At 41.5% G+C, this 520,850-nt stretch overlaps 5 protein-coding genes and 3 long non-coding RNA genes across 14 annotated transcripts; 2 read left to right on the forward strand and 6 right to left on the reverse strand.

The window, feature by feature from the left end:
* Positions 1–357: 357 nt before the first annotated feature.
* LCT (lactase) lies at positions 358–59,864 on the reverse strand. 2 transcript variants are annotated; one of them, XM_082465768.1, is made up of 18 exons: positions 51,769–59,864; positions 49,974–50,522; positions 41,029–41,108; positions 38,274–38,357; positions 36,465–36,567; positions 34,964–35,042; positions 31,625–32,351; positions 20,916–21,561; positions 17,095–18,645; positions 16,175–16,443; positions 13,132–13,422; positions 10,649–10,847; positions 9,009–9,211; positions 6,980–7,089; positions 4,248–4,382; positions 2,481–2,704; positions 1,369–1,593; positions 358–736 (listed from the first exon to the last, which is right to left on the reverse strand). In XM_082465768.1, exons 1-18 carry the CDS (start codon positions 51,845–51,847, stop codon positions 516–518), a joined length of 5,775 nt encoding a protein of 1,924 aa, XP_082321894.1. In that variant the 5' UTR covers positions 51,848–59,864; the 3' UTR covers positions 358–515. The 2 variants fall into 2 exon arrangements, with proteins under 2 accessions (XP_082321894.1, XP_082321893.1); XM_082465767.1 differs by having other exon boundaries at positions 49,974–59,864.
* Positions 59,865–59,991: 127 nt separating this feature from the next.
* On the reverse strand, positions 59,992–103,115 carry MCM6 (minichromosome maintenance complex component 6). Of its 2 annotated transcripts, XM_082465823.1 has the most exons (17): positions 102,900–103,114; positions 92,416–92,562; positions 90,973–91,083; positions 89,848–90,097; positions 88,349–88,514; positions 87,917–88,062; positions 87,019–87,169; positions 83,301–83,442; positions 80,851–80,992; positions 80,037–80,144; positions 79,012–79,167; positions 76,501–76,629; positions 74,567–74,728; positions 66,670–66,805; positions 66,031–66,186; positions 63,670–63,809; positions 59,992–60,530 (listed from the first exon to the last, which is right to left on the reverse strand). In XM_082465823.1, the coding sequence occupies exons 1-17, from the start codon at positions 103,004–103,006 to the stop codon at positions 60,414–60,416; spliced, it is 2,466 nt and encodes an 821-aa protein (XP_082321949.1). In that variant the 5' UTR covers positions 103,007–103,114; the 3' UTR covers positions 59,992–60,413. The 2 variants fall into 2 exon arrangements, with proteins under 2 accessions (XP_082321949.1, XP_082321950.1); XM_082465824.1 differs by lacking the exon at positions 63,670–63,809 and having other exon boundaries at positions 102,900–103,115.
* Positions 103,116–103,225: 110 nt separating this feature from the next.
* LOC309662774 lies at positions 103,226–132,614 on the forward strand. Its single transcript, XR_014264949.1, has 2 exons — positions 103,226–107,082; positions 123,706–132,614. It is a non-coding gene; the product is annotated as an uncharacterized lncRNA (long non-coding RNA).
* A 3,105-nt stretch (positions 132,615–135,719) lies between these two features.
* On the reverse strand, positions 135,720–208,659 carry DARS1 (aspartyl-tRNA synthetase 1). Of its 2 annotated transcripts, none has more exons than XM_082465908.1 (16): positions 208,360–208,659; positions 206,298–206,355; positions 202,422–202,514; positions 190,684–190,786; positions 172,185–172,287; positions 169,174–169,254; positions 168,114–168,173; positions 165,193–165,304; positions 164,192–164,326; positions 161,924–162,071; positions 142,902–143,048; positions 141,531–141,573; positions 140,071–140,151; positions 138,565–138,676; positions 138,306–138,377; positions 135,720–136,395 (listed from the first exon to the last, which is right to left on the reverse strand). In XM_082465908.1, exons 1-16 carry the CDS (start codon positions 208,423–208,425, stop codon positions 136,304–136,306), a joined length of 1,506 nt encoding a protein of 501 aa, XP_082322034.1. In that variant the 5' UTR covers positions 208,426–208,659; the 3' UTR covers positions 135,720–136,303. The 2 variants fall into 2 exon arrangements, with proteins under 2 accessions (XP_082322034.1, XP_082322035.1); XM_082465909.1 differs by having other exon boundaries at positions 208,289–208,415.
* Positions 208,660–208,739: 80 nt separating this feature from the next.
* On the forward strand, positions 208,740–463,728 carry LOC309662762 (uncharacterized protein). Of its 3 annotated transcripts, none has more exons than XR_014264930.1 (4): positions 208,740–209,039; positions 230,455–230,629; positions 343,788–343,960; positions 348,558–352,901. XR_014264930.1 is itself a non-coding variant. In XM_082465952.1 (4 exons), exons 1-3 carry the CDS (start codon positions 343,730–343,732, stop codon positions 448,531–448,533), a joined length of 360 nt encoding a protein of 119 aa, XP_082322078.1. In that variant the 5' UTR covers positions 343,611–343,729; the 3' UTR covers positions 448,534–454,037; positions 455,578–463,728. The 3 variants fall into 3 exon arrangements, 1 of the variants encoding a protein (XP_082322078.1); XM_082465952.1 differs by lacking the exons at positions 208,740–209,039; positions 230,455–230,629; positions 348,558–352,901 and adding exons at positions 400,961–401,078; positions 448,523–454,037; positions 455,578–463,728 and having other exon boundaries at positions 343,611–343,960; XR_014264931.1 differs by lacking the exon at positions 208,740–209,039 and having other exon boundaries at positions 221,510–230,629.
* LOC309662787 lies at positions 289,061–334,860 on the reverse strand. Its single transcript, XR_014264962.1, has 2 exons — positions 317,273–334,860; positions 289,061–316,896 (listed from the first exon to the last, which is right to left on the reverse strand). It is a non-coding gene; the product is annotated as an uncharacterized lncRNA (long non-coding RNA).
* On the reverse strand, positions 339,073–342,821 carry CXCR4 (C-X-C motif chemokine receptor 4). Its single transcript, XM_082465244.1, has 2 exons — positions 342,701–342,821; positions 339,073–340,653 (listed from the first exon to the last, which is right to left on the reverse strand). The coding sequence occupies exons 1-2, from the start codon at positions 342,713–342,715 to the stop codon at positions 339,607–339,609; spliced, it is 1,062 nt and encodes a 353-aa protein (XP_082321370.1). The 5' UTR covers positions 342,716–342,821; the 3' UTR covers positions 339,073–339,606.
* On the reverse strand, positions 360,799–436,675 carry LOC309662764. 2 transcript variants are annotated; one of them, XR_014264932.1, is made up of 5 exons: positions 435,047–436,675; positions 434,371–434,437; positions 419,422–419,566; positions 392,943–393,065; positions 360,799–373,140 (listed from the first exon to the last, which is right to left on the reverse strand). It is a non-coding gene; the product is annotated as an uncharacterized lncRNA (long non-coding RNA). The 2 variants fall into 2 exon arrangements; XR_014264933.1 differs by lacking the exon at positions 360,799–373,140 and having other exon boundaries at positions 392,919–393,065.
* Positions 463,729–520,850: the final 57,122 nt, after the last annotated feature.

A 520,850-nucleotide genomic window follows, 5' to 3' on the forward strand; every position in this document is an offset into this window, starting at 1 on the left:
GGAACCTGCCTTCTCAAGGAGAAGCACCCACAGAAGATAGATAGGACACAGTTAGTTAATAGCACCTTTTTTAGTTTCTGAGAAACACAAGGTAAGAGTCGGAGGGAGCTTGAAGAGAGAGGGCAGGAGATGACATTGCAGTTGATTTTTTATGAAAAGGATTGCTGTGGTTCTTACTAATGTTTTCACCTTTAAAATCTCTGAAAATTAAAACAGCCCAGTTCAGTGGCTCACAGAACCAGTAGACGCGTTCAGTATCTACTTATTTTCACAAGAGCCACTCGCAGGGTCATCTAATGCCCAAGTGAATTCCTGATCCTGTGGCAAGGTGGAGATATTTCCATTTTAATCAGGGACTTGAAATCCTTCAAGTTTAATTAGTATCTAATAGTGCAGAGACTTTTACAAACTCTGTTATGGGTAAAGTATAAGATCCTCAGTGGTCCTGGAGGTGGCAAAGGCTTCAAAGAAACTAGGCCTATTTTGCAGAACTGGAGGAGGTGGTAACTTGTAGGTCAGAATGAAGAACTATGGCTCAATTCCTGTTCGCCTGGTTGTGTTTGCTTTTGCTTGGAGCGCTTACAGTACTTGTAGGACAGAAACGCCACACCACAGACTCCAAGCAGCATTAGAGCAAAGAGTACATACAGTGCTGTCTGGGCCTCTGCTGTACCCAGCCTGAGCCCCAGGAACTGAACGTCCTCTTCTCTCATGGGGCTGGTGGTGGGCTCAGCATCTAGGAGAAGACAACAAAGGTAGTGTGTGCACCGGTACAGACAGAGTTATCAGATGTATGTTAACCTAGATTAAGCCCGAGCCAGATCCTTGCAATAGAGAAGCTGCAGGGTGAGCGCGTTGTGGAGGTGACTGTACGAATCCTTTTCACTGAGTTATGAGCCTCTGAAGGAAGTCACGTAGTTTTAGTTTTTAAGCATCCCTCTCAGTGATTAGAGTATAATCTCTACTGGATAATTATCTCTTAATTTGTATAGTAATTTATACTTTTTCAGTCACTCAGCAAACATTGGCCACCTTAACATTGTGCCAGGCACTGTGTTTGATCCTTGCATCGGCCCAGCGCTCGCCTAGTTTCTTGCCTAAGGTTGCACGGCAAGTTAGTGGTAGGGCTGGGACAAGAATCTAGACCTGCTGTTCCCAGACCAGGGCCTAGTTTCTCGATGTAACTTTAACCCTAATTTCTTTGTTCCATCCTAAGAATGTCCGGAGCATTCAAAGTACAGAAATGTTGGTTGAATGAATGAAGGGGATGGAGAGGCAGAGAGGAGGGTAGTAAACTAGAAGAAAATAGAAACAGGCCCCCTTGCCCCTCACCCTCTGGCTTTTGTCCCTCCCAGAGGCACGTCTCACCTTGCTGCAGACAATGGTGTGGCCCTGCAGCGGGGTCAGGGAAGCCGTTGCACCGGACTATGGAGGCATAGAACTTGGCCGACGCTTTGGGGATCCTTGGCAGAGAAGTGTCAGTATAGTTCACGAAATGCACACCGAACTTCTCTGCGAAGCCTGTGGCCCACTCAAAGTTGTCCATCAGGGTCCAAACCGTGTATCCTCGAAGGTCCACCTTATCCTGCACAGCTGCCCAAAGACAGAGGCCCCGGCCTGAGCTTCCCTGGTCTTCCAAGACACCTTTCCACCAGGCCTACCGAGGCCGTGCCTGCCCGCAGCTCTCCTACACTCCCTGCGTGCAGGTCAAGGTGAGCTTTTTTCAGCTCTTTAAGAGAGCTGCCCACCCTTTGCGTGCAGGCATCGTTAGCTGGTCCTCCATGGGTGCTACTGCAGAGCCATCTGCATTTTCTAGAAAGGCTTAGCCCTGAATGGGAGTCAGGAACATGGGTAGACTAAATTAATCCTGTTGGGTCATCTATAATCCTCCTTGTCTTCACATGGTGGGTTATTGGTCTTGGACAGGGCCTTAGAGTGTTAATGCTCTTCCCTATAGAAAAGTGGCCCTTGGAAAAGATTTTATCTGGAATAAGATTTTCTGATCGTTTCTTTTTGCTGCTGCATCGCTCATTTTCTTTTACTCAGCATTACTTACCGTTTCCGTGTCATAGTCCCATCCCAAGTTGTTCTGCTGAGCTAAGGGCCTCAGACTTTTGCTTGGGAAACGAAAGATCATACAGACAACCCCTCCAGCCCATTCCACCTGGCCCCTGCCCAGACTGTCCTCAGGAGGGCACTGCTGTTCAGGGACATTGACACCAGAGGATCAAGCAGAGCGAATGACAGGCCAAGAACTCGGGTCTAGCTGTATCAGGCAGCGGGGTTTGCTTGCTGAGCTTAAATCTAGGAAGGAAGAATCTTATTAGTGTGCAGCCCCAAAGGCTTAAACTCAAAGGGAGCTAGAAGCCTCGTCTTTCTCATCTGGGGCTTGTGGATGCAGTACTGCCCTGACTGCAGACGTTAGCATATGTTTCCAGCAGTGAAAGGTGCACGTGGAAGAAGGGCGGGGCCTGGCATACCTTTGAGCGCCTCGTTGATGTAACTGCGGAGGTAGTAGATCCTAGCAGTGTCGTTGAGGTCTGATTCTTCCCGCTGGGACACTCCATTTTCTGTTACGTAGATCGGGGGGTTGTTGTACTCCTCCTTTAACCAGTTCAGGATCCTCCTGAAGCCGAAAGGTGTCATCTTCAGCCAGAAGGAGCCAGAGTCTGGCCAAGAGCGATCTGTGATGGAGGCAACTCCCCTACGAGTTCAAACGCTAAGGATTAGGTCTCGATTTGTAAATCCCAAGAGGCCCTCTGCACAAAACGTAAAACAGGACTTACACTAGAAAAAAAACCTAGATTTTTGTCTAGACTTGAGAGTCTTAGCTACACCTAGAAGAGTCAAATGGCCTCAGATTCTCTTTTCACTAGTTGTAGTGGCATCAGTCAGTGCTGGTGTAACTTTGGACAGGCCACCTAAGCTCTCTGTTCTGCTTTCTACCTGTACAGAGGAATGGTCTTACTCATGGATCTAACCCTCCACGGCTCTGTTAACAGGCCACACCTCACACTAGATGTGAAAGGGCTCTGAGTTTCCCATACCGTAATCTCCCATGGGATGCGAGTGCTATGTCTTCAGAGAAGAGGCTCCCTTGAGTCACCTACGTCTGGTTGACGCCACCCGCAGGCCACAGGCACAGCCACAGGCACCAGTATTTGGGCCCCCATTCGTGTGATGATGGGGTAGATATGCTGGGACCTGCCTCAAGTGCCCAAGACCCTTCCTCTCTCTCCAGCGATGGGCAAGGAGAGGGCGTCAGGTTGTGCCAGAGGGAGCTCTGCCGGTGGGGGGGGGTGGGCACAGAAGCTCATGCATTTCATTATGAGGAACAGCCATTTAGATATTTCTTAACGTCCAAATCCTTCAGGAAAAAAAACTGTTGCGTTTTATCAGGAGCTGGATTTATTGTTCACCTGAACTGCAGGTGGGGCATTTCATAAGCTTGAGCACAGGTGCCTGGGGAGACAGTCCCAGGACCCATGAGGCAGCAAGAGTCGAGTGGGTGTGTGAATAGGGACCAGCAGGGAGGCCTCTCAGCCCTGCTCAGCAAGCCTGACTCTGGTGGTTGCAGGATGCAGTGGGGATGTCAGTGATTGTTTCCAAAGAAAGAACCCGGACAGAGTCACAGCTACTGATGGGGAAAGATGCTTGTCAGAAAAGGGACAAAACAGTGTGCACACATAATAATCCTGGTTTTCTTGTGATAAACGTTTCTGTATAACTATATACTATATAAACTATATAATATAAATATATATAGAGAGAGGTAGTACACCCATACACACACACATATACTTCTGAAATGACACTCAAGAATTTCCTATTCTTGCTTTCCAGTGTTTCTACTGTGAACATATATTATTTGTAATACAGAAATAATAGTTTAACCTTTACCCTCAAAAGGAAAAAAGAAGCTTGTTATTTTGACTGAAATAACATCTGGTAAGTGAAACAAATCTGATGAAAAAAGAAAACAGAAAGAAAAAAAATTTTTTTTTAATGTTTTTAAAAACTCTAAGCCTGTCTGCTTTAAATGGAAAGCATCTTGGAAACCCTAGCCTGAATTACTATCCGACTGATAGAGGTTCTTTTAGGTATCTCAGGAGATGGGGCTCATCTTGCAAAAACCCCAGAATACACAGCATCAGGAGGCAGTTTCAGAGGCTGTACAGGCCTCTAAGTGAGAGAAGAGGGGCACTTTGCTGTCTTTTCCAAAGATTGTTCCAGGCACCCTTCCTTACCTGTCTGCATCGAAGGAAGAGATCCAAGAGGCATAGTTGAAATCGTAGGCCAGGACAGTGGTGTAGTGATTGAACCCAAAAAAGTCATAGGTGCCGTTGATCCTCCTCTTCTCACTCTCTGTGAACTCAGGGAGCCTGGACGGAAAGGGCCGTTACGGACGTGGGGTTTGGGAAGAGAATGTGCTGTGGGGTGTTGGTGGAGGGCTCTAAACTCAGGTACCTGGAGGTGGCTATGGGCAGCTGGCCGGGAGCGAGGGGAGACCCTCCCAGCTGCTGCTGAAAGCACCTGAGCCTTCTTCTACCAGACCACAGACCTCGCCTCCCTCTGTCGTTGCAAGACCCTCTCTCTTCCTGTTGGAAGTTTTTACTGTGGTTTGTTTAGGCGTGCTACTTTTCTCCAAAGTTTATCCTCATTAGTGGGGGAAATACTTTTACAAATTGAATTGATTGAACTTTTGAGATTTGGACTTTTCTGCTCACATGATTTCACTGCACTTTTTAAAACATTATTAATTAGTTTATTTTTGACTGCGTTGGGTCTTCGTTAATGCAAGCGGGCTTTCTCTGGTTGCGGTCAGTGGGGGCTACTCTTCGTTGTGGTGTGTGGGCTTCTCATTGCAGTGGCTTCTCTTGTTGCAGAGCACGGGCTTTGGGCACGCGGGCTTCAGTAGTTGTGGTTCGCGGGCTCAGTAGTTGTGGCTCGTGGGCTCAGTAGTTGTGGCTCACGGGCTCTAGAGCGCGGGCTTTGGTAGTTGTGGCACACGGGCTTAGTTCCTCCGTGGCATGTGGGATCTTCCCAGACCAGGGCTCGAACTCGTGTCCCCTGCATTGGCAGGTGGATTCTTCACAACTGCACCACCAGGGAAGCCTGCACTTTTCTTTTTAAACATCTGGTGGAACATTTTCCTTGTATTCTTTTTTTTTTAATTGAAGTATAGTTGATGTACAGTGTAGTGCCAATTTCTGCCGTACAGCAAAGTGACTCAGTTATACACATGTAGACATTCTTTCCATGTATTCTTAGTGAGACTTTTCTATACTATTCGATCAGCATGCACTTGTGTGCAACACTTAGAGGTTCGTCTCAGCCAAATCCTGACTACATGCTGCAGGTTTAGGGTTGCCTAGAGAATGCCCTGCTTAGGTGCCTGACGCCTCACCTTGACCTTTCTGCTACCATTAACCTGAGGAAGAACCTTCCCTCCCTGGGGTTTCTGAAATAACTGGGGCAAAACTAAGCCCCCGCGCCCACGCTTTTACTTCCCCGCTCAGGAGCCAGCAGGGGCTCCTCAAGTCCCGTGGCATCAAGGCTGAGCCCCTGTGCTTGGCCTCCAGGCCCGCCACCATGTGGTCTCGGCCCTCCCACCGCTACTGGGCCAAGTCTCCCGAATTCCAGCTGCAGGTGTCCCACTCATTCAGACCTCTAGGCCGGTGCTCACAGCCCTCCCCATTGGATGGAAGGGCCTCTGCTCTCCCAAACGCTGTTCCTTGTCAAGGCCCAGGCTCAGCTGATGTCCTGTCTTGTCCGTGAAGTCTCCTGGGTCTACCCAGCCTGCCCTGATCTCATCTGAGTTTTCCTTGCATGAAGAAATTGGGGAATAGAATTCCTTGGATTGATCTTCCCAGCCAGTGTGTCAGCACTTGAGGAACCATATTTGGAACCCCCTCTTTGTGTGGACCGTGCCGGGCCTGGCCCTGGCCTGGGTACACAGTAGGTGCTCAGCAAGGTTGTGTTAATGGACTGGAGCACTCGCTTATTTGTTGGAGACCAGGGTTGACAGATCAGACCTTTTGGCTCAGCAGGACTTGCCCTAACCAGGCCAGCACAGGCGTGCATTGTAAGGGCCACCAGGATGGATTATTTCATCCTCACAGGTGGGCTGCATAAGACTCAAAGGCTGTGTTAGGAATGCCTGACTTTTGAATTCTTTTACCCTCTCCCCCTCTTCCTATGGTCACATGAGCTACCTTGGAGCTTGTGGGTGTGTTCCCAGAAGGCCAGGGCACTGCGTCCCCTTCCCCACACCACACCTCTAATCCCCAGCTGGACGACTCTTAAACTGAGCATGGGCCCTGCAGTCAGACAGCCTGCTTTCAAATCCCAGCTCCATCACTGAACAGCTGGGCGATCTTGCCATAATCTTTGTGCTTCAGCTTACTCATCTTTAAATAGGAGTGAAAGTGCCGACAGAAGATGGATACGTGTTAGCTGTTGCTGATGTTGCTGTTACTTCCTTGACGGAAGTAGGACTGCCTCGGTGCAAACCACTGCCACCCACTGGCCAAAGGACAAAAAGCACTCTGCTAAGAGTCACCCATTGCTACTCAGATTCACTCCTAAGGTGATGAGCTTAGGATAGGATGAGCTGGGGAATTTGTCCTTGGAGTGAGGTGGTGGGTCGCTAAGAAGTAGGTGCCCTGGGGACGGATTTCCTGGCTATTCTGAAGAAGAATAATAAGGGCAACTGCCTTTTGTCTCAACTGCCTGTCACAGCCATGTCAGGTCCTGGGCTAAGCGCTTCACCTAACACACTCACGTGTAATCTTCCCGGCAAGCAAGGAAGCGCAGATAGACACGCCTAAGACACGCCTCTCTGACCCTAAGACACGCCTCTCTGACCCCAACAGCCATGCTCTCATCCCTGTGCCGTCCCCCCCGGAGCCTCAGTTGGGCACCACAGAGCAGACTTCCTTCCAGCTCTCATGGCTGAGAGCGTGGCGCCAGGACCTACCGAGACTTGTTGAGGCCTGCTGCCAAGCTCCTGTCACGAACCCGTGTCTTCATCACCTCGGGGTAATCCCCATTCTTGAAAATCGGATGTGCGAACCAGCCTCCCATGAACTGCGGGTGGGGTTAGGGGGAGACAGTCAGTGTCGGCATTAGCAGGCGGGCCCACAGGAGACCGCAGCTCCCTGCTCAGGCGTCGCTGACCCCAGGGCCCTTTCTCCCCGACCCAGTCTGAAGCGTGCCTCTCTTCTGCGGCTGTTCCCATATTGCAGCTCAAATGCCCACAGGTCTTGTCACCCCACTGGGAGCTCACTGTGGGCAGGGCGATGTTCTCACCCACTGTAGCTTGAGGGATGTGAACCGATTTGAGCATGGGCCCTGGACTTGACAGATGCGGCTGGCTGCCCTTAGGAGGGTCCTGCAGAAGAGGGGGAGAGACCCCAAGCCTCCAGGCCCTGATTCCCTCTCTCACCACAGAGCAGGTCCTTCCCCGACCTCATGCCTAAGGACCCACCAGAACCTTCTGGGAGGAACCAGGTGCAAGGCTGGTTGCCCAGGCTAAGGATGATTCTTCATGGGCTTTGGACTCGCAAAGTGAGGAACTTTTCAGTCTGTTTTCTTGAATGAGGTCCAGGCCATCCTTACCCTTAGGGGGTGTACATGGCAACCAAGTGCTATGACGCTGTGGGTCCTGAGAGGCTTCTTCTATCTTGACGTGCTCCCCTCACCTGCTGGCTACTCCCTGAAACGGGGGTTGAGGACAGCCTTCCACTCCCGGTCAGAGATGAGGCTTGGAACACACTCGCTCTGGTAAAAGAAGCTTCAGTTCACTCTGAGGTGAGAAATTGTTTCCGTGGAAGCTGATTTTATTAGGGGACGTGCGTATCATAGTCCTGAGCTGCAGGATCACAGTTCACGGGTGAGCTGTGATAATGAGACTACAGCCTAACATTTCCTGAGGTTTGTCTTGATTTCAGAAAACAAATTATTGCTCTAATTCACCAGTTCTGTGAGTCTGAATGAGGGAATGAATGAATTTTGTTCCAAGGCTTTCCCCCAGCTGGCTAGCAAATGGGACATTAAGTTCTTGTTTGCACTTTTTAATTTGACCACCTTTGTCAAGTTTGCTTGTGAAGAATTTGGCAAACCAAGGCCGTTGGTGTCCTTTCAGAAATGCCACAGTCTGCGGACTCCTCCTCAGAGCCTTTAAAAGCAGGGAGCAATCTGGAGAGAGAGAGAAGCTTGCTTTTCTTTCCTGACGCTGAAACATGGGAGAGGGTGCCTTCAGACCTCTTCAGAGACAGTAGCAGGAGCCAGGGAAAAGCTATGGCATGAAGAGCACCATTCTCTCTCTCTCTCTCTCTCTCTCTCTCTCTCTCTCTCTCTCTCTCTCTCTCTCTCTCTCTCTCTCTCTCGTCTTTCAGGGGCCCAGGCTGAAATAAGGGTGGGCCATGTTGTTGGGACCTGCTTACTTGTGCCTCCACTTCCCAGGAGCAAAATTCCATGACCAAAAGATGCATGTCCTTATGTGAAGCTCATGGAAAATTAGGGGCGCTAATGAGTTTCACGTAATCTAAAGCCCCCAACTTAAGGTAATTCTTAGGCAGAGTAAGTAAAATCAGATGGTGACACCTAGAGGCGAATTGTGACATTGCAGCCCAGTTCTAGTAGCTCCTATAGTCAAACCACAGATGGAAGAGGCAGAATTTCTTTGTTATTTAGCTTCAAGCCAGTGTTGCATCCAGTAAGAGCTATATGTATAAATGATTTTTTTAAGACTTGAAAGAAAACTCAACCCCAAAGAACTTTCATCACAGCAAACCTTTGAGGTAGTTAGGTCACCTCCATTTCAAAGATGAGAAGACTACAGTACAAAAAATGTAGATGATTTTCCCAAGGGCACAAAATAAGGTAATAGCAACGCAGGGCCTAGATCCTAAATCTTTGTTTCGCAATCTAATTCTGTTTCCATTAGATCATGACAGAAGGGGAAAAGAGCAAGAGTAAGAACAATGCCCAGAGGAAGAACAGACCTGAACGTATCTCCTGGCGGCCTCCACCTCCGCCTGGTTGGAGGGGTCTCTAGGCTCAGCCCAGTCACTGCTGATGGTGATGGAAATCATGCCACCTTGACGGGCGCGGTACACATCGTTGTACAGATGCCAGGCCTCAGCGTGAGCCTTTATTAGGTTGTGGCCAACAATGTAGGGACCAGTGCCAGGCCTGGAGGAGATTCCTGGAAATATACACATAGATGTCAGTGAAGAATAAATGTGGCCAAGAATATCACTTTCTGCCTATAGATGGCCTCTTCGTGTTTGGGAGAAAGGCTGAAGATTTTGGCTTGAGGAAGAATGGAATTCAAATCCTGGCTCCACTTCTTAAAGCTGGCCAGGTAACTTTGGGTAAGTAATTCAATCTTTCGGTTCCTTCCTCTGCAAAATGAGCAATAGAGAGTTCTTAGGAGAAGGAAATGAAACTGTGTGTGCAGAGCACCCAGAAGTACTGTGTCTGGCAAAGAGAAGGCACTTGATAGGTGTTGGTTTCTGTACCCCTCGCCCAAAGAGTGGCTCATATGTCACAGGCAAAGTACCCAGAAGAGTGTGTGCCTCAGGAGGTGACATCCTGGCACTCTGTGGGGACCCACAGTGAAAGTAAGAGTTGGAGAGTATAGCTGATGGAAGCAGCTGACACAGAGATTCCTTGAGAGCAAATGTTATGAGAGAGGCTGCCTTATAATGTTGAAGGAACGATAAACCAAAGCGTCAACCAAGGACCAATGGGAGATACATCTGGTAATGGGTCGAAGCAGATCTCCCCGTGGCTCTTTCCAGCTTTTACGTGTAATCCCAAGGAATCACATAAATGAACACAAATTTACTCTCTAAGGCTCAGCACTCAAGAAAAGGAAAATTGGAGGGTTCTCAAGGGACAAGGACAGGTCCACAATTCCTTATTAAAAACTCTTAGGAACACAGCACTGTAAATCAACTATATACTTCAATTAAAAAAAAACAAAAAACCCAGGGTTTGATGTATTTTGGAATTAAAAGGTTTCTGTGTCTTGGAAAAGTAATAAGCTGCATATAACATAGTTACATATGACCCCGGCAGGGCCCAGGACAGCTCTCCATGATTAAGGGCATTAATACGTCTGCTGCTGAACTTTACCAATTTTAGTATATGTGCTGCCGAAACGAGCACTGCTTGTGCAGAACTTTTGAATGTTCACTCTAAGTGGGATGTCACCTCACATTGGTTCAAGTCAGGTTAAGCCCAGGTCAGCCAAATCATATATTGGAAACTTCTGCATTTTGGGAGTTGCAAAAAACACTGTGGATCTGTACAGTCTGATGTATTGTCCTTTCCTATATCGATTAGTCCACACCCTTGATCTCAGGCAGCTTCCTATCTGAGGCAGATCAGACGTACAGAGAGAGCAATGAAGCCATTTGGAGGTATTGAGACGTGAAGTTCATGTTCAGCAAAAGTGGTGTCAGAAGGGGGAAGCTCTGCTGCCTGCCAGACAGCCCTGAGCAGAAGGCGGGGATTCTGAAGCACTGCCTTCGGGCTTTCGTAGCCTCCTCCTCCAGGGCCACCTGGATTTCATGTCTTTGTGGTGCTGAGAATGCCACACTCCAAAGAGCTGACAAGGGGGGTCTGGGACCTTTACCTGGAGCTGCTGTCCCATAGCCATAGCCCAGGTTAGCAATGACATAGGGCTCGTTCAGTGTGATCCAAAACTTCACCTTGTCCCCCAGCCTCTGGAAGAGCACATCTGCATACTCCTTAAACCGCTGTACAACCGTCTCATTCTCCCAGCCTCCGACATCCTGGAGTGCCTGCGGCAAGTCCCAGTGGTAAATGGTCACCTGTGAAAAAGCAAGATCAGCATTTCCATCAACCTGCTTTTCATGGGAAGCCAGCGATGCTGTGTGCACCAGCGTAAATGTCTACTGCTAAAGCTGAGGATGAATGATGAGACAAATAAGCCTCCAAGGTTCTCTGGCAGGAAGGGTAGCACAGCAGTGTTGAAGCATGAGAAATTCATACATCTGGATCAGAGAAGCCTGGGTTTGAGTCTCAGCTCTGCCACCTACCAGCTGCATGACCCCGGGCTCAGGCACTGAGACCTCCATGTCCCGGAATCATTGTGAGGCCTAAATCACATGGCAGAGGACATGAAAAGTGGCTGACATCCTGCCAGCTCTTCAGCAAATGTTAGCTATGGTTGTAGTCAAGGATCAGAAATGCTAGAGCTTCAGAACCTCTGGGATAGATTGCACTGAGAGTCTGAGGCTCTGAGGCATTTTGCTTGTAAAGGGGCATCCCCGTGGACATCTAATATGTCTGGAGGTTCTTTCTAAGGACCTGGGAACCCTTTGCTGGAGAGGGGCCCCTATGGCCATGTCCATGTGGTAGCCTTTCCTCTCTCCAGGTCTTCCCTTGATGCTCCTGACACACCCCATCTTGGCCACGCCGGGGGTCTCCACTGTCCTCAGTCTCCACTGGGCTGCCAACCATCTTCAGCTCAGACCCAGTCTCTCCCTTTGCCTGAAATGCCCTTCCCCTGCCCACCCACCCACCCAGACTGTCCTCTTTCTTCAAGACCCACACCTCCTTGAAGCTTTTTCTGGCCACAGCACTTTTCTTTTCTGCGGTGTCTCAGTGCCCTTAAGAACTACAGGGAATTCCCTGGAGGTCCAGTGGTTAGGACTCCATGCTCTTGCTGCCAAGACACTGGGTTCGATCCCTGGTCAGGAAACTAAGATCCTGCATGACACGTGGCACGGCCAAAAATAAATAAATAAAAAATTTAAAATCTATTTAAAAAAATAAAAACTACAAAATCATTTAGCCCTGAGTTGTGTTCTTTCTGATGTTCTGAATTGTTATGTGTAATGGAGCTCGTTTCCCCCCAGATCTTGGGCTCGTGCAGGGCAGCCACTGGTCCTCCCCTCTCCATCACAGCTAGTGCTCACACGCACTGTAATAAACGCTGCATGGATGATTTGTTCCTGAAGTGTTAGCAGTGTGAGAAGTCCAGGTAGCACTTCTATTTGTAAAAATCTCTGCTTTGGGGGCGGGGAGTGGGGGGGTTTTAGTGCGGAGAATATGCTCTGGCTGCAGTTCATAATCTCCAGTCAATACAGCAGAGGAAACACACAGTATCATAGAACTAGTGCCCTCCAGCCCTTTATCGTAAATGGCCCAGGGGAAAAGGAGTATTCTTAGGCTCCCAAGTAAAATGTAAAAGATTTGGTGACAGCAAAGAAGCCCACAAGTGAGCTTCTGTATTCTGTATTCTGTATTCATAATAACTCATGGCTTAAAAACATGTGCACTTTTGCCTTCGCAGTTCTGCTCCTAGAACCACATCCTACAGATAAACTTCCACCCTAGTGTAATTATGTATCTATGGTTACTCATTGTAGTGTTGGTTATAATGGCAAAAGAGGGGAAACATCACAGGGAAGAGTGTCCATTAATAGGGAAGTGATTAGAGAAGTAAGGTACAATTACCACATAACTGAAACAAAAAACAAAAAAACAACAAATGAGGAAACTATGTACGGATATGGAAATATCTGTATTGTAAGAACTATTGTTAAACAAAAGCAAGTACTGGGACTTCCCTGGTGGCACAGCGGTTAAGACTTCGCGCTCCCAATGCAGGGGGCCAGGGTTCAATCCCTGGTCAGGGAACTAGATCCCACATGCGTGCCACAACTAAGGAGCCCACCGGCCACAACTAAAGAGCCTGTGAGCTGCAACTAAGAAGCCCACTGCCACAACTAAGGAGCCCGCCTGCCGCAACTAAGACCTGGCACAACCAAATAAATAAAATAAAAAATTAAAAAAAAAGCAAGTATCAAACTGTATGTATCATACCATTAGGAAAAAGGGGAAAAGGCATATACATACACATATACACATGCCTACTGGTCACATACACAAAAGGACATGAGAACCCAGCAAACTTGGTCACCTGTAAGGAGGGAAACAGATGGCTAGAGGTCAGGGGCAGAAGGAAAATCTTTACTGATCATTCAAAAATTAAATTTGAAAACAGCATTTTTTCCACAAGAAATGTGCTCTCCAGCCCAGCTGGCTCCCAGGGGACTTGGCCAAGGCCCAGTCAGGGCCCCATCTCACCTGGGGCTGGATGCTGGCAGCCTGCAGCGTGTCGATGAGCCGCATGTAGTAGTTCAGGCCCGCTTCATTGATGTATTTGGTAGTTCCGTCAGGGAGGATGCGAGTCCAAGAGATGGAAAAGCGATAGTGGGTCACGCCCAGGTTCTGCAGGGCGACCACATCCTCGGCAATCTTGTGATAACTGTCACAGGCCACGTCTCCAGTGTCATCATTCCCAACCTTCAGTGGTGTGTGAGAAAACGTGTCCCAAATACTGAGCCCTTTGCCATCCGCTCTCCACGCACCTTCAATCTCAAGATGACAAGACATGGTCTAAGCAAGTCATGTAGTCAAGCCCTTCCCAGTCAGTGGGTGAGTCCTGAGTCAGGACATAAGTTGGCATCACCTTCTCTGCCACCCCCCGATTTCTGAACTCCTACAGCTTCCTGTACATACTTTCTGAACGTCACGGCGCTGTCATGCTGCACTGCACAACTATGCGCTTGCTAACTGGCTTTCTTCCTACACGACTGAGGTCTAGGCACTGCCACTGCATCTTTCATCTTGGTGGCCCAGCAGTCAATGCAGCAGTGTCTGGAGTATGGTGGGTGTTCACTAAAAGTTTGAATGAACAATTCCACATGCCTCAACCCCAATCACAGCCAAACAAATCCCAGTGATGCCAGATGTAGAGGCAGAGTTTCTAATCAGGATGTGTATCACTGTTTCTGTGCCTCCTTTCCCTCCTCCCACCTAACCTATAAACTGACCACAAGCCACTGGGCAAACGCCTACCTATGGGCTTAGGTAGTCTGAAAGGTGTAATTTCTATAATTTACTTTAAAACACTTCAGCATATATAGTGTGATACTCTGTGATTGGCTGCAGCTAAGGTAGTGCTGGCATTCTCAGCAAGAATACATGTCCAGGCTTGGCCTGCACAGCCCCTCTGAGAGTGGCAGGCCCTAAGTCAGCGGGAATGCACCCCGTGTGGTCCATCTGGGTAGAGGAGATGGCTTGGTGGTTGGGAGACTAGTTAATGCAGGGGGACTAAGAAAATTAGTGACTATGTTGAAGATATTAGGAACTAGATTTCTCATCATTGGAGAAAAGAGATACAAATATGAAAAGTGGGAAGGCCAGCATTAACCCTGTAGAGTTGGATTGCAAGTGGAGGTATCAGTGTGTTTTTTAACATACTTAAAGATTTTGGTGGATGTAGAACTAGATATATATGCACATGTGTGTGTGTGTGTGTGTGTGTGTACACACACATGCATTTCCTAGCTCTGTCCACTGAGAGGGCCTAGAAGTAATGACAGCCCAGTAGCAGTGAGCACACCTAGCACCCAGATCTTGGTTTCTAAATGCCCTTATCCCATAAAAGGAACCAGGCCTCATTAGAGAAATGGCTGATTACAGGGCTGGGGCAGAAAAGATACAAGATGAGCCTGGAACACCTTGCTGCACCAGAAAGAATTAAGAGAGTGCTCAAAGAGTGATGGGCCATGTCAAAAGGACACAGGATCCAGCTAAAGGGCAATCCACCAGGCAAAAAATGGACGATTTACGCATCTGCATACATAATAGCAGCAAAAGTATAACCCACTAGAAAAAAAACAGGACTTCACGAGGCCATACTGATGATATATATCAACATATATTTACATATAAGTAAAATGTAAATAAGTAGGAGAAAAGACAAAGCTTGACCTTTCTTTTGAATGCCACCTAATAAATATAAAAGCAATGATGAACTCAGAAAATCACCATTTGTCAACTATCATAGTAATAACTGATTCAGGCCTGCAACCTGTGCCCTAGAATAAGTCCCTAACCCTAGCCCTAGAATAAATAAGTCCAGCTATAAACCTGTGGGGCAGTGGTTCTCACCCAGGGACTATTTTGTCTCTGAGGAGACACTTAGCAATGTCTGGAGACATTTTTAGTTGTTACAGCTGGGGGAGGAGTCTACTGGCATCTAGTGGGTAAAGGCCAGGTTTGCTGCTAAACATCCTACATGTGCACAGGACAGGCCCACAACAAAGAACTATCCAGCCCCAAATGTCAATCAGACCCAGCTGGAGAAACCCTGCTACAGAAGATTCTGTCTCCCTGGAGCAACAGGATCCTGTCTCTGAAATCTTGGCATTTCCTCAAGTGAACCTTTCATGTACAGTGTTGACCAGAGCACCGAAGAGGACCAAGAGCTGAGGTTTTCTCCAGGCCATGGAATAGGATACATGAATAGTTTCTGTGTTTGTGTGCTTAGTTAACATATGTCTGGATATGGCAGAATTTGGTCTGAGACTTCATTATACCTTGGTAGTCTGGTAGTCTGGGGGTAGCTACCCTCACCTTCCTCAGAAACATTTTCAGCAGCTATGGTCACCTAGAAAACATCCAAGGGCTGAGCAACCCAGAGTCAAGTCAGCTCAGACCACTGACCCCACCCAGGTTCCACACTGAGAATACAAACCCCTACTCCTGTATCAAAGAAAATAAATGGAGGCAGAAGATGTAAAGCAGGGTCACACCCCTAACTGCCCGGGCAAGTCACTCTTTGTTTTTTATCTTTCTTTTTTTTCTGATGAAAAGTAAATCCTCATATTTTCTGTATTAGTGAGCTTCATTTAGCATGAATAAGGTAGAGGTATGATGTTACTAGGACATCAGAAAACGCCCAGGCCCATGTGATAGCCATTTTGATCGAACTGTCTGCTGGGAAGAAACTAGGTGAGAAATAAAGGCGTCCAGCTGCGAATCTTCATATTTGCATTTCTTTGCCTAAGTATTTCTTCCAGGCTCCACCTGCTCCATCTGGCCTGCTAACACCCATCTCAGCACAGCCCTTGTAACTGTGATGGCCCGCCTGAATTTGGGGATGTGAAGAAGCCAAGCTTTCTGGGAAAAGGGCCTCCCAGACTCCCCCGCAAGGTACCCGTACTTCCCTCCCACAGGTCTATAAAAATCCACTGCTCCCACCTGCCCTCTCCAGCCCTGACCCCAGAGCCTGGCACATAGTAGGTTTGCTGTAGATGGTGAATTGCCCTGAACTCCTCACCTGATATGAAGCGGTAGCCACACTCCAGCTGAAGCCCTTGGGAAACTGTCCATATAGAAACTCGTCTTCCTTGGGCAGTGGCATGCCGTTACTGATGATGACCTCCGTGTAGTACCTGGCAGAGGCTCTTGCTGTGCGAGGCCTGTTCACGTTGTTGAAATCAACACGGTACAGTCCGAACTTGACCGTGTAGCCATTTAGCCACTCAAAGCTGTCCATCAGGGACCATGCAGCATATCCTCGAAGGTCGACACCATCGAGCCTGTAAGCTGGGAACGTTCCACAGACAGCAGAGGAGAGCTTTACACCAGGAGGACTCCTCACTGCAGGCAGTCCTAAACCACCAACTTGTGCACACAAGTAATGTGTGCCCTGCCCTGATAGATCATCTTGTCTCCTTCTTTTTGTCAACACTGATGCCCCCATAGCAAGTATTAATGACTGACCTTTGCAAAATCAAATTCTTTTGTTGGGGTAAAGGGACATGTCTGAAATTCAAGAGTCTCAGCCTACTTTAGAAGTTAAATACAGAAATGTGAATTAGAGAAGAGTTGATTGCTCTAGGGTGCATGGAACCCACCAGAATATAAGCTCCATGTCAGCAGAAAGTTGTTTATTTTGTTCACTGCTGTGTCCCCAGCACTTAGAATAGAACTTGTCACATAGTAGTTGCTCAATAATGAATGAATGGACCCATGACAATACTCCTGTGGGACCCTGTGTGTACATTTGGGGAGAAGACCATTGCTTTTTTCAGATTCCCAAAGGGATATGTAACCCCAGACCGGGAAAGAATTATGGAATTAGGGTATAAAAGAGAGACCTGTTGATGGTGTGTAATCCACTCTGCCAAACCATTTCAGGCACATGACATGTGGATGTTGGGAGATTTTGTAAGGGGGACATGAACACTCACGTACCTTTCAAAGCTTCATTGATATAGGTTTTGTGGTAAAATATCCTATTGGTATCTTCCACTTTCGGATCTTTCAGCCCTGCTCCGTTTTCAGTGATGTAAATGGGGACGCCCCCATACTCCTCCTTGATCCAGTTGAGCAGTCTTCGCATCCCCCAGGACGCAGCTCTGTTCGTTGCTGTGGAGGGCCAGGAAGAGTCCTCCCTCTCGGTCAGCTCCCGGTCATCTTTATAGGAGGGCGGGTTTAACCTCGGTGTTGCATGCCGCACGATTCTGGAGGAGTAGGTGTTGAGGCAGAACACGTCGGCTGTAGCTGAGATGTACCTCTTCTCTTCCTCAGTGAAGCTGGGCAGGCGGGAGGTGGCTAAGTGCTGCAGTTCACTCCTGTTCCCCACTTTCCACTTCATGGCATCAGGATAGTCTCCGTTTCGGAAGATGGGGTGGGCGAACCAGCCCAGTGAGAACTGCAGCATTCGGTCAGCTGCCTCCACATCCCTGGGGACCCCAGGCGACTGGGGCTCTGCCCAGTGTGCACCAAGGCTCAAAGAGATGACCCCCTTCTGCTCTTGCCTGTACTTCTCATCGTAAGTGTGATAGACTCTGGCATGAGCTTTGATGATTGCATGGCCAATCCTGTAAGGTCCCCAGCCTGGGTCGTTCACGTTTGGGGGAAATTCCCCTGAGCCATACCCCAACCATGCCTGGTATGTGGGGTCGTTAAAAGTCATCCAGAACTTGACTCTGTCACCAAAGGTCTGGAAACAAAAGTCTGCATAGCTGTTAAACAACTCAATCAAGGAAGGATTCTCCCAGCCTCCAATATCCTGGAGGGCCTGGGGCAGGTCCCAGTGGAACAGTGTCACCATGGGAGAGATGCTGCTTGCCACCAAGCCATCAATCAGCCTGTTGTAATAATCAACACCACGTGTGTTGACAGAAGTGTTTCTTCCAGTCGGGAAAATCCGAGACCAGGAGATGGAGAAGCGATAGGCCTTCACCTTCAAAGCTCGAAGCATATTCAGATCAGCATCCAGATGGTTATAGCTGTCACAGGCTATGTCTCCAGTGGCACTGTCTTTCACGTTGCTCCCTGGTGTGTGGGTAAAATTATCCCAGATGCTGGGGCCTTTGCCATCAGCATCCCAAGCTCCTTCAATCTGATAGGCTGACGAGGACACGCCCCACAGGAAGTCATCCCGGAATGTGCCGTGGTAGAACAAATCTCTTTCAAACTTGGGTTGGTTGGAGAACTTTTCCCAGACTACTTTAGCCTTGGAGGGCACCTCGGATGGAAATGTGAAGGCTCTGATTTTCCGGGGGACGTTTGCTTTACTGGCTGGTGGCAGTCTTTTTACTACCTTGGTGAGGAAACCGTTCTTTTCAATCATGCTGGTGAAAAAGTAGGCAGATTTCCTGGGAGTCCTTGGCCTGCTGCTGTCGTTGAAGTTGACATGGTACAGCCCAAACCTCTGGCTGTACCCAGAGGGGCCTTCGAAGCCGTCGATGAGAGAACGAGCAATGTAAGATTGAACATCCACTGAGTCCTCCTTGACAGCTGTGGAGAAAACCGAAATTGGGATTGTTTTAAAGTCTGTTACTGATGTTGCTTTTTATTTTTATTATTTTTAAAATAGAGGTGTCTATTTGGGGTTTGTTAGCACTGCAGCCCAGGAGACACAGAGTCAAGAAGCACTTGAATTGTGTTCTGCTATAAAATGGGGGAGGCTTATAAAGACAAAAACTGCAAGGTTACATAAATTGTTTGTCGAGAATTAGGATTGGAGCTGGCAAGAAGTAAGGGTGTTTGTTAAGCAAGGATCGGTTGGGGTCTGAAATGATGACAGAGTTGCAAAGGGCTGATGTTACTTTTTAAAGGTTTTCCTTTCAACGTGAAAGTTCGGGAGGTGACCTGGGTTACCCCCAAAATTTTAACCCTTTTTCCTCCTCATAACAAGTAAAAGGAAAATCCATAAGACCCACACAAAACATCAGGCCACATCTATGGCCATAAGTCTCAATCCAAAGGTGTGTCCCTACCTTAAAATGAATAATAAAGAAAAAGTGCCCCATCTGCTAGTGTCAGGACTCCTTGGTTTAATACAGAATACATAAATCATTTAATCTTTAAAAAATGTGCTTTTGTTTTTTCTTCTTTATGTTTAGTAATATTGACATGAAATAATCACGCATTCCGTTTTTAAAGGGAGAAATAAAGCCTAAAAAAATGTATTCTCTGATTCAGTGGCTTGAATGGTGGTCCCCAAAAAGGTATATCCAAGTGCTGACTCCTGGTACTACTGATGTAACCTTATTTGGCAAAAGGGGTTTTGCAAATATAATTCACTAAGTTAAGGATCTCAAAATGAGACCATCCTGGATTAATCAAGGGGGGGCCTAAATTCAATGACAAGCATCATCATAAGTGACGTAAGGGAGAAGGCCATGTGAAGATGAAGGCAGAGATTGGAGTCATGCAGCCACAGCCAAGGAAGGCCTAGAGCCACCAGAAGCTGGAAGAGGCAAGGAAGGATTCTCCCTTGGAGCCTTTGGATGGAAAGTGTTCCTAGTGACGTCTTGATTTTGGACTTCTGACCTCTATAACTGTGAAAGAATTAAAAATGTTCTAGTGAGTCAACCAGGAATCAGAGCAATAGCTGTGGATGATTGTGCAAGAGGTAGGTAACGTTGCTCATTCACTCAATAATTTAGTAAGCACCTACTTTATCCCAGGCTGTGCTAGGCTCTGGGAACATAAAGATTAATAAAAGCCTCATCAGTTAGTGGGCAGAAGGAAGAGCTGAGCCAGAAACAGAAGGGCCTATGGCTCCACGCACTGGATGTCTGGGCATATCATTTAATCTCTCAGAGCATCGGTTTTCACAGTTGTCCCATGAAGATAATATCTGCCCCTATTTACTGAACAAGGCTGTTTCAAGGATCACTTGAGATAATGTCTTAAAGGGATTCCTTGATACTGAGGAGAGTACAGGTGAAGTGAGGGTGTCTGACTTCACCAACAGTGGGATGTCGGTCTCCATTCCTTACTGCAGTGCCCAGGGCAGGGATCACTTTTTAACTCTTTCTCTTTGATTCTAGACAAGGCCTCAAAATCTTCTCAACACAGCCCTCGAGGCAGACAACTAGCCACTATCAGTTGATTAGGACTGACGTACGAGATGAAACCTATTTGCCGCTCCTTTTTACTTGAAATAAAAAGACATACAAGGTAAAAATGAGACTGTAGATATAGGTTAAGTGGACCAAAGTGAATGATGTGGAATGTAGATTTTATACCCCATTAAAGGAAATGAAGATCAGGCAAGACTGGAGCGATGAGGGAAGATTTAATGGGCTGGAGTCCCACCCTGAGTGTCCTCATGCCACCCTGTAATGCCATCATCACCATATATTGCACTTTTCTGTCTGCGCCCCTCTGTAGACTCTGAGTCCCCTCTGGGAAAAGATGGCGTTGGTTCAGTATTGTACCCCTACTGTCTTGCACAATGTCTGACATGTAATGGGCACTCAATAAATATTTGTTACCTAAATGCGTTAAAAGATGATGAGGCTTGATGGATGGATAGGACTCAGACAGGCAGAGGGTAGAAGGGAGCACTGTAGGGACTAGGAATATGAAAGTAAAGGCTTGAGGCCTTTGAGGGAGAGAGTTAGGAGGCTGATATGAAGCACTCACACTATTACTACAAATACTACTTTTTGGCTTCATTTCCTTGGGAGAATGAATGTCTTTGTCATGTCACAAAACTCTGAAGACTTGATGAAATACCACCCATGTTCCAATCACCAGCATATCCACGTTCTTACCCTTGAGCACCTCATTGATATATTGATTGAAGTAGTCAATTCTCAAGGAATCATTGATGAGATCTTCACTTTCCCCTATGGGCATGCCATTCCCAGCCAGGTAGATTGGAACTTTGCCTCTTGTGTATTCCAAGGATACAAACTGCAACAGCCTCCTTATACCCCAGGGTACCACACGAATCCAAGGGGATTCGGTCTGGGGCCATGCAGGGTCCACATGTTGGGAGAAGCCTCCAATGGTATCATAGCTGGGGATGCAGGTATCTCCTTGGGCCTTGCTGATGAGGCGGGAAGTGTAATGGGACAGACCCAGAAAGTCAGCGGAGCCCTTCAGGAGCTGCTTCTCTGCCTCGGTGAACTTAGGGAGCTGGGCCACAGGAGTGGGGCACTGTTTGTTCATCTGTTGGATCTGGGCTCTCAGGGCAGCCGGGTAGTCTCCATCCACAAAGATGGGGTGTGCAAACCAGCCCAGCATGAAGTGCAGGAAGCGTTCAGAGGCTCTCCGGTCCTCAGGCCTCTCTGGGGACAGGGGCTCTGCCCAGTCTGAGTTCAGCACAATGCCCACCCGCCCCTGCTGCTGTGGGCGATGTTGGCTGTTGTAGTGGTGCCAAGCCCTGGCATGAGCCTTGAGGACCACATGAGCCACCTTGTGAGGAAGAAAGAAGGAAATACAGGTCTTAGTGACAACAACAGCACCCACAAGCCAATAACAAGTCAACAACAACGTCAGCAAGTCGACACCAAAGTCAGTAATGGTAGCAAGTTAATAAAGTCAACAGCAACAATGTCAACAACATCCACAACTGTGTCAACACGTCAATACCACCATTACCACCATCACGAGGTCGATAGCGACAGCACCACAACCACATTAACAATAACAGGTGTCAGTGACTTCTCTTGTGTGATCCTCACTTATGTGGCAAGTACAAATACTATTACTGTGATAGAGGTAAGGAACACAGGATCCAGAGAAGGGGAGAGCACAGGCAGTCTGACCTCAGGCCTGGTTCATCACCCACAGTTCCTCTGCCTCTGTCCTCAGTAAGTGCTTTTTTTTTTTTTTTTTTTAATTTTTAAAATTTTTGGTTGCATTGGGTCTTCATTGCTGCATGTGGGTTTTCTCTAGTTGCGTCGAGCAGGGGCTACTCTTCGTTGCAGTACGTGGGCTTCTCATTGTGGTGGCTTCTCTTGTTGCAAAGCATGGGCTCTAGGCGTGCAGGCTTCAGTAGTTGTGGCACGTGGGCTTAGTTGCTCTGCGGCATGTGGGATCTTCCTGGACCAGGGCTCGAACCCGTGTCCCCTGCATTGGCAGGCGGACTCTTAACCACTGTGCCACCAGGGAAGTCCCAGTAAGTGCTTATTGACTAGTCCACAACTAATTGGCAGGGGCGATCATTTTAGTTAACATACAAAAGAGGGGAAAATTATTTCTAGCCTTCCTGTTCTCCTTTCTACTTAATGAAATCTAGTAAGAGAAACCACAACTAGGATCTGCTGTAGACTTAACTCACGGTCTTACAAATGTCAACATATTTCCTTGGTGGAGCACCAGGAGAAACGGCAAAGGTGGGGTATCTGGAGTATAACAAGCCTACATTTAAATATTGACTCTATCACTAACACGCTCAGTAAACTCAAACCATCTTCTCTCTTGACTTCAGCTTCCTTGTCTGCAGGAAGTGGGTAATTATGGATCCATCCAGGAGGATTCAATGCAACTGTGTACACAGAGCACAGAGCAGAAACTTGGAGTGCAGGAGGAGGTTTGCTACTGCTTAGCGCCTTTTTCTTTTCCTTTTTATCATGTGAAGATGATGACACCTATGTCTGAAGAATTTTACACCCAAAACATGCTCTAGGAAGAGAAGCTCCTGACTGCTTCTAACGTCCCAAATGTTAATTCTTAACTGGGTGGGTCCTAATCTCCAACAGCAAACTGTGCTCCTTTCCAAAAGGCAGGAAGGCTTCCCTTCTAAGCTTGCTGGTGTCGGGGCAGGGTGCTCAGTGGAATACTAGGCAACCATCAGAAACAATCACTGTGATCATGTAATGACATGGAAAAGGTTTAATGACATTTCAAGTAAAAAATGGGCACTAGCGTGATAATGTGTCAGTGTATAGGTCATTGTATATGTCCTTGATTGTAACAAATCTGCCACGCAGGTGGGGGATGTCGATAACAGGGGAGGCTATGCATGTGTGGGGGCAGGGAGTAAATGGGAAATCTCTGTGTCTTCCACTCAGTTTTGCTGTGAACCTGAAACTACTCTAAAAATAAAAAAACACATGCACCCCTATGTTCACAGCAGCACAATTCACAATAGCCAAGACATGGAAGCAACCTAAATGCCCATCAACAGATGAATGGATAAAGAAGATGTGGTACCTATATACCATGGAATACTACTCAGCCATAAAAAATAACAAAATAATGCCATTTGCAGCAGCATGGATGCAACTAGAGATGATCATACTAAGTGAAATAAGTCAGAAAGAGAAAGACAAATACCATATGATATTATATGTGGAATCTAAAATATGGCACAAATGAACCTATCTACAAAACAGAAACAGACCCACAGACATAGAGATCAGACTTGTGGTTGCCAAGCGGGAGGTGGGGAGGGAGAGGGATGGACAGGGAGTTTGGGGTTGGTAGATGCAAATTATTACATTTAGAATGGATAAACAACAAGGTCCTACTGTATAGCACAGGGAACTATATCCAATCTCTTGGGATAAATCATAATGAAAAAGAAAGTGAAAAAAGAATGTCCAGGGAGCCTGAACCAAGATGGCGGAGTAGAAGGACGTGCTCTCACTCCCTCTTGTGAGAACACCAGAATCACAACTAGCTGCTGGACAGTCATTGACAGGAAGACACTGGAACTCACCAAAAAAGATATCCCACATCCAAAGACAAAGGAGAAGCCACAATGAGACGGTAGGAAGGGCGCAATCACAGTAAAATCAAATCCCATAACTGCTGGGTGAGTGACTCACAGACTGGAGAACACTTATACCACAGAAGTCCACTCACTGGAATGAAGGTTCTGAGCCCCACGTCAGGCTTCCCAACCTGGGCGTCCGGCAACAGGAGGAGGAATTCCTAGAGAATCAGACTTTGAAGCCTAGTGGGATTTGATTGCAGGACTTCGACAGGACTGGGGGAAACAGAGACTCCACTCTTGGAGGGCACACACAAAGTAGTGTGTGCATCGGGACCCAGGGGAAGGAGCAGTGACCCCGGGGGAGACTGAACCAGACCTGCCTGCTAGTGTTGGAGGGTCTCCTGCAGAGGCGGGGGGTGGCTGTGGCTCACCATGAGGAAAAGGACACTGGCAGCAGAAGTTCTGGGAAGTACTCCTTGGCGTGAGCCCTCCCAGAGTCTGCCATTAGCCTCACCAAAGAGCCCAGGTAGGCTCCAGTGTTGGGTTGCCTCAGGCCAAACACCAACAGGGAGGGAACCCAGCCCCACCCATCAGCATTCAATCGGATTAAAGTTTTACTAAGCTCTGCCCACCAGAGCAACAGTCAGCTCTACCCACCACCAGTCTCTCCCATCACGAAACGTGCACAACCCTCTTAGACAGACTCATCCACCAGAGGGCAGACAGCAGAAACAAGAAGAACTACAATCCTGCAGCCTGGGGAACAAGAACCACATTCACAGAAAGATAGACAAGATGAAAAGGCAGAGGGCTATGTACCAGATGAAGGAACAAGATAAAACCCCAGAAAAACAACTAAATGAAGTGGAGATAGGCAACCTTCCAGAAAAAGAATTCAGAATAATGATAGTGAAGATGATCCAGAACCTCGGAAAAAGAATGGAGGCAAAGATCGAGAAGATGCAAGAAATGTTTAACAAACACCTAGAAGAATTAAAGAACAAACAAACAGAGATGAACAATATGATAACTGAAATGAAAACTACACTAGAAGGAATCAATAGCAGAATAACTGAGGCAGAAGAACGGATAAGTGACCTGGAAGACAGAATGGTGGAATTCACTGCTGCGGAACAGAATAAAGAAAAAAGAATAAAAAGAAATGAAGACAGCCTAAGAGACCTCTGGGACAACATTAAACACAACAACATTCACATTATAGAGGTCCCAGAAGGAGAAGAGAGAGAGAAAGGACCAGAGAAAATATTTGAAGAGATTATAGTCGAAAACTTCCCTAACATGGGAAAGGAAATAGCCACCCAAGTCCAGGAAGCGCAGAGAGTCCCATACAGGATAAACCCAAGGAGAAACACACCAAGACACATAGTAATCAAATTGGCAAAAATTAAAGACAAAGAAAAACTATTGAAAGCAGCAAGGGAAAAATGACAAATAACATACAAGGGAACTCCCATAAGGTTAACAGCTGATTTCTCAGCAGAAACTCTACAAGCCAGAAGGGAGTGGCATGATATACTTAAAGTGATGAAAGGGAAGAACCTACAACCAAGATTACTCTACCCGGCAAGGATCTCATTCAGATTCGATGAAGAAATCAAAAGCTTTACAGACAAGCAAAAGCTAAGAGAATTCAGCACCACCAAACCAGCTCTACAACAAATGCTAAAGGAACATCTCTAAGTGGGAAACACAAGAGAAGAAAAAGATCGACAAAAACAAACCCAAAATAATTAAGAAAATGGTCATAGGAACATACATATCGATAATTACCTTAAACGTGAATGGATTAAATGCTCCAACCAAAAAGACACAGGCTTGCTGAATGGATACAAAAACAAGACCCATCTATATGCTGTCTACAAGAGACCCACTTCAGACCTAGGGACACATACAGACTGAAAGTGAGGGGATGGAAAAAGATATTCCATGCAAATGGAAATCAAAAGAAAGCTGGAGTAGCTATACTCATATCAGATAAAATAGACTTTAAAATAAAGAATGTTACAAGAGACAAGGAAGGACACTACATAATGATCCAGGGATCAATCCAAGAAGAAGATATAACAATTATAAATATATATGCACCCAACATAGGAGCACCTCAATACACAAGGCAACTGCTAACAGCTATAAAAGAGGAAATCGACAGTAACACGATAATAGTGGGGGACTTCAACACCTCACTTACACCAATGGACAGATCATCCAAAATGAAAATAAATAAGGAAACAGAAGCTTTAAATGACACCAGATAGATTTAATTGATATTTATAGGACATTCCATCCAAAAACAGCAGATTACACTTTCTTCTCAAGTGCACATGGAATATTCTCCAGAATAGATCACATCTTGGGTCACACATCAAGCCTCAGTAAATTTAAGAAAACTGAAATCATATCAAGCATCTTTTCTGACCACAACACTATGAGATTAGAAATGAATTACAGGGGAAAAAAACGTAAAAACCACAAACACATGGAGGCTAAACAATACGTTACTAAATAACTAAGAGATCACTAAAGAAATCAAAGAGGAAATCAAAAAATACCTAGAGACAAATGACAATGAAAACATGACGATCCAAAACCTATGGGATGCAGCAAAAGCAGTTCTGAGAGGGAAGTTTATAGCTATACAAGCCTACCTCAAGAAACAAGAAAAATCTCAAATAAACAATCTAACCTTACATCTAAAGGAACTAGAGAAAAAAGAACAAACAAAACCCAAAGTTAGCAGAAGGAAAGAAATCATAAAGATCAGAGCAGAAATAAATGAAATAGAAACAAAGAAAACAATAACAATGATCAATAAAACTAAAAGCTGGCTCTTTGAGAATATAAACAAAATTGATAAACCATTAGCCAGACTCATCAAGAAAAAGAGGGAGAGGACTCAAATCAATAAAATTAGAAATGAAAAAGGAGAAGTTACAACAGACACCACAGAAATACAAAGCATCCTAAGAGACTACTACAAGGAACTCTATGCCAATAAAATGGACAACCTGGAAGAAATGGACAAATTCTTAGAAAGGTATAACCTTCCAAGACTGAACCAGGAAGAAATAGAAAATATGAACAGAGCAATCACAAGTAATGGAATTGAAACTGTGATTAATCTTCCAACAAACAAAAGTCCAGGACCAGATGGCTTCACAGGTGAATTCTATCAAACATTTAGAGAAGAGCTAACACCCATCCTTCTCAAACTCTTCCAAAAAATTGGGGAGGAAGGAACACTCCCAAACTCATTCTATAAGGCCACCATCACCCTGATACCAAAAACAGACAAAGACACTACAAAAAAAGAAAATTACAGACTAATATCACTGATGAATATACATGCAAAAATCCTCAACAAAATACTAGCAAACAGAATCCAACAACACATTAAAAGGATCATACACCATGATCAAGTGGGGTTTATCCTAGGAATGCAAGGATTCTTCAATATATGCAAACCAATCAATGTGGTACACCATATTACCAAACTGAAGAATAAAAACCATATGATCATCTCCATAGATGCAGAAAAAGCTTTTGATGAAATTCAACACCGATTTCTGATAAAAACTCTCCAGAAAGTGGGCATAGAGGGAACCTACCTCAACATAATAAAGGCCATATACGACAAACCCACAGCAAATAGCATTCTCAATGGTGAAAAACTGAAAGCATTTCCTCCAAGATCAGGAACGAGACAAGGATGTCCACTCTCACCACTATGATTCAACATAGTTTTGGAAGTCCTAGCCACAGCAATCAGAGAAGAAAAAGAAATTAAAGGCATACAAATTGGAAAAGAAGAAGTAAAACTGTCACTGTTTGCAGATGACATGATACTATACATAGAGAACCCTAAAGATGCCACCAGAAGACTACTAGAGCTAATCAATGAATTTGGTGAAGTTTCAGGATACAAAATTAATGCACAGAAATCTCTTGCATTCCTATACACTAATGATGAAAAATCTGAAAGAGAAATTATGGAAACACTCCCATTTGCCACTGCAACAAAAAGAATAAAATACCCAGGAATAAACCTACCTAGAGAGACAAAAGACCTGTATGCAGAAAACTATAATACACTGATGAAAGAAATTAAAGATGATACCAACAGATGGAGAGATATACCATGTTTTGGATTGGAAGAATCAATATTGTGAAAATGACTATACTACCCAAAGCAATCTACAGATTCAGTGCAATCCCTATCAAATTACCAATGGCATTTTTTACGGAACTAGAACAAAAAATCTTAAAATTTGTATGGAGACACAAAAGACCCCGAATAGCCAAAGCAGTCTTGAGGGAAAAAAACAGAGCTGGAGGAATCAGACTCCCTGACTTCAGACTATACTACAAAGCTACAGTAATCAAGGCAATATGGTACTGGCAGGAAAACAGAAACATAGATCAATGGAACAAGATAGAAAGCCCAGAGATAAACCCACACACGTATGGTCAACTAATCTATGACAAAGGAGGCAAGGATATACAATGGAGAAAAGACAGTCTCTTCAATAAATGGTGCTGCAAAAACTGGACAGCTACATGTAAAAGAATGAAATTAGAACACTCCCTAACACCATACACAAAAATAAACTCAAAATGGATTAGAGACCTAAATGTACGACCAGACACTATAAAACTCTTAGAGGAAAACATAGGAAGAACACTCTTTGACATAAATCACAGCAAGATCTTTTTTGATTCACCTCCTAGAGTAATGGAAATAAAAATTAAAATAAACAAATGGGACCTAATGAAACTTCAAAGCTTTTGCACAGCAAAGGAAACCATAAACAAGACGAAAAGATAACCCTCAGAATGGGAGAAAATATTTGCAAATGAATCAATGGACAAAAGATTAATCTCCAAAATATATAAACAGCTCATGCAGCTCAATATTAAGAAAAGAAACAACCCAATCCAAAAATGCGTAGAAGACCTAAATAGACATTTCTCCAAAGAAGACATACAGATGGCCAAGAAGCACATGAAAAGCTGCTCAACATCACTAATTATTAGAGAAATGAAAATCAAAATTACAATGAGGTATCATTTCACACCAGTTAGAATGGGCATCATCAGAAAATCTACAAACAACAAATGCTGGAGAGGGTGTGGAGAAAAGGGAACCCTCTAGCACTGTTGGTGGGAATGTAAATTGTTACAGCCACTATGGAGAACAGTATGGAGGTTCCTTAAAAAACTAAAAACAGAATTACCATATGATCCAGCAATCCCACTACTGGGCATATACCCAGAGAAAACCATAATTCAAAAAGACACATGCACCCCAATGTTCATTGCAGCACTATTTACAATAGCCAGGTCATGGAAGCAACCTAAATGCCCATTGACAGACAAATGGATAAACAAGATGTAGTACACATATACAATGGAATATTACTCAGCCATAAAAAGGAACGAAATTGGGTCATTTGTTGAGACGTGGATGGATCTAGAGACAGTCACACAGACTGAAGTAAGTCAGAATGGGAAAAACAAATATCGTATATTAACGCATATACGTGGAACCTAGAAAAATGGTACAGATGAACCGGTTTGCAGGGCAGAAATAGAGACACAGATGTAGAGAACAAACGTATGGACACCAAGGGGGGAAAGCCACGGGGTGGTGGTGGTGGTGGTGTGATGAACTGGGAGATTGGGATTGACATGTATACACTGATGTGTATAAAATGGATGACTAATAAGAACCTGCTGTATAAAAAAATAAATAAAATTTAAAAATTAAAAAAAAAAAACTGTTGTCTATCAGCTTCAGAATAAAGACTAAATACCTAAAAAAAAATGTCTATATGTGTATAACTGAGTCACTTTGCTGTACAGCAGAGATTGACACAACATTGTAAATCAACTATACTTCAATAAAAACAACAAAACAAGGGCACTAAGCTGAGTGCACACTGTGACTACACTATGAATGTAAGGAAGCCATGACTGGAAGGAAATACTGGTAGAACTATGAGAAAGATGTTTTCTTGGAAATCTTTCCTTAATGGTGTCATAATGTTTTGTAAATAAAAGGAAGAATTGAAAGAGAAAAGTGAGGTGGGGCTTCCCTGGTGGCGCAGTGGTTAAGAATCCGCCTGCCAGTGCAAGGGACATGGGTTAGTGCCCTGGCCCGGAAAGATCCCACATGCCGCAGAGCAACTAAGCCCGTGCGCCACAACTACTGAGCCTGCGCTCTACAGCCCGCGAGCCACAACTACTGAGCACAACTATTGAAGCCCGTGCGCCTAGAGCCTGTGCTCCGCAACAAGAGAAGCCACCGCAATGAGAAGCCCACGCACCGCAACGAGGAGTAGCCCCTGCTCGCTGCAAGTAGAGAAAGCCTGCGCATAGCAATGAAGACCCAACGCAGCCACAAAAAAAAAAAAAAAAGGTGAGGTGGACTTTCTTATAAAAGTCTCTGTAGAAAAGTCTCAGGAGCCACGGCTGTAGGGATAAGAAGCCTAAGGTGAAAAGGCTGGTATGAGTTTTACAACAAAGAGACAAACAGAAAGGTTCAAGCTTTCCCCTTTCAGAAGTGTTCTCTCTCTCCGTGGGTACGGTCACTTGCTGAACAAAAGCAGAATGGAAGCCTTGACTTAAGTGCTATATTTTGGCATTTCATTGAGTCATTTACTCACAGTATTCCAGCTCACTCTCATTGTGGGTATTTTGAATTGTTCTCTAATTTTCTAATGGGCAGTTAAGTGTCTTGATGGCACTTAATATCTAGCTTGGGGCCCAGTGAATGTTCCTCTTTCAGAAGAGAACAGAACCCAGAAGGTGCTGGGGGAAAGCTAGACTAATTGTCTGTCCTGAAGAATGCAGCCAGGGAAGCTGGTAGGTTTCCTGGGAGATTTTGAAGAAAAAGGGAAATGATGGATGGGACCCATGTTAAGCCATTTTAAATTTTGTCTCCAGGATATACATACCCTTCTGGTTGAAATGATACCCTGATTGCCCTCTGGAAAGACCACCCTCTCCCCTCCCCATCTCCCTGTCTCTCAACCAGTGTGTTGAGGGGTAGAGCTGGGACCTGGGTCAAAACCAATCAGTGCCACACAGTCCCCTAGCCTAGACCCAGTGACTGGTTCAGGGATGGGCACGTGACCCATGCAGAGACCATGAGCATGGGGAGAACTTTCCTGGGAACGCCAGAACAGAGGCAAGCTGTCTTTTCTGTTTTCTGCTGATCTTGAAATATGAGAGAAGGATTGCGGCCATCTGGCTACCAGGCAGCCCAAGAATAAAGCCAGTAAGGGGAGCAAGAGAAGAAGAAAAATCGAGTCCTGGTAACATCATCTGTGGTCTAATCAAGCTCCACTCTGATCAGCTAAAACGAAGACTTTTCAGTTTCCAGAACTCAGAAACTCCCTCCTTGTTTAAGTCAGTTTGGGTTGGGTTTTCTGTCACTTGCAATTAAGAGTCCTGGCTGACATGGAAAACTTGCTTTGGAGTCAAGGGACTTGGGCTCAAATGTTGGCTTCACACTGCTAACCCACTAGCAATGTCATCACCACCAATTGCTTCTCATCCTAAGCCCCGATTCCCTCATCCATCAGAGCCGTTCTGAGGAGGTGGCAACAATTTTTAAAGTGCCAGAATAGTGTTTGGACAAATAAGGTGATTAACAATTTATGGTTCCTTCCCTCCCTCTGATTTCCTTTAAAGGAAAAAAAAAGGGAAGACTTGCTGATGGGAAGGTAAAATAACATTTTTCCAACCCAATGTCCTTTCTCTTCCAACAAGTAGAGATGCAAGGATGGGAAGTACCTTAAAAGAGGCCACCCCTGGGCTGGAGATGCCCGGTGCGTGTTGGCCGGTGCCGTAGCCCGCGTAGCTCATCACCCACGGCTCGTGGAAGGTCACCCACAGCTTCACACGGTCCCCAAATGTGGAGAAGCAGAAGGCCGCATAGTCCAGGAAGGCATCCACCATGCTCTCATTCTGCCACCCGCCGCGATCCTGCAGGGCCTGAGGCAGGTCCCAGTGGGACAGCGTGGCCATGGGCTCGATGTGCGAGTCCAGCAGCCTGTCGATCAGCATGTTGTAGTAGGCGACGCCCCGGAGGTTGGGGCTCTGCCCCTGCCCAGTGGGGAAGATGCGGGACCAGGAGATGGAGAACTTGTAGACCTGGGCCCGGAGGCCACGAAGCAGGGCAACGTCAGTGTCCACCTTGTGGTAACTGTCACTGGCCACCTCTGGCGTTGCTTGGCCCTTGGCGGTGTTCTGGTGTCCAACTCTGTCCCAGATGCTCGCCCCTCTTCCGTCCTCGGCCCAGCCTCCTTCCACATTAAAAGCCCCTGTGGAGACGCCCCAGAGGAAACCCTCAGGAAAAACATCCTGCAGGAAAGCATCCCTTTCTGCCCTGGACTGGTTGGCAAACATTTCCCAGACTCTCTGATAGGCCGAGTGGGGCAGCGAGGAGTCTACTGCTGTCTCCGGGTCCAGCTGCAGGGCAGTCTGGAGGGTCAGGTTGTCAGTCAGAGAACAAGACCTGCTGCAGGAGTGAAGTGACATGAAGGGACATAGTAAGTAATGACTCTGTAAGTTACAAATGCACAAATGTAAGGTACAGCACAGAGTCTGTGCTTTTAACCACATATCACTATGTATGTGTGTAGATGTGTAGACATTTATGTGCATGTTATATTTTATTTCAGAAATAAATGTATCTGAAATAAACATCAGAAATAAACATAGCTGAAATAAAGCATAACATAAAAATGCGATTCTCATATGCAATGAAGTCTGATATATTCTATTTACTTCTAATCTGTTTTCCTTCTCTCTCCTTCCTTCCTTCCTTCCTCCTTCCCTCCGTCCCTTCTTTCTTTATTGTTTTCTCTATCTGAGTCCTGTCCTGCAGGCTGGAAAGCAGTGCGTGATAACATGCAGCAGTTACAACAGCAGAGGGCAACCTTGAGGAAGGGTTGGTGGAGGTGGGTGTGTTTGACCTGGAGAAGAGAACACACATGAGGAGAGGGAGTGGAGTACAAGAGCACCTCCCTGTCCTTGGGCCATCGAGGGGCTAACACTTATACAAGGTTGGCCCAGAGCACAGAACCGGTAGAAGTGACGGGGACACTGCAGAAAGACCTCCCTCCCGTGGAGTGGAGCCTGGACATTCCAAACTTAAGCTCCTCCTATTTCGTGAAGCATCAACTCATCTGCATTTGGTAGAAAAGTGGTGAGGGGAAATGATAGCCTATAGTTGTGGATTACCCAGAACAGATGAATGACTCTGGAGCACACCAGGGACATGGAGGGGTGCCCACTCAGCTGTTCTGACCCAACCCTTCTGACTATGACCATCCTTCTGGCTTGGGTGAGAAGAGGTCTTGAAGAAACAAACTGCCCCTGGATAACACAGAACTTGCCATACAGGCCTTGGAGCTGGGAGTCCTGGGTTTGCCTAACTTGGGAAGAGATTTAGCACAGAAATTCTCTATGCCCAGCCCTCCAGGTGCCCCTCCTTCAGCCACCCCTCACCCCCCACTCTAAGCCTCCTCAGAGCATCCCAGGTAATGCTCTTTTTCCCTCCTCCGGGAAGCAGTGCTATATCTCCTGCCATACTCTGTGCTAGAATCACTGGCGGGCCTCTCTGTCTCACTTCTGAGGTCTAAAACACTCCGACGAGAAAATGATGTCCATCCTCTCAGAACTCCCTTCCACCTGCCCCTGCAGGTTCTCCATCAACATCCACCTGAGTGAGAACCCCCCGCCCCCACTCTTGGTTTAACGTTAGCCAATGTTGGATCTTCCCTGCAGGCAAGGTACTGAGAGATCAAGGTGTTAGAGAATCCTGGAGCCGGTGTCTCATGTCATCTTGTGGTTTTGCAATCATTGTGATCTCAGGGTGCCCCCTTTCTTTTTCTTTGGCCATGTCATGCATGACATGTGGGATCTTAGTTCCCCAAGCCGAGATGGAACCCATGCCCCCTGCAGTGGAAGCACAGAGTCCTAACCACGGGTCCGCCAGGGAGGTCCCCAGGGTACCATGTTTATTATGACCTCTTGAGTTTTATTTTTCTGAAAAGATAGCCCAGCACTCCTCAGCTGACTCCAAGTGTGAACAGAGAGCAGTTCTGATCTACTTGCTCATCATACTGTTCATACTCCCAGCACAAAGCCTGACATGCGCAGCTGCTTAGGGTCTGGTGATCTGAACTGCTGATTTGAAGTGAGTTGAGAGGATTGAACAATGGAAGGAGACACAGCTGAGGACAGCCAAATGTTGGGAGAGAAAAAGTACAAAGAGGTGGTGGCAACTGAAGTTTATGATCTTGGACAGAGCTGTGCTAGAAATGTCTGAGGTGAGCTCTAGCTAAAGGTCTGGGAAGCCAATGATTGCCTCCGGGCCTTGGTCCTTCCTTGACGCACGGTACATGATGTTCAGGTGTGTAACATACCCCCACGGAGAGCTGAGGGTTCTGGGAAACTCCCTGCACTGGCTTCCACATCAAACTTTTCTCGAGAAGCGCATTGGAATATAAGTTCATGAGAATGATATAATTACGGAGATAACCTCAAATCTACTCTAATTTTTTTTTCAGTATGTCACTTACAAATTTTGGTACTTTAGTCATGTGCTAAGAAATTATTTGCAATCCCACAATAATTTAAAACCTTTGTCCTGAGAAACTGCTGAGTTAGGCTTCTGTCCCACTGCACAGCTGGCTTTCCTATCTATGCCATCTCCTCACGGGTAAGATGTTTCACATTTTGTGTGAGGAATTGGTGCAGAGAACTCACCTTACTTACTCAGATCACATAACTTCAGGGATGGGCAGATCTATCATTAACCCAGCCTGCTCGTCCACAACCTCACAATGCCTCCAACAAGATCTAAACTAGAAGGCAGGGGTTTAAACACCAGCTCTGCTAGTTGTGTGCACCTGGGTGAACTAGAGGAGAACCGTGTGGTGGCCAGAGACACTGCTCCCTGCTTTCCCCTCTGAGGCTTCATCTCTTGTCTCTAGAATGGCCACGAAGGACTCACTGGTCCAAGAGGCAGATGACAACAGTCCCCCGAGTTTACACATGTGAAAGAACAACAGAGTATTCTGCAAATATCAGTTATTGATAGTCCAATGGGAAATCTAACATTACCTTTTCTTGGAACTTGATGAACAGCTCAGGAATGTACTAAGATCAAACCCAATGGTGAGCATCTGTTCTTCACTTAAGGCTGTAAGAGAAGACGTTTAATTCACTCCACCTGAAGCCCAACCAACAATATGCATGACTACTATCAACAGTTTTCCTCATTTATACACCACACCCAAGCCCCAAGCAATGGCTCCAAGCCCCTCTGGAAAATTCCACAGGCTAAAGATTTATAGAAGTCAAAAGTGATAGCACAGTGGTTCTCAAACTTCCATGTGCATCAGCATCACCTGCAGAGCTTGTTCAACACAGATTGCTGGGCCCACTCCAAAGTTTCTGATCTGTTTCTGATCACAGTTTCTGATCTGAGGTGGGCTCTAGAATGTGAATGTCTAACAAGTTCCCAAGTGATGCTAATGCTGCTTGTCTGGAGACCAAACACGGAGAACAACTGACTCAAAACTCAAATATCAGAAGGGGGCGGAATTTTTTTTTTTGGTAAGAAACTATACATAAACATAAAATTGACCATTTTAACCATTTAGAAAGTGATGGGATTTAAGAACGGAAATCATTATACCATCAAAGATGAGTTAGGGCAAGAGTTATTAGGTGGTATCCATGGATGCAGTTCAAGAGGTCTGTGAAGCCAGCTCAGCACTGGTTACAGGTGGTAGAAAGGGCACTACCAACTTCTCCCATATTCTGACCTTACAGGGAGACTGAACTGGATATCCAGGCATGCAGGAGCGTGCCCCTTGGCCCTTCCTGCAGAGTGTCTAGTGGTCCTCAGCCCCTGAGGCCTTAGTGGACCTCCTACTTTCCCTTGGCCGGACTGGACCAGGAGCAATCTTCTTCTTCTTCTTCTTTTTTTAGTCGCACCATGTGGCATGTGGGATCTTAGTTCCCCAGCGAGGGATGGAACCCGTGCCCCCTGCAGTGGTAGCACAGAGACTTAACCACTTGACCACCAGGGAAGTCCCAGGAGCAATCTTCTGATGCATGGCCTACCCATCAGATTCACTCTCAAGAATTTGAACTAAGAGACACCAAGGAGATGCTCCATGAGCTGTGGGTCCTATATCTGAAGATTTTGATTAGGTAATGGGGAAATGAACAAAAGTAAGGTGGCTGAGGCAGCCCTGCCAAGGGGGGCAGAGATGAGAGACGTTAGAGGGAGGGGTAATGGAAGTGGACAGATGGGCACAGGGCAGTTGCCATGCTTACACCTGACATCTGAGGCCTGATGGTCTTTATTTCCATGAGACCAAGGCATCCTTACCATCCTCATACAGAACCTCTCTTCTTTCTTGGGTCAGTGGGAGCTAAGGGATCAAGACCAACAACAAGAAGACAAGGGACACTAAACCCATCTGGGGTGGGCTCTGAGACCACCCCTCCTCTGGTCGCTCCTCCCATTGGAACCCCAGACTTTTAAAATAGCTACCCCACAAGCCAGTGCACCAAATATCACTCCAAACCTCTCCAGTGATGGTCCACTCACCTGTGAGAAGGCTGAAGAACAGATCAGATGGGTTCTTCTTGGTGGAGAGGCAGTCCTGAAGTTTCAGATTGAAGATGAAAACTTTCACTTTTGGCTCAATAGTCTGAAATGATATAGGCCAGCAAGTGAACTGAAGCTGCCTAGAGTAAGTTTTTTGTTAACAGGGACAGATTTTAAAGATGAGAAGTCACGACACTCAATTTGGTTTTGGAAATGACCACTAGCCATCTCAGTTAATAAAGAGAGCCGACTCTAGACTTGAGGGAGAAAAATCTACACTTTTCAATAACATAGACCATTCTCTACACTGACCCCCACCAAAGAGACAGGTTAATTTCTGCCATCACCTCAGGCTACAAGGTACCTCCTAGAACCAGTCACTGTGTTAGGACCAGGAACAAGGCAGTCTGCTCATGTCAGGGGCCTGTGCTGCTACAAGAAGCTCAATCAGGTGCCACCGTCACAATGTTTATGGATGTCTAGGGCTTGCTTCAAAACAATCTGGTTTGAGAGGGGGAAGGTAGGGTATAGATGAAACAAGATCAGCCACGAGTTGAGAGCTTTTGAAGCTGGGGATGGCTTCATTTTACTTTTCTTTCTACCTTTGGACATATCTGACATATTCCATAAAGAAATTTAAATGAAGCTATCTTCATTAAAATTGGAGCAGGTGTAATTTTTCTCCCATTTCTAGCCATTTCAGTGTCAAAAGAAACATCTTTAGGCTGACATGTCGTTTGACCTCACTTTAGGTTACCTTTTTTGAGGGAGGTTGGGTTTGGTCATTTTTCCCACACTAAGTTTTCCTCCTCTGAGTAGTTAACAGCCACTGAGAAATACCAATAGCAACTACTTAAAAAGAAGCCAGGCGGGTTCTTTAATTTCTCAGAGCAGCCAGTAACTATGAGCCTCAAGCCTTAATCTCTGAGAAACCAAGTAAGTCGCTCAGAACCAGTTGGAGCTGTGACCCACGTAGCCTTGTTCTTTCCCTGGGCCAGGTCAATGCAGTAAAGCCAAACTCCTAAGGGAACTGAGGGTTTTCCCCTTCCTGAAAGATCCATATGCAGTGAGGCAGCCTGTGGTATCACAGGACTGGAGAGCTGGAGGAGCCCTCTGCTGAGTGGGGAAGCCTCTGGTGAGCAAAGCCTCTTCTGAGAAGGGAACGTGGGACCCCTACATGTACCTCCCGCAGAATTCAGAACCTGTGGATGTGCTGTGGGTCCTCAGGCCCTAAGACACCTGCGTGCCAGTGGGGAGCAGCAGCTGAGGCTCGGAGAGGGGGTGCAGGTGCTCTGAGGAGAGTGGAGGGATAGTGAGGGCTGGCTTGTCAGGGTAAATATTTACATGACCACATCCATGAAATGTCTGTTTTAATCTCAGAATGAACACTGGAACTTGGATTCTCAGTAGCTTTCTACACAAGAGAGCAGAGGATCCATGTAAATATTTACCTTAACAAGCCAACCCTCATGGTCCTTTCCAGGGAAGACTGTCTAACCTCCAGATGTTCTCTATAGGAATCTCCCCAGGTGCAACTCTGCAAGTATGTGGACTCTTTTCTTTGTTTACTTACTTTTGGCCACACCGAGAAGCTTGTGGGATCTTAGTTCCCTGACCAGGGATTGAACTCGGGCCCTTGGCAGTGATGAAAGCACAGAGTCCCAACCACTGGACCACTGGGGAATTCCCTGCAAGTATATGGACTCTTGGAGGAAGTTCAGTTTACACATCAGCTGAAGCATTAAATGTCTAATATGCTCTCAGGAAACTTTGCCATTCATCATCAATATGGAAAATAGCTCAAATTACCTCCAATTTACTCAGCTTCTGCCGGAAATCTGCCTCACTTTGGCATTCATAAGATAAATCAAGAGAGAGGAAGTCAACTGCATCCTGGAAATAAGTAAATAGGATCATCAGAGCACAAGGAATTTCAAGACAAAGAACTGCTCAGAAGTATTCTTTTTTTGTTTCTCCCCTTATTACTAAAAGGAATACTCCAAAATGGGATTTTCCAAGGGAGAAGCAGGATGAGGAAAAGCTGGGGACAAAGTGAGAATGTGTGTGGGGTGTGCCTACGTGTTGTGGGGAATACATCACGTGTGCCCTCAGCAAAGTGCCTGGCACACAGGAAGCTCTCAATAAATGCACACAATTGAATGAGTGAATGAAAGAAGCACCATATGCCAGAAGGGGTGGGTTTCCACCAAGTGGATGAGCACGAAGGAAGGGAGTCAGAGGCCAGAGCTGCCCTGAGCAGCACCTCCTCACGGCCTTCCACTTTGCAGGACGGAGGCAGTGGGGCCCTCACCCACCCACAGGCCCCTTAGTAACTTCAGCAGACCCTACTGGGGTTTGGGGTTTTGTTTTAATTGTAGGCTATAGTCACTGGCTACGTTCAGGCCACAGTTTAAAGTCCACCCCAGTTGGCCCTAGCCTGGTCCACATTATTATTGGAGAACAGAACTCTCATGGTCCATGGACACCCCTGTCTGTGCTCCAGTTAAGGACATACCCCTCTGCCCTGTCTCTGGCCTGCATATACTTTAAGAACTACAGATTCAGAGTCTAAACACATGCAGATACCACGGTGATTCCCTCCCTACCCTCTTCAGTGAGCCATTTCTATCCTGGCCATGACCAGATCATTGCCTGTCTTCTCCCCTTCTCTTCTCTTGGGACAAAGACCGTCACTAATGGCATCTGCTGACAACCCAGTGCACTGTGACATTTGATAACTGACTCTCCTCTGGCTCCCTATGGCTTTCCCAGTCAAGTTATCATCGGTGTTTACTCAACATTCCACAGGCTTGCTCCCCGCTGGTGAGCTCCACTCGAACCTTCCCCTCTGCCCTATCAGCGCTTGCTTTGTTTGTCAATTCCATACAGCACATGATCATTGAGTTCATACTCTTGAAAGTCACTGTGCTGGGTTTAAAGAAGAGTAAGATCCACAGAAGCTTACAACTTGATACAGAGTGTTAATAGATGCACTGACTACATGAAGAACAGGCAGAAAGTTCTAAGTGCTATATGAAAAATCCACATCAGTGCTCCTCAAATCTTGGTGGGGATTAGACTCACCTGGGAACTTGGGAAGCCTATGAAGGCCCAGGGCATCCCTCCACATTAAGCCTTGGCCTCTGTGTTCTTTACTAGCTCTCCAGGTGATTCTGGTATACACCAAAGCTTGGGAGCCGCTGATCTAAACAAATGGCTAAGGGTTCCAAGCGGGGAGAGACAACATCAGGTTGAGTGAGGGAGTATTATTAACAGAGGCCTCCTGATGGAGGGCACATTCACACAGATGTTAAAAATAGATAGAATTTTGTTGGAAGAGATTTGAGGAAGGCCAGGAGGATAGGACTTGAGGTAGGGAATGCAGGAGAGCCGCCAGGAAGCATAGCATACACGCTGGGACAAAAAGGTGAGGCCAGAGAGAGAGCAAGAGGGCCTGAGTGAGCCATATTCTGGAAGGCCCTGAGGAATTTCACCAGTTCAGGGGAGTGTAGCTTCTCAGTAGGGAATGAACAAAATTGTGCTTTCGGAAGGTGGCCCAGACGCGTGGCAGGAGTGGGGGCAGAGAGACCAGTTCAAAGACTGCTGCTTGACAAACACTTTCCAATCAGCACTTTGGTCTCCTGAGCTCATAACTGATAGCAATTATCGCCCCTTGTAAAAGAATTTATGGTAATCTGGCCATACAATCAGTCTTGGACCTGGTCATTTCAGAACCTTATCATGTCTGGTTTTTAAATCCCTGAGCTGGTAAATCTGAAATTGGACCTTGGCATATGGGGCCTCCGTCATAGCACAGACACCAGTGCTGCACAACTACAGAAATCAGTTGTTTTCTCTGAGGGCATTCCATACCGCCCAGCAGCCAACATTACAAGGGCCAAAGCTCTTAAATTCTCAGATGTTTTAACTTTTCCTATTAAAATTATATTTAAAAGTTGTATTTAGAGGAGGTAAAAACCAGGATGGGCACTCTAGGGAGCACATTATTTAAAAAAAAAACCCAAAAAACCTTTACCCTAGTATCTGTTTTGCTAAAAAAACTGACCTCTCTTCTAAGAAGCTCTTTTAATAAAAAGTCAGAGCAAGAGCAGAGGCATTTGACTTCTTTGTGCAGGCAAAAGCTGACACTTGACCAAGTGAGAGCTGGGGCTACAACAAATAAAGATTTTGTTTTAAAGTAATTATGAATCTAGAGAATGCATAACACTCATAAGAGGCATTTGTAAGAATGTCAAGCAAACTATTATACAGAGGATGGATAAACAACAAGGTCCTACTGTATAGCACAGGGAACTATATTCAATATCCTGTGATAAACCATAATGGAAAAGAATATGAAAAAGAATATATATATATGTATAACTGAATAACTTTGCTGTACTGCAGAAATTAACACAACATTGTAAATCAACTATACTTCAATAAAATAGATTTTAAAAAAAGAATGTCAAGCCAACAGACAAAAATTTCTCTTGGTTTTTTAAAATTAAAATAGCAACTTTCCTGAGAAGTTACAGATGCTATTTCTTTGGGCTGTCATTACCTTGGCAAGTGCAGACGTAGATGGCTCTAGCAGGAGCTCGGAGACCGCCTCAGCTCGCAGGACCACAGAGAGCTTTCCGCCTGAAACCAACCAGAGGAAGGGCTGAAGGTGAGAGAGGAAGGAGCCTGTGACCCCAGAAGCCCCTGGCGAACTCATTTCCTATCGACCTTTCTATTCCATGTTCACTGACTTTAAAAAGGATTTCTTAAGAAATCACTCACATGATTTTACCCTAGCTGAAAGATTTTAGAAAACAAGGTAGCTTTTTAAAAAATGTCCCTTTAAAGAGTGTTTCACAGGATGGTGAAGTGCAGGACCCTTGTAAAGTCTTTTGTAAGAATAAAAGCAGTTCCTTCCCCCAACTCTGAGCAATGTAAAAGGCGGAAAGGCGAGAACTGCGTCCTACGTTCCTAATAAGCCTTGGCCTCTGCGTGCTTTACAAGCTCTACAGGTGATTCTGATACACACTAAGCTTGGGAACCATTGGTCCCAAACAGCTAAGGGTTCCAAGTGGGGAGAGACTTTTGAAAGACAGGTCGTTCTCAGGGGACTGCTGTTACCTGTCCTTTTTTGTTGTGCAAATGTCCATTCGACACTTACTGCACATGAAGGAAATATAAACCTGTGCAGCTTGTACCCACTTGCTTTGACATTTGCTCACCTAACAGTGGTGCTTAAGCTTATGTGCATCAGAATCACCTGTCCTTCTCGTCAGCCAACTGGGGTGGGCCCAGGAGCGAGTGCCTTTTAACAAGCTTCCTGGGTGTTTCTGAGGCAGTGATGCTCAGACCACAACTCGAGACACGCTGCTGTGGACTTGGGATTCCTCAGTTGTTAGCAGTGTCATCTAACTCTTTGATGTGCGTAAGTCTTTATCTCCTGCTGGATTGTGTGCTCCTTGAGGAGCAAACTTAAACATTTCTCTAGGCCCTCCAAACAGCAAGCCTAGGACTGGGTGCATAGGCAAGTGCTCAGACCTGTGCTTTGGAAACAGTGAACAAAAATTGAATGAAACCAGAGTTTGAGACTTAAACTATAAGACTATATGCCTGACTGCTCTCCTGCATCCAAATTCTATACAGGAGAAAGATCTCCCCAGTCAATGAAACCACCATTAACAACCGCTGCCAACTACCAAAGTGCTTATTTTGATAAACATAATGGAACTTTGAAATCCCCTGAGCAGGGAATATCACTCAGAGACATTTAGTCCTCATTCTGATAAGATAACGATATTTTCCAGTTATTCAGTGATTGTGCCCGATGGAGCCATTTCATCTTCCACAGATTTCCATGCTTCAGTCTATCATCACATCAGCTCACATAGAACACATGTTCTCAGACTGTGCTCAACACTTTAAAATGTACAATTTAGTATTATCTCTGGATCAAGGACATGACACAAGAGTACAGTTAATCCCTAAGCACAATTGACCCACAAATCACTTCTATTTGACTTTACAAGCTGTTTTTAGCATGAGAGTGAACAAATGTACCTGAAGTCCCAGAAATTCTCATATCATACAAACTAAACTTTCCGATATGGTTCCCAACCTGTTTCCAGTGCAAGCACAAACTACTTCTTAAAATAATGTAAAATGCAGATTACTCAAAACTAGATTCTCATTCTAAGCTTGCAGTTTCATGTTTTCTTGGGAATGAAATGGGGGGTAATTGCTCTGGCTTAAGATAATTTATCTTGTAATTTTTGCTGGATATGGTTAAAAGTCAGTATTCTTGTCTACAGAACTCAAAATCAGTATTTGCTGTGGGTTGAGAATTAACTGTTTCAAGGCCATGTAGAAAATCACTGCATGGCACTGTGTAAGTTCATGTCCCTCACAGGCATTACTAGATTTCACTAAGGATAAGCTCAATTCTGTTTCCCCCACAAAGGGAAGTTGTTCCTCCAAAAACCATTGCCGTTGTCCATTAAAAAATAGTCCCTTTCCGTTTGCTCCTTTCTTTTGCCCCAAATGCTTCAATAAAAGTAATACGGCCAGTATTGAACTGCCAGTATCAGTGCTTCAAGAGGTGGGTGGGGACTACAAGTGTTGCTGTAGATTGTGTCCCAGTGTTGTACAAGAGGAGGGTGCTGTGTGCAACTCTACTCTTATGTGAGAGGGATGTTCACTCTCCTGCCCTCCCTCTGACTCTCTGCTAAGAATCTTCTTTTGTATCCTTCCCATGGTAGCACATTGAAAACATCAATAGGAGGTTTATAATAACACATATAGAAAGATTAGAAAAGAACTTTTCAGAATTGTGGTAAAAATATGTGACATAAAATTTACCATTAAAAATTTTTTTAAGTGGCTTTCAGTACATCCACATTGTTGTGCAACTGTCACCACCAACTACCTCCCAAACTTCTCCATCATCTCAAGCTGAAACTCTGCGTTCATGATCAGTATCTCCCCATTTCCCCCACCTCCCAGCCTCTGGTAATCATTATTCTACTTTCTGTCTCTGTGAATTTGATCATTCTAGGTCCCTCATATAGGTGGAATCATACGATATTTGTCCTTTTGTGTCTGGCTTATTTCACTTAGCATAATGTCTTCAAGGTTCATCCATGTTGTAGCATGTGTCAGAATTTCATTTCTTTTTAACGCTGAATAATACTCAATTGTATGTATCTAGCATATCTTCTTTATCCATTCATCCTTGTCTGGGCATTTGGATTATTTCCATCTTTTGGCTATTGTGAATAATGTTGCTATGAAAATGGGTGTGCAAATATCTGTTCAAGTCCCTGCTTTCAATTCTTTTGGGTATATACCCACAAGTGCTAGATCATATGGTAATTTTATGTTTAATTTCTTGAGGAAGTGCCACACACTTTTCCATAGTGGCTACACCATTTACATCCTGGCCAGCAATGCACAGGGTTATAACTTCTCTCTATCCTCACCAACACTTGGGATCTTCTGCTTTTTAAAAATAGTAGCCATTCTGGTGGCTGATGCACATAAGCAGGAGAATTAATTAATAAAATGTGGCTTAGTCCCACAATGGAATATCAGATAGCAGTGAAAAGAAGATACTATAGCTATATTCAACAATATGAATAAGCTTTTGAAACAGTTTTGTTTGAGAAAAAAGAAGTCCTAAGGACTACAAAAAGTATAATATTCTTTCATGATGCTCAAAACCAAACCAAGCAAAATTGAATACTGTATTGTTTAAGCACACATGCAGTTGGGATAGAAACTATATTTTAAAAAAAGTAATGGAATCTCAATGAGATACCATCAGAATGGCTAAAATAGAAAGGATGAAAATGCCAAACGGTGAGGATGTGAGGCCACTGAAATTCTCACACACGGCTAGTGGGAGTATAAAATGGAACAATTGCTTTGGGAAACTGGCAGTTTCTTAGAAAGTCAAATACATCTCTCCCCTGTAATCCAGCAATTCCACTCCTAGGTATTTATCCAAGAGAAATGAAAACATATGTCCATGCAAAAACTTGTACAAGAAGGTTGATAGCAACTTATTTATAGGAGATAAAAACTGGAAATTGCCCAAATGCCCCTCAATTGTGATACATCCATGATAGAACACCACTTAGAAGAAACAAGGAGCAAATTACTAATACAGCAACAAAATGAATGAATCTCACAAACATGCTGAATGAAAAAAGACAGAAACAAAAAAGTACACACTGTATGATTCCATTCATAACTATGCTGATAGAAGTCAGATCAGTGGTTGTTCCTTGGGTAGGGATTGATTAGGAAGGGATAAAATTGATCAGGAATGGGATTTTTGGAGGTGTTGGTTAATGTCTTATATCTTGATAAAGGTATGGGTTACATGGATGTATGTGTTTGTCAAAACTAATCAAACTGTAAAATTAAGATCTATGCACTTCACTGTATGTAAATAATACCCTGATAAAAAAATTCTTAGGAAAAATTCAGAACTGCATTTCACATTGTTTATTTTCTAATCAGCAGTAAATGGGAATTTAATTTTTGAACATATTTTTTAAACATGGTGAATTTTGGGGGGCTATAATATATTTAGTAAAATCCCACTTTTTCTGTAATTAAATATTTTTATTTAAAATGTTTGACCTTGTACCTCCATTATGGACACCAAATGGGGAAGAGGGGAAAGTCATAGACTAATAAAAGATGGATGGAACATTTAGCACAGTGGTAACCTGGGATGGGGTGGGGGAGAATGGGAGATGAGATAGGGAAGAATATACAAGTAGACATAAATTGTGGTATGGTTTGTTTTGTTTTGTTTTATAAATCCTCAACCTTCCAATTAATTTTTTAACATTAAAAAATTGAGATATAATTCATATACCATAAAATTCATCACTTTAAAGTATAAAATTCAGTGGTCTTTAGTACATTTACAAAGCTGTGCAACCATCTCCACTAATTCCAGAACATTTTAGTAACCCAAGAAGAAATTACATAACCATTAGCAGTCACTTCCCATTCTCTCTTCTAGCCCCAGATATAGCTGCTCTACTTTAGTGTCTCTATAGATTTGTCTACTCTGGATATTTAATATAAATGAAATCATATAATATGTGGTCTTTTGAGACTGGCTGCTTTCACTTAGCATACTGTCTTCAAGGATTATCATGTTGTAGCACGAATCAGTACATCATTCCTTTCAAGGGCTGAGTAATACTCCATTGTACTGATATGCCACTTTTTGTTTATTAGTCAATTGATGGACATTAGGGTTGTTTCCACTTTTGGTTATTATGAATAATACTGCTATGAATATTTGTGATGCATTTTTGTCTGGACATTTGCTTTTATTTCTCTTGGATATATAACTAGGAGAAGAATTGTTGAGTCATATGGTAACTCTAAAATTTAACTTGAGGAACTGCCAAACTGATTTCCAGAGTGGCTGCACCATAATTCATTCCCACCAGCAAAGTATGAGTGTTCCAATTTCTCAGCATCATTGCCAACACTCGTTATTGTGTCTTTTTTTTTTAAATAAATTTATTTACTTATTTATTTTTGGCTGCATTGGGTCTTTGTTGCTGCGCACGGGCTTTCTCTAGTTGTAGCAAGTGGGGGCTACTCTTCGTTGTGGTGCGTGGGCTTCTCATTGTGGTGGCTTCTCTTGTTGCGGAGCACAGGCTCTAGGCACGTGGGTTTCAGTAGTTGTGGCACGTAGGCTCAGTACTTGTGGCTCTTGAGCTCTAGAGCACAGGCTCAGTAGTTGTGGCACACAGGCTTAGTTGCTCTCCAGCATGTGGAATCTTCCCGGGCCAGGGCTCGAACTCGTGTCCCCTGCATTGGCAGGTGGATTCTGAACCACTGCGCCACCAGGGAAGTCCCTGTCTGTCCTTTTTACTACAGCCATCCTAGTTGATGTGAAGTGGTATAATATATATATATTATATATATGTATTATATATTATATATAATTTTTTGCTGTTTTCTTGTTCTTTAAAAAATTGAAGCATAATTGACCTACAATACTATGTTAGTTCCATGTGCACAACATAGTGATTCAATATTTCTGTGTTACAAAATCACCACAGTATTCTGTTATATTTTAATTGTTGGACTGAGTGGTCACTCCATGGGTATTAGTTGTTGTGTGGCTGAACCACACTGACTCTATTTTGTCAGCTCCATCTTAGGCCCACAGTCCTACCCCCTCCCCTTCCTGTGTGACTGAGCTTTAGCCTACTCACGAGTAATGCACCCAAGCCAGATAAGTTTCCTATCAACTTTTACCCTTGTCTTCATCTGATATAAGAACTGGAAGAATGCTCTTTAGCTGACACAGATGGTTAATGGTCCACAAGGAATAATGGTCATGAGACCCCCGAGGGGACGGAAAAACTCCCAGTCCCACTGGTGCAGATGTGCTTCTCCCTTAATAGTCAGATTGCATTTTTAGCTTTGGCCCCTTTAAATTCCCTTGTGCCCCTTTTGGCAGTGAGGAATGCAGCTGCAAATGCTTCCAGGTCGCTGTTCACCGGATCCTACCCATATGTAAGTTACCCACAATAAACTCCATAATTGCATTTTATGGAGTTGCCTGCTTCACTTTTTGGTCTCAAAGTTCCTCTTCAGTTTGGGGGATATTATTCAATATCCCCACCTTCGAAAAGTTATTTTGCTTTGAACCAACATATGTTATATAACTTTTTTTGTGTATATTAAAAATATATTTTACAAAGAACAAAAAAGCTATTTAATTGGACTAAAAAGGGAGGGGAGAATGAGAGAGAGAAAGGAAGAAAGAAAACCACCTTTTGGAATAGTAAAGAGACTGAGAAGAGAATTTATTTTGTGTCCTGCATTATATCAGGGGCAGATAATGTAGCGATGTTGATGAAACATGAAATGAAGGCTGGGAGGAATGAGCAGAAGAAGAAAAGAAGGAAAATATGAATTTAAGAAAGAAATAGTCTTTAGTAACCTGACGGAGATTAAAAATGAAATATATAAAGCATTTTAATAAACGTGTCTAGTTTTATAATTTAAATTACTCTATTATTTAGAATTTTCTAAAAACGAGACAGATTTTCCTTAATTTCAGATGATCCAGTTCAGCCTTGCCTTCTTTCAAAGTTCATTTTACTCAAAGCTTCTTCAGTAGAATCACAGCCAACAAACATTTATTTATTTATTTTCTCACTCACCCCATGATAGGCTTTCCAAAGAATCCAGTTTCAAATCTGGCATCTCCTTCTTCTCCCTCCCTCTACAGTTCATGAAATGGATAGCTGGGCTTCTTGCTGTTCCCTCGCCAGGGGCTTTGCATTCACCCCATGGCCAGTAATCCTCCAGATCCCATGGTTGCTCGCTCCCTCCCTCATTCCAGCTGGCTCAAAAGGTGGTCTGAGGACAGCTTTTTTGACAGTCATATATAAAATAGCTCCATCCACACTCACACTCTTTCTGCCCTTGTCCTGCTTTTATTTTAAACGTGGAGAAAATGTTTAACCTCTCTATGAGCACATACATGCAAATAAAGAATATAAGAAGATAGTAGTTTTCAGCTGTCAAATTACCAATGACGGAAGAAATTTTTCACATACTGGGAAGTCATTCTGACTTATACATGATTTAACATAAACTTTATGCTAACTAGAACATCCTGTTTTGTAGCCTATTAAACATACATTGTACATTTGCTTTAACCATTAAAGAAGAGGATGCATTGTTCAGAAGTAAAGAATGTCTGTTTCAAAGATAGACATAAATGCCTCTTTTCCTGGGACATCAGTGCTAGTACTCCTTTGATAATAAGGCTCCCTTCCCAGGTGCCAAGCCATACAGACTCGCTGTGTACATGCTAATCTGTCTTTTTTCAAAACTTTGAAGGAATATACCCCAGTCATGGTTGATGTTCTTTGTTCTGACAAAATATAAAATTGCTGAAAACCATGCTTCCCTGGCGGAGTTCCTCAGAGCTATCTGAGAGGCTGTCTCTGAGGATAGAGTCCTCAGCTTGGCTTGAATAAAAGTCTCTTCTACTCTTACAATAGATCGGTTATTGACTATTTCTGTCTATACCAATGATAAAAATAATTACGTCATTGAAAACAGGCTGAGTGGGGTCAGAAGAACAATTTTATAACTGTTAGTTAAAGTTACAACTTCTCTGGAAAATAATTTAGCAACATCCTTTAAAGTCTTAAAGAATGCACATCTTTTGACCCAGTCATTTCAGTTTTAAGAATCTATCAGAAAGAATTTATCTGAAGGCAAGCATTTATTTATATGAATGTTCAATGCAACACAATTTTTAATAGTGAAAATTAAACTTATATACAAAAATGAAAGAATATTTTAAACTCTATGATCCATTAATATAATGGGAACCTGTAACACCACTGAAAATCATGCTTTCAAAGAGTTTTTAATAAAATGAGAATATATTCATTAAATATGTTAAGTTTCAAAGGTAGAGTATACAAGTATGCAGATGTATTATATACTATGTATAAAAATATACATACAGTATATAATAAAAACCAGAAAGCATATATAACCCAAAATTGGTTCTCAAAATTGGTGTACCAATTTTTTGGTGTACCTAGCCTAGATTCACCTAGGGAATTTATTAAAATCAATGTCTTGATTCTGTCCAGGCCTACTGAATTGGAACCTTAAACTAGCCATGAAGCAGGAATACGGACAATTGTAAGCATGCTCTTCTCACTATCTGTCAGCATATTATTATTTTATCTTTGTATTTGTCTCCCCTGCTGGAATGTAGGCTTCAACTAGAACATGTAACTTGCTTTGCATAAGAAAAAGGGGAGGCTCAGGAATTCCCTGGAGGTCCAGTGGTTAGGACTCTGGGCTTCCACTGCAGGGGGCATGGGTTTGATTACTGGTCGGGGAACTGAGGCCCCCCAAGCTGAGGGGCATGACCGAAACACACACACACACACACACACACACACACATATATATAAAGTAAAAATAAATAAATAAATAAAAGAAAACGGGGTGGATGAGAGGATGGGCAATCTTGAAATCTTAGGAAGAGTCAGGGAGGCAGGACTGGAGAAAGAAGGACAGAAAGATAATCGGTGAAAGTGCAGACTCAAGATTGGGCAAGGGGGCTTAAAAGATATTTTTCAAAGGGAATGCTGGGCACCGTACAATGTAAACCACCCCTACCTACCTCCACTGGGAAATCTTCAGTACAGTATTAATTTCTCACTAATAAATAGATATGAGGGGACTTTTTTTTTTTTTGGCTGTGCTTTGTGGCATGCGGAATCTTACTTCCCCGACCAGGGATGATCGAACCCATACCCCCTGCAGTGGAAGCTCGGAGTCTTAACCACTGGACTGCCAGGGAAGTCCCAAGGGGACTAGTGGAGGTAAGTGGAAAGAAATGCTGAGTCCTGCTTTAAGGAGGGTGGAGGAAGGTGGGTAATGAAGGCTGCCGGTGGGTCAGCCACCTGGGTCATGTGTACTCACCTTGAGAAGCATACTTTTCATGGTAAATCTCATAGGCTTTTCTGTGGGCGTCAGTGAGGATCTGGAGACGTGAAGATCTTGATTCCTGGTGCGGAAGCTCCATTATCACTTCCTCCAAGTCACTAAAAGTGAACCAGATCTCAACTAGGTCCCCAAAGGAGTGGAAGATGAAGGAGGCATAGTCAGCAAAGAGATCAGCAAAGGCCTCAGTTCTCTGGATGGTGCTGGCAGGGAGGGTCTGGTGGTGCAGGACCACCAGGGGCTGAAGCTGAGCAGTCTTGAGGGCCTCAAGGAGTTGCCGGTAGCACTGCACTGTTTCCTTGTCTGGGTTCTTGGAGCTTCCTTCTGGGAGTAGTTGTGCCCACGGCAGAAATACTTTGTAATGAGTGATCATAACGGCACGAACACTGCTAAAGTACTCTGGCAGGAAAGAGGGCAGTGGCTGGCGACAAACATAAATTTCTTTGTCTCCTGTTACAAAGGGAGATTCCTGGTTTCCCAGTGGACCCCTCAGGTTGTGTAGCAAGTCAGTGGTTAGAGGACCAGCAGCTGAAATGAAGTTTCTATCAGATTTCCAGTCTAACCCCCAACAAGAAAAACTTAGGAGGACAATAAGGACTAAATGCCAGACTAGCTCCATCTTCAAGGAACTGTTAGGAAGTATGTGGAATACTTACTTTATAACTACAGTTGAGGTTGTAAAATACTAAGTGACTGTAAACACTTAATATGTAACTGGGTTATCTACGATAATAAAATCAGTATGTGATTCACCTATGTAATATCAAAAAATTTTAAAACCGTAAGAGACAACACAAAAACCTTAAACTTCTCACACAATTTATGCCAAGGAACCTGGGAAGTGTCTGAAGAAAAAAAGTTCTCCACATTTTTTCTTACTTACAAATTATTTTAAAACTTATTTACATAGCAGAACAAAAGTGAGTTCCTCGCCAAACTTTTTTTCTCCTTTAAAAACATGTAGGGGGACTTCCCTGGTGGTGCAGTGGTTAAGAATCCGCCTGCCAATGCAGGGGACATGGGTGCGAGCCCTGGTCCGGGAAGATCCCACACGCAGTGGAGCAACTGAGCCTGTGCGCCACAACTACTGAGCCTGCGCTCTAGAGCCCGCGAGCCACAACTACTGAGCCTGTGTGACACAACTACTGGAGTCCGCGCCTGGAGCCCTTGCTCCGCAAAAGAGAAGCCACTGCAATGAGAAGCCCGCACACCGCAATGAACAGTAGCCCCCACTCACTGCAAGTAGATAAAGCCTGCGCACAGCAACAAAGACCCAACGCAGCCAATAAAAAAAAAAAAAAAGGAGGGACTTCCTGTTGGTCCAGTGGTAAAGAATCCATTTTACAAGGCAGGGGACACGGGTTCGATCCTTGGTCAGGGAACTATGATCCCACATGCCACGGAGCAACTAAGCCCGCATGCCACAACTACTGAGCTCTTGTGCCTCGTCTAGAGCCCGTGTACCACAAACTACAGAGCCCACGTGCTGTGGAGCCTGTGCACCACAACTAGAGAAGAGAAAAAACCTGCATGACACAACTAGAGAGAAGCCTGGGAGCCACAATGAAGACACCACGTGCCACAACGGAAGATCCCGCATGCCTCAGTGAAGATCCCAAGTGCTGCAACTAAGACCGCACGCAGCCAAAAATAAATAAATAAATCTTAAAAATAAATAAATAAAATTAAAAAATAAAAATAAAAATATGTAAGTAAATGATGAACACATTTTGTAAAAGATTCAAACAATATAGAAATATGTATGAAAACTTACTAATTCTCCTCTTCCTTTCCCTTTGTAGGGTAATCACTTTCAACACTGTGCTTCCTTCCAGTTTCCTCTCTCTGTACATATTAATGGCTGTTCAGGAGTCGGAATGCCAGTGTTTAAATCTCATCTGGCAAAAGTTACTAAATTTCTCTGTGCCTCAGTTTCCTCATCTGTATAATGGTGATAGATAGGTTGTGAGAATTAAATGAGGTCATTCATTAGCATATTTAGAACAATGCAACTCAATGATAGCTATTATTACATATATACAATGCAAACATACATGTGTATAACATTTAAAATATATAATTTAACATATATGGAATTATGTCTTATGTAGCGTTCCTCAGTTTTTTTTTTCCTTCACTTAATAGTGCTTGGAGCTCTGTTTATACCAGAATATGTAGACCCACTTCTTTTTAACAGATGCATAGCATTCCACAGTAAGGTTGTACCACAGTTTAACCTCTTGCATATTGAACACTGGTTGGTTCTTAATTTTAATATGTTGCAAATTAATATCTGTATCTTTAGTTATACATCTTTGTCCACATTTCTTTTCTTTAAGATAGATTCTTAGAAATTAAGTTGCTGACTCAATGGCATGCCCATTTAGAATTTTTATTGTAATCCAAAGTCTTCCAAAACAGGCTTCTTCAAATTTAAATCCTACCTACAGTTAGAAGTGTGTCTAAATCTCTCTGGTTTGCTCACACCTGTTATAAAACTTCATATTTTGGACACTTGTTTCTGTTTAGAGGGGTAGCTTTTCGTGTTAATTGGCTACTTGTTTTTCTCCTGAGATTTATGTTTATATCCTTTGTACATTTTTATTATTTAACTTATTATTGATATAAGAACTCTTAATAGAGTTTGGATATCATGTATTAAAATGTGATAGAAAAAACATTTCCCCCTAGTGTTAGTTTTAAAATTTGTTTTATAGTGTCCTTCAAAATACATTACTTGGTACCATATTTTTGAAAGCTCGTGTCAAATGTATTATTTAATATTCTTGTTTCTAATCTTTAGATCTTTAGCCCATCTTGAATTTTAACTTTGTTTGTGCTGTGTGGTAGGGTTTATCAATTTCTAATGGGTTACTGAATAGGCCATTCTCTCCCCACTATTTGAAATGACAACTATCAGAAATGAAATATCTATCTAGACATATGTTTCTAGACTTTCTACTCCTTGTCTATCTATTCCTGTGCCAGTACCACAGTATTTTAATTTTTATACCTGTGTAGTACTTTTCACTTTATGATAGGACATGGCCTCTCCTATCATTCTTTTTCCTAGAATTGTCTTAGAAATATTGTATATATATATTCATTTTAATAGAAACAGTTTTATTTCGCTTAGCGGAATTTTCAAGGTGGCCCTGACAGCTTCATATAAATGTATCATTTTTCAGATTCTTGTGTTTATAATCATTGTTATCTCTCTAAAAGTATATATATATATTAATTATAGAAATATTAAATAAATGCATTCTCATAAATATCCCCCAAATTTAGATAATAGTTCCATTTGCCTTATACCTAATCCCAGCTACTTCCTAAAAAGTATTCACCATTTATTACATGTGTATGTACATAAAGAATATACTTTTACCTAACAAGTTTACAAAATAAGAGGTACTATAATGTGAGTATTGATCTACAACTGGTATTTTTACCATATAGCACAACCTGGAGATCTTCACATTGTGCAAATATTGATATATCTTATTCTTTTTGAGAGCTGCATTGTGTGACCTTGCATAATCATTATTTTGTTGATTGGGTTTTAGGTTATTTTCCATTTTCAGTGTCACAATGTCACAATGAATGTCATTGTATATGCCTTTTTCTATACATATATAGGTTATTTCTTCAGGGAAAATATTGAAGAGTACAATTGCTGGGTAATAGAGTAGTCAGTTATATTTTAACTTCTAATGGTACTGACAAATTTTTCCCTAAAAGGAGTGTCCTGATTTACACTCCTACTAGTAGTGCATTACAACATCAAATTCCAGACAAACCCACCAATGCTATTATAATATTATCAAATTATTAGTGTTTATAATTTTGAATGATTTTTAAAATTGATTTGTATCAGCTCTGTATCCATTTTGGGAAATAATCTTTTTCCCATTATAAACTGAGAAAATATATAGCTATTGAAACATATATATAGTGTATTCTTCTCATCTGCAGCTTATTTATCCTGGACATTAATCCTTTCTCTCGTATATAGGTTGAGAAAACATTTTCCCAATCTGTAGCTTTGGTTTTTAATTTTAAAATTTTTAAATTTTGGTGTAGTCAAATTTATTAATTTTTTTTCCTTATGGCATCTCTGCTTAGTTTTAAAAAGCCTCTTCTACAAAGTTGTAAGAAAAGCACATATTTTTCCTTTTTAAAATTAATTTTTAAAAATTGATACAATTGACATATAACATTATATTTGTTCCAGGTGTACAACATGATTGTATACATTGCACAAAGATCACCACAATAAATCTAGTTAACATATCCATCACCACACATAGATACAAATTTTTTTCTTGTGTGTGGTGAGAACGTTTAAGATCTACTCTCTTAGCAACTTTCAAATAGAGTGTTATTAACTATAGTCACCATGGTGTACATTACATCCCCATAACATTTATTTTGTAACTGGAAGTTTGTACCTTTTGACCACCTTCACGCATTTCACCCACCTACCACCTCCACCTCTGGCAACCACCAATCTATCCTTTGTACCTATGAGTTCATTTTTTATTTTATTAAAAATATTTTTTTAGGGACTTCCCTGGTAGTCCAGTGGTAAAGAATACACCTTCCAATGAAGGGGATGCGGGTTCGATCCCTGGTCCGGGAACTAAGATCTCACATGCTGCAGGGGAACTAAGTCCACATGCCACAACTACTGAGCTCGCGCACCTCAACAAGAGAGCCTGCATGCCACAAACTACACAGCCCATGCACCCTGGAGCCTTCGTGCCACAATTAGACAGAGAAAACCCGCACACCACAACTAGAGAGAAGCCTGTGCACTACAACTAGAGAAGCCCACGTGCCACAATGAAAAGATCCTGCATGCTGCAACTAAGACCCGACGTAGCCAAAAAAACAAAACGAATAAATTTAAAAATTTTAAAATTACTCTAAAAATATTTGTTTTAGATTCCACACAGATTATACACTATTTGTCTCTTTCTCTTATTTCATTTAGCATAATGCCCTCCAGTTTCATCCATGTTGTCACAAATGACAAGATTTCCTTCTTCTTAGGGCTGAATAATATTTGATTGTACATATATATACACTTTCTTTATCCATTCTTCCATCAGTGAACACTTAGGTTGCTTCCATGTCTTGGCTATTGTAAATAATGTGGCAATGAACATGAGGGTGCATATATCTTTTTGAATTAGTTTTTTCATTTTCTTCAGATAAATACCTAGAAGTGGAATTGCTGGATTATATGGTAGTTTTATTTTTAGTTTTTTGGGAAACCTCTATATGTTTTCCAAAGAGGTTCTCACCAATATTACACAAGTGTTCTCTTTTCTCCACATCCTTGCCAACACTTGTTATTTTTTGTCTTTTTCATAATAGCCTTTCTCATGGGTGTAATGTGATAGCTCATTGTGGTTTTGACTTTCATTTCCCTGATGATTAGTTATGTTGAGCACCTTTTCATGTATATGTTGGCAATCCGAATATCTTCTTTGGAAAAATGCTTATTCAGATCATCTGCCCATTTTAGATTGTTATCTTGTATAAGTTCTTTATATATTTTGGATATTAAGCCCTTATCAGATACATTATTTGCAAATATCTTCTCCCATTCTTTTTCATTTGACTGATGGTTTTCTTTGCTGTGCAGAAGCTTTTTAGTTTGATGTAGTCCTATTTATTTATTTTTGCTTTTGCTGCCTTTGCTTTAGTGTCAAATCCAAAAAATCATTGCGAAGATTGATGTCAAGGAAGCCAGCACCTGTGTTTTCTTCTAGGAAGTTTATGATTTCAGGTTTAATCTTCAACTCTTTAATCCATATTAACTTTTGTGTATGGTGTAAGGTAGTGATCTAGTTTTCCCAACACCATTTATTTAAGAGACTGTCTTTCCCTATTGTATATTTTTGGCTCCTTTGTTGTAAATTAATTGACTATATATACATGGGTTTATTTCTAGGTTCTCTATTCTGTCCTACTGATCTATATGTATGTTTTTATGCCAATACCATAATGTTTTAATTACTATACCTTTGTAATACAGCTTGAAATCAGGAAGCATGATACCTCTAGCTTTATTCTTTCTCAACACTGCTTTGGCTATTCAGGGTCTTTTGTGGCTCCATAGAAATCTTAGGATTGTCTGTTCTATTTCTGTGGAAAATGCCGTGGGAATTTTGATAGAGATTGCATTGAATGTGTAGATTCCTCTGGATAGTATGGGCATTTTAACAATATTAATTCTTCCAATCTGTAAGCATGGAATATCTTTCCATTTATCTGTGTCTTCTTCAATTTCTTTCACCACTCTTATAGTTTTCAGTGTACAGGTCTTTTACCTCCTTGGTTAAATTTATCCCTAGGTATTTTTTTTCTTACTACGCAACTGTAAATGGGATTATTTCCTTAATTTCTTTTTCTGGTAGTTTTTATTAGTGTATAGAAATGAAGATTTTTGCATATTTAGTATGCTGCAATTTTGCTGAATTCGTTGATCAATTCTAACAGTTTTTTTGCTGAAGTCTTTAGGGTTTTCTATATGCAACATCATGTCATCTGCAAATAGTGACAATTTTACTTCTCCTTAATTTGGATGCCTTTCTTTCCTAGCTCTGGCTAGGATTCCAATACTATATTGAGTAAGAGGTGAGAGTGGGCACCCTTGTCTCATTCCCAAGAGTATGATTAGCTGTGGGCTTGCCATTTATGGTCTTTATTTTCATTTTTAATATTTGGCCGTGCCGGGTCTTAGTTGTGGCACATGGGATCTTTGTTGCCGTGTGCAGGATCCTTAGTTGTGGCATGCAGGATCTTTTTTTAGTTGCAGCATTTGGGATCTAGTTCCCTGACCAGGGATCAAACCCAGGCCTCCTGCATTGAGAGCACAGAGTCTTAACCAGGGGACCACCAGGGAAGTCTCTATGGCCTTTATTATGTTGAGGTACTTTCCCTCTATATTCAATTTGTTGACAGTTTTTAAAAATCATAAATGGATGTTGAATTTTACCACATGCTTTTTTCTCCATCTACGGAGATGACCATGATTTTCATCCTTTTTTGTTAACCTGGTGTAATACATTAATTGATTTTCGGATGTTGAATCTTCCTTGCATCCTGGAATAATCCCACTTGATCATGCTGTATGATCATTTTAACATACTGTTGAATTAACTTTGCTAAAGTTTTGTTAAGGATTTTTGCATCTATTTTGTACATCAGGGATATTGGCCTATAATTTTCTTTTCTTTAGGTGTCCTTGTCTGGCTTTGCTATCAGGGTAATGCTGGTTTCATAAAATGAGTTTGGAAGTGGTACCTCCTCTTTGATTTTTTGGAAGTGTTTGAGAAGGACTGGTATTAATTCTTCTTTAAATGTTTGGTAGAAGTCATCAGTGAAGCCATATGGTCCTGGACTTTTGTTTGTTGGGAGGTTTTTGATTACTGATTCAATCTCCTCACTACTAACCAGACTACTCAGATTTCACATTTCATCATGATTCAATCTTGGTAGGTGTGTTTCTAGCAGTCCACTTCTAGGCTGTCCCATTTGTTGGCCAACAATCATTCACAGTAACATCTGATTCTTTGTATTTCCATGGTACAACTTGTAACACCTCCTCTTTCCTTTCTGATTTTGAGGGCTTTTTTTGTGAGTCTAGCTAAAGTTTTATCAATTTTATCTTAAAAAGAAAAAACCCAGCTCTTAGTTTCATTGCTCTTTCCTTTCTTCTACTAACTTTGGGCTTCATTTTTTTTTCCCCCTGAGATATCAAGTTAGGTTGCAATCTTTGTTTCTTGATGTAGGCTTTTATCCCTATATACTTCCCTCTTAGACTGTTTTTGCTGTATCCGGTAAGTTTTGGTATGTTGTTTCCATTTTCATTTCTCATTATTTTTAAATTTCTCTTTTGATTTCTTCTTTGACCCACTGGTTGTTCAGTAGGTTGCTTAATTTCCACATATTTGTGAAATTTTCAGGCTTCTTGTAGTTGATTTCTAGTTTTATACCATTATGGTCAGAAAAGATGCCTGATATTGATTTCAGTCTTCTTAAACTTATTAAGACTTGTTTTGTGTCCTAACATATGATCTATCCTGAAGAATCTTCCATGTGTGCTTGAAAAGAGTCTGTATTCTGTTGCTTTTGGATGGAATGTTCTGCATGTCTGTTACATCCATCTGGTCTAAACATGTTATTTAAGGTCAATGCTTCCTTATTGATAATCTGACTGGATGATCTATCCTTTTGATGAAAGTGGGGTACTAAAGTCCCCTGCTATTATTGTTTTGCTGTCTATCCTGTTAATATTTGCTGTGTCTGTTAATACTTGCTTTATATATTTAGGTGCTCCACTGCTTTATTTGCATTTTCTTTCCCACGTGTCCTAGAGATATTTCCATTTCAAACATCTTCATTTCCCTCATTTTAGTTTGCATAACTCAGAGCATTGCTATATCACAATTTATGTAGTCATTTCCTTATTGATGGACATCTGTTGGCATTTGGTTGAAAATACATTAAATTTATGGATCAGTTGACAACTTACAGTATTCAAGATGTCCTATTCAGAAAGAAGTTACATCTGCTTACTAAATACTCGTCTAATTTTCTTCATAAAGATCTTGTACATGCTCCATCATCCATTAGCCACTTCATTTCCCTGACAAGTAACATGTAGAGAAAGGGGGTGTGTGAAAATGTAAACACACTTATTCAGATGGGTAAAAACTGATTTTAGTTGTATTAATGGCCTCACTTTGCTTTAGAGCTCCTACTTTCACTAATGACACAATTGGGGAGGAGAAGACAGATTCACCATAAAGGAACTCATCTTCCCTTGGCTTCACACTTTGCTTTGGTTCAGTATTTGATCAAATTGAAGTTCAAATTTCTGTCAGGCTGTTTCTCTTTTCAGAATGTCCTCACCCCATTTTCTTTATCAAGTTGGGAATCAGTGCATGGAAGGAACTCTTTCTTGCTGTCTTCTGAGTTTTTACTCATTGTTCTTCCTGTCACCTGTTACTGAACGTCCTGCCTTAGTCCATGCCTTATCCTAGACTCTCCTGTCTCAACAGGTAGTCTGAGATCCTGTACACTGAAGTTTCCTTGTCCCAACAGGCTCTCCTACCTCCATTAATTAGGAACATAGTTTTCACAGGAGCTTATACCCTGCATCTGCTAACTGTGCAACTTCTCTATCCATTTCCAGTCTCCCTTACCCTACTGTACGCAAACCAGTGGAGAGAGGTTTCTATTAGTGAACTCAAATACCACATATAAACATTCCCCAACTGGCCCTGCAGGCCCCAGAATGCCATCTGTTGACAAAAGCTGCAGCAAAAGGAACTGCTACATGATGATACTGATCAAAGCTAAGCCTCAGGGACTATTAATGTCATAAACAGCAATAAGTCTTTTCCTGGAAAAATGTCATAAAATTTAAGGGTGGTCTGTAATATAGAAAATGACATATTGGGGACTTCCCTGGCAGCCCAGTGGTTAAGACTTCGCCTTCCAATGCGGGGGGGTGTGGGTTTGATCCCTGGTTGGGGAGCTAGGACCCCACATGCCTCGTGGCCAAAAAACCAAAGGAAAAAACAGAAGTAATACCGTAACAAATTCAATAAAGACTTTAAAAATCGTCCACATCAAAAGAAATCTTAAAAAAACAAAACAAAACAAAATGATGTATTTCCCTTAAAAAAGCAGTTAGAAAATAATTCTGAGACCTTACTCTTAGGATATATAAGTTTAAAAAGTTATTAAAGAGCAATGAAAAAAGTATAATAAACTTTTTATTTTCATAAACTCTCTTTAAAAAAAACCAAAGAGAACTGGAATTAACCTTGGAAAGTCATCTCCAAGGCCTCTTAGCTTTCACACTAACAAATTCTTATAAGGACTCTCCTCACAGGAACCTACACCTAAATGTTTACCATAATGCCATATTTCCACCCCTTGCCCCAGGAATCAAGCAAAAAGGGAAAGATTCATATTCATGAATAAATGGAAGCAATAATTTATAATAGAAATAAATCCAATAGACAAGTGCAGAAAAAGTTATTTTGGTGAAAAAAAGTAGTTGGCAATTGAAAAAAGTTATTTCTCCAGTAAGACACCACATAACATAAAAACAACAGACCTTTTCCTACACATGAAAACAAAGGTCTTAGTTATAGAAATGACATACTATTGCAATCCAACTTTTTTTAGGCAAGAAGCACACTAAACAAAGGGATAAAACCTGTGTTGGTATAAAAGGAATGTGACATATAAGACAATCAACTTGATTCTTCTTCCTCAGAGTAAATCTTCCTGAATCATCACTCCCAGAAGCACTTCTCTGGCTAGTAGAGCTCCACCCAGACTCCACGCCAGAGGTGGAGGGCCACAGTTTCTCTGGTTACTTTCAATAGCTCAATCTTCAAGCAAGTAGTTAGGGTTAACTACTAAGTAGGGATCTTCTTCATAGCTCTCACTTCCTTCTGTGGAGCCTTTCAATCCAGCTTGGGTGAGCTCAATTAGAACATGATCCTATGAAACACAAACGTTTGTCCTCAGTTCTCCAGCAGTATTATAAGAATGCTAAGATACACAGGACTTGACCTTTCTTCTGAATGTTTGTGACTAACATTTTCTTTCATTTCCCCCCAGAAACTCTCTCAGAAAAAGGACTATATCTTAAAGTCAATATCAAGTTTCTGCTAAGTCACCTTCCCATTAGGATATAGACTTTTTCATACCATAAACTTCTTTTGAAAAATTAAGAAATATATCAGTAAGATTGACATTGTGATTTTAATCAGGTTCCCTAGCATATTACATCAACTACTTATAAATATAACTTCAAAAAAGAACATATGAATTTTACAATCATGCAATTATATAAAATCCTCTGATAAGTATGTTTATGATTCTGTTTATCACTCTGATAAAAGTGTTTAATTTTGCTTAATATTATGTTAATTTTTAATTATTGGCCACTGAACTCTTTTATGTACCATCCATTCATAATTCAGTTAGAAGTAGAATCTAAAGATAATTAACATGAAAAAATTTTCACTCTGACCTATTAACTAATCAAAAAAAAGCAGAACATGCCATGTGGCTTAATAAACTTGATGACAGATTTGAAGCCATGATGTAACTATAAGTCAGTCTAACATGTCCACAAATGAGAAGGACTCCTACCGAAGGCCCATACAGAGGAACTCAGGAAACAGTGATTTGATGCTAAGAAGGTGGAAAAGTCCCACAGTATAAGCACTAATTCCACAAAGAGGGACTGGACACTTTCAAGCACTCACTCTATGTACCAACACACCTTCATAGGAAGCACATTTGATTAGCACAGTATAAGTTCCTTAGTCTTCTGTATTGAGTTGGCTCAGGCGGTGAGTCAAACTTAAAAAGGTAAGTCCAATTTAGATCAGTTAATTTCACAATGTGTCCGAATGTGGATTTCTTGTGTGGACCATTTTATCTTACACTGATCTCAGGGCCACAAGGGAGGGAATGGCTGGCCTGATGCAAACACATTGCCCACCACTAACTAGATAGATAACTCTGAGCACAACGCCAGCCCAGTTCAGCTTTATTTTTATACATATTTTTCATTAAATTTTGAATGGAATAGTTCTTCCCACACCCCCATACCTGTAACCATAGACTCATCTAGTTCTATAGGGAAACAGTTTTTCAGATGACAAACCCTGATATGTGACAACTATAATATTTATATAGTGAGCAATGTGAAGTCAACTGCAATCTCTGCCATTTGAACAGAAAAATTCAATCATTTAACAAGTATTTGAGGCCTCTATGACTTAGGCACCACTGTAGATTCTGGGGACACAGTGGCTAAAGAAACAAAGTCCCTGTCCTCATGGTGCTTGCATGTTAATAAGAGAGACAAAATAAACACCCAAATAAAGACTATACTGCCAGGCAATGAGAAGCACTATGAAGAAACAAAGCAGGGTAAGGGGGTGACAGCAAGGAGGAGGCTATTTTGACTGGCCAGGCAAGAAGAACTTCTCTGAGAAGGTAACATCTGAGCAGACATCAGAATGGAGGACGGAATATGGGCAAAGAAACAAAGGGCATGTACAAAGGCCTTCATGCTTGGTGTGTCTAAGGAACAGTGACAAGGCCAGTGTCACTGAGCAGAATGGGCAAGGGGAAGAGGCTATGAAATGAGGTGAATGAGGTGGGCAGGGGCTTGCTTGTGCAGAGTTCTGCAGGCCGTGGTATGGAGACTGGATTTTATTCTAAATGTGAGGGAAGGACTAGAAGGAAGGGCACTAAAACAATTTGATTTGTTAAAAGATCTGTCTGGCTGCTGGGCAGAGAGCCACTGCAAGGGAGGACAGTTAGGAGGCACCCATGGAGGTCCAGGCATGGTGGCTTGGGTAGATGTGACGGTGGTGAGAAGAAAACAGAGAATACTGATACTGAAGGCAGGGCACACAGGATTTGCTTATAAAAGGAGAAGTTGTGAGGGGAAAGAGAAATCAAGGAATCAAGGATAATTCTAAGGTGCCTGGCTTAAAGCAACTGAGTAAGTGAAACACTGCAAGGAAAAACTGTTTTGAACACATTAAGTGTGAGACACCTATTAATTTGCAAGTAGGCAGTTAGCTACATACATGAGCAATTTAGAGGACAGGTGAGAGCTGGAGATATAAATATGGGAGTCATCACAAATGGTTTTCAATTCATAGAACCAAATGAGATCACTGAGGCAAGGAATATAAATAGAAAAGAGGTCTGAGGACTAAGCATAATACTTCATTTAAAAAGTGACAAGAGAAAGACTCAGGAAAAGAGAATAAGAGGAAATAACCAGTGAGAAGGAGAAGACCCAGGAGAACATGGTGACCCAGAAGCCAAGTGAACAAAGTATTTCTAGAAGGAGTGATCAACTTTGACAGATGCTGCTGACAAGTTGAATACTGAAAATAATCAACTGATTGGAGTAGTGAGAAGGTATGTATAATGGTCCTTTAAGAGAGTGGGAGAATGAACTGCCTAGGGAAAAGTAATAGCATCAGGCAGTGCTACTGTGAGGTCAGTGCTACTGTGAGGTCAGTGCTACTGTGACGTCGATAAGACAGAAGTAAAGAATTGTCCATTTGAGATTTGTGGTCATGAATTTAAAATAAGAGTTGGCACATGGTTGTATGCTTTTCTCCAGATACTTTTAACTGCTTAGATATAGGTATAGAAAACGAATTAGACTGAACCAAATCTGGAGTTTTGCCAAGCAAGTAATATAAAAAGAGAATGAAGTTGAAAGTATAAGAAAAAAGTGATCATGGGATAGATTTTAAGCTGGGTAATGGGGGAGATAAGAACATGAGGAAGGATAAAATGCAGAAAACAGGTGACAGTGGGCAGGACGCTCAAAGGTTTATGGTAAAGAGAGTGGAAAACAAAGGTTAAAAACACACAAATAATAAGACCCTAAATTCACTTTACCAGCTTTAAGTTCTGCTTATTTTAGCAGAAGAAATAAGTCAATTAATTGTTAATAATTCTCTCTTGTTTTATACAACTCCTAATTCTGACTAGATCCTAATGATTCAAAATAAATGAACATCTAATGAACCTACACAGATATGAGGCATGAACTCCCTCCGTAATACCTCAGCAAGCTTAATTCTATACGTACATAGTGGGTGAGTCGATAAATGACTTTCTCTATGATTCTCTTTTTATTTATCAGCTCCTCTTCAGAATCTATTTCTGATTCGATTTCCTTCAAGTACCAATTAACAAGCTCACTCCTCTTTAATGCCGACTCATCCTCTTCTGCAACAACAAAAAATACATTTAAAAAGGATTAAATTATCCTTGTAGCAAACTGTATTGCCAATTCTTGGAGTCTGCATGCACAAGATAATGTACAGAATAGATAACCTTCAATCTGTCAGAAAACATATCTGCTGAAATAAGATTTGCAATCTTCCAGCATAAGCCTGAAATAACGTGTTACATTACTTGAATTAAAGTATGCCTTACTTTATCCTGAAAACAAAAACCTAAAAAAATAGAGATTATAAGAAACAAGTTTCTTAAAGCTATAACGATTTTAAAGTATGAAGGTGTTTCCTTCACCTTCTCATGCTTCACCACCTATGACAATCTTTCAACAGCAGTTGAAAGCATAAATTAGGAATGAAGTCACAGCAAGCAAAACTGCTTAAATACAACTATTCCTCTTTGGAAAGGGGAACACTTTAGGGAATTGAGGTCAACCAAGGAGTGAAATCCATAGACGTTCACTCAAAAATAAAAAATTACCAATTTATTCCAGCAAGGTCTATCTTTATTGACTGAACTACCTGCCCTTTAGAGCCCAGAACTCTAAATTCACAAGAAAAGTTGGAACCTGGCAATATTTTAAACTATCACAGATATAAAGCATAATAAAAGAAAACTTCGTCTTGATTTTAGAAATTGCTAATAAAATACAAAATCAAAATAGGAAAATTTTAGCTTTACTGATGATGCCTCTGAAAAGTTTTATTATGGTTGTACTCAAATTTCAGTGGTTTGTCCAAATACTTTTGAGTAAGTAACCTCCTTGGTTTACAGTTTAAAGTTTTGCTAGGGGACTTCCCTGGTGGTCCAGTGGTTAAGACTCTGCACTCCCAATGCAGGGGGCCTGGGTTCGATCCCTGGTTGGGGAACAAAGATCCCACATACCGCAACGAACCCACGTGCCCTAGAGCCCACATGCAGCAACCAGAGAAGCCTGCGCGTGGCAACAAAGACCCAGAGCAGCCTAAATAAATAAATGAATTAAAAAAAGAAAACAGTTTTGCTAGAAAACAGCTGTCTATCTGAAGACTGTGAATTAATAACTTACCGGGCTGGGTGAATAGTGTCTTTTTTCTTTTTTTAGGGAAAGGAGGAAGACCTAGAATTTATCTGTGGAATGCACTGTGTGGGTGCTAATCATATCTTTGCTCCACTGATGGCTGGCCATGTTTAAAACTTAGTTGCATGAGAGAGAGAAAGAATAATGAAGTACAATGTGAACACAGGAATGTTTGCTCCCAAATCTTTTTATGTGAGAAGGGACTGGAACTAAAACCTGTCTGTCCTAGTGGCCTCTATACTGCCTTCTTTCCTCCTTCCCACTGGTCCACAGTTCCCAGGGGAATGAGGGCAGAAACTAAAGGGCTTAAATCTTTTAGTAAGCTAAGAAAATCTCTGGTGTTCTCTTCCTCCATCGCAGTTAGGACACTGTGATGAGAATATGTCCGGAAGCCAGCATACTGACAGTCAAATAAGAATTTTCTGATGGTTAATCACCAAATTGAAGTTTAAGTTCAACCTCTTGATTTAATCACTTTTCCTCTGCCTTGTGGCTAATTATAGGTTGAGAAAACTTGGATAGCATGGTAAAGCAGTTAAGAACAGGAAGGGTACTAATGTTCAGATATCACACTTTACCTACAGAGAAAAGAGGATTTTACTTCATTTCTAGTCTGGAATGTACTTGTGCTAATAGTCTTTTGAGTTCAATTACTTGTCTATGAAATATAAATACCCTAAGAGTCCATCCATTTTAAACAAACCCATTGTAAGGAAAAGTGACTTTGCATCTGTAAAAACATTTGTTAAGTGCATCTTTATATATTATCAGATCCCAAATTCGGCTTCACAAATATTAAAATAGGCCAAGGACATTAATGAGTCATAAACCTTTGACAATGAACTTGTGGGGAAATGTCTAGGCTGGTAGATATGCTGACATTCCCTAGTAGATTTTGTTTGCCAAAGTGAGCTTGTCTAACAGATTCTCATCTCTTCTGACAAAATAACACAATCTTTAGGAATCAGAAGTTGTTAGCTGATTCACTTTGTTATAAAGCAGAAACTAACACACCATTGTAAAGCAATTATACTCCAATAAAGATGTTAAAAAAAAAAAGATACGTTAGACAAAAAAAAAAAAGTTGTTTATGTGAATACAGCTTATGTAAATGACTCAGCATGTGAGCAGCACTAAGTATGGCCTCACCTTCTTCCATCTTTCTGAGGTGAAGCACAATAAGGTTAGAGATTCGGCAGTATTCGGAGAAGCCCAGCCTTAAGGAGGCTTTCGGAACAGAATCTTGGTTCATGTCTTCACTGTGGCCGTTAATTCCATTCACAGGAGCAGGGCTATCAGCACGACCTAAGTGAAATATTAACTGTTTGAATCTTGTTTCTGTGCCTCCAATACTCCCCTATTAAATGTTTATAAATATACTACTTATACTTTAATACTAATTTTAAAACAACCATATAGTTATACTCAGTATTTAGTAATTGTACAAATAAATTAGAAACTTTATAAATGCTACCAGTGAAGACAAAAACCCATTTGGAAGGGATGGGAAGATTGGGAGATAAAAGGATTTCATGATCTGAAAGTGCATTTGCAATATTAAGTCCACTATCTCCATTTTGGTGTTTTTTCTCTGTCTTTCAAGCATATATATTTTATATCAACTATTTAATTATATTTTAACTTAGAAACAGTTAATAAAATTCAATATCCATTTTTTCCCCTTTTGCTACATAGACTTCACAACCATCAGTAAGTGCACTTTTACCATGACATCTCAGAGAACATTTTGGTCCCTAACTCTAGAACAGTCATGAACAGACACCTCACCATGGATGCCATCTGGGCCCTCATCTACCTCCATCTGGGCATCTTCGTCTTGATCTAGATTGACATCAGGTGTTTCTACACGGATGATTGATTTATTCAGTAACCTGAAAGCTTCCTTCACATGTTTAGGCTGGACCTAAGCCAATCAAGATTAAGTAAATCAGTAAGCCAGTCTTTTTGACATACCAAACAGACTTTCTCCATATGAAATTACAGTGGCATTTTGGTTTTCTCACACTCTCCCTCTACACAACATAAAATATGAGAGAAGACCATAAATTCACCAGAATGGTTAAAAGGACCGACAATATTGAGAATGTAGACAACTTTAATTCACTGCTGTTGGGAATATAAATTGTTACAACCATTATGGAAAACTGATTTTCAGGCTTTACTAAACTGCACACACCTACAATCTATGACCCAATGATTCCACTCCTAGGTAAACACCAAACAGAAATGTACATACAAATACACCAGATGAACTAAAAGACCTGCACATCCCATAAGAACCCAAATTGGAAACTATCCAAATGTCCATTAATAGAAGAATGAGCCAATCACTGTGATACATTCACTGACAGTTATGTGTGTTTAACCACAACTGGGAGGGGGAAAAAAGGTTGAAAACAACCTAACTAACCATCAGGAAAAGTATGGTTAGACTACTATATAACCATAAAGAAAAAAAAAAAGGTTATCCTCAGAGAATGGTAGCAGTGACTGTAAACAAACTGAAAGGGTAGCTCTTAGAGAGCTTCCTGATCTGGGTATAGATTACATAGATATGTTCACTGAAAGTTAACAGAACTGTACACTTGTGATTTGTACACTCTGTACGTATGTTTTGCCTCAAAAAAAAGCTTACTTAGAAGAAAAATTACAAGTCTATTTGGGGGCGGGGGGAGATTGCTTTAAGTCCTTGTATAAATAACCAACAGTCTCTCTAAATCTACTCCCTTCCTAACAAGCTGAGCCCCTAACAACAGATAAACCTAGCAGAGCAGCCTTTTTTTTTTTTCTTTAAATACATTACCACCTGCAATGAAACTTTAAGTCATTTGAGAACAGTCAATATCAAGACATATCCTAGTAAGCTTACTGGTCTATAAAAATAAGAAAGAATACTTTGGAAAGAGAAAAATATCAAACTACTTATGGAGGAAAAATTAATAATCAAGGGCTGGCCTCAGATTTTCCCAAAGAACAAGTGATGTCAGGATACAGTAGAAAAATTTATAAGAAAAGAAAATATGAGCCAGAGGTTGGATGTCATTCAGGTAAAGAATACAAATAACCCTGTTGAACATAACACTCAGGGAATATTATTCCCATGAACTCATCTTTTTCATCAAACCCTTGAAAAAAGGCCAAATTTCAATCAGCAAAGTGATAAGTTAGAAATCATAACAAATTTATCTCCAATGATCATGCCTTGCACATATTTAGCTACAAAACTAAGACTTAAACAAACGTGGGAATTAAGAGTGACAGAGCAAAATGTAAATGGTATATGTCCTGAAGATAGAGGGGTACAGGGAGACCCGAGAGATGGGAGTAAATTTGCTGATAGCCCAAAAAATGAGAGGAAGATGTAAATAAACATTTCTCCAAAGACATACAGATGGCCAAGACGCATATGAAAAGATGCTCAACATCACTAACTACTAGAGAAATGCAAATCAAAACTACAATGAGGTATCACTTCACACCAGTCAGAATGGCCATCATCAAAAAATCTACAAACAATTAATGCTGGATAGGACATGGAGAAAAGGGAACCCTCTTGCACTGTTGGTGGGAATGTAAATTGATACAGCCACTGTGGAGAACAGAATGGAGGTTCCTTAAAAAACTAAAAATAGAATTACCATATGACCCACCAATTCCACTACTGGGCATATACCCAGAGAAAACCATTAATTCAAAAAGACATATGCACCCTAATATTCATTGCAGCACTATTTACAATAGCCAGGTCACGGAAGCAACCTAAATGCCTATCGACAGATGAATGGTTAAAGAAGATGCGGTACATATATACAATGGACTATTACTCAGCCATAAAAAGGACCGAAATTGGGTCATTTGTAGAGGCGTGGATGGACCTAGAGACTGTCATACAAAATGAAGTAAGTCAGAAAGAGAAAAACAAATATCATATATCAACACATATATGTGGAATCTAGAAAAATGGCACAGATCAATCTTTTTGCAAGGCAGAAAGACATAGAGAACAAACGTATGGACACCAAGGAGGGAAAGCGGGGGTGGAATGAATTGGGAGATTGGGATTGACAAATATATACACTAACTAATAGGTATAAAATAGATAACTAATGAGAACCTGCTGTATAGCACAGGGAACTCCACTTTGCTGTACAGTAGAAACTAACACAACACTGTAAAACAACTATATCCCAATTAAAAAAAAAAATTTTGCTGATTGCCTCTCACCTGTAACAGATGATAAATCAAGCCATGGATAAGCATATCTGACTGTGCAAAGGTAAACAGTAAAATATTATTTACTAAAATCAGGTGGTTGGGAGGGAAGGGAAGAAGAAAGAAGATGAAACATGCTAATTTTATCACTTCATAGTAGAGAACCAACAGAGAACTAAGGGTACAATATAAAGTTATAATAATAAAAGTAACCACTAAAATAAAATAACTTTCTGAGTCTCAGAACTACACACACAAGCAAAAGCAAAGTGACCACAAAATGAAAAATCATGTCAACTATAAAAAGAAACAAAAACAAAAACAAAAACCCAAATAAACCTATCTCTCATACCAATAAATGTAAATGGGTTTAACTTACATACTAAAAAAAATTTTGTTTGCATCACAAAACAAAATCCGACTCTATGCTGTATATGTATATAAGACACACTTAAACTTACTCAGAAATGCCGAAAAATAGTAAAAAGTTAGGCAAAGGGATACCAAACAAAGAAAGCAAGGTGGAGTTCAGGCCAAAAAGCATAAATGAGACAAAGTTAGAAGGTACAAATCTCAATGAAAATATATGTATCAGTTAAGAGAACAACAATATCAGTAAAATAGAAATTACAGGAGAAAAAAGGATAAATACAAAGAGACAATAACTATGTTGGTAGAGAAATAAAAACTATTCATAGGAGACTTTTCTTTTAATTAATTAATTAATTTTTGGCTGCATTGGGTCTTTGTTGCTGTGCGCAGGCTCTGGTTGCAGCGAGTGGGGGCTACTCTTCATTGCGGTGCCCGGGCTTCTCCTTGTGGTGGCTTCTCTTGTTGCGGAGCACGGTCTCTAGGCACGCGGGCTTCAGTAGTTGTGGCTCACGGGCTCCAGAGCGCAGGCTCAGTAGCTGTAGCTCACGGGCTTAGTTGTTCCGCAGCATGTGGGATCTTCCCAGACCAGGGCTCGAACCCGTGTCCCCTGCGCATTGGCAGGCAGATTCTCAACCACTGCACCACCAGTGAAGTCCCCATAGGAGACTTTTAACTTTCAATCTAGAGAAGATACAGTAGACCAAAAAACCCCACAAAAAAATAGAAAACCTATGTAACATAATAAGGTAACCTCTCCCTTCACAGATATATATAAAATTATATACACTGTAAACAGAGACTAGGCTTTCCATTGAAGTGCTCATGGAACACTTATGGAAATGGGCTCTGGGCTACAAAGCATCCAAAAAACCAAATTCCAAAAAACCAAAAAACTAAATGAAAAACATAGACATCATTTTCTAATCACAATGCAGTAAAATTAAAACAAGCAACCAAAAAAACACATTCTAACTGGATATTATTAAACTCTGAAACAACTCTTGGTAGTGGATACTTTTCTAGGAAAATGTAGCTTACCAAAACTGACCCAAGAAGAGATAGAAAATCTAAACAAGACTGACTTCCATGGCAGAAATTAAGAACCATGCACCCAAATTGTACACACTAGACCCGGAGAGTTTTACTTGAGAATTCATATCAGTAAAACAGCAGATAACTTTAATGCAATAGAAAACCATTCTAGAATAGAGAAAAAAGGGGAAAACTTTCAAAAATTTAAATGAAATAACCACGATAATAAAACAGACTGCAAAAACAAACGGAAAGCAATGTTTTTTATGAGTACTGCTTTAAAAATTCTAAATAACAGCAAACAGAAGCCAAATGCATTAAAAAAGTGGGATTTATTCCAGGAAGGCTTGACATTAGAAAGTCTATTAAATTATTTTTCATTTTAATAGATCCAGGAGAAAAAAAAAATCATGATTAACTCTATACACACTAAAAAGACAACTGGCCAAAAAAGAAAAAAATCAATCTTCTTGATAAAAATATTCAAGATATAATAATAAATGTATAGTTCCTATTGATAAAAACACATCGTAACAAAAAAAAAAAAAAAAAAAAAACACATCGTATCTCAGCCACAGAGCCAATTAGGAACAAGAAAAAAATGTCCAATGTCGTAATTATTAGACATTGTATTGCAACAGCAAAAGTAAATTAGTGGAGAATATGGGAAAAGATTAAGTTTACTTTTCAATAAGAATAGAAAGAAAAACATACACCATTTATCATTTGCAAATAAGAACAAAAATCTGGAAAATCAACAGACTCAACTGAAACACTACTACAAACAAAAGGTATCAGTATGGTACAAAACTAGCATACAGAAATCAATAGTTCATATATACAAGCAACAACCAGTTAAAATATAAAATGAAAAAAAGTCTACCTTCAATACCCACAAAAATAACAAAATATCAAGAAATAAATTCAACAAGAAACATGCAAAAATCATACGAACTTTAAAACCTATTGAGTGAAACAAAAGACATAAGTGGAAAGATAATGAGGTCTCTGGTACTCAGAACTGTTAACGAATATTTGCTTTTCTCATTCTAGACACCTGAAAGGAAGGCACTGCTTTAACCTCTTGAACTTAGGTATGGCCATGTTAATCCCTCTGACCAATGAAATGTGACCAGCAGTGTCATGTCATTTCTAGACAGAAGGTTAAGAAATGGCATATGATTCACCTTGTCTTTTCTCTGTCTTCTGTGATCATAGAAGTGTATGTCAAGAAAGCCTTTACATCAGCCTGAATTTCTGAGCGATGTGAAGCAGAGAGCCTCTGGCTAATAACATAAATGAACATGAAGCACGAGCAAAAAAATATAATTGTTTCTGTTTTAAACAGCTGAGATTTTTATAGTGGCATAATCTAGATTCTAACCGCTATTATGTTTTCTTAGACAGGAAAAATCATCATAAAGAAGTCAATTCTCCATATTAACATATAAATTTAACATACTCTCAATATCAATAATTTTTTTGGGGGTGTACTATTTTTATTTTATTCATATTTAAATTTCACCTCAAATACTGAGCTCAAGTATATGCTGGCTCTATGTTCAGATTTTTGAAATAAAGATAAATGGACAGATAGCTTTAAGGGTGAATGTATTTCACATTTCACAATATATTCAACAATCAGGGAAAATCTAGGGGGTGGTATAATTATATACCTTTATACATTTAGTAGCACAAGTATAGGGACAAGCCATGCAATTGGAGGAAAAACCCATTTCAGGGCTGAACAGAGAGGTCCTTGAATGTCAACAGAATCTGCCCTTGACTTCAGACAAACCAAGGAGTCTGTCAGTATGCAAAAACCACTGAATTCAGGAGCAATAGGATAGGTATTAAGGAATTGGTTCTTGCCAATCAGGATTATGTGGGCCAGTCTGAAGTGAGCAGAGGTGGCTGGAGGCTGGAAATGTTGTAGCTCAAGTTCAGAATCTGTAGATTAGAACAACAGTCTAGAGACAGAATGGTTAGTGCTTTGTTCAAAAATTCCTGGGTTTTCCAAACAAGTTCCTAGGATGCTTTCCTCAAACAGTGAATATCAATAATCAATAAAAACCAAAACAAAATAAAGCCAGCTGGCTATTAAGTTCACAACAGCCAAAAGAGAACAATGCAGTGGAACATGCATTGGAACAAAAGTGCAACAGTGCAGTGGAACAAAAGAGAACATTTAAAATATTGTGGTACTAATGCAAGAGGAGGCTGAGACAGCACAGGAACAGAATTCAGAAAAAGATCCTAACAAGCACAAGAATTTAATATATAATAAAAGTGTACCAAACCAGTATGGAAAAGATGGATTGTTCAGTAAGTGGTGTTGGAACAACTAGGAAACTAGCTGAAAAAGAATCAACTGATTTACACCTCACATCTTACAGCAGGATAAATACCAAATGTTTGAATGATTTAAATACAAACAATGAAACCATCTAAATGCCTGAGGAAATCCTGAGAAAATTCTTTTATAATCTTAGAGTGGGGGGAGGCCTTTCTAATAAAACAATAAGTAAAAAATGAACAAAGAATATGATCATAAAAGGAAGTAGAAATGGCTCTTAAATATATGCAAAACACTCGATTTTATTCAGGAACTGTATCTGTGTATATATATATGCATATATATGTATATTTATTTCATATCATGTGAATTTGCTACCTACTGAAAAACCAAAAAAAGGAAAGAAAAATCTGTTAGAAATTCTCCAAGACAGGTCAGTTCTGTGAAACTCATTTTAAGAAACATTACAATGAAGAAAAAAAAAAAGGTACAAATGTTAGCATGGTTTTTAAGAATTCCCCTCCATCATGGCCTATTCTTTCTCTAGATTCCACTACATTCCTCCCAATACCCTACACTCTTGCTAAACTTTCCACCTTCACTCTAAAAATGCCTACCAAAATTCTATACACCCTTCAGTGATTCAGTTTAAATGTTGGCATCTCCCCAAACCCTCCACCTTTGTTATGAAAGAATTCATTGATCTCTGTACTCTTTGCTGATGACACTCTATCATAATATCCTCTCTCATATTTCACATGCTTAATTAAACATATGTCTTGCTCCCACCAAACTATCAGCAATGGAAGACAGGGGCTCTTTTATTCATCTCCTAACTTACAAAGATGTCCATTAAATGTCAGGAGAATCAAAGAATAACAAGTAAGACAGTGTGAAAGTATTTTGTAAACAGTAAAGCACCACATCAGAGAATTTGAAAAATTAGACAAAAGGAAAAAAGCCAAAAAATGAAATCTATGGGATAGAAATGGTGAATGAAGTAAGAACAGTGGTTACTTCTGGGGAAGGAAGGGTGCAAGGGAACTTTCTAGGATGATGTAAACCTTCTATGTTATGAGCTGAGTGGCCACAAGGGTGTATGTAAAAAGTCAAAGTTGTACATTTTCCTCTATGTGAATTATACCTCAATCATACTATTAAGAAAAATAGCCAAACTCCTTCCTCAAACAAAATCTTACACTGTCTAAAATATAAAGCTAGATAAAAGCAGGGCTTATTTGCCTGAAGCAGAGATGACGGCGTCCTTCCATTCTGCTCCCCATTTACTCCCTAAATACCCACTGACATGTACCTGTAGAACCCAGGGCTCAAAGAACAATTTAATATCCACATGTTATACAAAGGAGGAGAATTCCCTTCTTAGGACTGGAGGCTACATCATCATATCTGTATCCCCTGCCCACAGGCCTAGCACATTGTAGGGTTTAAACAAATTTTCCTTGAATGAATGGCATTAATCTTGAACTCACTTCTATATGTATGTACTCTATAATCTATGTCATGATTATCTCATTATCATTAATCTAACTAGTACATTCAATAAATGGTTGACAGCAACATTCTTCAAGGGAAAAACCCCAGGGTCAGGGGTCATGTATCCTATGAGCACTCAACAGTTATATAAAAATAAATCTGCAGCGAATGCTAGTATGTCCTATACCAAACATAAAAACAGCTTGTAAGCCAACAAATCAATTTCTCTTTCCCATTATGTTAGAGTGACTTTGATACCTCATCACAGCAGTGCATCCGAGCCATTGCTTCAGAGAGACGGATCATGCTCTCAAGCTGTCGCACTGTAATCCTCCATGAAGACTTGGTTACTCCAGAACCATCCCTCTGGCGGAGGCGTTTATACTGTTCCACAATGAAGTCCTCTGACTCTTTAGAAATCTGTTTCAGAATATCAGTGAAGTCAGAGCATTTCTCTACTTAATGGGAGTGGCTTTAAACATTAAGTTTAAGAGCCTCCCAGGTGAAGATACTCTGGGGGAACTGAGAAGGTCCAAACTTTGAAACCAATGACAAGAAATTAATACTGAAATGCCTTTCAAAAGAAACTAATACAAAGGAGGACTATGAATTCCATGTACTAATTTTATGAATAGGAAGACAGCAGAGTTAGTATTTAAGCAAATGACCATTTCTAAACAATGTATACTTTTATACCCAAGATGCCAAAGCTCATTAAACAAATTACTACTCAGGCTATTCTTGAGGCTCAGTTAATTAACTTATGCAGTCTTTGAGAAAAAGATAAGTCAATATATATAATACTGCCCCCTATCAGTGGCTTCACGTTCTGTGGTTTCAGTTACCTGCGGTCACCTGAAGTCTGAAAATATTAAATAGGAAATCTCAGAGATAAACAATTTCATAAGTTTTAAATTGTGCACCATTCTGAGAAGTGTGATGAAATTTTATGCTGTCCAATGTCCCACCTGGGACGAGAATCATCCCTTTATCCAGCGTATCCACACTGTATATGTTACCTGCTTATTAGTCACTTAGTAGCCATTTTGGTTATCAGATCAATTGTTAGGGTAACATAGTGCTTGTGTTCAAGTAACCCTTATTTTACTTAATAATGGCCTCAAAGTGCAATAGTAGTAATGCTGGCAATTCAGATATTCTCTTATTGTGCCTAACTTATAAACTGAACTTTATCACAGGTATGTACGTATAGGAAAAAACATCGTACATATAGGGCTTGGTACTATCTGTGGTTTCTGGCATCCACTGGGGGTCTTGGAACATATCCCCTACTGTATATATACCTTATTATTAGTTAAATAATAACAACCTTATTATTAGTTAAATAATAACAACAAAATGAGGCATACTAAAGAATACTGTTTTTCAGAGCAAGGAACTAAGCATATTAAGGAAGCATGCCAAGGTCAAGAGGGACCAGCACAGTCATGGAGAACAAATGCCTCTGCAAACAAAAGCACTTTACCCTTCCCTTGGGACAGTGAGAGTCAATCCCAATATTATGGATAATCAAGTGAAGGTGACAGATAATTAAAATCTAAGCATAACTCCCAAAAGTCAAGCCAGAAAGAGTGTAAAAACCTCAACAAGAATCAAACAAATTTTTTTTTTGTACTCTACTTTAGGAAAATGTCAAAAAAAATATGCATTTTGGAGGTTTATCTTAAAAATAAATGTCCAAGTGAGCACCCTGGATCTTGTACTGTTAAAGAGTTACTCATGTTCATTACAGTAACCTAGAGGAATCCAAGCTTTCCTCAGAGACAGATTCGAGAGCATTCAGTAGACTACTGATTTAAGCACATGCAGTTTTAAGATTCTTAGGAATAATGGTTGAAATAAAAGGGTATCCTACTTTACTTGGTTATTCAAAACTGTTCACCCATAAAAATCTTTTTATTAGTACCTAAAAAGTAAAAGAAATGGAATTTTTCAGACTTTTAAAAAATTCCCTTTTCTCAAGTCTCTCTGAGGAAACAAACTGTTCTCAAAAAAACCAAAAAGAAACCAAAAAACCCAAACCGAAATCAAACCAACCAACCAACCAACCAAACGACCTTAAAGAAACACCCAAACAAGTCAGGTTCAGTTAATTTCCATACAACGCTTTTGTTTAAATGCCACTTTCATATACTCATTATGCCCAATTACAGTACAAAAGGGCAGGTTACCTTGGGTTTAAACTGTCTCGCAAAAAGAAGATATCTCCTGATATCATCAACGGAATACACACGATCAATTGAATCTTCAATTCTTGAATGCAAGTCTACTATTCGCCTGGCAATAGCATAATCTGTAACCTAATTCAAAATAAGAAAATCATTTTAATCAGTTATAGTAATATCCACTCCAGACTATCCCAGGCATTAAGAAATTTTTTATAGCTAACAACAAGCTCTAATATGCCACTGTAAGATGTATTAATGGGTTCAAGTTTCTGACGAAAATTTAGTACCACATCCAAAATCAAAAGTTTAAATATATACCTTTGCCTTATTCTAAGACTATTCCTGAAGGAATTTACTGACTTTAATATGGCAGAAATAAGATTTCTAGGGCCCTAAGTGTGTCTAGAAGCATTAATTCATGCAACCCTCACAAAAAAATTTATTAGGTAGATAATATTACCCCCATTTTACAGATGAATAAATTGAGGCCTGGAAAGATTAAGTAACTTGTCCACACAGTTAGTAATAGAGCAAGGATTTGAAGAGTCTAGTTTCAGAGTCCAACCTCCTAGCCACTACATTACATTGCCGCTTATGAACATACGAATGATGATCATCATAGAACCGTTAACATTGAAAAAAATAAAATCATACTAAAAATATGCAATTTACTCTCAAATAGTACAGAAAAATAAAGTAGAGATACAGAGCAAATGGTAAAGCAAACGGGGCAAAAAGTTAATATGTGAACTGAATAAAGGGTATATGAGTATTATATGCACTATTGTGTTTCCTGCAACTTTTCTGTAAGTTTGAAATTATTTCTAACTAAAAAGCTAAAAAACTAATTTAGTAAATTATGTATAGACAGAAATATATGAAAATCAGACAATGCCCAACAATGGGGGGGAGGGGACTAGGTTAAACATTTATATAGATTTGTGAAGGAAAAGAACAAAACCCAAACATAAAAAACGAAAACCCTCTAAACATTCACATTAATGGAAGGCAAATTTTATCTAGATAAATTTAAAATTTTGCTGTAAGCAAGAGGGTATGCATTGTACCTAATGTAACATAGGACCTCCATGCTCAGCAGTTAAAAGTACAGTACAACATGACCTTCTACAGAAGGTCATTTTGTACTTCTGTGCACATCTGAGATGTGCAATGTTGTTAAATATTTAAGTCTAAGTATAAATAACTCTAATACTAACATGTTAGAATGTAAGTAAATCTGCAGTTTAAAAAAATTTTTTTTCTTTTATTTACTTATTTATTTATGGCTGCATTGGGTCTTTTTTGCTGCGCGCGGGCTTTCTCTAGATGAAGCGAGAGGGGGCTACTCTTCATTGCGGTGCACGGGCGTCTCATTGTGGTGGCTTCTCTTGTTGTGGAGCATGGGCTCTAGGTGTGCGGGCCTCAGTAGTTGTGGCACACGGGCTCACTAGTTGTGGCTCGCGGGCTCTAGAGCACAGGCTCAGTAGTTACGGCGCACGGGCTTAGTTGCTCCGCGGGATGTGGGATCTTCCCGGACCAGGGCTCGAACCTGTGTTCCCTGAGTTAGCAGGCAGATTCTTAACAACTGCGCCACCAGGGAAGTCCCTAAATCTGCAATTTTATATTCAATCTTAACACTCTTACATAATTAGGAAAAAAAAAAGTGACACATGCCATAATTTGATAGGAAGACAGAGGAAGACAAATGACTCAATTTGAAAAAAAAAAAAAAAAAAGAAATTTGTTTGGTACCCCAGTTCTTTTCAACCTTAATGAAAGAACAAAAACAAAAACAAAAATCTAATAAAAATCTTAAAGAGTATGGTTGGGAATTAACTGAAATACTTTTTATTTGAGAATTAAAAAAACAGTAACAAGGGGACTTCCCTGGTGGTCCAGTGGTTAAGAATCTGCCTTCCAATGCAGGAGACACAGGTTCGATCCCTGGTCAGGGAACTAAGATCCCACATGCCATGGAGCAACTAAGCCCGCGCGCCACAACTATTGAGCTCGCACGCCACAACTACTGAGCTTGTGCACCTCAATTAGAGATCCTGAGTGCCACAAACTACAGAGCCCACGTGCCCTGGAGCCTGTGCACCAAAACTAGGGAAGAGAAAACCTGCATGCCACAACTAGAAAGAAGCCTGCGCAACACAACAAAAGATCCCGCATGCTGCAACTAAGACCCAGTGCAGCCATAAATAAATAAGTAAATAAGTAAGTAATAAATCTTTAAAAAAAACACACAAAAAAACCCAAAAACAAAACAAAAACAGCAACAAAACCAAAAAACTTGATATTCCTCAAAACAATTAAGCAGAACCAGCAATTCAAGTGATTTTCAGTTGCTTAATAAACCTCTGTCCAATCCTGTGCCACTCTGACAGAAATGAAAGGTCAGTGCCAACACATGCACCAGTTCTTCAGGAGTACATCCTCCAGGCTTGTCTCACTCAATTACTCCAACTGGAAATAATAAAGGAAGCTCAGAGCGATAGCTCATGTAGTTACCTCATTACATTCATCCACAAGTATAAAGAAGAGATCAAATCGGGACATGATAGGAGCTGACAAGTTTATATTCTGTTTCAATGATTTTGATCTGTCATAGTGTCCACCGATTGGGTTTGCTGCTGCCAAAATGGATGTCCTGGCATTTAGAGTAGCCTGACCACAAAAGGAAAAATTGTGACAGGTTTAAAAAGACAACTGTAATGGCATATGACAAAATGCTCAACCTCATTCATAATTAACTAAATGCAAACCAAAAGAGTAAGATATCATCTTTCACCCAGTGAATCATCAAAATTAAAGTCTGATAATATATAGCAACAGGTACTCCCATATGATGTTGATGGTATGATGTTCACACCCTTTAAGCCAGCAATTTCTTACTAAGAACTTACCTTGCAGCTAGGTACAGGAAGATGTGTACAAGGATGTTTACAATATTGTTTTTAATACTAAAGGCTGGAAATGACCTGAATGTCACTCTTCCTTATAAGAGTCTAATGAGCCAAACGGGGGTATGTACAATTGAAAATCATGGAGTAATAAAAAGACAAGTGGATCTAATATATACTGGTATAGAAAGATTACCAAAATAAAATTATGAAGTTAAATGAACAAGGAACAAAACTGTATGTGTATTATGCTTATTTATGATAAAATATTCCTAAAAGGGACATAAACTCAGCAGATACTTCTGAGTATCTATTGGTGCTAGGAGTTGGAGGGGAAGATTTCTCTTTTTAACTTATGTTTTAATGTATTGCTTACATTTTTCTTAACTATTTGAATGTATTACTTTTATTTTTAAAGTTTGATTTCTCTCTAATGCTAGTTACAACATTGTACTTATTATTTTCGTTTAAATAATCCGTCAACTTGATTAATAATCCTCAAGGCTGTGTTTTCCGTTTCAGTAAACTGCATTTCATGTTGAAGTAATGCATTTTATCCAAGTGATCATCTAGAGCTACATTAATCTACAAGGCTAAGGCATGATGCAATGGAACAGAAGTGGACACACATACCTTCACTCCTGCTTTAGTGATGGAGATGGTCTGCTGTTCCATAGCTTCGTGAATAGCAACTTGATCCCGCACCTCCATCTTATCAAATTCATCAATACAACATACACCCTGTAACCAAACAAACCTAGCATAAGAAACTGCCTTTCAGATGTCAAACTGCAAGGAAACTCAAAGTTTGCTACCACAGAGACCTTTCAGTTCTTTTAAACAACTAAGATAGGTAAGTAAGCAATCCTAACTCCCTCTACTAAAGATAGTACAATAGTTCCCAGAGCTCGAGGGAACCATACTCTTTTGACTCATTTTAAACCAAGAGTGAAACTAAAAACATGCAGTTACTTACTGCACTTTTATTCAACATAAAAACCTAGTGTAAATCTCAGGGTCAAAATATTCTGGGTTACCTCAGTGTTGACTTTAGACTGGGAAAGTGAAGGATGGAGTTGGAACATAATGTTTATAAGTATATATAGCTACAATTTACACACATTCACAGAGCTAATTGATCTGTGACAAATACATGCGAAATGCAATAGATATACTCATAGATGTGTCACAGTCTAGAAAGGAAAACTGCTCAGAAGTACTAGTCACAGCAAACACAAGCTCAGGGCACGTAATATGTTCTAGAGAAGTTCAGAAAGTGCTGATTAATGATGACAATCCCAATTTCTAAATTAATAAAACCATGAATTATTTACTAAAAGTACTTATTAAAAAGAGGACATCTCCTTAATGGGAACTTATAGGCCTTTACTGATAGGGTAGGGGATATTCTGATTTCTTTATACCCAAGAGGGTAAAATGTTCTTACATTATCAGCCAGCATCAAAGCTCCAGCCTCAATGACAAACTCATGAGATTCTTCATCTCTCACAACAGCTGCTGTTAAGCCAGCAGCACTGGATGCTTTGCCACTGGTGTAGACAGCTCTGGGACTGAATTCCTCCACGTGCCTGTTCAAGGTTATCATATTCATTAACATATGACTACAAAGCATCCTTTTCAGGATTATCAGCTGGTTATGGCTTATGTCAGGTAAGAATTTAAATTTCTAAAAGAACATTTGAAAGCGGCATTAAGAAAAAAAAGCAATTCATAAAGACACATGCCATAGACCAAATAGAAAGCCTTTTCTCCTTTGGTCTTTTAAATAGGTCAAATCCATTCCTGTTAAAGGAAGATGAAGTCCATACATGGCAAAAACAATCGATAATAAAGAGTTCAGCAAAAATGATCTATTAGAAGGCCTTGCACTTAAAATGAAAACAAACAAAAACAAAACAAAGCAAACAAACAACAACAACTACAACAAAAAAATGAAAACAAAACTAGATGGGAGATTTATTCCAAAAAGGCAAGGCTGGTTTAACATCTAAGATTCAATAACGTGCCATATTAAAAAATGATAAGAACCACCTAACAGATGCAGAAAAAGCATGTCAAAAAATCTAACACCCATCATGATAAAAACTCAACTAACTAGAAGAGACTTTCCCTCAATCTGGTAAAGGGCATCTATGAAAACCCACAGCTAACATCGTACTTAAGGTAAAAGGCTGAATGATTTCCCCCTAAGAGCAGGAACAAGACTTAGGGGTCTGCTCTTGCCACTTCTATTCAACATTATACTGAAAGGTTCAGCCAGGGCAACTAAGCAAGAAAAAGTCACCCAGATTTGAAAGAAACAACAACTATCACCATTCGCAGTTAACATGATCTTGTCAACAGAAAATCCTATGGAATCCACTAAAACAGTTAGAACTAATAAGTCAGTTCTTGCAATGCTGCAAGATAAAAGATCAATAATTGTATTTCTACACACTTGTAATAAACAACCCAAAAATGAAACTACAAAAACTGTTCCATTTACAATAGCATCAAAAAGAATAAAATGCTTAGGAATAAATTTAATAAAAGAAGAGCAAGCTTATACCCTGAAAACTACAAAACATTATTGAAAGAAATTAAAGACCTAAATAAATGGAAAGATATCCCATGTTCATGGATCAAAAGACTTAATATTGTTAAAAAGCAAACATAATCGTGTATAATACCGCTCAGAGGCAACAATGCAGTACATCTTTCTGTGGTGGTGGTGGGAGAGGTGGGAGGCAGGGGCAGAGGAAATGAGGAGAAAAAAAAGAGAATTCTCTTAACACAGGACTGTTACCTTCAAATCTAGAACTCAGTCCCTGATATACTTGAAGGAAATAGTATTTAGTTACAAAACTTCAACTAAAAATGTTTCAGGTTCTAGAACATTGCCATGTTAAAAATTTCCCAAACAAATAAAGGAAAGGCAGCTTGATATAATATGAAGAGCACATGCTTTGCAGTCAAAATGCTGAGTTCTAATATTCATGGCTTAAGAGTCACTTGTCAGCTCTATGAAGTTAGGGAAATTACTGAGGCTCAGAGAAGTTTTGATTGCCTCCCTAAAAAAAGAGAATAATATTACATGCCTGTCTGGATGCTGGTAGGATAAGACATAACACACACACACACAGCACCAAGAACACAGCAAGTGCTCAAAAACTGGTTGCTATTATCTTGACCTCTAAGTTTCTTAAAAGTTTGAAAGTAAGCAAGTATTTTATTATAGCTTTTAAAAATAAGCAAAAATTGCTAAAGTAGTACTCATACTGATAAGTTTAGCATAAAATGTCTCATCTTTATCACACTGTTTTTGGAAAGAGTGTCCTATTTAAGAACCTTAAGGATGTTTGTATTCTTAATCTCAGCAATCCTATGCCTAGGAATTTACCCAAAGGAAAATAATAAAATAAAAACTTATACACATTATGATGTCCACTGTATTTGACCATTAAAATAAATTACTGTTAAATTGTCTAATATCAGGCTAGGGGAATGATTTTGTAAGTTATACCAACAAAAAACAACAATCGTGAAAATAAAGAAACATGGAAAAATATTTAGGGTAAATTAAAATTAAAAATATGCATGCTGTGACTTATAACCATCAAAATATATATTCATATATTCAAAGACTTTTACACAGATTAAAAGAATTCTATGTGGGATTGGAATTACAATTTTTCCCTAATCCAAAAAATTGTAAAATGTTGTTACATTCTACTTAACAAATTAAGGTGTACTTAACCTAAGAGAGTTATATATTCAACAGTCATAATTTATACTCCTGCTCTGGTAAGGGCACACTGACTGCATTCTTGGTAGCACAGAAAGCCTGGAACTACGCATATTGTTTTCTCTGCTGTACTATCTCAGGCAAACACTTACTTGAGAAACTGGCTCTTAGCTGTACTTGGGTCACCAACAATGCAAACATTTATGTCCCCTCGAAGAGAGGTTCCTTCCCCTGTTGTCTTTGGAACACCACCAAAGAGCATCAGCAAGACACCCCGTTTTACTTCGTCATTGCCTGAAATGAAAACCCAAGGTATTTTTCAACATGAGGTTAAACAATTTCACAGGAAACTACAAAGGCATATTTACCAACCAAAAGAGCAGAGACAGCTGAAGCAAAGCTAAGACTAGAGTGAAAATATCTGGTTCTTGTCCTGTGAACGTAAAGTCACCCAGTCACTGTCCTAATGTCTTCACCTTATCATAGATGCCAATGCTCACCATTCTAAGAGCCTCTCCTTGTCCGTAAGTCCTACTTCCTAAACAAAGCCTTTCCCTATGTCACAGTCCTCAAACATCTCTCCCCATAAATAAACTATGTCCACTACAGCCTACCACATTTACTAGTTCTTTCTAAAGGCAAGTCTTACAGCTCTACCAAGAGTTTGAGGAAATGGTCCATGACTTACTTCTTTTGTATCAGGTACAGTGACCCGTGCTGAATATAAATACAAGCTAATTGAACTGATATGGATTAGATAAGATGCTGAATGTGATTTACAGCTGCTTCTAAGAACTGTTTATAAATGCAATATAAGAAGGAAATGCACAATTTAAAAAAAAGACAACACCAGATTTTTAGAAATGTGACATGGGAAGAAACGTTTTTCCGTTTTAATTATTATGACTTTCTGTGAATTCCATCAACAAAGTGCTAGGTACATTTATACAAAACACTCCTTAAAAGCAAAAAATTAAAAATCCATTCCATAAACAAAATTTCTCTGACTCATAACCTATATGAAACAAATGTGTTGGAGGTGTGGTAGTTTTAAAATGGTCCACAAATTATTTGATAATCCTCTTTTCTAGATGGGGCTTAATTCTCCTCTCCTTAAGTGTGGCTGGGCTTAGCAACTTGCTTCCCACAGATAGACTATGGTAGAAGTGAAGGTGTGTAACTTCTGACACTAGGTCCTGAGAAGCACTTTGCTTCCTCCTTGATCTGCTCTCTTGGATTGCAGGCTCTGGGGGAAGCCAGCTGCTGTGTTGTGAGGACACTGAACCAGCCCAATGGAAGAGACTCATGTGGCAAGGAACTGAGGCTTCCAGTTGACAACTAGCACTAACATAAGCAGTGAGTGAGCTCCCTTGTCAGTGGATTCTCCAGCCCAAGTCAAGCCTTCAGATGACTGCAGCCCCAGATGACGTCTTGGCTACAAACTCATTAGAGACTGAGCCAGAACCACCTAGCTAAGTCTCTCTCAAATTTCTGACCTATATTCTGTATGAGATAATGTTTGTTGCTTCAAGCCATGAAGTTTTGGGATAATTTGTTATGTAGCAACAGATTAATTTACGGGGGAATGGAGCAACATAAAATTTGACACCTACTCATTATAAGGGAGGACACTCTAAAATCCACAAAGGATGATTAACATAAAGAATTTCAGTTCAATTTCATTGACCAAATATTTAAGTAGAAAAAAAGGTTACCTTTCAATGATTAAAAGTATATACCTAGGGACTTCCCTGGTAGTCCAGTGCTTAAGAGTCTGCCATCCAATGCAGGGCACGCGGGTTCAATCCCTGGTCAGGGAACTAAGATCCCACGTGCCGCGGTGCAACTAAGCCCGTGTACCACAACTAGAGAGCCTGCATACCACAACTACTGAGCCCGCATGCTCTAGAGCCCGTGTGCCACAACTAGAGAGAAGCCCGTGCACTGCAGTGAAGAGCCCGCACACCACAATGAAAGATCCCACGTGCCGCAACGAAGACCCGATACAGGCAAATAAATAAATAAATAAATAAATACTTGTAAAAATCCCAATAGCTTAAAAATATATGTATATACCTAAGAGAAATACCCATAATCTTATGAATTCTTGCCATAACTCCAACTGAAAATGGAAGATAAGGATGGAAAAAACAAGGGTAAAGCATGAGATCTGAAAATTTAGTCAAATCCTCAACACACAAGGGGATTTAATGACAGTGAGCAGCTAGTAACCAAGAGCTAAGAAAATATGAAAGAAACCACAAGGTATAGGCATAGTACATATAACCAAAAAACATCAAGAAATCTCTCTCCACCATGAAAACTAAAAAGAAAAACAAGATCAGGATATTAATCTGGCATATTAGAATATACTTAAGTGCAGTTCTATCCTAAAGCCAGAAAAAAAGAAGACTAAATGACCTTTTTTTTTTCTTTTTAAAAAACATTGTGGTAGAGTGACGGGGGCTCGGTGATGGCTGCCCTGCAGGCGCACAAACGGCTGTTGGGAGGCTGCTGTGTGGCGGCCGCCCAGACCTTCTCTGTCTGAGCCGTGGTTCCTGAGTCCGGGGTCCCATTTCCTGGAACCTTCATATTTAAAGTACTACATGAAAACGAAAAGAAAGGTGATGAATGCCGCCGGCAAGCTGAGATTGAGTCCTAATGAGGAAGCCTTCATTTTAAAGGAAGATTATGAAAGAAGACGAAAACTAAGATTGCTACAGGTTCGAGAACAAGAAAGAGATATTGCTTTACAAATAAGAGAAGATATAAAACAGGAGAAATCAGCAACTCACTCGTTTGGCAGAAGAACTAAGGACAGAATGGGAGGAATCACCAACTCAGAAAATAAAGAACTTGGAAAAACTACATTTGGCAAGTTTAAGAAATATGGGAGAGGGGCATCAACAAGCCAAAGAAAATGTAAGTGAGCACTTATTTGACTACCTGCCTGTGGTAGTGATACTTGTTAAAAGTAGATTACAGTTGTTAGACACTTATAAAAATGTTTTCATGTATAGAATTTGCTGTGGGCAGCCCGAACTTTTTTGTAAATTTAATATAATTTAAGAATTCTGCTAGGTTCATTTCCTAGTAAGAGTCATGTCAAGAATAATCTATTTCCAATGATGTTTAAGTTAACATTATTCTCTAACAAATTTATGGTTACCAAAGGGGGAAGGTGGGGAGGATAAATTAGGAAGTTGGGATTAATATATACACAGTACTATATATAAAATAGATAACCAACAATGACCTAGTGGATGGCACAGGAAACTATACTCAATATTTTGTAATAACCTATAAAGGAAAAGAATCTGAACAAGAATATATATATGTATATAACTGAATCACTGTGCTGTATACCTGAAACTAACACAACATTGTAAATCAACTATACTTCAATTAAAAAAAAACAAACATTATTCTCTTCCAGTCCTTAACTATCTGTGTAAATAAAATAGTAACCTTCAGAAAAAAAAAAAATTGTGGTAAAATATACACAACTTTTAAGTGGTTCAGTGGAATTAAGTACATTCACCATCTTTTATAACCATCACCCCTATCCATTTCTAGAACTTTTCATCATCCCAAACAGAAACTCTATCCATTAAACAACAATTCCCTATTTCCCTCCCCACCAGGTAACCTCTTTCTACTTTGTTTCTGTGAATTTACCTGTTCTAAGTACCTCATTTTAAGTGGAATTGTATAATATCTGTCCTTTTACAAATGACTTTTTAAAACCCCTTCTAAACCCACTAAAAAACTTTCATAATCTGATTTGTGTGTTTTAAGAAGTCACATGTTGCTGTTTTATAATCATTATTTTGATTTCAAGTTTATGCCACAAATGGATAGAACTCTTACCATGTATAGTAGGGAACAGGCTTGTACAAAGATTGTGGTATAGATTTTTATCTTGACTCATTTCAAACACTTTCTCCCATTCCTTCACAGTCATTTGGTTCTTAATGCTCTCAGCTGTCTGTTCCTCATCTCGGAGCTCTTTTCCTCCGAACTGAAGGGTGGAGAAGAAAGGAAAAAAATAGTAGTATAGAAATAGTCAAAATAATGTGAAAGAGAAGAAACATCACCACAAACGAAATATAGCCTGGGAGGTCAACTTCAGAATCTGCTAACTGTAAAGGTTTTTTAAAAAAATCTCCTAACCAGTACGGCCTAAGTTAAGACACTGAAGAGCCTGTCATTTGTCCAGTGATTTAAAAATAACAAAAAAAGCTACCACCATTGTTTTGTATTGCTATCTAAATGAATCTAGATGCTCATGAGATGAGCCATAATAAAATGTTAATCACTGATATGAAGATGAAAATGAAGAAACAGAATATTATGTTCACCACTCATTTTCCAAACTGTTCCTCACTGCTTTCCCCACCTGGAACAAAATCAAGCTCTGAACAACTACAGTACCAGGGGTCAATCACTCTCAGAAAGAGCAATATACTGTACTTCCCAGATTACTAAATTTTTCTACTTGTACTATCTCGAGGAGCGTGACAGAGGAACTTTAACAATTAAAAACAGAAAAACCGCCGTGAATAATAATAGTACCAATGCTCTTAAAGCATTGAGCTCTTATGTATAAAAATAAGACTTTTCCTTAAGATCGGGAAGACAGATGTGAAAAAATCTGGTTTTAAAACTAAAGAACAAATCTCAACCCAACCCCATCTTTAACACTGAGTTTGCGGCAGCCTCAGGGGATGCCTTTCTTAAGCTTTGCCATTCTACTAAGAAGACTCACCCTCGGGTTGGTTGGTGCAACACAGCAGGCAAGAAAGACCAGCCTGTATGAAAGATCCCTAACACCAAGTGCCCGGAGCCCGCGAATGCCTTCTGTCTCATATCCATCAACACCACTAACACGGTAATTAGTTTCTGCACGTGCTCCTGAAACATTGAATGATAGATTGTTTCACAGCTCAAATACTGAAGGTGCTGAGAATCAAAACTGCTCAGATAAACGAAACCTATAAATGCAAAAATTTCATTTAGGCTTTGAAATTTTTCAAAACAGTAGCTTTTATAGCAAACCAATTTGTTTTTATTCTCATCATAGTTCCTCGCTCACCCTCTGATTGGTAGCCAAAAATAAGACAAGGAAGATGCAAGAAGCTAGATACTCTGCAGTTCAGGTAACTGAGAATTTGTTAAATTTGAGCCACAGATTACCGACCTGGTATGCTAAGCTTAGACACGTCAGGCACAACAATCAGCGTCCCTGTAAAGTCACACTTGTCACCAGCTTGAGCTGACTCCACAGCTTCAGCCCTCAAGATCACTTCTAAACTGCGGGGGATACTCCCTCGAGGAAGCTCAGCTTGAGTCTCTTGAATACGAACCTATAACAAAGACAAATAAATGTGTTCCATCTTCCTCTAAATTGTCAGGGAAATTTTATGAAAAATTTCACATCTCTTATACCCTCCACCTCAACACAACTGTTAACATTACTTAAGACACACATATTTTTACTGTATTATTTGAAAGAAGTTGCAAAAATCAAGATACTTCACCCCCAAATATTTTAGCACTCACCTCCTAAGAATAAAGACAATCTCCTATGTAACCACAATACCATCAATCACACCAAGAAATTTAAATATTTAATTCCATAATGACTTCTTTATCTAGTCCGTCTTCAAATTTCCCCAGTTGTCAAGAATGTCCTTTATTACAGCTGGGTTTTTTTCCCCCCAAACCAAGACCCAACCTGAATTCATATTTTGTATTTGGTTGTTATATCATGTTCTTTATCAAATATAAAGCATCTTTTACCCAAAGTTGTTGGTAAGAACACATGTTTCCTATAAACCAAGTATCAGAATAAAACAAGAAAACTAAGTAAGGACTAAAAACTGAATCTAATATAAATTATTTATTTTAGTCCGGTACTCATTCTCCAGTGCTTGAGCTTCTGCAACTTTTCTCTTTGCATATACCAGAGTTACTAAGCCCTGAAGAGCTTTAGCCCCTTCATTCTTACTGCTACCATGCAACTCTTGCCCAGTTAACTACAACTACCTATTAGTCTCTTGTTAAATACCACACACAGTTGTCTCATCAGTCTTCCTTTAACAAAGAAAAATTCACATCATCTGAAAACGTATTCCCCTTGCTTATCAAGATAGGTCCAAGCTTCTCAATCTGAGGTTTAAGGCTCCAAGTACTTCCATGCCTCATACCAAATCATCTCTCAGATGATCTCCAATTTGGTTACTCTACTTTAATCATGATAATCCTCACTGCTATTGACAAGCATGTTCATTTTCATCTGTTCTTTTATTTATGCCTTCCTCCCTCCTAACCACCAACTCCAAGTCTTACACCAACAAGTCTCTACTTCTTCAAAAATCTTCCTAACTCTAGCTTGTAATAATAATAATAACAGTAATAATAATAATGGTTACTGTTTATTCTTTGACAAATACATTTTATTTGCCTGAAGGAGTTTCCAAGCCAAGTTATTAAAGGTTAGAACACATTTATATACTGATAATTGAAATTTGCATTACAAATTTTTAGCTTAAATCTGTAGTCACACTTGACGAACCTTGACTTACATAAAAACTGAGTTTAACATTGCCTAAGTAAGCTTATAATAATAATTACAAGTGCCTAGAAGTGAATTATTAGCATAGGCTGAATCTGACCTAAAGAGAAATTAATAAGCACCTTTTGAAAATCAACAAATCTTGATTTATTTGTATCCAGCAGGAATCTCCTTCTGTTGGCACAAACTGGATTCCGGCAGATGTTTGGCTGGGTGTATCTGAATTGCTGTTCTACATCCTTGATCACTGTCTGACAGTCCAAGCACAGGAAAGTTCCGCTCACAAGCTCTGGATGAACTGGGTGAGTCCGTACCACCTGCCCACTGATGCGAGTGAGCAAACCAATTCTGGATGAGTTGAGTTCTCGAATTCTGTTTAAAGACAGATATTGCATTAGTAAGTATTCATTTTCAAACTAAAAATTTTCACTTTCAATGAGAGGATATTCAATGATAATTTATGCTTAAAATAACAGCAACAACAAAATAAGAGACAAGGTATTCTTTGGACTCTCCTACAAGAATAATTTAATCAACATGCCCATTCCTGAAGTATAACGTACATGCATCCACAACAAAATACATAAATGAATAAATAAGAAAAACTAAGTAAAGGACATGAAAGAAATGCAACTACAATTATAAAACAGAATGATTCCATTTTTGTTTTATATGCAAATATATTTTTTTCTTACCTACATTTCTAAATAAGCATTTTCACAGTAAAGTTATCCTTGGGAAAAATTATCGGGACAAATTTTTTTCTGAACTTGAAGGTTTAGAAAACACTGTATTTCACAAACCCATTTTATATTAAATAACTTGTAATTTTATAAGTAATTTTAGTAGTTTAAGTTTTCAAAATATCACTTCAATTTCCTCCAACAAATTTATTCTTTAAATAACTGCTAAAGAGGAAAACAGTTTAAAAGCTATGCTATTTAAGCTCTTGACAATTCATTAATTTTTGTGACTGTTCTCAGTTTTCATATTTTCTCACTGAACTAATTTTTCACTTCAACATCCCTTAAAAGGTGTCCTAAAATACTATAATCCCCAGAAATTGCTTCACTTAACATACTTCCCATCCCGTTTTCCTGGAAATACATATTTTCCAAAACTAAATCTTCTGGATAACTGGATATAACTCTTTATAGACCTAAGACTACAACCTTCTGAGCTTTCTGCCAATTAAGTGATGCCTATACTATTTGGGGAATTTTTTTTTTCCAAGAAGGGTTTCTTACTTGTGTCTGGTAGGAAGATCTTGGAATGCAACATAAAAATCCTTGGCAAGAGGGATCTCTTTACGGTCTTTGACAAAGGTTTTCAAGGCCCGACATAGGTAAGGGTAAACTCTGAAAAACAAAAAGTAAATCAACTGACAACTTCAAGAGGCTTACCAAGGGCTCCTTCCCCTTATGCTTCCCAAAAGCTGAAACTAAGGAATTTCATCTGGTTACAACCAAGCTTTAGAATTTAACTCTGCAGGACACTTCTATCATCTGGTCTAGGTTTAGAGCATCTTCAATCCTCTCCTATTCCACCATAAATACATCTAAGACAACAGAAACACCAAAGATAAAATGCTGTTCCTGAATACCTATTATTTTTAAATAATCATTTAGCATGCACACGGCAGGTCACTCCTCTGTCCAAGGTGACTCTGCCTGAACCACCTGGGCAGTATACTACCTAGCAAGGCAGCCTCCCATTTGGTGTCAAGGCCTCCTATTTTCTTCCAGGTTTAATTCTTGATTGATAGGAAGTAGATAAGGGCAGGGAAGGAATTTGTGTACTGATTTGAGAGCAAGTTGGCAGAAACGTTTCACTTGACTGGTTAGATGGAAGTGTGCACGTTCTCTTAAGTTTTAAATAGCTGAGGCAGCTTGGTTTAAGTGGTAGGATCTGGAAGTCCTCTGAAAAATCAGCTACTTTCAGGACACAGAACTGCGGCACGGTCTGTGCATGAGGTACAGGCATAGGTGTTTCCACCAACAGCCCTGACTTTCTACCTCCCTCTCACTTGTCAGTACAACTTTTCCTGCTACATACTATCACAATAAACTCTGCTGCTTATCCCTCCAACCATTCTTGATAGCTTGATAGCCATATATGACTAGAAACACCGAGACAAATCCTCCATCTCCCAGTATACCAGGTAAAAGAACAAGACTGTGACTGCTTACTCCTGGGTCTTCATTTCTCTTTCGTAACAGTCCACAGTGTTTATTTTAACCTGATTTTATTTAAACTAAGTTTTGTGTAGAAAGATATTTCTGGCTTTATATAGCAATTGAAAGCAAAACAAAAGCCTAATGTCTAATTTCTGCCAAAAAAATACCATTCAGCTTTTAAAATGTTTCAAGGGATTTTATATGATATGGGGAGGGGGAGTGGATTAAATGAATGACATAGCAATAGCACTGAAGCCTGACACAAAGTAAGCAATCCTCTTAACACCTGGAAAAACTACATAGAAAACAAAAGTTTTCAACATTCGCATGAGAAAAATAGTCAACTCCACAAAGGCCTAAATTAGTTCAGAGCAGCAATAAAATGACCACTGGCTGTATCAAAGGGCCTCTGTGACAGCTGCCTTTTTGCCTCACAAATGAACACTCCCGTTCTAAGAAGAGCTGGCTTCCCGGGGTCCATGTCTATTTAAAGTAAAGATTAATACACCAAACCTATAGAACTCCTCTTGAATGGTGGTGGAAAGTTGCTGGTTAAATTGCTCCAGGTCCAAAAAACTCACAACCAATGTGTTTCTCTCGGGACGAATTAACTCCTCAGCTAACTGCAAGTACTTAATTTCTCCATCGCTGTTCTGGAACCTGTAGATACATGCGAGTCAGATTAAACCGAAGCATTAGGCAGCAAAAAGAAGAATGTGAATGCCTGATAATTCAGCATATTGGTTAAAGACCATCAGCTTTAGGGTCAGACAGGCCCATTTTAGTAGTTGTATAACTTGGGGCAAGTTACTTACCTATTCTAAACCTGTCCCTCTTCTGTTTGAAAATAATAATAAAAAAGATTAGAACATCATCTTATCTCCTAAGATAACTGTGAAGATTAAATGAGAGAATGCCTTTAAAATGTTTTGTACAAAGCTGGGAACATAGGAAAACCACGTCTTAAGATTTAAATCTGAATTTCTTGATTTAACACTTTCCAATCTGAACTGTACATACCAACAATAAAAGAATAGTTAGTATTTGTTGATTAGAAAATATTAAATCAAGAAATCCAGGTTAGGAGATTGTTTCAAGATGGCGGCGTAGAAGGACGTGTGCTCACTCCCTCTTGCGAGAGCACCGGAATCACAACTGCTGAACAACCATCGACAGGAAGACACTGGAACTCACCAAAAAATATACCCCACATCCAAACACAAAGGAGAAGCTGCAATGAGACGGTAGGAGGGGTGCAATCACAATAAAATCAAATCCCATAACCGCTGGGTGGGTGACTCACAAACTGGAGAACAATTTTACCATGGAAATCCACCCACTGGAGTGAAGGTTCTGAGCCCCACGTCAGGCTTCCCAACCTGGGGGTCTGGCAATGGGAGGAGGAATTTCCAGAGAATCAGACTTTAAAGGCTACGGGGATTTGATTGCAGGACTTCCACAGGACTCGGGGAAACAGAGACTCCACTCTTGGAGGGCACACACAAAGTAGTGTGCGCATCGGGACCCAGGGGAAGGAGCAGTGACCCGGGGGGAGACTGAACCAGACCTACCTGCTAGTGTTGGAGGGTCTCCTGCAGAGGCGGGGGGTGGCTGTGGCACACCGTGGGGACAAGGACACTGGCAGCAGAAGTTCTGGGAAGTATTCCTTGGCGTGAGCCCTCCTGGTGTTGCCCACCAAAGAGCCTGTAGGCTCCAATGCTGGGTCGCCTCAGGCCAAACAACCAACAGGGAGGGAACTCAGCTCCACCCATCAGCAGACAAGTGGATTAAAGTTTTACTGAGCTCTGCCCACCAGAGCAACACCCAGCTCTACCCACCACCAGTCCCTCCCATCAGGAAGCTTGCACAAGCCTCTTAGATAGCCTCATCCACCAGAGGACAGACAGCAGAAGCAAGAAGAGCTACAATCCTGCAGCCTGTGGAACGAAAACCACATTCACAGAGAGACAGACAAAATAAAAAGGCAGAGGACTATGTACCAGGTGAAGGAACAAGATAAGACCCCAGGTAAACAATTAAATGAAGTGGAGATAGGTAACCTTCCAGAAAAAGAATTCAGAATAATGATAGTGAAGACGATCCAGGACCTCGGAAAAAGAATGGAGGCAAAGATCAAGAAAATGTAAGAAATGTTTAACAAAGACCTAGAAGAAGTAAAAAACAAACAAAGATGAATAATACAATAACTGAAATGAAAAATACACTAGAAGGAATCAGCAGAATAACTGAGACAGAAGAATCGATAAGTGACCTGGAAAACAGAATGGTGGAATTCACTGCCGCAGAACAGAGTAAAGAAAAAAAAAGAAAAGAAATGAAGACAGCCTAAGAGACCTCTGGGACAACATTAAACGCAACAACATTTGCATTATAGGGGTCCCAGATGGAGAAGAGAGAGAGAAAAGACCAGAGAAAATATTTGAAGAGATTATAGTCGAAAACTTCCCTAACATGGGAAAGGAAATAGCCACCCAAGTCCAGGAAGCGCAGAGAGTCCCATACAGGATAAACACAAAAGAAACACGCCAAGACACACAGTAATCAAACTGACAAAAATTAAAGACAAAGAAAAATTATTAAAGGCAACAAGGGAAAAACGACAAATAACACACAAGGGAACTCCCATAAGGTTAACAGCTGATTTCGCAGCAGAAACTCTACAAGCCAGAAGGGAGTGGCAGGATATATTTAAAGTGATGAAAGGGAAGAACCTACAACCAAGATTACTCTACCCAGCAAGGATCTCATTCAGATTCGAAGGCGAAATCAAAAGCTTTACAAACAAAAGCTAAGAGAATTCAGCACCACCAAACCAGCTCTACAACAAATGCTAAAGGAACTTCTCTAAGTGGGAAACACAAGAGAAGAAAAGAACCTACAAAAACAAACCCAAAACAATTAAGAAAATGGTAATAGGAAAACACATATCGATAATTACCTTGAATGTGATTGAATTAAATGCTCCAACCAAAAGACACAGGCTTGCTGGATGGATACAAAAACAAGACCCATATATATGCTGTCTATAAGAGACCCATTTAAGACCTAGGCATACATACAGACTGAAAGTGAGGGGATGGAAAAAGTTATTCCATGCAAATGGACATCAAAAGAAAGCTGGAGTAGCAATACTTCTATCAGATAAAATAGACTTTAAAATAAAGAATATTACAAGAGACAAGGACACTACATAATGATCAAGGGATCAATCCAAGAAGAAGATATAACAATTATAAACTTATAGGCACCCAAAATAGGAACACCTCAATACACTAGGCAAATGCTAACAGCTATAAAAGAGGATATCGATAGTAACACAATAAGAGTGGGGGACTTTATAACGCCTCACTTACACCAATGGACAGATCATCCAGACAGAAAATTAATAAGGAAACACAAGCTTTAAATGACACAGTAGACCAGATAGATTTAATTGATATTTATAGGACATTCCATCCGAAAACAGCAGATTACACTTTCTTCTCAAGTGCACACGGAACATTCTCCAGGATAGATCACATCTTGGGTCACAAAACAAACCTTGGTAAATTTAAGAAAACTGAAATCATATCAAGCACCTCTTCCAACCACAACGGTATGAGATTAGAAATCAATTACAGGGAAAAAACCGTAAAAAACACAAACACGTGGAGGCTAAACAATACGTTACTAAATAACCAAGAGATCACTGAAAAAATCAAAGAGGAAATCAAAAAATATCTAGAGACAAATGACAATGAAAACATGACAATCCAAAACCTATGGGATGCAGCAAAAGCAGTTCTAAGAGGGAAGTTTATAGCAATACAATCCTACCTCAAGAAACAAGAAAAACCTCAAATAAACAATCTAACCTTACACCTAAAGGAACTAGAGAAAGAAGAACAAACAAAACCCAAAGTTAGTAGAAGGAAAGAAATCATAAGGCTCAGAGCAAAAATAAATGAAATAAAAACAAAGAAAACAATAGAAAAGATCAATAAAACTAAAAGCTGGTTCTTTGAGAAGATAAACAAAACCGATAAACCTTTAGCCAGACTCATCAAGAAAAAGAGGGAGAGAACTCAAATCAATAAAATTAGAAATGAAAAAGGAGACGTGGGGTTCCCTGGTGGCGCAGTGGTTGAGAGTCTGCCTGCCAATGCAGGGGACACGGGTTCGAGCCCTGGTCTGGGAGGATCCCGCATGCTGCGGAGCAACTAGGCCCGTGAGCCACGGCTACTGAGCCTGCGCGTCTGGAGCCTGTGCTCCGCAACAAGAGAGGCCGCGATAATGAGAGGCTGGCGCACCACGATGAGGAGTGGCCCCCGCTTGCCGCAACTGGAGAAAGCCCTCGCACAGTAACGAAGACCCAACACAGCCAAAAATAAATAAATAAATAATAAAAATAAAGAAATTCCTTAAAAAAAAAAAAAAGGAGACGTTACAACGGACACTGCAGAAATACAAAGCATCATAAGAGACTACTACAAACAACTCTATGCCAATAAAATGGACAACCTGGAAGAAATGGACAAATTCTTAGAAAGGTATAACCTTCCAAGACTGAACAGGGAAGAGGCAGAAAATATGAACAGACCAATCACAAGTAATGAAATTGAAACTGTACTTAAAAATCTTCCAACAAACCGAAGTCCAGGACCAGATAGCTTCACAGGTGAATTCTATCAAAGATTTAGAGAAGAGCTAACACCCACCCTTCTCAAACTCTTCCAAAAAATTGCAGAGGAAGGAACACTCCCAAACTCTTTCTATGAGGACATCACCCTGATATCAAAACGAGACAAAGATACTACAAAAGAAGAAAATTACAGACCAATATCACTGATGAATATAGATGCAAAAATCGTCAGCAAAATACTAGCAAACAGAATCCAACGACACATTAAAAGGATTATACACCATGATCAAGTGGGATTTATCCCAGGGATGCAAGGATTCTTCAATATATGCGAATCAACCAATGTGATACACCATATTAACAAACTGAAGGATAAAAACCATATGATAATCTCAAAAGATGCATAAAAAGCTTTTGACAAAATTCAACACCCACTTATGATAAAAAAATCTCCAGAAACTGGGCATAGAGGGAAACTACCTCAACATAATAAAGGCCATATATGACAAACCCACAGCAAACATCATTCTCAATGGTGAAAAACTGAAACCATTTCCTCTAAGATCAGGAACAAGACAAGGATGTCCACTCTTGCCACTCTTATTCAACAGTATTGGAAGTCCTAGCCATGGCAATTACAGAAGAAAAATAAAAGGAATCCAAATTGGAAAAGAAGAAGTAAAACTGTCACCATTTGCAGATGACATGATACTATACATAGATAATCATAAAGATGCCAGCAGAAAACTACTAGAGCTAATCAATGAATCTGGTAAACTTGCAGGATACAAAATTAATGCAAAGAAATCGCTTGCATTCCTACACAGTAATGATGAAAAATCTGAAAGAGAAATTAAGGAAACACTCCCATTTACCACTGCAACAAAAAGAATAAAATACCTAGGAATAAACCTACCTAGGGAGACAAAAGACCTGTATGCAGAAAACTATAAGACACTGATGAAAGAAATTAAAGATGATACCAACAGATGGAGAGATATACCATGTTCTTGGATTGGAAGAATCAACATTGTGAAAATGACTATACCACCCAAAGCAACCTACAGATTCAATGCAATCCCTATCAAATTACCAATGGCATTTTTTCCAGAACTAAAACAAAAAATCTTAAAATTTGTATGGAGACACAAAAGACCCCGAATAGCCAAAGCAATCTTGAGGGGAAAAAACAGAGCTGGAGGGGCTTCCCTGGTGGCGCAGTGGTTGAGAATCTGCCTGCTAATGCAGGGGACACGGGTTCAAGCCCTGGTCTGGGAAGATCCCACATGCCGCAGAGCAACTAGGCCCGTGAGCCACAACTACTGAGCCTGCGCGTCTGGAGCCTGTGCCCCGTAACGAAAGGCCACGATAGTGAGGCCCGCGCACCACGATGAAGAGTGGCCCCCACTTGCCGCAGCTAGAGGAAGCCCTCGCACAGAAACTAAGACCCAACACAGCCAAAAATAAATAAATAAATAAATTAATTAATTAAAAAAAAAACCCAGAGCTGGAGGAACCATACTCCCTGACTTCAGACTATACTACAGAGCTACAGTAATAAAGGCAACATGGTACTGGCATAAAAACAGAAATATAGATCAATGGAACAGGATAGAAAGCCCAGAGATAAACCCACGCACCTATGGTCAACTAATCTATGACAAAGATAAACCCACGCACCTATGGTCAACTAATCTACGACAAAGGAGGCAAGGATATACAATGGAGAAAAGACAATCTCTTCAATAAATGGTGCTGGGAAAACTGGACAGCTACACGTAAAAGAATGAAATTAGAACATTCCCTAACACCATACACAAAAATAAACTCAAAATGGATTAAAGGCTTAAATGTAAGGCCAGACACTATAAAACTCTTAGAGGAAAACATAGGCAGAACACTCTATGACATACATCACAGCAAGATCCTTTTTGACCCACCTCCTGAAGTAATGGAAATAAAAACAAAAATAAACAAATGGGACCTAATGAAACTTAAAAGCTTCTGCACAGCAAAGGAAAGGATAAACAAGACAACCCTCAAAATAGGAGAAAATATTTGCAAATGAATCAACAGACAAAGGATTAATCTCCAAAATATATAAACAGCTCATGCAGCTCAATATTAAAAAAACAAACAAGCCACTCAAGAAATGGGCAGAAGACCTAAATAGACATTTCTCCAAAGAAGACATACAGATGGCCAAGAGGCACATGAAAAGATGCTCAACATCACTAATTATTAGAGAAATGCAAATCAAAACTATAATGAGGTTTCACCTCACACTGGTCAGAATGGGCATCATCAGAAAATCTACAAATAACAAATACTGGAGAGGGTGTGGACATAAAGGAACCCTCTTGCACTGTTGGTGGGAATGTAAACTGATACAGCCACTATGGAGAACAGTATGGAGGTTCCTTAAAACACTAAAAATAGAATTACTATATGACCCAACAATCCCACCACTGGGCATATACCCAGAGAAAGCCATAATTCAAAAAGACACATGCATCGCAATGTTCACTGCAGCACTGTTTGTGACAGCCAGGTCATGGAAGCAACCTAAATGCCCATCGACAGACGAATGGATAAAGAAGATGTGGTACATATATACAATGCAATATTACTCAGCCATAAAAAGGAATGAAACTGGGTCATTTGTAGAGACGTGGATGGACCTAGAGACTGTCATACAGAGGGAAGTAAGTCAGAAAGAGAAAAACAAATATTGTATATTAACATATATATGTGGAATCTAGAAAAATGGTACAGATGAACCATTTGCAAGGCAGAAATAGAGACACAGATGTAGAGAACAAACGTATGGACACCAAGGGGGGAAAGCAGGGGGTTGTTGGTGGTGGTGGTGGTGGTGGGATGAATTGGGAGATTGGGATTGACATATATACACTAATATGTGTAAAATAGATAACTAATAAGAACCTGCTGTATATTAAAAAAAGTGATAAGTAAAAAAAAAAAAAACTCAAAAAACCCAACTCTATTAATGATATATAAAAAAAAAAAAGAAAGAAATTCAGGTTAAAATCCAAAGATTTAATTTCTAAAGGGAAAACTGACAGATTAGCTGCTGATTTAAGAACCAGAATACAAACAAATACACAGAAATGAGGTGCTTCAGCGCCTAAGACCTCAGGAAAATGGAAACATACACACAGACAAAGTAAAGCTGGTGTGTTTTTTCCAAAAGCGTATCATATGAACAATATTTGATTTTTGTTCTTCTAACATAACCATGCAGATTAGTTTTGAGAAAAAATCAATTTCTCCTTCAAATACAGCATGTTCTAACTGTTAAATACCTAACGAACAATATCTATCTGCAAAGCACTATGCCAGAGGTACCACAGGCTGGAAATGACAGCATTGTTCCTCTGCTAGGGTTGACAATCTCATAGGAGACATTTCTACTAAAGAGAGGGACAAGACATCTAAATGTCCATGACGAAGGAACGAACAAAATGTAGTATACACATACAACAGAATATTATTCAACCTTAAAACAGGATATTCTGCAATGTCTCAATATGGATGAATCTTGAGGACATGGTGCTAAGTGAAATAAGCCAACTACAGAAAGACAAATATTGCATGATTCTACTTATATGAGGTATCTAAAATAGTCAAATTCAGGAATTCCCTGGCGGTCCAGTGGTTAGGACTCCACGCTTTCACTGCCATGGGCCCGGGGTTCGATCCCTAGTCAGGGAACTAAGATCTCACAAGCCATTGGGAGCGGCCAAAAAAAACCCCCCAAAAGTCAAATTCATAGAATCAAAGAATGGAATGGTGGTTGGAGGAAGAGGAGAATGTGGAGGTACTACAGGCATAAAGTTTCAGTCAAGCAAGATGAATAAGCTCTAACAGATCTATTGTATAACAATAACACGGTACAGTTAAAATTTTGTTAAGAAGGTAGATTTCATGTTGTGTTCTTTCCACAATAAAATAAAAAGGAAAAAGAAAAAAAAGGAGGTAAAAGAAATGTGACAGGGGAATATAAACTAATTTTGCCTAACAGGAACATCTAGAAAGGCTTCATGCATATAAAAGGTAGTACTGGAATTCGGCGTTGAAAGAGTTTTAAAATTTGAAAGAAAAAAAATGAGTGGTGGATAGATTGGCTACAGATGTTCGAAAGTATGTGGCAAAGTCAGGAAGGTATGCGAGGAGTGTGGATAATGACAGAATGGCTGTGGAAGATCAAACTGGAAAGAGCAGCTGTGAAGAATTTGGATCTTATTCCATAAGCAATGGCAAATCAAAGTTGGTATTTTGAGAGGGAGTTAACATTTTTTCCCAACAAATACAGGGATTATTTGCCTTGTTCATCATTGTGCCCAGGAGTTAGCTGCATGGCAAACTGCAAGGAAGCAAAGGCAATTACATTATTTGTTAAAATCAAACATAATTGAGGACCTGTGTAATGTGGTGTGGTGGCTAGGTGGGATTAAGGATGGGATTTACATTCAGATGAAACGGCTGACAGGTAGATATATTACCAGACATGACAGAAAATGGCAGGTTGGGCACATACGGGAAGAAAGGATTGGTGCTGCCTGAAAGGTTTATAAGGTTTAACAAATGAGGTATGAATCTTTAGCTAGGCTTTGAAGGATGAAGAGCTGTCAGGCAGAGAGTAACATTGCCAAAAGTAGGGAAATATAAAGTAAACTATGGTTTTAACTCTATCAGAATTTCGTAAGACAGCAGAATTATTCACAGTAGTAAAAGCGTGAAAACAACCTACATATCCACGGATGGATGAAGAGACAAACGAAATGTGGTATAGACATACAATGAAATACTATTCACCCTTAAAAAGGAAATTCCGGCACATGCTACAGCATGGAAAACTTCAAAGACACTATGCTAAGTGAAGTAAGCTGGTCACAAAAGGACAAATATTATATGACTCCAAGTCTGAGGTACCTAGAGTAGTCAAGTTCATAGACAGAAAATAGAATGGTGGTTGTCAGGGGCAGGAGGGTGGGGGGAATGGTTTATCATTGTTTAGTGGGTGCAGAGTTTCAGTTTGGGAAGAAAAAAAGTGGTCTGGAGATGGATGTTGGTGATGGCTGTATAACAAGGTAAATGTACTTAACGCCAGTGAACTCTGCGTTTAAAAAGTTAAAATGGGGACTTCCCTGGTGGTCCCGTGGTTGAGACTCTCTTCCCAATACAGGGGGCATGGGTTCGATCCCTGGTTGGGGAACTAAGATCCCACGTGCCACAGGGCACGACCAAGAAAAAAAAAAGGTTAAAATGGTAAAGGTTTTACCACAATATAAAAAAAAAAATTTCCTGCCATGTTATGAGCCTTAAAGACGTGGAAGTCATTAAGGCCCCTGAGAATAGCTAAAAGGAATTTTAAGGATGGGAAGCATTTTCGTTAAGACATGTGCTAATTTTTTAAAGCTTCACTATAACTAGTGCTAACAACTTAGTGGAGTTTCTAAATATTAGTAAAACCGCATAAGATTTTTTTTTTTTTTAGGACTATGACAAAGAGTCTCAGGCCAAGATGTCATCGAGGAGAACTTCAAATGCAAGAAATGATCAAATTTAAAAACTGAGCTCTTAAAAAAAAAAAAATTTCCTAAGACATTCCGCAGTGCTTCCACTTCTTCCTGGAGGCGGTAGAGTCCATACTCAGGGAAAGCAGAGCTATATCTGCACGATCTAAGAAAAGTAACTGGTGGCAGTGGCTGAAAGCCAGGGAAAGGGGGTTTGAGATGGCTGCAGCCTAAAAAAGGCAACAGAAAAAAAGAAAAGTGGGGTTTGGAGGGTTGGAAGGATAGGAAGAGACGGAGGGAGTGCGTTCAGCGCCATAAGCAGGTCGGCCCCTCGCCCGAGCATCTGTCAACCAGGGGGTTCACTCCGGCCCTTTCAACTCCACGGGCCCCAGGGCTGCCAGGCCCTCGGTGGACCCCAGTCAGACCCCCGCCAGGATTCATACGCCAGTTCGGCCTCCCCCGCGACCCCGCGGCCTAACTGGACGAGTTACTCATCCCCACCCAGCCTCAGGGTCCGAACAGGGAACCGGGGGCTACGCGACCACCAGCCTTACAGGCTGTGAGAACTGAACGACGGGCCTAAATCGCTCGGCCCAGGGCACTGCGCACGGCAGGAGTTTGCGGAAGGGCTCCAGATGGATTTCACCCCCGGAAACCAGCCCAGCCCGGCCCAGCCTCCTCCCCGCGGCCCGCTCTCCGAGGCGCGCGACCCCTCAGTTCCCGAACACGCGCGGGGCCCACGGCGCCCCCGGGCTCCGGAAGCCGCGAGGGGCGGGAGGGGAAGTTCCGCGGGTAAGGGGCGCCCTCTGACTCACTCCTCCAAGAAGTCCAGGAACAGTTTCTGGCACTTCTCGGCCACCTCGTCGCGGACTTCCAGGTGCTGGCTGCCGGCGCCCGGCTCCGCTGCCGCCGCGAGGTCCATCGCTGCCTAATGCTGAGGGGCCGCCTGCGCCACGCTGGAAGCAAGCAGAGCGTTGCTTCTCCCCGGACGCTGCCGCTCGGCGCGCACCTCCTCTGCCCCGCCCCTTCGCCGGAAGGCCGGAGCCAATCGTGGCGCAGGAGCTCGGGGATTTCGCGCCAAACCTGTCTAATGAGCGCGGTCTCTCCCTCAGCCCCGCCCACGGAGCGGAGATTTCGCGCCAAATGCAAAGACCCGAGAAAGCCGGGTGATCGGCCTCTGCGCCTGCGCAGTTGGTCGTGTCCGGGGGAATTTTGCTGCTGGAGCGAGTTAAAAGATAAGATCTTTGCCCGGGGGTGGTTTTTCTAATATTCTTCAAATCGTTTCACTTATATTAATTGAGCAAGAGGCGTAATGCCTTATGGAAGAGGAAAGTGAGTAAGATTCCGACCTCCTGCTTGAACCATCTAATTGGAGGACATAAACTGTAAACCACCGGCTGAAACCCTGTAAGAGTCAAAAGTGACGTAGTAACAGTACTAGGGGGAAGGGAGAGAGGGGAGTTGGCAGAATTATTATGGTTGGTGCTGACCGGGAAAAATCAGCGAATATTTGACGCCGTTGATTACTTCCTCTCTCAAACGCACTCTTGGCTTGCGTCCTCTTGACTTCCCCTCTCTTTGGCCATATTTTCCCGGCTTCGTTTCACTTGATTTTTCTCCTATCTCTTTGGTCATTCCTGGTTAGCCTCCTTTGTAGGCGCCTCTTTAGGGAGTCCCTTAAATGTTCTGGTCCCAGAGCCCTCTTTTCCCATAAAGGAGCTCTCTTGGGCGATCCCCTTCACTCACTTGTTTTCAATTCACCAAGGCCTTGGTGCTGATGACTTCTGAATCTGTATCACCAACCAGTTCTGTTTCCTGGGGCTCCAAGAAATTACAAGAAGCCTGGATCAATTCCATTTTTTGAGGCTTCCAAGCACATTAAAAAAAAAAATTTTTTTTTTAAATGCCGAACAGGATGACAGAAGCTACAGTAATTCTTTTAACACACACACATAGAGAAAGACACTATTCACAAAATATTTACAAGGTTTAACCAAAAACTCATTGCTTGTGTGCTGTAGTGTATTAGTGTGTGTATTGCCTCATTTGAAGGGGATGGGAACCCTTGCAGGCCTGTACCCCTCAGCCCTTCACCAGCTCCAGATCTGCCTGCCTACAGGACATCACCACTTGTATATACTTTAGGAACCTCACCTGTTTGATGATATTCACAGCCCTTCTGCACTGGCACAAGAATGGATCCAGGAGCTATCTAGGAGCAGTTTGCTGACCAGATTCTGTCTCATTCTCTCAAAAGGCCTCCTTCTTTTCTTTCCCATTTTTCTTTTTCCCCCTTCTCTTTCTCTTCTATCCTCAAGGTAGATTTCCCAGAACTAAAGCACCGTGTACAGAAGGAAGAAAGCAAAGAACAGGAGTGCAGAGTTCCAGGCTAATTTACGGCTGTGCCCACTGAGAAACTTGGAACTTGCTCTTCTCGGCTGTCTACACCTCACAGGCCCTCCCTTCCCCCTTCAGACATGCACCTCTGGACCAGAATAGGAGATGAGGTCTCCTAGTGAGGGTAGTGGAGGTACCTTCCATAGAAGAGGAGGATGTGAGGTATGAAACATATCTGAGCTGTATCCCAGAGAGTAGTATGCCTCTGTGTGTGTGTAAGCCTGAGACTGCTATCCTTAGAAAAGCCTGCTTGCAAGGTTGGCCTTTGGCTGGCATTTGGGAACTTGACTGGTAAACAGTTCCCTACACTGATATTACACTTTCCCTAAATGGTAAGGATGGCTCACTGTGCCTGAAATGTTTTTACAAACAACGTGGTTGATACTGAATATCTTCTGAGAGTCTGGAATCTTGACATGTGCTCAGTAGACGGTGCTTATGTGACCAGCCCCCAGTGACAACACAGGCTTCTCTAATGAGCTTCCCTGGTAGACACGTGTGTGTTATTACAGTTTAATGCTGGGAAGGAATTAAGTGCATTCTGTATGACTCCAGAGGGGAAGGACTCTAGGAAGCTTGTGCTTGGTCTCCTCTGGATTTTGCCTCCTGTGCCTTTTCCCTTTGCTGATTTTACTTTCTATCCTTTCACTGTAATAAATCATAACCATGAGTATGATTATATGCTGAGTCCTGGAGTCCTCCTAGCAAATCATTGAACCTGAGGATGGCTTTGAGGAACCCCCAACACAATGTATGTATTTTTTAACCTTATAATAGAGAATTTCAAACACGTAAATGTAGACAGAATAGTATAATGAACTTTCATTATGTAACCCCGATAAGCACTAAAATGTGGCCAGTCCTGTCCCAACCACACACCCCATCTGCTTTTCCCTCTCCATAATGATTATCTTAAACTTTTTATTTTAGAATCGTCTTTTAAAATGTCTTGCAAAAGGTAGGATAGAGTTGTCATATACTCTATGCCCATTTTTCCCTATTGTTAACATCTTACGTTACCACAGTACATTTGTCACAATTAAAGAAGGAACTTCAGTACAGTATTATTAACTAAACTCCATACTTTATTTCGATTTCAGCAGTTTTCCCCTAATGTCCCTTTTCTCTTCCAGGATCCCACCCAGGATACCATGTTACATTGAGTTGTCCTATCTCTTTAGTCTCCTCTGGTCTGCAGTTTCTCAGAATTTTATTGGTTTTGATGACATTGATAGTTTTCAGGTATACAGCTCAGGTATTTTGCAAAATATTGCTCAGTTGGGATTTGTCTGATATTTTTTCTCATGTTTAGACTGTAGTTAGGGGGTTTGGGAGGAAGACCATAGAGGTAAAGTACAGTTCTCTTCACTCCCTTATGATTTTGAAGCACATCCTAGATATCATATCATTTCATCTGTAGATATGTCAGAAGGCATCTCTAAAAGATAAGGGCTCTTTTTCCTGAGACATATCTTTGGCTGGGCTGTAGCAGTACAGGTTGATGATACTGATTCTTTTAAAGCTAATTGTAATATTTTCCTGGATTACCAACACTTCAATATATTTTGAATAAAACCAGCAGATTAAATTTTTACATGGTTTAGGTGGTGTACAATATTCAATAATATATTTATCACATCAGCTTATGAAATATTTTCTTCCAAATAAAGTCAATCCTCTTCTTATAAAATATGTAATATATATTACCTCTTATTAACAAAACAAGAGAATTAGATGTTAGCTGCTGATCAATTCATTTTTAGCAGTACATGATTAAATGCCTTTTTAGTCATTTGCCTTCCACTTTAGTTACTTACATATGAGAAGTTTGGTCATGATGTGTAGCAAAAGTAGTGGAGAGGGCAGTGGTAATGATGGCAGTTTTTACCTGTTTTTATATAATACTTATTTAATTTTTTCCAAAGGTGAATGCCATAATTACACACACACACAGAGTTACTGCAAAAATATTTAAAACTTTCATTATATTTCTCAATTTATTATAACATCATTTTGACTATACTTACATTACATTATTATACTTCAAGAAAAGAGGAACGGCATATAAATTTATTCTTGTTTTTATAGCTATTATGAAAATGGGTAATTTAATTATATTGGTATTATTTTAATATCAATTTGACTGCTTTTAATCATTAATTTTACAAAATGTCTTCCGGATTTTCTCTCCCAGTGGTTTTTAAGACTATTTCTTGAAACAATATTAACATTTTTGTTTGAATTGAAAAACGAAGTTGGATTTTTTCTAACAAAACAGTAAGTGTGATTTAGCTGATTCATTTACAATGAGGACAGGCTTCGCTAAGTGTTATGGGGTGGATATTTCTGGACATTGAATGACCTAAATCTTGAGCTCTGAGGTTTTGGCCAACATGTATCTAAAGAACATTATAAAATGAAAGCAGTTTATTTTAAAAAATTGTATAAGCAAAGGTTTGTTGAAATTAACTTTTTTTTTCTTCTCAAGTTTAGGAAAGATTTGGACAGCAGAAACAGAGTGAGGAATCCTCAGAAGAGATGGTAGGGAAGCCTTAGGAATAGATGTGATCACCCAGAGAGCATCTGAAGAAAGAGAAGAAGGTAGGTCCAAGCATGAGACCCTGGGGAATATCAGCATTTAAAAGGAGGCTGAGGGGCATCCTAGGACTTCCCTGGTGGTCCAGTGGTTAAGACTTCGCACTTCCAATGCAGGTGGCCTGGGTTCAATCCGTGGTCAGGGAACTAGGATCCCACATACCGCAGGCCATGGCCAAAAAAAAAAAAAAAGGAGGTTGAAGAGGAAAATGCCATGGGAGAGACTGGGAAAGAACAGCCAAAGAAATAGGAGGAGAATCTGAAAAGCCAGAAGAGAAGACTCTGGAACTAGTCATTGTCAGTGGTGAAGGCTGCAGAGTGGTCAAGGACAGAGACTAAACATGGCGGAAGGAGTTTCAGTGATGTGGAGGGGTGGAAGTTAGATTGCAGGGGAGTGAAGAGAGCAGAGGAAGCAGAGTGAGTGGCGACCACTCCTTACTAAGTTGGGCTACAAAGACAGAGTGGATTGTAAGGGACGTGCTCTGCTCTGTCTGGGTTGAGAGGCCCTTGACACAAGCTTTGGTGCTTTTGAAACAGTTGGCTGTTGGAGCAAAGGTGCAGGGAGAGAGAGCCAGTCAGCAGTTACTCTCTCCCTCTGGCAAGTGAGGAGAAGAGGGGAGACTACGTGGCCCCCAACATTTGCGATGGAAGGGGTTATCTCACTCCACAGAGGCCTCCTGTTACACCCTCTTGCGCTCGTACGGCCAGGGTTACCACCTATGGTAGCAAGGCTGCAGAAACCCAGTCAAACTCAACCAGCCCAGCCAATGGCCCTGGTAGAGAGCTTTGTTCCAGATTGCACAGTTACTAGATGGGCTAGCAGTTTCCCTGCATATAGCCATTCTCCAAGAAAATTGGCCTTAGCTAATCCTACTTGTCCTCCCCGAAAGGCAAATATGGGGAAGTCTTTTGCTCTACAACAGTGTGTACAATAAAGGAGTACTCACTCAGAACCTTGCACCAGAATCCAGTTGTACCTGGAAGGACGTTTTGTATGCCGAGTAATTGGCATAGCTTCAACAGTTAAGCACATGGGCTCTGGATTTGAGTCCTGGCTCCACTACTTAAGTGATCTTGGGTAAGTTACTTAACCTCTCTGTGCAATAGGTTTTTTATCTGTGGGACAATAATAGAACCTGTTCACAGCACTATCGTTATAAAGAGTAAATAAGTTAATATGTATAATGAGTTTTTAGCTGAGGGGTAATAATAGAACCTACTAATAGGGCTGTCATTGTAAGGATTAAAAGAGAAAACATGTATAAAGTGCTTCATAATATGTGCAAATATGCCTGGCACATATTAGATATCATACTCATATTCTATTTAGCCTTCCTCAGTACTGATTCATTATAACGCTATTTATCTCTGAAATATTTTCCATAAAAATATATTTGTAGGGGAATTCCCTGGTGGTCCAGTGGTTAAGATTCCGTGCTTGCACTGCAGGGGGCACGGGTTCGATCCCTAGTTGGGGAACTAAGATCCCGCATGCCACGTGGTGTGGCCAGACCAAAAAAAAAAAAAAAAAAAAAAAAAAAATATATATATATATATATACATGATGACATAAATACACTACGGTATAACATATGTGTGTGCTTGTGTGTGTGTGTGTGTGTGTGTGTGTGTGTGTGGTGTGTGTGACCTTCCTTTGAGTGCTCTTACGAGTGCTCAGCCAAAGAGAACCACTGTAGCCCGCTGTACTGTGTACTCTGTACCAGTAAAGGTTGGTTAGCCCACCACACCGCAGAACTGCACATCGCTATCTGCCGAAGTGAGTGTGCTCTGCAACTTACCGTATTAGGACTACCAGCTGGAGATGGGTGGAAGATGGATGTTATGAAGGGCTTCATAAACATCACTGCCACTTGGGAGGAAAGACCAAGAATGGTATGACATATGCCTGGGAGAAACTTTGGCCCAAGGCAGGTCTTAACTTCAGAGTTATTGAGGAGATCCAAGAGCAAATGCCAGTGTTCCAGGAATGCATTTCCCTAAGGACTGTGCTATGAGGACCCAAGTAGGGCTGATGTGGCTGGCATTCCCATTTGCAGGGACCCAGAGACCTCTTGGCGACATGGGATATGTGTCCATTATGATTAGACCTGTCTCCTTACTGTCCCATCTCCGCCGTGAGACTTTCTGGCCTCCCAGCCTACAGTTCTCTCTCCTTTCTCTGAACTCTGAAAACATTCCATCTCCCAGTTGGCACACGTAGTTTTCTGCGTGATTAGGTTGGTTTTCTTTTCAGGCTGTTATCTTTTGGCTTGGTATCAAACATTTTTATTTACTGATTAAAACTGGGAACTTGGGAAGACTTAACATCTCTAAGAAACCAAAGGGCACATTTTCTTAAGAAAAATTTTTATTATAGAAAATTTCAAATATATTAAAAAGTAGAATAGAATTATGCACCCCTATGTATCCATCACCTAGTTCAATCTTATTGGATCTATAACCCCACCATCTTCTCCTGACACTAAATAATTTGGGAAATTTCTGACATTGTATAATTTCTTTTGTAAATAGTCCAGTATGAATCTCTAAAAGACAAGCACTCTTGTAAAAAAACATACAGCCACTATATCAGATGCTCTTATGTATCCCTTCAGGTCCTCACCTGTCTCTTGTTCCAGTTCCATGAGGGCTCTGAGCCACTTGATGGTATCTGCTGCCCTCTGTGCCTCTCAGGTTTCCCTATTGTCACCACAGAGGAACTGGCTCATGCGTCTTAGAAGCACCCTGGAGGAGAGAGGGAGGCAAGGTCACAGAGAATCTTTGATCAATGGGAGAGGAGAATCAGTGGTTAAATTGGTTTCCCCTAACCAATCCCCTACATATGGGTATGTAGGTTAGGTTAGGGTTTTTCCCCCTCCCTTCTTCCCCTTGCCCCCCATTAGAAACAACAGTGCAATAAACCTCTTTGTATATGTGTATTTCTGGAGGATAAATTTCTGGAAGGGCTGGTCCTGGGTGAAAGTGAATGAATATTTTCAATTTGCCTAAACTGCCAAATTGGTTTTCAATAAGGTTGTACCAATTTATTCTCTTACCAATGCACAGGGCATTTTCATTTTAAGTGAAATAAGAACCTTAAGCCAAATGGTTAAATTCTGAGCTTAGAGTTACAGGTTGCGGTCTGTCAGTGAGAAATGATTATTTGGGTAATAGAAGCTACCTGGTACCCCAAAGTCTCAGCAATCCAGAACTTTGCTCCATTCATTCATTTATTCAATCATGCAACAAATATTTAATGAGTACCTACTATGCATCAATACTAAGGTACTACTGATACTGCAGTGCCTGTCTGTTGTGTAGCTTACATTCTAGGGGGCCAGGCTGAAGTGGAGCACACTGAAGACTTGGATAGAGTTCATTCCTTCTTGCTATTGAGCCTCAACCAGGTAAACTGTTTCTGTTACAGTTAGCCCAATAATTACCCAGTGTTTTATAAAGAGATAAAACCCATCTTCTTGGCTTGAAATTGAAAAAGGAAATTTTACAACCCATTCTTCAAGACAAAAAGAGATTCGCACTTTTCACGTGCAGTTGTGGCAGGCTGTGCCGGCATCAGGGGCTAATCATCCATCTTTTATCAGCCCCAGGAGACTCATCCTGGGCCTATAAGACTGGTGGGTTGACAGGCAGCTCAGAAAAAGAGGCACTTACAAGCAGCTCAGATGCAACCAAATGAAACATTTTTCTGATCTGAATGCAAGTCCACCAGGTTATTGTGAATAATTAAATGAAACAAAACAAAAAAGAAACACAAAACCAAAAAGAGCCCATGCTCCTTTCAGCGGTTATAGAGGACTGTATGACTGATAGCGATGTTTAGAAAGCATTGCATTGCACAGTTATGTGGGAGGCAATAAGGACAGCTAGTGTGATTCCTAGCATGGCTTCAACTAGAATATCTGAGAGTGTGTGGCATGTGTGGGTTTTGTTGTTGTTATATTATTAATTAACAGGAACAAAGGGCTGTAGTGCTTCGTGCTGCTACTGGTTCTTTCTGTGCTACAGCTCAGTGTATGAATCCTGTCCTTCAGTCATCAGTGTGTTGGGGTATCCTTCAATGGGCAGACATTTCTGTAGATAGGGCTCTTAGAAACTTACAACCTAATGATGGAGGCAGGATATGAATACAACTACAAATTGCAGAAAAATGCAAGTATACCAAAATACATAAAATATAAAGTGATATGAAAGTAGAAAGTTGAAATGGAGGATTCTAATTAGGATATTTTCTGTAAATTGAGATAACCTATGGGGAGGCAAAAAAAATCTTTCATTCCTTATTTTATAGTAAATTATAATTTTAACAATTGCAAGTAATACATATTCAGAAGGATACAGATACATAAAGGCAGAGGGATACAGATAAATGAAAAGATAATAAAAACCACCCCAAATTGTATCACACAGAAATATTATTGGTTAATATTTTGATAAATATTGGGTGGGCCAAAAGGTTCATTCGGTTTTTTCCGTGAGATGGCTCTAGTAGCACTTAGGTGTCTTTAACTTCATTCGAAACAATTTTGTTAGATTGTATGTGACAGCTGTCATATCAGCGTGCATGTAAAAAAAGACTTATCAGAATTGGTGAATTTTTTTTTTTTTTTTTTTGGCTATGTTGGGTCTTCGTTGCTGCGCACGGGCTTTCTCTAGTTTCAGCGAGCGGGGGCTACTCTTCGTTGCGGTACGCGGGCTTCTCATTGTGGTGGCTTCTCTTGTTGCGGAGCACGGGCTCTAGAGCACAGGCTCAGTAGTTGTGGTGCATGGGCTTAGTTGCTCCGCGGCATGTGGGATCCTCCTGGACCAGGGCTCAAACCCGTGTCCTCTGCATTGGCAGGCGGATTCTTAACCACTGCACTACCAGAGAAGTCCTCACAATTGGTGAATTTTTGTGTAGCCATTTTAATATTGAAGATGGAAGAAAAAAAGCAACATTTTTGGCATATTATGCTTTATTATTTCAAGAAAGGTAAAAACGCAACTGAAACGCAAAAAAAAGTTTGTACAGTATATGGAGAAGGTGTTGTGACTGATCGAACATGTCAAAAGTGGTTTGTGAAGTTTCTTGCTGGAGATTTCTCGCTGGACGATGCGCCATGGTCGGGTAGACCAGTTGAAGTTGATAGCACTCAAATCGAGACATTAATTGAGAACAATCAATGTTATACCACTCGGAAGATAGCTGACATACTCAGAATATGCAAATCAAGTGTTGAAAATCATTTGCACCAGCTTGGTTATGTGAATCGCTTTGATGTTTGGGTTCCATTCAAGTTAAGCGAAAAAAACCTTCTTGACTGTATTTCTGCATGCGATTCTCTACTTAAATGTAATGAAAATGTTCCTTTTTTTTTTTTTTTAAAGATTGATTGATTGATTGCTATGTTGGGTCTTCGTTTCTGTGCTAGGGCCTTCTCTAGTTGCGGCAAGCGGGGGCCACTCTTCATCGCGGTGCGCGGGCCTCTCACTATCATGGCCTCTCTTGTTGCGGAGCACAGGCTCCATACGCGCAGGCTCAGTAGTTGTGGCTCACGGGCCTAGTTGCTCCGCGGCATGTGGGATCTTCCCAGATCAGGGCTCGAACCCGTGTCCCCTGCATTGGCAGGCAGATCCTCAACCACTGCGCCACCAGCGAAACCCTGTTCCGTTTTTAAAATAAATTGTGACAGGCTATGAAAAGCGGATACTGTACAACTATGTGGAACGGAAGAGATCGTGGGGCAAGTGAAATGAACCACCACCAACCACACCAAAGGCCGGTCTTCATCCAAAGAAGGTGATGTTGTGTATATGATGGGATTGGAAGGGAGTCCTCTATTATGAGCTCCTTCTGGAAAACCAAACGATTAATTCCAACAAGTTCTGCTTCCAGTTAGACCAACTGAAAGCAGCAGTCGACTAAAAACATCCAGAATTAGTTAACAGAAAACGCATAATCTTCCATCAGGATGACGCAAGACCGCACGTTTCTTTGATGACCAGGCAAAAACTGTTACAGCTTAGCTGGGAAATTCTGATTCATCCACCGTATTCACCAGACATTGCACCTTCAGATTTCCATTTATTTAGGTCTTTACAAAATTCTATTAATGGAAAAAATTTCAATTCCGTAGAAGACTGTAAAAGGCACCTGGAACAGTTCTTTGCCCAAAAAGATAAAAAGTTTTGGGAAGATGGAATTATGAAGTTGCCTGAAAAATGGCAGAAGGTAGTGGAACAAAAGGGTGAATACGTTGTTCAATAAAGTTCTTGGTGAAAATGAAAAATGTGTCTTTTATTTTTACTTAAAAACCGAAGGCACTTTTTGGCCAACCCAATATATTTCAGTATTATTTTAATGGCTATCTAGATTACTATAAAGTCCACCCATGTAGTATATTTTTACAAATTTAATTTAAATCTTTAGATAATGTTTTTGAGGAATTAATGAGTCAAAGGGGAAAGCATTTTAATACTCTTGATATGTGTTTTCAAGCTGTCCTCCAGAAAAATGATACACTCTCTCCAGCATAGTGGTAGTACTATTGCCATTTTTTCCCTCCTTGCCAATTTAAAAAGAAAAAATGAGACCACATTTAGTTTTTACATGTATTCTAACGATTTCCTGGGGCACCTCACCAGCTTTCAATAAATACAGTTCAATGGATTGCACTAAATCTGGATTTCTTTGATTGTTCCATTGTGGCTTATACAAAGGTATGCTCTCCTGTTGCATTTCACACAGAGGGTGAAACTCTGAGACTACATCTTCCTCGTTGTCTTAGTCCTCAGAAATGGATTCTGAGACAGAGATTTCTGTGCAGGAGATTTATGGGGGAGTGCTCTTGGGATCAATACCTAGTGGAGTTACGGAAAGCACAACCGGGTAGAGGGAGAAATTGAACTGCGATGCAGTTGCAACAGAGACCTCATCTGATCCCACAGATAGCCCTGGAGGTCAGATGGCCCCTCAGAGTTGTCCCATATCGAGGCAGGGGACTGGGCCTTTGACCCCAGCATCAAGCAGTCATTGAATGCAGGCTGCCCTTGGGGAGAAAGTGTAACTTTAGGTGGAGCACCTTCCTTCGGTCAAGGGCAATTCCTAGAAAGGGATATGGCTGTGAGTTTTCAACAGCCAGCACTTCTGTGGCTGGTGGTGAATGAGGTCCTGAAGAGGGTGTCTGGATGGCACATCACAGCATCCCCTACAGCCCACGCTTGCACCTCTCAGATCCACTTGCTTCGTATGGTAAGTAACTCTGCATCTGGGAACAGCATCTCCAGGATCCTGGTTGGCTCTTTTCCTGGAGAAACTTACAAGAGGAAGGTTAGTAGGATGAAAGACAGCCCTTGCAGCTGAAGCTGATCTTGAGGCTACAACTGATACTCATTATGACTCCTCCTCTACCACTCATTCTTGATTCCCCTCTCTCTCAGCCAGCACCTTTGCTGTAGGTGGCTTACCTGGTGCGGTGACAGAGAACTTTGTACTTGAGGGGCCTAAGCTTTTGGTCACCATACCTTTCTCAGGTCATGGCTAAAACTGGTTAGCAGATGTATGAGGAGAAGCCCTACTGGATTATCTGATGTCAAACATTTTCTTCAGTCCCAGCTGCCCTTCTTCTTCCTGCCAATCAGATCAAATAATCCTGCCACTATTGTGTCTCTTCCTTGTCTCCTGCTTTCTGGCGTGAGGAACCTGAAATGGCAAAACAGCAGTTACAGTTTCTAGTTTATGGGGCTCTATTGTGTCTCCTGGTGGAAGTGCTAACTCTCTGGAATCCAGGATCTCTAGATCCACACAGTCTCATTCTGTGGGGAAGAGAGCATGAATTTCCCAGGTGGACCACTGGAAGAGATGGTGAGCAGGGCCACTGCTTACACCTCTTGTATCCCGGACCCTTGTATTCTACCTAATGGGCACCGTGCATCTGGCAGTGGTTGTTGACTTAAGGTGTATAACATGTGCTGGAGGTGGTACCCCTTCCTTGTACAATATCTCCACACTGGCACCTTGGTCGAGCATTCAAAAGGTCCCTCTATCCTTCTGTAAGACTTGACGCTTCTGGGGGTGTGCAGTATGTAATAGATCAGTGTCAGGAGCTCAGCTGAGTTGGGAAAGAGCTAAACTGTCAAGTGTCTGAGTAGCTGATTAATGAAATAAGCCAAAAATGAAAGAGCTAAACTTTTAAGTGCTTATTGCAATGGTGTAAGCAAGAGGCTAAACCCAGAGAAAGCAAACTCCTCTGCTCCTTTTCCCCCATGGAATGATGAGTGGTGGATCCGTGCAGATGTGGGGGTCATCTCATTGTTGAGGGAGCCTTGAACAAAAGGCTATGATAGTTTTAGGATCCTGAGGTGGAGGGTGGGGTCAGAGGGAAGGGCTCGGAGGGAAAAAGTCCTGGGTACTGAGTTGGAATGGGAAAAGGCATCTTCAAGGTCCACCCTCCTTCCCCCAAGCCTGCCACTTCCTCCCCAACCCATCTTCTATTAGGAGGTCTCAGCAAAGCCGCCTAAAGAAGACTTCTGCCCAAGGCCTCAGATAAAGAGACTTAGGAATGAAGGTGCCTGGGCTAGGGATGTAAATATGTGGAGTATGACCAGCCAAAGGGGTCCGCGTCCTTGACTGCATCTCGCTTCAGAGACGGCAATGCATTCACCGTGCACCAACTCTGGTGCGGGGAGGGCAGCTTTCTCTGTCAGGTAAAGCTTTTGTAACTGGGTCTGAAAAATCACCCATAGATTTTTAACCAGAAGCCAGACTCCTCAATCAGTAGATCCCATGGTGTAGTGCCTAATGCTTTGTTATAAAGTGGGACTCTTAGTATGAGTTTTAGTGTGGGATTCCATGTTGGTGGATCAAACTTGGTAAGCCCCTGGGCTGCTACTAGATGCCATGTGGGCAGGAAAGGAAAACCCATAACCTGATGTATGCATTGAGTCAACTTAAGGTGAATTGCTGTTCTTTCCAGGGTGGAAAGGTCCAAATGTATTCAACTTGCTAAAAGTAAAAGGTTGGTTTCCTCAAGATATGGTGCCATACTGTAGCTCACCATTGATTTCTGTGCTGGCCTAAAGGACATTTAGCAGTGGGAGTAATTAGATCAGCCTTGGTGAGTGGAAATTAATGCTGGGCTCAAAGCCTCTCTCTGCCACCTGGCTACTCTTTCTCGAGGCTATTGTGCCAGGCTTGCAATGGCTGACAACAGAGGCTGGCTGAAATCAACTGGCCAAGACATTCTGTCTACTAGTGCCTCTTGTGTGGCGGATATTCTCTGGTGGGCATTAACATGTGTTACTAAGATCTTTACATTTTGTGCCTATGCCCATAGATCTATCCATATGCTTTTTCTATAAGCCTCCTTATTGTCAAATTTCCAATCTTTTTCCTGGCCTCTGACTAATCAGCCTAGCCATTCGCTGATGCCCACAAAGGTTATATATGGTCTTACATTGGACCACTTCTCTTTCCATACAATATAGACAGCCAGAGGCAGTGTATTGGGCGGGTTTCAAGCCTTTCAAGGCCACCCTTGAGTGGTGGTAGTGCAGCAGCAGCAGATACTTGCCGAGTCAGCCCAGCCATGAGCCAAACATGGCCCCTTTCCTCCTCTGCCAGCGGGTCTTAAGGAAGTCTCCTTGTCCCCCATACACGGCCATAAGTTTCAGCAAGGAGAAGCACTGAAGCAACAGTGGTGATGACAAGGGACTCTGGGAGTCCTGCCTATCTGGCTTACTTGGGCCCTTTTCTATTCATGCCCAGTCTCAGACATACCAACCACTATCTTATGATGGATTGCCTTGACCCTTATAATTTGGTGGATCTGGTAGAACACATAATGGGAAGGTCCGGCTGCATGATCACTTGATGTCCTAGAGTCACATGCTCTATCTCCACCAGGGCCCTGTAGCAAGCCAGGGGCTCTTTACTGAATGGTGTATAGTTCTCTGCTGAAGGTGGCATAGCCTTGCTTCAAAAGCTAACGGCTCTATGTTGTGATTCTCCTATTCAGGCCTCCTATAAACTCCACATGGTACCTTTTCTCACCACTGATACTATTACAACCGCAGGTTCTACTTGAACCACAGCCTGGACCTGCTTAAGAGCCCTCTCCTGTTCTAGGCACCACTCAAACCTGATAACATTCCATATAGATAGGTCAGAGCGAAGTGTGAAGTATTCTGTTCAACAGTTATTAGTTCCATGTATACTAGACTTAGAAAGTAAAAATAAATTAGGATATTATTGTTATTATTACACTTTTTGAATGTCTTATAAAAAGTGGGGCAAACATAAAAATGTTATGGAGGAAATATCTCTTTAATCCACAATCATAAAACCAGCACGGTGCATTCTGCAAGTACTGCTGTGTGAACTGTCAGGGCAAAGGGAAGGAATTCCAGGGAACACATCTTCTTTTAGGATGCTCTTCTATGATAGGTTTCTTTCTTTCTCTCTCTTTTTTTTTTTTTTTTTTGCTGCACTGGGTCTTCATTGCTGCGCGTGGACTTTCTCTAGTTGTGGTGAGCGGAGGCTACTCGCCGTTGCGGTGCGCGGGCTTCTCATTGTGGTGGCTTCTCTTGTTGTGGAGCGTGGGCTCTAGGCGCGTGGGCTTCAGTAGTTGTGGCACGTGGGCTCAGTAGTTGCGGCTCACGGGCTTAGTTGCTGCATGGCATGTGGGATCTTCCCGGATCAGGGATCGAACCTGTGTCCCCTGCACTGGCAGGCGGATTCTTAACCACTGGACCACCAGGGAAGTCCCTGTGAAAGGTTTATTTAAAAACATTCAAGAAATGTTTTACTTTCTCATCACCTAAAATAAAAATTAAAAAAAGACCCAAACACACAGAACCTTCAGCATTTCGAATGATAAAGTCACACAGGCATTTTCAAAATCCATTTTGTGTATATGTTTAACCCCAGCATGTCTGCTTTGCCTTTTTTCTTCTTTTTTCTTTTTTTTTTTTTTTTTTGGCCATGCCCCGCGGCATGTGGGATCTTAGTTCCCCAACCAGGGATCGAACTCCTGCTCCCTGCATTGGAAGCGTGGAGTCCCAACCACTGGACCACCAGGGAAGTCCCTGCTTTGCCTTTTTAAATATTCGAGTGGGGGCTTCCCTGGTGGCGCAGTGGTTGAGAATCTGCCTGCCAATGCAGGAGACACGGGTTCGAGCCCTGGTCTGGGAAGATCCCACATGCCGCGGAGCAGCTAAGCCCGTGAGACACAATTACTGAGCTTGCGCGTCTGGAGCCTGTGCTCCGCAACAAGAGAGGCCGCGATAGTGAGAGGCCCGCACACCGTGATGAAGAGTGGCCCCCGCTTGCCACAACTAGAGAAAGCCCTCGCACAGAAACGAAGACCCAACACAGCCATAAATAATAAATAAATAAATAAATAAATAAATAAATAAATATTCGAGTGACAGTAATAAGAAAACAAAAGAACTTTGGAATTAGCATTTTAATGCTTCTCACAGGTGGAAAATTCAATTACGTCTGGTTCTGAAGGAAATATTAAGTTGGATATATGGAGGCTGTGGCTAATAACCAGTCAGAGCAGCAATAAAGCTATGTGTGCATGTCTACGGTTTTCCTGCAAATTGGAACATGTTAACTATACCAAATTAGATCCAGTCACAGCCCAGGTGCAGGAGTCTGTAAGGGCATAAAGCATGTTCTGAGTTATGGTATTTAAGAAAACCAACAACTAATCTCATTTAATTCCTAAAACTTGTCTCTGTTCAGCAATTTCTTAATATGAATTGCTGCATGATCAGCTCTTCTTTGTTAGAACAGCTTTAAAGAACACTCATACAAAGATATGTCTGGCTGAGTATGTTAAAAAAGTAGAGTGGTTAATTTGGAAACTTGTTTAAAGATTTGACTAAATTAGAGAAATGAATAACTATTTTGAAGCTCAAATAATCCAGTAATACATGTAATCCACTTATTTTTAAAAGCAGATAGGAAAAAGGCAAAGGGCTAAAGACAATGTTATGTTTATATCCTTTCAGACCTCTCTCGGAGTGCATATACATATTTGGATATGTACATACAGTTTTCCATAAACAGTGTGACGTGGTGTCTAGGTTAGGGTCCTGGTGGGAAACATGGCACACTCAGCAGGAGTATGCTTGAAGAGAGTTTTGTGAAGAGGCCATAAACAAAAGTTTGGGAAGCTTTAAATGAAACCAGGAAGGGATAGTGAAGCACCCAAGAGCCAGCAACCGTAGGAAGCTATTACCCACTTTAGGCCTGAAGGGGCAAAGAGAGGGAGCAGCAGTGGGACCTGAGAAGAAGCTGTGGTTGAAGGGAGGAAGCTGTGACCTTCTGCTCCATGGAAGCTGTAGCCTTCAGGAGAGGAGAACAGCCAAGGCCAAAATGTGGCCCAGCAGAGAAGGAAAATAAATATCCTGATCTTTCTCTTCTCCCTCCACCTGATCTCCTGTTGGTGCCTTCCAATGACCAAACCCAATTAGAAGACATTGGGAAGGTTACCTGGTTGATGTAGTCCATAGAAGTGGTTTCCCTGGGCACACAGCAGAGAGGAGAAGGGGCAAATAATGTCCAGCTCACAAGAAGAGTTTTCAATGACAATGAATACACATATATATGTAGTCCTAGCTTTGCATGGTTCTGATAAGTACGATTTTCAGTTTCAACTGTCTAGTTAAATCACACCAGTCCCCTAACAACATGGTTCAAATTTCAGTTACCTTAAAATACAAACATGATTATTAGCTCTTTAGTCCACATATCACTCCGTAAATAACAGATGTTTGTCATGATCTGTGACCAATCATGTCACTTCTTTCAAAGTTTGTCAGTGACTGATCACTGCACATGTTATTCCGTTCATACAGAGGGCAAAGCACGGTAGTTATGTTGTCTCCTACTGATGAACCCATGCGATATTTCACAAAAATAGATAATTGAAAGTGGGAATTGTCCAACAAAAATAAAAGTGTAGCAAAGAAACAGAGTAAAATTTGAATCAAACATAAATGGCTTTATAGAGGAAATAAGAACATGGGAGTGTTGACACTGCCACCATTTGAGAAACTCCGGATATGCAGCTAGATTAACTTCTTTTTTTTTTTTTAATTATTTATTTATTTATTTTTGGCTGCATTGGGTCTTCGTTGCTGCTTGCGGTGTTTCTCTAGTTGCAGAGAGCGGGGGCTACTCTTCGTTGTGGTTCGCGGGCTTCTCACTGTGGTGGCTTCTCTTGTTGCAGAGCATGGGCTCTAGTTGCGTAGGCTCTAGTAGTTGTGGCCCACGGGCTTAGTTGCTCCGCGGCAGTGGGATCTTCCCGGACCAGGGAACGAACCTGTGTCCCCTGCATTGGCAGGCGGATTCTTAACCACTGCGCCACCAGGGAAGCCCTAGATGAACTTCTTGACATAAACAAAGAAAGTGCCTATGATGGCGAGGATGAAGATATTTCAGATGAAGTGACAACAGCAAAAAACTTCACAGTAAAACAACTCTTGGAGATATTTCATGACATTGAAAGTACAAAGGGTAAAGTGTCAGAAGCTTATCTGAATTTAAGAAGTAGTATGACAATTCACCAAAACATAGGAGAGATGGCCACTCCATACTAAACAAGAAGAAGGGAAACACTGTCCAAATTACTCTTAATAAATTTTCTTTACAAAGGACTAAAATTTTAATTCTTAATGTTTCTAATATTTTAAATTATAATGTACAATTAAGTAAATATTAATTTTACTATTTTTAATTTCCCTATACACTTGTAACTAACACTAAAAGAATTTTTAACACTTGACAAATTTTTAAGGTCACAGAACAATCATATTTTCCCCCTTTGATTTTTGACATTGCTTTGCACAGTTTGGGTTTGTATGGTCATTTTTAGGGTCCTGCACAACTATGCAAAGCAAGGACTGCCTGTATTGTGCTTTTCAATGACTGATTAACATTCTATAATATGGATAAAACATTATTTAATGACCTATTAATGGAAATTTAGGTTGATAACAATTTTCTTCCCACTGGTATAAACAATGCTGCAGTAAATATTCTTATAACATCTTTTTTGAGTACCTGTACTCTTAGGATAAATTCTAAGAGTGAAGGTTTACAGGGTCAAAGGCAGTGCACATTCACATTTTGATACATACGGCTGAACTGCCTTCCGGAAAGGCAGGCTGAGGGCCAGTTTACACTCCACCAACAATGCCTCAAAGCTCCCAATTCTCCATCCTGGTGCAAACAATAAGCGTGTCTTATCATCACTGCCAGTTTGATATCTCACTGGTGTTTCAATTTGATTGCCAGGGAAGTTGAACATTTTTAAGAGATAAGGTTTTAAAAAGTTATCTGGAAAAAGAGTTCCCTAAAGACTACATTGAAAGTAGACAGAGCATTTACTTGCTCTAGGGACATAATGACATCTTAATCCATGAAAAACAGCGGCAGCCACTAGTCCAACTTTCCAGGCAGCAATTAAGAGTCTGGCTCATTTTAATTAAGCAAGGTACAAACAATGATTTGAAGAGAGAGTATATTAAAAAAATGGCAAGACTTCGCAAACTGGTGGCTACCACTCTTAGCTAGATGGCTTGTTTTAATTTTTTTAAATTTATTTTTTATTAAAATTTTTTTTCTTAGAAAAGGTTTCCTTTTATTTGCTTAAGGAATACTACCCATTCCAGTTCTTATGAGCGCTGGCCTGAACCTCAGATGCGTTTTGAAATTCAGTAGTCTTTGGGCAACAGAAATTTTTAAAATTAAGCCATTACAAACTGGAAGAAAATAAAGGCAATGTAACTGGTCTCTAGATGGAAAAATGCATTCTAGCTATAAAGTAATAGGAGATTGTGTAATATATATGTACATATGTATACATATTCCTTACACACATATATATATAAGAAAATATATATCTATATATTAGACTACATAAAAATTTAAAACTCCTGTCAAAATATAAACAAAATTAAATAAATACATTTGTGATATTAACTCTTCAGTGTTTTTGTTGCAATATGATAGACAGCAAATATGACAAAATGCTATTCTTATCGTATAAGAAACCCATAAAAATCATGAAGAAAAATACTAAAATTTGAATTTAAAATATGCAAAAGACACACACACAAAAAAACATCAAGAAGGAACTATAAATGTCTGTGGTGTATTTTCCAAGAAATCTTTCCCAATATGATGTGGTGCCTGGTTTGTAAGGATCCACATGAGGACTCTCTCCCAGGTCTCTGCTTTTTCTGAGCAAATTTCTCTGTGAATTGTATACTGTCCTTGTGTCCTTGTTTTCAGTGATTACTGGGAAGGTCAAAAACCATCCTTAGCGTGGGTAAAAGATCTTAATACCACACAGTTTGTATATCCCCGGTTTTCCTTTCTTTTCTTTTCACCAATTTTCTCACTTATTATTATTTTGATATATGGTTTTATTTTGTAAACTACCTCAAATACATTTGGAATGACATAGGTTTTAAGTAAATCATTACATTTTACAACTTCTGCACATATTGCGTAGCTTCTCTCTGCAGTTTACCTTTGTAATTCTCTTGATTCTGTACACCTGAGTTGTAAACAGTCATAGGTATAAAGAGCCAGCCTCACTCCCATTGTCCCCTCCACTGCTTCCCTTTCCTAGTCTAGCTTGGGGTTCAGAATGAAAACTCAGCTGCTCCTGTTTGGTGGCACCACCTGGTGGCCAGTTTGGGGGACTCTTTCGGCTATTCTGATTCTTCCTCACAAGCAGCAGATGTCAGCTTCTAGGTGCCAGCACGAGTGCAGCTAATCCAGTCCTCCCACCAACTTTCTGGGCTGTGCATTATTATCTCCATTTACAGATGGGAAAACAAAGAGATAAAGTAACTTGTCCACAATCACAAATTGAAGAAAGGACAAAGCTAAGATCTGAATCCAAGTCAGCTAGTGTATTAGTTTTCTTCTATTACATAACAAATTATGACAAATTTAGGGACTTAAAACAGCATCCACTTGTTAGCTCACCATTCTGTAGATCATAAATCTACAGAATGGATGGATGCTCTGCTTAGGGTCTCATAAGGCTGAAATCAAGATACCAACCAAGCTGGCCTCTTCTCTGAAAACCCTTGGAGAGGAATCTACCTTGAAGCTTCCCCAGGTTTTTGGAAGAAATCACTTCCTTGTGGTTATAGGAGTAAGGTCCCCATTTTCTTGCTCCCTGTCATAGATGGCTTATTTTTAAAGAAGGCCTTTGGGTCACACTTTGGTGTTTTAACTAAATATATATATATATATACATTTTCACATTTAAATGAACAAAATACACTGTCAGAGGTGAATATAAAAGTAAAACTCCTGTGTAAAACTCCTCTTTATCCTGGGTTAATTATTAACATCTTCCCTGAACTGTCAAAATTAACCAGCCAATTTATAACTAATATCAGGCACATGTCATTTTGGGGGGCAGGGGTAGGGCAAGGAATAGTGACTTTATTTGGAAAGTCTTCTCAGCAGACTGAGAAGATGGTGGACTAGTGTCCCAGAGAACCATCTCCCCTGAGTTAGAATTCAGGCTTCTTTTATACTAAAAGGGGAGGTGGTAAAGTCCTGGAGGGGATGTGCTAATTTCTTCCTTCCTGCAGCCATTCACAGGCGAGCCTGGTCAGGATGTTTCCTGTGAGCCCGGCTAACGTGACAGATGAGTGCATGGTAAGTAACAATATGTGTCCCTCTTGCAGTCAGCTGAAGTTCAGGCCCTTGTTCTCTCCTGGTTTTAAGGAGGACTTGGTCTCTGGGTTGGAAAGGATGTAAGGCTACTTCAATTGGATAGGCAGACCGTACTGTAATGAGCCTGTTGGTCTATTCCTTGCTCCAACTGCTAAACACTGGGGCAACTGGTGTCACTTTGGGGGATTTTGAAGGAAAGATCCTCAGGACAAGTGGTCCTGGCAGCTGCTAGCACCTTACCCCCAAAGTTCCCCAACCAGGGGTGGCTGGCTACGAGCAGCAAGCCTCCTGGCTGACCTGGGAGCTGAGTCCAAGCTTGCACTGCTCACTGCATGACAGGCCAATAAATCGAGAGACAAGTTGTTCTAGCAAGGAATAGCGATTTTATTTGGAAAGCCAGCAGACAGAGAAGATGGTGGACTAGTGTCCCAAAGAACCAAGCTCTGAATATGGAGCTACAAAAAGGTTAAGACCAGGTGCCTGCCCTTAGCATTAACAACAATACCTGTTTAGTGAATACAGTTTATATCTTGGACCTGTAGAAGACCTTTTACATATGTGTCTCATTTAATCCTCACAATTCTGCAAGGTAGGCATTAACTCCACTGTTCAGATGAGGAGATCTGAGACTCAGAATGATTGTCCGGCCATTTTTTGACTCCACATTGCTACACCAAATTGTTTAAAAAATCCAGTTGAAGAAACAGCAGGAATGAAGAGTAACAGGAATTTTAGAGAAAAATTAAGTGCAAATCCATGTGGTCTTGATAGTAAGAAAATATAGTTTTCTTTGGGTTGAATACCCTGCAATATACTCAATTGGCTAGATCAATATTTATTTATTTATTTAGATATTTATTTATTTATGTATCTACCTATTTATTTATTTATTTATTGGCCGAAACATCTATCTATCTATCTATTTATTTATTGGCCGAACCACACAGCATGCTGGATCTTAGTTCCCTGACCAGGGATTGAACCCGTGACCCCTGCAGTGGAAGAGTAGAGTCCTAACCACTGGACCACCAGGGAATTCCTGATAGATCAATGTTTATTATTATTATTATTTTTTATTGGGGTATAGTTGCTTTACAATGTTGTATTAGTTTCTGCTGTACAATGTAGTGAATCAGCTATATGTATACATATATCCCTTCTTTTTTGGATTTCCTTCCTATTTAGGTCACCACAGAGCACTGAGTAGAGTTCCCTGTGCTATACAGCAGATTCTCATTAGTTATCTATTTTATACATAGTAGTGTATATATGTCAATCCCAATCTCCCAATTCATCCCACCCCCCTTTCCCCCCTTGGTGTCCATATGTTTGTTCTCTATGTCTGTCTCTATTTCTGCTTTGCAAATAGGTTCATCTCTACCATTTTCCTACATTCCACATATATGTGTTAATATACGATATTTGTTTTTCTCTTTCTGACTTACTTCACTCTGTATGACAGTCTCTAGATCCATCCACATCTCTACAAATGACCCAATTTCGTTCCTTTTTACGGCTGAGTAATATTCCATTGTATATATGTACCACACCTTCTTTATCCATTCATCTGTTGATGGACATTTAGGTTGTTTCCATTACCTGGCTATGGCAAATAGTGCTGCAATGAAAATTGGGATACATGTGTCTTTTTGAATTATGGTTTTCTCAGGTTCTTTGCCCAGTAGTGAGATTGCTGGGTCATATGGTAGTTCTATTTTTAGTTTTTTAAGGAACCTCCATACTGTTCTCCATAGTGGCTGTATCAATCCCACCAACAGTGCAAGAGGGTTCCCTTTTCTCCACACCATCTCCACCATTTATTGTTTGTAGATTTTTTGTTGATGGTCACTCTGACCAGTGTGAGGTGATACCTCATTGTAGTTTTGATTTGCATTTGCTAATAATTAGTGATGTTGAGCATCTTTTCATGTGCCTCTTGGCCATCTGTATGTCTTCTTTGGAAAAATATCTACTTAGGTCTTCTGCCCATTTTTTGATTGGGTGGTTGGCTTTTTGATATTGAGCTACATGAGATATTTGTATATTTTGGAGATTAATCCTTTGTCAGTTGCTTCATTTGCAAATATTTTCTTTCATTCTGAGGGTTGTCTTTTCCTCTTGTTCATGGTTTCCTTTGCTGTGCAGAAGCTTTTAGGTTTAATTAGGTCCCATTTGTTTATTTTTGTTTTTATTTTCATTACTCCAGGAGGTGGATCAAAAAAGAACTTGCTGTGATTTATTCCAAAGAGTGTTCTTCCTATGTTTTCCTCTAAGAGTTTTATAGTGTCTGGTCTTACATTTTAGGTCTTTCATCCATTTTGAGTTTATTTCTGTGTATGAGGTTAGGGAGTGTTCTAATTTCATTCTTTTACATGTAGCTGTCCAGTTTTTCCAGTACCATTTATCGAAGAAGCTGTCTTTTCTCCATTGTATATTCTTGCCTCCTTTGTCATAGATTAGGTGACCATAGGTGAATGGGTTTATCTCTGGGCTTTCTATCCTGTACCATTGATCTATATTTCTGTCTTTGTGCCAGTACCATACTGTCTTGATTACTGTAGCTTTGTAGTATAATCTGAAGTCAGGGAGCCTGATTCCTCCAGCTCCATTTTTCTTTCTCAAGATTGCTTTGGCTATTCAGGGTCTTTTGTGTTTCCATACAAATTGTGAAATTTTTTGTTCTAATTCTTTGAAAAATGCCATTGGTAGTTTGATAGGGATTGCATTGAATTTGTAGATTGCTTTGGGTAGTATAGTCATTTTCACAATATTGATTCTTCCAATCCAAAAACATGGTATATCTCTCCATCTGTTTGTGTCATCTTTGATTTCTTTCATCAGTATCTTATAGTTTTCTGAGTACAGGTCTTTTGCCTCCTTAGGTAGGTTTATTCCTAGGTATTTTATTCATTTTGTTGGAATGGTAATTGGGATTGTTTCCTTAATTTCTCTTTCTGATCTTTTGTTGTTAGTGTATAGAAATACAAGAGATTTCTGTGCATTAATTTTGTATCCTGCAAGTTTACCAAATTCATTGATTAGCTCCAGTAGTTTTCTGGTGGCATCTTTAGGATTTTCTATGTATAGTATCATGTCATCTGCAAACAGTGACAGTTTTACTTCTTCTTTTCCAATTTGTATTCCTTTTATTTCTTTTTCTTCTCTGATTGCCGTGGCTAGGACTTCCAAAACTATGTTGAATAATAGTGGTGAGAGTGGACATCCTTGTCTTGTTCCTGATCTTAGAGGAAATGCTTTCAGTTTTTCACTACTGAGAATGATATTTGCTGTGGGTCTGTCGTATATGGCCTTTATTATGTTGAGGTAGTTTCCCTCTATGCCCACTGTCTGGAGACTTTTTAAATCATAAATGGGTGTTGAATTTTGTCAAAAGCCTTTTCTGCCTCTATTGAGGTGATCATGTGGTTTATTCTTCATCTTGTTAATATGGTGTATCACACAGATTGATTTGCATATATTGAAGAATCCTTGCATCCCTGGGGTAAATCCCACTTGATCATGGTGTGTGATCCTTTTAATGTGCTGTTGGGTACTGTTTGCTAGTATTTTATTGAGGATTTTTGCATCTATGTTCATCAGTGATATTGGGCTGTAATTTTCTTTTTTGTGTGATATCTTTGCCAGGTTTTGGTATCAGGGTGATGGTGGTCTTGTAGAGCGAGTTTGGGAGTGTTCCTTCCTCTGCAATTTTTTGGACGAGTTTGAGAAGGATAGGTGTTTGCTCTTCGCTAAATGTTTGATAGAATTCACCTGTGAAGCCATCTGGTCCTGGACTTTTGTTTGTTGGAAGGTTTTTAATTACAGTTTCAATTTCATTACTTGTGATTGATTTGTTTACATTTTCTATTTCCTTCCTGCTTCAGTCTTGGAAGGTTGTACCTTTACAAGAATTTGTTCATTTCTTCCAGGTGTCCATTTTATTGGCATATAGTTGCTTGTAGTAGTCTCTTATCATCCTCTGTAATTCTGTGGTGTCAATTGTAATTTCTCCTTTTTCATTTCTAATTGTATTGATTTGAGTTCTTTCCCTTTTTTTCTTGATGAGTCTGGCTAAAGGTTTATCAATTTTGTTTATGTTCTCAAAGAACCAACTTTTAGTTTTATTGATCTTTGCTATTGTTTCTTTCATTTCTTTTTCATTTATTTCTGCTCTGATATTTATGATTTCTTTCCTTCTACTAACTTTGGGTTTTCTTTATTCTTCTTTCTCTAGTTGCTTTAGGTGTAAGGTTAGATTATTTGAGATTTTTCTTGTTTCTTGAGGTGAGAGTGAATTGCTATAAACTTCCCTCTTAGAACTGCTTTTGCTGTGTCCCATAGATTTTGGGTCATCATGATTTCATTGTCACTTGTTTCTATGTATTTTTTTATTTCCTCTTTGATTTCTTCAGTGATCTCTTGGTTATTTAGCAGTGCACTGCTTAGCCTCCATGTATTTGTGTTTTTTAGTTTTTTTTCCTGTAACTGATTTCTAATCTCATAGCATTGTGGTCGGAAAAGATGCTTGATGAGATTTCAAGCTTTCTCACACCATATGCAAAAATAAACTCAAAATGGATTAAAGACTTAAATGCAAGACCTGAATTCATAACTCCTAGAAGAAAACAGAGGCAGTCTGCTCTTTTACATTGACCTTAGCAATATTTTTTTGATATGTCTCCTCAGGCAAGGGAAAGAAAAACAAATGGGACTACATCAAACTAAAAAGCATTGCACAGAATAGGAAACTATTAACAAAATGGAAATGCCATCTACTGAATGGGAGAAGATATTTGCAAACAATTTATCTGATAAGGGGTTAATATCCAAAATATACAAAGAACTCATACAACTCAATATCAAAAAAACAAACCCAATTAAAAAATAGGCAGAGGATCTGAATAGACATTTTTCTAAGAAAGATATACAGATGGCCAACAGACACATGGAAAGATGCTCAACATTGCTAATCATCAGGGAAATACAAATCGAAACCACAATGAGATATCACCTCATACCTGTCAGATGACTATTAAAAAGACAACAAATAACAAGTGTTGGCGAGGATGTGGAGGAAAGGGCACCCTTGTGTACTGTTGGTAGGAATGTAAACTACTATAGCCACTATGGAAAGTATGGAGGTTCCTCAAAAAATTAAAAATAGAACTACCACATGATCCAGCAATTCTACTCTTATTTTTCCAAAGAAAATAAAAACACCAATTTGAAGAGATATATGCACCTCTTTGTTCACTGCAGCATTATTTATAATAAGGAAGATACGGAAGCAACCTGCATCCATCAATAGATGAATGGATAAAGAGGATTTGGTATATATACAAAATGGAATATTACTCAGCCAGAAAAAGGAATAAAATCTTGCCCTTTATGATGGGTACCTAGAAGATATTACGCTAAGTGAAATAAGTGAAAGAGAGAAAGACAAATACCATATGATTTCACTTATATGTGGAATCTAAAAAGCAAAACAAATGAACAAACAGAAACAGACTCAGATAGAACAAACTGGTGGTTGCCAGAGGGGAGAGGGTGGGGAGATGAGTGAAACAGGTGAGGGAGATTAAGAGGTACAAACTTCCAGTTGTAAAGTAAGTCATGGGGATGAAATGTACAGCATTGGGGTATAGTCAATAATATTATAATAACTTTTTATGGTGACAGACGGTAACTAGACTTATCTTGGTGATCATTTTGTAATGTATAAAAATATCAAGTCAGTATACTGTACATCTGAATCTAGTATTATAAGTCAATTATTAATTAAAAAGTTTAAAATTAAAATTTTAATTATAAAAGAAGGCTGACCCTTGGGCAAGACACCTGTAATGGTCTAAATACTTCCAGATATATCAATTATATCTCAATAAAGCTGGTAAAAAATGAAAACAAACAAAAAACCCCAAACCTTCCAGAGCTTACAGGAGCTTCTGTGCTGAAAAATATATTCCTATCTGATCCATCTATACAGTAACATACTGTATATAACAGTCACTTAAAGGAAAAATATTTTTTAAAAGTCTTAAACATGTTTCAGCTTGAGTTAACAAAGTTTGACTTCAGAAAGTACTGTTACTATAAATAAGTTAAAGAGAAAAAGAAAAAAATCTGAAATGCAGGAAGTCATGCAATACAAGAGATGGGTCTATGACAAAGCCTCATTACAAAGTTGACTCTACTCTAGCAGAACCCTTTGTGCTCCATGCAACAGCTAGACAGAACTTCCTGTGGAGCCTGCTACACTCAGCCACTGCAAATATCAACTGGTAACAACTTAGTACAAAAACTACTGTGCTAGGAGATAGCATCTACTCATTGTTTAAGCATTATTTTCTTCTTTCATATTATAGTCATCTTCCTCAAGATGGTCCAATGAGTTTACATGTGATACCCCTTCTATGTGAACACATGTCAAGAAGAGACAAAAACAAAATTAGACATAGGCAAAAATATTTTGTAGTACAATGTAATAAAAAACTGAAAGACACAAATGGTGGCATAATTGTCACCAAAGAATGTATGAACAAAAATAGACATAAATGAGATAAAAACTAATTAGAAACTTTAGATGTGAAAGTATAGTCACTGAAATAAAAAAATACAACAAATGAGGTTAATTTTAGACAAGGCATATTTGAAGAATAATTAAATACATCAGAAGACAGGACCAAGGAATTCATCCATACACAGATTAGAGACAAAGATGAAAAATATGAGACAATAGAATGGTTAGAGGCCCAAATTTAGCTATTTAGAGTTTCAAAAAAAAAAAAAAAATGGAGAAAATGGTAAAGAAGCAGTATTTGAAGAGAGACTTGCTGAGAATTTTCCATAATGGAAAACAGATATGGGTCCTAGACAAAAGGCACACTGAATACTGAACATGATGAATAACTGTCAAACAGATCATAAGGAATTAGTAGAATATCAAAGATAAAGAGGCAACTTAGATGCTACCAAGGAAAGAGGCCAGATTATCTACAAAGGAAAAACAACTATACGGTACTGAGAGCAAACTGTTTGCAGGCAACAAGAGGATTTAATGGTGTAAAAAAAAAAAACTTAAAGCAGAAAGAAGAAAAATGATACAAGAGCAGAAATTAATGAACTAAAATACAAAAAATAGAGAGGATCAATAGAATCAAAAGTTCAAAATGTCAGCTGAAGAGATTTTAAAAATAGATAAATGTCTAATAATAATTTTAAAAAGTTAGAAAAGGCACAAAAAGATGAGATTAATTTTTTTAAAAACCTTGAGAATACTATGAACATTTATTAAATATAAAACTCTCTCTTGGGAATTCCCTGGCAGTCAAGTGGTTAGGGCTCCGTGCTTCCACTGCAGGGGGCCCGGGTTTGATTCCTGGTTGGGGGAACTAAGATCCCGCAAGCCGTGTGGCCTGGCCAAAAAACAAAACAAAAACAACTCTCTCTTAAACAAACTATTTCAAAAATCAGAGACTGATACGCCATAGATATCCAAACTGAAAGAGAACATGAAAAAGAACACAGATATAAACATAGATATAAAATCTTTAAATATAAAATTAGCAACTATTAAGTGGACTGTAAATGTTAAGAATGTGTATTATAATTATTAGAGCAGTCACTAAAAAAAAAAAAAGAAATGTTTACTTAAAATGCCAACAGGAAAACTAAAGTGAAATTCTAAAAACTATTGAAATAGTCATTAAAAAAAAGACAGGAAAGGAAAAATAGATTAAAAAAAACAGAAGAGGCAAGGAGGAAACAAAATATGGTAGATACAAATCTAACCATATAAATAACTACATTAAAACTTTTGGGATAAACTCTCCAATTAAAATGTAGATTGTTAGAATGGATAAACAAGATCCAACTATATGCTGTCTATAAGAAACTCATTAAAGACAGAGGTGGGCTGAAGGTAAATTATGGAAAAAGATGTACCATGTAAACAATAACCACAGGAAGATGAGAATGGCTATATTAATATCAGATAACACAGATTTCAGGAGAGAGCATTACTGGAGTTATAAAGTGGCATTTCATTAGATAAAAGGGCCACTTAATCAGGAAGACACAACAATCATATAAGTGTATATTCCTAATAACAAAGCTTCAAAATACATGAATCAAACATTTACAGAGTTACAGGGAGAAATAAGACAATTCCAAAATCATGTCTGATTTCAGCAATTGAAAGAACTAGACAAAAAACCCAGTAATACTTTTTATAAACACTCTATCACTACACTCAACAAGGACAGAATACACATTCTTTCTAAAAGCACATGGTTAGATTTACAAAGAGGTATGATGAACTAGTACACAGAACTAGTACACTGGAAACTAAAAAAAAAAGTATTACAAAAGGAAATTAAAGAAGACCTAAAAAAAAAATGGGATGTTTTATATTCATGGATTGGAAGAGTCAATACTGTTAAGATGGCAATTTTCCCCAAACTGATCTATAGAGTCAGTGCCATCCAAATCAAAACCTCAGCAGGCTTTTCTGAAGAAATTGATGATATAAAAATTTAGGGCTTCCTTGGTGGCGCAGTGGTTGAGAATCTGCCTGCCAATGCAGGGGACACGGGTTCGTGCCCTGGTCTGGGAAGATCCCACATGCCGCGGAGCAACTAGGCCCGTGAGCCACAATTACTGAGCCAGTGCGTCTGGAGCCTGTGCTCTCCAACAAGAGAGGCCGCGATAATGAGAGGCCCGTGCACCACGATGAAGAGTGGCCCCCACTTGCCACAACTAGAGAAAGCCCTTGCACAAAAACGAAGACCCAACACAGCCATAAATAAATAAATTAAATAAACCCAAAGTTTAAAAAAAAAAAAAGACTTCCTTTAAAAATTTAAATGGAAAGGCACAGGACTTAGAATAGTTAAAATAATCCTGAAAAAGAGAAACAAGGCTGGTGGACTTAAACTCTCATTCACTGCTGGCAGAAATGCAAGATGCTACAGCTACTTTGGAAAATGTATGGCAGTATCTTATAAAGCTAAATATACCTTCTTATAGTTCGCAGAAATTTCACTCCTAGGTATGTACTTAATAGAAATGAAAACAGGCCTGCACAAAGACTTGCAAGCAAATGTTCATAGCACCATTATTCACTACAGATTAAAAACTGGATGCTACTTATATGTATATCAACTGGTAAACAGATAAGCAAATTATGGCATATCCATCCTATGGAATACTACTGATCAATAAAGAGAAGTACACTATTAATATATGCAACAACATGGATGAATCTCAAAAACATCATGCTTAAAGAATGAAGTCAAACACAAGACTATATATTGTTCCATTTATATGAAACTCTAGAAAAGATCTTTGTTGCCAGAGGCGGCAACTATAAAGATGCACTGTGGAGCTTTCTAGGGCAATGGAAATATTCTGTAGTTTGATTAAGGTGGAGGTTACCTGACTATATAAAATTACCAAAATACATCAAACTACACACTTAAGATGAATGAATTTTGTTGTATATATTAGCAAGTCGAATTCAGTAGTACATACACAAAATAAGACATCATAATCAAGTAGTATTTATTCCAGAAAAATATCAGGCATTTGTATTACTATCATCTGTCATATTCAAAACTAAAGGAAAAAAAATTGCAGCAAATACAGAAAAAGTATTTGACAAATTCAAGACTCATTCTTAACAGAAACTCATTAACCTGATAAAGGGCACCATGCACTGCAATGAAGAGTAGCTCCCCGCTCGCTGCAACTAGAGAAAGCCCACGTGCAGCAAAGAAGACCCAACACAGCCAAAGGAAAAAAAAATAAATAAAAGAACATGGATCCCAGCTTCAACTTAAAAAAAAAAAATTAATTCAGAAACAAGAAAAGCACACCCACATCACTGCTTTTATTCAACATTCTACTGAAGGGCTTAACTAATACAATAAGTAAATACGACACAAGAATTAGACAGGAAGGGTTAAAACTCTCTTTATTTGCCAGACACTATTCTATGCGCCAGGTGTTGTTCTAAGAGTTTCATGCTTTTTAATTCCCACAGTAGTCCCATGAGATAGGATTATGAAAATAAGGAAAGTTGAGGATAAGCAAGTTACCCAAGGTTACATAGCTAGTAAACAGCAAAATCAGGATCTTAACCCTAACCCTAATCCAAGTAGTACAGCCACAGAATCCATACTTTGTACTACTATGCTATCCTTCCTTGCATCTGGTTGTCTCCTTTGAACATACAAGACACTCAATAGAAACTATAGAACTAATAAGAGTTCAGGAATGTTGCTGCATAAAAAAAGTAACAAAGAAAAACTGATAACCGATAGTGTTCTTATGCCTAACAATTTAAAAATGAAAGAGAAAAAAAAGGTCCCATTTCCAATAGAAAAAAAATGGTAAGGTTTCCTAGCATAAACGAAAAATTAAAAAGTAATTTATTTAATTTAATTAAGTAATTTATTTTTGGCTGTGCCGTGCAGCTTGTGGGATTTTAGTTCCCTGACCAGGGATTGAATCCGGGCCCTGGGCAGTGAGAGCATGGAGTCCTAACCACTGGACCGCCAGGGAATTCCCAATTAAAAAGTAATTTTGAAAGATATTAAAGAACATCACAATTAAAGAAAAAATACCAAAAAAGGAAGGGATATACCATGTTCACTCATTGGCAGACTGAATAGATGAAAATTCCAAGTCTTTTCAAATTATTTATAAATTCAAGATAACTCCATCAAAATCCCAGAATACACATATCAAATAAATCTGCAAAATAATACTAGACAATGTTTATAGAAACAAATATTTAGTTAAAATATAAAAACATGGAAAAGAATTTTAAAAAAACCCACTGAATTGATATAGTAGTTATCACTAGGTAGGAAGGAACAGGATCAGGGTGGGTAAATGGTAAAACTTAACTGTATCCACTACTTTTTCTCTAAAAAAGAAAATAAAATATCTGAAGCAAATATGACAATGTTAAGATTTGATAAAGCCTGGTGGCAAGTATAGGGGTGTCCTTTTTATCATGCTCTAATCTGGTTGACATGTTTGAAATACTTTATAAAAAAAAATTACATACAAAGATTACATCATTCTAAGACGTTATAAACCATTTATTTTGAAAGAAGCTATAATTCTATGAACTTGAGAAGAATAGATCTAGGGCTGTTATTATTATACTATTTTGGGGCTTGGAGATTATGCAATACAGAAAAAACAGGTATAGTTCATTTTATTCTTGGTGTAGCTTAAATGTATTTAACACTTCTGGGGTGCCTACCAAACTCAAGATACTTTGCTAGGTTATGAAAGAAAGATATAAAAATTGAGTCTCTACTCTCAAAGAGCTCATAATCTAGATGGTGAAATAAATTAACTTTAAAAAATAATGGGCAGATATATATGATCCAAGGGTAATGTTCTACCTTTCTGACCCCCTTACTTTTTTCTGTATTATTTTTCCTTTTCCTGTAGGAAATATCTGCATTACATTATTTTGTTCCTCACCATTATGTGTGGCTCACCATAAAATTAACATTAGCATCAACATATTTAAAAATCTAGAGGAAAAGTGTTTCTAACTAATTCTTAAACAGAAATTTCATTTTGGGAGGGAAGTGGGAGTGCATTTTAGTGATATTCACTAAATGCCAGTACCAGTTAAAAACAAAAACAGAAAATTCTGCAATATTTTTTAATCTATGTGAAATAAACTATTAAAGCAACCCAAGCTTTCAGCTTTAAGAACTGTATCCTTACACCCATCTGAATTTACCTCTTGATTAATACATGTTATGAATATATCAGTTTTCATTTGCTTTCAAGCATTTACATAAACTGGATGTCTATTTTTTTTCTTCTCCCAAATTATAAATGCCAAGAACCAGTTATAAAATCACGTTGCCATGAAGTTACACAGAAACAACTATAATTAGCTTTAAAATTTTATTGAAATTCAGGTTTAGATTATTTAACAATTTAATATAATATTATATTGTATATTTTCTAACCAGTATTCTCACCTGCTTTACATGATTTCTGAGCACAATTTTTAAGAATTGATATTTTCTGCCTAATTTTCCATGATATGCCAATTATACATTCATTAAAATCTCAGATACTCCCCTAAAATTGTTCTTACCTCAACGTCAGAATTTAAAAAAATAAGACCAAATATTGAAAATGTAAGACATTAATATTGTAGCCACTGCAATATAGAAAAGAAAATTTACACAATATTATCTGTTTAAAATTGCTGTTAACATTTATTGTAGTAATGCAATATATGAACGTTTAACATAACAATATGAATTTTTCATTAAAATGTTCAACCACTTCCTACTGAAGCATGTCCAAAGTTATAAAAATCTTCTCTTTTAAAGTAACCTATACTGAATTAGTCCAAAAGTAATTGTGGCACTTTGGATAAGACATTTATTTTATTGCATATTTTAAGTACCTAAGGTACAGCCTGATTAATAGCAGGTACTGGAAAGAATAAAAGCAACAGTTTCCTTAAGGAGTAAGTCGTTTGGGATCACGGGGAAACATTGAGGTCTGACGAACATTGTGCAAGCCCAAAAAGAGCATAGTCACTCGTTCCAACCCTGGAGAAAACAAAATAATCATTAATTCATTTTCTGAAAATCTCCCAGGGTCTTACCTATTGAAAACTACCAAAATAATATCACTGATCAACAAAATGCTTTTCCTTGTTAGGAAAAAAATGACTTCTATTATTTTGAGTTTAAAATGGAATATTTTGGGTCTGATTCAGAAAACAGATGATGCTGTATGTGGGAAGGACTAAATGAGATATTCTTAAGCTGTATGGATTCTGTGAAATGTGAACTACAAAAATTATGTAAATATCCAAAATTTATGATCTAAACAAACAAAAAATATTTTATAAGCCTATTATTATGTTTTCAAGTGAGACCAGATTTTACTTATGTAGTCCAGGCCATCAGTGTAAGATGAAAGTCATAAACTTGTTCACGGAAATTTGATTTAACGGAAGTTACCAGAAATTTATTATAATTCAATACACATGAAACATGGTGGTTCCTAGCATAAAAGACTCTATAATACATTATTGTACTAAATGTTTTGAATGTAGAAGAGTCTGATTTTGACATGTGACTTAAATACTATATTACTGACAAGAATTAAGAACAAGTATCACCTAAGAAACACAGCAAAACTAGCAAATGAAACTTGTTGTGTGCAATATGATATATCTCGTTCACTGAATTGTAGCAGGCTAATACATCCCACAAAGAAGGCAAGGTCAAAGAATACTTTTATATATCAACAACTTTTAAGTTTAATACATTTAACATCTAAAAGTAATATAAATAAAAGAATTAATATTTTTATTTCTATTCCTTACTAAAAAACATCTGCAGACGTAAATTTGAACCTTGTATTATAGTAACCTAACACTAATCAAAAAAAAAAAATCACCATATCCCATCTTCCACTCAAATATTAATTAACAAAAATAGGTAGTATTTTGATAACCATTCAAGTGTCTTTCTTCACAAGCACGATGAAAATTTACATTGTCAGTTACAAAAATTTGTAAAATATCATGCAAAATGCACATCATTCAATATTCTAAGAGAAAATAGTCATAAATTTCCCATTGAAATTTAAACTATGTATATATTCAATGTAGCATTGTTTGTAATAACAAAAGGCTGGTAATACCCTACATGTCTATCAATAGGAAGCTGGTTAACAAGATTACCATGCACCCTTTCAATGGATTCTATGTAGTGATTAAAAATGAATGAAAAAGCTCCTTAAGTATTGATAAGGAACAACTTACAAAATATAGTAAGTGAAAAACGCAAGCTATTGAATGGTTTATATAGTATAAAAAAATGTATTTTAAAAAGTGCATGTAGCTTTGCATATGCAAAGATTATCTTTGCAAAGGCAAAGAAAAAACTAGAAACAATAGTTTTCTGTAGGGAGGTGAATGTACACTCTTCTATATGCTTTGAATTTGAAATTTTTGTAAGTATATTACCTGTTTACCAAAAACCCCAAAACAAACAACAGAAAACTTAAGAGTTTTTGATATGGACATCCAAAAGTTGAGTAAGTTAAATTTTTACTCATTTTCAATCACAGAGCAGCACCTTACATATACTCTAGAAGTGGTTCTAAAAGCCAATGAAATGTTAAATTTCAACAAAAACATTTAGCAGCAATCTGAACTAACCGGAGGGAGAGCTTTAATCTGGGCTAATCTGAATGAACTCACGGATACAGAAAGAAAAGAGGACACTCAAAATCAAATTTTCATTTAGTCGTAACTCACTTAAAAAATTCTTATAATACATATTTGTATTACACTTAGCACTTATGAACTTATTTGTAAGCAATAACAATATACAGAATTTACTTTTTGGAGTCTAATGCTGAAGAAATTTTGTTAGAACTGAATGAACACTTTGACAAATGAAATCTGGGTTGGAAATACTGTCATAATATAAAGAAATATTACCAATGCCTCCACCAGCATGAGGAGGGGCTCCAAAGCGGAAGGAATCAATGTATGCCTTAATTTTCTCCAAATCTACAAAACAAACATAAAAAACCCCCACATAATTTATCATCTTATTTAGCTTAAAAAAATTGCAAAAGCAATTACTGTACAATGAAGACTAAAACAAATGACTGTTTCTGAAAAGTCTTTAAAGGGTTTTAAAATTTATTGTTTTCAGAATATACATGGCCCTCCTCAGTATATTTAAGTTGTTTACCAATTCCATGATGTAAGGCTCTCTCTGTTAGCAGCTGAGGATCATGTATTCTTTGAGCTCCTGACAGTATTTCTTCTCCTCTCATGAACATATCGTAAGAGTTGGACTGTTTCTGCAGGAAAAACAAACAAAAAAATACCACTCAAGTGGCTATCACCCTATCACACATATGTGGAAAAACACCCTTTGTTGCATGAAGAACAAGTCCATTTTTTCCTACAATTAATGATGGAACCTGCTCCAATAAACATTTGTTTCTCTAAAACAGGATTAAACTAGTGAGGGATGAAAAATAAGTTCTTCCTTGCCTCTATCAGATTTTATGCTCCCCTTCTCCCACACCTTCCAACAACAAATCAGAACATTATATCTTCTTTTAAGAAGTAGTGCTGATTCTTATTTCACTTTATCATCTGAATTTTTTAAGTGTGATATGATTTTGAGATCACTTTTGGAACTTCAAATTATCAACAAGTGTTAGTCTTTTTAACTTTTAAAACGCCATTATTTTAAGGAAAGTAAATTGAACATCAATTTACCATAGCTCAAACTATTCCTTATCAGGTTTTAACTTACTTTCCTTGTCTTTCAATAAACCAATGGTTCTCAAAGTGTGATTGCTGGACTGGTAGCTTCAGTATTACCTTATCAGAAATACCAATTATCAAGCCCCACCCCAGACCAACTAATCAGAAAGTCTGGTGATGGGGCCCACCAATCTGTGGTTTAAAAGCCCTCCAAGTGATTCTGATGCCCACTGAAGTTGGGGAACCAGTGCAGAGGAAAAACAATGAAAAGCCACAAGACATTATTTAGATTAACTACCAGGATAGAATGTGAATTCTTAGTTCAAGGTCAATAATAAAATGATTTGGTAAAGTCTTCAAATCTATTAATACTATTTGTTGTTTATATAGTGTTATTTCCTCATATATCTTTAAAAATGACACAAGGAACTTGCCTGGTGGTGCAGTGGTTAAGAATCCGCCTGCCAATGCAGGGGACATGGGTTCGAGCCCTGGTCTGGGAAGATCCCACATGCTGCGGAGCAACTAAGCCTGTGTGCCACTACTGAGCACCTGTGCCACAACTACTGAAGTCCGCGTGCCTAGAGCCCATGTTGCGCAACAAGAGAAGCCACCACATTGAGAAGCCCACGCACTGCAACAAAGAGTAGCCCCCGCTCGCTGCAACTAGAGAAAAGCCCGCACACAGAAAAGAAGACCCAACACAGCCCCCCACAAAAATAATAATAATAATAAAGTTTTTAAAAAAACACATGAAAATTATTTTTAATACAAGTTCTGGGGACTAATTTGCTAGAATATTCAAATTTCACAGTATCATTTTGACCTGACAGAAACTAGTAGCAATACATATAAAAACGTGTCCATCAAAACTGCAAGTTACTAATGAAAACCATTATTCCCATTGTACAACTTGACACAGTGACAATAAAGTTTTCCCTCTTCCCCCAGACAGGTTATTTAAAATCAAATTACTTACAGGATTTCTTGGGTCAGGCATGGTATAGAAAGGTCTTACAGCCAATGGATATTTATCAAGAATATAAAAATCTGTATCATACTATAAAAAGAATAAATATGATTAAAACAGATTTTTAAGAAGTTTAATGAAAGTAAAAAGAAGGCTGCCATTTCAATTAACTGTCTTTTTTTATACATAAGTTTTGTTCTTCAAAATTACTGTAATTACACTCTATATACAATAACTATTCTGCTTCTTTCAAGTAACACCTGTATCCTACAGTATTTTGCCATGATGTTATAAATTCTTCCAATATACTTAATTTTTAGGAGCTGTTGACTATTCGATCATAGTTCAAATATGCATTTTTCGTTTTCTTTTTTTGGACATGTAATCTCTTTCCAATTTCTCCTCCATTGAAAATTATGCTGTGATAAACTTCTTTGATTTTCATTTTTTTGCATTGCAATTCTAGCTCATTTAGTTTTTCAGATGCATTTTATAACTATTTTTGTTAAATTATCCCAAATCTCATTGGGTTTTACAAAAACTACATTAAATCTATAAATTATTTTGGGAAAACTGACGTCTTTTACTATATTCATCTAAAAAAACCTTGATTATTCCCCCCAATAATTTAAATTTTCCCCTAGATATCTAATATTTTAGATACTAATTTGGTAGTTTTTCTCAGATGAAAACTACAATTGAAATAACATTAACATGAAATTATGACACTTTTGTTAGAAAGAATATGTGACCTACATTTAGTTAAACCATTCACGTTTCAACTCTTTTGATGTTAAACATTTTTCCTAAAACTGGAGCATAGAGAGAATGTCAACAGAGCTGACAAATTAGAAATGGCCCCACTGAAACATCATTTTAAAGGTATAAACTCAGTACTATGCAGTTTCACAAACAGGCTAGTTCCCCAGTCAGTTGAACAGTTTTGAGTGCAACCAGCAGGAGGAGCTCAAGGACTGTTTTTATTCAATTACACAATTTTCTTAATTTCTTTAAAGATCACACTAAGTTTAACTTTTCTCTTCTTTGGAATTTTAGAAAATGAGATGGGAAAGTAGCTTTCATGTAAGAGGCATAAAGGAAATTCATTCACCCTCTAGTCCCATGAATTAGCAAGGGTAGTCAGGGAAGACCATTTCTAAATAATTTAAAATCATCTTGAGGTCCTCTCTAACTAATCTGACAATCAGACCTAGACATCACTTTTAGAGGTACCTCAGTACAACTCATACAAAAATCAAATACTGAGCTAATCATACCATTTGGGCAAAGCCTGTCTGAATACTTTTTATTTTTCTAAGAATTAAAAAAAATATATTATCCCCCTTGGTTTTTATTTATTCTGGAGTATTACCATTCTAGGAAGATTAGCCCCCCTTGCAACTGTTCTCTAGTTCCAGGGTATGTTTCAAATTTATAAAAAGAAATTCAGCATGTACAAGAGTCCTTACCTTTTCCTTTACCAAACGACCCAACAGTTTTTCATTTGGTGTACTGAAAAAGAAACAGGAAATCAGATGTTTGAAGATCAGACAGCAACTTAAAAGAGTTTTAAGTTAATAAGGAACCTCTTCTATTTGAAGTTCTCAAAGGATAAAAAATTTAGCCAAAATACATAGTTGTCTATTCTGCTCCTTTTTAAAAAGGCAACTACTACTGGAAACCACTTATGAGTGCACCTGGTACAGTCAGTAGGTGCTGCTCAATAATATTTAAATAAAAGTATAAATAGAATTTAGCAATTCACTGATTCATAAATAGCATGGATGAAGTAGTGTCCTGCAATTACAGATAATGAAAGTTTACTATACCAACATAGGCTTCTCTTGCCATTAAATGGTTCTACTTCAAAACGGTCTCTCCTTTTTTACTCTTTATCAAAGATTTATAAAACATAAATCAGTATTTCCAAGTAAAATGTAACAGTGTATATAGAAACCAATTACATTTCTATAGCCAGGACTTTGCTACTTTAAGTTCTATCCTATTTAAGAAAAATTTCCAAAATACTTACAAAAATATTATCCAACTTCAAGTAATTATAGAATTTATGGTTTTCCTTAAAATGTCGTCTAGCAGTGTACAGGATGATTAAAACAATATATATACATATGTGTACACACACACACATATATTTGTTAAACAAATAAAAGTAAATGAAGGGTTTTGGGTGAAATATGTTTTTAAAAAAACCCTAAAAAAAAATAATAACCCTCTCTTCCTTACTATATTGATATGAATTATTGTGTTGGCTTAAATATTTTAACTTAAGAACCCTTGAATAAAACATAAGTAGACAGAAATCTCCAATCTTTATTAAACTGTATAATTAATTTCAAAATTATAAATTGTTTGACCTGAATTTAGATAATATAATACAGTTATATCAAAGATCAGTGACTTGTATAACTTTTAGAGATCTTTAAAAGTTTCATACCCTAATCCTGTATGGGGACAGATTTAGGCTGTTGTCTATCCCCTCTAACACCACTGATTTAGAAAGAGAGTTCACATATTAGATGATAAAATCACAGGCAAAAGGCCCTATATTTTCTTTAAAGCATTACAAATATGAAGCAGGGGGGAAAATGCACAAAAATGGTGTTTATAAACAAAAATACTGAAGCTTAGGCAAACCACATTAAACATAACATTTTATTTCAGATCACACATTGAACAAAACAAACATCATACTATATACCAAAATTAATAAAATTGAAGTTTATCAACTGGGTGAAAAAAACATCATTCATCAATACATTTATTCTTTTGTATCTTAAATCTAATTACTAAAGTTTTAAAAATCACAAAGAGAAACAAACCTTAGATCTTCTTCATCTCCCATTTCAATTCCGGCTTCCCTAAGCATAGCTAATGCTTCACAATACTCTAGTCTTAAAGTTGGCTCCAAAAATTTGAATGGCTCACATGGGAACTGTTTATTCACCGTCTGAATTTCAGTTTGAAACCTATTTGTACAATGATTAAGAGTTAATAAAAATGTATGAAATAAATGTTTTCCCCACATGAGGTCACTGTAGCAATACATAAATATAAAAAAAATTTTTAACCAATACTGGTGAAATAAGGAACATACAGCTTTTTTTCTTCCACACACTCCATACACATTTTTTTCTTAAACAAAGCAGCAACATTTTTAACATTTCATTGGAGTTATTATATGTGCAGTGATGAGGAAAGGGCAACTTGAACAGGTTCTGGGGTAGAAACATGCCCTTTCCAGCTGAACCTGCTCATTGCCACAGATCTCCTAGCTGTCCGGGGAGCCTGTACTCAAGCGGCCAGTTGACATGGACCCAAGAGCCTATATACTATTAGTTCCATGGTTCCACTGATAACAATTGTGAATTCAGAGATAACTCAAAAGGAAATGCTTTTAGAGCAAAGCTCTTTCATGTAAAATCAGCCTCAGTATAGAAATTGCCTCAGGGACTTTTAGGCTCTTCAGTAGTAGAAACAGCAGCTAAGAAAAAGTATCTGGTAGGTATTGAATATCTGTTTATGTCACATAAAATCATTCTTTGAAACAGTGTATGCACCAGAAAAAAACTGTTATCAAGAAATTAAGTTAAATAAGGAAATTTAAATACTTAAAAAATATTTAACACCATTTCTCAATCTCATTTGTCATCACAGTGGCATTAAAGGATAAAAAACTTTCTTTATAATTCATATCAGCTCACATTGTTAGAAACATAAAATACCCATTTTATGGGCATTAAAAAAATCTGACTTTTTAATACTTTAATAACACTTGTTATCATCAAGGAAGACCAAATTAATGAACACTTATCTTCCCCCATTCCCATTATACCATAAGTTTGTTTAGGAGAGTGGCTATTTCTTTCTCATTTTAATAATCACTATAGTATGTTTATTGTCTACCTTCTAAACAAGAGGCACAAGACAAATGTTTACTGCACTAAACTGCTGCTGTGGAAGAGGGTAAGATTAAAAAGGTATATTTTACTAAAGTATTTATGGATGAAATGATAGCTGAGGTTTGCTTCAAAATAAGAGGGCAGGGGGGAAATGGGTAAAACAAAATTGGCCATGGGTTGACAATGGCTGAAATTGGGTGATGAGTATATGGGGTTTCATTAGGCTAGTCTATCTACTTTTATAAGAGATTTAGAATTTTCCATGATTAACAGAATTGAAAAGTGTATGTTTACATTCTATGAAAACAGTAGAAATAAAAACACTACTACTTCCTGATTAGTCTTAAAGTTTTAATGGAAGTAATAAACTTTAGCCATTGATTCATTCAAATCTTGATATAAGTAGGGTTAAGATGACCCCAATAATTAATTTTTAAATTGCTTTGCTTTGGATATTAACCCCTATTCATGTTAATCAATGGTAATACAAAAATATGAATATCAATATTTTAACAGATTATTGACTGGATATGTATTAATACGTCTTTTGTTACCCGAATGTCATTGACCAGAGACGTATCAATACGTTTTTAGAGAGTGATACAATTAACATCACCATGCGAAGTTGTTAGAGCTTAAAATTGATCAAGGACAGCTTACGATTGTCATTATCATTCACATTTTGCTCCATTAGGTTTTTGTTCCAACCTTGTGTATATTATAAATGCAAGTTTATTACCATAAAATTTTCAAAAATGATGCATCATGAAATTTTGAGTGAAGAAGAATTTTTCAGTGAATTTTATGCAGATACTTTTTCTGATTGTCCGAGCGACATATATACTAGTGTCTCAGAAGACGACAGTTCTTCAGAATGTAGTTCTGATTTAGATGATGTGAATATCAGACCAACAAAAAGATAAAAAACCTTAGTGACTGATTCTGATAAGGAAAGTGAAAATGAAACTCAAGGTGCTAGAGAATGCTCCTTTGCTTCTACAGAAGAGTGGACTGAAGACAACATTGCACGAAAATTAGAAGGTTTTACAGATGTGTTAGATGTAACTATTAATGTAACAACCCACAAAGTGTTAGTGAAATAACAGAATTAACTTTTGGTAACAACTTTTTGAAGCTGGTCGCTTCTCAAACAAACTTGTATCGTACACAGAATGAAAAATCCTATAAAAAGTATAAGGCTTTAAGATGGACAGATGTAACCAGTAGTGACATGATGAAGTTTCTTGGATTAATAATTTTGATGGGACAAATAAGAAAGTCACACTGGAAAGAATATTGGTCGACTGATCCCTTACTTGAAACACCTATCTTTCCAAAGATTATGACAAGAAGAAGGTTCGAACAAATAATGATATTTCTTCACTTTAACGATAACTCGGAAACTCTACTTCTTGCAGACAGAATTTCAAAAGTTAAAACTTTTTTGGATTATTTTCTACCAAAATTTCAATTGATCTATATACCCAAACAAGAGCTATCACTTGAGGAGGCAATGATAAAATGGATAGAATGACTCAGATTCAAAACCTATAATCACGGAAAACTTACAAAATATGGAACTTTGGTCAGGATGGTTAGCAAAAGTGAAACTGGATATATATGCAACCTTGCGATTTACATGGGTGAAGGAAAGAAAGTGCAAGAAACTATTATCGGTCCTACAATCACCTTGGTTCGTGGCACCATATTTACCAAGACAATTATTAAAACAGTGTGGCCCATCTAAAATATTGTTGAAAAATAAAACCAGAGTTTGTGGGATTATAAGAGAGAATCATGGTCTACCAAACCAATTAAAGGAGAAATCTAAAAATCTACAGGGGGAGAAATGACATTCTTATGGACGGGAGAAGTGATTCTTCTTATGGAAAGACAAGAGGCTAGTCCACACGGTGACAACTATTCATGATGCCTCCACAGCATCTACAAGAAAGGAAGACAGGAGGACTGGCCATCAGATAACTAAGCCCACCTGAATATTAGAGTATAATAAATATATTAAAGGAGTTGATCAATCCGGTCAGTATCTGGCAAACTTCAATATCCTCTGAAAAACTCAAAAATGGTATAAGAAAGTGGGTTTCTATTTGAGTAATTGTGGTTTACTCAATGCATTTAAAATTAATTGTAGCATTAATGCACAGAATAAAATGACTTACAAGCAATTTTTGTTAGCAGTAGCTAGAGAATGGGTAAGTGACCATTCTGGTGAATGTAGTGGTAGTCCTGCACCTGGTCTTTCTTGTGGCATTTCTAAAAGAGCTCCCCACAAAGATCCACCTTGTTGACTATCAGGTAAAAGCACATATTCTAGAGGAAATAATACCCACAGGACTAAAAAAAAAAATGCTGCCAGAAAGTGTAGAGTCTGCTCTTCTAGGGGAAAGTGCAGTGAAACACAGTATATTTGTAATAGATGTTCTGTTCCCCTGCACAGAGTTCACTGCTATACTGCCTATCACACTCTAATGAAATATTAGAATGCTTTAGTAAGACATGTACAAAGTTTCAAATAAATACATTAAGAGCAGGGCTTCCCTGGTGGCAGAGTGGTTAAGAATCCGCCTGCCAATGCAGGGGACACGGGTTTGAGCCCTGGTCCGGGAAGATCCCACATGCTGTGGAGCAACTAAGCCCGTGCGCCACAACTACTGAGCCTGCACTCTGAGCCTGCGAGCCACAGCTACTGAAGCCTGCACGCCTAGAGCCCATGCTCCGCAACAAGAGAAGCCACCGCAGTGAGAAGCCCGTGCACCACAACGAAGAGTAGCCCCCGCTTGCTGCAACTAGAGGAAGCCCACGCGCAGCAACAAAGACCCAACTCAGCCAAAAATAAACAAATAAATAAATTTATTTAAAAAAATACATTAAGTGCAAAAAAAGTTGATATTTACTCAAACGTGGGTGTTTCAATATTCACTTACATAACAAATCGCTGGCCACAGGCGTTCGTTTCTGCAAAAATCCCCGAGTCAATAATGTGTTAAAATACATTTGTATATTCTTCTGTGAGAGATAAGTACTAATGATAAACAGGGGAGGGATAGGACAAAAGCCAGATAACCCAGTTTACAACTGACATAGAAACTTAAAATTCCTAAATGCTATACAGAAGATAGAAAGAAGGCTTTTATTTCCAAGTTGCCATGTTAAGTCTACTGATAAAGCCCAGTGATAATGGTGTCTGAATCTCTAATTTCTAAGTAGAGATTTGATTTTAATCCCAAGGGCCCAATTCATGCTTGGTCTGTTGTTGCAAAAACCAAAGTGGAAATTTCATATTCCAATATTAAGTAGTGAAGATGTCAATACCTAAAATAAATGAATTTCACAAACCTCCTTGAATTATAAATGTAAAAAGAAAATGAGAAAAGCTCTATTCCTTCATTATAGTTTCAAAAGATATTTTGTTTTATAGGGAAACATCTGTCATTCTGTTGACTATCTGAATGAAAGTTGCTTAAAATAAACTCCATTGAAATGTTTCAGAGAACAAAGGTTAAAAGAAAAGGCTGGGAGGAGTGGCCAAGATCGTAGAGTAGGAAGACCTTGAATTCACCTCCACCCATGGGCACACCAAAATAACTATTTACAGAGCAACTATCGATGAGAACAACCAGAAGACTAGCAGAAGAGATCTTCTACAACCAACGATATAAAGAAGGAACCACAAAGAGACGGGTAGGAAGGGCAGAGATGTGGCATAGTCAACAACCATACTCCCAACGTAGGCAACCAACAAATGGGAGGATAATCACAACTGCAGAAATTCCCCCCAAGGAGTGAGAGGTCTGAGTCCTATATTGGGTTCCCCAGGCTGGGGATCCTGCACCAGGAAGACAAGCCTGCTAGAATGTCTGGCTTTGAAGGCCAGTGGGGCTTGCATTTGGGAGAACTGAAGCCCCACAGGAAACAGAAAATCCACTTAAAGGGTGCATGTAAAATCTCACATGCTCTGAGACCTGGGGCAGAAGTGGTAACCTGAAAGGAGACAGGGTCAGACCCACTTGCTGATCTTGGAGAGCCTCCTAAACAAGCAGAAGGCAACTGGGACTCACCCTGGGGACACAGGTGTTAACAGCAGCCTTTTTTGGGAGCTCATTCTATCGTGAGGACACTGGTGCTGGCAAGCGCCATTTTGGAATCCTCCCTCTAGCCTGTTAGCGCAGGGACCAGGCCCGGCCCACCAGCCAGTCAGCACTAGTCCTGGGAAGCCCCAGGCCAAGCAGCCAACCACACAAGGATAAAGCCCCATCTACCAGCAGGCCAGTAGTAGCTGTAGACCCCTTTCCTCCCAAGCCCCCAGCCACCCTAGGATCTGGCCCTGCCCACAAGAGGGCCCAGGATTGGGCCCTGCCAAATAGTGGGCCAGCACCAGTCCTGGGGCCTGTCCTGCCCACCAGTAACCAGCAGGCTCTGCACTAGGCAGCGCTTGGCAACCAACTGGGCTGGGGGCCAACCAAGCCTACCAGCATGCCCACAGAGGTCAGCCCTGCCATAACAGAAGGGCCTACACAGCTCATAAAGCAGGCACCCCGTAGAGCATATCGCTCTGGTGAACAGAGGTGAGTGTGCTGCTGGGCCCTATATGATGTCTCCTACATAGGGCCACTTCTCCAAGATCAGGAAACATAATCGACCTACCTAATACATAGAAATAAAAACAGAGAATCAGGCAAAATAAGGTGACAATGGAATATTTTCAAAACAAAGGAAAAAGATAAAACCCCAGAAGAAGAGCTAAGTGAAGTGGAGATAAGCAATTTACCCAATAAAGAGTTCAAGGTAGGGAATTCCCTGGTGGTGGTCCAATGGTTAGGACTTGGTGCTTTGACTATGGGGGCCTGGGTTCAATCCCTGGTTGGGGAGTTAAGATCTCAAAAGCCATGCAGTGTGACAAAAAAAAAAAAAAAAAAAATCAAGGTAATGGTCATAAAGATGCTCAATTCACTTGAGAGAAGAATGGATAAACACAATGAGAAGTTTAACAGAGTTATTAAATATAAAGAAGAACCAAACAGAGATGAAGAATATAGTAACAAATAAATACACTAGAAGGAATCAACAGTAGATTAGATGATACAGAGGAACAAATTAGTGAACTGGAAGACAAAGTAGTCTAAACCACTCAAGTTGAACAGAAAAAAAGAAAGAAGAATTAAAAAAAATGAGGACAGTTTAAGTGACCTCTGGGACAACATCAAGCACACTAACATTCACATTATAGGGGTCCCAGAAGGAGAAAAAAGTGGCAGAGAATGCATTTGAAGACACAATAGCAGAAAACTTCCCTAACCTTGGAAAGGAAACAGATATCCAGGTCCACGAAGTACAGAGAGCCCCAAATAAGATCAACCCAAAGAGGTCTACACCAAGTCACAGTGTAATTAGGCAAAAATTAAAGATAGAGAATATTAAAAGCAGCAAGGGAAAAGTAACTAGATACATACAAAGGAACTCCTATAAAACTGTCAGCTGACTTTTCAGCAGAAACTTTGTAGGCCAGAAGGGAATGGAACCATATATTTAAAGTAATTGAAGTTAATAAACCTACAATCAAGAATACTCTATCTGGGGCTTCCCTGGTGGCGCAGTGGTTGAGAATCTGCCTGCCAATGCAGGGGACACGGGTTCGAGCCCTGGTCTGGGAAGATCCCACATGCCACGGAGCAACTGGGCCCGTGAGCCACAATTACTCAGCCTGCGCGTCTGAAGCCTGTGCTCCGCAACAAGAGAGGCCGCGATGGTGAGAGGCCCGCGCACCGCAATGAAGAGTGGTCCCCACTTGCTGCAACTAGAGAAAGCCCTCACACAGAAACGAAGACTCAACACAGTCATAAATAAATAAATAAAAGAACGTGAATTTCTTAAAAAAAAAAAAAAGAATACTCTATCTGGCAAGGGAGGCTATCATTCAAATTTAAAGGAATGATAAAGTGTTTTACAGACAAGCAAAAGCTAAGAGTTCAGCACCACTAAACTGGCTTTGTAAGAAATGTTAAAGGGACTTCTCAAAGGGGGGAAAGAAAGGCCATAACTAGGGAATTCTCTGGCAGTCCAGTGGTTAAGACTCCACACTTCCACTGTGGGGGCCTGGGTTCAATCCCTGGTCAGGGAAGTAAGGTCCCGCAAGCTGCGCAGAGCTGCCAAAAACAAACAATCAAAAGGCCACAACTAGAAACAGGAAAATTACAAAGAAAAAATCTCATTGGTAAAGGCAAATATATAGTAAAGGTAGTAGCTCAACCACTTATAAGGCTAGCAGAAAGGTTAAAAGACAAAAGTAGTAAAATCATCTATATCCACAATAAGTAGTTAAGAAATACACAAAATAAAAAGATATAAAATATGATGTCAAAAACATTAAATGTGGGGGAGGAGAGTAAAAACACAGGGCTGTTGAAATGCATTTGAACTTGAGAGATCATCAACTTAAAATAATAACGCATGTACATAGGTTGCTATATATAAACCTCATGGTAACCATAAGCCAAAAATCTATAACAGATACACACACACAAAAGAGAAAGGAATTCATATTAACACTAAAGATAGTCATCAAATCACAGGGAAGAAGAAAGCAAAAAGAAGAAAGAACAAAATAGAAATACAAAAACAACCCGAAAGCAAGTCACAAAATGGCAGTAAGAACATACCTATCAATAATTACTTTGAATGTAAATGGACTAAATGCTCCAGTCAAAAGACACAGAGTGGCTGAATGGATAAAAAAACAAGACCCAGAAATATGCTGCTTCCAAGACTCACTTCACATCTAAAGACACACTCAGATTGAAAGTGAGGGGATGGAAAAAAGTATTCTATGCAAATGGAAATGAGAAGGACATTACATAATGATAAAGGGATCAATCCAACAAGAAGATCTAACAATTATAAATATATATGCATCCAACATAGGAGCACCTAAATACATAAAGCAAGTATTAACAAACATAAGGGAGAAATGGACAATAACACAAAACAGTAGGGGACTTTAACACCCCACTTGCATCACTAGACAGATCACCCAGACAGAAAATCAGTAAGGAAACACTGGCCTTAAATGACACATTAGACCAAATGGACTTAATAATAGATGTATATATATATAGAACATTCCATCCAAAAGTAGCAGAATGCACATTATTTTCAAGTACACATGGAACATTCTCCAGGATAGATCACATGGTGGGCCACAAAACAAGTCTCAGTGAATTTAAGAAGATTAAATTCCTATCAAGCATTTTTCCCGACCACATGCAATGAGACTAGAAATCAACTTCAAGAAAAAACCCTGCAAAAACCACTAATACATAGAGGCTAAACAATATGGTTCTCAACAACCAATGGGTTAACAAAGATACGAAAGAGGAAATTAAAAAATACCTGGAGACAAATGAAAATGAAAACACATCAATCCAAAATCTACAGAATGCAGCCAAAGTAGTTCTAAGAGGGAAGTTTATAGCGATGCAAGCCTACCTCAGGAAATAAGAAAAATCTCAAACAAGCTAAACTTACACATGAAGAAATTTTAAACAAGCAAAACCCAAGGTTACTATATGGAAAAAAGTAATAATGATCAGAGTGAAAAATAAATGAATTAGAGACTTAAAAAAAAAAAAAAGGAAAGATCAATGAAATTAAGAGATGGTTCTTTGAAAAGATAAAATTGATACAACTTTAGCCAGACTCATCCAGAAAAAAAGAGAACCCAAATCAATATCATCAGAAATGAAAAAGAAGTTACAATCGACACCACAGAAATACAAAGGATCGTTAAGAGATTACTATGAATAGCTATATGCCAATAAAATGATCAACCTAGAAGAAATGGACAAACTCCTAGAGATATAAAATCTCCCAAGACTGAATCAGGAAGAAAGAGAAAACATGAATGGATCAACTAACTATGATGATATTGAATCAGTAATAAAAAAAAACTCCCAACAAACAAAAGTCCAAGACCAGATGGCTTCACAGGTGAATTCTATCAAACATTTAAAGAAGAATTAACACATATATTTCTCAACCTATTCAAAAAAAATTCCAGAGGAAGAAACACTTCCGAACTCATTGTATAAGGCCAGAATCACACTGACACCAAAACCAGACAAAAAAAGAAAATCATATGCCCATATCCTTGATAAACATAGATGCAAAAATCCTTAAAAACTAGCAAACTGAAGCCAACAATACATGAAAAGGATCATACATCACGATCAAGTGGGATTTATCCCAGGAATGCAAAGATGGTTCAACATCCAAAAATCAATCAATGTGATACACCACATCAACAAATTGAGCAATAAAAATCATATTATCATCTCAATAGATACAGAAAACCTTCTGACAAAATTCAATATCCACTTATGATAAAAACTCTCAACAAAGTGCATACAGAGGGAACATACCTCAACATAAGGCCATAATGACAAGCCCCAAGCTATATATTATATTTAATGGTGAAAAGCTAAAAGTATTTTCTCCAAGATCAGGAACAAGATAAAGGTGCCCACTCTTGCCACTTTAATTCAACACAGAATTGGAAGTCCTAGCCACAGCAATCAGACAAGAAAAAGATATAAAAGGAATCCAAATTGGAAAGACAGAAGTAAAACTGTCACCGGTTCAGATGACATGATACTATACATATAAAATCCTAAAGATGCCTCCAGAAAACTATTAGAACTCACCAATGAATTCAGTAAAGTTGCAGGGTACAAAATTAATATACAGAAATCTGTTGTGTTTCTATACAATAATATTTAACTATCAGAAAGAGGAATTAAGAAAACAATCCCATTTACAATTGCATTACAAAGATTAAAATATCTAGGAATAAATCTAACCAAGGAGGTAAAAGACCTGTAGTCAGAACACCATAAGACACTGATAAGAGAAAGTGAAGATGATACAAACAAATGGAAAGATATACCATGTTCATGGATTGGAGGAATTAATATTGTTAGAATGACCATACTACTCTAGGCAATCTACAGATTCAATGCAATCCCTAGCAAAATAAAAGTGGCATTTTTCCCACAGAACTAGAACAAATAATTCTAAAAGTTGCATGGAGACTTATACTACAGAAGTCCACCCACTGGAGTGAAGGTTCTGAGCCCCACGTCAGGCTTCCCAACCTGGGGGTCCAGCAACGGGAGGAGGAATTCCTAAAGAATCAGACTTTGAAGCCTAGTGGGAATTGATTGCAGGACTTTGACAGGACTGGGGGAAACAGAGACCCCACTCTTGGAGGACACACACAAAGTAATGTGTGCATCGGGACCCAGGGGAAGGAGCAGTGACCCTGGGGGAGACTGAACCAGACCTACCTGTTGGTGTTGGGGGGTCTCCTGCAGAGGCGGGTGGTGGCTCTGTTTCACCGTGGGGATAAGGACACTGGCAGCAGAGGTTCTGGGAAGTTCTCCTTGGCGTGAGCCCTCCCAGAGTCTGCCATTAACCCCACCAAAGAGCACGGGTAGGCTCCAGTGTTGGGTTGCCTCAGGCAAAACAACCAACAGGGAGGGAACCCAGCCCCACCCATCAACAGTCAAGTGGATTAAGGTTTTACTGAGCTCTGACCGCCACAGCAACAGGGAGGGAACCCAGCCCCACCCATCAACAGTCAAGTGGATTAAGGTTTTACTGAGCTCTGACCCCAACAGCAACAGTCAGCTCTACCCACCACCAGAGCCTCCCATCGAGCCTCTTAGATAGCCTCAACCACCAGAGGGCAGACACCAGAAGCAAGAAAAACTACAATCCTGCAGCCTGTGGACCAAAAACCACAGTTACAGAAAGATAGAGAAGATGAAAAGGCAGAGGGCTATGTACCAGATGAAGGAACAAGAAAAAACCCCAGAAAAACAACTAAATGAAGTGGAGATAGGCAACCTTCCAGAAAAAGAATTCAGAATAATGATAGTGAAGATGATCCAGGACCTCGGAATAAGAATGGAGGCAAAGATTGAGAAGATGCAAGAAATGATTAACAAAGACCTAGAAGAATTAAAGAACAAACACACAGAGATGACCAATACAATAACTGAAATGAAAACTACACTAGAAGGAATCAACAGCAGAATAACTGAGGCAGAAGAACAGATAAGTGACCTGGAAGACAGAATGGTGGAATTCACTGCTGCGGAACAGACTAAAGAAAAAAGAATGAAAAGAAATGAAGACAGCCTAAGAGACCTCTGGGACAACATTAAACGCAACAACATTCGCATTATAGGGGTCCCAGAAGGAGAAGAGAGAGAGAAAGGACCAGAGAAAATATTTGAAGAGATTATAGTCGAAAACTTCCCTAACATGGGAAAGGAAATAGCCACCCAAGTCCAGGAAGCGCAGAGAGTCCCATACAGAATAAACCCAAGGAGAAACACGCTGAGACACATAGTAATCAAAGTGGCAAAAATTAAAGACAAAGAAAAATTATTGAAAGCAGCAAGGGAAAAACGACAAATAACATACAAGGGAACTCCCATAAGGTTAACAGCTGATTTCTCAGCAGAAACTCTGCAAGCCAGAAGGGAGTGGCATGATATACTTAAAGTGATGAAAGGGAAGAACCTACAACCAAGATTACTCTACCCGGCAAGGATCTCATTTAGATTTGATGGAGAAATCAAAAGCTTTACAGACAAGCAAAAGCTAAGAGAATTCAGCACCACCAAACCAGCTCTACAACAAATGCTAAAGGAACTTCTCTAAGTGGGAAACACAAGAGAAGAAAAGGACCTACAAAAACAAACCCAAAACAATTAAGAAAATGGTAATAGGATCATACATATCGATAATTACCTTAAACGTGAATGGATTAAATGCCCCAACCAAAAGACATAGACTGGCTGAATGGATACAAAAACAAGACCCATATATATGCTGTCTACAAGAGACCCACTTCAGACCTAGGGACACATACAGACTGAAAGTGAGGGGATGGAAAAAGATATTCCATGCAAATGGAAATCAAAAGAAAGCTGGAGTAGCTATACTCATATCAGATAAAATAGACTTTAAAATAAAGAATATTACAAGAGACAAGGAAGGACACTACATAATGATCACGGGATCAATCCAAGAAGAAGATATAACAATTATAAATATATATGCACCCAACATAGGAGCACCTCAATACATAAGGCAACTGCTAACAGCTATAAAAGAGGAAATCGACAGTAACACAGTAATACTGGGGGACTTTAACACCTCACTTACACCAATGGACAGATCATCCAAAATGAAAATAAATAAGGAAACAGAAGCTTTAAATGACACAATAGACCAGATAGATTTAATTGATATTTATAGGACATTCCATCCAAAAACAGCAGATTACACGTTCTTCTCAAGCGCACACGGAACATTCTCCAGGATAGATCACATCTTGGGTCACAAATCAAGCCTCAGTAAATTTAAGAAAATTGAAATCATATCAAGCCTCTTTTCTGACCAAAACGCTATGAGATTAGAAATGAATTACAGGGAAAAAAACGTAAAAAAGACAAACACATGGAGGCTAAACAATACGTTACTAAATAACCAAGAGATCACTGAAGAAATCAAAGAGGAAATAAAAAAATACCTAGAGACAAATGACAATGAAAACACAACGACCCAAAGCCTATGGGATGCAGCCAAAGCAGTTCTAAGAGGGAAGTTTATAGCTATACAAGCCTACCTAAAGAAACAAGAAAAATCTCAAGTAAACAATCTAACCTTACACCTAAAGGAACTAGAGGAAGAAGAACAAACAAAACCCAAAGTTAGCAGAAGGAAAGAAATCATAAAGATCAGAGCGGAGATAAATGAAATAGAAACAAAGAAAACAATAGCAAAGATCAATAAAACTAAAAGTTGGTTCTTTGAGAAGATAAACAAAATTGATAAGCCATTAGCCAGACTCATTAAGAAAAAGAGGGAGAGGACTCAAATCAATAAAATCAGAAATGAAAAAGGAGAAGTTACAACAGACACCGCAGAAATACAAAGCATCCTAAGAGACTACTACAAGCAACTTTATGCCAATAAAATGGACAACCTGGAAGAAATGGACACATTTTTAGAAAGCTATAACCTTCCAAGACTGAACCAGGAAGAAACAGAAAATATGAACAGACCAATCACAAGTAATGAAATTGAAACTGTGATTAAAAATCTTCCAACAAACAAAAGTCCAGGACCAGATGGCTTCACAGGTGAATTCTATCAAACATTTAGAGAAGAGCTAACACCCATCCTTCTCAAACTCTTCCAAAAAATTGCAGAGGAAGGAACACTCCCAAACTCATTCTATGAGGCCACCATCACCCTGAGACCAAAACCAGACAAAGACACTACAAAAAAAGAGAATTACAAACCAATATCACTGATGAATATAGATGCAAAAATCCTCAACAAAATACTAGCAAACAGAATCCAACAACACATTAAAAGGATCATACACCACGATCAAGTGGGATTTATCCCAGGGATACAAGGATTCTTCAATATACGCAAATCAATCAATGTGATACACCATATTAACAAATTGAAGAATAAAAACCATATGATCATCTCAATAGATGCAGAAAAAGCTTTTGACAAAATTCAACACCCATTTATGATAAAAACTCTCCAGAAAGTGGGCATAGAGGGAACCTACCTCAACATAATAAAGGCCATATATGACAAACCCACAGCAAACATCATTCTCAATGGTGAAAAACTGAAAGCATTTCCTCTAAGATCAGGAATGAGACAAGGATGTCCACTCTCACCACTATTATTCAACATAGTTCTGGAAGTCCTAGCCACGGCAATCAGAGAAGAAAAAGAAATAAAAGGAATACAAATTGGAAAAGAAGAAGTAAAACTGTCACTGTTTGCGGATGACATGATACTATACATAGAGAATCCTAAAACTGCCACCAGAAAACTGCTAGAGCTAATTAATGAATATGGTAAAGTTGCAGGATACAAAATGAATGCACAGAAATCTCTTGCATTCCTATACACTAATGATGAAAAATCTGAAAGAGAAATTATGGAAACACTCCCATTTACCATTGCAACAAAAAGAATAAAATACCTAGGAATAAACCTACCTAGGGAGACAAAAGACCTGTATGCAGAAAACTATAAGACACTGATGAAAGAAATTAAAGATGATACCAACAGATGGAGAGATATACCATGTTCTTGGATTGGAAGAATCAACATTGTGAAAATGAGTATACTACCCAAAGCAATCTACAGATTCAATGCAATCCCTATCAAATTACCAATGGCATTTTTTACGGAGCTAGAACAAATCATCTTAAAATTTGTATGGAGACACAAAAGACCCCAAATACCCAAAGCAGTCTTGAGGGAAAAAAATGGAGCTGGAGGATTAAGACTCCGTGACTTCAGACTATACTACAAAGCTACAGTCATCAAGACAATATGGTACTGGCACAGAAACAGAAACATAGATCAATGGAACAAGATAGAAAGCCCAGAGATTAACCCACGCACCTATGGTCAACTAATCTATGACAAAGGAGGCAAAGATATACAATGGAGAAAAGACAGTCTCTTCAATAAGTGGTGCTGGGAAAACTGGACAGCTACATGTAAAAGAATGAAATTAGAATACTCCCTAACACTATACACAAAAATAAACTCAAAATGGATTAGAGACCTAAATATAAGACTGGACACTATAAAACTCTTAGAGGAAAACATAGGAAAAACACTCTTTGACATAAATCACAGCAGGATCTTTTTTGATCCACCTCCTAGAGTAATGGAAATAAAAACAAAAATAAACAAGTGGGACCTAATGAAACTTCAAAGCTTTTGCACAGCAAAGGAAACCATAAACAAGACGAAAAGACAACCCTCAGAATGGGAGAAAATATTTGCAAATGAATCAGTGGACAAAGGATTAATCTCCAAAATATATAAACAGCTCATTCAGCTCAATATTAAAGAAACAAACACCCCAATCCAAAAATGGGCAGAAGACCTAAATAGACATTTCTCCAAAGAAGACATACAGACGGCCACAAAGCACATGAAAAGATGCTCAACATCACTAATTATTAGAGAAATGCAAATCAAAACTACAATGAGGTATCACCTCACTCCTGTTAGAATGGGCATCATCAGAAAATCTACAAACAACAAATGCTGGAGAGGGTGTGGAGAAAAGGGAACCCTCTTGCACTGCTGGTGGGAATGTAAATTGATACAGCCACTATGGAGAACAATATGGAGGTTCCTTAAAAAACTAAAAATAGAATTACCATATGACCCAGCAATCCCACTACTGGGCATATACCCAGAGAAAACCGTAATTCAAAAAGACACATGCACCCGAATGTTCATTGCAGCACTATTTACAATAGCCAGGTCATGGAAGCAACCTAAATGCCCATCAACAGACAAATGGATAAAGAAGTTGTGGTACATATATACAATGGAATATTACTCAGCCATAAAAAGGAACGAAATTGAGTCATTTGTTGAGACGTGGATGGATCTAGAGACTGTCATACAGAGTGAAGTAAGTCAGAAAGAGAAAAACAAATATCGTATATTAATGCATGTATGTGGAACCTAGAAAAATGGTACAGATGAGCCAGTTTGCAGGGCAGAAGTTGAGACACAGATGTAGAGAATGGACATATGGACACCAAGGGGGGAAAACTGCGGTGGGGTGGGGATGGTGGTGTGCTGAATTGGGCGATTGGGATTGACATGTATACACTGATGTGTATAAAATTGATGCCTAATAAGAACCTGCAGTATAAAAAAACAAACAAAACAACTAATACTAAACTTTCATTTGGTTATTTGTATGGAAATATGTTAATATAAATGTTTCAGACATTACATGAAATTTCTAAAAATCTTATATTTGTATTTGTATGGAAATATGTATGGAAATATGTTAATATAAATGTTTTAGAAAAAAAAAAAAAAAGTTGCATGGAAACAGAAAAGACCTGAACAGCCAAAATAACCTTGAAAGAAGAACAAAGCTGGAGGTATCATGCTTCCTGACTCAAACTATACTACAAAGCTACCATCATCAAAACAGTATGGTACTGGTACAGACACACAGATCAATGGAAGACAACAGAGAGCTCAGAAATTAACCCACACTTATATGGTCAATTAATCTACAACAAAGGAGGCAAGCTACACAATGGGGAAAAGACAGCATCTTCAATAGATGGTGGTGGGAAAACTGGATAGCTACTTGTCAAAGAATCAAACTGGACTTTCTCCCACCATATACAAAAATAAACTCAAAATGCATTGAAGACCTAAATGTAAGACCTGAAGCCATAAAAGTCCTAGAAGAAAACATAGGCAGTATGTTCAATGATATTGGCCTTAGCAATATTTTTTTGGATCTGTCTCCTCAGGCAAGGGAAACAAAAGCAAAAATAAACAAATGGGACTACATTAAACTAAAAAGCTTTTGCACAGTGAAGGAAACTATTAACAAAATGGAAATGCTGCCTACTGAATGGGAGAAGATATTTGCAAATGCTATATCTGATAAGGGGTTGATATCCAAAATATACAAATTACTCATACAACTCAACATCAAAAAACCAAAAAACCCAATTTAAACATGGGCAGAGCATCTGAGTAGACATTTTTCCAAAGAAGACACACAGATGGGCAACAGACACATGGAAAGATGCTCAATGTTGCTAAACATCAGGGAAATACAAATCGAAGCCGCAATGAGATATCACCTGACACCTGTCAGAATGACTATTATCAAAAAGACAACAAATAATAAGTATTGGTGAGAATGTGGAGGAAAGGTAACCGTTGTGTACTGTTGGTAAGAATGTAAATTGATACAGCCACTATAGAGAACAGTACAGAGGTTCCTCAAAAAATTACAAATAGATACGATCCAGCAGTTCCACTTCTGGATATTTTTCTGACGAAATAAAAACACCAATTCAAAAATATATATACACCCCTATGTTTACTCCAGCATTATGATTACAACAGACAAGATATGGAAGCAACCTAAGTGTCCATTGACAGATGAATAAAGAAGATGTAGTGTATATATACACAGTGGAATATTACTTAGCCATAAAAGGAATGAAACCTTGTCATCTGCGACAACATGGATGAATCTAGAGGGTATTATGCTAAGCGAAGTAAGTCAGACAGAGAAAGACAAATACCATATGATTTCACTTATATGGGGAATCTAAAAAACAAAAGAAATTAAGAAACATAACAAAACAGAAACAGACACCACAGAGAACTAGCAGACCACAGTGGAAGAAGGGGGTTTGGGGGATGACTGAAATAGGTAAGGGGGATTAAGAAGAATAAATTTCCAGTTCCAAAAAAAAAAGTCATGGGGATAAAATCTACAGCATGAGGAATATAGTCAATTATATTGTAAAAGCTTTGTATGGTGACAGATGGTAACTAGACATATCATGGCGATCATTTTGTAATGTACAGAAATATGGAATCACTGTGTTGTGCACTGGAACTAACATAGTGATGTAGGTCAATTACACCTCAATTTTAAAAAATGCATCAAAATGTTAATGATGGTTATCTCTGGAGGGTGGGATTATGGGTGACTGTTAATCTTTACTTTATGCTTTTCTTCCTAGCTGTCTGCAATAAATATGTATTGCTTATATTAATAAAATCAGAAAGAAAACAATAAATGTCATTAGGGGAAAAAAAAGGCTGTCTACAATTAAAATTGGAAAATACTGGTGCTATATGCTACAGTATTTTTGTAAGATCAATGACTAATTTCTATGTTCTTGAAATTATTCATTATTCATTAGACTTGCAATGGCATAAAAAGTTTCAAAATATTTTTGAACTCTTTAAGTATTAATGAAGCATATCCAAATACATCAACTAACAGTTAAATCAGTGGTCTTCAAATAGAAATTTCAAATAGTCCTTTGTCAGCTATCAAAGTGCTAGATAAATCTGTTATATCCAACTTAATACTTGCAGTACTGTCACAAGTATGGCAAAAAGAAAAAAAAAAGAAAAGACTCCCTTGGTCCTAGTTAACTTGCTTTCCATCTTTTCTTATTTTCTCTGTTGTAAACATTATCACAAGTAAACAACTTTCAATGTCCTTTTGAGTGAGAAACTATCTGCCAGTTTAGAGGGTGTACCTGAAGTGAACATTTTACACAATTCAATTTTCTGAACACCCAGAACATGCCTAATAATTTTCTATAAATGTGTCAATTCACCAGGCCCAAATAAGCTGAAAGTCCCTTCAGTATACTAGTTTCTAATCTCTACTGAGCACTCATTGTAATTATAAATTGATCTAAGAATTAACATTCCTGACACAGGCTTAATTTACACAGATTCAGTAAAGATTAGAAACTAAAAGACTAAAGGGACTCTTGACCTCTGAGTTAAGTAGTAATATTATCGTCACTTAAAACAGCAGAGGAAACTGAGGCACAGAGTTAACTTGCACAACGCCCACACAGATAATAGCAGAGTTGGGATTTGATCCCACAGCCTGGATCTAGCTGAATCCAAGCTCTGAACCCCATACTACCTCCCAAATAATAAAATGCTATAGAAGTAACGTATGCTCTATTTCTGAGAAATTCAGGATGTCAATATAGAGGAAAAAACAAATATAGTTAGGGAATTCACGATCTGGTAAACTCCTCCACGAAGATTAGGTTAACTAGCTGTAGTCCCAACTGACTAGGATTCAGAAGTTACTATTTCGAGTGTGGATTTTTCCACTAATTAACTGATCAACTAACTGGCAAGTCTTTTTTTACCTCTTCCCAATAAAAACTTAGTTTACATATTTCAGAATTGCTTTACTTTGAAGAACTTAAACTGATTTGAAAATTATATCCATCTAAGACTACAAAATATATATTTTTTACCTTTCTTGAAGTCCTTTGAATATTTGTACTAAAGTGTCAGCAATTTCTTCCACAACTTCATGGTAATGGTAATTAAAAGCCATTTCAATATCCAAACCAACAAATTCAGTTAGATGTCTGTGGGTATTAGAGTCTTCAGCTCTGAATACTGTAACATTAATAAAAGAAATGCATAGTACATGTTTTAAATTTTGGAGAAATTGGGATTCAAATATCAAATCCTATTTACTAGTACTCCAATGGCACTATTTTCATTATCATTATAGGGTTGGAAAAATCTATGATAAGACATCTGTTTCAGCATTCTCATGGACGGCAAGATCATTACAAATTCCTACAGTCACGTAAAAGCTGTAACAAATGTAAATTAATAAATGAGGCTCGTGAAAATCCCAAGGGAATGCAAGATCCTGAAGTGCCTTCTCAATAATTAAAATAGATTCAATATAGTGAGTTCTCAATTTTATTAAAACTGGACTCAAGCTAAATGAAATCTGTGCAAATGAAGTAACATTATACACACTCCAGCCACTACCTCAGTCCAGTTCTTATTATCCTCACTGGACTTTCCTCCTTTCCAGTCTTCCTGACTCTAGCTCTGCTCCATTTTTCATATCACTGCAAGACTGATATTCCTATAACACATCCTTGCTCAGTAACTTACAATGGTTCCCAAATGACTACTGTAACAAGACATAAAATGACAAAATATCTAAAACCTTTATGCTTTCATAATTTAGTCCTACCCTGTATTTCCCATTTCTTAATATTAACTAGTCTTATTTTTATTTTCTCCCATGCACTTTACTCATCCTGCTTCCTCTGACTAGAATGTCATCTCCATTGTCTATCTCCCACTCTTGTCCTTAGAACCTACTTCAGTATGAATTCTCTTTTATGGTGACTCTAGCAAATTCCATCTTCTCCCTTTTTTTACACTATTTACACTATATAATTAACGCCAATCTGCTGATTGTACAGCACAATCTGATTTTTGCTGTGAAAATCACTTGATTACTCCCTGTGACTGCTATATGTATGCATGTCTTATTCTGTCTTGGAAGCAGGGACAATGTTTATTCCCTTGTCACTCAAAGCATGGTCTGTCTGCAAATCAGCAGCATCAGCAGTACCTAGCAGCTTGTGAGAACTGCAGAATCTGAAGCCTCACCCCAGACCTACTGGTCAGAATCTGCATTTTAACAAGGTCCCCAGGTGATTCATGTGCACATTAACATTTGAGAAGTGCTGGTTGATTCTTTTTTTATGTACATGGAACCTAGAGCAAGGCTGTATATGCAGCAGGTGTTCAACATATAACTGTTTAATGAATTCAGAAAATTAAGAAACTTAATGATCTTCTCAGTTTCTCTATTAGCAGGTATTTAATTTTTATTAAGCTATCAAAAAACTTACATATATAAAGTAATTTGGTAAGTTTTAAAGAATGAAGTAAAGCTAGTTTTTGCTTATAATTAGCTTCATAAAAGAGTTTGCCGGACTTCCCTGGTGGCGCAGTGGTTAAGAATCCGCCTGCCAATACAGGGGACACGGGTTCAAGCCCTAGTCTGGGAAGACCCCACATGCCACGGAGCGACTAAGCCCGTGCGCCACAACTACGGAGCCTGCGCTCTAGAGCCCGCGAGCCACAACTACTGAAGCCCACGCACCTACAGCCTGTGCTCTACAACAAAAGAAGCCACCGCAATGAGAAGCCCACGCACTGCAATGAAGAGTAGCCCCTGTTTGCTGCAACTAGAGAAAGCCGCGCGTAGCAACAAAGACCCAATGCAGCCAATAAATAAATAAATAAATAAATAAATTAAAAAAAAGAATTTGCCACATGATTATGTGTCCATGTTTGACTTGTAACAACTATATCTTAAAAAACATGTTAATATAATCTATTAAATATCAGACATTTGTAGTAATTTCTAATGGACTTTAGCATATTATCAATACTAAGAACAGTATAAACAGTAATAGTAAAACCGAACAGCTTTGCAATAAAATTGGTAGTGAAGTAAACAGTGGCACATTTGTAAACTTACAACAGTAGTAAAGGAGCTATCAAGGACAACAAAATATATTATTTACAATGTCTACCTAAGTACCTTGTCATTTTTACCTCAAAGTCTGGTGTTTATGTAGTCAGCATATAAAAGGATTTAAGCTTTCAAAATGTTTTTATGTAAAATGTGTTTCTAAAACCATTACTATGGTACAATTAATGAATTTTCAGAAAACCATAACTGCCAAAAACCTTACCTGGTCCAATACAGAAAACCTTCTCAAAATCAGCACAAATACACATTTGCTTGTACAGCTGTGGAGACTGAGCCAGGTATGCATTATTTTTAAAATATGACACAGTAAATACATTGGCTCCTCCTTCACTGGCAGCTGAAATGCAAACATGTTATAATTAACTGTAAGCTTATCAATGCAAACTTCCAGTAAAACGTTTATACTTCTGATTCAAGTATTTCACTAAAACAAAACCAAAAAAACTGGAAAATCAAGAATTGCAGAGAAACCATAATCTATATATGTCTTATACCTGATTCTAAACAGTTTATATTTAGGACAGACTTACTTCTTTGGCTATATCTCCATTTTACTTCTTTGGATAAATATGCTCTCTTTCTGCATCAATTTCAAATCTATTACAGCTACTTTGGAGTTGTAAAAAAATTTTTTTAAAGGAAAAAAGATATGAGATTCTTAATAATTTTCTAATTATCAATAATGCAATGTTCAATTTTTAATTTATAATTAAATTATAACATACTTTTTCTTGTTATTTAAGTAACTCTAAAAAGGTTAAATGGTTAAGAATGATTAATATAAGTTTCTCATGTAAGAATGAGAATTAATGAGATTTTCCCATCTGTAGTATTTAGTAATTTTACAATGTAGTTTATACAAAAAATGACTGCAATACCAATTAGAAAGAAACCTACATAAGGAAAGTAGTTTCTGGTGTACCTTATATTAATAAAAATACTGCTTCATGTGTTATTGCCTCATTTTATAATCATTATCACATAATGACTCCTGAAATAAGGGGATTTGGTATTATTGGTGTTAGTGATGTGTGATTGCTGCTATATAGCATAGTCTTCAAAATAGTCCCATGGCAATAAACCTCAAGGGACACTTGGGATTCTCAAATTAAAAAACCAAAACCAAAACGAAAACCTAATATGAATCAACTTGGGGGAAAGCAATTTATTTTAAAAAACTAAGAGAAATATCTTAAAGCATACCTGAGATGATTTTAGGAGTTTGGATCTCCACAAAACCCTTGTTAATTAAAGTTTCTCGGAAAAGATGGCAGATGCCAGACTGGAAACGGAAGACTGCCTGACTAGTTGATGTCTATAAGACAATAATAAAACCTAATTAAATCAATTTGACACATTAACTGAGATGGAGTATTTTCTAATCAGGCCACCTGCCTGGAAAGTTCATAGAGAAAACAATTCATTATATGAGAGAAAAGTTAGGTTACATGACAATCAATATAAGGATATATCTTGGAATTTTTCATATTATAGAAGGAGAATGCAAATTTTGCCCTTTATTTCCAACCTCTCTAACTCTTGCCTTTGCTAAACTGAGAGTCTATTAAAAAAACTGGTTTGGGGTTAAATTAGATAGTAGTTTAGACATAATCTAAGGTGTGTAAAAGCTTTCAAGTTACTTATATATAGAATGCTTCCCAAAATGTAAAGTCAAAGTAGGGGTTAAAAAGGTGAATGCTTACAAGGGCCAGACAAATAACAAATGGAATGAATGAATGGTACTTCCTGGGTGGTGCAGGGCACGGTAGAGAACAGAATGCTCAATATAGAGTACTAGCTAATTTTGCTACATGGGCCCAGTATTGATGGGTTCACCTCCAACTTTTTAAGAAAAGCCATCTAGATTTAATGCAAAAACCCTGTTTTTCAATGATGGCAATGAATTTAAATTAAAAAAAAAATGTGGGTCAAAGAAAAATACTCTTCAGGCCAAATTCTAGAGGCACAACCAATAACTTGTGTGAGCAAACAGCAAATACAGTAGGATGTCTAAGTACTGTGGCCAAAATTATGAAAAACCTGAGGTTTCTAGGCAGTACCAAAAGGACTTGATTATTGCTAGCCTTTTCTATATACTATAAATTAAAATGGAAAAGGTAAAAGCAGACAAAAAGCAAATAATCAGGGGAAACACGAGTGTACAATAAGGGCAGAAAGGTGGGAAAGAACTCTTAACGTGACAAAGCATTTAAGTTTTAGGTAGATTATTTAAGTAAAGGAGGATGATATGGGCAAACATTAAGAAAGAGAGATGATAGAGGAAAACATAGGCAGAACACTCTATGACATAAATCACAGCAAGATCCTTTTTGACCCAGTTCCTAGAGAAATGGAAATAAAAACACAAATAAACAACTGGGACCTAATGAAACTTAAAAGCTTTTGCACAGCAAAGGAAACCATAAACAAGACAAAAAGACAACCCTCAGAATGGGAGAAAATATTTGCAAATGAAGCAACTGACAAAAGATTAATCTCCAAGATTTACAAGCAGCTCACGCAGCTCAATAACAAAAAAACAAACAACCCAATCCAAAAATAGGCAGAAGACCTAAATAGACATTTCTCCAAAGAAGATATACAGATTGCCAACAGACACATGAAAGAATGCTCAACATCATTAATCATTGGAGAAATGCAAATCAAAACTACAATGAGATATCATCTCACACCGGTCAGAATGGCCATCATCAAAAAATCTAGAAACAATAAATGCTGGAGAGGGTGTGGAGAAAAGGGAACACTCTTGCACTGTTGGTGGGAATGTAAATTGATACAGCCACTATGGAGAACAGTATGGAGGTTCCTTAAAAAACTAAAAATAGAACTACCATACGACCCAGCAATCCCACTACTGGGCATATACCCTGAGAAAACCATAATTCAAAAAGAGTCATGTACCAAAATGTTCATTGCAGCTCTATTTACAATAGCCAGGACATGGAAGCAACCTAAGTGTCCATCATCGGATGAATGGATAAAGAAGATGTGGCACATATATACAATGGAATATTACTCAGCCATAAAAAGAAATGAAATAGAGGTATTTGTAATGAGGTGGATGGAGTTAGAGTCCGTCATACAGAGTGAAGTAAGTCAGGAAGAGAAAAACAAATACAGTATGCTAACACATATATATGGAATCTAAGGAAAAAAAAAAAAAAAGGTCATGAAGAACCTAGTGGCAAGATGGGAATAAAGACACAGACCTACTAGAGAATGGACTTGAGGATATGGGGAGGGGGAGGGGTAAGATGTGACAGGGTGAGAGAGTGGCATGGACATATATACACTACCAAATGTAAAATAGAAAGCTAGTGGGAAGCAGCCGCATAGCACAGGGAGATCAGCTCAGTGCTTTGTGACCACCTAGAGGGGTGGGATAGGGAGGGTGGGAGGGAGGGAGATGCAAGAGGGAAGAGATATGGGAACATATGTATATGTATAACTGATTCACTTTGTTATAAAGCAGAAACTAACACACCATTGTAAAGCAATTATACTCCAATAAAGATGTTTAAAAAAAAAAAAAAAAAGAAAGAGAGATGACATTGGTTTTACTACAATGATGAAACCACTGAACTCTTTCACTTGCAACCAAACCAGAAAGGGAAACAGAAGACCTATGAGATTACTATATAAACCACCAAGGACAACTACTTCTTTGTTATTATTATTAACTCTGTGCTCAGATCAAATTCAAAGGGTTGAGGAATTAACTACTAATCTCCACCTGGTCGTTCTAAAATGTACACATAACTTCTTTCACAATTTTGTAGTGATATTAATGGTTATGTTTTCACTTGCTGACTACCTTGTTTGAAACAGGTACTACCTGGAAGCAAGACCATTTATTAGCTTCATGTTCCTTTGTCATTTTAACATGAAGCAAGTCAGTATATTGTGAACTATTACTCAACTGTCCTTGTTGCCTACAATTCTTTTTAGGGGAAGGGTCAGTCAGAAAGGTAAATTACTTCTTGCATTATCATATTGCATACAGGCAAATGCCGATTTTTTCTATAAACCTGAGTCAGGTATGGTATCCTTGCCCACCTTGATTTCAGCACAATCATGTCACTAAATAAACAAATGAGGCATACCCTAAGATCAATGACTCTGTTGTCTAATCTTGTATCTTGGTTAACAGTAGCTCTTCCTTCCTAAAAAAAAGATGAAAAAACAGATTTTACTAATTTTTTTAAGGACACAAACAACACTTGCAGAAGCCATGTTAATTTTTAAGTAAGAATAGGTGTGTTCATGTGTGTTCATGTTATACCCCCAAATCAAAGATCCAAGATACAAGAAGTGGAGCCAGAGAGAAGTTATTGTTAAAAGAAAGAGCTGGAAAGAAGAGAAATGAGAATGAAGTGAGGTTAATGCTTTTTTTCCACCTCGTGCCCCAAAACCCCTTGACTCATTACTGGGATATCAGAATAATTAACAACCGGCACCTTCACTGATCCCTGGATTTCACCTGCTGGTTGAAGAGTGAAAGAACAGATAAAAGCTGACATAGAACAGTGGTTCTCAAAGTACGTTCAGGGCACCAGTGAAGGTACCTGATACACTTTCAGGGAGTCTGTTACCTATTTTTCATAATAATACCTTTTCACTCTCATTTTTTCCTGACTATACTGAGAAATTTTCCAAAGGCTTCATGATGTGTGCTATCACAACAGAATGAATGTAGAGGCAGATATGAAAATCTAATTGTTGTGTATTGAACCAGATATTACCAACAATGTAGACATGTGACACAATGTCACTCTTGACACTAAATTATTTTTTGTTTTTGAAAATATTTTCATAAAATGTTACTGTTTTTATTATTTATATAGGAATACACACATAATCTAATTATATTATTTTTAATAATGTCATAAATATTAAAAATTTTGTTTTAACTTCTAATACTGTAAATATTGATAGGTATACCTACAAAAACAAAAGCTTGTGGGGTCAATTATTTTTAAGAATGTAAAGGAATCCTGAGACCAAAAAGTTTGAGAATTGTTAATGTAAGAGTACGTTTAAATAAAAATGAAGCTCAAATCAATTCATAGGTACCCTTCCTGCAAAAGTAGCACATCAAGTTTTCAACGTTTTGCAAACTAAACATACAGAGGAAACACATTATTTCAAAAGTGTAATTTTCACCTCTTCTCCTTCCACCTCAGGACGAACGGCATCGTCCAGCTGCAGGGGCAGGCGGGGTTCAGCTGAACTGATCACATAAATCTGAAAGTGAGAGATTACCAAAAATATCAAGAAACACACAAAAACTGTTATCTTTTGTTTAAAAAAAATCTACAGTTGACTTAACATGAGAAACAATGTTTGCATACATCTTTAACTGAAACTACTTGCTAAAATCAAAGATGGTACATGTTTTCTCATCTATAAAATGGGGATAATAATATTTCTTGTGTACATCCCTGGGTTGCTGGAATAGTCAAATGAGATAACATAGGTACAAATACTTTGTAAACTCTAAGGTGCATACCAATGTCTTAAATAAGTAATAACTGGAGTCGAGGGGTCTGGCTTAAGGCCTCTCTTTGTCACATAAAAGCTGTTGTTAGGCAAATCACTTTACCTAGCGATTCAACAGTCTTCTGTAAAATAAGGTCTGCGGTAAGAATCAAATGGAATAATGAATAAGAAAACACTTTGCATGTCTGAGGAGCCATTAACAAATAAGTTATTATAATTGTTAACAGCATCTGGCCATTTCTACCACTAGGACCAAAGTCAGCTCAATTCTGCTGTACCTCTCTTTCCTTTCCTCATTCGTTTTCTAAATATCCCTCACTGCTTTCTTTCATCAAGTATGTTATAGCTCATTTCCTGCTGCTCTCCTGGTTGGGAGCTGCTGTAGAATGTGTTCCTTTATGGTGTTAAAATCTCTCAATATTCACTCACACTAACTGCACATTTTAGTGCTAAAAAGCAGTTAGGTCATAAAGAATGAGCTTGGGTTTTTTTAGCCACTCTTAAAAAAACATGTTACCCTATTAGCTATTCCCAACTATGCCTGGAAAACCTGCTAAAGCGCAAGAGGGAAACAGACCTTATTTAGTTAATTCCAGAAAGGAAATTATTCTTCCAGTTGGTAAATCACATTTAGCATTCAGCTCAGACACTTCAAGAAAAAGTATCAGAATGATACTCCAGTCCTCTTCATAGCATTAAAATAGAATTATTTGTCACCACCCCCCTATACCCAAGTTGTCATGCTTCCCTTTGAGGAGTTAACAGAAACTTGATCTCCAATGCAAAGTTGGAGAACTGGACAGCTACCTCTTTCATTTTTCTAACTACTAGAAATTCATCATCTCCTTCATTAGGTCGTGAACGCTTTCATTCCCAGAACTTCACATAGTGCTTGGCACAAAGTATACACTCAGTAACTGCTGGCTGAATAAATAAATGATAAAAAAGAGTCACTGCTTATTATAAAATTCTATTTAGTATACAGTATTTTATGCTTTGTGAGATACTTTATTTTCATTCAGGCAAAATTTGTGGGTAAGCTCTTTAGGCTTTATATTTAATGTTTATTAAGGTTGAACCAAATACTAGATAATTAGAATATTTAAAAAATACACTTACTTGCTCTACTCACTAAAATCTTATTTATTCAAGTGTTGAAAAACATGTTATTCGAAGATAGGGTCTTTTTTTTTTTTTTTTTTTTTGGTCAGCACACCTTTACGTCAGTTTGCCTTTACTAGGATGCAGACTTCCTGGTGGGTTAGTTTGAAATAAGACTTACACAAAGAGAACAAAGTAATTTGGCAAGTTAGGTCAGTAAAAAATACAAGATTTTCTAAGTCTTGAAGAGTTCCATGACAGTCAATTTCAATTAAATACAACCTTACTCCCAAATTACTGTGTATGGATGAATCTGTCTTTCTGCATCTGTCTGTCTGTTCTATCCCATATATGCGTGCGCGCTCACGCACGCGCTTACACACACACACACACACACACACAGGGGTAAGGATGGGAAAGGACTACTGCGTAAGAGAAATTCAATTATGAATATTGTAGATATAAACTAGACCTGGATCTGAGACTGCAGGTTCAAAATTGCAGGATTATTTCAATAGTATTAAATACATGTGAGTTCACTTATAAGATTTTAAAAGTCAATGATGGTGAGCATTTTTAGTTTTTATGTCTAAGAAAATTATGTGGGATAAATCTTGTATGAAAAAGTTATTGCTGGAATGTAAGTCCAATATAGTATTGTCTCTTGACTTCTTTATACTGTAAAATATTAGAAATACAATGATTATAAGGAAATATAATGATTAAGAGTTAGTATAACTAACCAACCTTCAGAAGTACATCATTAAAAGAAAGTTCACAGCAAAATAGGTTCATAATAGTGAATAAAGCTTTTTAGATGTGTTTTATACTTTTCCATATGTGACTATGGTAGATGTACCATGTCAACAAGCCTGGGCAAGCCTGCTGGATGAGGAGAGGCCACGGGGAGATGTCCCAGAAATATCAGTGACCCCAGGCAATGTCATGTGGCGCAGATGAACCATCCCAGATAGGCTGACCCTCATTCCCAAACTGCACAGAATCATGAGCAAATAAATGTTTTTATTGTTTTAAGTCACTAAGTATTGAGGTGGTTTGTTATATAACAAAAGCTAATTGAGTTAGTAATCAATTTATAAATCTCAATATTTTATATCAACTCTAATTATTAAGAACATATAGGGATTTCCCTGGTGGTGCAGTGATTAAGAATCCTCCTGCCAAAGCAGGGGACACGGGTTCAAGTCCTGGTCCGGGAAGATCCCACATGCCGCGTAGCAACTAAGCCCGTGTGCCACAACTACTGAGCCTGCACTCTAGAGCCCGCAAGCCACAACTACTGAGCCCGCGTGCCACAACTACTGAAGCCTGCACGCCTAGACTAGAGCCCGTGCTCCACAACAAGAGAAGCCCCCGCAATAAGAAGCCCGTGTACCGCAACGAAGAATAGCCCCCGCTCACCACAACTAGAGAAAGCCTGCGCACAGCAACGAAAACCCAATGCAGCCAAAAATTAATTAAAAAAAAAAAAGAACATATAGACTTGATGTGACTAGTGATAAGAACTAGTTCATCTATTTCTGTATACAATTTTATATTTTGAAAAAAATTACCTTTTGAACATGTAACTCTACATCTTGCTGTGTACAGCTTCCAATTTTCTGATTCACTTTTCTCACAACACCTTCCACATCTATGATGCTCTCTTTGTTAATGCTGTGGAAAGAAAAAAATGTCCAACTTTAATCATCTCATCAGAGGTGTCAGAATTCATTTGGTGTTGCAACAGTAAAGCTGAATATATTAAACTCTTCTTTAACATAGTAAGCCACTTGAGATAAAGCCAGTCTCTTTAACCTATTTACAATAAGCTACTATGTAGCACACCTTGTGAGATTTCCTGAGATGATTTTCCAGATTCCATAATTTAGTTACCATGTATAAAATACTCTAGACATCAGAGGTAACAGGACCAACACTGAACTGTGAAAAAGGTCTTTCAATTATTATTTTATTTTATTTTTATTTTAATATTTATTTATTTTATTTGGCTGCGCCAGGTCTTAGATGCAGCACGCAGGATCTTCGTTGCCATGTGTGGGATCTTAGTTGTGGCATGTAGACTCTTAGTTGCTGCATGCAGACTCTTAGTTGCGGCATGCATGCGGGATCTAGTTCCCTGACCAGGGAACGAACCCAGGCCCCCTGCATTGGGAGCTTGGAGTCTTAACTGCTGGACCACCAGGGAAGTCCTCAATTATTTATTAAAGAACATTTCCCTGCCTATAGTTGAAATTTACTAAGATCAGCATTTCCTATAAGGAGAAACACTGGCTTCAGTAAATGCAATTACCGGTATGTAATGGAATTAAATAATAGAAGAAGGTCAACTGAAAAGATTTCAAGGTAATAAGAGGACATTAGGGTGCTGCAATTAAATCCTCATTGCCTATAGTTTCTGAGTACACACTGTCATTGGATTTGTGACAGATAGCCTATTGGATTGTGTAATTCTATTTAAGAATATCTATATGAAGCTTAATATATACTAAGAATAAAATAAATGCATCTCCTGACCAGTTTTTCTACAACAAACTTGAATTTTGAACACCAGACATTCAAATTCTGAGATAATTCATTACTTGTGTCATAGTACATTTGTGGAAAAGGATAAGATTTAACTTTCAGATCTTGGAGAGTGATGTCGGTATGATGGCAGCTCAATTGGCCTAACCCCATGTAAAACTATTAATTAAAACTCGCAGGGACTTCCCTGGTGGCACAGTGGTTAAGAATCCGCCTGCCAATGCAGGGGACACGGGTTCGAGCCCTGGTCCGGGAAGTCCCACATGCCACGGAGCAACTAAGCCCGTGTGCCACAAATACTGAGCCTGTGTGCCATGACTAATGAAGCTCATGCGCCTAGAGCCTGGGCTCTGCAACAAGAGAAGCCACCGCAATGAGAAGCCTGCGCACTGCAACGAAGACCCAACGCAGCCATAAATAAACAAACAAATAAATAAATTTATTAAAAAAAAAAACCTCTCAGGTGGTAAGTGGAGCTGTAGAAGTGAGTTGAAAAGAGAAGGAAGGAAGAAAAATGCCAAAGTGACAACTGGGAGAGAGTGGATTTCCTGCGGCAGCTGGCATAACAGAAAGGGCAAAAATGGATTAGGAAAATCTGTCCTGGACGCCCTGTTTATCTGCTGTCATAAGCCCCAGTTAACTTTTGTGTTATGGTCTCATGGCTCAAGTCCCTACTTAAAATCCTGCAAGATGGATGACCAGAATCTAAACAAAGCAAAGCAACAACAAGATATAACTTTCCTAAGAAAAAGTCTATTCATTCTGATAAGGAACTGGGTCCTTAGTAGTTGTGGTGCGATTTGACAAGATTCCAGAAATCTAACAATACTTATTTTACACAGGAGAACACTACAATCCATTTCAACAAACATTTGGGTTGTTAAAGGATCATAATGAAGATAATAGGTGAAATATGGTAAAATAAGACAGAAAAATTTTCACTTTGCTACACTGCCTGGAGTTCTATGTCTGTTACCAACTACCTTAAAAAATAAAAATCAACAGTACACATATCTCTTGCACTCTCATAAATCTTCTGCACTAGACCTATCACCTAATATCTAGCTAAAAATCTTGTGTACTGAAGAAACTCAAAATTTATTATGGTAAAAGAGGTGGTTGGTGAACTAAAATAAGACTCCTCTGAGACATGAGGGGATCAAGAGGCTTCAGTTTATTGATAAAAGGGCCTTCTAACACTGGGAATCTGGGGTCGTTGAATCTTTCTTCAATATGACTGCCACCTACCATTGCTTCATCTGTTTGCATGGGTAAGCTTGATATCTGAGTATATAATTCAGACCTTGTGAGAATTCTGTGCTTATCTCACATGTTTCTATGAGGAAGGTTTTCTCTTCCTTACTGATCAGTGTATTGCTTCATGGAGTAACCTGACCTGCCCCTACTAGAGCCCCACCCTGAGACAGTCTGGCTATGTCCCTGACCCACTTGGTTCTCTTACCTCACCCCCCTGGACTCCCTATTAAGAGGCCTTCCATTATCAGGAAGTTTTCTTCAAGCCAACTTCACGTTAAACACATATCTACTCTTAAGGACTGAGCACTAAGCAAGTGTCCTTCCAAAAAGCTGGAATGTGGTCAAATACACTGCCCAAGGCTAGCTAACAGTCCAATCAAAGAAAACAAAATTTTCTTTTCTTCCTCTCTCAAAAGTAACCAGATGATGCCTTTTATCCAGAACCTGAAACTTGAAACTAAGACTACCTTTAGTTCATTAATTCAATATTATGTGCCAAAATACTTGATCAGCTAGACTAAAAAACTACCACTAGTTTAAACATTGTTTCCCGTACTAAACAACTCACAAAAGAACTTCTGAAAACCTGACATATTTCTAAGCTAGGGCCAAAGCTAAACTTCTGCTATCACAAATTGCTTTACTGGATAAATCAGAAAGAAGGTAGGATTAACTAGATATAGAAGATTCCTATAATTAATTTTTTTGCCCTTCCAATCTCAGTATTTCTCCGTATTATTTCTAGCAGCTATATACTATTAATAGAATAGCAGACTTAGATCTTGGTAAAATAATTTAGTTCTAATATCTCTATCTCTGTATCCTCATCTATATCTATCTATCCCTATTGTTGATGTGAATGAATTCAGGAAAAAAAACATTAAAACAAAATTAAAAAGAGTCAAATTTATGAAAAAGGTTCAGACTAGAACTTGTTAGTTAAAACTAGTAAAAGATTATGTGGGCTTTATGTGTATATGTGTGTGTATAATTAGACTCAATACAAGAGGTATTGGAATACTTGAATAAGCCAACTGCCAATAGAAGGATAAAATTCCACTTTGTAGAAAAAGTCTAACATGATTTTAACTGACACTGTGTGTTAAGATGGCTTAATACTATATTGTGTATAGACTACAGCTTGACTGCTGCCATAAAAAGATCCTATTAAAGTCTGCTTTACATTTTGAAACTAATATGTCACTATGTCTTGTTATGTCTAACAGGCAACTAAAAGCCTTCGGTTTTTACAGACGATATGGCAGGAAAAAAAAAAAATCCATGGTGGAAGCTCCTGGGAGCTTCCTGGGAACTACTTTATAGTAGGAGAAATGGATGAAGTAAATTAAACATATCTTTTCAAGAGCTGAGTCAGCTATTTTTATTACTGCCAACACCTCCCAAAACACACTGTCACAGCGTTTTTTTACACCTCTTTCATTCTCCAACCACCCTTTTACCCCCTGCATATAAGGAATCACTCTACAAATAAAATTAGTAGAGCCTTGATATTAAAAATGCCTTAATAAGCACAAAAGATTTTATGTCATCTATTAGGAACTGTCAACCGTTCAATTTCATTTGTTTACTTTGAACGTAAACTGCCTTTAGGGAAAAAAAAATTGTAAAAATCACCATTCTTTATATAAAGTATATTATAAAAATATTTTGAGTGGGCTATCAAGTTTGTGGGCTTTTTCAATTTTTAAACAAATGATATAATGTATGAATTACTGAAGCAATTATAAAACACGCAACTTGGGGAAAAAAACAAACAGTACTCAGTTATCTGAAGGAATAAAATACCATCTTTCCAACACGAGTGCCATACGGTTTACTATTTAGGGCCTCCCTAATAACCACAGGGATACTTCTGTTATCTGTAGTTCTATCAATCTTGATTGTAAGTTTTCATGTCTATATTACATAAGAAGCAACAAACTAAAAAATAGTTTGTTGGAACTATTAGAAGTAGGCACAACTGTTATATTAAGTAACAGTTGACTGCTGAAGGATATATATTAAAAAACAAAGCAAAACAAACAAAAACATGAAAGTGGCAAACAACCCATTATAATCTAGCACAGTAATAGACGTTCACAATAGTGGCCTTGTGTCATTAAGAAAAAGGAAGAATGTAAAAAAACAGGCTTCAAAGATTCTGTTAAAGTTGTCAAAATAGTTTCAGTACTTGAAGACTTCATAGTCTAAAATAATGCACTACTGAGTACTGCCTTATTCTTTAATGTCGTATATCATCACATACACACTGCAAACCTACAGTGGGTATTATGCACTGTAAAGAGATTTAAAAAAAACAGATACACAAAATTTGACTATGAAACATTAGGGTTGATTTCTTATCAAATACAGCAGAATTTATCTGTTTCTTATCAAATACAGCAGAATTTATCCAATACTGGCCTCTTCAAATTGACTACTCAAGGTAAGAACGTAGGGGTTATAAACACATTTCAAAATCAGCACTGCCTAAAACAATCTTAAAACAACTTATCTGGAATTACTTCTTGGTTTTGTCACACAAATCAGTTTTTGGGGGGCAAATCTCACTTATACCTATTGTTTACTATCCTTCAGAAATGCTGAAGATCATGACAGAACTCTAGGTGGGAGAGAAGAAGAGACAAAAAAAAAAACCCAAAAAACTAAATGAATGGCATTAGAGGTCCAAGGAAGTAACATGTTTCAAAAAGGAGAGAATATTTAAATATATAAACTATAGGGTTAATAGATAGACATTAACCTCATATATAGGCTTAATAATGATAGCTATAGATAGTTAATATATCAACTATAGGGCCGAGCAGCTATCTACAAACATTTTTGATAATTTGATTTACTTTACCAGTAAAAAAAATGGGGAGTATGCACCTCAATATGTATATATTTTATTTATTTTAAAATTATATACATGTAATACTAAATGTAAATATTACCTTTAGGCAAATATAAACTTGGGGAGAGATTCATAATGAGCAATAATGATCCATGATTAGCAACAGCAAATCCATACTTCACACAGTTTTCCTGATAATTTCTATCTAGCTAGGGGAGTACTGAAATCTTGTCAGATCTAATTGGATTATCATTGAAACAACACCACCACCACCACCACTTCATAACATGGCTGATACAAAGATCCCACACTGTAAGTGTCAGAGTTAACCTTTTCTTGTTGCGTGTATGTTTTAAGTTTTATCTTCATTCTATAGTCTCTTGATAGAAATCCTTTGTCCATTTTCTGAGGGTCAGTCTGTTATTTTAATAAATATAAATAAATATAATCCCCCCAACCAGTTAGCCAGGCACAGTAAACTTCAATTGGCTACAGTATGCTGAAAGTGAACCAGAGGGTTGGGGTACCAGTGTTAGCTCCTTTGTGTTACTGGAATCCTGCAGTCTTCCTTCAGAGGCCTCACATGCTATAGGTGACATGTGACCTTCTGAGATGCAATCCAAGTGATAGGCCCAGTGTTTATCTATAAATTAACTATTAGAAAAACTCAGATTTTTTCTTACACTTTTAGATCAAAAAGAAAGGAAGGAAAGGAAAGAAATAGAAGTTTGATTATTTTCCTTCCTTCAGTGGGTAATCTTGAGCAAATCACACTTTGGAGAACACTGGGATAGGGCATAAGAATCACAATGACTGAGAAAAGGCTGTTGGTGTGGGTAGCTATAGGTGAAAAGGAATTTAACAGTATGGGACTCTAGTCAAAGAGGTCACCATCTTGCATATAAATGGTGGAGAAATAGATCTGGGAAAGAAGTACTTCATCTATTTTTTTGTCACTGGGTCCCAGTGTGAGGTTCTGACTCTGACAAGTCCTCTTGGAGAACAAAGAATAATCACCCCCAATTCACACTACCCCTCACCAGTGACGGACGGAAAATGGCAAGGTTTGCTCTTATATTTTTAAGTTATTTTTTAAACAGTGTTTTCTAAACATTATTTCAAAAACTTATTTTTTTATTGTAAAAGAGTATACTTTATTGTTAACAATTCCAATGTTAAATAACGTGTAAATTTAAAATTTTAAGTTCCCCATCATATACCCAACCCCCTCTTCCTATAATCACTGTTTACTACACTCCTCCACATTTTTTCTCATTTGCAAAAAATATGGAATGCATCATAAATTTTGTGTCATTCTGCTACATTAGTTTTGTTCATGTTCTCCGTATTTAAGGTTGAAGAAGCAGTTTTATTTTTACAGCTCAAATGAAATTGATCTTAATATATACAAATACCTAAAGTATTATTACTCCCATGTCACTCTGGCAATTTCCTTTTATGTTCCAGTTCCTGTGTGAAGTGCTTTATGCATATATCATCTCACTTAAACCTCACAAAGGCCTACAAGGTAGGTGCTACTAACAATTTATAGTTGAAAAACTGAGACTCTGAAAGGTCAAGTAATTAGGCCGAGATCACACAGCTAGTAAGATCATGTACTGATTACTGCACTCGACAGTTCTGTTACAGACTCACAAATTAGCACCAAATTTTAAATACTCCAGAATGCAACATCAGCACACTTTGAAATAATGCATTCTCATTTTTAGAAGCTCATGAGCTGCCAGATTCCTTTATAGCTTATGTGAAAGAAACTGAAAATAACAGGCCCTTCACAAATAGTTTTCAAAATGCCCAAGAATCATACTGCTTTCTCCGGTAACGCTGATGTATCTTGATGTTCTGTTGTTGCCAGCCTCAACATATATACATCAGAATCTTTGTATAAAAGAGAATAAAGTTATTACTTAAAGTTATATTTAAGAAGAATTAATCCCATAAACTAGGAACTTTTTTTTTTTAAACTAGGAACTTTTGACACCAGATTTTAGACCTACTTTTAAAGCACATATTAATCAAAGTTTTCAATACAAATGTTGAACTGGACAGGGCCAATATAGGAGTTCTGTTTCTGATCCAATAGATAAGTACCTCATTCCAACAAAGAGGTATAAACTATCTAGGTACAGTTGTTCAAAGAGCTGCAATCCAGAACACTATAATAACCTCGCCTATGTTCACCAACTTATCCACATGATGCTCAAGGGGTACCCAAATGCCCACCACCCTCTGGGCCTCAATTGTGGATGATATATACATATACTTCCATCATAGGACCTGTAACATGCCTCTGCATGCAGTTGTTTGTTTATTTTTTGTCCTGTCCCCAAATTAAGTTCCTTATGTGATATACAAAGTCACTGAATACCCGAGCCTAGCAGAGTGTCTAGACTGGAGCAGGTGCTAATAAAAGTTTTCTAAATCAATGAACCTTCTTCTGAGTATTATTTTGATGTTTACAGTTCTAAAAATTAACGTGCAAACTGAAAATTTAACCTACCAAGTAAGTAAAATAGTTATTTTCAGGTGAAAGATCTAGAAAGGAAAGAAAATAAACTTGTATGTAGCTAGGTGACTCATTAGAGAATGAGAAACATACTTGTGACTCACAAGCTACCAATAAATAACCTAACCACAATGACTAATATGGAGAAAAAAAAAAACATACATATACAAATATTAAAGCCTGAATAAGCCTTTTATTCAGAATCCGAACATCACTATGCTAGGGGTGGGAGGTGTTACATAAGCATGAATAGCAAAATTCAGTTTTTAACACCTGCTCTTCAAATGAACTGTAGCCTTTTACAACGCTTTAATTTTAAACTTAAAAACCTGCATTTACATTCACTACAGTGAATACAGTTTACATTCACTACAGTCCTTAATAACAGTCAATACAAAAAGGCCTACAGGGCCACCTTTAAAAAAACTTGTCTTTTCAAGGCTCAACCATAACTAACACAAACTACTCTGCTCATTATTTTTAAATGGCACTAAATAAACAATAATTTTAAAAGGAAAAAAGGGATGACTTCTTGCCTCAGCTCAAACACCAGCTACTAAACATTAGAACATTAATGTCAACATAAGATGGGGATCCAGAAACACTGGCCTGGATAGGTATCCCATCTTCCTGCTTCCAGACAAATTTCATTTAAAGACCTCAAACCATTTCAGATACACAATTAAGAATCCGTTCTTAAAGATCTCTAGGGAATGAGATGTGCCAACCTTCCCATGTAACTCATTTAGTTGTTTCATTTCTGTATGCATTTAACCATGAGAAAATTGATCTTTCCAACAAATTGATTAAAATAATGTGTTGAAGAGTCCTGTGGCACTTAAATCCAATTAGTGAGTCAACTTTTCGGATTAGTATTTTGATGAATTGGATATTCCTAGGAAAGATAATTTGGGGAAAATTGACCCCATATTAAGCTTTAGTGTCGCTCTTAAGGAAAATACTAAAAAGCTAGAAACTGCTAGTGGTACAATCTAGTCAGTAAGGTAAAGATAAATACCTCAGATTTAATATCTAAAGTAAATGCTAAGATAGTTATCTATTTAAGATATTAAAAGTGACCTCATAGTTTGCCTCTTAAATGATTAGGAAACCCCAGCTGGAACTATCTGATTTGATATTTTTAATATGGAGTCCTTGCTTTTTTCCACCTGGTATATGGCCAGAGGGAATAGAGTTAAATGTAGGGCCTCATGGAATTAACACATAAATACCATTATTTCTCCCACTTTTTTGTGTAGGAGTTCACATGTTTTAAATGTCCAGTCTGTTTGGGTTGCCCTTCAAGACGGAAATACCTTGAGAATAAATAAACAGTCCTTGGGCACTCCCCTAGCACTAAAGATAATTACAAGCATTTAATATAAAAAAAGATCTAAGACAGAATGAAAATTAAATGAGGATTAGAAATGGCCTTTTCCTCACGAACGTATTTCTAGCTATGCTGTTTTCCAAACCAAAGATTCTAGCAGAATGGTTAGTTGGCTTACTAACTAAACTGCTAGCCTCCCAAAGTGAATGTGTTACTAAATATTCATTTGAATTATCTCATGTTTCACTGATCCTCAAATTTCTAAAGTAAGCTAAAAACATCTATAAGTAAGAATTTTTGCTTTATTTAATAATAGAAGCCACTAGCATTTATATGTTGCTGTTCATATGCTGTTTTTAATCATAATAGAAGGCTGATAATATATTAAGCAATGAAACTCACAGAATTTTCCAAATTTTTATTTTCTTATTATAATTATACTCAGAAACTACGGGATAAAGAGGAATGAGATCCTGAAGAGTTCAGTGAAACAATGAAAAGAGGCGGCCTATAAACCTCTATTTTCATTACAAAAGTGGAATATATTCTACTGGGCCCAGCTGAGGAATAAAAATCACCTGTTCTGCCACAAATACACAATACACTCTTTAAGCTTGGTGTTAGATTATGGGATCAAGAGTATATGGGGCAGGGAGTTAGTAGGGCATCTGCAGGGCAAAAGAAACAAAGAGACAGAGAATAGTGGATAAGGATGCAGTGAGAGTAGTTGTAGGAATGGAACTGGCGTTGTGTGAGGTCAAAAGGGGACAGAAAAAACTAGGAGAAAATGGGGAGATTGATAAAAAAAACTACAAGTATTGATGAGGTCCAACAGAAGATTAGGAGGCATTAGAGGTAGAAAGGTGGAAATGATGGTTAGAGAGAATGGCTACTGGAGTTTAAAACGAAATTCTAAGGGGCAAAATCCAAGCTGTGGCCACAGGAGTGAGCTGTTAAAGTGAAGCAATGGTGAAGATAGGGGAGGAAAAGTAAGGAATTTTAAGGCCAACTTGTTCCATATAGTCACTTGAAAACATTTAGAATGAGAGGATGACTTGGAATAGGAGGAGCAGAATCCTATCAGCCAGAAAAATAAAATGGTTTCAGTAAAACAACCTATTTCAATCTTTGGGCTTTTCATGAACTCAAAAGGTTGGAACTTCTCTCCAATTTACTCAACATAGTAAGCAAGTTTAGGAGATACTACAGCTGTCTATCCAAATCCCTCTCCCCTTCTTCATTGCTAACAGAACCCCACCCCTGTTCAGTATCCACACTTTCCCTGGCCAAGTGCTCTAATGGAAGGTGAGCCCATCCAGCCCCAGAGAGTGAGTTGTGCTTAGTCCCAGCCCATCCTGGGAACTTACTCCAGATTGATGGTGTCTTTTCCACAGAGTTTCTCAAACTAGAAACTCTGAAGTCATTTTCCACTTCTTTCTTTTCCTCACCTCCACACATAAGCAGTCAGCAAACAGATAAGACTCTTATATTTGGACCCACTCACTGCGCAAGCATCATTATCTCTTTTAAGAGTAGAGTTTTGCTTTAACACTTGTTTTGAAAATGTGAATTAATTCCAACACAATTGATATATCAGGTATCAATCTGAGCATAATGAGAATTCTGTGTTTGCCTATACCAGATTTCACCTGTGAGAAACACTAGGTCAATGCAGACAACTGTACTCAAGTGAACTTAGCCACCCAGGAATACATAAAACACACGCACCTCAGACATGGACCTGCGTTACAAGCCACACCCATCCCCATCTGGTGGTCCAACTTTCCTTCCAATTTCAGACAGCCTTCCTTGTACCAACTGATAATAATTTCCAAGCTGCATCTCTTCTGATACCCACTTCCACTCAGAAACAGTATGTCTTTGTAAAGATAAAGTGAAAGATTTATTGTATTCACGTATTTCTCAACCATTCAATATGTATAAAACTATTCTATGTTTTTAATAAAATTAGGTTCTTTTTATAAAACTATGTCACTGGTGAAGGTTGTTTTTGTTTTTGGCTGCACCATGTGGCACGTGGGATCTTAGCTCCCCGACGACCAGGGATCAAACCCACGTCACCTGAATTGGGAGCGCAGAGTCTTAACCACTGGACCGCCAGGTAAGTCCCTGAAGTTTTTGACTGTTGTGCTATTTACCTATTTTCTGCATAAACCTTCAGGTTTTTATTTCATACTTTTGCATAGCACAGTATTTTTTTAGGAATGCATTTATTACAGTAACAGAAATGACTGAATATTAGCACCATTCTACAAAAAGTTAACCCAAAAGGACACCCATACCTCAATGTCTAAGATCTCCTCCTTTGCTGACAATAGAGCAATTCTAGCAGACAGAAGTTTAGTTTGTACAAGTGTGTTACAAAGAGCATGATATGTTAAGGAACAGCATCAGTTACCCAGCCAAACTCTTTCATTGCCTTCCTGAGTCCAGAATCTTGGTAAAGGACAAATTCTTATTTTAAATTCTGAGTGTGGTCTTATTTCCACATCACTTGCATACACCACACAGCTGCTTTGTTGAGTGACTTTGTGTTTTCTCACAGCAAGAGTGATAAGAATATGTATAAGATGAACTGTGTGGCAGTGCTGATGATGATAAGGAAAAGGCAACAGATTAAGCAAAAGAAGATGTAAATTTGCCTAGTGAGTTTTAGGTTTCATATTTATAATTATAGCTATCAAATATCTTTATATTAAAATTATTCAAGAAAAATAACTGTCTTTGCAAACATGAAACTCTCTACTTTCTAACTACCTTCCCCCAACCCCACTGTTTTTATTGCATGCTTTTTAACAATGGGGTGATTCCTTAGGAAGGCAAATACTGCTTTATGCTAGAGGAGACAAGCTCATTAGCATTACTGATGGTTAGAAAAACATTTCATTCCTTCTTTGGAACCATTTTTAGCATCAATTTATGACAACACAAAAATCTTTTTTTATTACTTTATAATCAGCTATACTTTTTAAAACCAAAATTATTATTTTTCACCAGTTTTCGTTCTCAATAACTTGGGGACAGTATTTAAAAGTCATTATCACCCTCAAGAAAAAAAATATCTATCTACTCCTTGAGGATATATACCAGAATAAACTGCATACTCTAGAAAAGATACTTTTGAGGCAAAAAGCAACAGGGTTTCCCTTTCCCAGTAACCAACATATTTCAATGACATTAAGGTTGTATTCTAAGTGAGCTACATATAATGTGGAGGGCTTTGAACGAATATCCTTATATAATCTTAGAGAGGCAGGATGACACAGAAGCATGAGCCTAGAGTCAGAGACCTTAGTATTTTAAGTATCAATGTTCTTATCTGTAAAAATGAATAGACAAGAAAAAAAAAAAAAAAAAAGACAAAATGGTATCCACACCTCACAGTACTGCTATGAGGACCAAGGGGGAACATGCAAGTACAGCACTCTGCAGCTCCATACTTAGTATACAGTAATAGTTAGCTATTATTGCTGCTACTGTTACAATCAAATCTGTTATTTCCCCTGTACATGAGATAGGGAAGCTACTGGTGACCACTTCACTGAACCTTTACTGGGGTGCACCACATAAATATAAAAATTCATGGTAGATACTGGAAAGCTTGGCAAGATAAAGTAAGGGCAATCATCATACTAAGTTTTAATTGTAGATTAAGTTTCTTAAATATTAAAATAATATTTCACATGCAATAAAAGTCCAAGTGTAGGTGTGTGTGGGGGAGCTTTTTTCCATGGCCTTTCATTTAAAAAATATAAGGCACCTTCTACAGGGGTCACTGAAGAGTACCCCATCATAATTTATATAATCTACTCAATACACACAAGATAATGATGGAAGGTTAGCAGCATAAGCTCTGTATGAATAGTGGTTTTTACCTTTTATTTTACATTGTTTTAGGCACCACAGTTTTAAGCCCCTCAAAGTGCTTTTTTATACTAGATTGTCACAATAAATGTCTAAAATATGTAAGAAATCCTATACTACATTGATATATGCTGACTGTTATTGTTAATAGTACAGATAAACTTGAGAGTTGGTGAAAGCTAGGTGATGACCAAAATTATAAATTATAAATTCTTATAAAATAAGAATTTATTTTATAATTATAAAATTATAATTTTAGGCAGTCAATAGCTCATATATTTCAAAATGATTTCCATTTGATTCTTATTTACCCCCTTCTCCTCTCCCCCTCAAAAATGAATAACGGTGAAAAAGACATATTCTAAGCTTTTCTTTCTCATATTTACATATTCTAATAGCAACAAAAACTATTAAAATTTAAACACTTACAGAAACTTGAATATTAAAGGTTTTCAGCAAAATTGGCAACAAATTTTTTAGCTTTCTGGTTGTCAGAAATAATTTGTTGAATCTTACTGTACTCAATGAGAAATGTGCTCCACAGATCTACATAGCTACTCATATTCAAATTAATAATTTTAAAATCCTGGGCAAGGTAAAATAAAAGATTAGTTGAAAAGAGGACAAGCTATAAAGTTGCTACATACTAGTTTTTCAAGTAATGTACCAACATAAAACGCTTTGATGATATAAACTAACAATTCATTGAGGCAAAGAACTCAAAATGCCCAAACATGAGAAACCATATATTTGCCAGTTAATTCAAAACAGCACCCAAAAAACATCAATTGTGTAAATATTTTTTGAAATAATAAACCATCTTTTCACAATAAAAATCTGTATCCCAATTCCAAGACAGGCACAAGCTTGGTTTATATGTCAAGTAACTTCTTTCAATTACAGTGAATTAGTGCCACACCCAATCTCAGACTTTAATATTTCCCAGGCAAGTAGAAATAAAAATGGTCAAAGAAGGGTCTTAGCTGTAAAGAATGAAGTAAGACTAACATACAGTAAACAATTTATGAAGTCATGTGCCTAGTTAGTGAGGAGCCAAGTCTCTGGGCTCTCTGGCCCACTATTACACTCCATTGCCCATTGGCACTTTGTAGAAATTAAAGTTTTAAATCATCCTAGTAGTTCTATGATGACCTATTTTGTGAACTCAGTTTTCTTCACCAAAACCCCAAGAATTTTAAGTTCAAAATAAGCTTGGTAAGAATTAAGCACAACTAAATATGGCATAGATCAGTGGCCTCTCTTGGCAGTATCAGGGACCCTCAGTAAACACTTAAATTAGTTTTATCATGTTACTTAAATACCTACAAGTATAAAACTAGTAGACATAAATGCCTTATGGTTATAGCCCTTAACTTGAAATCAAAGCGAATTTTTACAGTCTTTTTTTTTTCTGGGCCATGCTGCTCAGCTTGCGGGATCTTAGTTCCCAGACCAGGGATTGAACCTGGGCCCATGGCAGTGAAAGTGTGGAGTTCTAACCAATGGATAGCCAGGGAGCTCTCCTTAAAGCGAATTTTTAAAGAAAATTGAAACAAATATTAAAAACAACAAAATTGAAATTAACAATATTAATTTAAGGTTTGTTAAAACTAAATTGCTGACATTTGGTTTACTGTATAAAGCTGTAGCCTCATATCCAGTTCTAGATTTAATTTTCTGTATTTTTATTTTAATACTAGTAATATGAAGAATGCTTGTTCATAATTCCATAAAACATTAACTTTGAAGTTGACTCAGGATAATTAGGCCTCATAATTAACCAAAGTTCTGCAAAGAGCAACCAAGAATGACAATTTAAATAAAATATCAGTTGATAATTTTATAAAACTATCTTATTCCACTGAAAGTTAATAATGTAGTATTGTTAATTGAAATTTGAATCAAATGGGTATCTAATCTGATAAATACTAGAACTGGAAATAGAAACATTTTTCCTTGTATGGAAACTATTGTACTATTAGTTATATGCTGCCCCTATACAGATGAAAACAGGATTCAATAAATATGCTTGAGTGGCACAGGCTTTTAAAGTTCACAGTACTTCTTAACTACCAAGTACCACCTAGTAACCCAACTTGTCAGCATGTCACTATTCAAACTACAGTGAAATCTTCATTTGTACAGAACATGGATATCATCGGCTTCAGTTGGCATGAACACAATTTATACAGCAGTTCTCTGCTGTAAGTTAGCCTATAAAATGATATGGCATAGTATCCTTGTGTAACTTTAAGATAATCACCAAAATGTACACTAAAATTTAAAAAAATATAGAAAACTTCCAATCTCCCAAGAACACATTTGTGGACCCCAGAGAAATGAAAAGAGAAACCAATCAGTGAGGATCATGAAGAACATGGGCTTAATAATAAGCTAAGTGACAAAGAATGAGGATTTAATGAATAAAACTAAAGCCTTTAAAATAACAAGTAAAATTAGAAAAGAGGTCATTGTAGACATGGAGAGACTGCCCAATCTGAAGCATGTATATTGAGAAATAGTGGGAAATAACAGGGGGAACCAGCAGGTAGAATTAATATTGAACATGGTTGGAAATAGGAAGCCATTAAAGATTTTAGATAAAAATAGCACTTAAAAAGAAACTTCTGGCAAGTATGGACTTTTTAAGAAAAGGATTTTGAAGGATGAAGAAAATAACCAACACATCTTTTTCCTAAAAGTTCTGAAAGTTCTAAAGAATTTATATTACAATTTCACTTGATTTATTATATTTATAAATAGAGCAGGTAATTTTCAAAGTAAAATTTTTCTGTTCTTGATTTTCTTCTTTAAAAATTGGTACTTTGAATATAAGATCATACTACTGCCTTTCTATCAGAAAGGACATGTGCTTTAGACTTGTTACCAAGGAAGATCAGGATTTCTGAACTACCTTAGAAGTATAGCAAAATCACATAAAGACAAGTTGACTGACATACCAGGAGCAATAAATCATGTTCCCAAGAAAATTATCTTATCAACCAGCCACAAAAATTAAAAACTCATCATTTTTCACCATAGAGAGTCATGAGAATTTTCCTTTTTCACAAGGTAGCAAAAACTATTAACACATTTATTGTTAATTACTCAGGATAGATACCTTAACATATGAGTAGTGCCAAAAGTTAAATAATTGTAACTTAAGTTCCACATGTTAAACCTATTGTATAAAATTGGGTCCATTCGCCTGTATATAACCAGCCAAAGGCTTTATAATATGCAACAGCTCTATTATGAAACCACCTTTTCCCACACATTACTAATTATATAAAGTCCAGTTTTTTAAATGGACTAAAAATAGCTACATGTTCTTTGCTTTAAAAAAGAAATCAAAGTCACAACTTAATTGTTAAACCTGAATTAAGATTAAAATCAGATCTCAGTTATCCCCTGGCCGTCCAGTGGTTAGGACTCGGCTCTTTCACTGCCGGGGCCTGGGTTCAATCCCTCGTTGGGGAGCTAAGATCCCGCAAGCCAAGTGGCGCAGCCAAAAACAAAAACAAAACAAAAAGATTAAAATCAGATCTAGATCTTGATTGAGTTCCATCCACTTCAGGATTATGAAATCCAGGTTAAATTATCTAAATTCTTCCCTTATTCTAAAAAAAAGATAACCCATACACTATCCCTTTTAGATGAAAGCCTTTCTTTAACATATATTATAAGGGCATTAGTGAACTAAGTTCTGTGTGCAAGTATCTTTTCCAGCTGGTAAGCTTTGGTTGACATCTGATATGGTCAACTGCTGTCAGTCAAGTCCCAGGAGTTTCTGAGAAGATCGAAAATAAGAAATGACTATTTGTGGACTACTTTAACGTGTCTACCTCTAGAGATATCAAATGAATTGACTGTTCTCTTGATAGTAGAATGCCTCTTAGTGATTAAGGGTAAATGGGATTTCCAAAAGACTTTCAGACTATAATCCTTTAAGAATGTAATACTGAGGTTATAATGCAGTTTAACAAACAAATATATTCTATATGAAACTATCAGCTTAATATATTAGTTTTCAGAACCAATTTAATATATAAAAGACAGAAGCCATAAAGTTTGTTGACTCGAAGTTGACTTTTCCCCAGTATTCTCCAGTATATTAAATATAATTTAGCATATATGTCTGTGGTTTTCAGGGGCTCTCTGTGTAGACAAAGTTTATTTCTAGGGACCACATTTACTATGTCCCACTTCATAGGATACAGATTGACCTGAAAAGGCTAGGTGACAAATGCACCCCACAAGCATATACCCTTAAGGACTAGGTATTAAAACAGCAAACCTAATCACCAAATGATACAGGTAGAAGAGATGAGAGTGACAGTCTCTGGGCAGCAGGACTGGGAGATAGGGAGAGGTAGGACTAGTGGTACTGAGACCTCTGAGCACATCAGTAAATTGATGTAATTAATGGCACTGGAGTCTTTAAACCAGAGGGCAGGTATTGCTATGATACAATAAAACTAAATTGGATAAATAAATCTGTTAACCAAAACCAGTTGCTAAGCATCCATTATATGTAAACCACTGTGCTGAAGGAGTCAGGGAAGGCCCAAACATAAATTAGGATATTAAATTAGATCAGTTTTTAGTCTCCTTCTAGTTCTAAAATTGATAATTCTATCTATGTTAACTCATCTTTGAAAGCATATATATATTTAAAGAACAGAGATAAAAATCAATAGAAAATAGGGAGGGTGGGAGGGAGATGCAAGAGGGAGGAGATATAGGGATATATGTATACATATAGCTGATTCACTTTGTGATACAGCAGAAACTAACACACCATTGTAAAGCAATTGTACTCCAATAAAGATGTTAAAAAAAATCAACAGAAAACATGTAACATTTACTCAACTGAATTTCTTTTAAAAAATATTTATGCCTATGAAGTACTCTACTACTTAAAATTGTCCATTTTTCTGAGTCTTCTTTGACCATTATCATGGAAATAAAATTTCAATTAAATTGAGAAAAACATGCAAACAAAACTAGCCACATCACCAACTCTTATTACCTTACAGCTCCAGCAGGCCCAACCACTACACTATCTCTGTATCCTGCCCCTTGTAAATTGAACAAAACAATGAGCTTCTATAGGAACCCTGAGCCAGAACTTTTATGGGGGAAAAAAAGCAAACTTGACTTTTTTTTTTTTTTTAAACTTTTTTGGTGTCAAAGTTAAAAGCTGTAACATGTTAGAGCATTTGTTTCACTTCTTCAGGACAGAATCATTTGCAAAATCACATTCTTTTATTTTAAACACTTCTATTATTTAGTTAGAAAACTTGTTGCTTAATATGCAAATCTCAAACTAGGGGAGGGAGGGAGGAAATGAAGCTCAACAAACACAACAAAATAAAGTTGCTTTGCAGTGTTGACGCTGCCAGGCTTTTTGTAACTCTACTTGAAAGTAAATGTGACTTGTCTGTAGAGAGTGCTGCTTCAGCAGTTCCAAATGAATTTCAAGTCTGTGCTCCATATTTTCTCTTTTATAAGTTTAATGTATTCAGCAACACTGAACTGACAATTTAAATAACTACATTTTTAAACAAAGGAAGCGTTGATGTTAATGCATGAAAATGGTCCAAAGCCCTGGGAGCCCCGGTTCCCACCACTGTTTATTCTGACAACAGGATATAATTGCTTACTTACTTGGCAGCAAATTTTACCATCTGCTTGCTTGCGTGGTCTCCCACGGCTGCAAGAGCCTGGACATTAAACTGCTGCTGACGTAGGACTAAGAAGCACTGCTTCCCTGAAGAAGACATAAAGTACGTAAGTGTATTAAGGACATGCTACTTCAGGTTTTACAAAGAAGAAAAACGCTTCTCTACTTTATAATTGGGCCCAAATTTACTATCCCCAACAGGAACATACACATAGGTATCTGGCTTTGACAGCCAAAATTCCCATACTCAGTTGACAAGCTTTAAAGAAACCCAAGTTTCTCCTACGCTTTTAAAATGCTTGTTATGAGGACGTAGGCAAAGCACCAATTTCAAAAAATATTATCAACCAAGAAAATTATTTTGTCATTGTATGGACTTATTAAACAAATTTCAAGTAACTTCAGATCACTTTCAACATTCATTCAATAGCTAGTATATTCTACAGGCAAAGGTACTATGCTAACCATCATAAGAGCCTCAATGATGCAACCATAAAAGTCCTAATAAAGTGCTTAGTCACAAGAACATAAACGTTCTACAGGGGTGGTTCATTTTATTTCCTACCAAAGTACATTTCAAAGAGCATTTAGAATAACAGGTTAGCTTATTTCCTGTTCTATTTTTCTCATTTTTCCTTTATTGTCTTCCTAATTCTTCATCCTTTATAATAGTTCCACTTTTTTTTTTTACTCCAAGGAGTTTTTTTTTTTAATTTAAAAAAAAATTTTGTTTTTGGCTGTGTTGGGTCTTCATTGCTGCGCACGGGCTTTCTCTAGCTGCAGCAAGCAGGGGCTACTCTTCATTGCGGTGTGTGGGCTTCTCATTGTGGTGGCTTCTCTTGTTGCGCAGCACGGGCTCTAGGCACGTGGGCTTCGGTAGTTGTGGCACGTGGGCTTCGGTAGTTGTGGCACGTGGGCTTCGGTAGTTGTGGCACGTGGGCTCAGTAGTTGTGGCTCGTGGGCTCTAGAGCGCAGGCTCAGTAGTTGTGGCACACAGGCTTAGTTGCTCCGCAGCATGTGGGATCTTCCCAGACCAGGGCTCAAACCCGTGTCCCCTGCACTGGCAGGCGGATTCTTAACCACTGCACCACCAGGGAAGCCCTACTCCAAGTAGTTTACTTTTTCTATAAAAGATCATTCTCTTTATGCCCTATAACCAGTTTTATTTCTACATAATACTGGGCCTCTTGACTCCTCCTCCTTTCATAAGCAACTGTCATTCCTTATTCTTAACCTTTTGAAAAATAATATTCATAACAGATCCAGTCATTCACCATCTTTGTGACAGGTCTTTTCTCCAAACTAGATCCTTTTTAAAAGTCTCTGATCAAGTTTTAGGAAACTACTTCCTCATAAAACAAGTTAAATCTTTTCCAGACCACTTTTTTCATCAGATTGTCTTTCAAAACATCAAAAGGTTTTGTTGTTTAAACTGAGAATTATTTTTACACTGAGAATTAGCTTTGCCTCCCCTGGTTCCACCAAAAAAAAGCAAAAATGCAAGCAAACTTATAGTTAATACTTTCAACATAGTTTTGAAATACAAATCTGACAGCAATTGTGAGGTTAAAAAAAGGTTGCAAACAGAGTGCCAAGACAGACACAATCTATGGACTTCCAAGTCATATATGATTGACATATTTTTACCACTAAATAGATTTTATTTTCCCTTTCCTTTGGAGTATGATCCAGTTGCTAAGTAAAATCTTAAAAAAGAAAGTTACATGAACTGAACAAGTTCAAAGGGATTTTAAGATGCTGTATGGATAGAGAAATCTGCAAATGAATCAAATGACATTATTTGAACTACCAAGAACTACTGAAACCAAAGCCAGATATTAGCCCACTTAGAACAGAATGTTAGCATGAAATGGAAGGTAATGTTCATGATTTAGTAAGTACTTTAGCTGCTCTAATAGTGCAGACAGAGGAAGCACTGACCTGGCTGCACTACAAAGCAATCTTGTGATGAACTCCAGTGCTACACAAAGACCTTGAGAGAGAATGGAGGGCTCTATAGTACTTATAAAGGGTGAGCACAGGAAAATATCTTTAGGGCAGCACTAAGGGGTGACATTTAGTGTAAGGGTTTGGTAAAGAGTAAAATCTTTTTAATCAAAAGACATAGGATCATATCCTATCATCTCCTATGAAGGGGCCTATTGGAAAATATTAAACTAATTATGTCTCAGTTCTTCACCTGCAAAATGGGAGAAAATAACAGTATATTACTCATGGAGTTTTCTTGAGTTTTCATTTATAATCTTGAAGATTATATAAGTAGTAAGTTTAGAGTTGTGACAGATACCCAATTAATGTTAACTATGAATTAATGTTATTAATTAATATTAATCGTTATTACTATTACTAATAGCACCACTGCCACTGCCACTGCCACCTATTTATGTGAAGACTGATGACCATTTCTGTTTCACAGCTGGATTACTATGTCCAAAAACTATGGTGGGTGCTGGGAACACAAAGTAAATATTTGTTAGACACTCATGATAGACTATTATGTGAAAATAGTGATAAAGCCATACAAAGAGTACAATCATAACTTTGTGTAAGAAAAAACCATCAAAATGTGAAGTTGATGGTATAGGAAGAAAAACACCAAAATGTGGCTACTAATGGATGGGGAAATCACAGGGAATTATTCTGTTCTTCATATTTTCTGAACATTCTACAATAACCATGTACTACTTTCCTAATCAGAAAAAATATTTTTTAAGAGAACAATACAATCAAAGAGGTAGGTACAAAAGAAACGTAAGGGTTGAAAGAAAATCGTGGCCATGTTCTAGATTCAACACAAGCAGTAAGTAGAACCTGGGAAGTTCAAGAGGCTAAACATAGAAGCAAATGCACTCCTAAGATCTGACATGCCTGCTAGGGAAAAGAAATCATGAAATCAATGGTTATGGGTAAAGCAAAGAATGTTCACTGTTCTCTTTTAATGTTTAATGTGTTTATTGTATGTAATTCTAAAAATTAAACCTTATTTTTTATAAAAGCCAATAGATGGGAGGAAAAGGGTGGAGAGGTGAGACCAATACCATCAGCATATTATATTATAAACCTACAGTAAGTAAAAATGTACAGAAACAGCCACATTAATGCAGCATAAGAAAGAAGTGAGAACAGACCCTATTAGAGCAAAGAGATTCTAATTCTAGATGGAATTCAGGAGATAAACTAAAAAACTGAGTAAAAACTGGAACTGAATATCAAACTGTACAATAGAAAAGGGGAGGACTTTCTAAGTTTCAAAATTATAGAACGTCTATATAGCAAAAAAACCACTCTGGGAAAAATAATTGCTGAATGACACATAACCTATATGAGTTAATATCTTTAATACATAAAGATCTTAAAGATGTATGAGTAAAGAACACTGAGGTCCCAATAGATAAATGGGTAATGGACTAGAACAAATACTCTGAAAGAAAAAGAAAAAAACCTAGTAAGTAAACATAAGGAGAAAAATATTACTGGAAATGAAAATAATGCAAGTTGAAGCAAACAATGATGATGACACATTATACCACTCATACTAGTAAAAATTTAAAAATATACAATATCATACAATGCTTGGGAGAATTAAGTGAAAACCGTTCCTTCATAACTTGTTGATAAAAAGGTAAACTTGTACAATGCTTTCAGAGATCAATTTGGCAGTGGGCATTAAAAATGGGCCTAAAATGTTCTCTGATTCAAGAAATACATTTCTTAGAATATATGTTAAGGAAATTAAGTATGGAAAGTCTTAGTGACAAAGATGTTCATAAAAGCACTATTTAAATAAAAGAACTGAGGTTCTATTATCACTCCCTATTTATGTAGTCTTCACTACTGCAACAGATCTACATGTGACTCTAATGCTATGGTCCCAAGTTTTCCGTGTTCAAAGCACTTCTAAATACTAGAACCTTGAGATTTCCCTGGTGGCACAGTGATTAAGAATCCGCCTGCCAATGCAGGGGACACGGGTTTGAGCCCTGGTCCGGGAAAATGCCGTGGAGCAACTAAGCCTGTGTGCCACAACTACTGAGCCTGTGCTCTAGAGCCCATGCACCTAGAGCCAGTGCTCTGCAACAAGAGAAGCCACCGCAGTGAGTAGCCCCCGCTCACCACAACTAGAAAAAGCCTGTGTGCAGCAACGAAGATCCAACACAGCCAAAAATAAATAAATAAGTAAATACTAGAACCTCAATGGTACACTCAGAAAGATTTTTAAAAGACTTAAAAAATCAGTACTGGTTCCCCGGTAAACAGAGCTGTCCACTCAGACTACCTCTATCAAGTATTTTTGACACCAAGTTCTTGAAAGGTGTTAGTAAACAAAATTGTTCTTTCTTTGTCTCTGGTTGGTGATACACTGCAATGCATGATCTGCTTGGTTCAATGTCTTGCAAGGCATTTTCTTACAGACATTGGTGAGTGATAACAAGGGGCAATGTGTGTGTGTGTGTGTGTGTGTGTGTGTGTGTGTGTGTGTGTGTGTGAGAGAGATCCCTTTTATGTAAATTTAAAAAACAAAGGATATGCTCATATTTGTAAATGCACTTTTTTCCTGAAAGAATACACAAGAAACAACAGTGGCTATTTTGGGGGGAAACAGATTGTGATCTGACAGAGGAGCTAGATTTGTGAGACTTCTATTTGTCCTCTTTTTTTTTAAATTGAAGCATAGTTGATTTACAACACTGTATTAATTTCAGGTGTACAGCAAACTGATTCAGTTATACGTATATATTTTCAGATTATTTTCCATTATAGGTTATGTACAAGATATTGACTATTGTTTCCTGTGCTATAAATTCTTGTTGTTTATCTATTTTATATATAATAGTGTATATCTGTTAATCCCATGCTCCTAATTTATCCCTCCTCTCATTTCCCCTTTGGTAACTGTTAAGTTTGTTTTCTATGTCTGTGAGTCTGTTTCTGTTATGTAAATAAATTCATTTGTATTATTTTTTAGATTCCACATATAAGTGATATATTTGTCTTTCTCTGTCTGACTTCACTTAGTATGATAACCTCTAGGCCCATCCATGTTGCTGCAAGTGGCAATACTTTATTCTTTTTTATGGCTGAGTACTATTTCATTGTGTGCGTTGTGTGTATGTATTGATATATATATATGTATGGCACATCTTCTTTATCCATTCATCTGTTGATGGACACTTACGTTGCTTCCATGTCTTGGCTACTGTAAACAGTGCAGCTATGAACATTGGGGTGCATGTATCTTTATGAATTAGTTTTCGTCTTTTCTGGATATATGCCCAGGAGTGGGACTGCTGGATCATACTGTAGCTATATTTTTCATTTTATATCTTTCTATACTACAGGAAGTTAATTTTTACTATAGCCATATATTATTTTTTATTCTAAGAAGCAATTATGTAATTTCTCAGTTTAGCAAAGAGTTCTCACTGCTTAAGTTAGTAAAGGAACTTTATAAGACACATAAATCAACTGCTACATATTATTCACCTTTCTTCATGGAACTCCCCAATCAGGAGAGAGTTTATAGAAAAGAAATGAAACTCAATGTTCAAAACAGCTGAATGAATTCAATGCTTTTAGGTATTTTAAATTTAAATCCTTAACAGTTAAAAATTTGTGTTGCATTTTGAGTCAAGTTTTTAGAAGAGGCAGTTTATTTCTTAAATTTACGCAAGAGGTCTGTTTTAGAAAAATGTAAAGTTGGAAACCTTCCTTTACAGCACCAGGTGCAATCTTTATTTCTAAGCTGAAGAACAAACATGGTAGGTTGCCAGGACAAAAAAGTTTACTCTCATCTCCATTTTGGTGATGGCTCAGTAAGGAAGTAAGCCTTGGTGGGAGAACTAGTTATCAAAGATGTGAGGCAATCTTATGTTTTCATCTCTCCCTACTGTCTTTTAGCTTGTCAAGCTCCTGAATTTATTATTTAGATAATATACCTTCACTTCCTAATAACCAAGATTAACATTTTCCTTCATCACTTATGTTAATCAGTTACGGAATAAACAGCAAAGACCTAAATGTTTTAAAGTAGTTTCCATTTGTTATTTTCCCTGAAATATTCTTGTACGGCTATAAGTTGATGTTCTGACCTTTGGTATTAAAAATCCTAAACTATCTGACTACCTAAATAAAGTAGCTATTTTGGAAGTATATGTTAAGTTTTTAGGAAGAATAATATTGAAATAGAATTATCTTGTGTCAATGACTTCCATGTAGTATGTATAAAATTTGAAAGGAACCATAGATATTTCAATTACTTTTTCAATATGCTCATAAGCTTTCACAATCGAAAGAAACTAATGTTAAGTGTATCATTAAGAGTTAAAAATTTCTCCTTGCTCCTATATAAAACTCTTGATTTCAGGGGTGTGAAGCATAAACCTATTGTAAGAAATCTGATTTTTAATCTTTAAAAATGTGTAAAACACTGCCCTTAATTTGAGGAGAAATATACAGATATTTGTTATATAAACAGACTAGGTTTTGGTTTTTTTGCTTAACAGGATTCTAGTTGTCATACTTTTGACACTATGATTTTGACAGTTTCATTTCCTTATTCATGGTTTTTTCAGAACTTTGCTTTACTTGAAATTGCCAGCATAGCTTGTCTGTCCAAGTCCAATTTTAATATGATACTACTTCTGGAGTTAGAACACATGAATGATTCCAAATAAGTCATATTTATTGGTATAATTTTTTCCATGTAAGGAAGAAGGGAGTAGCAGCAATCAGGGTTCTGCAAATTCAAAGATTTTATTCATTTTTTCAGATAATCTTCTTTGGCAGAAATAAAAAACATTGACGATCATTACTGGCAAGAATGTGGAGAAAGTGGTACTGTCACATACTTGTGGGAGTATCACTGAGTATAGCTTTTTTGGAGGGTAATCTGATATTGGAAAATTTTAGTATGCGTATGCCCACCCTTCAACCCAGCAACTTCACTTCTAGATATCTATCCTAGAGGAATACTGCCTTATGTTGATCTATAACTAATATCATAGAAGTATCTCCAAGAAGCACTGTTAATTGAAAATAAAAAAAGTTGCAGAATAACATGTAAAAATATGGTATCATCTACATAAAATAAGACAAAACACACACAAAACAAAAAACCTGTATGTATTTATGTGTGTGTGTGTGCACATATGTGCATTAAAAAGAAAGATTTTTGGAAAGACAATGAACAAATTATTAAGAATTAATAGGGCTTCCCTGGTGGTGCAGTGGTTGAGAATCTGCCTGCCAATGCAGGGGACACGGGTTCGAGCCCTGGTCTGGGAAGATCCCACGTGCGGCGGAGCAACTGGGCCCGTGAGCCACAACTACTGAGCCTGCGTGTCTGCAGCCTGTGCTCTGCAACGAGAGGCCGCGATAGTGAGAGGCCCGCGCATCGCGATGAAGAGTGGCCCCCGCTTGCCGCAACTAGAGAAAGCCCTCGCACAGAAACGAAGTCACCCAACACAGCCAAAAATAAAATTAATAAATAAATTTAAAAAAAAAAGAATTAATAGAAAAGGCTGGGGCAAAAGATAGGCAGTAGAGAAGAAAAAGGAATATAATTTCTGTACTCTTTGAAAAATTCATGTGAAAATACTTTGTATTACTTGGGTAACTTACAACTTAAACACACATACACATATATACAAACTTAAAAACAAAGTAGGACTTTCCAAGTAAAAATTATGAAAACCAGATTAATGCAAAATTCCAAAAAAACATATTATTGAAACTTAGCTAAAAGAATACTACCCACACCTTTACCAAATTCAGTTTATTCCAAGAATCCAAAAATGGTTCAATGTTAAGAAATCCATTATTGTAAATCACTAGAATTACATACAGCTGATTCTTGCTATTTGTGGTAGTTATGTTTTATAAAGTCACCAGAACAATATATTAGCAAATATTGAGCCATTGCTCCTAGGGGAAATATAGGGTGAGGTTTCTGTGAATGTCTGGTTACAATATTTTCATCAGTCCGTCAATACACAAATTTGTTCTGTATGTATTTCTGTTTAAAGACACCTTATTTAAAGTATATATAGTTGATTCATTAACATAGAACTCACGGCCAACAGCACTATAACTCATGCTTGGACAAAGCTTAGCTAACAACTAGTATTTTCTCCATAATGCATCTTATGACTCTCTTGCATTTAGGAACACTAGAAAACACTTCAGCACGATGCTTGGGGGCCATTTTAAAGTCAAATCACCAACAAAAAGCACAAGGCTGTGAAGAACGTGGCATTAAAACGACTGTGAAAAGGACACTTGTTTACGAGAGCTGATACAAGGCAGAGTTTCACTGTTTTTAACCTCAGCTGAAAATGTGCGCACTGGGAGACTCAAAGTTCTTACCACTCTGCTCATGCGAAATGTCTGGCATGTCTGTGAATGACAGTGAAATGACTGCAAGTATTGATTTTGGGGTTACAAATATATGTTAGCAAGTAGGTGAATTTGCAAATATACAATCCGTGAATAATGAAGATCAACTGTATTTTAAATTTTGTATTATGTGGAAAACTTCAAACAAACACAAAAGCAAAGAGAATAGTATAATCAATCTCTGTATAAATATATTCAGCACGATATTTTGAGGGAAATAATTTCTGGAAAAGGTCTGATAAAATTTAATACCTACTCCTGGTAACAGAAAACTTGGACTAGAAGAAAACTTCTTTTGACCTACTTTTTAAACTTTGGCATTGTTTTGTAATGACATTTTATGCAGAACACCTAAAGTCATGAAATAACTCAGCAGGAATTTATATCTCCACTGTTTAAAAAATTCTTCATTGTGAGAATCCCTGCAATACTGGAGAATCTACTGATTATTGCAGAGAAACAAGAAATAAGATAAACATTTGAAAGAAAAGGACAAAATGATCGTTATTTGTAAATGATATCAACACCTACCTACAATCCTCACGTACCTCAACAGTTATCAATTCATGGCCATTCTTGTTTCAGCTTTGCTCCAATCCACTCACTCCTCAACTTCTGCCCCAATCCACTTATCCCTCAATTCCTGTACTATTTTGAAGCAAACCCCTGCAAACCCTCTATTATTTCATCCATATATAATTCAGTAAGGATCCCTAAGACAGAAGATCTTTTTAAAAATAATGTTACAACAGTACTATTATTTCAACTGAAAAAAAACCACAATTTTTTAACACCAAATATCCAGTCAATGTTCAAATATCCAAGTCTCAGTGTCTTTTTTTTTTTTTTACTGTAGATTTAAATTAGGATCCAAATAAGTGATTGGTTGAGAGACATCTTAAATCTGTTTTAATCCATAGGTACCCCCTTCCCTTTCAATTTATTTCTTTAAGAGACCAGGTCATTTTTGCCCAGTAGTTTACTACTAGCTTGTGCTGACTGCACCTCCATTGTCATTAACATGTTCCTTTGTCCTGTAAGTTGCTGGTTATTGCTAAAGGCTTAATGAGATTCAGGAACAATTTTTTGGGCAAGACTACTTCATTGGGTGGTGTTGTGTTCTTTCATAAATAGACATAAAATATTTATGGTTGTCTCCCTATTATGTCGTTAGCAATCACTGATGATCAATGTCTAGATAATTCACTGGGGGCAAAATGATGATGTTCCAATATTCTTCATTTTATTAGCTGGACACTTCTCTAAAGAGATACTTCCCTGTATCTACCATTTGGTTAGCCAGTGATATACAATTCATACAGAAATGATACTGCCACTTTAGTATTTACCAGATTTGAAAATAACGAGCTTGTTCCATTGATGACCAACTAGGTTTTCTGTTTGTTTGCCTTAGCATGATTATAAACTTATGGATTTAAACATACCTGATGTGTTTCAACTCACTTCAGTTGTCCTTACTCATGTTCAAACTGTTCCATTTTTTGGATGAGTGTGAAGGGAAGTATTTTTGGTTCAGGCTTACATGTAGCATGCATTCTATCTTTTAATTTGCTAAATAACTATGTTTAGGAAACAAGGTGCCAGTTTGGAGAGAACAAAGGTTCCTAATCCAATGGGAGAAAGACAGGTAAATGAAGGATTACAGTACAATGTGATTATCTATTGGTTGAATAAATGGTCCAACCTTTCAGGAAGGCAAATCAACAGTTTTTAAAAAGTTAAAATTCTACTAGCATTCTTCTCAAAGTCCAACAGTATTCATCTATTTGGGGGAGGATACTGGAAGAAGAGATAAACTCTTTTTTTTTTTTTTTGCCACGCCATGTGGCTTGTGGGATCTTAGTTCCTTGACCAGGGATTGAACCTGGGCCCTTGGCAGTGAAAGTGCAGAGTCCTGGGACTCCCCCAGTGGTCCAGTGGTTAAGACTGCGCTCCCAATGCAGGGGGCCCAGGTTCAATCCCTGGTCAGGGAACTAGATCCCACATGCCGCAACTAAAAGATCCCACACGGCAACAAAGATCCCATGTGCTGCAACTAAGAACTGGCACAGCATGCGTGCATGCATGAAAAAAGAAAGAAAGAAAGAAAGAAAGAAAGAAGAGAAAGAAAAGAAAAAAAGAAAGGAAGGAAGGAAAGAAAGAAAGAAAGAAAGAGAAAGAATGAAAGAAAGAAAAAGGAAAGAAAGAAAAAAAGAAAGAAAAGAAAGAAGAAAAAGGAAAGTGCAGAGTCCTAACCACTGGACTGCCAGGGAATTCCCAATAAACTCTTAACAGTAGTGATCCTGAAAGATTAAGATATATATGTATAAAATGTTGGAATTTAAAAAATAATGGGCCTGTATTAATTCTATAATAAATATTTTAAAACACAAAGTAAGAAATGCTGTACCACAGAATGTATTAAATAGTACAGAAGTAATTAACTCTGTTAGGGAGACAGAAGGTGTCCTAAAAAGCTTCTGAATTCTTTTCATATTCCACCAATTACAATGAGAATTTGGGCAAGGAGCTTTATCATTCTGAGCCTTAGTCTCCTCATTTATAAAGTGGAAAGAAAAACAGTGCCTATTCTGCCTACTTCACAAATCTGTGGGGATGATCAAGTGTGAAAAACTGTGTGAAAAGTATAAAGTTATAAACCAATGTAAGTGTCGCTAATACTTTCAGACAATTTAGAACACTAGGCTAGGACAATTTTCCATAAGGAACTGAGGTTTGTCTAAACTCCCCTAATATTTCTTCTTTGTTGTTAATGCTAAATTCTTAGTATTGTCCAAGAGAACTTTCTACAATGATAAAAATATTTTGTATTTGTCCTGTCTGTCCAATACGGGAGCCACTAGCACTCAAAATACAGCTGGTGACTGAGTTACAGAATTTTAATTTTAATTTAAATAGATAAATGTAGCCAGTGAGTACTAGACAACCCAGTCTTAGCCTTATCTTTCTTCTACCTCTCTCCCTATCTAAATATTACAAATGTAAGAATATTAACAAATGAAAAACTTCTCAAAAACACTCTTTACTTCAAAAAATTAAACTTTTGAGAGGTGCTAGAAAAGTACCTTAGAGTCTTAGATTTCATCTGAGTTTTAAGGCTAAATTGTTTTTAAGGATGTCTTATAAGAACCTAAAATTAACCATGGACTAATACTTTATAGTGATTTAAGAGGGAAAACAGGTGTTTTTGTTTTGTTTTTAAAGATTTACTTTGATCTGTGAGAAATCTGCAAAACAAAAAATTCAATGATTACCAAATAAGCTGTAATCATTTAATCAATCTTACCTTTAGCTCTGCTTGTATGAACCCTTGCACGCACCCAAACAACTTCATCAGCTTTTTGTACTGTCAAGTCACTAATTCGAACCAAAACTCGATCTGCAGCAAATAAATAAAACAATCTTGTAATTCAGAATTTACAAAGAGATCAAGATCAAAATTATTTTGATTTGATAGCTAGCATAGTACTTGGTATTATCTTAAATGATTCTCAATATCTAGCAACACTTTTTTCTTTTTCTTTTCTTTTTAATTGGTTTATAACATTGGTTTATAACATCACGTAAGTTTCATGTTTATAACATTGTACTCCAACATCTATACACACTACAGCACGCTCACCACCAAAAGTTTACTTTCCATCCATTACAATACGGTTGACCCTGTTACCCATTTCACCCTCCCCCCATGCTCCTTCCCCTCTGGTAACCACTACTCTGCTCTCTTTATCAATGTGTTTATTGTTTGGTTTGGTTTGTTCATTTATTTATTTACTTATTTACTTTTACATTCCAAATATGAGTGAAATCATACAGTATTTGTCTTTCTCTGTCTGACTTATTTCACTTAGCATTATACCCTTAAGGTCCATCCATGTTGTTGCAAATGGCAAGATTTCATCTTTTTTTTTTATGGCTGAGTAGTATTCCATTACATATATAGACCACATCATCTTCTGTATCTATTAATCTGTTGACAGGCACCTAGGTTGTTTTCATATTTTGGTTATTGTAAATAATGCTGCAGTGAACATAAGGATGCACATATATTTTCAAATCAGTGTTTTCATATTCTTCAGATAAATACCCAGAAGTGGAACTGCTGGATCATATGGTAGTTCAATTCTTAATTTTCTGAGGAACCTCCATACTATTTTCCATAGTGGCTGCACCAATTTACATTCCTACCCACATTGTATGAGGGTTAACACCTTCTCTCACCTTCCATATGTAGTCTGCCTCAAGTTTTATGAATTGTACATCTTAAATATATCTCTAAAATCTATCCAATTCTCTTTCATCTTCACTGCCACCATTCCAAAGCAAAGTACTGTTATATCTTGCCTAAACTATAGCAAAAGCCTTCTAACTGGCAATCCCCTGACCCCCTAATTCAGTCTACATTGGAGTCAAAGAGATAATTTCAAAATGCAAATCTCCTGAACATTTCAATGACTTATAAAGCCAAATACAGCCTGTGCTGAACTGCCTGTGCCTAAGTGGACATGGTATTTTTGCTTGCCTGCCATAGTGTGTAAGTCAGCTAGCCACATGGGGGAATTCTCTGCCAGGCCTGGACGGTCATAGTACCCCGTTCCCCAGGACACACTGACTCATCCAGAGAAGGGCATGTTACTCAAACTGAGCTAATCAAAGTCTTTCTCTGGTACTTAATATACAGATAATGGGAATGAATCTGTCTTCCCTGGGGTCGCTGAGCTGAGATGGTGTAGGCCCAGGGCTGCAGCCACCATCTTTCCTACTACCTGAATTTGCAGGATGAGAGAATGAGGTCAACAGCCTAATGGATGCAAAGCCAAGAAGTAGAGACAGAAAGCCCCATAGATAATGCTCAAACCTCTAAATCCTATCATTCCTTATGCCATCTCACACTTTGTTTCCTACAGGTATGTGAACCAATAAATTCCCCTTCTGGCTATCAGTGAACCCCAACAATTATGCCCCCCAATGCTAATAACAAAGTACTACATCTATCTAGCATCCCCCAAACAGGAAAACTGTGAAAAAACTATGATGTGAAGATAGTGATACAAGGCAATCATGATCCAGAAATGATCCAGAAATGATTCTATTATTGTTCTAAATATGCAATAATTTGAATATTAAAGAAAAAGATCTAAGTATTAATTTAAAATATTTTAATAGAAATGATACTATAACATCATGAATGATAAAAGATCTCTATTCTCAAGGGTATGTTGCCTAATTGTAACCAAATTTGTCAGTATCACATGTAGTAAATCCTAGTTACTATAACACTAAAAATACCTTTGTGGGGGATATTATAATGAAATCAAATTATAAATATATTTTACCTACTTTGTCTAAATGTATTTATAATTTGTCTCTTGAAGTAAAGATATAGCTTAGAGAGAACCTGATTTACAGGAGAATACCATAGATCTCAACGCCAAAAGCAAAGAGAATGAAGGAGAAATTTTGAAGCATTAGGCATCACAAGAGGATTTCTGCAAAACTCTGTCCATGGACCTTATGAGTTAAGCCAACTTCCAAGTCTGCTGTGTAAACTCAGACAAAACAAAATGTGAAAGAGAAAAGACAGACAAAGCAATTTTAAAAGACAGATCTGAAAATGCCAAGATTGAAAAAGCAAACGACTTACTAGGCAATCAAAACTCAAAACCAAACAAAACAGAGTAGCATAAGTCTAAAATAATAGACTTATAAATAAGCGTCACGATTATGGTAATTTTAATAGTACTTTGGAAAAGAAAGAGTAATGGCCCTTCTTTCATGTGGCATTCCAATTAATTAGCATAGGGGTTCTCAACCTTTAACATATCCACACATACCTGAGGCGCATGTCACACTCCCACCAGTATGACTGGCCGAGGCAAAGATCAGTGGCAGTAGGGTTTCAGTTTGAAAAACTACTACCTCCTCCACGGTTAAGTCACTGGTATTAGAATGAAAGAATTTGGAGAAATGGAAGCAGACAGGAAAGAAAACTTTATGTTGAACAATGTATTATGATTTTAACAGAGGTAAAACAATGGGTAGAATTTTACTGTTATTTAATGTAATCAGATTACATAGGTAGTTTATCCTCCTTTTGGTGGGGAGAGCTTGTAACTGGAAGACACTAAGTAGTCTGATTTGCTAGCTAAATAGGAATAGTAATCATGGCAAAGGGTGACTGGGGCTTATGTAAGAGACAAATTCCAATAAGATTTTTTTGCGTTAGAGATCAAGGAAGTCCAGTTCAGGAAGACAGTTAAGCCAAAAAAGAGTCTCATATGACCCCTCCTGCTTGTTCCGGCAGGGGTAGTCCTCTCCTATACTATATTGCTTGTATCCCATTTTATACTCAATTACTTTACTTCACTATCTTTATCTTTCGAAATGGTTTATTCTTAGCAACCTACTTTGCCCTTTCACTGCACACTTTTCCAACAAAGTTGGGAAGGAAAAGTGATTTTGTGATCATGCAATAAATTAAATCCAAAAATAAGAATTAAATTTGACCTGGGGTATATTATTTTCAAAGCATAAAATTCACAGGCAGGCATCTAAATTAGAAGTACTTAGTGCTTCCAATGGGCCAGAGCTTAAAGGTCTGCAGTTGTACCAAAGTTTGAAAGACATAATTTGGGGTGTCTAACAAAAGAAAAATGATTGTTAAATAGTTGAGTAGGATAACTTTGTTGAAATTGCATATATAAAATAGAAACAAAAGGAAGACAAATGTTTACAAATAGAAAACCTACAGGTCTGAGAGAAACAATTAACAAGTCAATTTCAAAGAAATATAATAAAGTCAAGGAGGAAAGTAAAGGAGGTAGCTTCACAAAGCATGCAAAAAAGGTTGCATATGATGAAGGCAGCTACTATTAACTATCTTTTATCTCCTAGGCCAGAGTCAAATCTTTTACATGACCACCTAGGAATATCTTTGTAATATAATTTACCATTTAAAATATACTAATTTAACGTATTTTCTTCCTTATCGAGATTAGGGACCCTAAATTGACAACGTCTGTGCAGGGTTATGGCATATGCTTGCCATTTAAGCTTTTCAGAACTATGCCTTCAGTTACGTCAACCTTACTTAAAACTTCAAAAAGAACTTTCCTGGAATTACAAAGAAAAAAAACCTTTTTTTTATCACATAACTACTAACCTGGTTTTTCTTGTGATTGTATCATTGAAGATACTCCATATCTTTCTTTTGCATAATCCTACAAAAAAATTTTTACATTATGACTTTTTATTTAAACACTAATAGCATCGTAAACACAGAAATACAAATAACAGAAAAAGATGAATTCATTTAAACTTTCAGGACCATTTTATCAATTCAGAGTAGTAGTTTTAAAGTGTGGAAATCTGTCATATCATTTACATATGCACTCCACAGACCCAGCTTCTGGTTAATTTGTTTTGGAGATCACCACTCCTGGATCGATATACCATACAAAATAGCACTCTCAAATAAAATTTACACACATGTACAACACATCTTAACTACTTTCTTCAAAAAGGAGATTAAACTACTTCAAAGCAGAGTTATAAATTTCCTCTGTGAAGGGAGACGGATGAGGTACCACAGTTTTATTAACTTCCTATTACAGGAAGAGATGTTCAAAGAGAACCAACATTTAGGGGTAAGCTTTCTGAGTACCAGATGTCCAGTTTTTAGAAATTAGAGATGCTGGATATAAGCTAACTACAACTTTCCTTTTGTAAAACATCATCAAAAAAATTCACCAGCTTCCTGTTTCTAAAAACCATCTTCATGATATCAGGTTGTAAGTGGTTCAACACTGACAGTATGACACCAAAATTCTTGTTACAGATTTTAAGTCAGGAACAGGAAAAAGGAGACCTAGAGTCCAGACTATTATTAACAAACTATACTTATTAAATTGGTAAGTGGCCTTTTATTTTAATCTCACTTTATCTAGAAAATGATCTCTTAAGATCCTTCTAGCTATAAAGTGACATAACTCTGCCACAATGTCTACCTTATACATAGACCTACACTATCTGCAAAGGTGGTTTATATAACTAATCAGATCAAGAATACACAAAAATGGTTTCCTTAAAATTTACAAGGTAACTTAGGATGTGGATGAAACAATTAGTTTCTGTCACTACAGCTATTCGTTGGAATCCTCTCCTTTAGATTTGGAGGATATTAGATTTTTGTGTTTATACCAAAACAAACCAGACAACATGTTAAGGTGTTTAATGAACAGTTTTTTCTTTTTTTTTGCGAATTAAAAAAAATACACCTTAAAGACGAAGATAACTCCAGTCCTAACAGAAAGATACAGTCACACAATGTAGCAGGAGGGCAGCATAAATAGGTTATAGCACGTGAACACAAAAAAGGGGGTCGCTTATTAGTACTGTTCATATTTCAGCACCCCTTATTCCATCTAATGTTCTTAAAATGACCTTACACCGTTTATCACAAATTCATATTTCCTCAAAAGAAAAATTAGGAGCCAGGTAAGGATCCCAATTTCACTAAGAGCACACATAACTTGTAGAATGGTTTCAAACTTTCATTTCCGAAAAGCACTGAAGGACCACAGGGTATTATGAATTACATAGATGATTTTGGGTCACATCATCTCAAAGACTTCAAACGCATTCTCTGCAAACTTCCCTACCTACCTCACTTGGGTTACTTAGGGGAAGAAAGAAAATAAAAATGACAAGTGTTCTTTAAAGCTGTCACATGGAAAATGGTCATTAAACATGCTGGCAGATCGTTTTACGAAGTACTGTCATTACTTGAAAAACATTAGGAACACGAGGGCTGAGCAAAAATCGATTACTAGTGGACATTAAAAATTTCCGGGGAAAAGATGGATTACGTGAAGGACGTGCCTAACCCAGGGAGGTTAAGTGTCACCCCGCCGCTCCTACTTCCGGGGCAGTTGGTACTTCACGGCGCCCCCCGACCCCCCGGTCCCGGGACACGCTTCCTGTAGGCCAGGTCTCCCAGGCGCCCCAGTGAGAAATGCGATCCGGAGTGGGTCTGGCCACGCTGCTCGGACAAGGACCCTGGAGGCCCGGTGAGGGCTCTGGGCGCCCGGATCCCAGGCTCGCGGCCTGCACGCAAAGTGCCGACAGGGATCCAGAGGCTAGGGCCCCGCTCACCATACTCCCTCCCTCAGCGCGGTCCGGCCCAGGGGTCTGTCCTCCCAGGCCCAGGGAAGGAGGAAACCCACTTCCGCCGCGTCCATGATCTCCCGCGGCTTCTCCTGACTCTTGCGGCAGGCGCTGGCGCTGGGCATCTGGGCAACTGGACTACGCAGCGAACGCCGCCCTCCCTCGCAGGCTTCCGTAGGGCAGGCCAAAGGGGATTCTCCCTCCCGTAGAGTCCGAACCCTCCCTGCCTTCCTGTCACAGCACACGCACTCGGACTCCGCGTGGAGGCTCGGCTCCGGAAAGATCGCGAGAACCGCAGTTCTCTCGAGATCCCGGAGTGCTGTAAAGCGGACGGCTGCGCGCTGACGTCTCCTCTTTTTTCCCCGCCCCTACGGGTGTTTGCCTGGAGAGAGGGAATCCCTGGGAATTATAGTCTCGCGGGATTGACTCTGAGGGAACGGGTCCCAGGGTACCAGTAGGCGCGCCCTTGCACGCCTTCACTTTTCAGCCCTGTCACACCTGCGAAGTCTACTGTGTTGTCTTTCAACCCTATAATTTACTCTTCCCCGCTTTAAGAGCGGCCTGTTCACTAAAACATAAACCCATGCTCAGAACTCGACTTTTCCTCCCTTGAACTTCTCCGCCTTCAAGACTCTCCAGTGACAGTGTAGCTGCCTGGACTCATGGCAGACCTCGTCGCAAAAAGTTGCTATGTACCGGGACACAGGAGTGCTGAGTTATAGAAAGTTGGCTTGCTAAGGTAGGTTTGGGTACTGGTACCCAAGTGATAGTGAGGTGTAAACACAATGGCAGAAACCCACACATAATTGCTCTGATTGCCTGGACCTGTTGCACTGTTAGAGGCGATGCAAAATGTTGGTTGTCCAATGGATGAATCTCCCCAAGTTAGGCTTTAAAAAAAAATTGCCATCCATGAGCCTCTTACTGCAACTAAAAGTAATTTGGGGGCTTGGTTAAATACTATTTCCTCTGCTATACTTCTTTGCACTTTGTCACGTTTTAACTATACTAGTAGTCTTAGCCTGGCACAAAGTGGCACAGTTTATACTTGTTCAGGAGTGCAGATAGACCCTAGTGCAAATGAAAGGGCTCTGGAGGCTACTGCATTCAGGTCCTGGGATACAATAGTGAGAAGACAGGCATGGTCCCTGCGCTCGTGTAGCTTATCATCTAATTGCAGGTATGAAGTAGAGGTACCAAGTGCTATGAAAGTTTCTTTTAGGGCATTCACCTCAGGCTTCTCTGAGGAAGTGATACTTCATCTAAACTCTAAAGTAGGAGTAGGGGTCAGCCAAATGAAGAGGGGCCTAAAGAATATTTAAGCGAGAGGGAGTTAGGGAGAGAAAGACCATGGCTCAGTTTTGGATGTAGTGCATATGAGATGCCCTTGAGACCTTCAAGGGGAGAATGTCCAGGTAACCTCTGGCTTTGTGGGATCTGGAGCATAGAAGAGAGGTCTGGGTTCCAGATAAAGATGGGCAAGACACTGGCGGGTAGGTGGTAGTTGAAGCCCTGGACTAGGAAAGAGAATGTTCTAAGAAGAGACTGTTAACATTGTCAACTGCTGCCTAGACCTCAAGTAAGATGATGACTGAAAAATAGTTGTTGGATTTAGCAACATAGAGGTCATTGGTGTTCTTAGTAAACACTTCATGGTGAAGTGATGGGGTCGGAATGGGCTGAAAAGTGAGTGAAAGTGAAGAAATAAAAGTAAAAGGATTATAGCAAACCGTTATATAGTGCTTACTGTGTGCCAAGCACTGTTGTCGGTGTTTCGCATATATCAATACTAACTCATTTAATGCTTACACCAGAGAGATGATATTATAATCTTTTTGCATATGGGGAAATTGAGGCAGAGAGAGGTGAAGTAACTTGCCCATGGTCGCAGAGCCATTAAACGATGTGTTTCAAATCAAGTAGTGTGGTACCAGGATCCATGTTCTTAACCACTATACCTCACTGCTTTCCTGTCTTCAGGAGATAATGAGAAGATTGGATGAGAGGGGAAGGAAAAATATAGGTGGTAGCTAATGGGGAATAAGTCAAGTGAAGCTTTTTGAAAGAGAAGACTTGAGTGCGTTTAAAAACTAATGGGGACACTGCCCTGGAGGTCCAGTGGTTAAGACCTTGCCTTCCAATGCAGGGGGTGCGGGTTCGATCCCTGGTCAGGGAGCTAGGATCCCACATGCCTCGGGGCCAAAAAAAACCCCACAAAACATAAAACAGAAGCAATATCGTAACAAATTCAATAAAGACTTTAAAAATGGTCCACATCAAAAAAAGCTTAAAAAAAAAAACTAATGGGAAGGATTCATGAAAAAGTAGATGAATATGTGAGAGAGAAGGATTGAGAGATGGTGTAAGTTTTTTTTTATAAGGGAGAGATAGGATTCAAAACATAGGAGGTGGGACAAGGGGAGGAGGGACACTTCCTCTATCACAACTGGAGGTGAGGAGGCTAGGATATTGTAGATACTTGTTTTTAGGAAAATGAGAGAACTCCCATGTGATGACTTCTGTTTTCCCTGGAGGAGGCTAAGTTATGAATGTTGGGGTTAGGGGTTCGCGGGGAGGGAGAAAAGGGAGATTGGTGATTTGAGGAGAACGGGAAAGGTTAGAATTGTCCTGGAGGTTGTTTGGTATTTGGTATTATTTCTGGGCATTGTAAGGACCCATTTAGGAAGAACCCATGAACTCGTAATGGAACTGAGACTTCTGCAGTAGCACGTGGCTGGTATGGTACAGTCACAGAGAGGCAGACAGTTACTTCAGTCAGTGTGGGGATTTTGGTGCTGACACTGCTCAGCAGAAGGGAGCCAGAAGAGATCTGCCCCGAGTAGCCATACAAATGCCACACATATCCCAGGCAAATGAGAAGGAAATTTTTACCTGTAGTTTTTTGAAAGACCAACATTGGGCATATCATTTATTCTTAAATCAGGATGGAGGAAAGGACAGAGATGCAAATAGTTGAATGTGGCTATGCAGACAGATAGGTGACCCTGAAATTTGAGGAGTGAAGTTTAAAGAAAAGGAGTAAATTTTATTCCCCTTTTAATTGATCAGTGACTATTTATAAGCATCTACTTTGTGCCAACCATTATGCCAGGTTCTGGCAATAAAAAGATAAATTAGGATCCTGGTTCTCAATAATAATACATAGTCCACTTAGTAAGACAGTGTGTAACTAATGATAAAGAAATGTGAAAATCGTTGTAATATTGGTAAGTATGTGCATTCCCAGAAAGAGCCCTAAGAGCCACTTTGAGTGGGTCAATTAAGGGCACATGTCCACTCCTGACCCAATCCTTATGGTCAGGGAAATGGAATGTTCTGATTGGTTTAGCCTAGGTAGAATTTCCCCTGGAGCTTGGGAAAGAGTTAGCTTTACTGGAATCATGTGGAAACCACTGTCAGAAGCTATGGGACAGGGAAATGGATCCTGGAAAGGCAACTGCAAATGTCCACTGCAAAGGCCAAGAAGATCTGGGCTTTGGGCAGATAAGCGGACTCTAAGGGAGAGCCTCCTCTTATCTGGTCAGGATTGCTTGGACATGCTGTGTTAGTTACTAACAGACTGATGCCCAAATCTCAGCAACTTAAAACAAAACCTATTTATTGCTCATGTTATGGCTGTAGTAGGTTAGCAAAGGGGCTGTGCTTCTGTAGTCACTTAGGGGTCTAGGTTGATAGATGCTCCGTCTTGACACATGCTTCCGTGATCACAGAGGCAGGTAAAAGAGAACCTGTTTCTTAAAGTGGCTGCCTGAAGGTGACATATTTCACATTCTACTCCTATTTCATTGGCCACGCAAGTCACATGGCCATTCTTGAGTTCAACAGGGCAGGATAATTTACTCATTCCTCAGGGAGCAGCGCTGAATCTTTGTGATCAAGGAAATATTCTATCATACTCATGAGATTCCAACATAGAAGGAGGTCTATGAAGCTGTTCCATCTTGGATTTTTTTTAAAGCTTTTATTCCCTCAATTAGGTATAGTCCTAATATATGAACTGATGGTCAGAAATCTGAGTAAAAGTCCCATATAGTGTCCCTTAGCTAGGGTAGGAATCTTAACTTTCCATCTTTCCATTGCCCGTGAAGCCTCTACGTGAACTTCTTCCTTACTTTGGTCCCCTTACCTTGATAGATTATTCTTATTTAGCACATAGCCCTGGGGCAATACTCTTGCTTCTGGCTCTCTTTCCTGACAGTGATGGGAGAGAAAAATTTGCCAGATTAGTGGCCACACACCATGTGCTTGAGGTCTTGTGACTCTGCTCTAGTGAAGATACAACTGCAACTAAAGCTACGACTTGGTTGAATTTGCAGTAGTCAACTGTCAACCTCCTGGATTGGTCTGCTTTTTGCCAGAGCCAGACTGGTGAAAACAGGAATATGATGGGGACTGTCAGCTATCAGGTCTTCAAGGGTTGCACTCAGAGACCGCCATTCCCCCTGGGGATGTGATACCCTTTATGATTTACTGTCCTAGCTGGGGACAGGGGAAGCAGACTGAAGAGTTTTCCTATTAGCTTTCTGCAATATGATAGCCTTACTTAACCCACAGGCCAAGGAGGTGTAAGGGAACAGTTCTGCCTTGTCACCTGACCTCCTTGCAGGTATCCAAATAAGCCACATAGGCAAGGGCTGACTTGAAGTGCAGCTAATCTGTCTTGGAAAAACACCTTGTGATCCTCCTATAACAGAAGGGGATGAGAAGCCGTCTCCCACTGGCTTCCCTGTCTCCTCTGGGAGGCTGTCTGATCAAGTGTGGGACTTTCAGCCACCCGCCTCTCACCAGTGGAGCTACACAATGTAAAACTGCATAGCTGAAGTCCAGCCTCCTCAGCAACAGGGTGTCCCATGAGTCACGTTGCAATCATCTGGTCCCTTTTGTTTCAGTGTTGTCCTTTTTTGGTGTGTAGGACAAGGATCAAGTTGGGGTGGCACCTTTGGCTATTCTTTTTACTGTAAGTAAGTAGCAAACTGTTTAAATCTAAAAGTGGTTGTCATACCTTTACTGAGCAAATCAGTCAGGGTTTGAACTTGGCCTTGCTTGTCTTGTGTGTTCCTGTGTTGTCAGGAACCAGTGTGGGCTTCTGCCAGCCACCAAATGTGTCCATTCCGAGCTATGCACTTAGGGACCAGGAAAATGACTATGGGACCCATGGACCCATTCTAGGTGTTGCTGTTAAAAGGTTTCAAGCACCATTGTGATTCGTAATCCTTTGTATGTGATTCTTTTTCCTCTGGGAAAAAGAAGTTTGCAGGATATCTGCTATGTAAATTACCACTGGTCCTTTGCTTTGTTCCTAATTCTCTGTAATTTCACAATGTATACCATCCTGTGGGTCTAAATTCGACATTGTGCTGGACACTCAGCGGGCTTTTCAATCTGAAAAGTCACTTAGTTCTGGGGCATTTTCTTGAAAATTTTCTTTGATGATTCTCTCCCTTTCATTTCCTCTCTGCTCTCTTTCTTGACTTCTTATTATTCAAATATTGACCTTTTTGAGCTGGTCATCTTATTTTCTTATCATTTCTCTCCATTTTCCATCTCCTTGCCTTTTTGAACTGCTTTTGGGGAGCTTTCTTCAGCTTTATCATCTTCTAATCTTTCAGTTGAGATTTTCTCATTTCTGCCTTCATGTATATAATTTCCCAAAGTACCATTTTGTTCTCTGAAATTGTTTTAAAAGAATAGAATCCTGATCTTTTTACATGAGTGCAATATCTCATCTTTCTGAGCATATTAATAAGGTGATTTTGGGGGGTAGGTTTTAAAGTATTCTCTCTGCATAGCCCATTTCTTACAAATTGCTTTTTGTTTTTGGTCTCTATCTTCCATGTTAGAGACCCACGTTAGCTGTCTGGTGAATCCATATTTATTTTAATTTATATGTCCTGTATATTGTGATGTTTTAACATCCATCCATTCATTCACTCATTTGTTTATGGGTGAATCTTTGATTGTCAGCTCATGTTAAAAGTGGGGACTAAAAAGCTAATTAGAAGCTCTGAGCATTTGACTGGGGTTTGCCAATTTCAGGTTTTACTGTGTGATGATCTGGTTGGGCCATTTGATCGGAGACCCTAGGTGTCAGTATCTTTAGATCTTTCCCCCTCGCTGGTCAGATTGTTCAGGATAAAACTCTTCTAATCTCCTGCCTGAAGAGTAAAGGTCTGCCAATGTTCTGGGAATATTCAGCATTCAACATGCATGTGGTCACTGAATCCTCCTAGTTTTGGTGCAGCACCCAGTTCCTAAAGTCTAAGGACCTACTCTTTCACCCTCTCTAGAGAATACATCATGTCAGAGTGGAAGAGAACTGTTGCCAAAAGAGTGGAGTAGGGAGGGATATAGGAATCATACTTCTCATGTAGTTTTCCTTATTGTAACTTCTCCTCCCCATCTCCATTTGCAGAGGTACTTGGTGCTGCTTGTCCTGAGTCTTCTGAGGTTTCTTTGATATAAATTAGGTTGATTCTCAGCTATCCTGACTACTACCTTAGGATTCAGCTTTTCACATCTACAAAGTTGGTTACCACTGCTCTGTCTGCTCTCCAGCTTCCTGAATTTTGGGGGCATGGTTTCCCCTTCTGTTCTCCCATCCTTTTGATTCTAGTTTCTGTAGGACTAGGGGCAGGAACAAAACTGGATCTGCCATCTTAGCACAGAAGTCATTTTTCACATTTTATTTTATAAACTCAATGCATATAAGACTTTTAGCCAATGATAATGTTCATTCGTTCTCTCAACAAATAGTTATTGAGTGCCAGCTATGTGCTAGGCATTAGTCTAGGCATTTGGGATACATCAGGGAACAAAGTAATATAAAGATCCCAGGTCTTGTAGATCTTACCTTTTAGAGGGGAGAAGCAGACAATAAAAAATAATTATAAAAAATAAGTTCTATAACATGTTAGAAAGTGATAATAAGAAAGAAAGAGGGGTTTCCCTGGTGGCACAGTGGTTAAGAATCTGCCTGCCAATGCAGGGGACATGAGCCCTGACCCGGGAAGATACCACGTGCTGTGGAGCAACTAAGCCCGTGCGCCACAACTACTGAGCCTGTGCTCTAGAGCCCGCGAGCCACAACTACTGAGCCCATGTGCCACAACTACTGAAGCCCACGCACCTAGAGCCCGTGCTCTGCAACAAGAGAAGCCACTGCAATGAGAAGCCTGCTCACTGCAACGAAGAGCAGCCCCAGCTCACCACAACTAGAGAAAGCCTGTGCGCAGTAACGAAGACCTAACACAGCCAAAAATAAATAAATTAAAAATAAATTTAAAAATAAAAGAAAGAAAAAGTAGAGAAGGTAAGGGAAATGGGAGTGCTGCGGGGTGGGAGGATGGGGTGGGTTGCAATATTAAATATGGTGGTCAGGGTAGGCTTCATTGAGAAAGTGACATTTGAAGATTTGAAGGCAATGAGAGATGTGGCCATGAACATATCTGGGGAAAGAGCATTCTAAGCAGGGGAACAGCCAGTGGGCTTTAAGGTAAGAGGAACAATGCCAATGTTCTATACAACAGAGTAATGTCTTCAGGGCCTCTGAAGTGTGGCCTAAATGACTCCAGTTTGCTAAGCTGTTTTTAAAAATTGTGATTAAAAAACCACATAATGTAAAATTTACCCTCTTAACCTTTTGAAAGTGTACTGTTCAGTAGTGTTAACTGTATTCACATTGTTTTTTTGTTTAACAACTTTATTTAAATATAATTGCTTTACAATGGTGTATTAGTTTCTGCTTTAAAACAAAGTGAATCAGTTATACATATACATATGTTCCCATATCTCTTCCCTCTTGCATCTCCCTCCCTCCCACCCTCCCTATCCCACCCCTCTAGGTGGTCACAAAGCACCGAGCTGATCTCCCTGTGCTATGCGGCTGCTTCCCACTAGCTATCTATTTTACATTTAGTAGTGTATATATGTCCATGACACTCTGTCACCCTGTCACATCTCACCCCTCCCCCTCCCCATATCCTCAAATCCATTCTGTGTCTTTATTCCCATCTTGCCACTAGGTTCTTCATGACCTTTTTTTTTTTTCCCCCCTTAGATTCCATATATATGTGTTAGCATACTGTATTTGTTTTTCTCTTTCTGACTTACTTCACTCTGTATGACAGACTCTAACTCCATCCACTTCATTACAAATACCTCCATTTCATTTCTTTTTATGGCTGAGTAATATTCCATTGTATATATGTGCCACATCTTCTTTATCCATTCATCCGATGATGGACACTTAGGTTGCTTCCATGTCCTGGCTATTGTAAATAGAGCTGCAATGAACATTTTGGTACATGACTCTTTTTGAATTATGGTTTTCTCAGGGTATATGCCCAGTAGTGGGATTGCTGGGTCGTATGGTAGTTCTATTTTTAGTTTTTTAAGGAACCTCCATACTGTTCTCCATAGTGGCTGTATCAATTTACATTCCCACCAACAGTGCAAGAGTGTTCCCTTTTCTCCACACCCTCTCCAGCATTTATTGTTTGTAGATTTTTTGATGATGGCCATTCTGACTGGTGTGAGATGATACCTCATTGTAGTTTTGATTTTCATTTCTCTAATGATTAATGATGTTGAGCATTCTTTCATGTGTCTGTTGGCCATCTGTATATCTTCTTTGGAGAAATGTCTATTTAGATCTTCTGCCCATTTTTGGATTGGGTTGTTTGTTTTTTTGTTATTGAGCTGCATGAGCTGCTTGTAAATCTTGGAGATTAATCCTTTGTCAGTTGCTTCATTTGCAAATATTTTCTCTCATTCTGAGGGTTGTCTTTTGGTCTTGTTTATGGTTTCCTTTGCTGTGCAAAAGCTTTTAAGTTTCATTAGGTCCCATTTGTTTATTTGTGTTTTTATTTCCATTTCTCTAGGGGCTGGGTCAAAAAGGATCTTGCTGTGATTTATGTCATAGAGTGTTCTGCCTGTGTTTTCCTCTAAGAGTTTGATAGTGTCTGGCTTTACACTTAGGTCTTTAATCCATTTTGAGTTTATTTTTGTGTATGGTGTCAGGGAGTGTTCTAATTTCATACTTTTACATGTACCTGTCCAATTTTCCCAGCACCACTTATTGAAGAGGCTGTCTTTTCCCCACTGTATATGCTTGCCTCCTTTATCAAAGATAAGGTGACCATATGTGCGTGGGTTTATCTCTGGGCTTTCTATCCTGTTCCATTGATCTATATTTCTGTTTTTATGCCAGTACCAAACTGTCTTGATTACTGTAGCTTTGTAATATAGTCTGAAGTCAGGGAGCCTGATTCCCCCAGCTCCATTTTTCGTTCTCAAGATTGCTTTGGCTATTTGGGGTCTTTTGTGTCTCCATACAAATTGTGAAATTTTTTGTTCTAGTTCTGTGAAAAATGCCTGTGGTAGTTTGATAGGGATTGCATTGAATCTGTAGATTGCTTTGGGTAGTAAAGTCATTTTCACAATGTTGATTCTTCCAATCCAAGAACATGGTATATCTCTCCATCTATTTGTATCATCTTTAATTTCTTTCATCAGTGTCCTATAATTTTCTGCATACAGGTCTTTTGTATCCTTAGGTAGGTTTATTCCTAGATATTTTATTCTTTTTGTTGCAATGGTAAACGGGAGTGTTTTCTTAATTTCACTTTCAAATTTTTCATCATTAGTATATAGGAATGCAAGAGATTTCTGTGCATTAATTTTGTATCCTGCTACTTTACCAAATTCATTGATTAGCTCTAGTAGTTTTCTGGTGGCAGTTTTAGGATTCTCTATGTATAGTATCATGTCATCTGCAAACAGTGACAGCTTTACTTCTTCTTTTCCGATTTGGATTCCTTTTATTTCTTTTTCTTCTCTGATGGATGTGGCTAACACTTCCAAAACTATGTTAAATAACAGTGGTGAGAGTGGGCAACCTTGTCTTGTTCCTGATCTTAGTGGAAATGGTTTCAGTTTTTCACCATTGAGGACAATGTTGGCTGTGGGTTTGTCATATGTGGCCTTTATTATGTTGAGGAAAGTTCCCTCTGTGCCTCCTTTCTGCAGGGCTTTTATCATAAATGGGTGTTGAATTTTGTCGAAAGCTTTCTCTGCATCTATTGAGATGATCATATGGTTTTTCTCCTTCAGTTTGTTAATATGATGTATCACGTTGATTGATTTGCGTATATTGAAGAATCCTTGCATTCCTGGAGTAAACCCCACTTGATCATGGTGTATAATCCTTTTAATGTGCTGTTGGATTCTGTTTGCTAGTATTTTGTTGAGGATTTTTGCATCTATGTTCATCAGTGATATTGGCCTGTAGTTTTCTTTCTTTGTGACATCTTTGTCTGGTTTTGGTATCAGGGTGATGGTGGCCTCGTAGAATGAGTTTGGGAGTGTTCCTCCCTCTGCAATATTTTGGAAGAGTTTGAGAAGGATAGGTGTTAGCTCTTCTCTAAATGTTTGATAGAATTCGCCAGTGAAGCCATCTGGTCCTGGGCTTTTGTTTGTTGGAAGATATTTAATCACAGTTTCAATTTCAGTGCTTGTGATTGGTCTGTTCATATTTTCTATTTCTTCCTGGTTCAGTCTCGGTAGGTTGTGCATTTCTAAGAATCTGTCCATTTCTTCCAAGTTGTCCATTTTATTGGCATAGAGTTGCTTGTAGTAATCTCTCATGATCGTTTGTATTTCTGCAGTGTCAGTGGTTACTTCTCCTTTTTCATTTCTAATTCTATTGATTTGAGTCTTCTCCCTTTTTCTCTTGATGAGTCTGGCTAATGGTTTATCAATTTTGTTTATCTTCTCGAAGAACCAGCTTTTAGTTTCATTGATTTTTGCTATTGTTTCCTTCATTTCTTTTTCATTTATTTCTGATCTGATCTTTACGATTTCTTTCCTTCTGCTAGCTTTGGGGTTTTTTTGCTCTTCTTTCTCTAATTGCTTTAGGTGCAAGGTTAGGTTGTTTATTTGAGATGTTTCCTGTTTCTTGATGTAGGCTTGTATTGTTATAAACTTCCCTCTTAGAACTGCTTTTGCTGCATCCCATAGGTTTTGGGTCGTCGTGTCTCCATTGTCATTTGTTTCTAGGTATTTTTTGATTTCCCCTTTGATTTCTTCAGTGATCACTTCGTTATTAAGTAGTGTATTGTGTAGCCTCCATGTGTTTGTATTTTTTACAGATCTTTTCCTGTAATTGATATCTAGTCTCATAGCGTTGTGGTCGGAAAAGATACTTGATACGATTTCAATTTTCTTAAATTTACCAAGGCTTGATTTGTGACCCAAGATATGATCTATCCTGGAGAATGTTCCATGAGCACTTGAGAAAAATGTGTATTCTGTTGTTTTTGGGTGGAATGTCCTATAAATATCAATTAAGTCCATCTTGTTTAATGTATCATTTAAAGCTTGTGTTTCCTTATTTATTTTCATTTTGGATGATCTGTCCATTGGTGAAAGTGGGCTGTTAAAGTCCCCTACTATGATTGTGTTACTGTCGATTTCCCCTTTTATGGCTGTTAGTATTTGCCTTATGTATTGAGGTGCTCCTGTGTTGGGTGCATAAATATTTACAATTGTTATACCTTCCTCTTGGATCGATCCCTTGATCATTATATAGTGTCCTTCTTTGTCTCTTGTAATAGTCTTTATTTTAAAGTCTATTTTGTCTGATATGAGAATTGCTATGCCAGCTTTCTTTTGATTTCCATTTGCATGGAATATCTTTTTCCATCCCCTCACTTTCAGTCTGTATATGTCTCTAGGTCTGAAGTGGGTCTCTTGTAGACAGCATATATATGGATCTTGTTTTTGTATCCATTCAGCCAGTCTGTGTCTTTTGGTGGGAGCATTTAATCCATTTACATTTAAGGTAATTATTGATACGTATCTTCCTATTCCCATTTTCTTAAATGTTTTGGGTTTGTTATTGTAGGTGTTTTCCTTCTCTTGTGTTTCTTGCCTAGAGAAGTTCCTTTAGCATTTGTTGTAAAGCTGGTTTGGTGGTGCTGAACTCTCTCAGCTTTTGCTTGTCTGTAAAGGTTTTAATTTCTCCATCAAATCTGAATGAGATCCTTGCTGGGTAGAGTAACCTTGGTTGTAGGTTTTTCTCCTTCATGACTTTAAGTATATCCTGCCACTCCCTTCTGGCTTGCAGAGTTTCTGCTGAAAGATCAGCTGTTAACCTTATGGGGATTCCCTTGTGTGTTATTTGTTGTTTTTCCCTTGCTGCTTTTAATATGTTTTCTTTATATTTAATTTTTGATAGTTTGATTAATATGTGTCTTGGCGTGTTTCTCCTTGGATTTATCCTGTATGGGACTCTCTGTGCTTCCTGGACTTGATTAACTATTTCCTTTCCCATATTAGGGAAGTTTTCAACTATAATCTCTTCAAATATTTTCTCAGTCCCTTTCTTTTTCTCTTCTTCTTCTGGGACTCCTATAATTCGAATGTTGGTGCGTTTAATGTTGTCCCAGAGGTCTCTGAGACTGTCCTCAGTTCTTTTCATTCTTTTTTCTTTATTCTGCTCTGCAGTAGTTACTTCCACTATTTTATCTTCCAGGTCACTTATCCGTTCTTCTGCCTCAGTTATTCTGCTATTGATCCCGTCTAGAGTATTTTTAATTTCATTTATTGTGTTTTTCATCGTTGCTTGGTTCCTCTTTAGTTCTTCTACATCCTTGTTAAATGTTTCTTGCAATTTGTCTATTCTATTTCCAAGATTTTGGATCATCTTTACTATCATTATTCTGAATTCTTTTTCAGGTAGACTGCCTATTTCCTCTTCATTTGTTAGGTCTGGTGTGTTTTGACCCTGCTCCTTCACCTGCTGTGTGTTTTTTTGTCTTCTCATTTTGCTTATCTTACTGTGTTTGGGGTCTCCTTTTCACAGGCTGCGGGTTCGTAGTTCCCGTTGTTTTTGGTATCTGTCCCCAGTGGCTAAGGTTGGTTCAGTGGGTTGTGTAGGCTTCCTGGTGGAGGGGACTAGTGCCTGTGTTCTGGTGGATGAGGTTGGATCTTGTCTTTCTGGTGGGCACGTCCACGTCTGGTGGTGTGTTTTGGGGTGTCTGTGGCCTTATTATGATTTTAGGCAGCCTCTCTGCTAATGGATGGGGCTGTGTTCCTGTCTTGCTAGTTGTTTGGCATAGGGTGTCCAGCACTGTAGCTGTAGCTTGCTGGTTGTTGAGTGAAGCTGGGTCTTGATGTTGAGATGGAGATCTCTGAGAGATTTTCGCCGTTTGGTATTACGTGGAGCTGGGAGGTCTCTTGTGGACCAGTGTCCTGAAGTTGGCTCTCCCACCTCAGAGGCACAGCCCTGATGCCTGGCTGGAGCACCAAGAGCCTTTCATCCACACAGCCAAGTACGTGGGGATTTTCTTGCCTTTTGGGAGGTCTGACGTCTTCTGCCAGCGTTCAGTGGGTGTTCTGTAGGAGCAGTTCCACGTGTAGATGTATTTCTACTGTATCTGTGGGAAGGAAGGTGATCTCCACGTCTTACTCTTCCGCCATCTTGCCCCTACCTCACATTGTTGCATAATGGATCTATAGAACTTTTTCATCTTGTAAAACTGAAACTCTATGCTCATCAAAAAACAACTCACCATTTCCCCCTCCCCAGTTCCCCGGAAACCATCATGCTAGTCTCTGTTTTCATGATTTTAACTATTAATATTTTAGGTATTTCATATGAGTGGAATCATGCAATATTTGTCCTTTTGTGAGTTGCCAAGCTTTTTGAGTTCTTGTATTGCAAATTTATTCTGGCTCTAGCCTTGTTGTCCTGCTTTCTGCTATTACTTCTCTCATGACTACGTGTAATTCAAATCTTAGCACCCTTCTTTCCCACCTGAATCAGATAGGATGCCTTTAGCTGCAAGGAAGAGAAACCTGACTCAGGCTGTTTCCAACGGTAAGGAACATATTGCTCACATAGTACAGAGTTTAGAGGAAGGGAGAACTCAGGTTTGGTTGATCCAGCCATTCAGCAATGTCATCAAGGACTGAGCAGTTCTTTCTTTTTCTCAGTTCTGCAGGTTTCATCCTTAGCCTGGTGGCAGGATGGCTGCAGCTAATTCAGGCATCACATCCAGTCATGACAGCATCGGATTTTGTTCTCTCTTAAACACAGAAACCTTTCCTCAAAATCCCTGCATGAAACTTTCCTTCACATTTAATTGACCAAAATTAGATTACATGCCTGAACCAGTTACTGGGATGGATTGGGAGTGTTGCCTCCGTGGTAGCACATGGATAGATGGGAGAGAGAGAGATACTAAACAAAATCGGATTCTGTTAGAAAGGAGGAAGGGGAGAAGGCATGCTGAGTAGACAGTTGTCATATTGTGACAGAGTAAGAAATATATATTTGATCTTCATCTTTGGTTCCTGGCACAGAACTACTAATATCCTTGGAATTTCCTGAGTGATAGAGGTGATAGGAGTGTCTTTTGTTATTCATAGCAAGCCCCTTTCAACCACACCTGAGTGTATGTTAATGAGGTGATAGGTGGCTGAAAGCCCCTAGGTAGTTCCAGGATGGGGGCTGGTTGCCAGGGGAACCAACCAGGTGATTAGAGGGTTGGAACTTCCAGCCTCACTTTCACCCCCATCCCGACCTCTGGGGAGGGGAGAGGGTCTGGGGATTGAGTTAATCACCAACGGCCGGTGATTTAATCCATCATGCCTACTAATGGAACCTCCATAAAAACCCTAAATGAAGGGGTCTGGATAGCTTCAGGCTTGGTGAACACATCCATGTGCCAGGAGGGTGGTGCAACCCAACTCCATGGGGACAGAAGCGCCTGTGCTCAGGATCCTTCTGGACCTTGCCCTATGTACTGCTTCATCCGGTTCTGTTCAATTGGATCCTTTATAATATCCTTTGTAATAAAACAGTAATAGTAAGTAAAATGCTTCCCTGAGCTCTGTGAGCCATTATAGCAAATTATCAGAACTGAGGAGGGGGGAGCTTCCCTGGTGACACAGTGGTTAGGAATCCGCCTGCCAATGCAGGGGACACGGGTTCAAGCCCTGGTCCGGGAAGATTCCACATGCTGCGGAGCAGCTAAGCCTGTGCGCCACAACTACTTAGCCTGTGCTCTAGAGCCCGTGAGCCACAACTACTGAGCCAGTGTGCCACAACTGTTGAAGCCCACATGCCTAGAGCCCATGCTCCGCAACAAGAGAAGCCACCGCAGTGAGAAGCCCATGCACTGCAACGAACAGTAGCCCCTGCTCGCCGCAACTAGAGGTAAAAAAAAAGCCTGCATGCAGCAACGAAGACCAATGCAGCCAAAAAATAATAATAATAAATTTAAAAGTATATAAAATGTGAAGGGTAATTTAAAAAACAAAAACAAAAACTGAGGAGAGGGTCATAGGAACCACTGATTTGTAGCCATGAGACAGAAGTGTGAGTAACCTGGGAACCCACTACTTACAACTGGTATCTGAAGTGGGGAGCAGCCTTGTGGAACTGAGCCCTTAACTTGTGCTAACTCCAGATAGTGTCAGAATTGAATTGAATTGCAGGACACCCAACTGGTGTCTGCAGGAAGTTGCTTGGTATGGCAAACCCATACATTTGGTGTCAGAAGTGTTGTGAGTAGGAACAGATCATAGTAGTAATAGTACAGCCAATAGTGTCCACTACACCAGCCGTGTGATTTGAGGAAAGTCATTTAACATCTCTAATTCTCAGTTTTCTCGAGAAAATGAGGATAATAGTATTTCCCTCACATGAGGTTTTACTTCTTCTTTTCCAATTTGTATTCCTTTTATTTATTTTTCTTCTCTGATTGCCATGGCTAGGACTTCCAAAACTATGTTGAATAATAGTGGTGAGAGTGGTCATCATTGTCTTGTTCCTGATCTGAGAGAGAATGGTTTCAGTTTTTCACCATTGAGAACAATGTTGCCTGTGGGTTTGTCTTATGTGGCCTTTATTATGTTGAGGTAGGTTCCCTCTATGCCTACTTTCTGGAGAGCTTTTATCATAAATAGGTGTTGAATTTTGTCAAAAGCTTTTTCTGCATCTATTGAGGTGATCATATGGTTTTTATCCTTCAATTTGTTAATATGGTGTATCACATTGATTGATTTGCATATATTGAAGAATCCTTGCATTCCTGGGGTAAACCCCACTTGATCATGGTGTATGATCCTTTTAATGTGCTGTTGGATTCTGTTTGCTAGTATTTTGTTGAGGATTTTTGCCTCTATGTGCATCAGTGATATTGGCCTGTAGTTTTCTTTCTTTGTGACATCTTTGTCTGGTTTTGGTATCAGGGTGATGGTGGCCTTGTAGAATGAGTTTGGGAGTGTTCCTCCCCCTGCTATATTTTGGAAGAGTTTGAGAAGGATAGGTGTTAGCTCTTCTCTAAATGTTTGTTAGAATTCACCTGTGAAGCCATCTGGTCCTGGGCTTTCGTTTGTTGGAATATTTTTAATCACAGTTTCAATTTCAGTGCTTGTGATTGGTCTGTTCATATTTTCTATTTCTTCATGATTCAGTCTTGGAAGGTTGTGCTTTTCTAAGAATTTGTCCATTTCTTCCAGGTTGTCCATTTTATTGGCATATTTTTGCCTGTAGTAATCTCTCATGATCCTTAGTATTTCTGCAGTGTCAGTTGTTACTTCTTTTTCATTTCTAATTCTATTGATTTGAGTCTTCTCCCTTTTTCTCTTGATGAGTCTGGCTAATGGTTTATCAATTTTGTTTATCTTCTCAAAGAACCAGCTTTTAGTTTTATTGATCTTTGCTATTGTTTCCTTCATTTCCTTTTCATTTAATTCTGATCTGCTTTTTATGATTTCTTTCCTTTTACTGACTTTGTATATTTTTGTTCTTCTTTCTTTAATTGCTTTAGGTATAAGGTTAGATTGTTTATTTGAGATGTTTCTTGTTTCTTGAGGTAGGATTGTATTGCTATAAACTTCCCTCTGAGAACTGCTTTTGCTGCATCCTATTGGTTTTGTGTCGTCATGTTTTCATTGTCATTTGTTTTTAGGTATTTTTTGATTTCCTCTTTGATTTCTTCAGTGATCTCTTGGTTATTTAGTAACGTATTATTTAGCCTCCATGTGTTTGTATTTTTTACAGTTTTTTTTCCTGTAATTGATATCTAGTTTCATAGCGTTGTTTTTGGAAAAGATACTTAATACGATTTCAATTTTCTTAAATTTACCAAGCCTTGATTTGTGACCCAGGATATGGTCTATCCTGGAGAATGTTCCTTGAGCACTTGAGAAGAAAGTGTATTCTGTTGTTTTTGGATGGAATGTCCTATAAATATCAATTAAGTCCATCTTGTTTAATGTATCATTTAAAGCTTGTGTTTCCTTATTTATTTTCATTTTGGATGATCTGTCCATTGGTGAAAGTGGGGTGTTAAATTTCCCTACTATGATTGTGTTGCTGTCGATTTCCCCTTTTATGGCTGTTAGCATTTGCCTTATGCATTGAGGTGCTCCTGTGTTGGGTGCATAAATATTTACAGTTGTTATATCTTCTTCTTGGATTGATCCCTTGATCATTATGTAGCGTTCTTCTTTGTCTCTTGTAATAGTCTTTGTTTTGAAGTCTATTTTGTCTGATATGAGAATTGCTACTCTAGCTTTCTTTTGATTTCCATTTGCATGGAATATCTTTTTCCATCCCCTCACTTTCAGTCTGTATGTGTCCCTAGGTCTGAAGTGGGTCTCTTGTAGACAGCATGTATACGGGTCTTGTTTTTGTATCCATTCAGCCAGTCTATGTCTTTTGGTTGGAGCATTTAATCCATTTACATTAAGGTAATTATTGATATGTGTGTTCCTATTACCATTTTCTTAATTGTTTTGGGTGTGTTTTTGTAGGTCTTTTCCTTCTCTTGTGTTTCCTGCCTAGAGAAGTTCCTTTAGCGTTTGTTGTAAAGCTGGTTTGGTGGTACTGAATTCTCTGAACTTTTGCTTGTCTGTAAAGGTTTTAATTTCTCCGTCAAATCTGAATGGGATCCTTGCTGGGTAGAGTAATCTTGGTTGTAGGTTTTTCCCTTTTATCACTTTAAATATGTCCTGCCACTCCCTTCTGGCTTGCAGAGTTTCTGCTGAAAGATCAGCTGTTAACCTTATGGGGATTCCCTTTATGTTATTTGTTGCTTTTCCCTTGCTGCTTTTAATATATTTTCTTTATATTTAATTTTTGATAGTTTGATTAATATGTGTCTCAGCATGTTTCTCTTTGGGTTTATCCTGTATGGGACTCTCTGTGCTTCCTGGACTTGATTGACTATTTCTGTTCCCATGTTAGGGGAGTTTTTGACTATAATCTCTTCACATATTTTCTCAGGCCCTTTCTTGTTCTCTTCTTCTTCTGGGACCCCTATAATTTGAATGTTGGTGCATTTAATGTTGTCCCAGAGGTCACTGAGACTGTCCTCAATTCTTTTCATTCTTTTTTCTTCATTCTGCTCCCTGGCAGTTATTTCCACCATTTTATCTTCCAGCTCACTTATCCTTTCTTCTACCTCAGTTATTCTGCTATTGATTCCTTCTAGAGTATTTTTAATTTCAGTTATTGTGTTGTTCATCACTGTTTGTTTGCTCTTTAGTTCTTTTAGATCCTTGTTAAATGTTTCTTGTATTTTCTCCATTCTGTTTCTGAGATTTTGGATCATATTTACTATCATTACTCTGAATTCTTTTTCAGGTAGTTTGCCTATTTCATCTTCATTTATTTGGTCTTGAAGGTTTTTACCTTGCTCCTTCCTCTGTAACCTATTTTTTTGTCGTTTCATTGTTTGTTTGTTTGTTTGTTTTATGTGTGGGGCTGTATTCCTGTCTTACTGGTTGTTTGGCCTGAGGCGTCCAGCACTGGAGTTTGCAGGCAGTTGGATAGAGCCAGGTCTTGGTGCTGAGATTAGGACCTCTGGGAGGCCTCAGTCCGATTAATATTCCCTGGGGTCTGAGGTTCTCTGCTAGTCCAGTGGTTGGGACTCAGAGCTCCCACCACAGGAGCTCAGGCCCAACCTCTTGCCTGGGAACCAAGATCCAGCAAGCCGGTCGCCGGGGGTTCCTCCCGTCCTCTTAGGTGTCCGTGGTCCCCCACCAGTGCCTGGTAGGTGCCCTAGTTGTGCAGAGACACGAATTCAATGTCCTCCTAGTCCGCCGTCTTCGAAAGTTTTGTTTTTTAAGCCACCTAGTTTGTGGTACTTTGTTTTGGCAGCCCAAGCTAACTAATATACCTGGGAACTTGTTAGACATGTAAAGTCTCCAGCCCTATCTCAGACCTTCTAACATCAGAAACTTTGAGGGTGGAGTTCAGCACTCTGTGTTTTAAAAGCCTTTTGGATGATTCTGATGTGCACTCAGCTTTGAGAGGGGCTGGCCTAGTTGTTCAGGATGTAGGAACCTGACTAGCCTGGGTGCATATCCCAACTCTACCACTTACTAGTTGTGTGATTTTGGGTACTTTAAAAAACCTGTCTGTGTTTTAATCGCCTCATCTGTAAAATGGGCATAATCCTAGTCCTTATCTCTGAGGTTGCTATAGTGATAAATAAGTCCATCCAGATAGAATTTAGAACAGTGCCTGGTGCATAGTTAATGCTCAAGAAGTATGAACTATTATTATAGTGGAAAACATGTAGATGTTGAATCTGAATCTCATTTTAAATGGTTGGGTTTGGAAAAAGATAGTAGCCAAGCTTATTGGAATTACTTGTAGAGTGAGGACCTGAGGACTCCCTTGAGTAAAGTTGAATACTCCCACCCCTAGTTTGGCTGCTTGAACCCTTTTTTTCTTACTTACTGGTTTATGATTATGATGTGAAAAACATAGATGGTGCCAAGTTCTTTGGAGTTTATGCAAATAATACATAGCACACATTGTTATGTTGCTCTTCATCCTCTATGAAGGCCCACTGTCATCAATTTTATATCCTGTTCCCATGAGAACTTTACCTTTTTCTCTTCTTTGCATTCTGTTCTTGATGGATTGTCTAGTTTCTCACTTAGACAACTTATCCTCTTTCCCTGATGGCCCATTTAAAACTAGCTTCTATTAAAAAAAAAAAGTTTTCCATTGAGGCATCTAGATACACATTTCCCTTGTTTTTCATTTGTCTTCTGAGATGATTCCAATTGTTTTATGGTGTGCAGCTGCCACTAGATACTAATGATATTTTCACTGGGTGAGTTGCATTTCCCCATCTTGTTTCTGTATATTTGATCGTCTTCTGTATTTTATGTGAGTTGTAAATACACTGGGTAGAAACAACTCAATAAATGACAAACAGTAAAATGAATAATAAAAAGTTATAGTCCCATATAAAGAGAATGAGTGGGAGCCCTTTCCCAAATAGAAGTAAGCCAGGGATATCAGTATGTTCTGAAAATGCTGGCTAGCTGCTACTTTGCCTTAAAATATTCTTTCAGTCACAAACTTATTTTTGTAATCTTCCCCTGCAGTACACAATTCACTTTCCCTTCTGTTTTCCTTCTTAATCACTCTAGGAAACATAGCCATTCATTTATCGTCTGGGCCCCAAATCTTGGTGCCATTCCTTATTGCTTTCTCTTCTCCCCAACATTGAAAAATCTACCAAAATCTTTCTGCTGTTGCCTTTTCCACATTATCCATTATCACATTATCTCAAAGACCAGACTCTGTACAACTGTGGGGAACTGGAGAGTTCAGGGTAAATAATAATTCATTTGGCTAGATTATCTCCAATCTTATTTTGTAATTCCATGTTTGACTGTAGCAATATCCAGAAATTCTATAAAGGCCTTAAACTCCCTCCCTGCAATAAAGTGAAATGTAAAATACAAAACAATTATAAAGTATTTTGCACTTTTAAAAGACCTGTACATGAGGTAGGAGGTGGGGAAACAATCAAATTCTCAGTAATGGCAATTACAGAATTCTCATGGGCCTCTTGCTCTTTGTTCCTGTTCATTATTCAGGTGCCCTTTTGTTGTTTTCTGCTTTGTTCACTTTAACATAATACAGTTTTTCACTATAAGTTCACTGTTGTCACTATTCAGGGAGCATGTGGTTTTATCATCTACCTCTTCTTTAAGGAAAATATTTTTTCTTTTAAAAATGTTCTTCACTGATAATTATGTTCTCTAGCCTAATGTCCTTTATCTATTCTCATTAATGTTTCTGAATATGACTTTATACCCAAACGAACTTTAAGTAGCTTATAAACAAGTTACGCTAAACTAAAACACTTAATTCCATTTACTTCTCCTTTCAACGGGTAGCTCTGATCCAAACTCAGACTGGTCTTCCTAATTGAGTCACTCAATCCAAACGTTGTTAAGGAAATCTAGTTCCTATTCCCTGAGCTGTGGTAGATCATGTTTCTGAAGATGGCAGCGACAGTATCTCTCATCCCATATGTTCTTTTGCAGTGTGACTGTGCTACTTACTCCCTTATGAAGAAGTAGAGGTTATTCTCACTCCCTGTGAATCTAGACTGGCCAGTGATTTATTCTGACCAATAGGATACAGCAGAAATGATGCTGCACAACCTCCAAGGCTGGGCCTTGAGAAATCTGCAGGTTCTGCCTTCATGTCTTGGAATGTTCTTTCTTAGAACCAGCTGCCATGCTGTGAGGAAGCCCAAGAAGCCATGAGAAGAGGCTTCCTGGAGGAAAACCAAAGACATTGACCAACAACCCTTGCTGAGTTCCCAGTTGGGATGTGAATGAGGCCATTTTGGACATTCCAGCCATCTCAGGACCCTAGCCAACGCTCTGAACTAGAACTGCCTGATGAGCCCATAGAAACATGAGAAATAATAAATTGTTGCTTTTTTAAACCACTGTATTTTTGGTGGTTTGTAATGCAGCAGTACCTAACTGGACCACTGGGGCTCTAATCACCTTGTTTTGAGGCCTTGCACCAAGTTCATTTGCTTACCTCACCACCTCCAGACCTCTGCAAGAAGTATAACTTACTTTCTGGGTCTTCACAATCTCCTTTTGGCTCTATGGACAAAATAGTTCACCCTTCATTGATTATGAAAATGGCCAAATGATAATCATAATAGTCATAACACTTTTTGAATACTTATCATATGCCAGGAACTGTCTTAAGTATAATATATTTATTAATATATTTCACCTCCAGAAAACTTTTTGATCCGGGTGCTATTATTATCTCCATTTTACAGATGGGAAAAGCAAGACACAGAGAGGTGAAGTAAGTTGTACAAAGTCCAACAGCAAGTGATGGAATCACCAGCAGAACCCAAGCATCAGATTCCAGAGCCGCATACTTAGCCACTGATATACTGCCTCCCACAAATGGTGCCTCAAGCTCATCAGGTTATCCCTAAAGTGACTTAGGTGAGTGGAGTTTCTTTCACTTATGTTACTTGATCCTTGTACTTTAATTAAGAAAGTCCTTTCAGGCTTTGATTGCCTCACTCACTTATACTAGACTCTGGGCTGTGCCCCATGCTGCCACTTACACTTGGAAAAGCGTAATGTTAGAAAAGTCTAAATGCTTGACTATTTCTACATTCACAATTCAGGGTAGGATAGCCTATTTGCTCAGTTTTCACGGGTTCCTCGTCCCCATGTGGCCACCAGAGAGGGCAGCAGAGTGACAGGCAGGCAGCGACCCTGAGGAGATGGCAGAGAAGCAGAGCTGGCGGGGAGGACCTAGGCGGTGCCGGCGTGGGGCGGAGCTCTTTACACTCGGATGGGGAGAGCCACATGGGAGTGCAGCACAGAGTCCTTCAGCACCCTTCAGAGTGAAGGAGGGAACAGCTACTTCTTCTTATAACAGAGGCCAGGGGCAGCCAAAGCCGTGCCAGCCAGCCTTAAAGTGGGAAGAAGCTTCTGAGTTTCTTATGTGACTGCAGCCTTAGGATGAGCTCCCAGTGCCACTTTCCAACTGGACGACCGCCTTCAGGTTCCTGCTAGGCAGCCGTTCTAGAGATGGCACTGCGAGGAAGGGGTGTGGTTTTGCTTCAAATAGCCTTAAAGTCCTGCTCCTCCCTGTCTGCCTGATAACTGCCTCAAGAACTCTGAGGGAAATAAAAAAGCTAATTATAAAATTGGGTAGGTCTGTGATCTCATGCCATATTCAGAGGAAGGCCTTTGGAGACAAACAGTTTCTGGAGCCAGAGCCTCATCTCTGCTGCTTAACTGCTGTGTGGCTTTGGGAAAGTTGCTTTCTTCTCTGAGCATCAGTGTCCTTAGCTGTAGAATGGATTAGTGATATTTACCTTGTGTGGTTGTTATGAGGAATAAATAAGTCCTATAGGCAAAGTTCTTGGCGTCATGTATACCAAGCAACCATCAGGGTACCTATTATTTCCATACACCGTATGTACGGACATGTAGATAACCATGAACTACCATGCGGCCTTAGAATGGAGTATAAGCTGCAAAGGTTGGAGCTGGTGTTTCATGCTCTGCTATACAGTGTTCACTCAGGAAAAAGACAACTGCCACAATTTATTTTAGAAAAGTGGTTATGAAATATATGGTTATGAAACTAACTTCTATAAGTTTAAAAAGTATCTCAGTCTCGATCACATGTTCTTAATCTAAGGTTTCCTGGTCTCCAAGAGTCCGTGACCCCCTTGAAATAGTATGCAATGTTTTGTGTGTCTACACGTATGTGCACTTTTGGGGGGGAAATGATTCATAATTATCAACAGACTCTCAGAAGGGTCCGTGCTTAGACAAAAGACTAAAAAACTCTAATATAGAAACAGCCTTTTAAATCTTTTCTTCTACTGAAAGTAACTTGGAGGACTTCCCTGACTTAAGACAAAGCAGGCACAGCTCTGGAAAGCACTGGAAATGGATCCCGTCTTTCAGCCAGTCTCTTTTCCCCAGTGTGTCCCTAACAGAGTGGGAGGCTGGCTATTCCCGCTGACACAGGTAATGCCGTAAAGACAGGAGGACCATGTGGATGAAGAGGTGTTGCCTTCTCTAATTACAGCTGACAAAGACCAAAGGCTAACCTCAGCTGCACCTTCTGTCTCTGGGAAGTCACTTATGGAGCAGACCTATAATGAGGATTTGCTCCCTGAAACGTAATTCTCAGGATGACGAATATCTAAATTACATCCCCAGACACATACCTGACGCAAAGCCCTAAGGGCTGATGCCCACAAGGGGTGTGTGTGGTATTCTTCATTCAGTGGGGATTAATAAATCCCCGATATCACTCAGAATCTCAGAAGGGGCAGGTGTCTGAGAGGCCCTTTTGGCTTCTGCAATGGGGCCTGACAGCCCGTGCACTGGGCTCTGTAATTTATGCCTCCAGCACAGAATCCACACAAAGCAGAGATGGCCACATCAGCATTTTGGGATTTAAGGCCAGCTTCTCTTATCTGCAGACCCTCTCCCCTAAACTGTAAGGATGATTCTGCTAATTGATAACACTTTTTTTTTTAATACAGAAAGTGTCAACATTTTACTATTAAGTTTAATGTTTGCTCGTTTCTTGTAATATGTCCTAATTTTCAAAAAAAAAATTTATTGGAGTTGACTTACAATGTTGTGTTAGTTTCAGGTGTACAGCAAAGTGATTCAGTTATATATATATATATATGTATATGTATATATATGGCTGAATATATATATATTCTCTTTCAGATTCTTTTCTATTATAGGTTATTACAAGATATTGAGTATAATTCCCTGATTCTAATTTAGTTTTTAAAGAAAATGATTGTTGGTGTATAAAGTAAATGAAAATACAGTCCTGGGGGAGGGGATTTAAAGTAATTTAAGAGTTCAATGGATGATGACTAATTTTGCAATTGTTATTATTACATCTCTTTAATTAACAGATAATCCATGAATTATGGAGTATGCAATAGACTATGTTAGGGAAACATTTTTTGATCTGTGTAAATAAGTTGAGATAAATGGTGGGTGCACCTGTTCCTAGTGTGTCCGGGGAATGTATGAAACTCTGGCACAGGATGAATGTCTGTTGGTGTCAGTGTGACAACAACAAAACAAAGCTGGCACTGGGGTCAGGAAGTCTTTGGTGGGCAGGGAGCTACCGTCTGCAACCGGAGCCCAGTACGGCTGTGTGTTCTGATGCCCATCAACCAGGAAAGGGAATCTAAGGTTTCCACATGATTTTCCCCTTTCACAAAGCTGTTGTAGAATAAAATACAAATCCTTCCTGAATGTTCCTAGCTTTCCTTCCTTTAGGAAGTTTTCGGTCAATGGGAAACAAAGCCTTATTCAAAGGATTAAAGCCATAGTCATTCTATTGTTTACAGCTTCAATAATGTGGCTTTCCTTCCATGGACAAAATTTTCAATTCACAAATCATCTAAAAAACAGGAAATTTGGGGGAAACACGTGCTTATGATAACAAGAGATCTATCGTATGGTATAGAAGTTTACGCAAAGAGGCATCCGATTTTACTTAAGATTTTTTTTTTTCACTGTGCTGTACTTCTGTATGCATTTGAGGAAGATTATTCCTTAAAAGAAAAAGCCATATGGTTTATAACATAAAACTACTCAGTTCCCGCCCCTGCGGGAGAGCGGGAGTGGTGGGGAAGAGGGGAAGCAGATTCTGACTGTTATTTCCAAGGCTACACAGCAGGCAGTCCTGTAGAGGCAACAGGCATCTTCAGTACCCTCTTCTCCCTGCTGTCCTTGGTCCTCTGCTTCCCCTCTCACCCCAGCCAAGTCCTGGGTCCTTTCCAAGTGGATGGAGGGAGAAAGGCTGGCAACATTGGTTAACAGGGTTGGAGAGAATGTGGCAGGCAGCTGTGAGCTCTGGCTGTGGGCAGTAGTCACGGGGAGCCGCAGAACGTTGCAGAGGTAGTGGAAACCATCACTGCTTTTGCAAGCGGGGGATAGCAGGGCTGTTGGGGGCCTAGGATGGAGCAGCAGCAGTCAACTTGGGCAAACTCATCCTGGAAATCTATTCTAGCTGCTTCTAAATAAACTACCAAGAGAATTCGTATTTTATCTAGATTCTTTATTTTGGTGACAGTCTTTTAAACTTTTTATCTGTACACAGTAGATACTTCTGAATAATTTTTAGTGTCTGGAATTCCCCAACATCATGATTTTTTCCTCAGTTCCCCATCTTCTACCATTCCCTTTAACTTTCATCCATACTCCCAGGGAAAATACCACTTCTCCCTCAATGAAGGATGACAGAACCTATTTACTTCCTAACATTTTCTTCTGTGCTCTTGCTATGCAAAGTGTGGTCTGGATTCCAGCAGCAGTAGCAGCAGCAGCTAGCTTGGTAGAAATGCAGACTCTTAGGCCCTACCCTATGACTACTGAGTCAGAGTCTGCATTTAAGGGGATCTTCAGTGATTTGCATGCAAATTAAAATTTGGAAAGGGCTGGTCTGTATCACACTACAGACCTGACTCATAATTCATGCCACCAAGGCCTGCAGGATCCTACAATCTCTAGCCCGCCTGCTTCTCCAGTCTCCTCCCACATTACTGATCATTCACTAGTTCTGGCCTCTGAGCTTTGGCACTCACTGTTCCCTCTTCCTGGATTGCTCTTGCCCCCTCTTAGTATGTGGTTAGCTCCTTTATTTCATTGCCGTGTCGGCTTAAATGTTACTTCCTTAGAGGAGGCTTCCCCAGCTACTCTATATGAAGAACCACCCTCAACCCAGCCACTCTCTATCCCATTACCCTGTTGTATATTTTTATTGGCACTTATTGTTATCTGGAATCATTTTATTAATTCATGTTTGGGTCTGTTTTGTTGAGGGTTGTATTTTCAGTGCCCAAAACAACGCCTGGCACATCAAATGTGTTCAGTAAATATTTACTTATTTTATTTTAATTTATTTTTTTTAAATCGTATTTTTTGGCTGTGCCACGTGGCTTGCGGGATCTTACCTTCCCGACCAGGGATCGAACCCGGGCCCTGGCAGTGAAAGTGCCGAGTCCTAACCACTGGACTGCCAGGGAATTCCCCTAAATATTTATTAATGAATAAAGTTTTGGGGATCATGAACAGTGAGTACCTATGCCCAGACAATTCTAAGGTAAGAGGAGGAAACCTCCAAACCAACTCAACAGCTATGTTTTTGAGTTCCAGATCACTGGTTCTCAAACCTGGTCCCCGGACCAGCAGCATCAGCATCCCCCTGAGAACTTGATAGAAGGACAGATTCTAAGCCCCCACCCCAGACATACTGAACCAGAAACCCTGATTCAGCAACTTACAATTAAATTGTTAAATCCAGCAATCCGGCTTAACAAGGCCTCCAGGTGATTCTGATGCACCGCCCCAGAAAATACCAACATCTTACCTGTATAGAGAACCTGCAATGTTCAAAGCCCTTTCACATATATCACCATATTTCTGGACTTCAGTAAAGCCCTGAGAAGTAGACAAGGCAGGTGTCATTGCCATTTTATAGATTTTATAGATGAGGAAACTGAGCCCTAAGAAATGATTCCGTTTGCCTGTGGTTTCATCCGAATCATCTGGGGAACTTGTTAAAATTGCAGATACCTGGGCTCTACCCCAGACCTACTGAATGAGAATCACTGGGGCTGAGGCTCTGAAATCCTGATTTAAAAAAAGAAAGAAACTTCCTAGGAGAATCTGAAACTCCGAATAGTTTGATAACCAATTATGCTAGAGAATAGAGGAATGGGAGTTAGAATACATAGCCCCTCATTTCTAATGTGCTGCTGTTATAGAGTCTTGAGAAGAGTAATTACAAATGGTTAGTCTTTAGTGAAAATAGTTAAACCAAAGTCTCAATAATTATGTCACTTTTATTAGACCCTAACTCTGTTTGCTACCCTTATAAGCTAGGGAGAATCAAATCCAATGACAATGGGCTGTTTTTGGTATATGATTTAGTTGTGATTATTATGGAATTAGCTAAATGGACCATCAATTAAGGTTTGGTGGGGTTTTTTAGTTTGAGATGCAGGAATTAAAAAATAATTCTTTTCTGCTGAGGGTGTTGTAAGATATATGACCTATTTGGTGTACTCCTGCAGTCCTTTACCAACTGCTCTGCTTCCTTTCCTTTACTTACATCTTCTAATTAAGAAGAAAATTTTAGAAAAAGAACAAAAATTTTCAAGCCCAAAGCTACAGCTGTTTAAGCAATCTTTTTCAACCTCAGACATCATTTACTTACCTGGCTAGCCTAGAAAAGATGAACTTCTCCAAATTGTCAGGTAACTCCCAAATCTTTCTCTCCTGCCCAACCAACTCCACAAACTCCAGACTCCTAAATTCAACTACATGTGGAATAATTCTGTTCTGAATGTCCTGCAGACTCCTCAAACTTGGAGTGTCCAAAACCAAATTCATTACCACGTCACCCATTCTTCCTCCTGGACACAGTCTATGTCCCAGCCAAAAATCTAAGCATTGCCTCTGGATTCCTTTCTTCCTCCCTGTGGATAGTCAAGCAGTCTTTTCATTTCAGCCTTACATCTCTGTAATCCCTCTCCTCCTCTTCATCTCCACTGCAGCTCTACCTCAGGCCTTCATCATCTCTTGCTTAGGCCACCATGATGGCTTCCAAGGTGGCCCCCTTATCTATACTTCTACTTCATTTCCCACTGTTCCTTGCTTCAGTGTAACCCAACTGCTTTCACTCTTCATCATGTCTTGTGCTTCTGTGCCTTTGCACATGCTACTCTGCTCTACTGATTTTCTCTTTCCACCCCCTGCATGTGGGGGTGGTGGGTGGGATGTTTAGGCCAGGGACTCACTGAGGGGGAGCTGTCTTGTCATTTGTTAGGGTAAACTAACTTTTCTGTGAACATGTGCAAATGGCCCTAAATAAATCTAAAGACTGCTCATTATTCTCTTCTCTGTGAAGACTTCCCTGAGGACTCCTCTTTGGTGTGGACTGTTCCCTCCTTTGTGCTCCCAAACTAGCATGTAGTCTGCCTTCATTGTAGTACCCCTCTCACTAGGTTGTGTGCATGTTTATACTTTCTTCTCCCTCATCAAAGCATGAGCTCCTTGAAGGAAGGGAACATGTCTTATTAACATTTGAATCACCACCTTGTGGCACAGAACCTGGTCAGTCAGACAAACAAACATACGTTCAATGAATACCTGGCTAGATTTCTGGATTCCAAACATGGCTGAGCGTAAGAGGAACTAAAATGTATTGAGCAACTATTATGTGTAAAGAGCTTTTAACACCCATTATTTATCTAGTTTTTAAAGATAATACTTTGAAGTAAATGTTATTCTAATTATGTACATGTTGAAACTCAAGTCTCTAAGCAATTAAATAACTTGCTTGAGGTCTCAGTTAGTAAATGTTAGTGCTTGGCGTTGAATTCAGGCTTTTCTAACTCCAAACTCTGTGTTCTTCTACCTATCCCATGTGGTCCCTAGAGTTACCCTAGCATAAGCCATAGGTTTTAGAATGACTTCTCACTCTTTGTTTGCAAAATATTAAAACATTTATCTCTGAAGAGTAGTGGTGATATCATGTGTGGTAGGTAGTCTCCAAAGATGGTCCCCAGTGAGCCCTGCCTCCTGGTATTCATGCCCTTTTATAATCCACCTCCCATGTATCTAGGCTGGTCCTATGTAACCAATAACATGTAGCAGAAGTTGGTTCATAAGAAGCCTCACAATGTCCACCTGAAATGTTTGTTCAGGGGGGGAAGCCAGCTGCCATGTAAGAGATCTGACTCCCTGGAACCACCAGGTTGTGAGAAGCCCAGCCTATCCTCATGGAGAGAAAGAGATGTTTGACCAGCCCCAGCTTTCCCTGCCATCTCAGTTCAGGTACCAGACGTGTGAGTAAAGATGCCTTCTTAGGTATCCGGCCCCGGCCACCATCTGATGGCAACAGCACCGAACACCCCAAGTGGGAACTGCCTAGAGGAGCCAAGCGTTGTTCTCTCTCACGGAACCATGACAGATAATAGTACATTGTTCTTTGAAGCCACTCAGTTTTGTGGTGGTTTGTTAGGCAGCGATAGGAAACTAGAACACCATGACCTTTTTTTTTTTTTTAAAGAAAATAACTTAATATTTATAAGCACGGCTTTTTAAGCTTTTTTGTTGTTATTGTTATTTTTCCTTTATAGACTACACTCTGTTAATATAAGTAGATTTCTAGCTCAGTCCTTAACAAGGTTTATGACCTTGAGCAAGTCTCTTTATAATAATGTCACGGAGCTTCACGTGCCTCAGTTCTAAAATGAAGGGTTGGACTAGTTAATCACTAAAGTCCATTCTAGTTCCAAAACTGTATCATTCCCTTCAGTCTGTCAGAGAACAATCGAATCTTCATCTGACAAGTTTTTAACTTGCAGTAAAATTTTATAGGCATAAGAATTTTCGGCGAAGCAATGAAGGCCAGGGAAGTGCTGACTCAGCACAATGCCGTCTGTTAGCAGGGAAAGAAAAAGTCAGGAGCTACTATAAATCTGATCCTTTCAATCCTTCTCCCCGAAGCAAAATTCAAAAATATGATTATCTGTGACAAAAGACTTGAAAGAGAATTCTTTCAACACCTCCGCGCCCCCCCCCCCCCCTGCCATCTCCAGCTGAGAAAACTGTTACTCAAGTCTGCGAGTGACTTCAGGACTTTTGCCAGAATACTCAGTGTTGCAGAGTTGAATCAGCCTCCGGAAGATCCCTGCGCACAAATGCTAAGTTTAGGGCCAGTGAACGAGGTGATTCCTAGAGGAAATAAACTCTCGCCTGAGAACAACAGCTGAAGTAAAATCCCATAAGCCAGGAAAACAGCCACACAATCACAGTAACAGGTGGTCGGTTTCAAAACACATTTCAAGGTCCGACTCTCTCGGCACCTGCTCTAGAACCACAGACGGCGGTGTAACTCTGTCTGGGTCTGAGTTAGGTCAGCCCTGCCATGCTAGGAGGAAGATTAACTACCTTTATCAGTTGAGCTGAGTTATGGTAGGTTAGATGACTGCCTCTCTGTGGTAGTAATAGTAACTCTTCTATTCCCTGCCAGAAAGGCAGAGGGAATGAGAGAATTTGGGAACCAGAAGAGAACTTGGAGATTAAGTAGTTCAACCCCCTTGATAGCTGAGCAAAGTGAAGCCAAGACAGTGAAGTAGAAACTTGCTCAAGGTCACACGACCTGTGGAAGCAGAACATCCCCACCCCAACCCCTCCGCCCCAAGTTTTGTTATGAAAAATTTCAAACACACAGCCAAGTTGGAAGAAGTTTTACAGGGAATACCCGTATACCCGTTACCTAGATTCTACCGTTACCATTTTATTAAGCTTGTTTATCGTGTATCTCTTCATCTATCCATCCCTCTATCATCCTACCTTATTTTTTTGATGCATTTTAAAGTGAACTGCAGACAGCTATACTCTTCCCTTAAATCAGCATTATGCTTTATCATTATTTGTCTAATTATTTGATACCCCAATTTTATACACATTATGGAACCAGAAAAAATTACCAAAAAAATCACTGGACACAATAAATGTAAATTAGCATCAGCTAGCCTGAAAGGGAACCCAGCTTCTTAACTCTAAGGCCCTTGAGGATTCTTATTAGGAGCAAATTCAGAGAAGGCAAAAATATTGGTCAATGCACAGCACTGCTTATGCTGTTCCCTTTCCTGGAATCCCTATCTTTCCCCTTCCTGTTGAAATCCTCCCCATTTTCCCGAGAATGATCTCAGATGTCTACAAGTTAACACAACCTACCGTTAGACATGTATTCCTATTTTAGGAAAAAAAGTTATTCAAATCTGAAATGCCACCTCCTTCCGAAAGCCTTTCCTGAACTCTGAGTTTTAATCTTTCTAATTTGAATGCTCACAGGCCTTCCTTGGCACTTTCCCTACCTCATTCTACCCTGTTACAATTTAATGTGTATTTGTTTATCTATCACTACTACTGCCACTGCTACTGCTACCACTATTACCACTACTACTCTTGTGGTTAATTCCTCTTTGTAAGGGACTGTACCTTAAGACATTTCTGTATCTTCTGTAGTTCCTTGCATAGAGTCATCATTGAATGTTAAGTAACTTCAAATTTCAAGTCAACAAAATTATGTTCGGGCAGCTTTGTGAAAGTCAGCTCTTGAGGACCTCCTGTATCAGAGCCACCTGAGAGACTTGTTTAATGTGAAGGTTTCTGGACCTCCTACCCTCAGAAATGCTGATTCAGTAGGTTCGGGGTGGGGTCCAGGAAGCTACAACTTCAGCAAGTGCCTTCCAGTGATTTCAGTGTGGGCAGCACAAGGATCGTACTTGGAGAAATCTGCTCATGGGTCCAAATTACCAATCTTATTTTATGTCAGGCCTGTAATCATTTTGAAACCAGTAAACCAAATCTGCCTATCCCTTTAATGGATCCCAGATAAAGGTGTGGCAAAGATGGTGCCTGCCACGGTGGGGTGTGACAGTCAAGGCATCACCCCTCACCACATCATGTGTCACCACTTCTGCTGTTGCCACTCACCCCCAAGTTTCCCTTTGTCACTTCCCTTAGCCACCACCAACTGCCACTACCCCTCGGGCCGCTCCCCCTCCGAGGCTGAGTCAGATCCATTGTGGAGCCCTTGAGGAAGCACATGGGGAAGCACATTTCGGAAGACAGGTTGAGGACGTTCTCATTCTACATTCACATCCCAAGTCTGGGAGCAAATGAACACCTACTTCTGACCCTGGCTTCTTGAGGAGCTCTGCAAACCTGGTTAGAAAGTTGGGCCCGTGGTTTGAATTTCCTTCTGCCTTTGATTTTACAATGAGTGGAAACTGAAGTTGAGTAACAGATCTCTTGCCCAAGCATTGAGGGCCACCACAAAGCATAGAGCAGTGGGACAGGAGCTGGTTGAGATGTGGTTGCTTCCCTCCTTCAGGCCAAGTGTTTCTCTGTAAGGAATGTCATCTGCAGTCATTTCCACTTTCAGGTCTTACAGAGTGTTTTTCACATGTGTCGAAAATAATACTAAGATGAACTATCGACCAGAGAGTTGTTTCATAAAGCATAACCTGAAGCTTTGAGTTGAATATTCTTGAAGTCAATTTCCCTAAGACATTCACAACATTGTCATTTTTAGTTCAACATATTTCTCTATTGTGGTGGTTCCCAAACAGGCATCAGATTCACCTGGAGGGCTGGACCTCACTCACAGGGTTTCTGATTCTCTAGGTCTGGGGAGGAACTGAGAATTTGCATTTCTAACAGGTTGCAGGATGATGCTGATGCTGCCATCCTGAGACCAGGCTTTGAGAAGCACTGCTCTGAGAGAAAACAAATTGGTCCTACGGATTAGACCTCTTGCCGATCTGCCTGCCTGCCTTCTTGTATCACAATGGCTTATAGCAGTGATTCTCAGCCCTAGCTGTCCATTACAATTACCTGTGAAAACTTTAAAACATAGGGTCTGGGTAGGATGATCAGAGCCTACCTCAGACCAAATGAATCCACAGCTCTGGCATGGGGCCTGGGTGTTTTTGAAAAAGATCCTGAGGTTACCGTGATGGAAATCCAGGGTTGAGGACCACAGGCGTGTAGCAAACTCTGTCTCCATTCTGTGTTCACATGTGATTCTCTTTTGACATATATTTATTGACCACCCTGTATATACCATAGAAAATGATAAAGTGTCAGAGAAATGGTCCCTGACCTCAAGCAGAGATAGATCACATACCCAAACATTTAAACAAAAAACTGGTGTGTGGCGAGTGCCAATTAGAAGAATAAACCATTACCGAAAACAGAAGGCTGGATGATCCAAGGTAAATCAATGCTGCAGTGGAGCCTCACATTGTTTGTGATAAGTTATGTATGCCTTTGCCACCCAGGAAACATACCCGTTTGGTGGGGGAAATTGCTCATTTACTGGTTCATTGAGGATGCTCCATCTGATTCACCATGGTAGGCGTGATTGAACCATGGAAATGATGGAACATTAAATCAATAGCTGGTCAGCTGGCAACTATTCCTTTGCTAAGTATGCTATTAAGATCCCCTTTCAGAAACCCTGTGCTCAACAGAGGGGAATCTTTTCAGTGGAAAAATAAAACATGCATTGTCTAGAAACTAATTCAATATTCCTTAAATATGTAAAATAATCCAAATTTATTTGTGAATCAAAAGATAAGTACCTTAAAAATATGTATGTGCTTACATCCACTGGAATACAAAATAATTCAGTGATTCAGTTACAGCTGACCCACAAAGGGGAAAGTTTCTAGAAGGGAGAAAATATCCTCCTCAGGTGTTACTTACGTATTAAAGGCATTGTTTAATTCATTGTGCTATTTAATTTGGTTATATCTTTTTTGAGATTTTTTTGTGTGTGTGGAGGAGTTTTTCCAAGAATAAGAGATCCCAATGACGACAAAAGAAAATTGTTTTCAAGAAAAGGAAATACTTTTTAAGCTGTTACATTTATTTCCATTTGAAAATAGTGGAGGCAGATTTTAGGCATTGTGGGAGAACCTGAATATGACAAAGTAACTTGCTCTCAAGGAAGCTTATAACCTAGTAGAAGGGAAAGATAAGTACCTATTTGAAGCAAAATATGATACATGCCTTTAGAGGAGAATAAATTTGAATGAGGCTTCAAAGAGCTGGAAGCAAAGGAGGTCAAGGTTCAAAGAGCCTAAGATAAGGCGTACAACTGGGGCCGTGCGGTGCAATGCATTATTTCATGGCCAATTTTCAAAGGCCAGCTGTTCACAGTCAGATGAAGACAGAAGATGAGGGTAGATGCAATCAATGTGAAAATCAGGGCACCCTCCCTTATTTTCCAGGCAGTGTAGTTTCGAGATCAATAAGTTTTACAATCTCATTTTAGGAAGCAAAATGAAAATGAATCTGATGCATTCTTTTTAGTTCACTTCTTACTAATAAAATCCAATTTAAAGGATTTTATATGTTGGCTATGTGGCCACTAATATTTGGTAAAAATATTTAGCCTCATTAGTGATTAAAAAGATGAAAATTTGAACAGTAATACAATAACTGTTTTTGGCTTATCAAATCGATAAAGATTTTAAATGGCTCCCAAGTGTTGGGGAGGATGGCAAGAACAGGCTTCTTCCTTCTGCCTGTGAAGTACTTCTTGGTTCATCATAGCTGGAGGACAGTCCATGTGCTACAGCTCATCAGTACTTCTAGGAATATATTCTAAGGAAACAGTACAGATATGTGTGAATACTCATGTACCACAATATTCCTCAGTGCTTTGTTTACTATTGGAAAGAACCAGTAAAGAAATAAATGCCCCTAAACAGGGTAATATATATAAACGATATTGCACTATATTAGGAAGGAAATAGTGGTGGTCCACTCACCTGGAAACCTAGAAACCATGGTATGGAAAAAATCTTCCTGAGTGTAAGTTGGTCTCCCCAAGGTCAATCCCTTTCCCTTCATTTCCTCGTCTTCCGATATTCTGTACACCTGCCAAACAGGGCCACTTGCTTTTTGTGCCCCAAACTGACCCTGTATACTTTCTTGCCTCCCTGCCGTTACTCATGCCTTTCACGCTGTCTGAGGACCTTTCCTTAATCTCTGAGGTCTCACATGTTGAAGACTCAGTTTTGTAAGCCGCCTTACGTGATGTTACAATGATGTTCTCCTACATCACTCAGACGGAGGATTTATTCCCTTCTCTGTACCCTCATGGCAATTTGGTTATCTTGCTATAGGCGGCCCTTCTTACCCTCTGTCCTGTATTAGAATGATCTGAATATAAATTTTATTTTCCCCATTAGATTTCGAACAGCTTAAGGACAGCGGCCAATCTTCTTCAGATTTATATCCCCCATAGTTATAAAGCATGGTGGGTATGGTTGTTGAATGAATGACTGAGTGAGTGAGTGAATGCAGAAGTGCACTTGGAGCTGATTCTAATGATCTCCACAGGCATGGGATGAACTTGGCAAGTGCAAAAGATGCTCTTTGGTGCCTCCCTTTTGTGTGGCAGGGGGCTGATGTCTTCCATCTGAGCCACGTCGATGAGAATAGTAAAGACCAGGACTGAAAGGAGAGGTCTGAGAGGGGAGTCAAGGATGATGAAGCAAACTGCAATCTCCCACCCATCCTCACACAGCGCCCCCCTGCCCCCCATTTAGTGGAGGAAGGGGAATCGATGAAGACCTTTGCAAAGGAAAGTAAGCACTTCTGATCAGTTATCAGTTCCTTTACCATCCCCAATAACATCTGTTTTAATCAGCAGGTCTTAAAGACAGCACATTTGCAACAAAATGAAGCGATGAGGATTATCCAGATAATTGAGGGACAAAATAAAAATAAAATATTTTCAGTGGGAGAAAAAGGAATTTGAGTTTTAGTGATGCACATTTATTTATACATTCCCAGACTCAATAGATAGCATAAATGCCATTCATGTTGATGGTGAAAATGCCTTGACACTGTCAGTGAGGAAGTTAATAAGCTGAGCAGCTGAACTACTGTTCAAAATAGTCAAAATTAAGTCTTGCTAAGGCATTTTCTGTCCCCGCCTGGTACAACCCATACCTACATGTTATATTGTATTAATACTTACCAATACACCTGCTGGCTTTTGTGGGCCTTCAGGAAATGCCTTTACTTCCTGAAGAATGCAACAAACTACAACCCAAAACACCACTGCAGTCAGCTGACACCAAACTGTGAACTGTGGTTCCCTTTGTGTCAAGGGTTAGGTACTTGGGTGATTAGTATTTGGGTGATAGCAGGTTATGCTACAGCCAAGGTCACAAAAGAAATTCTTTTATAAAAAAAAATCTATTTAAAAAAATTATTTTATTTATTTATTTGGTTGCACCAGGTCTTAGTTGCGGCAGGTGGGCTCCTTAGTTGCGGCAGGTGGGCTCCTTAGTTGCGGCAGGTGGGCTACTTAGTTGTGGCTCACCGGCTTCTTAGTTGTGGCATGCAAACTCTTAGTTGTGGCATGCGAACTCTTAGTTGTGGCATGCGTGTGGGATCTAGCTCCCTGACCAGGGATCAAACCCTGGCCCCCTGCAGTGGGAGCACAGAGTCTTAACCACTGCGCCACCAGGGAAGTCCCAAAAAAATTCTTATAAATATGGAGAATCCATGTAGTATGGATTCTACCGTATAGGTATGTATGAATCCATGCATGTGTATATGTATGTATTTATAGTTTTGGGGGGGACCATTACTCTTTTTTTTTAACTTCCTAGTGTGGCAAAATTAAGCCTCACTGAATTATTTTTATCAGTAAACAACAACAAAAACTACCTTTCACCAAACAAAGGTCCTCTCCCTCTGCCAAGTAACAGTGATTTACAGACCTAACATGTGAGCAAATGGGAAATACTATATTTCCAGACTTGGGTAATGAATAACCTCTGAGGGCTTGAACTTTTCTCAGTTCCCACAGACTGCATCCACAGAGCAGTGCTCTTGCCCTGAAAGGAAGGATTTGCCCGGTTTGGAAGGAAGTGGAATAAATAGAACTGGAAGTGGCAAGGTCACCTTTAATATCCTATGAACTGCCTCTTAACAAGCTTCACAATTGCTTTGTTTCTTCCTCCCGCAGTGCTATAAACAGGCAAAGTCGGAGCAAACTCTTAGAGCACGCACGGTGTGCGGAGGAAGCTCCCAGAGCCGTGAGGAAGGGGAGGCTGCAGGCTGCACGGGGCCCATCCCACACGCCAGGGTTACAATTGTATTACGGTGTGGTGGCCAGAAGGGAAAACTGCTTGTTTTTAAAGGAAGGGGTTATATTGTCCTAAATTCCTGTGTATAAAATATAGGACAAACAAGTTACAGTGGGAATATTTAATTGGAGTATATGGAATGTATGGCATATTTGCCTTTCATTTGGCATTTCCCTACTAACTTTAAGTATCACATGGTGGTTGCATAAATACAAACATGTTATTTTAAAAATCCCTCTCCCGAGGACCCTGTTCAGTTGGCATTCCAAACACAGTGCAAGCTCTTTACTGGCATCCTGCTTCACAGAGAAATTTTTCTTCTTTTCCAAGCTCCTTCAGGCACATGCATACCTCTGTCTCGGCTGTTTCCCAGCACTTCTTTTTGAATATCTGCCTCCTGAGGGGAGGGGAGAAAATCTAGGAGGTATGGAAAAGGCCCTAGCAAGGTTGGGATGCCGGAGGCTTCCAACCCTGGTTGGGTTCCAGACAGGACTGGAATTTCAGTGAACTGGCTTTCAGTAATTCTTAGATAGTCCAATATATGTCATCTTGGAAGACCAATTATGTGGGCAGCACTGCCATTATCAGAACAGAACAGAATGATTCAGACTGGGCTTCGAGTCTAAGAGAGGGAGCCTCACATGGCTTAAATGCAGCTGGTCAAAGGGAGCATGAAGCAACCCAAAGCGAGCTGGTACTTCGTAAGTTGCTACTTACCCCTCTGTGTGGACTCTCCACATTTGGCAAAGTTGTCCAGGAAAACCTCCTCCCTCATATTTTGAAAGTGCCGTAGAGCTATGAACTGTTATAATTTCAAAAGAGTGTGATTAACGGGCTATAAGAAAGATACAGTAAAAGTCTCTAAGGGGTAGAAAGAGAAACCCAAAGGGCAGTCTCTGTCTGATCTGAATTTTGACTACTTCTTCACAATTCCAAGATCAGATGAGTTCTTGGCATTGCAGATAATGGGTTAGAGCTGAGTTGCTGTGGAAACTGCTAGATGGAGCTAGAGCTGTTACGTGGCCAAATACTTTGATCTGTGGATAGCACTAAATATCTAGAGATTCTGATCTCTGGTAGGGTTCTTAAATTAAGTGTCTGGGGAGAAGACATTGAGGCACTTGTCCAGAAATTCTAACAGCTGTGCTCTACTAAAATGCTATGCTAGAATGGACCTGACCAGGCTAATCATCCTCTCAAGTGCCTCCTGCACTGTAATGGCTAGGAGACATTTTCTCCTCGCCTGTAGGGGGGTGGGGTGGGGGGTGAGCTCTTTGTCCTCTGACCACCTGGAACAGCATGGCTGATTTGCTTTGTCTAGCAAATAAGAAGCCTCACAACATATTCAGCTGTGAGGTTGGGTGCATGCACGTGCACACACACACACGCCCGCTCACATTCACTTCATACGTTCACCTTTTTTACCTTTTCTAAAATATGAAAGTGGTGAATCCAGATTGAAACTCGCCACGCTTTTCAGTCAGACATTCCCTTTCCTCCTAGGACAGCAGAACCTCATCCAAATGCGTTAGTTGTGCAGTTGTGCTGTTATTTCTTTCCACATGACAGAATAGCCACACATATTATGATGATGAAACCCAGTTTTATTTTTTCTTTTCCCTTGTAGGTCTTTTCCCTTGTAGGTCCCTTGTAGGTCTGTCTGACACCATTTACTCTTTGGACAGAAAGTCCCCCAAATCTGAACTATGAGATTGTGTGAGCCCCGCTCCCTGTTCATTAAGACCGCCCCCTCTGAAACGGAATTGATGAGTTTTCAGTGGCCATTTGTAGCATTTGAGATCCATAGGTATCAGGGTTTGATGCATGGCCCTCATCTCCGTGGGCTCCTGTGCAATGATTCTCATCTGTCTTGGTTAGAAAGTGAATTAATCTTGACCTTGGCCCCTGGGGTGTGGTTCTCTGTCCTCTCACACATCTTCAACTCACTTCTTTATCAGAAGCACTTCTTGTTTCAGGCCCAGGCTCCCCTGATTTCAATCAAATCTAACCTTTTGTCTTCCAATTACATTGCTCTGATTTTAAACAAAACCTGTATTTCTAGTATTATATATTATATTTCTAGAAAGTTCTTATTCTGAGTTATAATTTAATTATATGGATCATTAAAGCTTTGAAGGATGCTAAAGGGCAGAAAGGAATTAACAAAATGAAAGTTATTATTAGGAATTACAAATCACTTAGCATTTCAACATCACACGTCGGATGTGGGCATTTTGTTGAAAGAGACAGTGACAGTGCAGAAGACCTACGATAGAAGCATGCTTCCAACTTGAATTCTATTGTTATAGCACACATAGGAGATTATCAATTATATTTTATATTAATAAGGTAATAGATTTAGACATATTACTAGCAGAAAACTTGATGTATTAGTCAGAACTACACCACCTCCGGCCAGCCACTCAACTGGACTTATTTCATCCATACTTTCTTTGGATGTAAATGAAATTGGTGTTTCACAATGAAAGTAGAATTGCTGGATATTCTTGTTTATGCCTTTGGTGGGCTGAAGAGTTAAACCACGGTGATAGCGCTGTTGGTTAGGAAGGTAATGAAAACTCCAGGCAGTTTAGGATTACTCTTATTAGCAAGCATTAGCTAAAAGCTAGATTTAGGAAGAAATTATTTTAAGAATGTTAAAATTAGGAAGTTAAATTGAATACTTATCCAAGTATTAAAAATATTCGAACCATGTCGTGCCGCAGAAGGTTAATAGTGAAACACTGTATGACTACACTAATATTTCTACCAAATTTCATTGGGTTTACATATTCAATTTTTGTGCCTTGAAAATACTGCTTGTTTGAAATCAGGGAGAGAAAAAATGTTTCAGGTACACAGAAAGTAGACAAGGCTGGAAAATCACAGATAAGTGGTTACTTATTCACGCCGGGTTTAAAGCTGTCAGGTTCTGCTGACAGGCCATGCAGAGCAAATGAGAGAAAGAGAAGTTTCTAATACGAACATTTACCACTGCTGCGCCACCCTGCAGCCATTCCCACTCAGTGTGCCCTCATTTGATAGGCCCCCTTCATCCAGGCCACTGCAGGGAGGGGTGCCGAAGAGTGAGGAGAGCACACTCACCACTCTCTGGCCTTCACGCTGGCCGTCAGTTCCATTTGATACGGCTGTAAATGGATATGGCTATATTTTTGAAAACAATGGGGATTATGGAGATGGTTCGTGCTGAGTTGCAAGCCGTCGGCTGTGTTTTCCAAGGAATGACAAAGTTCTGTGATAACATATCCACAGAGAGGAAAGAATATGGATAGATGTAACAATACGTAGAAAAACACCCTCAGCTTGTCCTGTCGATTTTGTACCATCCAGGCATGTAAGGGGGAGAAAGAAGATAAACTGTGGTGGTGGGAAAACATGCAGACAGGGAGAAGTAGAGAAAGAAAAGAATTTGGGAGGTGCCAGTAAAAAAGAGCAGAAGAGGGAAGCACAACCAAACACCAAAGAGTAAGGGGAATCGCTGTCAGAAGAGATTTTCCTTTGAATAAAACACTGAGGTACCTTCTAAGTATAAAAGAAATAAGAAAAGAGAAACAAACAAACAAAAACATATTGAGAGGTGCAGTTATCCAAAAACAGAGGCGGAAGGTAGAAAGAGGCAAAGTGTGTAAAGACTGTAGCGAGTAACTTTTAATGTAGTAGAAGGTTTATTTTATTTCTTATGACTTATCCTTTAAAAAAGATACCTGCTTTATCAGTTAAGTGACCAAGGAGCTAATTATAGATAGCTACCTCAGAGAAGACTTGAAGTAAAGGGCATCTTCCCTTTTAGAACTTAACTGGTGTAATCACGTTATTTAAAGATTGCTCCAGAGTGCATAAATTCCCCTAAATTCCAAATTCTGTTAGACTACTTCGAGGAACTGAGAGTTATATTTTTATGTAATCCACACACCAGAGCAATTTGTGGAGCCCTGGAAGGGAAATGTGAGTTCTGATGGTATCTCAGCTTGAAACACACGAAGCGGAACCTGAGGTCACACTCATAACCTATCAGGAATTAGAGGAAGTGATTCCACTTGAAAGACCCTAATGCATGTCAAGACTGGAGGAGATAGGTCCCTCTCTGGAGGGGGGAGAAAGGGAGAATAAAGATGGAGAGATGACCAAGAGGGAAAACAGTTACATGCATTGTGCCTGGGGAAGTGATTATCCTGTTGTGTCCTAAATTCTGAATCTGGTTGTCATTGATATCCTGTTCAGGCTTCCTCTGAATCCATTAAACCGTTGAAGCCTCTGCTCAGTTCCTGTACCAAGCTCACAGTATAGGTTAATATGTGTTTTTATTGGATTGGGATCTCTGTGGCTACCAAGGCTGAAAAGAGCAAGCTGAGGGAAGGTGAGACTGACTTCAGGCTGACTCCAACCCCTGGAGAGCACTGGGCTGCATCTGCCACATAGACCTTCCCTGGAAATTCTTCATGAGCAGCAAGTGCTTGCTTTTGGTTATTAGTTTGAAGAGCACAGGCTGGGTTTAGAACTAGTTGTCCCTCCTCTTCTTCCTTAGATCCTGTGCATACGTCTCTGATCACTTCTCATGGCTTATTAGAAGGTGGTTACCCAAGTACTTAATTAAGAGTATGGCTTCTGGAGATAGACCACCGGTGTTCACATACAGGTCTACCCTGTACTAGATGTGTGACCTTGCGCAAGTTACTTAACCACTCTGAGCCTCAGTTTACACGTATACAGAATGGAGACAGTCATAATATCTACCTTCTAGAATTGTTGGAATCAATAAATTAGTAGTATAACATTTTTTAGAACACTGACTAAAATGTTAGCCATTAATGTTATTATAAATCTATTTTTTTCTACTAGAATATAAGGTCCTAAAAGGCAGAGCAAATTTGTATATCCAACCCCTAGCATAATAGAATATTCACTGTTTATTGAATGTTACAGGGTAGCTTAGGTAGATTTGGTTTTAGAGATATGATCCATATTTACTATTCATTCACTTAGTCACTCAACAAATGTTTCTTGAACTTCTACTAGATGCCAGGGATCTTGCTAAGTGTTGGGTGAACCAGAGAGGGAAGGTCTCTGCCCTTGGGGAGTTTAGTGGTGGAAACTATCATAAAAGAATAAACACAAAAATAAATTTATAAATTTGTCTTAAGTGCTTTGAAGGAAAAGACTAGAGAGCTATGAAAGAGAAGAACCTTTTGTTGTCTTCAAGTCCCTGATCTGCAGTACAGTGGGAAGAATACCAGAAGATGGAAAAATATGTGTATATAGTATTAATAAATATGGGTGATCAAGGTAGAGACATCTGTGTAACTGACCTTTTGCTGGTTCTTCTTATGCTTTGTCTTAATCAACACATAATGCTCTCTGATGTCCATGCCTGGTTAGCTCATTTGGTTAGCTAATGAGGTCAAGGTCAGAGGCCAGCATGGGTCAGTGAGCTTTTCTCCTTTCTGTGGCCAGATTGCACTCTTAACCTTAGTCATCTTTCAAAAGTGTGTATTTGGTCACAGGAAGGCTGTGTCAAGAGAATGTGGGTAGAGGAGTCCTAAAACTGCCTCAAACGCAAGCCTCACCGATAGTAGGTCTCTCGTCATTTTCTTATACTACCGATAGCATGCTGTATTTTATTGTTCTCTGACACTAGCGAGGGTCTAGTGCCATTATTGACAGATGTAGCCAATAATTTCTACAACTTTTTTTCCCAGAAAACTGCCCTTTCAAAATAAGCAAACCACTTTTAAACATCACTTCTACTGGATGGGTGCTGTAGACTAGAGTAGTGCTTCTCCACTGGTCATAAGAATCACCTGGGTTATTGATAAAACGCAGATTCTGGTGCAGTCGGTCTGGGTGGCACTTGAGATTCTGCATTTCTGTCAAGCTCATAGGTGATGCTGTTGCTGCTGATCCGTGGACCACACTGTGAAGAGCATGGGGCTAAACAGGCATGAATCAAAGCTAAGTCTAGATTGTAAAAGTACAGCAAATACTAAACATAGTGAGCTTGACCACTGGTACAATTTGTTGGAACTGTTTACTGTTGAAGGCACTTCATTGTTTACAGATAAGTTCTCCCCAAACAATGTTTCCTTTCAGCTTTTTTTTCCCCAGTGTCTTCTGATTTCCTGGGGCGGGGGGCGGGGTTAAATATAAGAAAGAATTCAAAATTCTTCGTTTTAGACAATATATTTATATAAATATGCAAACCTCAAAGGGCTGGAGCTGGGGCTAATTCCATGTTATGCAACATAAAATGCCTTTGAAACACACACAAAGCCTTTTATTTTATGGAGGAGACTTTAGTTCCGTCTTCAACTTACTCCACCGTATGTGACAAGTGTAGTAAAAATCTTTTGTGTCTACTGTATTTATTTTTGGTAATAAAAGGAGACAGCTCCTTTTTCCCACTGCCCAGAAGAGGCCTATTCCCCTGCTGACATCTCAGAATTCCCATTGATACTAAGATGATCGTGAACATGGGACTGCCAAAGAAACTGCTTCTCTGAGGAAATTTCCATGGGTGTGAAATCATGGGAATCAAAATTAATGGGAAAGTCCCTCCAAACTTGTGAAAATTGCCAGGATTCTTATAGGAAAAGAGCCTAGAAATACCATGATTATCTCCTTTACTATTTGGTGAGATGCATTTCTGTTACCTTTGGAGAAAACGGTCAAGATCTGCTCAGTGCCAAATGCTTCGTTTGTTTTTCTTCAGATGCTTTGGGTGGATATACATTTGTAAAATTTGGATGTTTATACCTTAGATTATTTAGTCCAGCCTCAGTGTTGAACAGGCAAGGACACCAAGTACAGAGGAACTAAATGACCTTTCTAAGGTGTTACATCCAAGCTAGAGGCAGAGCCCAAGTCTCCTGGTCCTTTCCTTTGCACCTCCCTGCCTTGGTGTCTTCAGATAGTCCCAAGGGCAGAAACTGTAGGGCCCAAGGTCCTAGGCACACTGATTTGAAGAAAATAGTCCCAAGGGCACACTGATTTGAACAAAAGTTTAGGATTTGCACATACCCTGGTTCCTCAATTTACTTAAGCAGTCAATCAATAAATATTCAATTAGCTTCTACTCTGTGCCCAGGACTGCTTTGCACAATGTAAAGCAATTTAATATTTCTTTATTCGCTCAGATTTTCTGTCAGTAAACTGCTCTGAGGTGAGTTCAGCACTGTGAGTTGCTGAGTTAACTCTTGGAACCCACTCGAGAGCTGTTGATTATAACAAACTTCAGCAAATTTGAAACCTCCATCACTTTTTACTCCTTCATCTCATATCCCCCACATAAATCAGTGGCTAAGATTCTTTCCCAAGTGCCTCTTACATCACTTCTTTCTTTTCTTCATCTACTTGTCTTGAAGGCCCTGTTACACAACTGCCACCTCTAGCCTGTGGTTGAGGCTTGGGCCTGAGGCCCCTCCTCCCAGAGCTCCTCCATACCCCTGACATCCCTATTCTTTTTTTCTTCAAAACATGCTTATCCTATATTTGTTCTCCTGAATTTGCTAGGTAACTGAAGTTACTTTACTCCATCACCCTGGTTTCCTTCTTACAGTCTTTGACTTAGATTCTTCCAAACTTCTCCTACCCAGTGACCTTGATTGCCTCATTTTCTTCCTCCTATTTGTCCTGCACATAGCTACTAAATCCAGGTTTCTAAAGTGTGGTCATCTGTATGAATGACTATATTGCCTGGAACCATACCTGAAACACTGCAGGCAATTAATAAGTGTCTCCCTCTTCTTTTTCTGGAGAAAGAAGTACCTCATAATTCTTTATATTTCCATGTATGTAAAATGGGGAGAATAATAGTACCAATAACTTCATAGGGCTGTTGTAAAAATTTAGCTATTATTATTACTAAGAAAAATTCCAAGCTGTGAATAGTTAATTTTATTGTCTTCTATCAATTGGTATCATTTCATGTATGCTAGTTTCATTTTTTTCAAACCAAATAATAAATAACTGGAGGGAAAGACAATGCTTTGCCTTTTGGAACTCCCCTCACCCCCCCACTCAGTTGCTTGGCATGGATTTGTGATCCTCGTGGGTATCAGCAGTAGCATTCAGTGGCTTCATACCCATGCAGGCTACTGGCCGGGGTCCATGCTCATTGCTAGGGCGTCTGTTCTGATGGGTCAGTGCTTGTGCCACATCAGTTGACAAATAGTTGCACATCATCCCTGCTTGATTAACTTATGGTAGCTTAAGTTTGACATGATCCAACTGAAAAAGTTAAAATAAATTAAAGACATACAGGCTTTTGCTCTCTCCCTTCCACCCCCATAATATGAATTCTGTATTAAAAGTAAGTTGTAACTGTATAGGTTGAATCCCTCTCATGACTTACCTAATTTCATTGTGCCTGGGTCTTAGCAAAATATTATGGGGAAGGGAGTGGGAATAATGAGAGAAACACAAAGATGGCAGGAGGGTGCAGGTGCAAGGTACATCTGGATCCCCACACTGTCATTAACCAGTGTGCTGAGATTTAGGACAAGTGCCTGCGTCCACTCCTGGCCTGGGAAGGTGCTGTGGGAGGGATCCACACTTGGGAACCCTAGCTGAACAACAGGCATTTCACACAGTAGTATAAAAAAAAGCCGGAAAGGTTAGCGTTACCTTCATGCACTTCTCCCTCAGCAAGTAAGAGTTGGTATTAAATAGCTAATGGGATGCACTTTGTCCATCTTATACTGTTGAAGAAAAATAAATTCATATCTTGGAATGTTCTTCCTTTGGAGGAGACCCCTTCCAGCTTTTACATGCAATTGCTCCTAAGCGTGACTTAAAATTTCTCTTCCCCATTCACCACCGAATTTTGGATCGGGGAATAGAGGCGGTGAACTAAACGTAACTCTCTTCAGACTGTAGCACAGGGGAGCGTTGGCAAATCCCAAGGACTCAGCACTGACCTCAGCCTCTGAAGTTTGGAGAGTTTGGCAGACAGCAGAGAAAAGCTCCCTTCATCTCTTAAATTGAGTGCCATGGCAACAGCAGCCTCAAAAGCTTGAGAGAGAGGGGTGGGGGCGGGGGGAGATGGTTGAGAAAGAGATAAGAAAAGAGGACCAAATAGGCCTGGGATTTTTATATGCGACGCTTAACTTGAGAGAAGGAAGCGAGTGGTGAGGAATGCCCAAGACCGCCGCTGGAGTGATGTCATGCCAGCCAAAAGGCAAACGAGAGCCTGGCCGCCAGCTGAAAGGAACAAAGGCGGTCGGTGGGCGGATATGGCGACGGGAGGGAGGGAGAAAACTCGCCCACGCTCGCGAAGCGCTTCAGCCTGCGAGTGACAGGCCTGGAGTTCTGGCATCGGGAGGGGGCGCATCCCAGCCCACAAAGGCTGTGGTCCAAAGAATGGCCTGGCGCGTAATTTAATGCAGGCCCCGTGACTATACTGGAGTTGTAGTCTTTTGTGTTCGCTACAACAATGGAGGAGAAATCAGGCCACAGGCTCGCGGCGCAGACGGGCTAGTGCGGATGTGTCTCGGCCCTGGCGGCAACGTGTGCTGCCGTTCTGGCCGTTGCCCGGCAACCGGACGCCGCCCGCCGGTGCCTGCGGAGCCCATTGAAAGACCCGGCAGCCGGGTGAAAGGGAGAGACGCGCTGTTCACAGGCCAGGCTTGTGGAAGAGGAAACAAAGGACAGGGAGCTGGGGCAGGGATTGCGTGGGAGAAGCCCTCACACCATACGAGGGGGAACACTGGGAGCCTGCTTTTTGAGGGGCCGGAGTCGGTACCCTGCCGTGGCCCAGCACATGGACCGCGTGAACAAATATAGCTCTTCTTCCACCTTGGCGTTCACAGCTTTCCTAGCCCAGATGTTGCATTAAATTGTCTGCCTATTGTGTAAAGCATGTAGACAATCCCAAACAAACAAAAAAAACAAACAGTGGCCAGCTGAAATCCATTTGTTAGGCCGGAATATTTTCCAAAGTAGGATCATGCACCTGGTGGGTAAATAGACGCTCACTATTAAAAAGTGTTTGCTAAATGCAGTGTGGTATCCCGGATTGCATCGTGAAACATTAGTGGAAGAACTAGTGATTAAAAGTCTGTGGTTTATTTAATAGTAATGTAACAATGTTAATTTCTTAGATTTGACCAGGAGTCAGCAAACTTTTCTGTAAAAGATCAGAAAGTAAAACTTTGAGCTTTGAGGGTTCTCTGGTCTCCTGTTGCAACCACTCAACTCTGCCATAATAGTGGTAAAGGTCTATAAACAATATGTACAAGAATGAGCGTGGCTGTGTTCCACTAAAATTTTATTTATGGACACTAAATTTTGAATTTCATGTGTCACGGAATGTTATTCTTCTTTTGATTTTTTTCAACCGTTTAAAAATATAAAAACTCTCCTTTGCTTGCAGGCCCTACAAAAACAGGCAGCAGGCTGGATTTGGCTGGCAGGCTGCTACAGTTTGTCATCCCCCGGTTTAGACAAATGGACCAAGGTTATGAAAGATGTTAACGTTAGGAAAAATTGATGAAGGGTATATGAGAACTCTCTGGAATTTCTTTGAAACTTTTCTATAAATCTTAGATTATTCCAAAATAAAAAGTTTATTTAGACTTATTTAAATGGCAAGCTTTTTAGATAGAATGTTTGGAAAGGGATTTGTTATGGGGGGAGTAAACCAGAGTTGGTAGTGTGTGTGTGTGTGTGTGTGTGTGTGTGTGTGCATGTGTGTATAGGAGACATAAAGGAATATTTTTCTTAGTATTTATTGACATATGGTACTAAGATTTCCTAAAATGAAAATCCTTGCTACACCACCATATTGGCAATCAAGCCGTTAACATAAAACAGCCTGGGGGCTTCCCTGGTGGCGTAGTGGTTGAGAATCTGCCTGCCAATGCAGGGGACACGGGTTCGAGCCCTGGTCTGGGAAGATCCCACATGCCGCGGAGCAACTGGGCCCGTGAGCCACAACTACTGAGCCTGAGCGTCTGGAGCCTGTGCTCCGCAACAAGAGAGGCCGCAATAGTGAGAGGCCCGCGCACCGCGATGAAGAGTGGCCCCCACTCGCCACAACTGGAGAAAGCCCTCACACAGAAACGAAGACCCAACACAGCCAAAAAAAAAATAAAAAAAAAAAAAATAAATAAAAAAATAAATAAATAATAAAAAATTTAAAAAAAAAAAAAAGGGGCTTTCCTGGTGGCGCAGTGGTTGAGAATCTGCCTGCCAATGCAGGGGACACGGGTTCGAGCCCTGGCCTGGGAAGATCCCACATGCTGCGGAGCAACTAGGCCCGTGAGCCACAATTGCTGAGCCTGCGCGTCTGGAGCCTGTTCTCCGCAACAAGAGAGGCCGCGATAGTGAGAGGCCCGAGCACCGCGATGAAGAGTGGCCCCCGCTTGCCGCAACTAGAGAAACCTCTCGCACAGAAACGAAGACCCAACACAGCCATAAATAAATAAATAAATAAAATTAAAAAAAAAAAAAAACAAACAGCCTGAAAACAAAATAGCATTCCAGTAACAGAGAACTCTGACCCTGAGGGTTGGGTGAAGAATATTTTCGACTCCCATTGAACCAAGATGGGAGACACCAGGACAAAGAATCAAATCCATTTTGCTCTAATATGAAACTAGAAAATTCTTGGCAAGCATTTTTAACTGCACACCCATGTATGTACACACACACTTCTTTTTTTTTCTTTCCTAGTATGACTAACATCTATACCAAATAGAGCACACACAAAACTTTGCTTTACAAACCAGATCTGTATTTCTGTCCTGATTTTACTAGTTATTCGAATATAGACTATTCTTTGTCTTTGTCTAAAAGTGGTATGATATTATGAGACCCTTTCCTTGTCTTCTTTCGAATTGAGATTTAAAACTTTCTATCTCAGGTTGGGCACTACCGATTAAGAATGGATGATCAGAAAGTACAGGAGGGCATTTAACATAAAGCACACATTCTTCCTGACTGCAGTACTAGAAGGGTGTGGGATGCAGTATAAAGATGATATAAAAGTCCACAGGTAGCTGACTGGTGTAACACCAGGCATGGTGGGCAGAGGGAAGCTCAGTAATGGGAATTGATGCTAAAAGTGAAGAAGAGACTTGCAGTAATGTTTCTTGGCAAAATATGGAGCAACTGGAAATTTGACTTCAGGGATTTTCCATTACTCCTTTCATCTGATTTCTTTTCCTGGCCTCACACTCACAACTACTCCATATAAAGAATTTATTTGATGTTTGTTTTTCTTAACCAGAGATGTTTCAGGACTTATCTATTCAACAACTTGTTTTTTTTTTTTTTAAAGATTTATTTATTTATTTAATTTATTTTTGGCTGCATTGGGTCTTAGTTGAAGCACGTGGGATGTTTCCTTGTGGTGCGCGGGCTCTTCCTTGAGGTGCGCAGGCTTCTCTCTAGTTGTGGCTTGCAGGCTCCAGGGTGCGTGGGCTCTGTAGTTGTGGCCCGCGCGTTCCAGGGTGCATGGGCTCTGTAGTTTGTGGCACACAGTCTCTCTAGTTGAGGCGCATGAGCTCAGTAGTTGTGGTGCGTGGGCTTAGTTGCCCCGCGGCATGTGGGATCTTAGTTCCCTGACCAGGGATTGAACCCGCGTCCCCTGCATTGTAAGGCGATTCTTTACCACTGGACCACCAGGGAAGTCTCTCAACAACTTTTTGAAACATGGATTTTCCCTGTGCCATGGATTGGCCCTGGATTGGTGCTGGGGATATGAAGAAGAATTAAAGATGGCTTCTAGCTTCATTATCAAGGGGCTTGGAGTGCAGACATGGCTGAGTTCTCCAGTGTTGTTGGTAGACACCAGCATCAGGATCACTAGGGAAGGTTTTTATTTACAGATGCAGTCTCCTGGGCCTACCTCACACTTACTGATTCAAAAATCTCTGCATAGAGCAAGGGAATCTGTATTTTTAGCAAATTCCTCAAGTGAATATTTTGCACACTAAACATTTGATATCCACTGGAAATGTGAATAGACAGGAAAATGGCCTATATAGAATGATGCTGATATTAACTGGTTATTATAGAAGCACAGAAAAAGGGTGAGAGTAGGGTTATAGGGAAGTTCCCTAAAAATGGGACCTGAGCCTAATCTTAAAGAAAGGAAGACAAAAGTGGGGATGATGGTGAGGAAGAGCATGATAAAAGGAAAGAGGCCAGGAAACAGAATCCCGAAGTGTGAAAAACCACACTTCCTTAGGTAGCTGGAGTGTAATTAGCAAGGAGGATGGATGGCTAATGGTGGGCTTTGTGATAGGCACTGGAAAACCTATTGGAGCACAGGACCCACCTTTATGTCACTCGGCCTAAATATAAGTTCAAGTCCATTCCCCCAAAAAGAGTATATGGTTTTTGGTAAAGGCTTGGCTTTTCCCCTCACACTATATTCTCTGCAACACAGGCACAGAGAATGAAAATGTGTTCTACATCAAGGGTGATAACAGATAGGGGCTTACTGGTCATTTAGACCACTCTGCTTCCAGACTCAAACATTCCTGGAAGTAGAGTTATCTTCCTTTTGATTAGAATAGGGCTATGAGCTCTGTAACCAAGGGAGGACATGGGTTATCCTTTAATGCTTTTAACAGAAGGCATGAAAATGCCTCTATTTGGGAGCATGGTTATGAAGTATCAATAGTTATGGGAAAAGAATGTGCTCTCCCTTGGCCCCCCCAACCTCTATTTCTAGTTTGGCCTATATCATTGCATCCTCATCAGCATTTCTTTCTTCTTACAGTGTTTCTTTTTCTGGACTTTAGCAGGTGGCCTTGGCAGTGCAAGACTTTGATTCTTCTGAAAATGAGGTGATTGGGTGGTCAGCCTTATCTTCTTTCCCACAGTTTCGTGTTTCCTTCCAGGTTGATCTGGTTTCTTTGACTACCCTATTTTAGGAATGAGGCATTTTGCTTGGTCAAGTGCATGAATTAATGTAGCTGGGGCAGCTAATCTAGACAAAAAAAACCAAACAAACAAAAAACACAACACACAAACCTCCCAACAGCTGCAGAGACCATTATCCATGTTGTTTTTCTTCACCAGCTAGAGAAGAACCTCAATTCATCAAAAGAGTTGAAGACACTTGAAAAGTTAGCACAGACCATTTGGCTCCTGGAAGAGAGAAACATTTGTTTTGTGCTAAAAGTGACCCTTGGTGTCTTTCAGTTAGAAGCCATAGATTTTGGTGAAAGCTGAATGGTGACCAGTTACACAAGGGTAGAGAAGAGGGTTTTGAGGGATGGAGAAATAAGGGAGCAAATACATTCCTCCACCATCCTTACGTACCCACATCCATGTCCATCTCCATGGAGCAGTTGTGAGAAAAAGAAAACTCTAGTTCAGAGTATCTCGACTTAGGTACCATTGATGTTTTGGGCACGATAATTCTTTGCTGTGGAAGGGCTGTTCTGTGCCTTGTAGGATGTTTAGCAGCATCTCTGGTCTCTACTCACTGGTTGCCAATAGCAACAACCCCCCCAACCCCCCAGGTTGTGACCCTTAAAAATGTTTCCAGACATCGCCTAACGTCCCCGAGGAGGTAAAACCAGCCCCGGTTGAGAACCACTGCTGTAGTAGAATCACTTATCACTTTAATAAATCAAGCACTATCCCAAGTGTTTGTGGTAGTGATGGGAGGACAGAATGCCCTAGTGCCTGCATATTTGTGGTTGGCAGCTTTCATAGGCAGATCAAGCTTAAGCGGACATGGAGCATAGCTTCACCTCAAGAATGTGACAGTCACAGCTGTGAGTTGCAGGACAGTTGAAAGAAGCAAATCCTTTTGGATAGGATATCCTGTGAGCATAATATGTGACATTCATCAGTTTTCAGAAGTAGCTTAAAAGTTTGTTTTTTTTTTCTTCTGAGGCTTTGTGCTGCTGCTGTCCTCAAGCATATAATTTCAATTCTTCACAGTTCATAGGAATTGCAGGAAAAACATTTTTTTTTCTCCCTTCATGTAGTCTGTGAGTCTCTTTGACAATATACTGGTATCCATAAAAAAGAGAAATGCACCTGAACTTCTAACTTGTGGTATTTGATTTTACCCAGAGCTGGAGAATGTTCCATATCCCAGGTCCCATTAATCTTAGGGTGAAAATTAAGCTATAGACTGCTACATCCTTCAGTAGGAAATTCCCATGGTTCCAGGCCCCTAGGGTGGGTCCCTGTTCTGGAGGAAATCCAGGCTGCCTTCTCCAAACTGTGTTAAGCCTTTCCTTTGCTCTTATCAGGCTTGCCCTGCCTTTTAATACAATAAGGTCCAAACAATGAAAAAGTAATGGTGAGATTTAGACCAAAAAATCACAAAGGAAGGAAACTTTGAATTACTGCTTTCACTCAGGCTCTCATTCAACGGGTGCCTGTGTTATCAAAAGAACAGGGAATCATATTATACATCCCACAGCATATAATTATCTACAAATACACTGTTATAGGCTTAGAACCTTAAAATATCTCAATCCCTGTATGGTTACGTAAAAAATTCCAGAGTACTAGCCAGGATGTCTTGGAGCTCTTAGAAATAAATTATGAGTTCAACTGTAATTAAACTTAACAGAATGCAGTTAAGACTGGTAGTTACAATATCTTTGATCTTCGATCAAATTTGGTCTAGACTTTAATGCCATGCTTAGATAGCCTGACCTTCTTCCATTTTTATATTGTCATCATAGTCAGATAGATATGCATTGACATACTGACATGAATACGCAGGGATCGAGTTGCTTTCATCTCTCCAGTACTGACATTAGTTATGTCTCCTTTAAAGCAGCCGTTTAAGTCTGTGGAGATTTTTTGTTGTTAAGTCAGTTGTCAGTCAGTGATTGTAGTTTCACTATTCTCTTGGGTGTAAGTTAACACTGTTGGCTTTACCTTGGCATGTGAGATAGTCATAATAACATAAAACTTCAAGATCTCTAGGACAAAATCTAGAGTTTGAGTTTCCCTAACTCTTTGCAAAGCTGTAACTTAGCTGGAAAATTACATTTCAAGTGAACATTCTATAATGCTCTGAGGTACTGTAGTAAATGAGTGTGAAAATGCTGAGCACATCCCATCCTGGCACTTCTTATTAAGCATATAACATTCTCGAGTGAAAGTAATATCAGAGAGTAATTTGGTTATTAAGGCAATAATAGCATATCTTGCGTCGGTGATAAAGTTACCTTTTGTTAACAGTTTCTCTCCCCCATTTTAATAGGTTCATTAAGAAAGATGTATGGTGAATTTTCTTTGGAAAGACTGCCTGTTCCACATTGTTTTCTTCTATTCGATTCTACTACTGTATCTAAGGCTGGGTGACAAAGTCCCATCCTTAAGGCTGGTAAATTCAAAGATTTCTCTTAGATAACTGATAAGCTAAAGACTTCTTAAAACAGACCTAGCAGGATATTTTCCAAGTACTAATTCATAGGTGACAGGGTTATAGGTGATTTGTTAGATTTTTTAATAAATAATAAAAGCTACATTTTCAAAAATTACAATTATCATATATTATTGTGTATTTTAAAAGCTTTATTGTAAGTGGGTTTAATGGATCCAGTTTCCTAGCTGTTTCAAATTATTCAACCATAGAAATTATGTAAAACTTTTTTTCATCCCATGAAGATATTTTGATTGCTTAAAAATGCATAAAGGCAATACTTTCACTCCTAAAGCTTGTTTAACAAAGAAAGGAGCAAGTCATTCTTTTTTTTTTTCCGTGAGATTATCCAGTTCTAACAGCTCCACTTTTATTTTTTTAATTTTTATTTATTTATTTTTTTAAATTGGGGTATAGTTGTTTTACAATGTTGTGTTAGTTTCTACTGTACAGTGAAGTGGAGTTCCCTGTGCTATACAGCAGGTTCTTATTAGTTATCTATTTTATACATGTTAGTGTATATATGTGAATCCCAATCTCCCAGTTCATCCCACCCTCCACCCCCCACCCCCTGCTTTCCCCGCTTGGTGTCCGTATGTTTGTTCTCTACGTCTGTGCCTTGCAAACAGGTTCATCTGTACCATTTTTCTAGATTCCACATATATGCGTTAATATACGATATTTGTTTTTCTCTTTCTGTGGAGCAAGACATTCTTAGCTTTTGGTTTAGGATATTCCTAGGGAGAAGTGAGTATATTATGTATTCATTTAAGCATCTCAGGTAGATCAAATTGTAACAAATGAAAGATTTCATTATGAATTCAGTTGACTTGCTTTTTTAGGATAAATGATGCTTAGAATGTATTCAGATACATTCCTGATAAATGTTTTTAATTTGGTTAAATATGATTTAAGAAGGTCATATCTGCACACACAAGAGCAGCCTTGTATTGTAAAGGTATGAAAAAGTGAGCATACCTGCCGCTCAATTTGCTACAAATGTTCATGTTCTTTCTGTGCATCTATTCTTACTATTAGAAAGAAAAAGAAAAAGAAAAAAGTAAGTAGGAAGCAAAAATGCATTTTAGTCAACAATGTATGTTGAGTACTTACTATATGCAAGTCATTGTCCTGAAGGCTGTGGAGAGTTCAAAGCCATGTAAATTTTCTACCCTCACAGAACCCGACACATAATAGGTGGTTAATAAACATTTGTTTTGAGTGAATGCATGAATTCACAAAAGACAAATTGTGATAATGAATAAATGAGTGTAGAAATTCAGAGAAAGGAACCCTGACTGTGGTTTGGGACGTTTCCATCGAGAAGGTGGAACTTCAGCTTGGCCTTGAAATATGGCAGGGAATCGATGCCTCAACTTTAAGGCCCTGGATTCACAGAGATGAGATCTCTCCTGAGTAGGAGGGGAGGTTGTACTTAGGAAGAGAAAGAGAAGGAGGTCAGATACGAGAAGAACTGTTCAGCTGCAGAGAGGAGCCCAGACCTGCTCGTTCTACCTCTGTTTTAGATGGACCCCAATTATATCTTGAGGAGACTCTTGGTCTGGCCTTCAGGGAGATGCTTGAGGTCTCTGGCCTTCTATTTAGTTTCTAGTTCTTGTCTAACTTCTCAACTCCTCACGGATGTAACTCACTTCTGCCCAGCTGGGCTAACAGTTTAGGACACATGACACCTACCTGGCTACAGGGTCCTTCTCTCGGGTATGAGTTCAGACTCACTGCTGCTCAGAGCTTAATGAAAACTGAGTGGAGAAAACAATCCAGAGGGAATGTTGTCTGAAGAATTCCTCTAACTAGTATTTTTATGAAAAAACACATAGTGACCCTAAGACAATTATATATATCATGATGCCATAGATGTATATAATAGTCACTGTGCTATATATATGTAACATATATTTATATACATATACAAACATATATCTTATTTATTACATTAAGTTATATTTATTTCATATAATAATATGTGTATATTCAAAAATTTACCCTGAAGAATACGTACTCTAATTCCATATACTTACAACTTGGGGCACTCTGATATATTCTGGTCTGTTCTACTTTGTATTTCATTTTAAAAAACATTTATCATGGCTTGCTGAATTCATACCCTGTAACGTGTCTACCCATAGATTGAAAAGCTTGGCTCTAGTCAGAGGTTCTCAAACATCAGTGTGCATCAGAATTACTTGGGAAGCTCTGTAGAGTGTGTTTCTCCTAAGGCTGTTCTTGTCTTTTGAGACAGACCACATTCTGTCTATGGAATGTGTGTCTCTCTAAATAAATCCACTTCTTACCTATCAAAAAAAAAAAAAAAAGAATTACTTGGGAAGTTTTTTAAAAAATTAAATTCCTGAGGCCCCTTCCCAAAAGATTGTGATTCATTACATCTGGGGGGAGGTCCAGGAGTCTACATTTTTATGAAGTACCCCAGTTTATATTGATGGTATATAGGTCATATTTTGGGGAACATGACATCTAGAGATTTAAAAAAATCCACCCCCAAATTAAGACAGAATAGCCAAAAACACATCCTGTTGCTTTGGAGCTTCTCACTGCCATTATTTTCACTAGTTTTGACTTTTTTCCAATGGTGTTATACCAATGCTTATATTACTAGATGGTTTTACTCTAAGAATATTGTTGAGGACAGTTATTGCTTACCAAAGAGCAAGAATAGTATCTTCTGTCTACAGGCCTCGAAGAGAAATTTTTCTCTGTTCTTGGTATCAGAATCTATTGGGCTTATCCTGAGAAATTGTGTTTTTTTCTATCTTTATTTTTTACCTTTATTTGTGCAATGATTCAAGTATCAAACTGTGTCCTCCTCACAGCATGCATTTTGTATAACAAATATACCCTTAGCTTTATCTTTTTTTCTAACCATAATCATTCCTTTGTTCCAATTTTGTGACCAACTTATTTTAAATTTTATGTCATCCTGCATGAAGTTTTGTAAACTCCCTGAAATTCTATTTTGGAAGAAGAGAGATATATAAGTAAAAAATAAAAATAACAGAGAAAAAATACTTAGGACTCAACTAATGGATGTTGTGTTTCCATTATCAAGCCTTCTGCCCATGGTTGTCCTTTCTCCCTGAACTGCTTCCATTCCGGTCCATCTTAACCCCACAGCTGAACAACTTCAATCCTTACCTACTATTTGCCTTAACTAGAGGCAAATTAGTCTTTTTGCCTCTAGTTTGTCCTGAATTTATTCATCCTATATCATTCTGTCAGGTCATTCTTCCTGAAAACGGTCTTTCATTTTGTCTTACTCCTGCTTAAAGACCTTTAATGGTTCCTTATCCTGTCCAAGCCCCTTGGCCTTGCACCGGGAAGCCCTCTTGAATCTAACCTCATTCAACTTCTGTGATGACCTGACATATCCTTGTATTTCCCACAGATCTAGCACAGTACTAGGCATCAAGGGCAGTGCTCCATACATGTTGGTGTAAGATGATATAATCTGCTCAAATTCTATTGTCCCTTTTATATTTAACCTCTGAAGAAGATTTTTTTAAAGTAACAATACTAAGTGTTAGATACGTTCAATCTCGAGACTCAAAGAGGCAGATACAGTCTCTTCAGTTAACTCATAATTTTTGTTGGGGAGAAAGGATCTATGCACGAAAAATTAGAACTAATGATGCTGAGTACACTCTGATACAGTCCATGTGAGAGGTTCCGACAACACGTTAAATCCAAGTTCAGAGTGAAGAATGTTCACTGTCATAGACAGAATCTACAAGGCTGTAATTGTACCTCTCAGTGGACACTCATTTCAGAGGTGCCAAGAAAGAAAAGCCAACTCATGGAAGAGAGAAACGAAGAAGCTGGTTCTTTGGAGAGATGCTGTTCATGTTACCTGTAAGAACAGAAACTTTTATAAGCATAGCTTTATTTAATATCATCACCTTATTTACTAAGTATTTATAAAAATATATTAATCTTCCTCTCTTCCTTCTCAATGTAGTAGTGTAGACTTAAATATGATTAAGTCAGTGTTATGTACAGGGGACAGGCTGAAGCAAGTTAAATGCTTGGTAAACTGCCCTTTGGTCGAGAATCCCATAATGAAAGAGGTCATCAACAGATCTCCAGGGAAAACCTGCAAAGGAACTTAGGTCTGCCATGAAAGCAAGTAAAGGTCCACATGCCCAGAATCTAAAACATAGTTACACAAAGTGAACCTCATGATATTCAGATAGTGTCTTAGAGAATGGGTAATATTTGCTCATTTGCTTTTTTTAGAGCCCTAGAAGGCCTCACTTGTTTTAAGCAGCTGCAAAATAACTAAACAGATTTTAGAGCAAAATTAAGGTTTGATAGGAACATCCTTGTTCTCATCAAATAGTATGTTTAAGCCACACATGCTGTATGAAACACTCATAAATAATGTGATTTCTGTATCTAGCAGTTGACATTTGCAAGAAGATACTCAGGAAAAGTGTAGATATAAAATACCTTCTTGTAGAAATATAGTGTGCTGTCTTTTGTATAAGAAGATAATGTTCCTGACCTATCATCATTTATTTTGAGACTCTTCTTTCCACATACTCTCACCTTGCTACCCTCACAGCCAAGCACATATTTGCTCGCTGAAAGAATAATTCATGGAACAAAACAGAATGAGATGGGCTGCAATGAAGTTGGTTTATCATTTATGCTCTTAGATTTCAGTGATTTGTGATAGCCAGGTGAACTAACCAGTAAAAGACACTTAGAAAACTCCATGCTTCCAATGCAGGGGCTGCGGGTTCGATCCCTGATGGGAGATCTAAGATCCTACGTGCTGCGCGGTGCAGCCAAAAAAAAGACACTTAGATTAGAAAATGCCTTAATCTGGTTCAGGGCAAAAGAAATAATTACATTATATGAATTCAGTTTTTCCCGAACCTTTGCATTATATACATTTTAAAAACAGCTTTCTTGAGGTATAATTGACATATAATAAACTGCACATATTTAAATATAAAATTTAATGAATTTTGACTTAGGTATACACCCATGTAACCACTGCCACAGTCAAGATAATGAACATATTCCATATTTATTACTCCCAAAAGTTTCTGCCTGCACCCTCCTACCCAACATCACCTGATAACTACTGATTTGCTTTCTGTCGCTATAGATTAGTTTGCATTTTTCTAGTATTTTACATCAAGTTACCGTACAATATGCAGTCTTGTTTTGTCTAGCTTCTTTTACTCAGGAATTATTTTGAGATTTACCCAGATTGTACCATTCATCAATAGTTCATTCTTCTTTATTGCTGAGGAGCATTCTATTGTATGGATATACCACAGTCATTTATGCATACACCTGTTGAAGGATATTTGAATTGTTTCCAGTTTTTGACAATTACAAATAAAGCTGCTATAAATATTCATGTATAAGTCTTTATATAAATATATGCTTTCATTTTTATTGGGTAAATATTTAGGAGTGGAATGGGTAGGTCATGTGGCAGGTCTATGTCTAACTTTTTAAGAAACTGAAACTATTTCCCAAGGTGCTTGTACTATTTTACCTTCCCATTAGCAGTGTATAAGAGTTCTAGTTGTACACATCACAAACACTTGGTATGATTAGTCTTTTTAGAAGTGTCTTGTTTAATTTCCAAATATTTTCAGATTTTCCAGCTATCTCTCTCTGTTACTGAGTTCTAATATAATTCCACTGTGGTCTGAGAACACACTTTACATGATTTCTACTTTTTCAAATTTATTTAGGTGTGTTTTATGGCCCAGAATATGGTCTATCTTGGTGAATATTCCATGTGAACTTGAGAAGAATATGTATTTGGTAACTGTTAGATGAAATATTCTATAAATGTTAATTAGATCCAGTTGATCGATGGTACTATTTATTTCAACTATATTCTCACTGATTTTCTACCTGCTGGATGTGTCAGTTACTGAAAGATGGGTGTTGAAGTCTCCAACTATCACATTTGTCTATTTCTCCTTGCAATTCTACCAGTTTTTGCCTCATGTGTTACAACGCTCTGTTGTTAGGGGTATCCATGTTAAGGATTGTTATATCTTCTTGGAGAATTGACTGATTTATCATTATGTCATGCCCCTCTTTAGTCCTGAAAATTTTCCTTGTTCTGAAGTCTGCATTGTCTGAAATTAATATAGTTACTACAACTTTCTTTTGATTAGCATTAGCATGGTATATCTTTTTCCATCCCATTTATCTTTCTCTTTTTCTGCCTTGTCTGCTTTAATTGAGCATTTAATGTGATTCCATTTCTTCTCCTCTCTAAGCATATCAATTATACTTCCTTAAATAACTTTTTAAGTGGTTGCCCTAGGGTTTGCAATATTTCTTTAAAACTTATCTAAGTCCACTTTCAAATAATGCTATACCACTTCATGGGTAACTGGTAATTAATTCTTTCAGTTTTTTTAGGTTTAACTTTTTAAAAAGTTTGCCTTTGTTTAGAAAGATATTTTCCCTGGGTATAGAATGCTAGGTTGACAGGTTTTTGTTTTTGTTTTTTTCTTCCCAGTTCATTAAAGATGTTGCTTCACTGTCTTCTCATTTGCATTGCTTCTAATGAAGAATCTGCTGCCACCCTTATCTTTGTTCCTCTGTGTGTAATGTGGTTTTTTTCTCTGATTTTTAAAATGATTTGTTCCTTCATCACTGGTTTTGAGCAATTGATTATCATGTGTCTTGGTATAGTTTTCCTTGTTTCTTATGCTTGGGGTTTGTTGAGAGTCTTGGATCTGTGATTTTATAGTTTTTCATCAAATTTGGAAAAATTTTGTCTGTAAATTATTCAAAAATTTTTTCTATATCTAAACCATTTGAGGGACTCCAATTACATGTATATTATGCCCCTTGAAATTGTCCTACAGCTCACTGGTTCCCTTTCCTTCATTCCTTTCTTTCTTTTTAAATTTTTTTCTCTCTGCATTTCATTTTCTATAGCTTCTATCACTATGTCTTCAAGTTGACTACTCTTTTCTTCTGCCATTCCTCAGCTCTTAATCCCATCCAGTATATTTTCATTTCAGACATTGCAATTTTCATTTCTAGACGTTTTATTTATTTTTTATGTATATCTTCCATGACTCTACCTAACTTTCTGCAATATGGAATACAGTTATAATGTTTGTTTTAATATCATTGTCTGATAATTTTAAGATCTGTGTTTCAACTGATTGGTTTTTTTTTCTCCTCATCATGGGTTGTATTTTCCTGCTTCTTTAAATGGGTGGTAATTTTTGACTGGATGCCACACACTGTGAATTTTACCTTGTTGGGTGGGAGTAGTGTGAATCATGAGGTCTTGCATTTTGGTGGTGATAACAGGCACTATTCTCTACCCTATGTGAACACTAGGCATTGTTCCCTTTAATCCTTTCAGGTGGCTCTTTCCCCTGGCTTGAACATATGGGTCTTCCTCATATGCATGTGCTTAGCAGTACTTAGCTGAATTCTCAAGGGGAACCCTCTGCCTATCTCTAGAGTTCTCTCTCTGTGTAGTTCTCCGCTCTTCTGTATTAGGAACTCTGGCTGTCTTGATCCCCCCATAGTTTCAGCTCCATCTTCTCAACTTGATGGAGTGGGGGAGTCACTGGGCTCTGCTGGGATCATTCTCTGTGTGCTGCAACATGAAAACTCTCTCAAAGTGGTAAGTTGAGGTAATCATAGGGCTTTCCTCAGCACTATTGACATTTATGGCCAGTAATTATTTGTTGGAGGGGGCTGGAGTGCATTGGAGGATGTTTACCACCATTCCTGGCCTCTACCCACTAATAATAGTGCCACTAGTTGGGACAATCAAAAATGTCTCCATGGGGCTTCCCTGGTGGCACGGTGGTTAAGAATTTGCCTGCCAATGCAGGGGACACGGGTTCAAGCCCTGGTCCAGGAAGATCCCACATGCCGCGGAGCAACTAAGCCCGTGAACCACAGCTACTGAGCCTGCCCTCTAGAGCCCGCAAGCCACAACTACTGAACCCATGCGCCACAACTACTGAAGCCCGTGTGCCTAGAGCCCCATGCTCCGCAACAAGAGAAGCCACTGCAACAAGAAGCCTGCGCAGTGCAACGAAGAGTAGCCCCCACTCGCTGCAACTAGAGAAAGCCCATGCGCAGCAACGAAGACCCAACACAGCCCAAAATGAATTAATTAAAATAAATAAATTTTTAAAAAAAGTCTCCGCATATTGTCAATATTCCCTAGGGATCAAAATTGCTCTCAGTTGAGAACCACTGATTTAGGGATTTGAACACAGACCCCTCAACCTGGTATTTAAGCCTCTAAGATGTGGTCCTGTCTAACCTCTCCCAGCCTCATCATCTAGCCTTTTCCTCATTCTATTCTCTAGCCAAACAACTGATTGCTGTTCTCCTATCATGACTTGAACACCAGTACCCCATGCCCCTTCTTGTGCTGTTCCCTCTGCCTGAAATGCCCTCCCCATTTCTCTTTCAAAATTCTCACTTTAGAAGTTCCATTATAACCACCAACTTTTCCATGAAGCCCTTTCTGATTTTCTAACTTGATACGATTTTCCTTTACTAGTGGATTTTTCTCAGTCCCCCGACTTAATCATTGTAAGCTTCTTGATGCATCTTTTCCTTGCTTTCTGCACATGTGACATTGCCCTAAGCTGCACATAGCAGGTGATCAAGATATGTGTATTGAGTTGTTAATTTGTGTTTTTACATATTGAGTTTCCTTTAAAATTATATATCTATTACAACTCAGAAAGACAAATAACGCAATTTAAAAATGGGCAAAGGGGGACTTCCCTGGTGGGGCAGTGGTTGGGAATCCGCCTGCCAATGCAGGGGACATGGGTTCGAGCCCTGGTCCGGGAGGATCCCACATGCCATGGAGCAGCTAAGTCCGTGCGCCACAACTACTGAGCCCGCCTGCCACAACTACTAAAGCCTGCATGCCTAGTACCCATGCTCCGCAACAAGAGAAGCCACCACAATGAAAAGCCCATGCACTGCAACGAAGAGTAGCCCCCCTGCTCAACGCAACTAGAGAAAGTCCGCGCGCAGCAACGAAGACCCAGTGCAACCAAAAATAAATAAATAAATAAAATAAAATAAAATAAAAATAAAAATGGGCAAAGGATCTGAATAGATAGTTCTCTAAAGAAGATATACAAATGGTCAATAAACACATGAAAAGATGTTTGACATAATTAGTCATTAGGGAAATGCAAATCAAAACCATCATGAGATACCACTTCATACCCACTAGGATGGCTGTATTAAAAAAGATAATAAAAAGTATTGACAAAGATGTAGAGAAATTGGAACTCTCATACACTTCTAGTGGGAATATAAAATGATGCAACTTCTTTGGTGAACAGTCTGGCGGTTTCTCAAATGGCTAAACCTAGAGTTACCATATGATCTAGTAATTCCACTTCTGGCTATAGACAAACCCAAGAGAAATGAAACATATGTCCTCATAAAAACTTGTATATGAATGTTTATAGCAGCGTTAGTCATTATATTCCAAAAGTGAAAAGAACTCAAATGCCCATCAACTGATGAGTGGATAAATAAAATGTGGTATATCCATACAATGGAACATTATTCTCCAGTAAAAATAAAGTACTGGGCTTCCCTGGTGGCACAGTGGTTAAGAATCTGCTTGCCAATTCAGGGGACACAGGTTTGAGCCCTGGTCCGGGAAGATCCCACATGCCGCAGAGCAACTAAGCCCGTGCGCCACAACTACCGAGCCTGCACTCTAGAGCCTGTGAACCAGAACTACTGAGCCCGTGTGCCACAACCGCTGAAGCCCACGTGCCTAGAGCCCGTGCTCCACAACAAGAGAAGCCACCGCAATGAGAAGCCTGCGCACTGCAACGAAGAGTAGCCCCGGCTCGCCACAACTAGAGAAAGCCCGCATACAGCAACAAAGACCCAACGCAGCCAAAAATAAAATAAATAAATAAATTTATATATATAAAAAAATAAAGTACTGATACTTGCTGCAATGTGGATGATCCTTAAAAATATATACTAAGTGTGAGAAGCCAGTCACAAAAGACCACAGATTGTATGATTCCATTTATATGAAATGTCCAGAATAGGCAAATCTATAGAGACAGAAAGTATACTGGTGGTTGCCTAGAGCTTGAGGGAATGGGAAGATTGTGAGGTGATGGCTAAGGGATGGGGGGTTTCTTTTGGGGGTAATGAATGTGTTCTGAAGTTGACAGCGGTGATTGATGCATGACTCACTATGCTAAAAGCCATTGAACTGCACACTTTAAATGGGTGAATTGTATGGTATGTGAATTATATCTCAAACTATTTTAGAAGTGTATTTCTGTAATTAAGATTCAAAAGAGAAATAAATAATTTTGAAATTTGTAATATATGAAATATCAATATATATAAATTATCTTGATAAAAAATAAAAGCCCTTTTCTGTGGGAAAACAGCTGGACAGCAAAGCCAGTTTTCTTGGCAAGAAGAAAATTGCTTAAGCTCTCACAACTCTTCCTGTGGACTAAACAGATGAATTCTACTAGGATGGATGCCACTTTATTTTGCTAAGATGTTGTCCTTTTCAGCACATTGTTATTAAGCTTCGGCATGTTACCACTTCTCACAAAATTGATAAAAGTTCCACCTGAGCACTCCCCTTTACTATATTTTTTATTCTATTATTAGATTATGCACCCAAGGCTTGTCTTTGGTCTTTTCAAGTAACCAGAATAGCCATTACTTTCTGCGTTCATAATATGATCATCCTGAGTTAAATAAGGCAGTCTTTACTTGCATAAGGAACAAATACTTGAGGCAGAATAATTAAGAGGCAGGCTTGAAGACTAGATCTGATATACCCCTTTCTTTCCTGAGAGGAAAGAGACATATTCTCCCGAATAGGCTCTCCTCCTTCTGATGCACGGTTATATGTTAGATGTTCTTTGTGCAAATTGCAGTAGATTTATGTCTTGAGTTTCATGGGTGGAAACACTCAAGAGAAATAGGAACAGTGTTTCAGAGGATTCCAAACCAATTTAAAAAATAATCTTGTTCTCTGCTGAAAAGAGCTTTATATACCCAAAGAATGGTAGAGTTGATTAGGTATTTAAAATATCATAATTCAACTTTTTGATATTATTATGACCACGATTAGTGTAAATAACTAGGCACTTAACATATTCTCTCCTTCTGTTATAATCAGTAGAGTGAAAGCATAAGCTATTTCAACTGTTGCCACTAGGGATACTTTAGGTTATTAATTGGGATATTTTTCAAATATAAAAATAAATATGCTATCTTATACACATTTATTTTTAAGACAAGCATTTTAAAAACCACATGTTAATAAACCCCTGAAATTGAATCGTGTTAATTCTAGGGAAAAAATGCCTTGCTGGGAATCTATCCTGCCTATGTATGTGTGTGTGAGTGTGTGTTTCAGCATAGGATATAGTAGGGGTAATGGTACCCCTCTGATGGTTAATTAGTTTTATATAGTCTGTTTTACTGGAAGAGCCAAAAATATAAGTGAAAAGAGCTTTTGAATTTTGTTTTTTAACTAACGTTATCTTAGTGTGTAAGTAGGAAAAGAAAATCAAAGGCCTACTTGGCTGGGAACCTCTTAGTAATCAGCTTTGATGTGTCTTTTGATAACCCAAATAATTTGGGGTAGAGGAAAGGCCAGCTCTTCAGAATTTGCTTCCATTGACCAGGGTCTGATAAACTTTCAAATTCTAACTTTATGTGGCAGCACCTGGAATGCTGGGCTTTGCCTGTGAACAGGCAAATAATAAGTATGCGGAAAAACATACACTATTTAGTGGAAAATATGAAAACAAGAAAAGGAACAACAAAATAAAACCTGTGGAAACAGGGCACATTTGAATTTTGAATTGGAAAAGAGTTTGTAGGTGATCTCATTCAACATTTTAATTTTGCTCATAGAAAAAAAAAAAGGATTCTAAAGAGGTTAAATGAAATATCCAAGATCAATAGAGAGTTAACGCTGGAACCAGAATTGGAACTCAACACTCTGAGGTGTTTTTACTACTATACCAATCATTTATTCACTTGGTCATTCATTCACTCCAGAAATACTTATTGAGTGCATACGATGTTCTAGGTTCTGTGGTGGCACCAAGCTTACAATAGTGAATAAAGCTTAAAATGATTCTCACCCTCATTGATCTTACACACACACACAAACACACTCTCACACACAAATCTTACACACAATTATGAACTCTGGAGGACAGAGACAGGGTGCTATAAGAACACACCATAGGGAGGCTGGTTAGTGGGTGCAGTCAGAGAAGGGTTCTACCAATATATAAGTCCACACCCCATTTTTCTCATCCCTCAAGTCTACCCTTCCTATTTTGACTTCCAGGCCTGATTGCATCTATGTGCACATTCTCTCTGCTTGAAACACATTCTCTTTACTTTTTTACCTGGCAAATATCCACTTGTCTTCCTGAGCCCTTCAGTGTCATTTCCACAGAGCCACATTCCTTGACCTCACAGACTAGATTACACACCCCCATTATACATTCTCATAGCACCCTACACTTCCTATAGTACTACTTCTCACAATTAATTGTGCAATTGCTTATTTAAGATCCGGCCTCCTCACTAGACTGAAAGCTCATTGCGAGCAGAGACCATGTCTGCTCTCCTCAGTTCTATAAACAGTCCTGCCACCTAGTAGACACTCAGCAAATATTTATTGAACGGTTGATTGAATGAGTGACCCTGTCTCTGAGCTGCCAATAGTAATGTTGACCACCTTCTCCTTGGAACCTCAAAAGTCCATGAAGCCAGAAGCAACTTGATTCATTTAAGGGACACCTTCCCTGTTGTCCCTTCTCCTTCTCCTCTGTCTATCCTGAACTCTTATAGTTCCTGACATAAAACAGTCCTCTCTCTAGACCTTGTTTTCCTCTTTTAGTCTGTGGAAGAATTAACTAAAATTAGCGCAGAGATCTAATCAGTTTTGGTTGCAAATGGGAAGCTCCTTATTTGAGGTTTGTCTGTCCGCATGCCTTGCCTCGTGTACCTGACGGACATGCTCTGGAATAAAGAAACCCCGTCCAGCTGACGGTCTTGTGAATATTCCTTCAGAATGTACATTTCCCTGACATGTCTGGGGCAGGGGCATGCTCTGATGATAAGGAAGTTCTGTCACTGTGTACTGGTCCATGCTTTCCTGAAGTGGCCTGACTTCCTGGTACAGATAGAGACACAAAGGAAGACTGGTTCAGAACAAAAATAAGTTTTAAAAATGAGAAATATCAAGAAATGCAGAAGTCTCAGGGGGAAACCCATGGAAAAAGCAACCTGCTGATATGGGAAATAACAAAAGATACTAAAAAAAGGCGTACATGAATTTTCATAGGCCATTTGGACTTTACAAACTGGCTCTGCTTATTTAAGAAGAAACCATTCATGCATCTTGTTTGTCCTTCTTCAACTCAGTTCAGTACATTAAAGAACATGTTTGAGTACTTAGTTGGTGTAAGTACTCAGACATGGTGTTTGAGACTTATTTCTGTAGTCTAGCAGGATTATAGAAATGAATAAGACCATGACTCCCTGCAGAAAAACAACAATCTAGTGAGGGATGTAGCTATGTTTATGACTGTAATGCTAGGTATAAACAGTATCCACCAATCTAGAGGCATAAACAAAATGTAATAGGAGCCCAGAAGGGTGCATGGAAATTGGATCAAGAGGAATCAGTGATATTCTTCATGGAGGCTTTAGCATTTAATTAGGCTAAAAACAGTGGGCTTCAGCAGTCTGGCAGGAGTGGTAAGGCAGAAGGAACCGGTGGCAGGGAGAAAGGGAGACATGAGGAATGCAGGCAGGGAGAATATTCCAGGTTGAGAGAATGGCTTGACTGAAACTATAGAGTTACAGTGCATTTGAAAACAGTTGTGTTGACCCCAAAGTGCATGATGGGGGCTTAAGACGTTTGGTAGGGGAAAAGAATAGAAAAGTATTTGAGACCAAATTGTAGAAGGTCTTCAGTTTCATGTTGAGGTGATTGGATTGGATTCAAGTAGTCTGGAGGCTTTGGAAAGCTCATAAAACTCAAGGTGCCTAACCATCCTCCAAACCCATAAAGACTATGGACATCTATTTTATTTCCACTTTATCCTTTTTACACTTCTTTCATGGAATAAGTTTTTTGGTGGATGTTTGTCTTTTTCGTTTCTATATTCCCGGCACTTACCACACAACCTAGCTCATATAGGCATTCAATAAGTTTGTTGAGGGGCTTCCCTGGCGGTCCAGTGGTTAGGACTTCGCCATCTAATGCAGGGGGTGCGGGTTCGATCCCTGGTCGGGGAGCTAAGATCCCACATACCTTGCGGCCAAAAAACCAAAACATAAAACAGAAGCAATATTGTAACACATTCAATAAAGACTTAAAAAATGGTCCACCTCAAAAAGATCCTTAAAAAAAAAAAAGTTTGTTGAGTGTTGTTCGCTTCCCCTCAAGCCTTGTTTATACACAAATAAAAATTTGTGTATCACAACACATCAACTCAATTGCATGCAAGTGAACAATCTGGGCCATTCAGGCTAAAGGAACCCTTCCCACTAGTCTGTGTTCTATCCTATAAATAAGCCAGAGTTCTAATTTGTCTTGCTTTTGTGGATATAGCAAACTCCAGTTCCTTTTGGATTTTCCTTTGGATTGCCAGTATTCTCTTTGGTAAGAAGACAGCCAACCTAGATAATTGAGGACAAAAAAGAAAAAACATTTTTCTACCACGAGCAGTCCTTCAGTTCCTCTTAATGTTCCTGATTATTGCTTTAACGCTGTACTTCAAATTGCCTGACTTAGTTTCTACATTTCAGGGTCTGGTGCACAATTCCTTGGAATTCAGTTGACATGTTAACTTTGAACCTTCAAAGAAGAAAAGCTTTCACTCCTGCAATCACATATGCCTGAATGGCTTGCCTCTTTACATACGGAACAGGCTTGGTCGCCTTTGCAGAAAATTAAATAACTCATCCTTTTTATGCCAGTGCCAAACATCAAAAGGGCCAACTACCTACTGAGTCGTGTTCAAAGACCAGCTTAAAAAAATCAAGAGAAGAATGAAAGCCAAGGTTTCTGCAAAGCAAATGCTTGCAAGAAACCTCTGGTAGTCATGGAGTAAAATCCCATTTTCATAGTTCACTCTCTGCTTTTAGATACATTGGGCTGGTGTTTCCTGTTGTATGTCTTATTCTCAGGGGTAAATTGGGTACTTTTGCCTTTCTGTAAATGGAATTAATTTGGGCCTCTCTGATGAGATGTGCAGTAAAAATGTATCACAATGCCGATGCCAGGGAAAGGAGATGACACTCTTGTGGGAAGAATGGTATGACCCATGGTATGACTGAATCCATGGAATGCTTTCCATGGGGCAGAATTGTACCGCAGGAGCCTGTTGGATTAGTCTAGTTTATGTCACCCATTAAAACTTCTCTCTTCCATGAAACCGTCTCTGTTTCCCATTGGTTCTGGGCTGAGCTGGAAGCTGACTTGGACCTCATTCGTCCATGGCTTTGCTTTCTGTCTCCCTCTCTTGCTAATGTGCCAAGTCTTTGTCATCGACACTTGTGTGTGCCTGTCAAAGACAATAGCCCCTTGCTCTGTTCTTTCTTTTTTCTTTCTGCCTTCCCTCCCTCCCTCCCTTCCTTCTCCCTCTTGCTTGCTTGCTGGCTTTCCTAGTAGTAGTAACCAAAGTTTATTTGGAGACATCTTGTCTTTTATTTGTGTAAGATAGGAAGGTTTCCAGTAATTTACAAACAAAAAGTCTTAGAACTGGACTAATTTGGTGGGGAGGGACGGAGATGAGGGATAAGAGTGCAGGGCATTGATATCTCTACCCTTCTGCTCCCAGCTGCTGCTCTGCCAGACCCCATGTGTCACTGTGCCTGACCAACCCACTGTCCCATGCACAGTCCTCTTGAAGGGGCAGCTCTCTATGGCTTGATTTTTACCATGTGACCTTGCTCCTCCAAGCATAGTTGATCGGACATGCCGAAGACAGTCTGTAGACTGGCCCATGACCTGTAGTATGACCTGGCAGAAAAAGATGTGCTGGGTCAATTATATTCTCTCCATGAAGATTTTCAACAGAGATATATTGAGAATTTCGAGTGGGAGTTGAAGCCGAAAGATCATTAAATTAAGAGAGACTTAAGATGCCCTAAGTGAGCTGTATTTGTGAGGAAGCAGAAGATATGAGGAAGAGAAAAGATACATAGAGTCAAGTGCTGGCATAAAGACCTTTAAAATTGCAAGGGAGGATTCCTATCAGAACCACTGTTTAATTCAGGCTCTGTGAGGCCTGGACCTGTTATTAAAGTTTTATGAGATTCTATCTCCTTGTTAGCCATGTGAATCCTTATAATAAGGCCTTTCCTTGGGCCACCCTGAGTGAGTGCATGTTAGAAATGCTTTCAGCTGCAAGGAACAGAAAACTCAACCAGCAGTGTCTTAAATGTAAGGACGTGTATTATTTATGTAACAAGAATTCCAGTTCCAGTGTTGGTTCTGCAGCTTCATGATGTCAAGAAAGATCCAGGAGCCTTTGCCCTCTGCATTGCCTTGTTGCCTCACAGGACAGAACCTTCAGTAGATAGGGAGAGAAGTGGAGTAAATAAAACAAAACAAAACAACAAACCCTTCTCTTTGAACTTTTATGATAATTTCTATCAGGGTGGAAAATCTTCCCAGAAAGCCCCTGGCAGAAGTCTCCTTGTGTTTCATTGGTCATGATTGGGTCACATGGCCACCCCTGGGTCAATCACCAGCAAATTAGATTGGGAATACCCTACTGGATTAGAACCATTGTGATTCATGTCCTGAGGCTGGGCCCACTGTTGCCTGTAAGAAATTGGAATGATATTGGCAAGAAAAAGGGAGAATGACTGTTGACTAGGCAACCAACTATCACAGATTAGATTTTCTGGAAACATATAAAATAGAATTTGGGATGCAAGTTATTTATTAGGATTAAAATGGTATCCTGGATGTAATCCTGGAACAGAAAAAGGATATTAGGTACAAACTAAGGAAATCTAAAACTGTGGACTTTTGTTAATAGTAATGTATCAGTATTGGTCCATTAATTGTGACAACTATATCATACTAATATAAGATGTTAGTGATAGAGAAAACTGGGTGTGGGGAATATAGGAACTCTCTACTCTCTTATCAATTTTTCCGTACATTAAAAACTATTCTAAAAAAGTATTTTATAAAACGAACAAACACCCATCAAAAGAAGGGGCAGGGGGTGGGTAAGAGCACTGGACAGAAGAAAATGTTGAACTGCAGTGTAGGCCCAACAGAACCTTGGCCAGCCCACTGGGGGGGCTCTGGAGACAGTATTGCCCATCTGCATGTCTGGCCTTTATCCTGCTGCCTCGCTCAGTCACTAGACTCAGACTATGCCAGGAAGGCACAGTCTCGGGCAGAGTGGCTCTCTAGCTGAAGCTGGCCTTGGAGAAGCTGACAGCAGGAGACCATCTACCAGCCATGCTCCTTGCAGCTGGGTGGCAAGTCCCTCCTCGATGGGGATCTGGGTGGTGCATCTCCATGTCCGCCGCGCCAGCACCGTGTACCTCAGGGAACCTCCGTGATGGGTATGGAGACGTGCCGCAGCTGCTGCAGGAGGTGCAGCCATTCTGACACTTGGAAGGGCACAAGTAGAAGAGACCCCAATGAAGATGCCTGGGGAACTCCCTACCAATCATTGCTGCCACCTCAGAGTCACGGGGTGTCTGCGACACGCAAGAATTTCCAAGAACTATATACTACAGGGCTTTTAGCCTTAGGCTATTTACGAACTATCTTTATTCCAAAATAGCATGTGCAAGCTGGTTATTTAGAACCTTAAATACATTTTTTTCCCCATAGAAATAGTAATAATTAGGTTGACTAGTAAGCCCACAAAATACCACAACATATCTGAAGTAGTAGTATGATTTCACCTTTACCAACTGCTATTTATAAAACTGTTTGTTCACAGTAAGATACATTCTGGATTCTAGGAAAGGACATGTCTCCCACGATGGGTGATCTGGAACAGAGCCACAGAAGAGAAGGCGGCATTTTATCTCTTACATAAGAAAATCAAAGAGTTAGGAGCTCTGAATTATAGTTCTGGCATGGCTGTTTCTTAGCACCGTTAGGGCATCTGTTTTTGTTCTGTTGAAGGATGGAGTCTAAGCAGATCATCTCTAGAGCCCCTCCTGTCCCTAACATGGACTATCTCTCTACAGTAAATAGTTTGAATTAGGGAACAAAAAACATATGTATGCAATAGAACAAGACCATGATTATAAATTCATATTTTTCTGGGGCTTCTTCATATGCATAGAATTACACAGTGACATAATTAGTAAAAAAAATGGACCTCCATGCTAAATCTAATGTGGATTTCCCCTGGATATAATAGAGAGGTCTCTGTCTTTCTCCAAAAACTGGGCTTGGTTAGACCAGACAATGTCTTAGTTGGGGAATAGGGTGAAGAGAGTGAAATCCCCCTTCCCTCCAAGCCCTGCCCAAGGTGGGAGAAAATTTCCATGGAGTAGAAGGCCAGTGCTTTTGCTACTGTAGTTGCTTGTAGTCACACAGGATCTCTTGGGAACTGCCTGTAGTCTGAGCAGAGGTAGAGACCCACCCATTTGCTCCTGCTCTGGCCTGGACTTGGTCTTTTTTGGCTCCCAGATCCTCAGCCTTGTGACACCATCCCCCCTCTTCCCTTGGAGGATCTAAGGACACTTCTAGCTCATGGGACCTGTGTCAGTGCCCTTGATGTGTAGGGTTATTGTGACCATTTATTTAGGCCAAAGCTTGTGTTGGTAATTTGGGGTTGTTAATATTCTTACCAGAGTATGATTTTGAAACTCTCATTTCCATATGTAAGCTACAAATTAGACAATTTACAGTTGTCATGAGAAGTCTCCATGTAAAGCTCTTTGTAGTTCCATAGTGAATAGGACAATAGCTATAGTTATCCAGGTCATTCAGGAAATAGTCTCAACTTTGTGATGAATTCCAAAGGTGATTCAGGTGAATGTCCCCGCCTTTGTCTGAGTTGTCTGGGAAGTTAGACAGAGCTGACATGCTCCAGAAAAATAAAATATGTATTTTTATTTAAATGTATGACTTAAGCTCTACTGCATGAGATCATACAAAAATTACATTGATCACTGATCTGCACTGTGTCATTGAGTCTCCTTGAAACTTAACACGAGTCATTGAAATTTGTTTAGCTTTAGCTTCTTCATTCATGAAATCAGGGTTGATAAAAATGTTTCCAAAACAGTGGAGTGTTTTCATATTTTTATTTTTTAGTCTTTTGAATGGCAGAGTCTTAATTTTTTGTGGATACCTGTTACAGAAGAAATTCACATTTAATTACCCCAAATCTTAAAGGTGCATCAGTGTTGACAATGGTCATCAATACACAGGGATCATAGATCCCAATGTACTACTACTAGCCAGTAGTTTCAAAATTTCCCCCAATATATCTTTTATTTATTTATTTTTTGCCATGCCATCCATGGCTTGTGGGATCTTAGTTCCCCAACCAGGGATAGATCCCAGGCCCTCAGCAGTGAAAGTGTGGAGTCCTAACCACTGGGCTGCCAGGGGATTCCCTAGAGGTGTTTGTGTCTATACTCTTCAAGAAGAATCAAGTAACACCTCACCATTTTTAAAAAAGTAATTTCATCTACCTAATGCAGAAAACTTGCTTGCTTCTCTCACCAGTGTGCACTGTCCTCTCCTCTGTGGTGTGACCTAATACACATGCATAGAACTGCGGGTCAGGCTGACCCAGCTTTTTGCTTTGGCAAAAAAATGCTTTGGATCCAGCATCCACTGGATGCTCAAAAACTGTTAAATGTAAGTTTCTTAAATTCTCTTGATCTCAATTTTCTTATTTGACAAATCAGATGGTTTTCTCCTATGGCAGATACTATTGATTGGCTAACCCTGTAATCATTTCAAACCCCCCTTTCCTTGCCTACTTCTCAGTATGGAATGGAGACTGGAAGATGAAATATGACTTCGCTTAGCCTTCCTTGCAGCTAGGCCTGGCTCATGTGACCTGTTTCCTTTTTTTTTTTTTCTTAATTTATTAATTAATTAATTTTTGGTTGCGTTGGGTCTTCATTGCTGCGCGTGGGCTTTCTCTAGTTGGGCGAGCGGGGGCTACTCTTTGTTGCGGTGTGCGTGTTTCTCATTGCAGTGGCTTCTCTTGTTGTGGAGCACGGGCTCTAGGCACAAGAGCTTCAGTAGTTGTGGACACGGGCTCAGTAGTTGTGGTGCACGGGCTTAGTTGCTCCGCGGCATGTGGGATCTTCCTGGACCAGGGATCGAACCCATGTCCCCTGCATCGGCAGGAGGATTCTTAACCACTGTGCCACTGGGGAAGCCCTGGAGCATTTCTGAGAAGGGTTCTTTTCCTAGAGGAAGTGGCAGAGACATGGGGAGAAAGCCTGTTCCCTGCCTTCTGCTTCCTGCCTTGAAAGCAGTTGTGGGGGAAAGAGATGCCTGGAATTGTGACAACTGTTTTGCCTCCATGTGTAAACAAGCATGAGGATGAAAAGCCAACCCTCTGAGGATGGCGGGGCCTGGAGATGGGAAGAGGCTGGCCCTTGGCCTGTTGCATCAACCTTGGAACTGTTCACCGATGGACTTCTTATTACAGTAAGTCTCCTACATACAAACGAGTTCCGTTCTGAGAGCCCGTTTGTAAGTCCGATTTGTTCGTAAGTCCAACAAAGTTAGCCTAGGTACCCAACTAATACAATCTGCTACTGTTCTACATTCGGGTCCTGTGCCTCAAAAACTAACAGTGCCTCCTCAAATAAAGAAATCCCCTTGCCATTTCCTGCATCATGAATCTCTTCAGTTCTTCAATTACTTCTTCCTCTTGTCTCTCTTTGTCCTTTCTCGGGACCTCCAATTCCATCAGGTCTTCATTAGTAGGCTCCACGTTTGAATTTTTGAAAGTTTGGAACTTGAAGGTTCGTATGTAGGGGACTTAGTGCATATGAAGTAAATCACATGTCTTTAGTTCTTAAAGTCAAATTTAACTCTTCAGCAAAGTCAGGTTTTCTCTTCCTTGCAGCCAAAGTCCATCTTAAGCCATCTTAACCACTACAAAGGGATGATTTCTAAAGTCACTTTGTTCTGTGGTTCTTTTTCCTCCAGTATTGACCAAATCAAATATCTTCTTGGTATTGTCTAATTACAGGGAGTTTCATTTCCTTTCCTGTCTTCTCTTGTGGAGGTGCTAATGAACAGTGAAATAACAATAGAGCTAATTAATAGGAGACAAAAAAGTAGGAGATGAAGATTTCAAAGTAACCCACAGTTGGGGAGGGGTGGTGGTGTTTGTTTGTGGGATGAATTGGGAGATTGGGATTGACATATATACACTAATATGTATAAAATAGATAACTAATAAGAACCTGCTATATATAAAAAAAAATAATAAAATTCAAAAAAAAAAAACCCTGCAGTTAACATAACTAGAAAATAATGATGAGGAAAATGCACCAAGGAAACTGGGGTACCTTGAGATGATCGTTTCCATTTCCCTTCCCTATTCCCAGGAGACTGAGGAGGCTACTGAGCAGGACTATAACAAGAATTTTAGTGAATCACTCTCTCCAACCTATAAAACAACTTCAGCCTTGACGACAACACCCTTCCCCAAATAACTTTTACATAATCTGTGGAGGAGGGTAGCTTCCATACACAAGATGGAGTATTCAGTGAAGAAGGTCACATCAGGACAATGGGAGAATAAATCTGGTTTTGTATTTGCATCGTGTCTCTAATCCTGGTGTCTGATAGCCCTTTACAAAGTCCAAGAAAATGGAATTGAAAAGAGACTGTGGAAGCACCTGTTCAAAGCCACTTTCAAGGCGCCCACATTGGTTACTTGCTGGCTCCCTCTGGGAGGCAGAACGCTCAGTAGCTTCGAGAGGGACAGTGTAAGTCCACCTGAGAACAGGATTTGTACCCCAGCATCTGTGAAGGATTTGCTCTATTTGAGTCCCTGTGAATAACGGGGCTTTCCATAAACGTGCGTTATAACCATATATATCAGATTGACTAATACAACTCTTCTCAGGGGTTCTTCCTGTAATCTGCCTGACCTGATGTGAGGTCTCAGTGTATGCCTTCTGGTGAGTTTGTATGTTTGATTAGTCAAAGCCTCTTAGGCTTCACCAAAAATTGAGTTTTTGGCTAGACAATTTTTAGATAATAATGTCTAAAAAATGATGGATAGTCCGAGTCATTGATAAAACAAAATTACGTTAAAGGAATATTTCTCAATCATGCTGCCCTTTTACCTTTTTTCTCGCTAATCTCATGTACCCACAGAGGTATAAATTCTCTCCCCTTGGGTGCGTGTATGTCAGTTCCCACATTTATCTAAATTTGCAGTCAGAGAAGAGATGCGGTAGCTCTTGAGTTTAGTGCAAATGTAAGAATTCTGGCCCAGGGTTGGCCAGTTGTAGGAAAGATAATAAAAGACTGATCCTGAGCTACTTTTATCACCTCTCTGGGCCTGAGTGGCTAATCTAGAGTGGGACAACTGTCCTAAAATTATCTTTAGAATGATTCCTTACAGCTCTAACATGCCACGATTCTACTGAGTCTTCCAAATAAAGGTAAGGCTATTCATTAGGAAAAAAAATTTTCTTTTAAACTCTGAAAATGATTTCCAGGGAACAAATCCCTTGTAACTTCAAAAGGCTTTTGAGTAGTTGCTTTTTCACCACAATGTTTTCTGTAGGCAATGTACATCCTGAACAAGCTCCCACTATATTCCTTTGGTACTTGGTTTCTCATTTAAAATAGTGATACCTGCCACTGCCTAACCATTTGAAGGATAGTACTGAAATCAAGACTTTCTTTTTTGAAAATGGTTTTACAGTCATGTTCCAATGCATATATTATAATGAAACCTAGAGATTTGTTTAAAATATAAACAGGATGCAAAAATTGTTTTTAGAGGGGGCAGGAGGAAACTGTGGGAAGTGATGTATATGTTTATGACGTACATTATTGTGATGGTTCCATGGGTGTATACTTATCCCTAAACTCATCAAGTTGTATACATTAAATACGTACAGCTTTTAATGTGTCAATAATACCTCAGTAAAGTGGTTTAAAAATTATTTTTAGATTTCTCTATCATATCATTGTTAATTGGTAGGAAGCGTTAGAATTACATGATAACATGTTTATAGAGCCCCTGTTAGCTTTCATAAGAGAAGCTGTGAGTTCTTTTGTAGAAAATTTTAAAACCTCAAGAATATAAGTAATAACTGTCTTTTAAAAATAAGTTCTAGCAGTGTGCTTAGTACTCTATGAAACATGAGAGAAACACAATTCATGATAATGACAATGACGATAAAAATTGCTATCATTGAGTGCCTACTGTGTGTCAATTGATTACTATCCAGCATTATTTCTAATTTTTATAACAATGATATGAAGAAAGTATTATTAGTTCCCTTTTACAGATAGGAAAATTGACACTCAGAAATGCTAGGGAGTAGCACAGGCATATGAACTCAGGTCTGCCAGACTCCTTCCATTATGCCAGGCTGAAAGGCATTTCTGCTGACCATTTTTGCAAAAATGATTCATATACATTAAGGAAGCCTGTTGGACCCAAACCATGGTATGAAAAACTAAACAGTCTGAATGAAAGCCCTATTTTTTTAGGAAAAAAAAAAAAACATTAGAAGAGAGGGTAGGGACATGAAAAATAGTAGCAAACACTTGTATGGTGCCACTTTGTATGAGGCACTGTTCTAAGTGCTTTATGAATAGAAGTATATTTAAAGCTCATAGCAACCTTAGGGACACATGATATTATTATCACCCTGATTTTCCAGCTTAAGAAACAGAGGCATGGAGAGATTAAATAGCTCACTGAAGGTATCTCAGCTAGTAAGTGGCTGAGCTGGGCTTTGATTCCAGGCAATCTGGCTCCAGAGTCCATGTTCTTAATCCTCTCAGTCTACTACCTTTGTTAAATTCCTCTTATCAGATACAATCTAATAATGGGTCTTGCTGAACTTCCTGTAAACCAGGGTATGAAGGCATGTGAAGATCTCTTAGATGTCCCCATTATTTTGTGCTTGGAATAGAAGGAAGGAATATTGCCCCTTCTATGGCTGGAAGATTGCTTGTAGTCATACAGTTCCCAAGCAACACCATCTGCCTCCTATCATGGTAGGGTTGCCATGATAATAACCTCTCTTTCTCCATCCGGTCTCCTCCATATGTTTCCCTCCATATTCTTAAGCCAGGAAACAACTGGCACCCCAAAGAGTTTTATAATAATTGTTATTAGGTATACATAAGTATAAAATATTCCTGTCTTTTGGAAGCTTATTGGCCAAAGAGAGAAGGAGAGAGAGAGACAGAGAAGAACGTGAACCAATTATACAATGGTAAGGGTCAATGTGATGAGGAACCAGTGTGGGCTGCCCTTGTCCGGGAGGGCTTCCCTGGAGATATAGGACTAAGCTGGACCTTGAAGAATGATTGTGTTTTGGCTAGGCCAGCAGGATGGTCAGAAGTAGAATGAAAGGAAGAGAGGGCAGAGAGGCATTGTGGCTAAAGGGGCACCATCTTTCCACTACCCCTGCATCTGTTTATGGCTTGTGTCCTGCTACTGCCGCCAAGTGCCTCTGATTTGCCCTCTCTAAGTCCCAGCCCTTCCTTAGGCCCAGGAAGATGGATGGCTAACATATTTTTGTGTGCAAAATGGGTGATCTGGGTCCAATGAGACATCTGTCTTCTAGTGAGTTCTCTAGGAAACAATGAAAACTCTGTATTTGAAGAAACTTAACTGAGTAGCTACAATACCAGTAGGCATTGACATAGTGACTGGATGGATTTAAGCCTTAGGCTATTAAAGCCCCAGTAATTACATAGCACAACAACATCAAATTTGACAAGGGCTACAGTTTACTCTGAACACAAGAGCTCATGACTGCCACATCATTCCTTTGCCGAAGTACACAAAGTCCTGTACCTGCTGCAGATGTGTTTTCTCATCTGTAAAATGGAGACAATAACTATATCTACCTCCGTGGGTTGTTGTGAAGATTAAATGAGTTTATGTACGTAAAGTGCTTAGACAAATCCCTGTTGGTTCATATGTCACGCATGGAGAAATGTTCTTCGAAGGAGGTGCCAGCTAGCTAGCTAGCAGAAGTGATACAGGCCACGTGTAAAAAATGTATGTTGAAAGAGGTGAATTTTGGAAATGGGGCTCAGAGGGACAGATCCTTTTCCAGGGCCTAATAGGGGATATTTAGGAGAAGACATGCTGATCTCTATTTCTTTAAGGCTGTAACCTGTAAGGAGTGACCTTCTCTAAGAAATGTCCCATGAACCAGGTCTGGTTCATTTGAGAACAGTGGGGTATGTAAGGAATAGAATTTGCCTTACTTTTCACACATTTTAAACAAACTGGTAGTTGTTGAACAAAGCTTTATTATATTTCATATGAAGCAAAAACCAACGATAGGCTATAAAAAATGACCCCAATATGATGCCTCAGTAGCTCTCATTCTTGAAAATTATCTGCAGTTTGTGGAGGGGGTAAAATGAGATCAGAGGATTACAAAGGGGGCTTCAATTAGACTATAACGTCTTATTTCTTAAAGCAAAGGAGTTGAAGCAAAAAGGCATAATGTTAACTCTTGTTTAATCTGCACTATTAGATTCTTGTCTCTACTATTCTGCATTTTTGAAAATTTTTTATCTTTTACCCAGAGAGACATTGCCCCCAGTTTATTTTCTCTTGCCATCCATATAAGCAACTTTGCACCGTATTCCCACCCCCACTCCTGCTTTCTTCCACAAATCTCTCTATCACTACTAGAAACAGAGTGTTTTGCATCTTTCTCTTCGGGGATTTCCACTTCAGCCTGCCCAGTTTCGGTAAATACTAACCCAATTTTTCCTTTCATCTCAGCTAGCACACTTCGTAGCAACTATTTGCAGGGCTTCATTCTGAGAATAAGATGGCTGCATCCACTCCCCAGTGACGCAGCAGACATATGAAACCTAGTAAAAACGAAACTTCTGAGGCAGCCTTGATCAGGATGATCTCTCTCACTAGGGAGAGCAGTGGGTAGAAATGTTGTGAGGGACACAAGCTGTTAAGGTGGTGGAGATGAGGGAAATGTCACCAAAGGGACAGAGGGCTGGGAGTGGGGACACTTGGCAAACAGTTCCAGGACTACCTCTGTAGCCTTGGTGACAGCAAAGTGAGCAAGGAGGCAACTTGTTGGTTGGATAAGAGCTGGTCTGATGACTTGCTAGCCAGCTGGCCCTCTGATGCTGACTTGAGTCAACATGCAACTTGAGTTTGTTGGTTTCTATAGAGGAATGAGGTCCCTTGGGTTGCACAGACTCTAGAGACCACTGTCTATGCTGGCAAACCTGTCACTAGCATTGAGCCCAGTACAAAGTAGGTCCTCCCAAATGCTTGTTGACTGACTGAATGATGACTGTCAACATGAATGTACCCTTAATTATAAATATTAAAATCAATAGTAGCCTTTTAGTACATACAGACTTTCTGGTGTCTTTGTATCCTCCTTGTTGTACAGAGTAGCCAGGGGCTGCACTCCTTGGCAGAAATGTTAGGGTGTGTGAAAACATGCTCTGAAGCTTGTCCTTTGACCATCACCTGGTCAGTTTCCCCTTGAATTCTCTGATTCCCCCTGAATAGCTTTTTAAAAAATTTTTATTTATTTATTTTATTTTTGGCTGCATTGGGTCTTCGTTGCTGTGCGTGGGCTTTCTCTAGTTGTGCTGAGCGGGGGCTGCTCTTTGTTGCGGTGCTCGGGCTTCTCCTTGCGGTGGCTTCTTTTGTTGTGGAGCACGGGCTCTAGGCACGTGGGCTCAGTAGTTGTGGCACGTGGGCTGTAGAGCGCAGGCTCAGTAGTTGTGGCGCACGGGCTTAGTTGCTCCACGGCATGTGGGACCTTCCCGGACCAGGGATAGAACCCATGTCCCCTGCACTGGCAGGCGGATTCTTATCCACTGCGCCACCAGGGAAGTCCCTGAATAGCTTTTTAAATGTAAGGCCCTGAGAGAGACAGCCCATGTCTTCTGCAAGCTCTTATGTGCCCTGCCAGGACCTTGTGGGCTTTCAACAAGTCATCTGGGGACTTCCCTGGTGGTGCAGTGGTTGAGAATCCGCCTGCCAATGCAGGGATCAACACGGGTTCGATCCCTGGTCCGGGAGGATCCCACATGCCGTGGAGCATCTGAGCCCATGCGCCACAACTAATGATCCTGCACTCTAGAGCCCGCAAGCCACAACTACTGAACCCACGTGCCACAACTACTGAAGCGTGCACGTGCCTAGAGCTTGTGCTCCACAACAAGAGAAGCCACCGCAGTGAGAAGCACATGCACCACAACGAAGAGTAGCCCCGCTCTCTACAACTAGAGAAAGCCCGCGCACAGCAATGAAGACCCAACGCAGCCAAAAATAAATAAATAAAATAAATAAATTTACTTAAAAAAAATGTCATCTGATGAGTTCCAGTTGGTTGGCAGATACAAAAAACAGCTGTGATTTCCAGAGAGAGAAATCTGTAACTGCTGAGATTTGTTATCTTTGCATTGTCTTTTATCTCTTGCTTTAGATAACAGTCTTCACTGTTTTGTATTTTACAGTCAAGTAAACTAGTTAAAGATCACCCTTTGACTGTTTTGCTATCTCAGTGCACTAACTTTGATTGCTCCCTTCAAACAGTTTGCTTCCAGTACTTTAATTATGAATTACAAATGGCATCTTAAACTTGCTTAAGGAAGTTGAAAAGGATATTTTTGAAAATGTATACATTGCTCTTCATTGATTCACTGTTGTAGTCAACAAAAATGTAAGAAGCCACTCCCTGACTGCGTCATCCTGGATTAGTTGCTTACCCATCTCTAGCTGCCTCAGTTTCTTCCTATGCGAGATAGAGCCAGTAATAGTATTTATTGCATAAATTGCCATAGAGATGAAATGCTCAAAATAAAAAACTCGCCTTCAAGAATATGACGGTCTAGTTGGGCAACATTGACTCTAAATAATGTTAAATAACAGCACAGAACTGAGTTGCCAAGTGAGTGTACGGATGACACACACTCTGGATCAGTTAGGCCTTCTCTCTCGTTTAGTAATGATTTTCTCTGTTCAGTCCTGTTTTTGTTCTACTCCCAGACCAGTCAGAGTCTCCTGCAGGGTTCTCACTGGCTGAACTCCCAGCTCATCCAAAGACCCCATCTGCTCCCAGTTCTGCCTCCCAGCTCTGCCTAAGCAAGTAGCACTCCTGGCCAAGCCTTGAGCCTCAAGGCTGGGGTGTCCACTGTCCTCTCAACCGCACAGATCTCTCCTTTTCTAAGACAAGTAACCTCTTCCACCTGCTCTGACATATGCTTCTCCAATGAGAAAGTTGCTCCCTGGGTTGCCAGAAGCAAAATTCTTTTTTGTTCTTTACTAAAAACTTGTAACCAGCTCTAGCCATGAATAGACGTCGGCCTGAGAACACCAATTAGAAAGCAGGGTGCTGGATGTGGTGGGCTGACTGGTTTTTGCCAGGACAGTGTCATGCAATAGAAAATCTATTTTTTCTGTAGGGGGTGTTTTTGTTTCACCCACTACAGTTGAATCAAATTAAAAAAAAGAAAAAAATATATGTTTTAAACCATTTGTAGTTCCTCCATAAATGAAGTGGAAAATCAGAGATATCACATTGGATGAAATGCAACAGGGTATAAGACTTCCACTTGTTTGACATTCTTTCCAACACCTGGTACTGTTAGTCTTAACTTCAGTCATCTTGGTAGGTGTATTGGGGTTTCCCGTTACAATTTTTATTTGAATTTTCCTCATGCTCAAAGACTGATTCAGTGCTTTTTCATATGTTTATTGGCTGTTTAGAGATCCTCTTTCATGGGGTTCTTCTTCAGGTGTTTTTGCCCATTATTCTTATTGGGTTGTCTGTTTTTCTTACTGATTTGTATGAGTTCTTTATATATTTTGAACATATAAACACTATAAAGGCAACAAAAAGAAAGCGGGGTACTGGATGAAGGGGGTGTTATTTGTCCCACTTGTGGCAGAGGACAATCAGCTTTTGACATTAGTCAGGAAATAAGTCCCTCTATGGTCTAAATGTGTTTAACCTAAATTTATTTTTGTCTTTTCTTTTGCTCTTTGTCTTTGAAGTTGCTGATTTCAGGTATTTCTCGTTTGCCCTTTAAGCCCAAACCACATCAATTTTATGCACTTTTCTTTTATTAGCTAGTCATTTTAATTTTCATGATATTCCTAAACATATTCTCACTAATCTCTAATGCTTACCCCAGGGTACTCTGCACCAATATTTTTATTACTCACTATAATACAGTTCCTGCCACCTCTTTAAGGTTACAAAATGAACTAACTTTGTTTTAGGGTCTTTGGAATGACAAATGTTAGGTGAATTTCTTATCACTGAGAAGCACTGAGAAGGTATAGTGAATGACAGGTACAATCTAAAATTAAATGGTTTGTGGCTCTTATCTTTTCATCAGAGTTCAGCAAGAATACATGCTGTTTCTCATGGAGTCTCAGCATCAGGCAAAGGCATAGATCTGTCACTCAAACCACATGGTCACTCTGAGACAAACAGCACTCTTCCAGCTTATTAGTTTAAATAAGCAAAATGAGCTAATTCCTGCCCCAACCGTAGCCATCCAGAATAGGGATGTGTTAAAAAAGAAACAAGAGGCCCAAAATGGAGTCACCTGTGCTAAGCCCCACCAAGACTTAACACCTAACCTAACTGTAGTTTCAGCTTCTTCCAGGAATGTGGCCTTTAATCAATCAATCTGGAATTACCTGGTCAGCCCTGGTAGACCTGCTGCCGGCTAGACCCCTGTCTTCCCCCAAATGAAGGTGACCTTGCCTGAAATAATCCACTCTTTGCCAGAAATTTCCTTTTTTCCAAACTCTTCTGCCTATAAAAGCCTTCCATTTTGTACAGCTCCCCAGAGCTCCTTTCTATCTGCTGATGGGATGCTGCCTGATTCATGAATCATTAAATAAAGCCAGTTAGATATTTAAAATTACTCAGTTGAATTATGTTTTTTTTAAACAGATGATGGACACATCCCAGACTCTTAGGAACTGGAAGGAAGCCGTCCTGGGAGGGTGGGACTCTATCTCTCCATTGATGCCTCTCCCACCCCCAAATATGGGTAAACTCTGGTTAAAACAAACATTGACGGTAAAATCATCTTGAAAAGGGAATGAGCTGAGAAGTATGGGAAAAGGCTCCTACATCCAGCTGCCTGGGAGGGAGTGAGGTAGTGGCAGCCAATTTGTGAGTACTTCTTTCTTCCCTTTAGATTCTCCATGGGAGGTTTGGACTCAAGGTACTTAATTTCCACATATTTTGACAGGGTGTGTCAGTTAAAGGCATAGAGCAGAGTTTCAGCACAGGGGAAATTGAGCTCATTAAGTATTCCAGTGCACACACTGGAAAGCCCACAAGACGATTTGCATGCCTAATGACTGTACTTAAGTCCAATTGCCTCCGTAGAGCTTCCCCATACATTTCCAAGCCCTTCCTGATCTCTGGTATTTCTGATCCCCTCTAGCATCTGATCTGAATCACACACCCCTACTCAGTTATTCACAGCTCCAGGCCTGGAAGTGCTCATGATCAAGTGGGCTTAGCTATTGTACATAGGTGCTTGTGTACAAATCTCTGCTCCCCAACCCAGTTATACATTCATTGAGTACAGGCAGGATCCTTATTAGGCTTTGTATTCCTGAAGCACCTAACACAATGCCTAGGGGAGTGAAAGCACAGTTGCAGCATTATCTCTTCCAGATAAGACAGTCTGAATGAGAGAAATAGGAAGAATAGAGAAGGCTCTGTTGTTTTCAGGGGGATGGTCATCCTTTCCAAAGTCATGGTGCTGGGAAAATGGCCTCTCAGTAAGCCAAGAGATGAAAGCAGAGAGAAGGGTGCTTTCCAAGTGTCAGGTTATACAAAAGATGGGACACAGAGCCATATGTGAGGGTTGGTCATAAAGATGTATGGTCAGTTAAAGTTCACTGGTCAGTGTGACCACAAAGCTCAAGGGATACTTAGTGTTGCCTGGTGATAAATTTCCAGTCAACTCACTATTCTCTTAGATGTCCATTCTACACTTTCTCTCTCCTAAACCATCAACACCTCCCCCTTCCTTACTCTCAGCTGATGACCTTGCTTCTTATTTCTTACTAAGAAAATAGATGTGATCCGAAGAGAACTTCCATAAGCCTCCACCACCTGAACTCCCCACCCATCTCTATCTGCATTCATTTTCCCTGTCTTCCCTCTTGTGATCCGGAATGAACTGACTCTGCTCCTATCTAAGGAAGGCCAACCCCTCTCTTCTGCATGATTTGGCCTCTTTCTCTTTCCCACATTATTAGTTTTTTGTTTTTTGTTGTTTTTCCTTTCTCCTGGAACTTTCCCATTAGCCTGAAAATCAAAACAAAAGAAAGCTTTCCTTGACCCTATGTTCCCTTCCAGCTACCTCCTCAGTTTTCAGCTTCTTTTTATAGGAAAATGTTCAAAAGAGTTATATTTCATCCTTGAATCCACTTCCTTTCCTCCCATTCTCTCTCTTAAACCAATTTAAACAAGGCTTTATCTATACCACCCTACCAAACAGCTCCCTTCAGCGTCACCAATGAGCTCCATGTTGCTGAATCCAGAGATCAACTCTCAGACCTATCTGATGCCAACATGGTTGATTACTCCCTCTTTTTTGAAACACTTTCTTTACTTAGCCACTGGGGACACTCTCTGGATCCCTTCCTACCTCATTCAGTCACTTTTGCTGGATCCTCTGAACTCTCTGATGGTAGGCCCTGTGCTCAGCCCTTGGACCTCTTTATCTGCATTGACACTCACTCACAAGATGACCTCATCCAGGTGCATGACTTTAAATGCCATGTATAGGCTGATAACTCCCTAATCGATAACTCCTTCTCCTCCATCTATGACTCCATAATCTGTAAGTCTTGACCACTCCTCCAGACTACAGTGTGGAAAATCCGTTGCCTACTTGTCATCTCCACTTGGATACGGAATAAGCATCTCAAATTAACATTTACAAAAACAAGCTTCTGACATCTCACTGCCTTACTATTTCAGTCCAAGCTGCTGTCATTTCTTGCCTAAACAATTGGAATTGCCCATTAATGGTCTTCCCTGCTTTCGCTTTTACCCCTCTGCAGTGTATTCTCCACGTAGCAATCAGAGATTTGCTTTTTAAAATGAAGTCAGATCTTGTTATCTTTCTTGTTAAAGAGAAAACCACAGGCCCCAGAATGGCATCACTGGTGCTAAAGCTGATGATACCAAACCTAGACTTATTACCTGACTTAATTTCAGTTTCTACTTCCCCAGAAATGTAATCTTAATCAACCAGTCTGGAATTTTCTGATCAGCAGCAATGAGGTAATCTGTCAAGCAGGTCCTCTCCATCCCTCAGAGGAATAAGAGGCAGGTGCATGTTAAAACCCTTGCAGGTTCCTTGCCCCACAAAAGAAGATGTCCTGACCTAAAAACAGTCCTTCCTTTTCTTTTGCTCACAGCCCCCTTGCCCCACCTTTTTTTCTTTAAAAACCTTCCATTTTGTACAACCTCAGAGCACCCTTCTAGTTGCTAATGGGTTACTGCCTGATTAATGAATTGCCTAATAAAGACAATTTAGATCCTCAAATTTACTCAGTTGAACTTTGTTTTTTAACACTCTGCTCAAACCCTCCAATGGCTTCCCATTTCTTTCAGAATAAACTCTGAAGTCGTTACCATGGCTGTCTTAGTCCATTCAGGCTGCTGTAACAAAGTACCATAGATTAGGTAGCTTATGAAGAACAGAAATTTATTTCTCACAGCTCTTGAGGCTGCAAGTTCGAGATCAGGGTGACAGTATGGTTGAGTCCTGGTGAGGACTCTCTTCCAGGTTGCAGACTGCCGACTTCTCACATAGTGGAATGGGTGAGGGAGCCCTTCGGAATCTTTCATAAGGGTACTAATCGCATTCATGAGGGTTCCACCCTCATGACCTAATCACCTTCTAAAGGCTCCACTTCCTAATACCATCACATTAGGAGTTAGGATTTCAAAACATGCCTTTGGGGGGGACACAAACGTTTAGTCAATAACAAATACCCTATCTAATCTGGCCGATGTCACCTCTCTGATCTCATTTTCTGTCCCTGTCCCTGTCCTCACTCTACTCCAGGCACCCTGGACCTCTTATAGCTCTTTAAACACTCTTAAGAAAACCTCCTCCTCAAGCGTTTGCATTTGCTGTTCCTTCTGCCAAGACTGCTCTTCCCCTGAAATCCCTACTTCCTTTGTGCATCTGCTCAAATGTTTTTCTAGAGATGCCTCCCCTGACTACTGTCTACTTTATACTAATTAGCTCTCCTCCCCTCATTTTCTCTCACTCTCTATCCCTTACCCTGCTTTATATATATATATATATATATATTTTTTTTTTAATAGCTCTTATCATTTGACATTTGTATGGAACAGGATCCTGGTAGGAAATAGATGACACATTCGTTGGGGTAATTTAATGAAAGAACTATTTTCAAGGATGTGGGCAGAGTTAAGAGAACCAACCAGAGATGGTTAAGCATCAGGGTTTGGCAAAGTGGGAAGCTATTTTAAGGAAAGCTTGGTGGCCCTGATAGGACAAGGAAGGAAGCTGATACTGGAACCCAGAGAAAGCTGTTGCCATGGTGGAGAGGCCTTCCATGGAGCTGTGGCCTTAGGTAGAGGAACATAGCCACTGCCAAATGACTACCTGATAGAGGAAGGGCCAGGGGAGAAATGCCTTGCTTTTTGTTCTGACCTCCTATCTCCTGCTGGTGCCCCACATTGGCCAAACCCATCTGGAAGTCAGTGGTCAAGGAAGCCCAAGTGAAGCAAGAGATAGAGGTCAGCCTCCTGGGGCACAGAGCAAGGTGGAAAAGGGTGGAGACTGGAGCTGGAGTAGAAAAGAGAGACTGTCCAGCACACGTTAGCTATCTGTATATTCGTTGATGGTCTTTTTATCCCATTAGATTGTAAGCCCTGTGGAAGCAGGAACTAAAACAGTGCCAGGCACAAAGAAGGTGCTCAGTAAACATTTTAAAGTGGATGAGTGGATGACATGTGGGCATGTAGTTAGATGGGCAGCAAGGTGTGATCTGTGAGGTCATGACCCTGGGACCATGTGCTTAAGGGTGAGGAGCCACTAGGAGAACCAGCAAATCTGATAGCCATCTTCGGGAGCAAGTGGGCAAAACTGGACACAAAGCTCAGCCCAGAGTAGGCAAGGCAGTCCCCCCAAACTCAGCCAACTATGGCATTATGTAGGACTTACAAATGTGCTGAGAGTGTAAAAAGCAGCCAGCTGCAACAGCAACAGTAGTTATAGCAGAGAAAATTTGCTCGTAGAAGGAGAAAGTTCTTGCATTAATCACTAGAAATCAGAACACACAGAGAGACCCCAAGAGCCCCATAGTCATCAGGAAGATTAGCATAAAAAGCCAGAAGCAGACAAACTGGATCCCTTTTGTGGCACACCCATGATTGGGGTGTACGGGGTCCCCTTCATCTATATAGGCTTGTCACTATAGCTTCTGGTAGGCAGACCTGGTGCCTTAACCATTTCCACACCAAAAAATTTAATCATATTTGTATCTTACGATTTTTAAAAGGACCCTATGGAAGATTCTATAGGGAAAACAGAAGAAGCAATTTCTATTGCACACTACGTAGTAAACAACTGCAAATGTGGTTACCAGACAAGTTTGTCCAAATCCCTTTCTCCTTCTCCACCTCTTCTACCTTCTCCACCAGACAGCTCAGTTCAGTCCCCAACTTGTCTACTTACTCAGTCTGCAAAGCAAAGACCCTCTTCGAATGGCAGTTTAGGGAACATCTATTGCTGCCAGAGAAGGCCCTTAGGGGTTCCGCCCCCAACTCAAAGGAGCAAATAAAATATTTCTCCCAAGCACCCACATAATCTTCCTGACAAGAGGACCATAAATGGAATTTTCTCTACCTTATTACACATATGAAAAATGTATCTAGGACAGTAAGTTGTTAAACAGCCCATGTGTAGGTCATTCATCCTCTTTCTTCTCACATCATTCATTTTGCTGCTTCTTAAATCTTAAGTTAAAGAAGCCCCTCAGGTACTGTGAACCAGACATCCCAAGCTGGGTAGACTCAACTCACCACCCAGCACTGATGTATGTGCTGAGGCAGGACAGCCTCATTGGAGGCTGCTAGGCCACCTGTTCCACAGATGTCAGGTACGGCTCCAGCGCCAGCTGTGTTACCCTGGAACCAGCTGGGAGAAATACAACAGCAAGAGGCACTGCCCTGTAAGAACCTTCACTCTCTTCAATACCAGCGTGGAAGCATGAGATTGTGTCAAAATGCACGATGGAGACAAAACTGGTACTGATGGGGAAGGGAGACAGCACGCGAATAAGAAGGATCGGGTTGGAAAAGTCTTCTGGAGTATGTGGGTACCTACGGGCACAAGGTGCAGTTTACGTGAGAGGCTGTGTGCATTTTCCAGTTGGGAAGACACCTGAAGCCTCTGGGTTACTGAAGAGCTTGTGTTCACAGAACAGAGAGAAGGATTCAAGATGTCTCTGAAGCTAACTCAGCATAAGCCAGTAGCAGGGCAGCTGGGAGGCCAGTCTGGCTGAAGCAGTGAGCAGGGGAGTCTAGTCGAGGACCAGACGGTAGGGAGAAGGCGGATGATGAGGGAGCTAGGGAAGCACACTGGCCAGAAAGGACATCGTCATCCTGCCCTGCCTTTGTGTGGCCTTGACAGTAGTGCTTCATCTGACCTGAGGGCAGTGATCCAGAGGGACAGCATTAACAGCAGTTGGGGTAGAGTCATACTTTCTGTGAAAATGCCCTTAAAAATCCAATCATTTTCAAGTTTTGAGATTTTTAAGAAAAGACTTTAGTGTAGAGTTCACACTCTTATTTATTTATTTATTTATTTATTGGCTGTGTTGGGTCTTAGTTGCGGCACTCGGGATTTTCGTTGTGGCGTGCAGGATCTCCTCGAGGGCTCTTTGTTGCAGCGCGCGGGCTTCTCTTTAGTTGTGGCGTGTGGGTTTTCTCTCTCTAGTTGTGGTGCATGGGCTCCAGAGCGCATGGGTTCTGTAGTTTGCGGCCCGCAGGCTCTCTAGTTGAGACGCCCGGGCTCAGGCGTTGTGGCATGCGGGCTTAGTTGCCCCACGGCATGTGGGGTTTTAGCTCCCCAACCAGGGATCGAACCCGCGTCCCCTGCATTGGAAGGTGGATTCTTTACCACTGGACCACCAGGGAAGTCCCCATGCTCTTATTTATGCCCTGTGACAGGAATGTACCTTCTTTCAACAAATTCACCATGTCCACTTTCCCCTGCAGAGTTAATGTGGATGTGCTACAATATTTTGTGCTCTGGAGTATATGACCTGCCTTCAAAACCCTTATAAATGGCTTGCCATTTGGGTTCACACTGAATCAAAATAACCCTCGAGTTCCATCAGTGAGGGTGAGGTGCAGGAAGAGCCGTGGTTGGGTGTGAACTCTCAGGGCAAACTGCTGGTGTTGGTTTACTCTGATTGGCTGACATTCCTGAGCATTGACTCTAATCTCCAGATTCAAGGATGGAGGATGGAGAAAGACTCACATCCGCACTTAGACGGCCTTGAGCTCCAGGAGCTGGGATGTCTCAGGGACCTAGCCTGTGGAGGGCAGCAGAAGAGTCAGCCTGCAGTTGAGTGGACCGCCCTTAAACAGAGACATAATCCAGATCCACATGGGGGCCACACAGTGAAATGGCAGAGCTGTGGTGTGGCACATACTGTGGATGAGTGAATTCATGGAAACTAAATTCCACTAAGATGCAACACTGCTTTATACTTCTAAAAGCACTGGATAACCTGAATTTTGGCCTGAGAGAGAGACTCTCACTGACGGAGTTTCAGCAGACTTCTTTGAACTGTCGGGAGTGTTCAAGGCAGCAAACAAGGGGCAGCTGGTGGGCATCCGGCAGACTGACTTGGCCGTGGGAAGCTTCCAAAGTCTGCCCTGCACTCAACTGCTTGGCCTAGAGCAGCAGCTCAGAAAAGAAAATAATAATTAGACGCCACAGGTCTCCCTTATGGCTTAAGATTCTCTTCACCTCCTGGCACCTCCACCGGTATGTGGTGCTTTGGGCTGTGGTTCTTTGAGTTTCTGCCTCATTCAAGAAGTCTTTGAAATGAGACTCAGCAGAAGCCAGGCTGGGATAGAGGGCAGGTAGTAGCTTGAGCTCCATTCATTTTTTACAAAGGCTGCTTAAAAAAGAAAAGCTAATTGTGGCATCCCAATACCCAGGTGACGTGAGGGCTGCTACAAATGGCCTCCTTGGGCACAGCAGTTCTGGGTGGTCTTCTGTCCTTTGCCTTTGCTTCAGTTACCAATTCCTTTAGGCTGTCTTCCTTCCTCCCTCCGTTCCTTCTTTCCTTTCTACTTTTTTTCTTTTTTTCTAATCCACATATTTTACATAGGGCCTGACCCTGTCACTACCCCAGGTTTGATTAACTTAGGCAAACCCTTCATCGTACCCAGCTGCTGATTTCAGATGCAGGCTGGGGAGATAAAAAACTGTCAAGAGGGGAAAATGGATGAGCAGCAGATAAATGGGGGGAACGGCAATTTGCTCAGGCACGGCCTGCCACTTGCCTGGCTTATAATTAGAAGCATAAGAAATGTGTTTTTCCCTCCCAGTTTCGAACTCTTTTTCTTTTTCACAAAAACATCTGAATCCCGTCTTTAGTACGATCTTGTCCTCTTTGGCCGGCAGTTCCACAATAGCTACCAACTTAGGGACTGCCGAGAGAAGCCAGATATCTCTGCCAGAGAAAATGCATTCCTGAACCTGACATCTGGGTCTTGCAGCTGGAGGGAAGAAGGAGACAAAAAAGAAACAGTCCTGAGTGTCATCAAAGGCAGTTGATGGTGCCAAGTGAGTATGGAAATTACATACAGTACAGATGCTATTTACAACATCAGACAAATAATGCGGCTATTTAGGAAAAACAAAGATGTGCTTAGAAATTGATCACCAGTGTACGTGCAGTGAAAATGTTCATAGCTTCCCGAGTGTGATAGGAACGGGCTAAGCACTCATTTCCAAACAACTCACAATCTTTTCTGACTGCGATTCTGAAAGAGTTAGGCTGAAGTAGTCAGATTCTGCCACTCCTACCCCCCTGCCCGCCCCCCCTTTTATGAAAACAGGAGACAAAAAAGTAACTTGAAATTGAGCTCTGCAAACACTCTCTACATGAATATTTAAATTTTTCAGATTTATGCCAGCTTTCCTTGTAGACAGCAATATAGGTTGCTTTGTGTGACAGACAAGGGAATATAAAAGCAGGAAAGTATACGCTGTTATCTATAGGCCCTGATGAATCACAAAGAATTAGTTCATTGTGCCACGCAGGATTTGAGGGAGGAGGAGGAGCAGTGAAAGAGGAAATTGGAAATGCTAATGAGCATGAAAGCACCTTGCCCCTCTTTCCTTTCTTTCCTCTTGGAGTTAGATCTGTTCAAGCTGAGAGGCTCCGGGATGCCCAGAGCCAGCACCATGCAGGTTAGAGGCTCTGTACACAGTGGATGCAGAGTGAACGCCACAGGAAGCGTGGGACAAATACCAGCTCCAAGCCTGGGAACGCACATTTCAGAAAAGGGCTGTGTTACCTTTTCAAAGATTTTGTTATTTGCAAAATGCCCATCAACCAGGGAGAGGCCTTCTCTTTATAAAAGCGTCTTTACCAAGGAGAAGGCTGGCAGGAGATGGGATTCCTTTCGTTTAGTCTAAAAGATGACTAAACTGAAACTGGGAATCTCACGTTTCCATTGGAACGGCAAGTGGGTTTAAGTTAAGTGGGTTTTGTTTCTAACTGCTCCTTTAAAAATCGTCTTTTTGTTGCTGTTTAAAGGGAAATCACCACTTGGCGGTCAAAATGACATTCCAGAACTTCTGGGGATTGAGTTCTGAGCATGCTCAGTAGCATCTCTAGAATTTCTTTACAGGAAGGTGTAGGGGCAGAGAGCTGTAAGAATAGGGGTGGCAGGGGGACCTGGCTTGAGGCTGTGTTTGTGTAGCAGGCACACTGTTGCCACTTAGATTGTACAATGGCTTGAAGAACCATTGAAGCAAAAGCCCCTAAACCTCCCCCTGACATCACAGCTGACCTTGTCCTGAGTCTGTGTTTCCCAAAGTGGGCACCACTGGCATTTTGGAATGGACCGTTTTCTTTATGTGGGGACCACCCTGTGCTGCAGGACTTGCAGTGTTCCCTGCCCTGCTCACTAAATGTCAGGGAAGAGGGGGCAGCCATTGCGAAAACCAAACTAGTCATTCCCACATTTCCAAATACCCGTGTTGAGAAGTATTAGGTTTATTTCAATCCTCAGGCAGGTACTCTTTCTTTAGAGGAGGATTTGGGTGAAAGCCGAATAAACACATGCATAAACAAGGCAGAGTCCCAGAGAGACAGTGTTATCTGCAACAGTGGTTCTGCGTTTTTTCCCCACTTCTGTACCACTCGTGTACACAATCCATGCCCATCAGTAACAGCTCTCATTAAAAGGATTTTTTTCCCCCATTTATTTAGGAAAGGGTCAGGGGTTAAATCTGAAAAAAATCTTTCCTTAGATTTAGCACATAGGCCATTCCTACCCCCTACCTCTGATTGAGTGTCCCTGGTCAGTCACAAGTGCATTGGGCTAGGAAGCCAATTTGTTATGAAATAGCTGTTATATTATGCAAGCCACTTAACCTCTGTATGCCTCAACTACCTCATCTACAAGATGGAGATAATAATCTATATTCTATGGACTTCATAGGGTTGTCAGAACAAAACTGTAAATATAAAAGCACTTTGAGGAGTTTAAAGCATAGTAGATAAAATTGTACGACTGCTATAAAAGACAGGATAGAGGTTTCTCAAAAAATTAAAAATAGAACTACCGTATGATCCAGTAGTACCATTTCCGGGTATTTCTTCACAAGGATGCAAAGAAGAGTCTTGAAGAGGTATTTGCACACTCATGTTCATAGCAGCACTATTCACAATAGCCAAGAGGTGGAAGTAACCCAAATGCCCATCAGTGGATGAATAGATAAACAAAATGTGGTGTATACATATACAATGGCATATTATTAGGCCTTTAAAAGGAAGGCACTCCCGTGCTACAATATGGGTGAACCTTGAGGACATTATGCTAAGTGAAATAAACCACAAAAAGATGAATATTATATGATTCCACTTATATATGAGGTAGCTGAAATAGTCAAATTCATAGAAACAGAAAGTAGAATGGTGGTTTCTAGGGTCTGGGGAGAGGGAGAAAAAAGGGCGTTATTGTTCAGTGGGTATAGAGTTTCAGATTTACGAGATGAAAAAGTTCTGGAGATCAGTTTCACAATGTAAATATACTTAACACTATTGAACTGTACACTTAAAAATGGTTGAGGGGCTTCCCTGGTGGCACAGTGTTTAAGAATTGCCTGCCAGTGCAGGGGACACGGGTTCGAGCCCTGACCCGGGAAGATCCCACATGCCACAGAGCAACTAAGCCCGTGCGCCACAACTACTGAGCCTGAGCTCTAGAGCCTGCGAGCCACAACTACTGAGCCCACGTGCCACAACTACTGAGCCCGCGTGCCTAGAGCCCGTGCTCTGCAACAAGAGAAGCCACGACAATGAGAAGCCCGCGCACCGCAACGAAGAGTAGCCCCCGCTCACCGCAACTAGAGAAAAGCCCGCGCACAGCAACGAAGAAGACCCAACACAGCCAAAAATAAATAAACAAATAAATTTAAAAAAAAATGGTTGAGATGGTAAATTTTATGTTTTATACCACAATTTTAAAAAGTCATGACAAAAACAGAAAGTATTGTTACCAACCATAACACAGAGGTTGGAGGACTTACTTATTTCCCAAGTCGGGCAAGTTCTATGAGTGGATCCACTGCCCCTGGATTCCTCCAGAATGTTCTGTAGAGGAATACATAAGGAGTAAAGTGGGTAGAGAATTAAATTTAAAAAGTAATTCTTAAAGCAGATAATATACTAGAATTCCCTAAGGATGCATATTTTTCAAAATACGCAGATCAGGATTCCTGACTGCGAATAATAGAAGTCACTCTGGTTAGCTGTATCAGTTAGGATTCTCCAGAGAACCAGAACCAATAGGGCCGGTATATATGTAGAAAGAGATTTATTTTAAGGAATTGGTTCATGCCCTTATAGAGGGTGGCAAGTCCAAAATCTGCAGGGTGGTGCTAGCAGGATGGAGACCCAAAGAAAAGCCAAGGCTGAGGCCCAAGTCCGGTGGCTGTTTGCTGGCAGAATTCCTTCGTGTTGCCGGCATGTGGGTGGTGGGAGCGGTCTCTATGCTAGCCAGGCCTTCAACTGATTAGATAAGGCCCACCCACACTGGGAAGAGCAATCTTCTTTACTCAGGGTCTACTGATTTCAATGTAAATCTCATCCAAAAACACCCTAACAGAAACATCCAGAACAATATTTGACCAAATATCTGGGTGCTGTGGCCCAGCCAAGTTGACATAAAATTAACTATCACATTAGCTTAAGCAGAAAAGGTACTTCCCGAATGCGTATCATGGACCTCCCCTGATCCCTGGGAAGACCGAAGAACCCGGTTGGAAACTGGGCAGGAACTGACGTAGTCTAGGGAGTCAGCATTCCCAACTCATGCCTAACTATGCAGCTGCCACTGCCTCTGTCACTGCTCCAGGACACTGAACACCCAACCCGCTGTACTGTTTCTGGCTCTCTGCCGCTTGTTTCAGATTCAACATCCTAGGTAGGAGCACCCATGGACTGAGCCTAGTTCATGTGCCACGGTTACCAGGGGACCAGATAATGAGCACCTGGCATATTCAGCTTTGTGGTGGAATGCAGGCCCTACTTTCCACCAAGACACATGATGGGGAATTTCCCAAGCAGAGGAAGGGGACTCAGATATCGGCTGGTCAAAGAAATAATACTACATATATTTCCACTCCCAACCCAAGGGAATGTAAGGGTAGGTAGGCAGAATTCTTTCCCGGGTGATTCCAAGTCACTTTCCCTCCACCTCCACTCCCATTGTTGTATATCTTGCTGGGGTTTTTTTATTTTTTATTTTTAAAAATTTTTGGCTGCATTGGGTCTTCGTTGCTGCACACGGGCTTTCTGTAGTTGCGGCGAGCGGGGGCTACTCTCTTCGTTGTGGTGCACGGTTTCTAGGCGCACGGGCTTCAGTATTTGTGGCACATGGGCTCAGTAGTTGTGGCTTGCGGGCTCTAGAGCACAGGCTCAGTAGTTGTGGTGCATGGGCTTAGTTGCTCCGTGGCATGTGGGATCTTCCTGGACCAGGGATCGGACCCGTGTCCCCTGCATTGGCAGGCGGATTCTTAACCACTGCTCCACCAGGGAAGTCCTATCTTGCTGTTTTAGAAACAATGATTTTTACAATCTTTATATTCTATTTTCTTATGTCCTAATAACTATGAAACCATCATCAGGGCTCTGGCTAAGAAGAAGAAAAACTGCCTAAATTCCCACTGTACCTACAGGCCTCATCCTGGTGTGGACTTGGATGAAGATGCTCTCAGATCCAAGAATCTGAGACCAATTCTAGCTATCTTAATTAATTGGGGGTACAGCAGGGCTTACAGAACCAACAGGGGACCAAAAGTGCAGATTTGGGAGTGAGCAACAAACAAAGCATCCGTGAGTGCTGAGAAGCTGATGTTTCAGCAGTAATGGTCAGGCCCCGACATCACCCCTGGGGCTGCTGGACTCTTGTGGATTCCACTACCACCTCTTCTTAGTGAAGATTTAAAGGTCATGAGCCTGCCAGGCCACTTTGCCTGTGCCTTGATTCCTGAGGGAAAATCTGGTCTCAGGCTCTCCTTTTCTCTAAAATTATACATTAAGGGGAAATCCCCCCACACAGAAAGGGCCCAAAACAAACAAAATAGCAGAAGACACATACACACACACACATCCATGACTACTCTTCCAGCAGTCAAAGCAGTGTGTGGTCCTGTTTGTATTTTGCACGGGCCTCTTTGATTCTACATTGCCCTGTTTCACAATCCATCTCTAAATGATTTGTCGCTGTCTCTTCTACTGGTTCCTGTTCATCCTCTTGTCCTCTGTGGTTGTCATTAATGCTGTTCACCAAATAATTTCATTTCTGTCCCTTTTGGGTACAGGATTGGATTATACTCTCTCATCCTCCTGAGGTCGAGTGTGGACATGTGTTTCATTTTGGCGAATAAAAAGAGAATGGACGTGGCTTCTGTGTGGAAGCTTCAAGAGTCTATGCCTGATTTGCCATACTCACTTCTCCCTCATGTGGTTGGTGATCACTGAAGCACATGTCCAGATGGAACCTCTGTCAGCCTGGGTCCCTGAGGGATTATGGTGACTGAAGCCACCGGCCAACCCAATGGATGTGAATCAGGGCAAGAAATATACCTTTATTGCCATTAAGATTTTAGGGTTGTTTGTTACTGGAGCATAACTTAGATCACCCTAACAGATCTAGCTGATATATTCCCTCTCACCACCCCTGGCTGAGCTTTCCTCAAGATCCCAGATCTCCTGCTGTGTCTCCCTCAAACAGTCTATCCTTATTAGAGCTTCAACTTTTGCCTGCACACACTAGAGTTAGAGGGCAGCTGTATGCCCTGCCTCAGATTCCCACTTACAGTTTCCACTAGCTACCTCCACCTTTTCAATGTGTGTGGAATTGAATTCCTCCCAAGTTAATTTTTCGTGCAACTTCTCTGTCTCTACCAGGTCATCATCAATTATCTAGCCACTGAGTTCTAAATCTGAGAGACCTCTTTGACTCATTCTCTACCTTCATCCCCACTTCTTGTTAGTCACCAAATTCTCTTTTATCTTCATGTGTGAAGTCTCTTGAGTTTTATCCTTAGTGCTACCACCTGCCACTTCCCATCCTCCCTAGCAGCTAGGGAAAGACATAAGAATAAATCCACTGTATTTAATTGCTAGGGCTGCCTAGAAAAATACTACAGATGAAGTACCCTAAACAATAGACATTAATTTTTTCACAGTTCTGGAGGCTGATTTTGGGGGTCCAAAATCAAGGTGTTGTCAGTTCTGGTTTCTCCTGAGGCCTCTCTCCTTGGCTTGCCGACAGCTGCCTTCTCACTCTGTCCTCGCATGGTCGTTTCTCTGTGTGTGAACCTCCCTGGTGTCTCTCCTTCTTCTTAGAAGGACACCAGTCCTATTGGAGTAGGCTCCACCATTATGACCTCATTTAACCTAAATTATCTCTTTAAAGATTCTATCTCCAAATACAGTTCCCTGGGGGGTAAAAATAGGAAATTGAAAGGATACAACTTAACCCATAAAAGTCTACCAGTCACCCATATTGGGGCCTAGTGAGGGAAGGATCCCATGCCAGCAGCAGTGGCAGAAGCCACAGCCATATGAGCTCTTGGTTCAGAAGTCACAGTGGGGCTGGAAGCAGTAGAGATTGGTCTAATTTGAGTTCTAGGCTCCAAAGTTACTCAGAAGTGGCACAAAAATGGCAGTGCAAACAAATGCCCGGTGCTTAGTGGTAGCAGTTGTGATTATCACCTTAGACCATTTCTGCAGTGAGTTGGGCATTATTTCTAGAAGTTGAACTTCAAGGGTGATTCTCTGGTCTTTCTAACAATTCGCTTTGCCTGATGTTTATGATGTTTATGGTACATAAGTAAAGTAACGTGGTTCTTGTAGCTTTTTTTAAATTTTTCCCTCCTCACTGCATGCATGTGGGATCTTAGTTCCCTGACCAGGAATCAAACCCATGCCCCCTGAAGTGGAAATGCTGAGTCCTAACCACTGGACCGCCAGGGAAGTCCTCTTGTAGCTTATTTGGTATAAATAATTAGTTATTCAGTATGGCTTGTACGTCATGAAATGTCTGTAGAAGGTTTTTTGTTCAAATATTTTTTATTCTCATTGAAATTATAGTGATTTGGATACTTTCAAGAATACAAAAACATCTTTGTAGTTGAGGTCATCTACATAATAGAAACGGCTTGACGAAGTTGTAGAGCCTGGGTCTTCCATACCCTTTACATAAACTCCCTTTCTTTTAACCACTTGGAGTGACTTCCACTGCTTGAAATTAAAAATCCTGATGCCTATATTACGGCAACAGGCTCCCAACATGGTGCCTACACACCAATTTATCTTAAAAACCATTGTCAAACACATATTCCTAAAACACTGCTTATCATGTTTATCTATCTCTGTCTACAAATTCTTAGCAAGACTTGGATGTAATGATCTTAGCTTTTTGTCCTGTCAGTTGCAAGTGGCAGAACAGGAATTCCAACTAGCATAAACAAAAAAGATGATTGATTGGCTGAAATAGCTATGAAGTTTAAAGGGGTAAATAATACTTCAGGCATTCAGGCACAGCTGCATTCAGGGGCTGAAGTTATGTCCTTAGTGCTGTGTCCTTCTTCAGTCCCAACTGCCTCTGTGTGTCAGCAAAGATTAGACCCTGGCTACTTGACCTTTGAAGGAGAAAGAAATGGAGAGTCTCCCTTTCTCTCTCTCTCTCTGTTTCTCCAGAACACTGATCGGTCCTGCATGAATCATGTGTTCTTCACTGGACCAATCAGTGTCTAGCTGGATGGGATTCTAATGAGCCAGCCAGGGCTGTGCACCAGCTACTAAGGTGGGAAAGGTGGCCACAGTCCTTCTAGGTCAGGGAATGCCAATTCTCCAAAAGAAAAAAGTGTTTCAATGGAATGCTTTTAGAAACACACCAGCTTTGCTGGGGCGGTATATTCTCCACCCCTCCAAATCACACTGGCTATTTTCCTGTTCTGCCAGTGGGAGGTCAGCTCTGGCGTTCTGGACACTAGTGATGATCCGGGGCTTTCTGAGGAAGAAGCTGCCTGTGTGTAAAGGAAACAAGTTTTCTTTGAAAGTGAGTGAAGATTGTCCTGGGCCAGAGGGCTGTGTGCTGTGTTTCTGCTCTCCCATCCTATCTAACCTCTTTTGAAGCTAGCCTAATTCACTCTTCACTGGCGCCGGCTACATCACCAACCCCTCTTTCCTGTCACAGCCCTGCAGGGCCCTATGTGGTCTTTTGACAGCCCACTCGCTGCACCAGGAAGAATTGGACTCATTGTTTCATGGGGTTTCCTTTAGGCTAATCTGAAGAGTGTGAAAGAATCCATTTAAAGAGGTCTGATGAATAAAGACAAAATAAAGATCAAACCCAGGCATAATCAAAAGCTGTTTGTTAACAGGCAAGATGTTCTTCAAAGCCGTTATCAGGAGCCAGGGGAGGCATCTTGTAGTGCTGTGTGGAGAAAGTAGGTGGGTGTGGGGGGCATTCATCTGAAGTTTTAAACAGATGGCTGCTGGCCTGGCAGCTGAGCTCAGAACTATCAGTGAGTCTCTTGGTTTAAGTGGGCAGCACTGGTAGATAAGGGTCTGGGAAAAATAACAAGTCACGCAGTGGGTGATGCTTATTGGAGAAGTCCTCCAAACCCTCCTGTCCTTGCACCCACTTCCAGGAAGGAGCCACCTGTTGTAAGTTAGAGAAGCTCTTTCCTAATCCTGGATCCCTGGTTTAGGAAATGAAGCTATCCTGGTGTCATATAAGCCTTGTATCTACTTTTTAGATAAGAAACGAATCCACAGAGACATTACGTTCCTCAAACCACTACCATACGGGGCATAATGGTGCTTCCAAGGCTGGTCTCTCTCACGCCTGCTGTTAATGATAATAGTTAACGTTTATTGAATACCTACTATATGCCAGGCAGGCACTGTGCCCAAATGATCTCATTTGATCCTCACCCTAGACTCTTATTATCCCATTTTCCAGATGTAGGAACTGAGGCCCTGAGAAGTTAATGTAATTCACTTAAAGTTTCACAGCTAATACGTCATAGAGCCGAGAGCTGGACCTCTATGGCTCGCCATATCCAAAGCCTCTGTTCTTAATCGCTTATGCTGCCATTCTAACTAGACACAGCATTGACTTCATTTCCCTTTTCCTTAGAAAATGGGAACTGAGCTATTTTCATTTTAAACCTCAGTCCTAGATGGAGGGACTAAGGGACATAGAGGTTAAAGTAACTCACATAGAACTATAATGGTTCACAGAATTGACCATGAGAGGTGGATTTTTTTCTTTCCTTTTTTTAAAAAAAAATTTATTTTATTTTTTAATTTATTTTGGCTACACCGGGTCTTCGTTGCAACATGCGGACTCTTACTTGTGGCATGCAAACTCTTAGTTGCGGCATGCAGGATCTAGTTCCCCGACCAGGGATGGAACCTGGGCCCCCTGCACTGGGAGCGTGGAGTCTTACCCACTGGACCACCAGGGAAGTCCTGGATTTTTTTTTTTTTTTCTTACTGTAAAAGACAAACTATGAGTCAAACACCAATAGATTTAAGGACATGGGGGAGGTGGTGGTAGAAAGGCGACCCAGAATCCAGAGTTACCCAGGTACCCAACTGATTAATCTATGTAATGATTCCTATCAGCATGCACATGTGTCTTAATATCACTTCTCAAAGGAACAACTACAAACTGCATTACCCCAGACAGTAGCCAAGAGTTACATGTAGCCATTTAAATTTAAATTAACTAAAATTAAATAAAATTTAACATTCACTTCCTCAGTTCCATCAATTCTCAACTGCCCGATGGCAGATACAGAACAGTCCCATCATCTCAGAAAATTCTATTGGGCAGCACTGCTACAAAACCTCCCTTGACTCACACTCCATGCTAGTGATGGCCCCATTTCTCTGCTGTTCTTCCCTGCAAAACTCCTTGAAAGAGTCAGCTCTTTACTTGTTATCTCCACTTCCCCACCCCCCTTTCTCTCCTGAGTCCGCACCATTCAGGTTTTCACATCAACCACTTCACGGAACTCACTCTTTACAGAGTTGTTAATGATCCAGCATTTTGCCAAAGCCAGTGGTCAATGTCCTCACCTTGTCCAGCCTCTCAGCTGCATTGGATGCCGCTGGTCACACTCTCCTTCCAACACTTTCTTCTCCGAGCTTCTGGAAGACCACACTGTCTTGGTTCTCCTCCTACCTAAATGGCACACATGGCAGTCTCCTTTACTCCCTTCTCTCCAATAAGACCTCTCATGGCAGGGTGGGTCCCTCGGGCTTGGTCCTCAGACCTCCTGTCTTAGGTATCTGCACTCTCTACAGGTCATCTCAGTGGCCAGAAAGCAGAAAGCTCAGCACACAGCTCCGGGCTTAAAGCGCTCTGACGGCTTTCCATCGCAGAATAAAATCCAAGGTCCCTCCTATTGTGGCTTTCAAGTCCCTACGTGAGATAGCCACTGCCTACCTCTCCCTCTGTTCTGTCTGTGTTGGTTTTCTTTCTGTCCATTTGTTAGGCTGTTTGCTCCTGGCTTGGAGCTATTGGATCAGACTGCTTTCTTCCAGATCTTTCATTGGCTGTTCCTTGTCATCATCTGGGTCTTAACTCAAGTATCACTTTCTCAGAAAAGTGATCCTTGACCACTCTGGATACAGCAGCTCTCTCCTTCACACACTCGTATATCTTTTTGATTTTATTCATGGCATGTATTGGTAGTTAAACTTTCATCATTTATTTATGTGTTATGGTCTGTTTTCTGCATATAAGCTCCTTGGGGGCAGGGACTCTGTTTCTCTTACTCGTCACTGTGTCCTCAGTACCTATTACAATGTTTGGCACATAGTAGGTGCTCAATTAAGTCTTCTTGACTTGAAATGTTTGCTGACTAACAATTGGCCAGGAGTCAGAGTGGGGGTATTAAAACTATAAGGGACTCCCTTGAGAGTCAGTCAGAGGCAGAGGAAGAATCAATTATAATAGTGAAATGTACAGCTAGCAATGGAGAGCTTTGTTGAATGAGCTCTTTGCCCCCTGGCCAGCTGGGCAAGTTTTAAACCAATTTCCTTCATATTTTGTGACTGTACCAGTCATTAAGAATGTCAATTTCCCTTAACCTTTCTGCTGATTTCTTCTCAAAGCTGTTAAGCTATCATCAGTATGACTTTGGACAAAGCATGCATGGGCCTTGGTTTCCCTCTCCATAAAGTGACTTGATTTTTGGGCGAGAATGCCTAAACTTTCAGCATTATATTTCTAATTGTCTGATGTCACAAAAGAACCTCAGGCTATACTCTTTCTGAAAAGCAATTTAACAATAATCAATAAAAGACTTTAAAAATAGTTTCACTTTTAGAACTTTGTCCTAAAGAAATAGTCAAAAATTTAAACAGATTTATTCACAACTACATTTATCTTAGGTTTGTTAATAATAATTTAAAAGTCAGAAACAAATAAAAAACAGTAAGTAAAACTAAATAAATTCATATACTTATATGTTTGAATATTATAATATTAGAATGTATTTGAATATTGGAATAAAAATGTCAAGAACCATTGGAAATAAAGATTTCCCCCAAAATATAATGAGGAAAAAGTTTCACAATCCAGTGTTAAATTGTTTATAAACTCAGTCTATAGAATACGTATGTTCATGGGAAGAAAAGTTGGAGGAAATAAAAATGTAACTTGTAATTACCTCTGGATCATGAAACTAGTCTATTTTTTAAATATTTGTCATTATTTTCCAAGCAGTCTTCAATGAATACATAATTCTTTTTGCAGCCAGTGAATTACACTTTTAGGGAGGAATAGATTCTAGAGCTATGAGTTTCAAGTCAGAAGTCTCGGGCTTTAGTACAGTTTAGCTCAGCAAATAGTCACTGAATATTTTCTATGAGCTGGGGATGAAACATGGGTAAGGCAGAGTCTGGCTGAGAGACCGACTGAAAACTGGAAATCTGCTGTGGAGGTAATCACAGGGTACTGTGGGAGCTCAAGGAAGAAGAAGAGGGTGTTTGTGAGAAAGGGATGAGTGTCCTGCAGGTACTGGGTCCTGGTTCTGGTCCCACTTACTTGCTTGTAACCTTGGATCAGTCATTTAACCTCTCAGCCTCTCAGTTCCCCATCTGTATGATGGAAATATTGCTACCAGTTCTCTCTACTAAACAGGTTGTGATTTTTGCAGATCGTATCGAGACCGAGTATAGACATGCTTTTGGCACTTGAGAAGTGTTGTCAGGAGCTTACAGACTTGACCTTAAGACAGTAGGAAGTAGAAGCCTTGATTTAGTGACTAACAGGGCAGCAAGACCTGGGGCCTGCTGGATGACAGTTCTCTTGTGTCTTGGGTGATCTTGCCGCTTCTCCCTTCCTTGAGCCTAGCAGCAATTTTGTGGTGTGTTACTGCTCAACAGAAGAGCAAAAAAGCTGATTGGGGATAAAATGGGATTTTGTGGGAGAGTCTCAGCTTCTATACTGTAGTGTCCCCTCCCTCCTCTTCCTGGCTTCAGCTCTAGGGGTGACCTTCTGAAATCATCATGTTTTGTGACCCAGAGGAAATCATGCTGCAGTTGAGGACCCGAGTCCCTATTACTTTGAAATCAGCAAGCCAGGGGACTGTCTGGAATTAGACTGGGGGACTTGTGGGGCTGGTAGTGGTCATGTTCAGTTTTCAGCTGTTTGAGCTGGATTGTTTTGTGTCAGTGGCATCTCTGGTCCCTGGGTCATCACACATTTCAGAACAAAAGGGAAAGAATGAAGTTCCTCCTTGGATGACCAGATCTCAAATCTGCTCACTCAGGAAGGCAGTGCCACCAGAGATGGGATTTGGTAGTTCCCTAAATAGTCAGGGAGTCTGCTTCTTCTGCTTTCCTTTTGGGGTGGTGCTGGCTCTTTCCTAGGAATCTTTGTGTAGTCAGTCCATTCTCTCTTGGTTTCTCTCTATCCCGCTGATACTTCCCCTTTTCACTCCCCCTCCTCTTCCCTCCCTTTCATTTCCAGCAAATATTTATTGAGAATCTATTATGCCTCAGGGGCAATGTGCTAGGCACTGTGGGGAAAACAAATTGAAAATGCCACCAAGGGTTTTAGATAAACACTGTGGAACTTTTGGAGAGCTATGACGACCAGGCACGTTGATCAGGTAAGACTTCATGGAAGAGGGGGTCTTCTCTGCTGAGTTTAACAGTAGAGCTGGAATCTGCATATGCAGAAAGGAAGTGAAGGACATAGCCCAAACAAGGACATGAAAGTGGGGACCGTGGTATGTATCCCCAGTGGGGTGGAGGTCGAGGTGTCAGAGCCGACAGAGGCTGGCCAGTCTTCGTTTCCCCCATCTCTTAGGGGATGGATAAAATCTCACTCAGCCATGAGAATTCCATTGCTTTGCACGAAACGTTCCCCTCCTTCAGTTCTGGAGGGGTAATCTCTGTATAGCCGGTTTCTTCCAAAACGTTTAACCCACTGGCTGAAGAATTTTGACACAACAAGATAGCCATGGCAACATTAAAACCTGCAGTTCAAAGGAGGTCTTTCCTTTTAAGTTACAGCAAGTATTAACGTCAATTAGCAACACCCATGTTTTGTACGAGTCTGCCCTGTGTGACACTAAATACAACCATCTTATAGTAGCAGTCTCAGACATTAAGAAGCTTCCTTGTACACTTCTCTAAGCCAACAAGCGCCTTGAGAACAGGGACTGGGTCTTATTTATTTTTGTAACCCTAATATGGTGCGTCATAAAAGTTCGTTGACCAACAAATGTGAACAGATACATCAGGGCACGTATTCTGAAAAAGTCTGGGAGTAAGAATAAAGTGGTTGCAGCCCCATTCTCCAGCAAGAAAAATTAGACAAAGCACACGAAGAGCTTTGCTTAGCCTTTCTGCCAGAATTTGACAAGTTTTCTCTTCCATTTCGGCCCATGGCGAGCTCTGCGTGGCCTTGGCAGCACAGACCCTGTCGTGTCTACCACATGGCTGACCCCCTGCAGTGCCAAAGGATGAGGCCATTTGGAGACAATCACCTTCTGTCTCTGGGCTTTGACATCTGGAAGGTGGACAACCAACAGGACTTGGCTGGTCCTCCTGGCCCTCAAGCTCACCACATGTTTATTGGAAGCCGTTTTCTAGGAGAAAGCCACGGCAGTGAAGGTCACCTTCTGGACAAATAATTCTTGTCCAGGGGCACCAGATGCAATAGGGAGTCTGATACAATGAACAACTGAGCAAATGACTTTGTCTTAAAAGAAAATAAGATTTCAACAGAGCTGTGTCTGTCCTTTGCTCAATAGGATTGGCACTCTGTAGAGAAGTGACTGAGAATGGCTTGGTTAGAATCCAATTTTAGTAATTAGTTCTCTTCACAATAAGACGTGTTAATAGGTCCCATGGCGAGCAGGCAGAATCCCCTGTCTCAGGTGCCAAGTGCCAATTAATGAAACCAACATTCAGGTCCCACAGGTTAACAACAATTCTGTGTCCGTTCTCTTAGAGCTGTGGGCAGGCATTTTTCCCTGTAGCACAGGTCATAGATGGATAGACTGTAGGCTCCAAGAAGACAGTGGTCATGCCCGTGCTGTTTACCACTACATTCTCAGTTGCCTGGCTTACTCCAAGCACCTGTATTAGATTGCCAAAAAAAAAAAAAAAAAAAACAACCCAATAATTCTTCCCTTCCCTCTAACCTTGCCTTTTGCAATATGATTCTGTAGTTTCTGGCTTTGAGACTTTGCTTTGGCCATAAAATGTGGCAGAAGCTATATGGTGTCAGTTCTGGGCCTGGACTTCAAGAGGCCTTCCACACTTCTCTCCTTCTTGGACCCCACAGGACCTCCACCTGAACAAGCTTAGGATGGCTTACTAGAGAGTTAGAGAGACAGGGCTTGGTCACTCTTATCACTCCAACTGACAACCAGCCATCCCCCCATGTACAGCTGCCTACATGGCCAGTAGCTGGTCACGGATGCATGAGTGAGTCTAGCTGAGACCAGAAGAATTGTCTAGCTGGGCCCAACCCAAATGATCACCCAAAGAAGTGTGAATTTAAAAAAAGGTGGTTGTTTTAAGTCACTAAGTTTGGGTGGTTTGTTATGCTGTAAAAGCTAATTGATTAAGCACCCAATGTGCATTTTTGAGAGATGGGTGGATTATTGATTAGATGTTACCCTATCTTAAATAGCTTGCTCAGTCACCCTCTTTTATACTATTGTTTTACTTTCTTTCTAACGCTTACCACAAAGAGAAATTATCTTGTTCTCTTATTGATTTATTTCTTTACTATCATGTGAGCACCATGAGGATAAGAGATCTTGCCTATCTTACTGACGGTTGAATTCCTATGACCTAGAACAGTTCTTGGCACAGAATGGGCTCTCAGTAAATATATATTGAATGAAGGATGAGGCACACAGTGGCTCTCAGTAAATATTTGTTGAATAAAAGAATAAATGGATTTCATTAATATCACTCATAGTGAGGTGAGGAGAGAAAAGAGCTTGGGAAGTGGATATCACATGTATTGGCTGAGATGTCCTTTGCTCTTTGTGTGTTTTCCTTGTAGGGGAGAAAAAAAGTTTTCCTTGACACTTTTTTTGTTTTTTTTAAATATTTACTTATTTATTTATTTGGTTGCGTCGGGTCTTAGTTGCGGCAGGCGGGCTCCTTAGTTGCGGCAGGCGGGCTCCTTAGTTGCAGCTTGCGGGCTCCTTAGTTGCGGCTTGCTGGCTTCTTATTTGCGGCTCGCTGGCTTCTTAGTTGCGACGTGTGGGATCCTTAGTTGCGGCTCACTGGCTCCTTAGTTGTGGCGTGCGAACTCTTAGTTGCGGCATGCATGTGGGATCTAGTTCCCGAACCGGGGATGGAACCTGGGCCCCCTGCACTGGGAGCTTGGAGTCTTAACCACTGGACCACCAGGGAAGTCCCTCCTTGACACTCTTAAGGTTCCTGGCTGGGTCTGAAAATTAAGCTGACAAAGACAGATTAAAAAGAGAAAAGCATATAAATTTATTTAATATAAATTTTACATGACACGGGAGCCTTCATAAGGAAATGAAGATCTGAAGACATGGTTAAACCTGAGTATTTTTTTTGCTAGGTTTGATGAAGAGTGGACAGTCATGTAGAAATGTGAAAGGTCAAAGAGTATGAAGTAAATGCAGTAAATTCAGGGAAACTTAGCAAGGCCTGTTTGTTCAGATTCTTCTTGGCATCGCTTTGTGGCATCCCTTTGTCTTTGGAGATAAGGATGCTCCTTTCTTCTGGGTATATGAGGGCACCTCTTACAGGAGGGTTTCTATGACTTGTTTCAGGGGAGAAACAGGAGGGGAAAAGGTCAGAGTGACCTTTCTGCTTCTGCTGTTTTCTCAAATTTCTTCAGCTTAAAATATTCAATGAACCAAGGTGCCATGTTTTGGGGTAGTGTATGCTGAACCCTTTTATCCTTAATTCTTTGTAAATTAGCACTAATTGAAGCCTGGCAGATGAAAATAAAGAAACTTCCATTTGTGGAGATATTGTTATATTTCCTTTCTTCTACCTCAGTTCTTAGACCTCTATTTCCCTTCCTCAGTAATTTTTTAAAAAAATAAATTTATTTATTTTATTTATTTATTTTTGGCTGTGTTGGGTCTTCGTTGCTGCACACGGGCTTTTCTCTAGTTGCGGCGAGCGGGGGCTACTCTTTGCTGCGGTGTGCAGGCTTCTCATTGCAGTGGCTTCTCTTGTTGTGGAGCATGGGCTGTAGGCATGCGGGCTTCAGTAGTTGTGGTGCGCAGGCTCAGTAGTTGTGGCTTGTGGGTTCTAGAGCGCAGGCTCAGTAGTTGTGGCTCACGGGCTTAGTTGCTCCGCAGAATGTGGGATCTTCCTGGCCCAGGGCTCGAACCCGTGTCCCCTGCATTGGCAGGTGGATTCTTAACCACTGCACCACCAGGGAGGCCCTTCCCCAGTTATTTTTAATTATCTGCATTTAGATGAGGAAAGCCTTTGGTTTGCTTGGATTTTCTCCATTAAAAAACACCACCAATGGGGAGTTGCTATTCAAAGGGTATAGAGTTTCAGTTAAGCAAGATGAATAAGTTCTAGAGATCTGCCATACAATACTGTGCCTATAGTTAGTGATACTGTATTGTACACTTGAAAATTTTGTTGAGGGTAGATCTCATGTTAAGTGTTCTTACCACAATAAAAAAAAAAAAGAAATATAATATGGCTGAGATTTACTGGGATTGACAGTGTTCAGAACATATGACCTCAAAATATGACACCTTGGCATATTGAATATTTTAAGCTGAAGGAATTTGAGAAACAGCAGGTGCAGGAAGAACTCTCTGACTTCCCCCTTTTCACCTGAAGCAGGGCATCAAACCCTCATGTGAGAGGTGCGCTCCCTACACCCAGAGGAAAGGAGCATCCTTAACCCTGAAGACAAGAGTACACCCAGAGGAAGCTGAACAAACAGGCCTTGCTAAGTTTCCCCCAGTTTACTACACTTACCTCACACCCTTTCATCCTATCCCATTTTCCCACTACTTTCCATTCTTCATCAAACCTAGTATAAAAAATGCTCAAGTTGAACTGTGTCTTTGGGTCTTCATTTCCTTACAAAGCCTCCCGTGTCCAGTAAAATTTACATTAAATAAATTTGTATGCTTTTCTCTTGTTAATATGTCTTGTCAGTCCAATTTTCAGGGCCCCAGCCAGAGAACCTAGGAGGACAGTAGGAAAAAGAATTTTTCATCCACTACAGAATGATATTAAAAAGAGAATATAGTGGTAGTTTTTCTTATTCTAAAGACTGGTTCTTTGGAGATGATCAGAGTCTGATAGTGGAGACCACCCTCATGGTGCTAACAATTACATCCTTAGCAATTAAAAAATGAAAAGAATTAAAAAAAAAAAAGGAGCAGCAGCAACAAAACCACCATCTGTGGCATCATCAGCAACAACAGCAACAAAAACAAAGCTCTGTTTCTGAGATTTCCTTTCTCTTCCTTCCCCTGCTCTTACCTCAGCTATTTGTCTTGGTCTCTTGGTATTTACCTTAAACGTTTCCTTTATTTACTTATATTTGTCTTCTACTTTAGATCTCAATGGACAGAAAAATTACATGGAAGATAACAGAGACAAGATTTGCACTTTAAAATCAGAATTATATTTATTCACTTCTGAATCAATAATAAGACCAAAAAAACCCTGTTATAATGTGATGTACACGAAGTGAAGTCTTCCTCTTATTTCTCACCAACTATTGTTAGTGAGCTAACGTTTATGTTTTGTAAGGATCAAAATGTATAATTGATATTTTATTGTGGAACTTCATTATAAAAAAAGTATACCACAATAAATGAGCAGATTTGGACTTGGGTTGGAATCTTAGTGTAAAATAGCCAAACATCTGGTAGGTTTCCTTTTGCCTTTATGGTCAGGGACTCCAGCAGTTGGAATTACGAGGTGAATCTCGATTTTCACAGAAAGCTTTTAAATCTGTCATCTTCCACCTCTAGGGTTGAAAAAAAATAGGAGTCAGTGAATGGATTACTTTCTAGTGTAGTGCAAGGGAGGAAAATTTTCCTTGATCTTTTTAGGATCCCTGGGTGGGTCTGAAAATTATACTGACCAAGACAGATTAACAGGAGAAAAGCGTACAGGTTTATTTAATGTAGGTTTTACATGACACAGGAGCCTTCATAAAGAAATGAAGACCCGAAGCAATAATTAAACCTGAGTATTTGTTAGGTTTGATGAAGAATGGACAGTCGTGGAGGAACATGATAGGTCAAACAGTATGATGTAAATACAGTAAATTGGGGGAAACTTAGCAAGGCCTGATTGTTCAGATTCTTCTTGATGTCCATTTGGCTTTGGAGACAGGGTTGCTCCTTTCTTCTGGGTACAGGAGGGCACCTCTGACACGACGGTTTTATGACCTGTTCTGGGGAGAATGGGAGGTGGAGATCAGAGTGACCTTCCTGCTTCTGCTGATTTCAAAAGTCCTTTCACTTAGGTAAGGTGTCCCTCTTATGAGGTTCATGACTCAGACCGGAAAGCTCACTGAGGGATAATAAATCATTTTTACTGTATGAGTTTTCTGGATATGTTTGAATGTATGCACTGAGCAAATATTTTAAAATATTTATATTAAACTTGGAATGTTTGACACACACACACACACACACCCCCAAAGTCCTTCTACTTAAAATATTTACTATGCCAATGTGCTGTATTTTGGGGTAGCATGGGCTGAACCCCGTCATTAGACATTTCACACACTTTTGGCATTGTCACAGATTATAGTCATTTTTACTTTAGGAGGAGGGAAAAGAAGCAGGGCCGGGGCGGGGGGTTGGGAAGGGGGTAGAGGGGCGGAGAAACTTCCTTTTCACTTCTCGGATTACTGGTGGTGGATAACTGCCGTCCTGGCTTCTCTTCAATCCTGTCTCTGACCGTGAGCCACGCATGTCATATGTGACATAAGATATGTGGCTGGCGGAGTGCCCAGTGCTCAGAAAACCTTGTATGGAGGGTTTCAACTGGGTTAGTTAAATCTCTCACTATTTAAAAGTCTCCCTTGGAAATTAATGGTTTGGGTTTGCTAGGCTCTTTCTTTACATTCCTCTTTTCCACATGGGGCTAAGCACATCAAGATTCTTTTCCTTAGTCTGTTTCTGGGCCATTTATTTGGCTTTCAAATCAGCCCATCAGGGCACTGACTTCAGGGGGTGAGTGAAAAGAAAGGAATCCGGAGGAAGGCCCACCTGCACCTCTTCCTGTCACTGCCATCTTCAGAAGGGATTTATTAAGCACTGACTTGTGCCTAATCTCCCCTAGAGTCTAAATTTATTGCTGAGAAATCTCAGACCTTAATGGATATCCAGTTGTTTCAGACTGATTTGCAGATGAGCCTTAAGGGTAATTCAAATGTTTGAAGACAGTGTTCCACAAATTCTTCTCATGCTTTTATTCAACTACTAGCTGTTATTATGAGTTTGTAAACTGAGTGCATTAGACTGACACTTGCTGAGCAAATTTTTATAAAGATCTCATCCCAGAAAATCAATGCAAGTGAATTTTTAAGGTAACTCTTTTGCTCTGGACAGCACACCCAGCCTCTGCTTCCCATCTGCCTATATCAGCGCCCTGACCCTTGCTTGCATGTAGCCAGGACATCAGATCCTGGAAAGCCCAAGGACAGGGATCAAAATGTGGATGACAGGAGCTCAGCAGGAGGATATTAACACTAATTAGAATACTTTTTCCTGACCACAGATAATGATGGCTTTCTTTGTTCAGCATCTTGAGTAAATCCCCTCACTACAGACTTCCATACTCTGAACCAATCTGAGCATCTGGATGGAACTGCTGTTATGGCTGAATTAGTCATTCCAATTAGAGAAAGTAGGGAGTTGCCTCTGTGTTTCGATTCCCCAATCATCTGCGATGACTGGATTTAAGGGGGGTTTATGAAGCCGTTCCTAGAAGGAAGAAGCATTAACTATGACGTGACCTATTAAGCATGTGCACAAGTTATGAGCTCAGGAAGGGTAGGGACACACATAAGTATTTTGAAACAACACAATTTTTTTTCTCCCTTGCTGCGCTGGCTCTGTGCTGAATTAATTCCACTTTTATCTTGCTCTTAAATAAAAATTTATGGATGGCAGCCGAGGTCCTTCTTAGGGTCTCTATGATTTGGGATTAGGATCCTGAAGTGCCGGGGCAACTCATTAGCATGTGTACTCTAGCCACTTGTACGGAGTCAGTAGAGGAAAAGAAATGAAGGAGAAGGCTGGGGGAAGAACAAAGAAAAAAAAGTAGCAATTTTCAGATAATAGTAATAACAAATATATAATATATGTGTTAAGTATATATATATTTTCTGGAACAATTAAAAGGCTGCTTTTAAGGGCTAACGATCTCGTGCTACCTCCAAGTATAGCAGGATAAGCACCTTGGCCTAAGTTTTTATTCATTTTGAAAGTAAGGGTTTAAACATCTAATTCAAATTCTAAACTTTGAATTTTAAAACTTTTAAAGAAAACACTTCAACATACAAATAACATTCTACCACATGAAGATCCATTCCAGTTTGTTGGATTTGTGCTTGTTGGGCAGGGCCGAGTGGATGTGAAGATCAATGTGTGACTTTGAGCCGTGAACAAAAACCCACATCCCAGATGTTTCCATGCCAGATAGTCTCCTTTCCACCCTCACCAGTGATGAGGTACCAAAGCAGGTGAATCTCAGGAAGCCTTTTCTCAGCAGACTCTCTGCCATTGTTGTCACCTGTTGGACCAGCACCACAGGGAATTAGTTGCAGAGAGTCTTATGGTGTGGAGCAAGAGGAGTTTTTATAATGCAGCTCCTTTTACAAGAGTTTGAGCTGGCCTACCCCTGACCTTTAGGGGTCTGAGCAAAATGCAAATGGAGGCTTTGAGCCACCCTTTTCTTTCCACTTCTAGCTCCATCCTACACCTCAAGGGCTTCTTCTTGCTTGGAGCGGGGGACACCCAGCTGGCATATCCAAGTTCCATCCCCTTCCCCACAAAAAGCTGTCCCTTGGGACAAGAATGTGCATATTGGTGATATGTTCTGCCCCTAGGAGGGTGACCCAGAGAATAGGCCCTCACGACCCTGGCAGTAGGCCTAAGACTATTAGGCCATGGACTTACCAACACCTGGATCCTGAGAGCACCTGAGGCACAGGTTCTGCTGGACATTTCCTTTTGTTCCCCTCACGGGCTCCTCGCCAGTGAGGCCCTCTACAGGGAAGGGGGTTCCAGTAGCCCAGGTGTAAGGGCGATGCTGGACTTCAGACCTACCACTCTGTTAGCCTCTTGTCTATTTTCTGTGAACTGCACAGCTGGGTCAGTGTAAAATGGCACTACATAGTTTTTGAGTAGCTTCTTAACGTGTTCATAAAGATTTCCCTGAAAGGATTCCTTGGCCCTTCCTTGGCACCTTTCCAGTGGTTAATAAGTTTTCTCTCACCTCTGAGCTACACCTACCCTCCAGTGGCCCTCCCACAGTACTGAAAACAAACACCAAGGTGGTTAAACGCCGGTTAAGAATCTCTCTGTTCCACCACAAACATTTATAGTCATCATATGGGTGATTGACACATCATAGTAAGATTCATACAGGGCTACTTGAATTAGAAAAGAACTAAATACCTCCAAATGTTAAATGTGTTTATTTACTCAATTTATCAATAGTTTACACTAAATTTGGTATAACTTACAGCATATGAATGGAAGGGTTGCAGTGAGGAGGTAAAAGTCAGCTCCTGCAGGGGAGCTTGTTGTTTTCATCAACAGAATCAGTCAAGGTGGGGCTTTCTTTTATGCCTGTGCATATGCTTCAATGTTCCTTGGGAAACTGCGCATGGCTGGAAATCAGGAAGGGAGAAATTGATGCAGTCTCCAGCTTCTATATCTACAGAGTCCCCAAAGGCAAGACTTCATCTTGCTCATAATCACAGAGCCTGACACTTACCAGGTGTCTAATAGATGCTTTATGGGGAGCTATAGAAGGAACTGAAGCAAGGGGATAGTTGGTGAAAATTGCAATTAGTGAGGCACAGTGGTTCAATGATGCTCATCGATGAGGATGGTGAATATGAACTTGGATTCTGTTTTAAATACAGAGAAAACATTTTCATGTTTCTTTGACTTTAGATTTTTCATGTGTAAGTTGTAGCTTTGAATCATATAATTCCAAAGGTCCTTCTACATCTAAAATGCTAAGACTGTGTTCCCAATTATTCCAGAAAGTATTATATTTGTGCCTTAGTCAATAAATACTGGGTACCCATACTCCACTAACCCTATTAGCTTGTTTGGGATATGGAATAAATGTAATGTGGTCTCCATCCTTAAGAATCAGAAAAAATAGCACATAAAATGTAATGAGAAAACAGTTTAATGTTCACCTAGTGTGGGCTGTGAGAGTCAAAGATGGCTTCATGAATGGGGAACCTTGAAGAATGAGGATAACTTGGGTAACTAGAGAATGGGGAGAAATATCAATTCAGGTTGAAGGAAGAGTATGGTTAAAGTGGGAACCAGCTGATATGTTTGGGGACTCTGAGAATATGGACATGATTTTAGAATGGGAAGTAGAAATATGTTTGAATAGATAGGCTAAAAACAGATTCTAACTACTCTGAAGGAAAACAGAAAGTAGAAAAGGCAACAGAGATACATTATTAGTGTCTATATCTTCATTCTACTAAGCCTCTCATTGGCATGTTACACAGTGCACCATTCTTCTGGAAATGCTCTTTGCTCTTAGCTCCCATAAGACCACACATTTTTTTGGTCTTCCTCCTACCTCACTGGTCTTCCCAGTCTCCTTCACAAGCCTATCCTCCTTTACCCAACATCTAAGTGTTAGAGGCCCCCAGGGTTCAGTCCTTGGCCCTTTTCTCTAGGTACTGTACTTGATTTAATCTAGATTCATAACTTTAAGTACCATCTACATGGAAATAACTCTCAAATATATATCTCTGGCCTCATGCTACCTTTTGAACTTCTCAGAACCGCATACCCATCTACCTACCTGACATCTCCACTTAGGTGTCCTACAGGAAGCTTCCACTTACACATTTATGATTCCTACTTAATATTAATCACCCTTCCGTGTGGCTAAGACTGCCGGTTATCCATCAACAACCTTTATACTCTTCTTCCTTTTGTAAAAGAACTTTCCAATTTTTGCTTGGCATATAGCTGTCCAGCCAAAGACTGCATTTCATCGTCTCCATTTCAGTTAGGTGGGGTCGTGTAGCTAGCTTTGACCAATGAGAGGTCAACAGAAGTAACGTGTGCCACTTCCAGCTGGTGGTCCCCGAATTATACTGGCTGGGATGCTATAGTGAGGGCTGAAGCCAGAACAACTAAGTTAGATCCAAAGATAGGAACCTTGCATTTAGGATGGCAAAGCTGTCCTACCAGCCTTGGACTCTCTACCTATGGGTTATTACGTGAGAGAGAAATGGTTCCATATTCTGTGGGCCACTGTGCTTTGAGACCATTCTGTATAGCAGCTTCGACTGTACCCCTAACTCATCCACCTAGTCTTCCCCATCTCAGTAAATGGTATCTTTATCCACCTAATTTCTCAAGCCAGAAATCTGTTGATCCTCCATCCTTCTTCTTCAAATACAAATTATCAGTAAGTCCTACTGGTTGAACCTAAAAAATATATTTCAAATTCATCTACAACCCAAATTCATGTATGGCTACTGCATTACCTCCTAACTGATCACCTCATTTTGGTTTTGACCCCATATACCCCTCTCCTGACTGCAGCCAGAGACAGCTTTAAGAACTTAAATGCTTTATGTCATGTTCCTGTTTGAAACCTCTCAGTGCCGTCTCATTTTTATTAAGATACAGTCCTAAGTCCTGAACTTGATCCACTATGATTAGGTTTCTGCTTTCTTCCCTGACCTCATCCTGTGTCACTTTCTCCTCGCTCACCAATCTTTAGCCACAGTAGCCATCTTTCCATTTCAGTTCCTTAAACACCCCAAGCCCTTTCCCACTCCGGGCCTCTCGATCATGTGTTGTCTCTACTAGGAAAGTTCTTTCCTTCATTCTTTGTCAGGTTGGTGCCTAGTCATCCTGCAGGCATCAGCTTAACCCCCTCTTCCCCAGCTCTCCAGCTGTATTTCATAACAACCTAATCTTTTCATGTATAGTGCATCACAGTTTATGACTATACATTAGATGGCAGCTCTGTTCCCTGCTATAATTGAAGCTCCATGGTGGCAGGGGCCATGTTGGTGTTGTTCACCTCCATACACTCAGTATTATCATGGTGACTTTCACATAGTAGTTGCTCAATAAATCTAATACTTCCTCAAAGGAAGTAAGTAGGAGAGGAATCTGATGAGAGACTTCCTCAAAGGAAATAAGTAGGAGAGGAATCTGATGAGAGCAGAGATTAGGGAAACTTTATCTGGAAGAAATACGTAAAGGGGATTGTAGCTGGAGAGAGACTGGATGTATTTGTTTCCTAGCATTACTGTAACAGATTACCACAAACTGGGGGCCTTAAAACAACAGAAATTCATTCTTTCACAGTTATGGATGTTGGAAGGCTGAAACCGAGGTGTCAGCAGGGCCAGATCTCTAGGAGAGGATCCCTCCTTGCCTCTTCTAGATTCTGGTGGTTACCAGCAATCCTTGGAATTCCTTGGCTTGTGGCAGCGTTGCTCCGATCTTGCCTCTGTTGTCCCATGGCCCTCTCCCTGTGTGCCCCTTCTTTCTCTATATCTCTTCCCTTCTTAGAAAGACAGCAGTCACATGGGCTTTATGACCTACCCTATTCCAATATAACCTCCTCTTAACTGATTACATCTACAAAGACCCTGTTTCCAAATAAGCTCAGATTCCGAAGTTCCAGGTGAACATGAGTATTTTGGGGAGGAAGCCATTCAACCAATTTGCAATATTCCAGGCAGGAGGTGAAAGAGGTCTGAACAATGTTGCAGTGAGAATCAAGAGGAAAGGATAAGACCAAATGACATTTATGAAATAACAGACCATAGAATTTTAGGGCTGGAAGAGACCTTAGAGGCATTCAAAGCCTCTAATTTAAAAAAAAAAAAAAAAAGCTTTTCAAATTAAGCTTCTTATACCCGTCAAATAAGGGACCTCAGAGGTGGCTGGAAAGTGGGGGGCATAGGGAAGCTTTTCCTGGTCTATTACTGTTTGTTTAATCGGAACATTTATAATTTTATGTTTCACAGGCTGGGTGTCCACATAATATTTTGTTGAAAATTGGTTTTTATTATATGTCTTGTCTAAATCTCTCATTTTGCTGATCAGGAAATTGCAGTCAGTCAAAGAACAAGACAGTGTTTCAGAAGCAAATTGCATAGTGTGGACTGTTGGATTTAAGAATGTGGGGAGAAGGCAACCAGAGTAGTATAGGAAAATTTCATGAAAGAGAAGAGGTTTAAATTTAGTGACCACACTTGTGAAATATGATGAGAAAAACAAAGTTCAGTTGTCTTTGTTGCGATAAACCAAAGTTCTTCTGGACAGAGAACCCCTGTGTGGCCCTGTCCTTGGATGGGGGACAAAGGACATGGTGGAAGGAGCCAGGAGATCTGGGTGTAATTCTCTCCTGCCCAGGTCACTGGGCAACAGACTGGACATATGGACAAAGGAGAGGGAAGTGCCTCCGGTAACATCCAGGTTTCACAAGTAAAAGACAGGAGACATTGGTGGTGTGGCAAGTGGGAGAAAATGGATTAGATGCAGATCTAGTTTCTAGAGGACACCTTTTTGTTTTGGGTATATTGGGTTTGAAGTGACAGTGGAAAGCTAAAACTTCGGTGAATAAACCTGGAAGAAATAAGTCATTTTATGTGTCTGTTTTGAGACCCCCTTTTCATTTTAATGATGGACAGGGTAGTGTCTCCTCTTCTACGGGGTTCTCCCCAGTGTGCCCAATTTGAAAGGCACATTGTGGAGTTTGAAGAAATGGTGACCAGTGACTGGGACCCTCATCTCTCACCTGGACCACATACTTTCTGATTAAGTTGTCTTCCCAGATCTACTCAGGCCCATTCTAATTTTTTTTTTTCCCACACTACAGTCAGAGTTATCATTTCAAAACATAAACCTGATCATGTTACCCAGTCCTGCTTTAAAATACTTTCCATTGCTCCTAGGCAGAGATCAGAGTGGTGTGCCGTATGAGATTTGGCTAGATCTAACCCTGCCTTGAGTCCCAAGCCTCACCTGGTATGACTTCTCCCCCTGGCCTTGGAGATCTGGCCACATGGTCTTAGATTTGCTGACTTCTTCCTGCCCAGGGCCTTTGCGCATGTCCTCCATGCTGTCATTTCCTGTACCCTTTACTCTGTCCAAACACAAATTCATCCTTCAGATGCCAGCACGGTCAACACTTCTTAGGGATTTCTTCCCTGCCTAGGACTAAGTCATTTTAGGTCAGGTTCCTTGGTTTCTTGCAGAGCACTAAGCCCAATTCATAAATATGCATTTGTTGCCGTGGTTAGTTGTTTAACTTTAATGCTCTTACTCTAGGTTCCATATGAGTAGGGACTATGTATGTTTTGCTGTGTTCAGCACCTAGCACAGAACCTGGAATGAATGAATGAATGAAAGTTATAACTCCAAATGTTTGATTCCAAATCCTAATGTTGCATTCAAAAGTACACCCCCCTCCCTCCTCCCCGTTTTTCCCCCAAACCTGCTTTTCCCTATAGCGGCATATCGCACTTTAACAAAAATTTAAAATTTAAGTCTTCTTTCCACTATATAAATATTTGACAAGTTAAAGTTATATCACGTGTTAAAAATGCATTTCCTTAAAGACCTAGATTTTGGCTATTAAAGCTCTTGCTGAGACACATTCCTATGTTTTAAAAGGAGAGAAATTGTTTGTATGGAATTTAAAAAAATCTCTACAAAAGCAGCTTCCTAGTTTACCCTTTGAAGGCTTCAGTAGTCATGAAGGTGCTACTCAGAACTCCCTTCAGGAGAAAACCTGCCTTGATTCCCCTAAGCTGACAGTCTCCAGCTGTGGGCGCCTTCAGGACCCCACCCCAGCTTTCTAGCAGAGGCCTCCCAGGCAGCTGCCAGCCAATGACGAGCACCGTTGGAGCACCAGCACCTGGCCATTTCTGCCTCATGTAGGACTTCTGTAAAAGGCACCCCTTCCTCTGGAGCTCCCCGTTGGGTTGGCCAAGACTTTGTTGGATCTGCACGGTGGTCTGAGGCTCTCTCAATCCTGCTTTCTCCCCAAAATCACAGTCTAAGAGCTTTCTCTTTCAAATCCCCTTCCTTACTCTTTGCTCTTTCATGGGCTCTACCCTCCAATAAACCTCTAGCACTCCTAACTCTGTCTCAGCATCTGCTTCTCAAAAAATCCAACCAGTGCAGAGGGCTTCCAGTAATATAATGATATGCAATTAAAATGTTAGGATTTTATTTATTCTGATTTTCCATGTTCCTTTCCCGGTTCATTCTCTCTGAAGATGTTTAGTAGCTCAATTTATAAGGCCTATTTCTGAAATAAAGAATAATTCTAGAAGGAGAATAATTCCTTTGTTACTAGTCTGTAAGGTCCATGAGACCAGGGACTTTGTTTGTTACTGTTGTATCCCAGCACTTGACACATAGGAGGTACTCAGTGAATATTTGTTGAATGATTGGATGTATATTCAATCTTTTTTTTTTTTTTTTGGTTTCTATTAAATAGAAGAGACAAGAATAAGACATACTATAATAGTGTTTTAGATAGAGGCTATATTAGTTTGGTAAAGCTGCCTTAACAAAGCACTGAGACTGGGTGGCTTAAAGAACAGAACTTCCTTTTCTTACAATTCTGGAGGCTTGAAGTCTGAAATCAAGGTGTCAGCAGGGTTGATTGATTTCTTCTTTGGTCTCTTCTTGGCTTATAGATGGCCATCTTCTCCCTATATCTTTACATGATCTTCCCTCTGTATGTACCTATGTACTAATTTTCTCTTCCTATAAGACACCAGTCATGTTGGATTAGGACCCACCCTAGAAACTTGATTTTAAGTTAATTATCTCTTTAAAGAACCTATCTCCAAATACAGTCACATTCTGAGGGCTTCAACATATGAATTTTTCAGGGGCACAAGTTAGCCTATAAGCAGAGGTCTGTAAAGCAACTCTTTGGTTTTAAGTGTTTTAACTTGTCTTGGACACCAATGGAAGTAGAAATAAAAATAAAATAAAATAATATGAAAAATAAAAATTATATTTAAAAAGGCAAAGAATTAATACCCTTCCTCAAATGTCTAATTTATAGCCAAAGAGTTATATTAGTATATCTAAAAAACAGACAATGAGGTATAAGACCAAAATGCTAGGGACTTCCTTGGTGGTCCAGTGGTTAAGAATTCGCCTTCCAATGCAGGGGACACGGGTTCAATCCCTGGTCAGGAGCTAAGGTCCTGCATGCTGTGAGGCAGCTAAGCCCGCGCACCGCAACTAGAGAAGCCAGCGCGCCTCAACTGCTGAGGCCGCGTGCTCTAGAGCCCAAGCTCCACAAGAAGAGAAGCCTGCATGTGCCACAACTAGAGAAGCCCGTGCACCGCAACTAGAGAGAAGCTCCTGCGTGCCGCAACGAAGACCCAGCACAGCCAAAGAAAAAAAAGACCAAAATGCTTTGGTAATTCCTGAGTGGACTTGTAATGTTCAAGATACATGATTTATCTTGAAAAAGAAATGTTACAACTCATAAATGACCATATGCTTGAAACTACCAATGGAGATTTCTTTATTACATGGATTAAAAAATCCAAATCAGACCAGATAATATCTTTATCATTAAAACATATATTGTTTTGAACTTATATCCACATTAGGAAAATTTATTTCCCAGGACATAATAAAAATTATTGAATTATTACTTATTAAAATATTAATTTTATTTTAACTGTAGGAAAAATGTTAATTTTTTCCTTTCTAGTCCTTTTGTCTACTTGGTTCCTCAGCCTATCTCAAGTAATAAAAGTAACAAACTTGTGGTATCCTCTCCACGAAAGTGAACATTGGTCTTTTTCTCCTGGCATTTCCTACCTCAGAAACTTGCATTATGTTATGTCTTGTAAACCACCATTGTTGTGTGTGGCTATGTTTTGGGGACTTATTAGAATGAAGGAAGTTCTTCCCCAACATGACATTTCCTTTCTAATACAATACAAAAATGGAGTATTTAGGGTTGACCACTTATACATTGTTCCCATTTCAGGCCCCACAGTATTGCCGTCATGTATGAATGCCTAACCTTTCAGAAATTTCCTTTAGGTTTTCTCGTATGTTTACTTTCCTGTGGGTTTTGAAAGACTTGACCTCTCTGGGAGAAGTCCTTTGAGAGACCCCAGATCCATATCACCTCTACTAGAGCCTTAACTGTACAGCTTTGTAAAGATGCTGCCATGACTATGTATTGATTTGAAATAGCTTCACTCACCATAAGCTCAGTCCAGCCTGTGGCTACTGCTACACAGCTCCGAATTCCATTCTCTTGTACTTGTGGAATTCTCTAGAATGCTTCCTTTAGATCATAACCTTCAGTTCAGAAACACTGGACTTTATCAAAGGCTCTACTTGGAATATAATGTTAAGATTTCTGCTACTGGTAAATTCTACTACTACATTGTAAATACCTTCGGGGTAATATAAATGTCTGATATTTTAAAAATATCAAACTGTTTAAAGATAAACTGAGACATATTAAAAAATTTTAAGAGTTTATTTGAACAAACTTGACTGGAATTGGGCAGCACCGAATCGGAAGTGGTTAGGACCACTCCTCCACAAGAGCCAGGGGAAAAGACTTACCTAGAAGAGGTACGGAAGCAAAGAAAGGAAATAATTTGATTGGCTATAGCTTTAAGCCTCGGTGGCTGTTTTTTAATTGACTGTCCTTAGCATTTTGATTTTATAACCTTGAGGTATTTAAAAGCTTAGATTTTCGTTTGCTTAGTAGGGTGCCAGGGCATTAGAGCCTCAGTCTGATTTTCTCCTTGTTTAATTAATTTAACACTGCAAATGCCTAGTTCTGTTCAGTTCAACAATCATTTATTTAGTACTTAGTTGGGCCCTGAGCCGATTTAAAAAAAAAAAGAAAGAACAAGACTGGGTTCCTGTCTTGGAGTGTTTATAGCCTAGGAAGGAGCTTATATACTTCTTTTCTCCCTGCCCTACACCTTTTAAAATAAGCTGATTATTTTTTCATTATTCATTATAGTAAGTTTGGAAAATACAGAGAAATCAAAAAAAAATATTTAAAAATCAATCAAAAGGCCTATCACTTAACTACTGCTAATAACATTTTTATTTATCTTTTTTATATGCATAGACTTAAAAAAAATTTATAATCAGATAGTATGTACAATAGAAGTTGTATGAAACCTGCTTCTTTCATGTCACACCTCATAAACATTTTCCAGCAGCCTTTGTAAACATCACTGAAGAAGCTAGATAATATTCCACTGTGTAGATTCACCATAGTTTCCTTAATCTTCATTTTGCTGCGAGATATTTAGATGATTTCCTATTTTCTTGTTATTCTACCTGAAAAACTCAACTTTGCGCACAAAACATTTTTAGTATTTACTACTGTTTTCTGAAGTTAAAGATCCAGAAGTGGTCTCTCTGTGTGCAAGGGGATGAACACTGAAGCTTCCAGGGCATCTGCCAGGGCTTTGGAAGGGTTTGGCCAGTTTACGCCTGACCAGCAGTGCTTAGTGATGCCTGGCTCACTGCGTCCTTGCACTTGGGAAACTGTTACTTTGAAAATGTTTGCTAGTTTGATAAATGAGAAGCAGTGTGTTGTTGTTTTGATTTTTATTTATTTGGTTGCCAGTGGGGTTGAACGTGTCCTCATATTTTGTTTATCAGTTTTATTTCCTCTTTTATGAACTGGCACTTTGTGTCCTTTCTCATTTTATTTATTATTTCTTCCACATTGCTCTTCTTTTCCACTCCTTACAGATAGGATTTCAGCTCAGCCAGGGTTTTTTTTCCAGGGCCACTTTAGCCTATACAGCTTGTCTTCCTTTTTTCAGGACCCATGGTGACTGATCAATTATTTTTGTACTGTCACACAGCTGTAACAGAAAGCCCATCTTAAACAGAAAGCACTTCGCAGTTTCTTCATTGTCTTCTCATGCCTTCTCATCTGAGACAGAAGTTGGGCCTCTCTCCTTGGGAAAAATGTTCTATAAAGTAGTGAAGTTCACTTGGAAACTCTCTTAGTAAGCGACATAATAGCGGCAGCCCCTTGGAGATTAATTTTGACATTCCCATGAGGCACCTGAAGGCTAAAAGGGAATAGCAGAATTATCCTCATTCCCTCCAAAGCTGGGGTCAGGTCCAAAAAGGCTTTCTGCACCATTGATTTTTCTTGGGCTTTTGTGGCTCAGCTTGTGGCTGTGAAACACTATTCATCACTGTGGATTATGGCTTTTTCTTTTGTCCTATTTACTGGCTGGAGAGTTGCTGCCAAAAGTTGTGACTGGTGATTATCACTTTGGAGAAGCAAATCTCATGTTGCTCACGCCTGAGGAAGGTTAGTCCGTGTGTATCCCAACAACTCTGATGAGTGAACCATTGCTGTTCTAGCTACAGGGAGTTATAACAGGAGACGCCACCTTCATCTGTACTCCTGGAGATGAGAGTGATAGAGCACAAAAAGTGGATAAAAAAGGCAACTCTCCTATCCCAGGCCTTTCTTCTCCAAATAATAGACCCAGTAAAGCAACAGGATTTGGCCAACCAATAGGGCACAAATTGGCACAGAGACCCACGCTGAGGTCCTACCTGTGAAAGCATTTTGTGGGTGGTAAAGTGCTTATAAATGGTAGGTGTCGTGTTTTTGCAAATACTTAAAGGTCACAGGTTCACTGGGGTTCTTGGTGCCTTAAAACTTAAAGAGTAAACTGTCTCATATCGAGAGTTTCACATATTCATTCATGTTTATTTAATTTCTTCTGTATTTTAAGCATTGTTTAGTTGGGGTCAGCAAACTACAGCCAGCAGGTCAGATTTGACCTGTCCCTGTTTTTCATAGCCTGGGAGTGAAGAATGGTTTTTACATTTTTATAAAATGGTTGAAAAAAATTAAAAGAAGAATATATTTTGTGATATGTGAAAATTATATGAAATTCAAACGTCAGGGTCCAAAAATAAAGTTTTATTGGAACACAGACATACTCATTCATTCATGTGTTGTCTCTGGATGCTTTCCTGCTACAATGGCAGAGTTGAGTAGTTGTGACAGAAACTGCATGGCCTGTCAAGCCTAAAACATTTACTGTCTAGCCCTTTACAGAAAAAGCTTTCGATCCCTGTTCTAGACACTGGAAATACAGCTATAAACAACATAGACATAGTCTTTGCATTCATAGAGCTTACGTTCATGTGTAACATCACTTTAAAGATGGCCCTGGCGGGACTCACCCTTGGTCCTGGCTTTAGAAACATCAGGTTCTAACCAACTGAGCTAACTTATGTAATTTTAGCCAACATTGGCACAACCTATGGAATCTGATTAGTTTCTCATCAAATCAAATCAAATCAAGTCTATCAATTAACTATGTTACACTGCAAAGGTCTCTGCACTTAAGACATTAAACTAGTTGGGAAGCAAAATTTGTTTAAAAATGAAAGAAAAGAATAATGGTAATGACACACAATAGCTGCTTTTAACTTTTCAAAAGCCTTTTATGTGTGCTAGCTTACAAACTGCAGACTTCATGAGCTAAGAATTTAGGGTGGAAAAGCTCACTTTGGACTGATAGAGACTGAGTAGGCTTGCCAGAGGAAGTAGGATGTTGTCCAAAACGATGGTCATGATTTCATTCTTCAATCCCAGGGGCCTAACAAGTTGTCTCCTATGGACAGAAGTCCAAGAAACTGCCTTTGAGGCTCTTTCCCATATCCTATGGTTTGGCAGAATTTCTGCTTTTATCCTCGTGGTGTGAATGGACAGCTTCCCTTGGGCTGGTAAAATAGGAAGACCGGGATTGGGAGCTTCTCACCCAGCTTGTGAGGTGGGCAGGGATCTGCTCTCCCCTAAATGGGGAATCAGTGGAAGCAGGACTTGGGGGATGGGTATTAAATAATAGAAAAATTGGGTGGGAGGGCGAAAACTTTGATTTCTTAAAATGTAAGGAAGTCGGAAAGTCTGAGAGTCCTTTAGCTAACTTTCCAGCATGTCTAGAACACCAAAGGATTACTTCTTCCACTATACCATGAGCAACATTCATACCTGCATGGCCCAGGGTTTTGTTCAATAAATGGTTCAATAAAAGAATGGCTGATAAAAAAGAATGAAATATTGCCATTTGCAGTGACAAGGATGGACCTAGAGATTATCATACTAAGTGAAGTAAGTCAGACAGAGAAAGACAAATATTATATGATACCACTTATATGTGGAATCTAAAATATAATACAAGTGACTCTCTATATAAAACAGAAACATACTCACAGACATAGAAAACAAACTTATGGTTACCTAAGAGGAAAGGGTTGGGGGAGAGGGATAAATTAGAAGTATGGGATTAACAGATACAATCTACTATACATAAAATAGATAAGCAACAAGGATTTACTGTATAACACAGGGAACTGTCAATATCTTATAATAACCTATAAGGGAAAATAATCTGAAAAAATATATTTATAACTGAACCAGTTTGCTGTACACCTAAAACTAACACAATATTGTAAATCAACTATACTTCAATAAAGAAAAAAAGAGTGGCTGAAACAGTAAAGGAAGGAAGTCAAGTCACACACAAACATTAATCAGAATGCTTAGAGCATAGTGTGCTCTCAGGAATACAAATTTATGGGTGTTCATTCATTAGCTCATTCAGCAAGTATTTATTGGGTCCTGCTATGTGCCAGGCACTGAAACCCATTTTATTTCAGTGACTAATAGTGAAAACCTTTCTCAAATGTCAGTGTCTGCTTTGTTGCTTTAAAAAGTACAACCAGGCGAGTGTCCGGTATTGAACCCTAAAGAGGACTGGAGAGCATGGAGGATCTTTTTGACCTCATGGTTGTTACCCTGGCTAACGTCATAGAAAATAATAAAGTTACTATAATGCTTAAGAAGGCACACTCTGGTGTCAGACTGCCTGGTGTCAAAGCTTTACCACTCATTAACTATATGGCATTGGGTTAATTTTGCCTCAATTTCTCCATCTGTAAAACAGGAAAATAATATTTCCTACTATATAGGGCTGCTGTGAGATTAAATAATCAATGTATTATTTAATGTAGGAAACCCTCAAAGTGAATGGTAACTGTTTTTGTTATCACATAGGATTCGGCCTAGAAAAGATAGAGATGTTTGGACTGCATATATTGAGAACATGAGGACATGCCCCAGACCTTGGTGGTTCTGTTTGAATGCCATTTATAGTATGCATAGCAGAAAGAGCATAACCCCTTTATTTGTAGTTTAACCCTTTGACAGGGTCCTCGCCTGAAAATGCAGGTAGCAATATCATCTAACTGATGGGCCCTTTGTGCGTGGATCACATGTATGAGAGTGCCTGGAATTTAGTGAGCTCTCAATAAATATTACTTTCCTTCTGACAGAGTCAAATATGAGGAAGTAATTCCCTTTGATTAAGAGTGTTGATGAGTTGAGTTCTAGTTAATTGAACTGTAATATGTAAATCAACTTAATCGCGGACCGGCTCTGCCAGATAAACACCCAGCACCTGGTATGGTTTGGTTGAGCACCTTTATTTGTTTGATTTTGAAAAATTCTTTCCCTTTTTGTGGCTTTCTTAACATTGTGGATCCTTCAGCTCAGCCTGCAAGCAGTTTAGCATTTTCTGTTGAAAGAAGGATTTTCAGAAGGTTTTAGAAGATTTTAATTATGGGACTTAACAGGATTGATTTAAATTAATCCAAATCAGTTGCAGACAATGGAACAATGGGCTGGTACCTCAATCACTCTTTGTTTATTTTTCAAATAAAAGGAGAAAGATGGGAAGCGTTCCTAGTTGAGTCACAGGCTGTGGTGAGGATTAAATGAGTAAACATCGTGGTCTTTAGAGCGACAGATATTGGGTGGGAACTAGAGAGTCACCAGCAGTCACCCTTTACCGTGTATTTCCCTTTGTGGGATGTCTTCTTAGAATGGCAGGAAAGAAGAAAACAAACAGAAAGATATGTTCGTTATGACAAAGTAACATTGAAATCAGGGTGAAAGAGAATTGTGTGAGTTGAGTAAAGTGGGGGTAAAAAAGCATTGAAATGAGACAGAATAAAGGAGGCTAAAGGGAGACCTTGGGATCCTGTCCAGTGATAATTTCATGAAATGATGCTGGTTGGATGTATCCTTATTTTGATAATAATTTTCATCCCATGGCCCTCACCTTAAAAACTTGTTCTCAGTCTTGAACACTGTTGACGCTTCGGGCTGGGTGATTGTTGTGGGTGCCTGTCCTGTACATCGTAGGGTGCTTAGCAGCATCCCTGGCCCCCACCCACTAGATGCCAGTAGCACCTCACCTACCCTCCTACCCACCCCCCCACCCCCCCCCAGTATGATAACCCAAAATGTTTCCGGACCTTACTAAATGTTCCCTGGGGGGCAAAAATCACCCCCAGTTGAGAAGCACTGCTCTGAAAGGATTTGTCTCCACTGCTTTATGGGTCCCTGAGGGTCCAACATTCCTCTTAGGCCATTCCTCTGGCTAACTTTTGGATCTCTCCAGCACTGACCAGATAAACCACTTTGGCAGCCAAGTGGAGACCTCCTCAAAGTGGGCTGGGTAAATCCCCACAATGCCAGGCTCAGTGCCACATTTCCAAGTGTTGGGGCCGCCTAGATTATTTTCTAAGGTAATGTGAATCTTGTCTCCAGCGGTCCTTGACCCTCTTAAGTGAGTACTACCTGGGAGTAATGACAACTCAATTCTGTTTGTGGTGCCTTTATTTACTGACAGTAAGCTTGGAGAAAGTCACAGACACTTAGTTGAAATTATTAAAATAAAGCCTGTAGGTTATCCTCTTAAAAGAGTACCCCAGAATGATTACTTGAATGTAGGCATAACCACAAAAGGAGGCTGAGAAGCCCACAGTAGGGAGAGCTGAATTGCCAAGTGGCATTTTAGGAAAACAAAGGCTTGGCAAGATAAAAACATCCACTTTCCTCCCCAGTTACAGGCTTAATGTTATTAATAACTCAGATGTCATATTTACGCCATTATTGGCAGCATGCATACAATTTAAATATTTTAGCTTCCATTATACAACTGGATCTACATTACTGACCTTCAAGGGCCCCATTCATAAGGGATGAGGAAAGGGAACAATCAGCTACTTCATGCAAGGGCTGGCCAGCAGACTGGGTTTCCCAGCATTGTCAGACAAACCACCACACAGGGAATGCTTTGGAGCCGCTTGGAAATGGCAGGGTCAGGACAGAGAATGATAGGGGTGGGGGAGCTTTCAGGGTAGGGAGAGAGCCAAGGCTTTTTTTCTTTTTGAAAAAGAGATATCCCACCTTTGTTCAAAGGAGAATGAAATATCCATTAAGACTGGTGACACTGGGAATTTTGTTTCAGCTCAGTTCCTTTTGTTGTGACTCCAGGGCAGAGGCGAGGAATCTGGGGTGACAAGGTTTCAAGCTAAGATGAGAAAGAAAAAGAATTCCTTCCAAGGATTTCTTCTATTGTCTCCTCAAGAATAAATATTTATAGAGAAAGTTCAAGTGAAGTCTTTTACAATGGTCACGGCTTTAAGACTAAGCCTTTGAGAGAGAACGTGTAAAACTATGCTTAAATGAAGGGTGATCCAATTAGGCTTCCCAGGGAAAACCAAGAAACCTCAAGATAATTTCCTATGTAAAATCTAATTATGTTCTCAAGTGGAATAGGAATACTACTTTGAATTATCCCAGCTCCATAGACTGCAGCAAAAATATACAGCCAAATTGGATTCTCTTTTAAGTAATTAAATTATTTCCCTTCACAGCATCTATAATTTGTCTTCAACAAATGTGATTTGCCTCAGAAAGATAAGACATTGCAATTTTTCCTCCAAAATGGATTTTCTGTGCCAGAAACAATTATGAAAAGTAGACCAAATATTGTCTTAATTATATCCTGGTTATTATCTTTGAGTGCATGCCTGGAGTGCCATGTGTGTGTCACAAAGTGAGACAGGTATGGCTACTATAGTTTAAAAATTATCTTTAAATGGAGACCGGAGCTGAAATGTACTCAAGAGCTTGGGGCTTGCACAATGGTAGTGTAAATAGCTACGGGTGATGTTACATAAGACTCCAAAATCTTGTGCAAAACGTGGGCAATGGGGAGCTCGCATCAGTGGACCTTTCTTCTGAGCTCTGAAAGCACCACTTTAACTTCTATCTGCTTGGCTGAACCCTTGAGGTGCTAGATGTTGCAATAGATTAAGTGTTGAGATTTGCATAGAAGATATTGCAAGAGGGGTATTTTGGGCATGGTTAATTTTATGAAGAAAACATTCACTTTTGGCTTTTGGCTTTATTTTCAATAGCAGTTCAGTTGCCTTATGACCAGGTGTTCTGCGGGACAACAGTGGGTAATGGTTAAGAGCAAGGGCTGGAAGGATGAATGGAGTCAGCTCCTGGTATGTCCCCTTGAAACTGCAAGTTATGGCAAGTCTCTGAACCTCAGTCTTCTTGCCTGTCAAAAGGGCCTGACGACATCTAGATTGAGAGGCGTAGACGAGAAGAGCATACAGTGCCTGGCTGGCACAGACCTGGAGTACACAAGGGAATGATAGTAAAATGTAAAACATGGGATTGCATACCTTTTTTCTTTATGCACATTTATCCTTCGGGAAGATTATCTTTCATAGGAATATGTACTGGCTGGACATTTCTAAACTTCCATGAGTTAAAAGTGGTTAAGACTTCAGATACTGAAGTCAGATTACCTGGTTTGAGATATTCATTGTGCGTACTTACTGTACTTTGACCAAGTCACTTAGGCTCTCTGTACTTTGGTTTCCTGCTCTACAAAATGTTAGTAATAATAGAACCAGAGCCTATCATAGAGCTGTGATAAGGAATTAAGTAAAATATTACAACTAAAATACCTAGGACAGTATCTGACATGCCATGCAGGTATCTATTGTTATTTTTGACTTCTGCCAGCCAAAGGAATGTCAATAGAAATCAGAACATAACACTAAGTAGGTTTATCATGTACTTTTATTAACAACTTAATACAAGGCTGTACATTGTAGGTACTGAAATCAACCCACTCCTGAAAACTGAAAAACCAGCATTTCTATACCACTTCAGGCTTTGGTTAAAAGTGCCATCTTCTACAGCAAAATCACATAGTGTAACCAAACAATTTAAGAGCAGGAAAAAGAAAATGTTCCACTGGAATGGACAGATTATTTATTTACAAACAGCTGAGGATAACTTCTAGCTTAAGTGATTTCACTATACACTCTGGAATGTTCAGTTCCCTTTTCTACGGTCCTACAATGACATACAGCAACTAAGAACTTGGCCACAGGTCCTGCCTAGACGCTCATCAACATGAAACAACAACAAAAAATATTTATATAAATAAGTCAATTAAACCTCACAAAAACTAAAGGCACACAAGAAGAAATGTCCAACAGTCGATAAAAACTGTACAGTGTTGGTCAGTCTTTTATATCTGAAAAAATGTGTAACTTCAGAAAAAGTTCTTTAATGTATAAAAGTCCAGTGTTAGCTGGAGTGAAAACTCGAAGACTCCGACTCGGTTGAAACAGAAGAATGTCCACCCCGCTTTCCCTTGGAGAGGATCTTCAGGCTGGACCCTCTGCTCACAGAGGTGAGTGCATGCTGGGCAGAGGTTTTAAATTTGGCCCCAAGGAAGGCATAGAGGATGGGATTCAGGCAACAATGGAAAAAGGCTAGGGCCTCGGTGATGGAAATCCACTTGTGCACAGTGCTCTCAAACTCACACCCTTGCTGGATGATTTCCAGGAGGATGAAGGAGTCGATGCTGATCCCAATGTAGTAGGGCAGCCAGCAGGCAAAGAAAGCCAGGATGAGGATAACTGTGGTCTTGAGGGCCTTTCGCTTCTGGTAGCCCTTGGAGTGGGACAGCTTGGAGATGATAATGCAATAGCAGGACAGGATGACGATACCCGGCAGGATAAGGCCAACCACGATGTGCTGAAACTGGAACACCACCAACCACAAGTCGCTGGGATAGAAGCGGTCGCAGATGTACCTCCCATCCGCCTCCCTGACGTTGGCAAAGATGAAATCGGGAATAGTCAACAGGAGAGCAGGTATCCAGACACCAACATAGACCACCTTTTCAGCCAACAGCTTCCTTGGCCTCTGACTGTTGGTGGCGTGGACGATAGCCAGGTACCGGTCCAGACTGATGAAGGCCAGGATGAGGACACTGCTGTAGAGGTTGACTGTGTAGATGACATGGACTGCCTTGCACAGGAACTTCCCAAAGTACCAGTTTGCCACGGCATCAACTGCCCAGAAGGGAAGTGTGAGGACAAAGAGGAGGTCTGCCACAGACAGGTGCAGTCTGTACTTGTCTGTCATGCTTCTCAGTTTCTTCTGGTAACCCATGACCAGGATGACCAATCCGTTACCCACTATGCCAGTCAAGAAGATGATGGAGTAGACAGTGGGCAGAAAGATACGGTTGAAATGGGCATTTTCCTCCCGGAAGCAGGGTTCCTTTGTGGAGTCATAGTCTCCTGAGCCCAAGTCATCCTCTGTGTAATTATCTGAAGAGAATATCTGAAAAAGGCAAGGGAATGGACATTCACTTTCAAGTTCGGCAGGCGTTCCCGAAGTTCAAAACAATGTTTCTGGTATTTTACAAAAGCAGTTTATAAAAACCAACTCAGCCCAGCCTGCTTCAGGAAATTCTGCTCCCACTAAAGTACTGGGGTAAGAGCACAAGGGAATTATTCTAGACTCCTACAACTCTCCTCCCATCTTCCCCCATAGTCGCTTCATTATATTCCTCATTAGGAGAACCAGTTACAAAATTCTTTGTTTAAAACAAGAGGGCGATGAGATTCTTTGGGTTGCAAAGTCACATCTTTGCTAACTCTTCTGCCCCGCCCACTAGAGGGAAGGAAAAACCTTGGGAGGAAAAAAACCAAAACAAAACACAAAAGAGGCCACTCCTAGGCGGCATGATGGTGGGATTGGGGGTAGAATCTCGTGTTCCGAGGAGCTGGGATTAACTTTCTCTATGAAGATTCGCCAGGAGAGGGAAGAGGGGAGGAAGAAGGACCGCGGGGTCCCAAAGACTCTTATTCTAAAGCATGAAACACTGTTTTCTCCACGACTGTCTAAACACAAACCATTCCGTACTTCAAGCAACACGTAGTGGGGAAGGGGAATGCGGTCTTAAACGAAGGGCTTTGGTGCTTGGGGGCGGGGGTGGGGTGTCAGAAGCGGGGAACCCTCACTCCCACCGGCGCTGCTCAGGGGCGTGGGTTTCTCTGCCAAACCCATGTTTATCACTTGGCGCCTTTGGGACATTAGCGAGCACAGCATTTTAATGGGAGGGGAAAGTCACGGGGTCTGCACCCGTGGTCCTCGCCCCGAGTTTCATTTCCTCACTCTCCCGGGTCGCTTCCCATCCCGCCACGGATCCAGTTAATGGGGTGGGAGGTCTGCAAGCTGGAAGCCTCCAGGCGGAGGGCGCGCTGGGGGCCGGGTGGTCCAGCTCCAGCCCTCCGCGCGGCCCACCACGCCCACCGCCGGCAGGCAGTGGCTCCAACGGTTTGGCCCCGCCGCACGCCAGGCGCAGTCCTGCAGGGTGCTGGGGAGAGACTGGGCGGCTCCGCCGCGGGAGCCTTTGAATCGCGCGCCGCTGGGGGAAACGAAAAGCCTCCCATACCAAGGGGATTTCAAAAGGCTCCAGGAAACCACCGACGGTTAAATGGCGCAACCGGGCTCGGTGAGAGCCCAACTGTCTCCCCACTTGCACCTGCGTGTCTGCGCCGCAACTACCGGCAGCCCAGGTGCCCTCCCAGCCCTTCACTCCACTCTTAGTCCCCGCCGCGAACACCTCGGGGTGCTGCTGCACCGTGACCGCTTATATACTCCAACTTCTGCACGACCCCCAACTCCAGAACCCCGGGGCCCACTCGCGGCGCTGGCGACGCCCGCGATGTCTCTCCCTCAATCCTCAGTGGCGCGGGCTGCTCCCGGCCACCTCCCTGCTGCGGCCAACGCGCAGACACCTCAGCAAAGCGGCACGGTGGGTCCGCCCTCTGCTCACAGTACCCGGCACTGGCACAGCTCCGCGGGCAGCAGAGTTTAGCGAACACGCGCCCAACGCCAAGAGTGGTCCTCAGGCGCCTTTGCCCCTGAAGTTAACCAGGGGCGCAGTCTCCCTCTGGGAACTCAGCCCGGGCGGGCCGCCCTCCACCTCCAAATTCAGATCATGTAATTCGCTCCAAAAGAAACCCCCGCTCCCCCAAGGAAGAGACCCACGGTCTCTGGCAGCGCGCACGTCTTCTCTGCACTTGTGCACAGAATGTTCTGTTTGCAAACAGCGTGCAAACCCGGCGCGCGCCGCAGAACTCAAGGGGGAGACACATGCAGCCACCGAAACGGTCGTTCGCATCTTTTCTCCTCTACTTAGAAAAAGATTTCAGTCCAACCCCGCCCCCCCCCACCCCGACCGTAGCCAAGCGCACGAAAACTCCTTTCTATGCCCCTTCTCCGGGGCACGGGCATCGTTTCTGCCCGCTCGGAGAGGAGTTGCGCTCTAATTTCATGTGTTTGTAATACGTTTAAGAAAAAGCAGGTTGAAACGACTTACGTGGAACCCGTCCATGGTAATCGCTTGCTCTCCAGTCGCGGGGGCTACCGGAGTACTCAAGTCCTAGGAGACACTTTGCTACCTGCTACCGCAGCCAACAAACTGAAGTTTCTAGTCGAAGCTGCACTTTTATAAAAACACGCTCCGCGGGCGGCGCATGCGCCGCGCGGGTGGGCGGGAGGGCGGGGCGGGGAGAAAAGCGGAATGGTGGGGGGGTGGAGAGGGGCAGATGAGCGGGTGGAGGCCGCGAGGGAGGGGCGAGGGGGTAAGCACTCAGGCGGCCCCCGCAGGTTAAGCCAGGGAAGCCCCTCAGCGGCTCCCTTTAGCTCTAGCTCGTGGTCACCTCGTGAGTCTAGAGCTGTGGAGGGCGTCCCAGAGGCGTGCCGCAACTTGGGAAAGCAGCATGCGCCTTGAGGGAGGTTGAAAGCGCGGGCGACCGACGCGTCCCTGTGTGGCGCGTCTATCCTTGCTCACGTGGGTGGCATTCCAGACCCGGGAAGGCTACAGATGGAGACACTGAGGCCCAGAGAGGGGAAATGACTTGCCAGAGTAACCCGACCAATAGGCGGCAATGCTGGCAGCGGGTCCAACCTCTGACTCCATTCCCTGCTCTTTCAGCACATGCAATCCATTCAGGAAATGAAATAAGTAAAGATTCTTTCTTCAGAGCACAATTGTGTATAACTAGGCATGCACATCCACAGTAATAGTAGTAGAGTCAGGAAACACTTTCAGAAGAAGGTAGGATGATTTGGCATAATTCTGGAGGGAGACTGTGATAGAGAAGTAGGTATGTATTCCCGGGTAACCAATAAGTGAATAGTACTTAAAATTATATATATATATATATACACATATACATATATATATACATATACTTTCTTCTCTTATAACAAAGCATCTATATATACATATTTATGCTTTGTTATTAGAGAAACGTAGCGAATAGTATTTTTGTAACATATCACAAGGTACTTGCACAGAATCATTCATTCCCACAACACCCTGTGGGTGTTAACCATTACAGAGATGCATTTAGTCAACAGATATTTAGTGAGGGCTGACTGCATGCCACGCACTGTTCCAGGCGCTGAGGATACAGCGGTGAACCTGGCAAAGCCCCCAGGCGGAGGAAACAGGAAGCAGCCCTCCAGAGATGAAATGCCAGGGTTGGCAGGAGATTCCAAGCGGACTCGAACCCACATCTACCTGCCCCGCATCTGCAGTCCGACCCAATACGGAGGACAAGCGTTGGCAGCGGTAAGAAATTCGGTTGGAGAGCAGGGCGGGGTGGAGTTGGGGTGGAGTCTGGACGCTTAACCCCAGACGGCTGGGGTTTGCAGTGGGCGCCCAGACAGTGCTTTCCAGTCTCGCGCCACTTCCCACCCGCGCAGAGCCTGGGTGGGGCCGGGGACCCAGTAAAGGACGGGGCCGAGAAATAGTGCGACCGCAGGCGGGGGTGACCGCAGGAGTGACAGCGGGGACCGAGGTGTGAGCGTCAGCCGGCGGGAGAGGTGATTGCACTGCGACGCGGACCCCAGACGCCTCCCACCCTGGGGCCCTCGCGAGAAGAGGGCTTGCCCAGACCGGACCTTAAGCACCACCCCCTTTTTCTTCCAGATGAAACCTTTCGATCTGGAGGTGTTCCAGAGACAGTGGGTAGGCTGGGAACCGTATCTTTACCGAGCATAAGTTTTTCCTCTTTTCTGTGGACCCCTTCCCTAATATTTGTCGGTGAAGGTCCTCATCTACTGAAAGCTGATATTGGAGTTAGGAGGTCGGACTCTCAGAAACTGTCAATTTAGGACACAATAATGACGGGATAAAATCGAACATAATATTATGTTATGTAGAATTTTTTTTAAGTCTTAAAAGCACTTTAAATTTTAATAAATCATTAATAAGATGTCAGGATCTTCACATTTCCATAAACCAGGTAGGACAGGCATCCTATCGGCTGAAGGGCTGGAATTTCAGACAGGTTCCATGGCTTGCTTTCCTTGAAGCTTAGTAGTGGCAGAATCAGTATGTTTTGACCCAGAATGTCAGCAGCAGTGTACCTCAAAACTCTTATCTTCACAATGGCTAAAACCTGAAAAGTGGAATCTCCCAAACTCACCCAAAAAGGGGAGAGAAGTTAAATCCAGAGTAAAATGATTTGCACAATAAATATTTGTTGATTGTTTACAGACAAAAGAAAGCTCCTTTCCTTTATCTGAGCACTCCTTTAGATCCTTTTAGGTATATTGCTAGAAGGAAGAAGATAGTTAAGAGAACAATGAAATGCTATTTCGTGACTATCAAATTAGGCAAAAAATTTTCTTTCCAAAGATAATATTGGGTCTCAGGATTTGATAAGACCAACTGTCTCTCGCCTGTGGCTGGTGGGAATGTGAGCTGGGACATCCTTTGTGGAAAACACTATATTCAGCAGGAACCTTAGAACAGTAATTCCATAAGTTTCTATAGAAACTTATCCTAAAGAAATAGGATTTTGCAACAAAAGTATTCATGTTCACGGAGGCATTATTTATAATAGTGAAGTATCTGAACAGCCCTAAGTCTCCACTCTTAGTGGAATAGTTGAGAAAATGTTGGTGCATCCATATGTGGAATTCCATATGTCCATTGCAAATGATGTTTGCAAAGAATTTTTAATGACAGAGGAAGATGCTTATGAAACATTAGTTACAAAAACCAGGATTCCAAACTGTGTATATAGTGTGATCTCAGTTATGTTAAAATTAGGAGAAGGTTGGAAGGAAAGCCAAAGTGTTTATAGGAGTTTTCATTGGGTACTGAATTACATTTGATTTTTTACTTTCTTCCTTGCATTTTACTGTGCTTTCCAAATTTTCTATAGTAGACATGAAACATTTTCATGTTCAGGAAAAAGTCAATATGATAAAAAAGGAAACAATCCCTTCTCATACCTTTCCACTTCCTAAAGTATTCGCTAGACATGATAACTTTTTCTATAATAGTCCTCCTTTCCTCTTTCTAAGGAATGGTCTCCGGTCATTTTCCTCTGGGCTAATCCTACCTGAACTGATTTTTTAAACGCTCTGATGTTCTTAAAAACAAAGCAGAACAAAAAACTCAAACATTTATTGAAGGCTTGTAATATGCAGCCCACCTCATATAATCCCCTCAACAACTCTGGAAGGCATGTACCACCTCTACTCCATGGGTGAGCAGACTGAAGTCCAGAGAGGGTGAGGAACTTGGCTGTGATCACACAGTGAGGATCTGTACCCAGTCCGTCTGGCTCCAAAGCCCAGGCTCTCTCCACTACATCACAATGTCTGCTTTCTCTGATGCTGAGATTCACTGTCTGAAACTCCTTCCTCTGAAAGTTCATTTGGCATTTACTTACATGCTGCTTTGAGTGGCATCTCTTGTGACAATATTCAATTTTAAAATGAGTGTATAGCTTTTCTCCTCTCCCCCAAATAGTCTAGGTTCCTTAAAGTGAATGCTCAGATATCCTCTATGCAGCTAGCCCACTGATGAACAAATGATGGACTCCTTAATCGTTTACTGAAGCTTTGTTTAATGAATTAATGACTTCCCTGTGTGGCTCTGGCAACAGAGCTAGGCCTAGGGGCTGTCAGGGCTTGGCAGGGTCCCCAAGTTCTCAGTCTGGCTTTAGCCCAGGGAATAACTAGTCTTGGCCATGGTTTGGAGGGGATGCTTACAAATCCAGTGACACAGTGGCAAGCATTCTGCCACCTCCTGTTGCTCGCTCTGCAGCTGGTTGGTTTGTGTGTGAGCTTGTGTGCGTGTGTGTGTATCTGTCTGTGTATGACAGAAAGCTGTACTCTGTCCCCAGATAGGCTCAAAGCCAGTTGGGGAGAAAGCTTAGGGACAGACCTCCTCCCAATGGTGGATGGCAGGAGGCAGCTGCATCAAAGGCCTTCTGAAAGCACCAGGTCCCCCTGTCCCCTCCCTGGGCCCTCCCCTGTCTCCGAAAAGAAAAATTGCCACTTTTGTTTCTGACAGAGAAAAAAAATACCAACTTCCTTGATGGCAGTAGGGGATACTCAAAGGGACAAAGTTAATATTTTCCCAAGTAATTTTTTAAAAAGGAAGCTATTTCTCAAGGGCCATGTAATTCTAACAGAGGGTTACATATCTCAAAGTGACAATGCTATCAAATGTCAACTATTTCCAAGCTGATATTAGGTGGGAGAAATGGTCCACCACCCCACTGCCACTGCACCCAGCCCACTCCTCCTTCCCCAGCTCCTTATGTCACCAACACCTACAGGTGAAAAATGACTTTGGCAAATAAACCTGTCTTCCATCTGGCAGCTATATACCAATTTAGGAAGATTATTACTGGTTTTCCAGGTACCATTTTTATCCTAAATTTAAGTCATACCTTGAGTTTCTAAAAGGTCTGATTTCGCTAAAATGAGATTATTCATGATTTCCATTGAAGCTCTGTAGCAGTCAAAAACAGTTAAAGAAATTGCCTTTACAAAGAGAAAAGCTAGACTAGTAAACAAATACAGCCAATTTAGAGTCACTCTGGTAAGTCATTTAAACAAAGCAGCCACTTAATTGACAGTGCAATGATCATAACTTGACTAATTCCACAGCCAGCATGATGTATTACTCTCAGAGTTTGCTGGGCTCATGGGGCAGGTGTGGTGTGTGGATCCAAAGAACAAACAACAAACAGACTCAGTGCTGCTACCTCAAAAATTATGGTGTCAAGCTGGGAAAGAGGGCATGACTTTAGGAAATAATTGAGTGAGAAAACTCTGTTCTCCATGGAGAAGGCTTGTCATTGTTTTCCTTAAACCAGTAATTTATTGGCGGTGACCTCAGGCAGCTATATAACAAGAGGAAGCGCCCAGAGCCCTGTGGACAGTCCGCTTTCTAAAGAGAATTATGCATCCATGGCAGAGCCAGGGTGCTCCCAGAAATGTGGTGATCTGATCACCCATACAGATGGGCTCTGAGATCGTTCTACCAAGAGTTTTATATTAGCAGAAGGACAGGATGGGAAGTGTGTGTGTGTGTGTGTGTGTGTGTGTGTGTGTGTGTAGAGGGAATTCATGCAATGTTCTTGCATGAGCAAGTTCTTAAATCCAAAGCCATAATCAATCTGGCTGTAAGTAGCCAGAGCTACTTGTAAAGGTCTAAGGCACCAGTGACAAATTCTAAAAACCTGCAGACACTGTAAATGAATGAGGCAATAGGGAGTGGTAGGGACTGTGAAGAAATGGAGGGTACATACCCTGTCCAGAGTGGGTAGCCACTACCCTTGATTGCCCTATGTGGGAATTTGGGCCATATCTTCCAATTTTTTAAAGAGAAGCTGAAAGTCCTAATTTGTTAAATGTGAAATCTCTCAACTTTAAAATGTAGATTCAAAACAAACAAGCAAACAAACAAAAGCTTTATAAGCGTCCAGTTTACACTGGCCTAAGGTATTGGCACTAGGAATCAAAAGAATAATTGGGGGTTGGGAGACCTGGAAGGATGGAACAGATACAGACAAGGGCAACAGTGCCAAATAGTCAGAATCAGCTTCAGAACCCTTTTGCAGTAGCCTCTGTGCCATAAGTTGTCCATTACGCCAAGACTGAAATTAATCACTTTGGATTTCCTGAATTGATTCTCCCCTCTGGCTCCCCCTGTACTCAGGTTAATATTTAGGACCCTGAAGAGAATTAACTCAACTTCTGTGTGACTCTGTTTTATTCCCCCAAACGCTTCCCCATCCCTAGGCTCTCAGCCTTCTTGGCTACCTTGCATGCATGAATGCTGGACTGTTACTCCTTTCAGCCTTGTAGGACAGCTTCCTTCGGGAAGACGGACATTCCTTCCTCTTCTCTTTAAACAGGAGCACTGACAGTAGAAGGAAGGATTGCCAGCTGAACGGTGAAGCTTAGTGGTTCGGAGCACAGGACTTTGGAGCCGGCTCATATAGGCACTTGAGTGCTGACTCCACATCTTTTCCAGCTCTACATGCAGGAGCATCACAGCTGGGCAAATGTATCTCGTAAGTCTGTTTCCTTAGCTGTAATAGATAACAACAGCATTTCCATTTTTGGATTGTTGGGTGGATTAAATAGGAAAATGCATGTAAAGTCTTTCTCACAGCGTGGGGCACATAGTAAGTGCTCAATAAACATTACCTATTATTAATATAGGCTCATATGTCAGCTGTTGAAATGTCTTTCTTGTCATTGGAGGGATTTGATTAACCAGGCAAATGGCTTTCTCCACCATTACCCAGAGAAGTGAGGTAAGGGGAAATGGAGCCTTCAGTAAAGTATGAAATGTTCTTACTTCTAATTGTGGGGCAGAAGAGAGACATCTGATGGAGGAAGGAAAGAGAAATAATAAAGTTTCTCATATGTGCCTTGAAAGCCCCCTCCTGTAGTTACAGAGACTCAGATTCAGGCTTGGGAGGGGTCTTTGAACCCATTTGGTCTCCATTCCAAGGAGTTCCTTCTACAACCGTATGGGGTGGTGCCATCTCTGAACACTCCCAGGGATGGGCAGCCCATTACTCGGAAAGGGAGCCCATTCACTGGTGGGTGAACCTGATCACTGTTCAGCCCTTTCTCCTAGGCACCAGCCTCCCCCATTTTCTATCTACTGGGTCTAATTTAGCTAGAGCTCAGCTGGATGAGATGCGCAAGAGGAAGCCAAAGAGAGCAGAAGCCAAACATCCTGGAGCTAAAGCACAACCTGCCTGCCCTTCCTGAGATACTGATTTCTGTAGCTGCAGGGATGAGTCTAATGAGAGGCCTCTTTGTTCCATTAGCAAGTTTGAGAGTGGAATCAGGCCAGGTTAGGGTTTCTTTTCATAAAGAAAATTATCTCCAAACATGGAAGATTTGGGGATTAAGTGACTCAAAAGATTTAGTGCTGGACTTTTTAAGGCCTCCTGAGTCTTTCCGATGTACTCGTCGTCTTGGAAGGAAAACGTGGGAAAGTGTCAGCTAATCGAGAGTGAGATTAACCCCATCTTTGCTTGGTCTTACATTAGGGGAAGTCAGGTTAAAATGAATACTTAAAAAATTGTCTGAAGGGACTTAACTGGTGGTCCAGTGGTAAAGAATCCGCCTTACAATGCAGGGCACGTGGGTTCAATCCCTGGTCAGGGAACTGAGATCCCACATGCTGCGGGGCAACTAAGCCCGTCTCACAACTGCTGAGCTTGGGCGCCTCAACTAGAGCCCGCGTGCTGCAAACTACAGAGCCCACGCGCCCTGCAGCCTGCGGGCCGCAACTAGAGAAGAGAAAACCCTCAGGCCACAACTAGAGAGAAGCCCACGCTACAGTAGAAGATCTTGCATGCCTCAATGAAGATCCCGCCTGCCGCAGCTAAGACCCGATGCAGCCAAAAATAAAATAAATGAACGAATAAATAAGTAAATAATAAACCTTAAAAAAATTGTCTGAAGATCCATGCCTAAATAGGTTTCTTTTTAGCAGGTGCTGATGGCTGCCTGGAGAAAACCTTGCTTTCTCATCTAGCTGCCCCTCCGACCCTTTTCAATCATAAAGCTCAAGGCGTTTCCTGGAATCTCTGTAAACTGAGGATGGCTCTGTGTTGGAGCGATTTCTTTTTAAATGGAGGGAATGAAATCGTTTTCAGAGTTATTTAAAAATATCAAGGTGGTGTGTTTCAGGTTTTCTTTCTTGTCTTTCCAGTCATTGATCCCTGTGGGTAACCGGTTGCGACATCATCCTCCGGGGTGTTTTTACTCGGGTCCAAGTTGCCGAATGCAGCCCTGTACGGCCCTGCCTGCCCTGAGAGCTGCGGTGGGGCAGCCCCTCATAGGGAGCAGACACCAAATGTCCCAGGTCTGCCCCATTGTCCCTTTATGGTTCGGAAATCAGCTCACGTGCGGAGAGTTTATTGCTTGTTTAGGGGCAGAGGAGAATGACCTCTTTGGCGACACTGAACAACTGTGAACAACTTGGATGAATCCTTTCCACAAACAGCTCTCCATTTGCAGGTCCAGATTGCTGAGAGCTTTATCTTTGATGATAAATGGGAGGGTATTCCAGCTCCATCTTCAAGCTTCCCCCTAAAGTGATTTCGATTAGGCTCCTCAAGACGGGATAGGATTTTTCTTCTCTGCCAAGTAAATTTTCGCTTCAGGGTTAGGGTTTTAGCAGCTGGTTACTCTTTTGAGGGGCATTTTTTTTGTCCAACTGCCTTTCATGCCACCCCATATGGGGTGTGCTAAGTTTTTTGTCATACATTGGCAATTTGCCAGGCTAAAAAAAGAACCACCCTCACTCCTTCAACCAAAACCCTCCCCCAGCTTCTCTCTTACACGCACACTGACACACACTTACACTGACACACACACACACACACACACACACACACACCATCATAACCAGTCACCCCAGAAACCCACATTCTCCAGCATTTCTGAATTTTTTGATGTCCCAGCAACAGCTTCTTTCTCTCTTCTCTGTCATATGCCTGCCCTGTGTCCCAGTCTCAATTCTAGAAAAGGGCAGGCTTGCTTGGGCACTGCCATGAATTTCTATCCGGGCTTCTGTTTAAGAGTTTAAGTGCTGGGGGTCACCAGACTGGCTCCCTGGTCTCTGGTAGGTAAAGACTGCCTCTGCCCTTTTATGCTAAACATAAACATTTAATTGACCCTCCTTTCTGGTGAGTCCCACAAGAAACCTCTGGCCTTGTCCTTGAAAGCATGAATATAGAGAAGATATTTCTTCTGCCCATTCTCCACCAGCCTAGAGGGTTTTGTTGAACTTTGTTTACCTTCTATAGTTTGTACTGTGAAACGATAGGCTATTTTCCAAATCTGAAAAAAGAACCACGATTAAGTGTATTTTTTCCAACTGTACGCTTTATTTTCTCCTTGGAAATCTCTGCTTTACCCCCATCTTGAGTCAGAGAAAACCACTTAGAATGCCCTGCTCTTCTGACCTGTCTCTGGCCCACGCCTTTGTGTCCTCCGCAAACAGAATGAGCTGTCTTGAATGAATTCTGCAGAAGAAAGAGCTGAAAGTGGGGGCATGTGAGGCATCTACAAGAATCAGAAATTGGCAAAAGTAAGCCAATACAGTACAGTGTGTGCGGGGATTTCTCTCCCCCCGTCACTGTCTCACTTTGTAGTGAGTATAGAGTTTTCCTCTTTTCTCCCAACAGCAAAGGAAGTGGCTTTGACTGTGTGAGCTCTCCCTTCTTTGTGTTGCCTGGGGCAGAGGTGTATACACGTGTGTGTGTGTGTGTGTGTGTGTGTGTTCTTCACTGGCCAGCGGCAGTGTTGTGGGTCCCATAATCCCCCTGGTCCTGAGTCCCCTTCTAGAGTTTCCACAGAAGCAGAGGCAGCCACAGAATGCCAGGTGTGCCTGTCCGGTGACGGACACCCCTCCCACCCCACCAGGGAGGACTCTAGAGAGTCCCTAGGTGCTGCTACTCTGGTCCTACCCCCAGAAGACCTGGCTTCTGGAGGTGAAGATGGTGAAGAGCTAAAAAGAGTTCTACCCATCTGTCCACCCATTCTACCTGTTTGTCTGATATTTGCAAAGACAATGAAGTGTAAAGCAGCAGGCCATGTCCTGGAAGCTGGAGGAGATGGATCTCCCTGGGTGTGACTGGGGTTTAAGGGACTAATGGAAATGTGAGTGGGGACCACACAAGACGACCTTGTCAGGCAAGTTGCTTTGCGGACTCTAAAGCGCCAGACAAGTCTCAGGGAGTAACTATTATATTAACCGTTTATCTTGTGGCACTGATATGAAGACCATACAGGGTCATGGATGAGGCTACTTTGTAAACGGCAATAACACTAAATTAAAAGTTAATTATTATAGACATAAGATGTTTTAGTTAAATCTAGATGGAGTATACGAGGAAGGCTAGTTTCTACCTGTTAAGGTTTCATAAATCACAGGAACCAAGTTTCAACCCGAATACCCCAGCCCTGCTGTGAGAAGTGGGGGAGATAACGGGATGATAGAGTCTGCCCCTGGGGTCAAATCAAGGTTGGTGTAAGTCCTCTCATGGTGCAGGCAAGTTTCCTTGATTCTTCTCCCTTTCGGATCTGGAACACACACTCTCACACTGCCCCGGATCTGTCCCACAGCATTTTATTTAATTTTTCCATTTCTTTTTATGATTTGCCTTCTCCTCCCTTAGTGGATTCTCTTCCTGCTCTCTCTGGCCCCTTCTGAGCTCCTTTACTGCGGAGGCCTCTTCAGTACCTGTTTCCCTCCCTTCCTCCCTCCCTCCCTTCCTTCCTCCCTCCCTTCCTTCCTTCCCCATTTCCTTCCTTCTTTCCTCCTTTTCACAAATTGTTGTGAGTGCCTATGATATACACAGCTCTGCTAGGTGGTGGGACAGAAACTAGACGAATAGCACACAATCCTCGGTCTTAAGACATTTGAGTCCAACATGGGAGGCAATATAGGAACATAGATAACTGTAACATAAGCCAGAGCAGAATGGACAGTGTAAGTGAAGTAGAAACAAGGTCCAGTAGAGAAGGAAGAGGTCTTTCACACAGGAGATGTATGTAGAATGGGTAGGATTTTGACTTGGAAAGAGTTGGACAGGAAGGAGGACATTCTGACTGAAATGAGAAAGCTTAAACAAAACGATCAGGCAGTTTGACTGGAATGTAGGTTGGAATTCTGTCTGGAGAGGCACGTTGAGGCTAGAGCATAGATTGTTCTACAGGCAAGGCTGAGAGGTCTGGACTTCATAAAATAACAGGAAAACTGTGAAGATGTTGAGCTGGTAGATATTATGGTCAGAACCATCTTCTAGAACAATTAATCTGTAAGTGGAGTGTAGAATGGGTTGGAAGGAGGAAGCTGAGGCGGAGAGAGCAGACAGAAACCTAGCTGGATAGCTCAGGTGGGAGGTTGTAAAGGTCTGGGCTAGGTGGATAGTGGTGGGAATTGGAAGGAGGCTAATGGATAAAAGAGATCTTGGGGAACTAGCATCTGGTGACTCAATTGATGTGGGATTGAGGAGGTCAGGGTGACTGGAATTACAGCTAGGGTGTGATGACTAGAGGTCGGGGGAGAGGCTATTGGGGAGGGCGGGGTGATGCTGTTTAGAGAAAGTCTGAAGGCTTATCTTTTTATTTTTCAAAGTGTGGGTGTTGGTTGCACCTGCCTGTGGGCTTCCTGCGGCACCGTGTGTCTGATGATATCCTGTTACTGATGTCATCGGGTGACTCCATCTACGTGCACATCTTTAGAAGATAAGCACCATAGGTGGCAAAACGTGGCAGACCAGAAAAAAAAAAATGTTCGTTTCAAGATGCTTCTTAGATCCTTACACTTCTGGGGCCTTTGACTGGGTCGAAGCAAGCACCCTTGCTTCCAGACCTTTACTCCTATAATATTACAAGAGTTGCTTTGCTGAGTGTTCTGGTCTACCTTTGAATGTCCAACTTTGGTTCCTGAGTGAGGCTCAAGGCTGGCCCTAGATATAATTTGCTATAGGCAGAATTTATCTTAAGATCCATTTTCTCTTTTTTTCTTGGCCTCAGATCACTTTTCTGGCTCTTTGGTTATGCGTTGGTGGCTCCTTTCAAACACTGTTGTTCCATGATTGGATTCTTTGGGGGATATTTACTGTTCGGGAGCAAGTGAGTGCAGGTGGACAGGCCACCGGGCTTTGCCCCTGACAGTGTGGCACGTGCTGGTTCCCGATCTTTGGGCGGTGGACCCCCAGGGAAGTTACTGTAAAAGGTCCAAATATTCCCAAGTCCCAAATCTTGCTTCAGACCGAATAATGAGCTGCAACTTTTCAAAAGACATGTGGATGCTGTTGTGATGAATAAAATATCAAATTTATTTGAACGTGTCTTGAATTCATAATTTTGTTTGTTTGGGGACTTGTGTGTATAGTTAAGCATGTTTTTCATCATCAGGCACTAATGGCTTGACCAGCTTTCCTCTGGTGGTTCATGAAACTTTGTGGTTGTTAAAAGTGATCTTCTGGTTTGGCCGAGAAAAGGCAGCCTGAAGGGAGCAGAGTTTTTGTCTGTACCTGGAGCCTACCCCGGCTCGGGCTGCCAGGGAGAGAGCTTGGGAGATAAGCAGAGTAGAATGGGATGAAAAGAAGATTTGTCTGTACACCAGTACCACTCGGCTTGCAGCACGGAGCTACCAACCAAGAACCAGCCAAGTAAGAAGGCTGTTATTTGGGAGGCAGCTTCCAGGTCCTGGAAACCTGCCTTCCCATCCTGGGCAGGAATCCCTCCCTGATGGAACCTCCTGGAAGGGTGAACATTTAGTTCTGCCCAGGCCCCTGCCCAACAGGTACTACTACTAGGTACTAATTCGACTACTAGGTAAGTTAATTAGGACCACTACTATGTAAAAATCAGATCCCTGGGCCTCCACCATGGTGTTTCTGATTCAGTAGGACTGAGGCGGGGCCTCAGTGTTTGTATTTTTAAAAAATGCTCTAGATGATTCTGATGTCAGCCAGAGTCGAGACAGAAGACTGCTAAGAAAGGACACAAATACCCTATTATAAGGCTTTTTGTTTGTGAAGTGTTCACTAATGCATGAACAGCGTCATGGTGAGGCTTCTGCGGTTTTTTTTTATGTGCCTCTTCTTACTTCTCACACCCACCCTGGTAGATAGATCCCTATTTCAAAAAACGGATGAATTAGGGCCCAGGGAAGTGAAACCAATGTTCTGGCTGGGGAGTGACAGTTGGAACCCCAGTGTACAAATGAAACCGGGAACACTGGGTGTGACGAGCTCTTGAGGAGGGATAAACAGTTGTGACTTTGAGTCTACAACTGAGATTGGCAAACATAAAGCAGGCACCAGCCCAATGGTAGGAGACTGATGCTGCTGAAATCAGGGGAGGGAAAGTGTTCTTTTTTTTTTTTTTTTTAATTTTATTTATTTATTTATTTTTGGCTGCGTTGGGTCTTCATTGCTGCATGTGGGCTCTCTCCAGCCGCTGCGAGCCGGGGCCACTCCTCGTGGTGGTGCGCGGGCTTCTCACTGCGGTGGCCTCTTCCGCTGCGGAGCACAGGCTCCAGGCGCGGGCCCCAGCAGTCGCGGCACGCGGGCTCAGCAGCCGTGGCTCGCGGGCTCTAGAGCGCAGGCTCAGCAGTGGCTCACGGGCCTAGCCGCTCCGCGGCACGCGGGATCCTCCCGGATCAGGGCTTGAACCCGTGTCCCCCACATTGGCAGGCGGACTCCCAACCAGTGCGCCACCAGGGAAGTCCCAGGGAAAGTGTTCTTTAAGAAGGTTCTGACACGCCCAGTTCTTCCATCCATCCAGCCTACCTTGGGCAAAGGAGCGGAATCAGTTTAAGAGCCTGGGCTCTGGAGCTAAATGATGTGGGTTTACTAACCGAGAGGCTTTGGACAAATAGCTGGATGTTTTAGGGCCTCGGTTTCCTCATCAAAATGATGATAATGCAAAGTGGTGCCTACCTCTTGCCATGAGTCCAGCCGTCAACATCAATGTTTGTGGCACATCTGGCCTGTGCTGGTCCAGGGCTGAGGATACCACTCTCTAGAAGCCGATAGAAGCCCATGTCAAGGATGCAGGGGAAGGAGAAGGGCATCGGAAGCTCACATCATTCTTCACGTGAAGGAGTGTAGGACCAGGGAAGCCAGATGTCTGCGTGCTCTGTTTTGCACCCCATAGCCGGGGGTGCCTCACTGGGTTCCTCCAGAGGCTGGTGGTGAGCAGGAAGATGGCAGCCACCATTTCTTATGGCTGCTCCAGTGTGTGGGTGACAAAGCGCTGCTTCCAAGGCATCAGCTCACCTCCCATGTCTCCTGCCTGGTGCCTGAGGAGTGAACCTCTCATTAGGAGAGAGTCTTCTTTTGGTCACACGGATCCGAAAGATCACTGGGACTGAGGCTGTTAAAGATGCCACTTAGAAGTACAAATCTGCTCCCAGATGGGCCCCAAGAGAGGAATGGCTCCTCTCTCGAGGCCCGTCATGTGATGTATCCTCATCTACATGTGGCCTTGCTGCCTTGCGTGCAATGACATCTCAGCCCACAGAACTGTTAAGGTCTCTAAACCTATAACCTCTAGGTGACCTTCCCCAGGGGAGTAGCAGAACTATTATGAGCCTGTTCAAGGCTCTTCCTTAGAGATGAGTCAGACTTTTCTACCTAGTCTGCTCTAGGTTGGAGTCGATGCCACCAGCAACAGTCCAGGACTGCCTGGCAGCGAGGCGTCCATAGGAATACACCTCCTCTCTCCTCCAGCCTTGCATTTTCCTGGCATTTCCTCCAAGTTAACATCTTGCTAGAATGGTGGAAGTTGACATAGAATGTCAGCTGTGTTCTATGTAATATATGGCTGCCCACAAGGTAACATTTCAGCCTTGTATGTGAGGGAGGGGCATATTTAATATCCCTAATCCCATTGTTTTTTAGGACCCTTTGTTCCTCCTTCACACCCCATTCTCAGGCAGATTATTTTGCTCCTTGATTTTGATAACCCTGTGGATGGGCCATGAGAGAGCAGAAACCGAGCCCTCTCTGCTGTTGATAATTATAGTTCTTCTTCTCGGAACTCCTTTCTTTTTGTAAATGCGTACCAGGTGCCCCCCGAGTAAAAGGTGACACTCTGTCTGTTTGGTAAAGGCATCCAGATAAGACTATCAGTTCCCCGCAGAGACGTGGTTTCCTCGGCCCCTGTCACCACATTAAATGTTCACTCCAGCTCACTGGCTGAAATGAGTCAGTGGTCCTTTCAGAATTCCCTTTAGCACAGGGTTTCAAAAAAATCTGTGATTGAGATTGTGATTCATTTTTTTCTTCACTGCAGCTGACTATTTGCATTCTCCTAAGGCGAAACTCAGCCTGTCTTTTCAGGTGTTGAGAAAGAGACAACAAAGCTGAGAAGGGGGGAAAACCCCAGCTACCAAAGGAAAGCCTGAGAGCTTTCTTTCCAAGTGTATGAAAAATGCTTCTCAAAATCATATTCTAGAACTGAGCTGAGTGGTTTGCTGTGTGCAGCTTTCTCCTGGCTTGGATTTTCTCTAATTCTTCTCTTTTTAAAGGGCAACACATCTTCCTTCTGGTTGCCATCATCCACTCAGCCTCCCTGACCTCCCGGAGTCTGGCCTCATCTGACCTATCCAGCAGCCCCTTCCTGGTCCTCTTCATCAAAGATGCCTACTCCATCCCTGGGGTCTCCTCACTGACTTCTCACCAGCCCAGGTGGTGGTGACTTTTCTATGGGGATGGTGTTATCCACCCATTTCTGGACCCCCTTCTGCATTGATTCAAATCCTTCCCATTTTAGAGTCCATCTCCAGTCCCACTTGATGGCTAAAAGGTTCTCAGGTGACATTCAGCTCTTTTCTTCCCCAGACATTTACTGAGCACCAACTATGTTCCAGGCACTAGACATGGGAATACCCATGGCCAACCAGGAACCTGTCCTCACAAGGCTCACAGGAACCCAGACAAGTGCACAGGCACTTAGAGTCCAACCTGAACCAAACCCAGGAAGGCTTCCTGAGAGAGGCGACCTCAAAATGAAGACAAAACCAGTAAGTTAACAAAGTGAAGGGAGTAAAGAGGGAGAGCATTTCGCTTTTTATTGTATGAGATGCTGTTAAGCATTTAGCACCGTACTTTGCATTCATTTGTATTGTTTCTACGCCTAATGTGTACATGTTGTTACCTTCAAGATATTATGACTTCTTGAGGGCAAGAGTCTATGGTACGTTTCCACTTATCCTCCCTGGGGCTTAGCACAGTGCTGAATACTTTGCAAGGAAGGAAAATAGCATATATTATGCCTGCTCTGTGCCCACCAAGTTGTGTGCAAGTGGTGTTTCAGTTACTATGTTACTGAAAGGAATTGGAGTAGTATGTCTAGGGCAGCACCTGCAGCCTGGAAATCAGGAGGCTGAGTAGTTGTGCGACTTTGGGTGAATCTCTTAATTTCCTCTGGGCCTGGATTTCTTCATCTGTGGAATGAAGGGATTCCACTACAGCGTCTTCCAGCTCTGTGATCCGCTTTTGCCTGTGGCCGCGCAGGGCCATCTGGTTGTCGTTGAACCGGTGGGAAGACAACGGCAGAAGACGGTTCAGGGGTTAAGTCAGGAAACCCAACGTGGAAATGAAACCGCAACCCCAAGTGCTTCAGTGCTAGGCGAGTTGGAGACCAAGGATAGGATGCCCCTGAAAAATGACCCCAGCGTGGGCCTATCGCCTCCCTCCTCTTCTCTGTGCCCGGTGCCTGACGTGCTCAGTGCGAGCTGCCAACCAGGGAGGAACAGTGCTCGCGTGGGCTTTGCTCTGAGGGGCCAGTGGAGCATCAACACCTGCAGTCCTGTAACCTAGGCTACAGAAATAGCAAGTGGGTGCGCAGAAGGCAAGTTGATGAGATAGACAGCGCTAGGTACAGACGCTTACAGCCGAGCTTTGGTGCTAAAAACACCTAGTTCAGGACATCATGTACTAATTCAAGGGGTGGCCCCCCTTCTCTCTCTCTCAAACTTTTCAAAACAGGAAGAAAGTTTTGTTAACTGCAGATACCAATAACCCATGTCCTTCTAGAGAGATCTTTCTGGAAGCCATCCAAGACAGCTACCTTCACTAAGGGGATGCTAATCACTTTTTTTTCCTCCTTTTTTTTTTTTTTTCCTCTTTACTCTGAACTTCTGGTAGCGTTTGGAAGGTTGGCACAAGGCCATCTGAAACCACAGTGGGGTGTTAGGTAATCATGTTCTCATTAAAATGCTGCTCTGTGGTTTAATTTTCAACGGTTTTTCTGCAGCTTGGAAACACGCATACTATATTTTTGAGGCAAAGAGAGACTTTGTTTACAAGCAAAAAGGCGGGAAGACGGGCAGCCCGTAAGATACTTCCTTGTGTGTTTCCAGAAAAGAAGCAGCCTCTGTCATTCCAGAGAAGGCAAACTGAGCATGAGTGTAGCACTCCTGGGACTTTCTAGAGATTGATGATATTTAATTGACCCTGGGGACAAATATCTTAAAAACATCCTAAGACAGGTCAGATTGAAAGTATCAAGTAGTATCTATTCATGACCATTTGTCCACTTAGTCACTGAGTTGAGCACTTTTATTGAATGTCTACCAAACACCAGGCACTGGATTAGGCCCTAAGGACGGGGAGGTAGAAGCCACTGCCCACCACCAGTTGGGGTGGCAGGGAGTAATTGGGCACGCACTACAGTGGGGTGAGCGAGCCCTGTCTCTTCTCATCCCAACCTCTGAGGATTTCCCACTTGGGGCTCTTTGAATTTTATCAGTGAAGACAGCAAACTAAAGCCCAGGGTTATCATTTTCTTTTTAAAAAAGACGATAATAAAGCCCTCAAGTGCTCCCATTAGACAATCTTCTAGGAATTGCCTCCGACCAGCTGGGCTCTGTGACCGTGACAGGTCCTTGACTCAGCCACTCCGGCTCTGCTGTTTGCACATTCCCAGCAGTAGGATCTTGGCTTCCTTCCTACTTCGTCCATTTGACTCTCAGCTTCCCCGAGGCCTTACAGAAACTGGGCTGGCCCCTGTCATATCCTTTCAGAGACACAGACAGAAAAGCACCTGAGTCACTGTGCACATAAGATGATGGCCCCAGGTAAACTGACTAAATTCAGCCCCAGGTAAACTGGACAGACCAATTCGACTCCAGGTCTAATTTGAGCACTTCAGACCAGACCTCTTCTGGTAATAATAGGTAAAAATTCTACCTGTTCCAGAAATGGGTGAAAAAGAAATTCATCTTTGGATCTTTTTTTTCCCCTCCAACTTTCTTCCTTTTTCTTTCCCATCTGTCTTCACTCTGAGAGCCCTTTCTCTTTCTCTCTCTTTGGTTTGACCATGTTATTGTATGCGTGTTAATGAAGAAATTTGCATAGTTACTTTTGGCGTTTATTTTGAGGGATTCAGGTTTTCACAAAGCACTTACCACAGGCTGAAATTTAGAAGTGCCTTGTTTTTCCTCTTTCAACCGTTAAATACTTGACTGAATTGAGACATTCAAGCAGGGGTCTTTAAAAACATTTAAAAATCATTGTGAAGCCTTTGGATTTAACTAAAACCCCTCTCACTGGTGAACATTTCTGTGGCAAGTCAAATTTGCGACTCTTCACTGGAGGCATTTTATATGCCCCAAAAGGTGAGTGTAGAGTGCACTGGACTGATTTCATGTTAGTTTCTCAAAACATTGACATTAAAGCAGGTAAAAATCAGTGTGGTTTTCTTCGTGGGGCGTTTCACTTTGACTTTCAACCCTGTGTCTGAGGGTTTGATGAACCAGAAATGCAAAGTGAAACTTGGGAGTGTGAGTACATATCATGGCACACAGACTTCTATGAATGGGAGCTGAGTTCCTGTTGAGTTTCTTATCAACATTTACTATTTGTGAGATGTTACCCTCTACTCTTCATAGAAAATATGGTCCTTTGCCTTGAAGGAACTTACTTTAAAATAGATGTATTGTCAGTCAACCATATAGCAAGATATTTTCTAGTTCTTCTCTTCCAAGTTCCATGCTCTTATGGACTATTTTATTTAAACCAGAGGTGCCATCTTCGGAGAGTGGGTTGCAAGACCTTCCTGGCCCCTGTCATCAGGAAGATTAGAGGAAAGGGATTGTGAAAGGCGAGTGCTCTGCCTAACATCATTACCATATTTGGATAAAGTGCCCCTCTGCCCACAGCCTCCCCCTTACTGCTCCCCAACCTCCTTTGGCTGTGGCAGCTCTGGAAAGCAATGCAAAGGACAGAAAACGTGCAAGAGAAGCCCTGAGCCACTGAAAATACATTTTTTCTGTCTTCCCACTTTTGACTGCTTGGGCTCAAGGAAATCAGTAAAATAGCATAAAGGAAGCCCACCAAGCATATTGCTCTTGCGTGTACATTTAACGTCTCGAATGCTGAATTCATTCAGACTCCTGAAAGTTTTGTGTAAAAAATGGAAAATGTACAGAACTTTTTTCATAATAGTTTAATGAGATTTAGTGTTCAGGGTGGATGTATGGGTGTTTGCCTGTGAAATGAAGGTGGCTCTTAGGTCCTGAAATCCCACTGAGTACCTGAGTTGGAAAGGGGCTCCATCAAACCTCCCCCCTCCCCTCAATTGCTTGCTTACAGTTGTTAAAGTTTAGCCCAGGAGGGATGAAAATCAGCGATCGAATGGCAAGGTGCTATTGTGCTGTCTCCGTGAGAGAGTTTACACATGCTCAGAATTTCAGACGTGATTGACAGAGGAGTGTGTGTGAATCAAACCCCTTGTTCTGTTTTGCAGTCACACAAAGAACCCTTTCCCTCTGAAACCCAAGAAGGTCTCCTTCTTCGGACCTGTGGAGGGAATTAGGTAGCAAATAACCATGAATATTTTTTAAAAATCCATTAAAAGTTTAATTGATGGAGCATTTATGGAGCGTTTAGGAATTTTAGGATGGCTTTCTTAACCTACCTTCCAAATGCAGCCACCTAATACTAATACTAAGAGGTATATTTTCTTCTTGAAATCCTCCAATCTGACCTTGGTTATAATTTAAACTTTAAATACATTTATTTTTATCTAATTAGATGATATTAAGAGAAAACTGACCCAACGATCAAAAGCTTTCTTTCTTTCTTTGCTTGATAATAATTCAGAGCAGAATCCTATGTAGAGATTAGTGATTCTGTGGAACAAAGATTTTGTGTTTGGCTTTCAGAAATGGTTGTGCAAATATTCAGTCTGAAAGCCCTTTTAATGGCCAAAGATGGAGGAATTGACAATTGGGAAAGGCCAGGTGGACCTGAGCTGGGATGAGTGGTTTCTTGGCCGAGAGCCGATTTCTCATGATGAAAGCTGGGAAAATTCGCTCGGGGAGAGTAATCCAATGATATGAAAGGATTAGGCAGGCTTACATTTACCAAAGTGTAAACCATGAATCTGAATGGTGCGCCTCTTCCCCATATGGACAGCTGCTTTGCTTGTAAAATAGAGTAACCAAAATTGAATAAGAGGAGAAACTAAAGAGAGAGAGTGTGAAGAAAGAAGCACCGGGTGTTTCAAAATAATATTGCATGCATACAAACCGAGTGTGCCGGCAGTAGGTCCTGGTCAGCACTAACAGAAGACTTATCTCAGCAGAGAACAACTCCCCAATGACAGATGGAAACTTCTACCACCTTGAACCTGCACAGACTCCAACTTCACCTTCCACCTCTTGCTCCTATTGGTCCAGCCACTTAATTATTTCACCTCTGAATACTTAGCTATTAGTGACACTAATTAACACCTGCCTTACCCTTAGATATATTATGAAGCTGTTTGTAAAATGCTGTGAAAGCAAATTGTTCCAAGAGCTATTAATTCCGGTAAAGGCCATGTCAGCTTCAGTTATGTGCTCATAAATGCAAACCCAACTGGTCAGTAATCTCCAGGGATGGTCTAAATTGCACAGCTGGCTTTTTAGAAAATGTGTGTGGAGGAACATGAAAAGAATGCTGAAAATGCCTAAGTAAGGTTAGATAATAAATGGAATTGTACTGGGCAGGGGGAGGCCAGAACAAAGAAGTTATTATTGGGCATCAGATATATACTGTCTCATACAAAGGGACGATTTAGGCTGGGTTGGTAAGGTATTTGGGAGGAGGTAATTAAGATATGGAGTCAGCACAAAGCATAATAAGATGGATGAAACAAGTGCCTGCTCCAGGTCCTTTTCTTTGCTGGCCGTCCTTCTGTCATTACCCCCTGGAAGAACTGAGGACATGAAGTTGGAAGATCACCAGTTTGTGTGTGTGTGTGTGTGTGTGTGTGTACACGTGCACACTGACGGGGGTGTCAGACCCTTATCTGCCAATTTAGGTAAATTATAACAAATTGACTACAAAATTGTCCTCATTATAAAATAAAAATAAAACAATATGTTAAAAATCATATGATAATTGTCTCATTGCATTGAGATAGATGATGTTGCTGGCAATCTCCCCTTAAGACATCTATACTCTGTTTGTATCAACCACTTGAGTCATTGATCTGAGCTGCACCAAGTCGCTTTCTTTACTTACTCTGCTTCTTTCATCCTTTCTTATATTTTAATTTATTTTCCTATGTTAGTAAACTAGAAAACCATACCTTACAATTATGAAGGTTTGGGGAAAGGCCCATATATTTGCCTCTGGATATTTCAATCACACACAGACCCAAAAATTATGATGAAGGCTCTTTCTGAAGAGTGCATCTGATGTTTGTCAGATGCTCAATGAATGAGCTTATCACACTCAAATGTGGGACAGTTGGATGGTGAAATCAGGAGATAACATCAAATAGATCCTTAGTCTACTCTTGGGTTCCATTTGGCTCTGAAAAGTATTTATGTCATATTGCCACATTCAGGTGTGTTTTTAAATATTTAAATAATACACGATAGGTTTTGTTTTCCAATGAGTGGGGAAAGCCATTAAATGCTGGCAACAAATCAGGTTTTTTTGTTCTGCATTTTTGAACTCTTTATACTATGGTTCAGTCTTAAAAAATATCTGGATATCTTATTCTTCACATGACCATGCAGGTTCAGGCTGTCCAAGATACTGAATGTATCAGTGAGATATGCTGTATAGCAAGACACTTGAACTCATAGAAATGGTCATGAAGAAATTACTATTTATTTTTATTTATTTATTTATTTTAGTTTTACTTTAATTAAATTACTCCCCACCCCCATCCCCTGCCTCTGGCAACTACCAGTCTGTCCTCTGTATTTATGAGCTTGGTTTAAAATTAGAAAAAAATTTTTTTTAGATTCCACATATAAGAGAAATCATACAGTATTTGTCTCTCTCTCGCTGACTTATTTCACTTAGTGTAGTCCTCAAGGTCCATCCATGAAGACATTCTTTTTATCTCATCTCTCATTTCAAAATCTTCTTCCTCATGAATAGCCAATATTACATATCAGTGACAATCAGTGTCTATCAGTATCTGTCAGTGTCATTATCTATCAGTGACTGCAATTTCATCATGTTTTTAATTTTCACCATTTTCTTTGCTGTGAGCACTGTGATGTCCACCACCCAGATCCCCCTCCAGGAGTGAAAGACTCGTTCCCTATCCCCCACCCCTCCCAGTTCCTGGGAGTGCAATTGGAAGACAACTCTCAGCCTACAGCCCTCTTCGAGAGATGCTTCTGCTGAAGAAAAATGCCTCACCCAAGGTCATGTCTCCTTCCAGGGGCTGACTGATCAGTGGGGGTATGGACAGGTCCCACCCCCTCACCCCATCTTGGGACAACTCTGAAGTGTTGTCCCAGTCTCAGAACTCTCCATGGGGTTGACTTAGGACTGGATCACAGCTCAAATTCTCCCTCTGCCCAATCCTGCTTCCTTTCTCTCTTTTCCATAAGTATTGATTCTAAGAGTAAGTCTTATAAGAAATGTCCTGCATGTTAACATCTGTCTCAAATCTTCTTCCTGGGGAATCCAACCTGTGATAGCTGGTGTTAGAAGAGTTAGGAGGAAGCAGTCACTGGGTGGGAGTTTGGGTCTAGAGCACGTGCTGCTTGGTGGCAATGACAACCCCATCACTGGTGGTAGCTGGAGCACAGATAGGCCCTGGCTCGATATGGCAACACAATAATTAAAACTCTTACCAATGGTGAGCAGTGATGATACACAGGTGGGAGACAATGTGGTGGCTCACGCATTGTATTAGGCTTTTGAGAAATATGGGGGAAGTGGTCACTTTAAGGACAGTGAAGTTTGGTGGTTATAAGTAATAACTCCAGTCTGGAAAAAGAACTCAAGTCTGAGAGTGATTAACTGACAGTTAAAAATCTAAAGGTGAGTCCAGAGGGCCTCCTTGGTAGCATACAAAGAGGCCTTCATCATCTTCAGCAGGAGAGAAAGTTGAGGATCAGGCTCAGGATTTGGATTTAATTGTAAGAGTAACTGAGCTCTACAGAAAGTTAAACTCCCCAAAGTTACAAGGTTAAGGCCTTGGTTGGGAAACAATGGGACCCTGAGATATGGGCTGGGGAACATCTGGGTTCCTGCATCCAAATATCTTGAATCCGGGATTCATACCCTCTGAATCTGCGCAGGTGGCCCACATCTCCCTGTGAGGGACTGATGCTTCCCACTTGCCTGAAGATGATGGAGAGACCACTCCTTGTTAAGGCAACATGCATCTCTTCCTTCCCCTCTTTTTCTGTCCATTAAGCCAATGACTAGGGCTCAGTCACAACATAATCCAGCTTAGGATGTGAGGACCTGATCATGGAAGGAACCACAGGACCTAGCCAACTTGTACCAGCAGAACCCAGGAGAAGATTGGATTCTGAGGATGCAGGGCTGGGAAGGGCAGAACATACATTTGATAAATGAGAGTTTATTGATATGAGAGCACTCTTCTGAGGTACAGGACTTAATACTCTGGTAAAGCCCCCCAGGAAATGGTACAAACACGCTGCTAGGATGGCTCTTAGAAGCATGGAAAAAGTGGTGATCTATACTAACTGGAGCAGAAATGACAGATTTGCTGTGGCAGATGGTGGAAGAAGAAATGAAAAGGCTCAGAGAAGTGGGCCCATGAGAGTGGATGTACTATGTAAGGGTCAAAATCCCACAAGATGACTGTGCTCTATGAAAGGGCCCGGAGGACACACCATTGACCAAAGCAATAAGGAATGTGCTGGAGAGAGGGCACCAGCAACACTTAGAAGCTCAGTGGTGCTTGTGTTCTGTATCCCCGGCCTGACAGCAGGAGATGCTCTTACAGAACTGGGTTCACAGATGATACTAGGGATCAAAGGAACCCCAAACAGGAGAGGCCATTGACAGTGTGTTACTGTCAGAAGCCAGGTGGAGACAATTATTGTAATGAGCATCAAGTTCGAATGGCGTCTAAGGGGGCCTGACCCATAGGTGGTTGTAGAGGTAATTAATAGAACTCAGTATTCTTAGGGGAAAAATATTAGATGGGCAGCTCATAAGTGTACTGCTCTAAAGAAATCATGGGTGGATGATCAGGAGGCTGAGAGTCATGGTTCCAATAAAAATTCATGATCCCTTGCCCAATTTCTGGACACGAGTCAATTTTTAAACCAACAACACATCTAGTGAGGGAGAGTTCAGGTCCCCAGGAGGAAGGATCCCGAAACAACTCCATGTGTTCAGGAATGAATTCTCCCAGTCCTTCCCCAGAGGGACCTATGGCCACTTACTCTGGTAGCTTTACACTGGGAAAAGGGAAATATCCAAACATTTTCAAGGACTGTTGAACACAGAGTTGCCATTGATACCTGGAGACCTGAAGCATCATCGTGGGTCCCCTTTTAGAGTGGGGGTATGTGAGAGCTAGGTGATAAATGGCGTCCTGGATCCCGCCTGGCTCACAGTGTCTTCACTGGATCATTTCCAGCGATCATTTCCCCAGTCCCTGAGTGTGCAATTGGAATAGAGATACTTGGTAATCGGCACAACACCACACCGGCTTCTTGGCCTGTGGGTGAAGAGATGTGGTTGTGGAAAGGTCAAATGTAAGGTCCTGAAACGGCCTCTCTTCACCCTGCCCACCAACAAGATAGGAAATTAAACATAATATTACATTCTGGGGGTAATAGCAGATATTAGTACCACCCTTAAAGATACCAGGTGGTGGTCCCCATCTTATCACATTTAATACACCAATCTGGCACCTGAACACAGCAGATGGATCCTGAAAAATGACAGTGGACCACTGTAAACTTAACCAATTAGTAGCCCCAAATGCAATTTCTTTATTGAACAGATTAGCATGGCCTCAGGTATATGATATGTGATCATTGCTCTGGCTAAGGCTTTCTTTTTCAACCCTATTAGGGAAGAGGATCAGAAATAGCTTGCATTGACTTGGAAAGGACAAGAATATTCATTTGTGGTTTTGTCCCAGTTAATGCTCCTGCCCTCTGTCATAAAATAGTCTACATTATCTGGACATCCCATGGAATATCACTTTGGACCACTATATCAATGATATGCTAGTCAGATTAGGTAAAACTTACCTTGATAAAACATACACACTTCCAAGATGGGAGCTAAACCCTCCAAAGATTCAGGGACCCACCACATCAGTAACATATTTAGGGGCTCCTACTCTGGGGCATGTCAGGATAACCCCTCAAAAGTAAAGGACAAATGATTACATCATAAGCCTTCCACCTCCAAGAAGGAAGCACGATGCACAACTCCTAGTTGGCTTCTTCTGATTCTGGAGTCTGCATGTTCCGAACCTGGGGGTACGGATCTCGTTCATGTAGTAGGTGTTATGCAAGGCTGTCGGCTTTGACTGGTGCCCAGAGCAGGAAAGAGCTCTGCAGCAGTTACAGGCTTGGGCTATATGACCAGGTAGGCCCCATGGTACCGGTGGTATCAGTGGTGGGAAAAGATCCCTTGTGGAGTTCATGGCAGTAGGACAGTTACAGTATAGACCCTTAGGTTTCTGGAACAAGGTGGTGCTATCTTCAGTGAGATGTATATACCTTCTGAAAAATAGCTTGTGGATTCTAGTAGCGGGACAGTCATCAAGTTGATTATATCTCAGTAAAAAGAGAGTCTTGTAGATAGTGGTGATGTTGCACAACATTGTAAATGTATTTAATGCCACTGCATTGTATGCCTAAAATGGTTAAAATGGCAAGTTTTATGTTATATATATTTTATCACAATTTTTAAAACCTGTAATATACCAAATATACCATAATATAGCAAATATACCATAATATACCAAAAACCAATTACTTTGTATACCGTAAGTGGGCAAATTGTACGGAATATGGATCATATCTCAATAAAGCTGTTTTTAAAAAAGATTTTGGGGGGAGGAAATCATCAAGTACTTGTCTTGCATACAAGTACCCCACACCAGAACTGAATTTTGTCCACATATAAAGTGAAATGTCTGCACAGACATGATACCACCTTTCTCCCACATTATATATAGTTGACATTTTGCAACATTTACCAATGTTCTTTGACAAAGAAATTTTCCTGATTGTTTTGCTCTCTTTCCAAACATAATATTTATCATTCCCTTTGTAGCTGTTTTATAAACTTCTTGGCAATAGTGTGGTGTATACCTATTTTTCTATGAGGAGTGCATCCTTTATGATGTCTCTGTAGTTTTGGTTACTCCATCACCTTGAGCAATACAATTTATCAGTTGTATATTGGGAAACACTTACAGTGTTTGCACTTGTTCTGGAAAAACTTTATTGCTCTATCAGAGAAGTTTGAAAATAACACTGAAGCTTTCATGGCTTCCTACTGTTATTGGAAAACATTTTTATAAAGGATGCCACCCTGGAGGCCCAGAAGGAAATATATCACCAGTCAAATACAATTCAGTTTTCAGATTTTGCTGGTCTTTCCTATCCTTGACTTACAGACTTAGATTTCTCTTAACTTGATCATCATAGTCATATTCTCACTTCTCCCAGCACTTACTGGGTCACCTCTCTTCATTTGTCCTTAAATCTGTTCTTTACATTTAAGATGTTATCCTGAATTATGGTATTTACACGAGTATTTTCATCATCTCCACTTTTGAGCCATTGATACTTTTTTTTTTTTGTCAATTAAGGATAATCATAATAGTCACAACTAAAAATACAAATTCAATGAGCAAAAACAATGACATGTTAGCTGAGACAAAATCCACACCATGTAACTTAACGTTGGTAGAGATGAACAGATGGGTTGCTGGGGTAACCGAGGCTCTGAGAATCCCGTTTTGAGCAACCACACCTGGTCTTTTCTCTTTTCTTCCTTTCTTTCCTTGTTGGTCCTAGCTGAACTCCTCACCTGTCTTATTCCCCTCTTCCCCTTCTCTCCTTTCGCCTGTTCCTCTGTTTCCTTTTTGAGAGTTATGGCATTAAAATGGAAAGAGAACTTGGAGATCTTTAAATCTGATGACTTCATTTTACAGATGAGGAAACTGAAGTCTAGAGAAGTACAATGAACCAATCCAAGTCAGAGCGACCAGACCTGGTCCCCTGGCTCCTCTGACTTATGGCCAATGTGTTTCCATTTGCCATGAAGCCACTAAGCCTTCTCCTTCAGCTCTTCTTTCCAGTCCTCTCTGGATGCCGACAGCGGTTGGACCCATAGTGATTAAGGTTGTTTATATCAGGGCTAAGGAAGTAGGGGCTTAAGGGACTCAAAACTTCCCTCCTTTGTTTCCTCTCACTCTGTGCCCCATGAATAGTCAGTAATTCACACTCTCTCTGCATTTTCCCTCCTAAAATATCTGTCAAAATTACACACTCCTTTCTGTACTGGTACCATTGCCTTAGTTCATGCTGTCATCATCTTTCTCCTGCACTATTTCAACCCCTCTTTTCTAATTTCTCTGCTTTTAAGAACTACTTCTACCCCTCAAGCCCCAAATCCAAGTATTCATCCATCTATCCATCCATCCTTCCATCCATCCATCCCACTGCTGCCAGAATGGTCTCATACTCATCTCTATTCTTTGGTGATTCTTAAATCCCTACAAGATAAAGTCCAATCTTTGAGCAAGGCACCTGACAGACAAGTCTCTCTGTGGTCTGACCCCTGTCCTTCTGTCAAGTCTTATCCCCATCACTCTGTATATTAGTCGTGCTAAGTTATGATATATTAGCAAACAACTCCAAAATCTCAGTGGCTTAACACAACAAAGGTTTATTTCTTATTTACACAAGGTCTGTTGTAAGTTTGGGTGACTCTCCAGAAGACCTGTTCTCCATGCGGTAACTCAGAGATCCACGCTTCTTTGACACATGATTTTTCCATTTCACCAGGTTTCCTCCAAGATTGCCATGGAGGAGGAAGAGAGAACCGGAAGGTGGGCTTGAGCTCTTCTGAGCTTCAGCTCAGAGTTTGTCACTTAACTGCAAGGGGGATGGGAAATGCAGGGAATGTTTGGTGATTACTACTGTTTCTACCATGGTCCCTCTTTGCAGTTGGAGCACTGGTAATAATCTGACTACTTTTCCCCTGAGTACAACTCTTTTAAAGCCTCCATGTCTTTCTACTGAGACATTCTACTCTGCCTAGAATATCCTCCTTGCTGACGTGGCAAACTCCTCAAACCCAAGTCTGTATTTATTCTAAGAAGCCATCCCTGAATTTCCCAGGCCAACTTAGTGGTTTCTTCTCCAATAGCCCCACTGCATCTTGCAGTTACCTCCATCACAGCTCTTTTTATATTATTATAATCATTTGCCTGGCTGTTTCCCTTTAGATAGAAATCTCTTTCTGGATAGAGAAAGTATACTTTCATGTTAGGGTCCTGAGCTTTAACACACTGGTACACAGAGACTCTTCATATCTGTGGTTGAATAAATAAATGTACAAATAAATTAAAGAAATGACTAAAGAACTATCTAGTTTCTCGTTATGTTCACATCCCCAGCACCACCACCACCACCACCTTTGCCTAAGAAGCCACCTTCTCTTGCCTGGGCAATCACATAGACTCATTCTAATACTCCTCTCCCATTCATGCCCCTGTCCTATCCATTCTCCACTCAGCAACCACTTCATTATGAGAAATGAATCAGAATTGGGTTTCCTATTTCCTTAGAATAAAATCCAAACATCCGAATTCCTTCCCATGACCCCCTGCCTGCCAATCTGGCTTCAGTTCACCCTCTTATCCTGTGGCTCCCACACTGGCCTCCACTTAGTTCCCCGAACACACTAAGATTTTTCTTTCCCCAGCACTTTCTCAGGGCTGGTTCCTGGGCCTGGAATGCTCCTACATCCTCTTCTCCTTTGGTTAGTTCTCAGTTTTTAGCTTAAATGTCACTTCTCTAGCAGTTACAATTATTTTGTTTTGATTGCAAGTCAGAAAATCCCACTCATACCATTCCAAATAATAAAGGGAATTTCCTGGCTCCTATATCTAATAAGTCCAGAAATAGTTCTGGCTTCAAGAAAGGCTTGATCTATGTCACGGAGGACCCTGTTTCTCTCATTTACCGTACAGGTGCTCTTTCCTCATGATCACAAAATGGCTGTCACTGTTCCGAACTTACATCCTCATTCCACAATGTCCAGTGTAGAGAGAGGGTCTCTTCTGGTGGTTTCTGCTCAAGTCCAGGGATTCATTCTCCCTCATTGGCCTAAACTGCATCACATGCCCATGTCTAAACCAATCACCTTGGGAGGGACATGAAGGTAGGGGGAGGAAATAGATTCACTTAAGCCAATCAGAACCTTTACTTGGAGCTGAGGGTGGGACCCCACATGATCTAACAGCATGGCTTCATATGGGGGAGAGTTGAAATTTCCAGATGATAAAGAGTGCTTTTGCTGGGAAAAGTGGGAAATTTTTTTTAGGAATACAACAACAGCAACAACAAAAGTCCATCACACTTTTTCAGAGGAGCCTTCACTGCCCACCCCATCTAAGGAAGTCCCCTTTGTTATCTTCTATTACTGAACACTATGCACTTCCCTCGGAGCACCTGCTACCGTTTATACTATTTATTTTTGTTTTTTACTTGTTTGTGATCTGAATCTCCCACTAGGCTCTAACTTCAAAAGAGCAGATGCCATGTCTGATTTGCTTACCTAGGGCTGGAACATACTAGAAATTCAATAAATATCTTATTAATGAGAGAAAAATGAACAATTTTCTTCTTTTCCAGTTTAGCCCTGGCTTTAACCAGGGGATGCAGGAGAGGAGGGGTTGGAAGGATAAGGGTGACTGTGAGCACTGTGAGTGTTAATTTGGCTTTTCTTTGTCTAGAAGCTTAGTCCTCTGTCCCTTCCAATAATCCCTCAAATTCCCCACCCCCAGACCTTTTCTTATTAATCCACCTGCTCCTGACACTCTGGTAATTTGATGTTTCTTTTTTTAAACCTAGCCTGAATTAGTGTCTTAATAGAAATCTTGATTTTTAAAATCAAGTTAGTTAGTTAAATTGTGTTTTAACAATAATCAAGTTTAACTAACTAATCAAGTTAGTTAAATTAGTTAAGTTAGTTAGTTAGTTAAGTTAGTTAGTTAAATTGTGTTTTTCCAGAGAAGGTAGGAACCAAGTATTCTCTCTTTGTATTTCTCCAGCGCCTACAAATGTAATGGGTGTGCTTTACTGGGTGAAAATACAATCTCCTTCATGGAAATTGAGACTGAAGTCAATGCCAGGTAGTAGAAAGAGAGGAAAGTTGGGAGTGAGCCAGGAGAAAGAAAAAATTGCCAGGAAAGAATAAAGCTTGGTAAACAGTGAAGTGGGAAGTCTTTGGGAAAAAAGGGACGTAGCTGAAGAAAAGGAAAGTTAGAATAAATTTGGGAAAGGGAGTAAAAACTTACAAAATAGAAATAGAACTGGAGGAATCTTCTTTCCTTCTTACCTCTATCCATTTATTCATCAACACTTATTGAGCACTTAGTATGTGCCAGACACTCTTCTGGGAGCTGAGTATATAGGGGTGACCAAAACATTCCAGTCTTTGCCATCATGGAGCTCATATTCTAGTGAGAGAAGATAGTAAACAATTAAGCAGATAGCAACTATGGGCTCCTGGATAAAAACACATAGATTGAAAACACATATCTACTTTTACTCCCTCCTGAGACCCCTCAGAATGAAATAAAGGCACTTTTTAAGGGCACAGATACTCATGGATGAGGAAAAGGGGAGAGGAGATGACAGGACCAAGTGTGGGAGATGGAAAGCAAACTTGTGGAAACCGCGTCCTCCATGGGCAGAGGAGAAAGCTGAGGACCCACCTGATTTACACTAACCACCTCCCAGAGTTTTGGCAGTGGGTGTGTCAGGGGAATCTGGAATGGGGAGTGTGTGTGTGTGTGTGTGTGTGTGTGTGTGTGTGTGTAGAAGACAGAAGATAAAGAGGATCAGTTTAGTGTCGGCTCTCCAGAACCTCTCCTTTTCTCCACAGAGAAGAGCCAGGCACCTCTGGCAGAAGAGTGGGGCTCTAGTCCCTGGAGAAGACTGCCCGCCCAGCAGAGGATGGCAGACTACCTGGACACAAATGGGGGATTAAGTGAGTGTATGTGTACTGGGTACTGAGGCCCCCTTTCCCCATGAATGATGGCAGCCAGGCCTATGCCCTCCAGCAGGAGTTTGGAGAAATGTTCTCTGGAGAGTCTGACCATCTCAAAAGAGAGAGAGAGACCTAAAGATATCGATATTGGAGTTTGCCAACCAAAGCGTGCAGCTTGATCACAGCATGTAGTGCAACCCTCCAGTCAGCAATCCCCACCTGTGTACTCAGAGCTACCAATCAGCATTTTGGTTCCCTGCTCCTCAGAGGAGCAGATGGCCAAGGATTACCAGACATCTGAGGAAGCGTTCTAATAAGAAAGACCAAACAAAAGCCAAATGCACAGAAAAAAGCAGCTTGGAGAAAACAGACTATGTAGGGAGAAGAAAACCTGTAAGAGAGAGGCAGAAAGAGGGCGAGAATTCTCATTGAATATTCAAAGAGATAAAATATATTGCAATCCTGAAATAAGAACACCATGCTGTATATGAAAAAGGTAATATTCAGAGAAAAAAAGAGCTGTTGGAAATTTAGAATATAAAAAGTAGAATAAAAAGACAGAGGTGGATAAATTAGGGAGAAAAGATGACAAAATTAGAGGAGTGGCCCAGGAGGTCCATATAATAGGGATTTCAGAAAGAGAGAAAAAAGACAACAAAGGGAGAGGGGGATTGTCAAAGAAAGAATTTAATAGAAATTCCTAGAATTGAAAAATGCCAGTTTCCAGATTGAAAAGGCCACCAAGTGCCCATCACAACTGCACAATGGGTGAAAAGAGTCCCACACTTACATCATCATGAAATTTCAGAACACTAAGCCAGAGAAAGGGCTTGAAACGTTCCAGACAGCAAAAATACATCACTCACAAAGGGCCATTAATCAGAATGGTTTCTATTGAGAAACCTCAGGAGCTGGAAGACAGTGGTGCAATGCTTTCAAAATTCTGAAGAAAAATGATTTCTGATCTAAAATTCTACTTCCAAATTATCTATGAGTTGTGAGGATAGAACAGAAACATTTTCCGAGGTACAGATTCTTGAAAAAAATGTGTCTTCTATGCAGTCTTTCTTAGGAAGCTTTATGCAGCACGTGCTCCCCCAAAACAAGAGAGTAAACCAAGAAAAATAAAGATGTCAGGGTCAGGAACCAGAAGATGCCTAGGATGATGGTGAAGAGAAATTCCAAGAAGTCAGCAGTGTCCCAGATACACGGGGAAACCATTTTATATTGGACCACGTCAGAAGGCAAAGGGAAGAGAGTGCTTCAAGAAACAGGCAACTGGTGAAGTATGGTTTTTATGACGGATGCAAACAGAACAAAAGAAACAAAACAGGAAACTATACAATTAGTAACTCAAGGAAAAACAGAAATAATTGGAAAGAAAAAGTAATAATATAATACTATATGATTTATAACATTCGCATAGTTATAATTATATAACACTCAATGTTGACCTATCCCTAAGTACTATATATTAGGGGGAAAGAAGGATAGAAAGTAAGTGGCTGTGTGGTGAGGGCAGAGGGAAGAGAGAAACTAAATCCTCACCTTCCATAGTGGAAATCAATAGACAATGCCTGAAAGTGTTCTTTAAAAAATTTTTAAATTAATTAATTACTTAATTAATTTTTTTTGTATTTCTTCTTAAAAACTGAAGTATAATTGATTTGCAATATTGTGTTAGTTTCAGGTGTACAACATAGTGATTCTGTTTTTTTGCAGATATATTCCATTATAGGTTATTATAAGACATTGGGTATAATTCCCTGTGCTATACAGTAAATCCTTGTTGCTAATCTACTTTATGTATAGTAGTTTGTATATGTTAATCTCATACTCCTAATTTGTCCTTCCCTCCTCTCCCTCTCCCCTTTGGTAACCATAAATTTGTTTTCTATGTCCGTGAGTCTGTTTCTGTTTTGCTATATACATTCATTTGTATTGCTTTTTAGATTACACATGTGAGTAATATCATATAGTATTTACCTTTCTCTGACTTACTTCACTAAGTATAATATTCTCTAGGTCCATCCACATTGTTGCAAATGGCAATATTTCTTTCTTTTTTATGGCTGAGTTATATTCCATTGTATATATGCACCATATCTTCTTAAGTCTGTTGATGGGCACTTGGGTTGTTTCATGTCTTGGCTATTGTAAACAGTGCTGCTATGAACATTAGGGTGCATGTATCTTTTTGAATTAGAGTTTTCATTTTTTCCAGATGTGTACCCAGGAGTGGAATTGCTGGACCATATGGTAGTTCTATCTTTAGCTTTTTAGGGAACCTCCACACTGTTTTCCATAGTGACTGCACCAACTTAACGTTCCCATCAACAGTGTATGAGGGTTTCTTTTTCTCCATGTCCTCTCCGGCATTTATTATTTGTACCCTTTTTGATGATAGCCCTTCTGACCAGTGTGAGGTAGCTCACTGTGGTTTTGATTTGCATTTCTCTAATGATAATCTAGTGGTGTTGAGCATCTTTTCAGGTGCCTGTTAGCCATCAGTATCTCTTCTTTGGAAAAATGTCTATTCAGGTCTTCTGCCCATTTTTTGATTAGGTTGTTTGGTTTTTTTGATATTGAGTTGTATAAGCTGTTTGTACATTTCTGGATATTAACTCCTTTTTGGTTGCATTGTTTGCAAATATTTTCTTCCATTATGTAGGTTGTCTTTTTGTTTTGTTGATAGTTTCCTTCTCTGTGCAAAAGATTTTAAGCTTAAATTAGGTCCCTTTTGCTTATTTTTTATTTTTTTATAGATTTGTAGGCAATGGTTAAAGTTGTTGAAAGTGGTTGCCTTGGGTAGGGACTGTGGAAGGGTAGGAAACTGTTGCTTCTTATAGTAAGCTTTGTAGATCTTGTTGATTATTTCACTCTGTGCACAATTAACATTGAAAAAGAATAAAACCAAAAGAAAGGGAAAGGAAAGTACTAGAAAGAAATGCAACAAAATGTTAATTGTTTATCTCTGGGTTTATGGTAATGGATTCTTTTTATTGTCTTATTTGTACTTTTTCATATTTTCTACAGTTTCTGAAATGAACATGGCCTAGTTTTTAAATCATAAAATACATATTTTAGGTTAAGGAGAGAGAGAGTTATAGTGAAAAGAACCAGTTTTGATAGGAGGATTTGGAAAAGCTTCACTGATGGTGACATTTGGCCATATCTTTGAGGGAGTAACCATGTGGGTACTCAGAGGAAGAGCAGTCCAGAAAGATGTGCAAATGTCCCGGGGTGGGCAAGGTGTGCTTGAACCATGCTTGGCGCCTGTGAGGAGCAGCCCGGGGGCCAGGTGTATGATAAGTGCGGAGGGTGAGAGACAATGACGTCAGAGAGAGGGCTTGGGGCCACACCCTGTGGAATCTTGGGGGCATGTTAAAGATTTCAGACTTTATCCTGACCACTAAGAGAAGCTGTCAGAGTTTGGAGGAGAAAAGTGGCATGACCTGATTCGCATTTTAACAGGATCACTGTGGCTGCTGTGTGTGTGTGTGTGTGTGTGTGTGTGTGTGTGTGTGTGTGTGTGTGTGTGTGATGGAGGAGGAGGGGAGAGGAAGGGGAGGGGGAGGGGAGGGGAGGGGGAGGTGGCAAGAGTAGAAACTGAGAGACCACTTAGGAGGCTTTTGCTGTAGTCCAGGTGAGAGATGCTTCAGGGTTAAACACGAATGTTCAAAAAGTTGTAGTTTTCTTTTATCAGTAGAAACCTTTTTTCAAAGGAAATCTATGTTGATCTGTCATTTATAAAACATTAAAGTGGAGTAAAAAAGTGAAGGGGCTTTAGCTGAAGTAGGAAGTGAGGGGTCCAGGGCTCCCTGCCCCATCCCCTCATCCCTGCCTGCTCACCCTGGTGATCCCTGGGAGGCGTGCCTTTGAAGCTGGGGTCCTGCAGGTGGCCATTTGAAAACTCTGATTCACTAGCTCCCTCCTATTATTGAAGAGATCCAGTACAGGGAGGAGTTGGACGAAGAGTGGGGTTGGGTAGAAGCGCTTCCCAGCTGGGGTTCATGCTTGCCATGTGGGGAGGCAGGAAAAAAGAATCGTGCTCCATGCTCCCATGGGGGAGAGCAATACCCGGGCATCTTCCCTCCAGCTCAGGGCGCTTCCCACTGCACTGTCTTGTGGCCGCTTTCAGGCCCAGTGTAGTATGTCAGGTTTTACCGTCTAGCTCCGCACCCCCATCCCTTCCCCAAGGGGACTTGCTTTGATCCAACTTGAATCCATAAGAAAAGCTGGGGTGGGAGTTGGGGACAAGTGAGGACAGTGGGTGAGGAAATGGGTGAGGATCTTCTGCAGGGAGGATCTTGGCTCTTAGAGCCTAGCCTCATGGTGTCCCAGTAAATGTTTGACAACTGCTCTCTGAAAGAAAGGAAGAAAGGGGCCCTGATTTGCAGCACTTGTAGATTTCCATGACGTAAATAGTCCCTTTATCATGGGTTTAATGACATCAACATGACGTCACTGAACACGAAGTTAGGACGTTGTACATCACTGTACAGCTTTCCCACCATACAGTTACAATAGATACAGCAACCTCATGGCTTAGAGGATAGTAACCTGTACTAGCATAATTAGAAAGTGATGAGTTTTGAGTATTTGTTACCTTTACTTTTAATTTAATTTAGCTTTTTATGGCTGTCTTTAGCAGTCAGCTGGCATAATTTCTGAAAAGTTAGCACTCACTCAGCTCTCAGGAGCAAGGTTGAGCCAGCACCCCACTGTCCCACCTCTCAAAAAACCCCTCTGAACTTTGAATAAAAAAATTCAGTCTGTAAACAAACTGTGGTACATCTATAGAGAAGAACATCACTCAGGAATAAACGGGTATGAACTACTGATACACCAAAATCGCAAATGACTCTCGCAGGCATTATGCCACATCTAAGAAGCCTGTATTAAAGGTTACATAATGTATGACCCCACTTTTCTGAGAGACTTGAAAGATAAAACTGTCATGATGGAGAACAGATCAGTGGTTGCTGGGGTTAGGGGTGGCAGGAGGGAGTGACAATAAAGGGGTAGCATGAGACAGTTTTTTGGCGTGATGGAACTCTTTCTATGTCCTGATTTGGTAGAGATTACATGAGTCTATACATGTGTTAAAATTCATAAAACTGTATAAAAAAGTCAATCTGTATGATAATTTTAAAAAAAGAAAGAAAAGCCGGCATATTGTTAAAAACAATAACAACAACAACAAACAGAGTTTCAGTCTGAATTGGGCAAGTTATTTTGGGCCTCCTTAGAATCTGCTGTGAAATGAAAGGTCTAGACAGTCAGGAGCTGCAGGTGCCAATGCCTATGAGGGGGACAGTGGATAATGTAAATGGACCCAATAGGGAGAGGTGGGGACTGTGGAGAACTGGTGAGTTTCCACCTGCTTATATGGAACAGCTTCAACTTCTGTCTCAGCTGATGGCTACCGTGATGGATTATGCACCTAATTTGTCTGATCTTTTGAATTTCAAGATAAGTGAGGACTCTGGATTTTTAAAAGGTAAAGTTTCCTTATGTGTAAGCACTACCAGAACCCAACAAAACATGTCTGTGAATCATAATCAGCTGAGGGGCTGCCAGTTTGCAACCACTGGATAGAATGCTCTGTACCATCCTTTTGAACTCTCTGGGCCAAGATTGTAAACCCTGATAAGCAGTTTCTTTGTCAAGAGATTGCATCAGAGATTTGAAGTAACTTTGAAGTTTCTTGCACTACTGAATGTAAAATTAAGCCCTGCTTTTCCCCATTTAAAAGTTGTGCAATTGAAGTACTGTTACTGTGGTTGTCAGAATCCATGCACGGGGAAGAGAACCCGGTGCTGACATGGACTCTTCTCCCCTCTTGGCGGCTGTGCAGGAGCACTTGGAAATGTGACATTTAGTCTGTTACAGATCATAGACTCTCATAAATGGGCCTGACTTCTCTGCACACATTACCAATTTTGTGATGATGAGTGAGAATTGAGTTCATCTTTCATCCCCATTGCCAGACCATGATTGACGTGCTTGCACGCTTAGATTTACACTTGGCGTGTAGCAGCAGAAGGCCCATTATAAAGGGCTGAGAAATGGCATTGGGGTAGGGGACAGTATGCACCCAGAGCAGAAAGCCGGGGAATGGAGTGCAGACATGAGTAGGACAGATGAGCTCATGAGTTGGAGGGTCTGGTCTCCAGGGGCTGGAAGGATGGCACCCCTCCCCCAATGTACAATTGCATTACACACCAGCATTGCACACTAAGGGAAGAGCTCTGTTTGGGAGTCGGTGGGGGCAGGTCTAGGGCTGGGAGGGGACTAGAAAGGGGCTTGCCTAAAGGTACTTTAGTACTCAGGGTTGCATCCCCTGGAAGCCCAGACCCAGGCTGAAGGAGGGTAATGGGAAGAAATCTGTAGATTCAAGAGTCTCACTCCTGGGGCCTCAGATCCCATGAAAGGAAGTCGGACCTTTTCTTGCTAGTGAACTGTGACAGCCAGAGCTTTTGCCCAACAGGGATTCCCTTCCGTGCTTCATCTGACAATCAAAACTTGTTTTTCAGAGAGAACCTATTCCGTGTAGTTTGGGAAGAAAAGTGACTTCTCTTCCTTCCAGAAAAGGGCGTATAACCAGGCCCCTCTAATCAGAGCACCCATTCCCCTTGCTTCATGATCAGTTCAGGGATGGACTTGTGACTCCAGCTGGTATAATCTGAGTTCTTCCTGGTACTTGTACTATAACTAAACAGAAAGAGGGACTTTTCTCTGTGAGTATTAGCTGTAAGAAGGATATAACCTAGAGCATCTTGCCACCATATGGAAGAGTCTATGAAAGGAACATTTAAATGATAAGTGCATTTAAATGGTCTTGATGCTATTGTTGGTCCTGGATACAGTCCTACCTGAAGTCCACCTCAGTACTTTATAGTTACATGCGTCCATTTCTTGCTTCTGTCCTTTCTTCACCCTTCTTTTTCTTTAATCTTAAGTTAGTTTGTGCTCAGTTTCTGTCATTTGCAACCCAAAAGTCCTGATTACTATATCTCCTTACATATGTGATGAATGCTAAACAGGTTGATACCACACATTGAATATATTAATAGTAAATTAAATCTTATATGAATATAAGATCTAGTTTATTTATTCAGCTAATGTAAACTATGTGCCAAAACTATGCTAGATACTAGGAATCATATTATGAGCAAGACAGACAATATGGTATTAGGTATTTTGTGACTACAACATACAAATAATTCACTCAACAATTGCCCACTATATGCCAGGATAATGCTGTGATAAAAGAGGGAACAAGACAGATATGGTTCCTTTCCTCATGATATGTAACATTCTGCCTCAGTTTCCTCATCTGTGCAACGGATATAATACTTGTTGCTACTTCCCAAAGTTGTTGTGATGAAATGAGATATGTAAAATGCTTAGAATAATGTCTGGCACATGGCCACTGCCCAGTAAATGGTAGATTGCAGTTTCTAGTACTGAACTTTTTGGATATTCAAGGGTCCTTCTTTTTTTTTTAAAGTTTGTTTTCTTTTCAACTGCAGCAAGAAGTAGTTTTGGGGGTCAGATAGAACTGGTTCATATCCTGCTTTTTCTAATGAAGCTAATGAAAAGACTTTGGGCAAAACACTTAATTTCTCTGAATCTCAATTTACTCATCTGTAAAATGTAAAGTGGAATAATAATACCTTTCTTGAGAAGCCACATAGCAGGCAGTTAATTATTATTATTATTAATCCATCCACAAAATATAATGAAAATATCACTGGAGAAAAATTACCTCAGAGGAAGTAGTAATTAGTAACTATTATTATTTTTGTAAATAGCATTCAGAATCACTATTTAATACAGTTCTCATACTTTTCACCAAAATACTTCTGGGAACAGAGGAGGGAAAATTATCCTGAGGGTGGGAGTCTGGGGGAAGGCAATGGCCCAAAGTGGCCTCCTGCCAATGAGAAATCAATTTGTCTAAACTTATGAAGTTTTTTTTTTTTTTTGCATTCCAGTCTGTGGTCAATTCAAGCCTATTTTAACGTGAAAATGTTTTGAATTACCTACCAGTTAAATTGCTTCCAGCCCTCCCCTCCCTACCTGATAGGTCAGTAGGAAATGGCTGGTTTATCCTGTGTCTTCATATGCCCCCCACCCACCAAGTCCCATCCCTATATACCATTTACTACCACCCAGTGGAGATCTGCACCACCACTTTGAGACGCACGGCCTCAGAGCATTCTGAGTGACGGTGGGCTTGGAAGTGATGTCCTACTCAATGCTGTGTCACGAAGGAGTGCCCCCCACAAGACCCCCATAGCACAAAAGTGGAAACAGGGGTGAGTGGGCCCAGGTCAGCCCTTCCCTGCTTAATTTGGTAAATTTGTGCCAGAGGCAACATATACCATGTAATTCTGTCACCAAGATGGAGAGAAGGCAGGATAGAGGTGTGGAAAAGTACATCGGTCAGGCCAATAAATCCCTAAGGAATATCCCCCTCCACTAGGCTGTCCCCGAAAGATGCTGGCAAAGGCAGACCCAGACACCACAAACCAAGCCTGAGAGTCAGTAGACGAAATGGGGACAAGAGAGAGAGGAAGGAAGGCAGCTTGGTCATCGAGAGTGAATTGCACGCGTTGTGGGAATAGGGGTGATGAAACACTTTAGAACTGGGCACATCACAGTCTTTTAATATGATCAGGATGAGACATATGAGCATTGACTTTGCTGGAGTTGACCTGGAGCTGGCTGCATGGGCCATATGGTTTCCCTGACCCATAAAAGTCACTAAGTGAGGAAGTAATTTATTGCTAGAGATCACTGTCTGCACCAGAATATCCTGGTGTGTTCGGTTCATTGTTTCCTTAATAAGGGAATGGGGACAGGAGCGGGCTGGGAGGGGGCGGGGGAGCAGAGAGAAGAGCTTTGGGTTGTTTCTAACAGTTAGACCGGGTTGGTGGCGGTGGGGGTGGGGAAGAGGAAGATTGGGAAGACTGATGCTTCTGCCGTTAGGTTCACAGGGGTCTTTCCTGCCTGGCAGCTCAGTAGATTGTGGAAGAGAGAGAGCTGGGAACAATGAAGAGGAAAAAGGGGTCAGGAACTTCAAATGCTTAACTTGGGATTTGCACAGTTTGAAGAGAGGGCGTTTCATAAATGGCAGACCATTCAGGAGCCCCGGGAAAGGGGCCAATGTGTTCTAATGAATTGGTGCCATAAAGGAGAGGACTGTTTCCTCCCTACACACTGCACACGGAGAGCCATCAAAACAATAGCTGCTGATAACCTTTCAGTGGAAGCTGGAATTCCGACCGTGATTCCTTTGCTAGGGTAGTTGCCCTGCTTAACAAGGAGCTTCACACAAAGGCGCTGGAGCTGAGCTGGAAGACCAGGCAGCAGGCAGCCCTGAAAATTTGCTGGTACACTTGAAAGTGTTTTATTTCTTCTTCTTCTTCTGTTTTAATAGCCCCAGGCTTCTCAGCAGCAATTATTTCAGTGATTGCGTCCTCAGTCTTACCTGAAGATGTTATCATATGAACTTGAAAGAGGAACGCTCCAACTCCTTGTCTGATCTGCTTCTGCTTTTTAGTATCGAAACACATGTACTGACAACTCAGAACATTTCTGACTTTCTGTTTTTCAGGCTGTGTGAAAACAGATTCTGCTGAATTCCTATATGGGTATTAAAAAAGCTCTCTCAGAGTATTCCTGACTAGGCCTGGTAATTTTAGCTATCACATGGGCTAAATGAACCCTGGGGTCATTTGTCAGCCTTTTAGCAAGTAGGATTGTAAGAGTTAGGCCTAGTTAAAATGTGTCCAAATACTACCTCGGAAGGAATATTTCACCTGGGCCTTTTAACCCACACAACCCATAGGGCCTCTGTCTCCTCTCAGATTGAACCACACCAGCCACATTCTCCTGGGCCCCTGCCCGTGGATCTTTCCAGCTTCAGGTAATTAAAGAACTAGGTACCATGTGGAAGGGTTTGTATCTGGAAAGGAGGAGATAGAAATCTGGAGGAGAATACAAACTCCAGTCGTGTCCTTAAATGGCAATCATTTGTCCTCTGAGGGTGGCCTGGGGAGGACGAACTCAGAAGAGAGAGAGGGGTGTGGGTGTGCTCTGTCCTGTGTGCCTGTTTTAGCTTTTGCAATGTTTTAGCTTCCCAGTGAAATTGTTTTGCTATATGATAAGATCAGGGGCTGTGGAGTCAAGTGACCCAGGTTTAAATCCCAGCTATATTACTATCTAGCTGTGTGACTTTGCACAAGTTTCTTAACCTCTCTGAGCCTTAGCTTCCCAAGTAGAAAAGCAGGGCTCTTAATAATTTCCTTGAATGGGTTGTTGTGAAGATCAATATCTGGGGCATGCCTGGGAAGAATCTTGGATCATGAGTGGTCCAGCATAGGGGTTCCCTGTTTTTTTCCATAATTACAAGAGGCATCGAGGTCCCACTCATTTCGTCTATCATCCCTCAACTCAAAATCATGTCCCTGAAACTTTCTTCTCCTAACATCGTTCTTTCTGTGGGTAAATTTTCAGAGGTTTCATTAATAAAACAAATATAGTCTTTAGAAGGGATATCATCCATTAACACTTTAGCTTGAATTGGTTTAGGGACTAGCTAGATTGATGTTGACAAAGGAGGAGAAACAACAGAGAGGGCTATGGAAATAAAGTGACGGCTTTTTCAGGACAGGGAGCTCAGGGAAGCAGACAGTGGGGAGGGACTCAGGGAAGTGTTGAGTAGAGAGGGAGAAATTGAAAAAGAATCAAGAACCATGAGAAGATGGGAAGCAAGTAAAGAGGAGGCAATGATGGGCAGAGTGTGGCTATTAGCCCCAGAAAGGAGACACCGTTCCTCCTGAGATACAGGGGAGGAGAGAAAGCATGGGGGGCTGAGAGAGAATCCAGGGAGAGAGCAGGAGACTGGCAGAACCAGTTCAGTGGGTTAGAGGGTAAAATGTGAGACTTTGGAGCCAAGTAGGCATAGATGTGTTCCTTGTCTGGGACACTAGCCATCCGATTTTGAGCAATCTATGTATTTCCAGTGATACGTCAGTTACCGCCTCTATAAATGGGATATCTATTTGGAAGAGCTGACTCAGTGAAATACTACAAAGTGCCCGAAACATGCAGGCTCTCGATAGACGGCCCCCTGCATATCATTGCCATCTTCATCCTCATTGTCTGCTGACAGTGGGGACGCTGTGTAGCCTGGGACTTAGAGGAGCCACCGTGGGACAGTAGTAGAAGGCTCAGTGGAAGTGAGATGGGATGGATTAATAATGGACCAAGTTCATGGTGCCCAGTGATATCCAGCGACATACCCAGCCCCAGGATCAGAACTAGAGAACCAGAACCAGGTGAGGGGATCCAGGACGAGGGCCTTGCCTTCCGACCCAGCAGACTGTTACAGGAGACAGAGAACAAGTTGCTCATGTGGTCTGCACTGCCAACAGCTGCACAAGGGGAATGAAGAGGAGTTGAGTGCAGAGGGGTCCTAGTGACGGTGAAGAGCTGATGCCACGGTGGAGTGGAAGGATGCAGTCAAGAGGGAGAGGCCTCAGCTGGGCATTCAGCAGGGAAGCAGCCCAGAAATACTAATGTGAAATGAGGCCATGATGCAGGGACAGTGAGGTCAAGAGGTCTGATGTGTTGTCAGTAGGGGTGTTGCAGTCTGGAGAATCCCCGGATGCCCAGAAACAATATGGATTGCAGCTGTCCAAGAATGAAGAACTGCATCATGGGGAGGGTCAGTAGTCAAGAAAAGCCAGGAGGTGAGGAGATGGCCTTGCTAGACCTAGCAAGTCCACTAGGGAGAGGGATATGTTTTGGTGGGGGCCTGAGCTGAGATGTGCATATTGTGTTTGGCTTGCATATTGTTTAAAAGAAAAGACGGAGACAACATTTCCATATTGTTATGGGAAAAAAATCTTGATTTCTGACTTCTGTAGAAAAATAGGATTTTCTGCCAATCCTGTGTCTGTATTCCTGTATGTTGACACTTCACTGTACCCATTAGAAGGGAGTGTAATTTTTCAGTTTGCCACACTCCTCACCATTCCCTGTTAATCCCCAACAGGTTAAGTGTCATTTGTTATTTGTTCTTTTTTTTTTTAACATCTTTATTGGAGTATAATTGCTTTACAATGGTGTGTTAGTTTCTGCTTTATAACAAAGTGAATCAGTTATACATATACGTATGTTCCCATATCTCTTCCCTCTTGCATCTCCCTCCCTCCCACCCTCCCTATCCCACCCCTCTAGGTGGTTACAAAGCACGGAGCTGATTTCCCTGTGCTATGCGGTTGCTTCCCACTAGCTATTTTACGTTTGGTAGTGTATATATGTCCATGCCACTCTCTCACTTTGTCACAGCTTACCCTTCCCCCTCCCCATATCCTCAAGTCCATTCTCTAGTATGTCTGTGTCTTTATTTCCATCTTGCCACTAGGTTCTTCATGACCTTTTTTTTTCCCCTTAGATTCCATATTGTTATTTGTTCTTGAACTGTCCTTGGTTTCTCTCTGGTAGGGAAATATATTATGTGTATATAGAAATATGCACCTGGAGGCATTGAGTTCGTGACCTTGATTTGAAATGAGGGCTGAACCAATGAAGCTAGGCCTGGATCCTGTGCCAGAAAAGGGGCCCTAATTGTCCCAGGAACTGTGACCATAGTGGCGCATAGAGAAGGGGCACAGGGAGACAGAAGTAGCGGGTCAGAAGGGACTGAAAGAGGGTGAAGGAATGTTACAAAATGAGGAAACCACTGTTCCTAGAGCTGGCTACTTGCTTGGGTCCCTTGAGAATCTTGTTCATTCGAAGTGGTTGTATCTAGTTTTGCCATGAGGACTGAGCCAATGAGACTGATGGCTTTGTGGCAGATACTTCTGGTTACCTGTCTAGTGGGAGGGCTGTGAGACTCCCACCCATCTACTTCCTTGCTGGCAGAACTCACCTTCTACTACAGAAGCTGAAAATGTCAGATTTTCCATTGTCCGACCTTCCTTGCAACTAAGGACTTGGGCACTGTATTAATTTGTTTGGGCTGCTAAAACAGAATACCATAGACTGCATGGCGTATAAAAAAGGAGACATTTATTTCTCATAGTTCTGGAGGCTGGGAAGTCCAAGATCATGGCAGTGGCAGATCTGATGTTTGGTGAGGGTGAAACCAAGTCCCCCTAAAACAGAGTTCCTTTACTGACTTTATGATTAATCTCTCTATCCAGAACTTTATTCCCTTTCTTATCCCACCCTTGTTCCCTTCAGGATTGAGGAGTGTCAAAGAAAAGAAGGGATTTGAAACTGAGCAGGACCCTGTGGGGCATCCCCAGGTACAACAAGACAATGGATAGAGAATGGACTTTTTAACGGGTTATACAGGCCAGAGCTGGGCTTTTTAATGAGGTGTATAAGCCAGTGAGCTGGAGATACGCTCAGAAACAGGAAAACACAGTGTATTTTCCTAGTGGATTTGTTAACTTGATGATAGCTTAAAGAACATTTTCGTATGAAGACAAACATGGATAATATTGGTATAGAGTATAAAATTCACAAGATAAAACAGGAGTCTTGAGACTTCTTCCAGGCAAAGATTCTAGGAGCTTGAGATATTATGTGATGTAAGTATGTAGAGTTTCTTTCTATTGAGTGCAAGACATAAGATGATTCAAGTTAAACGGCAGTTGGAGGGACTAAGACACAAGGAAGGATTGTGTCTATTGTGATAATTAAAGGGATTCTAAACTGGAAACACAACCGGACAACGGAATGTCAGAGCTTTGGGTGTTTTCACAAGATGAGTATTGTGGTTTCAAATGCAGTTTTGCCTGGACTAGTTTTCTCAGCTTTCTGGGTCCTTGTCAATGTCTTGCCATTGTTTTGTATTTGTGAAAAATATTGATTTTTTTTTTTTTCTTAGACGATGACTGCATTCCAGACCCTCCAATGTTTCTTTGATGATTTAGCCTTTGTTTTAATTCATTGTGCTTCTCTAAGTGCTGCCCTGGAGTTTTTCTTTAAGTAGTTAATGTGAATGAAAGCAGAAAATTGCCAGGAGTCAGCCAAATGTTGAGACAGATTGTAAATACCTGAAACTCTTTAAGCATTTCCGATAGAAAGGATACTGTAAAATTTACATGCAAGGGCTCTGCATCAAAGCCCAAATCCTAGCTTTTCTTCACACTTTGAGACTTAGACAAGGTCAGCACAAAGGATCTACTGTTTCCACAGGCATTTACATCACCACTCTATCTTGTTATTCCTGACTTTTTGCCAATCATATTGAGAATTTCTCCAGGGGAGCCAAACAGAATAACCAAACCAGCTTTGCCTCCTTGACAGAGAAGAATAGAAAGAAAAGGCTCTCTCCCAGAGACAGCCTTTTCTTTTTCTTCTTTATTTTAGCTGTGTGTTTTAACTTGACACTCTGCCTTTGACAACCCCAGGAGTCCAAGCTGATGAAAAGCTGAGTTAATTTTCTCTTCCACAGCTCAACCTCACGTTAATTTTTTTTTAAAACAGGAATTTTGGAGGGGCATTGGTTTAGGGACTAGGCCCATCAGACTTCTTCTCTGGGTTATAAACCCATACTCTAGGGTTACCTGTACCCCTAGACTGAGGGCGTGGTTACTCCCTTTGGTTCTGTCGGCAGTGGCAGGCGTTGTGGCTGACGCCTGGAGGGTGGAAGGAGGGATGGGAAGGTCTGACAATTGCGTTCCGGGGGCATCTGCTCCCCCTTTGGGAGAAGGTTTATCTTGTGCCAGCTTGTTTCTCTGGGCTAGACCTGCTCTGTTCTGCTCCAGCAATTCTCTGCTTCAGTCTTCAGACTCTGGGCAAACTAGACTGGTCCTTCTTCCATTACCCACTCAGTCAGTCTTTCAACAAATTGATTAAGCACCTAATCATTGCTGTGGTGTTAGAAAGCTAACATTACGTGGACCTTCTATGCCCTTTCTCAAGAAGAGGAGTGGAGTGGAGTGGTTAAGAGCAGGGAGTCTGAAGCCCAATTGCTTGGGGTTGAATCCTGGCTAGCTGAATGACCTTGGCCGAATTCCTAAACCTAGGCAGGTCCTGGGTAATAACATCCCACCAGCTTCTTGTGAGGAGTGAATGAGGTATGGCCTCCTCAGAGCTCAGCCGGTACCTGGGAGGACAAAGCAAGCTGGTAGATGGTCGTTGTTGGAATCCTTGTCATTGTCACTGGTGTTTAGGAACTCACAAACATGGCGGCCCTCCCCTGGAGCTCTTCTCCTTTCTTGGGCATTTTCATGCCTTTTCTCCTTCCTGAGCTCTCCTTGGCCCACCTCAGTGATTCACCAAGTGAACATTCAACGCCTGCCATGAGCTCTGCACTGTGCCCAATGCTGTGGGTGACAAAAGACTGGGTGTCACCGGGTCTCCAAGGGGGTCTGCTTTTTGAGGGGAACTATATGCTGATACACACAAGGCCAGGCAGGACTCAGCATATGCTGATTTGTGTGCTAACCAGTGTTGGGGAGCTAGGGGGGGTCGGCGTGTTAGGAAGGGGGTGAAAAAGAGCTGGCTCCCCACTGATTGGCCATAGAACCCTGGATACGTCATTGTCCCTCTTGGGTCTCACTTTCTCCATCTGTAAAACCAGAGGGTTGGTCAACTGTTTTCCAACTTTTTAGACCAGGACCCACAGTAAGAAGTGTCCACAATTTTACGTCATGACCCTCAGGACTACATATATAACTGAATAACAAAATTTTATAGAACAGTAATTACTCTTTCTACGTGAAATTCTCTGTTTTTCTATCTTTAAAAAATGCCAGTCATAACCCTTAATGTTGACTTCCTGACCCCTTCATGGTTCAGTTTGGAAAACACTCGGGTAGATGATCCCCCAGGGGCCTTTCAGCCTGTACTTTCTATAATTTTAGATCTACATGGGCTGTATGGATTTAAGAGAAGAAGGAATAATTAATTTCCCAGGGAGATGACTGGCTAGAGCCCAGCTAGGTCAATTTAAAAGAAATTATATATATGGTTGGCTCCCTATACCAGCTTTCTGGAATTCAAGGACATGGTCTAAAAGGAAGAGAAGAAGCTAATTGTGGCAATTCGTTTGCTGTCACGGCGTGAGGCTGTGAAGAGTCACGGTGTGCACTGCTCGTCTGGACTGGGTTTTCATTTGTGGAAAGAGAAGAAGGAATCTTGTTATCCAAGTTTGCTCTTGCTCTCTAGAGTATGGGAATTCTGGAAGGAATCTACTCTCTTCAGGGGAAAGAAAAAAAAAGCCAGCTTGTTTTAATCCCTAAATGGATACAGTCTTGTGAATTAGGGGACTTGAGAGAAACGACTTCCCTGCCTGTGTAAATGTTTGTTTTTGCCCTAATGTGTTTGTCCATTTGCTTGACTGCTCAGGAGATAGTCATCTAGAAACACAAGCTTCAGGAGAAACTTAAAAAGCAACTAGAACAAACAAAACCCAGCACCCAACCCCCCAGACCTGCGACCTTCCATGCCAACATCCTCAGCCTCTCTGTTTGTAGAGAAAACTCACATCCCAGTGGGCCCTTTGAGAGTATGCTCTGTACTGGGGCTTACAAACACGCAGGCATTTCAGTGGCACACCTTCATGTTGCCCTGAATCAAATCAATTAGAAGATGTCTTTCTCTTTCTCTCTCTTACGTGTGGCTTTCTCTGGCTTTTTGCATCCTAAGGAAACGTGTGGAACTTCCAGTGACTTCTTTCTGAGATCAAATGCCCTTTTTAACCTCTTGAGCCTTTCAAAGTGCTTCCCTCAGTCTGGACTGAAGCCTGATCAACACCTGCAGAGACGGGCCCTTTGGGAAAACGTCAGCCAGCAGCCTTATGGGTGCAGATTTTGGCTGGAAGAAGGCAAGGCTACTTTTCTGTCCTTCTTGTCTGTTGTCTGGCTTAGATTTTGGTTAGGAACACTGGGTTCTGAGTCAGTGGGTTGCGCAGGTTTCTGAACCTCCCATGCCTCTATAAAATGCGGTTAATAATAGTATCACATTTATAGGATTACATTATATAATGCATATCAGAGTGTTTAGAACCATGTGGTAAGTTCCTCAATGAAGAGCAACCACTAATTTTATATACACATTATCCCAGAAAGAAGGTGGAAAATTCTAAGATGGAGATGGACAGAAGGAGCTAAAGGAGGTACCACTTGCCTAAGGCCATATTGCAAGGCCAGGAAGTTGGAACCAAGATGGTGTTCGGCTCCTCCCATCCATCTAACTGGGGCATGGGAGGGAGGCGGCACGTAGTCCTGGTGAAAAGGGGCCTAGAGTGGGGTCTTTGGATAATGAGGACAGAGACACCAACCCTGCAGGGTTGCTAAAAGGATGAACAAACCAGTGGATAAAGCATTTGATTGGAACTTGGCACATAGTAGGGGCTGGATAAACAGTGCCTATCATAATAGCCTTCTCTTCCCACAGCTGGGCCCCTTCCTCAGAGCTTTCTGAATTCAGAGCCTTCCTCAAGGTAAGGAAATGGCAGTTTGCTTGAATACAATGGTCTTTTTAAGGCAGCTCAGATGTTTATCTTATTCCAATATTTACCCTATTGAATAGGATTTGGGGGTGTCTTATTTTTTATTGCTCTGGGGAGTGAGGTTTCATGGTGTTAAGTTGAATATCAACTTTTAAGTGAAAAATGGATAAAAGAGAAAAACCCTCTTCTGACCCCGGGGAGAAAAAGGCTCTGGTAAAATCTGGCCTGGATTCTTCTCCACATACCATCTTGGGGACAAAGAGCCCAGGAGAATAGCTGAAACGGGTTAGGATTGGTTCAAACATCTGCAGAGGTTTAGCAGGAATCCTGTCCAAGCCTGCGGCCAGGAGCATCTGGGAAGTTCTAGCATCTGATTGCCTATCAGCGATGGTGCCTTGTCCTGAGCCCAGAGCAGCTGCAGACTGAGCCAGAGGTCCCACCCTCCACTGCCAGGTGGCCCTAGGTCTGGCTAGCCTTCCTGTTTTATTTAGCCTATGTTAAATCCTACATCATTATTTTTTTCCATTTTGGCTGAAATAAACCCCCAGGAAATAGGACTTATGATAACAGCTTCTTCAAAGAAGATGGACAATGGCCAAATTAGCCTACACTGTGGGTGTAGTATATGTTCAGCTGTCAATACTTCCCCTTGGAACAGAAGACTTTACAGTATCCTTCAGAACCACCACTAAGTTTTCCCTTCAGGTAAGACTCAAGACAATAGGTGTATATTCAGAATATCCAAAAGTTTTGAGCGTTTCTTCTTTGCCTGCAATGTCAAGCACTGGATATATTTTTGCTCAGTTAATCCTCTCTCTCAATAACTCTATAAAATAGGGTTTTACAGATGAAGTAACTGAGGCATAGCAAAGTTAGGTCACTTCAGGATTAAATAGCAAGTGAGTGACAAAGCCAGGGTTTGAAAGTGTGTCTGTATAACTCTCAGAACAATAGTCCTCTTGGGGCAGTTCTTGGAAACTAAGCATCCGTGGGTATGTAGAGGTGGTGGGTTTTATTTCCCTCAGTAAGCTTCCATCAGGTTAGAGGGACAGGACTGGCCAGATGAGGTGAGAAGAGAAAAATATTGCTTGTAAGATTAGGATTTAGATCCCAGCACGTGTTGTCTATATGGTACAAACTAAAATCCTTTAGATTTCCAAGATGCTGGGAGGTGGGGAGGATACTCGGCCACTTCCACCCGACCTGAGCAATCTCATTTGTCCTCTTTAGTGGATGAGGGAACCATGCACAAAGGGTCATCACAAGAAAAAGAGTTCTCATCACAAGGAAAAAATATATATATTTTTCTATTTCTTTAATTTTGTATCTAAATGAGATAATGGATGTTCCCTAAACTTATTGTGGTCATCATTTCATGATGTAAGTCAAATATTATGCTGTACACCTTAAACTTACACAGTGATGTATGTCAATTATATCTCAATAAAAATGGAAGGAAAATAAACCAATAAGGAAAAGACACATCCAATAGAAAAATGGGCAAATAATAGGAACAGAAGAAAAAAACGCTCTTGCCTTCGATTCAGAATCTAGCAAGGGAGAAATACTGATTCTCAAGTGAGAGGTGCTATAAGCAGGAACAGGTGCAGAGGAATCACATCAACTGTGTGTTAGTTTCTGAAGTTAGCAAAAACCAACTGAGTAAAAATTACCCTTACTAGATCCCTTAAATCCCCTATGTATAGTATAATGATTTTGTGTATACAAACCTTTACCTTTTGGTGTTTAAGGAGTACTGGGACAGATTAAATGCCTACCTGCAGAGACCTGTAAATTCAACTGATTCTTTCCTTAAAGGTAATGGAGGGATCTAGGCCCGTTTGGGGCCTGTTGGGTTGGAGGTGCCCCAAGACCTCTGGTTGGAGCTGTCCAGCACAGAACTGTGAACACAGACACAAGCTTAGCTTAGAACTGGGGAGAGAGAGGCTGGACATGCAGTAAGAATCAGCGCTCCTGTGTGTAGAAGGGCCTAGTCAGGGAGTGAGGAGACATGGCATCTTTTGCTCAGTCCCGTGGTGAGGGCTTCCTGTGAACTTGTCTCTAAGGTGCGAATGACCTCATCAACATCCTTCCGCCTCTGAGAACAGAGCTGCTGGGGATTCCTGGGTGTCTGGCCCAAAGCAGGAGGCTTTGAAAGGGCAGAGAGATGACCATGGAAGATACTACTTGACCGCTTCTCACTGAAGTGACCATATGTCTACCCAGGGATTGGAGACCTTGGTGGGCTGGAGTTAGGAGTGAGGGTGAGGAGAAGGGAGACACACCATGGCTGCCCCAGCTGCCTGTGTAATGTGGCCTTCTTCAGGCTCCCAGGAACTGAAGTGGTGGACTCTCAAACTTTACTGGCCATAAAAATCATCTGGAGAGTTTATTAAACTTCATAATCATGGACCTTATCCTCAAAGACTTTGAATCTGCATTAGTTTAGCTTAAGGTCCTGGAACCTGTATTTTAATCAACACTCCAAGTGCTACTAATGCAGGATTCAAAGTGGCATAAAGGTACACACAGTATAGACGTATATTTTAAAATATAAGGAAGATAAAGGTAAGACAATCCTTTGACAAACATTGACAGTCCAAAGGATGGAAACTAACTGTGTGGATGTTTAGTAATGGGTGTGGCTTTGTTGGAAGTCGATCTGGCATTTGCCTTCAACCTGCACTGAGAAACCTTAACAGAAATTGTGCAAGAGACTCATTGTCATATTTGCTGAAGGGCTACTGGGGAGGACCCAGTCTGCCACATCACAGGGCTTGCCCTCTGGGGATCCATGGAGCAGTGTTCTTGTGTCCCAGTGCTGGGAGACTGTGCTTCTCCTCACTAACTGGTTTGCTCTTGTCTGATGAAATATGGGAATCTCCTAACTGATCGATTGGGTTTCCTGGTGTGTTTTCTCTGGGAATCATGGCTAAATTGGTGGCTCAGCCCAGCCACTATGGTTTGCACTGTGTAACAACCACTACCCCCAACTCCCAGGCTTAGTGTTAACCTCTTACCTTTTGTTTTTCCTTCATGGCTTTGGTACTATTTAAAAAAAATTTTTTTTTTGAGGTAAAATTCACGTAACATAAAATTCACCATTTTAACCAGTTTAAAGCATACCACTCAGTGGCTTTTAGTACATTCACAATGTTATGCAACCACCACCACTATCTAATTCCAGAGTATTTTTGTCACCCTGAAAAGAAAACCCCTTACCCATTAAGCAGTCACTTCCCATGTCTCCTCCCCACAGGCCTTGGTGACTGCTGATCTGCTTACCCTCTCTGTGGATTTTCCTATTCTGGACATTTCCTATAAATGGAATCATATGATATGTGGCCATTTATGCATGACTTCCTTCACTTAGCAAAATGCTTTCAAGGTTCATCCATGTTTTGGTATATATCCATAATTCATTTCTTTTTATGGCTGAATAATATTCCATTTTAATAGATATACCAAATTTTGTTTATCTATTCAGTAGTTGGGTTGTTCCATGACTTTTTAAAAGTTTATTTTTTGTATTGTAATAGCTTTTAGCCACCTCAAATTCTTTTTGTAATAAGGCAGAACATAGAGAGGCATTTGAAATTCATCTATATGTCTACACATGTATAGCATCATATGTGATTCTGTACAATGATCAATAAAAATAAAATATTGTCTTCATTTCTAAGCTCAGTTAATAAACTGTGGTTTCTAATTATTCAGAAAAGTATTACTCTATCATATGGACCCAGTTCTGAGCCTCTCCTGTGTCTCCACATCTCACTCAGAGGTCAAGTCAGTTTGTGGATGGGATTCACTTGTCCTGGTGATAGCTGCCACCTGAGCCACTACTGCTCAACAGCAAGGACACCTCTTCCTCCTCAGAGGCAGGAGCAAGAAAAGGGAGCTGGATTGGACAGGTCTTCCCAAGGCCATTTTGCTTTTTACAGTGATGGATGGGTTTCAATTAAAATGAGGTCCTGGGCTCTTAAGATGACTGCATAGTGTGTGGAGGAGGGTGAGTCATCTGTGTGCATGTGAAGTGCCCATGGCTGTTTGGTAGAACTTGGGCTCCTGTTTCTGTTTTCTTCTGGGAGTGGGTTTAAGAGTGGGCAGCAGAGGCATGGTTGGAAATGAATGTGCTCCGTGCAGGATCCAAGATCACCTCCCTGTCTCTGCCCTCCCCCTTGTCCAGATTCACAGAACAAAACCATGTGAAAACAACAGAGGAAAAAGCGTCCAAACTTCAGCTGGTTATGTTCTTGGAGACCCCAATTCAGCGCAGTGCCCTGAACCAGATCTTGATGCTGGGAAATGGGAACAGGGTCAGGCAAGGATGGGCAGTGGTGTCTTTAGGACCGTGCCCAGTTCAGCCATACTCTGCCTGGTCAGTAGTTGCAGTGGGCAGCTGAGGAGGCTGGGAGAGATTCTGCTTGGCTGTCCTGAGTGCTGCTGATGGCTGGAATGCCAAGAGAGAGTCAGGGTGCCAGGCTGGGCTCTGAAACAAACAAACAATCAAACTTCGGTGTCTGAAATCAATTCAAGACATTCAAGGATGGGCCAATTCCCTGTGGCTTTTTTTTGGGGGTGTGGGGAGTGAGTTTATTTTTGGGGAACAAATCCCTAACCTTTGAACTCGTACCAGAAAGGGTAACTGTGCAGTCCTGTGATGAGATCACTCAGAGCCACTTTGTAGATGTAGAGTTCCAGGCTGACTGAACTGAGCAACTGGCTTGTGAGCGAGTTTCCTGTTCTGATCATCTCTGGGACTGTCCTGCCTGGTCACATGCACCTCCCCCGCTCAGCCCCACCCTCCAACTTTGTGAACAAAGTGGTGGTGGAAGAAGAGGGGCCGCTGACGCTGGGCTGGTTGAGTTGGCTAGGTTTGGTCTCTGACCAAACGGGAGGTGACAGAACTTGGATTCTTTAGAGGTTTGAGCTAGAACATGGATGTTTCAGATCTGGGTTGCAGATCTCATGAGAAGAGGCAAGTTGAGTTAAAAACCATTAGAAACAGCCACGTTCAAGTGCCAGAGGGCTCAAGAGTAAATGCCAAGTGTAAAGGGCCAGAAGCAGGCCTGAGGGTTGAAGTTCAGGGTCACAGAGCCAAGACTTGGAGCGTTAGCAATCAGGTAGGGAACTGAGTAAGCATGTGTGTGTGCACGCACACGTGGGCATGGGCGCACACACACATAGGGTGTGTGTGAGCACATGTGTAGGCTGAATACGGTGTATATACGTGCATATAGGGTTTGCGTGTGCAGAGTCTTCTGGATGTGTTTCCCTGTTGAGACAGTGTGTAGATATGAATGTGAGTGGTGGCGCCCTAAGCACCTGTGTAGACTTCGTTGTGTGAATTCAGAGGCTGGCAGGTGTGCGACGATGACTGGGTTGTGGTTGGGCTGCTTGTGAACTTGTGCCTCACGTAAAGTTGAGGCTGGGCTGGGCTCAGTACCTTGCCTTCTGAAGTTTGCTGTTCTTAAAAAGCTGCTGGGAGTAGAGAATCTGGGGTTTCATTTAGAACTTTCTAGGGTTACATTTACTAAAATTAACGGAGCAGTGAAATCTACTGAGGGAGGTAAGCAGAATTATTGGAACCTTAATAATAAATGTGTGCTGACAGCGAAACATTTCTGCCTCAATCCTCTGACTACTATTTTAAAGTTCTAGCTTCTGTGTTCAGATGCCTTCAACAGGCTATAAATTCAAAGGCCACTCATAGGTTTAAACTGCATCTTCAGGGAGTTCCCTGGTGGTCCAGTGGTAAGACTCCGCGCTTCCAATACAGGGGACACAGGTTCGATCCCTGGTGGGGGAACCAAGATCCTGAATGCCGCGCAGTGCGGCCAAAAATAAATAAATAAATAAATTGCATCTTCAGCTCTTGGTCCCTCTGGTGGAAGGCATTTAGTGGTGGGGGGAGGGGAAGGTGGAAGGCACTGAGTGGCAGGGGAAGAGGGGAATCAGAGTCACCTTAGGGAGACAGGAGGCCCATGGAGCTGCAGATGAACTCAGGTGGGAGTTAGGGTGCTGAGTTCTGGATTGGGCTCAACCAGGGTATTGTTGGGAATGGATTCTCCAAGCCCCCTTCAAGTGTGGCAGTGTCGGGATTGCAGGCCAGTGGTTGCCCGTGGTTTCAGGCCAGAGGGAGGATTTCAGGCCACCCTTTAAAGTGACACTTGAGCTCCTTTTTCTACCACTTTGACAAGTGTAGCAATGCAGGTTTCTGGAAAAATGATCAACTGTTCATAATGGACAAGACCCTTTATTTTCCAGACCAGTCAATACCCGCTCACAAAATCAATAATTTTCCCGAAAGGTGTGTGTTTTCTGGTGTTTCAGGCTGGGTTAAAAGACATAATAAAATCCACTGGCACCTTCCATAGGCTGAATAGCTGCTGAACTACATATAGCGGGGTGTATACTCTGGGTTGCTATTTACTCAACCCTCACAGCACCCTGCGAGGGAGGCAGGCACTATCATCCCCCTCTTACAGGTGAGAAGCAGAGGCTCTGAGAGGTTAAGCCGTGGAAGTGGGCGTGCTTCACCCCTCTGCTAGTTTCTCTTCTCCTAGATTCCCAAGGTCTTGGTTAAAGAGCATCCCTTTCTTATTTAAAAATACGCTGATAGGAAATGCACAGAGTTTTGAGGCAAATTCCCAACAGATTCCACGTAGTGACAAAGTCCAGTCCCTCTAACAGCAGGAAAAACTGTAGGCAAGAAGCAGTTCTGCCAGCCAAACCCGGAGCCGGCTTCCTGCATGTGTAGCTTCCTGGCAGCGGAGGGGCAGAACCTTGGGTGGGGGCCATGTGGGGTGCCCCCAGTGGGACCTTTGGTTTCTGGTCACATTAACACGGCTCTCTCAGGATCCAGTGGTGGTTAGGAGGATTGCATCCCTCCAACAAAGACCTTTCACACATTTATTAATGAATTATTAAGCATGATGTTCAGAGACATTTTCCTGTTAAAGAATGATCCCCAAGTCCTTGAAGAAGAACCAGCACCCCTCCTAACCCCCTTTCAAAATCTTCCTCCCCACCAGTGTATCTGCAGGGTTCTGTGCTCGGAGACTGACGGAGGTGTCCTGTTTAGGCTGCCACTCTTTTGTTTTTCCCTCCACACAAGTTAATTTTCCCAGGGTCATGCGGCGGCAGTTCACTATGGACACAGCATTTTCCTGCAAGGTATTTTCTGAAACCACCAACAGCCTTTTGGTTTTCAGGCTCCTTATTTAAAGAAATTTGCATTAAGAGCTCTTTGGGCCCCCTCATTTCCATACATGTTTGAAAGGGCAGGAGCTTGAGGAAGGCATGAGAAAAACGTGAATGAGCTGGCTGGCGGTGCCTGCTCTCCGGAGATGCCCACGACTTGTAAAAAGTAGCAGTTTAACTTCCAGTTTCCTTGATATGTTCGTGTGCAGTTATGGAGTCCGGGAAAAGAACAAACGCTCTTCCTTTTTTCTTACCTTTGCTGCTATGATGGTTATTCGCTTTTGGTTGTCCAGAAGAGAATAAAGTTTTCTGTGGAATGGTTTTTCCCCTCGAGGTGGGGGAAATGGGACATTAATTAAGACCCCCAGTAGGGAATGGAGTGGAATGTGTTATAAGGAGCCATAAATGCTTTGCAATGAGCAACGGATGGGATTTGGTGCAGCACCCTACAGGCAAGATTTTGTTGAGTTTATGATTCTGAAAAAGATGGGTCAAAATACAATTTTTTTTAGGGATCAAGATTTTCAATGCAACACACACAAAAAAACCTATATTTATTCTATCACTAACTTTTACCTAGGAATTATTTTGCATTTTGTATTTTTTTAATTGTGGTGAAGTATAGATAACATCAAATTTAGCATCTTAATCATTTTCAGTGTCCAGTTCAGTGGCATGAGTACATTCATACTGTTGTGCAACCATCAGCACCGTTGACTTCCAGAACTCTTTCCACTTTGCAAAACTGAAACTTTGAAAATACAATTATTTTTAACCAATGATGTTTTATATTTGGAAATTAGGTTGGATCTATGATGTTTGCTGAGATCTGTTGAGACAAGAATGTGAGTGTTTTGTGTTTCATACAGTAGACTCTAGGGTAATTACCAAGCCATAAGTATAACTCATTCCAAGTTTTAGAATTAAAAAAAAAAAGAAAAGAAAAGAAAAAAGGAGGCAAGGAATTATGCAGCCTTATTTTTAAAAGGAATATGAAAAATAAGATGAAAATGTAAATTTGAGTGGCATGAGGATTTATTTAGGCTTGTTGAACCTGACTTAAACTGGGGTCCATGTTTAGAATTGAATTAGCAAATTCAATGAGAATTCTAATTGAAAATTGCCGTGTCCTTTAATTACGAATATAGGTGACAAACCACAGCAACGTTAGCAGACCTAGGACTGTCACCAGTAGAAATCACAGCCATTTTCATAGCACATTGACATTACTTCAGATATCTCAAAAAATGATTTACTTCACTATTTCAAAATTATGGCAGTTACTAGGCCAGCCCCTAGATTTTAAGTGCTTCAATATATAGTAATGTCTTGTCATCACTACATATTACTGTACAAAAACCATATTTTTACAACAAGATTTCAGTGCAGTTGATTTCCTTTTTATCCTGGGTATTTTACATCAAGCATTGAAAAACATTATTCTAAGAAGAGGTTCAGAGACTCCTCCAGCCTGCCCCAGGGTTCACGGCCCAAGAAAGTGAAGAACCTGGGGCTTCATCCCTTGTCTGCCGTCAGCGAGACTGGAGGGACAGTGGGGGTGAAGGCGCACGCGGTGGGGGGCAGCACGGGAGCACCTCTCCCCACCTCCATCCTCGGTGCACACACTGCCGCTCACGTCAAGTGGTTTGGGGCAACTGACCCTCTCTGAGGCTCTGTGTTCCGGTTTCAAATATAGCGATGACGATAGCAAAACCCTCGTTGTTTTTAGGAGGTCCAACTGCATCTGAGCATGTCAAGTGCTCACACTGACTTCTGACTTTCCTTTCTTGCTAAGCTATGCTGAGGGTAGTGGAAATTTACAGTAGCTCCCACTGTATGTTCAATCAAAAATAAAATTACCTTTGAGATCTGTAAATTATTAAATCATGAACTGGAAGCTATTGTAATTGTGTGTTTAGAAGGAACAGAAGCTGTCTTCCTTCCTTTAATCTACATGTAGGCACCATCCATCAACTCATCTACTGAAAGCCTCCTCTTTTTTTGCTGGTAACGTGAACCATCTAGGCCAGTGGTTCTCAAAACGTGGTTTCTGGGCCAGGAGCACAGGCATCACCTGGGAGCTCATGACGAATACACATTCTCTGGCCCTACCCCAGACCTGCTGAGAATCAGACAATATGGCAGTGGGGCCCTGCAATCTGTGTTTACCAAACCCCTCAGGTGATTCTAATACTCCTTAAAATGTGGGATCCTGTGCCTAAACCATCCCTAACCCCACTGCGAACTCTGGGAATGAATCAAATTGGAGGCAGCTGGTCTCCATGGCTTGATTGACTCCTTGCTACTTGCTCTGGGTTGTACCTGCGATGATCTCGGCTTTTGACCCATCTGGGCTTGCCTTGGCTTTTGGACCTTCCAGGTTTTTTGAAATCTGTCTTCGGGACTGAATAAACCCTACTCTTAGACTGGTTTTCTTTATCATGGCTACAGGTAAAAGTGACCCTCATTAGCTGGATTCCATCAGTGGAAAGGGAAGACGGGGAAGTAGGGGTGTGGCCAGGTGGGTTGGATGATGTGCTTCGAGCGGTTAACTCATTCTCAGCTCACCCTGGTTTCACCTTTGCCCTAGGTGTTCGTCTGCCTCCTCCCTGCTCCAGTCTACCTGTGTGAGGCAGGCTGTTTGCTGCTTGAAATTGACCGCAGTGGGAATATTTACACCATGGAAACCACAAATGCTATAGTTCAAGGTATTTTTTTCTTTGTTTTCTAGAGACTCGGTTTATGAGCACACCTCTGAATGCATGATTTAAAACAACATTGATTTAAAACAGCATTGGCACTTAACTAGTTCGTGCGTACTTAGGAATGTCATTCAACCTCTCCGCTATCACTGTACAAAACTGAGGAAAACATAGGTCTAGATAAAAGAGAATGGAAATTATCCATAATTCCACCACTAAACATAACCATGATTAATGTTTTGACGCGTTTCTTTCGTGCTGTGCATTTTGCTTAAATATTTGAGATTATTCAGTTGGGCATCCTTTTTCTTGACCATCATATCATAAGCATTTTCCTGTGTTTTTATTAAAATTATTGAAACCATGTTTTTTAACGGCTGTGTAACATACCACCCTTGAGATTAAACACTTTACTTGATCTGCCTTATAAATAATGTTGCAAGGTCCTTTTTCCTGCATTTTCATTGTTTTCTTAGATCATATTCCCAGAAGAGGAATACTAGATCAGTTTTTGAGGCTTAAATACATAGTTCTAAATTGTTTTCCAGAATGTTTGTACTAGTTTATATTCCATCCAATGAAGAGGGAGTAACTCCTTTTTTTTTTTTTAAATAAATAAATTTATTTATTTATTTTTCGCAGCCTTGGGTCTTCATTGCTGCGCACGGGCTTTCCCTAGTTGCAGTGAGCGGGGGCTACTCATTGCAGTGGCTTCTCTTGTTGAGAAGCACGGGCTCGAGGCGCGTGGGATTCAGTAGTTGTGGCACCTGGGCTCAGTAGTTGTGGCACACGGGCTTAGTTGCTCCGCGGCACGTGTGGATCTTCTCGGACCAGGGATCGAAACCGTGTCCCCTGCAATGGCAGGCTGATTCTCAACCACTGTGTCACCAGGGAAGCCTGGAGTAACTCCTTTTAATTGCTGTGTTAACCAAACTAAGAGCTCTGTTTTAACATAGAAACCAGCATTTTGGCATGTTGGATTTGGATGTCTGTGTTGCCTGATAGTCTTAGAAGGAGATGATCAAATTTGAAATGTTTTTTTTTTAAAAGGCATGATATACATGCTATAGTATGCCCTCCTTATTTCTCCCTTTTCCTCCCCTTAAATTGAATAGACTGTAAATGCCTTTTCCATGCCATTTAATAGCCTCCTAAGCATCTTTTAAAATGTCTACCCAGTATTCTGTATATGGATGTACTATATTTATTTAAGCCATCCCTTATGGTTGGACACTTCTGCATCATGTGTTTTCCATTATTGTCAATAATACTTTTTATCCACTGAACTCTGGGTTTTATAGCTAGCAGCCTTTTTTGGGAACAGTTCAGAGAGAAGCTGACTCAATTTTACAAGTTCCCAGCTGACTGACTCCAAGATGGATTCTTGTGCCTGCCCTTTTCACTTCTTCCGCCTCTGACTTTCCCCCCTCTTCCTTTCACAGATATATAACAGAGGGAAGCGCAGGGCTCTCCATCTCCCCCAGCTCACTCTGTCTTGCTCTCCATCTTGGGAGCCAACAGGGCCTAAGGCTGACATAATTCTAACTATACCATGTTGCCTCCTCTCCTTGTTTGTCTAAAATAATTAGGGGCACAGTTAAAGAGGAAGGTAGTACTGTGAGGACTAGGCAAGAAATGACAGTCACCTGCCTGACTCCTGACACCCTCCAATTACCTATCATTCCTCAGAGGTAACCAGTTACACTTTTCCACTTCTTCAGATGTTTATCTCCTTATTTTTACATAACATAGCAATTTTTTTCCATATTATGTTTTCTCTATTGTTTTCCTACTATAGATTTAGACAGTATTCCAATATCTTAGCGTCTCCAGTTCCCCTCCTTATGTTCTATTGATGTTATACGACAGTTTTAATTAGATCAGTATTGGTATTTACGTCACTATGACCATATAGACATTGTTCACAGCCGAGCCGAATAGTGTCCTAGAGTTATAATTCCTCTTCTGTGAACCATTTTATTTTTTCTGTAGTTAATATTTGACTTTTTGCTTTTGTGTTTTCGTTTGCACCTGTTACTAATATATCCCAAAAGTCTTTGCCAGATTTGAAAAATACCTCTCAAGGTGGTCAAAACTGTCAGATAATTTTTCAGTCTTCCTAGACCTTTTTGGGGGAGACGTTTTTCTTAGAACCCTCTATTTACTTTCTCCTCAGCTGTTCTGGGATTTCTCGTCATCATTATCTTTGGAATTTACTTAGCTTTTCTTCTAAGTGGGATTCTATTTCCAGGCTCCCTTGTCTTTCTCTTTCCTGGTTTATTGCAGTGACGTGCCGGTAAATGTTTCTGACCACCTGGGGCTGGAGGACGGTTGAGGAGGAGAGGAAGCGCTCGTTTGTAGTGTTACTGATTTCTGTGGTATCAGTATTCCCTCCAGGGCTGATTTTAAGTGACTAATATCATGTCACTAAACTTGGTATATTAGTCACGGTTCTTCAGAGTAACAGAAACAATACGAGATCTATCAGTCAGTCAAGCAAGAGATTTATTATGAGGCATTGGCTCCCGCGGTTACAGGTGCTGAGAATTCCCATGATCTGCTACCTGCAAGCTGGAGGACTGGGAAGGCTGTTGGGATAAGTCCACTATCAGTCTGAAGACCTGAGAACCAGGGGAGCTGGTGCTATACATCCTAGTCTGAGGGCAGGAGAAGACCAACGCCCCAGCTCAGCCGGTGGCCAGGAAGCAAAAGGGCCAAATTCCTCCTCCCTCTGCCTTTTTGCTCTCAGGCCCTCTACGGATTGGGTGATGTCCACCCACACTGGGGAGGACAGGACACTTTACTGAGTCCAGCAAGTCAAATATTAATCTCATCTGGACACACCCAGTACTAATGCTTAATCTGGGCACCCCTTGGCCCAGTCACAGTGACACCTAGAATTAACTGTTGTGCTCAGGATTGGGAAGAAATGCTCGTGTGGGCCGGTATGAGCCAGCTACAGCACACCACTGGGTCACCACTTTAATTTGGATGCGGCATCTCTTCTACTAGCTTCCTGAGAAAGGGTACGTGGGAAGTAAAGGTTTCGAAAACTTTCATTTTAAAAAAATGGCTCTTTTACTCTCGCACTTCACTGACATTGTCTTAAGATTGAAATCTAGGTAGGAAATGGTTTTTACTCAGAACTGAGGGGTGTTGTTTGTTTCCAGTGTTGCTGGAGAGAACTCCAGGGCTGTCCTGGGTCCAGTCCTTTGTATGTATCTTATTTTTCTTCTTTGAACGCCTCTAGAATTTTCTCTTTATCCCCGATGATAGGCAATTTCATGATGGTGCATCCCGGACCCCCAGTTGGTCTGTATCCTTAGCAGATCCTTTTCAATCAGCAAGCTCATGCCTTTCAGATCTGGGAAACTTTCTTCTATTTCTTCGATTTCCTCTCTTCCATTTTCTGCCTTTTCCTAGAACTCTCATTTGTTGGATATTAGAGCTCTTGCTTTGATCCTCTAAGTTTTCTTTTCTTGTTTTGATTGCTGGGAGCTTTTTCTCAATTATATTCTGGGCCTTCTGTGTAACACTAGCTGTTCCTGTCAGGGTGATGGCATCTTGGATTTGGGGCTGTGTCCGATGTCTGTGTCTCTTCCGGAGTGCCTGCCTGGCACTATGCTTGACACAACGGAGGAGTAGAAACAGCAGAGCCTTTTCAACCAGGTAGATCTGGTTTTGAATCACACACCATGGACAAATTATGTAACTTCTCTGTTCTGACATTTTCTTGTTCAGAGCTGAGGGCATGTCACCCCATGGGGAGGGAGGCCACAAGCCTGAGGGGTGTTCTACCAGGTCTGGTGAAAGGTCTACCAGACCCTCCTCTTCTTCCACCCTCCCCTCAGCCTGCATTCTAAATAATGCATCTTATCTTAAAACTGTAAAATCTTGTGAGAGATTACCTTTCATTTTATAGTACCCAGGGTCAGGTTAAATAATTCCATCTGAATACAAGGAACATTTTGATACTTAAATAGAAGTAGTGCTTTTCAGTGATGAAATGAAATTGTCTTCTTCCAGCTGCCTTCCACATCTGACCTCCCAGATTAATGACAATCATAATGGCTAAGATTTGTTGAGCATTTACCATGTGCCAGGCAATTGTTCTAAGACTTAACCTGTATTTATTTATTTCTTACATCAACCCATTGAGGTGGACTGTATTGTTATTTCCGTTTACAGTTGAGGAAACAGAGGCTCAGATAGGCCTAGGGTTACACAGCTAGTAAATGTAATGTTGGGACTTAAACCCTGAAATTAACTGTGGATCATATGCTATGACAAAATCTTCATGGAGAGCCTTCCATTCATGGATCCATCACTCGAGGGAAGCCAGGGGTCCAGGGAGTCTTTGTAATGGGGAAGCTGACTATCCCAGGACCCAGCTCTGACGTTGGGAAAGAACGACAAACAGGCTTAGCAAATGTCTCAACCCACGAGGGAGGAGGCTTCTGGGGGCCAAACACCCTGTACAGCTATCCCCGAGAGCAGCTTCGACAGGCCCAGCCAGCAGTGGGGCCTCTCCTGTGCGAGCGACCTCAACCGCTAACATACAGTTTCGCCTCAGCCGCCAGGCCCAGCTCCCGGCAGGCCTTGTTTAAACCGGTGGCTCGTAACAGCTGGGGCTGGCTCAGCGGAGCGTGCTGGCAGCCAAGCGAGGATGCTCCGAGTGCAGGGGCCTGTCTCTGAATGTGCAATCATGCAAATCCGAGGACCGGATTGACGTGAACTGAAAGGCTGCTGTTCGGTCCAGTAAACTCAACCGTCTATTGCCAGAGCCGCCCGGACTGGCAGTCCTCGACTCATCAGTTCAGGTGAGCAGTTCTGGTGATGGAGGAAAGAAGTGTGGGGTGAATCGCAATCAGAGCTCACTCCCTTTAGGCAGAAAGCATCTGGGAAAGGCTCGGACACCTTTCCGGGGAGTAACTCTCCTTGGAATTGGCTGGGAGACAGGAGGTGTTGCCAGAGGAGGTGAGGGAAGCCACACCCTCTGCTCAGAGGAGCTGGGCGATCACCTGCCCCTCCCTCTTCTTTTTACAGAGGAGTTAAGTGAAAGCCGGAGAGGGTAAGGGACTTGCCCATGGGCACACAGCTCACCAGTGGGCTGGGCCTGCTGATTCTGAGTCCTGGTTTCCTGTTAGTCATTCCACCCATCATGCTGTCTCTTTCAGCTCACTGCTTTGAGCCCCAGGTCATAACGGAGCCTAACACCTACCAACGATTCTTCCCCAAAGCCACTTTGGAAGACTAGTGATAGCAAACTTGGTACAGTGCAAAGAACTGAAAGGGTTGTTGGCAGCACAGAAAAGGGAAGCTGAGGCCAGGTTGTGGTGCAAATGTCTGGCACTGTCTCGGTGACAGAGCGGCTGGCAGCCCACAAGACTTGTCACCCTCTCTCTGAGACACTCTGTTCTCATAGACTCTCAAGGAGCCTTCAGTTTTGACCTTGACTGTTAGGTTTGCTGGGTAAGTTAGGGCCCTCAGGTTGCCAGTAATAGAAAGCAACTGCAGCTAATAAAAAGAGAACCCTGAGCATCTTTCTCCACCAGCAGAATAACATTCTCTTATTTGGTCCACCTGGCCGACCATGACTGCCCTTCAGCCCAGGAGCCGTGTTACACAGACCTCTGACCACTCCCACTGCCCCTCACTGCATAGCCCTGCCCTGCCCTGGCCTCTAAAGTCCATGAAAAGGCTCTAGAGGGGAGTCTCATTAACCTTCTAATTTGCAGTAAGTGCCAGGATCATGTTATTCAAATGCCACAGAGGCCAGTGCAAGGGGAACAAAAAAGATGGTATGGGCTTCCCAGCTCTGAACCACTGATTCAGGAAGTTACCTGCAATGCCGTCTTTAAGCTCACCTGTCAAGTTGGTCTATACACTTCAGCCACCACACCATCCCTCCAAGCCAAGCAAACCAGTGGAGAGGCTATTCTGGCACCAAATGGTGGTTACACAATTCTGATTTTTTTCACCCTATCCGCACTTTGTGTATCACATCCCAGGAGAAATGGTAAACGTTTTGTTGGGCAGACACACCTAGGCAATTGGAGCTCTGTAAGAGTGAGCACTTCGGATTTTAAAGTTCAAAGGCTAGAAAGAAGGATAGAGAATGAGCATGCATTTTCTATCTTGACCTGGGCAGCCCACAAACAGGTTACAATTCCAGTCTTAGGTGGAGACTGACTTGCAGTCTCACAATCCCAACTCTGAATTCCTGGAAGAGAGGATCTGATTGGCTCTCCGTGGATCAAGTGTCTATTGCTGGCCGGTCATCAGAAGGGGTGGGGTCACCAGCACTGCTGCTGGAAGCCCACCCACGTGAATTGCTCGGGAGAACGTTTTCAAGAGAAAAGGGGGTTTCTGGTAAGCTGAGCAGACAGACACCTGAGAGATGTCTACTCCCATTGCCTAATATTCAGGTTAAATGGCTTATCTGTCACCAGTTATTCTATTTGAGTTTGGGGACTGTTAGCCAGTTTTCTCAAAGCCAGACCACCCGGTATGAAACCAGGCCCTTGGGTGCATGGAATCCAGGCTCTTTGGAATAGTGAAGGAGAGCAGTGCCCTTGAAGCCATCTCCTTACAACTCAGCCTGGCAGGCTTTGGTCTAATCCCTTCTTACTTACAGATGAGGAAACTGAGGTTCAGAGAAGAGACATGCCCTGCTCAAGGTCAGCCCACCTCCAACAGGTGCTTTGCAAAGTGGGGAGGCTGGAAGGACCACCTTGCTAAATCCTTCACCAGCCATCCGCGCGCTGTGGAAATGCTGACTGGCTAAATGCTGGAGCTCTGTGGCAAGATTTGTGGCCCTCAGAAGCCTTCCTGTAACAATGCCTAAGGAGGTTTTAATGATCTGCCTATGGGGCACTGTGAACATTCATTTTAGAGGAGGCCAAGGGCTCAGACTGTAATTCTGAAGCTGATTTCTCCCTGGACTCTCACGGCCTGGCAGTACAAACAAGGAGAATGACTGGGATTGCACCGGCCCTTGATTCTTATTCTTTTGACCTTGTGCAGCCGAAAAGATGGGCTTGGTGTGACTTTTTACACCTGCTTCAAAATGTTGTTTCATAATGCCATCTGCAACAACATGGATGGACCTAGAGGGGATCAGACTAAGTGAAGTAAGTTGGACAGAGAAAGACAAATACCATATGATATCACTTATATGTGGAATCTAAAATATGACACAAATGAACTTATTTACGAAACAGAGACAGTTTCACAGACATAGAACACAAACTTATGGTTACCAAAGGGAAAGGTGGGTGGGGGAGGGATAAATTAGAAGATGGGGATTAACAGATACAAACTATTATATATAAAATAGATAAACAACAAGGTCCTACTGTATACCACAGGGAACTATATTCAATATTCTATAATAAACCATAATGGAAAAGAATATGAAAAATAATATGTATATATATGTATAACTGAATCACCTCGCTATACACCAGAAACTAACACGACATTATAAATCAACTATACATCAATTAAAAAAAAGCCATAAAAGTTGAAAAAATGTTGTTTCAGAGGGCACTGAAGGAGGGGATGAGAGAGCCTGCCATCGCCCAGGGCCTCTGCCTGCAAAATATCTTCCTGTAGTTCTTATGCTCTTAACCCTGAGATCAGACTACTGCTGGCAACTAGTGGAGCATAGGATTGAGCTGGGGGTGGAGGTGGGTGTGGGCCGATGTGAAGAGGGGGCATTGTCACAGCTTCTTTGAGCCCACTGTATCCCAGGTGACAGGGAAGCTGAAGGATTAGGGAGGAGAGGATGAAAGGTAAGCCAGGGAAAATAAGTGAAGGAAGTAAGTATTCAAATAAAAAGTGAAATTCGTGGGAAGCATACCCAATGTTTTGTCCATGCCCAACTGGATTAGGAACACATAATGAAAGCGAATAGATTTAATGGGGTGGGGATGATTAACGGTGTCTTGCGATATGTCAGGAAATGACTTTGTTCAGGAGGAGTGTTACAAGAGGAAATTGAACTTAATTCTTATCTCCTTATGATGTTTTAGTTGCTTAACTTCTCAGTACACACCTGTAAAACCAGAAGACAAAGAGGCTTGAGGTTTAATGTGTTGTTTGCAAAGTAACTTGAGATACGAATGTCTTGAGTGTGTGCTTCAGCTTTATCAAGAACTAGAGTTTCGTTTCTAGCCAATGATTGTAATAAGTGGATGTCCCCAGTGCTACTGGTGACTGGTTAAAAGTCACCTGCCCATGAAATGAAAATACAGTTTCTTTCCATCTACTCAGTCCAGCCATTTGCTGGCTTTCCAGGGCCGAGGTGAAGTTTCATCGCCCCCACCCTGCCATAAACTTTACAATATATCTTCCTTCCCTGGAGTCCTTATTCATTTGCATCACTCATCTTTGTATTGCATCATGTATGGTTTGGTATAGCAAGTGCACTGTAGTGGGATTTGAATTTTTCAGACTTTTCTAATATGGGGACTTATGGCAGAGAATGATACTTATGGCTTCCTTGCTTTTAAGAAGATAGTCCCACCCTCTGGTAGAAAGTAATGGCTACCTGGCTAGAGTCTATATTTCTCAGCCTCCCTTGCAGCTAGGTGTGGCTGATGATGGAATGTGAATGGAAGTTCATAATTGTTCCTTACAAGGAAATTGCTTGCCTTCCCTTTTCTCCCCTCTTCCTTTTTAGCTGGTTGGAATATAGACCAGCACATACCTGTGGGATAACGGAAGAGAAGGGACTCAAGTCCTGGCTTGGCTTTGTAGAATGGAGTTGCCTACCTGCTCTGGGCTGCCCATCTACCTCCTGATAAGAGAGAAAGAAATTGATGTCTTGTTTTAACCTCTATAATATTGGTCTCACTGTAGCAGCTTATCCTATATCTAAACTAATAAAGAAGTTAAATGCTTTGCAATTCTTCCTTTTCCTTGGTGGTATACAGATGTTTCCCCCAACCTCCTGGGAGGATGTAAGAGTCCTGCCCTTCTTGCCCCTCAGGAAAGGGGGACTGGTTTTCCTCAAGTTTTGGTTTGTTGGGCATCATGCTTACTGTGAAGGAACAAGAAAAGAGTGTTTGAGGAGGAGTTAGAGGGAAGGAAGTGCCTTCGTGGAAAGAAGGATTTCATTAATGCTGAAAAGGATATCGGGGGCAGAGGAGGAAAAGGAGGGAAACTCAGGGTGACCCCAGGAGCTGGGACTGAGCCCAGAAGTTACTAAAGTAGGAGAGGGTCTGCTGTGTGGGTGGAGATATGAGCACAGAGCTGGCAAAAGGCTAGCAAGATGACTATTGTTCAAGCCCTGTGTGGAAACTGAGTCACGGCATTTGCCATGAGCCCAGGTACCTCAAGGTGTCAGCAGACCTCTCTGTAGGCACCTGACGAGGCCTTGCCTTCATCAACATTCGGGACCTTGACCTGTCCCTCCCTGTCTGGAGTGACGTTGTCCATGCTCCAAGATTTGCTCAGCCCCACTGGTCACCCTGTGTAGCTCTTCTCTGCAGCCCCCCCCCTGGGACACTACTGGACTCAAGAAAAGGCCAATGGTAGTAGAAGCTCCCCCAACATCTGAGCTTGGGAGTAGAGTTGCCAGATTTAGGAAAACAGACAGGATGTCTGGTTACATTTGCATTTTGGATAATGAAACATAATTTTTTGTGTAAGTGTGCCCCATGTAATAATAATGTACGTATTTTATCTGGCAACCCCACTTGGGGGCAGGAGGGTTGCTAGATGTCTCTAGAGCTAGGCCAATGGTAATAACAACTCATTACATTACTCTTTCATGAGCGTAGATGCTACAAATCTAAAGTAAGAAGATTAATTCCAGTGCCACCCATTGCATGAGGATGAAGTCAGGGTCCCCAAGCTGACGGTAAACTTCTGAGGGGACGATGCTTATTGGTCACATCTGAGGGTTCCATTCCACGTGAGCTGAGTGCTTGGCATCAGCGAAGCTTTGCTGCCTACTTGACTTGAAAGGCCTTGTGCTGACCTGGAGGGAGCACTGGATCGGAAGCCAGGAGACTGGGTGCTGCTTATGGTGTTGCCTTGGACTTGGCCTAGGCACTTGAGCAATTTTCTCTACTTCTCTGGGCCCTGGTTCCTTTAGGTGTAAAATAAGGGGTTTGGATTAGAATTTATGGTTTTCAATTTGTGCTCTTTAGGAAAGAGAGAGGGTCCAAACAGGTAGGACCAGAGCTGTGTTGCCTGCTTGGAGCAGATTGCCAGCAGCGGCCCGGTATGACATGTAGTCATCCTTCTACTAACAGTCAATGAACATGTCTATTGTTTTCCCCTTTCCTCATTGAATGGATTTGGGGAAGTCCATTTTCCTGTGGTTCTTCTCCCAAGAGGTCCTCAGGGACCTCCAGGGCTGCCACCCTGTCCCAGGACATCAGCCTGGTTACCACAGTCAGGTCAGTCTGCCCAAGGCCCCACCATCCACTGCCATCAGGGTTGTCACGATGCCACTGCTGAGCCCAGGCCGTCCTGCTCAGCCGCAGGCTCATTGCCACTCCTACTACCCTGGCCCCAGACCTCAAGGAAGAACCAGCCCCTCTAGATCTGCTCCAAGCCCAGACACAGGCCCCTCCCTCCCCTCCTGAAGTCCAACTGGGGCGCCCTCCATGACCCAGACTAGTGATTCACAGCCCATTGTCCGTGTCTCAGGCATTTACTCTTAAATCACCCCACTGGGGCTAGGGACTGGGGAGGGCTGACGGTCCAGCGTGAATTTCTCTCTAGGAAAAGCCATTTTTCTTCTGGTTTCAGGTGCACAGTGCAGCTTGGGAGATCATTTTACATTTCTTTCTGTAGCACATACATGCAAGTGTGAGAAGCCCTCACAGTTTCCTCCTAGGATGATGGGTAGGGACTAGTCCCTTTCATTGATAGAATTGAAAGGCCCAGGAACTTCCCCAAATAAAGGGAGTGGGCTCTAAAGGAAATGACAACCTCTGCATCTAGAAATCAAAACTACAGGCCTCCTTCCAAATTACAATTCCCTCACTGAAGTAAAAAAATAAATCCAAAATCTCTCTTCACCTACTCTACTACATAGCAACTATCCTTCTATGTTAGGCTTCTTTTCAGTAAAGTTTTTTAAAAGTTTGAAAAGCATTAGAGGCTTAAACTGTAGTAGAGGAGGGAAGAGTAATTCGAAACGGAATTGGAGGCCTTAGGATGGGGGTCCATTGAATGGTATCAGAAGCCAGCTGTGGGAAATGTGAGGGCCTGGCGATTGTGGGGGCAGGGCTTGGGACATCTGAAAGGCTTCTTGGGAGGAGATAGAAGGTAAGCCAGGCCTCAAAGGATGACTCTGCTTTGAAAAAACAGAAGGCAGAACATTTGAGCACAAAGTCCTGACATGTGATGAATCGGAGGTGCAAGTGAGCATGTTGCGTTTGTGGGAAGGTGAGGGAACCCAGAGAGTGGTACCAGCTGTCCTCACTTCCTTTAACTAACTGGGATAGAAGGAGGGTTCATCTGTATGGCAACTCAGGTCAACTAGGAGTGGCTGCCTGGAGTGCTGTGCTGAGAACTGTATTAAGGCCACAATACTCGGCAGGGGAGAGTGCCATCATTGATTAGTGATATCTGCCACAGATGCAGGATGTCAAAGTCTGTGACTCTGACTAATATCTTGTTACACCTCTGACGAGTACTCAAGCCTAGCTGTACCAACTGCCCACTGTTGCTTTTCAAGCTGCTCATAGAAGCCAGGGTCCTTGTCTTTGCTGCCGGGTTATAGGAGAGAGCAGTTTTTTCAACTGGGCACAGATACCTTTGGTTCAAGAGAAGACATTGAAAGTACTGAAGGGTGGAAGAGAACAGGGGAAATTCTGCCTGTGGACACTTGCTAATACTTATGTAAGCATACTGTTACCTAATGTGGGGCACTGGTCCTCTATTGCTTCATGTACCCAAGCCTTATCTCCCTATCAAGGTTGGTTGTAAGGCCCTTGAGGTCAGGGACTGTACTTTCTTTTTCTCAGGGGTTAGAGAGACAGGAACTGGGTTTGTGCTCTTTGTGTCTCTATGGTGATTTTGCATATGGTGGACGTGGTGTCCTTCAGAGTGTTAGAGGCGTAAAAGATGACTGTTAAAATGCTTTGAGAGTCCTGCTAATGGCTTGTCTGCTTTAAAGACAAAATGGAAAAGGGGCGTGGAAGGCGAAGATCACGAAGTTGAGCTGCGGTGCTTGAGTCTGCACAATTGGCAGAACATCACAATGTGCCATTCACATCCCTCCCTCCCAGTCTTTTCTTAGGCCTGAGCCTCCTTTCAATTCACACGATCCTCCCTTGAGAGTGGAGGAGGATTGTGTGGGGACAAAGAGAGGATTGACTGGATGGGGCACCTTCATAAATATTTTCCCTGGAGCCTGCAGAATGGCATTTTTTCTGTTTGCACTGAAGTTGTCCAACGGGTATTTCCAAAGGAGGGATTTCTGGAAAATTGGAGGCCCGAGGGTGACTTTTCAGGAAATAGGCTCTTATCTTTGATCCATTTAAAAAATTACACACTGGTAGAAAGATTGCATCACTGAAGCAACAGAGTAACCTGGCACTCGTGATGAGAAGTGTGGAGGGCGATTCTGCATCACGGCATTCATGATGAAGCCATGTGGTACCACTGACCATTGTGGAAGGAGCAGGGGGCTGCCAAAGGCACATCAGTCACAGAGAGCGAGTCAATTAGACTTACAGAGTATAAAATGGAAAACCAGGTTAGCCCAAGTGCAAATGCTTTGTAAAATGAGGAAATAGTTTTAGAAGTTTGTATACCTTAAAATTAGATGGGTGGTGACATCTATAGAATATTTATAGATATCATTATGTGGACTTTGAGTTTGCCTGCAGCTTCTTAAACGATCAATATTTAAATCTTTGATGGAAGAGCATTATGGCAAATAAGAGTAGGAAAACACTCTTTACTTCCAGATTTTGCATTAGAGCTGTTTTCCCAGGAGGGTTGGGAGTTGACAAGAGGGCTTGGGCAGGTCTTCCTGCTGTAGGAATTTAGAGCTTAAGGGAACACTATCGCAGGAGCTGCTCCCACCTGCTTTGGTTTCCAGATGAGAACCGTGAGACCTAAATGGCTAAATGGCTTGTTCACGTGCTTCAGTACTGGCCAGATGAGGCTCAGGACTCAGGGTTTCTGCCTCTAGGTCTGGGGTCTGTCCACCCCACCTCCTGGACCTTCTGGCAGACAGGAGCTCAGCTGGCTTTTTCTGAGTCTAGAATGGAGCCCTTGCCACCGTTCTGCTCTGAAACGTAATCCTGCCAAGCTCGAGTTGCCCCGCCATCTACATAAGGAGGACAGCATCAGGCAACTAGCTCACCTTGAAGGAGAGTCAAGCATGGAAAAAGAGAACATGCCTAAAATCAGTCTCAGGCTCACTGAAGGAAAGGTGACAAATAACGTGGAAGCCCAACAGTGTTAGTAGCAGCATGGGGGTTAAGCATGTGGCCTCTGGGCAGGTCTTTTAACCTCTTTGTGCCTCAGTTTCCTTATCTATAAATTGGTGTTAATAACAGTACTGTATCTACCTTATTGGGCTTTCAAACACACACACACACACACACACACACACACATACTTTATAGTCCTTATGATGGTGCCTAGTACATATTAAGCACATGGGGACACTTGCTAATGCTTATGTAAGCTTGTTGTTACCTAACATGGGGCACTGGTCCTGCTTTGCCTCATGTACCCAAGATTTATCTCTCTATCAATGTTGTTAGTCCCTTGAGGTCAGGGACTATGCTCTCTTTATCTTAAAAAGTTAGATGGAAACTGGGTTGGCTATTATCATATGAGTTGTAATATGTCTTTTCAGATGGTTTTGGTTGTTGTAGCTGTGTTCAACCTCAACAGTTGGGCAACTATCCTATTATACACAGTAGCTCACTTAACGCCTCTGATGTCCATATGACCGAGGTATTACAACCACTCCCTGCAGGGGTGCTGTCGGGGGCCCTCTCCTCGTCCCTCAGCCTGGGCCATCCATCTCTCTCATGAGGGCTTCCCACATCAAGTGCTTGCTGAGTCTCCCAGCTTTTCTTCTTTAGGGTTTTCTCCTAAACCACAGAGGTCTGTTAAACCAGGAAATGCAGGAGAGTACATGCTTCCTTGACCGATGAAGGACAAGCGCCTCCTGCCTTTCTGAGGCTTAGCACTGAGGTGCTTTCTACACTAGGACCTGTCAATTTTGAACCACCCAGTGATCTAATTAAAATGCAAATTCTGGTTCAGGCGGTCTGGGTTAGGACAAGATTCTGCTTTTCTCACCTGCTCCGAGGTGATGCTGATGCTGCCGGCCGTGGACCACAATTACAGGGGGAAGTCTCTACAGGGTTTCCTTTGAAAGTCCCTAAGGGGTTAAAACTAGAATTGCCCACGGCAAGACCCAGCTCAGTAGCATGCTCTTATTGGTCTTCCCTCCTTCCTTGTCTCACCACCTGTCTCTGGCTCCCTAGGGTCACCTTCCAAATAAACCAACTGTTCTGCACCCAAGTTCTTGCTTTAACTTGGGAGCACCCACGGAAGACACTGTCCTTTACAGATGACCCTCAGTGATGCAGGTCACACACAGTTACTACAGAGGTGGGGCTTCAGTCTGACCCTGATCCCCAAGCTCTTTGTACTATACCCCTATACCTTTGTACCATACTGCCTCTCTAGTACCTCTCTAGTAGTCTGTGACTGCCTTGAGTTTTGAGTTCAGCTGAAGATAACTGAAAACCCAAATAACAATGGCTCAAACATCATAGGAATTCTTTTCTCTTGTGTAAGGAGAAATCCTTAGATATTGAGTGGATGATGTTCATTTGGGCTCAGAAATTTTAAGCTGAGAGTGCTATGAATCTCTTGGCATTTCCCTAATGGTTGCAAAAGAGCTGCCACATCTCCTGCCACCATGTCTGCATTTCAGGAAGGAGGATGAGGAAGACTGAAGGGCAAAAGGGTACATGCCGGCTGACAATACCCTTTCCCCCCCTTTTAGGAACTTTCTTTGAAGCCCTACCTAAAAACTTCCACATATATTTCGAAGTTTAGAACTTTCATGTGGCCACTGCAGTTAACAGAAACTTTGAAAAAAATGTAGTTTTTCTGAAAAATTGGTATGTTGCTGCCAACAACACAATCAACTCTAACTCTAGCAAGTCACTCCCCTGGGAAATTAATTGAGGGTTTCAGGAGTTCTTTTTGAAGGGCTTTAATGTGATTTTTCCAGAGCTCTCTGGGTCAAGTTGGGGGCAGGGATGGAGGTGGTGGTGGCAGAGGAGTAGGGCATTGTGTCCTTGCTCTAGGCATTTCACTCCCTGGTACCGTACAAGGGTGAGATCTGGTCTGGAGGATTTTGGCAGGTGGGAATATGGTGGGGCTTTAACTCCAGACTGGGTTGGCTTTCTCCCGAAGTATAAGAACTCAAATACAGTTCACAACCCCTGGGACTAATTCTTCCCAAAGACCCCCATCTGGTCAACAGGAGAAATTCATATTCTTCCTATCAACAAAACTTTAACCCTAATTCTAGTGGCCTAATAACCCTCATAATAACCCTGGGTTATGCCTCAATGCTCTCTAACATTGACTCACTGAGACAGACAGCTAGTTCAAATCAATTCTCCCTGATCCGTAGTTTCTCATCTCCCCACTCCTCCCAGCATATTCTTCTATCATGCTCCACGTCTCAACCAGGCAGGTATTAGGTTATTTAAGCAGGTATCTTTCCCACTGGCTTGTGAGCATCTGCACTACTGTGTCTTAATTCTTATCCTTTCAAATGCCTAGAACAGTCAGTATAATACCGAGATAGCAGTTATTTAACCCAGATCCCCTTTCTCCTGGAACTTGGAGCCTTTTTCTCAAAGCAGGGACTACAGATGTTTGTTGAATTGAATTAGTTATTCAAAGAATGGTAAAAATTTAAATATAGAAGGGTTCTTAGAGGTGTTTTTCTTCTGGGCTTTGAGATCAGGCAGCTCAGCTCTACCACTTAAATTCACTGTGTAAATTTAGGCAAATCAATTCACCTCTCTTTCCTCAGTTTTCACACCTATAAAACGGAGCTAATAATAATAATGAGAGTGTTTTGAGTACTTATTATGTGCCAGGTGCTGTTCTAAGAACTATACCCTTATTAACTCATTTAAATTCTTATCATTGAGTTCTCTCAAGGTATAAGTGAATTAGTACATGAAAAATACTTAGCATGGCATTCATATATGTTATTGTTATTATAATCACTTATAATAGCAATTGTTATTATAATCACTTATATTTATATTATAAAAGCAATTGTTATTATAATCACTTCTCAATTCTCGCCCAAAATTAATGTTTGGGTTTGAGATCTGTTTACAGTATCTTTTTTTCTTCTCCTCCCCCTTCTGCCTTCTTCACCTCCTTCTCCTCCTCTTCCTCCTTCTCCTCCTCCTTTTTTTAAATTCAGAGCAGTATTTGACTATCTTCTAGGCTTCGAGCACCTCTGCCCATCACTATGTTTCGGCTACCCATATCGATTCTTCCGGGCTGCTTACTTCAAATTGCCCTCTTATTCTTCATCCCTCTCCTTCTCTAAAACCATTTTCCTCTCTTGGTGGTGGAGACAAAAAAAGGAGTGGATTTTCCAGGCTTTTCAGTGATTTCTAAATGTTAAAGTCTATCTACACAGCCTTACTGACAGTATCTTTTCTTTTCATGCCACCAAAAAAAAAAAAAAAAAAAAAGGAAGAAAGAAAACCATAAGTGATGAGAGTAAGAGAGAAGATGGCCATCGTTGTAATATGTTATATCTAAAATGTTTTACAGTTTACAAAGCCCTTGCACCTACATCTTCTTGATCCTTCCAACAACTGCAGATGGTCCTCGTTGGAATCCTTGTGATACAATGGGCTAGTAAGATTCAAAGTGGGTTTCAAAAATAGGACAACTGCCTTATATGGTCGTCTGGTGGAGTCTTAGTTCAGACCCTGTGACAAGCTTAAACATGGCTGCTGTGGGTTAGGGAAGGCAGACTGTGTCCTGAATGATGAGCTTCCTGAGGGAAGGGATGATGTCCCACATGGAGCATCCCTAAGGCTCAGGTCAATAAATGCTTGCTGGACGAAAAAGTGACTAAATGGTGAGCAAGAAGTTTAACATTCCATTGTTTGAATGACCACAACCCAAATTATTCAAAGTTTAAAAGTTTAAACCTATTTAGTTTTCTATGAGTTGTCTATTATAGAGATAATCAACTTCAGACTTGGAGATTCTCAGGTCTCCCTCTTCAGGGCCTTGAGGTCTCTATGTTAGGGCGGGAAGAGATGGTTTTAGGTGAAGGACGCCTTGGTTGGGGTCTGAAAATCTGGATGCCCTTTTCAAACTGTGCTTACAAAGGACTTATCAGGAAAGAATTCCTGCCTATGAAACACTGGAATGGGGACCATTGAAGGAGACAAATGAAGCAACAGAGCCAAGAATCTCCACGCAGGGGATGGACCTCCTGGTTGGTCACCATTGGAGTTCTTTCCTTGTGTATTTTTTCACATTTGACCTGGTTTCCTGGGCAGCCTCCTAATGGCTCTTACATTTTTGGGGGGGGGGGACACAGATAAAGGGGAAACTGAGGGTTCTGGGACCCTTTTGAAATTCTGATGACGGTTATGCACTCCCTCTAGAAAATGCACATGCCCACATACAGATAACTTTCCTCCCTAAATCAGAGGACCTGGTTACATACTTCCTGTCTCTCACCACACTTCCCAGAAAAAGGGATTAACTGTCCTGGTTTATAAGTATTCCTAATGTGCCCCACTGTTCCCAGCTTTGTCCTCTTTCTGAGAGCAATTGTCACCCCATTGCCCAAATCACTCTTTGTGCTCTCTGGGGCTGTCTTCAGGTCAGCACTTTTGTAGTGAGCTCTGACAGCTGCTGGGGAAGGCAGGATGATCCTATCTCCAGGCTCCATTATCTAGGAAGCACCTATTGATTGCCTGCTCTCCACACAACCGAACCTAGTCCTTAGCTTGGGCTACATCTCTGGAAACATAAAGAAGGAAGGTGTGGCTGATGCTGGGAGAATTTGCTGAGGGAATTAAAAAAGTCAGCTGTGATATATGGAGTGGGGGGTGTGCAGAAGCAGGGGGTGTGTGTGAGAGGGAGAGATGAATTATATCGTGATTGATGGATGATGACATCACCATGTTCTTTCTCGAATTGTCCTTGTAAGAGATGATTAATCAAAGGTACTTGAGTTCCATCAGACTCTTCCCTCCCCTGGCCCTCATTTTAATTCTGCCATACTGATCTCCCAGGTTACTTTGCTCATGTTGATTCCCAGAAATGAGTATTTTTTTACCAGTAGAGATGAGGCATGAAGTAAACTTTTGTTGCGTCTCTTCTGCTGGGTCTGTTGTATAAGGTTGCCCAGATGGGCACTTTCCTTCCTGAGCTATTGACTGGCTGCCTTTGACACAGTCTCAGTGATTTCGGATTTCCTGTAGCTGAAAAAGAAATAAAGAAAGAAGAGTCATTCGTTGGGGGCCTTCCTCAGAGACACTTGGGGACGTCCCCTGAGTTCACTGTTCCTACTCTTGTTTATCTTTATAAAAATAACATGAAGACTTGTAGGACGCATCAATGGACCCACCCACATTTGTAATGAAAGCTTATTTCTAGTGAAAATCATCATACTAAAATTGTCACTCAAGCAGTGCTTACTAGGATCTACCACAAGGCTCTGTGTTTATTTTAAGGAAACAAGCTGTCGAAAATATTCGCTATTAGTTTTTTATGCTGTGCGAAGGGCTCTTGGAGTGTTCTACAAATGTTCCCTTGCTTCTTTCTTCCTACCCATCTTCCAGATGCTGGAGGGCCCAAGAGCCCCTCTGATTTACGTATAACCTCTAAACTTGAACTACCTCTTTGTGCTGGTGGATCTCTTTAGAGCCTACACCTCTAACTCTGCATCTCAGGAGCATTTTCCTTTTCCCAGCATGTTTTTCAGTTCACTTGCTTGCCTCAAAGACAAGTTAGTCAGCCACTTTGAATTGTACTTCGCTATCATACCATGGTAGGAATATCACATTTCTAATTTCTAGTTTTGTTTTTTTTTTTGCTAGTGTTACCTCAATACCCAAAATGGTCTCTAAGGTTTATTGAACCACCCAGGGTCAGAAATATGAGCTCGGCTCTTTGCTGGGCTTGACCTATTGACCCAGGAGAGCAGCTGGTGTGGTTCCTACAGCTGCCCTAAGCTCATGGAGCCTTTTACCCAGAGGAGCTCCCTTTGATGGACTTCTCTGGGAGGAGGGCTATTCCTGAATGAATTCCCCTCTGAAGGCTCTCCTAGGCCTGGCAGAGAAAACAATGTGAAGGAGACAAACAGAGCTGAAGGATGACTTGACAAGGACAACACAACAACAATGAGGAAGAGTGCTTTGAAGTGACACGAACCCCTGAACTTTAGTAGTGATTCTACCCCAACTAGAGGGAGAAGATGGAGGAGCGCGAACTCTTCGGGTTATGGGGGAAAGACAGCTTCCCTCAAGGCACACAGCAGAGGAGAGGTTAGCACACTTGGGCTTGGCTGACTGTGGGCCTTTGTTCGGAATTACCCAGTGAATGCCAGTTGTCCCGCAACTCGGAGCCCTCGCCCCCCAACACACACACACACACACACACACACACACACACACACACACACACACACACTGAGATCCTCTGAGCTCTATTCAAATGTCCACTGTCCACTAAAGCCCTTATCTACGGATCACATTGTGCTTTCATCTGCTTCCCTGGCTACTGAGCTCCTCCAAGATAAGGACCCCTCCCTACTCCCTCTGAATCCCCAGGGCCTGGCCTAATGTGGAGCCCAATAAACATTGGTTAAATGCTGCCGTTGCATCCCATACCCACTGCCATCCAATACTCTCTCGCAGTACTGTTGAATCTCTTTACTTCTCTGCTTCTGCTGCTCTGTGAGAACGTAGGAGACCAGGGACCATTTCTCAATGCCTGTGTGTTCCCAAGACCTAGGGGAGTTGCCTGGGCCTAGGAGACTAAACACAAGGTAGTGTTTGCAGAGTGTATATGAGGCATAGACTGAACAGGGTGCTGGCCCTGGCTCTTCCACCCACCATGGCTGACATCTGAGGGGAATGCCCCTATTGCCCTGGGCCTATAAAATCACCTTTACTGTTCTAGAAGATTCTATAAAAGGTTGAAATTCAGGAAGCTATTATAGATATCCCTGGTGGGGTGAACTGTACAAATAGGTAAGAGTTAGAAGGCCTGGGTTCTGGTTCTGAACTAATTGGCCATGTGGCCTTGGGTAAGCCATAGAACATGGGGCAATAATATGATATCTACATCATAGAGTTTTTAAAATATTTCTATTGACTCTTCTAAAGAAATGGGGAAGTAATATGTGCTTGAGATAAGAAGTAATACATGATAGAAGAAAATAGAGTGAAATACCAGCTTTCCCTCCTCCTACCCCTGATCAATCTCTCTGACACCCAGGCTACCTGCCACTCATCGGGATCTTTTGGGGATCTGGTGAGAGCACGACTTAGCATGGAAATGAAGTGATGTGTAAATGTATGATGCTCACACAGATGCCAAGTATTGTTATCACTACTGCTGTTAGTAGTAGTATTGGTAGTTTGAGACGCAGGATTTGTATTTGAGAATTCCAAAGCGAACTAGTTGGGAGGTAGGGTAAGTGTTAAATAGCAAGGCTGCCTACAACAGCAATAATGTGAATCCCCAGATTGGTTTAAAATTATCTACCGCTAAACCCTTCCAGGTCAGGAAGCAAGAGGAATTGGTGGCAATTCAGTGTGGGAGTCAGAAGGCCTGCGGCAGACCTCACTGTGCCACTCCACAGCATGGCACCTCTGGGAAGTGCCTTGACCTCTGAGTCCAGCTTTCTACTTTTGTAAAATGGAGGTAGTGAAAATATTCTCTTCAGAGCACTGAGATAGGGATTAAATGAGTGAGGATACCTGAAGCACTTAGCACAGGGGCTGATATACAGTGAGTGCTCAATAAGTATGAGCTTATGATTAGTGAATCCCTGAATAGATGGCCATAGGAGAGCTGCCCAGAAAGATCTTTGCCTGTTGGATCTACTTTTAAACTGTGCTGGGATTCGGTGCCTTCTGATGGTTCAGTAAATATTCAGAAGAAGAGATTCCAGGTTTCTTGCAGTTGAAAACAGCCCTCCCTGGATCAATAAGGATCCCACTGGCATTTTCCATTTTCTGTACTTGATCATCTCGCCCTCCTGCACAAGTTATCACTGTGCATCATTGCAAGTGTGAAACCCAATGAGAATTCACTTCTTCAGCAAACGTACCCAGAACTTGCTCTGGGGAGAGTCATTGGCCAACTTGCAAGACGGCCTCTTCTATTTTTATTTTTCATTAAAAAGAGAAAGAAATTAAATTGACAAGTGGATAATGCCATATATCAGTGTGATGCTATTCCTAATTAATTTATTGGCTTTGGTTCATACAACGGGGGGTTTCTTATTAAAATGTTCAGCTTGGAGGCATGCCTTCTGCTCCTTGAATTTCCCATTAGGTTTACAGGTGAGACTGTTGCCCTGACTGATGTTTGCTGGGAAAGGCTTTCTGCCTTTTATCTGCTTTCTGTCAATCTCCCTGCTGTCAAACTTGTTCTTGAAATCTCAACTTTCCCCACTGTAATTTATTTTATTTTATTTTATTTTATTTTTTAACATCCTTATTGGAGTATAATCGCTTTACGATGGTGTGTTAGTTTCTGCTGTATCACGAAGTGAATCAGCTATATGCATACATATATCCCCACATCCCCTCCCTCTTGCATCTCCCTCCCACCCTCCCTATCCCACCCCTCTAGGTGGTCACAAAGCACCGAGCTGATCTCCCTGTGCTATGTGGCTGCTTCCCACTAGCTGTCTGTTTTACATTTGGTAGTGTGTATATGTCCATGCCACTCTCTCACTTTGTCCCAGCTTACCCTGCCCCCTCCCGGTGTCCGTCCTCAAGTCCATTCTCTACGTCTGCGTCTTTTTTCCTGTCCTGCCCCTAGGTTCTTCAGAACCTTTTTTTCCCCTCTTTTAGATTCTATATATATATGTTAGCATACGGTATTTGTTTTTCTCTTTCTGACTTTCTTCACTCTGTATGACAGACTCTAGGTCCATCCACCTCACTACAAATAACTCAATTTCATTCCTTTTTATGGCTGAGTAATATTCCATTGTATATATGTGCCACATCTCCTTTATCCATTCATCTGTCAATGGACACTTAGGTTGCTTCCATGTCCTGGCTATTATAAATAGTGCTGCAATGAACATTCTCCCCACTGTAGTTTAATGAAGTTTCTTTCCCTTTCAGTTTAGCTGTCGGGGAGCATGGTCTTTGCCTAGAATTCAGGCCTGGGGGCAGTTCAGAAAGATAGCAGGGGAGGGGCAGACTCTGCACCCCTCAGCACGCCCTGGCAGGAGTCCTGTGATGTGACATTCCAAGGACATCCCAAGGACACTGGGTGTTTGCTTATTCTTGGTTTCCAGGCTTCAGTGAGGGTTATTATCACCTGTGGGCTTCTCTTGGCCTCCCATCAGTTCTGCCTGATGCCCATACCTTTGAAGTCTGTTTTGACACACAGCATGTGTCTGGGAACCCTGAAAATGTTGGCTTGACCTAACAGGGCCCACCCCTTCTTTTCTGGCAAAACAGGACCTGCCAGAACACAAGGGCTGGAGGCCTTCGGACTGTCTCAGCACTGTCAAAGCTGAGATTCCAAATGGCAGTCTTGGCTGTGGCTTCCTCCCCAGTTTCTCTTTCTTGAGAATCTGTGCTCTTTGCGTAACAGTTAAGGGCCCGTTGGTTGCCTGCCTTCACAGTCCGGTCTGTGGAAATTTGAAATCAGCTGTGAGGTGTGCTCCTTCTAAGGAATAAGGAACAGAGCCCAGAAACCCAGCTTTACAATTGCTGTGGCTTGTGGTGAACATTTGGACTTGTTGGACAGGGATGCAGGTGAGAACTTGGAGAGGGGCCTGTTTAGGATGTTAATCTGCATTTCCTGGAAGGCTAAGCACGGAAGCCTTAGAAAACAGCCCGGGTTGAGACTTGAATGACAAACAGGTGCCGGCTTCAAGCCTTCCCCACAGCTGCCCTGGGACAACACCCAAAGGAACTGGCATTAAAATAGGCAGCTTAGGCAGTGCTCTCCCACCTTGGGGGATGGTCACAGGCCCCCTTTGGAAAATGGGTGAAAGCTCTGGATGGGTTCCCAGGAATGTTCATCAGCCCACTCAACGCTTTGCGTGACAGATTTATTTCCATCTTGGGGAGTCCCCCTGGACTGAAGTGTCTAGGGTTATCATGTCTTGAACACAAAATGCAGGACACAGGTCGTTTCCTTGCCTCTGACACAGTCTCCGCTCTCCTGCGGACCGCCGCATCTGCACTGTGAGCAGTCTTGGTTAAACCCCGAAGCCAAATGGTCATCAGATGCAGGCAGCACCTGGGCACTTGGCACTGAGGAAAACTTCATACAGCCATAAACATTTTATGTGGGTCTTTACCACTGTTATTTGATTAAGTGTCACATTACCATACACCAGGAGAGCTGTACTGTGCAGCTGGGTGACAGATGGATGACCAGCAACAGAAAGAGACCATGAGGGGTTCAGTGTGTCTGAAAGAGCACCAGCTTGGAAAGTGGGCAGATGAGGGCTTGAACCTTGGCTCTGTCCTGTAAGTGACTTGACCTCTCAGAACCTTACTTTCTTCACCTGCAAAATGGGATCCATTTAATAGAAACTCCAGCAGGTGAAGATTCATTAAATGAGGTGTAGAGTTCCTACCTGGAGCTTGCCACTAGAGTTTACATGGGAGTGCCTGACTTGCATGGGGCCTGTGACTCATGGTTCTTGTGTTGTGCCAGCTTAGATGTCACTCCTGGCATAGAACTGGCATTTCTGCTTCATGTAGCTCATTCACAGGTTTGTTTTTCCTTATTTGAGTTTCCCAGTTTCATATTCAAGGTTTGGCAATGCTGAGAAAATGCTGGCCTCCCTATATGAAGAGGATTTTGTGAATCCACTGGGGAAACGTGGGTTGGTAGACAACAGAGGTGGGTGTGTGGGTCCATCCCCTAGTTCTTTCCTGGAGATCGCTGTGATCAGACCCCTCCTGTCCAAGGGAGGCGGCTGGCTGTGCTGAAAGGTTCTATGTGACAGGAACTGGTAAAACCAGCAGACCTATGTAGGGATGGAAACTTGGCCTTGCTGTTTTCATGTGTTCAGCAACTGAGTTTGAGGTATAAGGGCACAACTCAGGAAATCCCCATTTCCAAGTATTTTTTCCTGTTCTGTGGATTCAGATACAAAGGTCAAAAGAAATTCAGAAGGGAAAATGAAATTCATAAACAGATAAATTAAAGGGTTGGATTTACATTTTATCTCTCTATCTATCTGTTATGAATAATAATAAAGGATCTGTGTGTCTAGAAGGATGGTTATTTATATACATCCCTTATCATGGAGGAAAAAAACCACTGTTTGTTGAGTCATCGTTCATTGAGATGTGAACCTCCTTTGTCTCCATCCAACCATTGTTCATTCATTCATCATCTGTCCGTCCATCCATCTGTTCTTCCATCCATCCATCCATCCATCCATCCATCCATCCATCCATCCATGCATCCATCCATCTGAATCTACTATAGTCAAGGTACTGAAAGTTTGTAAGTACCATAGTTGTCTTTTTTGTGGAGCCAGGTTAGGTTAGTGCTTAAGTTCTTTGATTTTAGAGTCCAACAGACTGCTTTGGGTTTATAATCCTACTCTTCATTCGCTAACTGAGGAAATGTCAGTACGTTGCCTACCTATTGAAGCACCAGTTTCCTCATCAGAAAAATGAGGGTAAGAATATCCTCTTGTGAAGAGCCAATGAAATAATATATGTGCAGCGTTTTGCCTTGGTTGGGGCATGAATGAAATTCTTATAAAAGAGTAACTGACACAATATGTGACTATAGTACATGCTCATTAAATAGACTACAACTGCATAGTGAAGAAAGAGCACCTCTGAAATGCTTAAATATTATTTAGCTTGCAAAAATTCAATGTAGGTGCAAATTTTAAGCACATACCTCATGTGCAGGCAAATGACTATTCATGCTTTGTGAGTGTGTGTGTGTGTGTGTGTGTGTGTGTGTGTGTAAATCAAGGAATATATACCTTATGGGGCAAGATTTACCTATGTGTTTATGGTGATAAATTCTATATCCGTTTAGATTCTCATGTGGGAAATTTAGAAGGTAATGCCTTCCTCCCCAACACCAGTTTTATAATATATGAGGCCTTTGGAAATATATATTTCAGTTGTATGGTCTTTGCTATGCATAGTTCCTTATGTTGTTCCTGGTTGTACCATTCCTTGCAAAGAACTTTGTCTTCTGTGCATGGAATGCCAATGATTATAGGTATTAACAATTCCTTGCTCCTCGTTATTAGTTGGGTATTCTTTCTCAATATCCTTATTTCTCAAATATCCTTATTCGTATTATGGTTTTATTCAGACTCCCCACATGCATCTTATAAAGTAATTTAGAAAACCCTCAGTATTCAGGCAAATGAGAAAAAGGAGATTTAACTTTCAGGAAATAAGGGGAAAATTTTAATTTCTTGATAAAGGAGACTCTGGAAGAGGCTCTGTCTTCAGTCAAAACTGATTTGTCCTGGTGTAATTGTTGCTGGAGGGAAGGTCCCGACTCTCATACCAAACATTTCCCATTTATTCTTACCAGCTTGGTTCTGACAGATATTTTATCTCAAGTGTCTTTACAGCAAATCCTAAAGGCATATCTAGAGGATTATTTAATAATATCTGGAAGCACAGACAAAAGAGATGACACAGGAAATAAAGCAAAGCAAGGGAACAGAACAAGCCCAGGACAGGGCATCCCAGACCCTTATGAGGAGTGGATAATGGTGCTTTTAGCCCAACTGTGGGGAAGGGGATTAGGAGAAACAGCGAGGGAAACAGACCACCCAGGCTGAGATGTGTTCATTCTTGTTTCACAATTTGAAGTGGAATGGAAATCCAAATTAATTTCTCAGGAGAGCATCAACTCCTTTGTGTAAGGCAACAAACAGCGGGTCGGATGTGCCACATAAAACCCAATAGCAGCGACTTGATTCTGTGCCGAGGTTCCCAGCATGGGAATGCCACCTCCCCAGCTCCACAGCATGTTGATGAGAGGCAGAGCCAAAGACCAGGGAGCCTGGGGATGGCATCTACTGGAGTCTGTCTTTTCGGCCTCACTGATCAAAGTCACCCGGCCATGTCCTTTTAAGTCACGGATAAGATGGAAAAGGGCCAGAGTTCAGGCTGAGGCAAATACGGCTGCGTTGGAAGGTGTCTCATTGGCAACGTTAAGGAATAGCAATTCCTCTGATATTCAATGTGCAGGTGAAGATCAAGAGGATATTGGGAATGTGTGCAAGGAGCCGTATGCCAGAATGTTCACACAAAAACATTGGGATTAACTTAAATGTCCATTAGGAGGAGACTGGATAAGTGAATTGGGCTGCATTGATGCAATGGAATAATAGACAGTGATGACAAAAGAATAACTAGAGCTAAAATATTCACATGAATGATGTTCAACTTTACAATGCTGAGCCAAGGAGCACGCTGAAGAAAATATGTGGTACAAAACTATGAATATAAAGGTCAAGAAAATGTAAAACAACGCTATATATTATGTTTGGATATTTACATATGTTGTAAAGATGTTTAAAAATTCATGGGAATAAGAAAAACCTTATTTAGTTTAGTGATTATCTGTGGGTAAGTGGGGAGGGGGAATATCACCAGGGAGGAAGGGGGATACATAAGATATCAGTTATATTGATGTCTTATCCCTTAAGGTGGGCAGTCAGTACACAAGTGTTTTGTTATATTACTGTTTACAGTTTTTAGGTAAGTCTGAAATATTTCATGATAACATATGCACCTCCTTCCTATGCACACAGAATGTATGGAGAATCGAGGGAAGCTTTGCTCAGGGAGGAAAATGGGTATGGGAGTGTGACAGAGAGAGAAAGTGGTGCTGTGTTTTGCAAGAGTAGGTGCTTTAGCCATGTTTGCTGAATGAATGAAGGCAAGGAAGGAAAGAAAACAGAGTCAGAAAGTAATAGAGATGGTGAATGAGATGAAAGGGGTCTGGAGAGAAGCAAGTTTGGAGCCAGTGATGTGTGGAAAATAGCAGCACATGCAATAAAGCAAAGCAGGAAGATCAGCGAGTTGGAGGGATGCTGGGATCCTGCTGTGAAAACCAGCCAAATGCCCTGCTTCCTCGGCTCCAAAGGTTGGAAAGAGCTCTCACTGAGTTGGGAATCCTGCTGCCAGAAGGTCATCCTCTAGTGCTGCCCATTGTAATACCTTAGATGGTTTCTTAAGAAAGTATTCTTGCAAAGAGAAAGGGAGAAAGAAAATCCATTTGAGTTTGTCCCTATAAGAAAGTAATGAAAAGATGATGTTGTGATGAACGATCTGCTATGTATTAATGATGGGTGCATGATGGGTTTTTGGGAGCCGCACCATATGTCTTCATTATTATTATTTCTTTGCTGGAGTGATTTATTCTTCTGGACTCTGAGAACACAAGTTGGGCTTTTAGAGTTTGCAGGCAGAAAAATGTTCATTTTTTTTACCCTACTTAAAACCGGTTACTCAACAAAGTCCACTGTGTTTTGAACTCCTTTGATGTTGCTCAGTAGACGCTGCGAATGTATCAGACAAATTCATTTTTAACGGCTTGCGGAGGGCTTTGTGATTATCATCTAGTTGTTGTTCTAACCATTTGGATAGACCTTTGCTGAACAATGTGGAATTAATCAGGCGGAACAGAGCCCAGCTCTCTCCACTCCTTTTGTCAGGATGGAGTGAGCCCTGGACTCAAAGTACGTCAAATTCTGGGGCTGCTGAGGTTTCTGCCTGGGCTTCCTTTCTGTTATTTAATTTTCAAATTACTTTTAGTTTGCCTTCTTCCTCCTCCCTTGCCTAGAGCCTTCATGGCTCAAACTATTAAAGGTAGTTTCGAGGAAGGAAATGCAAAATAGCAAGAAATAGTTCTGCTTGCTAATGGCCCAGGCCCTTTTGCTTTCTAGGTTGAAAGGACTGTTTGAGGGAAATGAAGTTCTGTCTCCCTAATGACACTGTTTAGTTTTGCATCCCATTTCACTTAGAGGGTAAAGTCAACGAGATCTGTTTCCAGCCACTCTTACTCTTTGATTCCGGAGTGGGGCATCCTCAACAGGGTTTTATATCCTGCTGGAATGCAAGGCTGTTTTAGGAAATCCGTGCTGGGTTGAGAAAAAGCTGTGGTGTAATGATTGTGACCAAACCGTGTGTCCCAGATTTTCCTGGATGGTCCTCTATTCACGTAGTTTGAGGCTTCAATTAAGGCAGTTTATTTTGTGTGTATTAACACAGAATTTGACAAAGCATATATTTATGTTTGTGTGTGTGAAATACATATATGTTTATAAATAATATGTAAATAATATAATAATATAAAAAATATATTGCACACACGCACACACACATATATACGTGATTTATGGGTTTATTTGCATGAAGTCTTCTTTAGGATCTTGTGGCTTCAGAACATGTGTTCTGGTAAGTATTGTGGAAATAGCTAACTAGCTGAGTGACCTTGAACAAGTCATTTCCTGCCTCTGGGTCTTCTCAGTTCCCCACCACCCTGACACACAGCAGGATCTCAGTAACTGTTCTGGAGGGAACAAAATGCAGGCCCTTTCAGAGTTCTTTCTCCATCTTTGCCTTTTCTTCTCCCTCTAGGTGGAAAGTTCCATGGCCTTGTCCTTTGTACAGTCCTGGTCTTCATACCGTGTGACCCGTCACTGTTGTCCTGCATCTCTCTCTTGCTCATCTGCAGGAGACTAGAGGGCTGGGATGGGTCTTTACTGTTGTCATTCCATTGTTTAGCAAGTGGCAGGCTGGTAGCCAAAAAAAAAAAAAAAGACTGGAAGGAAATATACCAGAAAGATAACAATGGTAAGATAATGGGTAATATGTTATTCATCATAATTTTTTGTTGTGGTCTGAATGCGGGCTGGAAAAGAATTTCCAGACATAAGGCAGAACGTAAAGAAGATAGAATTTATTAGAGGGAAGAGTCGCTGCCAGAACAGCGGGCCGACTTCCTAGGAGTCTGGAAGAGTTGAGCCTGAACATGTGCCATTGATCAGTTTTTATAGCCAGAAAACAAAGGAATGGTCTGAGGTGAAAATTTCGTTTACTGATTGGTTGAGGCACATATATCTTCCTTCTGTAGGGTGGGAGTGGGACAGACCAGATGCCTTTCCTTATTTGGGACAGGTTCCGTTGCCCAGGTGGGCGTCGCTCAGGTGGGCTCAGGAATTTCATAACCATCTCAACATGGAGGGGAGTGCGATTAAGAGTCCGGTAAGGGGTGTAACCCCGAAACTTTTTCAGGCAGGGTCGTCCTTTGTCCTTGAAGCACCATTGTCCTTGGAGCACCACATTTTTCATGTTTTCTTTTTCTTTTTTTTAAAAAACCATGAAGAGATGTTACTTAGAGAATCAGAAAAATTAAAAAAAAGTAGTTTTCTCTTTTTTTTCTTTGAGCACTTAGGATCAGAGAGGAGAGGAGGGTGTTGAACAAATGTCCACGCTAAAGGCTATTGCAGCATATCCTCTGCCTGAGCTTCTGACATGCAGGGAAGCTGACTCTTCCTCACAGTCACCCACAAACTGGCCCACATCCTTGTGACAGGTGGCCACGTGGGTAGCAGAGCTGAGGATTGAGTCTATTGTGGGCTGTTCCCTTCCAGGGATTGATTTGAGCTGTGTCATGATAATCAAGCACAAATCAAAACCTGTATTGAATGTTTCATATACGAAATATCCCAGCAGTTAGAAGGCACTCAGGTTCTTGACCCCAGCCTGTGACTTCATTGAGGGCTGAGCTGAGGAGTGGGCCCGGTTCTGTGCTAGATGTGAAGGTGAGTCAAAGGAGCCAGGATGTGGTTCACGCCTTCTAGGAGGCTGATCTAGTAGTTGCGCTAGTGATTTGTAAGCTTCAGCAGCTAATCAACATCACAAGGCAGTGTTTAAACTTCAAATAAATGGTAAAAAAAAAAAAACCCCAAATGGGCCATGGGCATTTCTAGGAGGGAGAGAGATTGGAAAGGCTATATAAGAATGTGGTGTTTTCCATGACCAAGTGGGGTTTATCCCAGGAATGCAAGGATTCTCAATATAAGCAAATCAATCAATGTGATACACCATATTAACAAATTGAAGAATAAAAACCATACGATAATCTCAATAGATGCAGAAAAAGCTTTTGACAAATTTCAACACCCATTTATGATAAAAACTTTCCAGAAAGTAGGCATAGAGGGAACCTACCTCAACATAATAAAGGCCATATATGACAAACTCACAGCCAACATCATTCTCAATGGTGAAAAACTGAAACCATTTCCTCTAAGATCAGGAACAAGACAAGGTTGCCCACTCTCACCACTATTATTCAACATAGTTTTGGAAGTCTTAGCCACAACAATCAGAGAAGAAAAAGAAATAAAAGGAGTCCAAATCAGAAAAGAAGAAGTAAAACTGTCACTGTTTGCAGATGACGATACTATACATAGAGAATCCTAAAGATGCTACCAGAAAACTACTAGAGCTAATCAATGAATTTGGTAAAGTAGCAGGATGCAAAATTAATGCACAGAAATCTCTTGCATTCCTATACACTAATGATGAAAAATCTGAAAGTACAATTAAGGAAACAGTCCCATTTACCACTGCAACAAAAAGAATAAAATACCTAGGAATAAACCTACCTAAGGAGACAAAAGACCTGTATGCAGAAAACTATAAGACACTGATGAAAAAAATTAAAGATGATACAAACAGATGGAGAGATATACCATGTACTTGGATTGGAAGAATCAACATTGTGAAAATGACTATACTACCCAAAGCAATCTACATATTCAATGCAATCCCTATCAAACTATCAATGGCGTTTTTCACAGAACTAGAACAAAAAATTTCACAATTTGTATGGAAACACAAAAGACCCCAAATAGCCAAAGCAATCTTGAGAAAGAAAAACGGAGCTGGAGGAATCAGGCTCCCTGACTTCAGACTATACTACAAAGCTACAGTAATCAAGACAGGATGGTAATGGCACAAAAACAGAAATATAGATCAATGGAACAGGATAGAAAGCCCAGAGATAAACCCATGCACATATGGTCACCTTATCTTTGATAAAGGAGGCAAGAGTATACAATGGAGAAAGGACAGCCTCTTCAATAAGTGGTGCTGGGAAAACTGGACAGCTACATGCAAAAGAATGAAATTAGAACACTCCCTAACACCATACACAAAAATAAACTCAAAATGGATTAAAGACCTAAATGTAAGGCCAGACACTATCAAACTCTTAGAGGAAAGCATAGGCAGAACACTCTATGACATAAATCACAGCAAGATCCTTTTTGACCCACCTCCTAGAGAAATGGAAATAAAAGCAAAAATACACAAATGGGACCTAATGAAACTTCAAAGCTTTTGCACAGCAAAGGAAACCATAAACAAGATGAAAAGACAACCCTCAGAATGGGAGAAAATATTTTCAAATGAAGCAACTGACAAAGGATTAATCTCCAAAATATCCAAGCAGCTCATGCAGCTCAATATCAAAAAAAAACAAGCAACCCAATCCAAAAATGGACAGAAGACCTAAATAGACATTTCTCCAGAGACGATATACAGATTGCCAACAAACACATGAAAGGATGCTCAACATCACTAATCATCAGAGAAATGCAAATCAAAGCAACAATGAGGAATCACCTCACACCGGTCAGAATGGCCCTCATCAGAAAATCTACAAACAATAAATGCTGGAGAGGGTGTGAAGAAAAGGGAACCCTCTTGCACTGTTGGTGGGAATGTAAACTGTTACAACCACTATGGAGAACAGTATGGGGGTTCCTTAAAAAGCTAAAAATAGAACTACCATATGACCCAGCAATCCCACTACTGGGCATATACCCTGAGAAAACCATAATTCAAAAAGAGACATGTACCACAATGTTCATTGCAGCACTATTTACAATAGCCAGGACATGGCATCAACCTAAGTGTCCATCAACAGATGAATGGATAAAGAAGATGTGGCACATATACACAATGGAATATTACTCAGCCATAAAAGGAAACGAAATTGAGTTATTTGTAGTGAGGTGAATGGACCTAGAGTCTGTCATACAGAGTGAAGTAAGTCAGAAAGAGAAAAACAAATACCGTATGCTAACACATATATATGGAATCTTAAAAAAAAGGTTCTGATGAACCTAGGGGCAGGACAGGAATAAAAATGAAGATGTAGAGAATGGACTTGAGGACATGGGGAGGGGGAAGGGTAAGCTGGGACGAAGTGAGAGAGTAGCATTGACATATATACACTACCAAATGTAAAATAGATAGCTAGTGGGAAGCAGCCACATAGCACAGGGAGATCAGATCTGTGCTGTGTGACCCTCCTAGGGGGGTGGGATAGGGAGGGGGTAGGGAGACGCAAGAGGGAAGGGATATGGGGGTATAAGTATACATACAGCTGATTCACTTTGTGTTACAGCAGAAACTAACACAACATTGTAAAGCAATTATACTCCAGTATGATGTTAAAAAAAAAAAAAGAATGTGGTGTTTTAAGGGACTTCCCTGGTGGTCCAGTTTCGATCCCTGGTCGGGGAACTACGATCCCGCGTATCTCACGGTGCGGCAAAAAAAAAAAAAAAAAAAAAGAGAACAAAGAACGTGGTGTTTTGAGATGAGATTTCGAGGTCTCCATCGGTGGAGAAGAGGAGGCAGCCTTCCAGGGAAGGAAACAGCTTGCAGAAAGGCGTGGAAGTAAGGTCAGCCCATGTGATTAGCTTTAGGGGGTAGCAAGGAAGTGAATAACAGGTGGGAAGGGGGAAGAAAATGTGTATCTAGAATAAAGTGCTAAGTGAGGAAGACTGGGGCGTTAGGCTGGAGAGCTGGGGGTGGGTGAGGTGTGGGAGGGCTGTGAGAACAGAACAGTGGCATAGCCTTGAAGTGGGAGGTGGTAGGGAGCTATTATCACTCTCAGGGAAGGGCTCATGTAATGCAGCCTGAAAATGGTTAAGGACACGGGCTCTGGGTGATGCTGCCTGGGTTTGATTCCCGGTCCCAATTTGTGTTACCTGTTTGAGACTCAGTTTCCCCATCTGTAAAATCAGGATGGTGATAGCTTCTTCTCATAGAATTGCTCTGAGGATAAAAGAGATAATCTATGTAAAATATTTATTAAAAATTATTTTATTTTATATTGGAATATAATTGTTTTACAATGTTGTATTAGTTTCAGATGTACAGCAAAGTGATCCAGTTATACATGTACATGTATCTATTCTTTTTCAGATTCTTTTCCCATATAGGTTATTACAGAGTACTGAGTAGAGTTCCCTGTGCTATACAGGAGGTCCTTGTTGATAATCTATTTTATATACATGTAAATATTTAACACAGTGCCCAGCACATTGCATGAGCCTAAAAATTAGCTGCTATATGCAAATTAATATTAATACTCATTTCATCAGCATGGTAAAATTGTAGTAAGTTTGACAAGCCAGATATTAAAAACAACAAGAAATTATTCCTTTAAGGGGTCGAGCTTGAGAATACTTCAGGGAAGTCCCACTCCAGTCTCACAATTCGGCTCTATTTAGTGTCACTTAGCTTTTGTGAAATATTTACGTTGGCAGGTTACTCGACTATAATTTTTGTTCATTAGCCTCCTAAGCTTGGTGAGAAGATTAGTTTGTTTATCTTATATTGCAGAAGACACACATAGATATAAACAAAGTGACATTTAGTTACCTCTTCTGTTAGCATTTACCACCGTTACCAGCCAGAGATTCTCATGTGAAAATGAGGGATGGGAGTGATGGTCAGGCTATTCCACCCTCTGAAGAAGAAGGCAGTAAAAGATCTGAAGGGACCAGGATGATTTTTTTTCTCAGACAAACTTAAGACCTCGTCCTTGAAGAAGATTTGGAGTGACCAGAATTGCTAAAAGAGAACTGGCAAAGCAAATGAAATACCACACACTCTTTAGAACCTTCGTTATTCTTTTGGATGCTGTAGCTTAACTTATTGTTAATTAAAATGTAACTGCCTTCGGAAGGGATATTATTTTTGTGCTGTTATCAGTGGACGTCTTAAGTGGAGAATTATATTCCAAAGCAAAGAACAACATCCTCAAACTCAGCTGCCACTCTGACGTTCAAATGTTGGGAACATACGTGACTCTTTTTAATTGATAACAATGGTGCACTAAGGTGGTCCCCAGGGGATATGACTCAGGGCGAGTCAGGTGCACACAGAGGCTTGGTCCAGCCCTATTGTCTTTTGCCAGCAGGTCTTCACCGTGCTGCAGCTGGACTATCAGTGCAATTGTGTGATGTGGATGTGATGGAAGGAAAGGCAGTCAACACCAGTGCTCTTTCAGGATGCTCCGCAGCAGGTACCCCTGCAGTGACTGGCCCTGGGGCCACATGTGCTCTTGAACCAGACAGATGATGATGGCAGCTCGGGTAGCCTGTGATCTGGGGTTGTTATTATTGGTGTGTGGGTCCCAGAGAAGAAGGTATGGAAGAGGGGCCTAATAGAGAAGGAAGGGGACACCTACAGCCCTGTACCTGTCACTGTTCGGCTCAGGGCACAGCCTTAACATCAGCTGCCTCCCTGGGACCAGGTCCTTCCCGTAGAGGATGGCAAATCCTTTCCACAGACAAGCTAAGCTTCCATTCCTGGCCCATGGAACTGCACTCCTGTGTCCTCTTCCCTATTCCACGCTGTCCTCCTTTCAGGGAGAGAGGCCCTCTGTAGGGAGAAAAGAATGACTCCCTCTCCTTTTAGTTCTAGAAACTTGTTGTACCCCAGGGTCGGGCCCTTTGCATTTGGACCCAAAGCTGGGTAGTGTCTGTCGGTTGTTTTCCATGCATCCATTTCCTTTTCCTCTAGAGGTAGCATTCTAGTTTCCCTTTGGGTCAGCATCCCTCTCTCAGTCTTAGCCCATGTGGGCCACATGAGGCAGACTCCCCCTCCTGAGTCCTACGTGTGTGCGTGCGCGTTGTGATATGTGTTCTAGACTTGGCCAATGGGCATCATAGTGCTTGTTGCAGAGATGGCACATATAAGTCAAGCTGAACTGATGGGTATTAGTCCTTGGGCTTTCAATGTCACTATTGGCAAAGAGGTGCTTACTTTCTCCTGAGGTTACTATCTTGGTAAATGGGTATAAGCTTGGAACAACTGGTAGAAATCTAAGGGAAGAGATAAGAAGAACTTGCCCAGAGAATGAAGTAAAACTGAGAGAAAGAGAGGGGCATATTCCTGAAGATATCAGTTGAGCACCTGGATCCAACTGTTCCTGAAGACATAATATAGGTTTCTTTTCATTTCAGTTATATGAGCCAAATAAGTTATTTTTTTGTTTGTTTGAGCCATTTTGAACTGGTCTGTCTGTCACTTACAGTCTAAATAATCTTGGATGATACAGGCCACATTCTAGATCATCCAAAATATGTACAGTTAAATTTATAAACTTAAATTTTCCTGATGACTGTGTCTTCACATATCTCTGGTATACCAGCAGCCTGCCACCCATCCAGGGATCACAGCAATCTTGGGTGGCAGGGAGGTGGTACTTTCACATCTCTAATACCTGTGGCTATTGGCCACCTAGACATAGAGAAGAGAGTCAAAGGGAACATTTAGTTGCAGAACTTTCCTGAACCAAGATTTTCCAGAGAACTTACACTTCTTTCTATTTGTATTTTGTAACACTGAAAAATCCTCAGGCAAATGTTGACCCTCTGGGTTATGTAGAAAAGTTGTAGAAATCATCTGCTGAATTGGAAAGTCAAGTGTGTCCTGTGTATCTGGGTAGTGCTTTCAGGGATCTGAAACATTTCAGAGAATATTACAAAGTTCTGAAATCAAAGTTTTAGTGTGTGCCTGGATCCTAGAACTCTCTTTGTCCAACTTCCTCATTTCAGAGGAGGAAAGATTCAGAGAGACAAAGAAGCTTTGCTAAGGTCTCATAGCCAATATGGTTGCAGACTGCTACTACCAAGAACTAGAAGAATAGAGAGGGTCCCTCTGCATACCTCGCAGAGACCAGAGACTAAACCCTTTGCTCACTGTATTAACACCCTTCAGCTGCAAGTGACACATCTCCGCCACTGAAACCAGCAAAAGAGGACTTTATTGCTCTCATAGCTAAAAACTCCAGGAGACTGGTCTAACTTCAAGTAAGGGTGGATCCAAGAGTTCATAATTATGTCATAAAGACAAGTCTTTTTTTTTTTTTCCTCTGTATTAATTGCACTGCTTTCCTCTGTGTTGGCTTTGATTCTCCAGCAGATTCTATCCATGTAGTGGCTTTTGGCAACAGCTATCAGATTAGTAATTCTACTTGATAAAGAGCTTCTATTTCCAAGAGTTCTTGCAGAATCCCAGGGCTCATGTTCATGGGCTCAGAGGGGGTCACTGTGGCTAGGGATTGGTGTTGCTGTTAGCATCGTGGGACCACCCCAGACTGTAGCAGCTCGGGAGGGGTGGCCTCCACGCAAGCCAGTTGAAGGGAGGCTGAGAGTCGGGGAGGGGTGACCAAAGTGACCTTGCTGTTGTTACCTGGAGGAGGAAAGACAGTTGCCAGAAATGATAGATGCCCGCTTCTCTTACCTTGAGCAAGGAAGGAGTCTGGGGGAGACTAGAGCAGGGCTTAGTAATGGTATCTGGCCTTAGGCCTGCAAGTTGCACTTTCAACCCAGCAATATAACCTCTGAAGGTTTACTCAACGGCAGAGATGAGGTTTTGTGGGAGAGGGTATCAGGTTGGCCACTCCTAGCGGCCTTGTGTCTGATAAGCACCCTCATCTTGGCTGCACTTTTCCATTTTCTGGCTGTGATAGGGCACCATGCCAAACATATCTCAGACAAATATCTGTATTGTTTGTGGCATGATTGTGACTTCCTGTCTTCCAATTTAGCTTTCTGCCTTGCTTTTCACTGTCTGGGTCATTTGATATTACATCTGGTGCTTCCTGTTTTTAAAGTCTCTGACTCAAGTCATCCGACTGTAGAAACCAGGGGTCAACTTCTTCATCAGTGATGCCGGCTTTAGTCATTTGTTTTGGTATCCTAACAGAGATTTGCGTAAGGAAAGCTGTCAGGTGTCTGCTGGTTTTCTCAGCTTCAGATACTTCCTTATTTATGAGTTTTTGTTTTTCAGACTTTGGGACTTTCTCTCCCTCGTGTGGATGTGGTGATGGGGGTGGAGGTCACCTTCCCCACCTCCATCCCCACCAATTCAAGAGCGGTTTTCTCTCCCTAAGCAAGAGCTCCTGAGCCCCATGTGGGTCCCAAGCCCCAGGGGTCCAGCTCTCAGAACGAGGCTGCTTCAGGGGTGACAGGCTTAGCCATCCTCCTGATGCCTCCCCCATGCCTCCTCTCCCAGTCTTGGGTTCACTGGTCTCCCGTTTCCTCTCCTCTTCAAAGGGGTCAGCTCTGATGAAATGCCTCTTGTCAGGCTCGCAAAAATGCTACTAAATGCAGATTTCCTTATTTTTGCCAAAGAAAGAGAAACGTTTTAGTCCCTGAAAAGTTCACTTCATTTAACCTTTCTTTCCACGGAATGGCCTGACTTGGGAGGAAGGGGATGAAAGCCCCAAGACATTTATATCTAGGAATAGAATATTTATGATATATCACTTACACAGCTTTCAGGCCCTCTGGGGAGAGGAGCTTTGCTGGCCTGAGCTGTACCAGACTTACCTTATTTCTTTTTTGGTTAAGGCAGATGGATGGATTCAGGGAATTTAAGATAATGGGAGAGAGGAGATTTATTCTGCCCTAAAGGCAATGGCAACTTTTGGCAGGGAGCAGCGGAGGAGGGGTGGGGGAAGGCTGGGGAATCTATAAAAACATGGAAACCAGCCCTTGAGACTTGACATTCTGCTCCTCCGTGTGAAAACTTCGCTGAACAAGGGATCGGTTGGACATGGCGGTTGTGAAGGGTCGGAATGTCACTGTGGGCAGTTCCGTTGGTGTCTCCTGAGGCCGTAGTTGGACTCACAAAGGCTCCATTTTCAGAGGAAGGGCCTGGACCGCTCTGCTTCCCAGGGGCATGAGGGGCCGAGGCCAAGTCCTCCCTCACTCTACCTTACCCCAGGCCAAGGGACCCCTGGGGCTGGGAAAATGTCTGGGCCTCTTGCATTTGTGCCAACCTTGGCACAAGAGTGAGGAAATCCCCTCCTGTCTGAGTCCTCTCTTCACTGCCTTTTCTCTGGGTGATGATGGTGGAAGTCTGGCCCGTTGTGTAATTCTGCGTGCATGAGGTGGGCTCGCTCAACAACTCAGCCCTTTATATTCCTCAGTCAAAATCAAGTGCTTCCCTGAGCCCAAGGGAAGAGAGGCAACAGGGCTTAGTGTCATGACTTAAAACAAGAAAAAACCCAGTAAAATCCCAAACCAAAAAAACCCCCTTGTTTCTGTGTAATCCTTTAAATGACCTCGTTTCTCCTCTGCAGCCACCCATGAGGTCAGGAGGATGGACGTCACTGGTGGATGGGAGAGTTAAGACGGAGGAGGGAAGGGACCCATCCAACGTCAGTGGGCTTCCAAGGCCAGGGTGGGTTTGGAACGCTGGTCTTTCATTTTTACTTGACAAAAGCAACAAAACCACACCATAAAAAATACTTTCACCCAGACAGACTAAAGATTCAGATGTGACTGAAGGTGCTAGGGAAACTATCCAAAGCAGATGAGACCATCACAAAGTTATCAAGGCCATGAGAAAGGGGCAGGCAGACGTCTGGGGCATAACTGGAGATTATTCTAGAGTCTCCTTAATTCCTGCTTCCATTCAGGAAGGTGCCCTTCCGCACCCTACCCCTGCTGCCCTTACAGATGTTGGCCTTAAGTGTTTCCCCAGTGCCTGCAAGGAAGGTAGCAGCTCACCCTGGGCTGGCCCCTGCTCTGTCCCCCTGTGCTTCTTCCTTCTCCCCTCCAGCCCCCCAGACCAGGTCTGATTCTGTTTCAGGAAGGGGGACCCCTTCCAGGGCCTGAGAGTGGGCTCTTGTCTAACACTCGGAAATGAATTGTCCGAGGAGACACACATGCTGACAAAGCAAGAGACTTTATTGGGAAGGGGCGCCCGGTCAGAGAGCAGCAGGGTAAGGGAACCCAGGAGGACTGCTCTGCCACGTGGCTCGCAGTCTCAGGTTTTATGGTGATGGGGTTATTTTCCGGGTTGTCTCTGGCCAATCATTCTGGCTCAAGGTCCTTCCTGGTGGCACGCACATCACTCAACCAAGATGGAATCCAGCGAGAAGGATTCTGGGAGGACACATGGACTGGAATCTCCTATCTCCTTTTGACCTTTACTGAATTCTTCTGGTTGGTGGTAGCTTGTTAGTTCTGTGTTCCTTACCAGGACCTCCTGTTGTAAGATAACTCGTGCAAGTGGCTACTATCTTGCCAGGCCAGGGTGAGCGATTTCGGTCAGTGTTTCCCTTAGCAATTCCAATGTCAGTGAGGACATCCCCTGAGAAATACCTCATGTGTCTCGTAGTCGAGGAAGTCTTATCTTCTGGATGTTCTGCTGAGGGCTCCCTTGTGGGAATCTATAGTACAGCAGCCTTGTTAAGGGCGTAAGGACTCAGAGTCCTGGGTTCAGATCTTCACTCAGCCATTCTTAGTTACGGAATGACCTCAGGCTAGGTATTTAATCTTTTTAAGTCTCACTTGCTTTGTCTGTAAAACAGTTGTTTTTATGGATTTCTAAGAGTGCTTTGTACAGTGCCTGGCACCAAGTAAGTACTCAAAAAAAGGAAGCTATTATTAGCATCCTGCTGGATAAATACAGTCCAGTTTTCTTAATCCAATGTGAAATTCCAATTAACTTCCACTTTTAATTGTTATGATAATTATTAAGATTTTTAAACATCTTCCCTTTCAAAAATATATTTGCATACAGCTTAGCGTAATACTAGAGCCTCTGGAATGAGACCGGCCTAGGTTCACGTTCTGGATTCACCATTTATCTGCTATATGAAACTTCATTTCTTTGAGTCTGTTTCCTTATCAGACTGGGCCTAGGAGCAGCTCCTTCAGATTGTATTGTATTTATGAGAATTGTATGAAAATGGCTCCATTAATGGTTGCCCTTATTACGTTTTATTAAGTGCCGACTGTGTGCTCAGTGTTCTCACACCTGATTTCTCATTTTGTCAATACAATAATCTTATGAGATTAGTAGTGTTATTATTCCCGTTTCATGGATTAGGAAACTGAGGCTCAGAGAGGCTAAGTAACTTGTCTGAGGTCACAGAGCAAGTAAGTAGTAGGAACTGGACCCTTCCACATTGCTCCCCACCTAAGCCCTACACAACACATTTTACCCTAAACCTGGGGTCACTATTTTCTCTTTAGCTTTTGGTATTTCCAGGATTCATTCTTCCCTGGGTATGCGGCTGTGTCCTCAGCCAGGATGTCCAGAGGCTTCCTATCCTTACCTCTGTCACCTCTGTCTCTTGCCATGCTTGCCTCCCCTGCCAGCCTCAGGCATCCTTGAGGTCAGAGGCTGGGTCAGTCCCTGCTTTCTCAGTGCTGGTAGCTTGCCTGGCCCATGGCAGGCTTCCACCCAGTGTGTGTAAAATTAGTAACTGATGAATGCAAGGCAGTGACTGTGGGCGTTTCAGGGTGCAGGGCCATCCCACGCTGTCTGCCCGCCTCCATCTCTGTATTGCCTGTCACAGATGGGCTGCCTGAGATGTCACGACCATGTCTGTGGCCTGTGGACTCCACTTCCCCTGAATCATCAGCTCTCTGTGTACTCTTAGCTCATCTACGTCTCCCGGGCAGCACGGCCCGGGCCCAATGCCTGGCGTGGGGTCTCACTTCCTGCTCCCATCCTGCACACCTTTCGTGCAGCACTAATTCACCCATAGATTCGAGGCCACACCAGCTCCCCAGATCTCTGGGCCTGGGCTCCTGCTCTTAACCACAGCCACATGCAAGCTTCCAAACAGGCGTGCTTTCGTTTGTACATCATTCGTTCATTTATTCTTTCATTCATTTCCCCGCCGATCTAAGTCCTATAGAGATCTGGATAAATAAGAAACTCACAATTAAGGATAGTGTCTCTTAAACCTGGATATGCCTTAGTCTCATGTAGAACAATTTTTACAAATACAGATTCCTAGGCCCCATCTGATCCCTCCAGAGGTGAATCTCTAGGAGCAGTAATCTTGTAACTGTAGGAACCTGTATATTTAAGATGTGCTCAGCGTAGCTCTGAGGCACAGCCGGTTTGGACAACCTCTCGTCTGGGAGATTTTACCTGTACAGCAAATACCCTGAGAAGGAGTGGAAACCAAGACACAGGGCTACTGCAGGCAGGTGTTGCCCTGTCTCATCCCTTATCCTTTGTATTTGGGCTCAATGGCCTCTAACTGTCCTGAAGTGCTTACTTCTTCCTGGGGGGGTCCTTGCTTATTTATTTAGTTTTATTATTTTCATTTATTTATTTCTGGCCACACTGTGTGGCTTGTGGGAACCTAGTTCCCTGACCAGGGATTGAAGCTGTGCCCTTGGCAGTGAAAGCGTGGAGTCCTAACCATTGAATCACCAGGGAATTCCCAAGGGGGGCCCTTGTTTAAAACTGTTGCCAAATGGTCTGCTCCCTGGGACAACGACGATGTCTGTTTTCCTCACTCTTGTGTCCCCAGTGCTTACACAGAGCCTGGTATGGAGTAGGGGCCCAGTAAATATCTGTGAATGAATGCATGTATGAATGAATGAATGAGTGAATTCCTGATTCCCTTTAGGTGCATGGTGGGTCCCTCCCCTTGTCGTTTCCATGATTCTGGGACTAGGAGGGAGACAGGGAGAGCGCTGGGCTAGGATGAGAGGCCGTCTCAGCTCTGCAGCCCCGCGGGCCTCCATCCAGCCCTGGCCACTGTGATCCTGCCGGGACAAAGGAGCATGTTGGGACAGGAGTGTGCCCAGCCCTCTGGGAAGCGTGGAGTTTGCCAGAGACGAGATTGTCCTGGGCTGAGATTCTGAGCAAGTGAGAGGCGGCTGGCACGGCATAGTCATTAAAACAGTAGTTGACCTCTTGGCAGCTTGAGTGAAGCCCTGAAGCCCTCAGCCCTCCCCCAGTGGGCCCCCGGGACCCTCAGAGAGAGGCCCATCCATCACAGGGGTCCCCCGGGGAGGGCCACGGGCACTTCGCTGCGAGTTGGTTATGGGGCTCTGTCTTCAGCACAGATCTTGTCAGATTCAAGCTGTCAACCGCACAGACCCTGAAAGCCTGTCCCAGACCCCTGGGGACGCGGCGGGCGACCTTGAGGGGCCTCTGCTGAGTGTGGCACTGTGGCGATAAGAAGGACAAATGGGAAGAAGCCACCTGGGCCAGTAGCCCATTGTGCTGGTCCATGCCAGCCCCTCTACGTCTGTCCTTGAGGGGCGTCTGGGCAGCTGCACTGAGTGTGTTTCCCCCCTCAGCCCCGCTGTGCCAGCTCTCACCAGGAACTTGGAAGGAGGCAGCCCACGGAGCCGCTTAAGGATACCAACTGCTGCCACCTAGAAGCTGTGTGACCTTGGGCAAATTACTGAATCTCTCCGAATCTGTTTCCTCAGGTTGTGGTAAAGACTGCATGAGATGAAGCACTGCTAAGCGCAGGGCCTGGCGCATGATAATTGCTCAATGATTATCAGCTATTGTTAGAGTTTGTGGAGGTGAAACACAAGGCAGCTTGCATTCCTTGCTGGTTTCTCATTTCAGTAGCATTTTAACTCTACGTGGCCTCATAACCTCTAGTGCCCATGGAAGGATGAGTGTGTGGAGGCCAGGCTGGGATTGGGGGCCAGGTCTCCCACGCGGGTTGCTTCCCAGCTAGGTCTTCAGATGGTCTGCTGAGGGATGGGACGGGCGCACCAGCCCTGTGTGTGGGCACAGCTGCCCGGGTTCTCTTCCGAGGGCTACACGCCTGGCCATGTGGGGGGCTGTCTCCTGCCTGTGGTGGAGGCAGCAGCTGGTCTGATGGATGGGCGCTCCTCAGGCCCGCTCTGGGGCAGAGGAGATCGCATCTGGGGCCGTGGGCAGCTCTAACTCTGGACCAATGAGTCAAAAGTTGAAGTCACATTAAAACTATGAAGAAGGCCAAGAGCAGATAGGAACTGTGAGGAATCTGGATGCTAGGGGCGCTGAGAGGAGCAGCAGGAAGATGAGGAAAAGGAAAGCTGCTCAAGACGATGGCGGGGGGCATACACTGATGTCTGTGAAGAGGTGGTTTCAGAGTGCCATTTTTGAAGGGTCAAGAGTGTTGACCCTTCAGTGCCATTTTTGAAGGGTCAAGAGTGCCATTTTTGAAGGGTCAAGAGTGTTCTAGAAGGCTCCTTTGAGCAGAAGCCAGGGTCCCCTGCCTTTGCATCTGTGGTGAGTATTGGCTGCTGGGACTGACCCCAAACCTCCTCCTCCTCAGGTTGGAGGATACTAGATGGAAATGGCAGGGCTCCCACACCCACAGGCTGGCTCCTCACCAGCGTTCATTAGCACCTGCTGGGTTAGGGTGAGCTATAAAAAGTTGCAGGTCAAGGGCTGTTGGGCTGGCCCCTCCACTTCCCTGGGGGGTCCCTACCTCTTGCCAAAGTAAGGCGCTTGCAGTGGCCCCTCTGGAGGGTGGCTGTCCTTTGATCCTCTCCTGAGATCAGAAAGGGCAGCTGGGGTAGGGCAGCCAGAACCAGGCTGTGACCCAAAGGGACCTTGAACTGTGGGCAATGGCAACTGCCACCCGGAAGCAGGGCTGGTGCAGGGGGGTGTCGAGGAAGAGGCTGGTGGTAGCTGGGCAGTCGGAGGTTGGCGTGGCTTATTGGGTTACGGCAGGGCTCTGCCTGCCTCCACAATTACTCAAAGGCAGAAGCTGCGTTCCCTACTGACCCTTTAAGAAAGGCACCAGTGGAGTGAAAACCCAGAGAGCGTGACCAGACACCAGTCCCTCTGTGCTGACGGTCACACACTCTCCTGTCCAGACCTGCAAGTGTTTGGGGGGGCTCCACCCACCCTCAGAGCTTATCAAACAGCCCTGGGCTACCTCTGTCCCTGACCACACTAGTGACTGTGTACGGGTCATTTTCTCTCTCTCTGGGTGTCAAAGGGTTTGCAGTAGATCCGTGTTTCCCAAAATGTGGCTTTGTGTCCCACTGGCAAAACACAAGTGGAATTTAGGTAGTGTGTGGATGAGCTATTTTATGTATTTATTTTAGCGCTTATCAGAAGAAAACTGGCACATCAAACTTGTGATTTCATCGTTAGTATTAGCCTGGGATAAGGCTAAGTTTATTGAAGTAAAAAAAAGGGAGTCAAATGTAAAGAAAAAGAACTCAGTTAAATAATGGTATAGGTTAGTGCTGGGCAGTAGAACTATGATGGGAGGCAAACATGCAAACCACATATGTAATTTAAAATTTTATATTAGTCACATTAAAAAAAGAAACAGGTGAATGTTTTAAGAATAGATTTTATTTAAGCTGATATAGCTAAAACATCATTTTGACGTGTACTTGGTAAAACGAGATATTTTATATTATTTGGTAATAAGTCTTCAAAATCTGATGTGGATTTTACACTTCCATCACATCTCAATTTGACCTGGCCATGTTTCATGGTCTCAGTGGCCACGTGTTTCTGTGGCTATCGCGCTGGCTGTGTAAGTCTCAGTGATACGCAGGCATGCCAGCGTTATAAAGGTGGCATGTGGATTTCTGCCGTCTAGAGTTTTCCAGCTCAGCTCTAATGTCTGGGCTTCTCTGCCCCACTCAGACTTGCTCTCCTTCACTTTCCAAATTGAAGCCACCTTCTTGCCTATCACCCCTCTTACTTTCCTCTCTTACCGAGCAATGTACTTCACCAGTTGCCCCTAAGAAATTTTATGTGTGGAGGTTTGTATTGTACATGTTCGGTGAATCTTTTGCAAGAGATAAATCAGAGAGAAGCCCCTTCTGAAAGCCAGACAGAAATGGCTTTTGGGTCATTTCTCCTGCTGTCTCTTTTTTTTTTTTTTTTTTTTTTCTCCTGCTGTCTCTTAATCATCGGCCAGTGGCTACTTGCAAGTCTGTATTCATCAGTGACGGATCTACCTTCTCTGATTCATTTGGCAGGTGGCCTGAGGGGATGTGACAAGCTCTCCTGCAAGTCCTTTAACCTCATTTGTTATCAATGTTTTATATTGATCAGAATTATCTGCGGAACTTCCTAAAAATGCAAGGGTGATTTTGACGCCATTGGATATGGGGCATATGATTATGTTCTGGGCATGTGATTCTGATACACATGAAGTTTGAGAACCACTGCCTGAAATCTATTCCTATAGTCTATAGGCTGATAATGGCATGCTGGAGGACTCCAAATTGGAATTTCACAGGCCTTGACATTTCAGACATAAGCACTAGAAGAAGAGGCATGGACTGTTTCCACCCAACGGTTACGACTAAAGTAATTAGAAATGTTCCTGAATTTGCCACAAAGGACTGAGCATCAACCCAAAATTGCCTTAGAATAAATACCTACTACACTCTAACCAAACCAGGCATCAGCTTCCTGGGCCCTTAGTGACTATTATTTTCAAAAAGTGTTCTCACTCTCATCCCCCATTTATTATCCCTGCCATTTTATCCCCCGTAATGTTCTCCAGGGACCAATTAATACTATCTGAATGGAAGCATGAGTCATAAGTGGGAATGAGCTTGTCCGAGATCGGATTTCAATGTGTTTGCATGTGTACCCCTGTGTGTGTGTGTGCGCGTGCGTGCGTGTGCAGCATTACATCAGAGGGAAAACTGCCTGTACCCAGAATCTCAGGTCTCATCAAGAAAGCCGTCCTTCCACCCCACTCCAGGAATAAAGCCCTCGGAACTCATGGATTCCAGATGGAGAGACAAAGTGAACTCAATTCACGTGAAGGAGAGGAATCAGAGAAGGATTCTCAGGCCCAGATGCAACAGAGTTAAAGCTAGGGCCCAAGAGAAAACGGTAGAATCCTCAGAGTAAGGGGAGAGAGAATTTAGATTCAGTAAAGGTGTACTCTGTACCAGGTATTTAACATTTGTTACCTTTTAATGACCCTGTAGGGTAGATATTTTTAGTCTCATTTAACAGACTAAGATGCTGAGGCCCAGAGAAATAACTTGCCCTGTGTCAGCTGGCAGGTAGGTAGTAGAGCTGGGGTCCGAATGATTGGAAGGCTGACTCCAAAGCTCATGTTTTTCTCTGAATGCGAAGTGCTTTTTCAAGATAGCAATGCTCAGCCCATTTCTGGGTTCCCTATAGACTGCTTGACTTACTCCTTGTGAAAAGAAAAGAAGTTAGACTATGTCTTTGTTGAAGTCAGACCCCTATTCTGTATCCCTATGTCCCTAGAGGAGGCCAGCCCCTCCCTGCCAGCATCAGTTTCCACGGTGCACTTGTGAAGGTGACCCTCTTAGTTTGGGAGCTGCAGCATCACTAACTGAGTTCATATATCTTGTACCAGCCAGGGAGCCGCTACGAGGCAGATGAAACATTCAAAGGAGTAATGGAGGAGAGTTTAATGAAAAAACCAGTTTACAGAGGCTGGGTAGGGTTAGGGAACCAACAGGGAATAGAAAGGCGCCCAGGGCATAGCACTCTGGGCCTGGAGGGGCAAACAGAGGGAGTGTTTTCTCAAACCCAAGGAGAACTGTGGCCCTGGGAGAGGCACTTCTAGACAGGAGCCGAGGGCATAGTTAGAGGCATGCAGCTCCTGCCAAAGTGGGGATGGGCAGAACAGGGGAAGCAGTCCCCCAACTTTCCTCTTCTCACTCTACGATCCTGTGCCTTGGCAAACGGGACTCACCCACACACACCCAAAGCCTGGAGAATGGTGCCTGGCACATAGTAAGGGACAAGTCAGTGCTGGCCATTATTCCCTCAGTGGTATCTTCATCCTCTGGTCTGGGGCCTGCTTGATGCTGTTTCTCCAGAGAATGAATAGAGAGCTCTTTTCTCTCTGTTGCAAACCATAGAGAGTTGGTTTGGAGACATGGAACTAGCTGCTGGAGCAAAACCTGGTATAGTTCCTCACCCACATAGTTGGCTGTGACCATGGTCAAGTTATGAGGGTAACTCCTGCTTGGTGAACTGCTGAGTTAAATGACTCCGAACTGGACTATCTTTCTGCTAAGAAATGTGGAGACTGACCCTGGATCAGGAGAACTTATGAGCTGTTTGATCAAGAGATCAAGAGAGGATTTGTGCTGTTTTCTGCAGGTGCCTTCTGACTGCGGGACACCCCGGTTCAAACAGGAAGCAGCACAGGACGGAAGGAGAGCCACCGGGCTGATTATTTTCCATTAGCACACCCACCTGCCCTCCAGGCCCTGAGCCGGCTTCTCTCTTCCCCACCCTGCTCTGCGCTCATTGGGCCTGACTCCAGAGGACTGTATCACCCAGGTCTCCTTGCCAGCTGCTTTCCAGGTGGGTTTAGCAAAATGGAGAACACAGCAGGAGGTCCAAGGGTGGGAGGAGAGAGAGGTTGGGTTATGTCTCTGTCCTGACTCTCTAGCAGTGGCTGTGTCCCTCCATCACTGCAATTCCCACTGGGCAGCCATCCTTCAAGGCTCCAGCTCCCAGTGGGCTCCTACTTCCACACACGACTTCCTCCTTGAGTCCCCTCAGCCCTAGCGTGGTATGGCTTCCTGCTGGTGGCTGGGCACCTCACCATCCTTGGTCTGTTCCCTCAACCTGGCCCATACCTGAATCAGGAATCCTCTCACGAGAAGCATCTGTGATGGTTTGTGAGCTGCCTACTGGCTGACCCTGACTTACTCATAGGCTGTTCTAATCAACCCCTACCTAGCAGGGGCTCAGCCAAGAATCTTGAATGGAACAGCTCTGTGGCATTTTCGGTATCCCAGAGGGCATGACTCATATGTTCTTACGTTAATACGATGCTACTCTGTGTGTGTGTGTTGCATGTACATGATGGGCCCTAAAACTTACTTCAAAGATACAGGTATTCTACAGTAGATTTCAAAGCCGAGAGATATTAGAAAGGACCATCAGTATCATGCATGGCCTTGTCCTCCACAAGTCATCAGAAATATAATATATCTTGGTCATATTTAATCTTAGAGAGGTCATAATAGTGAGGATTCACTCTCACTACATCTTGGGTTTACAGAATAATTCCAGACACTCAGTGTTTCTAGGTTTTTATTAGATCCTGTCCATTTTGGACTGAGGACTTCATCCCATTTTATACTGCCATGGTGTCAAATGAGGAAACGGAGACATTAGGGTCCTGGTGTCTTAGCCCCTCAAGATGCCATTGTGCAGCCATGACTTGTTATTCCTCGTCTGTCTCTCTGGAGGCTTCCTTGGCTGTTGTCCTTAACACTGGGCCGTACTTGAAGCAAAGTGCGCCGAAGGGAAAGTTGGCTTTGAAACTGTGGACTTATTGAGGTTAGAGTGGTTTCCTGTCCCCATTAAGAACCATATCTGTCACACACATTGACAGAGGATTCTGCTTCTCAGAGTTCTGCCTGGTAAGAGGACATGGAGATATATGGGATTCCCACACCCCCCAGTGCCCCCGAAGGAAATGAGTTATTCCCAGAAAGCTCCAGCTTCTTTCATATGGGAGACATATTTTGACGCACATATCTTGAAGTCCGTCTGTCAATCTGGCTTTGTTTAACTTCCCTGAGAAGCAGTGCTATGGGAAAGATGGTTAAATGTTTCCAAAACATGTTTTGAAAAGAAGCCACCAGAAGGAGAAACAATTTGCCAAAAATAAGTCACTCACCCATCGCAGAGTTTCTGTTGTTGTTTGCTCAAAAGAAATGAAAACCCCAAACCCTCAAACCCAAGTGTGGCCCAGATTTTATGGCCTGACCTGAGGAGTTTCATTTAGAAGGACATAACACTGTTATTTAGGGCTCTCGGGGTTCACAGTGGAGAACAACGACGGCCAAGGGTATGGTGAGAGCGGCAGGCTGAACTGCAGGAACCTTGGCGCTTGTTACTCCCCCTTCCTTTCTGCTCAGCTGTCCCAACCCCAGTCTTGCTCCCTCTTCAGCTGCGAGCTGCAAACAACTGCCCTTGTTCTCAGGAAGCAGCAAGGACCCTTTCCCATTGATTCCAACATGCTTTGCGCTTGTCGACCTTCTCTGATGTCAGAGTTATGACTCTGTCCCTTCTCTGGTCCCTTCTCTTTGGCAACTCCTTGGCCCCCCCTTTTGGAATTCAGCCTTTCTTTTGTTCTGACGCTCATCTGTGCTTGACCCTTAAGTGAAACATCCCTGCTCCAGCCCTGGGTGTCTGGAACCTCACCATCTGGGCTCCCATGCTTCCTCCTGCCTCCACCAAGTGTGCGTGTGGGATTGGGGTGGGGAGGGGTTAGCTTCTATTCTTGGCCTCAAAAACTATAATTGGTTCCCCACGATAAGAGAAATGCAAATTGAGACAATGAAATACCATTCACATCTACCAGCTTAGCAAAAATTAAGTCTGATGACAACAGGGATGGTGAGATGTGGGCATAAAGGAACTCTGGTGGGAGTGTAAATTGGAACAGTCGCTTTGGAGAACAATTTGGCAATACCTACTGAAGTCGAAGATGTGCTCCTGCTATGAAATATCAATTCTGCTCCTGGGCATAAAGCCCAGAGAAGCTATCATATATGTGTACAGATTTGTGTTGTGTATATATGTATAGTATACCTGTACATGTATATACACACATGGATGCACATGTACATATATGTACATATATATACACACATACACAAAAGAGTACTGATCACACAGCCCACAAGCTATGGTTTATGAATGTGTTCATGGAATTGAATACTATACTATGCAGAAGTTAATGTAAGTGTACTAGGCTTCTTATCAAAAGGTATAAATTCTAAAACATTGTTGAGTGAAAAAACAAGTTGTAAAAGGATATATGTGTGTGACATACATATACATAATATATATAGATGTAATTTATATTAAAGTGTAAAAACTTGATTTTTATTAATACACTCATGTTTATTAAAAAACAAAAACATACATGGGAATGATCTAGGCCAACTGTAGGTTAATAGTTCCTTTGGGGAAGGAAAAGGGAAGGTTGAAGAAATGGAACTATATCTGAAAGGAGAGAGAAAGAGGTCTGAAGCAAGTTTGGTAAAATATGTGTAATCTTGGTGATGGGCTTATAAAAGTCTAGTTTATTATTTTCTTTATTCAATATGATTGAAATATTTCCCCTTTACAAATTTAAAATAATAAGAAAACTATTTCTCGGGCTTAAATATTGTCTTGGGTAAGTGACACTAACTTGAAGAATCACAGAAGTAGACTCTCAGGTGGGGAGAAGGCCTTTGAGAACATCTGGTCAACCTCTGTCTGGTTCCAGAATCTCCTCTATGACTTGCTTAAGGCCCTGTGTGAACCCCTGTTCTGACTCGGATCTCCAACCACTGGAGCTGCCCCCCAAATGGAACTCTTGGAAAGTTATTGCCTACATTGAAAGCGGTCTCCTGCTGGCGTCAGGCCATTGGTCCCAGGTCTGAGCCTCCACCCTCAAGATTCCCACCACAGCGGCCCTTGGAGCTGCTTGGAATCAGGGGACTTGGGGCCAGCCTCGCAGCGGGGCTAGGGAAGGAAAGGAAGCTGAGGGGGCAGGAGCTCACCCCCAGGCGTTCCTCTTTGGACAGGCTGGCTCGTGAAGGGACTTGCCAGGACTGGACCTCTGAGAGGAGGAAGCCCGGCTCTCAGGGCAAAATTCCGTTGACGAGCAACAAACTCTGCCCCTGCACTGCTGCTTTCCCAGGCTCACTTCCCCAAATGTGGGCACGTGAAAAGTTGCACCCGCCTGGCCGCAGCACCCTGGGATCTTTAAGACCAGGCCAGCAGAAGGGTGGGATCGGAGTCAGTGACTCATGGGGACCATCCAGTGTGCCCTCCTCTTCCCGGTCTTTTGTGAAGTCAGCTGGAAAAGGAGGTCACATGCCTGATTCCCCTCCATCCTGGCCAGCCTTAAAAAGAAAGTCTGCCTCCAAAAATAGCTTCCTCCGAGTCTCTTGTGCCCTATTAAAATATAGCCAAACTCTTGTGTCCTGTTAAAATGTGGCCAAACTCAAGCCTGACAAACAGGTAGGAAAATGTTTTATAGGCACAGTGAGAACCTACCCTCCATATGGCAAACAAAGCAGTGACTGCCTGAATTTTTTAGGACCACCATCACTGTACTTTTGATGAGCTGGGTTTTTTAAATTCTGATATTTTTAGGTGCTTTTCTTTTTTTTTTAAGGAGAAAATGGTAAAGGGTTTGGTCCCCCAAAATTAGCTGCCAGGGTGAGATCTGGAATTAGCTCAACTTTGGCCTAATTTCTTTCGTTCTAATTGTTTTGGAAGGAGAAGCTTGAGATGGTTGAGAACAGCTGCAGGTTCTTTCTCATTGATGTCCTCAGTGGAGTAGGGAGACAGGTGATGGTACAGTGGCTGTAAGCTTGGCTGCTTGGTGGTCTCTAGTTATAGGTTCAATTCTGTTGATCAGTGATTGCCAGACTTTGTTGTGTGTAGGTTCCCCTGGGAGCTTGATGCAATGGGAGCCATGTCCCAGGTGCACCCTAGACCAGTGGAACCGGAATCTTTGGGAGTGGGACCCAGGCATCTGTACTTTTAAAAACTCTGCAGGTGATTCTAAACAAGGGTGAGAATCAGTGTTATGCCTTGAAATATGTGGGAGGTGTTCTTGGGATCCTCCTGGGTGTTGTGAGAAACCGCAAACACCAAGGATTTCATTACATTCAAAATAACATTAAGAACACTTGAGGGTTTGCCATTAACCAGGCACTGTCCCAAATGTTTTCTGTAAATTATCTAACACAAATTTTAAAACAGCATGCTGAGGAGGTAGTTTATTTATATCATAGAAGAGGAAACTGACCTTCAAATAGGTTAAGGAACTTTCCCAAGGTGATGCAGCAGAAATGCCATTCCAGGGACACTGACCTCAGAGTCTGAGCTTGGCTCTGATGATATTTACTAAGGTGGGAAACTCTCTCTCTCTCTCACACACACACACAATTTAGTAACATTTTCAGTAATAAGTATTTCTTAAAAAGGTCTTGCCAATCGATTTCTTTCCAGTTGCTCTTCAGGCATCTGAATTCTCAGGGCACCACAGTTCCTGAGCTTTGAGTATGAAAGTTTCACTGAGTTAACATATCAAGGCAAGGGAGGCATCACGACTGGTATTTGGGTACAAAGGGTCAGAAGTTGCTTTCATCACTGCCCTCAACTGAAGGGTGGAGAAGACAGTGAGGTGAACCCCCACTTTACTTCCAGGAGGCCTGGAAAGTTGAGGCCATTTCTCATTTTTAAGAGGGTATTATGAAGTAATGCAAAGGATGGATGAGATCAGCGTTTGTTTTAGTTTTTCCACCCATGAGCTGTGCAATGTTGAGCAAGTCACTTCCTCTCTCTGGGCTCAGAAAAGCTCTCATCTGAAAAAGAAGAAAACTGAACCAAGTGTTTGCTAAAAGGCCTTCCAGCTTTAACTACGATCCAAAGGATAAATATCATCACAGCAGCCTTCCCGATTCTGAGGTCTCAGCAGACCGGTCTGTTGCCACGGGTCCATTTATTCCTGCCTGAGCATCATATCTGCAGGATTGATGTCCCCAAGTGACTGACAATCTTGCTAACTTACAGTGAGGGATCCTTCTTCCCTTGGAAAGTTTGCATCTGCCATCTGGGAGGAGTCCTCTGCCCCAGCCCAGGGAAGGTGGCTAGGTGAGCATGGGGTCAGGTCAAAGATAGAGGGACGGCCTCAGAAAACATTTCCTCAGACCATGCTGTGGATATTGACTGCCCAGTGACCATTCCCTCTTTCCAGCAGCACCCCAGTTCCCTTCCAGGGATTTTTCTTTTCTCCGTCGCGTTTAGGCTTTGGGACTGGTTGGTCCAATACATCCCCTCGTATGTTATAAGTGAAAGGCTCCTCCTAATGGAGCCTTCCACTGAGAAGGAAGCAAATGAGCTCATCTTGCTCCACTGTACTCTCTCTCCCAGGGCTTTGCTTCTTGAATGGGAGTAATGGCTGGAGTTCATTTATACTGGGGACAGGACCCAGGTGAGGCTGTGTTGTAGCTTCTATGACCAAGACCTTCGCAGGTGGCCGGGGTCTCATCTGTTCCAAGCCTGGTTTGCCAGCCCCTGTGATCTTCTGTGCTTTTCTGTATATTTTCCCTTCCAATAAAGCATACCCCATCCCTACCTCCCTTTTTTCCTGAAATAGTCCAGTGTCAGTTGCTGTGTTGCAGTCAAAAACCTTGACAGATGAAGGTCCTGGTTAGACCTATGGAGCCCTCCTTGCCTCACCCAGGGTGCACCCCTCTAATGATGAGGCTCTGTCATCGAATTGTCTCTCTCTCCCCTGGGGGTCATGGGTAAACACTGCCAACCTGTGACCCTGCTGGTTTTCCTTTCTCCATGAACTTGGCCTCTTTCTGTTTATACAGAACTTTCCCAGGCAGCATATTTTCTGAATCCAATTGTATTTCAACCCTGTCACCTTGAAGGGAGCCTTAGGTGTTCCCAAACTCCTTGGGCACACACTTGCAGAAACTCTTTTAGGTTATTTTCCCCCCCTTTCTCTTAGTATAATAGCTAACCTCATCTACTTGTGCATGAATTTCACCAACCTAACGTTCCAAGGGCAACTGTCTTTCAAGTTCTTGGAAGTCAACTTCACTTCTCTTCCTCATGTACCATCTAGATACTTACATTTGTCTTGAAATGATTAATAGCCCTTTGAAAATTCTGTCTTCCATGCTTCCTGACTGTGGGTAGCCTCCTTTGTTCAAGCTCACGTATCATCTCTTTATTATGCTCTGTGTCCCGAATGACGAACCAGAGGAGGCTAAGCTATGAGAAGCAGGTTTCTTGCCTTTAAGGGTTTAAAACCTATTGGAGGTGAGATTTGTATACATGAAATAATTATAGGACAACCTATACCTCTGAGGACTCCCCAGTGGCCTCTGACAATGGTTTTCACACTGTGTTTCCGGAGGCCTCCTGTTGTGTGATGTGCATCCCCCCATACCTGAGGGTGGGGTGGTGAGAAGGGGCCCACCTGTCATTCTGTAGGATGTCGTTGGAACCGAGTTATCCAGCAGTTATCAAGGCAGAGCTATCTGCCTTGAGATAAACACAATAATAAGCCGCTGACAATCTTGCTCACTTGCAATAAGGGATCTTTCCTTCCTGGGGAAAACGATTTGTATCTGCCATTGGGGAGGAACCCCCTGCCCCACCCAGGGAAGGTGGATTGGAATTGGAGGGGCGGCTAGGTGAGCATGGGGTCAGGTCAAAGGCAGAAGGACAGACTCAGAGGACATTTCCTCGGACAAGGGTTTGGGGACTGCAGGATCCAATCTTTTGTTGGTGTACAGGGTCCTTCTTGATCTCGCCATGGCTACAGATCCAGACCCACGTCCTGCTGCCCAAACCCTGGGGGCTTTCCTGACTCCTGGGCCTCTGTGCTGCCCTGCCCTAACGTGTGCAGCTCTCTATGCTTTGTGTGCCTCATCAGCACCCCGGAAACCATACCCCACCTCAGTGATAAACTCTGAAGACAGAAGCCATATTTTATCTGTATGGACCCCCAGTAACTAAGTGAGGACCTAGCACATGCTTCTTGAATTAAGAACTGGATTCGAGGTGCCATCTGTAAGCATTATCAGAACTAGAGATGGGGAAGATCTTTACAGGCCGAGGTGGTCTGGGAAGACTTCCTAAAAAAACAATCAGGCTTGTATTAGGTCTTGGGAAATGTGGCATATTTAGATTCATGGAAAGGAAGAAGGAAGGCATTTCAGGCATGGAAAGCATCGCTGACCAAAGACTCAGAGCAAGGTTTATGAATATCCCATAGAGCAGTAAAGAGCTGCAAGAAAGAATTGACAAGAGTATTTCAAATACACCCATGTCTGGACCCCACTGCCGACCAAATGAACCAGAGCCTCCGGAATGTGCCTGGGCCTTGGCACTTTATAGCTTCCTTGATGGGTCTAGTGTGCAAAAGGGCTGAGGACAGTCCCGGGACCATCAAGTCATATAGAAGGGGTGTAAGAAAGGCTGGGTTTGAAGAATGGAGACTCCTGATGGAATCTCTTCCATTCTGGGCCAGGAGTTTTGGACTTGGGCCAATGAGTATGAGGGTGCTTTCACCCTCCGGTGCTTTTCATGTTTCACAAACTAGTTTTTATGGCAGGTTAATCTGGTTCAGATTCAAAATGAGGGGAGGGAGTGGGAGGCTTGGAAAAGCGGAGAGCAGGATGACACAGAGTTCCGGGAGAGAGGTCTGTGCTCTCCGGTAGGGGAGCAGAAAAGAGAAGATGAAGTCAAGAAACGTAGGACAGAAAGAATTAATAGAACATGGTGGGATGAAAAAGTGAGGACCTGTTTTCTAATTAGCTGTGGCAGCAATGAGAGAAATCTCTCTTTATATGGATAGTCCCAAAGTTACACAGGCGAGGAAGTGGGGAATGGAATCAAATCTCCACGCCCACACTCGTCCCTCCTCCAGAGTTCCTGGATATTAGGAACTCATCCCTTCCGTTGATCTTAACCATCCTCTAAACTGTCATTGCATTCAGTTCCCTCATTCCTTCCTTGAGAAGCTTTCTGGAAGGGGAGTCTACACTGGTGGCCTCACTCCCTCACCACCCACCATCTCTCTAATGCCCCACAATCTGTCATCTACCCAAAATCTCTCTTGATGGTCCCCAGTGGTCTCCCACATTCAAAAATCCAGTGACTTTTACCCCAAGCCTCATCCCACTCTACCCTTTGGCTACATTTAACTCCTTCATAAAGCTTGACACTCTTGGCTTCTGGACCAGTGGATGCTTCACTCAGATGCTCTTTCTCTCATTTGCATTTTTCCCTTCCACGTGTGCCAGATTCACCCAGGACCCATCCTTGGGCCCTTTCTTCATTTTCACTCTCAGCACATCTCAACTCTTGCCCAGGTTTCAAATTTTCATTTCCAATAGGCAGCAGGATATCGTCCACCTGGATGTCCCATCTATGCCCCATACTCACCGCCATTACCATCAACAGTGTTTGCAAAGTCCTTTATTGCTTAGAAAGTGCCGTACCCCCAGTGTTTGACTTGAGCTCCATCACCCTCCCAACCCTGCTTCTTTCACTTTGTTCTTCCCTGAATTTGAATCTTGGCTTTGTTCGTTGCTAACTGAAGCCTCAGTTTCCCAATCTTTAAAATGGGGATAATAATAATACCGGTATCATAGGGGTGTTGTGAGCCTTAAACAAGAAATGTGTTGATATGTGAAAAAGCCAAGCTCACTATCACAGCACTACTTCTTCTTCCTTGAAGGCAGGATCTACTTTTTGTTTTGTTTGTTTGTTTTTCTCTCTAACCCCCAAAGGAAATCCTCCTAAAATAATGGAATGAACAAATTCCAAACACCAGAAAGAGAAGTTGCCTTGATTTGCCTTGATGATTTGAGTAAATTTTGAGGAAGTGACAAATTTCAACCAAACTGGGGCTGAGCTTATTTTTCCTTCAGAGTATCTTCTCAAGGGTCTGAGGAAGCTGTAAGTGTTTTGGGTGAGGCGTCACTGGAAGGGCTGAATTTCTGACAAGGTTGACTCTGTGTGATGTACAAAGAAGGCAATATGAGTGCCTTTGTTATTGCTGGCTTTGCGTGTCAAGGCGAGGTTCTATCTTATCAAGGGGTATCAAGTGTTTGTAAGCCTCTGAGTTGGAAGATTTGATGGCAAGATTTTTACTGTCTAAGCTAGTCGACTAATATCTGTCAGTTTTGATTTATGAGTTGTTTTAGATCTGTGAACTGCTGGGCAACCTGATCCATGACTTGCTACTTGGATTTCTCCCTCCAAATATTTGGGTGGGGGGAGGGGAGAGACAGCTGTAAACTAATAAGGTCCTAAGGAGTACGGTCAATAATCAGTTCCCACGACAGAGCTATAGGTGACTTGCTTGTTATATAATGTTCTAGCATAACCGTGAAAAATTACTCAGCCTTCAGACCTAAAATGCATCTAGAATTAATCCGGAACTGTGAACATCAGCTGGCCTTTCTTTAATGCATCATTCTTAATTTACCTTTATTTACAATAGTTGTTTGGAACATTGTGATCAATGCTTGTTGGACTTGGTTCCAAAAGAAGGTGACTGACTGTTTTGTTTGAAATTCTTTGGTAGACATTGTGAAGGTATTGGATCAAGTGTGGTATAAAGTAAGGAAGTAGACGATATATATATATATATATATATATATATATATATATATATATATTTTTTTTTTTTTTGCTTCATGTATGGGAAAGCAAGAGGCAGTTTTCCAAAAGCTGCTTAATCACATTCTGTGATTGTAGTTATGTATTTTCACATGTGGGTGGATTTCCAATGAAATTGACATGAATACTTGGTATTGGTGACCAATGGACTGTGGAGATAAGTGAGCAGATAATGTCAGGATAAGCTGGAAACAATTTTAAGTTCAGTTTCAGTGACCTTTGTTATTCCTTGCATCAAGAGGCAAAATCTCATCCCTTGAATCTATGTGGCCCTGTGACTTGTTTTCTTAACTCATAAATTGCAGCAGAAGCTGTAAAACTCTGGAGCCTCTATGGCCTCTAATTCTTAAGAGGCCATAACAGCTTCGGCTCTTGTCTTCTTGGAACACCGCCCTGAGTCTGCCCCGTGAAGAAGCCACATGGAGCAGAGACAAGCCATCCCAGCTGAGGCCCCCTGGGCCCACCAGCTGAGAGCCAGCCTCAACCTGCAGACATAGGACTGAGGCTCTATTGGGTCATCTGAGGCTGTGTCCAGCCCCAATCAAGCTCCAGATAACTGCAGCCACATGACTGACCCCAGGTGAGATTGGGGGAAGAGTTGCCCTGCTGAGCCCAGCTCAGATTGCTAACCCAGAGACCCATGAGCAAATCAGAAAAATTTTGAAGGTTGTTTTAAGCCACAAAATTTTGGGATTGTTTGTTACGTAGCCATAGGTAACTGATAGAGAGGAGAAAACTGAGAAAGCGGGCAAGTACTATTACTTTTAAATGGTAACTTTACTGAGAAAGAAAACCTAAAATACATTGGACAGTGACTTGTTAGATCCCAGAAGTTTAGAGCAGAAGGGACTTCCGAGGGCACCCCTCTGATGCTTCTGATTCTTTTGATTCCTACCACTATTTTCATGGGTGCATGTTTTGCCATCCCTATGACATGAGCTGCTCTTGAGAGCTGGGGCCAGGTTTTCTCCTTCTTGGTGTCCCTCCAGAGAGCTCAGAGCCCAGGTCTTACACAAGCTCTCAGTAAATCTTTGTGGCTTGCTGGGTTATATGGGAAGTGGCAGGAAGGTCCTGGGGCCATGAGTTCCCAAGGGGTTAGACCCAAGTCCTGCCAGCTGCTTGGATTTGTTTGTGGTTTAGGCTTGTTGGTCATCTTACATACTTTTGCAGGGTGTGTTTTAGAGATACTGGGTTTGAGATGCCAAGGATGGCCTGACTGTGCACATTTGCAGGCTGGTACCCAGGAGGTCAGAGGAGACAATCTTTAGCTCTTTAGAACCATATTTTATGTGCCACTTACTATTTTTTATAATGGTGGTCTTACTGATGCCTTAGTCCAAACAAATGGACCAAGTCATTTCTGTCATCTGTATCCATAAAGGACATTGAATTGAAACTCAGAAGTCTGGTCAGTTCAGAACCCAGAATCCTAGGCTTCAGGAACTTTCTACTAGAGGGACCCAAACTGCTGGTTTACCATACACAGTTAAGGAAAGTGTGACAGTCATCAGCTTAGGGGTGGTTAAGAGTAACAGTTCTTCCAAGACTCTTGCAAAGTGTTTTTAACTTTTCTAAGAACTTACATAAGATTTGATCTTCACTGCAGAGCTCGGGAAAAAGAAGGGTTTACTGTCTATATTTCCAGGGCAAGAAAACAAGGAAGCAAGTGTCAGTCCTGGGATGAATCCCCAGATACTCTGGCCATCAGTTCAAGTTCGTTCCTACAGACCAGGCCGTCTCAGTGACCTGCAGAAGGTGGCTTTGGACACTGTGACTCTATTACATGCCTGGCCAATTGTGTTATACTGAGTCTGGGATTTCGATTCTGTACCTCTGGTAGACGTGAGACGCACTGTCCATATGTCCTAGGAAGGATTTGACCTTCAAGAAAGGACATGCTGCCCAGCTATGAAACAGCCTCCAGCACTGAGCTCCTCCAGGGTCAGCCTCTGCTGCTGAGAGCTGCCTTGCCCAAGGTCAAACCCTTCCTAGGACAATCTGTATCTGATGACTGAGCAAGATGGATTATAAATGTCTAGTCATTTTGGCAGAAGACTTAAGTAGACATTTCTCCAAAGAAGACGTACAGATGACCAACAGGAACATGAAAGGATGCTCAGCACTGCTAATTATTAGAGAAATGCAAATCAAAACCACAATGAGGTATCACTTCACACTGGTCAGAATCTCCATCATCAAAAAGTCTACAGATAATAAATGCTGGAGAGGGTGTGGAGAAAAGGGAACCCTCCTACACTGTTGGTGCGAATGTAAATTGGTGCAGCCACTATGGAGAACAGTATGGAGGTTCCTTAAAAAACTAAAAATAGAGCCACCATATAATCCAACGATCCCACTCCCAGGCATATATTCAGAAAAGACGAAAACTCTAATTAAAAAAGATACATGCACCCCAATGCTCATAGAAGCACTATGTACAATAGCCAAGATATAGAAACAACCCAAATGCCCGTCAGTAGATGATTGGTTTAAGTAGATGTGGTATATATATACAACGGAATATTACTCAGCCATAAAAAGAATGAAAGATTGCCATTTGCAGCAACATGGATGGACCTAGAGATTATCATATTAAGTGAAGTAAGTCAGAGAAAGACAAATATCATCACTTATATGTAGAATCTAAAAAATAATACAAATGAATGTATATAGCAAAACAAAAATGGACTCATAGACATAGAACACAAACTTATGGTTACCCAAAGGGAAAGGGATGGGGTAGGGATCAATTAGGAGTATGGGATTAACAGACACAAACTACTATATATAAAGTAGATAAGCAAGAAGGATATACTGTATAACACAGGAGACAATATTCAATATCTTGTAATAACCTATAATGGAAGATAATCTTAAAAAATATATAACTGAATCAATCACTTTGCTGTACACCCGAAACCAGCACAATGTTGTAAACCAGCTATACTTCCATTTTAAAAAAATGTCCAGCCAGTTTGGACTGACATGAGACAACTCTGACAAGCAGTATTTGATCTAGAACTTTTCGCCAGGTTGGTAGAAGCTTGGTCATGCATGTCTGCCTTCTCCCTTTGTTCAATCTTGCTCTGCCCCCTTCTTTCCACAGGTGTGGATCCCTAGTAAACGTCCTGCCCCTCACGCCCCATCTTAGCATCTGCTGCCGGAGACCCGGCCTGCTACAGTACCCTCTCTATTCACTCCCGTTTGACAGATATCACTGTCACGGTTTATAGGATGCAGACACAGTCCACTGACATATTTTGATTGACCTGTATGATGTTTACAAAAATGAGTCAAAATACAAAAATTGGGATATCACACATAAACTCTGAATTTCCAACTTCTATTTTAAAAAGTAGATGATATGGCAGCACTGGCCCTTTGTTCCTGCCAGTGTTGGCTGGAGCTGAACAGTGGCTGCTCCCTTTATTGAAAAGAGTTCTCCAGCTAGTCACAGCCCCCAGAACTTCCTACTGACTTGTACCTGTCCACTTCTTTCATTTATATTACCTGTCTGACCCCTATTGACATCTGCGTTTTGCCCTTGACAAAGATAAATGGATCAAGAGGTGGAAAGAGGAATCTTCACCACCCCACCATATCTTACCCATCCTACATGATCTGGGCCTTCAGGAATCGGATTCCCCTTAGTTCAAGGCCGGAATAGGCTTTTTCATGGACTCTGGGATTTTGTTAAGTAGTCAGGGTCCCCACTGCTGGTCCAGCCTTGCCTTATCCTCTGCCACTGGCCACCTATAGCAGAAGGTATTTTCATCAGTGAGGTTCACATCAGATACCTCGCACACCATTTATTTCTCTTTAAAAATATAATTTTTCCACTAGAAAAGACATGCCCATTACTGAATAATTGAGAGAGGTGACCTTCCAAGGCTATTAACATTTTGCCAAAAATAAATACATCTCTCAAAGTACCCTTAGGTTAACTAACAGTCAACCCCTTAAGCTAAGGGAAGAGAATAGGCAGGAACCCCTCAAACGACCCCCCCCACCCCTCCCCTCTCACTACCAATGCTGCCTGTGGCCAGATGTCCAGGGACAACCAAAAGTCCCTTTGCCAGCCAAGTCTGATCCCTGCCTCCCAAAATAAAAATTGCTGCTGCTGCTTTGTGGAGGCGGTAATTATAAGAAACCCAATTATATAGCAAATTATATGTATATAATATATATAAAAGACTCAATTATATAACAAATTGCTTTGGAATTATTTAAATTGTGTATTGGCAGGAATCGTATATTTGAATATAATGAGTTTCATTGATCATAAAAGTGTCTTCTCCGAGCTGATACAATAACTGCCTCTGTCTGCTGATTGCTGCTTGAAATACCAGCCAGCTGGAAGACTCCAAAAACTTAGATTGTTTGCATCCTATTCAGATACATAAGGGGATTGGCTCCCTTTGTAGCTTCTGTTCCTGGGTGATAAGGATCCCTAGAATAGATCCTTGGCCCCAACATGGGGCAGCCGCTCTGGCACAGCTTCCTGCCAGGGCAGGCAGGGCTGGTGCCCAAGGAATAAGTCTGGTGCAGGGCTGGGGGCCCTGCAGTCTGCAAGCCAGAAGGTCCCCTTGGCATGGGGAGCTGGAGGGTGCCCCAGACCTCCTGGCATTTACTTCTCTTTTTTTCCCCCACCTGCTCTGCCCACCTGGGGAAGGAAGAGTATGTCTGTTTGATGGGCTGTGTGCTGCGCTAAACTCTCCATGGCTTTCCTCAAGGCCTGGCACTCAGGGGCGGTGCATGCCAGGAGTGTGTTGGAATGTCCATTTGTCCTGCATGAATCATTAGTGGGGAGTCGCTGCAGGCTGGCACAGACCTGCCAGGTTGAATGCAGAGGAGAATTAGGAGTTCAAACCCCTCAGCCCTTGAACTGGCCGCTCTCACACCCAGAGCACCTGCCTGGACCAGGAGAGGACCTTGGCAGCCAAAGGCATTCCGGTTTTCCGAGGCGGGCCTCAAGGAAACCTTGACAAATAAGGGTTACACTTTTGGCCACTGTGGTCTAGTCCAGGAATCAGCAAATTTTTTCTGTAAAGGACCAGATGGTAAATATTTTAGGCTTTGCAGACCACAGATTTCCCTGCTGCTGCTCTCCTTCTTCCTCTCCCTCTTCTCTCCCTCCTCCTCCCTCCCCTCCCCTCCCCTCGCCCTCCCCCTCCTCCCCTCCCCTCCCCCTCCCCTCCTCCCCATTCTCCCCTCCCCCTCCCCTCCTCCCCATCCTTCCCTCATCCCCATCCTTCCCTCCTCCCCATCCTTCCCTCCCCTCCCCCTCCCCTCCTCCCCATCCTCCCCTCCTCCCCATCCTCCCCTCCTCCCCATCCTCCCCTCCTCCCCATCCTCCCCTCCTCCTCCCTCTCTCCTCTTTTCCCTCCTCCTCCTTCTTTTTCTTCCTTGTTCCACATGTAAAAACCAATCTTAGCTCATGGGCAGTAATAAAACAGGCTTCAGGCTGGATTTGGCCCCAGGGCCATAGTAGCCGGCCCTGCCTCCTGTAATGTGTTTGGTGACAACACAGTGAATATTTTTGCTATCCACACTGAAGCCACTGAGATGTGATGGTGGGCACCCAGCAGCCAGTCTGGGTACCTTTTGGACAAAAAGGTGCTCAGATCTGGATACCCCTTTTGGAAAACTGGACATGTACTGAGAAGTCACATGACTCCTTGGGCCCTCTGACCAATCCCCCAGCCTGTGGAAATCCTGTTCTGCAGGACCGTCTTGGCAGTTAGCGTCCACTGCCTGGCCTTTGGAAGGGCGGTTTCCTGTGTTCATGTGTGCCCAGGCTGGTCTCCCTGCCTCACCCCACGCTCTCCAGCTCCTCTGAGAGACCCATGAGGGCAGCAGCAGCAGCAGGTTTTCAACCACCGCATCCCCTGTCAGCACCCAGAGCAGTGTCTGCTACACAGCACAAATCGTGTGTGACAGCGTGCATGCCTCATAGTCCACACTGGGTTCCATCTTTTTTCCCTTCCCCACTCGAATGTTTCCTGAGGGTGCTCTCTTGGTTCTGAATGTTACCCTGAACAAACCTGTTAGCAACATTTGTTATCTGCTCACAAAGCATGGAATGTGTCTGCCCTTGGGTTTGGAGGAAACCTGGACCCCTTCTGAACCAGGCTGTGGCTCTGGCCTGGACAGTCTGCAGATCTGCTGCTTCTTGAGTTTCAGGATTGTTGGTCAAGAAGCCAGGATTTCAGCAGAATCAGGAACATTGACTGCTCCTTCCTGAGACCATGATTACCTTTTTGGACTCAGAAGTATTGTGATTGGCTTCACCCTGTGCTTGCAAAAGTATTATATTTGTGTTTGAGCCTCAGAATATGTGTTCTTATTCAACTCAAGATATTTGGTTCTCTACCAAGGTAATTTAAGGATTACTTCCTCTCAGAGATTACCTTTTTTAAGATGGCAAGTTTGCCAGAATACTCTTGGGTGCTCAACTGTCTTGAGCAATAGATATCATGGACTCAACTGGCTTGAATAGAAAGGAACATTATTATCTAATAACAAGAAGTCCCAACGTAGGGTGCTACAGAGTTGTTTAATTCAGTAGCTCCAGTTTGTCGTTAAGGATCAAGTTCTTTCTTCTCTTTTCTGCTATACTTAGTGTGTTGTCTTTGTCTTTGCATCAGCTTTCCTCATGAGTACAAGATGGCTGCCATAGCTCCAGGTGTCACATCGTCATGACAGTATCCTAGAGGAGAAAAGGGACTGCATGCATCCTTTTGGTCCTTCAGGAAAATTCTTTCTAGAAGCTTCTTATTTTTTCTCATCTTCTATTAGTCATAACCACGTCCTGTGCCCATGTCTGAATGAATTTCTGACATGGGCCATGAACCACAATTATAGGTTTAGACCAATTATGTCTCATCTTCTGGGGCTGGAGCCAGACTTCCTGGGAGCATAAGACCCTACTGAAGAGTGTAGCATGACATCAGAATTCTGTTAGGAGGAAAGAGAAGGGGAGCACCCAATCAAAGTATTCTGTACAATAAAGATTCCCGAGAATCTTCCTTCTTTGAGAGGCTGAAGGACTCAGAGCCTTCTAAAGAGAACTTTTAGAGAAGCGTGCTTGAAAAACATCTATAAGAATATCTTGAGCTATCTCCTTTTGCTCTATCTGGCTTTTAGGCAAGAACTATGGGTCTGTCCAATCCCACTCCTGACCCTTGGTATCATGGCTTTGAACATAGCCATGACAGCCATTGTTATTGAGCACCTACTATGTGCCAGGCATGGTAGGTGGGACTTTACACATAGGGTTTCTAATCATGCAGCTACCCTGGGAGGGCTGCATTATTACCCCCATTTTACATCTTGGGGACCTGGAACCCAGAGAAGTTCAGTAGCTTGCCTCTGACTGCACAGTCTGTACTTGGCTGGGCTGGGAGTCAGCAAGGACTGTTTGAGCTCCTGCTTTGACCCAAGCACTGTACTAGGTGTGAGGATGCAAAGAGGAATCAAATCTGGTGCCTGTTCTCAGGGAGCCCACAGCCTTCCCCTTTCTGGAGGGTCACCCTGGATAATGTATAGCTTTTGCCCAGCCTGGAAAACAACTTTGGGCTAATGAGGAAATGAGACACTGTCAGGTGCCTTCTACCTGAAGCCCTCCTGCCTTCTGTGATGAAGCCCAGGGGGCCTAAAACTTTGCTGAATGACCTGGCAAAGGGAGTAGTAGTAACGTGGGCTTTGGTGCCAGACTGCTTAGGTTCAAATCCCAGATCCCCCAGTTTCTGGCTGTTGGCAAGAGACTCAGTCCTCTATGCCCACCTTGTGTGCTGCGCTGCTCTGAGTTTAAAAGAAAGAAACCCTGTGAGAGCACAGAAGAGCTCAGTGAAAGTTAGCAGCTGTTATTACCCACTTATATTGCTTTAAAACACACTGTTCTTATCAAGTAAAGATTATCAGAGGCCCAGCCTCCCTGCCTCCGCCTCCCTGCCTCCTCAGTCTTGCAGCATCTCACATCCTCCCCCAGGTTCGGGCACAGTGTCACAGGCTGCAGCTTGCAGACTGCTCCAGGTGGCACCAGGCCGTTTGAGGTTCTTGATACGGGCACCTTAGTGTGAAGGGCGTTCTCATCAGCCAACTCTCCCTGAAGCTTTAATTTCCTCCTTCGTGCCGCTTGCAGAAGGAGGGGATGGAACCGAAAGCGAGCTCTTCTCTGCCTCTCCGGGGAGGCCTTGACGCCCCCTTGGCTTCCCCAGGCTGTTTAGTAATACTGTTCCCTGTGCTGAAGGTCCCCCGGAAGCAGACGTGATAGCGCGTGGGCCGGGGAATCCTCGCGCTGGGCTCTTGTGTCTCGTCGCAGGCCTGGGCTGGGGCACCGGGAAGTCCCTGGGCCTCGGTTTCCTCTCGTCTGAGCTGGGCGGGCCTTCTTGAGCCTGCAGTCTCATTGAAAAATCCCCTGGGGGGTGGAAACGAAGATGGGTGCCTGCGAGAAGCAGGGTAGCCCAGCCTTGCCTCCTGGGACACAGCTCAGACATCTGGAAGAGCTGCTGGCGGGGCCTGCTCCCCGGAGTGAGGGGCCCCATCCATCTCTGGGAGATAATTAAGGCCCGCAAAGCCTTGCCGGGCTCTATCGGGGCAAGGCGCTATTACGAGCGAGATAAAAGCTGAGAGCCTTGATTGAACCTTGAAAACAAAGCCCACGTGGGCATTTTTCTTGGCCAGGGTATCATGGGAGAAAGGAGAGTCTTGGGGAAGAAGGAGGAAGATGAAGGAGCAGAGAGGGAAAAGCAGTTTTTGAGACCAGAGACCATGAAAAAAGGCCAAAATGCTTTCTGATTTCCTCTTGGGGTGAAGAGGAACACGGGGAGGGCCCCGCGGCAGGTGTGATGACACCACACACCGCCCTCTCTCTTTTTATCTCCATTGCCTCAAACAGTCATTGTGACCCGATTCCTACAGTGGGAGCTTGTTCAGAGGGCGATGCTCTGCTCGGCCTCTCCTCCCAGTGATGCCTGGCCTCGTGGTACCCCTGACCCAGGCCCCTGCCCCCTCCCTCTTCTGCGTGGCTTTGCTTGCCTGTTTGTAGGGGGCGGGTCTTCTTGGAAGTCAGCCTCAGATGGAGAGGCTTCTCCTCTGGCCCTTCAGAACTTTACTGAGCGTTTGCTCTCCTTTTACTGCCAGCCTTTGGCAAAGCCAGCTCTCCGCTGAAATCCAGCTGAGGAGATCCGATTTCTCAAAAGCCATTTTGATCTTTTCACTTCAAAGGGAGTTCTTTTCACGCCAGAGCCCCAGTCTGGTGGCCCCGGACCTGCCCCTTTGGGCTGAAGGTCTGGACGGGGCCTCTGGTCTCTTCTTTACATACTGCGAGGACAGCCCGGCATCCTGGCACTGGGGCCAGTGGGGAAAGCTTGTGAGGTAGCAGGACTTGTCCCCTGAGACCCTGGTCTCTGGCGCCTGCAGGTGCCCTGCCTTTTCCTCTCTCTGGCTCTGCCCCGTTTATCTTCTGATTTTCAAAGTCTTCCTGCTCCCCTGTCAGCATCTTATCAAAATCTGCTCTGAGCCAGGGAATATAGCCAATATTTTATAATAAGTATCAATGGAGCATAATCTATAAAAATTTTGAATCATATGTCGCACAACTGAAACCAATACAATATTATAAATCAACTATACCTCAGTTAAACAAAACTGCTGCTGTAAGGATGGACCTTCACTTTGGGGGTCTCCTCCTTCCTTGCTCCCTCCTCCACTCCCACAGGGTGAGATGCCTGGCACATTTTGCATAATTATCCCTTTCCTGTCCATGACCTTCAAGAGACAATGAGGTCCTTGAAGAAAGAGGCTCTTCTTCCTGCACCTATGGCCCTAGCATTGAGCACAATGCCGAGCACACGGTGGGCTCTCAACACACGTCCGATGAATTAATGAATTCCTTCCTGCAGCTCTTACCAACTATCCTAGGGTTTGGCTGAGGTGGCTCCAGGGCCACCTGGCTTGGGGGAAGGGCAGGCTGGGGGCCAGGGGGAGTGGGGAGGGGCATTCTCCTCTCCCACTGTCTCCTACCCACCAGGAAATTTCCAGGCCCCTGCTGTGTCCACAGCAAGTTTTTACCTTCATCTGTTTTATATTTCTATACACATATATTAAATTATATATATTATGTCGATCACCTGTAATATACTTAATATACAATAGAGTATACATGTAATAGTCATATTACATGTATGTATACATAACACATCAAATGTAAAGGATAATATGGCACATATATGATACACAGACATACACATGCCCACACATATGCACACATACAAAGATAGTTTTGCCAAAAGCGTTCTGTTTAAAAAGAAGTTTGAACACTAAGACCTTGAGCTCTTAGCGGTCTTCTCTCTCCTAGGGGCATTTGCTTTTTTTGTGTTTTTTTTAAATTTATTTATTTATTTATTTTTGGCTGTGTTGGGTCTTCGTTTTTGTGCGAGGGCTTTCTCTAGTTGCAGCGAGCGGGGGCCACTCTTCATCGCGGAGCGCGGGCCTCTCACTGTCGCGGCCTCTCTTGCGGGGGCCACTCCTCATCGCGGAGCGCGGGCCCCTCACTGTCGCGGCCTCTCTTGTTGCGGAGCACAGGCTCCAGACACGCAGGCTCAGTAGCTGTGGCTCATGGGCCTAGTTGCTCCGCGGCACGTGGGATCTTCCCAGACCAGGGCTTGAACCCGTGTCCCCTGCATTTGCAGGCAGATTCTCAACCACTGCGCCACCAGGGAAGCCCGGGGCGTTTGCTTTTGAAGTCGTGACTAATTACCACGTGGAGAATGGAAAGCGTTGTCCCAGTTGAAAGCATTTTAGGCTTTTACTGACCTGATGGAGCCGTTACTTTGTGCATAGCGACTTCTTTCAGGTCTGCCTTGTGCTCACCGCCCTGCTCCCCACATCAGCAGTCCTGGCTGGTGGTAAGGAATGAGGAAGGAATTGGATTATCGGAAGCCACAAAGCTGTTGATGTCGTTTATCTCAGAGGAGAGTGTTTGTGGTCGCTGTTGTTTTGTTCAGCACTGGGCCAGCCGGGAGGCCGGTGTCGACTGGATTGCAGATGCAGGCCAAGCGCTAGCTTCTCTCGCTGGCCTGCTAGGTGGCAGCTGGTTTTATAAGCTCTTGATCGCTTTTCCTCTGAGCCACCTCTTCTTCCCCTCTGTACCTTAATCACCCCAGAATAATCACCCCACCCTTACTACCACGAGGGGTTCCCCCCAGGCCTGCCCTGCCTAGTGCAGGAGCCCGAGCTCTGGCCCTTCATTCCTTATCAAAATCCTGCTGGCCTCTGCCCCACGGTGGGATAGTGGCCAGAGCACAGAATTGGGAACCCAAGAACCTGGTCTTGAGTCTTGAATTACTCACCAGCTGTGGGACCTCGGGTTGTCACACCTTCTCCAGACTCTCAGTTTCCCAGTTGGTGAGCGGAAATAATCACTCCAGTCTTCCTATCACCAGGTGAGGCTCATCTAAAACACTACCTCAGTTTTTCTCAGCTTTTCCTGCAATTAGAATCTCCTGGGGAGCTTTTAATACCCCAATTCCTAGGGCATACCCTCAAACAAATTAAATCAGACTTTCTGGGGCTAAGACCCAGCCATCCGTATTTTTTAAAATGACTCTTCAGGTAATTCTAATATGCAGCTAAGGCCAAGAACCACTGTTTAAGGTCAAAGTATTATGGACACTCAAAATACAAGTGGCTTCTGAACTTTGATCTAAAAGAAAATGCTTTCTATCTGAAAAAAGAAAATGTCTGTTAACTAATCTGCAGTGGTTCTCCTTACAGTTGGGTTCAAAAATCTCTTTAAGGATCTTCCTGGAAGAAAGGGATATACTCACAAAAATTTGCATGTAATTCCAGCATATAATACTACCTTCTTAGTGACATTACCTGCTACCCTGTCCAAAATTGCACCATTATACCTGTCCACACCCACTCAGTGTGGTTCTAGGACCACCTTTACTTAAGATACCCTGGATGGGACCCAGGAATTCTTAGAATCTCCCTGTTGCTCTCTCCTAGACCATCTACCTGCTCCTCTAGACCCTACCCTGCAGATGGGAATCTTATCTCCCTCCACATAGCAGTGGTCTTGGGTAGAATCTCTAATATTCCAGAGAATCCTAGCTATTTTCCAAGTTACCTTGGGTGTGTGTGGGAATGCAGCTGTCTCAGTTGTGTGATTTGAGGGGCTTGGATTAAGAGCCCCTATCTAATGGAAAGGTCATCTCCTTCCCTTGCCAATCGAGGTACTTGGAATTCCACCACTGTCCACCATCTTGAACTCTTCAGCACCCATCTCTAATATGATGAATAACAAAAACCATGAAGAGTGGGCATATTGGATCACAGCTCTCTGCTCCAAGTTTTCTGTGGCTTCCTATTGCCTACAGGGGGAAGCATATCCCTATTTTTTGTTACCAAAAGGCTCTTCAAGATCTGGCTCACCTCTTGCCTTCATACCCACTGCCCACACTACACACTTTAGCAGGACTTCACTGCACGTAGTTCCTGGAGCACTGCATACCATTTCCTTCCCTGGCATCCTCTTGGAGAGCTCTTAACATCTCTTTCCACGTGTCACTCCTCTCCCCAAACTCTCAGATGACTCAGAGTGCAAGCCAAGTCCTCACATGGCCTCCAAGGCCCCGTGGGATCTGGCCATCACCCTCCTTACCTCTCTGCCCTCATCTCCTGCTGCTCCCCTCTGTTAGTTTCCCAGGGCAGCTGTAACAAAGCACCATAAATTGGGTGGCTTAAAACAACAGAAATTTCTCTCATGGTTCTTAGAGCTAGAAGTCCAAAATCAAGGTGTTGACAGGGGCACGTTCCCTCTGAAACTTGAAGGGGAAGGATCCTTTCTTGCCTCTTTCTAGCTTCTGGTAGTTGTTGCTATTTTTAGCATTTGTTGCCTTGCAGCTGCAGCTCTTTAATCTCTGCCTCTGTCATCACATGGCCTTCTCTCTGTATGTCTCTGTGTCATGGAAGGACCATCTTCTTATAAGGACAGCAATTATATTGGATCAGGGACCACCCTACTTCAGTATGGCCTCATCTTGAATATTACATCTGCAATGACCCTGTTACCAAGTAAGGTCATATTCTGGGATACTGGGGGTGAGGACTTCAAAATATCTTCTTTGTGGGGGACATAATTCAACCCATAACACCCTCTCCTGCTTCTTCATTCTACTTCAGTCGCACCGGCCTAGAGATGCCAGATTTAGCAAATAAAAACACAGGACACTCAGTTAAATTTGAATTTCAGGTAAACAACAAATATTTTTTAGTATAAATATGTTCCAAATGTTGCATGAAACAAAATTTTTTTTCGCATAAGTATGTCCCATTCAATATTTGGGACGTGCTTATGCTAAAAAATGTATCCGTTGTTTATCTGAAATTCAAGTTTAACTGGGCATGTCGTATTTTATCTGGCAACTTGTATTCCTTGTTTCTTGAACACAACAAGCATGCTCCCACCTCAAGGCCTTTGTCTTGGCTGTTCCCTCTGCTTTGAACACATTCTCCCCAGTTCTCTGGGATGCATGTTCTCTGACTGCCTTCAGCAAGGCCTTTCCGGGTACCCCTCCCTCATACACACCTTCTATCCTCCTTTCTTGCTTTTATTTTTTCCCCCCTTATCGCTTATCACAATCTAACAGGCTATATTTCACCTGCTGATTGTTTTTATTATCTATCACCCCCAGTAGAATTTAAGCTGATGATTTTGTTCACTGCTGTCTCTCCAGGGCCTAGAGCAGTTCCTGGCACATAGTTCAGTAAATGTTTATTGAATGGTTGAAGAAAGAAATCCATTCACTTTCAAGAACTGGAGAGTGGGCGTCTATGGGTTTTGCTTACCTAGGATCCATTTCCACTTCTGGTGAAAGTTTTCCTCCCTCACTCTCAGTTTAAGTAGTTTGGGAAAGTCCTGCCTCAAACCCCAGATTCAGGTCCAGACCAGTCTGTTAGTTTCATCCACTTGGTCACAGTCTTTGGTTCAGGGATGGGTACAGAACCCGAGTTGGTCTCATCAAAGCCAGTCTCAGAGTTTCTGCTGCAACTGCTAAGACAGAGTATTCTCTCCCTACTGGTATTTCTGAGAGGAATAGGATGTCTGTCTGGAGCTGCTGATAGCCACCTCACTACCGCAAAGGAAAAACAAGGGGTCAGATCCTGGCCAAAAACCTATGGGTGATCTTTCAGGCCTGACCATAGGCAATTACAAAGGCTTCATGTCAACTCGGTCTGCTATAAGAGAATACCACAGATTGGGTGGCTTGAACAAGGCACACTTGTTCTCACAGTTCTGCAGGCTGGGGAGTCCAAGATCAAGGTGCTGGCAGAGTCTGGTCTTGGTGAGGGCCTGCTTCCTAGTCTGCAGACAGCCGCTATCTTTTTGTGTGCTCACGTGACCTCTTTGTGTATATGCATGCGTAGAGAGGGGGGGAGCCATGGTGCCTCTTCCTCTTCTTATAAGGACACTAATCCCATCGTGCGGGGCCCACGCTCATGACCTAACCTAACCCTCATTACTTCCCAAAGACTCTACCTCCAAATATTATCAGATGGGGGTTAGGGCTTCAACATAGGAATTTGGGAGGGGGGCAGAAACATTTAGTCCTTAACACTTTACCTGGCAGGCCTCACAGGGGAAAGCTGTCCTCCCCACACCAGCCAATGCATGGTAGGCTCTGAAGGGAGTTGCAGTCAAAGACTAGGTCCCATGGCCAACCTAATCTTATGCATAACTGCATTCCTGGCCCAGGCACCTCTGTCAGAGGCCTCTTTACTGGGGGGTGTGCAGAGGACTCGGCTGAAACCTTCTTTTGGGGAAGTTGGGGGAACCTTGCAGATACTTTCTCTACTCTGACTCAGTACTGAGGTCTTTTCTCCTCCTAGGTATCCCCACTCCCCCCACCCCAGATCCATAGAAAGGCAGGAGCCTATTGTTTAGGGCTCCCTCAGCAGTGAGACAATTCCCCCCATCTGTGCTGATACATCTGCCCCTCCCCAGGTGTGGTTCCATGGAACATTGGGGGACCAGGGCTTTAGCCTCTTCCCTATACTATGGCAGTCAGTAAATAAAGGCTTAATTGTTATTTTCCTTTTGCCATGTTGTCTTAATCGACTACTTTGACAGTTCGCAGATCAGCTCGGCCCTTGATAAACAGTCTGCTTGAAAAAGAGCCAAAATAGGGGAAACAGAGACAGAGGGTGACTGAGTCTCTATAACATCTTCTGGGCTCCCCTAAATCTAGCTGTGCTGAAAGCCAGTGTGACACTTGTTGGGCCTTTTAGTTATTGAGCAGCAGCAAATTAGATGTGTTTTGTGTCACTGAGTCCTGAGTCAAGTACCCTCTTAGTGACACCACAGTGGGCCTCAGAAACTGCTACCCCTGTGTTCCTATTCTGCCTTGGACTTGCCTTCATCGTGGTCCAGATCACCTTGTACTATTCTGTGTCACATGCCTGCCTCCCCAAGGGACATCTACTCTTAGAAACCCGGGGATCTGACTTCTCTCTCTCTCTTTTTCTCTTTTTTAATCTCTATACTTCATACATGCCCTTGCACAGAATCAGACAAAAATCTCTGTAGAATGAGGACTTAACTGAATAAAACTGTGGTGGACTGTGTATAATTACTCAACTAGGTAATTATAAATAGGATGAAAACTCCTCTTAATATTTTAAAAGTATACATTAAAAACATTTTTTATCCCCTTAGAATATCAAATCTGTAACTGGAGATAAAATCTGTATTAGTCATTTTTGCTGCATAATAAATTACCCCAAAACTCATCAGCTTAGAATGACAAACATTTATTATCTCAGTTTCTCAGAGTCTGGAATCAGGTGCAGCTTAGCTGGAATCCTCTGGCTCTAGATCCCTCACAAGGCAACAATCACGGTGTCACTGAAGCTGCCGTCATGTCAAGGCCCAAGTGGGAAAGGATCCACCTGCAAGCTCATTTGTGGGGATGTTTGCAAACCTCAGGTCCTCACTGGCTGTGGGCTGGAGAAGTCAGTTCCTTGTCACATGGGCCTCTCCATAGAGCTGCTCACAATTGGCTCCCTCCAGAGTGAATGAGAGAGCAAGAGAGAGAGATCCAAGATGGCAGTCACAGTGTTTTTATAACCTAACCTCAGAAGTGACATCACAACACTTTCCCCATATTCTATTTGTTAGAAACTAAGGTCTGCTAAGGTGGGAGAGCCGAGTTCAGGACATTGGTCCACAAGAGACCTCCCAGCTCCACTCAAATATCAAACAGTGAAAATCTCCCAGAGATCTCCATCTCAATGCCAAGACCCAGCTCCATTCAATGACCAGCAAGCCACAGTGCTGGTCACCCTATGCCAAACAACTAGCAAGACAGGAACACAACCCCACCCATTAGCAGAGAGGCTGCCTAAAATCATAATAAGGTCACAGACACCCCAAAACACACCACCGGATGTGGTTCTGCCCAACAGAAAGACATGATCCAGCCTCATCCACCAGAACACAGGCACTAGTCCCCTCCACCAGGAAGCCTACACAACCCACTGAACCAACCTTAGCCACTGGGGGCAGACACCAAAAACAATAGAAACTATGAACCTGCAGCCTGCAAAAAGGAGACCCCAAACACAGTAAGTTAAGCAAAATGAGAATACAGAGAAACACACAGCAGATGAAGGAGCAAGGTAAAAACCCACCAGACCAAACAAATGAAGAGGAAATAGGCAGTCTACCTGAAAAAGAATTCAGAGTAATGATAGTAAAGATGATCCAAAATCTTGGAAATACAATGGAGAAAATACAAGAAACGTTTAACAAGGACCTAGAAGAACTAAAGAGCAAACAAACAATTATGAACAACACAATAAATGAAATTAAAAATTCTCTAGAAGGAATCAGTAGCAGAATAACTGAAGCTGAAGAACGGATAAGTGACCTAGAAGATAAAATAGTGGAAATAACTACTGCAGAGCAGAATAAAGAAAAAAGAATGAAAAGAATTGAGGACAGTCTCAGAGACCTCTGGGACAACATTAAACACACCAACATTCGAATTATAGGGGTCCCAGAAGAAGGAGAGAAAAAGAAAGGGACTGAGAAAATATTTGAAGAGATTATAGTTGAAAACTTCCCTAATATGGGAAAGGAAATAGTTAAACAAGTCCAGGAAGCTCAGAGAGTCCCATACAGGATAAATCCAAGGAGGAACATGCCAAGACACATATTAATCAAACTATCAAAAATTAAATACAAAGAAAAAATATTAAAAGCGGCAAGGGAAAAACAACAAATAACATACAAGGGAATCCCCATAAGGTTAACAGCTGATCTTTCAGCAGAAACTCTGCAAGCCACAAGGGAGTGGCAGGACATATTTAAAGTGATGAAAGGGAAAAACCTACAGCCAAGATTACTGTACCCAGCAAGGATCTTATTCAGATTCGATGGAGAAATTAACACCTTTACAGACAAGCAAAAGCTAAGAGAATTCAGCACCACCAAACCAGCTTTACAACAAATGGGAAAGGAACTTCTCTAGGCAGGAAACACAAGAGAAGGAAAAGACCTACAATAACAAACCCAAAACAATTAAGAAAATGGTAATAGGAACATACATATCGATAATTACCTTAAATGTAAATGGATTAAATGCTCCAACCAAAAGACATAGACTGGCTGAATGGATACAAAAGCAAGACCCGTATATATGCTGTCTACAAGAGACCCACTTCAGACCTCAGGACACATACAGACTGAAAGTGAAGGGATGGAAAAAGATATTCCATGCAAATGGAAATCAAAAGAAAGCTGGAGTAGCAATTCTCACATCAGACAAAATAGACTTTAAAATAAAGATTACTACAAGGAAGGACACTACATAATGATCAAGGGATCAATCCAAGAAGAAGATATAACAATTGTAAATATCTATGCACCCAATATAGGAGCACCTCAATACATAAGGCAAATAGTAACAACCATAAAAGGGGAAATCGACAGTAACACAATCATAGTAGGGACCTTTAACACCTCACTTTCACCAATGGACAGATCATCCAAAGTGAAAATAAATAAGAAAACACAAGCTTTAAATGATACATTAAACAAGATAGACTTAATTGATATTTATAGGACATTCCATCCAAAAACAACAGAATACACTTTCTTCTCAAGTGCTCATGGAACATTCTCCAGGATAGATCATACTTGGGTCACAAATCAAGCCTTGGTAAATTTAAGAAAATTGAAATCGTATCAAGTATCTTTTCTGACCACAACGCTATGAGACTAGATATCTATTATAGGAAAAAATCTGTAAAAAATACAAACACATGGAGGCTAAACAATACACTCCTTAATAACCAAGAGATCACTGAAGAAATCAAAGAGGAAATTAAAAAATACTTAGAAACAAATGACAATGAAGACACAGTGACCCAAAACCTATTGGATGCAGCAAAAACAGTTCTAAGAGAGAAGTTTATAGCAATACAATCATACCTTAAGCAACAAGAAACAGCTCAAATAAACAACCTAACCTTACACCTAAAGTAATTAGAGAAAGAAGAACCAAAAAACCCCAAAGTTAGCAGAAGGAAAGAAATTATAAAGATCAGATCAGAAATAAATGAAAAAGAATTGAAGGAAACAGTAGCAAAGATCAATAAAATTAAAAACTGGTTCTTTGAGAAGTTAAACAAAATAGATAAACCATTAGCCAGACTCATCAAGAAAAAAAGGGAGAAGACTCAAATCAATAGAATTAGAAAATAAAAAGGAGAAGTAACAACTGACACTGCAGAAATACAAAGGATCATGAGAGATTACTACAAGCAACTCTATGCCAATAAAATGGACAACATGGAAGAAATGGACAAATTCTTAGAAAAGCACAACCTTCCGATACTGACCCAGGAAGAAATAGAAAATATAAACAGACCAATCACAAGCACTGAAATTGAAACTGTGATTAAAAATCTTCCAACAAACAAAAGCCCAGGGCCAGACGGCTTCACAGGCGAACTCTATCAAACATTTAGAGAAGAGCTAACATCTATCCTTCTCAAACTCTTCCAAAATATAGCAGAGGGAGGAACTCTCCCAAACTTATTCTATGAGACCACCATCTCGCTGATACCAAAACCAGACAAAGATATCACAAAGTAAGAAAAATACAGGCCAATATCACTGATGAACATAGATGTAAAAATCCTCAAAAAAATACTAGTAAACAGAATCCAACAGCACATTAAAAGGATCATTCACCATGACCAAGTGGGGTTTATCCTAGGAATGCAAGGATTCTTCAATATATGCAAACCAATCAATGTGATACACCATATTAACAAATTGAAGAATAAAAACCATATGATCATCTCAATAGATGCAGAAAAAGCTTTTGACAAAATTCAACACCTATTTATGATAAAAACCCTCCAGAAAGTAGGCATAGAGGGAACTTATCTCAACATAATAAAGGCCATATATGACAAACCCACAGCCAACATCATCCTCAATGGTGAAAAACTGAAACCATTTCCACTATGATCAGGAACAAGACAAGGTTGCCCACTCTCACCACTATTATTCAACATAGTTTTGGAAGTCTTAGCCACGCAATCAGAGAAGAAAAATAAATAAAAGGAATCCAAGTTGGAAAAGAAGAAGTAAAGATGTCACTGTTTGCAGACGACATGATACTATACATAGAGAATCCTAAAGATGCTACCAGAAAACTACTAGAGCTAATCAATGAATTTGGTAAAGTAGCAGGATACAAAATTAATGCACAGAAATCTCTTGCATTCCTATACACTAATGATGAAAAATCTGAAAGTGAAATTAAGGACACACTCCCATTTACCATTGCAACAAAAAGAATATAATACCTAGGAATAAACCTACCTAAGGAGACAAAAGACCTGTATGCAGAAAACTATAAGACACTGAGGAAAGAAATTAAAGATGATACAAACAGATGGAGAGATATACCATGTACTTGGATTGGAAGAATCAACATTGTGAAAATGACTATACTACCCAAAGCACTCTACAGATTCAGTGCAATTCCTATCAAACTACCACTGGCACATTTCACAGAATTAGAACAAAAGATTTCATAATTTGTATGGAAACACAAAAGACCCCAAATAGCCAAAGCAATCTTGAGAAAGAAAAACGGAGCTGGAGGAATCAGGCTCCCTGACTTCAGACTATACTACAAAACTACAGTAATCAAGACAGTATGGTACTGGCACAGAAACAGACATATAGATCAATGGAACAGGATAGAAAGCCCAGAGATAAGCCCACGCACATATGGTCACCTTATTTTTGATAAAGGAGGCAAGCATATACAATGGAGAAAAGACAGCCTCTTCAATAAGTGGTGCTGGGAAAACTGGACAGCTACATGTAAAAGAATGAAATTAGAACACTCCCTAACACCATACACAAAAATAAACTCAAAATGGATTAAAGACCTAAATGTAAGGCCAGACACTATCAAACTCTTAGAGGAAAGCATAGGCAGAACACTCTATGACATAAATCACAGCAAGATCCTTTTTGACCCACCTCCTAGAGAAATGGAAGTATAAACAAAAATAAAGGGGACCTAATGAAACTTCAAAGCTTTTGCACAACAAAGGAAACCATAAACAAGATGAAAAGGCAACCCTCAGAATGGGAGAAAATATTTTCAAATGAAGCAACTGACAAAGGATCAATCTCCAAAATTTACAAGCAGCTCGTGCAGCTCAATATCAAAACCACAAATAACCCAATCCAAAAATGGGCAGAAGACCTAAATAGACATCTCTCCAAAGAAGATATACAGATTGCCAACAAACACATGAAAGGATGCTCAACATCACTAATCATCAGAGAAATGGAAATCAAAACTACAATGAGGAATCACCTCACACCAGTCAGAATGGCCCTCATCAGAAAATCTACAAACAATAAATGCTGGAGAGGGTGTGGAGAAAAGGGAACCCTCTTGCACTGTTGGTGGGAATGTAAACTGATACAGCCACTATGGAGAACAGTATGGGGGTTCCTTAAAAAACTAAAAATAGAACTACCATATGACCCAGCAATCCCAGTACTGGGCATATACCCTGAGAAAACCATAATTCAAAAAGAGTCATGTACCACAGTGTTCATTGCAGCCCTATTTACAATAGCCAGGACATGGAAGCAACCTAAGTGTCCATCGACAGATGAATGGATAAAGAAGATGTGGCACATATATTCAATGGAATATTACTCAGCCACAAAAGGAAACGAAATTGAGTTATTTGTAGTGAGGTGGATGGACCTAGAGTCTGTCATACAGAGTGAAGTAAGTCAGAAAGAGAAAAACAAATACCATATGCTAACACTTATATATGGAATCTAAAAAAAAAAAGGTCATGAAGAACCTAGGGGCACAACAGGAATAAAGATGCAGACCTACTAGAGAATGGACTTGAGGACATGGGGAGGGGGAAGGGTAAGCTGGGACAAAGTGAGAGAGTGGCATGGACATATATTCACTACCAAATGTAAGATAGATAGCTAGTGGGAAGAGCTGCATAGCCCAGGGAGATCAGCTCGGTGCTTTATGCCCACCTAGAGGGCTGGGATAGGCAGGGTGAGAGGGAGGGAGACACAAGAGGGAAGAGGTATGGGGGTATGTGTATATGTATAGATGATTCACTTTGTTATAAAGCAGAAACTAACACACCATTGTAAAGCAATTATACTCCAATAAAGATGTTAAAAAAAAAAAAAAACTAAGGTCTGCCCCATACTCAAGGGGGTTATTATACAAGAGCCTGAGTATTAGGGGCAGGAATAATTTGGAGCTGTCTTAGAGGTTGCCTTCCACAGTCCACCCTCTGACCTCCAATGGTTCACAACCCTCCCACATGCAAAATACTGTCCTCCGCTACCGAGATCCCTAAAGCCTCATCTTATTACATCAGTTCAAAGTCTAGAATTGCATCTAAATCGTTCAGGTGTGGATGAGGCTCCTCAAGTGTATACTCAATCTATAGACCTGTGGAACTAAAGAGATAAGTGATCTGGCCCCCAAATACCCAACATACAGGAATATATTGTTGTTCAGGAATATATTCCTGTTTAACAAGGTGGGAAATTCGAGGCACAAGGGCTCATTGGACCATAGAAATTCTGAAAGCCAGCCAAACAAATGTTGGATGTTCCTTGATTAGAACCCAAGTCCTTGGGTTATTTCTCCATGGTTCGTGGCTCCACTCTCTGGGCTATCAATTCTGCCCTCTAGATCATCTTTACTTTTTTATGGAAGGTAGTACTTTTTTGCAGCTGAGCAGCTCCCTTAGCTTGCTTCCTGCCAATAGAATTCTGGGAGTGAAAAAGCATCTCCTCATTCTGTTCCATCTCTGTCTCCTGCAGTCCAAGTTGGCGATGTTTCCACAAATATGTCTTTTAAGAAACTTGTAGGTCTCCTGTGAAACTCTTTGGGGTTCACTCCATTAGGCAAATCCATACTTACAAATTTTTTTGAGATAAACCCCTTTTGTGATGGCTGAGGTCCAGTACCCTTAACTTCCTAGGGACCCTGTAGTTTGATTGAGAGGATTTGTGAGGCACACCCTTCATATCTTATGATATTATAAGAAATATGTGTTTGGTCTTCATCCCCAGCTCCTGGCCAGAGCTCCACAGAACACTGTAATGTCCTAAATGATGATAGCGTTAGGAGCATCTTTTGTTTATCTGGATTTTGTCCCTGGCTCCTGGAACAGCTCCAGAGCGCTAAAGGTAAAAGGAGACTCTTTTGTCATACCAAGTCCCTTTCAATCACACCTGAGTTTATGTTAATGAGACAACTTTCAGAAAGCCCCTAAGGATGGCAGGGTGGGAGGCTGGTTGCCAGGGGAACCAACCATATGCTTAGAGAATTGGAACTTTCAGTCCCACCCCCTGACCTCCAGGGGACACTAATGATTTAATCAGTCATGCCTGTGTAATGAAGTCTCCATAAAAACCCTAACTAAAGGGGTTCAGAGAGCTTCTGAGTTGGCGAACACATGGAGGTGCTGGGAGGTGGAGCCCCTGGAGAGGGCAAGGAAGCCCTGTGCCCCTTCCCACATACCTTGCCCTCTGCATCTCTTCCATTTGGCTGTCCCTGAGTTGTGTCCTTTCTAGCAAATAGGACAGGCTTGAGATTGGGGTCTGAAGTTGGGGGCGCGGGGGGGACAGTCTTATGGGGCCGAGTCCTTAACCTATTGGGACTGTGCTAACTCCGGGCAGTTAGTGTCAGAATAGGGTTAAATTGTAGGACATGCAGTTGGTGTCCTCTAAGAATCAGAGAATTTCTTGGTGTGGAAAATCCTGCACATCTGGTGTCAGGAGTGTAAGTAGAGGGAAAGTGGAGTTTTTCCTTTCCTCTTTAAGGGGGATTTTATAGACTCTGAGGCACCACCTTTGATCTTTCTGAGGTTTTAAAGTTTTACTTTTACATCCTCAGTTTTATCTTTAGACCCTGTTTTCCTAGCAGTGCCTGGACTTGACATTTGCTTGGAAGTCATTTCTGAATTTTAGCGTTGTTTGCTGTCTGGAGAAGGTGAAAATTTTTAAAACCTGTTTTGTTTTGTTTGTATGACAATGTTTTCCTCAATTTATTTCTCTGCTTGTGCATTTTACTATAAATATCAGCAAGAGACCAGGTGGCACATCCATCACCTTGGAAACACTCCTTCTTAACTTGAATACCCAGTTCATTAGGCATATTTTTAGTTTCACATACCTGCAGGTAACAGTGTTGCTAAACTTTGCCATTATATAATAAGGTTTCTCTTCCTGCAGTTTCCAAGAGCGTGTTTCTCATTTCCTTCTAAGCCTTCACCAGCAGTGTCCTCAAAGTCACGATTTCTACTAACAGTTTATTCAAGACAACTAGGCTTCCCCTTACCACACTCCTCAAATTCTCCCCAGGCTCTGCCTACTCTTAGGTTCCAAAGCCACTCCCACACGTATTTGTTAGAGCATCACCCCACTTCCAGGAACCGAAATCTGTATTTATCCTTTCCACATCTTACCTCCAGAGGCGACTATTCTAAAGTATTTAAAGAAAATCACTTTGTGAAAATTTCTTACAAGATTATGCTCGTTTTATGAGTGTAACTTTTTACTTTCCTAAATGGTATTGTTTTATATATCTTCTGTTTCTCACTCTTTTCAACCATCCCTATGCTTTCAAGAATCATCCATGTTTTTATGTGGACATCTAGTCAGTTGCTTCCAACTATGTGTAGTACACCATGGGTTATACCCCTTCTCTCCAAATTTTATCTGTCCAGTCGCCTAGGGGCGGGTGCCCAGATTACCTCCAACTTCACACCATCATCCCAAATAATGTGCCATGAGCATCTTAATTCATGGTCCCTTATGAATCTGTGTGAGGATTTCTTTGGGATATATGCATACCCAGAACCAGAATAATGATATGTAGGTTACACACATGCTTAATTTGACTGGGAAGTGCCCAGTTACTCACAGTCAAGCTGCACTGGTCTCCATTCCCACCTGCCATGCATAAAGGACCCTGTATCCCACCTCTAAGCTGGCACTCAATATTATCATCCAGTTAAAAACATTTTTTTCCCAGTGTATTTGTATGAAATCACATCTCATTAATATTTTGATTTGCACTTTTCCCAACAATTGATGAGTCTGAGCATCTCTTCATATACTTTTGACTTCCCTCTTCCAAAGACTGCCTGTTCATATCCTTGTTTGTATATTCTTTAAGGTCAGAGACCAGGTATAATTTCTTCTGCATTCTCCACTGCTCCCAGAACATTGCTGGACCTTGACTGTTGATTGATGAGAAGGTCAACGTGGCAGTGTTATTTGAGCTTGTGGATTTTGAGGCCCCCCCCCTTTGCTCTACAGAGCCTGAGGTGTTTGCCTTCATTCATTCAGAGCCCATTTATCAAATGACCACCCCATGCCAAGTCTTCCTGTGCAACTCTCCCTTCCGGCAAAGCCCAAATGATCCGTCAGTCACTCTATCAATTGAACAGAAGAATGAAACAGGTCACACTAGTCATCTGGCATCAGACAGACTCTAGTAACATTTTAAATGCCCTTTTATAGACTCTAACATTCTATGATCCTCTGATTCTAGCTTATTGACTGATTGATTTTTTTCCCCTTTTATTGTTGTTTTTAACTGCCATGTGCCTAAAGCAAGGCAAGACCCAAGGAATTTTGGTGATGTCTTTGCACATCAATAGGAGAATCAAAACAACATTTTGTTAAGTTTCTCTGCTTGTGAAGAGCAATCCCACATCTTAGTGAACTATCAGTGCTGAAAAATATGAATTTCATAGTCAAAAAGTAAACTCCTCTCCTTACTGCACCCTGTAAAGATCCAAGTCCCAATATGACAACATTTATCTACATTTCCAGAGAGAGGAAGTGTCCTCATCCATGGCTTAACTACTCCCACACCCACCCACCCCACGGCAAGGTTAGGTGCCCAACTCTGTAAGTCTTGACTGAAGCATCTCCACCCAATATTGTAATTATCTGTTTATTTGCTCTTCCTCCTCTAGATTTGAGGAACATTGGGCACACAGATTGTCTTATTCATTTCTTTAATTTACTGTTCTTAGCAAGGCATTTGTCACATAGTAGGTGTTCAATAAACATTTATTGCTTGAATGAATGGACACATGAAAAAACATTTATTGAGCACCTACTTGCCACATACTATGCCAGACGCCGGGAATTCATGGATGGATAAGACACAGTTTAATTATAAAATAGTGTGAACAGTGTACGGTGGAAGGGCACCATGTCCTATGGGGAGATGAGCTTCAAATAAAGAGGGGATGCATTTATAGCACTCATCTTTTTCAACTCCAGCAGAGTCCTTCTGCCCTTGAATTTTAAATGTGACTTGTATTTTAATTGCAAGAAATAGGCTTTCTCTGGGTGGGTATGTGTGTGAGAGATGTGGATATGGATGTAGATGCTGCCTGCCTGTCTGACTGTGCCTGCCCCATCCGAGCCTGGAGTCAGTATAGGGAGGTTCAAGCCTCTTTGCCCACCATCCAAAGGGGCTTGGTCAAATGGGTGGGGCATGTGTGCAGCCGTCTGGGACTGTGGTGCAAACATGAGCCTCACAATACTGGACACTTAACTCCTTTGGTCTGTGATCCAACAATTGGGAAAATCCAAGTTGGCCCAGGAGGGAGCTTTTCCAGCTCACTTCCACCCCCAATCCATGTCAATCTTCAACTCTTTTGGCCAAGCCAATGGGACCTGGGTCAAGTTCTGTCCAAGGGATTGGGGTTTGAGGGAGACTTAGACAAGTTAAGTTTGCTGTAAGGTCTAGTTACGTACTGCTTGGAAAACATACAAGTCAGAGCTCTGCACAGACCTTGTCTCACTTCATATCAGACCAGCAGGAAGGTTTCAACAATGACTCCTAAAATGGCCAATAGGCGTGGGGCAGAGTCAGGAAGTGGGCTAGATTTGGCATTATGTATTCTGTGGAAAAACGAATACCCATTTCTTTGCTCTCATTTTAAAATTTACTCCTTATGAAAAGGTTTCTTTGTGAAGAATCACTTAATAGTTGGTATTTGATCAAGCGAGACAAATTTGAGACAAATCTCTAAAGAGATTTCCTTTGTCTTCCTATCTGTGGACTTCGGCGAGTCGAGTCTGATACAAAACAATCTTCAATAATTTTTTTTGCATTGATATTCTACAGGGCAGAGTTCTTTTATCTTTATTTGCTCCATGATTTTAAAGCACTTGCTCAGTGTCCACAGTGTGGGTGTCAGTTAAATGTATGCAACTCCTGCCTTGTCATTCTTTAAAAAAAATCATTGGACTATTTTGCTCGCATGTAATTGTTAGCTCTACCTTTCATGTATGTAGCCACTTCAAACCAGGACCTAGTGCATATGAGTTTCCTTTTTTCGGAAGGATTATGTGAGCTTTTCCATCATAAGCCAAAATAGTCAATAGCGGATGAATTGATGAATGCTGCCACTAACAATAATTGGGAGATATCAGGACAACCAATAGAGCAGGGGTCGGCAAACTTTTCCTATAGAGGGCCAGATAGGAAATACATTAGGCTTTGTGAGTTGCATAGTTTCTGTCATAACTACTCACCTCTGCCTTTGTGAGACCAACACAGCCATAGACAGTATGCCAATGAACCAGCATGGCTATATTCCAAAAACTGTATTTACAAATACAGGCAACAAGCCAGATTTGTCCTGTAGGCTGTGTTTGCTGATCCCTAATCTAGAGCAAGTGATAGAAACAGATAGCTTTAGCTACGAAAAAGATCTAGCCTACCCCACTGGCCTTTGAAGCCCTGCTTTTAAGCTGACTCTTAGCACATAGCACCTGCTGCCAGTTTTGTGTTTTTTGAACTTTACGTGTATCAATAGAGTGAGCGGTTCAAGTGAGAGTGTTTACAGAGGTATTCGATGACCAGAAACTCTGAGTGGTACCCTGCCCTCGCGTTTTCAAGGGGAAGCCTCTTGTCCTGTCTTGGCTGGGCTACAATCATGGGCTGAAATAAAAAAGGGCTTAGAATGGAAACCAGACCTTTCACAGAGGATCTGGGTCCCTCAGGGGAGTTGGGGTTTGCTGCTTGGGGAGAAAGAAGCGACATGCTTCCAGGAGTCAGCTAGGAGCTTTATTCTCTAGTGGCTCAGAGATGAGCAAGAAGAGAGACCAGTTTCCCCCAAATTCTCCTGGGTGCAAAGTCGGTTCTGGTTTTGGAGAGGTCAGTATCACGGCACAGCACCTAGGCATAGAGTCCCAGATTCGGGCTGGCGATTTGTATTTCATTTGTACAGAAGCTCTGGGGGCGGTTGGGGGCTCTCTTTGCATCCGCTGACAGATGTGATCCACCCAGTGCCATGTGGACTCCTTCTAATATTTCAGCATTTGCTGAGGCAGTGATTTCACTGTCTGCGTGTAATTTCAGAGGGAAGCAAGGAGGACCTGAAAAGAAAGGCAAGAAACTGAAGCTCAGTTATCTTTCTCCTGGAAGAGGACCAATAAATCCTTCCGCCTTGAGTAGATCTGTAATCTTGTTCTTTGCTCTATCATTTTTTTCTCACGGCTGAGCAAACACAAGCCATCGCCGAGGTCCTGGTTCTGGGGGGCTCCCGAGTGAGCAGCATCTGTTAGGTGGAGGAATAGTTCCTGCTCAGGATGTTTTCAGAGGGCTGACCTAGCACTGGTGTGAAGGCCATCAATTAGCCAGTGGGAGAGGGGAAGGAAGAGGCAGCCATGAGGTTGGTAATTACATACTATGGTGCTGGTGACCTCCAAGAGCAGGTGGCAGGAACAAGTGAAATGCCAGGCTCTGTCACTCAGGATTCATTTTCCCTCCTGTGTTTAGGCCTGAGGCCACGCTCATTGATCTGGAAGAGACTGTCTACACCATTTTGTTAATCGTAAGGACAATAAGAAAGTAATGCATGTAATATAGAAGGGTATTTTCCTTTTTTTAAGTTGCTTAAAAGTTCCTATTACATCTTTAAAACCACATTTCCCTCTCTCTCTCTATGTGTGTGTATACACACACATGTATACAGATGTGTATACAGATCAGGATCAGGATCTAAATCTACAGCATGAGTTCAGTATTTACTACTTTCACAGAACTGGCCTTTGTTAAGGCCTTTGCAGCCCTAACATTTCCTTTTCTTCATAACTGCCTTCATGTACAGAGTTCCTGTTATTCCTATTTCGCAGCTCTGGAGAGGAGGTCCCAGAAAAATGATAAAACACACTCATGCCCAGACAGCAAATCTGGTGACTAGACTTCAGCCTTCCCGGTTCTGCTGGCAGTTGTCAGTTTCACTCTGAGCCATGCTTCATTTCTGTCACCTTTGTCCCTGGTGTCTCTCCTTCCTGGGACCCAGCTCTACTTTTGGCCTTCAGTGGGGTGGGGAGGTGTGTGAGTTGTGCTGGGTGCCTGCGTTCAGCCCTGAGCGGCCCACAGTCGAATGGGGGAATGGACAGCAGCACATAAGAGCTCCATTTTCCTTCACTCTTGAGCCCCGTCAGACACTTATTATAATAATAGGACCCAATGTGCAGTTGATTCTGGGACAGACAGAGGTCTTGGCAGAAGCTGAGGTTACTTTCCAGTTTCACTGAGAGTATAAAATGACATTTTGGAACTTTAAATCCTAGCACTCATGACCCTCAGCATTTTCTTTTTCCTTTTTTGTCTCTCTCTTCTTTGACGACCAAGTCATCTGTTCCTTCAGCTTGAGACTATGTTTCTGGTGATAAGAAAAGACAAGATATCAGAAACCCCAGAGGTACCAACTACCTACCCCTTCCATGTTAACAACTTGCATTTCTACTCATTGGTTTATAGAGAAGTAAATACCTCTTTCTCGCAGCATGCCATGGTGGGGGGAACTTTGTGCCAAAGTAGCCAGATCAGACTGTAATGAGCAAGCATTCAAAAAAAAAGGTTAAATTGACCTTTTAGAGAGAAATAGGCCATTCCTCAAAAACCATTATAGAGTCTGTCATCCAGAATATCCCTAAACCGTCGACCTCATTTACAGATTTCATGAAAAATACATCATCCTAACATTGATGTATGGATGCTGTAGCATCCAATTTCTTGAAGGCATCTGTACCTGATAAGGATGCCGGTCAGGCACTCAGAAGCAAAGGGGCTATATAAATGAGACGCAGCCCCACGGAATATAATACACACAGATGCTTTTCTAAAATGCGCTCATATCCTTTTGAAATAGGCAGTTTGGCTCTCTACCTTGGCTCTGAATGAAATAATGTTCCGGGCGGGGGAGGCAGGTAATAAAAACGACGATTGTGAAGTGTTACTGGCAGTTTTTTTCATTTTTACTGCAAGCTGGGCATACATTTGTCCCCATTGTCAGAGTGTTGGTGTTGTTTACGTGTGAAAGACAAGGAAACAGGAAAGCTTATTCAGTTCTCTTGGCCGGGGAAACGCCATTTCCCCATCATGAATGCCAAACCACATCTTAAGCAGGAATGAGGTGGCACATCATGTCAGATTTGGTCAGATTTGGAAGGTTTCTTTGGTACTGTGCCCATACCCTCCTTGCAACGTTGAAATACCTGGTGATAGTTGCTATTAGAGCGTGATATCAAAACAAACGTGGCCCTTTCTGCCCCACTAGGTTTTAGTTGGCTGGATACTGAGAAGAGCCGTGAGGTCCAGCCTTTGACAGTCTGGAAAACCATTACCAACTTTTCTCATCCTTCAGGGGACACAGAAAGTGGGTGCAGTAATTTTGGAGGCAGAGGGAGAGTTGTTCATCTCCTCTGCCTTGGGCAGTGATGCAGGTAGAAAGCTTGATTCTATCCATCTTTATCCATCTTTATCCACTGTCAGTCTTGATTAACAGGACGAAGCTCAAAACAGGGAGGCGCGTTACTCTCAGAGCGACTCTCATACGTATTGGATGAGGAGCAAGAAGGAACTTGTAACCCTTCCTTGTGCTTCTGAGAAAAACCAGCCCAACCCTTTCCGTTGGAGTTATTTATTGGGGGAGGGGAGGATGAAGCTGGAAGGGAAATGTACACAAACACACACACCTCAAAACAAATCTAAAATGCAAGAAGGGACTTCAGAGGTGGGAACAGGGACTGAAATCCCAGCTCAGAGCTTGCAAATACTCAGCCGCCATACAGCAACCCTCTGTGTGCCCTGTCCTCATTTATAAGCGGCCAACAAAGCAAATGCAGGTGATCTGGGCTGATGCCGCGGAGGCCTCTCAGATGGCCAGGGCCCCTGCAAACTTATTCATTGCCTCATTAAAGCAATTTCAAAATCAATTCGGGATTTGACAAGCCGTCAGGACATTGTTGCTCCTCCGTGATGGGAGTGACATGTTAACAGCAATTAGACTTTTGCACGCGCGCATTGGAGCCTGTTCAGCATATTCTTTATTAGAAGAGCCTAAAAAGCATTACTATAATCATCTAACCTGGGGTCATGGACACATGCTCTATGATCTCTGCCTCTGTGGGCAGAGCCCTCGGTGATATTTTGCCTATTGTCCGTAGAGATTAAAAGGAAGAGCTTACCCCAGATGCGATATTGGAAAATCAAAGGTCAGAGTAAAGCCTCTGGTAACCTCCATGTTTTTTAATACAAGTTGTAGGAGCAATCAGATTAGCATGAACAGATATTGCTCCTTCTAACAGATGGAGCAGGATTCTTATTCAAATGAAGAATGGGCTATAGTCATTTGATGGCAACATTTTTGGGGCAGGAGTGGGGATGCTCATATCCCAAGTGGGTTTGGCCAGCACTCGGACAATGAGGATGGCAAAGCCTGGATTCCAGTTAGGCAGAGGCGTAACAGTCCTTTATTTCATGGAAAACCAGTTCCTTCTCTAATAAAATCAGTTGATCTGTTTGGAACGGCCCCTTTTGCAGCCAGCTCTGTTGGTCAATTATAATCATCAGTGGGAGTTGTTTTCCCTTCTGCTTTGGGAGCCCAGCAGAATCTACTGAAAAAGAGTAGTGTAACCTGATTTTCCCAAGACTCAATCAGCCAAATGGGATCCAAATAAGTCTCAAATCTCACTGGACCCCATTTATTTTGGGGGGAGGGTTCCATGAGGGAGTGTCTCATGTGCCCAAAGACAATTCCCTCCTGGACTTCTCTTCTGATTTCTGCTTTGATGGCTACCATCTGGGAGTGGTTTTATGTCTAGTGTCAAGTGTGACTAAAGCTACATCCTACAACAACCCTTCAAGTAAGTAGAGTCGGCCCTCTGTATCTGCTGCTGGTTGATTCCGCAGATGCGGAACCCATGGATATGGAGAGCCAAGTGTACCATGTAATTTTATATAAGGGATTCAAGCATCCTCAGATTTTGGTAGCTGTGGGAGGTCCTGGAACAAATCGCCCTATGCTGCCTCTTGAACAATAACTGATCTGCACCCAAGGGGGCTACCTCCCCAAGCTCCCAAAGTTGCAACGTCTTCAATGTTCCAAGTAAATATTTGCTGAGTGACTGACTGATAAACCGACTCACTGAATGGATGAATGCTGATTGACTTTATGATGGCCAAATTCATGCAAAGTTATATAATATTTCAAATTCCAAGGCTCATAGATACAGTTGGCTTACAATGACCAGTCTATTTAAAATTGAAAACAACACTATAGGGCTGACCCTATAGCCCGTATTCCCCTTCCCTGCTTTAAGTTTCTCTATGATGCTTATCACCACTGACGTCTGATATATTTTGTTTGTCTATCTCTCCCACTAGAATATAAAGGCAAGCATTTTTCATTGTTGCGGTCACTGCTTCAGTGATAGAACACTGAATATCACTTCAGTAATAGCATTGTTTCAGTGCTACAACAGTGCCTGCAACAAACTGGGGTCTTGATAGCTGTTGAATAAATGAAAGAGTTATGTACTTCAGGCGTAAATGGGATTGGGGCCGTGTCCTCTCTTTGTTTCAGAAATATATCCATAGACCTGTGTGCATTATTGGTGAGAAATGCAGCATGAAAGAGCTGGAAGGAACTTTAGCACTTTTCTTACCCCCTTTGTCCTTTTCAGAAAAAGTCATTTGCTACCAACACCAAGATGGTAGAACCAGAACTAAAACTCCTTGTTGGGCAGCCTTCCGACTTCATATTCCACCCAATTAGTATGACCAGATCTAGGGATTTCCTCTTCCACTTAGCTCTTTATTAAAGGTCTTCTCAGAAAGCCCCCAACTGGTCTGATGTTTCCCCCACCCGCACTTTGGGTTGCTTCCTGGTTGGCTGACTGCAGAGGCTTTAGAGGGTCCCTGTTGTTTTGTTGGATGGGGGTGTGTGTGTGTTGCTAGCTTTTGAAGCAGGCCTGCTCATTGCTGATTTCCTCTAGGCGTTTGTTTTTGAAGCCAAAGCTTCAAAGGCAAGCAACATCTGAAATTCCTCAGCTATTTATCTGATTGGAGAGCGAGATGGAGACCCTCAAGATGCCATTTGTTACTTTCACTGGGTTCTGTAGATAAGTAGGAAGCCACCATTTGGAGGATGAGCTGACCCCTGCCTTGAGGAGCAGAGTCTCTGCAGAGGATCTGCTTGGTGCGAATTTTTTTTTGGTCACGCTGCGAGGACTGTGGGATCTTAGTTCCCTAACCAGGGATCGAACCCGTACCCCCTGCAGTGGAAGGGTGGAGTCTTAACCACTGGACGGCTAGGGAAGTCCCTTGGGGTGAATTATTTTGACTTGCAGTTTCTCAGAGAGAGGCTTTAGAAAAAAAGTGTGGAAATTGCCCTTGTATGTGTGTGTTTGTGTGTGTCTGTGTGTTGTATATACGTGTGTTTTTTGTTTGTTTTTTTGTTTTTTGGATGGTGGGTAGGTAGTCAAAATGTTTAGAAGAAATCTTGGCATTTCCAACCAGTACTAACAGAACAGCAGTTTTCAAAGTGTGGTCCAGGGACCCCTGGGGGTTCCAGAAACCCTTTCAGGGGTTTTGTAAAGTCAAAACAGTTTTCATAATAACACTAAGATGTTTGCTCTTTTCACTTTCATTCTCTCACCACGAGTACTGAGGAGTTTCCAGAAGCTGCCCGACATGTGATGTTGCAACAGAATGAATGCAAAAGCAGATATGAGAAACTGTCTCCTATTAGGTCAGACATAAGGAGAATTGCAAAAATGTAAAACAATGTCCCCTGTTCTCATTTATCTTAAGAAAATATAGCATGTAGCTACTTTCCATAAAATTATAGTTTTATGTTAACATGTAATAGGCTTATTATTTTTAAATGAACTAATAATTTTTAGAAATTTTCTTGTTTCAATTTCTACTACAATAAAGACTGATATATATATATATGTGTGTGTGTGTGTGTGTGTCTCTCTCTCTCTCTCTCTATATATATATATATATATATCTCCCTCTAAAACAAAAGGAACTTTCAGATCCTCAGAAATTTTTAAAGAGTAAAGAGGTCCCGAGACCAGAAAGTTTGAGAACCACAGTAACAGAGCTGTTAAAACACAGTCTGAATAAAGCAACGGAGTATCATATATTTCAGAACTAGAAGGATCCTTGAAGGGTAATCTGGCTCAGTCCACTTCATTGCTCAGGCAGACTAAGTATCACCCCTTTTTACAGATGGGACAACTGAGACCCAGAGGGTTCACAGACTTTCCCAAAGCTCTGTGGCTGTTCAGTGCAGAGACAGGAAGAGGAGAGAGACTGGGACAGGACTGGGACCAGGGTCTTATTCTTTCCAATGCAGACATAGTTCCACCCACTCCTCCGCTCTGCCAGGGACATGAATGGTCCTTATTAAGAAAATATAAACCAACAAATAGACAAACCTATCTTCTTCCTTATCTCTTTTTGTTTGGCTGTAAGTTTGTCTTTGGTAAGTTTGTTCGTGAAGGATCTGACAGTGCTGGAAAGAACCATGTATTTGCTTAGCTTATTGGGTTTAGAAACTGTGGGCTGAAGTTGGTGATGTTGACAATGCTGGTTACAGTTCTCTCAAGGCTCGACTTGTGGAGGATCTGCCTCCAAACTCACTGGCATGGCTGTTGGCAAACGATGGCTGGCTGTTCACCAAGAGACATGCGTTCCTTGCCACATGGACCTGACCTTGGGGCAGCTCACAGTATGGCAGCTGGCTTCCCTCAGAGGGAGTAGAGTAAAAGGGGCTCCAAAATGGAAACTACAATCTTCTTGCAACCTAGTCTTGGTAGTGACATGCCATCACTTTGGCCATATTTTAATTTTCAGACTCGAGTCACTAGGTCCAGCTCACATTCAAGGGGAGGGGATTACATACAGGCCTGAATACCAGGAGGCATGAATCCTCGAGAGGCATCTTAAAGACTGCCTACTACAACCTCTAACCTAATATCGGATCCTCTCATTCATTTAGTGAATCCACATCATCACACAGTACCTTCTGAGTTTAAATAACTTGTGCTCACTGCCTCTGGACCAGTCTAGTACAGAGGTTAAGAGCACAGACTTTGCAGCCTGTCTTCCTGGGTTGGAATCCTAGCTCTACCACTTGATAGCTGATGAGCTTGAGCAAGCTACTTGTGACTCAGTTTCCCATCCATAAAATGGGGCTGATAACAGTTGCTCCTTGATGGTGGTGGTTGTGAAGATCTAGTCAATGCGTAATATGGAGTGTTTAAGACAGTGGCTGACAAAGAGTAATAGCCATATGGGTACTTACAGTCATTAGGGCTATGCACCAGGCACATTACATCAATTATCTTACTTGTTGCTAACAATATTCCCATGAAGTAGGTATTTTCACTCCATCTGACCAATGAAAAACTAAGGCTTAGAGAGTTTAAGTATCCTGCCTAAGGTGTTATCTGGTAATTGGTATCCTGGTAATTGCTGGGATTGGGATTCTTTATCAGGTTTGTATCCCCCAGGTTTGTAGAAGTAGAAGGCCTTCTTCTACTTTGTTACATTGGGGAATGTACCATGGAAAGAAAATGGCCACGTTAGATTTCAGGGAGAGTAAATAAGAACATACTTAATATACTGCTGATATAGTTATGAATGAAAAGGAAGATGCTTTTTGATCATCCCTATGTACACCAATGGGAATTTTTCTGGGACTAAATTTTACTTTGAAAATAAATGACTGGTAGCCAGGCAGACTCAAAAATAACCAAGCACGTAGGCTATAATTGTTTACCATGTGATTTTCTCATCCTTTTCATGGTACTTACCTTGCAATTAAATGATCAGTAGTTATCCTGTAAGTAGCAAGTATGCCCACGAAATTTGTGACCTGGAAAATCAACCATTATAAGAGTGGAAGTGTTAAATGGTCTGGAAATGATCAGGGCCATCAAATCCACACCAGTGGGAAACCTCCTCCCTTTGACACATCTATCAAGGCCCTAAATTCAGAGATACCCAAGTAAATTCCTAGGCTGTGAATTGGCACCATCTGCAGGCCTTTCCACGTGGGAGCTGGAGCTGCCTGGGGCCGTGTCTCCTTCCAGGCTGGGAACTTCTCCTTCGCACTTAGGGAGGGAGGTGCAGCTCTTTAGAGCCATCAGTAAAAACTCCATAATCAACTCTCAGGCCAGTGTATGAGTATGCAAGGCCAGCTGTGGCCCCCTGGCCCACTGAGTTGTTTGCTCTCAGCAGAACTAGGCATGTTTCCCTGTGACTTCCTTGTAGAGAGAAACTTCAGGGAAGGCAAATGTCTGTGGATGGGTCTTGGGGAACTGAGGAGTCCACACTAATTCTAACATCAGTGCAGGCAGACCATACTGGGGAGGGGCAGCCACTGCTGATCTCTACATCTTCTCTGAAAAGAGATAATTAATTCCACAACTGCTCATTCAGGGGTAAGGAAGAAGGGTAAGATCAGTTCCTCTTCCTTAAGAACTTGCATCTTTACTGGGGATTTATGATAGATTCACATGGGCCAAATAAATTATGTTACAGGGGCAATGGGACCCTGTCAACAGTAACTGGGAATATCAGAAGGCTTGGAACATGCGTGCAAAGTCTAGTGGGAAGGGTAGAGTTTGAGCAACTGAGCAAAGAGGAAGGATAAATCCAACTTCTTTAGCTTTCTAGGAAGTGAATATACAGATTTCTGTAATCTGCCTTTTCGAGTCTCAGATCCTTCCCACAGAGAAAGCTTCGTGTAGAGAAAGTGGACAGGCTTTGGAGTTGGGCAGACATGCCTAAAAGTCCTGGATCTGCCGCTCACTAGCTGTTGGGACCTAAAGCAAGCGACTTAGTTTCTTTGAAGCTCTGTTTTTCCAACCACAAAACAGGAATAGTAAAACCTACGGAGAGCGATAATATAGACTATATGAAGACATATGGACTTGCACATAGTAGGTGCTCAATAAACATTTCTTCCCTTCCTTTGCACTGTCCCTTCAGATCCTTTCCTGGACCTATTAAGCCTGCAGACCCAGCCAAGCCAATCCCTGTTTCCACATCACCTTGTGCCAGTCTTAGTCTCTTTTTTTTTTTTTTTAATTTTTTTTAAATTTATTTATTATTTATTTATTATTTTAATTTTTGGCTGTGTTGGGTCTTCGTTTCTGTGTGAGGGCTTTCTCCAGTTGCGGTGAGTGGGGGCCACTCTTCATCGCGGTGCGCGGGCCTCTCACTATCGCGGCCTCTCTTGTTGAGGAGCAGAGGCTCCAGACGCTCAGGCTCAGTAGTTGTGGCTCACGGGCCCAGTTGCTCCGCGGCATGTGGGATCTTCCCAGACCAGGGCTCGAACCCGTGTCCCCTGCATTGGCAGGCAGATTCTCAACCACTGCGCCACCAGGGAAGCCCCAGTCTTAGTCTCTTGAAACCTTTATCGAGGCTTCCACAAAATGCCACCTCCTCCACAAAGCCTTCCTCACCCCTTTCTGTCATAAGGGATTTCTACTTTCTCCATACTCTCCTAGCCACTCTATCAGGCATTCATCCCACTCTCCCTGCATATTTGCTACTAGAATGACTTGGGCACATGCCCCATCTCCCTTGCCAGGAAACAAGCTCTTTGAGAGCCTTGGTCATATCAGGTTTATCTTTCTAGATCCACAATACCTAGCCCAGTGCTGAACCACAAAATGTGTTCAGGAAGTGTTTGTTGTGTGACCAATTGAAGCACCGAAAAGAAGAGCAGAAGGCAATTCTGGAAGAGAAGTCAGAGCAAAAGCAGAGGCACAGAGATGGGCATGGCCACGGCGCATACTGGGGCCCGGCATCAGCCTGGCTGAGCGTGATGGTTTGGGTCAGGGCAGGTCAACTCTTGGCAGCTTGGGAGCTTCAAGGCTTCTGTCCCAATTCCTCTTCCCCAGCTGAGCACATCACCTCCTTCACTGCTTTTGAGGTTGACTTGATAGAAATCTGAGTCTAGTTCACTTTAATGTACTTAAAACTCAAACTGGAAGCTCTTTCCTGCAGAGACAGCTATATCAGCTCTCTGGAGCAGAGGGGACTATATCTGGGTCACAGTTTTAATTAGGACAGTCAACTCTAACGGAAATGCTCTCAGAGGGAGGTTGGGTGTGCCCATCTCTGCCAATTAGGAAGCAAATGCGGGCTGCCCACAGTCATAGGTGCAGCGTTTGTTAAGCTCCCAAATTAATTCACCTTTCAGGCCACTCAGTACTCGTTTGTTCATAGAATTAAAACTCAAGAGAGAGAGGAACGGAGCTGCCTGACCCTCTGCGGAAGGGTTCAGTTTCCTCTCCAAAGCCACGGCACTTTGAGGGAAAAGTTCTAAAGTAGACCCAAGACTACCAGAGGGGGAGAAGTGGAGAGGAGGATGGGTTTCACCACTTAAACTAGAACTAGAAGAACTGACTCCACGTGATCAGGCCGAGAGAACACATTTGCGTTGAGCATCGTATTAGCCGGACAGAAAGTACCTGGCTCTTTAATTAATTAATTAATTAATTTTTGGCTGTGTTGGGTCTTCATTTCTGTGCGAGGGCTTTCTCTAGTTGCGGCAAGTGGGGGCCACTCTTCATCGCGGTGCGCGGTGAGAGGCCTCTCACTCTCGTGGCCTCTCTTGTTGCGGAGCACAGGCTCCAGTAGCGCAGGCTCAGTGGTTGTGGCTCACGGGCCTAGCTGCTCCACGGCATGTGGGATCTTCCCAGACCAGGGCTCGAACCTGTGTCCCCTGCATTGGCAGGCAGATTCTCAACCACTGCGCCACCAGGGAAGCCCCCCCTGGCTCTTTAAAATTCTTCTTTGATCTATCACAGGCTCACAGCATTTTCAGAAGGGCCTTTAGTGGTTTTATTCATAATCACTAAGATCACACAACTAGTTGGTATCAGAGCCTCGTCTCGCAATTATATCTTTCATTACTTAGTGCTTTTTATATTTTCCAAGTCCTTTTACATACTTTTGTTTCTCAAAACCAGCTATATAAGAATTATGATCCGCATTTTAAAGATGAAGCAGTTGAGGTTCAGAGTCAGAGTCAGCTAAATGGTACAATGTCCAGTTAAGAGCTGCTTTCTCTGGTCCTCTCTCCCTCCTATTATGACTTACCCCAGGGAGATTGAAATTAGTGCTGAAGCCAAGGACGGGTGTCTGCAGAGATGCTGCTACGAGGCTCTGTTTATGTGACAGAAAGAGAACCCCGACCGCTTGGGGAGAGTGTCGGGAGCATCATTTCTTCATCCCTCAGCCCTGGAAATCCTCAGGCAGCGGAGCCTAAGGGATGCTGTGCACTTCCTAAGCGGTTCCGGGGCAGCACTCCTGGCATGCTATGCAAAACCTCAGGCACGCATTTTCAGACAACCATTCGTAGGCCACAGAAGTTTCCCCAAGACACTTGGTAAACGTTCCTCAAATCTGTGCTGACTTTGTGTGGGCGTCTGGGTTTCATCAAGAGAGCGCTGAAAGCAGCAACCCCACAAGGGCTGACTCAGGTCCTGCCTTCCCTGCTCTATTGCTTTACAGTCCCCCTTCCTGAAATGCAAACACGGACAGCATGTTCATGTACTACGCATGCTTCTTTATTTACAAGCTCTGCCAGGATGCGATATTTTGAGATATTATGAGATATTTTCTCTAAATTTGTGTACAGCTGTAGGTTCTCAAATTCTACAGAATTATGTGTGAGGAGGAATCCACTGTGGGCTCTATGGGTTCTCAAAACACACTTAAGAGACTCCAGGCTCACTGGCATTGCCCCTAAGTTCAATCACTTTTCCTGATGATTTCTAGTTTTAAATTTGTAGTTTTAAAAAATGGATGGAGGAGAAGTTTGAAAAAAATAATCTCATCTTCAATTTTCATTTATCACCAAGTCCCAGCTTTCCAAAGGAGTCACTGGACCTTGTTAGTTTCATCAACTTAAAAACAACAACAAAAACCTGCGTGTTTTTTTTTGTTTGTTTGTTTTTTGGTCCGCAGAGTGAGCTGCTGGTAGCTGGGGTCCGGGCCGCCAGCACTGTAGCTCTGTGGCTTTCAGACACTAACCAGATGGATTCATAAACAGATTCCCTGGGTGGCGGGGGCAGAGGTGAGGACAGACAATGAAGATGGGGTGTCAGAGCAAAGCTGGAACATCTCTTGACAACAGAAATGGGAAACAGGGAAGCAAAACATCTGACCTGGTGTTTAAGGAAGGCTAAATAATGGGGCTCCTGGTATCAGACTGTTTGTCTCTCTGAAGGACCTCAAGAGACATGTGTCTAAAGTTCCCATAAACCTCAGATAGGTAAATCCTCTTGTCTTTTTTTCCCAACTTTCAAGAATGGCCTATATTATTCAAGAAAAACCGCAAAGCTTTGAGCTGATATCAGGTAGCCCAATTTAAGGTAAGATTTTGCATAGAAGATTCAGACACAGGAAATACACTGGCGTAAAACAGCCAAGAGGGCACTGAAATAATGCTACCATTTCCACAGTCTTCACACCGAGATGTGCTATGTCATCTGTGGGCATTTTCTTCTGATGGTTGGTTTGCAAAATAACTAGAGTGCCTTAGCATAGCCAGTGGGCCTCTGTTGTGAAATCTCACAGAATGAAAGACAGGGGAATTTTGCTGTGAACCCGAAATCTATTCCCAGGAGGGAGGAGGAAGAAGCTTCTGGTCCCACCTGTTTCCATGGTTAAACAAAATAGAATATTGGTTTCTTCTCTCATTAGAAATGGTGTCAAAATTGTCCAAAAGAAACCACCACCATCTTACCACACACTTCGGTAAACAGATCTTTGGAGCAGCATCTTCACTATGTATCTTTTAAAATTTTATGCCCCTAAAGCATCGTTCATCTCTGACAGTTCTGCCAGGTTGGCCTGTTAAATTTTAAACTATTGAAATTTCATAATCCTTTTGTAAATGAATATAATCCCAACTGGCGAGTACTCCTGAGAAAACTAGGAAGTGATCTGAAAAAGATGATAATTTATGATAATATAAAGCAGGACCGATTGTTCCTTTTGGATTAAACAGTTCAGAGTTGAGCTGAAGTCCAGGGACTTGAATTTCTAATCAGTATTATTCAGTGGTAAAACTTTGTGGACCAGTTTTGCCATTGGTAAAACTATCATTTAATGGATAATAGAGTGTATTTCCTGAGAAGGATTGATTTAAATATATTAGCTATTTCACACAAGATTATTTGTTAAAATTTTAAATTATAATAATACATATTAACAGGTATGGTCTGATTTCAGGTTGAAGAGTCAAAGATATTTCCATATGAAATCAACACATCTATAAATTAGAATTAATGACATAATCACAGGAATGATAATATCAAGTTGATGTTTATAAACAAGGCTTATTTAAGAATTTTATGGACCAAACTACTACTCCCAGAGATTTCCCACTGTACATCCAAGCATACATATTACAAAGCACCCATATTTCACATTAAACACACACATACACACAGTTTTATGGATTTTTATAAATTAGATTTTAAAATTATATAGTCATTATAACTTATTTATTTGTAATTGACTAGAATTGTCCATGATTCATGAATAATTAGAAATCCTTTTGATGTGAGAAAAATCTAGCCTGCAAATTCTTTTCAAATATAATTCCATTTTTACACGTATTAAATTTAACAATTGGTGACAGTGTCAAGTTTGTTATATTTGTAGCTATTGAATTAAATATTTATTTAGATTTTGTGATTTTATTTTTTTTGTATTTTGAAACCAGTACATTTTTCCCCCAGTATCTAACATTTCTATAGATTCTTGAGAAGCCTTGTGTTCATAGCACCTGATATTTATAATGGCCCAGTTTATAAAATCCTTTAAAGTCATAAAGTATTTTAAAAATGCATAGGACCTTGAAGAAGTATTATTGTGTCATTGTCGCTTTTTGCCTCTTGTCCTCAGTAGCTAGATTACATAGGTCCAGGATCTAAGAGGACTGCCCTCTAATATCAACAATTCCCATGACCTGCTTGTGGAATTCATACTTCTCATCCTTGAAAACTTAGGCTGTGCTGGATTAGAAGGCCTGGTTTTGGGGTTTTGGTGAGAGGGGCTAGAGAACCACAGGCCAGGTACCCAGCTAAGGTTCTGCTGGATCTGAAGCTATGATGACCACCCAGTCAGTTTAGACTCCTTATGCTGATGTACCATATTTGCAGGAGTGATTGACCCTGACTCTCATTAAGAACTAGACTTGCTGCTACACCATGGGGACAGGAAGGACTGTATCTGGAATGAAGGGGATTCATTGGGGTGTCTCTGTGCTAACTGTAAATGAGCAAGTGCAGCAACCACAGTCCAAGAAGAGTAAAGCCACTGAGGATTCTGATTCTTAGAGCATGAAGGTCTGAACTGTCACTGCTGGCTTGAGGGTGAGGGAAACCTACAACAAGTGATGGAGGAGGGAGATGAAAAATACCAGATATGGCCTTGGCATCAGCAGGGACTAGAGTTTATACCACTAAAGCTGTTTGAAGGTTTTTGTAGAGATTTTGGCTGGCTAACACCTTGAAGGTTCTGTGATGGTTTTGACTTAAAGTAAGGCTTGAGCAGAGCTGAGCAGTGTAAGGGGTGGACTTATCTGACAGCTTATGTACCTTGCTTCATATTATCTTGGCCCACCTTTTAAATTTCAGCACTGCTGTGGTCACCAGCTGCATACGATTATATCCTGAGAGCATTGTTCTTCAACTGATCCTCGTTTCTCTTGCTTTCTACCTTGGACATTCTCTGCTACTTCACAAGAGATGCTCAGCCATGCTGATGCATTAAAAAACCTGCAGCGTGAGGTATCACCACCCTATGGAGCATCCTTGACTAAGGATAATAGAGGCTTGTGGATAGATGCTCCTATCTTCTTTTCTTCAGTTGTATAATCCTAAGGTACATTTACACAGACCATCAGAGTCCCCAGTGGGACTGACCCTCAGGTACTTACTGTGATGATTATCTTGGAGATGTACCCTTTTTCTCTGTTTCATTATTCCTAGTTGCCCACACTTGTTCCCTGGGATCGCTGCCTAAGATAAACTATTGAAAATACTTGTACATAAGTCCTTGCCTCAGGCTTTGAATTTGGTGAAACTAAGACTAAGAGATGCAAACTGTTTGTTTGTTTGTTTTTCTCTGTCCAGAATCTATTGGTTTTTTTCTTCTGCAAGTGTGTGTGTGTGTAACATAAATTTATGAAATCAATTAACTTTGAGATTTTACAGTGAAGGATTGACAGACTCAGTTCTCAAACCTGGCTGGTTATTGAAATTGCTTGGGGACCTCTCCCTTCCAAACCTACTACATTAAAATCTCCAGGGTTGGGATTCAGAACCTTGCATTTTCTTAAAGTTCTGTAATTCACTCTATAACATTTGGGCCCGAGAACTACTGGTTGGGATGCTCTAAGTCTGTTCCAGTGACAGAATATTGAGAATCTATGAGCTTTTAAATACTCTTGAGCAGGAGCAGGGATGCATAGGGTCCTAAATTTCCTTTACGCAGAGCAAGCCAGAGGAAAGGCAGAGGCATACAAGTTTTTCAAAGGACTGTTTGCTCTATCAGACTTCCCACAAAATTGACTTGATTTACGTGGGGTGCCCAAAATTTTGGTTTGGATTTATATAAATGCTTTGTGAAGTTACTGGCTTGTTCCCTGTTTGAAGTTGGTATGACATTGCTTCAGAAGTTCTTTCTCTTCCCTCTGTAGATGATTATACACTTTTCTTCATCTGGGAGCTATCTATTCGTTTCCAAAGGGGGTCAAGTTCATGACACAGAGAGAAAGCAATGATAATATTACATTTCTACTTGCTTAAGGTCCTGAGAGTATTTTTCAATGTATAGATTCTGTGACATTTGAAAATGCTGTCTTTAAGGGTATCAGCTTAAGAATCAGAAGGGATGGTCCCCATTGATATTGTCTGAAAGAGACTCTCAGAGAATTTTATGAACAAGGCCATTTATCCACTAGGCACTATAGGTACAGCACCAAGGCCCTCAGGCTTTACAAGGTCTGTGAAGATGATCCAGAAAGCACTCCTTCACCAGTGCTTTCCTTTCAAAGTGTGTACCCTGTAGGCCCTTTCAGAGAACACAGCCTAGAGGATGGTTCTCAGCTTTACATAACAAATCCACTTTAACATTTACATGTTCCTGAGCCTTCCATTTTCCCTCTTCCCCCATTACCCCACCGAGACAGTCTGGTGAATCTCTATTGCATTTGAGTCCCATTGTTGTGTTCAGGCTTCAAGGAGACAGCCTAGCAGTGTATTAGGACTGTCCAGGTATCCTCGCCAGGAAGAATATTAAACCCAGATTCATGGGACAATGGTCTGATCTCAGTAAAATTCTTCCTTATCCAGCCTTATATTCAACTTTCAAGATCCATCCACCTGCTCCCTCCTTCTGGCATATATAACCAGGCTTGTGCTCATGATAGAAACACATGATGCAGGGAGATAATGATTCCATCAGAAGTGAAGATATAGAGTAGCCAGGAGGTTGGTGACCCTCCCCTAGGGGTCTGAGCAGGTCTTACAATTCTTTGGTTTTATATGCTATTTCCTTCCATAGCAAGGGCTGAGTTTACTTGCTTGGGTTGTGCTGTAACCTGACTCCAATTTTTAGTCTGGAGGTTATGAGGGGAAGCAAAGTGATCTTGAGGAGGACAAGTGTCATCCTACAAAGTACTTTCCTCAGGAGAGGTCCTATTGCTGTTTGCAGATGAGAAGAGACTGGTTTTTTTCTGGCGAGGGAGAGGGAGCCACTTGCTAGGCTGCAAATTAAGAAGATTCTGAGCATTCCAAGTGTGCAGGCTCATCTATCCAAATGTCCCCATCCTGAGTTTTTGGAACCAGCTCTTTGAGCGTTCTGACTTCGTCAAAGAGATCGATTGAGGCTGTGCATTCAGTCTCTTTTGGAGCTCTGCTAACCTTATTATTAAATCCTGCCCATGGTTTTCAGCACAGCCTGGTCTCTGGCTTTAGGAAATAAGCCATATCTTCTATCTTAAAAACTACAAAAGATACATTTTCACTTTCACAGGGTATCTTGAAGTTGATCGTTGAATATGTATCTTCAGTTGACCTCTCTTTTTCTTTTTACCAAAGTATCTACAGTCATTGACAAAAAGTGCATACCTCCATAATTCTTGAAATTACATTGTCCCTACCATTCAAGGGCTACCACTACCACATAAGCCTGTGCTTCACCTTTCACCTATGCTTCATCCAGGATGACTACCAGTGAGACTCTTAGTTATTGTGATGCTGCTGCACACCAGTGCTCGTTACCACCTCATTTACCACCAGCAACAGAGGGTTTCTGACCCATGAGTGAAAAAATTCCAAAATCCCATCCCAAGAGTCTGCTTTCTAGGGCCACTTCTGTTATCCACTGTCTTAACCTCGGTTTTTCCCAAAAGTGTGAGCCTGAGAGAAGGGCTTACATCCGTATTATTTTAGGAAGTGACCACAAGGTACTGGGAAGAGTGTAACAGGCAAGGAGGGGAAGTTAATTCAAGAGGGCATTGTTAAGTGAGTGAGTTGGGCATCCCTTTGGGACACTGGGGCTTGATACCAATGGGGTCCCTTTGAGGAGCTATGCAGCATATGCCTAAGGAATATCTGCTTAGGAGACACAAGACAGGAGTGTTTGTCCAATGTACACACTGTCTCCCTTCCTCCATTAGTCAAGGTTTGCCCCAGGAGGTGTTAACTCCTCACACTTCCAGGCTTGTGTCCTGTTAGAAATGCATGGTGTCCCATAGGGTGTTGCAGGGAAGCTCTGGGGCAGCTGAAACAAGGTGTTGTCAGGTTATTCCTCCACACAGCTGTTGCCTCATCACTGGCTAGAGTGAAAAGGTGAGCCAGGAGGACATGAGGTGGAACACATCTGATGTCCCATCAGGACCCATCCAAGAACTTGTCTGTTAAGCTAAGACCAGAACAGAATGTAAAAAAGAAATCCATCAATGACATATATCTTATGGCGTGTGTGCTACTCTATTTTTTAATGTATGTGTAGAAAGATGATCCCATTTTGTTTTCTTTCCTTTTATTTTTTTTTAAAAAACATTTAAACCAAGGCAATAAAAAATACCCATAGAAGAAGGCCACTTGGTTATTCCAAAGGGAAAAAGAAAAAGATAAAAAAATGAAGAAAGGAAAATAAGGGAAAAGCCAATTGCCCAAAGGACTTAGAAGTAAAGTCTACCCTTGAATGACTGACTTGTCTCTAAGATACCCCACCCCTCTGTCCTGGGTGAACTCTTCCTCATCCTTCAGGTCCCAGTTCATTTCTCCTCTGTGGTTTGTCCAACTCCTTCCACCTTCTCCTGCTCAGCAGGTCCAGACTTTCCCCAGAGGGTCACTTGCAGTCTCCTCTGTGTTCCCAAAGCCTTTGATACAAACCTCCATTCCAGCATCTGTCGTATTGTATAGCAGCTCTTTGACCTTCCTAATAGATGGGGACCTCTTCTCATTTTTTACCCTCAAAGCTTTTTCCAGTGCTTCATATGAATTTCTGACATTAACTTATTGATCATTTAGCAGATGACCTTTCAGGCTCTGCTATGTGCTGGGCACAGTGGGGGAGACATCATGTTGTAAGACCCAAGTCCTGTCTCCAGTGGGAGGCAGAGAGATCAAGTGGGCAGTCAAGAGGTGACTGATTAAAAGTCCAACCCCCATTATAAAGCCTGAAATCCTAATTTCAGCTGTTAGACTGATGGTCCTGAGCTGGTGAAACCCATGTGGGTGAGCCAGGGAGATAGTTCTTCCATCAGAAGTGAAGACATAGAGTAGCCAGGAGGTTGGTGACCTTCCCCTAGGGGTCTGAGAAGACACTTCCCACCTCACGCAGGAATGTGTGGGAGGGGTCGCAGAGTAACATGCCTCTGCCTGAGCCAAAGTGATCCCGGGAGTGGGGGAGTGGGGTGTCCCAGGGTATGGGCCAAATCAGATTGTAAAATCCTGTCCAGATGAAATGGTGTCTGTTCCCCAGATCCAGGCAGGACTGTGTCCCTTTTCAGCAGGAAATAGCCAGAGCAGTTGTCACCCTATTCCCTTGAAGATTTGAGGAAAGTTAAAACAGGAGTGGGGATTAATCGAGTCCCCCGAAACTGAATTCCCTTACTGAGTTTATGATTAACCTCTCTTTCCAAAACTTTATTCCCTTCCTTGTTCTGTCCCCGTTCCCCTCAGGATTGAGGAGTGTCAAAGAAAAGAGGGAACTGAAACCAAGCAGGACCCTGTGGGACCTTCTCGGGTACAAAAGCCTTTCTGTGTCTCCTGTTTCTTCTTTGTAAAAAAGGCTTCGGTCTCCTAGGCCTTCCTCGAGTTCCAAAGAGCAGGCTCAAGCAGTTAATGATTAGGACACTAGAGTCACAGGATTCCTAGTTCCTCCTGAGGGATGTACATAACAACCTGATGATATCTTTGAGTTGTTCTGTAGAAACTAAGACCCCTAGCCAAGTGGAGAATGGTGGCTATGCTGACCACAAATACATAGACCCAAGACTGGGAACCAGGTGCTTGAGATTCTCAAAACATCACCTGCTATCTCACCATCAACCAGTCAGAAGAAGGTCCAGGAGCTGGTCAGGCATCCTATGACCCTCTCCCATAAGACCGTCTTTAAAAACCCTTTCCAGAAAGCCATTGGGAGTTCTGGCTTTTTGAGCATGAGCTCCGTGTTATTCTTGTGTGGCACCCTGAAAATAAACACTTACTTTACACCAAACACCTGCTGTCAGAGTTCGACTTTCTGTGCCGAGGGCACACAAGTCCTTGCTTGGTAACACAGTTGCATTGGGAAATGAGGAACTTGGTACCCTCGTTAGAAAAATAGTTCTTTAGAATGAGAAGCAATTTAAGCAAGATCTGCATTGCCTGGCTCAACCCATATGTTCCCCCCCCAACCCCCTTTACCCCACACCAAGCCTCTACTTCCTCCCCAACTGTTGACCTTCTTCTCAGGTCAAACAGCTCTCCCAGAATGAAAGCCCCCAGGTGTCAATAGGACCCTTCTTTTTTAAGTGGTATTGACTAGGTCTTCCAGGATGGGGCTAGCCTGCAGACCAGACCTGTGAGTGCTTCAGAAAGAAATACCCTGGGAGGAAAGAGTGATTCAAAGAGGCTGCCCACACTCTGAACATCAGTTCCCAGGTTGGTTTCAGTTCTAGGCCAAGAGTTGAAACAGCCCAGACAAGTGACCCTCTGCTCCTTCAAAGTTAGGCCCTGTTGAACCTGTCTGAGGTTTCTGGTCAGGCATTTGTGGAAGATTGTCTAGGCCTCACCTGTCATATGGTGGAGTGTTCTGTAAATTTGGAAATTTTCATGAATTATTTCGCAAGCATTCAGACAGATCCAGCTTGTCTGTGGGGAGAGAAGTGGCTGCCTGATTTGTCACGTCTGTTTTTTTTAATTGGGACAAATTCATATAAAACAAAATTAGCCATTTTAAAGTATATAATTCAGTGACATTTTGTACTTTCACAATGTTGTGCCACCACTACCTCTATCTAAGTCCAAAACATTTTCATCACCCCAAAAGGAAATCCCATACCCCCAAGCAGTCCCTCCCCCTTTTCCCTCCCACAGGCCCTGGCAACTACCTCTCTGTTTTCTGTCTCTATGGATTTATCTATTCTGGATATGTCATATAAATGTGATCATACAATGTATGACCTGTGTATCTGGTTTCTTTCATTTAGCATATTTTTGAGGTTCATCTATGTTGTAGCATGTAACAGAACTTTGTTCCTTTTTATGGCTGAGTCCACTGTATGTTTATGATACATTTTATTTATCCATTCATCCATCATTTCTATTTTTTGTTGCCTGTTAAGATCCAAGATGTTGATGAGTCTGAAACTGGGTGACCGGGGCCCTTCTGTGTTTTTCAAAAGGAGAATTAACTTGTAAAAGAAATGAAGACAGCCCAAGGTGTGACTCTCTAAAGAGGACACCTTCAGATGAAACACACATTTAGCTGGTCAGGAGTGTCTCCTTCTTCTGAACTTGGTTGTTAAGGAAATGTGAGAGAGATCTTTGCTGTATTTTAATTTTTTCTTGTTCAAGAGAAAGCACTCAGCTTGAATCCTCTAAACGGGGCTACCCTTACCTGATGAGACAGTTTCTTCATGCTCTTAAAGGAGACTTTGTAGGTAAGGTAAAAAGACGGTTGGTGAGCACAGTTCTCCAGATCTCTAAATGTAAATATAGCAGGGCTCTGACAAAGAGGAAGCAGACACCTGCATGGGGGTTGGTGTTTGGGTCTGGCTTGTCTCCCACCCTTGGAGGCCCAGTCTCACCTTATCTCCAGCCCACCATTTGTGCCAACAGAATGGGGACCAATGAAGGCAAGAGAGCTGCTCTTTCTGTGATGCATTTCCTCACCCAGTCACAAATTGCAACAGAGGAGATGAGATAAAGAAGAGGAACCTCAACAGAAAGGACGCAGTAGGGAATGGATGTAAACAGTGGGTTTGCTGTGCAGTGACAAGAAATCAGCTTGAGAAGGGGAAACCGATGCACAGTTAGACCTGGCTGGGAGGCAGGACAACCCTCCATCCTTGTGTGGGGGGGGACCCTGTAAGGCCATTAAAGCTAAGGGGTCCATCAGGGCGAGTGCCCCTCTGATTTTATTCCCAGAAGATGGACTCCTGGATACCAAGACTGAAATTTACTAGCAGATCTTTCTAGAAGAATTTTCCCTCCAGTCCATTTACCTGAATGAAGTAATTAAATAAAGCTGGGGTCTGAACCTGTTCATTAAATGTGATTAGTGGGAACAACCGCTTTATGGGGCTACAAGTGTCGTAGCTGAATCAGCAGTCACTTTCTCCATTTAAAGTATCACTAGGTTTAATCTACCATTGATGCCACTCTTAATTTTGACCCCCCATTGGGTTCTTAGTCCTTTTCTAGGAACAGGTGACAAGCCTTCCAGCGTTGCTGTATCTATACCCCACCTAACACTGCAGTGTGGTGTGGTGAGCAAAGAGAAAAGGCAGGAGACTTGAGTTTTAACCCATTTCTTGCCATGGGTAAATCATTTGCACCTCAGTACTGTGATCTCTGAAATGAAATGGGCAGCATTTCCCAAGGTTTGTTCTGTGTACACCAACTCCTGCCAATCATTGGTTGGTGGATAATTCCTAGAAGGCTTTGTTTCCCCGTGTTTCCAGCCTGCCTCATGCAAGGGCAGAGGAAGTCCTCGGGCAAAGAAATGCAGATAAGTTAAGGCTCTGAAGTGGTAAGGCCTGACGGCATATGTGTTGCACCAGTGATATAAATTTCCCTAATGTTATACATTTAGGATGTTGTCATTTTTTATATTAAAAATAATAGTCGAATTGAACAAAAGCTTAACTCATTATTATTGTTATTGTTGTTATTTGCTGTTTTAGTGTTATGTCCTCACTAGTGTGTCCTGAAGTGGAATTACTTGGCCAAAGATATTTTAAAACTTGTAATGGTTAGGACACTGATTAAATTGCTAGAAGTAAAGCCCCAAATACAGTGAAACTCAAAAATATAATGACTTAACAAAGAAGGAAATTTACTTCTCTTTTATATAACAGACCAGAGCTAAGCGGTTCTGCCATGTCCACACCAGCTTGCACCTCTGGTCCTGGTGGCTTTTCCAGCTCCCATCCTGTCGCAGCCAACAAGGGAGGAAAACATCAAGAGGGCACGTGGGCTTTCCTTACGAGGGCATGACCCAGAAGTGGCACGTATTTTTCTACCCACATCTCCTTGTCAGGACTTGGTCCCATAGCCATGTATTAAGCTGCAAGAAGACTACAAAATATAGTTTCTAGCTTGGCTATGCCTAATTAAAATTCAGGGGTCTAAAGATGGGGAGAATGATTATTGGTGGGCAGCCATTGTCTCTGCCGGAAGACTCATGCCAAATTATTTTCCAAAATGATTTGTGCTAAAAGTTCAGTTCTACCAAAGTTGCATGGGCATGCTCGTTAAACAAACGTTCATTAATAACCTTTTATTGTGTAAAACCTCCAGACACCATGGGGATGTTGACATAGAAGACAGGTGAGGCAGTTTTGTACACAGGAAGCAGCTAGAGTCAGGGATTAACTGGGGTGCTGAGCTGTGGGGGTCGGACTCTGCATGGCGTGGAAAGGATTGGTGAACGTTGGAGCGCGCAGGCATTTCCCTGGAGGAGGCGACTTCAGGTGGAGGTTGCAGGATGATGTTGCTCATCAGCTCTTGATCATCCCTGCCGATAGGGCCAAAGGTCAAGAAGGAAGTCTTCACTCGACCCTCAATGTCATTCCAGCCAACTCTTTAGCTTTTTCCTAAATCTTTCCACTGCCAACTGGTAGCCAAATGGTAGGGTTTTGAAATGTACTTCGTTTTCCGGATCTTTGGTGGAATATTGAGTCGGGGTAAAGAGATCAAAGGCGTGGCCAGAAAAGAGAACTTAGACATGCCAGAGGAGTTCAAGGTTATTTACATGTTCAGGGAATGCAGGTCTTCCAGCTGCTGAGAGTGTGTGCTTCTCCCAAGCCACACAGCAACCCTTGTGGACAGTGAGGTCCACTCTAAAGATCTATCCATGGGTCCAGTTACTAAATATCCTTAACCGGACAATCTTCCCTCTGGGTCGTTTTCCTTTACATTCCATGAGTTGGAGAAGGGAAGGGACTACTGTAGTAGTTGGATGAATGGCTGGAATGAAATGATGGTTAATGGCTCTACGCGCAGCTGAGATGCTGACTGTAAAAAAAACTTGGTCAAAATTGTGAAGAAGATATTCATTTTTGTCTCACCTCTCCTAGGATTTCCATCTTCATTTTCATTTCCATCTTCCATTCTCCACCAGTATTGTCATGGTCGTCCACATCATCTCCTCTCCAAAATGAGTCCTATTAGGCAGTCTCTCATGTTCTTTGTTTTCCTCTTCTCATTTTCTTACCCCTACTGATGTGTGTTCTACTGTCTTATTCTATATTTTCTGGAGCCTAAGTCTGCCTTCTCTCCATCCCTCCATCTCTCCTTCCATCCATTTATACTTTTATCCACTCATCTCTCCCATCCTCCAACCAACCACCATCCAACCAACCAACTGACCATTTGGGCAAGTTAATTTAAACTACAGTGCTAATGGCTTTAAGAGTCTTAATATTAAGCCTTCCCCTGTTGAAGGGATTTCTGGCATGATAACAGGCGAATGGGGTAAATATTTGGGGAGGAACATATGGTGAATTTAGCTGTCCTATTCTCTGCTTAATCATAGAGCTAGTTAGCTTAAATCTGTTCTGTCAGGATTCTGCTTAGTCCAAAGTCACCTCTGCCTAATTGCTGTCATTATAGAATGTGAAATCACCTTGTAGCCGAGGCCACAAAGGCCTTACTGCTGGGAAGGCCCAGGTTTTTAGCAGGTGAGGAGGCCTCTGCAAGCACCTGCCCTGGGTCCCGCTGCTGACCTCCTTGGAGGGTTTCAGTGGTGAGGCTCCTTCTGTGGTCAGGATACTCGGATTGTGGGTATGATCTGTCCTGTCAGCACTTTCATTCTGATTAGCTTCACTTGCAAGAACTTTTGACAGCTTTTCACAAACACAGGTCAGCGTGGGAAAACCAATTCCTCTATATGGGACTGATTTAATCTCTCTGTGTAGAGGCTGATCTTGGGAAAGAAATGCACTCTTTCTCACGTCAAACACGTACGACATGTCAGCCCACAGCTGCTCCAGAGGCATCTTGGGACAGCCAGCTAAGAGGTGTTTGGCTGCCTTGGGCCCTGATGCATCAGTCACCGCTGGGCTTGGTGCCACTCAGCTCTGGGTGTAATCAAACAGTCTGTAGATTAGTGGAACATCCTGCTTGCTTTGGGTGACTCAGAGCTCCCCAGCAGCTGGTTGAAGTTTTGTTTATAACAGTGCCGCCTGCTCACTCCATACCCCCAAGTCCCTATAAGCCACTCCACAGGTGGCCTGACTTTTGGGGCAGATAAAAGTTTGTCAACTGTTGCTTTCTTTTTCGTGTGTGTGTGTGTGTGTGTGTGTGTGTGTGTGTGTGTGTGCACGCTTAAACTTATCTAAAAAGAATTAAGCTGTGGGGAGTCCATTAATAAAAGGTTTCTATTACAAAATTATTGGCACTCTGCAAGGCACTTTGGAGGGGAGCAGGAAGATCGATAGTACCTAGAATAAAATAGCAGGGCAGACATTACTCAGGGGAAAAGGCTCTTAAGTATGAGAAGGAATATAGATTTCCACCCGGGCAGTCAATGTTTGAATATGATGAAACAGCGTGTTAGAATCCAAGATCTGGCAATTATTTGAAAAGTCTTGGGGAGACTCTAAATGCGCTTTAAAAAAAAAGAAAAACAACCCACCCCCCCCAAAAAAAACCCTCACCTAAAGCTTCTCAGAAATAAAGAGCAGTTATTTCCACAGAAGACTAGAAACCCAGAGGCAGAGCCTTTGATGAATTTGTGGAGCTATCAAAGGCCACAGAAGTGGGGATCCCACTGGATTTGCTTGGGGATGGGGGAGGGGACAGGGGGCCCAGGCTGTCTTCTAGAACAGGGAGGCTAATGAGAAACCATTCCTCATCTTTAAGCCCGGTGCCTTCACCTGTCTCTTGGAAGCTTTGTGAAAACAGGTGGGGAGCACAGTGGATTGTTACCCAGAGAGGATCAATTTAATGGGGTGCAGTTTACTCTCCATCTCTGTCATGTGAGCCAATTAACCTGGGGGCTGGTGAAATGGAGCTGGCAGCTAATAGGGCCATTGTCGGAGCAGTGCCCACCCTCGGTACCATTTGCACATTGCTGAGATAGTGATCTCTGGATGGCTCCGGGGATGAGGGGAAGCTGGGTCAGCTACTGCTATGGTGGGACATCAACTCTCAGGCCCAAGGAATGGCTGTGCATTGTCAGGGAAGGTGGGCAAGGAAAAGAGCAAAATGAAAGGGAACCCCCAGTTTAAAAAAGGGGAAGGAGGGTAAAGAAGGAGGGAGGGAAGGAGGGAGGGAGAGAATGAGGAAAGGGAAGGAGGGAGGGAGAGACTACAGCCCTTCCTCAGTATGGGGGTGAGGACTGGTTCCAGGACCCGCTCAGATACCAAAATCCTTGGATGCTCAAGTCCCTTATGTAAAATGGCACAGTATTTGCATATAACCTACACACATCCTCCCGTATGATTTAAATCATCTTATAATACCTGAAACAATGTGAAGCTATGTAGATAGTTGCCTGCATTCAAATTTTTCATTTTTGGAACTTTGGAGTTTTGTTTTTTAAAAAAATATTTTCCATCTGTGGTTGGTTGAATCTAGGGATGCAAAACCTGCACATACGGAGGGCTGACTGTGTAATACTTGTGGGTGCTGCCTTTAATCTTAAACAAAAAATAGTTGAAGGGATCATGCACCCAGGCCAGCTTTCCCCAAAGTGTATTCAGAGGAGGGCTCATGTCCCGTATGGTATTAATTGGTGTTTTATGTGGCATTTTTTTTTTTTTTAATGGACGAGAGATGTACTATGGCCTCACCCATTTGAGAAATGTTTGGTTCAACAGGTTTCTTTAGCATGTTCCGTCTCAGAGCTTTCAATAAGTGCATTATAGGGCTCCATTACCAGCCCATGGTGTGTAGCCCCTCCTCAAATTATTTCATTGGGGAATTATTTATTCAAGGATGATATCCTGGGACAAGCATTCTGAGAAATGGGGTTTTGGAGATAATGATCCAGGCCTTTGCTCTGCTTGCAGCCAACACTGAGCCACTTCCATGCTGGTTCTGTCTTTAAGCTGGACAACCCCCCGTCATCATCCTTTAGTTGGAGCCCAAAAGCTTCCTGCCGGGGCATGTTCCAGCGTTGTCCCCATGACACCAGCCCTCTGTTCATTCACTCATTGATGTGCTCATTCATTCAAGCTCCATCCTTGTTTGCTCTTATGCTGCTCGTTCTGAATGAGCAGTTACCCTATCTTCAGACTTAGACCCCCAGGCCCAGCTTGCATCCCTCCAGAGTTGAAACACCCTGATCCTTCTGGCATTTTGACATCCAGTGGTGCCGTGTAGTCTTGGATATGTTCTTTGGCTTTGCCTTCTCCTCTGAGTTTATTGTCTCCAATTGTCTTCAAGGTCAAGACCGTGGGCCAGGGCAGTCCCTGGCCTTGTATAACCCTCTTGCTCAGTTTTCTCAGCCAGGAGAAGCTGAAACCCTCCTCTCCTCCTCTTGAGAGCATGGATTTGAGTACCATTCATCCTCTGAGCCTTGCCCGGTTTTTCCTGTAGTGCCCTAAATGTTTCTTGCAATTGATGAGTGAGTTACTTCCTCTTGTTTTTCCACAAGAGCAGTGGAGAATGAAGGGACGTCAACATTGACATGTTAGTGCTAGGGGCTTGCCAACTCCGCTTTCCTCTTCCTGGAAAGGAACAGCTCCCACCCCAGGGCGGCCCCTCAGAAGCCCTCTGAGGACCTCCACTGGGGCTGGAAAGGAGAGAGCAAAATCCTTTCTGGCCCTATACTCCCCCCCACCCCACCCGACCCATGGCGTCATTTAAATGGTGACAACCCTCAGAATCCCCATCCAAGAGAGAGCTCCTGTTAGAGACATGACATCACAGGCATGTGACCAGTAGAGACAGTCCTACTGTGCAGGTCTGTGAGATGCGGTCCCAAATGTCTTACTCTTGTGTTGACTCATTTCTTCCTTTAGAGGCTTACAGGGTCCAGCTCTCCCTGGTGAAGGTATTTACTCTACCTGTTTTTTGATAACTTGGCAGGAAAATTATTCCTACCCAGAAGCTCAGGGTAAACAAATAAAGGAACTGAAGAACTCGAGATTTCCTCATACCCCATCCTTGAAGTCTGGGAGGGATTAGACAGAGTCATTAACCACTATTAGCAGCTTCTTAGATCCATTTTCTTTCACTTTCTGCAAATGGCATTCTTTACCCTACCAACTAGTGGGACCAATTAGGAGCATGCAATGTGGGGAACACATGCATCTTTCTGTCTCCAAAATTAATAGGAAAATAGGCAGTGGGGAAGGGAAGAAATTATGTTTTTAGACAGTTAATTTACCCAAAGTGCAATTGCTATCTGTTTATTACAGACATTTTGGAACACACAGGAAAGTAGAAAAAAGGAAACTTGTCTATAAAGATAAATGGCTGACCCCGGTGTCAGCAACCAAAATGGTTGTATGTTTTTTGAGCGATTGCCTGGTTTTACCCACAAACTTAGTGGATCTCGTATCTAATCATATCTCTAAACTTTGCACCAGTTTCTAGAAAACGCTGCACTGTTCATTCGTGGAATAGCAAGTTAGTCATTGAACACTGTTTATGGAATGCCTGTCATGTGCTAGGAACTCTGCTAGGGCCTTGAGGATACATAAGTGAGCAAACCAGACGTGGGGCTGCCCGTAGACACACACACCGTTCCTAGGCGGTGTGGTCTGACGGATGTCGACCGGTATTAATGAGACTCACTGAGTGTGTAGCTAGCACTGTGTTAGCAGTTTGCATATGTGTCAGGAAAATTTAATTCTTTTGATATTGTACGTGTATTCTCTCAGAGTTTTCCTTCTCCCCACTCCAAGGGTGCTGGCCCACACTGATGTTCTCTCGCCTGAGGGTGAGGTTCATGTTGCCGGGGAACACCTTCTCTCCTCATCTTTCGTGGAGGCCTCTAGGCATAATCTCAGAGGAGATCGTGGCTGGGGTCCAAGAGGAGGAGGGGACGGAGCAGTGTGGTTGGAGGAGACAGAGGTGGGAACTAAGAAAGCCAACAGCTTCTGCAGAACTGGAAAGGGGACAGATGGGGCTGCCTGAGGGTGGTGGAGATCTGCGTTCTTTTCCCTGGGGGAGTCGGAGGGAAAGCCTTGTGGCACATCCAGGAGGAGGAGGACTCCAGATACCTGTACTTGAAGCAACAGCCAAGGTCATCAAACCCACTTGTGCAACAGAGCACTGAGCCACCTGTCTCAGGGGCCCATGAAGACCTTGACAGTGGCACCTGCTTGCTGACCAGTGTGGAGGGATGTTTGTAGGGTCCCTGATGTTTCAGGATCCATGTGGTCTTTAGAGCCTTTGTAGAGCTGATCTAAGCTACTTTGATCACACACCAGTCTTAAATTCTTTTTGCAACATAACAGTAGCCAGCATAAACTCACTACCAGATTAGAAGAAAATCAAATTCAGGTCAAATGTTGCCACACAGCCATCATTGAACTAGCATTTATTATTATTATTATTATTATTTTTTAACACCTTTATTGGAGTATAATTGCTTTGCAATGGTGTGTTGGTTTCTGCTTTACAACAAAGTGAATCAGTTTACATATACACATGTCCCCATATCTCTTCCCTCTTGCTTTATTATTATTGTTAATCATTATTTTTAACTTTTGGAAGAAAATGTTATTAATTTAAGCACTGAAAAACAGACTCTTATAACTTTGGAAGGGATATAAGGATCCCTTTTCTTTAGGAAAGTGATACTTTAATCGGCCAGAAAGAAAAAGTGTGCTGTTTTAAAAGACTTCCACCAAAGGAGTTTCCACAACATCCTTGATGTCTCATTAAGGAATTCTTTCTTACATCTCACTTAAAATCCATGTGCTGTGACAAACTGTTTATATTCCTTACCATTAAGAAGCACTTAAATAGCATCTGCTTGCTTGTACACGAAACACTGGAGGACCAAGTCTTTATGTTTAGCATATGGTCCAACATATTAAGGGTTGGTCTGCAATACTCAGAAGAAAAATGTTAAAGAAACACAGGTAGTAAGAATAAGTGAATTTCAGAGATGTGGAGTGTAGAGTAGCTTGAACTAGCGTTTAGTAGTGAGCAGTTGGCACACTCTTCCTACCACATGCTCTTGTACACTTGGTGAAGCCCCGGTTCTTTGTCCTATTAGGTGCTTTGAACACTTCCTTATGTGCACTAGTCACTTGATACAGATGTAATAGTACACCAGAGACAAGGTTCTAGTCCACTTATAGTTGACATCAGGCATCCATACCAATAGCTTAACACGGATTGTTTGTAGATTAAGTCTGTGCATCGTCCCTACACGTCCAGGCTAAAGGCCTTGATGGGTTCTTATGCTAGCTCATGTAGAGATGGGGAGTATCTCTCAACTATTTTTTTTTACGTATACATATGTGTTCTTTTTCAGATTCTGTGCCATTATAGGTTATTACAAGATATTGAATATAGTTCCCTGTGTGATACAGTAGGTCCTTGTTGTTTACCTATTTTATATATAGTAGGGTATATATGTTAATCCCAAATTCCTAGTTTATCTCCCCCCCATCCCCTTTGGTAACCATAAGATTGTCATCTACATCTGTGAGTCTATTTCTGGTTTGTAAATAAGTTCATTTGTATCATTTTTTAGATTCCACAAATAAGTGATATATGATATTTGTCTTTGTCTGATTTTCTTCACTTAGTATGATAATCTCTAGGTCCATCCATGTTGCTACAAATGGTATTATTTCACTCTTTTTTTATGGATGAGTAACATTCCATTGTACATATACCACATCTTCTTTAGCCATTCAACTGTTGATGGACACTTAGGTTGCTTTGATGTCTTGGTTATTGTAAATAGTGTTGCAATGAACATTGGGTTGTGTGTATCTTTTTGAATTAGAGTTTTCTTCAGATATACGCCCAGGAGTGGGATTGTAGGTCCATTTTTAAGGAACCTCCATACTGTTCTCCATAGTGGCTGCACAAATTTACATTCCCATCAATAGTGTAGGAGGGTTTCCTTTTCTCCACATCCTCTCCAGCATTTATTATTTGTAGTCTTTTTGGTTATGGCCACTCTGATTGGTGTGATGTGATACCTCATTGTAGCTTTGACTTGCATTTCTCTAATAATTAGCGATGTTGAGCATCTTTTCATGTGCCTGTTGGCCATCTGTATGTCTTCTTTGGAGAAACGTCTATTTAGGTCTTCTGCCCATTTTTTGATTGGGTTGTTTGTTTTCTTGATATTAAGCTGTATGAGCTGTTTGTATATTTTGGAAATTAATCCCTTGTTGGTAGCATTGTGTCTCTCAGCTATTTTAGTCAGTCCCCATAGTTGACCAATGAGAACCTCTTTCTAGCATTTTTATGTAGTTTAGCACACTATTAGTGTTATCAATGTATTAGTTTACTGTGAAAGCTGTAAGAAATTACCACAAATGTGGTTTCCTAAAACAACAGAAGTTTATTTTCTTATGTTTCTGGAGGCCAGAAGTGTGAAATCAAGGTGTGTCAGGACTGCACTCCCTCTGGAGGCTTTAGGGGACCATCTGTTCCTTGCCTTTTCCAGCTTCTCGTGGCTGCTGGCATTCCTTGGCTTGTGGTCACATCACTCCAATATTTGCCTCTATCTTGACACTGACTCCACTTCTGTCTGTATAATCTCCCTCTATAAGGACACTTGGCATTGGATTTAGGGTCCAACTGAATAATCTAAAATAATCTCCTTATCTTAAGATCTCTAACTTAATTATATCTGCAAAGACCATTTTTCCAAATAAAATCACTTTCACAGGTTCTGGTGATTCAGACATGGACATATTTTTGTGGTCACAATTCAACCCACTGCTCAATGAAACCCCTTTCTGCTATTTAGGATGCTATATAGTAAGTCTGCTAATGATCACAATGTAGATAGCAGATGAAAGAGCAGTAGCTACCTCTGGAGGGTAGCCTTCCTGATACATACTAGCTGACCACCTCTAGAGTGGGACTTCAGGAAAGAGCAAGTGACAGTCCCTGGAGTGCAGCTTAGAGAAGCTAATGAACACATATTTATATCACACCATGAAACAGGAGAGAACTCTAATAATGCTTGTGATGGAACTTACTACTAACTGTTAGGATGGGGATTCAGAGTTAGAGTTACTTTTATCTTAAGGAAATATTTCTTGCATCCAAGGTCGTGCTGGAAAATTCCTGCCTTATACACATTAGCATGGTTAATTCTCACAGCAATGCCAAGGTAAAAATGATTATATACATTTTGTAGGTAAGGAAACTGAAGCTAAGAGATACTAAAATGATCACACTGATAGGGTGGGGATAAGACTTGACCATGTTTCTGCCTGACTCTAAAGTTACATTGCCTTACTATAGAGCTAGACTGCCTTCTCTAAGGGGGTCCAACCCACCTAGAAATATCTGCCCCTGCCCAGTTTCTGGTGGTACTTGCAATTCTACCTGCTTTGGATAAGTACCCCATGGGAGAGGTAACATTAATGAAGAGGAAGACAGAGGCAGAGGAGTGTAAAGATAAGAAAGGGGGCAGGAGAGAGGTGGGGCTTCAGAAGAAATCCTCCACCTGTTTCAGTTTTTAAAGAAGAAAGTTGAGGGCATGGACTGATGTCTTAGTCAGTTTGGGCTGCTATAACAAAGTATCCATACCGTAGACTGTGCGGGTGGTTTACAAAGGGCAGAAATTTATTTCTCACAGTTCTGGAGGCTGGAAGTCTGAGATTAGGATGCTAACACAGGGTTCTGGTGAGAGCCCTGTTCTGTGCTGCAGACGGCTTGTTGGATTCTCATGTGGCAGAGAGCAGAGGGAGGATGAAAACTCTCCCATGACTCTTATAAAGGCACTAATCCTCTTCCTGTGGGTTCCACCCCATAACCTCATCTAATTTCAATGACCACCTAAAGGCTCCATCTCCTAATACCATCACATCGGGGGATAGGGTTTCAACATATGGATTTTGGGGGAATATAAACATTCAGTACATAGTGAGTGACAGAGTTTTTCCAGAGCCTCCACCAACCACCAGGATGGCAGACCCTACAGGGCATCAGAAGAGTCAAGCCAGGCAGCACTGGTGTGTCCTGGCTACCCCTAACCCTGGGGTGATTTTACCCCATTGGTCCCATGATTCTTCCCTGGCTCTCTACCACCTTATGGCCTACTTAAGTTGTTGCAAACTCTTGATGCCTATGCTGGTTGGCCTATCATCTATGTGGTAGATTGCATTATTGGCCTCAGTTCTTCACTCTTGACCCATTGCTATGTGAGTTTGCAGTTTCCCTCCCTTGCGGGAGTTTGCAGAATATCTCCTCATCCCACTGATACTGGGCTTGGCCATGTGACTTGCTTTGGCCAATAGACTGTTATCAGATGTGATGTGAGCCAAGGCCTGAAATGTACCTTGAAATGGAGTTTATGTTCCTGCACTTCTACCGTTAGCACAAGAAGAACATAATCTAGCTACTCCACTGCTCCAAGGTGGATTAGAGAGACATGGAGATTATACCTTGTATCAGTTTGAAACCCAGCGGAGCTGAACCCAACCTAGGTCAGCCAATCTCTAGCTAACCAATAGATGCTTAAGTAAGAATAACTGATTACTGTTTTAAGCTACTTTATTTGGGGATGGCTTGTCATACAGCATTACTGTGGCAAGGGCTGACTGATACATTCTGTCTCTGTAATTGTCATACCCACCCCTTCCTACCACTGTCTCTACCATCACTGCTACATTACTGTTTTGGGGTGCCAGCAACACTGGCAGGAGTATAGCCGCAGGTACTAAGGCAGCTTCTCACCATAGAGCTAGACCCCTGAGGGGCACCATGCAGAGCCAAGCCCTTCATAGCACATCCAGACCCTGGAAGGGAAGGAGTTGGGTCCCTTTCCTACCTTGCCCAATGCTGTAACCACTCCCTCCTTCAATCTCTTCAGGGGGATCCCAGCCTCTGCCTGAAGCCAGGTTTTCGAAGGTGCCCCTGCACATGTAGAAAGCCCCCTCACTCCATCTGTAGATTCAGCATCTGCCCCGCTTGTTACAGACATGGATGTTTGCATCTTGAATTGAACCAGCCATTTTAAGTTGACCTCCATCCTTTCTACCTTTCTGATTACCCACATCCAAACTTTGCTTCCAGCTTTCTTGAGGGGAATGGCATCATGGCAGAGAAGCTTTTTGGAGACAGAAAAGAGGATCATTAATCTAAATCCCTACAACTTCAATAATGAGTGGCCAGCCAGTCTGGATACCAATGGTTTTCTCTGGATGATGGGGTTATGGAGGTTTTTTAAAAACCCACTCATTCTCCTCTGTGTTTTCTAAATCTTCCAAATGGGGTATTTTTTGAATCTGAAAAACAATAGCCTCTAATGAAAAAAACAACGAAACAAGCCCCACCACTTTGAGTGAAACCCTGCGGGTGGGGTGAGGTGGGTGGGCAGAGTGGCTATAACAGCAGCTACGACAGTAGCCAGGGGTCAGCGCCCAGTGCTTTTGGCAGCAGCAGCCCTGG

The sequence above is a fragment of the Balaenoptera physalus genome, assembly GCF_965194825.1.
Source record: "Balaenoptera physalus genome assembly, chromosome: 6".
Lineage (NCBI taxonomy): Eukaryota > Metazoa > Chordata > Mammalia > Artiodactyla > Balaenopteridae > Balaenoptera > Balaenoptera physalus.

Coding starts and splice junctions, on each gene's coding strand:
- MCM6 (XM_082465823.1), bottom strand. CDS start 103,006: ATGGACCTCGCGGCGGCAGCGGAGCCGGGCGCCGGCAGCCAGCACCTG. Junction 79,168..80,036: donor TCACTAAAGCAGGAGTGAAG/GTATGTGTGTCC, acceptor TTTTGTGGTCAG/GCTACTCTAAATGCCAGGAC. Junction 76,630..79,011: donor TTGTGGATGAATGTAATGAG/GTAACTACATGA, acceptor ATTTTGAATTAG/GTTACAGATTATGCTATTGC.
- LOC309662762 (XM_082465952.1), top strand. CDS start 343,730: ATGCATTTAGTCAACAGATATTTAGTGAGGGCTGACTGCATGCCACGC. Junction 343,961..400,960: donor GAGGACAAGCGTTGGCAGCG/GTAAGAAATTCG, acceptor CCTTTGCCCTAG/GTGTTCGTCTGCCTCCTCCC.
- LCT (XM_082465767.1), bottom strand. CDS start 50,613: ATGGAGCTAGTCTGGCATTTAGTCCTTATTGTCCTCCTAAGTTTTTCT. Junction 35,043..36,464: donor GTTCTTCAGCCTTCTCACAG/GTGAGTGGACCA, acceptor CTTCTCTTACAG/CCTTAAGTGAAGAACAGATG. Junction 10,848..13,131: donor CTGCCAGCATCCAGCCCCAG/GTGAGATGGGGC, acceptor GCTTTTTCACAG/GTGACCATTTACCACTGGGA.
- DARS1 (XM_082465908.1), bottom strand. CDS start 208,425: ATGCCCAGCGCCAGCGCCTGCCGCAAGAGTCAGGAGAAGCCGCGGGAG. Junction 206,356..208,359: donor AGATCATGGACGCGGCGGAA/GTGGGTTTCCTC, acceptor ATTTTTTTGTAG/GATTATGCAAAAGAAAGATA. Junction 162,072..164,191: donor GGTTTTCTGTATTGGACCAG/GTAAGGTTTTTG, acceptor TTAATGTTACAG/TATTCAGAGCTGAAGACTCT.